We start from the raw sequence: 576716 nt of genomic DNA on the forward strand, positions 1-576716 counted from the left end.
CAATAAAGTGGTGACTTTGAAAAGGAAATTGCCCTGTTCGAGTGATGGATTCTGTTTCAGCCGTCATGACCCATGTTATGAGGGAGTCCTGGGACCCGGGGCCTGGCCCTTCCAGGCACGGCAGCTGCAGAGTCCCACTGGGAGTGCAGAGCCCGGAGTCTCCAGAGGCCTCTTCCACCTAGCCTGGAATGCTCCCCTTGCCACCCCCTCCCACTCACTTTCCCCAAGAAAGACCTAGTTTGAGTTCCAAATATGGTCATAGTGGTGGCCCACAGCCTCAGGATATCCTAGACTCCTTTTTATCATTTTGTGTTTTTTCTTCGCCGTGACTGGAAAATCCTCCAGCACAGAGCACAGTCCATCATTTAAACATCTTTCATTAGAGATCTACAATAAATTCCCATGAAGATGATGATAATGAAATGGGAAATCAGGAGGGTTTTGAACCTTTCTTCTCAAAGAGGAGATGAGATGCCTGAGCAATACTTGCTTCTCTCTTTCTGATTCGCAGGCAGGGTTTTCCAGATGAAAGGCCAAGATCTAGGGTCAATGTAAGGATTCTTAGTGGTGTGTTGTTACTTTTTCAGGGAGCAATCTACCCACTCAGACCAAAAGTGGGGCTGCAGGTTGTTCTCTTCTAGACTTTGCTAAGGAGAAGCTTCATATCAAACTTAGCTTATTTCCTAGAAAAAGGTGAAGATGGGGGAGGGGGAGCAGTGCGGCCCCTGGGTGGCTCAGTCAGGTAAGCATCCAACTCTTGATTTCAGCTCCGGTCATGATCTCAGATTCCTGGGACTGAATCTCGCATCATGCTCCCTGCTCAGCAAGGAGTCTGCTTATCTCCCTCTCCCCCTCCTCATGCTCTCTCTCTCTCTCTCTCTCACTTTAATTAATTAGTAAATTAATTTTTAAAGAAAGAAAAAGGAAAAGATAGAGCTGTGGAGGGGTCCCTACTTTCAGCATATGGCAGCTTTGAGACTATGACATCAGGCCATCCAGTTGTCCCTAAGACATCAAATGCTTGCTTCATGGCAGCCACTTTAGAAGAAACTGTTTTTCATTATTTGTCAAAGCCTGAGTCTGAGGAGATTTTTGTCAATATCAATTACAGTACATTTATGTTTTTTAGAAGATTTTATTTACTTATTCATGTGACACACAGAGAGAGGCAGAGACATAGGCAGATGGAGAAGCAGGCTCCCCGCAGGGAGCCCCATGTGGGACTCGATCCCAGGACCCCAGGATCACGCCCCATGAGCTGAAGATAGATGCTCAACCACTGAGCCACTTGGGCGTCCCAAATACAGTACATTTAAATGTTGGGCTTTGTACTAGGAGATTTGGACAACTTTAGACCTTTCCCCTTTTTCTCCAGTCATCTTTGTAATCCTGCACATAAATATTCTTTCAAAACTAGAAGTATTTACTTTAACTCGAAATTCAATTTTACATTTTCCTTTATATTATGGCTTCAAGATAATCGATAGATAGTATTCCAAAAGAAATTGAGTATTTTGGAAGCATCTTAGTCCTAGAGGGCCTAGAACAATCAAAATCGGTAAATCTCTTAGTTTTGGTCTCAAAAATAGTCATAAAATGATTATAATCATCGAAAAAAATAAAGTTGATACCTCAACCCCAGGTGTACTTAGAACCTGGGGAACATTTTTACAAATATCAACTTCTGGGCTCCCCGGCCCAAGAGAATCTTATTTAATTGCCCAAGAATAGGCCCAAAGCATGAGTGTGTTTTCAATCTTCCCAGGATTTGACCGGCCATGTGAAGATCAGACATGGACATGTCACACCTACCTGGGTTAGAGCATTTATCACTCTATTCTGTGACTACTTGTATGCATGTCTCCCTCTCTTATACATGGTAAGTACACAGAGAGGCAGGAGCTGCATCTTATTCATCTCTGAGTCTTGTCTTGTAGTAGACGGACGCTCATTAAACTCCAAGAGCCTACCATTAACACAGTTCCTTCTGGGGACACAAATCCCATGGAAAGAAGACAAGGAAGAACCCTAGGACGTTTCTTAAGCAAAGGTGGCCAGGCTCGGTACCATGTGACCCCAACAGCACGGACTTGGGTGACTAAGCACCTGACCAAGGTCTGCTGATCTACAGGGTGTCCAGCAACCAAAAGGAGGCCTGATACAGACACTGAGTCTAGCATCTGGTCAGTGTCCGGTGTGGCCAATTAGATTCTTTCACTAAAGGAGTTAAAATGTGAGATCAACAGGGAGCTGTGCAGTTGGTAGCAGGATCAGAAGCCAAGAGACAATCAAAGAGAAACAGAGAGAGAGGAGCTGAATTACCTTGGCGGCTAAGCCTGCTAGTAGGGATCCCAGATGCCTGCTGCTTAGGGGGCAGCGAGATAACCCAGCCACAGAGCCGGATCCTGAATGACCTTCCAGTTCCTGAACTTCAATCCAGTTTTCGTGAGGCCTGGCTGGGTGGCCTTTCCGGAAGGCTTTTCGGAGACACGTGGCTGAGCGGTGGAGATTCCGGTCAGCCTTCCTTCCACAGTAAACTCCCATCACTTAGGGTAAACTCAGTGGTATCTGTTCTTTGCAACCCCAAAAGGCCCAGTCAGCACAATTCCAGAGTCTAGCGCATAACAAGTGCAAATCATTGCAGGTGCTCGGACGGTCTGACCAGCCTCAGTGAAAAACCTTCTGAAAATGAAGAAATCACCCGTGGTAGGAGCGCTGCCGAGGGATGCCTTCAAATTCCAAAAACAACGCTAAGCTACGACAAGACAACTACGTTAAGCTTATCCTGCCCTCCCATTTCCACATCCACCAACATTTCTACCATAAATCCATCAAAGAAGGAAATGTCATATTCTGCACAACTACAGGGAGCATCCTAACCTCAGCTAAGGTATGTTTGGATGACTTCATTTTCACTCCGCTTCATCTTAAATCACAGTAACATTAGTAAGAACAATTTTCCTCCCACACTAGCTTCTCTGACAAACCTCCAAAGTAGCTGATCTTTGACTTCCAAGAAGTTTAATAATACATGATCTTCTCCCCACATTGCCACACACATTTCCCCTGTCTATTGTCTGTATCAGCTACTTGAAGCACACATACTCCCCAACAACGGGATGAGTCATACAATTAGAGGTACCTCGATGTAAACCAAGCCTGTTTACACTTTCCCTGGCCCCAGCTAATAAAATAAAAGAGGTCCCACTGAACTCAGGTCCCAGTGTCTTCTGGAGAGCCGGCTTCAGCTTAGCAAAGACATACCTCATTTAGTACATTATTTGAAAGGCAGGGCTAATTCCATGCGCTGTGTGAAGAAATGTGTTTATGGGGAGAGTCATGCACAGGGTGTGCGTAAGGACTTGCCCTCCTCGTGTCCTCTACAAAAGAAGGCTCTGGCTGCTTCTGGTGGTAAGCTAACCAACAAAAGGAATGCCTAAAAGGTCTCCCAGAGATCACGAGTGGGAGCTGGGTCCCTGCTCACTGGACACTCAGTACCCAAGGGAGTGCTCGCTTAGGTTTCCCATCCCGCGTTTTCAAAAATGGGGATAAAAGCAGGTTTAGCCCAACCTCCCTTGACCCGTTCCTGATAAAGTGACCTTACTCCTCTGGAATTGGGATTTTGAATGTATGTGCCTACCCCACATCTGATATTATATTACAACAGCATGAAAATGGAGCCTAGGACTGAGAAGCCGGCCAGCCTCAGAAGCCTTCTTCATTGCCTGCCATGTAATACATGATATGCAGAGCCTCTGACTTCAGCCAGCAGGTATTTGGAGACCGTGTTGGCCCTAGCATGGGGACTAAACTAATGTGTGTTTAGGCCAGAAAGCGAATCAGAAAAGCCACTGCAGGGCACGTCACAGAGTGAGAGCCCTATAAATCCATCCCCGCTCTGCGCGTCCCCTGGCACACGCTCTGCCTCCCGCCCGGCCGCTCCACGTCTCTCCGCCGCGGTGGGAGCGCTCCCGCGCGCAGCCCCTCTCCGCCCGCCGCGTCGGCCCGCAGGGAAGCCAGAGGGCGAGGCCCCGGGAAGGAAGCAAAGCCTTCGACAGGCGCGAGGAACGCCCGGTGCAGCCTCCGCCCGACGGAGCGCGCTCCCTCCCAGCGCGGGGCCAGCGGGCAGAGGCCGGCGCGGGCACCGCGGCCAAGTTCAGACTGCCCCCTCCGGCTGGCGCGCGCGGAGCTCCGCACGGTCCCCGGAGCGCCCCGCAGGGAGGCGACGCGAGCCCGGGGCGTCTGCACGCGCTGAGCGCTCTCCCTGCACCCCGGGGAGGAGCGCCTCGCGCCACCCACCCGCACCCCGAGCCCCCTCCTCGGGAGCTCGGGCGCCTCCTCGCCGCTCCGCTTTCCCTCGCTCACAGCCTCCTCCCGCCCCCCCTCCCGGGGCCCCGCGCCTCCCCTCCCCCACCCGGCCCCCCGGCCCGGGCTCTCAAGGACCAGCCTGCGCTCCTGGCGCCCTCATGTCTTCACGGGACTCCCCGCGCCGGTTGACGTGGTGTCTCTACCGGATTTCCAGGCCAGACCTCAGCTCCGGCGGCAGCATCAGCCCGGCCCATCTCGTGCTCCCAGGAGCTGCGCCCCGAGAAGGCGCAGAGCGCGGCCGCCGCCGCTGAGCCGCCCGCCGCGCCCCGGGCCCGCGCAGAGCGCGGCGCGCGCGGCCGTGTCACCCCCCCACCCAAGGCAGCGGCGGCTGCCCGGACCTCGGTTTCGGGGGTGCAGGGCATCGGCGGGGGAGCTGTCGGCGTCCCTCGCCCTCCTCGAGGCGGCGGCGGCGGGAGTCTTGGCCACCGCCTCCCGCGCGCCCTCGCTGCCCCAGGATTGCGAACTCGTGCCCCTGACCTGTTGGGCGGGGCTCTGCGCTCCTGCCCTCGGCCCGGATGGGGCTCCTGGCTGGGACTCGGGGCTCCTGGAGTTAATGTCCAGCTGGGGGTCTGCGGAGACCGGATCCGAGGTAAGTGGGAGAGCAGCCCGGGGCGGAAGGGGGCGGATGGCGCCGGGGTCGCGGGCGGGCGGGCTGCGGGGCGCGCGGGGCGGAGGGGGCGCGGCTGGACCCCCGCGCGGCCGGGGAGTCGGAAGGAGGAAAGACTAGATGGGACCGAGGCGCCGGGGGGCAGAGAGGAGACAGAGGAGTTGGACGGAGAGGGGCTGGCCCTGCGGGGACGCCGGGCGCCCTTCCACGTGGGCACACATCTCTGGCGCTCCGACGCCTACAGACCCCGGAATGTCCCAGAGGGTCACTTTCCCTCCCCGGCTCGGCGGGGCGCTCTTCCGTCAAGGCCCGGGGCGGTGTGGGTTTGGGGTCGTCTTTGAACCCACCGCGACCAGCTGGACGTGCAGCTGCCGACGTAGGATTGCGGGCTGTGTAACTTACTCTCGAGCCTGTTTGCGTCTGTCCTCCGAGGGGAGGCGCACACCCCGGGAGGGAGTGCTGCAAAGGTGCTGAGAACCTAAAAATAGTGGGCTCCCCTCCTCCGGGCGCCGTCCTGCAAAGCTACATTCCTCGCCCATTTCAGGACCCGGTTGCTTGCACTTCCCTAACGCCCGCAACCCCGACTAGCCATGCCCGTCGAGGTTAGGAGAGGGGCCGCCCGAACCGTCCGGGACGTGGGTCTCCGCCTCCAATGGCTCCTTGAAACTCCTCGGTGTCCGCGCGAGGCCACCGAAGTGATTGCTTTAATGACCTCTTTTCTCCTGTCACTCTGTGCCACCTCCCCGGTGCCACCCCCCACCACTACCTCGCACCACCTCTGGGCTGACTGCGCCGCGGTTCGGTTTACCAGCCCCACCCGCTGGAAGTGAACCCTCGTTGGGGAGGGGAGCGGACTCGCACCGGAACCCCCAGCCCCGCGGGCGCCTCCCTAGGTTGGCGGGTTGGCGGGTGGCAAACCCGCCCGCGGAGCCGAAGTGCGCGCCCCGGCTGGGGGGGGGGGGGCTGCCCAACCCCGTGCTCCCAACATTTTTGCTCATTGGCGGGGACAAACACGACTCTTCCGGCCCTGCCGCCCATGTGCTAGAGCTACTAGACTCTTCCACAGCACTTTGAATATACATTTAAGTATCCCGAAAAAGAAATGCAGCTTCCAACTTCCCGCACGTACCTCTTCCTGCAAAGCCCTCAGTGGGGGCCGCTGGGCTGCCGCCGGCCCGGACCAACCCTCGCCCTCACATTCGCTTTGGGGCGGGGGGGGGGGGGGACCGTGGCGCCTTTTCTACAAGTGTCAGGTGTCCAGGGAGCCCGCGGCGTCCCCAGTGCACTCGCGCACAGGGGTTCGGGTCCCTCGGACCTGGAATCTGGCCTCGGGCCCCTTATCAGGGAGATTTCTCCCCAGAACTGCATGCAGCAAACGTCCCTCATTCTCCTTCTTTCCCCCGGTCTTGGGCCCAACAGTCTGGGTAAAATCAGTCCTCCGCCAGGCTACGACACGAGGCACGCTTAAGAAAAAAGACATCTTTCAGCCACCTCTGTCCCTACCCCCTACCCCCCGAGTTACGCCCCCCCCCATCCCCCGCCTCCCGTGTCTCTCCCTGAGACCTGGATCCTGAAGGCAAAGCCCAAACAAACCTCCCAGCCTGCGAGACAGAGGAAGGTGCGGGGGCGCTCACCCCGGGGGAAGCTGTCGAGGTGACGCGGGGGACCTGGGGGGAGGGGGCAGTCTAAAAGCAGGTTACCGAGAAACCAGATCAGGTGAGGTGGGAAGGGGAAAGCTGGGGAGAGAGGATGGAGGGTGGGAGCCCAGAAAGCTGGAAGGCTGGTGAGCGCCTCCGGAAGTTCCGGGGGGCAACTTGGATGTGGGGAGGACTGTGGCAGGGGCACGGGGCGGGGGTGCTTGTTCTCGGATCTTAGACTTCGAATGACGACGCAGCCTCTCATTCGCGGGGGCGCTAAGGGACTCGGGCGGTTTCTGGTGCCCCCTGGTGCTGGGAACCCAGAAGCGCCCCGCCGCGAGCCGCGGCTCCTGCGGGCACCGGCTCCCCGGGGCGCCCTTTGCGCCGCGGGCCTGGGGACCACCAGGTGCCCGCGCCCGCGACGCGCTCCTTTCTGCGGGGCGCGCGGGGCCCGGGCGCAGAGCGGGGAGCAGGCTGGGGGGCACGAGAACGCGAGCGGGGGCACCTGGCGGAGCTGGCCTCGGGAGGAGAGCGTGGTTACCGCACGTGGCAGCGCGTCCAGCAGTTCGCGCGCGGAGCCAAGGCGGCCGGTTGCAGCAGAAACACGTCCCGCGGCTGGGCTTTGAGAGAGCGATAAAGGGACAAACCGGGAAGCGGCGCGGTGGGGGCGGGGGGCCCAGATGCGCTCTGAGAAAAGCCTCCTCCTGGGACCTGTGTGTGTGCTCGGCCCCGAGCCCCCTCCTGTCCCTCCCGCCTGCAAATGCTGGGGACTACAGAGCCGCTCCGAGTGGGGCCGGCCCCGCGGGGCTCGGGGGGAGGGATGCGCCCTGCCCGTCGCGGGGAGGTGGGGGGCGCTTTCCCGGCCTGCGCTGCAGCGGGCACCGGAGCCGGGAGCCTCCTCCCGCGAAGCGGAGTCTTTTCCACGGTTTCACCTCTTTTGCCAGCTTCTCCACACTTCTAATTGAGGATCTCCACGTCCAATTTAAAAAGCTCTGCGTCGGCCAAGCAGGAAAAAAAAAAAAAAAAAAGGAAAACCCCTCTTAAGGCGGAAGGGCAGTCTGGGGCCTCTGCCGCTTCCTGCCGGCGGGCACCGCGACTTGGACTGGCGCCCTAACCCCGCGGCTCCCCGGCCTCGGGGCCGCCAGCCATTTCGCGCGCAGCCTGGAGCTGGCCCCGGGGCGAGCCGGCGGGAGGCCTCGGGTGCCCCCGGCCCCCGCCGGCGCGTCCATTCTGCACGGCCTGGGTGCGGGGGTGCCTGGGCCCGGGCGCCAGAACCCACAGCCTTGGCTCTCCCCCGGGTTTGTAAGCCAGCCGCCGCGGCGCGAGCTGCCCGGAGCCGCAGGGCGCCCGGAGTTCCCTACAAACACCCCGAGGCCCACAGCTGCGTAGCGAACAGCCGCCCGAGGGATGGAAAATGCATTCGTCTCCGCGGCGGTGGGAGGCGGCGGCCGAATTAAACGCTTCCCGGGGTGGCCTGCGAGGCAATCTGGGCGGGAGTCCTGGGTGGAGATGGGGGCAGGGCCGCTGGACGGGAGGCGGGTAAGCCCGGGATCTCGGGGCACGATGCTGCGTTTACCTGGAAACTGTGTTACTCTCTCCCGTGGAAAAAGTTCAAGGAGATTTCCCTTAGAACCGCATTTGGGGGGCGGGGGGGAGGGGGGATCGTCAGTTGCATGAATCTCGGAGTTTCCGCCTAGAATTCCCTTGCACACTGGGACCCTGGCACTAGGAAGACACCGGGCCCCACCACCGCGCGAGGTGCCCGGGTCTCCTCCACACCCCCCAACTGGGTGGGGCTTGGCTCTGAGCTGACAGCGCCTTTTTCTCGCCCGCCCCCCAATGCGATTCCGTAGTCCGCCTTTCTAGGGGTTTTGAGGGCTGAGAAGCCCAAAGGAACCCCCTCGCCGAGAACGCTGAGCCCCAGCTCCGCACCTTTGGCGCTGCAGGCTCCCCCCTGCTCGTGCGCCTCCGCAGCGTCCGCGGCTGGGTGCGAGCCTCCTGCACGCGGGGCGCGGGGAGCTCGAGACTCTCGGCCCGGGGCGGTGGGGAAGGGGGGCTTTGGGGCCAGGATCTGCGAACCCTACAGAAGCTAGAGGGCCTTGGGGTGCATACCGTGAAGGGTTAAAATTTTCGAGACAAATGCAAAAATACATGCTAAAGCGCTTACTTTATGCCCCCCCCCCCCCGCGTCTTTCGTACATTAATGTTCATGACCTTAAGGGGTGAAAGTCGTATTTTCATCCGAGCCGATGCTTTGGGAAGTAACGTGGTGCAGGTGTGCCCGCCCAGGCCCGAAGCCGCGAGTCCCCACCAGCCCGGTGGGCCGCGACAGAGCCCTCCTATAAACGAGTGGGAGGAATGAGGCGCGCGGGCGGGGTGCGGGTGCCCCCAAGCCCTGCCCCTGCCAGCCGACGGCGGGATCGGGACCCCGGGCAAGGGGTCCCTGCGTTCATGCCAGAAATGAAAAGCTGACCGCTTGCTCGGGTGGAAGGCTGGCTCCCGGGACCCCCGGAAGCCGCCGGAAGGTGGGGGTGGGGGGGTCCCTGGGCGGAGGATGCGGGGTGACGGCTGCGGGAGTGGGGCGCGCCAGGACCCGTGTCGTCGCGTCGGCCGGCACCGCGGGGGCAGCGGCCCCCCCGAGACCTGACCCCGGGACGGGGGGGCAGAAGAGGAGGGCGGCGGGAGGCTGGAGGCCGAGAGCTAGCCGCGCCCCGGGGCGCAGCGGGCCGCGCAGGAGGCGGCGGGGGCGGGGGCGGGGGCGGGCTCCGCGGGGGCCCCGCGCGCCCCGAGCCCCGCGCCCCGGCCTGACGCGCGTCCGCGGGTCTGTCCCCCGCCCGTGCAGGTGCCGCCGCCGGACGGGACTCTAAGATGAAGTTATGGGATGTCGTGGCTGTCTGCCTGGTGCTGCTCCACACCGCGTCCGCCCTCCCGCTGCCCGCCGGTAAGAGGCCTCCCGAGGCGCCCGCCGAAGACCGCTCCCTCGGCCGCCGCCGCGCGCCCTCCGCGCCGAGCAGTGACTGTAAGAACCGTTCCCTCCCCGCGCCGGGGGCCGCCGGCGGCCCCGCGCACCCCCGCCCGCACGCACCCGCGCCCGAGGCCGCGGACCCCTCGCCCCGCCGCAGGACCGCACACCCCCGCCCGCGGTCTCCGCTTTCCCGTCGCCCAGCGCATTCCCGGTTTTGTTTTTTGTTTCTTGTTTCTTGTTTTCCTGCTTCCAAACCCCTTTATCTGCTTGGGTGTGCCTCGCTGTGCTGGGATTCTGAAAACCATTGCATTTCCATCCTAAACTGCCCTTGCCCTTGGAAGGGGAGAGGCTGAGGTTTTCCAAACCCGAGCCAGAGTCAGAGAAAACACAGAAGGGGCTCGATTTCCAGGACAAGCATCTGGGCAGTGTCAAAGCTGTTCAGAAAAGTTCCGGTTCTAGAAAGACTTAAGGGTAAATAGTGCTAGCCAGGGGATAGGGGGGAAAAAACTGGAGTTCACGCCACACAGGACAGTAATACTGACTCTTAAGAGAACACCATATTTAAAAAAATAAAATAATAAGACCATATAAATAAGTAAACCAATAAATTTTGTGATTTACCTCTCAAAAATGTGTTAGGTAGCACTCTATTGGGGCCTCTCAACTAAGGTTTGATGTGATTTGCCTACCTCTCTTCAGAAATGTATCTGTTGCATAAAGCAAGGTATGTGCATGTGCTACAAGTTAGAGGTTTTGGGGGAAGTATGTAGGTAAGAGAGGGAGCAAGAGAAAATTTGACACAACCCCAAAATAAAGCAGTAGTGAGCTGTAGTCAGGATGTCACCCTGTCTTAACCGCTTCCGTTATCCCTCTAGCTATTTTGCACTTAAAACAAACTGAAGTCGTATGCAGAGCAGAAGCAGCCCAGCAAGTCAGCTGTATGCAAGAGTCCCTCAAACCTAGTGGCCTTGAGCTAAAAACAGTGCGGGAAATGTGATGTGCTTATTTTACGCTTAATTACAACAATAAAGTCATCTTCCAGAAGTCCCAAGAATGAAGGAGAAATGCATTTTTTAAAGGCAAGTTAAGACTTCAAGAGTGACTTAGAGTTAGAAAAAGAACACGGTTGATCCCTTGAAATGGAAGTAACCGCTCCAGGAGTTTCTGTCGATTAGTTATATAAATTTATTTTTAAAGGCTTTGGTTTCAGCCATTAACTCCCACCTTGGTGTATATAAATGTTTCTCCAGTAGAAACTTAAATTTAAAATGCCCCTTAGTGTCATTGTCTTCAGAATGGTGGCCATGAGAGCTAAGTGGCTTTTCATTCACTCAAACAGCCTAGGCCAGAGGAAGAGGGACACAGTGTTAGATAATAGATCTCTATCCAGGATGTTCGGGAGAAATATCGCTGTGCCTGATTATGAAGCTGATTAATTCATGGAAATTTAATTAGCATATTCGTATCCTGTCTACCTAGGCTTATTTAATGCTGGCTCTTGGTTCTGGCTCCACTTTCTTTTTCTTTTCTTTTTTTTTTTTAAGATTGTATTTTTTATTTGAGACAGAGAGCACAAGCAAAGGGAGGGGGGGCAGAGGAAGAAGGAGAAGCAGACTCCCTACTCAGCAAGGAGCCCAATGGAAAGCTCCATCCCTGAACCCTAGGATCATGAACTGAGCCAAAGACAGACGCTCAACAGATAGCCACTCAGGTGCCCTGGTCCTGGCTCTGCTTTTAACTAATTCTGACTTTGAACAAGTTACTTACTTACTTTACAACTCAGTGAATAGTTACAACCATGCAGTAAGGGGAGGCCTTTCTTCTCCCAAACACCAGTGGCTATGAGATTCCGTCCATGCCCTTCATGGTTCTGCCCTAACTGTCCTCTGGGAAAAAACTCAGGAGAGACCCCCTGCTCACTGGAATCACCCACGGATCTTTAATGGGATACTGATGCTGGGCCTCACCCTGAGAGATTCTGATTTAATTGGTTTTGGGTGTGACTTGGGCATTTGGAAATTTAGATGTTCCCAGGTAACTCTAATGCATGGTCAGGGTTGAATCATTCGATTATTGCTTGATAATACCCTGAGAAAATCTCTGCCACATGTAAGATACAACCAGTGACAGAGCAAGCAAGATAGCATCAATCTACTAATCAGGGCAGGGTGGGGGTGTGCAAAGGACAGGTGGGCGAAGGGACATTACTTCCCTTTCCCAAAACCGATGCTAAATCGTCAATGGACGAGAGTCCTACTACTCTATTTACATTTAAACCAGCAGAACAAACCCAATTCTGTTTTATCTATGGGAAGACCCAATAGATCCTAAAGGACACTTGAAACAGAAACGTTCCCAAAGAGAAACTGAGCTGCATTCTAAGCCAAGTTGACTTCTTTCCAGGTATGTTCAATTCGGTAGCAAGCTGTCGGTGCAGGAAGGCAGCATAATGACAGTGTGCAGACTTTGAACACTCAACCAGCGTCCACATGCTCCCGTCACAGTGCTGACATTTATATCTTGCACTGTACACCGTGCAACTGGTTAAGGCTTATGTAGAAAAACATCAGTCACTAGTTTCATTTGAAAATAGTCCCTCTGCTTTTCAAATGCTTGTGACTTAGTGATTGAGTAAAGGCGCTCTCCTACGACCTTAACCACTCCTGGCTGTTCAAAGGGGGCCAGACTGCCCACCCTCACCCTTGACATTGACATTGCTGCTTCCCGTGTAAATGAAACGGCCAGAATTCTATTCCGAACCGACCCAAAGAAAAGGCGAAACTGGCCACTTGCTTGCCTACAGGTTGGCTATAAAATAAATGGGCTGTGGTTGCCTCCTGTGGCAGCTATGAACTTGTCTAAACTCAAGGACTTGTGGTTTTCCCTGTGAGGGCATCCAAGGGCATCCTTTTCCCTTGAGCTATCTCTGTTCTTTTATTTTGCTTTTTGTCGGCATCTTCTCCAAAGCGTGATTAGGGCAGGCAGGAGGAATCTAGAAGGTGAAATTAGCAGATATCATAGCATTATAGAGCTGAAAGTTAATCTTTTCTGCTCCTCATGGTAAAGCAGCTTGTGCAGAGTGCAAGACTTCCACCTTGGCAGGAGGCAGGTGGGCTGAAACTGAGACCAGGGCGTCCCCAGACCACCGAACACAGAGCAGAGCATCTGGTTTTGCTACCTCGAGGGAAAACGCTTTATTTGGGAGGAAGGTCTTCAACTAGCCACTAAAACCCTGTTGCACGAGGTTGTCTGAATTTATCAAAGGTTGGTTCATCGAAGTCCCATGCCAGATGCTGGCCGTGTATGACACCCCTAAATGTGTGTCATGAGCAAAAGCACAAAGTACATGTAGTTTTAAAATTTGTGATCTAAAAGCATGTATTCATTCAACAAACAGTTCATGTGTGCCTCTGTGTGCCCGGCTCTGTCCTAAGTGCTGGGGAATCCTTGGTGCACAAAACAGGCAAAAGTCTCTGCCTGCACGGAACACACTATCTGGTAGATGCACAATGTGGTACAATTCGGTGGCACCGTAAACCAAAACCAAATGTGAATAGCCTTGGGCTAGGAAGGCAGCCTTCTTGGGTGATTAGGGGCCAACCCGAAGAAAGATTGAGTATTGTTAAATTATAATTACAGGTAATACACAATATATTGTAATACGATGGGATTATATTCCACCAGTTTGGTAGCAAGTTATGAAATTTCCTTTGGAAACAATCTTCTAAATCAAGCCATCCAGTTCCCGGGCCGACCCACACAAATCTAGGCATAAACCGTAATGTAACTGAAATGTGAGTCACAATATTATTAGGCTAGAGCCTCTTACCAGGGTGCCAGATCCCATAAGTTGCAGAAAGAAGGCAAAGAGCAAGAAATCAGGGAGCCCCCCACCCCCCAAGCAAGAGTTGTACTTCACAGCATCAGATCAGACTAGGGGTTTGGATCCCATCCTTGGCACATGACCAGCTGTTACTTAATATCTCAAACCTCAGTTTCCTCGTCTGGAAAATTGGGACACTCTTACAACTGTCTCCTGGGGTTGCTGCGAGGGCTAAATGAGATAATGCTGTGTAAAGCCCATGGCCCAGAAGCAAGTACTACAGCTGTTAGTGGCCATCTTCCTCCTTCCCACGGCCCGATGAGAGCCTCCTCCCACCTCACGCTTTCACTTCAGCTTCTGCCAAGACGTAGCTCTACATGGTGGAATTCGGAGCAGCACAATATAGTATGGACAGTGAAAGAAATGCAGGCCTCCACAGGGAGGCCGTTGCAGGCCATGAAGTCTGTCATCTGGTCTGCACTTTATCAGGCTGGCCTCACCTGGGATTCTGCTCCCCCTGGCTCTTCCCAGGTTTCACACTCCCTCCCTCCCCCCTTTTCTTGAGCCCACATAGTTAGTTCCTGTGGAATTTTACCACCAGCTTCCCATGGACACGTCAGGGAGACCCTGTTCTCCCACTGAGGAGAAGGGAGCCACGGCAGGTGGACCCTTACGTGTGGGCTGGAGACCACCTGTATTGAGTATTTCTGCTTTAAGTGATCCCTGCTGGATATTTAAGATGCTTAATTTAACTGAAGATGTTCCAGAAACCCAGCAAAACACTTTCAGTGAACTCTAGTAAATGTTCAGCCCGTTGTTATCCAGCAAAGGAAGCTTCTAGAAGCTGGTTAAATGTTAAGCTTTCAAATCTAATGTTACGGGATATAGAATTTGGAATGACTCAGCACTATCTACGTATTGCTTCTTCTTGCTTTACCGACTGTGTCAATGAGCGGTGCTATAATAAAGCACCGAAGCTGGACAGGAGCTGTGCCCCTTGGGATGACACTCTTAAAATCAATAAATTGCATGTCAGACCCTTTCAGGAGGCATGGGTTCCTCACTTGAGGTCTGAGACCGACATCTTACTCTGGCCCCAGTCTGGAGACCAATATCAAACTGTTGCTGTTTAGAGAAATCTATTTCAGGCTTAATTTGGATTGGCCGGTCTTAGGACCTGCTGCTGATCCAACAGCCTAAGAATTATGCTTAAAAGATTCTGCTTTCACTGATATAAAAATCAAAGCTCTCTGGCCTTTCCTCCCCCCAACATCCCTTTCATCCTTGTTCCTTTAGCACTTAACAGTCCATAGCACCTTCATTCAATTAAAACCCTTAGTCTTTAATTAATCACTTGAACTCATTAAGAAGCAAGTATTAAATATCTTTCATGCAGTAGGTGCTGCGTGCCATCAGAAAGACAAAATTGCGAACTAAAACAGCTTATGGTCTAGTTATAAAGTGTGGAGAGTCAGATGGGTGGGTGGGCGGATTGTTAGACAGATATGTCTACCAAGGGGCTTACATTAGCTGAGGTCATGGTAAGAATTCCCAGCAATGAGGTCACTGGGATTTGGAGATCATAGCAGGAAAGGATTCAGGGAGGAGCGAGGATTTGAGCTGGTACTTGAAAGATGGGTATTAGGAAGGGAAGGGAAGGGGGGAAAGGCACATTCCAGACTAAGGAGAAGCATGGGCAAATTTATGACCATGATATGGGGAAGGGGCAGGTGGTGAATACAAGGAGGAGGCCAGACCGGTCGCCAAGTGCTGAGAACAGGTGGCGGAAGTGGTGTGAAATTTAGGATATCTCCGTAGGTGATACCCAGATTATGAGATGCTGTAAAAATCCAGGACAAGACGGGTTTGCTGTTTTTTGATGGCAGTGGGGCGCCACTGGAGCGTCTCAAGCAGGCAGGTGGCTGTGAGTGGGATCCTGCAGCAAAGCTGTCTTGCTGCAAGAGTTACTCAGGTACGCAGGCTGCTCAGGGGCGGAATCTGTGGCATAGGCATGTTTTTCATTTTGAAGGATTGGGTCCTCATTTTTAAAACGTTTCTAGGCAGAGGCACAGTTGAATCAACCTATTAATCCTCAAGGACGTGAATAACTACAAATACGGACTGAATATTAAAATTAGCGTCATAGCACCTCTTGGCTATCCACATGGTTGACTCAGTTTTTAACAAATAAGTTCTATATCTTGCCAGAAAATTGAATAAGTTTGAGCTCTACTGGACAGGAGGAGATACCTTTCTCCCCGTTTTATGGATGAAGAAATGGGTCCTAGAGAATTGCCCAAGGTCACACATCTAGTAAGTGGCGAAACCAGAGTTCAGGCCTCAGGCTTCTGTTCTCAAAGCCAGTAGGGCTTCTTGGCTTTACACAGACTGTGCTCCCATATTAGTAGATTAAGCAAACACAAACACTGGCTTGCTAAAAATACATTCACTAACCTTGAAACACAGATTTTTCAAGGAAATCAAAAGAGCAAACTAATAGAAGTAGGGAATATTTAATTTTCTTTAAACCCTTTTTAAAAACAACAACAACAAAAAAAGATTTATTTATTTTAGAGAGCACCAGCAGGAGAGACGGAGAGAGAGAATCTCAAGCAGACTCCCCACTGAGCTTGATCTCAGGACCCGGAGATCGTGGCCTGAGCCGAAATCAAGAGTTGGACATGTAACCCACTGCACCCTCTAGGCGTCCCCTAAGCCCTATTTTCATTCCCATCTGGGTGGCCGTGGACCTAGGTTATATTATTAATGGCTGCTTTGAAGCCCAGACCAGAAGCTTTTAAGGAGGGAAACGTGAATTTCTGTACGGACGCCTATACCGCTGATGCTTGTGCAGTGACAGGGGGCTCCCTAACTTTTGGGGACAAGGTGAGGCCTGCCTGCATGTTTGGTAGGCTGACAGCATTTGGGAGGCCTTCTGGGAGGTACTTGTGCTCAGATCAGTCCCGCTCTGCCCCGGGAAAGGGGGCATTTACATGGGAAACCCTGGGTGACTGCACGAGTGTCCACAGTGTGCAGAGGAGTGGATTTGCACAGACAGACCTGGGTCACACTGGGAATCTACCAGTTAGCTCAGGAGACACAAAACCCACTTTTTGCATGACTTTAATAAGGTGATAGAGGTGGAAAGGCATGGTTTTAAAAGTCTTAAAAGTTTTTTGTCTGCAAACCTGCAAGAAAGAATGTTGACAATCTGTTATGTGCTTCTAAGAGGATACCTAAATTTTTTTTAATCAGAAGTGTAATAGTTGTACCGGATGTAACCTCCAGCCCGAAAGGGAACTGTGTGTGTGCTCCAGACATATTTTTGGTGAAATCTTAGAGCTGCAGGTTTAGCTTACTCAATTCATGGGAAAACTATCAAACGAATCCACCCAGATAAATTAACTTTTTGGTCCGAAAAGACATAACTTCATTTCCAGTTCAAAGACACATGTTAATGTACATCCGTGACAACCATCACACCTCTGGGTCCTGGTCACGTGAGGAATAGATGGATGCGTAGATGGACAGACAGATAAAGCCCGGGGCCTCGCCATGAGTATCTGGCCAGACTGAAATACAGAGCCACCCACTTCAGTATATCTTGGTTGATTCGCGTGGGACTTCACAGAACATAGGTCATGGTACAGCGAACACCCATGTGTCCTTTACCGAGACTGACCTCCTGTTTGCATCTTGCTTCATTTATTTTCCCTGAACCACTTGAGAATTAGTTGCAAACGTAGCACCAAATACTTCGGCGCGTACCTTCCAACAGCAAGGATGCGACCTGATGTGGCCACAGCTGAATTCTCGGGCCCAGGAAGCCCGACAGTACCGCTCTCCAGTAGGTGACCGCACGCAGGCCCCCAGCTGTGGCAGTAACAGCCCCGGTAGCGGGTCTCCCGTAATCAGGAGCCACACGTGGCCTTTGATCCGCTGCCTATTTACCTTCCTGTAGACCGGCTCCCAAGCCCTTGCTCACCATGGCATAGACCGTTTTGAAAACTGTGGGATGTCTCAGCTGCTGTTTTGCACACTCCGATCCATCTGGACTTGCGTGACCACGTCCGTGTGGTGAGACTCAGGTAAACGCCCTGGGAATGCTAAGTTCACGATGACGCGGCCTCCAGTCAGGAGCCACCCCGCCCGGCTTGTCCCCGTGGCACCTGCAGGCGCCGCCAGCCCGGGACAGCAGGTGTGCACGGAGCCCAGCCGGCCCGTGGGCCGCAAGGCTGATGGTCAGCGGGGCCGCCGGCGTGTTCGCGGCCCGACCAGTGTCCCCAGGAGCACGTGTGGAAGCGACCGCTCTGAAACCGCGCGCAGGAAGTTCTCAGGCGCCTCAGTTTGCAGACACCGACCCGCACCATCGAGGACAGAAGAGCAGCATCCCTGGGCGCACAGCTGGCCCACGTGTGGGGGCTAACGTGGGGGGTCCCTAGAGAGCACAGGGGAGGCAGCCCCAGCTCCCAGGCCTGCTCCCCTGCCCGCAGGCCAGACCGAGAGCAGAGGCCCTCTCCTCCAGGCTCTCAGGGCCACCCGCGGTGTAGACGTGGCTGTCGGGGCCACACCGCAGACCACCGCGGAGGCTCCAGGTGCCACCGGCCGATGCCCTGGGGCGCGGAGCCGAGAACCTCCTTCCACTGTGGGCAACGCGGGACTCGCCCCACTTGGAGGGGAAATGGGGACTTCACAGGGTCAGGCGGCCGAGCGGGCCTGGACGAAGGACAGCCGGCTCAGCAGAGGGCCAGAGGGGGAAGTCAGCTGTTGGGGCGCGGGGGGGGGGGGGGGTGCAGTCGGCTGGGAGCCATGCGCGAGCGGCTCCCTGAACCCTGAGGTGCCAGCCAAGTCCTTCACTGGCATGGGGCGTGGGGAGCCCCTCCTCACGTGGGCCCAGGAGCCCATCACACGGCCTCCAGGGATAGGGAGCACTTTGACCTGCTCTATTCTCCTCTCACCCCCCTGCCCCCCGCCCCCGGGGCAGGCAGTCCTCGTGGCCAGCTGCTCAGGCGGCCCGAAGGCTGAGGGGAGTAGGGCGCAGAACCCCAGGGCCCTCTGGCGCCCCGGCCTCGGGCGGTGGGAAGGCCAAGCCAAGGTTCCTTTGCTGCCGGGTCCCTTTGGAGTTTCCCCTCAGAAACCACCCGCCTCTGAAAACACCGCAAGGGACTAGCTTCCCAAGTGGCTTTTTGTGTGCTTGGTTTTACGGGGTAACTCGCTCACCCTTCCCTAAGGTGTTTAAGGAGGCAGCAGCGGGCTCCCTGCGCGTGAGCTCCCGGCGTGCTCGTTAGCGTGGGGTGTTTCCTGCAGGCTGTGGAGTGCTTTTAGCTCACAGCAGGTGTTCACGGATTAGTTAACAAATGGACACCCTGGTGGGTGTGTTTGTGACTTAAAAGCAGGAGAATGGGCAATTTCCCTCCGGGGGAGCCAGGCTGTATCACTGTGAAATTATTAACATAAGGATAATGAAAGCGCGGACCACATAGGTGGAAATCAGAGCAGGGCAATCAGAACCCGAATGGCGAAATGAATATACTGTCTGTCTCTTCCTGAGTGGGGACTTTTTGGCTATTTGTATTCATGGAATAATTTCCATTACCCTCACGACAAGTTTTCTGAAGTTGTAGGATGAAAATCCAAGATAGTATAACTAATTCTCACGTGTGACGTTGGTCAAAGTAGGTGGAGACGGTAAATAAAATGGCATTTTGATGAGCAAAGTGGCTTTTAAAAGTAGACCCAAGGCTCCTTTTTTCTGTATTCTGAAATGGTTTGCGTTGTAGTTGGTCTTTTTCTTCTGCCTTGAGAGGATCCAGAAATGCTTTTTTGAAACAACAAAACACTGGCGCTTTTATAACGCAAAGGCTTTTCAAATAAACCCATGTCATGCCTTACTGTCAACAAACCACTGGTCATGAAGAGAATGCACTGGTAGCTCTGGCAATGGTCACAGTGACTTAGTAAATTGCCTCAACTGGTGATTATTTTTAGGGAAATAGATGCCATAGACCCCTCTTGAAGTTAACCCAACAGCACCCAGTGACTAGGATGGTCTATCTAACGCTGGGTCGGGGTGGATCCTCTAAAATAGAAAAGCAGGGATAATCATTACCTAATGTGACGTGCGTCCGCAGCCTGGTGCTCAGTGACCTACAGGCTTTTTAGTTTTGATTAATTCAAAGAAGTGGCAAAATTAACGTATAAATCATGGCAGATGAGAAAACTGTAGAATTTTTCAGAGTTTCACTGGAACGTTCTCATGGAATAACACCACACATTTCAGAGGTCACTGAAGGTCAAGAACAAACATCAACAGCTTGCGGGGCAGGCTGGAGCCATTTGGTAGCAGTGGCAGTGGGTGAGTCTAGCCTTGTAGGTACGACCCACACATGCTTGAAGCAGCAAAACCAGAAATGGATAAAACAGAAATTGTAAGAAAATGGCAAGGTTAGGATTGGACTTTCAGATGATGGAGACGGAAGGCTGATAGCACGTTGGTTTAGTTTGTCCCTCAGAGGTCATCGGCCCCATCCCTTCCTTTATAGGTGAAGACTGCAGTGTAGGGGCGCCGCCTCCTGGGACCTAGGTGCCCTTTCTGCACATCATTTCCCCTCTCCTGCATAGGGCAGAGGAAGAAGAGGGGTTGAGAGACACTTAGTGGTGATTATTTCAAATGTCACCAACGCGCCGAGCCAGGAGGTAAACTGAAGAGGGTGAGAACTGCTAGACCCTAAAATACCCTTCCGTGGGGCTTCGCGGGGCCCTGAGCAGAATGCTGCTGGGGCACCTGTCAGAGGGGGGCCACACCCTGACAGAGATGACTGCAAACAAACGTCTGGCAGCACTCCCCCCCCAAGACGGAGGCTGGCTGCCCTTTAGGGCCTTAGCACTGGGGAGAGCCCCAGAGAACGGCTGGTTGACCACAGGAGGGCTGAGTGACCCCCCAAGGTCGCGAGACTGGTCAGGGACTGGCCCCAGCCTGGAACTTGGGGCTGTGTTCTCGCTAGCTCTGCGGCGACAGCCTCATCACTTGGTGCCAGAGTGAGTTTGAGGAGCTTCCGGAGATGGGGCCTCTCTGTCTGAACCTGCCACCGCCCTTGGCTGCTGGTTTTCCGGTTTTAACTGGGAAATCGCCAGATCTGCCTTAGAGCGACACGCAAGAACCAGGGCATGGGAGATGCCGCTGGAAGGCCTGGCTTTTCCCTTTTCAGAGACAAGTTACTGTATTCTGTGGGCCTTGGCAGCCTGATTGGAGAATCTACTTCATGTGACTCAGTTCATCCTGAATTTTCCAAGAGAAAGTGGATTTCTCCCTGGATCTGGTGAAATCAGCAGATCTTGGACTTGTTCAGAGTAAATTACCACGTGCCTCGAGACTTAAAAAGCTACATGGTAGTAGCTTTTTTTTTTTTTTTTTTTGGTACTTAAAAATAAAGAGGTGGCAGGAAGCCCTAGAACAAGGTTGAACTTTAAACCAACCGAATCCACATTTGTGAGTCATGTGGCTTTTTTTTTTTTTTAATCTTCCCTGAGCCTCCGTTTCCCAAGCTGTGAAGTCAAGATAGTATGCAGCCCCCCACCCCCTCCGAGCCTTGCAGGGATGTCGTCGGGCTTTAAAGTTCATGTTGTATGAAAGGAGGCATCTGTCCCACCTTTATATCGGTAGTATTTTTAAGTGCATCACAGAAGCTGTTATTTTAAATATAGAATGATGAAATTTTGTAACATGGAAAGTTTTAAAGTAGCTCTTATAATACTTCAGCGTCAGTGAAAACAAATCATGTTCGGATCTCATTGAAACTTGAAAGTAATGTGTTCCAAAGACTGACAGGAGTTGGGAATTTCTTGAGCAGTTCTCTCAACCATGCAGGCTGATTCTGTTCATGCAGACGTGCGTGTGCGCATGTGTACGCACACATATATGTGTGCCTATGTGTGCGTGGATAGATAGCTAGAGACTCTGTTTGTCATATACGTGCTTGGTCTACCGAGCTCTTGGTACTTTACCAGGGGTCCAGGTGGGTAAAGAATATCAGATCCGATCTTCCCACCCCCAGGACATCTCTCCCTCGCCTCCTGTCTGTGAACAGCCTTTTCCAGGAGGCTCTACCTGTGAGGATGGGCTGCCCAGCACCTCAGCGGCCCCGGGCATGGCTTTCCGAGGCCTTACACCCCAGCCCCACCAGGGTCTAGCCCACCCCGGACTAAGGCCATCTGGGCACCGGTTCCAGATGCTCCTGTCACCTGTGTGGCCTTGGCTTAATCAGGCGCTCAGCCAGGGTCCTCCGTGTTTTAACGCTGCCCTCCTAGTGCAGAGCAGCTGGCTGCCTTCCAGGGGAGTCCAGAGGCTGGCCCTCCGCCGAGCAAGAGATAGTCGGGCCCCTTCTCTGGGGCCCCTGCCTCCTGGAGGCTGACTGACCTGGGAGACGACTCCTCTAAGAGGGGGTAGTGTGGGTGCTAGGACCCAGCCCCCTCTTTTCTGGAGCCCTCAGAGCCTCAGAGACCTTCCCTCCGTCCTCAGAGCCCACTTGCGCTCTTCTCACTGCTTTACAGACAACCCTGCGCTGCCTCCCCTTTGGGCCGGTGGGCTGGAGACAGGCCGAAGGCGAGGCGAGGACGACGGGGACAACCTGATACGAATATAAAATGACCCCTTTGATTAGAATATAGTTAAACTACTGCTTTTAAGAGAAATCTAACATTTAGGAGAGTGGTCCACTGAAAGCCAGCTTCACTAAGAATTTTGAATTCGGTCCTTCTTCGTTAGGCTGTTACAAGGAGTACTCGGAGTCCTTACCAGTGTTCCTATAAAAACTCAATTACCTTTACAAACTAGTCAATATCCCCGTCCTTTGTTCCTGAGGTGACTTTACTGTCTTTGCCCATAATCGAGGGAGGGGCAAGGTCTCTGCTGTGAACGGTTTGTTCCCAGAAATATTCCCCCGGTACAAGGTTTCATTTGTTTAAATAACGCTGTTTATACAGAGGACACATCAAAGTTAAAATATTTTAAAGAGAATAATGCCAAAATATTTGGTTGCATACTGAAGGATCACTTAAATGCATCTGAGCATTTTGATTTTTCAAGAACTTTAGCTTTTAGATGGATATGCTTTGCTGAGACATATCCTCCAAGTGAGTCTGGGAAATGAGCAAGTGTTTGACCTATTTTTTAAAAATGATGCTCCTCTTCTGTGGTTTGCAAGTGTTTTACTATCAAAGTTAGTACTAACGAGGCCTGTTTGTATGGCTGACATCCTGCCAAGCTCTTTATAGGATGAAGAAGAAAGTGATATGCCATTAAGTTTTAATTTAGGGAACTAATCCAAACCCTAACCGCCCCCCTTCTTTCCCTTCAGCTCTGTGAATTCTTGGAAGATACGGCCAGCTGCGGGCTTGCCAGGGCGCGGGGTTCGAGGCCTCTGCAGAATTTCTAAGGACAGGCACAGAGAAGCATATGGCTCCCCATGCCCCCGAAATGCCTCATGTTGATAAATTAAGGCGCCTCTCTATAAGTGAACTCGGTCAGCATCAAAAGGCCTGGAATTAGGAATTTAGTTAGAAGAGACAGGCCTATTTGCTCTGTGGTTTGGAAAATATAATGTTACCCTTTTCTGGTTTCCAAAATTCATGTCCATGTAAAACTTGCAAAATAAATATTTATTTTTTGCTCTATTTTTCAAGAAGGAGAAGAAATGAAAAAGGGAAGGGGGAAAAAAAGAAAGACCCTTGGGCTCAATAAGAATTGCCTACGGCCTGAAACCCAGGCTTCAATAAATATTTCCATATTAACAATCAGGCACGAGGGGGATTTTCCCATCAAAGGAAAAGTTCTTATTAGCTATACCCTTCGGTTTAACATTGAGCATTTATTGACTGCTTCGCAGGTTCCTGTAAGCCTTTTAATTCAGGATTAATAATCTGTTCACCACCTTACCCAAAAGCATAAGTGGGTGGTGCATTCACACTGCTACGCTCAGCACCCTAAAAAAGCCAACTGGAATTTAAAACTAAGGAACTAAACGTTCTTGTAAGAAAGTATAAGTATGTCACAAGCATTATTTAGGACGGCTTATACTAAACATTTATTTGCAATTTATCTGAAATTCCAATTTAACAAGGTGCTCTTTTATCTGGCAAGGAAAACCAATGGACAAAAAGCCATTCAGTCAAAATGTCATAAAAAGGAGGGAAAAGGCTTTTTGGGAACTTTGAAAGGGTCAGGCAATAAATAAGAACATTATATATGCTGATTCAAATTGTTGTTATAATTCCAGTAATATAAAAGTACGTAGTTTACTGTTGCATAAATTAATGAGTCTCTAAACCAGTGTTAGTTAAACTTTTACAACTCCAATGTTTTCCCGTGAGTTTGTTAAGATTATAGTAATGTTTCATCCTCATTTCTGATTAATCTTCAGTTGATTCTGAATCGGTTTTAACTCTCTATGTCCCCAGGTTCTTAAGTGACTGATCTATTCAGGAATTCTTGAATAGAAGGTGTGTAGGGGGGTGGGGGGCCTCAAGTGAGTCCTCTTGTAAAACAAAGGGTCTTTGGGGGAACATGGAGACATTTTCTGTATTTCAATTAAATATATATATATATATATATATATATATATATATATATATTTTAGAAGTTCCAATTTCAGTTTTTTGAAACCGAGCACACCTAATTTCCTCTTCAGAGCTTCTTACTGAAAAAAAATCACAAATAGCACAAACAGCTCATTCCTCAAAATAAACCAAAGTGATTTAAAGGTCTTTGTGTTTTAAGAAGGAAAGGGAACTTCTTAAGGAAGTCCAGTTAGAAAGCGGTTGGGGTTGGTTCGGAGGAGGTGAGTAACTCAGTTCCCTCCCACTTGGGTTCCCCTGAGGGAAGCGACCCCCGCCTCCCCTTCCCAGACTCCAAGTGAGGCGGACAGTGAGAGAGAGCAGGTCAGTGCTGCCTGAAGCCGATGGGGAAAGTGTGCCTGCAGGTGAATATTTCACTCTCAGGTGTGACATGAGGTGGCACTCAGGGCATGGCCGCCTCCTGCAGGACGTGGGCTATTACCCTGGAGCCGTTTATTTCATTACGGTGTGGTTGCCAACCTAACCCAAGTGTCCCCTTGAAACACTGAAGACTCCTTCTTCTCCCCTTTCAAAGTGCCATATTTCATTCAAAAATCATGGAGGGCTTCCAGGGACCAGACCCTATTTTAGGCCCTTGGATCCGCTGGTGAACGAGCCAAGCGAAGGTCCCTGCCTCCTGGAGGTGACTTACTATCAGAGAAGACAGACAATAAATAAAAAACATAAGAAATAAGTTGCACAGTGTTTGGGAAAATAGTGTTATGGTGGGGGGCGGGGAAGGGAGGCAGGGGGTCTGGACGTAGGCTTGGGGACGCATTACATTTTCAACAGGGAGGTCAGGATGGGACTTGGTGGAGGGAGCATTTGAGTAAAGACTTGAAGGGGATGTAGGAGTGAGGGGCGACTGGGTGCCGTGCAGGAACAGTGTTACATGCAGAGAGGGAACAGCCAGCCCCAAAGGCTGAGTTCCTGCTTGTGTCTGATATGTGGTTCTCAACCCAGGTGACTTTGCCCCCCAGGGCTATGTGGCAACAGCTAGAAAAGGGTCAGGGGATACTCCTGGTGTCTCCCAGCCAGGGATGCCACATCGTGCAATGCAGGAGGACAGCCTCCCACAGCAAAGAATGACCCTGCCCAAAATGTCAGTCAGGCTAAGGTTGAGAAACTGTGTGTGTGTGAGAAATGGTAAAGAGGCCAGGAAAGCTGGAGGAGAGACAGTAAGGGAAAAGAGAAGCAGGGGCACCTGGGTGGCTCAGCGGTTCAGCATCTGCCTTTGGCCCAGGCTGTGATCCCGGGGTCCCGGGATCGAGCCCCGCATCGGGCTCCCTGCATGGAGTCTGCTTCTCCCTCTGCCTGTGTCTCTGCCTCTCTCTCTCTCTCTGTCTCTCATGAATAAATAAATAAATAAAAATCTTTAAAAAAATTAAAAAAAGAAGAAGAAAGAAAAGTAGAAGAGAAGGTCAGAGGTAACAAAGGTTGGACGAGAAGGGGTGGCTAGGTCAGGTGGGGCCTTAGGCCAGGGTGGACTTTGGCTCTGGAGCAGGGAAGGACATGACTTGCATTTATAGTTTAAAGAGTATCGCTCCCGCTGCTGAGTGAAAAATAGACTGAAAGAGGGTAGGGAGCTCAGAGGTAACCCAGACAGAGGTGCTGGGGCTCAGACCAGGGTGGGAACAGCTTCGTGACATCCAGGCACCGGACCTGTCCAGCACCAAATCCGAGATCTCAGACCACGAGGTGTTCTGGGGAGCCCACACAATCTCCACTCTTTTCATTGCTATGTATCCTATATTATATATATTCTATATAATCTACACCGAAAAATCAGGGTCGATCAATAGACCTTTCGCTTGATCAATAGATATTGTTAAGTTGGATTTTGTTTTACGCAACAGGATACCTGACCTTTGTTTTAACAATCAGCCCACGACAAAACAATGTCACATGGGTTAGGCACAGAGGAATCCTTCTCTGCTTTACCATAGTCTTGGCAAAATACATTCACTCTTGCCCACAACTATTTGAGGTATCTTTGTCTAAGCCATATACACCCCTAAACTTGCTAAATTACCTGAAATTGGTAAAGGGAAGCATAAAAGGCCTAGGACCTAATAATGAGGGGTTTGAATGACTTTCTCCTTTTAGAAATGTATTAAATTGTTCAAATAGTTGCTCACCTCTTACTCGATCAGCCAAAGCAAATGCTGCAACAGAGCCGGAAACCCCAAGAGATTGGGAATTCATGCCCTAACCCAAGGTTCTCAAACATCTGAGAAGCAACGCCCCCTTATTCCTCTGTGTGATCTCCCTAAAGTGCCCATCTGTTGTCCCGTGTGCAAGCAAAGGTCCCAGGGGTCGTGTGGCAGCCCGCAGCAGAGGCTGGCCTCGCTCCACGAACAGTGTCTCCTTCCATTTACTGCTGATACGTTTAAATGTCTTCTTCCAGTATTGCCATTTTTTTTTAAGTCATTCTGTTCCACGGAAGTGGTAGTCTCTCTGTTAGTGAAAAGTAGGCTGTTTTCAGGAAGCTTTTAAGGAACTTTTAACATACAGATGAAGTCATGAGCTTTTCATTTCTTTTATCAAAATGATTGTCTTCCCACCCAGCTGCCCAGAGGTGTCGAGAGGGGGAAAGTTTCCAGGGAAGAGTACTCGTTATTCCGGGTGAAAGCAGCAATGTTGGAAGACTTCCCGCCCTAAGATAATCCCTTTCTCACCCTCTAAGACAGGGTTTCTCAAACTATGGTCCGCGGGCCACCTACCCCAGACTTCACGGAAAATGGAGATTCCCTGGCGCCTCCCCGTGCCTCCCCCAGAGGGTAGGCCAGGAACCTGCATTTCAGTGAGCATCCCAGCCCCTTCCCGGGCCCCTCCATCTGAGAGGAGGAGCCACTACTAGCTCGTAGTCTGGGCCAGGACGAGGCCTTCAAGGCCCAGCCTGCTCCCAGCGACCGCAGCACAGGCTTGTTACAAATGCCCGATGTGACAAACGAGAGACGCGCTGCTGAGGGTTTGTGTTCCGCAGGGAAGCGTGTCACCCGCCGTGCTGGCCTCCTCTTTGAATTGGATCCTTTTCCTTCTGTGGAGCCTTGGGTGCCTTGTAGCCTCTGTGCTCGGGGGGAGGGCGCGCACTGGGCCTGGCCGGCCGCTGGGGTGGCTGGGGGTCCCCCCTAGGCTGACCTTCGGAGGCACTTGGATAGAGAAACTGCTCGAGACCATCCCGGTCGCCTCATGTGACCTTGTCTGTTTTCTCCTTGAACAGCAAACGTGCCGGAGGACTATTCTGATCAGTTTGATGACGTCATGGATTTTATTCAGGCCACCATCAGAAGGCTGAAAAGGTCACCCGAGAAACAAATGGCCGTGCCAGCGAGACGAGAGCGGAATCGTCAGGCCGCGGCCGCCGGCCCGGAACATTCCAGGGGGAAGGGGCGGCGAGGCCCGAGGGGCAGAAACCGGGGTTGTGTCTTGACTGCGATACATTTAAACGTCACTGACCTGGGCTTGGGCTACGAAACCAAGGAGGAACTGATTTTTAGGTACTGCAGCGGCTCCTGCGACGCGGCCGAGACCATGTACGACAAAATATTAAAAAACTTATCCAAAAGTAGAAGGCTGGCGAGTGACAAAGCAGGGCAGGCTTGCTGCAGACCCATCGCCTACGATGACGACCTGTCGTTTTTAGATGACAACCTGGTTTACCATATTCTAAGAAAGCATTCCGCTAAAAGGTGTGGATGTATCTGACTCCGGCTCCAGAGACTGCTGTGTATTGCATTCCTGCTACAGTGCAAAGAAAGGGACCAAGGTTCCCAGGAAATGTTTGCCCCGAATGAAAGATGAGGACCAAGGAGGCAGAGGAGGAGGAGGAGGAAGGAGGAGGAGGAGGAGGAAGGCAGCCGTTGGGGGAGCCTGGTAGAGGGAGATCCAGCTACGGAGAAGCGGACGGGAGTGGAAACAGCCACCTGGACCCTCCCGGCCGGCAGCCCATGTCACCAGAAGCTCAGGGCTGGTGTCCCCGGGTGGGTGTTTCCTCCCACCCGACAAGCCCACCGTGGCCCGGCGCGGGCGCAGTGGCGGATGCACTTGAAACCAAACCAGTGTATCTCCTGTGGTTTCTTTTCCCTTGTCTGGAGACATCCAGGAAACGGGAATCCTGGGGTCGTTCCTTGTGACGTTTCACTGCTGAAAGCAAGAAAGGTTTATTTTTCTGTCACTCAGCGGAGACATACCCCGGAGAGGAGGAAGAAAAACAAAAACAAAACAAAAAAGCAAAGACACAAGAGATCGTTACCTTTGAATTTGAACGTTGAGGCCCGAGGTTTGCTACAGCCAGCAGTTTTTGTGGACGGTCGGTGATGGATTTTGAACATGGTGCGTGGGGTGGGAAGAAGTTGGCTGGGAACCCAAAAGTTGGTCCTCAAGACTAAAAACAAACCTGAAGGTATTTCCTTTGTGTCCTTGGAAACAGGAAACCAGTTGTGGTTTTCGGCAGCATTCTTGCAGGAGATCGAGTGGGGAAGGCCCCCAGCTGCCCCGGGGCAGGGGGACCCGCCGGGCCTGTCGGTTTACAGAGAGACAGATGTTACATACCCCCAGCTCCGTTTATGCGTGGTCACCAGTGACCAGAGAAGCTACTCGATGCAATGCATCTGTTTCAGATACAGAAATATAGAGAAGATATTTATTGAGATTTAAGTTATTGTTATTTATTACCGTTCACTAATGAGTTGCTCTTTTTTCCCTTATTTATTAAAGTTTCTTTTCAAAGGTGCCAAAGTACATGTGCTCGCAAAAATGCAAAGAAAGGTGACAAAGGAAATTTTAATTGGGAACAAGGGTCCATGCTTTTCAAAGTATTAAAAAGTTTCTCGCTAGGCAAAAATCACTTACTTTACCTTTTTTAAAAGCCCTCCTTAATCTCCCCGATTTCAGCTTCTTTCCTATTTTTATTCTTGAAAAATGGAACGTGTCAGAAGGAGCGCTTCTAACAGGCCCCCTTGGGGAGCCCGCTGGCACTGGTTTTACTTCCTCACTGCCCCATGGCTGAGCAGATGTGCCTCACGCCCCCCTTCCTGTTGTATGTAGCTCTCACTCCCTCCCACATGTATCTATCTATGATATGCATTACCGTATGTATGAGGGGTTACATCCCTTTTAGTAGGTAGTCCTGGATTCAGTGTTGACCTAAAAGTAAACTAAAAATCCTAACAGGTAGCCACGGTTCTGCCCTGACTTGTGGAGACTTTTCCTCCATCCTTCCATCCACCCACCGCCTTCTAGGGAAACATGCTCGTGCCCAGGGCAGCCAAGGAGCACGTTGCCGGCCTTCCAGAAATGGGATCTACCTGGTTGCCATAAAAGCCCCTTGGCTGTCACCTTGGGGCCACAGTGGCCGTCCCTGTCAGAAGAAGGTGGCCCAGAAGGGAGGACGAGGAACACGTGTCTGGCCCAGCCACATCCACACAGCAAGGCTCATAGGCACAGTGTCCTCCTACCTGTGTGCTGACAGCCTCTGGAGGGGAGGGGGCGTAGGATGGGAACCAGCCGCTCACATGAGCCCCGGAGCCGGGTTTGCCTGGCAGCTGAGCCCCGCACGATGCACTGGGCCCTATGTTAGAGTTTGTTGCGTGTCTCATAAAGGGATCTTTATCAAGGAAATCATCTATCACTACCCGAGTGGCCATTAGCCCTAAAGTATGACAGATTTAGCAATGAAATGACCTACTGGCCTCCCTCAAATAATCATGTTAATTTTGCAAAGTAGCCAAGAGGCAGCATTTACCAGACATCCCTTCCCCTAAGCCCCAAGCTGGCCATCATTCTGTCCCTGTCTTTTCTGCTCCCTTGCACAACTTGGAAATAAAGGGAAAGAACCCCGCCCCCCCCCCCCCCCCCAGCCCTCCATCCTGTGGCCACCATGGGGAACTCGCAGAAGAGCAGCCTGCTTAAAGCAATGACACACCCACCTGTCTGGTCATTCGTGAAGCACAATTTGACGCAGCCCCAGGGTCATCTGTCCGGGTCAGAGAATCCTGGCAGATTTGGTGGCTGGCGACCCCAGGTGTCAGCCTCAGCCCCCCGATTCCCATGGAGAGTCCCTGCTCACGGGGGCTCTAGGATACAGCAGATGTTGATAACTTGTTCCCAGCATCACTTACACATCACAGGCAAGTTTTAACTGAAGCGAATCACTCCACCAAATCCACACAAGGGTAAAGTTTGTGATTTTTTTCTATATCATTGCGATTACCATCTGATCCGGTAAGGAGTGCACTTCTTTGGAAGTTCTGACTTCTCTGATCTGTCTCAGTCGTTTGTGTTATACAACCAAAGTTCTCTACAGACTTTATTTTTGTACAATATCATTTTGTAACTTTTTACAAATAAAAACTCATTTCTATTGCTCCCTGTATTTCTGTCCTTTCTCGCGTGCTGGGGACCACAGCTGGCCCAGGCGGCCATCCGGAGCGTTCACGTCGGCCAGGCCCTGGGCTAGAAGGCCCTCCCCTCACCAGCACACAGCCCACAGTTTGGCCAATGGCCTTGCCCATCAGCTCGCCACAACCTATCACCACCTAAGTGAGAAAAAAACATGAAAAATTGTTCCTCACTTACTCAAACCGTACTTGCGGTGCACCTACCCTCAGCCAGGTACTAGTCCGGGCACCAGTCATCCAAAACGTGGCCAAAACCAAAACTCTTTGCCCTCTTGTGGTTGATATTTTATTTTAGTGGAAACAGACAATATTCAAAAAGGTAAAAATAGGTAGTGATCCAGGCAATGATAAATGCTATAAAGAATACAAACAGGCTATTATAATGGGGAAAAAATGGAGCCTGCTTTAATTAGAGGTGACATTGAGGCAGGACTTAAGAAACAGTGCCAACAAATAAAGAGCATCTTGGCTTTTGCCCCGAAGCAGGCAAACGCTTGGATGGAGCTACCACTTTGCACAACTTTGAGTGACATCATTCACATCTGTTCTGTATGACAATGTAGCAGAATCCCTGGAGTTGGCACAATTGGTGGCCTTTTAGCTTAGTGTATTCTGTGGCAAGAAAAACACCAAAGAGAGGAAATGCCAGTGCCCCGGGTTGGGAAGGAGAGCATGCTTCCTCCTCGGATGACACACACCCTGTGTTATGTCACAGGCAGCCTTGTGACTATTAAAAGGTAGCCTTGTGTGGCGTTTTAAACCCAAAACAAAACTCTGACACTCTTAAACCTCATTCTAAGTGTCTGCCGGCTTCGGTTTTCCAACAGACAGCATTTATAGCAATGCCAGCCTTTGCCTGAAATGCCCTTTCCTTCCTGACGCTGCTGGGCCCCTGGCTGGGACTCCGTGGAGTCTCCGGGCCCGGCGTTTGGAGCCCTGCTGCCAGGGCCGGGCTGGGGCCAGCCGTGCTCTCCGTAAGCCGAATTCTGGTATGAAGTTAGTGACTTGCAGGGGGAACGTGAGGATTGTAAACTCTTGCTGCCTTCCGCTCCCTTTTTAGAGCCATTTCCCCAAAGTAGGCTCCCGGGAGCGCTAATTGGGTGAGATCCTCAAAAACGAAAGGGGGATGGGGTGATTCTCTGATGGAGGAAGTCTGGAAAACATTGAGTTAAATAACATCAAACCATTTTTTAAAGTTAAAAAGGGAAATGTAGAACTTATCAGAGCCTTGATTAGACCCACAAGCCCCGCGACCCCCGTCCAGGAGGGGTGTGGTGTGTGGAGCACCCCCATTGGGGGGAGCCAGGGAACTGCCCGCTGCGTTGTTTCTTGCTCAAAACACCTGCTGACCATCTCTCGAAACTACCTTGGGCCGTGTTGCCTGCTTCTATAAGCATCAGGACGAGCAGAGAGGGGGTTAGAGATCAGTAGAGAGGCAGAGACTACTAGGCAACTCCCACGGGATGGACCCCTCCTACACACACACACACACACACACACACACACACACACACACATAACATTTGCGTACTGTGGTTTCTTGCTCAGCATGATTAACCAGTGGTCAGCTTTGGAAATTTCCTTTCCAAAGGGAGAATGTGAAAATGAATGTCTCTCACGTAAGGGAGAATGTGTTGAAAGCTGGGAAATTCCTAGCAATAAAAAAGAGAACTTTCACCATGCTTACTGAAAATCCTCCGCAGGCTCGAATTGTTTTGAGCCTTTGGCCACTCCGTGGTCTTGAGGGATTGATTCCCCTTGCAGTGGTTCTCGCAGGGAATGCTGCTTCAGCGGAGCTCCAGGCTCTGAATTCTTGCTGCCGAGAACCATGTGAGCACTGGATTAGGAGCCCGGTCACCAGGCTCTGACAGTCTCCTGTGGCTTATGTCCGTGACATCAGCCCAGGCTGGTTTTCTCCTCTGTGGCCAGTGCTGAGTGAAGCAAAGATTTAAAAGAACTTTCTAAAAAATCAATCTACTCTTGAAGTAAAAGCAAAAAGTCAGAATTTCCTGAACCTAAGTAAAAAAACAGAAAGCACTGCCCTCCCCTTCCCCACCGCCCCCCCCCCCATGCAAAGTCCTGCTTGGGTCATGGCTAATTTGCTCTCCGACCCCAGAATCACAGGGAGGGGGGAACCCAAGACTTCGTGCACTCCACCTCATCACAAAGGCAGGGAAGGGATGGAGGTGTCAGCCGCGGGCTTTGGGGCTTTTTTCCATCAGGTAATGAAAGGTCTGAATCCAGAGCCTCTCCTTGGGACACATCTTCGGTAGCAGAACTGTTACTATGATCCCATGCAATAGTTAACTTTGGTCTCATCACATCCTGAATGAAATTAAAACCAAATCCTGCCAAGTCATCCCTGAAATAAATAGGTAGTTGGGGGAAATAAAAGGAAAGCACCCCCTTACTCATGTGTGACAACGAATGCATGGCCACATCCTGGCCCCATGGCAGGTGAGGGTAACAATGATGAGAATGCAGACTGGGGTGGAGAATGTGTGATGACAGGTGCACAGAGTGAGCTAGAATGGCCCAGCCGGCAGCAGGTGAGAAGAAAACCTGAAAGGAAAATGAGCCAGGGACAGTTACAGGGTAGGGTCATTTGAATTTCAGATAAACATGACGCAACTTAATAGAACTATGCTTTGTGCAAGATTTGGGACATGCAATATTTGGGACATACCTCTATTAAAATGATTACTCCTTGTTTATCTGAAATTCAACTGGGCACCCTGCGTTTTAATTTGCTAACACTGGCAGGAGAACGTGACATTTGAGCTGAGCCTTGAGGAAGAGCAGGAATCTGTCAGGTGGATGAGGACAGAGGGTGGTGGTGGCATGAGGGACAGACATGCCAGGCTGAAGGAACGGTGCCACCCAGAAGGACAGAAGGGCACTGTGGGTCCAAGGAACAGTAAGCAGAGTGCCGGGCCTGGGGCTGACTTAGCCGTTAGGCACAGCGGACACCTTGGCTAGGAGCCACAAGATTTCTAGAGGCCCTTTTAATTAAATATCAGTGGTGATATTTTTCAAATCACAGGAAAAATTGAATAGGACAATATTGAACATATCATAACAAATCCAGTCGGGATTCTGTTCCCCTTTAGAAAGTCATGCGGCCATAGAATTTTTAATATTTTATATAGAGGAGGATCCCACAAAGGCAAAAGTGCCTGAGGTGCATAAAAGTATTGCGGCCCTGGGTGTGGGGCCAGTAACAGACTTGCCATGCTCTCTTCTCGCACTTCCCTTCTAGGCTTCCCTTTATCGCCCTGTCGTTGAAGCCAACCTCTTCGTGAACATCATAACTAACACTTGGTAAGAACTTGTTACATGTATTATCCCATTAAATCTTCACAACAACAGCCCTCTTCCCACCCTTCAGGTTAGATTGTCTTCTCAAGATATTTGCACTTGGATCCCACTTAGGGCAACAGACCTAAGGGCAGGCCATCGACGTTCCAAGATTCCTTCACCCCCTTTGAGAAGACAACAGGAGTCAGGTGACCCGGAGCATGCTGGCAGTCAATGGGTGACAGAGGCAAGAAAAGTAGAGAGAAGATATAAGGCTTCAAGAAATCAGAGAACCAGCAGACACAAGCCATAAGGAAGAGGGTTTTAAACACATGGAATAGATTATTTTAACTAGGGACCTTCTTTGAAGTGGTGTATGTAAGGAATTTTAACCCACTTCCAGCTCTGTGCCTGGGTGTCATTCATTCGATTAATTATTAAACATCTATCTCCTACCAGAGAAGGGTATAAAGATATAAAGATAAAAGCATATAAAGATAAAGCCCTGAGGGGCCCCCAGATCGGAGGGACAGAAACAGTGTAAGATACATGGAGAAGACCGTGATAAGGACAACACAGCGTTACGGGACATGCAAGGATGGACCATAAATCCAGCTGAGGCTGGGGGCAGGGGGCGGGGGAAGGTACCAGGGACAGCTTCCTGGAGGTGGCTGCCTGAATGTACTAGTGTAGGATGAGTAGGAATTTTCTAGACTGAAGTTGGGGGAAGGGAGGCCATTCCATACAGAAGGGACTTGAAAGCTAAGCCAACAAGAGTAGAAAGAGCCTGGTGTACTTTTGGCTGAGAGGGTGGAGACAGGTCAAGGCCAGGGCTTTGGAAGGCAGGACTAACGGGTGTACTGGGCAGGACAGGGAAGGAAGCCGCAGGGCTGTGGGTGGGGAGGGGTGGGGGGACAGAGAACCCTTCCTCTGCTGGGCTCCAGCTCCGCGTCCACCCTCGGGAAAGGAGCACTTCTGACCTCCACGCCTGACCTCACGCTCTCAGACCCTCTGCCTCCCCAGGCTCCTGTCTGAGTCCCATTCTCTCAAGGCCTTGTATGCCCTGCTTCCACTCTCCCATGAAAAACTCTCCAGAGACAACTACTTTCCACAGGGAACTCCACAGGACCAAAAGGCTTCCAGACCAACAGTTCCCAAACTGCCCAGCTGAGCCCTAGGGAGTCATTCATAGATGCAAGGGCTTCTTGATTTTAAAAACTGGGGAAATGCTGCATATTTTAGTTCCATCTCAGAAAGAAATAGTACCTGTTAGCATATTAAACAAAGCCCTGAGAAGGCCTGCAGAGGAAAACCTGTGTAATTTTGTTTAACCCAGCAGCTCACAATCTTATTTGACCAAGGAGTATTTGGCAACATCTTTTTTTTTTAAGATTTTATTTATTTATTCATGAGAGGCACAGAAAGAGAGGCAGAGACACAGGCAGAGGGAGAAGCAGGCTCCCTGCAGGGAGCCTGATGCAGGACTCAATCCCAGGAACATGACCTGAGCCAAAGGAAGACGCTCAGCCACTGAGTCACCCGGGCGTCCCTGAGAGTAGTGTTCTGCTGGACACAACTTGGGAAATGGAATTCAACCAAAAGGAATGACCAAAGGGTCAACCAAAGAGTCAACCAAAGGAATGAATCTCTAATGGAAGAATTGCTGATGGCAGATGCTGAGTTCCTTCTGTGTAGGGATCTTTCCAGCCCACCATCAGTATAAGGCACCTTTGGCCTAAAGGACCTTACAAATGGCCACCACACTTTCTTACGTGTATCAGTTGGACTGATCCAGTAAACAACCAAATTCAACCATGTTCTCATTTCTCCCTGGGCCTGAGCTGGGGTAACCAACCCTCCTCCCCTGTCCTCACTCTTCTCCCACCCTCAGTCCTAATCCCATCTGGCCAACTCTGCCATAGCTCACAATTGCTGGGCTGGAAGATACTCCAAGGGGTTCTAATTCACGTTACACACACAGAAAAAAATCAGCCATTGTGGTCTTCATTAGTGCTGCTCACCAAACAATCACAGATCCTTTCCACCCCTGGCGACGTGATAAGATTACACATTTGGATTTCCTCATGATTGACTGAGGCCAGTGACTGACCAAGGAGCACGAGCAGAAGAGGCTTGTCTTTCTTCTGAGCCTGACATTGAATTGCCTTTCTTTTCCTACAGGACAGCAACTAGAAACATTCAAGATGGCGGCTGTTCTGTCAACCTGGAGTGACCATGGTGGATGGAACCACTCTGCCAACCCATGACAGACACGCATGGCAAACGAGAAAGGACCCGCTGTAATCCGAGCCACCGAGATGTGGAGTCTTTCGTTCCTGTAGCACATCTTAGTCTTTCCTCACAGAGGCAAGTTTTTATTATGATGAGGTGTAGTGTGGGACATGAAGACAAAGTACCTGGCAGAGGCAGGGAGAGTCAGGAGTGTAAGGGCTCAGAGGGAGAGGGAGTGGCAGCAAATAGAGTGGAGGAGGTAACCAAGGGCCCAATCATGTAGAGTCTTCGGGTCATTGTAGGGATTTAGGATTTTATTCTGAACCAGGCAGGAAGCCATCAGGAGGTTTTAAGAAGACTGGTGACAGAATCTGGCTTGTGATGCTAAAGGACTCTTCTAGCTGCTTTGTGGAGTACAGACTGTGGAGGAGCAAAAACAGGTGCAGAAACAGGCCAGGCCACTGCAGCAATGCACGTGGGTGATGGTGGGGACTTGGACCAGCGTCAGCAACGGTAGTGCTGTCAGGACTTGCTCAGGGTCTGGAGTGAGGGGCCGGGAGAGCAGGAGTGAAGGTGTGATCAGAGTGGTACCGAGTCTGAAGCCAAAGCCGTGGCATCTCCAAGAAGACCAAGCTGCACATGTCGCATGCAGGGGACTCATTCCGGCCTCATTCTGGACCTTTTCTGCTGGGAAGGTCACCAAGTAAGAGGAGAGACGCTGCCTGCTGACATCCTAACTGTGGGTAAGGCAGGAGCCAGTGCAGGGGCAGGGCTCTGAGGGAGCCTGCCAGGCCCTGAGGTCTGGAATGCCATTAAAGTGCGTATGCCAGGCCAGTTGGCTCGTGGGCGGGATGAATCTGCTGCCGCTCCCTCTGACAATGTTTAGCATGAAATAAAAAGTATGGCTTTCAAATGATACCGCCAGGAAGATTCTTGAGCAAATATGGCCAAAGCCGCTCTGCAGAATGTTCTCAGAGGCTGGGATTCCATTCGCCTCCAGCCCTCTTTTTCCATCTGGTCCTTCCCAGGCCTGCACTGAGGTCCAGCCGGACAGTCACATTGGCCTCCTCACAGGTCCCCCGCCTTCCAACCCTTCCCCTCCAGCTTCACTCATGGCTGCCAAATTGATCTTCCACACCTCGCAATCCTATTCAAAATTCCTCTCTTCCTGCTGCCAGTCACATCCCTCAGACTGCCAATCCAAGCCTCCACAATTTGTTTCAAACAAATCTTTTCTCTAGTTGTGTTTACGTCCCCCAAATCTTCCTGTTTAACTAACCTCTACCCTTCAGTCACTGTGGATGACCTCCAGAACCTCAAAATACACACTGCGCTTGCTACACTTTCCATGGCTGGACCCTTGCCCAAGTCTTTCCCTCTGCTGGGAATAAGGTCCTTCTTCTCTTCAGCGTTCCAGATTCTCCCCAGCTGGTGTCCATCACCCACTTCACTGTGGTCCTGCAGCTAAGCTCCTCGTGTGTGGATCATGCTAGTGGCGTGGGCCCCCTTCCTTGTGGATATGTGTGCACTGATCTCCTGTTCTCTGCTAGGTTGAGGGCTCCTTGAATGCATGAGCCACATCTGGCTCATCTTTGAATCCTGAAGAGTCCTGAGCATGTGCTGTCACATGTAGCAGAAACTCAACTCAAGCTGCCTTAAACAATGAAAGGGAATTGATTAGCTCATTTACCTGGAAAGTCCTGAGGTGGATCTGGTTCAGAACAAGCTAGATCCAGGTGTTCAATTAACATTATGAGGAAGAGCCTCCTGTCAACCGCTTCACCGTCTTCCATTGTGCTGGCCTCATTCTTAGACTCTCCTTCCCCCTCAGGATGGTAAAGATGCCTAGTGCAAGTTATAGGCTTGGGTCCCACTCTCTTAGCTACCTAGTAGATAGAATGAGTTTTTTATTTGATGACTCCATCACAAGGCCTTTGGAGGAGATTCTGATTGACCAACTGGAGCCAGATGATAATGTCTCAACCAGTGGGTATGGCCAGGTGGATGGATAATTCTGTCCTGGCCTAGGGCATGTGTTCATGTTTGGTGCCAGCTGCCAGCCCAACTTCACTGAACTACCTGGGCTAAGAACATGGGAGGTCAGGTGCTGTGGTGGAGATATGAGTGCTATGACCTAAAGAAGGAATGAGGGATGCTGAGAAGCCAAAAACAACAGATGTCCACAACAGTCATTTTCTGTGATAGCACATTTAGCAAACAATTTGGCACCTCTTTTCTCAGACTGAGTTTGACAACCATCTGCTCAAAGAAATTAAGGTTTCCATCTTGGCTTATTTGTTTGGACATAACAACAAGTTCACATAACAATTCAAATAGAACAACAGGGAGTAGGGGGCTTCAGTTAAGATGTCATGGGAGAATATAAGTACTGGTACTTCAATATTTTTACAAAAAAGGAATATCGTATGAGTGGGTGGATGGATGGATGGATGGATGGATGGAGGAAAGAAAGAAAGGAAGGAAGGGAAGAAGAACTGTTTTATTTGATTGTGCCATTTGTCAGATTAAAAACCTGTTAGAGGGGATCCCTGGGTGGCTCAGCAGTTTGGCGCCTGCCTTTGGCCCAGGGTGTGATCCTGGAGTCCCAGGATCAAGTCCCATGTTGGACTCCTTGCATGGAGCCTGCTTCTCTCTCTGCCTGTGTCTCTACCTCTGTGTGTGTGTGTGTGTGTGTGTGTGTGTGTGTGTGTGTTTGTGTGTCTCATGAATAAATGAATAAAAATCTTTAAAAAAACAAAAAACTGTTAGAGGGTGCCTGCATGGCTCAGGCAGTTAAACAACTCTTGATTTCCACTCAGGGCATGATCTTAGCGTCGTGAGATTGAGCCCTGCACTGGACTCCCCTGCTCAATGGAGAGTGTGCTTGAGATTTCCTTTCCCTCTCCTTCTGCCCCTCCCCCCAAAGAACTAAATAAATAAATCTTAAAAAAAAAAAAACCCTACTATAATGTGCCCCATTAAAAAGAGAGTTTGGGCAGCTGGGGTGGCTCAGTGGTTTAGCGCTGCCTTCAGCCCAGGGCCTGATCCTGGAGACCCAGGATCGAGTCCCACATCGGGCTCCCTGCATGGAGCCTGCTTCTCCCTCTGCCTGTGTCTCTGCCTCTCTGTCTCTCTCTGTGTGTCTCTCATGAATAAATAAATAATCTTTTAAAAAAAAAAGACTTCAAAGAAGGTTCAATTAATAGAAAACCCCATTGCAGTGGCTTAAATAGGGGCTTACTTATCTCACAGTTTATTGATATGTACATGGTGTGTGCCGCAGGAATAATTTTTGCAGGCACATCTACCAATGGATGTTAACATTAGTAGGCATATGGTTGAGGAGAAAAAGATACTTACATTATCTCAAAGTATCTCTCTCAAGATATTTATTAATTACAAAGGGCAAAACAGTAAGTTTGCTGTTGGAGTGAATTGGAGAAACTCAGCAGACACCATATTAACTAAGTGATTAGGGCTAAGATCACCAGTAATAAGAAATATCGATATCATGTTCCCCAATATAATTGAGAAGAACATAACATCATTTCTCTTATTTTTGCCAAAAATGCAAAACCTCTATCTAGCCTTGAGAAAACATCAAACTCAAATTGAAGAACATTCTACAAAATAGCTGACCAGCAATATTAAAAAATATCAAGTACAAGAGTGACAAGGAAAGACAGAAGAGCTATTCCCAGCTTGGGAGAGCTGAAGGAGACATGACAAGTAAATTGAGGTAGGACCTCAGATTGGATCCTAGAAGAGGAGAGGAACATTAGTGGGAAAACTGGGGAAATCTCTCTTAATAAGGTCTGTAGTTTCATTAACAGTATTGTACTGAAGTTAATATCCCAGGTTTGATCACTATACATAGTTATGGAAGACATTAGTATTAGGGGAAGCTGGGTGAAGGGCATAAGGAAGCACTCCTCTTACTATTTTGACAACTTGTATGTCAGGCTAAAATTATTTCAAAATTAAAATTAAAAAATAAAACCCTTGTGTTGGTTTTTAGCAAATTTATAGACCAGTTGTCACCACAAGGCAAAGATTATAGGGTTAGTGCCCAAATCACATGTACAGACAAGTGGATCTTAGAGTTTGGAGGAAGAAGGATACAATGTGACCTTGATACTTTTGATGTCTCCAGCTTCAGGCAAGTTGCATGGCTTCTCCTGGACTTTGAAAGCATGGGCCAAGGGGTGAAAGGGCTTTCACAGGGAACCCCGACAGAGCAAAGACAAAGAAGTGTGAATGAACATGCCACGTTCTGAAGGTTGCTCAAACTTCTTCCCAGGCAAAGAAATGGACTTTGGGCTCTGCTCTGGAACTAGCATTCTGGAATTTCAGGCCTGGTGTGGAAGTGGTAAGGGCATAGGGATTGGCTGTGGGACACGGAAAAATTGGAAATAAAGGCAGTATCTTGAGAAATAAGTTATGGAGGAACATATGCTGGATTCATTTCTGTGTTCAAAAGACACAAAAATAAGAATGAAGTCGGAGACTAAAAGCCAGAGCACACATGTTAGAGAGCTTTTAAGGGCACCAAGCTGATTTCAACCAGGATATTACAGAGCAAATATTTCTTTAGAGGAGCAATGAACGATATGGATGGAGTCAGCTAAAGAATTGTAGTTACCTCAGTCTCGTGGCAACCAAACTTCCAAACTTCTTCCAACTTCACCGTGCACACAGAACACCAAGCAATCTTGTTAAAATGTGGATTCTGATTCAGTAGGTCTGAGATGGAGCCTGAGATGCTGAATTTCTCACAATCTCCTAGGCGATGCCAGTGCTACTGGTCCTCAAACCTTGCTTCGAGTGGTAATGATACAGACCATGTTTGGGCTGCAGGAAGACAGTGAAGAGAACAGTGATCTGGGACTATGTTCAACAAGGCTGTGTGGGTTCCAAATAACTTCCTGGTCTTCATGTATGGGTAAGTAGTCATAAGCAGAGTTAATATGAAAAGCTGAGAATTTGTATGAAAAGCCCTACTGGAGGATCCCTGGGTGGCTCTGTGGTTTAGCACCTGCCTTTGGCCCAGGGCTTGGTCCTGGAGTCCCAGGATCGAGCCCTGCATCAGGCTTCCTGCATGGGGCCTGCTTCTCCCTCTGCCTGTGTCTCTGCCTCTCTCTCACTCTCTCTCTCTCTCTCTCATGAATAAATAAATAAATATTTTTTAAAAAAAAGAAAAGAAAAGCCCTACTGGGCAAATGACACCAGTTTGAGGAGCAGGTGGAAACCTCGAATCCAGAGGTGAAGCAACAATGCATCTATAACACTATTTCAATAAATCCATTGAGCACAGCCCTGAACCACAGATGGATGGCACGGGGCCTCCCAGGGGCACCAAAGACCAGCCAGGGGAAGGCTCCCTGATGACAAGCTCACTGCCACCAAGGCCTTTGGCCTGACAGTGCAGCAGGTCCAGCAAGCCAAGCTCTTCGTCGTCCCTTCTCCTGTCATCACATATCAAGTTTCCTTACATCCCCTCATCCCTTCCCAGCTCAAACATCCCATTACCCAAGGAAAGACCTTCCAGCCTTCCCACCAGCATGCACCACCATGTGCAAAAATGCAGGAGCTGGAGGAAAGGACAAGACCCTTTGACTTCTCCTGGGGACTTATCCATCGCTCTTCTAGAGGATGGAAGTGAGTTTTACCTCCTTTCCCCATGAGGCAAGTCAGGAACACCATTTCTAGCAATCGGCTGGAAGGCATTTTCATTTTCTGTGGGAATCTAGAAGGTGGGCCTCTTCCCTAAATGATCAGATTCTATTCTACCAAATGAGCCGAGAACAAGTGCTTCCTACATATACTGTGGTGACTGAAACACAGCCTCTGCTTTCAAGATGCTCCTAGTCTACTGGGAAAGAAGGCCAAGATCAAAGTGAGCAGATGCCAAAGGCTGGAGCACCCAGAGGAGGTAATGCTCTGTGGAGAGTAGGGGTTGGAGAACTGAGAGATATACCCTGAGTAAGTGGGTCTGCTGGCTCCATCCGCAGCCCCAGCTTCTCCCTACAAGACACCCTAGCATCCACCATGTCCAGGTGGACTGCCAAGGCCTTTGGCTGGTAGAGCTTCCCTGCCATTAGGTGCAGACTCCACAGCAAATCCTGCAGACCAAATCAGTTGAGCCCCACACGGTACACTGTCTTTGCATTCCCCACCGTCCAAGTCTTACCATATTTTCCCCAGGTTTCTAAATCATGGCCCCCAAATCTTCCTAAACCTCTTTGCTCTGAGTCTCGGTGTTCACTCACTGCCCCAGCCTCAGGGCCCCCGCCCAGAACATGTATCATATGCCCTGGCAGCCATGGCACTGCCCCATCCTCCCCACTCTCTGACCAATGAGGACAAGAATCCTCCACCCCATCCCCACCCACCCACCAACCCACCATCTTCTCTCGCATTTGCTTGGTCCTCTTCTCACACCAGCTGTTATTTGGGAACATTTCCCCCCTTCTCTGTCAAAATCCTAGTATTTTAGGTCTGTGTTCACAGATATGAGCTTAGGATTAACTGTTAGACAGTTGTTTTCTATAAGCACAAACTCATCCCTCCTGTATCTATCTGATGAATAATGTTTTTGAGGCTCATCCACATTGTAGAAGGTTTTAGAATTTCACTCCTTATAGCTGAATGATATTCCTTTATAGGTATAGGCCATCATCCATTTATCCATCCATCTGTTGATGGACATTTGGGTATTTTCTGCTTTGGAGCTGTTACAGATATTGCTGCCATCAACATTTAGGTGGAAGTTTCTGTGTGGCTGTTTCCGTTTCTCTTGCTGGGTCATGTGGTCAGTATTGAACTCTGAGAAACCACCAAACTGTTTCCACAACAGCTGAACCATCTCACTCTCACCCACTACCACGCCGAGACCATTACTGCTGCAGCTACTATTGATTGGGTGCACGAAGGTCCAGATACCCTGTTCCAAGACAACTGAATGAAATTGGTATTGAAGGAAAGCAAAATATGTCACCCCCAATAGACCTCTTTGATACAAAAAGGATTATTTTGAGCTAAAGGCAATGAAGAAGAAACAAACTCAGTAAGAGCTCTTCTTTTTCTGCCTCAAGGCAAGATATAAATTCTCCTTTTACTGGAGACAGGCTCTTAACAGCCCAGAGGTGGCACCAGAGGAAGCTGTGAACAAATCTTATCCCATTAGTTCCCCGCCATGGAGCCACCTTCCCACAGGTTGAGCCTGCCCAGGGACTCCTACCACTGCTTGGTCCTGTCATCCCTCTGCAGATCTACTGTTCTTTGTCCAAGAGGATAGAGATGCCAGATTTCTAAGCCACTGCTTTGAGTTACTTTTGGTTCAGATTTCTCCTGTGCGATGTGAATAAACTCCTTTTTTGCTTGTTCATCTTTTAGTTTATGAATCGCAGCTGAAGCCTGAGATGGGTAAAGTTTAAGCTTCCCTACAGTATCATCATCATCTTCATTTTATAGAAGGGAAATTGTAACACAGTGACTTGCCCAAGATCACACAGGCAGGATGTGGGGAAAGGACGTGCGGCCTCAGAGCAGCGGAGAGAAGCGAGTGAGCACAGGTACTGTGCTTTGTGTGGATGGATGTAAGGTGCAGGTGGTAGATGTGCTTCCCACCATATCTCTAGCACCTGCATGGTGCCTGGCACTAAGCAGGTCCACGATAACATGTACCAAGTAAAGAGGTTAGGAAAATGAAGTAAAAGAGGAAGTTGGAGAGCTAGAGAGCTGGAGAGCTGGACAGTGTCCAGATCACAGGGAGATTTGCCTGCTTTAGTGAGGAATATGGACTTTATCTTGTGGGTAATATGAAGACTTTTGAGGTTAGCATCAGAAAGCCCACTCAGTAAGAGTGTGGAGTATGGCTTGGATTAGATCTGTTAGAAGCAGGGACGGTAGTTAGGCAGCGGTTGCAATAGGCCCAGGAGAAAGATATGGAGGAAGGAATGAACCAAGGCAATAACGCATGGGATGGAAAGGACAGAAGACAAGCATGATGAATGGGAAGAAAAAAATAATCTGCTGGCTAGAGTAACAGATTGGATTTCAGGGCAGAGGGGGAAGGTGGGATTATGACACATTTCCAGGTTTATGTTTGGATGATGGGACCAGTGGAGGGGCTGCTACTGGTGGGCACAGTAGGCGCCGATGAGTGGTGATGCCTTCTCCATGCTGGCTGTGGCGTATTTAGGCTACTGGGGGACATGCGGGTGAACAGTGGATGGCTGAGTCCCAAGCTCAGGAGAGAAGGGAAGGGGATAGAGAATTAAAGGCTATAAGCACCCATGTCATCACTGACATCACTGGGTGCATGAGATCCCAGGGATATGGGCAGAAGCAGGAAAAGAGGAGCCTGGAGAAAAGTCCCCCTGCAATTGGGCTTACCACTACCACTGTGCCTTCCCCAGTCCACTTAGAAACTTACTGTTTAGTGCCTTGTTCTCACCAACAATCTAACCTAAGCTAGTCAGAATTCAGTTTTCCAGCCCAGAGACCACCTTCCTTTCTACTCCCCTCCCCACACATGTACTCACATCATCACTTGCTTCTGCTCCTTTACACATACATATTTCAAGAAATACATGTGTGCCTCAATTTCTTTGCCATTCGTTCACTTGAATTCATCGTTTTCAATCCCTGGAGAATATATGACTACAAACTTTTGTGGAGGAGAGAAAGCTTTGTCCTTTCCTCAAAAGAAAGGATGTGCCCCTCAAAATGGAGTTTGGTGGCAGTGGGAGCCAAGCAGAGTTCACAGGGGTGCAAGCACGGGCAGTGTCCTTGCAAGGAATGGGAGCCTTGGCCTTGGAACTTGGTGGCAGGCCTGACTCAGATTCTCTTCCTGAGAGAACTGTCTCTCCCTCCCCAGTTGGACATTCGATTCCTCTGACTCCACTTGGTTCTCAGCGTCTGCCTGCCTCAAGGAGGGAATGAGCTGGCTATGCTAGTGTGGGATTCTGAACCTTGCCATGGTGATTTCGCGCTGCAAAATTGACTATCCCAGCTTCTGCTTTCATCTCAGTCTTGGGAGCTTGGGGAGTGTGAATCCCCCTGGACTTGCCCTTGATCTGTAGACAAAATGCAGTGACACAGCCTGTGGCTAAGACACAGCCCTTGGACCTGGTCAAGGGGCCTGACTTCTGCCTGCCTGAGAAGAGGCTGTCAAGCAGATGGCCCTCCCCAGAATGACCTGGGCTCTACTCTTCTTCTTTTTCTTTTCTTTTTCTTTTTCTTTTTTTTTTTTTGACTTGGTCTCACTACTTTGATCACCTGTCACCTCTTTCTACAACCACTCCTCCTTGCTCCTTAGTCTGCCATGAAATTTTAATTTAAATGTTAATAGTGAAAACCCATTCTCAATTTATATTTTCTAGTTTAACTTCTAGGGATGGTGTTTCTAGAGGTCAACTTCCAGACTGGAAGAAAGCGTACTCATGAAATAACAGTGTCCATGGCTCAGTTAACTTCCTTAAAGCACCATTTCTGGATACATTTTGTGAAGTCACAGTTTAGAAAAACAAAGCTCCCAAAAGGCTCTAAGAATGAAGCCATGTTCAGACTGGCAATCCGACTAACTTATAAACATTTTCTCCATTTATTTAACTTTCCCCATCCAAATGCAGAGATGGGAAACATAGTTTGGAGAGAAATGTGTTGATGCTGTTGGGGAGAGGGGAGTTGCTGAGCTCCTGCTGGCCCTTGTATTTCCCCCCATCTCAACCACCACTCCCCAGCTATGAGCAAGCAGGCACACCCACAATGGGCATAGCACGTGGGGTTCAAATGAAACCATGGGGCAGTCTACAAGACTGCCACCAAAATATAATCCGCATCAGCCTGCAAAACTGCTCCCCTTTTAACCATACCCCCCAGGGCTCATTTTGCCCTTCGGAAAACTCCTTATACTTCTGCCTAAAGATTGGCCCTTTCTGACAGTGTTCTTCTCAACTTTATCGCTCTAGTATACCTTTGCTGTTAGGACAAATAGTTTTAATGGAGTGCCTTCTATTTTCTCTGTACCCTAAAGGTATTACCTCATTCAATCCTGAACAAAGGAAGAGGCAACGAATAACTGCTTTTTACAGCCTAACACCCAAAGCTCAGAGAGGTTCCTAGTTAGGGTTGAGTAGCAGAGCCAGGGCTGAAGCCCAGCTGAGGCTGACTCCACAACAGGAGCACACTCTTCCTGTCTCACCCCGGGCCAGTAGGAGGCTCACCTGACAGATGGAGAGGTGAGTTACAGATGTCACAACCACCAACTGAGCAAAGGAGAGAACGAAGCAGAACTTTTCTTTGCTCACAGCTGTGAGTAAATGTATTTCTGGCCAGTGTATTTCTTACCAGAAATAGAGTTGCCCAAATATTTATTTGTAAGAGGTACAGAGTAGTACAGTTGGAAAAACATCCATCCAAGAACCAGAAGTTCAAGGACTCATACATTTGCACTTTGTAAGTTGGGTTGACCTTGAGTAGGTGTAAATCACCCATACTCTCTGTGCTCATTTCTTCCTCTATCAAGTGAGGATAAACAATGCCTGCCCTCCCTTCATCGCAAGGCTGCTATGAGAATCAATGAAGTGATTGAAGTGAAAAATACAAAATGTTCTATAAATCATGTATAAATACATATTTTTATATTGATGTATTTCCACCTGATAAAAGAACATGTTGGGGTCTATGAATCCATTCTTTAGATCTGCTCTTGGACATAACATTCAGTTTCTCTTGGCCTCAGTTTCCCCCTCTGTAAAATATGGCCATGGGGTTCATTGAACCCTAAGCTTTTTTCTAGCTCTGACCTTCAGCAGATTAATGACTCTTCCTGATTCCTACCATGCTTTCCAACCAGAGATGAGGTTCCCTCACATAGAGCCATCTGTCTTCTCAACCAAGAAGAGGCTGGATATTAAACAGCAAAGGTGTCCCCACAGATGTTCACTACAAAAATCAAACAAACAAACAAACAACAAAAATGGCAGAATTAAATTCAGAGAGGAATAATAACATCTCTATCTCCTCCATAAAGCTTATCACAGGATATTATGTGCCACACAGTATGGTTGGAATAAGATGGATGGAAAAACAGTCCAGAACAGGAGACAGACTTTAAACAAATATTTTCCCAGGTAACTACTTAATTAGAGTTGTGACATATGCTATGACATAGAGTAAGACTGTTGATCAGGAGATTATGTAATGGATCAGAGGGTCTCAGAAGGATTTCCCAAGGAAGGGGCATTTCCAACTATTTCTTGAAGGAGGATCTGGATTTAGCAGGGCATGGGAAGGGGTTAAGAAGACATTAGAGGATATTCTAGGCAGAATGAATGTACAGTGCCAAGGTCTTTTAAAGAGGAAAGTTCTTGATCTATTTGGATCACTGAAAATAAGTTGATTTGGCTACAATGCTGCTAGTGACAGGGAGAATGGCATGACATGAGGTTCCAGATATGGACAGGAACAGATCATGCAGGATCTTATAGGTTAAGATGAAGAATCTGGGCTTTATCCCAAGAGCACAATGATGCCACTAGAAGGTTTTAAGCTAGAGGGTATGTTCAGAGAGATTATCCAGAAAGATCACTGAGGAAGCAACAAGTCTACTAGAGGGGTGTAGGAGTGGTGCACCCAAACGAGTCAAGAGGCCTGGGTTGTGGTGAAAGGTAAGAGCAGATGGTGACTGGGACCAGTCTAGTGGCCATGGAGATAGAGAAATGTGGAAGTAGTTGAGAGATACTTAAGAGGTGAGATGCTCAGGATGCGGTCATTGATTGTGGGTGGTGGGGGAGAAAGAGGGAAGTAACTCATATATACTATACATTCGAATCCAGTGGGGTTGTTGGGACCATGATCCCCAATTTCCAGAGAAAGAAGGTCTCTCAGAAGCTGAGAGACTTGCCCAGATTGAAGAGCTGAAAATTTTGATTCTCAGAACTCTCAGTTCTTACACCGTAATTATTTCAGGTATATAAAGGCTCTTGTCCCAAGTGACTCATCCTAAGTGCTATCAATACTTCACAGAAAACTCAATGCAGGTCTGATTTCATGTGTATTGAATGCCAAGCACACCACAGCAAAGGCCATATGATGAGAAGGGACCGGAGTGAGCAAGTGACATCATGGGCCAAATAGAGTCGCTACAAAAACGTGCACCGCAGACTCCTTACACAATCACCTAATTATAGCTCCTGAGGAAGCGCTGTACAATAACACACTGCACGGAAGTCAGTGGATAACTGTCAGTGGGTCAGACGGTCTTTTTAATCTGAGTTGATATTTGGAAGATAATGTGTAACAGGCTCTATGAGGTTTTTGCGGTGGGGCTCTTGGCTGAACAGGTCATAAATCTTTCATGTCCAAGAGAAAGGTCTGTCCAGCTGGTGAGTGAACAGGCTCTTCCACACCCCGGATTCAAAGTCTGCCTGACCTTAAAGCCCTTTCTCCTCGTATCCCAAAGAAAGAGAACAAAGATGTCACAAAGTTCACATAAATATGTGTGTATCCTACACACAATGCAATGTTCATGTACCACTGCTCCTCCAACTGCAATGACCCAGCATGGTCTGGCCAAGGCAAACATTGATTTCTTTCCAAATATTCTGGTTTTAAAGACTATAGTTAAATAGCTCCCTTAAAGTTCCCAAATCATAAGAGGCAGAGTTTGGAAATTGAGTCTCTCCAAGCTCAGAGTCATGCTGTCTCATAACCAATCTGAGCCTCGGGTTCCTTGTGCACAATGAGGACCTTCTCCACCCCACAGCTCAGCTGTGGCAGTTAATACCTGGAAAGTGTCTCCCACAGGGCCTGGCTCACGGCGAACACTCGACAAATGGTCTCTATTAATTCCAATAGAGTGGCAAGAGAGTACATGTAACATTTAATGTAGAATTAAAATGAATATAAATTATACAAATAGTACACTCTGATTTATTCAGAAAGACTGAGACTGACATTTGAGTGTCACAGATATATCTGAGCTATTATTTAACATAGAGTAACAACACATTTCCCATTCAATGGCTAAAATTTTACTGGTCATGTTGGCTCCACTCTGCTCTCCCTGTATGACTCATTCATGATTCCCCAAGCACTTCAAGATCTTGCTATGCTTTCAATCCTTGAAAGCAGCATAGTTTCAGAAAATGCATGCAATAATGCCGGCACTGTTTCCTGCCTCACTTGGATTTTGCCTTCCTTCGGATGACAAACATGAATTACTCTTACTGAACTGATCTGTGCCAGATACGCTGCCAGATGCTGGCTCCACAAGCAAATGGATGGTGTGGTCACTGGCATCATGTAATTAGTTCATGTTCTGGTGGGGCGGCAGGCCTGGAAGCCCCGGTTCAGATGCGGTGTCCTGAGAGCTGTAAAAGCAGTAAATTCCATCTCTGGGGAAGAAAGGCAGAGGGAGCTACTTACTGCCTGAGCTCCAGAGGAAGAAGTATTCAAGAGCCTACCTTTTTCCTCAATTTCACCATCTGACGGAGGTGCTAGGAAGTTGGCTCATTTGCTGGAGCCGTGAGAAATGGGTTTATGTAGGTGAAGAGGAGGGAAAGTTGCTGACTAGTGGCCCACTGAACCCCACAATGATTTGGTCCCATGGAGTTCCAGTTCAGATAGACACAGGGGAGAGGCAAAGCTGGCCGCCTTGCAGCTGACACAGACCCGGCCAGGGCGGCCTCTTCTCCTCACCTCACCCCACTCTCCTTAGTGTATCACTTTCTATCACCCTATCCTTAGCTCCTGCCACCCAGAAATTTTTCTCCAGATGGGAGGACTGGCAATCAGCTCCCCTCCCTTGTGTAACCAAATATCTCACCCTGAAGATATGCTCAGACTCTCTGGCCCGGGCTCAGCCCTCCGGTTTACAGCGTGGCACGACACAGCCAGCCAGCCTGCTCAGAGCCCCACCAGTTTCTAATTAAAACAGAACAAGTGTTTCTTTAGACACAGACCAATTTCTTAGAGGAGAAACAGCAGGTTCCTCTAAGGTTGGCCTGCAGGTCTCACACAGTGGGGTTGTTTATGAAGGAAAGGCAAACAGACTGGTTTTGGAAAGTACAAATGGATGTATTATTATTATCAACTAGTATCTTAACCATATTGCCACCTGACACTGACTACAAAGAACATGTCTCTGGAATGGCATTCAATAGATTGGGGTAGAAATCTCAATATTTTAATGTGTTGGAGCTGCAAAAATAAAAAATAATTTCCTGTCTCCCTTAGGTTATAAAAGTTTACCTAATCCTCTCCATATTGATCATATTCAGCATTATGATATGGAAATGTCAACATTCCTGAAAATAAAAGTTTTTATCATTAAGAGTTTAAAAAAATCAACCCAAATTCCAATGAAATTTGTAATTGAACACATTCCCCGTTTTAGTAGGCAAGATTGCATGGTTTAGCCCTGAGACCACAGACTTCATGGCCTAAGGACAGGGGTATTGTTCAAAATACTGAGGGGCCACATCTGTGCAGGGCAAGGACTAACCAGCAAATGGATGCAAGATTTAGCACTGGAGCAGGGAGGCAGCTACCAGATGGGACCTCTTTATGGCAGGTAGTTGGGAAGTGAGGTTGGGGTGTGCTATTGGAGAACGTGCCCCCAAGCAAGAAGGGTGCTAAGGGAGCTAAGAAAAGCTATTTACTAATAGAACAGGAAGATTTCACAATTTAGCAACTGGTTCAGGTGGACCGGTACACACCCACTAAATACTGGCCCTGCCCAAAGGGAACGGGCAAGAACCTAACTGAGGGAACAAGCTGGCTGAGAGGTTGATGCCCTAAAGGGGCAGATATGACCTGGCTCTTGCTAATTGCTGCTAGACCTTCTGATTTCTCACGAGAAGCTAAAAATCTGTATTTCATTATGGCAAGTAATCCACATTAAAAAAAATGAAGCCATGTGAGCCAAACCAAACAGGTCGGCTAGTAACCATTTTGTGACCTGTGATTGACAGTGATCCAGGGTAACAGGGCCCCTTGCACCCATAGTCTCCACAGAAACACGAACCTACCAAGTTGCTCCAAAAGCCACAACATCTCTCTACCCTTGAAGCCCCGGCCCTGATTCAGGCCACCTCATGCCTTACAGGCTTTATCACAACTGACCAAACTGGTCCTCAAACAGTGCCACAGACATTCCCCTCTTTTAAACTACCACCTACAAGGTGGCTTAGTCAGTTAAGTGTTGGGCTCTTGATTTTGGCTCAAGTCCTCATCTCAGGGTCCTGATCTCGAGGTCATGAGACTGAACCCTATGTGAGGCTCTGCATCATGCTCCAGGTCAGGCTCAGTGCTGGGCATTGAGCCTTCTTAAGACTCTCTCTGTGTCTACAGGGGCTGCCATGGAGTTGGGCACCCAGAGTCCCAGAAAGGGAAAGAAGTTCTTCTGAGAACTTAGAACTTCTAAGAAGTTCTTCTTCTAAGAAGAAGAAGAAGCTATTTTCAATCCCTTTACTATATTTTTTAAAGATTTTATTTTATTTTTTTAGAGAGAGAGAGAGTTCACACACATGCATGTGAGTTGGGGGATGGGCAGAAGAGAGGGAGAGAAAGATCTCAAGCAGACTCCCCACTGAACACAGAGCCCGATTTGGGGATCCATCTCATGACCCAAGCCAAAACAGAGTCATTCTCTTAAGTGACTGACTGAGCCACCCAGGTGCCCCCAGTCCTTTTACTATGTCAAGCAGTGACACCTAATGATGATAATGTGGTATCGCAACCCAGCTTTATTTAATTTGGAAGATGCTCACCTAAACATAGAGGAAATATATATATACATATATATATATATATATATATATATATATGTATATATATATATATATACTCCAATAAAATATATATATATATATATATTTTATTGGAGTTCAATTTGCCAACATATAGCATAACACCCAGTGCTCATCCCATCAAATGCCCCCCTCAGTGCCCATCACCCAGTCACCCCCACCCCCCGCCCACCTCCCTTTCCACCACCTCTTGTTCGTTTCCCAGAGTTAGGAGTCTCTCATGTGCTGTCTCCCTCTCTGGTATTTCTCACTCATTTTTTTCTCCTTTCCCCTTTATTCCCTTTCACTATTTTTTATATTCCCCAAATGAATGAGACCATATAATGTTTGTCCTTCTCCAATTGACTTATTTCACTCAGCATAATACCCTCCAGTTCCATCCACGTCGAAGCAAATGGTGGGTATTCGTCATTTCTAATGGCTGAGTAATATTCCATTGTATACATAGACCACATCTTCTTTATCCATTCATCTTTCGATGGATACCAAGGCTCCTTCTACAGTTTGGCTATTGTGGCCATTGCTGCTAGAAACATTGGGGTGCAGGTGTCCCGGCGTTTCACTGCATCTGTATCTTTGGGGTAAATCCCCAACAGTGCAATTACTGGGTTGTAGGGTAGCTCTATTTTTAACTCTTTGAGGAACCTCCACACAGTTTTCCAGAGTGGCTGCACCAGTTCACATTCCAACCAACAGTGCAAGAGGGTTCCCCTTTCTCCACATCCTCTCTAACATTTGTTGTTTCCTGTCTTGTTAATTTTCTCCATTCTTACTGGTGTGAGGTGGTATCTCATTGTGGTTTTGATTTGTATTTCCCTGATGGCAGAGCATTTTCTCATGTGCGTGTTGGCCATGTCTATGTCTTCCTCTGTGAGATTTCTGTTCATGTCTTTTGCCCATTTCATGATTGGATTGTTTGTTTCTTTGGTGTTGAGTTTAATAAGTTCTTTATAGATCTTGGAAACTAGCCCTTTATCTGATACGTCATTTGCAAATATCTTCTCCCATTCTGTAGGTTGTCTTTTAGTTTTGTTGACTGTATCCTTTGCTGTGCAAAAGCTTCTTATCTTGATGAAGTCCCAATAATTCATTTTTGCTTTTGTTTCTCTTGCCTTCATGGGTGTATCTTGCAAGAAGTTACTGTGGCCAAGAAGTTACTGTGACAACACAGGGTGTTGCCTGTGTTCTCCGCTAGGATTTTGATGGAATCTTGTCTCACATTTAGATCTTTCATCCATTTTGAGTTTATCTTTGTGTATGGTGTAAGAGAATGGTCTAGTTTCATTCTTCTGTATGTGGATGTCCAATTTTCCCAGCACCATTTATTGAAGAGACTGTCTTTCTTCCAATGGATAGTCTTTCCTCCTTTATCGAATATTAGTTGACCATAAAGTTCAGGGTCCACTTCTGGGTTCTCTATTCTGTTCCATTGATCTATGTGTCTGTTTTTGTGCCAGTACCACACTGTCTTGATGACCACAGCTTTGTAGTACAACCTGAAAATCTGGCATTGTGATGCCCCCAGCTATGGTTTTCTTTTTTAATATTTCCCTGGCTATTCGGGGTCTTTTCTGATTCCACACAGATCTTAAGATGATTTGTTCCAACTCTCTGAAGAAGTCCATGGTATTTTGATAGGGATTGCATTAAATGTGTAAATTGCCCTGGGTAGCATTGACATTTTCACAATATTAATTCTTCCAATCCATAAGCATGGAATATTTTTCCATCTCTTTGTGTCTTCCTCAATTTCTTTCAGAAGTGTTCTGTAGTTTTTAGGGTATAGATCCTTTACCTCTTTGGTTAGGTTTATTCCTAGGTATCTTATGCTTAACATAGAGGAAATAAATAAGAATATGACATTTAAATATTTTATACAAGAGAAAGCCCAAAATTGAAAGATGCAGCAAAGACATCTGAAATAGTCATGGTCACTATTTGAAGCCTTTCTTTTAAATTCAACTATTGAAGGATTTTTTAATGGTAAAAATGTGGCACCAATTCTTTAATAGTTTTTTAGAAAATTGAATTTAAAGATTGGAAAGGTAGTCTATACCCATTTCTCCTATATTTCATTCCTGAAATGTATATATTTTTCAGGTCTTGGGAATGCTCTTTAAAAGATAGTCTTCCTTTCCCAAACATCTGAATATACTTGACTCAACTGAACTGTTAACTTAAAAATGGTTAAGATGCTGAATTTTATGTTACATGTTTTTTACTAAAATAAAATAATTTTTATAATAAATTTATTTTTTAAGGTAGAGATGGGCCTCAACCCACTCTCCTTAAGAGGTCCTTAATATGGAGAAAGCAGGCATCAACACAAGATAAAGAGAGTGATTGAGATTAAGCCTAAATCTTGGTCCTTGAATTCCATAGTCTAGTCCTAGAAACAGCTGTACCAAGAAGCAAATTGTTTACCTCTAGTTGCTATGATCCCATCCTTCAGGGGTGATCATTCATTCAGTAGGCATTTACTGGGGCCTATTACCGAGGCTCTGAGGGTATCATTAAAGCATAGTCTGTGTCCTTCACTTACTCAAAACCCAGATTCTAGTTAATGTGCTGCCAATATACTTGGAGTTGGAGATGAAATAGGTACCTGCTAAGGCCCAGCCTCTCGATGATTCATTAGTCCATAGCAACATTTGCATGCCTGGTCACGAGGTCAGGTGGCCCCCAGGGAGCCCACACCTGCCTGTATCTAAAGATGTTCACCACTTTTCTTATTCACTTTCAGGTATGAAAGCATAGATGTCTCCTTACTAGCCTCCTCCTTGCCATCCCGCTCTGACTGCAAGAGGTCCTGAACTTACCCAGGGAGCAAAATAAAAGCTGAAGGTAAAAATGAGTGGTGGAGGCAATAGGCATCTGTTTATGTCCAGTCAATGAGAAAAGGTAAATGTAACCCACCTCCATGTTTTCTCTGAGCCTTGAGCCTTCTGCTTTCTGTACCCTTGGAAATTCACCAGGTAGCAGTGATTTCGTCTCCGTAGGCTGGCTCCTGAGTGAGGCACTTGCCCACACAAACTTAGCATCCAGCGGATTGGTAGGAGTTAGACTGAAGGATATTAGACCCAAAAGAGAGCTTAGAATCAAGGATTATCATCTTATAGATAGGAAATTTACCAACTCTTGTGGTAAATTTGTGGTACCACAAGAGTTGGTAAATTTCCCAAGCTCACAGCAATAATTTGTCAAGTCTGAAGCAGAACTCAGGTCTCCTGACTCCCACTATAATCTATGCTAAGCCCAAGATACCTCTACTAAGAGAATACAATAGACTATTAAGACATAGATGGTCCAGTTTCAGGCTCTGATCACATAAAAGTTTTAGAAGTCTTTCATGTTCATTTTCAGTGTCTTTTTGCTAGGCCTCTGGATTAAGGTAATGATGGCAACACCTATACCCAGTCATGGATTTTATACAGAAAGGCTGGAGAGCCTGCCCGGAAGCCCTCCCACCCTGCCAATTGGATCATGTTCTAGTCTCGGGTTGAGTTCCATGGGAGCTTGAGGATCCAGACTTCAGTTCAGATCTCCAGTCAGTGGAATAATGGATGTCACTGTCGGCTCTAGAACACATCTCTGTGCCTCTATCTTCATGAATGAAATGATTTATTGCGAAACTCTAGTGAGGTTATTGTGAACATCAAAAGGCAGTGTAAGCTGTTGTTAAATGTATGCGACTTTAAGATAGAACACTTTTCGATAATGATGTATCAATGTAGGCTCATCCATTATAACAAATGTACCACTCTGGGGGAAGACGCTGATGATGAAGGAGACTGTGCATGTGTGGAGGCAAGGGATAGATGTGGGAAACCTCTGTACTTTCCTCCCAGTTTTGCTGTTAACCTAAAACTGCTCTAAAAACTACAGTTTTATAGTTCAGTATTTTTACAGTGTATTAAATAATAAATTACTTTAAAAAGACAGAACACCATTAATCCACATTACCTCTATTATCACACAGTACCTTTCCTCTTAACTCAAAATATGGAGTGCTCCATTTTATGGGAAGACAGAGAATTAAGAGGCTGTAGTGGAGCCAAGACATTAACACTGCTTGGGGCTGCCCCAGATCTGACAGCCAGTCTCTCAACTCAGCCATATCATTATTGGGGTCTTGAGGGCCCCTAAAGCACCAAATTTCCCAGATCTCCTTGAGCTCAGAATCAGAAGGAACATGACTACTCTATGTTGTCATGAGAAGTGCTTCATGGGGCAGTGTTCATGACCTCTTGCTTCAGAGTCACTTGGGACACTTGTCACAAATGCAGAATCATGGGCCCTGCCTCAGGGTCTTACTGAATCCAAATGACTGAGAGGGGGGCCCAGAATTTGATATTTCTAGTAATTGTCCCAAGATGACTCTGATGCAGCCTGATGTATCAGAATCAGTTTCTGCTGATATTGGATCACCCTTTTATGTTGAGACCATACACCAGAAGGCTGAATCCATAGCGTGTCTGAATCCAGAAAGCCTCCCTCCAGGCAACATTCTTTCTGCAACTTGTAAGGCACCACAAGCTGTCAGAAAGGGCGGTGTGGACAAGGACATCACTGAGGGCTTTTTGGACTTCAGAAGGGGGAAGGGTCCAGCTCCCATTTCCCAAAGAATGGCTGCTTCAGCAAAGGGCTGAGTGAGAGGTTAGTAATGCAGCCATGGCCACAATTATGTACTGCCCAGACAGATGCTGCCCAAGTGCATGACTTACACCCCAGTCATGGGTTTGACTTTTGTGGGATCTCTGGTCTGACATTTTCTAAGACCAGATCACTTTCCCTATATCTGAGGGTTGACAGGATATTTATGAACAGTGCCCATAAAATGCCACCTGGGGGCTAGAGAATTTCTCGATCCCAGGGTCACCTCAGTCTGATTTAAGTCCCTGTGCTTCAGTTTGTTTAGGAGCATAACAGAAACTCTCCCGCTGCCCTGCCTCCAAGGGGCATTGCCAGGAGAAAGAGGCAGGATTTGCAGAAAGGCAAACCTCAGCTCACCTGCAGATGCCCCTGTGTGAATATACGCTCTGGGATTTAGGTGCCATCCTTGTCTGAAAATCAAAATGGATTCCACCTGCTGCGGCTCATATCTGGGTCTTGCCAGGCCGCACACCCAGGGACTAGAACTGAAGGGAAGCCAGCTGCCCCTTCCAATCACACAAGGCCCTCTGGCATTTCAGTTCTTGGCTTTCCACCGCAGCACACTCCATGTCAGCAGCCCTATGACCCCACTTGGTGTGAGAGTCCGTGGCAGTCCCTGCCAGCACTGTTGGAAGCGCTCTGAGGCTCTGGACGCTGCCACCAAGGCAGCCGGCTGCTATGCCCTTCCTTCCTGCCTTTCACATTTCCCTCCCAGGCAGTCCTGAGGTGCTTCTTCATTTCACCCTTACTCTTTTTGGAGCAGCCTTGGAATTGTTGGTGTTTCTTTCAAAAAGAGCAAAGAGAGCAAGAGAGATCAGGGGAGACTAGATTGGAGACGGACTTAAACTCAAAAGCCTCCAAAGTCTTTTTGTGAGGCTTCTATTTGGATTCTCCAACAACTATTTTTCAAAGAGCAATCTGAATTTTAAGCACAAGTCTCAATCAATGAAAAGACTCCAATATGACTAATGATGGCTCAGGAAGTTAGCAAGAGAAAATGAAAAACTGATTTCAGTTTTTCTGGACTGCATTTGAAAGACATGGGTAAAGAAATCAGATCTACCTTTGAAAACCAAGGGCGGATAGAAGGCAAACCAAGCTGAGGAAAGATTAGTCTAGAATTGCTGGCAAATCCCTTTTAGTCAGGCCAAATTTGTGCGTGTATTGGCCCCTTGTGTGACCATAATGATTGCCACTTAACAAGCATTTACTGTTGTCTTGGCCATTGGTGAAGTCTTTCTCTTATATTAATTATTTCATTTAATCTTGACAACAACCCCACAAGTTAAGTATTGGTTTCTCAGTTCTACAGATGTGGACATTGAGGCTCAACAAAGTGAAATAGCTTGCCCAAGGTCACCATACTCAGTAGAGCTGGGATCCCAACCTAGGTCTGTCTCATTCTGGTCAGTGACTCCAAGAATAGCAGAGCTGAAGAAACACTGGGCTGCTATCAAAGATCTTTATTTATGAAGAAAAAAAATCTTTATTTATGGTCCCAGCTCTACTATTAACAGATGGTGTGTCCCATCACAAGTGGCTGACCCTCAGGGCTCTAGTTTTCTCAACTGTAAAATGTGGGGCTCAGTAGTCGATAGGCTCAAATGCCCTTTCCATGCCTACCAATCTCTAACTACAGCTTCTCTCTTGCACACTATTCCAGCAGCCCTCCAGCTTTCTCTGAATTTCATGATACATAGTTGGTCATAATTATAACTTATGGGATCCTTAATCCTGATTTTGTTGGCCTCCAAATTGCAACATTGTTTTTATAAGTAAAAAAATGCAACCTGCTTGACAAGTGTCTGCTTTGCCACAGCCCACATTGTGACCAGCTCCCAAGGCACACTGCTGTAAAGGTAAGGGAATGCTTGTCAGACAGCTCCAGAGATAAAAGCAGTAATGTTTGCTTGTGTTGCTCTGCCTTCTCATTATTCACAGTCCTGTGATCTTCAGTAAAGGGGAAAAATTGGAAGCTAACTACACATACACTAAAAGAATAATGTTGACTGTTGTTGACTGTTTATAATGAGAAAGATCTTGGAAGATGTGAGTAAATCCAGACGCAGCTCAGTTAGAACCACACATCTGGCCTGGAGCAGCTTCATGAATCTCACCTCCAAGCCACACATAATCAGGCAAAAGAGAGGGTCAACATGCACCATAATTTTGGAATTCAGCCAGCCTTGCACCTGTGAAATAAAGAACATGGTCACTGGGGCAGATCAATAGGAGAAAGGCTAAGGGGATGGATCATAGTCTAGTCTCCAGCTTCCAAGAGGGGCTAACTGTTGGTGGGCACTGAACATGTAAGGCCTGGATTTCAAAACTAAGATTGCACATTTTTGGGATAAAGAAATGTATCTACAAGAATGTTCTTCAGGATTTACTTGTTTCAGGCCAAAATACACATATGCCACAATATAGTATTTCCAAGCAATATCTTGAGTCCAAGATCTCTGAAAAGCCAGCCTGCTCCTGCTAGGGCGCCTCTGAATATAGAAGCAGTAATGAGAACATTTGTGTAACGATTCATTGTTTGCAAAGTGCTTTCACACTCTGATCCTTCTAACATCCCAGAGTCACCGAGGTTCCAAAAAGCTTATGTAACTTGCTTGACCCGGCATTTGAACCCAGGTCTCCTGACTAGAGCTTTTCTCCACACCATGTATTTCTGAATAATAAGATTTTTTTTCCACAAAGGAAATAAATCTTTTTTTTAAAATAAAATAAGCAAAAGAAAAATGACTACATACCTAGGAGGCAAGATTTCTGCTGGCTGTTTGTCATGGTTGACTTGCTATTTTTCATAAACAAGAGGCAGTAAGGTCAAAGGGAAGACCACATGGTACCCAACGAAGTGAACACAATATTTTTCAATGTTGGGGAGAAGTAACAGCAAGCAAGAAAAAAGCAATATCAAAATAGCCTATGAGAAAGGCAAAAGACAGTTTTCCCATTTTTCTAAATTTAGATAGGTTTCAGATGCTGTCACTGCCAGCACCATGAGAGTCTTTGTGTCAAACATGACCAGCAGCAAGGCCAAGAGGTAGATCAGGGTTCCAACTGGCTTCATGAGAAGCTGAATCAACCAGAGTCCACCTAAGACAACCATAGCCAAATCTTGGATAACTTTCACATTAGAAGACAACCTCTCAAACACACAGAATCAAATTCTTCCTGTGAATAGAGCATCCTATCTGCCACCACAGCAATTCTTAATTATGGGGCTGATATGGATTGGGGCTTATTTTCTAAAAATTTGCCCTTCATATACATTACTGAGATACTAATAATAAATTGCCACAAGCAACCAATTATATTAGCATTTCATAATTTGCAAAGCTTTTACTCTTTCTCTCTGTCTTGTCTGAATTGTAAAATACTCCTCTGGATGTAGTCTGAGTGATCGATATTGCCATTCTACTGATGAAAAACTGAGGCTCACAGTTTATATGACTTCCCTAAACTCACAAAATTACTAACTAGTGAAGGAGAAACATAAACCCTAAACTCCTGACTTCATATTTCATGCTACTTCCAAGATACCAGCCATACCACTGATTAAGACTCCTGATTAATGTAGTAAATATTCTTCTCTCATATGTTTATCTTTTGCCATGGCTGATCAACTTCAGAGATCTGAGAGCGGCCCCACACATCTGGTCACATCAGCTCTGTCAAGCAGATCTAAGGAGAGAATCCAGTTGTCAGCCACCCACGCTTCAAAGTGACTTATAAACAGCAAAACCATCAGCCATGGATGTCTCAGAATAAGAAAATCTATGAGGAAGACCTACTCATAGGCTTAGAATGTCATGGATACTTTGGATAGGAGGCTATAATGCTGGATGTCTGCCTGTCTGTCCTGAGGATGAGGGAGAGATAAGACCATGTGTGGAAGCTGTAGCAGCTCAGGGAACAACTCCCAGCCAAGTCAAGCTGAAGGGGAAACGGAGAAGGGCCAGCAACTCTGCTGACTCAAAGAAACTGATGGCAAAAATATTACAATTATTTCCTTTAGCTATGGTCTCTGGGTTTGTTCCAAGTGGTTCCTGAGTCTGCTCATCCTACAGAATAATATCTGTCCCCTCACCCCCACTCCATCAAGAAAAACCAAGTGACCTCACTGCCTTACAACAAATTCTTAATGAGTCCACCCTCAGAAGATCAAACAGGAGGTCTTTCTAGAAACCAGTGGCTAGATATTCAAAATGTAAGAATTAGTTGCATTAGAAATTGTATTAGTTGTCTATTGCCGTATTAACAAATTATTCCAAAATTTAGCAGCTTAAAACAACAAATAGAATAACTCAAGTCCGTACTGATGGTTGAACCTAGGGAGCAGGGAAGAGAAGTGGAAGACAATAGGATTTGAAACTTTGATGTTAGATCTGGAAGGTCTTGTGATTTTTCCCCCCTTTTCCTGAGCACTTAGTGGATTGTGATATGCAGCCCTCGAGAGTCCTCATGGATCCACTGTTGCTTACATCTTGTTGCAAGGTGTATTCATTCCCTGGGGCTAAAATTTTCACAGACTGGATGACTTAAAACAATAGAAATTTAGTTTCTCACAGTTCTGGAGGCTAAGTCTGAAAACCACTGTCATCAGGACCAAGTCTCTGAGGGCTCTAGAGAAGAATCTTGCCTTGCCTCTTCCCAGCGTCTGGCGGTTGCCTGGCAGTCCTTAGAGTTCCTTGACTTGTAGCTACATCACTCCAGTAGCTGCCTCCATTTCACATGTTGTTGTTGTTGTTGTTGTTTTATCTCTGTATCTTTACATGATCTTCTTATAAGGACACCAGCCATCAGATTTAGGGCTCATGCTAATCCACTATGACCTCAATTTAATTGTATCTACGAAGACTCTTTCCAAATAAGGCCACATTCTGAGGTTCTCAGAGGGCATGAATTTTGGGGGACACTATTCAACCCAGTATACTAGGAATATTTCCCAGAATCATCTCTGTCCTCTCCAATTGGGCATTCACTGATAAGGTAACTACCAAGATTACAATAATTCTACTTAGCAAATATGAGTCATTCCTTTTGACCCTCCATAATTCTGTTTTCATAATCAGTTCTAGGAAAAGAATCCTATGTACATAAGGAAACTTTAAGCACAGAAATAAAGCAAAAACAGTTTTGCTTATGATAGCACGTTTGAAAACTATCCATGGGGATCCCTGGGTGGCGCAGCGGTTTGGCGCCTGCCTTTGGCCCAGGGCATGATCCTGGAGACCCGGGTGGCCCAGGGCATGATCCTGGAGACCCGGGATTGAATCCCACGTTGGGCTCCCGGTGCATGGAGCCTGCTTCTCCCTCTGCCTATGTCTCTGCCTCTCTCTCTCTCTCTGGGTGACTATCATAAATAAATAAAAAAAGTTATTTAAAAAAAACTATCCATGTTTCTAATAATGAAAGAATAGTTCTAACTATTCCATTAGAAAGATCCTAATCTTTCTAACAATGAAAGAATAGTTATTAAGTATAGAAAATACATCTCTATAATAAACTACCAAGTAGCCCCTAAAATTATGAGGCTTGTAGTAATATAGAAAATTTACATATTTAACAAGTGAAGAATACACCATATTTTAAATAAATATTCTAATTATGTTTTAAGAAGAGCAAATAATACTCAAAATTGTACATAAAGTTTAAAATTGGAATGTGGTTCATTAAAATATTAGCACTATGTTTAATGACTTCTTATCTTTTAGGTTGTTCCAATTCTGTATTTCTGCATAAAAAACAACCTCATAACTTATTGCTTAAAATGATAATAATCATGTACTCTCATTAATTTGTGATCCGATTTGGGCAAAGCTCCTAGGGGGTTGACTCATCTCTGTTCCATGTGTGACTGAACTGATACTGAAGGATCTGCTTGCCAAGGTGGCTCAACATGTTGGTGCTGGCTCTCAGCTGGGAGCTCAGTTAGGGCTGGCCAGGGGCCTCAGTTCTTCTCCAGGTGGGCCTCTCCATGGGGCTGCTGAAGCTTCCTCACAACACGGCAGCCCAGTTTCAAGAACAACTGTTCTGAGAGAAAGGAAGTAGAAAGTGCAAGTATCTTAATGGCTGGGCTGGTAACTTGAACAGTGCCACTCCTGTCATGTTCTGTTGGTCAAGTCATCACAGAGCCTGCTCAGATTTAAGGGACGGGGCTCTTCCTGATGAGAGGAATGTCTCAAAGAACCTGTGGTCATCTTTAATCTACCATTTTATGCCAACATTTTCCAGATAATAAACAAATGCTTTTATTTAAGAATTTGAAGACCCCTAATATAAACTCTGATAATTCATAGAACTACTTAAAATAGCAAAGTTCTCTACTCTTAGCTCCTAAAGCCCCTTCTCTACCTACACACACACACACACACACACACACACACACGCACACGCACACGCATACACACACGGAAGATCTCCCATCTTTAGGCACTTCTCCCCCAGTCAGTTCTTTGATGAGGGTGTTGAGTAAACTGGAGTCATGGTCATGGTGGCTTGTGGTATACCCCATTCCAGATAGATACTTTTCAAAAAGGATTTGTTAACAACCCTCCCCTATTTCCTAACTTCCTCACATACAAGAAAACCGATGAATGAAGGAAGCATGTCACCTCTAGAGGGCTGCTGACCCAGGTTGGAGGCACACACCTAAGTAGATATCTGGCTACCCTCCTTATTTCCTACCATATCTGACTAATTAGTTATTAAACACTGAAGGGCTCACAGATGCCTGAATTAGTAATATCAACTCCTAAAAGCTTTTCTCAAATTGGCTCAAATCTCGTAATATTCACTCTTAGATCACATAAAGAGGCACTTACCTCTGGATGCTGCTTTCAGGAAATCATAAAGCTGACGATTTTAGCTGTTAAATGGGACAAAAGGCTAATCATCTTTAAAGAACAGAAATTAAGGTGTGACTAAAAATAATGTATCAACTGCCTAAGATTAAATGGGAGCCAGCATGTTCGAGGTTTGGGCTTAGTTTGTTCTGTTTGGAATTTTGCATGTGTGTGACAGTTATGTCCTGATTTTCAAGTCTGGATGACCCAATTTTACCAGACCTCTGTGAGATCAAAGAGCTGCTACCGGGCAGCCCAGGTGGCTCTGCGGTTTAGCACCGCCTTCAGCCCAGGGTGTGATCCTGGAGACCCGGGATCGAGTCCCATGTCGGGCTCCCTGCATGGAGCCTGCTTCTCCCTCTGCCTGTGTCTCTGCTTCTCTCTGTCATGAATAAATAAATAAAATCTTTAAAAAAAAAAAAAAAAAAAAGAGCTGCTACCAACACCCAATAACCCAGAATTTTAATTAATGCTGTGGATCCACTCTACAGAAAGATATACATGAACATAAGGAAAGTGTGTTGCATACTTTGGGGCATTCACAGACACCCTGCCTAGGTTATGAATCTCCATGTCAGAGACCTCTTAGATCTTTGGTGATTCAGGATAGGAAGTGAGTGCTTCAGAGTGTCATGATAGCTTAGGGCCTGTTAGGCCATGCCAGGCACAACACAGGCAGTTGTTTACAATCCTGTTTTTTCCTTGAGCTATCACAATAGTCACCTGTGAATAAACCCCAAGAGAGAAAGGCCAAACAGCCTAGATACAGCCTGAGTTTCTGTACTAATGATCCTCCTTCCCACTGGTGAGGCAGACACACTTCTCACACCTCATTCTCTTTCCATCCATTCCTTACCCTTCCCTGTTTCTCTTTCCCTCTGCCAAATATTTAATGAGCACCTTTTTAATCCCTTTCTTGGGGGCAGGGGCTAGCAAAACAAATGTGAATAAAATATGGCTCCTCCTATTCATTAAAGAAATTCATTGAACATTCACAGAACCCAACGGGCTTTAGTTTTTATAATCTACATTCCAGTGGGGGAAACACGCTCAAGTCCACAAGCCACACACATATACATTTACAATGAACAGAAAAGAAGGCCATAGCATAGAGATATGTAAGCAACGTTGGGGGCAGAGGAGGGATCAACTGTCTGCTAGGAGGGTCATGGAAGGCTGCTCGGGAAAGATGGCATTGATCCCCATATTCAAAAACAGGCAGACAAGGATGGAAGAAGGGACAATATGGGCAAAGGCACTCAGGTGCAAAACACATGGAACGTCCAGGTTCAGAGATGCTGGAACTGAGAAGCCTGTGCGAGCTCAGCAGGAGTTAAAGCAGGAACAGGGAGAGGCTGAATCTGGACATCCCAAGCGTCACACAGATGAACTCAAACTACTGACACAGATACTCTGGAAGGCTCTACACAGAGGGATGAAATGATAGATTTTCGTTTTAGAAAGCAAGTCTGATGGCAGAATAGAAGATGGATTTGATGAGGACCAGATGAAAAATAGGGAGATTAGTTGGGAGGGAGGCTCCTGGGAGGTCCTGGTCAGGGATAAAAGAGGGTCTAAATTCTAGCAGGGGCAGCAGGGAAGACGAAGGTCAAATAGAAGGCAGTCAGCAGATGGCATGGATGGAAACTGGCAAATGACTGCATGAGGTGGGAGGGGGTGAGGCAGGAATCATCATTATGCCTTACTCCCTTCTTTGAGCGAATAGAAATGTAGTGGACCGAGACACGGAATACTGGGTTGTATGGAGTAAGATAATGAAGCTTGAGGGGCATGGGGAGTGTGAGGGCCTGTGAAATACCCACTGCAGATTCTACCCTGGTGATGGGACTACAGGTCCAATGACCACCCACTATCTGTCCAGTCCTGGTTCTGAGGTCCTCGCTCACCAAAATTGATAACGGAAATCTTCCCTCTCTCTTGCCAATCTTGTATGGAAAAACAATTTTGTATAAAACGCTCAAGTGCGAGATCGATCATCTCAAGCATGAAAAGGGCCACTCGTGTTGTGGGTAACAATGAGAAAATCATCTTCGTGCTAAATCTGTCTTTCTCTCCCCTTACATCATAGCAGGCTCCGCCAAGACCACTATGATCAAGTTTTTATTCCTCCCTCCAACCCTCCACAACAACTTTTGGCTGTGTAAGACGAATACTTCCATATGGTGCAATGTTTATGTTAAGACAGGAAAAAATATGAAATGCTTTCAGTAAATTTTATCCAAGAAACAGTAAATTTACAAATCCTAAGCACTTGGAACAAAATATTGGTCTGTAATTGATTTTGGATGAAGTGTATTTCAACGGGAATAGGAAACTTGGGACAGTTTGTTAACTACTGATGCTTAGAAATCTTGGGTGTCTTTGTATATACTGTAATCTCAGATTACTTGACTTCTTGAATCTCTTTTGTCTTATCTGTAAAATGGGTTTAGCAATTTTACCTATTCATGGGATTTTGTGAGGATTAAATGAGCTACTGCAGATAAAGAGCTCAGAAGAGTAGTCATCAGATAGTAGGCACAGTAGCAAATGTCAGTTATTACCTATAAGCTAAGTGATGAGGGAAGGGGAAGAGAATGAAAATGGTGGTAGAAGAGAAAAAGGACAGAGAGTAGTTGACAAGGATGAAGGTTTTGAGGATTTATTTATGGAGGAATGCCCATTACTACCCATCTCAGAACTGCAGAGGCAGGAAAGCTGTGTACATGTGATCTTGGTGAAAAAGATGTGGGGGGAGGAGGTAATACGTATGTGAGGCCTGTAACTTTCCAACACACATTTTGGATCATCATTCATTTTTATAATTATTTAATTTACTAGGACAAATGAGAGCAGGAGGGGAAAAGGCAAAAGGACTAAAAATTCCTGAATTTTCTAGTGAGGACTATTTGACACGCAAAATTACCTCAGGTCTGTGTGAAATATGTCCACGGAATTTTATTCTATTGACTCATTATTACTTTGGACAAACTGCCAACTTTTGTTTTAGTTTTCTAGTCACAAAAGCACAAGGATCTTTTAGAATGATTTTTAAAGTCTAATTATAGGTACAAACATTTTCATACTTTTCTAATTTAATAGTGATGAAAATCAGGCAAAGTAGATATCATTAGCTCTATTTTTAAATAGGAAATAGTGTATGTTTGTTACATGTCAGGTACTATACTAAATGTTATACAAGGAATGTCTCATCTAATCCTGTAACAAACCTATGAAGATGGTGCTATCATCATCTGAGGCTAGAAGAGAGACGTTTAATAGCTTGCAAGAAGACCTAGACAGTAAAGAGTAGAGCTAAAGTTTGAATCCACATGGGTTTAACTTCAAAGCTTGCTTCCTAAATCCTAACCACTGTATTCTGCTGTTTAAGGATAAACAGATACATGTTCTTTCCTAGTACAGCAATGCTTTTAGCCTGAACTCAGCCTAATTATTTATAATCATGTAATAAATATTGTGAAATTATACAGAAATATTAAACCTTTTGATGCCTATTTTCATATTATGCTCCTAGAATTGCTCAAGACACATGTCCATCTCAATGTACATTCTCTCTCCCAAGGTTATAAGAACCTGTACAGGACCAATAATTGTTGACTAAAGTTTCCAAATACCTAAATTACTTGGTAATAGGCTAAGAATCTACCCCTTATTTATTTATAATACAGATTCATAGTTGTAGTTAAGAAAATGTAAGTACACTTTTAGTGAAGATTAGCTACCAATCTTTTGAATGGTTCAACAATGCAAACTACAAAAACTTTTCATAAAAATGTATTTTTTATTTCATTAAAAAAACAAAACAAAACTGTCCAAAACTGTCCGATATCACTTCCCCTCATGCAAACAGCACTCATGTGAGAGTCTTCAAATTTTACGCTTTTTCCATTCTGGCTCATTCTTTGCTTCCTCATCGTCAGATTCAACTTGGGCAAACATGGTTTTGGGCTGAGTCCTAAAAGAAAGTTAATAAAAAGAGGAAAAATTTAGTCAGCAAGTGCTTATTCGATTAGACTTTGCTACTTTCATCAAGTGGAAGCATATCTGAGGACTCAATTATCTCTTAATTATTAAATATCAATCATTAAATTCCTGGCCAAAAAAAAAAAAAAAAAAAGAATAAGAGAAATTTAATTTTGTTCATCAAAGAGCCAAAGATGTTCCTAAAGGTTTTCCCTCTGTGGCAGATTATGTATGCTGTCCTTTGTTTAAATAAAATGAAAATGTACCAAATTCAGTATCTCATATATTCATAACCACCCTCTACTTCAAACTCAGGCCAACTGGGACTGTTTGGGAAGCCAAATTATAGTCACCAAGCAAGAACACACATGACCTTTATTTACGGCTCTTTGCGTTGTTCCTAGATTTAAGTAGTCCAAATACATGTAATTATGGTGCACACGAACAGGAGAATTTGAGAAAATTTGCTTTCTTATTTAATGAGTCTAAAATAATGGATTATAATATATAGAATAACTTGAGTACTGCCAGCAAAAATAAAAAAACAAACGAATAGACATTCTCTCCACTCCAACACCCAGTTCAGTGCGCAGAAATGTCAAACATTTTAGGATACATCACTGAGTATCGCTGCTTTAATTCTGGCACACGGTACATCAAGCAATCTTTGCATTAGTTCTGAGCTTTATAAACATACATGGTCCAATGACTTTCCTTTTTATACAATTCACACAAAAATAATTTCAAAAAATAAATATGTGAAATGGTTATAATCTATGCTCCTTTTTGGTCATGTTATTGCTGATTCCCTTTTAAGAACAGCTCTATCACATTACAAGGAAATCTTTTTTTGACATTTTTATTTTTCATTTTTTTTTTTGTTTCAGGAGTAGAATTTAGTGATTCATCACTTACCTATAACAGTCAGTGCTCATCATAACAAGTGCCCTCCTTAATATCCATCCATTTAGCCCACTCCCACACACTTCCCTCTCACAACCCTCAATTTGTTCTCTATCATTAAGGGTCTCTCATAGTTTGCTTCCCTCTTTCTCTCTTTTTCCTTCTCATAGGTTCATCTGTTTCTTTCTTAAATTCCACATATGAGCAAAATCATTTGGTATTTCTTTTTCTCTGACTTAGGTCGCTTAGCATAATATTCTCTAGCTTCATCCACGTCATTGCAAATTATAAGATTTCATTCTTTTTTTTAAAATTTTTATTTATTTATGATAGTCACACACACACACAGAGAGAGAGAGAGAGAGAGAGAGAGAGAGAGAGAGGCAGAGACACAGGCAGAGGGAGAAGCAGGCTTCATGCACCGGGAGCCCGACGTGGGATTCGATCCCGGGTCTCCAGGATTGCGCCCTGGGCCAAAGGGCAGGAGCTAAACTGCTGCGCCACCCAGGGATCCCAAGATTTCATTCTTTTTGATAGATGAGTAGTATTCTATTGGGTATGTATACCACATCTTTATCCATTCATCAGTCACTGGACAGTTGGGCTCCTTCCATAGTTTGGCAATTGTTGATAATGCTGCTATGAGCACTGGAGTGCATGTGTGCCTTCAAATCTGTATTTTTGTATCCTTTGAGAAAATACCTAGTATTACAATTTTAGGTTTTGGGTAGTTCTGTTTTTATCTTTTTGAGGAACCTCCTCCATTTCTGTTTTCCAAAGTAGGAAATATTAAAGCACTGTATCAGAAGATGATATATTTAAGCTTATATCTTCATCTTGAATTCAATTCATTACATCAAAGCAATTCCAGAATGTTAAAATGACAACAACCATTCCTTTTCTTTAACAAGTGAAAATAGGGTTAAAACCTTGTATTACTTGTTGCTGTCGTTTTACTATCCTGGGAAGAAGTCTATACCATTCACACTCATGCTGATGTTGCTCTGATGCAAGCTATGTACTGGAATTCCTCACGCATAAGCTAGTCACAACTCCTGTCCCTCTAGTGACTCACACATCCACCTGGAACCCAAAGTGTCCTCATACACAATCCAGTCAAACTTCTCAAGACACTGTTATGACATCTACAAACAAGTCACAGCTCTAATGTTTCCAAAAACAGCTGCAGATTTTCATAAGTCATGAGTTGCTGAATTACTAGAAAGCAGCACCCCTGTCTCTCTAACATGCTACAAAAGACAACTGGGGCTCATTGCATATTTCATCTACTGGCAAAGATGTGGGCCACAGAGGTATGGACAAACCCATATGGGAACAAATCTGTCTGGATTTAAAAATCTTTTGAATTAGATGTTTAATTTCTAAAGAGAAAAAAATAACGTGGTCTTATAATGGTATGTGGCAGTGCTTCATGAGACAACCAGCTCGTCAATGTTAGCCACAACAAGACTTAAGGACTAAGAAGTTTTAATGGTGCTTTTCTGGATATAAAAAAAGAATTTAAATGACAGATCACAGGAAGAATAGAAAGGTTTAAAAAGGTTATTTCATGTAAGTACTTACTCTCATATTCTACCTACTTCCCAAAAGTATTTTTTGCAAGTTGGTGGCTAACTTGAAGGGCTAAGACACGGGGTAGAAAGGGGGCAATGATTGTAAAGAGGCATGAATGTTTTGCAGGGATGGAAATGTTGCATAATCTTGATTGAAGTGGTGATTACATAAGTGTGTATACATTTGTCAAAACTTGAATGAGTGCATTTTCCAATTTATTATACATAGATTATACCTCAATAAAATGGACTTATAAAGAAAATCAAAACAAATGAGAAGGTGAAGAACCAAGGAACAAAAGGATAAGCGTAATAAGACAACACTCAACTTTCTAGTAGCCAAGAAAAAGAAAAAAAATATTCGTCTTCAAAGGAGATACATTTTCCCTCAGCACTAAACTCAGCAAAATTGACTGACTAAACTTTAACATCAGGATCACTCAGACTGTCACTTTCAATTACCAGACCATAACAGTTTCCTTTGCCCTCTCCAGGTAATTTTAACTTAGGGGATATGAATTTGTGTAGAAGATAGAATGGTCTCTTTGAGGAACTCCATGAAATTTAGTATTTTAAATTCTGTTTTTTGAATTACAATGTTGCCAGCAAAATAACCATATTATGTATATGCAACATCAAATCATGACATTTAGCTTTCAAAAAGCCAGGCTCTCCTTCCCCTAGTTACCAAAATTAAGGCACAAACTAGCGTCCAAATTTTCCCAGCATTGCTTATTTACCATTTTGTCTTTCATTTTATTGGCTAGGTAGGGAATACCTGAGTGTAAGAAGTAGGTTCCTTTCAAAAAATGGTGTTCGCAAAATTGTACCAAATGCAATAAATAAAACTGGACTCTTACTTACACCATATGCAAAAGTTAACTTAAAATGGATTGAAGACCTAAACCTAAGAGCAAAAACTATAAAATATTATGGAAAAGCTTTATGACATTGGAATATAGTAATGGTTTCTTTGATAAAACAGCAAAAGCAAAAGCATAATAAAATAAGTCAATTGAACTTTATCAAAATTAAAACCTGTGAACCAATGGACATAATCGATAGTCTAAAAAACCAACCTATGAAATGGGAGAAAATACTTGCTAATCATATATTTGATAAGAGGTTAGTATCTAGGATATATAAAGAACTCTTAAAACTCAACAATAACAACAACAACAACAACAAAACCCTAAACAACACAGTTTAAAACTGGGCAAAGGGCTTGAATAGATATGCCTCCAAAGAAGATAGCAAAAAACTAACAAGCACATAAGAAGATGCTCAACATTGTCAATCATTAGGGAAATGCAGATCAAAACCATAGTAACACCTCATACCCACCAATATGGTTACTATCAAACCAACCCCAGAAAATAAAAAGTATTGGCCAGGATGTGAAGAAACTGGAACCCTTTACACAGTGATGGTGGGAATTTAAAATGATGCTGCATCTATGGAAAATGACATGGTAGTTCCTAAAAAAAAAATAATAATAAAATTATCATGTGATCTGGCAATTCCACTTCAGGAAATATGCCCCCCCAAAATGAAAGTGGGGTCTTAAAGAGATATTTGCATACCCATGTTCAATGCAACATTATTCAGATAGTCAGAAGGTAGAAGCAACCTAAATGTCGTGGATAGATGAATGGATAAACAAAATGTGGTGATATCTATAATGAAATATTACTCAGCCTTAAAAAGGAGAGAAATTCTGGCAAATGCTACAGATGAACCTTAATGAAATTATGCTAAGTGAAACAGGTCAGTCACAAAAAGACAAATACTATATAATTCCACTTAATATGCGGTACTGAGATATTCATATCCATGAGGCAGAATGGTGGTTGCCAGCGACTGGAAAGATGGGGAAAGAAAGAATTCTTGTTTAGTGAGTATAGAGTTTTAGTTTTGCAAGATAAGAAGAGTTCTGAAGATTGGCTGCACAACAATGTAAATGTGCTTAACACTACTGAAATACACACTTAAAAATGGTTAAAGAGGGTTTTATGTTATATATATTTTACCAAACTTAAAAAAATTTTTTTTATTTAAAAAAAAAAGAAGAATCAGACTCTTGGACTTGGGGATAAGGAATAATGAACCTGCTTCTAGAATAAACAAGAGGCACGCTGGAGAAGGCCTTAGCCTCCAATCTGGGGCTCTGCCTAGAGCAGTGCTTCTCAAACCATCTGTGGTGTAAGCCCGTCTTTGTTTTCTAATTTCCAGTCCTTTGCAGACAAATATTATATTTCTAGAAAAATAAAGACTGTTTCAAAGTACAAATCAAACTTTTTATTAGATTCTAAAAATATATCAAATAGCTATACAATTTTCTAAATGACTACCCTCAATTCCTACACTTATCTCATAGCACCGGTTGGTAGAGAACACTGAGTAGCACCCATGGGAACATTTTCCCTCCCAGCTGGGGAAAGAAGGCAGTGCTTTAAAGCAGGGCTCTGAAACCAGGCTGTGGAGTGAGACTCTGTCTTCTTAACATCAACTTTGACATGTGATGAGCTTCCCAAATGTAGGAAAGTACTTCTCACCTTAGGAGAAGCCAGCCCCGGACACATGCCTTCAGACCACTGAAGACTGGGTGAAGGGATGGGGTTCAAGGCCACACTCTCACAGGCCCACCCCTGAAACAGTCTTTAATTCTTGGGAGTTAGGCATGAGCAGGTGAAGAGAGATACAGCCCACGGAGAGAAGTTTCCCCTGTTCCAATCCATCCTGCTCCTAATACCAACATTCTCATAGCACCATTCAGAGCCTTCCATAAGAGCTATATGTTGTTTGCTGAATAGAGACTTTTTTTCTACAAGAGTATTTGACTTGAGTACACTGAACATCCTGTCAAGTCTAGAGAATGCCAGTGTTTTATAGAAGCAAAGTGAGAGAATTACAGCTTTGAATCTTGCAGCTATTCTTTCTTTGCAGCCATTATTATCTTTTTTTTTTTATTTATTTTATTTTATTTTATTTATTTATGATAGTCACAGAGAGAGAGAGAGAGGCAGAGACACAGGCAGAGGGAGAAGCAGGCTCCATGCACCGGGAGCCCGACGTGGGATTCGATCCCGGGTCTCCAGGATCGCGCCCTGGGCCAAAGGCAGGCGCCAAACCACTGCGCCACCCAGGGATCCCCCATTATTATCTTTAAATTAATTTCCAGCAGTTATTCTTTTGAAAAATTTTGGAAACTCATTTTTTGGGGAAAGACTCAAAAAATTCAATTCATGAATGATTATCTAGGGCATTTAAAAATGGATTTCTTCAGTCATTACTCTTTAAGACAATGAGAAACAGAAATGATTAGGCAAAGTTAGGAAGAGAACCAAAAGATCTCTTCCCTGGGGGATGGCCTAATTTGCCCTCGGCATAGAAAACTACTATAAAAATAAATCAACAGGGGAATCCCTGGGTGGCTCAGCGGCTTAGCGCCTGTCTTCGGCCCAGAGCGTGATACTGGAGTCCTGGGATCGAGTCCCGTGTCGGGCTTCTGCATGGAGCCTGCTTCTCCCTCTGCCTGTGTCTCTGCCTCTCTCTCTCTGTGTCTCTCATGAATAAATAAATAAAATCTTTAGGGCAGCCCGGGTGGCTCAGCGGTTTAGTGCCACCTCCGGCCCAGGGCCTGATCTGGGAGACCCGGGATCAAGTCCCATATTGGGCTCCCTGCATGGAGCCTGCTTCTCCCTCTGCCTGTGTCTCTGCCTCTCTCTGTCTCTAATAAATAAATAAAATCTTTAAAAATAATAATAATAAAATAAAATCTTTAAAAAATAATAAAAAAATAATAAAGCAACAATGCCAAGCAGGAGTAAAATGACACATGCAAAAAAAAATTTTTTTTAAGGTTTTATTTATTTATTCATGAGAGACACAGAGAGAGGCAGAGAGAGAAGCAGGCTTTATGCAAGGAGCCCAATGCGGGACTCGATCCCGAGACCCTGGGATCACGTCCTGAGCCAAAGGCTGACACTCAATTGCTGAGCCACCCAGGCATCCCACCCCCTCAAAAATGCTAATGGATTTGAAAACAATTAAAAGTTGGTCCAGAAGTCCCTGATTTTAAAACCAATAGGAAACCAGCAAGTAAACAACAACAAAAAATACTCCAAGTCTCTATTAACATTGTCACTGGCCACAAAAAAGTGGATTCCTTTCTGGGCTGCTTGAAATTTGTACACTGATTTTAACACAGACTTTGTTGGGTGCTTTCATAAGGAAGAGTAAAACAAACCAAACCAAATGGGCACTGAACACATGGCGGGAACTCAGGAAATACATGCATGAATAAAAAATGAGCAAGAAATACATTACACCACCTTGACAAAGCATTTCCATTTCCAGCCTATTCCCCTGTCTTGTATTTAATTAGTTCTGTACCTGCTTTCTCAAGAGACAGGAAGTTGTTCATTCAAACTTCCAGGCTCATGGAAGATTTATGTCAGTTGCCCAAAACAAAAGCCTATAAAGAGACTGACATGAAGGAAAAGTTGGTAAGGGGAACATTCCATTCAGCCAAAGGTATAATCACCTGGCTCAATAGGTCAGTGGGGACAGGGTAAGCCTGAGTACCAGCAGAGTAACCCACCTTATTGAAATCAGCTTTATCCAGACTATCTAATTTACTAGTTTATGGCCCACACTTAGGCACTTTTCCAGGTATTAACTGAAAACTTAAACTTACAGAAAAGGGTGATGTGAAACTTCCAGTTTGACTAATTCACTTGGTGAACAGTAAACATTTTTCACTTGACTATATATGTCAACTTGTTTACTAGAGTTACCAAGAAAAGGAGGACAGACTACCTATCAACACAGTTATTGTTATGAGCCATTAAATAAACTAATCAGAGAAGGCTGAAAGGTTTTTTCGCTTTATTTTGTTTTAGCTTCAGTAAACTCTGCATTGGCTAATATAGTTAATAGTTCATGAAGCAAATGTAAAAGCTTAAGCAAATGTCTTTCTCAAATCTATCAATTCTGATTAGATGATAATTTGTGCTGAATAATTTTCCCTTTGGGACATTTTTTTTTTAAAGATTTTATTTAGTTATTCATGAGAGATACAGAGAGAGAGAGAAGCAGGCTCCATGCAGGGAGCCCGACATGGGACTCCATCCCGGGTCTCCAAGATCACACCCTGGGCTGAAGGCAGCACTAAATCGCTGAGCCACTCGGGCTGCCCCGGGACATTTTTTAAACTGAATTCTCAATCATATTTGTACAAAGTGAGTCCTTCCCAGCAACTGTGTTCTAAGAGAAAAATGTCAGAAGCCCAACAAAAACTGAGTCCCACCCTCAGTGTTTCCATCCAGAAGAATTTTGTGTAGAATAGTCAGTAACGAATAATGAATATTCCCCCTGCAATAATCTATGAGGGTGTTTCTGAGGTGCATTGTTTGTGTGAGAGATTCAAACCATCAAGCCAGGCTGTCTTCTCTCTTCTGACTAAGCTCTAACCTAGGCCTTCTGTACTCCCTTTCTAGTGCTCAGGCCACAGAAGAATCTCAGAATGTCTTCAGCTGCAATGAAAAGTGCACAGGTCACATTCTTTTTAATTATGGATATTCTTCTGATATGATTCATTCAAAAAGCATAAAGCGAGTTCCAGGGTCACAGAATGAGTATGAGGAGAAATCACTTGCAATATTTAGTCATCAGAATGGGAGTATAAACCACAAGCTTTTTTGGCTCAGGGCCCATTGTTTATTATGAAGGAAAACCTCAAAGCCAAAGTCAATTATAGCCATGACTTGACAATCTGACACACTTGTTAACCCTGTTAGAATGAATACAGTCCAGATGAACTGTGACCCAGTCATCACAATTGCAGAATTATTAAGATTAAATGAAGGGCTTGACCAAAAGATTCCACTTGAAATGGGCCCTTCTTTCTGGCAAAGAGCTAATCAAAGATAATTTTTTAAAAAATATTAGGGATGAATAAGAAGATGAGAAGCAACATGATGTTTCTAGATAAAGAATGTTCTATTTTCTTCAATAAATGAATACATAATATTTTGGAAAACAGATAAACATATCTCAGACTCATTAAAGAGGGCACACTAACTCATAATGCTGGGTGTGTGAGTTCAAAGCCTGGGTGAGGGTGGAAAAAAGGGACAAATGCGAAACCTGTGGAAATTGGAAACAAAAAGAGAAAGAGAAAAAGAGAGGAAAAGGAAAACAAAAAGAACCCTCCAAAATCACTATTACCTGCCTTATCATCAAATGGTTAAAGTTAGAAGGATAAAATGTTTGAAGAGCATACAGGCCTGAGGCCACCCAGGTGTCATCTGCACCCCCCGTCAACTCACATGTGTAGCCGGGTGTTACCGTAGCCCTGCTCTCTTATTTCACAGTCGGGGAAACAACCTCAGGCAACGTCAGTGAAATGCACAGCGAGAACGATCCCCGGAACGTCTGATTCTTAGTCTAGTGTTCAGCTATGCCACGCTGGCTCACATGGTTGTCTTTTCAGCTTCACTAGTAATCAAGTTTTTAGTAACTGCGATCAGTTGCTTTGTGATGAGAAGCAATATTCTGTAGTCATCAAGAGCAGAAGCTTGACTCTGAAGCCAGACTGCCTGCATTCAAATTCCAATTCTGCCACCTGCTACCTGTGTGGCTTTGGTCAAGTTATAACCCTCAACTTCCTCATCTGTAAAATGGGACAATAATACCATTTCCTTCATAAGCTGTTGTGAAGATAAATAAATAATATATATAAAGTTCTTTTTATTTTTTAAGATTTTATTTATTTATTCATGAGAGACACAGAGAGAGGCAGAGACACAGGCAGAGAGAGAAGCAGGTTTCATGCAGGGAGCCTGACGTGGGACTTGATCCTGGGACTCCAGGATCACGCCCTGAGCCAAAGGCAGACGCCCAACCACTGAGCCACCCAGGCACCCTGTATAATTGGAATAATCTATTCTGTGCATTTTAATTTTCTAGGGGTGAATCATTTGTGATTTATTTTAAATAATCACTTTTGCGTTATTATCAAAGTTTAGTGCACAAAATAATCACCTAAGAAACTTAAGATGCAGATTTCCAGCCCCAAGCTCACAGAATCTGAATTGGTCTGAGGTGCCACTTATAAACCTGCATTTTTAACCCACTACTCCCACCTTTGACTCTGATGAGAGGCAGTTCACAAAACTACTTTGAGAAATGCTGGCCTCTACACAGGAATATGGTGGACAGGGACAATCAGTCACTTAAATAGAACTCAGGAAAAAAAGTTACATTTTCCTCTGGGGGTTTTATGTCTCTTCTTGACACAAATAACATATAAACCTTTACTCACTCAAAGAATGATCTCTTTAAATACTGCCTATTAATTCAACATGACTTTAACTGGATCCTTTATAGATGGGAATGATATTTTAATATAAGTTCATATATCCATGTATCCCGTATCTGACAAGACATGCACACCGAAAATTAAATTGACTGAACCAGCAATAATGGCAGCTTATCTGGCAAGAAAAGTGACCATGGCTGACAGAGCTGTCAGGCTGTCAAGCTGCTGGCCAGGGTCCAGGCTCCCACACACGTCCATCTCTGTCTGATGTGTAAGCTAATAGCATTCTGGATCTATATCCTGCCCACTCTCCAGCCAGCTCCTCGCCCCTCCCTCGAGCCACTTCTTTTAACAAGAAACTGTAATTGAATCTGACCATGTGTGGCTGAACAAGAGGCTTCTGTGATCCTGCAGTGTTTTAAAACTTCCATGGCTATTACATTGCTAGTGCCAGGAATGAAACTCGAAGACTCAATCGATAAAGGTAAAGTGTTCAAAGACTCTTTGTTATCATCATTGGAGAACAAAGGTGAGCATATGTCATGTGGAAGCAGGGAGATTTATGTAATGTCTAATTGTGCTTTTCTGTGATAAAGTGAGATACAGTAAATCTTCATTTCATCACTGACAGAAGTCAATTGCAGTGAAGAAAAACAACCAGACACACATTCTCGATTACAGTGACCTTTACGAAAAGATCCTTTTAAATATTAGCTTCCCTTTCGAACACTTTGCCACTTGGCAGTAAATAGTATACTCTAGCAGGTGAACACAGGAGAAATAGCACTGCCATTCTGGCTAACAAATCACATGCCACAGACAGTGCCATGAACTTAGTTAGTATGCAATAAATGGAAGGTGACAAAATTGGGTGGAAGGAAGGAGATGAGAGGAAAATGCAGCAGCAGAAGGGTATATATTAACAGAGAGCACAGACCTCGGAAAAGCTCATTAGAGTAGGGATCAAGAGAGCTGAAGTACAGTTCTAGTTGCAATCACTGTCAATTGCAAGCTTTGGTCTCCTCACATGTAGGGAAAAAGACATGATAGTATCTGTTCTATTTGCAGAGCTAACATTTAAGCTAGCACATTATTCAACTGTAAATACAACTAAATTACCTACAATGCAGGAAAATATCATTTGTTAATGCTCACCAAAAAAACAAAAAGAAATTCCACTTTAATTAATTCTATTTACAGAAAGCTGAAAATCTGGATGAATGATTTCCCAAGAAAATATTAGCTACTGAGCAGATCCACAAGAATTGGAAAATCCAAATAGAGTATTTACTGTGGGGGGGATGGAAAAGAAAGAGAGAAACTAAGAAATTACTATTTACCCTCCCCTCCAGAAAAGCAACAGGTTTTGATAGTTTCACAAGTGAATTCTATCAAATCTTTTCAAATTAGATAAATTTAATGATATTCAAAATAGCCCAAGAGAATGTATACGGAAAAGCATACAAAATTTTTACAAAGCCAGTCTGACAGAGGACAAAGAACAAACCATAACTATGTGAGCGTCATATTAAAGATACAAGGATAATTCAATAATACATAATTATTGATATAAGGAAATTCAGTAATATACTTCACGATATTCATTTATCAAAGAAGAAAAGTCATATGATCACTTTCACAGAAATACAATAAACAAATCCAGTAAAATTTCAGAATCTATTTCATTTATTTCAGAAGAACATGCCTCTTGATCTTTGTATGGTGTTTTCTTTGCATAGGATGCTCTTCCCTTGGATATCTACACAGTTCACTCTCTCATTTCATCCAAGTCAAAAATCACTTAGCAGAGGTTTTACCCCATCACCATATTTTAAAAATCCTCTTACCTCTATTTTAGTTTTATTCTTTGCACTAGCTACCATCTAAAATTTATGGGTTTATTTATTTTTTTAATATTTTATTTATTTATTTATTTATTCATGATAGACAGAGAGAGAGAAGCAGGCTCCATGCTGGGAACCCGATGCGGGACTCGATCCCGGGTCTCCAGGATTGCACCCTGGGCCAAAGGCAGGTGCCAAACCACTGAGCCACCCAGAGATCCCCTATGGGTTTATTTATTGTCTGTCTCTGCCTACTTGAATATAAGCTCCATAAAAACTACTTTATCCTCATAATCTAGAACAATACCTGACATATGGAAGGTGTTTAATAAATCTTTATTGAATAGACAAATAGAAGAGAAAGATATGGATTCATCCTTAACATCTTGTATGTATGAGTTTTCAAAAATTATGCTTTATGGATAAATATTAAATTGAATATGAAATTGCCAATATTTGCCCTTTTTCACCTACAAAAGGGCAATTACATAATTTAACCTAACAGAGTCACTCCTTTATTCTTATTTATTTATTTGTTTATTTATTTTTAAAGATTTCACCTATTTATTCATGACAGACACAGAGAGAGAGAGAGAGGCAGAGACATAGGCAGAGGGAGAAGCAGGATCCATGCAGGGAGCCTGACGTGGGACTTGATCCCGGGTCTCCAGGATCACACCCCGGGCTGAAGGCGGCACTAAACCGCTGGGCCGCTGGGGCTGCCCAGAGTCACTCCTTTAAGGTTCAAATTAAGAAAAAGATATGTGGGATCATATTATTTAATATTGTTCTGGTAGTATTAACACAATTAGATAACTAGTACAAAAATTGGGTAACATCTGTTCATGATAAAAACTTTCAACAAAGTGGGATTAGAGGGAACACACCTCAACATTATAAAGGCCATCTGTGAAAAACCCACAGCTAACATCACATTCAGTGGCAAAAAACTGAGAGTTTTCTCTCTAAAATCAGGAATAAGACAAAGATATCCACTCTTGCCACTTTTACTCAACATAGTACTAGAAGTCCTAGCCACAAAAAGAAATGAGCCATTCATACTGGTATAGAAGTTAAACCATCACGATTGGCAGATGACATGATACTTACATTAAAAAAAAAGAATCCTAAAGACTCCACAAAAAAAGTACTAGAATAAATGAATTCAGTAGAGTTGCAGTATACAAAATTAATATCTAGGGATCCCTGGGTGGCGCAGCGGTTTGGCGCCTGCCTTTGGCCCAGGACGCGATCCTGGAGACCCGGGATCGAATCCCACATCGGGCTCCCAGTGCATGGAGCCTGCTTCTCCCTCTGCCTGTGTCTCTGCGCCTCTCTCTCTCTCTCTGTGACTATCATAAAAAAAAAAAAAAAAAAAAAATTAATATCTAGAAATCAGTAGTGTTTCTATACACTAATAATAAAGTGCAGAAAGAGAAATTAAGGAAACAATACTAGTTACAATTGTACCAAAAAGAATAAAATACCTAGAAATAAACTTAACCAAAGAGGTGAAAGACTATACTCTGAAACACTGATGAAAGAAACTGAAGACACAAACAAATGGAAAGATACTCCATGCTCATGGATTGGAAGAACAAGCATTATTAAAAATGTCCATATTGGGGATCCCTGGGTGGCTCAGTGGTTTAGCACCTGCCATTGGCTCAGGGCACGATCCTGGAGTCCCGGGATCGAATCCCACGTCGGGCTCCCGGTGCATGGAGCCTGCTTCTCCCTCTGCCTGTGTTTCTACCAGTCTCTCTCCCTCTCTCTAATGAATAAATAAATAAAATCTTTTAAAAAATGTCCATATTACTCAAAGCAATCTACAGGTTCAATGCAATCCCTATCAAAATACCAACAACATTTTTCACAAATCTAGAACAAATAATTTTAAAATTTGTATGGAACCACAAAAGATCCTGAATTCCCAAATCAACTCAGAAAAAAAGAACAAAGCTGGAGGTATCACAATACCAGATTTTAAGATATACTACAAAGCTGTAGTAACCAAAACAGTATATTACTGGCACAAAAATAAACATAGGTCAACAGAACAGAATAGAATAGAGAGCCTTGAAATAAACCTACACTTTAATGCTCAATGACAAAGGAGGCAAGAATATACACTGGGGAAAAGACAGTGTCTTCAATAAATTGTGCTGAGAAAACTGGACAGCTACACGCAAAAAAAAGGGAAACTGGACCCCTTTTTCACACCATACACACACACAAAAAAACCCTCAAAATGCATTAAAGACCTAAATGTGAGACCTGAAAGCACAAATATAGGCAGTAATAGAGAATATAGGCAGTAATTTCTCTGACATTGGCATTACAGCACTTTTTTAGATGTGTCTCCTGAGGCAAGGGAAATGAAAACAAAAATAAATGAGTGGGACTACATGAAAATAAAAAGCTTGTGCACAGCAAAGGAAACCATAAACAAAACTAAATGGCAACCTACTGAATAGAAGATATCTGCAAATGACATATCCAATTAGGGGTTAATATTCAAAAAAACGTAGAGAACTTACACTATTCAACACCAACCACCCCTGCCCCAACTGTCTGATTAAAGAATGGGCAGTGGACGTGAATAGACATTTTATGTAGAAGACATACAGTATACAGACATAATCATTAGGGAAATGCAACTCAAAACCACAATGAGTTATCACCTCATACCTTTCAGAATGACCTAAATCAAACACAGAAGAAACAAGTTGGCATGGATGTAGAGAAGAAGAAGCCTTCCTAACTGTTGGTGGGAATGTAAATTGGTACAGCCTTGTGAAAAATAGTATGGAGATTCCTCAAAAAAATAAAAATAGAAATGTACGATCCAATAATTCCACTATTGGGTAATTTACCCAAAGTAACAAAAACACTAATTTGAAATTACAAATGCATTCCTATATTTATTGCAGCATTAATTACAATAGTCAAGATGTGAAGCAACCTAAGTGCCTATCAATAGACAAATGAGTAAGAAAGTTGTCAGATATATACACACACAGTGAAGTATTACAAAGCCAAAACAAAACAAAACAAAACAATAAAAGGATAAGCTCATGGCATTTGAGACAACATGGATGGCCCTGGATGGTATTATGCTAAGTGACCTAAGTTAGTAAGAGAAAGAAATACTGTATGATTGCGCTCACCAATGATATCTAAAAAAATCCCCAAAACAAAAAAAATCCTACAATGAACAAACAAAAAACAGAATCAGACCTGTAAATACAGAGAACAAACTATGGTTGCCACAGGGAAGGAGGTGGGGAGTTGGGCAAAATGGGTGATACAGGGAGTGGGAGATACAGGCTTCCAGTTATGGACTGAATACATCGCCAGAATAAAAGGCACAGCATAAGGGATATAGTCAATGATACTGTAACAGGACAGATGGGAACTACACTTGTGGTGAACAGAGCATAATGTATAAACTTGTCAAATCACTAAGTTGCACAGCTGAAAGTAGTATAACATTTTGTGTCCTCTAAACTCAAATAAAAAAATTAATTAAAAAAATAAATTTAAAAAATTGTTAAGAATGAGGTAATCTTACCATTACCATTATCTGCATATGATATAATTTTATGCCTGGAAACAATAAGCAAACTGAGTGAAAAAGTATTGAAAACAATAGGAAAACAAGATAAATAGCTGTATATAAAACAAATACTGATATATACATTGCAGTACATATATATGTGGCCACAGAGCATTTCCATATACACAAGAGTTATAAACTCAGCAGAAAATTCTATTTACAATGCCACAAAAAGATAAAATAACTAGAAACAAAATTAAAAGAGAATGTGAAAGATCTATATAAAGAAAACTTAAAAATACTACTGAGAGATAAAGAGACGTGATTGAATAGAAAGACATACCCTGCCCTTGGTTTAAAAGAACCAATATTGTAAAACTCTGTCTAAATTAATATGCACATTAACTCACTTCCAATACAAATATCACCAAGAATTGGGGAGGGGGCAGGTGTTTACTCTGATAGCTTAAAGTCATAGAAACCTACAAAAATATACAAATTTTAATAAGAAGAATGAGAACAGGCAGTCTTTCAACAATGAAAACAGTCTGATACTTCTACTTGAATAGACCAAATAATAGAGCAGAAGAGAAAGCCCAGAAATGGGCCAAAATTCATATGGAAGTGTAGAGTGTAATGATGTGATTTCGATTCAATAAGGAAAACTAGATTATCCAATTAGAAAGTGTTACAGGAACTGGATAACCAACAGGAAAAAAATAAATTGGAGCTCTACTGTGGTAGGCTGAAATATCCACCTTAAATCCCTGGAAGCTGTAAATATTACCTTTTTGGAAAAAAGTCTTTGTAGACGTGATTACGGATTTTAAGATGAGGCGATAATCCTGATTATCCTGGGTGGGCTCCAAATGACATCATGAGTATGCTTGTAAGAAAGAAGAGGAGACCAACACAAAGCACAGGGCAAAGTGAGCACTGAGAAGAGACTGGGATAATGTGACTCTGAACCAAGCTAGCAGGCAACCTCCAGAAGCTAGAAGAGGCCTGGAACAGAGCTTCCCCTAGAGCCTCTGTATAGAGTGTGCCTCCAATGACACCTTGATTTCAGACTTCTGGCCTCCAGAACTATGAGAATACGTTTCTGTTTTACAGGCCACCACGTCTGGGGTAATTGGTTACAGTGGCCACAGGAAATGAATATACCCTTCTCACTCCCTTCACTAAAATAATTTCACTAAAATAAAAGATTTAACTAAAAAAAAGTATTAATGGAAAGATGGGAGAATTTGAAGAATTATTTTGAATGTGAAGGCTTTCTTAACTAAAACAAAACCCAAGCAGAAAAAAATTCCTAAATCTGCTTACGTTAAAATACATTTGATAAAAAAAAAAAAAAATACATTTGATAGCAAACTGCTCCAAATAAATTTGTGTGCGTTTACATGCAAAGCAAATTACTGAGGTATCTCCATAAATATTGAAATGATACTGCTGATTATTGGGTGATATTAACAATGTATAATTTATGGGAAAGTGTCAAAGACCTTATTTACCATTGAAGAAAGTGAGACAATGAAAATATAACTTTTAGAACTTACTGGATAGTAGGTCCTTGCTAGACCCCAGGCCAGGAAGCTGGCCTTAGAATTTCCAGGCTATTGTTTTAACTTCTAACAACTAAAACTTCTTTCATCTTTTGATGAAAGATCTAGCTTTAATATCATATATAATTTTCATGTCTCAGATTTTAAGGAATCCATGCACATAGTGAAAAAAATCCAGCAGTGCTATCAGGCAGACTATGGAACTTGGAAAGCCCCTTTCATTTCACCCCCTCCACCGAACCCCAGCACCCTGCCCATCATCTCATTCCTGCTCCTTTGTTCTCCTACTTAAAAGATACCTACCACCCACATTTCTTATATTTCCTCCCAGAGGGAGTCATGTATAAATGATCAGATATGTGTGTAGTTACATCCACTGTTTAAAAACATAAGTATGCAGACAGCATGTTTTTTATAAGCTGGTTTCTGTTTTTGCTTGTTGGTTGGTTGTTTTACTGGAGATTAGGACATATCCATCCATATGTATCTAGCTTATTCTTTATACTTTCTTGTTATCTTCAATTGTATAGATATACTTTTCTAAAACAATATCCCATTGAAGGATATTTACATTTGTTCTCAGTCTTTTGCTTTCATAAATAACACTGAACTTAGTATCTTTGGACATACATATTTGCCACATGTGCAAAACTTCTGGACACAGAATTGCCAAGTCAAAGGGTATTTGCATTTTAAATTTGAGTAGACAGTGCCAAAGTTTTCTCCAAATGATGTTCACTATGTTCAGCAAATTTTAAAACATGGCTCTGTTGATTCTTCTCTCCCCAGCTATTTTTTTTGTATGTTTCTAAATAAGTTTCTTTGAACATAAAAAAAAAAAATCCTAATAGTACTAGAAAATAATGACTCCGTCAAAAACAGAAGTGTCCACAGAGGCATAATCTATAAGCTTATCTGACTGCCAATGATGTGTTGACATCCATTAGCTTATACACACACAGATTCTATACAAAAAAAGGCTAAATGCACACTATTTAGCTGGCCAGCCTTGATATGACCCTCTTAGCTGTTGTAGTATTATCCAACTAATTGTTCAGAGATGTTCCATCTGTACTGTCTGGTTATTAGTATACATTGTGAACAACCACCACTGATATTACATAGTCAAGTCTGTTCTGCTACAGCATGTACAGCAGAGGATGCAATGCTCCTCCTAAGAAGCCCACAAATCTCTTTAGCATTTTTTTTTCTCTTTAGCATTTTTGTGTGGGGTGCTTTCTCTCACAACAGCAGGACCTATCCCTTTGTCAGAGGGCAGTTTGCTAAAGTCCTGGGAAGCTGGAAGTACCTGGGAATGTCTCCCCCCCCACCCTATCTCCAGCCATTAGCAAGGATCAATAGATAACTGGAGTATAAGTACTCCAGTTACCATTCCTGTGACCAGGGTCTCCAGGGTTACCTTGAAGAATGAGCCGAAGTGGCCATCTCTGAAACTTTGCTTGACATACCCTTACTTGGCTTCAATACTTCTCCACTCTCCTATTGGTTTCTCTATGGATGCTTTCTAATAAACACCTTTATATGAATCTTTTTTTCAGGATCTACTTCTAAGAAACCCCAGCTAAAACAATGTGTTTTTCCTTTATGCAAAGGAGTTCATAATGATTAGCAGACAAGGAACTGATAGTATAAGATGTATGTTGAGTTGGTTCGTAACTGATTTTTTCCAGCATATTAATGTTCTGAAAAGTGATCAAGGTCCAGCTTTTTCATAATTTAAGAGAAAAGTTTAATAATATATGAAGACATCAAGAAAAAACTTGAATACACCTCTTACAAAAACACATATGCATAAGTTTATGTACTATAGCACTGTCAGCAACTGCAAAATACCAGAACAACCTAAATATCCACTCACAAGAGAGTGGCTGAATAAATGATGATACTTCCATAAATGAAGTACTATGCAGCAGTGAAAAAGAATGAGAGGGAGCTCTATGAACCAATGTAGATGATTTCCAGGACATAATCCTAAGTGGAAAAAAAAAAAAAAAAGCAAGGCCCAGAAGGGTATTTATATTATACTATCCTTCATGTAAGAAAAGAGAGGGTAGAAGAAAATACAAATCTGTTCTCTTGTGCAAGAAACCTACAGGAAAGTGAACCAGAAACTAAAGAGATAGGCTGCCTATGAGGGAGAACATGGAAGGTGCTGAGAGAAGCAGGGTATGCAAATGAGGGAACAGAGAGGAAAAGCAAGTCTTTTTTAAGGCTCTGGCTCCTAACACTAGATTAATACTTTGCACACCCTACACATACCTCCCAAATAAACAGAACATAGGGGAAACCCAAAAAAGGAATGCATACTAATAAATGGTCCTAACTGCATTTCAAATGAATTACAATACCACTCTGACAAGAGTGGAAAAGAAAATCTCTCTTCCAAGTAACTATGAAAAATAACCTCTTGACTGGATGCTGTAAGGCTAAAAGGATGGGGGAAAACTACATGAATGGAGTTAGGGAAATCCTGGTTAGAGAAAATGTTTCTCACAGGTGTATGGATCAGCAGTTCTGAAACTATACGTATACTACAATTGAACAAATAAGTATTTTGTTAGTAATGAGAACTAGGTTTTTCATTATTGGAGAAAGAAGTTAAAAACACAGGAAGAAGAAAGGTAAAATGAAACGGGCATAGGATTGAAATCAAAGGCATCGCTATAAACTCAGTTTTTAAAATATAAATACAGAGGTGTGTGTGTGTATACATGTACGTGTGTGTTTCATAGGTTAGCATATATATATATATATATATATATATATGTTCTGATTTTGTTTGTTTTTTTGTTCATTTCTGTTCTTAGTTTTATATTTCTGATTCAAAGTTGTTGTTGTTTTTTTTCATATCTCCAAATATTGGTTTGAGGATATTTTATTTCATTTTGAGTGTTGTTGTGCTCATTTTCTTCTGAGTTATGTTTTTTGGGTGAGGGAGGGGAAGATTTCCACCACTTGAAATGTTCTGATTCACTTTTTTTCCTATAGTAGTTCTGTCTATGTGTAGCCCATTCTTTCCTGTTTGTATTCACTTCATGGTCAAGAGTTCTGGATTCAAGAACACTTCTAAGTTTACTTTCTCTTTCAGAAAAAGAATATATATATATTTTTTTTTTTCCAAGTTTTGTCAGCTAAGAAGACCTAGGAGGATCTAGAAGCAATGACACTTCAGTAGCAATAAGCACATCTAGTACCAGCATCTTGGTTTTTAAACATTGTTCTCAAACAAAAGGAACCTAAAAAAAGAAGTAGTTGATTCCAGGACTGGGGGAAGAAAAACAAAGATGACTCTAGCATATCTTGTAGTATCAGAATGTAAGGAAGTGCTCAAAAAATAGAGGGACTCGTCGAAAGAGGACAGGAGTTATTCCAAAGGAGATTTTCTTGGCCAAAGCTGGAACAATTTGAGCAAAAAACTAAATAATGGTAATACTGGATTTTTAACCCATAAATAAAGTATTTGAAAGTACATATTGATATAAAAAATACTTAAAAAAAGGGAGAGTTAGGAGAAGGAACGATTCTTTCTTAGTAGAATTCCAATTAATAAATGTGGAAGAAGGAAACAGAAAATCACCATTAGGCAAACATCACAGTAATAACTGCAGCAGGCAAACTACCCATGGATAATAAGATTAGAAGTTTGAGGAGGGACAGAATTTATAGTCATAAAAGATACCACCCCAAAATAATTTATTAACTCAAAAGAAATGACAGTGACTTTACAGTGGAGAAACTTGGCAGACATGACCTTAACCAAGGATCAAGGTCAGCATCACCAGTAGTAAGACATATTGACATGACATCCTTGATGTGATGCACCAGAAAGGAGACAGCATTAGTTCTGTGTATTTCTTGTCAAAAATGCATAGTTTTGTTCCAGTCGTGAGAAATATCAAACAAGCCCAAACTGAGAGAAGCGTACAAAATAACAGAAAAGTGTTCTTCAGTGAACAGTGTGTCAAGGTCATGAAAGACAAGAAAGTATGAGAAACTGTTAGGACTGGATGAGACTAAGGAGAAGCAACAACTAAATGTAAAGTGTGATCCTTGACAGGAACCTGGAACAGAGAAAGGATAAACTGGGGAAATTCAAGTAAGGTCTGTAGCTTCATCAACAATATTGTAGCAGTGTTAATTTCCTGGGCTTGCTAAATAATTGTACTGTGGTTATGTATGGTGTTAACCTTAGGGGAAGTTAGATGAAGAGTGTACATGAACTCTGTACTATTTTGCAATTTTTCTGGAAGTCTAAAATTGGTTTAAAATGAAAACTTAAGAATCCAACAATTTTACACTACCTTTCTCTAGTGTAAATGTTCTTGGTTTAGAGGCTTTAGGAACCACTATATGTTCATCCACACTGAGCTATTTGAGGGAATCTGAGCAGGCAGGCTCTACTTTGCCTATGTACATGTTACTTCCAAACACAGCTCTGCAAATAAAAAGCATGCCTTAATGACAGACCTACAAACTGCTACCGTTTATCTGCTTTTAACCCTCCTCAACTAAGATAACACATATGGGTTGTATTTTTCCTTTTTTAACCAGAGAAGAATGGGCTTCACATAATGGGCTTACAATAGGCCATAACTGATGGAATTGACCTACTTTAAAAATTTACCATTGTAGAGTCCTATGACTATGAGTACTTGGCTCAAGAATAAAACAAGAAATGGGGAGTTAGAATCTCAAAGCAGCCATTGTTACATTATTTCTAATTCACTAAACATAATAATTTTTTTCTATTTTTAAAAGGCTGTTTTCTTACTTAGAATATGCTGGAGAAACCCAATATGGGTTGTCTTCAGCTGCTTTAGCATGCCGCAGAATGGCTTCCCGGGGATTACTGTCATCAGTTTTGTCCAAAGCAATGTTCTTCACAATGTATGATGACAGAGTGCCTCCATGGGTTCCAACCCGGCCCCCACGACCTGTTTCAAAGGGGGAAAAAAAATCAAAACTAGAATGAGCACAATAATATATAAGTATTCCTTGTATGTACTATACTTATATGAAAAGGTTGAGAATCCCTCAGTGCTGGCTTCCAAGGTGGCAGGTTAAATGAGTAACATAATGAGGCCAGAGCTTCAAGTTTACTGGATTTTTATCACTCCCTATGGAATCAAGGGTTTGAGCACTCTGGAGCTTATTCAGACCTTGGCTTGAAGCACACAAATCTCAGGAGTAACTTCAGTATCATCTCTTCAGCTTTCCTTTACAATCATCACAACTGAAGTAGGAAATCATCAAACCTTAACTTCCCTATAACATTTTTAAATAGAAAGAGATGGTTTTTTTATGTCTTAGCTGTTTAATCTACATAGTGGTACCAATGCAAGGAGGAATTACAAATACTTTGCCATGTATAAGCCTTGAAAAGATTCCTTAGGCATTATAATTTGAAATTCATTTAATAAAAATAACCAGTATTAGGGCACCTGGTGGCTTAGTTGGTTAAACAGCTGAGTCTTGATTTTGGTTCAGGTCATGACCTCAGGGTCCTGGGATGAAGTGCTTGCTCTCTCTCTCTCAAATAAATCTTAAAAAAAAAATTAACCTGTATTTGTTAAATGTCTATCTTAGCTTTAAACATATCTTAGGGATTGCCATCTTCCAAGTACCTTGTAGAAGAAAAAACCAAATGAGTTAAATACCCTGATTCACATTATTTTACAGTACTGGAACCGCTCTAGTAGACAGAAAGCTCTGTAAGGGCAAGGGTTCGCTCCGTGATGGATCCCCACAGCTAGCCTGGTGCCTAGTACTCAAAAATGTATGACTTTTTAGGAAGATTTAAAACACACACATGTGAAGAGCCAAACTGTGCTGTAAGATTAATTCTATAAATCAAGATAAGAGGAAACTAAATAAGGTAGGAAATAATTAATTGTGAAACAATTTGTGTGGCCACTAACTATTATAGTTCTTAGAGGAAGGAGAGAGCTTTTCAGGCTGAGGTGGTTGGGGAGGTCTTTAAGGAGAGATGGATCCAATTTGGGAAAGCTTTGCAGGCAGAGGTCATTTTCAGAATGAGCAGAATGGTTTCAGAACAAAAATACAGAAAGAGGACAATTCAATGGGCATTTATGGGCAGGAGTGAACTGATAGTCACATCAGAAGATCAGAGTAGGAGAGAAGTGAGATGGAATGCTCAAAAGTGGGTTAGAGTCAGACTGCAGAGAACGATTCTCTGGAAATTCAAATGGACAGTGGGGAGCTTATAAGCCAGAGGAGCTGGAGATAAAAGCTGTATAGAAGATGGATGGAAGCAGGCTGGGAAGGAAAGAGAACAACTTGAGATAAGGTGCCTAGTTAGAAGGGCTTTTCAATAATCTAGGTAAGAATATTATTTAGGAACTTTGATTAGAATGATGGCAGAGAAAATGAAAAAAAAAAGTTAAGATAGATATGTGAAATGTTTTCAAGGCTGAAGCAGCAGGCCAAATAGATGTAGGCTCAGGTTCAGGATGAATAAACAAGTCAAAAGCTACAGGCTTAAATAAATAAATAAATAAATAAATAAATAAATAAATAAATAAATGAAATTTAAAAAGCTACATGCTTAGGAGCCTAGGAAAACAGAAACCACACAAGTAATAACTAGTAAAATGGGATCCAGTAAACCTATGTGTTATATAATAGCCAATGCTGCCTCGCTTTCTTCCGGTCCTTCCTTCCTTCGTTCCTTCCTTCGTTCCTTCCTTCGTTCCTTCCTTCCTTCCTTCCTTCCTTCCTGTCTTCTTTTGGGAGGAGGTGGTACCTACTTTCTTAAAAACTCTAAGGACTGTTACTCATCCTCTAGGGGAATGGGCAGCTCCATTTTATCAACACAGAATTAAATGATGGCCACTTTTCCCTTATGTGAAACCTAATCCAGCTTGGATTCTGGTCAAGGTACCCAAATGTTGTATATAAAGCTAATATTGAGAGCAGTGGTTTTAATATGACTTCCAGGAGCCCTAGAGTTCCACCAAGGTCACCTAAAAGGGCTCAAGTTAGAGACCCAGCAGAAAGGACTCCAGGCTTCCTCTCTATGCACAGCAGCTCCATTTTTATCAGTTTTATGCACCAGGATTCTGCATCCTTAAGCAAAAAGTTCCAATGCTAAAAAGCAAATGTTTGAAAACCACTATGTGGTAAAATCTCTCAAAGACAAAGCAGCATCCAGGAGCAAAAGATCATCCCAATTCTCTATCAGTGACCCCACCCTGCCCCTCCACCCCCTTTGCAGGTCACAAGCTAGATCACAGTCACCTGGGCCTGCTACAGGAGGTTCGGGTTTATGAGACTTCAGGGGATCCAGTCTGTCCTTCTCCAGCTGTTTCCTTGTACTCCGCTGGCGGGGCTCACGGAACATAGGCAAGGCATGAGCTACGAGAAGTCACATTTGAAAAATTTTATTATAATAATAACCCTTCCATCCAAAAACATAGCTGAAGCATGACTAACTTGAAGATGAAATGGAAGTCATAATGACAGCCTTCATCTAATAATAAAAGACAGTCTTACTGTAACCAATTAGCCAATTTTGTTTGAGACCAGACTTCATTGTTCACCTCTCCTGGCAACTAATGGCACTCAGGAAATACTGTCAAATAGTGTCACGGAAACACTGGTGAGGTTCCCCATCTCCCAAACCATGGGTAGCAGTTAAACTTAATTTCTGTGGTTTTGAAATGAAACATTTAATGGGACTGCTCCTTATTTTTTCTTACAGGACCGAAATGTGAATGATGCCAACAGCTTGCCTGTCAGCCCTGAAGTCTCCTCGGACGCCTCACAAACACTGGAATCACTTCACACGTTTCTGAAATGTGACCACCTCTCAGGAGGAGTTGACAACACTGAGTAACCGGAAGGGAAGAACACTTATCCCACTGAAACTGGGATAAAGGTTGCCCTGAGTGCACAGGGGTGCCTGAATCTCCTGGCACAGTGACTTGATGGAGACTTTTCCCTACTTCTATACGGGGGACAAAAGAATAAGAATCAAAGTAGTACTTGTCCAATTGCTATTAGTTGTTCACTCAATGTCAGAAATAAATTTTATAATTTAAAAGAATATATGAATGTAAAAGGGAAATAGTGATGTTCCACAGGAAAGCGAGAGGGTTTTTGAGGAAAAAAATTAAATAATGATCTTTTTCTTTACCAAAAAAATATATCAGAATAATTTCTTTGGATCCTTACATGCTGAGTAAAATCTCCTTTAAAAGATAAAACTTTTTTTCCAGGGGAGTGGGGTAAAGAAGGTAATGGATTAATAGGGGTTCAAAAGGAATTTATAATATGAATGACAGAAACGTCTAAAATACCTCAGAAACTCTTCCAGTATCCTCCATCCCCGAGCACCAGCTGGGCTAGGACCATCTCACTCACCAGTAAAACCTGCCTGCCTTGAGTCAGGGGAGCTGTGAAACACAGCCACCCGTCATTCTGTTGGGCAACACGACACAACAGTATTTTTAGGAGGGGGAAAAATAGCTTTTCACTTCAAACGACTGGAGGAATTTAAGTAGGCCGCATGTAATTACATGAGCTAGACTGGTTGTGACACTGACTTTTAACACTTCTGCTCTTGCAAAAAGTGTCATGGGATCTCCTTACTGATCATAAGCTCCAAGGGACTAGGTCTTACAGGAGACCCACCACCAGGGACAAAATCCCAGCAGTATAGCGCCCCCTGGGCTTTAGACTGAGACCTCGGTAAAGTCCACAGGGTATCTGCTCATCACAACTGCTACTGCATCCAAGATGTCCTTCTTAGCTTCTACCTGTGACAGGTCTGAGGCTCTGGCTCTGGGAAACACAAATCTGCCAGGTTAAAACAAGGTTGTGTGACAAACCTGAGAGAAGCTGCTTATTCTGGTAATATTTCTGGTACCCCAGGTAGTTCATTTTATGTCCAAATGTCTTTGGAACTACTGTCACAGTCTTGGAGGGAACTGAAGGAGACCCTTCACCTAGTCTCCTCACTCTCTTGATAAAGTTCAGTTGTTCAACATCACACTGCAAGTCATTGGTAGAACTGGACAAATCCAGGTCTCCTGATTCCAAGACCAGCACTCTTTCTTGTTTATTCTTAGAACAGATTGTTATTCTTTAAAAGGCTGCTATGGAGTAATGCATTAAGCTCAAATAGGCTTTTCCCTTTTGGGTTGAAAGTTACATGAAATTACCCTGTCTCTGTGATGAGTTACAGAAGCTAAAGCTATTGGCTGTTACATGACTCACAGTCCTGTCTACATGGTATTGTGTAATATACGCCTGGACTCTGAAGACTTTTTCTGTCTCTAAAGCCATGAGATCAACACCACACTATAGTAGAAGGGAGAGGGATGATGGAGAGATCATGCTAACAACTTACGGGTGATGATGTAGTCCTGGGTTAGAGTCTCAGCTTGTTTCGCCTTCCGCTGGGTTTTAACCACACATAATTTTGCTCCCCTGGGGCAGATAAAAGCACAGTATTTTCTTTACTTGGTCTTATAAACAGAAAGTCATGTCAAAAGCATTAGATACTTTCAGGAACACACTCTGTGCACACCATCTTGCCAAGTCCTTGACTTTCTAAGGGATAGCAACAGATGGGGCCTTGGTGATAAGGGATTAAATTTATGGGAAAGTAAGTCTGTCAGTCAGTGGTTACTACTGAGTAAAAGGATTGGAGGGGTAACGGGCAACAGAACATTAGTTTGAGAAATTTATAGAAATAGCTTAAAATTTAAGATCTCAGAGAGATACAAACAAAATTAACCAACCTTTTTACCCTGAAGGTCACAGGGTTCAAATTTTAGTTTATGTCTCAGATGAAAGCAACCTGGGTGGTCTACACCCCAACTGGCATTTGTCCACATCTCAAATATAAGAGTACAAGTGTCTGGAACTGAGTCGGCTTGGCAGTGCTGCCACGGGGCAACTGCCCAAGAATGTGTGGGATTAACCAAAAGTTTGATTAGAACATTTCACTTCTCCTTAGCAATAATTAGCTATCCCTCTCAGGAGAAGCAAATACAAATACAAAAATTTCTTAAAGATTCCAAACCGGTGCTATCAAATGCGACTCATCGTTTTCTCAAACGAAACAGACTCTCTCATTCTAATTACATTTTCAATTTCTTTATTAAAAAACAAACAAAATCCTATTTGTTCTTAAACAGCAAAAATTTTATTTTATAGGGCAAGGATTAAAACATTAGTCCACAAAGTTCCAAGGGAAAACAGCACTGTCTGCTTCTATTCAGATCCAAATTATAGCAATGAATATTCATTGAGAGGATGAGTTTCCTTTCCTCAAAAAGGATGTGGGACCTCAAAATAGGTTTATGGGGGGTCCCAATGAATTTAGCATGTGAATTTTAATATTAGCTAACCAAGGTTTACTCTAAAGGAAGAGCTAGTCAAGTACTGTATCTAAAAAGAGAAACAAAATTATCCTTTTTTGGGGTGGTGACAAATGTTCACCTTTGTGTCCAGAGAAAATGAAAATAATTGAGGAACTAATTGAGCCTCCAGTGAAGTTTTCAGATTTTTGAAACACATTGGTATGTTAAAGTCTAGCATTTGGGGTGGGCATGGGGTCGGAGAGGAAATAAGTTGTGCTATCCCCTTCTGCTGGCAGAGAAGCACCCCAAAAATCCAAGCCACTACCTGATAAAAGCCCAAACAGAAAGGGAACAAAACAGACCAGCTATTTCCATTTCCTGTTGTTAGTCTTCTACTTTGTTAATCCCTTACATGTATCACTGCTAATGCCATGTCCAGGGTGGTATGCAAAGTGGGCAAGACTTTTTTCCCCTTTGCACTCAACATCTCAGCTAAAGAACTGCAAATCCCCAGGAAACTTTCACTTTGAATTCTGTATGGATCAAGGGCAATATCCAAATCCTCTTAAAAGTACAATACCAGGAGTTTGAGGCTTTACTCTGTGCCAGCTGCATTTTCTAAAAGAGTGGATCTCCATCAAAGGGGGAAATAAATAAAAGCAGAGTGGGAAAAGAAGCCCTTCCCCCCAGTTGTTGTCATCCATCTAAAACAGGCAATACTTATGAAATACCTCTGGCTCTTGTTGGGGTCATAATAGACTTTAGCCAATCCATTTCCAGTTCCTACCATGATTTGGTTCAGCTTTGGATGCCACAGGCAGCGGACTACACTCTGAAAAAGAAAGGCATGGTAATCAATTTAAGAAGCCAGATAAAAATTGGAAAAATCCTGCTGGTTCTTTGATGGCTAATTTACTACACTAAGTATCATCTTGACAGCTACCTGTAATTTGTAAGACATTTTCCTCTAAACCACAAGGTTGTGTCCCTGAGGTTAAGTTCTATTCCATCACTTATTATATGTGTGATACTCTTTAAAATTGAAAAAGATGTTGCTTCCTGACACTGCTCCTCCCTTTTCCTGACAACCTAGCAACCACAAAGTTAGGCTTCCCCAGCTCCATTGCCATGTGAGGCTGGCATCTTGGAATGCTAAACCCGCATAACTCAGTTCTGCTTACCACTGAAGCAGATTTAGATCTCAGTGTTTCATACACACAATATGTCCCTCTGGACAGGAGACTGAAGCCAGGTGGTTATTGTTTTAAGTTCACAAAGATCCAAATCTCATAAAGCTTTTTCAGGAACAACACATATTTGCAGGCATTGAATAATATCTCCCTATCTATGAGATAAACCAGCAGGACAATAGCAGAAGTAAAACAGAGATACAGCATACAAAAACTTGACATTAACCTGAATGAAAAACTATTTAGGAGAAGGTTCACTGGAAGTTATGATCCTTTGAATTCATTACTGGTAAGGAAAATAAGTGGTGCTCTGGGGTCAAAAAGAATGAGTTCTCAGTGAGAACTACAACCTGTTTTTAATTTTTGTCTGCAGTAAGAGGGCTGAGGTGGGAGGTTCAGCAGGGATGGAATGAAGGGGGAGAAAGATGGAAGCTAAAATTGGTACACAGAGACACCATGTGCTAGGTGCTGCAGATCTCGCTCTGATAGAACAAGTAATGAGTGGAAACATCAATTCAAGATTTATTAAGAACCATCATGTGCCAAGCAACATACAGGAACTAAGGATAAAAGGGTACAATTAACTACCGCTATTTTCAGTTTTTTTTTTTAATTTCATTTATTTATTCATGAGAGACACAGAGAGAAGGCAGAGACATAGGCAGAGGGAGAAGCAGGCTCCTTGCAGGGAGCCTGATGCGGGACTCAATCCCGGAACTCCGGGATCATGCCCTAAGCCAAAGGCAGACACGCTCAACCGCTGAGCCACCAAGGCGTCCCACTATTTTCAGTTCTAATAGTAAAATGAAAATCATGAAACTTCTGCCTCCCAAATTTATCTCAGGCTAAATTTCTCTGGTTTCTTCTCCCTAATCAGCCCATTCTTTTGTTAAGACAAAATATCTGTAGATCTCCTCAATCCCCTTTGATAGAAATTCTGGCTCCTACCTGACTGGCAAAAAGTATGTATATAGTTATATGGCTGCAAATTCTTCTCTGACATTCACGAGGAGCTCAAGAGGAAATATAAGAGTCTGCAGGACTTCTAATTCTTGTCTGACAATACTCTACAAGAGTCATTCTTAAGTTCTGCACCACTGAAGACAGCTGAGATGTTCTACTGAGAAAATAAAATCAGAGTAGCTATGTTTTCCCAGTCGCTGGGGTTAGGGTGTAAAATTAAGTTAAAAGGGCAGGATTTTTACAATTTTAGGTTTTCTTTCCACAATTTTTCCTAAATCTATGATGCCTGCTACCTAGTGTCCACTAGCTAAAAGATGATAAAACATATAATAGTGAGTGAATATTAACAAAAGTCCTTGAAAATAGTATATCATATACAGTTTGGCTTTTGGGGGAGGATTGCCATTTTGTATATATGCTTGTGAAATCTACTTCATAATACATGAATATAAAAGACACATTTTATTTTATAAAACTGTGCTTGGTTGGTAAGATGGAATTAAGTTTATCAACAGTTGATGATCTACAAAGCACAGCCTGACTTATAGGCGCTTCGTTACTGAGATTCATTTGAGAACCATGCCTTGACCCCTGGAAATCTCCAAATGGTCACAGCCAGGTATATGGAAACATGAGAAGAGTCACAAATGTAACTTCATAAACCCTACCTAGAATAAGTTCATCCAAGACAATACTCAGTTCCTTCAAGTCAATGGTTATACGTCATCACGCCGAGTGCCCCATTTAAAACTGTACCCCACAAGTTACCTTACTCCGCTTTTTTCATTTTTCCAAAGCATGTATCACCTTTTAACATAATATATAATTTATTGTTAATTATGCTTATTATCTGCTTCCCCAACATGAACATATTTTCCACATAGGCAGAGATCTTGGTGTCTTTGGGGTGGTACTATATCCCAAATGCCTAGATTAGTGTGTGGTATTCAATCAATGTTTGTGAATGGAATGAGCTAAAAGTTAGAGTTCACCCTAGCCTAAATGGATTGCTTGGCTAAGTGGAGTCAGAGATAATTTTCAAGTTAAAATCATTACTATCTATGGGGAATAATTTTATTTCTCTAGATCATTATCAAACTCAAGTATCCTACAAACAAAGTAGGGTTCATTCCTTCCTAATGTGGTCTGAGAAAGATGGATGTGCATAAACCAGAGAGCGAGAGACAATGGTAAGATGGGCTTTCAAGAGCCTTCAGAAATCCCAGCCATCCACAAATGGCCCCAGGACAATCTCAAGGACATACTATTAAAGTTATTTCTCTTCCTTGGTTCTCTAGAGGTCTGTCTAAGCAGTCTAAGATTACTGGTTCTCAAATATGTTTTCAAGCAAGCAGGGTGCAGAATTGGAAAGGATCCACAATGTAGGCCTGGTAAATTCCAAGACACCCAGCCAAATAGGCAGTTTCCAGGGGCAGCAGGTTACTGTTACTCTCTCCCTCTACGCTAAGGGTGTAAATGTTAGAGAGGCAACTGCCCAGGCCAACAGACCAAGGTCTGATTACTTTCTAGGGAGTCCAAGCTCAGGGCACTGTACCTCTCTCTATTCCTGTTCACATCCTTTGCCCTCCAGAGCTGTTAGGCACACACATGGCTGGTCAGCATAAATGCTCATGGAGAAGCACATCTACCCGCCTTTCCACATGGAAGCAAGGAGAATGCAAATAAGACCCCTTGAACTAAACAGTCATCCCAGAGCTCCATCTACTGTGGCAATGAGTCACCAAAGCAGCCAATGAGGGCTCTGTGAGCAGTCTAACTTAGGCAAAGGATACTTAAGGCTCAATTACCCTAAGACTGGTTATTAATCAAATACTACAGGGATTCCAAGACACGGAATGAAGAAACAGAATTCAAAGTCAAAGGTGGGTGGGCCTTTTTTGTTTATTAATATTTATTGTGTGTGTTTAGCTAACCTTTGTAAACTTTGCAGCTAATGCGGCTCCGCACTTTGTCCTGTCAAGGAAATGCATCTTATAGCAGAGAGCTGGCCAACTGCCAAACCAAACAATCCCTGAGACAGCGGCAGGGCTGGGGAGCAAGCAGAGCTGCCATGCTGCTAACTTGTCAAACATACATACCGGGCTTTACTTAACAACAATGGGACACGTGCCTGCTAGAAACCCAGGGAACTATCAGAAGACATATGAGCTATAACTACTTAGAAAGAGTGCATTTACTCAATCAACTATTCACTCAACCCTTCCTTCATACTCTCTTCTTGAGGAGGTGCTTCTGTGGCTGAGGGTTGACATAGTTGGACCTACAGATTTCCTGAGCAATGCAGCAAATGGAGGGTCCCAAGCATGTCTGAATGGAAAGACCAGAGAAGAAAATGACACAAGAGCTATAAAGATCTAAGAGAAAGCCTTCACACTGTATCATGAGATTCAAATGGCAGAAGACCACTACAATGTGAAGGACTAGATTCTGAAAATAGTTTGCATATTTTAATATACTGATTTGTTCCATTAAATTGATAAAGCTTTTTATTCTTACACTCATCTACTTCATCTTACCAAAACAGTGTGGGTCCACTAATGGCTTCCCCTAGTTCTACCTAAGCTGAACTCTATTTTATTTTTAAGATTTTATTTATTTATTCATGAGAGACACAGAAAGAGGCAGAGACATAGGCAGAGGGAGAAGCAGGCTCCCCGTGGGGAGCCGGATGTGGGACTCGATCCTTGGATGGAACCGCGGGATCATGTCCTGAGCCAAAGGCAGACATGCTCAACCGCTGAGCCACCCAGGCATCCCTGAACTCCATTTTACCATAAAATTAGGTGTAGCCTTGTAAACCAAAGCCTACCTTCATTTTAGCATTATAATTTGGTAGTGCAGAGTAACCACAATCTGCCCCAAAGGTACTTAGCTCTAGCAGCAACCATATAGAGATGGTAATGGGGCTATAGATCATAAGCAAGATGACAAGAAGGAATTACAAGACTTTAATGTAAACAGAGATCTTTATTCTCTGCAGAGACCAAAGGGAAAAACAGGGGTATGGGCTGGGGAAGAAGAGAGCACTGTGTACAAACAGCAGTGTCAATATTCTAAAACAGGAATTTTGGAATTACTCCTTAGCAAAAGTAAAAAGGCCACAAAAAAATCCAAATAATTTATTTCTGTGGTTTTTCTGGTTTACTTTAAGTGAAATCATGGAAGCAAAAAAAGGGAGGAGAAGGAAACCAATGAGAGAAATGAATTTATATTTTAGGACATGGCGGGAAGGGCACTACTAGATATCTGGAATTTTATATTATTTAAAGTAATTGAATTCTTGCAACAATACTACAAAATTAGTAATGTTATTCTCATTTCACAAGAACAAGAAACTGGGGTTTGTAGGAGGGTGGGTAACCTTCCCAAGGCCATACAATTTGTACAGAGAGGAGCTGGGATCAGTGGGGAGGTTTTCCCACCTCCAATCTTATCCTCTGATACTACTTAATTATGCAAAGTCCTATTTTAGAAGATGGGGAGGAAGGAATGTGGGAGATCTGAAATCATTTCCAAACCCACCTAAGCCAGAAGTAGAAATCTTAGCAAGTTTATATTAAAAGGCAGATGGTATAACTAAAATCATAAAGGAAAAGGCCCACTACTACCCAGGTCATAAATGTTACTATAAAAGAAATCAATGCCTGCATAATATCTTAGGCATCTGTAATGTACATATCCAAACACCACCCTTACTCTACTTTACATGCTAAAAGAAGCCTAACATCCTTCATAATTTTATATCTTAAACATGATTATGATGAAACACCATTTCCTGATCCTTCCCAGCTGCTGACCCACACTGTAAACCAAACTCCATCTGGTTTTTTCATGTTTGGTTTTTGTCACAGAGTACCAGAATGGATAAGCTACCTAGTGGTTCCTTGGGAGAACAAGTACTTTTCGGAATTTTCAAATAAGGAGCCCTACACCTGTCTGTGAAGGAGACTGTCACAGTTTTGCAGACCTGTAGAGCAGCAGCCTCATAGTCATGGACATCCTCAGGAATATCCAATGCATCTGAATGGCTGTATGTGTGCTAATTCTCAAGGCTAAGATCATAGATCAAGATATGAGTCCAAAATAAATAAAAGGAAGGCAAATGAAAATGGAAAAATACTGGAGAAAGAACTTTCTTCAAAGTTTCACAAGCCCAAGTTTTATTTCACAGAAAGAAAAACTGCTTTGTACATTAAAATACTGAACCAGAGAGGTAGAAGACTAAGATGAGAATTCTTTTTACCTTTCTAGGCTATTTGTCCTGTTCTGCCAACGCCCTGATTTTTCCAAATTTGGGTTATTCTGCAGCATGCATGGGCCATGGGGCTTGGCTTCATCCCTCTAAAGTTCAAGAAGCAAACCTGAGGAATAAGCCTCAGCCTCCAATAAATAAAACTCCTCAACACCCACCTGATCTCCATGGAGACATCCCTCAAATGGAAAAGATTAAAGACAGACATTTTCTCTGCTCTTCTTTCTAATTACACACCTATCTTTTCTTCCTCCTCCACACCTCCTCCAACTCTACAGAAGTCCTACCATAGGCTGGACATGTAGCAACTAGCACTCTTTGCTGGAAATCTTCTCAATCTTCCCCCTTTCCTGCCCCAAATAATTTTCTGATAAACCAAATAGCACCTCAACGGTAAAAAGAAAAAACATCATACCATTTTTATAAATGTAGGGTTTGCTGCAGAAAAACCAAACAAGGAAATAGTGCTGCTCTATCCCTGCCATAAATATTTGATACAGATGTACATATCATGACTTTTAAAAACTAGCACCTTATTATCAAATTAATTCCCTTCAAAGCCATGGAAAATTCATTTATTAAAATCTTTTCATTTACAGCCTATGCTCTAAAATTAAGGTAATTGCTAAAGCTGCAAAAATCTGAAACCTGGTAGTTGTCCTTGGCACTAAATGAATCACATCTGTATCTGATAATAAAAATGCCTAAAGAATTTCATCACAAGAAAAAGTTCTCAGAGAAAATGGAAGGTCTCTTGGGTAAGAAAATTAAATACAATTTTCTTCATCTAATTCAAAACACTAAATGTTAGTTCACTCCAATCCACTTATTTGAGAAGAATTTACAAAGGCAAAGAAAGCACAAATAATGACTGAAGAAAATCTGGTAATTATTCTTAGTAACAACAGTCTGGGAGCAAGAAACAAAACAGGCGGCTGGAAGCTGGAGTCCACAGGATGAGTGACACTGGTGGTGGATCCTACAAAGCAAATATCCCAGAGGCTCCATATCACAGTGGTCCACATAGAAGCAGCACTTACTGCAGGCATACTCCCAAAATTCTAGCAGAGCTTCCCACTGGTAGGCACAGGATAGGTTGCCAATGTGCCAAGACAGGCGGTTCCTCAGGCCTGAGATCACCTCAAGCTTTCAATGGGTTTAGGGCACTGGAGCCTTAGGCAAATCAGTTATGGCAAAGAATACTTTTATCTGTTTATATCACACATTATCATTATGGGCACCAGGTTGAGAAAAAGCTTGAGAGACACTACCTAAGGCCATGTCTCTCAATCTAATCTACACAGACAGACCTAGTCCTCTTTACCATTCTTCATTCATCAAATTAAAGATGGCCAAGGCCATATATGAAAAAACCCACAGCTAACATCATATTCAATGGTGAAAAGGTAAGAGCTTTTCCCCCGAGATTAAGAACAAGACAAAGATGTCCACTATCACCACTTTTATTCAACATAGTACTGGAAGTCCTGGTTACAGCAATCAAACAAGAAAAAGAAATAAAAGGCATCCACACTGGTAAGGAAGAAGTAAAACTTTCACTATTTGCAGATCACATTATACTGTATATAGAAGAAAATCCTAAAGACTCAACCAAAAAACTAGTAGAACTAATAAATAAATTCAGTAAGGTCACAGGAAAGAAAATCAATACACAGAAACCCACTGCATTCCTATACACTAATAATAAAGCGGCAGAAAGAGAAATTAAGAAAACAACCCCATTTATAAGTGTACCAAAAATATTAAGATACCTAGAAATAAACTTAACCAAAAAATTGAAAGATCTTTACTTTGAAAACTATAAAATATTGAAGAAATTGAAGATGACATAAACAAATGGAAAGATATTTCATACTCATGGATTGGAAGAACAAACATTGTTAAAAGTCCACATTACCCAATGCAATCTATAGATTTAATGCAATCCCTATCAAAATACCAACAGTATTCTTCACAGAACTAGAACAAGTAATCTTAAAATTTGCATGGAAAAAAAAAACTTGTATAGAACCACAAAAGACCCCAAATAGTCAAAGCAATCCTGAAAAAGAACACAAATGTGGGCATCATAATCCCAGATATCAAGATATACCACCAACCTGCACTAATCAAAACAGTATGGTACTGGCCCAAAAGTAAACAGATTAATAGAACAAGATAGAGAGAGCAGGAGTAAACCCACAATTATATGGTCAAACAATCTTCAACAAAGGAGCCAAGAATATGCAATGGGAAAAAGACAGTTTCTTCAACAAATGGTGTTGGGAAAACTAGCCACATGCCAAAAAAAAAAAAAAAAAAAAAAAAAAAAAAATCTGGAATTCTCACACCATACACAAAAAAATAAACTCCAAATGGATTAAAGACCTAAATTTAAGACCTGAAACCATAAAAATCCTAGAAGAAAACACAAGCAGTAATTTCTCTGACATTGGCCAAAGCAACATTTTTCTAGATAGGTGTCCTGAGGCAAGGGAAACAAAAACAAAAAGAAACTATAAGAACTGTATCAAAATAAAAAGTTTCTGAACAGCAAAGGAAACTATCAACAAAACTAAAAAACCTACTGAATGAATGAATGAAGATATCTGGCAATGATGTACTGGATAAAGAGTTAGTATCCAAAATATATAAAGTACTTATATAACTCAACACCCAAAAACCAAACAATCTGAATAAAGAATGGGCAAGAAGACTAGAATAGACATTTTTCAAAAGAAGACATAGAGATGGCCAATAGACACATGAAAAGATGTTCAACATCACTTATCATCAGGGAAATGAAAATTAAAACCACAATGAGATATCATCTCATACCTTTCAGAATGACTAAAATCAAACAAGAAAAAAGTGTTGATAGGATGTGGAGAAAAACACACCCTTGTACACTGCTGGTGGGAATGCAAATTGTTACAGGCACTGTGGAAAATAATATGGAGGTTCCTCAAAAAATTAAAAATAGAAATGCCATATCATCCAGTAATTACACACACACACACACACACACACACACACACACACACACACACACTGGAATATTACTCAGACATAAAAAATAATAAAATCATGCCATTTGCAACAATATAGATGTATCTAGAGGTGCTAAGTGAAAACATGCTAAGTCAGTCAGACAAGGCACATACCACGAACTCGCTCATATGTGAAATTTAAGGAACAAAACAAAGAAGTAAAGAAAAAAAGAAACAACCAAAAAAACAGATTCTTAACTATAGAGAACTGATGGTTACCTGTGGGGTAGTGGGTTGGAGGAGGGGTGAAATAAATAAAGGAGATTAAGAGTAAATTTATGATGATGAATACTGAATCACGTAAAGAATTGCTGAGTCACTATATTGTACACCTGAAACTAATATAACATTGTATGTTAACTACACTGGACTTAAATTTTTAAAAATGATAGAAATGGACATAAAGATAATAACCATAAATCTTCTGTTTTTCTAAATAAAACATAAGTGGATAAAGCTATTAAGTCTCTAATGATAAGATAAGAAATAGACATAATTAGATCTTAGAAATCATCAACTATATAAAACCACATCAAACCAGACTGGAAAAGGTGAATCTCCAAAAATTAACTATAAAGCACCATTTATCTTAATACAGTATAGGTAAAGATGTTTTACAAATCATACTCTTTTACTTAGCCCTTTGGGGGGGTCTCACAACCCTCCACCTCATATATGACAAAGCATTATCTATCACTCCAAAAGAGAGAGGAAAAAAAAAAAACAATACCTTGGGATATGTGTTAATTATAGACTTCTTTCTTCTCCACACTATATATAATTGTGAAAGTCTGGCCAGAGTTCCTATAGAACAGCTGGAAAACTTGTTACCAAAGATCGTTTATCAAATTCAGGTTGGAAGAGGAAAAACTGTCACAGAATATCCTACAAGACATAAAGTCCTTCACTGGTCTGCTATCAGTTAGACAGACGTAACACGGCGCTGGGGTTAGACAACAGAGCACTAGTCATTACTGCATTGTATGTTTTCACTTGTATAAAGAATAGTGTGCCATTGTGAACACCTTCAAGCAACTACAAGGTCAAGTTCTCTTTTTCTGATATTTTATAAAGGAGTCAAGTATGTTTTTTCCTTCTGGGTTGTATTATCTAGTGGCTAATTCTTCATCCAGCTTTGCCATTCATGGCAATCATATCTATACAATGAAATATAAATAAATTTAAATATCAATTAAAAAAAACACCAAACACAAGAGTGTAGAGAAGGAAAAAAAGGTTTATATTTAATCCGAAGAGTAATAGTGACTCTGCGGGTCCAGAAATGGAAGCAAAATGGTAAACGGAGAACATTTCTTTGAAACTGCTAACACCAATAAGTAGCAGATGCCTTTTAATACAGCATGATACAGGGTTAAATGCCACTAGAAAATAAGTGAACTATTAAACTGTACAAGTCCTCCTTTTGGTTCTCATTTTTTGCTTTCAATGATTTATGAATCCTAGAGCAGCATGTGACTGGCCCTTCGAGTCAATGCAACTCTTAAGACGAGATCATTTCAAATAGATTATCAAATAGATAATTACAGGAACAATATCTCATTATAGGTTTTTAATGAATTCCTACAGCAAGCATTATTTCAAAGAAGAGAATAGCTGAAAAGAGAGTATCAAAGAGAACAGAAATGTTGAGAAAATATTATCCACAAGGAAATGTTAAAACAACAACAACAACAACTAAATTTGGTTCTCTTAGACAAGAGAAGACTGAACAGAAACTTTATAATAGAGGAAACAGAGGATGTTGACCAGCTGTTCTCCAACTCCATGAGGACTCGAGTAAAGGATGTGGGCTCTAAGCTTAAGAATGTGAGGCTAAAGCACAGGAAAAAAAATAAAAAAGATCTGATTGTAAGGGATTTCAACAACTGGAATGAACTCTTTGGGAGGGTTGTAAAATCTTCTGTTAAAATTAACTCTAAATTTCACATAGAAGGGTTAAAGCGTAGTTCTCAGGTAGACAAGGAGATGGACTCTGGAAGATAATACTGAGAAACTAAACAAAGTATGCTTGATGCCAGATGGCAGCTAATTAAGCAAAAGCCAGTAGCTTTGCCTGTGGCACGGTTACATCAAGGGAACACACCACCAGAGTAGAAGTGACTCACACCAGGATCAATGATATTATTTTATTTCCTACAATATGAATTTCCCTACAAATGTGCAAGGATCTTAGAAGCTTCCTCCTAGGCATATCTGCTGCAATCTGTACTATCTCATTATGTATTTTCCATTAGCATCATAATTTTTTTTTTAAAAGAATGAGAGAGAAAGGGAGAGAGGGGTAGGGAAAGAGGGAGGGGGAGGGTGGAGGGCGAGGGGGAAGAAGAGGAGGGGGTGAGACAGGGGAAACATTCCATTCAGTCTCTCCCTCCAAATATAGTTATATAAGACAGAAGGCATAGAGCACCTATTTGAGGGCTCTGAAAAGTAAATAGTAGTAAGGAGATTAGGGAATTAGTCCAGAATTCAAATCATCACTGAAGCAGAAGTGAGTTTACCATCTCCCTTACTTGGGCACTTCCTCCTATCCACCCCCCAAAATCTGTGATGTACTAAATATCAAAATTTTGAAAAACACAGGTGAGTCCAACTCAGTTTCCTTTTTGCCTTAAGCTTTAGTACAGCTTGGCACAATCCTGTTATTCATCCCATTTTTATTTAAACTATTGTTTTTTTATTCATTATGGATTTTTTGCATTAATTTTCATTTTTTTATAATGTCGCATTAAAATGTCATTTCTCTTGACTGCTAAGTTTTTTGGTACCTCTCTAAATTTTGTGCTTGAGCCTGACCCTAGTCCTGAACCTAGACCCTACTTCAACCTAAGTCTCCCTCTATTACATAAAATTTAGCCCAAAATGGACCACAAGACCTAAATACAAAAATACAAAACTTTTAGAAAATCTGAGTGACCTAGGGTCAGTCAAGGAATTCTTAGATGTGACACCAAAAGCACACTCTATAAAAGAAAAAACTGATAAATTGGACTATACCAAAACTAAAATCTTTTGTTTTGGGGTGCCTGGGTGGCTTAAATCAGTTAAGCGTCTGCCTTCAGCTCAGGTCATGATCCTGGAGTCCTGGAATCGAGCCCTGCATCAGGCTCTCTGTTCAGTGGGGAACCTGCTTCACCCTCTTCCTCTGACCCTCCTCCCTGCTTATGCTCTTTCTCTCTGTCTCAAATAAATGAATCTTTAAAAAAAAGACAAACTTTTGTTTTGTAAAAGATGCTATTAAGATAAAAAATAAGCAACAGACTAGGAGGAAATATTTGTAAATATCCTAAAAAGAACTTGGTATCTAGAATATATAAGGGACTGTCAAAACTTAACAGTAGGAAAACAAACAACCTGATTTAAAAATGAGCAAAAAATGTGAACCGATGCTTCACCAAAGAGGATAACAATGCACAAAGATATTCAACATCATTAGCCATTAGAAAAATGCAAATATAATCATGATGAGAGACCATTCCATACCTATTAGAATGTATACAATAAAAAATGTCCATAACAGAAGTGATCATGAGGATATGGAACAAGTGGAAAACAAATATGTTATTGGTGGAAATGCAAAATGGTACTGTTACTCTGAAGAACAGTTGGCATTTTCTTATAAAAATAAACACATACCCACTGTATGACTCACCAAGCCTACTCTAAGGTATTTATTTTACAGAAATGAGAACTTTTGCTCACACAAAAACTTACATATCAATATTTATGGCAGCTCTATCCATAATCTCTAAGAACTTTAAATAATCAAATGTCCTGTAATAAGATGAACTGGGCTATATCTACACAGTGGAATACTACTCAGCCATAAAATGTAACAAACTCTTCCTACATAATATGACACGGATGAGTCTCAACAGCATTCTGCTAAAAGGAGTTGATCTTTAAAAAGTTATATACTGTATGAGTTTATTTAGAAGACATTCTTGAAAAGGCAGTACTACAGTGGAGAACAGACCAGTGAATGCTAGGGGCTAGGAGCAAGAGAGGAGATGAGAGAATGGCTACAGAGGGACAGCACAAAGGAGTTTTTAGGGGATGATGGAACTGTTTTGTATCCTGATTGTACTGATGGTGGCTACATAAATCCATACATGTTTTTAAAGCACAGAACTATATACTTTTTAAAAAGATAAATTTTACCATTTAATTTTCAAAAATAATGAAGAAACAGCACTAAACTAGCTATCATTTTCCTTACTTCAAACATTTAAAGACTTGATCAAGCAGATATTACCACAAAATCAGTGGTTTCTTTCTATTTGCATGTGCCTACAGATAAGCCCTCAACTGTATGCTTCAAATCCTGAGAATTACTGTACTGGAACATCTACACATGATAGCTTTACATGCAATGAGAAGTAATGTAATCAAATCTTACTGATACCAGCCCCCTCACACACTGTGAAGCTAACAGCTGAGTAGAGGACTTTAACTGAGGTCCTGGTACTGTTTAAACTGAAGTCTAGTAATTACGCTATTTACTTCACGAAATCCTAAAAAATGATTTAGCAATCCAAACCATGAAAGCTGCAAAAGTGCAACACTGTTTTTTGTCATAGCTGAATGACATATCTTTTTTTCAGTGATTAAAGAAAATACTCCTACAGAAAAGAGTACTGGGTGATCAGGGTGCTTCTTGACAACAAAACATTGTCCTAACAGCCATGCTGACAATAAACAGGTAGCGGCAGAGTAAGAGCCATGTAACTGCCGTACTGGCAGATTCACCCTAAAACTCCATCATCTTCATACAACTCAGAAGACCAGGAAACAACCAGTGTGCCGTTCTGGTCCCAATGAGCAAATGCTCTAAATACCTATGTGGAATATGTTGTCTTATCACTTGGCTATGGGAAAATATACCTGTTATGTCATATACCCTGTACTCAGAATGTCAAGTAATTGGGGTCATCAGTTTGAAGTCTTGTTATTAATTTCTTTCATGGAGCCAACTCCACAGTTACAGAAAGCATATATTCTGGATCTGTCTTCTGAATCCAAATATGTTAATTAATATCCATCTTGAATCTGCATTGTTTGATACTTCCAAGAAAGTATATTATACTAAAAGTTCATTAAGCTGATGCTGATTATCCAAAATAATACATAATTCAAAGTAATTGCTATTCCCTAGTCAACCAGCAGCCTAATTGCCTGTTAATAAAAATCAGATATGGAAAGCTAGTTAAACTGAAAGTCCATTTTTTTACATCCCCTGTGCTTCACATTAAGAAGGTTTCACTGTATTTCAGAAGGCAGATAAATGCCAATATAGTCTTTCTTTCGAGTTTATTTTCAGTTGGCATTTGCACTGCCAATAGCTCAAGTTCCCTCTGTGCCCTATTCCTTGAATGATCCCAACTGGGCAAAGATACCGCTGGACTCTTTTCTTTCCAGAAAACTTTTAAAGAGGTACAAGTCCACCTGAGCTAGAACCTTGTATCAGTGAGACAGATTAGTCTACTCCAAGGATAAAACAGAAGAACAAGTGAGTTCTTCAACTCCTCAGAGACAAGCTTTCACAAGCACAGCTTCATTAATTTGTTGGCACTGAGGGGGACACTTGATGGGATGAGCACTGGGTGTTATTCTGTATGTTGGTAAATTGAACACCAATAAAAAATTAATTTATTAAAAATAAATAAATAAATAAATAAAATAAAATAAAAAGAAATGAATTTCTGAATAGTTCCATCTAGACGCATATGTAAGAAAAACGACACTTTCCAAAATCAATTCTGAGGACTTCTGGAATATCCATTAATTCGAACGGCCTTTCTGCTCTCCTACATATGTACAAACAATGGGGAAGACTGTAGTCTGAATGGTCAGCATGTCCCTTACTCTCATCAATTAAGACAAGCAGCTAGTTTTGTGAAGAAAAATTCATTATTTATGGCCCCTTAACACCCATTTCTTCTTTTCCTTCAATCTCTGGATTTAGAATATCAATATACTCTTCTAATAAAAACATAAAAACTTATGTAAAATGAAAGTGGTGATACTTTCATTTATGTTTATATGGTTATATGTCATTCTTTGGGTTAATAAATACAGCAATTTTCTTGGACATCAGAATGTATTAATTCAAATATCATATCTGAGAATAATCTATGGATGATATGATTAGATACAATATTTAATTTCTTAATCATCTTTTTTATGTTGTCAGTTTTTTAGATTCAACATGTACTATTTTTATAATCAGAAAAAATAACTAAAATACCAAAAGCTAAACTGATATAGTCCCTACTGAAATATATATGTATGAAGAATCAGATCTTGCAAAGTGAGGAAAAATAATGTAAATTTAAGTTCCCTTCATACCTCCACCTAATTAAATAAAGAAGAAAACATGGTTGGTATGTTTGTGGAAAATGGTTTTTTCAAAAGAAATCATTTTATTTTTATGCAATATGGACCTCACTTTCTCTTTAGTATATCTAATAGGCTATCTCTATAATAAGACAAATAGGTCTTAAATGAGAAATTTCTCCTTCTTTTGGTAAATATGTAAACTATAATTTAACATAATTTTAACAATGATTATGTATTTTCAACCAATATTCATGATAGTAAGGGGCAGGGATAAATCTGGTAGAAAAAATTTAAGTTCTCTCTATCTTTTAGGGAAAGGCCAGAGTTAATATTAATAATAAATAGAAAAGTCATGGTTTTTATTTCACTTTTCTCCATTTGATGAAGATGAAAATAAGTGATGAAGTCCCAGGAAGGCATATCCAGGATATATGATTTCTGTAACTGAGGAGTTGGCTCCATGAAAGAAATTAATAATAAGACTTCAAACTGATGACCCCAATTACTTGACATTCTGAGTTTTCTTTTTTAAAGAACATCAATAGATATGCACAATTTAGATTTCAATTCTTACAGGAAGGGGATATTCTACAGAAAAAGTAATGGTACAAAAGCAGCAAAAATCTAAGATAAACTTTGTTCTTTGCTATCTATTCTCTTTGGTGGTTGAAGATAAGCAAATATTCTTTAGATAGTCACAAATGAATTTTTTTCTTCTATAAGAGACCTTTACTATTATATTTCTTATGTTGGTACTAGTATTCTCAATCAACTTCAAAATGTCCAAAGAAGTCTAGCTGAAAAATGAATGAAAGAATAAAATAAAGCAGTCTAGTTGAAAATATCAAAGCAAATTTCCCTTGCCTTCCCTTCAGCAGCCATATACCAACCAGATCAATCATGCTAGATGCTATAGCTATGTTTTGTAAATTAAGATTTGATTTTTTCTTTCTATTCCTCACTTTGTTCAGCCATTGTTTACAGAAACAGGGGTCCCTCATCAAAGTACATAAACTAAGAAACAAATCAGAAGATTAGTCAGGATCAAGTGTGAGATTTCTGGCTTTTTTCCCTCTTACTTTTATTTCTCCTTACCCAAGGGAAACACCTGCTATTTCTTTTAAATTATTGCCAAAAGCTACAGAGGTGAAGAGACCACCATCTTAAATAATACCAGGTCAAAAAACTTAATTCCATTATTCTTGGGTTAAAGAGTATAAATTGTAATACACTAGTATAATTATATAAACCATGTCCTTTGATTTATAGTAGTTAAAAAGGAAATTCTGTTAGTCATTTTATAACAAATTATAGTTTGATGAAAAATTACTAAGCTAATAATAGTCTATAATGTTATTTCAGGGCCTCTCCTGAAATAACTGGAACTTTGAAAAGGTCTGAAAATGTCCGTTTCTTCTAAACATAATTATCTTTTTAAAAATTGATACATCATCTCCAAATTATATTTTGTCCATTCTTTCTCTCCCATAATTTCATCACATAAAATAGAGTAATGGTTGCCTTTTTACTATATATAAAAGCTTAGGTCTCATGTTACACAAAAACTAAAGTGAATTTATAAACTCAAGATTCAAGTTATATTCTGGAATTTACCTTAGGGAAGAAGCTAAGCCCTCTACTCAAATCATAAAAAAATTAGATGATAAATAAGAAATACGCACTTTTTTCCTTGAGGAAACACAATTGGACTAAAAAGGAACATCTAAAAATAGTATCAGTAGAACTATAAAACGTATATGAACATCATACAATAAAAATAGTAAATGTTAAAGAAACATTTATCATGTCCTAGTGAAGAGAGTCTCCATGCTGAATAGAGAAAAAAATTTTCATAGCATACAACAATACAGAAAATAGAATTAAAAATAATTTTCCTTTAACTTTGTTTTAAAAATGAAAAGGTAAAATGCAATTATTATATTTTTAAAAGGTATTTATTGTGAAGCTTGTAGCATAGTTTTTAATTACTAGGAAACTGTAGAGTTGTTAACATCCCTGACTGAAAACAATGTTTGGCTTCATATACATGTTGAGCCTGGCACTGTAAAATATAACTATCCACGGGTTTATTTTATTCTAGAAGAGGTTGTGAGAATACAATCACTTAGACTCTATTGAAGTAAATGGACTCATCTAGGATAGATCTAAAGCCACTGTTGTCTGTGCCTAGTCAAGCAAGTATACCACTAAATGCTGATATTAAGAATGAGATGTTGCCTTCTATGTAAATTAAAACTCAATACAGTAAGTACCTTACTACAGCAGAGTGTAGTATTTCCAAACAAATGATTATTCTGGTTTGTAATGACAAAAATACAATAAAATGAGAGATATTTTTTGGTACTTAGGCAAAATGTCCACCTTCTTTATCCATTCCAAAGAATACATTTATTTTCTTATATTCCAAGACTTAAAAGTTTAGAAAATAGATCAGAGGGGCATTTTAAAGTTCCTTTAACATGCCATTCTACTATGAAAACAAAAACAATGCAATGTCTAATATCAACAACAAAAATGCAATCAAACAGATCCTAAATCAATTATCTAAAAGGCTGCTTTAAAGTGCCATGGCACTTCTGTCCCTATCTGAAATTTTCTCTTCATCTATATTAGATGGATCTCAAAATCTGTTTTCTGACTTTTCTAAAACACTTCAATACAAGATATATTCCATTTACTTAATGACCATTCTCCTTTGTATGTTTTGCTTAATTTGCTCATCCCTTAAACGTTCAGGTTTCCTAGGGCTCATGTTCTCCATCCTTTGCGTCCTTTCCTTAATCAAACTAATCAGCAACCAAGAATTCAACTATAAACTGTAAATATTTCTCCCAAAACTGTGTCTTCTTTCTCTTAAGCACCAAACTCACTTACCCATCTGCCTACTGAGTATCTGTACCCAGAGGTCTCGCAGGTATTTCAAGCTCAACATATCAACAACAATGCACTGTATTTCTTCCAAAATCTGTTTTCTTTTCAATCTTGGGAAACATTGGCTCAGTCTCTCAAGTAATAAACCTCAGCCTTCATACACAATACCAAATATTATAAATTTAACTTTCATGCTTTAATAAAAATTATTTGTTCTAAAGCCTAAGTTGCACTGTGCCATTCCTTTGCTTTAGAAAACAAACAAAAAACAGAATATGAAGTCACTTTCTTACTATGGTAAACAAGATCAGTTTACCTTTCCATCTCTAGATGGAATATCTCTTCTGCCTCACTCTCCAAAGACACACCTGTGCTTTAGAATATGCATTACATGCACTACCCAAACATACCATCACTCATTCAATAAATATGTCAGGCACTGTTCTAAGCACTGAGGATATCCCAGAGAACACAACAGACAAAGTTTCTGTTCTAATGGGCTTACAGACTGGTGGAACAAGACAGACAAAAACCAGAGACATATAACAGAAGCAATGGCAGTAAGTACTATGGAGAAAAAGATCTAGCTAGAAAAGCAACTCAGAGAAACACAGCAAAGAGCATGTTCTATACACTATAAAAATATAGCATGTCTTAGAAGTGTAATCATACATCCCTTAATTTATTTAGGTTTCAATTTTAATTATAACTTAAAACCATAATACCATGAGTAATACTGAAATATATGGTCATTGAGAGGCATAACAGAACACAGCTTACTTCTGAAACAACCAATTATAATAATTTTATTTTTTGAGATTAAAGTTGATAGAGTCAAGAGTGTTTTTCTTTGATTCTAGTGTTTTAGTTGGCTCTTGGATATACCCCCCAAAAATTATTATTAGTGCTGGCACATTTCAAATTATGTCATGAGATTAGAATCTATAAAACTTAAGTACTCATCTAGATTAGTCCCATTGTTATTTCGTTGTCTCCAACTAACTATACCATGGTTTCAAATTTAGGGCCTACAAATTAAGACTCCACAGTAATACTAGAACATTAGAGACAGGAGCTTTTTACTGGTGATTCAAAAACAGTTGTTCAATTGTCTGAATCATTTAAGTACATAATATGTCCCAACTGTTTACAAAGAACTGAAATAACTGGAGAAGTCTACATAAGGGTGCTGTTTAAGATATAGGATATTACTACAGGATTTGACAGTGAGCCAAAGAAAATTTACACAGACATTAATCAGTCTATTTAATACTCAGAAAATAACGATGATTTACCTTACCTTCTAAATAATAATACATACTTTAAAAGACTGTAAAGGAATTCAGATTTTTCCTCTGGGAAACTTCACTATTACTGTATTACATACAGCTCCCTAGTTAGGACAGGAATGAATGAATTGGTGAATCAATGCATGCATGCAGGCTGGTGTTTTAGTGCTTCTATAAATATGTAAAGAAAACTAAAGGTTTTTTTAGATACAGAAGTGAAATTTAAAATGTTTTAAACTTTCAAATAACTAAATAGAAATTAAGCTCAGTGGAAGCTGAGTCTTACCTTAAGCAGAATTCTTTCAAAGCTTTCAAGGTTTAGGAAACAATGATACAATTCATCACTTTCTGAGGGCATAACTTTCACTGGTGTCCACAATCCTTAAATCTTCGCAAAAAAACCATGCGCATTGTGGGACACTCCTTTTTGTATCCTACCTAATGATTAGCTTCTACTCTCCTTAAACTAGTTCGCAGAGGGGCAGACATCCCCAGCCCAGGTGAAACCCTGACGGAAGCGTGGGCCCATAGGAAATACTGGGTCAGAGGAAGGGAAAAGGGAGATCAGCCAGTCCACAACATACTAACAATTCCTATGTTGGGGAAAAAAGCAGCTACCACTGCACTGTAAGAGGCAGGACTTATGTTCTATTTAAAAACTAAAACCAAAACAAAAGATGACTAAGAGGCAAACTTCACTCCATTCTCAAGGCTGAGGAGAGAAGAATTTACATACCGCATCCGTGATGTCTATTTCATACACCCTTTGGAAAGTCCTGCGCTCAAAGAAAACAAGTTTGCCGCTGCCACATCCCCTCTGAACAGATGTCCCGGTGACTATGAGTTTATCATCTGGACTGAAACAGCAATCAGTCCTGCAGACAAAAATAGTGTTTAAGCATAAGCTTATGACCCTACAGGAATGAGTTAAATAACATATAAACAAGACCATTGTAATAAGAGGTAACTCTGATAGGAGGCACACAGGGAGTCAAGCACTTGTATTAGATTACTTAATCTTCACAATAATCCTACGGGATAGATATTATTGTCCCCATTTTACTGACGAGGAAACTGAGGCAGAGAGATTAAAGAAACCTTGCCCAAGGTCACAAAAGTAAGTGGTGCAGCTGGGATTCGAACTCAGGCAGTATGATTCCAGAATCTATGCTTTTAACTTCTACACACTATATTTTTTTAATGTAAAGGAAGTGTGGGAAAAACTCAAGAGAGACCTTGACAGTATTATAGACAAATAGATATTGTATGACTAATGTCTAACTAGTGATTATTTTGTCCAGTTTTGGAATTATTTTTTACCACCACTAACCACCATCCTCAAATAATTTGAGTTTTGTCAAGTCAAGCACCATGAAATGAGGAGCAGGTTGAGCCGCTGGAACCTAAGAGATGGCTATGATTCAAGAGCCCTTGTTATTAGAGATCTGGCCACCTGATTGTGAATAATCTAAGACATGATCCAAATAAGTTAGGCAGTTGCATAGCTTGCAGCAGGCATAATATCTCAAAAAATTCTCATCAGCTATAAATTCATGTTTGTTTGTCCATCTGTTCGCTTTAACAGATAAATGCCATCGGCAATGGACCATGTTAGAGTTAGTGCTCTGCTATTACACAGTTTCCTCCATTTGATGCTTCCATCACCTTCACGCTCTCCCTGTTGGTCATTATTTAACACAGATGTGAAATTTTATTTCTACAAAAACAGAAAGTTTTGCTTAGGCACCAACTGTAGGACTTAAAGTTCAAATCTCACCTCAGCTGCCTTAGAAAAATCTTAAATGCTTCAGTTGTCAACTTAATAGAATGGAGATAACAGTGTTCAGCTACCTAGAGCAAGATACTCTGAACAAGTGAAGGATACTGAATTACAGATTGGAATTATGATAAGAAAAAAATTGCAAAAATGATATACAATAACTCTCAGTTATTAACTGAGACTTTCCAAAGTCTCAGGACTTTGGAGCGCAGGACTTTCCAAAGTCATAGTTATTATAAAACTATGAAAAATCACTTTGATGGAATGGGGTTCAAATTTTAAGACCACAAATATACATATCTACCCTGTCATTTATACATATTAAAAGAACAATTCAATCTCTTAAAATATTTTTACTACCCCAACACCTATATATATGTATGTACACAAACATAGAAATTCATGAACATGCATCATTTCAACTTCAAAAAAATTTTATTGCCCGAAGAATGTGCAAATAAAAGGGAAAAATAAAATGCATCTTTCAAAAACAGATTTCAAATACTCTTCCTGTTCCTTTTTAAAATACATATGATATAAATTAAGGTGAAGAAATTTCTTTTCTATTCTCTTATGTTTATCAATTCTTTAAAACATGCTACTTACATTGGGAACATGGTAGGAAGACCCGAGGCTGAAAAAAGTGGCTTATTAAACTGTCGGATGTCCCATAATTTCAATGTATCATCACCTTACAGAGGAATGAAAAAGAAAAAAAAAAGTGAATTGTATGGAAAGAACAATTTCTATGTTCAGTGTTTGCTAAACTTACTGTATAAACTATAGGAAGGAAGGAGGGGAAAGAAAAATTCACATAAGTGCGTTTTACTTTTTTAACTGGGGAGTTTGAAAGCAGTAGATGTGAGAACAGTAGAAAGATTTATGATAATGAACTGGACTTCTAGAAATAAATTTCCAAACTGATGTAGCATCTGTAGGCTAGAAGGAGCCCTGGAGAATCTACTCTAAGGAGTGATTTTACAGCAGCTGGCAGCTCCCCTATGGTATAGTTGAGCATAACCTGACTTCTTAAGAAGATATTAATTTAACAACCATCAGAACTGAAAATAGTTCAGTTCACAACAGGTTCTTTCTCCCAGTGGTGTGTAGATGAAGCTATCCATTAACATTAATGAGAATGAGCCATGTGATTCCCTTCCCTCCAGTGTAACTCTACCTGCGGCTATCATTCTTCACTTTGCTAGGGAGTACAGCTTTTCCAAGCTCTTTAAAGCATAATGAATATTCTTCTAAAAGTCATTTTTTTATATTTCTATAGAGCTACTAACTAATATTCCTGACCAGAATGAAAGCCAAAACTCATATAAGTAATGTCTTTGCTGTTCTTGCTCCCTAGTGTCCACAGCTGAAACCTGCCTCAACCTCTTGGGTCCAATAAAGAATCAGTATCAGGTGCAAGTGAGGTGAATGGAGATTTCAATAAAATCTCCATCCTCTCCCAAGCGACCCTTCTTCTGAAACCCAACTTTTGGCAAGTGTACTCATCCACAGATTGGCTGGACTGGGGACCTGCTTACACTGGAAGAACTTTGTAAGATTCACCTTTTTGCTCTTAGTCTTAAAAAAAAGATTACATTCCTCATAATTCTCAAACAATAAGAAAACATTAATCTGCATTAAACAGTTTAGCTAATGTGGCAGGTTCTGGAGCTAGCAGGAGTGTCTTACAACACCCGGGGACTCTGTTGAGTAGACTTCCATCTGCCATATTTTGTACATCCAAGAAGAAAAAGGGTGGAATACAGTATATAGGCTGTGTTGGTGACATGTTACCCAACAGCTATTACAGGATGGAAGGGGAAGGTAAGAATTATCACCAAAATGGCTTTGACTGAAATGGAGTTAGTCCTATACTTCCAGTAATTATCAACTGATTTGGGGCTGGCCAATTTTGAAATCCTCTGAGAGGAATCTTCAAACTATGCTTCCCTCTTATTCCCCACTCTTGGCTCCCCACTGCACATTGGAGATTTGGGTATGCCATTCTAAAGCCGCAAGAGTAAATGTGAGAATTTCTAAGTGAAACGTTCATCATTTGAAAAACTTTCCCAGAAGATTCAGATACACAATTGTGGGGGTATAAACCACTATTTCCAAGTTAAGAGTGTGTGTGTGTGTGTGTGTGTGTATAGTCTTAATTAAGAGTCATCTCAAGACCCAAATAGGTTAGAATTGATGGACCAAAATACGTATTTCATACAGATCCACTTTATATATATACCATAATATACCATGCACACACACACACACCATAAATAGGTAATACATATACCATATATAGAAATATACTATATATACCATAAATAGAAATTACATATACATACGCTTTGATTTTTTTACAATTATGTAAGTGAGGGTAGTTTGGATATAATAGAGAAGGCTTCTTCAGAGGAAAGAGAATCTGAATGCAGTTCCCAAGGTATACAGACAAGGAACGGCTGAACTGAGTGAAAGCTGTGCCAAGTCTCTTCATCTCCTTCTCACTTCCACTGCCCTCTACACCAGGTTGCAAATTCTTTTAAGAAAGGAACTCTGTCTATGATGTTCACAGTTTAGACCCAGCACCTAGCATAATGCTAGCTCAGAGTAGTTGCTCAACATAGAGCAGGTGAGTGATGAATGACAGACCAAATGCAGTGTTGCTAAATTAATATGGCCTACAGAATAAAGACTAAATCCTTTATGTGATATTTAAAGCCATCTGTAATGGCTCCAATCCACTTACTCTACTGTTTCTTTTCTCTCCTAACAAACGGGCCTACAGGCAGATCCTCAGTCATGTCCCATACTTCCTGTAATGCTCTGCTCATAAGCTGCCCATACTATGCTCTTTTCTCCTTCTGTCAACACTTAGTTTATACATGTAAGAAAGAAGCAAAAAGAAACAGCCTATATTCAACCATATGAATAAGGATAAGTAAACTTATCATATGGCCACATAGAACTATGGAGCTATTTAAAAACTAACATCCAGGTACACAACTTTTTTTTAACAGAATTGGGCTTAAAGTGTTCGAACTGAAAAAAAAAATCAACAATGAGCCAACAGAAGACTCTAAATTATAAAATAATATAGAAAGAATTCAGAACATCATCTACAAAACTCCATGAGGTAGAGGCAAAGGTCATCCTTGGAGGCTTCAAACTCTGAGGGAATTTGAAGCTAAAATTAAAACTTAAGCAAAAAAGTACATATTTGCTAAATTTTACTTGGTACCTTTTAAGAAAACAATATTGCCAAGTTAGAAATGCATTTTAGTTGAGAAAAATAAGTCAGACTGGCAAAGGTACATTAACAAAAACACAGCTAGCTTTACTATTAGGATATTATTGTAACATTTGTTAGAGTTAATTACGATCATTTTTATATATAGAAACACATCCAAAAGAAGGTTTTTAACCTACCTCCACGAGATGCCAGGACATTGCCATCATAGGAAAAAGCCACACAAGAAGTGTCTGTGCCTGGGTCATGGGCCTGTTTATAGTGAAATTTAGGATGAACCTGTTTGCAAAGATAAGCAAAGAGTTAATATCTCATCTGAAATCAAATGAGAACATTTTTGTGGCCAGAGTATTTTACTTTATCATCCAGAAAATTATATACATAAAATATTAATTTTACTTGACTACAGTATTCTTTATTCTGGAAAATCATTCAAAAGGTTTCTTGGGACGCCTGGGTAGCTGAGTGGTTGAACGTCTGCCTTCAGCTCAGGGCATGATCCTGGGATCCAGGATCGAGTACCACGTCGGGCTCCTTGCAGGAGGCCTGCTTCTCTCTCTGCCTGTGTCTCTGCCTCTCTCTCCCATTCTCTCTCTCTCTCTCATAAATAAAATCTTAAAAAAAAAAAGGTTTCTAAAAACATCCATTTGCTTTAATAAAAGAGAAATTAAGTCCTATTTTTCAGATTGTCTTAGCAAACTCTGAGCAACACAAGATTAATACAGTATTTAGTTCTTATAGCATAAGGTTATTGGGACCAATTCCTACCGTTATCTGAAAGAATAAATATAAATAAAATTATAAATGAACAGATTATTTATAAAATAAAAAATATCATTGTAGGGGGGGCCTAGCTGGCTCAGTCAGTAAAGCATGTTACTGTTGATCTCACTCAGCATTGTGAGTTTAAGCCCCACATTGGGCATGGTGCCTACTTTAAAAAGTATATATATCATTGTATTCCTAGTATATGCCAAACACTAGGCATGTGGTTGTAAGTCTTGAACTCTCTTTAATGTGCCTGTAGGATAATGTTGTCATGGGGGGGAGGAGAGCTAACCCTGACACAATGCTAATCCTACCCTATGCACTCTATCCTTTACTACCTTGCCTACTTAATTCAATCACTTTACAAGTTAGGTTCTACTATTATGATGTGCATCTTACAGGTTAGGAAACTGAACCACAAAGACTTAAGTACCTGATTTAAGGTCACACAGCTAGCAAGTGGTAGAGCTATTAAGTGTTTGAACCAAAAGCCTGCTCTTAAACACTACACTATACTCCTTCTCTAGTAATGTATGTTAATAGTCTTTTTACTTCTAATGTTGCTTCTGCACAGTTAATGAGTTATAAAAGTAACTCTACTACACTAATCTTGTCATTCAGTTATGATACAGTAACCAGCACAGGCAAAATACTAGGGAGTCAATTATCCTAGCTCCAGCAGGCTGGATAATTCAAGTGAAGAGACAGGAGCACTGCCAGTGATAACAGCATATAGGTCTTTCCCGAGAGCTACAGGTGTAAGAATACAAGTGACCCCATCTCCTTTGGTCCCATATCAACCCTAACAAGAATGAGTCACAAAACAGAGCTCATGTATGTCAGCCTCCCTCTAACATCCCTGACACCCTTTGAACTTCCACCTAAAAGCTTTCAGTAATGAGGAGCACGTCATTACCTCACAAAAGCAGACAGGGTTTTTTCTGGTTTTGTTTTTAATAATTTGTGTATATTAAGTTAAATTTGTTCTCTCTCTTCGTCTGTATATTTTTTCTTCCTCTGTATTAAACATGGCTACTGCACTTCCACCTTTCATGGATACAAATAACTTATTGATTTAACTTTTAATTGGGCATCAACTGTATGACCGATACAAGGTTAAACAAGGAAACACAAATGTACTAAATTAAACCTGGCTTTTCTCCTCAGAGAGTTGACAGTCTGGGTTAAGTATAAGAAGTGACAAGTGGTACAATGGGGACGTGAAGAGCAGTGAGCACTGAAGAGAGGTGCCTAATCCAAACCTGGGAAAGAGGGTCAGGGTGGGGGAAGGACAAAAAAGAAATTCTGAGACCCAGCTGATGAAAGTATGAGTTAGCAGATGAAGGAGCAGGAGGCAGAGACAAGAACGAGTATTCCAGTCACAGGGTACTTTGTTGTAGTAGGCAGAATTTTGACCCCTATGACGTCCACCCCCATAAATATGTCATTCTACATGGCAAAAGAGCCTCTGTAGGTATAACCAAAGTAACTAACTAGTTAATCTTAAAAGAGAGATTATCCTGGATTATCCAGGTGGGGCTGAAGCAGTCACATGAGAACTTGAAAGCAGAACTTCTTCCTGAGGACAGAAAAGGAAGCCACAGAAACACGAGAGACAGTTAAGTCAGAGAGACTGGAAGAATAAAGTGTTTGACATGCCACTGTTAACTCTAAAGATGTGTCAAGGAAATAGGGACCTGAATGCTGCCAATAACCAGTGCATCTGAAAGAGGACCCTGAGCCCCAGATGAGAGACACAGCCCTAGCCAACAGTTCAATTTTAGCTTGATGAGACCCTAAGAAGAGAATCCCACCACACCATGCCAGACATCTTATCTACAGAAATTGTGAAATAATAAACTGGGTGTTTTTTAAGGTACTATATTAGTGGTAATTTGTTACAAAACCAATAGAAAGCTTAACATGTGCATAAAAGTAAAAGAACTGGTTGCAAAGAACTAAAAGAAGCTAATCATGACTTGAGGGAAAGAAGAAGTGGGGGATAATAGTATGAGCAGAGAGCCTCGATCACCAGAGGCCTTATAGGCCATATTAAGGGCTTACATTTTATCCTGAAGACAAAAGGGAGCTGCTTAATAGAGATTACTCGGAGAACATGACTTGGCTTACTTATTTTAAAAAGATCATCCTGGACACGTGAAGAATGGATTGGGAATATTTTGTTCCTCAGAAAAACAAAACTCTGCTACTGAACTCAACAGGGAAAATTTGCCACTTGGTCATATTTCATCAAGTCATCAACTACTAAACTCTAAATAAAACTTCTGAAAGATAGTGTAGTGGTAGCAGTTTACCAAAAAGTCTGTCCTTACATTTGGCCTCCCAGTGAAATTAACTCGGTTTTTTGTTTGTTTTAAATGTATTTATTTTTAATCCTCATAAAGGTATAAACACATCTAAATAGAAGGAAAACCCATCATTTCAGGAGTGGTAAGGCAATGCAATATAGTAAGACTGGGCCAGGAACCAGGAGACGGGAAAGCTAGACTTAGCTGAATAAAAACCAGCAGTGTGTCTGGGGGCAAATTAGTCTTTCCGGATCACAAGTCTATCCGCTGTAAAATAAATGGCTTGCACCAGCTGATTTCTAGGGTCACTGACAGCTCTGCGATTCTTAAGGAAAAGACAAAAACTGGTATATATAATATTTTATAATTCCACTAACTGATCAATATGTACTTTTTATTATTAATAGGACAAAACAGGGGGATCCCCTGGGTGGCTCAGTGGTTTGGCGCCTGCCTTCGGCCCAGGGCATGATCCTGGAGTCCCGGGATCGAGTCCCGTGTCGAGCTTCCTGCATGGAGTCTGCTTCTCCTCTATCTGTGTCTCTGCCTCTGTCTCTATCTGTGTCTCTCATGAATAAATAAATAAAATCTTAAAAAAAAATAGGACAAAACAGATTTTGAATGCTAATATTTGAACATATACATACACACATACACACAGATGTGTATACATACATATACCAGTAAATAGGATAAAGAACCTTAAAAGGTGTAGAATCCAAAGGAATCCTATCATATGAGCTTCAACATGAGCCCAGTGGCAAGCAGGTTGTTCCCTGTGATAGTCTAATTCTCATCCTTGCTGCTCAGAGAGGGCGTGAGATGAGGCTGCAAATCTGCTGTTCCCTAAATAGGTCTTGCTTCCTCTTTTTACTGCCCTGAGCGGGATTCTAGCATTTAAAGACATATAGCCATCTGGTACTCAAGCAAAGAAAAAGTGCTGTTTCAAAACTTAAGATTCTGCTGGATCTAACAGATGATAGTATAACTACAATATAAGGAACTGAATGGGAATAAGGGATTATGACTACAAGTGATTTTGCCTTTATAGTAAGAAAAGACTTTACCAAATATTCATCTGCCACAATTTTATGTCTCCATTTTTAGGTACTACTTTAAAAGGCCACTATATTGGAGGTTGGGTATTGTGAAACTTTTATAATTCATTGTTTATAATGCAGAATGTGTGAATATATGCCACAAAACAAACCCTACCTTGTCCTTCTGACTTCCCACAGTTCCTATTGTCATATTAATTTGCATCTCGGGGCAATGCTCCTTTAGACTAATAAATGGCTGCATATTAATAATTAAAATTATGAGAGAAAGATTGTACTCTAAATAATCTAAATCATTTCCTCTTTTAAAGGATCTAATAAAATGAAAAAGCAAAATGTCCTCACTTGAGATGGACAGCTCACAGATTTTATGTCAAAAGTGCTCTTCAATTATTAACTTCACTTTAACCAATAACAAAAGTTTATTCTACTGAAATAAAATAGATAGCCAGAGGTGATCATAAACTTGCTGAAAATATGAACACTTGGACAGTCATGAGGACAAAACACCCTCATACTTTGGAAACAGAGTCAACCTGACTAAAAACACTTCTGGCATAGTGTGGGAAATCTAAAACTGTGGCTTCTCCTTTAACTGATTTTATGACCATCGTAGGCAAAGAACATTGTTCTTCGGGGAAACTAAGATTATTAACTCCTTTATATTGGTTTCCTATTCTTAGGAGGACTTTTTATGTTATCATTTGGAGAGTATCAAATCTCACAGATTCATAGTGATGGAAAATGCTTGAGTTTTAAAGGCCTTCTCCTGAGATCATACCATACAAACTCCAATTGGTAAAACTGTCCCTATATCCTTTCTTAGCAGATGGTTAGAAGCCTCTGGCAGTACAGAACTCATGACTACAAGCAACATCAGTCCATTTCTAGGTGGCTCTAATCGGGAACGCTTTTCTTAAACTGGGTCCAAGACTAGTTCCTAGAATTCCAGTATCTACTTATGACTCCTGGTCCTGTCTTCTGTGGCTATACTAATTCTAGTTTTTCTTCTCTAATGCAGTCTGCCAAATTCTTAAAGAAAAAAATTATGTCTTCCACAAAGTCTTAAATATACCATTCTTGAAATCCTAAATGTAATTCAAACATTCTGTGGCGCTACCAATGGTCAGTGAGTTTACATCCAGGGGCTGCCTAGATCCCAATATCTTTACTTTTCTAGTGTGTGTCAGTCAATGCAAGAGGAATGACAGCCCTCAAAATGATCAAAACATGTTTTATAATTAACAGAGAAATGGAATAAACTATTTTAAATGAGAAAATTTAAATGAACTGCAGGGCTGAAAACAGAAAAAAATAATGAAAAGAATACCGATCCAGGAGCTAGAGAAAAAACAGCAAATAGATCCTACACCCAGCAGAAGAAGAGAGTTAATAAAGATTCAAGCAGAACTCAACAAAATCGAGACCAGAAGAACTGTGGAACAGATCAACAGAACCAGGAGTTGGTTCTTTGAAAGAATTAATAAGATAGATAAACCATTAGCCAGCCTTATTAAAAAGAAGAGAGAGAAGACTCAAATTAATAAAATCATGAATGAGAAAGGAGAGATCACTACCAACACCAAGGAAATACAAACAATTTTAAAAACATATTATGAACAGCTACATGCCAATAAATTAGGCAATCTAGAAGAAATGGACACATTCCTGGAAAGCCACAAACTACCAAAACTGGAACAGGAAGAAATAGAAAACCTGAACAGGCCAATAACCAGGGAGGAAATTGAAGCAGTCATCAAAAACCTCCCAAGACACAGAAGTCCAGGGCCAGATGGCTTCCCTGGGGAATTCTATCAAACGTTTAAAGAAGAAACCATACCTATTCTACTAAAGCTGTTTGGAAAGATAGAAAGAGATGGAGTACTTCCAAATTCATTCTATGAGGCCAGCCTCACCTTAATTCCAAAACCAGACAAAGACCCCACCAAAAAGGAGAATTATAGACCAATATCCCTGATGAACATGGATGCAAAAATTCTCAACAAGATGCTAGCCAATAGGATCCAACAGTACATTAAGAAAATTATTCACCATGACCAAGTAGGATTTATTCCCGGGACACAAGGCTGGTTCAACACTCGTAAAACAATCAATGTGATTCATCATATCAGCAAGAGAAAAACCAAGAACCATATGATCCTCTCAATAGATGCAGAGAAAGCATTTGACAAAATACAGCATCCTTCCTGATCAAAACTCTTCAGAGTATAGGGATAAAAGGAACATTCCTCAACATCTTAAAAGCCATCTACAAAAAGCCCGCAGCAAATATAACTCTCAATGGGGGAGCACTGGGAGCCTTTCCCCTAAGATCAGGAACAAGACAGAGATGTCCACTCTCACCACTGCTATTCAACATAGTACTAGAAGTCTTAGCCTCAGCAATCAGACTACAAAAAGACATTAAAGGCATTCAAATTGGCAAAACTACAAAAAGACATTAAAGGCATTCAAATTGGCAAAGAAGAAGTCAAACTCTCCCTCTTCGCCAATGACATGATACTCTACATAGAAAACCCAAAAGACTCCACCCCAAGATTGCTAGAACTCATACAGCAATTTGGCAGTGTGGCAGGATACAAAATCAATGCCCAGAAATCAGCGGCATTTCTATACACTAACAATGAGACTGAAGAAAGAGAAATTAAGGAGTCAATACCATTTACAATTGTACCCAAAAGCATAAGATACCTAGGAATAAACCTAACCAAAGAGGTAAAGGATCTATACCCTAAAAATTACAGAACACTTCTGAAAGAAATTGAGGAAGACACAAAGAGATGGAAAAATATTCCATGTTCATGGATTGGCAGAATTAATTGTGAAAATGTCAATGTTACCCAGGGCAATTTACACGTTTAATGCAATCCCTGTCAAAATACCATAGACTTTCTTCAGAGAGTTAGAACAAATTATTTTAAGATTTGTGTGGAATCAGAAAAGACCCCGAATAGCCAGGGGAATTTTAAAAAAGAAAACCACAGCTGGGGGCATCACAATGCCAGATTTCAGGTTGTACTACAAAGCTGTGGTCATCAAGACAGTGTGGTACTAAAGCTGTGGTCATCAAGACAGTGTGGTACTGGCACAAAAACAGACACATAGGGGATCCCTGGGTGGCGCAGCGGTTTGGCGCCTGCCTTTGGCCCAGGGCGCGATCCTGGAGACCCGGGATCGAATCCCATATCAGGCTCCCGGTGCATGGAGCCTGCTTCTCCCTCTGCCTGTGTCTCTGCCTCTCTCTCTCTGTGACTATCATAAGTAAATAAAAAAAACAAACAAACAAACAAAAAAAAACAGACACATAGATCAATGGAACAGAATAGAGACTCCAGAAGTGGACCCTCAACTTTATGGTCAACTAATATTCTATAAAGGAGGAAAGACTATCCACTGGAAGAAAGACCGTCTCTTCAATAAATGGTGCTGGGAAAATTGGACATCCACATGCAGAAGAATGAAACTAGACCACTCTCTTTCACCATACACAAAGATAAACTCAAAATGGATGAAAGATCTAAATGTGAGACAAGTTTCCATCAAAATCCTAGAGGAGAACACAGGCAACACCCTTTTTGAACTCGGCCACAGAAACTTCTTGCAAGATACATCCACGAAGGCAAAAGAAACAAAAGCAAAAATGAACTATTGGGACTTCATCAAGATAAGAAGTTTTTGCACAGCAAAGGATACAGTCAACAAAACTCAAAGACAACCTACAGAATGGGAGAAGATATTTGCAAATGACCTATCAGATAAAGGGCTAGTTTCCAAGATCTATAAAGAACTTCTTAAACTCAACAGCAAAGAAACAAACAATCCAATCATGAAATGGGCAAAAGACATGAACAGAAATCTCACAGAGGAAGACATAGACATGGCCAACAGGCATATGAGAAAATGCTCTGCATCACTTGCCATCAGGGAAATACAAATCAAAACCACAATGAGATACCACCTCACACCAGTGAGAATGGGGAAAATTAACAAGACAAGAAACCACAAATGTTGGAGAGGATGCGGAGAAAAGGAAACCCTCTTGCACTGTTGGTGGGAATGTGAAATGGTGCAGCCACTCTGGAAAACTGTGTGGAGGTTCCTCAAAGAGTTAAAAATAGATCTGCCCTACGACCCAGCAATTGCACTGCTGGGGATTTACCCCAAAGATACAGATGCAATGAAACGCAGGGACACCTGCAGCCCGATGTTTCTAGCAGCAATGTCCACAATAGCCAAACTGTGGAAGGAGCCTCGGTGTCCATCAAAAGATGAATGGATAAAGAAGATGTGGTTTATGTATACAATGGAATATTACTCAGCCATTAGAAATGACAAATACCCACCATTTGCTTCGACGTGGATGGAACTGGAGGGTATTATGCTGAGTGAAATAAGTCAATCGGAGAAGGACAAACATTGTATGGTCTCATTCATTTGGGGAATATAAATAATAGTGAAAGGGAACAGAGGGGAAGGGAGAAGAAATGGGTAAGAAATATCAAAAAAGGAGACAGAACATGGAAGACTCCTAACTCTGGGAAACAAACTAGGGGTGGTGGAAGGGGAGGAGGGTGGGGGGTGGGGGTGACTGGGTGGCGGGCACTGAGGGGGGCACTTGACGGGTTGACCACTGGGTATTATTCTGTATGTTCGCAAATTGAACACTAATAAAAAATAAATTTATTATTAAAAAAAAAAAAAAAGAATACCAATCCTACAGCCAAGCTAACTTCACCTACATTTTCAATCTGATATATTATAGTTTGACCCCGGCCAAGCTGCTTAATCTGTTTCTTAGTTTGTTAATTTTTAAAATCATACACCCTACACATCTTCCCACTCCTCTCCTTCTCAACTCCCAAAGACACCGAGTTACATTTGACCTGTTAACCCCTGCCTTATGTCAATGCCACAAACTTATTAACTCTGTATTAGGTAGCTCTTTTCAGAAAGTTGCTGACATATAACTATGCTACCAAAACACAAACTCTAAGAGCAAGATGAAGCAAATGCTGGGCTCTCTAAAAAATGAGATGTACTAACATTTGTCCTCTCAAATCTGTTCCTAGGACCCTCTCAAAAGATATAAAATTTCTTTCTCATTGGGAATCTATTTTCAAGTTTAGTGATAACCAAGCATGTCTATATTTTCAGTCACATGTTAGAGTTACTTACTCTGCCAGGATTAAAAATATGCCAGGATTTTTTTTAAGTGGCAAGATTAAGAACAGAATAAATATCGGTCTAGACTGAACTAATTTGCTCCTGCTTCTCTAATTTTGGAGATCTGTAGTATGGAGAATGAGGAGAATGTACACAAAAGAATAGGAACTGTCATATTAACATGCTTTGCCTTTCCCTACTCCCACAAAGCCTTCATTTTACGGAGGAGAAATGGACAACACCTCTCTAACCGGCTCTGTGATATTTAGATTAATATACTGTATGAAAATATGGCATCATGATAAAAAGCATAGGCTATCCAGCCAGACTGACAAGTTCAAATCCAGGCTTCACCACTTACCATCTGTATGATCTTTGCAAACTAATCTCCCTATGCTTACATCGGCCATCTATTAAATGAGAATAATAATAGTATCCATGTCAGCTGTTGGGAGAATTTAACGACTTGATGCAAGCGATGCAAGTGTGGTACACTCCTTGGCAGTGTAACTTTGCTGTTCTTTTCATCAAGATGTGCCATTTACTTCTCAAAACCTGGGTTCTGGGTATGGACATGTGACTTGTTTGGGCTTACAGGACATGCAGCCAAGAAAATGTGCCTTTCACATCTCCAACAGTGAAAAGCTAACTGACTGCCACTCTTCTGCCTCTGTGACTCGGCCAGGCTTTCTAAGGGCTGTTCCCAGCCAATGACTGAGCACAAGGGATAAAGGACTCCTAAGTGATCTGAATGAAACTTTCCTGACATTGTGCTACAGTCTAAGTCTTTCTGCACAGCCCTCTTTTCTTCTTCTATTTACTATAACAATTTTATTGAGATATAATTCACATACCACGGGATATGCCTACTTAAAAATATGCAGCTCACTGATTTTAGTATTTTCAGAGTTGGGCAACCATCACCACAATCAATTTTAGTACATATCCATCTCCCTCAAAAAGAAACCCCATACACATTAGCAATTACTTCCCATTTCCCCCTAGCCCCTCAGCCTTAAGCAACCACTAATCTAGTTTATCGCTGTGTATTTGCCTACCTGAACATTTCATATAAATGAAATTACACAATATACTATCTTTTGGGACTGGCTTCTTTCACTTAGCATAATGTTTCTGAGGTTCATCCAGTGTAGATGTATATCAGCACTTCATTTCTTTTCATTGCCAAATAATATTCCATTGTATAAGTGTATCACATTCTATTTATCCATTCATCAGCAGACAGACATTTAATACTCTTTTCTTTCCTGTCTTTCACAAGAGGCATGACTTGCATCATGCTCTCTTTCCAGATTTCTCAGGCTCCCTTCTCATTTCCCCCTACAGGCCTTTCCACCAGTAAATTTCACATGTTTAATTCTGATTCTGGTGTCTGTTTTCAGAGGACCCAAACTAACACATGTGGTGCCAGGAGGGATCCCACAATTTGGGTGGTAAGATAAGAATGTGGGAGTGGCTGACTCACTGCCTGAGAGGTGGAGAGGACACTGTTCTAAGTGGACTGTGAGGTGCAGATATGCCCTAGCACTTGGTATTGGTTCAACTGCTACAAATTTTACTGGAGATGACCTGGGAAAACTTCCTGCTATTGGGGAATGTCCTTGTGGGTACAATGTTTTAGGTATTTAAACAATATGGGAGGAGCAATGCCTACAAAGATAGTAGTGTTGGCTGGCTACTGCTCAGTCCAACTGATACCCTGAGGGATAATGAGAAACTGAGGGCCATTAAAAGTTAAAGACTATGTGGGAGAGCCAGAGGGCCAACGTTAGTACTTTTTGAAGGGGCCCACATCTCCTGCAGTAGAACAGTCACAGCTGAGCAACAAACAAAAGTGGTCTGGTGGTTAGATTTATAGAGTTCCAGAGACATTTAAATGCTCAACCAAAGCAAGTCTGTTATTCTAAAGTTAGGGATCTCGCTGGGAAAACCTGAGACCCTGAAACATAAGGATAGGATATCTGGATGGATGTCCATAGAATGCTGGATCTGCAAACCCTGCCCTGGAACTCTCATAACAGAGAGGTGGCCAACTCTTGCCCCAGGAAGAGCTAGAACTTCCTTTGTGTTGGAAGATGCTACAACTGCCCCCCCCGCCCCCCAAGAGGAGCTTCCCTACCTCCTCCTCTCCTGGCTGCTAGGCTAACAACTAGGGTTGAATCCCAGGATTGCTCAACTAGGGTAGGGTGGGGGGTGGTTGCAAAGAGGAAAGAGATTACACTCCAAAAGAATGCAAGAATTAGCTAGCAGCTACTGCAAGGAGTCATGAGTTTAAAGTGTGAGGATGTTTAATCAAGGGGGCTTTAATGTAAGACTAGATAAGAAGGATTCCTTCATTTAGGGGGGCAGATTTTTGGAAAAGGAACCCAAGAGATGGGGCAAATGAGCTGCTAGAATGCTATTAAAGGCCTGGAAAAGTGATGGCCAGTGTTGAATAAAAGAAAAACATCCTGACTGCCCTAGCAGAGGACAGAGAAAAGAACAAGAAGGTTTGGGGAAGTGGGCACGCTGGAATGGATACATTGTGTTAGTCTGAGAAACAGAGATTATTATTTTTCATGGGAGAGCCTAGAACTACCATTCACTGAGGCCATCAGCAAGCACAGGTGAGAGAGCCAGCACCACCAAGAAGTTCAGTGGCAGCTCTCCTCTGAAGCCCAGGGCTAATGGCACAGAGCCAGACCATTAAAATTAACATCTACAAGGATGATGAGGCCCAAAGTAATAATAGCCAGGTTGCAGTGCTTGATTACTAGAAGCTGAAAGGCTGCAATTACTATAATATATAAAGTATAATGACTAGCAAAGTCAGAGAGGCAGGCAAGAGGGCTCTATGTGGAGGGAGTCATGGAGGTTAACAGAATATAACATTCCTAGAGGCAGAAGAGATGGGCAGACAACAAAGGTAATGCTTAACCTCTACCATCAAAAAGAGAGATGAATGGAGGAAGAGGCGGCGGAAGGTGGTCACCTCAATAAAAAGTTATGATCCCTTGTTCCATTCCCATATCTAAGTCTATTTTCAGATCAGGAGCCTACTGACTACAGAGGTAGCCAGATTCCTAAGAAAAAGGATAGTGCTACTCAGTGGAGCAATATTCTCCTAGTCCTTCCGCAAAGGGGTTGCTGACTACAGACTAAATCAAGGAGTAGTCCCAATTGTAGCTGCTATGATGAATGACACACATCATAGCTAGAGCAGATTAATAAAGCCTTAAGGTGATTCTGGCAAAAGGACTTCCCACTGGCCTGGCCAAAGCTTTCTTAGAACTATATTGTTATCTGAGATTATTCCTAAGCAACCCTAATTCCCTCCTTCCTTCCCTCTTTCTTCCATAGGAGTTGGACCTGTATCACCATCTGGTACTCTCTAGCTTCCTCCTCTGGCTCCCCACTCACTTTTTCCCTTCTAGGAGTTCTGGCACTAGATCTCTTACATATCTAATGCTGCCTTAGCATCTGCTTCTTGGAGAAGCCTAACAAAGGACACTAACAAACAAGACACAAACAGAGAATTATAAAGAAACATACATTGGGACTTGCTCTCTTGCTGTTTCTGGAATCCAGGCATCTTGTGAAAAATCACTGGCTAGTTTCCTGGATGACCAGAGACATGCCCAGTCATCCCCATAGCACCAGCTGACATCTAGCCAACAACCAGACATGTGGATGAGGACATCCTAGACCATCCAGCTGTTAGTTAACTGTAGATGCAATAGAGAACACATGAGAAATCAGCCTAGCCACCATTTCAGAACAGAAGTATTGTCCAATTGACCCAAAGAATAGTGAGAAAAAGAAATGCCTATTGTTCAAGTTACTAAGTTTTAGAGCAGTTTGTTATACTAGCAAAAAGGAATATAACATATGAAGGATGTGAACAGTGCCTGACAGATAGCAAACATTAGAGTGTTTGGCATTATTATAAGTCAGATGATAGTATAGGAACATAACTTTTTTAAAAAGGTTGATTCTCTCTCCTCTCCCTCAACATTCTACCGAAAAATATCCATCATAAAGCAGTCCTAAAATCCAATAATTAAAATTTATTCAATTTTATCATGTGTTGTACTTTACATGATCAATATGCTCCTCTCTTGCCTTTCTGCATCTGCCTGTGAGAGCAAGAATTCTCTCTAGCAATGTTTCTTAATCCTTGCTATGGTTGCTTGGAATCACCACTGTCTCTAGGTAGATGTGACCCTGGTTCCAACCAGTTGCAGCCATTCCTGTATATATTTTTGGACACCAAACAAGATGATTCCAACAGATAATATTGCAGTGAGAGAAAAGAATGCTTAGAAATAACTCATTCTTGGAGGATGTGGGAGGAAGGATTGTATTTAAGTTGCTTTTCTTCATAGTATTAGGTAAGAGCTCTTTCCCCCACATTTCTGATCCTTTCTTTCAAGTAGGTCAGCCTCAGATTCTTTCTCTCTCAGACACATCTGAACTTCAAGAACACCAATAAGTCCTAGAACAGTATAATATGTTACACATCACATATCATGGTGCTTACAAGAGGAACAAACTTAATAAATACAGCATTTCATACTCGGAACTTTTGAGCATGTTTCAAGGAAATAATATATTTCATACTAAGTTGACAGTTTTCCAAGTTTCTAACTTTAAAAAAAAAAAAAAGATAATTATGCTCTAGCCAAGATGTTTTTCCCTTCCCTCATTCTTTCCTTTTCTCTCTCCCTCTATCCCTTTCTTCTTTTGTTTAAAAGAAATAATTTAAAGCCAAAGGACAATAATAATCTGATAAAGGTTTCTGAAAAGTCTCTTCATCATTCCCCATAAAAGTGTGAAAATGAAACTTTTAGAATCCACATTTACAGTGTGAACTACATTTACAGAGGATCTATTATATATAAAATGAGATACATAAATGAAGAGACCACATGGAATATTCTTGAAATGATCTGCAAGTTGGAAAAGGGGGACACACACATAAGACCTCTTATTCCTTCATCAAACATTTACTGCATCAACTACAAGGCAGGTTTGAAGGGCATCAAAATGACTAGGAATTGGTTTCTGCCTTAATGGGGAAGGTTACAAGTGAGAGAGAAAGAGAGAGAATGAGCAAGTGTGAACATTTATGATCGGAGCTGAAATCCTCAGCAGGGTTCTCCACTCTCAGTCCAGATTCACTGTTGCAACTACCGTGATTTCAAAAAACAAGTATGACTTAGCATTTATTTTCCAACTGTGTTTGCCAAAGGGATAGCTAGTCTTCATTCATAACTGGACAATGTTACATGTCTGTTGGGTCATCTCACTAGGTGACTGCAGTGTGTGACTACCTAGGGTTCTATCTGATGACCAGCTGGAAGCTGCAGCTGCACGAGAAAGCTCAGCCACTGAGATGTGAGTCACAGGCTGCATATGATGCCACTGCTTTGGAATCTTCTGGCTCCCCATGTGCTTGCAACTTGAAATTCAAGGTGTTTACTTTAGTCTATAAAACAAACCCCTTATAGCTAAGGCACAAGTTACCTTCACATTAATCTCCCTTGTTATAAACCCTGACTGAATCAGTCAGTATACCAGTTAGGCCCTCTATATTTATGCTTCAGAAAGCTGGATGCAAAACAAAAACAAACAAACAAACAAACAAAAACAAAAAAAAGGGGGGGGGGGGGTTAAAGCCCTACAGAAAACCCAAACTTTTGGAATTTGAAGAAGGAATAAAATGAAAGTGTGAACTTTGAGATTCCATTTATAATCTTGAGACATGATATAGGATCATTTAAAGATGTGCATATTATCTGATTAAAACATTTAAATATCTGATATATTTTACTGTTCTGATTTTAACCAAAGTATAATTTTTATTGGGAAAAAAATGAGGTCATACAGAATTTCATATGATATTCTGTAGGTTTCCAAATGAGAGTATCACCTAAATCACCAAGAAGAATGATTTAAGAAAAAAAAAGTTCTTCCAGAAACAGCCTAAAAGCAGGGTTTCCCAGAGGATGTTTTGTGTAACATCATGCTCTCCAAGGGTGGGGTGGGGGGTAAGGGCCAAAGAAGCCTGGGAAAATAGAGTTTATTTGCAAACCATGCCCTTGTCTTGAAAATTCACAATGCACATTAGTGTATTAAAAGCCAGAGTCTTTTAAATAGCAGTCCTAGAATAACTCAACCTCTTTAACATTTCTGATGCTTATTTGACTATAGGACTTTTTTTTTATTCAGATACTATTTACTAACACAGAACTAACATTCTCTGGACCTTAATTGGGGAAATACTGTATCTAGAGCAAGAATTAGGAAATTTTTCCGGAAAAGGCCACACAGTAAATATTTTAGGCTTTGAAGACCACAGTCTCTGTTGTAATTATTTATTTCTGCTGTTGTAGCATGAAAGCAGCCAGAGACAACAGATAAACAAATGGATGAGGCTATGTTTCAATAAAACTTTATTTACAAAAAGAGATGACAAGGTGGATTTGATCCACAGTTTACTGACTTCTGATCCAGAAGGAACAAAAATCTTAGGAAAAGGCAATCACTGTTCCATAAACTAAAGGCTTCCTTGTGATTCAATAGTAACTTAACTTGTAACACTAATGGTGGTGGCAAGAACAACAATGCCGGGTACATTTATTGAACATGCTGCTACTTGGTATAGTAAAACATACATTTTCTAATTTCATCCTTAGAACAAGCCTCCTGAGATGTATGTAATTACCTCATTTCACAAAGAAGAAACCTAAGGCTTAGTAAGGTGACTTACCAAAAGACACATGATTAGTATATTGTCAGAGCAAAAATCCAAACCCTGTTTCTAACTCCAGAAACTGTACTCTTCACTAAAACATCTCTTTTTATTTATGTATTCATACATTTTTATATTTATATACTAATGTGTATATATATATATGTGTGTGTGTGTGTGTGTGTGTGTGTATCCTGTCAGTTTTACCAGGCCTTTTTTGGATTTGTATAGATTATTATAGTAATGGTCCTAAGTGAATTGCATCTCCTTGTACCTGTAAGAAAGGCAGTGTGTATGAGGGAGTGGATAACATGAAATAACTTTTCTCCTTTAAAATACATAATACATTTTTTAAACACTATTAGGGATTTCGGGGGGGGGGAATTCTATTACAAATTCGATCTAAGGCAGAAGCTAGCTGTAATTCCCTCTTAATCCATAAAGAACAAATAAAAATTGTAAACCAGTCATTCTTTATCCACCTCTAGTCCCAGTCAATGGGATCTGATACACGATAAAAAAACAGCTAACATGTACGGGGCATTTACTGTGAGCTAGATACTGTCCTAAGTGCGTGCTATGTATTAACTCCTAGAATCTTCCAAAGGCTTCATGAGATAAATACTACTATTATCCCCACTTTCCAAAAGGACATGGCAGTACAGAAAGGTAAGGTTAATTGCCCAAGTCATGTGGCCACTAAGTGAAAGCCAAGATTTGAACTCAGGCATCTGGCTTCAGTACCTACACTCTTATCTACCACTGTACATGTACATACTCACAGCTCTTCTGACTTTAGCCTCCTTCTGCTCTGACCCCATTTTGCAACTAAGGTAGGCCTGGACTTTGTGCAGCAGTTATGCTCTTTCCTTAAGAGGCCAGTCTTCTCCCCAACCACCAAAGAAATTTGTAAGAGAAACATAGGGAAGTACAATAAGAGAGTGTAGCATAGTGGGTGAGTACTACATCAGTTACTGGAAACAAATGAAACCATTTTCACAACTAATCCCAATTCTAGGCCAATAGTTAATTCAATCCCTAAGCAAAGGTTCTTTCCTCATGAAGATCACACAGAGAGTCCTTAAAGTATTTTAAACTTGGTAAATAACACAAGTTACAAGTAGCAGTGAGGAAATCCTGTAACGCTGTGGATTTCCTTAACTGCCCTCTGTATGATGTTACCTTTCTCCTCCATCTTTACTCTTAAGTACAGGGTAAGAGGGGTGAGGATCTTAGACTGTTTATATCACATAAGAAATGCAAATGTGAACACAAGTGCAGCTTTCCATTCAGCTTTTTAATTGAGGAGGAACTTGAAAGCCACTATGCCAACACCGGAAGCGCAGTGCTGTGGAATGACCTGCCTAGACAGGAGGGAAAGCCCAGCGGTCCCCCCTTTGAAGTCCAGCTGCCTGAGATTCACTGGCAGCCAACCTTCAAAGAGAGCCGATGCTTCCTTCCCTCAGCCTGGCCGCCAAGCTTCCCGGGCAGCTGGGCAGATTTAGCCACTCTCTGCCCAGCTGTCTGTGAACTCTGGCGGCCAGTTCAAGTGAGGAATAGGGAGGTGGCAGAGAAGGAAGGGTGAGGAAGAGGGAGTGGTGAGGGGAGGAGGGTGGCGGGCCCAGTGGCGCCAGGGCAAAGAGGATGCCGGGTTTCTTTGGAACCAACCTCATCAGTGTCAGTCAAAAGACCAAGCTTCCAGGAGACCACACTCCAACTCTACCACAAAGCAACCACCGAGATTTCAAATTCCTTCAAAAGCTGAGTGACTCTCAAATGTACTCTTCCAAAGATCTAAAGATGGCCCTGTTGCTGCATAAAACAGTCCAATCTCTCCATGAGGATGTAGGGGACAAAGCTAAGATCAAGTAACAAAAATGCACAATCCTTTACTAATTTTGATTTTCCAGCATCAGGAATTTATGCTTCTTTGGGATTTTTGGGGTTGTTTGCTGAGTTTGTTGTGGCAACCCTTCTGTTCCTCTGGCAGCCAATAACTAAAATCACTTATCTGCTTCTGCGCCTGTGCAGCAGATGCTGGAAGAAGACTGGCTCATTTAACATAAACATTACCAATGTGTTGTTATATTTATCCTCTGGAACAATATGCTTGGAAAAGAGAATAGGGAGTGTTATCAGCTGCAGGTGCAAAAGGGACATAAAACAGTTCTGTTAGTGACAACAAACTTTCAAAAGAAGTCCAACTAAGAACAAAATCTTAAATTTGCTAAAGTGGGAGGCTATGGAAGTGACTAACGTACAGGAGAATAGAAAGGAAGAATGAAGAGTCATGAACAGAAGAGTTAATCATCAGATCTACATTTCAGATGGAGTTCTCTGGCAGCTATGTGGAGATACTGAGGGAGACTGGAAGCAAAGAGAAAAAAGGATCATTAAATAATGAAATCTTTTCTCTAGTCTTTTACAATTTGGTTAGGAAAAGAATGAATGGATGACCTTGTACCATGCACCGTGGCAATATAAGGAAAAGACCTAGATATTCAGATAAACTATCATATTAAGTCATTAGCCACAAACGCCTCCTCCTCCTGCTCTTTAGGTCTCTTTAAAACTACATGACACAGTAGCCAGCAGCAAGTATTGAGATATCAAAAACATACAACCCAAAACTTAGATTTTCTAACTTTAAAAGTATAACACTGAGTCTATAGAAGAAGCACTGATTAATATTTGCTAAAAATAATCCAACTGTTGATTCACTCATTCTACAAACGTCTATGGAGTCCTTGCTATGTGCAATGTACTATGCTAGGTGTTGCAGATGAGTCACAGATTAGTAAAATCTCAAGGAGATTTTTCTAGAAATGGAGACAAACATAAAACAAATATTTGCAATTCAATGTGTAGTAAATAATGGCAGTATCCACAAACTATACAGTAAGCCCATGGAATAATGGGAAGCTCTACCATGATAGCAAAATGGTGCTATGGTTGGAGTAGAGGAGAGAAATCAGGTAAAATCTGGTGAGGATGCTTGACAGCTCTCTTTGAAGGATAAGCAGGAGATATAATACTAGCAATACAAGAGAAAGTTATTCCATTGGAGGACTCAGAATATAAAAGACTCAACTGTGAAAAAGCATATTGCTTTTGCAACTACAGGTGGGACTCAAGAATAAACCAGTAGCACATGAGACCAGAGAGCTAGAGGTCAAATCATTAGTGCCCTCAGATATCCTTCAATGGAGTTTGAATTTGTACCCGAGGGGCAATGTTGCGCCTCTGTGGGTTTTAAGGAGAGAGGGGTAATATGATCATAACTGCATTTTAAAATATCACTCTGTAGCAGTGGGAAACATGAAGTAGAAAAGGAAAGAAAGACTGGGGGTAGGGAGATGAATTAATAAATACCCAAGGTGGTCCAGGTGAGAGCAGATGAGGTCTTGAATCTGGGGAATGGAGGAGTATGCCTGAGAACAACTGAAGCTGTAGTTGGCAACTCTGGCATAGTTGTAGTGAATCTGTGACATAGCAAATACAGGCTATTCTGGATAGATACCAGACCCCCCCAAAAAGAAGGAAGAGTTGAAAAAGGCTTTTGTTAAATCAAGTAAGTAAAAAGCAGGAGCTTGAGCATACATTCTAGGAGCCAACAGGGATGAAAAGGATGAAAATATAGGAAAGGGAGTGACTGGTTGAATGAAGTCTCAGAGGAGGCAGGAAGGACCCGAGATCAAGCGCATAGGTGGAAGGATCAGTGAGGAGCTGGAAGACAGACTTCTTCTATGGAGCTGCAAGGAAGGAGGCTAGGAGAGAAGCAGGTATCAACCCAGAGATATTTACATACTCAGGGGGAAAAATCTGACAGAGGTCCAGCCCATTGTCCTTATTCTTCCACCTAGAGGAGAGATAACTGAGTAGGAAATGGGAATTACAAGGTGGACCAGAGAAGAACTGAATTTGAAAATATCCTTTGAAGTGAAATGACAGAGATAAATGCACAGGAAAAAGGAAGGAAGAGATTACCAAAGGCAAGGAGGACCCAGAAGAAAAGGTGTATCATCAATCTGGAATATACCAATTTGCAAAATTACAAGGTTTATCATGTTGGACTTAGAGCTAGACCAAAGAAGCAAAGACACCATACTACTGGAACTGAAGGATAGAAAACTAGAATATAAAGCACAGTTTAAGTCTTGGTAAAATGTATACCACAGAAGTCAAATGATCTTTTGCCCTTTCTCCAAGAATTACACCCCATAGTTAACTGGTTAAAATGTGCATTTTTGCCCCAAAAGTTAAAGTTGAGGTCTGTATAATGTAACTTTAAACTTAGCTCAATTACAAATATAGAATGTTTTCTCTTCTTTAAATGTACACTTTGTTAGAGAATATACCTTCACGACAACTAAAAATAATAGTATTAATATTTTTCTTATACTGAGCATAGCACTAACTTATTTCAAAAAAGCAAGAGTTCCAATTTCACCCCTTAAATCAACTTGAAGCAAATATTTATTGGTTGCTTTTTAGGTCTGTGGCATTATGCCATGCCTGTAGGAACAGATGCAAAAACACAATCCCTACCTTCAAGATTATATTCTAATTCATATTCTAAATGTGTTAATAACTTTTTTCCTTGTTAAAAAGAGTCGTATATTTCCTCCTTCATTATATTTGTTAACAATCCTGGTGAAATCTTTCAACTAAAACCACAACAAAGGACAGCGATGAAGCAATTAACTGTCAGAGGAAAAAAAATTTTTTAAGTATCTTCATTAATTTTTAAATTTGAAAAAGAAGACAGAAGATAGAAGAAACAAATAGGAATTTATAACAATCTATAGGCATTCCAGATATTAGGGACTTCTGGCTTCTCTTAAACTAAAAGATTCCACACACCTTATTTCCACATTGTAACAATTGGCTGATAGAGGAGAAAAAGACTGCCTTAAGGTAATATGACAAAATAAACTTTTAATTTGAAGTTAAAAAAAAAACTAACTCATTTATTAGTAAGTTATCATTACATATAAGCACAGGGATGCACTGAACCCATTTTAACCAGGGCAAGTAGTTCCCTCCTTTGCACAGAGAAGTATGTATCTTTATTAGGGGTAGTTATCTCCACAAGGTCAGAATTCTCTCTTAAACTTTTTTTTTACCTGAGTTTTAATGGAAAATACTAAAGTTTTGCTATTTATCAATATGTTAAGTTCTGAAAGCCTGTTTTTAAGTGCATTTCCTCATATCATTTGTAAGTGGCAGGCAAAGGTGTGGTGATGAACTTTGGCCCAAGGCTGTGGTCTGGATAGTACTTTAATATAAAGCAAAAAACATCTACTATTGATAGAGGGTAGGAAACTCTCCTACATCCTGGCTCCTGCTTCTTCTAGGCAAAGGTTAGATGTCACAGAGAAAGATGAAAAACAGACTACTTGCTCTCACCCAAGACTCTCACAGAAACAAAGCAGAATTTGGATGTCATTAAGGCAAGAAGCAGGAAACCTACCTGTGTTCTCAACCCACACTGTTTAACATGGTAGCCATTTGAGATCATGTAGTTATTGAGATCATTAAACGTGGCTACTGTGATTAATGAACTTAATTTTAATTAATTTTATTTTAATAAACTTAAATAGCCACATGTATTTATAGTAAAGGTCCAAATGCTCTCATTAAAAAGTAAAAGCTGTTACATGTGATAAAAAGGCAAGACTCAGGGGGGTGCCTGGGTGGCTCAGTCAGTTAAGTGTCTCCCTTCAGCTCAGGTCATGATTCCAGGGTCCTGGCTGGGATAGAGTCCCACATCAGGTCCCTGCTCTGCTCCTCCCTCTCCCTCTGCCTGCCACTCCCCCTGTTTATGCTCTCTCTGTCAAATAAATAAATAAAATCTTAAAAAAAAAAAGCAAGACTCAGCTATATACATCTGTAAGAAATCCACTTTAGCTTAATTTAAAAGTAAAAGAATAGAAAAAAGATACATAAGGCAGAAACAAAAGAAACCTGGGGTAGCTATGTCACTATCAAAGTAAATGTTCTAAAGAGTAAGAAATACCACCAGAAATAGAAATATATTACATAATGATAAAGGGGTCAATTCAGCGAGAAAACATAATTCTAAATGTGTATGCACCCAATAAAATAGCCTTAAAATACATAAAGAAAAAAGAGAATTAAAAGAAGAAATAGGCATATCCATAATTATAGTTGCAAATTTCAGTATTTCTCTCTCAGTAATTAATAAAATAGGTACACATAAACTCAGTACAGTGACATGATTAATACTGTCAACCAACTTGACCTAGTTAACATTTATAGGACACTCCTTCTTCCTGAAACAGCAAAACACACATTCTTTTCAAACTGTGCATGGCATGGCACATTTATTGAGACAGACTATGTTCTGGACCAGAAAACACATTATGATAAATTTTAAAGTGTTAAAAATAATACAAAGTATATTCTCAGGCTGCAATGGAATTAGAGTAGAAATCAATTAACAGAATGGTAGGAAAATTTTTGAAAATTATATCACATACTTCTAAATGATCCATGGCCTAAAAAAGAAATGTGAAGGAAATATTAGAAAATAGCCATAACTCTAACCCACTCTCTTCCTTTGCAGGAGGACATAGCAATGAGAGGGCTGTTGTCTGTAAACCAGGAAAAAGGCTCTTACCAGGAACTGATCTTAGACTTCCCAATATCCAGAATGGTGAGAAATAAACGTCTATTGTTTAAGCCACCTAGTCTATGGTATTTAGTTACGGCAGCCCCAGCCAGCTAAGACACAAAGTATTTAGAGGGGAAATTTAAAGTTTTATGTATATATAAAAAAGAGAAGATGTCTCATATAAAAAAGTCCTAAGTCTCCACTTTAAGAAATTAGAAAAAAAAAAAAAAAGAAATTAGAAAAAAGATGAATAAAAAGGAAGAAAATAATAAAGAGCAGTAATCAATGAAATAAAAAACAATGAGAAAAAAATCAATGAATAATTAGAAATTGAAATAAAAATCATTTACAAAAGTATCAAAAACATGAAACTCAAATAGAACTCTATATCCAACTCTGACTTCTGTGGTTAACAAAACAGAGAAATTAATCAAAACAAAAATGTCAAGGTTATTACATAATTGCATTAGGTCACAAACAGCTAAAAAGTATTAATATTTTGTTTTCTAACTATAGAAGCATTTACCTTAAAACTATATAATCTATGTATTTACCTTAAAATATATGCCACTGAGGATTTAGAACACACTTTTTCCCCCCTCAAGAAATTAAAATACCCTACCTCTAAGTCATTTTCTAAGAACTGGCTGAAGGGAAAATGATGGAATGATATGTGTGTAGATCATTGACTCCTCTTATTAATAGAAAATATGATTAGTACCAAACAGAATCTCCTAGTATAGAGATCAGAAATTAATTAGCCCAAATGAAAAGTATCTAGTTCCCTTCTCCCAGTCTCTTAAATAAGTGGTCTTCTGGCAGAAGATGGAAAGACAAAATAATGAAACTTAAAACTTCAAATGTTTAATTTTGTTTTAAAACAAAAACCATGGATGGCAAAATGGGTGGGAGAGAGCAAGCTGCTAGCCTATCACTCTTGTCAAAACCTTGGATTTGGGGGATCCCTGGGTGGCTCAGCAGTTTAGTGCCTGCTTTTGGTCCGGGGCATGATCCTGGAGTCTCTGGATCGAGTCCCGTGTCGGGCTCCCAGCATGGAGCCTGCTTCTCCCTCTGCCTGTGTCTCTACCTCCCTTTCTGGGTCTATCATGAATAAGTAAATAAAATCTTAAAAAAAAAAAAAAAAACAACGAAAAAAAACTTGGAAATCCACAATAGTGGATTTCTATTTTACTCAACTCATTCACCAGTTCATCCAAACTCTAAACATTTATAGAGCACCGAAGCACCTGGAAAGTTGAGGTTACAGAGATGGCCACTGTTTGGGAACTCACAGTGGAGTGTGGGAGGAGAGCTCCTAGGGGTCTCATACAGGCAGGGAGGAAAAAGTAACAAATTCTGTCAAGGGACAGGAATGTTTTGACAGAGATAATGATATTTAAGGGCAGTTTTAAAAGATAAGCAGGAGATCACCAGGCAGAGAAAGGGGCAAGGTATATAGTAGGTAGAAGGAACATTATTTTCTAGGGCAAAGAGTAGGAAAAGGCATAATACATTTAGAGATGACAAGCAATTGTCTGGTAGCCTAATATTCATACTGTCCCTTAACTATCACATAGGATTAGAGAGTTAGTTCTATTTGAATTTCCACTGAAAAGGTATCATCTATGAATATATAGCTCTTATTTAAGTAGCACGTGCAATATTTTATGAGAAATGGGTATATGTATCCAAGTATGCTCCATTTCCATTGTAAAAGAGAGATAGTATGGGAGCATTAATCTATAACTGTGTTAATCAATTTTCATAATTTTAGAGACTCTTATTTATGTCTAATTAAAAACAATGAGTCACCTAAGCAATAAAAAGTTAATAAATTTAGCCTTCCTGTCATTTTTTCACATGAGTTTTAGTTCTAATTCTTTTTTGAAAAGTTGTCACTTGGATATAAACTTATTAATTACATGATGCCAGTGAGAAGTCAGTGTGTAACATGATTAAGGTGTATATGCCACAGTATATGTAAAAGAGAGGACTCAGAGTAAAACTATGCAGTAATTTATAGAGAAAACTTTTAAAAATGTTATCCTTCTAAATTTGGAAGACATTATGGTTTCAATGGAAAGGACAGTTGCTGTTGCTCCATATCCACACGCAATTCATCCCTTGATTCATATAATCAATTACTGAGTTTCTACTGTAAATAAGGCACTGTCCTAGGCCCCCTGAGGATAAGTAACTACCATAGGGTCCTAGAGCCCCCAAGACCTCCCAATCTTGCAAAGGAGACAAAAAGGTATATAACTATGAGTAACACAGGATGAAACCACTTTTATGGTTTCAAGATTTAGGGGATCCCGGGTGGCTCAGTGGTTTGGTGTCTGCCTTCTGCCCAGAGCGCAATCTGGAGTCCCGGGATCGAGTCCCACACTGGGATCCCCGCATGCAGCCTGGTTCTCCCTTTGCCTGTGTCTCTGTCTCTCTCATGAATAAATAACAACAAAAAAAATGTTATGATCACTATAAAATAACATTTATTAAACACTTACTATGTGCCATTCCCAGGGTAAGCTCTTTATATTATTTTATCTTCATAAAAACCCCCATTTTACAAATGAGGAAGTACGTTATATATTTAATTAAAGCCAGGATCTGAATCTACAAAGTATGACTCCAGGGCTTGACCTCTTATCTATTCCTGATATAAAATATTTTGGGAAAGCAAAGAATGGGACAATTATTTCTCACCTGCCAGACTGGATAATGTTTCACAGACACATCTGTACTGGGTCTTGATGGAAGAGTGGCCGGAGGAAATACTAAGGCTGAGGAAACTACCCAGTTGAAAGTATGAAGGTTTCAAAGTACATGGCATGTTCGGGAAACAGTTTGGTTAAAATACAGAAGTGTAGGCGGTAAGACAGAGAAGACTTATTGGAATCATCAAGGGCCTTACCTGACAGGGTACAACTTGTACATCCTACCAGGTGGCCCTCCTGCAATGGCCCAGGTTATGGGATTTGGACTACAATAAATATCTTGCTTCCAGGACTACATTAGCGGTTTAATCCTCAGCCTTTATTACTATCATGCAACTTTAATGCCAGAATTGCCAAATCAGTTCAAGAAATGAGGTAGGAGAAGGATTTACCCAGAGATAAAGTTTTTTTCTTTCCCCTTTCAAAACTAAATAGCCAGTTAACTCCTCTGACACTTCGCCCCAATAAAAACAAAGCACATTCTGCTGATTGATGTTCTGAAAGCCCTCAAGGAAGTTCTGTAGAAGCAAGTGTTGCTGTTGCAGGGCAGTATAAAAAGAGAGTGGGTGGTTGAGTAGTAGAGGGAGTTACAAAGGACAGTGTCTTTTCCCTCCTCAAAATAAGCAGCAAAACATGAGAGTATGTGAGGGAACAAATTATGTCCATGGTTTTGCCTCTAAATGTCTGCTTTCCTCTCCATGAAAGCATTTCAATAGCTTCAATAACTTGCCATGCAAATGATCTTCAAATTTCAACCTTTGTTCCCGAACTTTCTCTCAAGCAAAGCCTTTAACATATAATGATACTGAACATTTCCACTTAAACATACTATTATTTTCTCCAAGTCAATACTCCTAGAACTGAATTCATACATTTTTACCCCCAAACCTGCTCCCCAGTCCTGACTTTTTTAGTCACTAAGCATCATCTAAGTGATGATGTGACCCTTACTGAATATCCCTTGATATAATACATCCCTCACATCCAATGCCTCCTCTTAGTAACCACTACAATGCCCAATACCCCTTGAGTGTTCCAATATACTGACATGATATAATAAGTAATGTTGCGCTAAATGGATACTAACTACACAGCTTACAAAGCACTTTTATGGGGATCCCTGGGTGGCGCAGCGGTTTGGCACCTGCCTTTGGCCTGGGGCGCGATCCTGGAGACCCGGGATCGAATCCCACTTCGGGTTCCCGGTGCATGGAGCCTGCTTCTCCCTCTGCCTGTGTCTCTGCCTCTCTCTCTCTCTCTCTCTCTCTCTCTCTCTATCATAAATAAATAAAAATTTTTAAAAAAGCACTTTTATGTGTACTATCACATTTTTTTGGTCACAATAATCCAGTGAGGCAATTTTTAAATTATTTTTATTTTTTATTTTTATTACATCCCCTGTCAAGATATAAAAACCACACAGCATCAGAAAGATTAATGACCCTGCTTGAGATCACAAGTCCCACTTCCCATCATGATCTCCTGCTTCATCCCAATTATAATAATAATACAAGGGAAGGAAGGATCTTTCTCTCATCTCAATCATCTTATATACCCCCACGAAGTTAATTGTTCTATTTTATTTTATTTTTTAATTTTTATTTATTTATGATAGTCACAGAGAGAGAGAGAGAGAGAGAGGCAGAGACACAGGCAGAGGGAGAAGCAGGCTCCATGCACTGGGAGCCCGATGTGGGATTCGATCCCGGGTCTCCAGGATCACGCCCTGGGCCAAAGGCAGGCGCCAAACCACTGCTGCGCCACCCAGGGATCCCAGTTAATTGTTCTAATAAAGCTTTTTGTTGATCACGTTACTTCCATATGCACAGACCTTTAATGTTGGGCGGCAGGCCCTCTATCTTGTTACCCTCGCCCCAGGACTTTCCCGCCACCTCCACCAGCAGACCGCCCAAGGACACGTCATCATGGGAAAACAGGACCTGTGCAGGAAATGGGAACCGCACCTTACCCAAACCCCCACATAAGGGCATAAGCAGTTATCGCCCTATACCGATTCCACCAGTACTATGCCCTAATACCTACCACCCCATACAGACACAACCCCTTCCCCTCCCCTTGAAAAGCTCACGTGTACTCCCCTGGGCGCGACTTCCCTGGTCTCACTACCTTGCGGGTCGCGGAACCTCACCAGAGAGCACTTCCATTAAAAGCTTGCTTCGACCCACTTTTGCCTGGCCTCTCTATTTCATTTCACTACCAACCAGATCAAACCTGACATTTAGAGATTGACATTGCAAAATAAGACAGAAAATAAGCAGGTAAATAGGTAAATAAGAAAGTAAGTAAATTCATGAATGAATGAGTGAATGAACAAATGTATGTCTAAAACCAAGCACGATGACATTCACATTCTTCCATGACCTAGACCCAACCTAGCTTCCTGGTCTTCTTTCCTACTACTCCTAATGACAATCCTTTGCTCCAGATAAACTCAAATTGTTACGGTCACTTGGTAAAACATCCGTTTTACAAGGATGTTTTACAATCCGTTTTACACCATTGCATATGCTATTCTTTATCTAGAGAGCCTGCCTCTCCTCTCTGCCTACCCTGTAGTTAACCTGTACATCTCAATCCAGGTACCTTTATTAGCTACATGAAGCTTTTTTTTTTTTAAGGTTTTATTTATTTATTCATGAGAGACACAGACACAGAGAGAGAGAGAGAGAGAGAGAGAGAGAGAGAGGCAGAGGGAGAAGCAGGCTCCATGCAGGGAACCTGATGTGGACTCGATCCCATGACTCCAGGATCACACCCTGGGCCAAAGGCAGGCACCAAACCGCTGAGCCACCCAAGGATCCCCTACATGAAGCTTTTCTAATGTACACACAAGAACTCTTTTTAAAAATTTGATTTAATTTTTATGAAGTTGAGTACAGGAATATACTTTTGGAGAGTTTATAACTGAAAATTCAGTTTAGTTTTATATAATTTCTAAATGATTTCTAGGGTACTGTGGTGGCTCAGTGGCTGAGTGCCTTCAGCTTAGGCTGTGATTCCATCTAGGGTCCTGGGATTCAGTCCCCGCATTGGGCTCCCAGCAGGGATCCTGCTTCTTCCTGTGGCTATGTCTCTGCCTCTCTTTCTGTGTTTCACATAAATAAATAAATAAAATCTTAAAAATAATTATTTCTTTTCTTTCTTTCTTTTTTTTTTTTTTTTTGAAGATTTTATTTATTCATGAGAGACAGAGAGAGAGAGAGAAAGGCAGAGGGAGAAGCAGGCTCCATGCAAGGAGCCTGATGTGGGGCTCCACCCGGGGACTCCAGGATCACGCCCTGGGCGGAAGGCAGGTGCTAAGCCGCTGAGCCACCCAGGGGATCCCCAGTGATTTCTTTTTTTTTTTTTTTTTAAGTTTTTTTGTTTTGTTCATTTATGAAAGACGGGGGGGGGGGGGGGCGTGGGCAGAGACACAGGCAGAGGGAGAAGCAGGCTCCATGCAAGGAGCCTAATGTGGGGCTCCACCCCGGGTCTCCAGGATCACGCCCCGGGGCCAAAGGCAGGTGGCTCAACCGCTGAGCCACCCGGGATCCCCTCCCCAATGATTTCTAAAGATCATTTCAAAAGTCATTTAGAGGCCAGTGACAATGTTAATAATGAAAAATCAATATCTTAAAAGTAAAATTCAATAGCATTGATGCAATTTAGAAGAGATAAAAATAAAAATGGCAGGGATAATCCTTGCTCCAAATTGCTATTTTTATATATGAAGTAAAATCCCCGTGTTTTGAAAATTTCAGTTACTTTTCCTTTCCTAAAGAAGACACATGCATTTTAGCTATAATTCAAAACCCTATGAATAATGAACTACGAAGAAGTAGGAAATGCTCAACTTTACAGTGCTGTTTTTGTTCAAAGCCAAAGAAATATATCAAACCACTATTTTTTCCATAAACTCTATACAACAAATAATGGGTGAAGAGTACCGAGTATGTTTGTTGATGTTTTATTTTATGTTACTTTTGACAATTTAGCTACCAACAGATTACCACTAAAAGAATGGCTCTCTTTCTCTGGAAAACATTACTGTTTTTTAAAAAGTTATTAATTAGCTCAAGTTGTTATTGGGAATAATCCCTATGGTTTCTAAATTATGGCACCATACTTTAATGGTGGAATGGCTTCCTAAATTTAGATAAAATTAGAAGAGAATAGAATTCAAGGGCTCTTCATATATTGCAGAAATTATCACCATCTTATCAAGCAGGTAAAGGAAGAAAAGATACTGAAGAATAGTATTAGGTACATCTTCTCAAAAAAACATTTTCATTTGATCTTTCCATATATTTACTGATGAACTTTTTTTTTAATACGGGGGAAGTTTCTTGGTGGGGAGAAAACTGGAACTTTAATTTGTCTCAAGAAGTGAATTTTTTTTTAAAGATTTTATTTATTTATTTGAGAGAGAGAGAGATAGTGAAAGAGAGAGCACTAGCAGAAGGGGGAGGGAGAAGCAGGCTTCCTGCTGAGCAGGGAGCCCAATGTGGGGCTTGATCCCAGATGCTGGTCTCATGACTTGGGCAGAAGAAAGATGCTTAACCAACTGAGCCACCCAGGCGCCCCAAGAAGACAATTATTTTTTAAAATATTTTTAAAACCTCTCTTTTCTACACATTTCAGCCTGTCAATAATATTTATTGAGCGCCTCCTATGTCTGAAGCACTCAAAGCCAAAATATAATACTTCGTGAGGGAACTATTTGCTTTTAAGCATTTTATGTCACACAGTGAATATGTAGACATTTGGCTATAGTTCATGCAGGATGGCATTAACTAGGAAAAATGTTCAAATAAGCTCGAAAAGTATCACACAACACAACAAGAATTAAAGACATTAAATTTATTCTACTGATCAAAAATGTTTTTTAAATAAATTTCAGTTGTTCCTAAATTCATTTTACCATGGAATATAGTTTAGTAAGGTTAGAAATACCACAGATCATCAAAAAGCAGTGCTGTTATTTTCTTTTATGAACTCTAGCTACATAGAAGAGCAAGCATTAGCTCTGGCTTCAGATCTCATGAGAAATTTTTACAAAGTTCAAGCAGGCAGCCTTTTGCTAGATGTGTCTGGTAATAGTCTGTATAGTATCATGATAGTTACATATTATATGAAATGCATTAGTAAAGATCTCACTATTTCACGAGGTTTTCTACAATTGTTTAGTAGCAACAACCATAGAAACAAAGATCTAGCCTTTCTATAAGTAATGCTAGAAAGGGAATTATTTATCATGCTGCCTTTTCACTTTGGTAAAGGTTAAAATATTTTAGAAAATCTAAAAATTATTTCCCAAAATGCCCAAGGAAGTCATAAAAAAATTGAAGCCTGACCATTTTATTGAAAGTATAATGTTCATTTCCTGAAGAACAGTTTTACCTCTCATCTAATTCTACATTTGGTAGATGTAAGAACTACTATTGTTAAGTTCAAAATACTTCTGAGTTTCCTAATTCATTAGCAAGCAAGAATTCATTCTCTTTAGCAAAACATATTGCTTACTTATTGCTCACCAAAAAACAAACAAACAAAACATTAAAAATGCTAATGCAGGGATGCGTGGGTGGCTCAGTCAGTTAGTTAAGCATCTGCCTTTGGTTCATCATGGAGTCCCGCATTGGGCTCCCTGCTCAGTGGGGAACCTGCCTGCTACTCCCTGTGCTTGTCTGTTCTCTCTCTCTCTGACAAATACATAAAATCTTTTAAAAAATAAAAATGTTTATGTATAATTCTGGTCAGTTTTGAACTGTTTTTGTACTTTGAAATGGATCATAATCTTATGAAGATAACGGACCAAGCAACAGTATTTATGCAATAATTATTATTTGAACTGAGGATGCTGGGTCATTTTTTGTATTTATGAACATCTGATGAAATTAATCAGAAGCTGGTTTAAGAAACTGAAGACAAAATAACATCTACAGATCTCTTTCCTTACATTCTTCTTTTCCCTATATCACTCTTTGGATTCCTTAGATAAGTGGAAAATGCCTTTTTACCCGTCAGTACTTTGTAAGTCAGTATAAAATGCATATTCACTGTGTATTTCTAGGCATTATGCTTCCAACAGGGTTCTCTTTTCTGAATCTAATTATACTTCGCCACTTCTTGGTTGTCATGAATACCTGGCATGTGTCTTATCTGGACAGTTTCATACTGGAAATATTCTCTTGTAAACCATCTTAAATGGGACCCCTTAAATACTTATATAGGATTATAATCTTATGCTCACAGTCTTGGGGCTCCTATTTTAAGTCATGGCAACAGAGATCAAGATTATAGTGTCAAATATAAATAATAATAAGACAAAGAATATAATTCTTATTTTCTAAACATAAAGAATTTAGTTAACTATAAATAATAATAAGACAAAGAATATAATTCTTGTTTTCTAAACATAAAGAATTTAGTTAACTATTATTATTCTCAGGAACAATACAAGAAAGAAATGGAGGAAGAAAGGAAAGAGAACCGTACTGAGCATTTGGGAGTTAAAACTAGACTTAGTATAGAGAAGAGCAGAAGAGCAGGCTGGGTAATATCAGGGGTAAGGGTCTAACAATGGGCTAGAGAACTAAAAAACCAAAATGTGAAATAAATAATCACCAGTTAACTGATCTTGAAGTAAATACCTCCTAACGCTACCTAATTGTAGGCAACTTATATGAATAAAGAAAACCTACCCTAAAAGTAAACAGGTACCAAATTTTTAGCAATCATGCTTTCAGAACTCTAATAGGTATATTTAAATCAAATATTATATTGAGAGTTACTAGATCTAGAACATTTAAAGTAACCTTTAATTACACCTCCACCACCAACAACCTTCTCTGGCCATAGAATAGGCTTTTCTAAAGTAGCTGACATCTAAAATAGTTTATGCTACTATAGAACAACAAGAATTCATTTGCAAAATCATGTGTTTCAGTGATTGGTGCCTAAAGCAAAAAAGTGAGCCTGATGTTTACACATAACTGGAATTCGGCAGGACAGGGCAGGGGAATCTGGAAGAGAAATTTTAAGTATTAGAAAGTGTGGTATGAATCAGAGAAATAAAAGAGGAAAGGCTAAAGGTCATGTTCTTCAGTGGTTTGTGGTGTTGTAGAACTGAGGAAAAACAGTTCAAAAGACCCACAGCAATTTTGTTGTAATGAATAGAGTACTGGGAAACAAGTGAATTGTCAATTATGCTAACTCAGTGAAGCAGGCTATATTTAGGGTACAGCCTGCAAATGCTCTCTTACTGTTAATGAACAGTAACTCTACAGAGAATTTTAAGGATGCTACCCTCTACCTTATTTTATTCAAGTGAGCATGAACTTCTGTACTTTTAAACTGTCTCATATTTCTAGCTTAAATCCGTGATTGTAGAAAAGTTCAATTCTTCAAGGGGACAGACAGAAAAGTACACACTTGTTTCTTTAATTTTCTCCTTTAAATAATGACTGGTGATTTTTCATTTCATACGGTATTTCAAATTTGGAAGGACAATTTAAAATTTACTGAAGTCAAGAATGAGTGGTGCTTTAAGATCAAAAGGTAAGCTAATATAGAGAGCAAGTATCTGTCCAGAGTTTAAACCCAAAGTGTGACCTACTTTTAAGACTTTATAGCCTAGAGGAGAAAGTCTTTAGATCTAAATGTCAGCATGTTCTTTTAAAATTATTATTGTGATTATTTTTAACTCCATCATTCTCTCAAGGAAAAAAAACCACACAATACTGTCTATTTATCAAAGACTAGTGAATACCACATCAGAAAGGCTAAGGCATAGCTATAGAAAAATTATCATGGAAACTACAAAATGTATCAACCCTAGCAGATACCATCAGGAATGTTCACTCCATATTCTAAATAGCATTTACAATTAAAATAATGGGGTTTTCAGTGTTAGATAAATGAAATAGGAAGACATTTTTTAAATTCTTTTCCCTAATAAGTGAAGACAACTCACTGAAATACTCATTTTTTCAAGAGCATACTATTAGAATCATAACTCTCTGTAAGCATTCTATAAGGAATGAAAATTAATTATAGATTTCAGAAAAATAAAAGAATAAATTAAACATGCAAATATCCTTGGGGATTCAGAGAAAACCATGGTACAATGGCTGAAAGCAGTGCCTTTCATTTTTTTTTTTTTTTTTTTTTTTTATTTATTTATGATAGTCACAGAGAGAGAGAGAGAGAGAGAGGCAGAGACACAGGCAGAGGGAGAAGCAGGCTCCATGCACCGGGAGCCCGATGTGGGACTCGATCCCGGGTCTCCAGGATAGCGCCCTAGGCCGAAGGCAGGCGCCAAACCGCTGCGCCACCTAGGGATCCCAAGCAGTGCCTTTCAAATCAAAAAGTCCTGGTCTCTTGGCTTTAATATTTTAATTATACACAACAGGCAAGTTATTTAACTTCGTTAAGCCTTAGTTTTCTCATCTGTAAAAAGAGAAAAGAGATGAATTTCAATGAATTATGATAAGAATTATTCAATAATAAGTGATAAGTGCTCAAACACACTTCTGGTACCCAGAAAATTATCAACAAACAATAGCTATTATATTAGCTATTACATAATAAGCAATTGGAAAGAAGATGAACATTGAGAAATAGATGCAGTATTATTAATTATCAGAATATGCTAACCAGAAGTCAGGAGTATATCTGAAATCAAAGAAGCAAATCACTTCATCATCATGATCATCATCAAAGAGTGTGGTACAACCCAAGCCAAAGAGTCACTGCCCTCAAAGAGCTTATAATCCAAAACAGATGACACTGGCATCAACTAAAATGTAAAAGGCTAGTGCTACTGACAAAGGACTGTACAATAAACCCAGACCAGAAAAAGCTTAAAAGCCAAGAAAATAGAGGAATTAAAACTAACAACATTCATGAACAAATAAGGTCCACAGATTAGCATTCCTAGATTTGCAAATTAGGCAGGAAAAGTATTTAGAGAGTAATTTTTTAACTTCTTCCTGTCTCGCTAGCAGCCCCAATGAGTACTTGGCTTTTCTTTAATAGGCTGCTGACTACAATAAAACTTTGAGGAAGGTTTTGGTGAGCCTTCAGAGATGGATAATGATGTCCACATCCACTGGGAAAGAATCATTATCATAATGATTAAAATCACCGAGTCTCAATCACATGCTCAGAAAGTGTGAAGTTGTAAGGAAAAATTTTCAGGTTTTTCCCATCATATTGGTATGATAATTCTTTAAGGAAAACTTACTGAAATAGGCAATGAGAAAAAGAATTTCAAAGGCTCAATACAATGATGCTGTTGTTCATTACTTAAATGAATAACTCTCTGGGGTTGTTTTTATGTTCTCCATTTCTTCCAAATGTTCTAACTTACTCATCTCTTGGGCAGCCAGTGAATAGCTTAATTTTGTTCATCTGGCTTATAAAAAGCCATTTAATTAAGTTAGATACATTTTTTTCTTTTAAGCGCTATGTATACCAAATTATTCTAGAAACACTGGAAGATAATTAATTGAAGCTAATATTTTAGTCTTGCTCTCAAAATAAATTCATTTCCTTCTTAAGTTGGGATGGCAGTTATCACTTTTCCTTAATAAGCAAATCAGCTAAAAATTGAGATGCTGCCTAGATTCCAAAACCTGTCAAAAACAAAGTTGATTCAATATCATTATTTATTCACAAAATCTGATCTCAGATCTTAGCATCAGTGTGAATCTCCTCCTGTAAGACACCTACTACAGAGGTTAACAAAGAGGAAAAATAGTGCAGACAGGAAGAGGGATTAAGGACTTGACATTCTAAAATTAATCATAAAATGACACAAAAATAAATTTCTGAGCTGATAAGAGAATGAAAATAACAACAGTAGCTAACACACACACACACACACACACACACACACACACACACACTCATTTAGTCCTTCTAATAACCTGAGGGGAAGTGCTATTATCCCCATTTTATAAATGGGTGAACTGTTCAGATAATAGGTGGCAGAGCCTGGATTTGAATCCAGGCAAATCTCCAGAAACTACACTGTTACTCATTAGACTATGACGACTCTCAAACTTGACTTAATAGATCAATATAACACACATAAAAACACTTTAAATCTTGAAGTGCTGAAATATACATGCCTCAAAACAACTCTTGCAACATAAACTTATTTTAGTGTCCTAATAGGGATAAGAAAGAGGCAGTTTAAAGTTCCAGATAGCTCTCTATTAATCACAGGGAAAAATATTAAATCCATCACAATCATACCATAAAGGGTTCTATCTTACCTCTGATATTTTGGCTAATAACTAAACATTAGCAGATTCGTGCATTATCAGAGTTCTCATTATACAAGAAAATGAACTTACTAAGTAACGGAAAATGCATCTTCTAATTGCTGGGGAGACTACAGAACCAAGCTCAGAAAATGTGTAGGAAAAAGGCAAGTTTGGCACAGTCAGGATGCCAGCCAGAATGAGAACCCAGAGCAAGTCTAGAAGACCCCACTGCCACTTCAGAATGTTGGCTAGGACACCATCAGCATTACTGTTACCCCCGAAAAGTATTGCCTCTACTCCTACTCCCACACCTGGATGACTTCTCCCCTCTCACTAGCTCCTGAATCAAAGTCCATTGTAGGTGAATTTGACTGGAGAAGCCTAGGTTGAATACCTACATTCTAGAAACACAAACAAGGCTGAGAAAGTCAGCATTTGGCATTTTTGGCTTTTGCTGAGGGGGCTGTGCTCTGCTCCCCCCTAAATCTCATTTAATGGCATCAGGAGACATGATTGTCCTCCAGAGAGCTACCCTCAAAAGGTAAATCACTTATATGCACATAAACTTCTTTTTTTTTTTTAATTTTTATTTATTTATGATAGTCACACAGAGAGAGACAGAGAGAGAGGCAGAGACATAGGCAGAGGGAGAAGCAGGCTCCATGCACCGGGAGCCCGACGTGGGATTCGATCCCGGGTCTCCAGGATCACGCCCTGGGCCAAAGGCAGGCGCCAAACCGCTGCGCCACCCAGGGATCCCGCACATAAACTTCTTGAACATACTCTTTTTTTAAGTTTTACTAATCCTCAGGGATGTCAAAGGCCAAAAATTTACCTCTCCGTTTATTAAACAGAACTTCCTGCGGCCCTAAAATTACCTCTTTCAAATTTTTCAAAATCTACTAACCTTGGCACTTTGAAATTTCGTATATGGGGGGGAAAAAGTTGTGTGAGTTGACTTGACCTTGCCATGTTGACACTAAGGCTGTTTCAAAATCATTTTTAAGATTAAAATCAAAGTTTAGGGGTGCCTGGGTGGCTATTTGGTGTCTACCTTTGGCTCAGGTCAGATCTCAGGGTCCTGAGATGGGAGCCCCCCATCTGACACCCTGCTCAGCAGGGAATCTGCTTCTCCCTCTCCCTCTGCTACTCCCCACTGCTTGTGCTCTCATCTCTCATGCACACTCTAAAATGAAAAAAAAAATATTTCAAAAAAATTAATAAAGTATAAGTTTTAAACTTTTTATTTTAAAATAATTCTAACTTACAAAAATATTACAAAGTGTTCCATATACCCTTTACTCACTTCCCCTAATGTTAACATCTAAAATAACCAGGGTACAATTATTTTAAAAAAGGAAGATATTAACACTGACAGAATAAGAATTCATCCATAGACCTTATCCCAATTTCACCAGTTTTCCCACTATGTCTTTTTTCTGGTCCAGATGGAACCCAGGACCCCATATCGCATTTAGCTGTCATGTCCCCTTAGCATCCTCCAATCTAGGATAGTTTATTTTGATTCTAGTGAAAAGTACTAACGAGTTATTTTATAGACTATCCCTCAATCTGGATCTGTCTGATGTTTTCTTATTCTTAGACTGAAATTAAACATTTTTAGCAAGAACGCAACAGCAAGTGTACCTTCCTTCTCATGTATCCTATCAGGGTAATCCCTGATGTCAATGTCAATGTCTTATTACAGGTGATGTTATCTTTTATCCTCAGTTAATGTGGTTTCTGCCAGATTCCTCCAGTATAAAGTCACTATTTTTCTCTTTGTAATTGTGATATCTTACCAGGAAATACCTTGAGACTATGTAAATATCCCTAAGACTATGTAAAAACCTTTGCCTACTCATTTTAGCATCTATCAATGATTCTTGCTTGTACAAATTATCACTGTGTTTTCCTCATAGCGATTTTTCTAACAATCCTTCTATATTTATTAAATGGAACACTATTGTAAGAGAGATGTTATAGGTATATGTGTGAATGTGTGTATATGTATATATTTTTTCCTGGATATTTGAATCCATGGGTTATAGTTCACAGACTTGTCTCGGATACAGTTCATAGATTTGTCCCAGATTTGGACATTGGTAGCCCTTCAAGTCCTTTTGAAATGTCCCCATCATTTTTTTAAAGTATATTTTAATCAAATTATCCCAACTTTAATCAATATCATTGAGAAAATATATTTTAGAATGAGTGTCATTAGGCTAATTTAATTCATTTATCAATTATCTTTGCACCACAAATACACTTCTTTCAAGGTTTTTTCCCCCCTTTTCAATTCTACTGAAATTATTCTCATTGAGATTTATTTTTCCATTTAACTTCTATAACAAAAAATTTAACTAGTCTTTAAAAATATGCTGGATTTGATACACAGATCTATCAAATCCAATTCAATGGAGTCAGATATTACAAATGTAAATCTTGTGATGAATTCTTACAACTGGAGATGGAGTTTTAAAGGTCCTTCGGTCTAACCTACTCATTTTATAGATAGAGAAACCAAGGTGTGTGTGTGGGGGAGGGTAGGGGTTGAGTGGTTTACTTTAAACAGCTAGTTTTGAACAGTAGTGGCACAAGATCTAGTACAGTAGTCTTCCTCTGCTCTACAGGGTTGTGACCTCTCCTGTCCCCTATCAAAATCAGTGCACAGGGACACTGAGAAATATATTTCTTACAGGGCTCGTTGTGCCATCTTTCTCAAGTGTCTGCATCCAGAGGGGATTTTTGATCCAACACTGAACTGAGTAAGACAGGGAAGGAGGTGGTAAGGATCATAGTTAAACATGGAACAGAGATCCTAAGCAAAGTGGTGTATAGGTACAGAAGGTATAGGGTCAAGGGATGGAAACTCAACTAGCAGAAACAAGGCAATTAGGCTGGGAGACATGGAGGAAAGACTCCCACCTCAATGAGGTTTTCAATATAGACATCCAGCCCTAGGCCAAAAAGTAAGCATACTTTTCTGTCAAAATCAGAGCAAAAGTAATAAGCATATATGCCCCAAGAATTAATAAATTAATTAATTCATTTATTCCACTGTGCTGGATATGGAATTAAGGATTTTGTGAATAAACACATCCCAAACTCAACTCCTTATAGTATTTTCTTCTTCCTCTACTTCCTCAGGCAAATCTCCCTGCCTTGATGGTGGCATGCATTCCAGTTACTCAACCTGGTCAGTCACTCATTCTGCATTCTTCACATATAAACATTTACCAAACTTTATGTGTCTGTATTCTAAATACCTCTCTAATCCATTTCTCTGAATTGATCTCCATTCTCACCTCTCATTGGACCTGAACTCACTCAGCACCTCTTAACCTACCCCCTTGCCTCCTGATTTAATTTCCTCCAATTTATCTACCACACAGACAACAAGTGATTCTTCAAAAACCAGTCTGATCTTGCATCTCTCTTGCATACAGTCACTTACTAAAAGGGAAAAAAATAAGCCTTCCTTTCGACTTCACCCTACCCCAATGTTACAGGGAGGGGCATAGCAAATCACTGTGTAGGGTAAGGATAGAGATTCATTTGAAAAAGCATATTCAATTTACCCCACTGTTTCTGTAACAGAGTTCAAAAGTAAAGCTTAACAAAGTCTTCTTGGCTAACTGCAAAACACAGAATATGTAATGGTTTTTAAGATAGTGAAAAATACTCTCCTGTAAGATAAAATAGAAGCACTTGGTCCAAGTCTATCTTTGTAAATGGGAAAGCACCATACAAACAAGCAATCAGTATCAAACTCAAACACACACACACACACACACACACAATTTTATCAGTTTCAGGTTTATACAGGAGGGTCACTTTCTAAGAATGTGGATTTAGGGTTACAGTATAGAATATATTTTTCTTTTTGGCTTATATCTATTAAAAGTATTCTTAATTTTTCAATATAAAAATAATTATCGTGTATTTTGCTGTAACTTTTGACAAGTATTTCAGTGAAATGTCTAAAATATCTTTCCGTCCTTGAGATACACATTTTATGTGTGGGAAAACATTCAAGCCTCATGCAAGTATCTTTAGTATCTCCATATGTTTTAACTCATAGCACTTGGAAAGTCTGCTCTGCTACTAAATGGTTTATAGGCTAATCTTCCTAGGTTTAAAAATAAAATAGCAAAATGTCATCTGGCTACTAGATCTAGTCAATGACAAAGAATTCCATTTAAGTTATAGCCATTTTAAACTTAGCAAAATGTTTTAATTTTATGCTATTTCTAAAATCTTGATTCACTATCTCAGTAATAAAATACAGAAAGCATAAATATCTACAGAGTGAATTATTTCCTTTGATGAATGTGGACACTACACACTGTTTTTACCAAGGGAAATAGATACAAAATTTAGAAGAACTTCTAATGCAGTCAATTTAGTTGATAGCATTTGGAAATACATGAGGAAGCCTCTGGTAATCACTCCTTGCCTATTTAGTTAAGTCTAAACTGAGCTCTTTTCCTCTTCCAGCCTTATTCCATTATGATCCTCATTCATTGTGATAGAAGGACCCAAGAATTCCCTTTGAATGATCCCCCCTACTCCTTCCTTCTCTCCTGGATCCACTCCCCACTCACCCAGCCCTGTGGGCCCTTTCTAGGCAAACAGTTGGATCTTTTCTTACTGGAATCAGATCATCAATCAGACAATTTTACCCTTGATAATATGTATTTCTCGGCTTTTGAACAACATACAGAGAACAGAGGCCCCTTCGGTTGGTAGATGAATGGGTTCCCACTCTCAGAGACTCAAGAGATTGTGCTTAAAAGTATAGACTCTGGAACCAGACTGCCTGGAATCAAATCCCAGATCTACCTACTCCTTACTGTATGACCTTAGATAAATTACTCAGTCTCAGTTAACTCATCCTTAAAATGGAGATACCAATATTAAGCTCATAGGCTGTATAATAAGCAAACAGACTGACAGCATTTGGAAAAATTCCCATTACACATTAGGTAGAAATTTAGCTCCTAGTCTAATAGTTATTACTATTATTACTATCACTACCATCACCACAATTACTAATGTTGCAGAAGGTAACAGTGAGAAGGCAGTGAATTCTCCGGTAAAGTTCTATAGGTCGTATCAGAACAAAGGTAACTGACTTCTTTGGGTAAATAGTTTTTTCTAAGAATGAATGAATGAATGAATGAATGAATGAATTTCTTATTTGAGAGAGTAAGAGAACACAAGCAGGGGGAGCAGCAGAGAGAGGGGGAAGCAGGCTCCTCACTGAGCAGGAAGCCCTACATGGGGCTCTATATCAAGACTCTGAGATCATGACCTGAGCCAAAAGCAGGACACTTAACCAACTGAGTCACCCAGGTGCCCCTAGACAAACAGTCTTGATGGAGTTTTATAACATATTAACAAGACTATGACTATGAGTGACTAAATAAAAGAAGGCATACTTATTGACCTTCACCTAAGGGCCAGGTACGGTGCTGTATAGTTTCACAAAGGCTATCTCACTTGATCTATATAACCAGACAAAGATGAAATTGATTGTTCAGATGAGTAAATTGAAGTTTGGGAGGCAAAGTATTCTTTTTGTCCTACCAGACCTACTTATAGGGAACATAAAGAAGAGCACAGAAAGATAAGCTCCTTTGGGCTAATCAAGAATATTCACAATAACAGCTAATATTAACACTGTCTCTACAAAAAAGTATACAAGTTCCAAATAATCTGAAACCAGTGAACTTTTAGGAGTACAATCTGTCTACTATTATCAGTTTTATTTTCTAAGTAACAACTGTGTACAGATTTTCATAACAAAGATTTATATCATTGCAGAGTAGTATCTGTGTCTTTTCTTTAAAACTCCCAAAGCATCTAGTTCACTACTTGGTAAATACCTAATTTAATATGATAAAGGATAATGATGAAGACGGCAATCACCATACTTGGTAGAACACATTCTGAATTTCAGTTATGGAAAATTCTAGGAATAATATAGAATCCCTTTAAAAATGAAGTCATTGAGAGGACTGGGGTGCGGGCTGAATGAACTCAGCTATAGCAAGACAAATTCTAGATGGAACAGCAAGAAATGGTAGTGAATCTCATAGTGAGAAAACTGTTTTTAAAATTCTCCTTCAAAATAAAATAAAATAAAATAAAATAAAATAAAATAAAATAAAATAAAATAAAATAAAATAAAATAAAACTCTCCTTCAATTCCAAGCAGAAAATCGTGATTTAGCATTAATTTGTCTTTTTTTACCTCCATAACACTTGCTAATTATCTCTTTAATACAGAAAAAAGTTCAGGGCAGCCCGAGTGGCTCAGCGGTTTAGCGCCACCTTCAGCCCAGGGCCTGATCCTGGAGACCCGGGATGGAGTCCCACTCAGGCTCCCTACATGGAGCCTGCTTCTCCCTCTGCCTGTGTTTCTGCCTTTCTCTGTGTGTATGTGTGTGTGTCTCTCATGAATAAATAAATAAAATCTTTTTTAAAAAACACATAAAAAATTTCAGACACAGAGCCTTGGCTGATAGTATTTATGATTGTGTTATTTTTAATGAAATTTTAATAATTGCTATGTTCTATTAACAGCAAAATTGGCTTTTTGCTTGTGGTCGTATTATAACATTTCCTTTAGGAAGAGAGAATGAGAAATGATTACTTCGTGGGCACTGGGTGTTTTCATGGCATGATGAAAAAGTTTGGAAACTAGAAAGAGTTGGTGGTTGTACAACACTGAGAATACACTAAATACCATTAAATTATATATTTGTAAATGAAAAATAAAGTGGTTAACTGTTATGTGCATTTTACCCCAAGATTAAAAGTATTTATAATTTTAAAATAAATCAATGTTTTAAAATTAAGTACCAAGGTGTAGCGAGATGGGAAAAGTTATGAGAGTAGTATGCAAACAAATGAGGTTTGAGAAACAGTCTTAAATAGTTAAACTAGACTGGATTAGCCTGGACAGAATTTCTGGGAGTTGACTATAGGATTCTCAAAGGTAGAGCCTTGGACAAACTAACTTTGGTAGCTTTTCAGGACACCAGCAACCTAGTACAGTCAACACTAGTGATTTCTGGTGACATACCAGATGTCTTGAAGGGTTTAGGCAAAAATCCCGAGACAGGGAAAGAATCTACAGCATCCATCTGCCGCCTGTTCTAAATCTCTGCAGCTCTCATTCCTCTCCCTCACCATTCAAGGGACTCCTGTGTTCTTGATGCCCTCTGGTCACTCAATGCCCCAAACCATTTGTTTTTCATCATCAGTCAGAGCCTCTGTTTTTTAAATGCAGGTTTTAACTATGTTTTGAAAGAACCAATATCCACAAGGTCACTATAAAGATCAAATTATATTTGGGACATGCTTTAAAGGTGTTTTTGTAAACTCTGGATTCTAACTCTGGATTCTAAGTCATGAGTGGTTCATAAAATTAATTTTATAGATTATAATCAGTAAAATGAATAAAATGAAATGAAAAAAGTTGGGAGTACACTGTACCTTGCAAGATCAGGAACTGTTTTGGTAAACTTCTATTTCAGTCGCACGGGTATGTGTGTGTATGTGTGGCTGTGTGTCAGTTTGTGCAAAGATACTTGCATAGTCAATCACAATGAAAATGTAATTTACTATAGACAAAAAAAAATAGTTTTATAAAACAAGTCCTTTCTCTCTGTGTTATCTGATCAGAGAGCGAAAGACCCGTTTTTCAGAATAAAATAGAATTATTACATGATATATACAGCAAATGGTTCCTTAATCACTTATCTCATGACCATCAGTGTTTTCTACCCAGAGTAAAATTTTTACAGCAAAAGTAAACTTTTTATCAGACAATAGTGATAATAATTTTTTATATAATATTAAGTATAAATAAATTGGGGCAATAACTTTAAAAATACTTCTGAATTAAGATTTGATCCTTATATTACTTTGTAGGAGAGAGCTAAAAAATACAAAAACTCTGATAAGGAACAAAACTGGTAAATATTCTAAATATTCTGAATTGCTGATATAACAGAATCTGAAAATGCTCCATAATTTGGGTATCATACTTAAAAATAAGTTTCTGAGTTTTATGAAATACAGTAAATTCTATGGCTTGTATAATTAGTACAACAAGGAAATTAAAAAAAAAAAAGAACAAGAAGGTTCACTGTAGCAAGAGTTTTAGAGTTCAAATCATTACTGGTTACATCCCTCTCCAGTTGCAATGAATCAAAGAGTAGGTTAAAAGAGAATGCACACAACCCAGAAAACTCTTTCACATTTTTGGCTCAGATATTACTTTCTGTATATAAAAGCCCTACTAGTGGCTCTATTGAGTGAACATTTAACATTTACTATTTTGTTTATAATGATTAAAACAGTAATGTTTGGCGTCTTCAGCTTACAAAATAAATCATAGCTGTCCTGAAGCTGAGAAACACAGCTCAGGAAATATCTCTCCTAGAGAGAGGAATCCCTTATATAGGCTTTCTAGAGACTGTAGTCATCCTGCAGAGATCCACCATTTTAAATGACATAACAGCCCTCTCTAGATAACTGCGAAGGGCTTTACTCATGCCACAGAAGATGCAAATTTTCTTTCGTTTTTTTTTTTTTTTTTTCCTAAAATTTAGGGATTATTGGAGTACCTGGGTGGCTCAGCTGGTCAAGTATCTGACTCTTGATTTTGGCTCAGGTTATAATCTCAGAGTCCTCAGATGGAGCCCCACATAAGGCTCCACACTGGACACGGAGCCTGGTTAAGGTTCTCTTTCTTCTTCTTCCCTTGCTCCCCTCACTCCTGCTCATGTACATGCTTACTCACTCTCTCTCAAAAAAAAAAAAAAATAGGGAGCATTTATTCCATATTGCCAATTGATATAGAATATTCATAAAAGTAAAACAAATTGTGCTAAAATAACACAAAACCAAAACAGATTTTCATGTAATCCAAATTCTCAACCTCAAACAGCCTACTTATCATTAAAAGATCAGAAACCAAGAAAAGAAATGATCAAATATGTTTTATGGAATCATTTTTCAACTTAAATTCTCTATGATTATACCAGTTGCTAAATAACAAAAAATCAAGAAAGAAAACGAAAGATCTAATTGGCTTTATTAATCAATGAATAAAATGGGCAACATCCCTTCGAGTAAGTAGGGGAGCTCCAAAGGGCTATCGTAAAGTAAGGGATTTTAAAGATAAGAGAGGGTGCAGAAAAAAGGAAATTATTAGTAAAGAATCCAATGTTTTAGGCAAAGTTGCCCTCCTAAAGGTAACAGCAGGGGTCTATCAGTAACCTTCCTTGCGCTGACCAGAAAACTGCCTGGCTGACTGGTTAAAGGTTACATCCCTGGGAGGGTTGAAACTAAAGTTGGGTTAGGTATTAAGTATTGGTTTACTAACTTGAGGCCTTAACCTAAGTGACATCATTTTAGGTTTGTGGTTTTCTTTCTAACATAGTGCACAACTCTTTATAAAGGCATAATTTAAAATACTGTGAAAAAACGTCCTTTACATTTTACCCATTTGTCCATCTAACTTCAAAAAATCTTCAAAATCCAAACATTACTGCTTTCACCACCATCCTGGGCCAGAAAATTACCGAGACATCTGCAACAGCCAGCCCCCAAACAATCTCCTTACTTCTACCTTTCTCCATTTGTAGTTATTCTCCGTGCAAAATGTCATGTGTGATTGCCAGGGCGGGGGGAGGGGAGGCATGGAGAATGGGTGAAATAGATGAAGAGAATTAAGAGGTACAAACTTCCAATTCTAAAATAAACAAGTGTCACAGAGATAAAAAGTACAACATAGGGAATATAGTCAATAATATTGTTTGGTAACAGATGGTAACTATACTTCTTGTGGTGAATGTTTAGTATAGAACTGTTGAATCATTATGTTGTACACCTGAAACTAATATAACACTGTATGTTAATTAAACTTCAAGTTTTAAAAAATGGTCAGAGTGATTCTTTTAAGAATACAACTTGGATTATGTCATTTTTCTAAAATCCATCTAGGAGTATTCAAACTCCTTGACATAGCCTCTAAGGCCCTTTGATCTGATAGCCTCCCACCCCAACCTTTTCTCACTTCTCATTCATTCTTCCCTAGGAAAGAAGGTAGTACATTAATCTGACCTGTGACTGTGGTAAAAATTAACTGACAGCTCTTGACTTAGGTCTTCCTCTTCCTTCTTGGGTGTAAACTGACCTAAAAGAGTAATTCTCCTCCTCTTTTCCATGTCCAAAGTCTTCTTGGGGCAAGCCTATCTGGGTTCAAGTTGAATGTCCAATTCTAGGAATTAGTTAGTGGGAACTTCTGGCTGCTATCCTCCTCTACCATTTGTAGCAACGGTAGATTCTGGGCCTTTATGTATCACATTTTGGTGATTAGTCTTATTTCTTAATTTGTTTAGAACTAATGTAGGGAAGAGGGGTGCTATATTATGAGAGCTACTAAAAAACCCAATTCACTGAAAAAACACACACACACACACCTTACGTGTGAGTACGGAAAAGAATTTAGAAATTCTTATCTCTGGGTGGAGTAGTTATAGATAACTCATGTCTTTCATATGCTTTTCTATTTGGAGTATCTTTACAAATAACTATAGATTACTTTTATAATCAGGAAAAAAATAGCCCAAACTAACTTACTTTGGGAACCATTACATAGGGCACCAAGGTTGGCACCAAGTTTTCAGAGGAAATCAAGAGCCTTGTGTTAGAAACATGTCTAATGAAACTGAAAAGAGAGTCACAAAATAACTCTCTCTAATCATGATTACATGCCATGCAGATAAAAATGTCTTACTTTTTCACAGATATCTCTTAATTACTTTCACTCTAATATTTTGACTAAATTCAAGTCACCAAAAAGTGACAAAAATTACATCATTCTCTTGAATCTGTAGAGCCCCTGGGGAGGCACAAAGAGACAAGCAGACTCCTTACTGAGTAGGGAGCCCGATGCTGATGCTGGGCTCGATCCCGGGCTTGATCCCAGGACCCTGAATTCATGACCTGATCCCATGTCAGACACTTAATCACCCAGAGACCCCTCTTATTCATATATTTTAAACTATAAATATAGTTTTCAGTTTCTGCTGAAAAATGTCTATTTTTTTCTGTCCTAATGATCAATACACATCCACAAATATTCATAGAAGTTTCTACTCCTACCACATTTAGGAGAAAGTTTTAATTCTTCTAGTTTTACTTACAAGTTAAAGTGTTTTAAGAATATTTATAATCTTTACAAGAAAAATACTTATATTAATTCAATTTTATTTTTCCTCCTGTCTTCCCTGGGCAACTTTGGTCAGTATATGATCATCTAAACCTAAGAATTTTTTCAGACATTATTTTGATCAGTTATATTTTCTTCTTTCTGTATGTTAAGACTACATCAATACAGTGCATAAGTTTTACCTTTTTCAGGATACTGTGCAAGGTCTACATCTCAAAATTAGAATATGAAAGGAAGGACTTTTGGGATAAAACTTAAATACTGAAATTTAACTCAACAACTACTTATTAAATCCCTACCACATGTTTTCTATACCAGCGATCCAAAGTTAAGGAAGAAAGAAAAAAAAAAAAAAAAAACCTTGTCTCCAAAGAACATATTAACAATGACTTGTAAATTTTTTTGTCCTTAGCCAATTTAGATAAGGCAGGAGATGACCTGCTTCATTTATTCCTCTATTCCAGTGGCAAGGGAACTCAGGGTTTAAAGCTCCACTGCAGATAAAGTCTTGAAAAGATTATAGTAAGTCACTCTTTAAGCAGCTTTATCAAGGTATAATATCATAAAATTTATCTATTTTCAGTGTGTGATTCAATGATCTTTAGTATATTTGCAGAGCTGTGCAACCATCACCATAATCTGGCTTTAGAATACCTCCACCAGGGTCATTCATTTGTGAACCATAAAGTATTGCAGCACAGTGATTAGGAATGCAGGTTCTAGTGCAGACTGCTTGGTTCCATAATTTTACTAGCCTTGAGGAAGCTGTTAAAACTTTCTCTACTGGGTTTTAGTTTTCTCATCTATTTTTAAATTTATTTTTAAAAAATTTTTTTAAAAATTAATTTTATTAATTCATGAGAGATACAGAGAGGCAGAGACACAGGCAAAGGGAGAAGCAGGCTCCCAGTGGGGTGTCCGATGCAGGACTCAATCCCAGGATCCCGGGACCAAGACCTGAGCCGAAGGCAGACCCTCAACCATTGAGCCACCCAGGCGTCCCTAGCTTTCTCATCTAAAATATGTGGCTAATGGTAGTACCTCGTTGTATGGTCCAGAGGGTCAAATGAATTATCATATGTATAAAGTACTTAGAACAGCGGTTGGCACAAAGTGTTCAGTAATGATTAGCTATTATTAATATCATATGCTTTAAAAATCTATTAGAAAAAAGACTGAAAATACTTTTGATGCAGATAAGCATTATTCCATACTGAAGACTAAAACAACCTATAACCACACACTTATTTGATAATAAAAAACCCTGATCAACAGTAATCAAAAATTTAAAAACAAGAATAAGAGTAACTGAAAACTAAACAAACTCAAGATAAAATCTATGATGATCTGATACCACCCATTCACTGTCAACAAATATGTACGGGGAGCACATCTTTTTAGGGATGGGAAAATAGCAAATAAGACAAAAAGTCCCTGACCTTATGAAGCTCAGGTTAGAAAGAGACAACATGAATGGGCAGACAAATGAAAAACAAAAGAAAATAATTACACAGTGGGAAATGTCATAAAGACAAAAACATATTTTAGGCAATGGTACAGAGATAACAGTGTTAGGGAAAGCAAGGGCACTACTCTAGCCAGAAATCTAGTCTCACTCTAGAACTAGCCTTCTTATTTTATATTCTCTATTATTATACTGCTTTGTGGTTCTGAGATGACATTTGCCACAGGTCAGAATACAAAGTTAGCAGCCACATCCAAGTAGTAAACAAAAACCTACATGCAACAAAGGCTCTGAGGTAGGACAATTTGAGCAATGGAAAGAGGCTAGCAAATCTGGAGTTTAAAGAATATAAAGAAGAATGGCAGGTGAGATGGGGCACCTGAGTGGCTCAGTTGGTTGATTTTGGCTCAGGTCATGATCTCACAGTCATGAGAGGAGCCTCGTGTCAGGCTCCCCATTCAGCAGGGAGTCTGCTTTTCTCCCTCTGCCCCTCCCCCTGTTTGCACACACACGTGCATGCACACTCTCTCAAATCTTTGAGCAGCCCTGGTGGCTCAGCAGTTTAGTACCGCCTTCAACCTTCAATCCTGGAGACCCTGGATCCAGTCCATGTCAGTCTCACTGCGTGGAGCCTGCTTCTCCCTCTGTCTGTGTCTCTGCCTCTCTCTTGTCTCTCTCAGGAATAAATAAAATTTAAATTAATTAATTAATTAATTAATTAAATCTAACTTATTTAAAAAGAAGAAGAAGAAGAAGAAGGATGGCAGGTGAGGTTGGATAGGCAAACACCAAATTCCTGTACCATTTCACTATTTGAATCACCCCTTCTCTATCCAACTGCTTGAGGTAATGTTAGGTCACTACCTGTAGATTTCTGGGGAAATTTACCATCACCATGGGCCACACTATGGCAAAGCATTCGTCACTTTAAAATGATGAGATTGGACAGCCCCAGTGGCTTAGCGGTCTAGCTCCGCCTTCGGCCCGGGGCATGATCCTGGGGACCCGGGATCAAGTTCCATGTCGGGCTCCCTGCATGGAGCCTGCTTCTCCCCCTGCCTGTGTCTCTCCCTCCCCCCACCCTCTGTCTCTAATAAGTGAATAAAAATCTTAAAAAAAAAAAAAAAAAAGATGAGATTTAGAAATGGAAGATTATTTCTTAAAAAACATTTGGCCTAATCCTGTTACTTGTATGTTTTCAGGGTTTATACTCCTGGATAAATAAACTTCTGGTCCATAAAAAGAGCATCATGACTGTTCAACAGCAGCATGGAGGGAATAGCATCTGATTTGGCTTTGACTGAATTGAGTTCTCCACCAGCAGTTGGGGGCTTGCAGCATACATGGCAATATGGTCAGTTCTGAGAAGGGCAGTAAGGCAGTAGAGGGAGATCAGGAGGGAACAAAGCATAATTAAGTGATTTTTTTTTTAAGTTTTTCCATTTATGGAGAAAGTCGTGGGAGATATTCAAAGGCTGGTTAAAGATAAACTGAAAGGCTGTAGGTGTCAGTCGGGGGAAATGTGAACTATATTCAGTATGTGGTAAGCACTGCCACACTGTGTACTGCATTTAATAGGATTTAAACTGAAACTGAGTCATATCAGAGTGGATGGACAGAGAAGGGTAACAATGTGCAAAAACACAAGTTGGAGATGATGCAAGTCTGAAGTACAATGAAAGCAAAGGAGGTGAAACTGAGGGTGCAGATGTGAGAGTCACTAATACAGAATTTATAAGACTGACACTGGTTATAGGAAATGGAAATTAGCAGGAGAAGAGGTTGTTTCAAAGAGTGATATTATCAATAAGGAGAGACTGAAAAAAGACAGCTGCTTGGAAAGTCTTATATTTTATTCTTCAAAAGATTCAAAAGAGATTACACAGTATCTTCTGATATATCCTCAAAATATCGATTTTCCAGCTTCTCCAGGGCCTTTGAAAGCAAACTGGGTCGGGTCACTGTTTTGTTCACTGTGGTATATGCCCAGCATGTAGAATAGTACTTAGATCAGAGAACATACTCAATAACTTTTGTGGAATCAATGATGTGATCTCTCTGCCTCCCTTCCATCTATCAGCCCCCCTTGCTCCTTATTTTCTTCCCTACTGGCCCAAAAGGCTACAATTTTACACATTTTGAGCAACTATCTTACCAACATCCTTAATTACATGGCCCATTATCCTTCTGTTACACGTTTCCTATTTTTTTCTCTGAGATTTCATATGATCTTCTCTATAACCCCAATGCCCTGAAAGTTCAAGATGTACAGCTTAATGGGAGTTTTTTTTTTTTTAAGATTTTATTTATGAGAGAGAGAGAGAGAGAGAGAGAGAGGCAGCAACACAGAGGGAGAAGCAGTCTCCATGCAGGGGAGTCCAGTGTGGTACTCGATCCCAGGACTCCAGGATCACACCCTGAGCCCAAGGCAGACATTCAACTGCTGAGCCACCCAAGCATCCCGATGGGAGTCCTTTTCATTCACTGGAAAATTATGTGTTTCCAGTTCTGACATTCATTCACTCATTCATTTGTTTATTTATTTGGAGCAGGAAGAGTAACTATTTCTCATCTAATTCCATCCTCCCTCCTCGACATTTTTTTTTTTTCTAGAATTTTCAAGTCAAAATACTCAGTGTGTTTTTATTTACTTTTTAGGAGATTTCTTTGACTCTATCTTTCAAAATCCATATGGACTTCCCCTCCTAGTATCATCTATTTACTTTCCAAGAGCTCTTGCTTGAACTCTAAATGTGCAAAAATTTAGTTTCTTGGTTGTAATATTTTCTCTTTTCTGAGAATATGAATTATAGGATGTTTTTCTTAAAATTTTCTTCTGTTTCCTACATTTTTTAAAATTTTTATTTATTTATGATAGTCACACACAGAGAGAGAGAGGCAGAGACACAGGCAGAGGGAGAAGCAGGCTCCATGCACCGGGAGCCCGACGTGGGATTTGATCCTGGGTCTCCAGGATCGCACCCTGGGCCAAACGCAGGCGCCAAACCGCTGCACCACCCAGGGATCCCAGTTTCCTATATTTTTTAAGAGATTTTATTTATTTATTCATAGAGACACACAGAGAGAGAGGCAGAGACTCAGACAGAGGGAGAAGCAGGCTCCATGCAGGGAGCCCCACGTGGGAGTCGATCCTGGGTCTCCAGGATCACGCCCCAGGCTGCAGGTGGCTCTAAACCGCTGCACCACCGGGGCTACCCTTCTGTTTCCTACATTGTCTCTCTCTCCCATCTGAGTTTTTCTGTTTGCTTTAGTTTCTGTATTTCATATTAGAGGATTTCTTCAAATGTCTGGTAATCCTTGTCTGTCCATTAATATGTAAGAGAACGGCACTAAAAAGCTGATTAGAAATTCTATGTCAGGGATGAAAATCTTGTAAAGGGCTAACAGTAAATATTTTAGGCTTTGGGGGCCATATAGTCTGTTGTAACTACCCAACTTTGCTGCTATAATGCAAAAACCATCACAGACAATATGAAAATGAATGAGCAAGGCTGCTCTGATAAAACTTTATGTATGATAATGAAATTTGAATTTCACATAATTTTCATGTGTCATAAAATATTTTTCATATTTTGATTTTTTTAAGTGCCATGTGTCATGACAGTAGGCAGAATAATGTCCCCCAAAGACTTTCACATCCTTTTTTTTTTAAAAAAAAGATTTTATTTATTTATTCATGAGACACAGAGAGAGAGAGAGAGAGAGAGAGAGAGAGAGAGAGAGATTGGCAGAGACACAGGGCAGAGGGAGAAGCAGGCCCCATGCAGGGAGCCCAACGTGGGACTCGATCCCGGGTCTCCAGGATCAGGCCTTGGGCTAATGGCAGCGGCGCTAAACCGCTGAGCCACCCGGGCTGCCCAAGACTTTCACATCCTAATTCCTTAAACTTGTGAATGTTATTTTACATGACAAAGCGGGCACTAAGGTTTTAGACTGAATTAATGTTGCTAAACTGATCTTAAAATCGGGAGATGATCCTGGATTAATGAGCAGATCCAAAGTCACCACGAGGGTCTTTAAAAGTGGAAGAGGGAAATAGAAGAGAAGGTCACCATGTTGTGATGTGAAAGGACTCCACTCTCTTTTGCTGGCCTGAAAGGTATAGGAAAGGGGCCATGAGCCAAGGAATGTGAATAACTGCTACTAGCCAGAAAAGGCAAGAAAACAGATGCTCCCCTGAAGGCTCCAGAAAGGAACACAGCCCTTAACTACCTTAATTTTGGTCCAGTAAGACCTCTAAGACACAAAAGTATAAAATTATAAATTTGTGTTGTTTTAAGTCACTAAGTTTGCGGTAATTCGTTACAGTAGCCATGAGACAACAATACAGCCATTTAAAAATGTAAAAACCCTTCTCAGTTTCCAGGCTATAGGAAATCAGATGGTGGGCTATATTTGGCATATGGGCCATAGTTTGCTGACCCCTGGTATAGGCTCTTGATCCAAATGCCTAGGATGAAAATCTCAATTCTGCCACTTAACTGTAATCTTTGGTAGGCAAGTCAACCTCTTTGTGTCTTGTTTCCTCATCAGCAAAGTGATGATAGTAACAGTACTTCTATCACAGGAATGCTCTAAGGATTAAATGAAATATTACATGTAAAGTGTTTAAAATATCACCTACCCCACATGAAGTACCCAGTAATTGCTATTATACTAATAATGGAAGGGAGACGGAGAAACACAGCTCTCCATGAAGATGTTCCCCTTATCTCAGCTCTACTACAATACAGTCTCTAACACTGAAAAGTAATTCTTTTGCATTGTCGGGGTGAGGGAAGAAGGAAGAACAGTGATGTGGTTGCACATGATAGAGAAGGGAACCCAGGATAAATCAGTTTGTCTTTTACAGGCCTCCCCAACCTTGGCTAACGTTTCTATTTTCTCATTCGTGCATCTGGTTTCCAGCTTCCAAAGGTGTCTTGAGTTCTCTTTTCTGCTGTCATCTCCCCTATAACTCTCTTCATCCATGAGGGTTTATGTTTTTAAAAATGCCTTTTCTGTATTTTAGTGGGTTTCAAGAGGGAGCAGAGTTGAATGTGTTTAATTTTTCCTGTTTTAACTGAAATTCTTAAATTCAATTGCTCTATTATTCCTGGCCTCAAAAAGCAAGGATAATAATCACTTATATTTAAAAGAAAATCTTTTAACCTAACTTTTTCAAAAGGCAGTATTTTCTCATTTAAAAAATCTTCTCATTTTCTCATTAAAAAATGTTGCTTCCATCGCTTCTTGGCCTTTTGGCTAAGATCAAGTGTAAAAAATGTTGCTTCCAACAGTATATGATACTTTCTAAAAGCACTATGAGTAAAACTTGAAAGCTTTCATTAAAATAATTCACAAATTAGAACTTAACTTCAGGGCCTGCAAGTAATTTTGTACAGTTCTGATGGTTATTTGTGTTTTGAGTCAATAACATACTTTTTTGAAAAGTAAACTTCAAAAAATATGCGTGTTAAAAACACTACAGAACAATCTGTATGTCACATGTTTTCTATTCAGTGTTTATTTTAAAAAGGTAATTACAATTCATACATCTACTCAGGCACACTAACTAGTGGGTATATGACATTCTCATTAATTGATGGGGACTGTATTTTCATACACTGAATGATGGCTATAACAGGGATCTACAATCTCATCTTTCTAAGCCATACTTTTAGTCACCAAAGAAATCTGTAAAACTCATAACACTTTCACAGTCTGAGTTAAAAAGCATCCTGAGATCTAACTTCACTATTCTATAAAAACTGTAAGCTGACTAGGATCTAAAGAGAAAAAAGAAGAAGACCAATAATTATTAAGAAACTATTATGTGCAAATTTCATTCTAGGTACTTTAAATATATTGCTTAATATAATCCTCAAAAATAATCTGACAAGATGGGGATCATGCCCTCATTTCCTGAGTAAGGAAAATGATGCACAGAATGCTCAGGAAACCCAGGACTGATAGAAAGCTTAGAGTAATATATAATGTGACTTATGTCTCAGGTGTCATTTACAAACTGTGCCATAGAAGTATGCAATCGATATTTAGCTATCCATATTTTTTTAGACTCCCAATATTATGACTAATGAAGAGATTAAAAATCTGTATTTGAATTTTTAATGATGCTCCTTATGTATTTTTTCAGATACAGAATGTTTTCTTAAAGGATGATATCTAAATAATTTGCTTTTTAAATTGTTTAAAAATACCACCCCCCCCCATAATGTACTTTGCTTCCCCCATATAGTCAATATTTTGCCACTTTAACTTATACTGATATTGGATAAAAGCTTTGAATCATTGTTAAATGACTGGTCTTTGTGGAAAGAAGGGAGAAGACATCTGGAGGAGGGCATGAACCCAGACTTGCACAGTGTTGGCCACTGGAAGTCATGTTTAACTTATGGAAGTCTTCTGATGACATCACTATGAGAAAGATAAAGGACACTCAGAGTACAGAGAATTCAAATCCCAAAAAGCTCTCCATGCATTAGTCCCAAGGTTGGTAACTAAAGTGTTATGTTACACTATATTAATTAATTAGTACACAAGACTAAAATTAATTAATTAATTTAATTAATATATTAAATTATACACAAGATTAATACACAATTAATCTTGTGTATAATTAATTATTAATACACAAGACTAAAAGCAATTGTTTTGGGCTGAAATAGTCTCAAACGGAAATTTTTTAATGAAATTGAGTTATTCACATTTGTAAATGATAGTGAATGATAAATAACTGTAATGAAATGTTTTCCAAAGCAAAGTTATGTGACATTAAAACTGCACAACAAATGACAAGATTGGAAATGAAGACAAAATACCATTTGCTAAAAATATTTCAAAGTATTATTCTTTTTAAAACTCCAAAATCTGCAATATCATCAGGTTAACACTCTATTTAAGGGAAGTCTAATTTGTTCTAACTGTAAAAATAAGAAAGGTGAGGTAAATATTACTGTGAGAGTAAAGAGTGTTTTTCTCTTCAGTGGCTATGACAGCTTCATAACAATTCCAAAAAGCACAGAGAGAAAAAGCTATCCATAAATAAAATTACTACAGAATGTAGTTAACCAACAGTATGAGAATTTGGCCTGAACTAGTTTACATGAGGTGTGAGAGAAGAAGGATCAAAGCTGTATTATGGAAATTTAACAGAAAATACTATGAAAAACAAATTTTTAAATCTCAAAAATAATCTATAAGATACAAGGCACAGCAGATAGTGTCCAATAGTGAGGAATGATTTCTGTGAGACTTTAAGCAACGTAAAGGTACCCAGGGACTCAAGTGCCACCCACAAAATATTCTCTTTATTCTGCTTTATTTTCCTTGTGGTACTTGCACATTAGCTGAAATTATAGCTTTATGGTGATCTTAAAAGACTCAAAATGTTTTGAGAAATAACAATCTCAAAAGAGCCTTTCAATGTGACTGCTTTGACACAGAGTAGCCCCTGTAAGGCTGGTTAGTAAAATAACAGCACTATCTCATTGGTTATCTAAATTCCACACCCCTCAGAGGTCCTGACTATAAGTACCTACCCTGACCCTCTTAGCCTTCCCTAACTCTTCCATATTCTGGACACTATACAAAGTAGCTATACAAGGTTATAAATTATCCTACAGATTATTCTTTTTTACAACCACTTAATGGGTTTAAATTTCTTTTGTCTCATTCTCAGTGAGGTGGTAGGTGTTTCAACATACTAGTGAAATGTTCTTAATGTAGACAGCTAGCTAGCTAGCCAGCTAGCTATAGATACAGAGATATGAATAAAAGTACAGAAGAACACATACCAGGTAATTTGCAAGCATTATGGGGTAGAGATAGAATAATGAGGGCAAAGAAGTTATTAATAAACAAATAATAAACTTTTTGAAAACTTTATCTTTCATGTGTGTAAAATTATGATCCCATTTAAATAAATTAGATCTCTACCGATTCAAGTAAAAAAAAGCGAATTGCAAATTCTCTTTCTATATAAAAATAAAACCTTTGTGGGTACCTGAATGGCTCAGTTAAGTGTCTGACTTCAGCTCAGGGTTCTGGGATCAAGTCCTGCATTGGGCTCCCTACCTAGTAGGGAGTCTGCTTCTCCCTCTCCCTCTGCCACTCCCCCCCCCTTGCTTGTGTGCTTGCTCTCTCCCTCTCTCTCTCTCTCTCTCTCTGTCAAATAAATATATCTTAAAAAAAAAAAAAAAACTTTTAATCTAGGTTTCTACACACAAATAAAGGGAAAGGTGAAAAGAGGACATAAATCAACCTAAGCTTAACGTGGGTAATCTGACAGTGACTAAAGACATTTACATATCCGTAGTACACTGGATCTAAGCTACTACTGGTGACTTTATTTCCCATATTCTCTCTCGCTGTTCTCTTGTGCACCGAGGGGCTTCATTTGCCCAGGAACCTATCTCCCAATGTCATTACTAGTTCTTGCCCAAGTCCTTCTCTGATCCATACCAACCATTCTCTAGGATGGCTGATAGTAGGGGGATTGATCAGCCACTGAGCTGGAGAAATGTCTCTGCAGTATCTCTTAGGCTTGAGGTTTTCCTGGTAAGGGGTTGTAGCATGTGATCACTTCCCAAAATGCACAGCCCCAGAATCTATGCAGGGGATGCAGGCAAAAGGAGAAGTAAGAGGCAGTCAGGTAGAGGGTAGTCAAGCTGTTGCTGACCGTACCCACTGCCACATAAAACAACTTAAAATATATTTTTAAATTTTATTTATTTATTCATGAGAGACACACATACACACACACACACACACACACAGAGAGAGAGAGAGAGAGAGAGAGAGAGAGAGAGAGAGAGAGAGAGAAGCAGGCTCCACACAGGGAGCCCAATGTTGGACTTGATCCCGGGACTCCAGAATCATGCCCTGGGCCAAAGGCAGGTGCTAAACCACTGAGCCACCCAGGGATCTCCAATTTAAAATATTATTACTTCCCATCACCTGTGTCTACAGAAGGCATGCATAAATAAATAGATAGATAAGATTGTCTCCATTTTCTTACCCAAATCTTAGTTTACAGTGATTGCAATACAAGTAAATACAGCATGCTCTTTTAGTAAAGGTTCTAGCATAATGTAGATTCTTAATAGATATTTAAAAAACAGCAACAGGGATCCCTGGGTGGCACAGCGGTTTGGCGCCTGCCTTTGGCCCAGGGTGCGATCCTGGAGACCCGGGATCGAGTCCCACATCGGGCTCCCGGTGCATGGAGCCTGCTTCTCCCTCTGCCTGTGTCTCTGCCTCTCTCTCTCTCTCTCTCTCTCTCTCTGTGACTATCATAAATAAATAAATTTTAAAAAATTAAAAAAAAAACAGCAACAGTGCTTTGAAAAAAAAATATGTCCAAAGAATTTGCTATGTTTTTATATGAACAGAAGTCACTAGAAATTTGTCAGACCATACAATGCTGGAATATTTTAAAAGTCAGAAGTTAGACTTGAGAGCCATGAAAACAGTTTTTAAAAATCCACCTATGTTAATACAGATTGCATAATTTTACATCATTAAGGATACTAAAAATAACCTCAATTTCTTCCCATCCCTTCTCTACCTGTCTCACTGTATTTTCATATAAATATAATAGTTTTTATGTTGCTATTTTTAAATGTCTTCCTACAAATAAGTCAACAACCTTATTTTGCTACCTTTCCGGAATACATTCATCCACTTATTCATTCAACAAATGGTTACTGAAGATCTGCTGTATAATAGGCATTTTTCTTTGCTCTGGGAATACAGCAGGAAGGAAAAGAGATAATAATCCTTTCCTTTGTAGAACTAATATCCCACCAGGGGTAAACAGCCAATAAACAAGTATGTAAAATATATGGTAGAGTATGTTAAATGGTGATCAGCATGAGGGAAGAAAAGAGGGATAGAGAGTACCACTGGTGGGGAGAAGGCGGCAATTTTATGTAGGGTGGAGTCAAGAAGTCTTGCTGAGAAGAGAAAATGTGAGCAAAGAACTAAAAGAGGTGAGGGGGAGGGACACCTGGGTGGCTCAGCAGCTGAGCATCTGCCTTCAGCTCAGAGTCCGGGGATTGAGTCTCACATCAGGTTCCCCTCGGAGAGCCTGCTTCTTTCTCTCTCTGCCTGTGTCTCTGCCTCTGTGTGTCTCTCATGAATAAATAAAATCTTAAAATAATAAAAATAATTAAAACAAAAGAGGTGAGGGGGGAAAGCTATGTGAACATGCAGGAGACACAGGCAGGCTGCAAAGGCTTCTGCATACATCAAACCTGAGTCAGGGTGTATGCTGTTACCTCTCCAATGTCACCTCCCACAATTCTACACCTCCCTCACCTTGCTCCAACCACACACTTTCTTGCCACTGCTCACATATATGCTGATGAATGGGAACCGAGGGCCCAAGGAGGCCATGCAGACCTGTAGAAGCTTCTCTGAAAAGCCCTCCTTCTGAAATTGACAGGCCATCATCACATGACTGAAAGGGATACTGGGGAAGCAAACACTCCTCTACAGCAGCACTGGCCAACAGAACTCTGTAATGACAGGAACGTTCTTATCTGTGCTGTTCAATAAATAGCACATAACTACACCCATGTGGCTATTTGGTACTTGAACAGTGCCATGTGACTACGAAACTGAAATTTCTATTGTAAATTTTAATTACTTTAAATTGAAACAGTCAAATGTGGCTAGTGGCTATCATACTGGCCAACATAATTCTAGAGTAGAGGTAGGTGCTAAGAACACAGGAATTTATCACTAATAGACACCTTACTTCTAAAAAAAATATTTCATTTAATTTGCTAAAGTTAAAGTTGGTCTAACGAGAATTCTATAATTAGGTAGAGCAATTATGATAGTTTTACTTGTCACAAAACACAGACATGTATTCATCACTATTTACCATGTAACTCTCTGGCTACTTCATGGACAAACTACTGCTATAAGGCTTTTTTACCTCAGCTTCAGTGTTTCCCTGTTAATAATTTATTATTGCTGAAGTAATAATTAAGATATTTTGTAAAATTCTCTTCTTAAATCAAACTGTATTTCCTGCCAGCAAGTTTTTTCTTCTCAATTTGATTTGTCTTTAGGTGACATATATTTACACGCAAATGTCAAAATATGAATTTAACAAACAGGATGTGGTATAATAAGCTGTAACTTCATGTGCTATTAAATTCTAACGAAATAAAAAAAAAAAATTCTAACGAAATAGAACCAAAGACTATACAATTAGGCAAAACAACTTAAAAGATTTGGGGGGGGGGGGGTTAATTGACATTAAAACAGCTTTGTTTTTTACAAAAATGGAAATAGAAGATACTCATTGTTTTAGGAGACATACAAAGTCAATCTTTAATAATTATTTTTTTTTAATTTATTTTTTATTGGTGTTCAATTTACTAACATACAGAATAACCCCCAGTGCCCGTCACCCATTCACTCCCACCCCCCGCCCTCCTCCCCTTCTACCACCCCTAGTTCGTTTCCCAGAGTTAGCAGTCTTTACGTTCTGTCTCACTTTCTGATATTTCCCACACATTTCTTCTCCCTTCCCTTATATTCCCTTTCACTATTATTTATATTCCCCAAATGAATGAGAACATATAATGTTTGTCCTTCTCCGACTGGCTTACTTCACTCAGCATAATACCCTCCAGTTCCATCCACGTTGAAGCAAATGGTGGGTATTTGTCATTTCTAATAGCTGAGTAATATTCCGTTGTATACATAAACCACATCTTCTTTATCCATTCATCTCACAGAGGAAGACATAGACATGGCCAACATGCACATGAGAAAATGCTCTGCATCACTTGCCATCAGGGAAATACAAATCAAAACCACAATGAGATACCACCTCACATCAGTGAGAATGGGGAAAATCTTTAATAATTATACTCAACTTTATAAGAATATATGGGAAAGGCCCACATATATGCATTATACTAAACACACTGCTATTAAAGCTACACTAGAAAACTTCATGACTTAGAATTTTTATGTTTAATTCAACAGCACCAGAGACGATGAAAGCCAGTTACTAAAAAATTTATTGCTTGGTTAAAACTCCGTTTACAATTCAAAGGATTTTAAAAATCTCTGTGCTGTTATGAAGCTTTATGGGGTTTACAATGGAGATGAAAACAGAAATAAAAAGATCTGACAAACAGAAAATGCCAAAGATATTTCCAGCATTATCAACATGGATTCTTTTTTTCCCTATTATTACTTTTTACCTTATTCCTAGACAAACAATTTTAACTCATCTACCTAAACAGACAACTATGTCTCCTAGAGTCCCTTTTGAAATGTAAATGGCTGATGGGCAATTTTATTTAAAAAGAATATTCTTTTCATAATTTCTAAAAAGAGCTAGAATATAAACTCTAAAAGGCAAGAATTTTTTATAATCTGCAATATTCCCAGTGCCTACAATAGTGCCTGCCATATAGTAGAGATACTTAATAAATTCTAACAAATTACTAAAATAATCATTTTTTCAGAATCTTTTATTAAAATAATAACCAATATAAATAAATAAACAAACAAAACAAAACAAAAATAACCAAATAGCATTCTAACATTAGTGTAGATTTTCACTTTAACATTGGTAAAATCTTCCACTTACCAAAAAAATCTTGTTTTACAAGAATCATTCCACTTACCAAAAAATCTTGTTTTACCATCTCTACATAGAACAAAACCCTTTTTAAAGCTTATTGGTAATTCTAAGAATTAACCAAAACCTTTCATATTCATTATTTCATAGAATTATTTCTGTGATCCCTTCCAATTCTAAAATTTATTTATTCTAATAATGATCTAAACTGCAAAAGAAAATCTGACACCTATTCAAATGGAATGTCACAGAATGTTAAAACAAAGTATTATTTAAATTACTACAAAAATAATTGCAAAACGACTGATGAACCATTGCCGATATTTCATGGTTTTCTTAAATCTTTTAAAGGATATTTTCTGCTTAGTCTTCTTTTATGCTACTATCAAATCGATCGCTTTCAAAATCAAGTACACTTGACACACCAAATAATAGAACTGCACTATGCTTTTTAAATTTTATACTAAAAGATCTACTGTATTTTAAAAACAAAATCTAATACACATTGGAAAATACTGAGCTGGAATGTTTGCTAAAATGCTGTTTACTGCAAATGTCCCAATGTTTTATCAACTAACACTGAAGTTTAAATTAGGGCTAAACTCAGGAAACTGACCTTCATAATATTTTAACATGATGTTTGTCTTTATAAGGTGTTTTTCTTCTAAGAAAAGCAGACTTAAATGTCTTAGACTTACAGTCATATTTCGGTCCCAGATCTGTATGCTTCCATTCTGGCAGGCAGCTGCTATGAGATTTCCATCTCTACTATATGTGCACGTGGTGGGAATTACTTTTTTACCCTGCATCGTCCGTGGTTTAAACACACTTCTTTGCTTCCTTGGATTTTCAACTTCCCATGTCCTCACAGTCCTAAAAACAATGAAGAGATTTTCATTTACAAAAAAAGAAAGGAGTTTAAAATTCAGAAGAGCTCATAAAAAGCACTTCACCTCTTAAGCATATAAATCTAATAATTATTTTAAAATAAAATGCGCACTGTAAAACATTCTCCATTTATAAATGAGGTTACTCACTGCAATAAAGGGAACCATCTGAATCATGTTGTCTTCAAATCAAACAACAAGTAGCAAATTCTATTTCAAGTCTATCAGAGTTATAAGTTCTGACCCTATACAACAGTGGCCTTCAAACAATTCTGACTATACTGGTCGATCAGTAAAACTGCTGAATATACACCAGCTATATACACACATTAATTTCTAAATTACTTACATGTGTTAATGCACTGTTATATAATACACTCCAGAAAAAACGCTGAAAAAATAAGTCACTAAAAATGAATGATGTCCTACTCCAGGGTCCAGGCAAAGATCTCATGACTCTGGGGGAGAAGCAGAAACAAAACTGTCTGCCCCTGAATTTTCAACAAGTAACAAAAAACAGGGGTCTAGGCCTGGGGGAGGTATAGAGTACCCTCCTGCTCACAGTCCCAGGCAAAGGAGCACTGCCTAAGAAAAGCTAGAACAAGACCCTTGTAACCAGAGAAGAGAAGGGGAGGGGCATAAAATAGAAAACCAAAGATGATTTTAGGGAGTTCTTGGCAGAAACTATTCAAGCCAAAGCACTATGGAACAATATCTCTAAAGTTCTAAAAGGAAAAAAAAAGCCAATCTAGTATTCTATAGGCAGCAAAAATATATTTTAAAAATATATATGGTAAATAAAGACTTTTTCAGATGAATAGAAGCAGAGATAATTCATTTCCTTCAGACATGTACTACAAGAACTATTAAAGGAAGTTCTTCAAGAACTTCAATACAAATGGAAATCTGAATCTACAACAAAGAAATGAAGAGTGCCACAAATGGTAAAAATGAAGATAAATTTTTTAAAACATTTTTAAATGTTTTTTAAAAATGTCTAAATCTCTTTAAAAGATCCATGGCTGAAGCAAAACAATGTATTGTAAGGTTTATAGCATATGTTCAAGTAAAATATATGCCAACAATAGCACAAAGGTTGGGAGGAAGACACAGAAGCATAGTTTTATACTATACTGGAAATGGTATAATATTATTTAAAGAGAGACTTTGACACATTAAAGATATATATTACAAACCCTAAAGCCATTGCTAACATATTTTTATAATAAATATGCAATCATGGAGATAAAATGGAAATGAAACAAAAACAGGAAGGGATAATAAAGAAAAACTATAGGATAAATATAAGACAAACAGCAACATGGTAGGTTTAAATCCAATCTCATAAATAATTACATTAATTTGATGTAATTTAAAAACTCTAATTAAAAGGCAAAGATTGTCAGACTGGATTAGGTAAAAGCAATACCCGGCAGATTCTTTCTCTTAAAAAGACACAAAAATGGGGCACCTGGATGGCTCAGATGGTTAAGCACTGACTCTTGGTTTCCACTCAGGTCACATGATCTCAGAGTCCTGGGATCCAGCCCCATGATGGACACTGTACTCAGTGCAGAGTCTGCTTGTCCCTCTCCCTCCTCCTCTACCACTCTCCCCAGCTCATCCATGTGCACACTTTCTCTGTCTAAAATAAATAAAATCTTCTTTTAAAAATACACACAAATGTTTAAATATAAAGACTTAGATAGATTAACAATGAAAAGAGGGGAGAAATGTGCCAGGTGAACATAATCAAAAGAAAGCAGGAGTAACTGACCATATAAATGTCTGACAAACTGGACTTCAGAACAAGAAATAAAACTAGAGATAAAGAGGAAACTTTCATAATGAAAAAGAATCAACTGATCAAGAAGACATAACCATCCAAAATGCATATGCCACTAATAACAGAGCTTCAAAATATGAAAGCAAACTTAATAGAAATAAAAGGAAATATAGCAAATCTTTATTTATATTTAAACTCTCCCTCTTCGCCAATGACATGATACTCTACATAGAAAACCCAAAAGTCTCCACCCCAAGATTGCTAGAACTCATACAGCAATTCGGTAGCGTGGCAGGATACAAAATCAATGCCCAGAAATCAATGGCATTTCTATACACTAACAATGAGACTGAAGAAAGAGAAATTAAGGAGTCAATCCCATTTACAATTGCACCCAAAAGCATAAGATACCTAGGAATAAACCTAACCAAAGATGTAAAGGATCTATACCCTCAAAACTAAAGAACACTTCTGAAAGAAATTGAGGAAGACACAAAGAGATGGAAAAATATTCCATGCTCATGGATTGGAAGAATTAATATTGTGAAAATGTCAATGTTACCCAGGGCAATATACACGTTTAATGCAATCCCTATCAAAATACCATGGACTTTCTTCAGAGAGTTAGAACAAATTATTTTAAGATTTGTGTGGAATCAGAAAAGACCCCAAATAGCCAGGGGAATTTTAAAAAAGAAAACCATATCTGGGGGCATCACAATGCCAGATTTCAGGTTGTACTACAAAGCTGTGGTAATCAAGACAGTGTGGTACTGGCACAAAAACAGACACATAGATCAGTGGAACAGAATAGAGAACCCAGAAGTGGACCCTGAACTTTATGGTCAACTAATATTCGATAAAGAAATACAATTCTAAATAATTCATGACTCGAAAAAACATCACAAGGGATAGCAGAAAAAGTTTTGAACCCAACAAATATGAAGATACGTATCAAAATTTATGAGATTCGGCTAAAATACAATACAGAAGGAAAATATAGCATTAACTGTATATGTTAGGAGGAAAAAAAAAAAAAGACTTCAAATAATGACCTAAGATTCAACTTTAAAAAAACTAGAAAAAAAGAGGGGCTCCTGGGTGGCTCAGTCAGTTAAGTGTCTGACTCTTGATTTTGGCTCAGGTCATGATCTCAGGGTCATGGAATTGTGTCCTGCTTCACACTGGGCATGGAGCCTGCTTACGATTCTCTCTCCCTCTTCCTCTGCCACTTCTCCCACATGTGCATACTCTTTCTCTCTCTCAAATAAATAAATAAATAATTTTTTTAACTAGAGAAAGAAAATTAAACCTAAAGCAAGTAGAAGGACAGAGATAATAAAAATGAGAGTACAAATGAGTAAAATAGAAAACAAAAAAAAAACAACACAGGAACCAAAAACTAGTTTCTTGAGATCAATAAAATTAATAAACCTCTAACTGGATTGATGAAAAAAGCAAAAATTGGAGACAGTATCAAATGTCAACATCTTGAATTAATGAGAGGACATGATCATAAAGCCTAACAACATTAAAAGGATAATAAAGGAATTTCAGGAATGAATTTATATAAATAAATTTGATAATTTAGATGAAATGAATAAAGTTCCTTAAAGGACACTAACTACCAAAGTTCACTCAATAAAAAATAAATAACTGGACTATTCCTACATGATTAAAAAGCTAAACATATAGCTAAAAATCTTCCCATTAAGAAAACTCTACATGGCTTCACTGTTGAATTCTACCTAACATTTAAGAAAGAAATAATACCAATTCTACACAAACTCTTCCAGAAATAGAAGAGGAAACAATTCCCAACACTCTTCATTCTATAAGGCCACACTACCCTGATGCCAAAACCAAAGTCACTACAAGAAAAGAAAACTATGGTTCCATATCCCAGTAAACACAGACACATAAATCCTTAACAAAATACCAGTAAATTCAAACTAGCAGCATGTAAATAAAAATAATACTTCACAGTTAAGGGATTTTTAAACTAGGAATGAAAGAATAGAAAGGAATGAATATTAAACAATATATGTGTCACATCAACAGACAATAAAATATAAATGATCATCTCAATCCATGTAACATAAACATTTGAAAAAAAATTCTAACATTCATTTCTGATAAAAACTCTCCACATACTAGGAATAGGATGGAACTTCCTCAGCCTAATTGAGGACATCTATGAAAAACTTACAAATAATATACTTATTAATGAAGAAAGAAATTAATTAATTTCCTCTTATGGTTGAGAACAAAGCAATGATATCAAACTCTCATTATATACTGGAGTTGCCAGTCAGTGTAATAAGACAAATAAAAGAAATTAAAGGCTTATAGACTGGAAAGAAAAAATAAAACCAACTTTAAGAGACCATATGATCAAGGTGCCTGGGTGGCTCATTCATTTAGGCAACCAACTCTTGGTTTCAGCTTAGGTCATGATCTCAGGATCATGGGATCAAGCCCTGTGTTGGGCTCTGGGCTTGTCACAGAGCCTGCTTGAGAATCTTTCCTCCCACCATCTGCTCCTCCCCCAGCTCACTAAAATAAATAAATAAATAAAATCTTAAAAGAGAGAGAGACCACATGACCATATTCATTGAAAAAACCCAGGAATCTACAAAAATACTACAAAACTAATAGTGAGTTTAGTGAGGTCACAAGAACAAGGTTAAGAATCAGTTTTATTTCCACAGACTAACAACAATTAAATGCTGAAGTTATGAAAATAATATCATTAATAACGGTATGAATAAAAATGGAATTTCAAAAGGATGCATAGTATCTGTACACTGAAAATCATAAAATGTTTCTGAGAGAAATGAAAGATGATCTACATATATAAGATATACTGTATTCATGGATTGGAAGAGTCAGTTAAGATTTCAATTCTCCCCTAATTAATCTCCAGATTCAACACAATTTCAATCAAAGATTCAGTAGAGTTTTTTTGAGATAGAAATTAGGTAATTTTAAAACATGTATGGAAATGCAAACAACTTGGAACAGTCTATACAATTTTGTAAAAGAACAAAACTAGGGAATTCACTCAAGTTTCCGTATTACCTTCTAACTCCCATATTATAACACCAATCACATACGTTGTAATTACATATATTAATATCTATTCCTTCTATAAAAAGAGCCACTTGAGAGCAAGGGGTCTCTCTCTCTCTCTCTCTCTCATCTTTGTATGCCTAGAGTCTGTACCATCTCTTAAACATAACAGGAACACAACATATACTGACTGGGTTCTCAACAAAAGCTTGTCAAAGAATAAAAGAAATTCACTGCCCGTCTAAGCACTTTAGAAATTAACTTTATTGAGGTATAACCAACATACAATAAATACAACTTATTTTTAAATGCACAGATTTCAAAAGCTGGCATTTTCTGTCTAATACTTATGATTTATTTCAAATGAAGGTTTGGGGGTTTTTAAAAATAACTTTCTCCTATCTTCCCTCTAAGCTTTGTTTCAGAATTTAATCAATTGCTAAACAGTACCAAACCCTAGTTTTCAGAGTTGTCAAACCCATGCCTGACATAAGATTGTACTGACTGCATTTTACGAACCACTGACTAGCAAAATTTTAGTTCAAGTAAGAGTTTGGAAACAGTACACACAGAAACAACAGAAAGGCACCTTGGAATTCCAGGATTTAAAGGAACCTACTGAGAAACCAAAGGAACAATTTCTGACAAAGAGACACTATCAGAAGTGTGACAGATACAGCTAGCAACATACTCCAACATCCATTCTTCTTTCTTCTCAATTAAAGTCTATTATTTTCCAGCCTCTCTTGCAGCTAGATGTGATGAAATGTGGAAATAAAGCTTTGGCCAAAGTAGTATAAATGGAAGGGTAGCACAGGACTTTGGGAAAGTCTCAAAAAGAAGGTTGCAGATCCTTCTTTGACCCTTTTTGTTTACTTCTTCCTCTGCCAGCAACCTGGGCATGATGCTGGGCTCAGGCAGCATTTTATCCCAACAAAACAGAAGGTACCCTGATCCTTGATGACACAAGGGCCATAAACCAACTGTGGATTACCTATGTCTAGACTTCTCGTATTGAGAAATAGATAGATGATAGAAAGGGGGAGAAGAAAGGAGGGAGAAAGGGAGGAAAAGTCTATTAGGGGTATAAAATACAATGAAATTCATCTGTTCAAACATACAGTTCTGTGAGTTTTGAGAAATGCATAGTTATATCAGTCCAAAAAGTTTTCTTTGGTTGTCTCTTTATGGACCACTCTTTCCCTTAACAGCTTTAACCCTTGGAAAATACTGACCTGTTTTGCATCCCTAGAGTTAACTTCTCCACTATTATATAATGGGAATAATATTGCATGTAAATTCTGAGTCTGGCTTCTTTAACTCAGCATAATGTTTTTGAGATATATATATATATCTCAGTAGTCCATTCCTTTTTTGCTAATGAATAACATTCCATACATGGATATACCACATTTTATTTGTCCATTTACCAAAAAAAAAAAGTTTTTGAGTTGTTTCCAGTTTGACATTTTTTAATTGTTTTTATTATTTTTATAAAAATAAGTTTTCATATCTCTTAGCAAAATACCTAGAAAGGAAATTACTGATCATATGGGAAGTATATGTTTAACTATATAAGAAACTGCTAAACTTTTCCAAAGTGGCTATTTCATTTTGCATTCCCACCAGCAGTATATGAGAATTCTAACTCTCCCACACAAAAATATGATCAGTTATTTTTTTCAAGTCCTTCTAATAGGTTTTATATTTTAATTTGTATATCCTATATGATTGATTAATAATGTTGGGGATCTTTCCATGTATTATTTGCCATCTGTTTCTCTTCTTCAGTGATGTGTCTCTTCAAATTCTTTGTCCATTTCACATTTTTGTTGTTTATTTCCTTATCATTGTATTTTGAGAGTTCTTTAGGTATTCTATATAAGTTCTTTATCAGATATGTGTTTACCAAATAGTTTCCAAGTCTGTAGCTTGCTTTTTAAAAAATAGTCTTTCAAAAAGATGTTTTTAGGTTTTGATAAAGTCCTTTTATCAAATTATATAATACCATACTGAAGAAATCTCTGCCTAACCAAGGTCATAGAAATTCTCCTATGTTTTCTTCTAGAAATTTTATACTCTAAAGTTTTAGAACTAGGTCTATGATCTATTTAAAGTAGTTTTTGTATCTGATACAAAGCCAAGGTTCATTTATATATATAAATACATACATAGATATACATATAGGTAAGTATCCCAATTGTTCTAGCACCATTTATATCTGAGAAACATAAAATCTTACCCTCTACTGAAAGTATTCTATATAGCTTACTTGTCTCTTATCTCCATTCACTATGCTTCCCACAGTTGAGAAATACCGCGTGTGTCTTTTCTTTCTATCCTTGGCTCTACAACAGTGGAGATAAACTATGATAATTTCTCTTTTTTATAACTGAACATCTCCAAGTCAGATACTACTTTAAAATTATGATATAAAAGGCCCCACACAAGTATAAAATATGATTATCTGGCTTGTTTAAAGTTCTTCATCACTAAAAACTGGGATAATAATACCAACAATAAGGGGATTAAATGAGATTAGGGATGTAAACGTGTCTAGCATAGTACTTGGAACACAGTAGGTACTCAATAAATACTAGTTCCTTTCTGCTCTTCCTCTTAGACTATAAATAAAACATTAAAGCTAATAAAACCAACAACTAAGTACATTCCATTTGTTTCAGTGGTATATTAACAGGTTGAACTAATTATCAAAATATCAGAAAGGGGGGGAAAAGCACCTAACCTGGCATATAGATGTGTGAAACGTAATTTACATAGCATCTGATAGTGACTAATTACACTATAGTTTTATGGCTCTGATACTCTGAATCTTTGCCTTAGAAAAAAATGGATGCTAAAGTGCTAGGCCATTAGGTATCTGTCTAAACATTTTATGCTGAAGAACACATATTTTGAAACTTGGAGTGAGATCTGGTCTTGTAAAATTAAAACTGTGTTTCATAAAAAAGGATTTAAAAATAGAAGAAGGATCTGCCTGGGCCTTTCTGGACATACAATGAAAACACCCAGAAGACAAGAAAAAGACACAGGTGGGGTCATTACATTGCCCCAGGCACAAATGCTTTCTGTCTTAAAATTTTGAATTCTTTCCAGATACAAGTTCTAAACTTTCTGGCACCAGCTGCATAAATGCATCACAGCATTTGGCAGAAGTCAAGGGAAGCATTAATTTTGCATGGAAATCACTTAAGAGATCTTGGTTTAATTTTTCTTGAAAGACTACACAAGCAACTTGAGTGATGTAAAAGCCTGAAACTTGTTGGCTCTCTTGGCAAAGTCAACAAGAATGACCTTCTTTTCAAAAATGCCCAAATATGAAGGTACTGAAATTCCAGAAATGGGAAAAATGTTCTAGCTTCTATATAAACGCACAATAATCTTTACAAACACACATAATTCACATATACACACAACAATTAATACAATTGCATTCAGAAGAAATATATTTGGTGCTAATGCCCTATACTTACCATCATTAAAGTTAGATCTTATGAAATCTAGAGTTAGACTAAGGGATAAATGCCACAATAAATAACCACTTACAGCCTTACATTTATGGCCAATTGACTTTCAACAAAAATGCCAAAACAATTCAGGGAAAAAGAATTGTTTTGAAAAAGTCTTTTCAAAAAATGCTGCTGAGGCAACTGAATATCCATATGCAAAAATGTGACTGTGGACCTTTACTTCACATCATACAAAAATTAGCTCAAAATAGATCAGAGACATAAATTTAAAACTCTTAAACATGACCTTAGATTACAAAATGATTTCTTAGATACTATACCAAAAGCATAAATAATAAAAGGAAAAAAAGGTAAGTTAGATGGCATTAAAAATGTATGTGCTTTAAAATATACTGTGAAGAAAGTTTAAAGACAAGTCATAGGTTTGGAAAAAAGTACTTATGTATCATACACCTGACAAGGGACTAGTATATCTAGAATATTTAAAGAACTTTTACAATTTAATAAAGAGATAAGTGATACATTTTTTAAATAGGCCAAGTTATGAATACATATTTCATTAAAGAATATATACAAATACCCAACAAATACAAATCAAAATCACAATGAGATACCACTTCATACCCACTAAAGAGCTATAATCAAAAAGACAGACAATAATAAGTGTTGGTGAGAGAGGAAAGAAACTGGAATCCTCATACATTACTGGTAGGAATGTAAAATGGTAGAGACTCTTTGGAAAACCATTTGGCAGTTTTGTAAAATATTAAACAAATTTACCACATGATTCAGCAATTCTACTCCTAGGTATGCACACAAGAGAACTGAAACTATATCCCCATGTACAACTTTAACATTAATGTTCATAGAAGCAATATTCCTAATAGCCGAAAACTGGAAACCCAATGTCCATCAACTGATAAATGGATAAATAAAATGTGAAACACGATGGAAAACTACTTAACAATAAAAAGTAACAAAGTACTGATACACACTACATAAGACATTCCTGAAGCTGCCATAACAAATTACAAACTGAGTGACTTAGACAAAAATTTATTCTTTCACAGTTCTGAAGGCCTGCAGTCCACTCCTTCTGGAAGCTCTAGGGGAGAATTCTTTGCCTCTACCAGCTTCTCTGGCCTGTCAGCATAGGTCCACTTCACCGACTTATAACCACACCACTCCAATCTCTCCCTCTATCTTTACATGACTTTCCCCTCTGTGTGTCTTCTAGTTTTCTATCTCATGAGGATACTTGTCGTTAGATTTACGGCCCATCCTGATAATCCAGGATGATCTCACCTCAAGGTCCTTAACAGTTACAACTCTGAAGATCACTTTTCCAAGCAATGTAACATTCACAGGTTTTAGTAATTTGACATAGAAATATCTTTTGCGGGCGGGGGAGGGGGTTGCTACCATTCAACCCACTACACACTATACTACGGGTGAACCTTAAAACACATACGCGAAATGAAAGAAGCTAGATACAACAAATCCGTTAACCTGAAAGCAGATTAGTAGTTACCTAGGGCTGGGGGGTAGAAAAAGGGAATGACTGAACAGGATTTCTTTTTAGGGAAATGAAGATATTATAAATTAGATCATTGTTATGGCTGCACAACTCTGTAAATATATTAAAAATAATTTAATTTCCCCACTCTCTTTTAGTTTCAACTAGAATCAGTATAGCTAAAAGTTTCATTAAATTCCTAAAGACAATCATCGGTAATTAAACATTCCCGAAGACCACTCTAGGAAACTCAGATGAGAAAGTTGATCATGGGCAGCCCGAGTGGCTCAGCGGTTTAGTGCCGCCTCCAGCCCAGGGTGTGATCCTGGAGACCCGGGATCGAGTCCTCTGCCTGTGTCTCTGCCTCTCTCTCTCTGTCTCTTTCATGAATAAATAAATAAAATCTTTTTTTAAAAAAAGTGGATCATATGGAATTAAAAGAGACTTTCAATTTAAAAGATATACCAGTATTTCTTATTAGATAAAATTTACTCCCTAATCTTATAAACCAAATTACTTAATGGAGGAAAAAAAAACTAGAAAACTTCGTATCATGAAGCACCATCCAGAAAAGAAAGAGCTCAACAGGAAAGATCTGGAAAAGATTCCACAGAGGTATGGATGTTGGGAAGAACTGAGAGTCTGCAAGTGAAATCTGGGTACATGGGTAAGGGATCCTAGTAACTGGTATAGAAAATGCAAAAATAAGGTGGCTTGCAGAAGCACAGCTATTCTAGGAACAACAAGTAGCTTGCTTTGACAAAAGGATGAGGTGCCCAGTGGGCATAAGTGGAAGATGAGACTGCTACAATTACTGGCAATCTCAAGATTATAAAGAGTATCCTGTTGAGACATACTGGGATTATGAACTTTATGGTTGCTAATGACTATGACCACTAAACAGGGGAGTGACTTAAGTTATTTAACTAGATTTGTGTTTTAGAAAATCACTCTTGTGGCAGTGGGCTAGACTGCTTGGAGGGGACAGGTCTGTACCAGATAGCCCAGGTGAGAAATGAGAGGTAAGTCTGGGCTAAGGTAAGGGTGTGGAAGGTATAAAGGAAAACTCAGAGGAGGGCTGGCGGGATATGCCATTCATTCAGTGATGTACAGTTGTGGAAGGTGTGATATAAAACAGAAAATAATAATATTAAAGGAAGTAAGAGCAAGTTAAAGATGAAAAACTTATATGACAGCCAGATAGCGAATCTTTTACAGTGCATATGAAAGGAACACAATTAGGCGTCATTAAATCCAGACAGAGATACATCTGTGGGAGAAGGCAGATACCCATGGAAAAGATACTTAAGAAAAAGGTAGCAAAAAGGAAAAAGAGTGAAATAGGAAACGAGAAAGTAGGAGAGGCAGGAGAGGATAGTGTTAGAAAAGCCAAAGGAGAAAGTTCAAAAGGAAGGTGTGATCAAGAGTGTCAATTCCAAAGAGATATTGAGTACAATAAGGAGTGAAATACCTTCATTAGAATTAATAGGTAAAGGTCATAGATGAGGTCTGCAAGAGGAATTTCAGTAGAATGATGGGGGCAGTCAGAATGCTATGGAAATTAGGAGTGGGAATAATAAGGGAAACACAGCTGGTGAAAAGTGCTCCTGCATAAAATACTATTTAAATACAGATAAGAATAAATACAGATAAGAATAAAACCTGACTAGCATAAAAAAGAATAGAACTGAGGAAGAGAGGCTGAGGAAACAATAAAACATTTGAGGTAGATTTGAGAGAAGGAATTTATGGCATTAGAAATACCATGAGCAAAGGTTTTGAGAGGAATAATGCCCAGTTTGATTATAGTTACACTGTATATATGAGAGTGAGATAGGGGAGGGAGGGTTGCACACATGTCTAGAGAGGAAGATGAAAGACTAAGACTGCAAACACAGGGAGAACCAATATACTGGGAACTTTGGGAAACAACAAAGTCAACACCGATAATGGGTTTAAGATCATGAAGCGCAGGCCTGGACTCCTCTCCTGGGCAAGAATGGTACCCCAAAGTTGTCCTGGACTGGTGCTCTAGTAACATGGCTTGATCCAGGGCTGGGAATATAGAGCCAGAACGGGATGAAGACACTGTCAATGACAAATGTCTTAAACAATGGAGAATGATACTATTATTAACACAAATGAAGAACTGAAGAAGACACCAAAAAATGAAATTAAATAAGTAAAGATCCAGTGCTTCTAATAGTATATATTTCTGACTGACCACATATGAACAAGAAAAAGTCACTGATGGATATCAACTCTCCTAGAGAGGGCACTGAGAACAGGCAGAAGAATTCTATAATTTTCCAACTGCATTTCTGTTGTACTTAATTCTTTTCCAATTGCATCTGTGTATTTGATTCAGAAGCAGAAAATTCACAAGGAACCCACCTAGGACATAAAGCAAGTAATTTAGTGCTAGTCCAGTTATTAATTACTCTAATAATATGTATCATGATAAATCACATATGGATTTGGCCTTAAAATGTGAAGAAAAATGAAATGTGTCTACAATTACAGATGACTATTTAATTTATGTTAAGAAATAATTACTACTTCCTGTCTGACAATAGGAAAACAGGGCACAGTGGGTGGAGGTGGAGAATGGAGAGATAGGGAAGAGCACAGAGGCTGTGGGAACCAGCACAGGATAAAGTAGATATGACAAATCCTACAGAAATCTGCCTCCATCCACCCTTTTATGCAGGTACTACCAGGACACAATATCATCTCTGGACCAACTTCTCCCTGAACATTAGCAGGTGTAGGCAGGCTTTCCAACATGCCACTGAAATATGGAGCCATTATTCTTCATGATTACAGCCATTATTCTTTATTTTTAAAATACCTCTGAAATATAATACATATACAGAGTATTTGCTCAACCAACCAAGCTTTAAAGCGGCAGACTGCACATCTGCAAAACAGATTCTGAAGATAAAATTTTATGTGCCAAAGAGTGATTCAGTGCAAATTTGAAAATGAGATAAATATTCTTCTTTTGAAAGAGAATGGATGGTTTTTCCTGACTGAACAGTTAAACAATGCTTAATCAAGTTGTAGAGTTAAGTAGTGAAGTCAGTGTTACTTTAGAAGTTTACACTAAAAATAGTGAACCTTTAAAATAGCTCTGGGGCACCTGGGTGGCTCAGTGGTTGAGCCTCTACCTTTGGTTGAGGTCATGATCCTGGGGTCCTGGGATCAAGTATCGCATCAGGTTCACCACAGGGAGCTGCTTCGCCCTCTGCCTCTGCCTCTGCCTCTGCCTCTCTCTCTCTCTGGGTCTCTCATCATAAATAAAAAATTTTTAAAAACTTATTAAAATATCTCTAACAAATAATTGTAATAGGATTATAATTGGAGGATTATTTCTAGAAATTATGAATGCCAAAAAGTGATAATTTAGAACACTGAACTAATAATCTTTTTTTAAAAAAGATTTATTTACTTACTTATGATAGACATAGAGAGAGAGAGAGAGAGGCAGAGACACAGGAGGAGGGAGAAGCAGGCTCCATGCTGGGAGCCCAACGTGGGACTCGATCCCGGGACTCCAGGATCGCGCCCTGGGCCAAAGGCACGCGTTAAACCGCTGAGCCACACAGGAATCCCCCTGAACTAATAATCTTAATAAAAGCTAAGATTTGGACCAATAACCATGATAGCTCAATTTACATGCTTCCAATGAAGTAAGCACTGTTGTAAACACATTATCTTTTAATCCTCACAACTCTACTATGAAGAAGGTATTATTATAATCTCTATTTTACAGAGCAAAACTAAAGCACAAAAAGATGTCAATAAATAAATTATGTAATAATTTATGTCAATATTCAGATAAGCAAAATAATCAACTACTGTACCCACTGCCTATTCATGTTTCATAGTCTTGTCTACATGAACCCAAGACAACAGGTAAGGTCAAAACAATTTTGATATTGATGGTGCAAGAAATACTTCTGTTTTACAAAGGCTACTGTAAAATTTCCACATCTATAAAACTAATGCAAAATAAAGCTGAATATAATCTGTCTCTTGCATCTTTTAAGAATAAGCAGTGATTTGAAGCTCTCACTATTGTAAAGTATGTTACAGAAATAGAGCACTATTTAACAAGATAAATTCCAACTTTTCTATTCCAATAATCAATGAGAAACTATTTTCAAAGGATAGAGGGGTAAAGGATTCCATTTAATTGCTTCTGTGCTCCAATTTTCACTTTCCCACCCCCAACCCCATGCCTGTGATACCTTTTTTCACAAGCCAGGCATTTTCCCCCTAAACAAGCTCTGCCAGACACACTTAAAAAATATCTTTAGTGGGATTAAATTTTCTGTGCGTAGAGGAGGAGGAAGACAATGCAGAAAAATCAGCAGCAGCTGATATAAAGAGTTCAAATGGGAAAATAAAGCAAATCCAGGAAAAGTTTTAAAACTCACCACACAGTCTAAAACCTTGCACAGAGGCTATGAACTACTAGGATCAACAGAGTAAGGGAAACCACCCATGTAGCATTCTGCCTTCAGAAACAAGTCATTTGAGAAAATGGTCAAGAAGTGCTGCACACAAGGACAACCCTTGCTGAAAACAAAGGTTGCCACTCCACAAACTCTCCAAATGCTCCCCAGCCTTTATGGCTACATAAAAAGACAAAGAGAAGCTCATTGTCTACACCATTGCCATTAAATATAATGATTAATAAAAGCTAAACACATATTAAGTTTGTATTATACCAACCCACTATGCTAAAGGCTTTTTATCTCGTTTTAAACTCAACATTGTAAGTAGATGCCTTTATCATTCTCATTTTATAAATAAGGTGTGAAAAGTTGTATAATTGGGCCATGATCACACAATCAGTGAAGAAGCTAGGGTTCTAATTCAGGTCAACCTGACTGTAGAGATACTAAAAGATAATTATGTGTAGACCTCTGATTGAATAATTATTGTACAATATTGGACCAGGCATGACTAAGTAAACAGAATATTCCAGTGTTATATGGCTAGATGCCTGATAAAGCAACTTTGAAAAACAATTTACAATAGTTAGTCTAATTTCCCAAAATACTCATTACATGTCTCCCTAAAATATTAAAAGGTTAGGGGGTGCCTAGGTGGCTCTGTTGGTTAAGTATCTGACTCTTGATTTCGGCCCAAGGTCATGATCTCAGGAGTGTGAGACTGTGCCCCATGTTGGGCTCTGCACTGAGCCTAGAGCCTGCTTAAGATTTTTTTCCTCTCATGTTCTGTTTGCCACTCCCCCACCACTCACATGCATGTGCGTGCGCTCGCTCTCTCTCTCTCAAAAAAATAAAAAATAATAAGAAATAAAACATTTGATTTAATTGTTTGGCTTTCATCTATCCCTGCAGTCAGTGGTCAGCACAAAGCTTAAATTTACTCTAGGAGAAATGAGGGCCAGAATACACTACAAAAATGACCCATCCTATAACTGAAAAGATCATCAAAGGTTAAATATCCTAGTAAATTTAAACAAAAGTTTTTACATACTTCCCCCATGCCTAGGAGTTGTCTAAAGTACTGTGAGATTCAGGATTTGGAATCTAATGAAATATCTCTTCTAGTGGAGCACCTAGGTGGCTCAGTTAGTTAAGCAACTGCCTTCATCTCAGGTCATGATCCCAGGGTCCTGAGACAAGAGTCTTGCATTGGGCTCCCTGCTCTGCTGGGACTGTGCTTCTCCCTCTGTCCCTCCCTCTGCTCATGTATGCGCACTCTCTCCCAATCTCTCAAATAAAATAAACAAAATCCTAAAAAAAAAAATTAAAAAGGAAGAAAGAACCCCACTGGTGAATACCAGTTTATTGCCTTGGACTCTCTGCTGCTCAACTGTATATACATAAACAAATAGTTCTTTGAGGGGTTTGTTTTTTCCTCTTTTGGGGGGAGGGGGAAGGAGAGAGCACGAGAATTGCCTAAAATAGTATTTATTGGTACTTTTTGCAGAAAAAGTCTGTAGTTCCCCCCTAGGTCATCAAAGAGATACAACCAAGGTTAAGCACGCAGCTTTAGGTAAACTAAAATTGACACTTGCCCAAATAAGACCTTTAGAGAGCTGACTATATATTTAGACTGCATTGCTTTGACTCTCTCTTAGAATGTCTTTTCCTGAATTACATTCTTGGTGCTTGACTTATACTGCTGATTGCAACAGAAAATAGTAACATGAATATAATATAGAAAAATAATTAAGAGGATGATGAGGTCACATTTGCTTGTTTTTAAATCCTCTCCCCTCACTATGTGTTCTTGTACAAGTCACTTAATCTGTCAGAGCCTCAGCTTCCTAATCTGAAAATAATACTTCACGGAGTTATTTTAAGGAATTGAATGACAAAATATACATAAAGCACTTAGCACAGTACCCTGTACACAGTAAACGACCAATTATTATACATTTACTACAGTATTTATTGTAAGGATATTGTCTATATGTACCAACCTCTATCCTCCTTATGAGGATCCCTGGGAAACAATTTTCTCCTTTACACTCTTGAAAGGAAAAGCTCTTATGTTTTCATCTTGGGTATCCTGCCTGTGACTCTTACCTGAACATGTACCCATCTTTGCTCTGGTCACTAGCAAATTTAGAGCTGACTCTACAACCTAATCTTGTCTCCTGAGGAGCAAAACCTTCTACTAATAATCTTTTGTGAACTAACTTTATCCCTTTACCCCTACTTTCCCATGGTCTGGACGCTGCATTTTTTTTACAAGGTTGTGTTACTATTACTATTTTGAGCTCTTCAAATTCTTTTCTGGAATGAGACAAGATGCATAAAAGTAAACAAATTAACAAACCAGCAGAAAAAATAAAGTACTGTTTTTGAACTGGTGATAACTTTGGTTTTAAAAAAAAAAAGTCACTTTTCCTAACTAATGGGTATGCTGGCTACCGAGTCAGGAGAAAAATTTAATTCTTTGGACTTCCAAAAGTAGAATCTGCCCTATACCAGTTTAAACTCTCAAAAGAAAGCGGAACCAAAAGTCATCAGTCAAAAAGTAAAAACAAATATCTGCAATGATGAAGAAAGCTTAACACGAAAAGTAGTGAAGTAATGAGGGAGTGTAGCAATATGCTATTCCTTTGAGGTGAATGCTTTTATGTTCTGAAAATTAAATAACTTCTAGAACTCAATGAGGGATATTTAAAAAAAAAGTACAAATTCACAGAAATGGGTTAAATTGTATCAATTCCTGGGAAAAACAAAAGTTTCCCGGTTTTAGCTTTACCGGACCCACAGCAATGGCAGGTAGTATTCAGGCTGACTTAAAGGTCTCTTTATTTTCTGACCCAGATGAATGGAAAAGTGCCATAGCTGTCGTGTGGTAAGCAGATGAGACACCGAAGGGGCTGAGCTGTTGGCCAAAGACAAAGGGGGAAAAAATTCAAAATGTAAGCCAAAGAAGCTTTCCATAACTGCTTGGCAATAAAGCGTCTAAATAAACTATCTTAATTTGATGCACATGTGGCAAGTGGAAAATTAAAAACAGGGGAGTAAAAAAATAACAAAAATTTAGTGAATTTGTTAAATAGGTAAAATTATAAAGCAGTTTCACTATTACATATGTTGATTTCAGGAATATTGGAATTCCTATAGATACTTTAATTCTGTATCATTAAGAAGTTCTATATCGTGGCGGGCAAACAACAGACAAGATACTAATTTTTGAGATGCAAATGTTTTTACACTAAGAAAACTATGACCTTGGGCAGCCTGGGTAGCTCAGCGGTTTAGCGCCGCCTTCAGCCTAGGGTGTGATCCTGGAGACCTGGGATCGAGTCCCACGTGGGGCTCCCTGTATGGAGCCTGCTTCTCCCTCTGCCTGTGTCTCTACCTCTCTGTCTCTCTGTTTCTCATGAATAAATAAATAAAATCTTTAAAAAAAACAAAACAAAACTATGACCTCAAAGAATCTATAAGAGAATAAAATCCAATAATTTTTAAGCACATTATTGGAAAATCTAGATAGTAAAGTTTAAATGGTGTGTTAACAAAATATAGAAGAAAAGAAACTACAAAGACAAAATAGAGATGATGTTCTAAAGAAAAATGTACTTAATATGTTTGAGGAACTTCTTGTTTGTAAAAGCTGTTGACTATCATAAAATGCCATTGTATGGACCCTGTCTATTGAAAACTGTAAGAAAGAAAATGACATTATGTTGGATTATTCACAGTAATGAAACAGATTAACAGTTAATACACTGAAATTCAAATTTCCTTCAGACTATAATCAAATCTCTACTTTAAACGTTTAATTTTCCAAAATTGTTGTCAGAGTTCATTTTTTGCCCTTTTTCTTTTTTTCTGCTCTTCCAGAAGTAAATATATTTAAAAATTTCCTTCCTTTCCTCTCTCTCTTTTTCCCTTCCAATCAGTCAAAAAGATAGGCCAACTAATACTTTAAGTGCTAGAAAAACAGCACTAAATGAAATAAACATTCATTTCCTTGTGAAGCTGTTAGTCTAGTTACATATACTAATTCGTTTGTTCCTTCATTTCATGATCTCTTTGTGGCATGCCTTCAAGGGACACAGAATTAGGGGAAACACTTAAACTAGGAAGTAGAGAAACAAAATTTAATAGCAACGTCAGGGTTAAGACTCTATAAGAAAACAAAAGCTTCAAATATATTATTTAAATAAAAATATAATATGTGGAAGAAACCTGGGTCAGATTCAGGTCAGGACCCACCTCACCTCCTCAGACTTAATTCATCACTTTTGTGTGCTTCTATAGGGCTGAGTATGTTATACTTCTTTTATAAAACATGTCATATCACATATTTTACACTGAACATTTTTTCTCCAACATTAGACTGTGACGTCTGTGAGGACAAAGTCCAGTTCTGTACATCTTTGTGTTGCTAGCACTAAGAGCTGTGCCGTGCAAATGAGTTCAAATAAATTTGTTGAATTTATGGCCTTTAATTATAGGAAGAAAATTACACAAAATGTTATATCTTAATCATTATATTTAAACACACACACACCCAGGATGGGGAAAATGACAGCAGAGTATGAGTAGGACTCTAAGCTTGCCTCATCCTATGAATACAACTAGATAACTATCAAATCATCCTAAATATCCCTGAAATTGGCCTGACTACTGGCAGATCAAACACCACAAATAAAGGAGAAGAGGCCTAACTGAAGAAGGTAGGAAGTGCAGAGAAGAGGTTTGAAAGAGAAACAGAAGATGGTCACTGGAGTGGAGAAGGAATCACAGGCACGGAGAAGAGCAAAAAACACACTAGGACAAAGTAGAGCACATGGTGAACACAAATCCCCATAGCAACTGGCCTGGAAAGCAAGAGGGCCCAAATTTCATGATGCAACCAATGGGGCTTAAAGCCTAGAGTTTTAAAGGTCAGCATGCTTGGCTCTGGGCAAGCTCAGAGGGCAGTGGGACTGCTCTTGAGGAAAAGGCAAGCAAAAAACCTAGGAAGATAAAATAAGGAAATATGATCTGAAGAACACCTATGCCACATAATGGAGAGGTTACTGGCTCTCTCAGAGCATGCCCCAGAGAGGGAGCATGCATGGAGATGCCTCTGGGAACAAAGGAACTGACCATTTCCCTCTCCCTCCCCCCAACATAAGCACAGGGCCACCTACAGGAACCAGTGTAGTGCTGACACATGCTACCTAACTTGCTTACACCAAGCCTTGCCCCCATGCTTCTGTGGAACCACCACTCTAATGCTTGCCTCAGTCCCAGTGCATTGGGACTTTTCCTCTCAGAAGAGAAGCCCATATCCTTCCTCACACATCTCCCCATGGAGAGTTTTCTGGAGCCTTGGTTCTTGTGGAGGTGACACCAGGTCTCATTTCACAAACACACCAGAGAAAACCTAGTAAAAATATACCACATTTAGGCCATGGACCAAATACTGCTCACAAAAGGCAAAAAGAGTCTCTATAGACAACTGGCCTAAGGATAAAGTGGCCAGAACAAAACAGCAGAGCACACACAGCACAGACTGGGGACACTCTTTGAAGCATCAGGCCCCTGGGGAATAAGGGACATCACAAGGCAAGGAACTAAAGGACTTCATAAGGGCACCATTACCTCCAAGAAGAAGAAACATAGTTGACTTTCCTAACACATAGAAACAGGCATAGAGGTTTAAAACCAAATGAGAAGACAGAGAAATTTATCCCAAATGAAACAACAGCACAAGGCCATGGAAAGAGATCTAAGTGAAAGAGTCCCAAAAGAAGAAAGAGGCAGAAAATTTATTTGAAGAAATAATAGCTGAAAACTTCCCTAATCTGTGGAAGGAAACATATCCAGATCAAGGAGGCACAGAGAACTCCCATCAAATCAAAATCAACAAAAGCAATCTAATAAAAAAAAAAAATCAACAAAAGCAGATCCACACCAAGATATATTGAAATTAAATTGGCAAAATATAGGGAAAAGGAAAAAAACTTAAAGCAGCAACAGCAGAAAAGAAGACAGTAACTTACAAAGGAAAACCTAAAGGCTAGCAGGAAATTTTTCAGCAGAAACTTTCCAAGCTGGAAGAAAATGGCATTCAAAGTACTTCATGATAAAAAGCCACAGCCAAAAAAAACTCTATTCAGCAAGGCTATCAATCAGAATAGAAAGAAAGATAGAGTTTTCCAGACAAATAAAAACTAAAGGAGTTCATGACCCAGCCCTGCAAGCAATATTGAAGGGGACTGAGTGGAAAGGAGACTAAAAGTGACAATATTAAGATAGGAAAAACAAAAGCAATAAAAATGAATATTTTTTGTAAAGAATAAGTCAAAGAACTCAAAAAATAAAAAGATGCAAAATATAACAACATATACTTAAAGAGTAAAGAACTTAAATGACCATCAGTTCAAACTTAAATGACCATCATTTAACATAGTCTGTCATTTGTAGATGTTATATACAAGCCTAATGGTAACCATATATCAAAACCCATTAATAAATATGCAAAGAATAAAAAGAAAGAAATCAAAATATATTACTAAAGAAAATCAGGAAGCCATGAAAGAAGGAAAGACAAGAAAGGATCAGAGAAACTCATCAGAAAACAACTACAAAACAATAAAATAGCACTAAATACATATCTATCAATAATTACTTTGTATGTAAATGGACTAAACACTCCAATCAAAAGATAGGTGACAAAATGGATTAAAAAACACAACCCATCTATATGCTGCCTATAAGGCAACAGACACAGAAAAAGCATTTGACAAAGTACAACATCCATTCATGACAAAACAAACAAACAAACAAACCCTAAACAAAGTCAGATTAAGAGTGAACACACCTTAACATAATAAAGCCCCTATATGAAAAATCCACGGCTAACATCATCCTTATTGGGAAAAAACTAAGTGTTTCCCGAACAAGACAAGGATGTCTACTCTCAAAACTTTTATTCAACATTGTACTGGAAGTCCTAGCCATGGCAATCAGATAAGAAAAAAATAATAAATGGCATCCAAATTGATAAGGAAGAAATAAACTTTCACTATGTGCAGATAATATGATACTATATACAGAAAACCCTAAAGACTCATCAAAACACTGCCAGAACTGATAAATGAATTCAGTAAAGTCCCAGGATACAAAATCAATGTAAAGAAACATCCTGCATTTCTATCAACCAAAAATGAAGCAGCAGAAAGTGAAATTAAGAAAACAATCCCATTTACAATTGCATCAAAAATAAGATACCTAGAATCTAACCAAAGATGTGGAAAGATCTGTACTCTGAAAACCATAACTCTAATGAAAGAAACTGAAGATGACACAAAGAAATAGAAAGACATTCTGTGTTCATGGATTGGAAGAACAAATATTGTTAAAATGTTGAGACTACCCAAAACAATCTACATACTTAATGCAATCCCAATCAAAATACCAAGAGCATTTTTCATAGAATTGGAACAAACAATTCTAACATTTGTATGGAACCACAAAAGACCCCAAATTGCCAAAGCAATCTTGGGGCGGGGGGGGGAAGCAAAGCTGGAGGCATCACAATTCTAGACCCAAGTTGTATTACAAAGCTGTAGTCATCAAAAACAGTATGGTACTAGCACAAAAACAGACACATAGATCAATAGAACAGAATAGAAAAATCCAAAATAAACCCACAACTATATGATCAATTAATCTTCAACAAAGCAGAAAAGAATATCCAATGGGAAAAGGTCTCTTTAAAAAATGGTGTTGGGGGATCCCTGGGTGGCCTAGCAGTTTGGCGCCTGCCTTTGGCCCAGGGCGTGATCCTGGAGTTCCAGGATCGAGTCCCACATTGGGCTCCCTGCATGGAGCCTGCTATCCCTCTGCCTGTGTCTCTGCCTCTCTATGTCTCTCTCTCTAGCTCTGTGTCTCTCATGAATAAATAAATAAAATCCTTAAAAAAAAAATGGTGTTGGGAAAACTGAACAGTTACAAGCAAAACAAAGAAACTGGGCCACTTTCTTATACCACATACAAAAATAAATTCAAAATGGATTAAAGACCTACATGTGAGACCTAAAACCATAAAAATCCTAGAAGAGAACACAGGAAGTCACTTCTTTGACAGTGGAAAAATGACAGAATGGGAAAAGATATTTGCAAAGGACACACCTGATAAAGGGTTAGTATTTATTTCTAAAGAACTTATAAACCCAATACCCCAAACCCAAATAATCCAACTAAAAAATGGGCAGAAGACATGAACAGACATTTCTCCAAAGAAGACATCCAGATAGCCAACAGACACATAAAAAGATGCTCAACATCATTTACCATCAGGGAAATGCAAATCAAAACTACAATGAGATATCACCTCACACTTGTCAGAATGGCTAAAATCAACAACACAAGAAAAAGTGTTGGCAAGGAGATAAAGGAACTCTTGTGCACTGCTGGTGAGAATGCAAACTGGTGCAACCACTGTGGAAAATAGTATGAAGGCTTCTCACAAAGTTAAAAATAGAACTATCCTATGATCTATTTAATCACACTACTGGGTATTAATCTCCAAAATACAAAATCACTAATTAAAAGGGATACATGCATCCCTATGTTTACAGCAGCATTATTTATAATAGCCAAGATATGGAAGCAGCTCAAGTGTCCCTCAATTGGTGAATAAAGAAGTAGTGTGTGTATATAGACATAATGGAATATTACCCAGTCATTAAAAAAAAGGATGAAATCTTTCCATTTGCAACGACATGGATGGAGCTGGAAAGTACAATGCTAAACAAAAAAAGTCAAACACCATCTAATTTCATATGTGGAATTTAAGAAACAAAACAAGTGAGCAAGGGGAAAAAAAGAAAGAGAGAGAGAGAGACAAACCAAGAAACAGACTTTTAGTTATAATGAATTAACTGATGGCTACCAGAGGGGAGAAGGGTGGGGGATGTCTTAAATAGATGATGGGGATTAAGGAGTGCACTTGTCATGATGAGCACTGAGTGATGTGTGGAACTGTTAAATCACTATAATGTACATCTGAAACTAATTTAACACAGTATGGCAACTAATTAGAAAAATAATTTTTTTAAAAAGAAACAAATAAACTAATTAGTATTAACTGACCAATAATAAAACCTGTTCTTCCATTCCTTCCCAAAGACACACACACACACACACACACACACACACCTTATTTTGATTTTCAATAAAACTAAAAACCATAAGTAACAGAGCCAAGAAGGGTGGCTTTAATAACTTGCTGGCCAGTAAGTTATTAAAGCCAGTAAGTTATTAAATTTCATAAATACAGTACAATTCCAACTGAATGGTTAACTACTGTAAGACTGCTTCCACATGTTGATTACACTGTTACTCTGCAACTTTCTCATATTCATATGGTCTCTACTAAGAGTGGGTTTGTTATACTTAGACTATAAAATAAAATGACAATGCTCTGGTACAGAGCCCAAAAAAAGGCAAAGCAAAAATCCTAAAATGTTGACATGTTTATAATTATTAAAGTCATTACCTTCATTATTCCTCTGTACTAGCCTGTATCAATGCATCACTCTTAATATTACTTCCCTTAATCCACCTCTCCATGACTCTTTCTTCAACACCTTTTTCATGTTTTCCATGCCTTGCTTTTTCTCTCTGCTACTTTTCTGAAACTAAATTCTATGAGTCCAGCAATAACTCACTGGCTGCAAAATATAACAATTACATGCATCCTTGACCTACCTTTTCCTTGAAGCCCCACATCAGGCTCAGTGCAGAGTCTGCTTGGGATTCTCTCTCTCCCTCTGCCGCTACCCCCCACCCCGACTCATGCACTCTGAATGAATGAATGAGTAAATAAATAAATAAATAAATAAAATCTTTTTAAAAAATAAAAGCTGATGTTCCTCAGGGTTTTATGCTCCAACCTATGGCTTGAACCACCCAACGGCTTCAACCACCACCTACACAATCACTGACTCTCAGACATAAGTTCACTATTCACGTATCTGTCTATTTGCCAGGGCTGCTATTCCACATTTTGAAATACCAACCAGACATAGGTTTTTCTTTTTTTTTTTGCAGGCACCCAGAACTTAACATGTCAAAAATAGAATGTACTATCTTCCCCCTCAGGCTGGCTCCCCTTTCTACCTTCCCTTTCTCACTTAGAAGAATCGGCATTAACGCCACTACTCAAGGAAATGGTCTCATTCATCTTTGACTCCTTTTTGTCCATCCCCACACCCATAACGTACATGTGGTTCCTTCTGTCTAAAACATCATCTTGTCTCATAGCTGTCTCTCTCTCTCCTTTTCTGTTCTCAAGATGCTATATCCTTGGAAAAGTCTGCCCTGACCTCTAACAATTAGACTTATCATCATCATTATCATCATCATGCCATACTATTTGACCCCACCTATCTGCTTCAAAGGAATGATTATAAGCCACAATTCTGAATTAATTTCTTTCTTCTCCACTATACTGTGGGCTATCTTACTCACCAGTGTCCCCTAGATCCTAGTCCAGGGTGTGATAGAGTTGGTGTCAATAACTGATGACTGAATGAATATCTGATCAGAAAAGTTCTGATGGACCCCATTCTGGATCATGTCTCACATCTGTTCCCAATTTCCACCAAACTGCCACCAATGCCCTGGACTGGGCCATCATTACCTACTGCCTACACTTTAGAACTAACCTTGTGACAGAGTTCCCTATCTTTAGCCTGTCTTTATTCTGTCATAAAAGTGTTTTTTTCTGAGATAATCACAATCACCGAGATAATGCTACTCTACTGAGGAAAAGCTTCTGAGGGTTAGAAGACTATAGAAAAAAGTTCCAGGTCCTAATGGCATAGTACCCAAGGGCCTTCCTAAAATTATCATCTAAATTCAATTTTCTAGGCTGTAGTCCAGTTACCTTGGCCCTCTTATATTAGATACACTAGAGGGTAAGAAAGCATTGCTGGGTAGATTGAGGAAGAGATCTCTGAGAACATGACATTCTGGAGTTGAGAACTCACTGATAAAGACCTATATTCTGCCTTAGAGCATACTAGGAAGAAGAACCACAAGTGAAAGGCCTTAATGTGAGAAAGAGCTTGGTATGAGAAATGAAGAGAACAGTGGTGGAGCTGGAAAATAGTGTCAAATGAGATGAAGTCACTGAAGCAGGCAGGAACCAGATTATATAGAATCTTGTAGAGTCTGGCTTCTCTTCTAAATTGGTATAGCATTGGAGAACTTTAAGCAGGGAAAGGGCAGAACCTGATTTAGGTTATAAATCCTAAGTACAGAATTGATTCATTCACGCATTCATTCCTTCACTCAGCAATTACTTAGTAAGTATCCACAATGCACCAGATACCATTCTGATCACTATGAATACAATGGTGAACAGTCAGGTAAAGTCCTTGTACGCATTAAGCTTTCATTCTAGAGTATTCTGAAAGACAAAAAGGAAATAAGGAGTTCAGTTAAGAGACCACTGCAGAATCCACATGAAAAATTATGATGCTTTGGACAAGATATGTTACAGTAGAGAAGGAGAGAAAGGAACAAGTACAAGTTGTATTTTACAGGTACAAAAGATAGGACTAGAAAGAGTTAAGGAAAGAGAAATTGGAAATGACTCACATCTCTGGTCTTGACAACTGCATTGGTAAGTATAATGTGATTTACTAAAATGGGAAAAACAGAAATGCACATCTGGGGAAGAAAACCAAGAGTTCTATTTTGGTAATATAGGATGAGGTATCTATTTGGATATTTGAAGAGGAGTTATCCAGTGGGCTGTTGGACTTAGGAGACTGAAAGTTCAGAGGGCAGAACCAGAGAGTTAAAACTAGGAGTTAGGCATAGAGATGGGATTTAGGAAGTGAGTACAAATGAGGAGAGACTCAAGGATCAAACTCTGACACATTTTAACTTTGAAAGGTTAAGCAGAGGAGAAGGAAGCAAAGAAAAATGAGAAGTTGATTAGTTGATTAGTAAGGTAGGGGGAAATGCGTAGTGTCACTGTGGCAAGCCAATATACTGCTAAGATCTCCCTTCAAGAAAAAATCTGCCATTCAAGTGTAAGTTCAGTTAACTGACAACCTCCAGCTGTTAATAACCTCAGGATGTACTTGGTTTTTGAGCTAAAGCCACACTCTTCCTAGGATGCCCAGCTGATCATTGAGTACACTGTGGGTGGTATGGTCTGGCCAGGTTTGCTTTACAGATCTTTTTTTTTTTTTTTTTTTTTTTAATTTATTTATGATAGTCACAGAGAGAGAGAGAGAGAGAGGCAGAGACATAGGCAGAGGGAGAAGCAGGCTCCATGCACCGGGAGCCTGATGTGGGATTCGATCCCGGGTCTCCAGGATCGCGCCCTGGGCCAAAGGCAGGTGCCAAACCGCTGCGCCACCCAGGGATCCCTGCTTTACAGATCTTCTAACAAGCAACCTCTACTCCAGAGTTCCCAATAGGGTTGCCAAAGACTCTATCATATCTGCAGCATGGTCTAAGGTTTGCCCTGCCCAATCCTGCTTCCTCCCCTCTTCCCTTCCATGGCTCTTAAGTCTTGGTCTGAAGACTTGCTCTATCCAATCTTGCCTCCTGCCTCTTATCTTTCACAGGCCCCTCCCCAACAGTAAGCCTCTTACTTGTCTATCTCAGCACTTGCATCCTGGAGAAAACACATTCCACAGTGACAAAAACTAAGAAGAAAGAGTTTCAAAGAGGAAATGGTCCAATGTGATGAGAGTTACTGAGAAGTCAAGCAGGGAATGGAGAAAGAACTATGAGTGAATTTTGCAAAATGAAGGTCATTGAGAATACTGAAGAGGATATTTTCAGTGGGGTAGTGTGAATCAAAGCTGAACTGGAATGGGCTGTGGGGTGAATGACAAATAAGGAAGGAACTCACAGAAACTGTAGAGACTACAAACAACTAATTCACTCCAGAAGTTCTGCTTATAGAACTTCCAGCTATAGTAAGTGCTCTGAAAGAACAGTACTAGGATTTCAAAAAGCATAACTGGGAAACCTAATGTTATACTGGGAAAGGTATCTCTGAGAAAGTTTACTAGAAGAGTAGAAATAAGAACATTCCAGAAAGAGGAAAAAGCAGGAGCTAAAGCCAAGGCATAGGAGAAAGTCTGAGTAATTAGGGGACCAGAAAACCAGTTGCTATGGCTGAAATAAAGACAGCCAGGACCAGAGTATGCAAGATCATGTGGACTATGATAATATTTTGGATTTTGACCTAAAGCCTAGAAGTTTTAAGCTGGGGTTAAAGTTCATATTGCCTGATTTGTGATTTTGTGAAAATATCACTATTTGTAGTGAGGGAAAAACAGAAGTGAAAGATCTAATTGAGAGCCAGTGGTGATTTGAACTTGGGCAGCTGAATTCACTCACTCACTCACTCACTCATTCATTCATTCATTCATTCATTCAAATATTTAATAAATGAGAGAAGCAAATTGATTCAATATGTATTTTCAGAGATAGCATCTTCTGGACTGGCAAAAATAGGGTTAAGAAAAAGAGAGTTATCAAGTTATCCGTGACTTTGGCTCAATCAACTGAGCAAACCTGCTTATGAGGCCCAGCTGAGGTGCACCAAATTCTAAGGGGCCCCACAGACTATATGTACCTTTTCTCGGTGGTATACCAACAAATCACCCTCAACAATCATAACACCAAAAAATATAACTGTGTAACACAATTGAATCAAACAACACAGGCTAACAGAATATTTTTTCTTCAATGCTCAACTATCTCACTTTATGCCTGAGGGAATGGATTGCCTACTAGAGTTGGAATCTGCTCATACATATTAATGCTGCTCTCTTGACCTTCACATACAATTTTACACATATTTCAGGAACAGTCCATAAGCTCTCAGTCCAGAAATTTATTCATGGGCAATTTCTTAAACTCTTACAGTGCATTGGCTTCTCCTCTGGGCTTTTCCTGAGAATTAGAAATCCTTGTTTAACATGAGCTGCCCCTTCTTTCTCCTTTTATTTAAGACAATCCTTAAACTCCATAAACCAGACCTTAAAACTCCCTAGCCTTTTGTTTTTCATTGCAGAGGACATTCTTTTGCTCCTGTAGCTCTGAGCAAGCATTATTTAGAAATTTTGGTTTTGGTTAATTTTGGTTTTAATGTGCAATTTTAAATGTTGCTTTTGCCTAGGATTATATTCAAAATTAAGCATTCAAATCCACACATTTATCAAGTAACACCTATTTGCTACACACTGTGAGGAGTGTTAAGAAGCAAAAGATGATTGACACAACATCCCAGCCCTAAAATAATTAACACAAACTTGGTGAGTACAGGAATTCACTATCTTATCAGGGCACACAGATAAATTCTCCTGTGAGGATGCTCAGGTATGCTATACTAGCTGTGAAACTACAGCCAGGAAATAACTATGCTAGGAGAAGACTTCACAAAACAGGGGACATGTGAAAAACATCTTGAAAGAACACTGACAGTTCAATAAAACTCCAATACAAAAAGGGATAAAGAACATTCCAAGTGGAGGGAACAATTTGTGCTTAGAAACAAGAGGCCATGTTCCTAAAACAAAGGACATTCTTTAGACCTCACTTGATTTCACAGCAGCTTTGATCCTGATGATCATTCTCATATTCTTGACACATTCTCTTCGTTTGGTTGACACTACACTCTCTTTGTATGCCTCTTAATCTCACTGGTTGGTCTTCCCTAGCACTCTTTGAAGGGTCCTCTTTGTCTCTTACATAGTGTCATTTCTACAGAGTACCAGGCCCTTTTTTTAAAAAAATGAAAAGTCCTCTGTTTGGTGGTTCTCATTTTTCTCCCATTGTTCCAATTACCATATATTCATGATTCTCAAAGCTGTATCTCCAGAACTGATAGTTTCTGATGTTGAGAGCCAAATAACTGCTGTATTCTGGACACTTCTTTAAAATTTCACAAGTGCCTCAAACTTAATACTTTCAAATAAAATTATCTTTCTCCTAGCCCCCCTTCTCCTCTTGGGATTCCCTTCTACCTCGGAGAACCAGTCAGCTAGTTGTCCAAGCCAAAAACTTGGACATTGGACATTACCTCTGATTTCTCTCTCTCCATTACACTCATCATCTACTCAGTTCTTAAGTCTGTCAAATTTTGCCTTTTACTTGAATTCGTATACTTCTCTTCATCTCAACTGTTACTATCCTAATTTATGATCCCATCATCTCTTGCATAAATTACTATAAAACACTAACTGGATTCCCTTGTCTCTAGTCCTGCTGCTCTCCAACCTACCCTCCACATGATAATATTTCTCACAGTATCTTGCATGATATAGTTCCTAATTACATCTGGACTAGCCTCTTGCCCCTAACCCCTACACATTCTGTTCTAGCCATATTCAACCATTTACCTTGCCTTTAGGTCCTTCTATATACATTTCCCATGCATAAAATGCTATTTCTGTTCTCTCTCTCTCTCTCTCTCCCCCTCTCTCTCTTTTTAAACTAATTCCCACTCAACCTTTAGATCTAAAATTATACATTACTTCCTCAAGGGAGCCACTCAACTGGTTCCTCTTTTTTTCTTTTGAATGGGACCTTTTCTTTTAGATTCTTTTGTTATGAGGTATAATTGGCAAGTGAAACTAAATATCAAATATACAATATAATTTGAAATACATATAAATTGTGAAAGAATTCCCACCACTAAGTTAATTAACATATCATCTCACATCCCCCATTTTGTGTATATATATGAGAACACAAGTTCTACACTCTTAGCAAGTTGCAATTACACAATATAATATTACCAGCTATAGTCACTATGATATACATTAGATCCCCAGACCTTACCTTATAACTGGAAGTTTATACCCTTTTACCAATTTTCCCTATTTCCTCCACCTCCCAGCCCCTAGCAACCACTTTTCTACTCTCTGAGTTCAATTTTTTTTTTTCTTTTAAGATTCCACATGTAAGTGATACATGCAGTATTTGTCTTTCTGTCTGGCTTATTTCACTTAGTAATATTCTCCAGGTTCATCCGAGTTGCTGCAAATGGTTAAGATTCCCTTCTTTTTAAGGCTGGAAAATACTACTCTGTGTGTGTGTGTGTGTGTGTGTGTGTGTGTCTCACATTTTCTTTAGCCATTTATCCATCAGTGGACACTAGTTTGTTTCCAGGCCCTGACTATTGCGAATAATTCTGCATTGAACATGGGAATACAGATATATTCAAGATAAAGATTACATATCCTTTGGATATCACCAGAGTGAGACTGCTGGATCATATGGCAGTTCTGTTTTTAATTTCTTGAGGCACCTCCCCACTGTTTCTCAAAGTGGCTGCACCGGTTTAAATTCCTATCAACAGTACACAAGAGTCCCTTTTCTCCACATTCTTGCCAGTATTTGTTGTCTCTTATCCTTTTGGTAGACACCCTAACAGGTATGAGGTGATAGCTCATTGTGGTTTTGATTTCTATTTACCTGGTGATTAGTGATACTGAGCACCTTAACTGTACCTGCCTAACTGCTTTCTCTTATGTATTCCTATCGTAGGTATCCTTATCCCACTATTTTAATTTGTTGTTTGCTAGTCAGTATCCTCCTAGACTATAAACTCATAAAAGCCCTGACACAGTGCTGATGCATACTTTAAGTGCTTACAAATTATTTGTTTTGTGACCAAATGATAAGGAAATCCTTAACACACTTCACCAAAACACTAAGCACACAAAGGATTAAAAACGGGTACAGGATGACACTTCTTGTGGTTGCCTTTCTAATAAGATCAAAAGAACATATAATACTATTATAAATGGACAGCAAAGATAATAAAAAGGGTTAACTGAAAAAGCATAATTCAACAAACACTTGACAGTATCCAATAACAATGAAAATAAACTGCTTCTGTCTTTGATTCACTAATTTTGCAAAAATATCATTCAGTACAATTTTCTGAGAAAGCAACAAGTGACCAAAAAGTCAACTGACCTCTAAGCTTTTTTTCTCCGCCCCCCCCCCCAAAATGTTCTGAGACCTACCCTAAACAGAAGTTAGACACTGCTGCATAACAAAATAACCCAAATGCAAGGGCTTAAAATAATAAACATTTTTTCGGTCAGCTAGTAATTAATTCCATCTTGGCTAATCTTATGATTATGCAATAGTCTCACAGGTTAGCTAAGACTGGCTTATCTAGAATGGCCACCCTCATGTACATTATGAGGCTGGCTGGCTCCTGAATGAGGTGAAAGGCGCAAAAGGGACACATCCAGCAGACTAGCCCAAGCTAATTCTCACAGCAGTTACGTGTCCATGAGCCAAAATGCACAAGGCCTCTTGAGACTCTTAACTTCATAACTGACAAACCATCACCTCTGCTGCATCTGTTAGCCAAAGCAAGTTACAAGGGCAGCCCAGATTCAAGAAGCAAATTAATAGACACTATCTCTGCGGAGTTACACTACAAAGCGCATAGATATAGGGAGGAAAAAAATCAAGGCCATTTTTTGCATTCAATATCCCATACACTATTTACCCTCTGACACATGCATCTACCTACCTATAAGCAGTACAGTTTAGTACAAGATTCATAACGATGATTCTGATTCAACAAAGAGTTAAATAACAGTATCTTATAGGCCAAGAAGCATATTGAAAAAAGCTTTTCAAGATCAGAACAAAGAAAGATTTGCACTAAATAACTCAATTTATCGTGGTGTCATTCCCCACTGATTTCACGGAATAGTGCATTCTGTTTGTTCCCTGTGACGGCTACCAACAGGTCTGAAAATGGAATGGGACAGTCCCTGTAACACTGGTGAAAGGACTCAATTAAAATAAACAAGGGCTAAGCCCACATCAGATCTTTTTAATATACAGAATAGTGGGTATTTATATAATTCAGGAAAAGGACTAGGCCCTGGACTCCCTAAACACCTGCCACACAGCGATAACATTCTCCACATTCATAGACTCACTCACTATAACCCTTGTACCAAAGGAAGGAGATAGGTGAGTGGGTAAGTAGGGTTAAATGAGGAGTTCTCCTGGAAAATACACATAAATCTGGCAACCTCTATAAAGAAAATTAGATGAAAATAGAAAAATACTTTCATATATGCAAACTGTTACTAGTGAGGTATTTTTCAGTAACCACAAAAACTATGCTGGGCTTGAATAGGTAAATAGAAACCAGACCAAATTACAGATAAGCTTAAAAGCATGCAGATCTTCAAATCCAAGTGATATTACTGGGTGCACTTGATCCTTGGACTATGTGGCCTAGTTTTGCTGGATGACCCTCTAATTTCTGAAAAGTGCTACAGGATCCTCTTGACAGCGACCTCTCCTAACTCCTGTATGGGAACTCTTAGCATTTCCGATGTGGATTTTAGAGACAAAGATAGAACACTGAGACCTGCCAAGGCTGAAAAGGATATCACTTTCAAAGGTTAAAAAAATCCCCCCCCTTTCTGATGACTACCCAATTACACAAGCCAGGCATGATAACTGGGAGCAGTGAAAGAAGTTTTCTTATAGGCATGGACAAAATTGCTTGTTCAAACTCAATAAAAAAGGCATGACACAGAGCAATAAAATTCATCTTTTAGGGAATCACATGGAGTAGCCAATCTACCATGAAAAAAAATGTTTTGAATACAAAACAGAAAAGTCAGAATCTAATTCTATTATTAGTACTTATTGGGGCCTATTTTGTGATATTTAAACGGAATAGCTTTTCATTTTTAAAATTTACATAACAGCATTGAGCTTTACAAGAGATTTATTCTTAAAATTCTGTAGGCAGAACAAAATTTTGTAAAATGAAACCCATTCTTCCTCTGAGAGCTTGGATTATAAAATCCAACATGTGTATCTATATATAAGCATGCTCCTGAGACCATGGATTTGGGCTATATTTTTGTGTACCACAATAAAAGCTGTAGTGTGATGTCCACTTGTATGAGGATATTTATTTTCCACCTGCTCAGTTGACAAAGGCTCCAAGCATCTCCTGTCAATATGCAGTAATGGCAATGTTTCAGTCCTTCTGTTGATTTGCTATACAAAATAATGTTCTGATTTTACATCCAGAGGAGAAATGTGAGGCCAAAAATGAAGTACTTGTTCAACCCGTGGGTTCTCTCACTAGCTTAGTTGTTGAAAGTCTTTGCCTTTGTTTATTACTACAGAGGCAGTAAAAAAACGGCCATTTTTGGAATAGTCATAGTAAACTACTATTATTTGCTTTTGGAGACCCCAGATTCTGTCATCATTTTCCAAGAAGAGTCAGAGAAGCTTCATAGTCATGTTCCCCAAACAGGTCGCCTTATGTAATCAATTTCACATCTCTGTATTCTATTATACACCTGTTAAGAGTTTTATATAGTAACAGCCTTGGGATGATTCTGACAGTTCTTAGCTGAACAGTTCTCAGGTGAACTGTAAATCAGATCTCTATTAACAGAATACTTAGTACAACAGCCACTTCAAAAAAATATTCCCTTTAGGGACGCCTGGGTGGCTCAGTGGTTTAGCGCCTGCCTCAGCACAGGGCGTGATCCTGGAGACCCAGGATCGAGTCTCGCATCGGGCTCCCTGTGTGGAGCCTGCTTCTCCCTCTGCCTATGTCTCTGCCTCTCTCTCTGTGTCTCTCATGAATAAATAAAATCTTTAAAAAATAAAAATATTCCCTTTACTTCTCACTCTCAATGCCTAATTTAAACCAAGCAAAACTACACTAATCTTGGATAATCACAGATTTGTGATTAAGACACTGGCTAATCAGGTGCCCAAAGTCACACCACTATCAAGAACCCTAAGAGTTTGTGTTAATGAATAAATAAGCATGATCTGTAAAGAATGTCAATATTCTGTGTGCAAAAAGGGATGTTTCCTAAGAAAAACTGCAAAGTTTATTTTAAATAATTTTAAACATTACTTCTATTATAACTGCTACACAAATACTTATTTGTACTATGAATGAAAGGTATTCTAAGGAAAGATCAACACAATCAAGTTCACTATATTTATCCCAATTTGGGGGTTTAAAGAAACAGTTATCTCAGATTTTCACAAACAAAAGCAAAAAAAAAAGATTTAATAAAATTTTACTAAATAATAGTAATTAATATATTACCATGTTTAATTAAAGCATACAGTGATGATAAACTATTGTTTACAACATAAGGAAGCACATTAACACACTGCCACAAATATTTAATGATACAGAACTTAATTACATAATTTCATTAATATGAAGGATGAGTGGTATTAAACCAATTTATTTCAACTTTTATGCATCATTTTAAATTTCAGTGAGTAAAAAAGAGTACATTAGTGGTTGCCATGGGCTGAGGGAAAGGGAAAATGAGCATTGTAACTGCCAACAGGTATGGAGTTTCATTTTGGGGCAATAAAGTGTTCTGAAACTTGGATAAATGGTTGCACAAGTCTGTGAATAAACTAAAAGCCACTAAACTGTATACTTAAATGGGTAAATTTTATGGCACATGAATTATATCTCATAGTTATAAAAAGTTGGCTAAATATTTTTATTACCTATATGAATTCCTAAGAAGAAACTAATTATTCACTCCAGGGTAATATTCAAATCACTCACTCAACTGCTTTGTCTGTTATTTTCTAGGAATTATCTTTCTGAAGGATTAGTTACTCTAATGCTTTAAGTATCTCTAGGCTACTAACAACTCTTCAAAACACAGAAATGACGTTAAATATTGAAGATTTTGACATCCTGATGGACCTTTAAAAACAAAAAGGTTTGAATTCCAGTGGACTACATAATATAAAGACACCTGTTTTCCTGGGAATTAACAGTTGTAAATACAGACAACATAAGCAATTTCACACATCAAGCTGATGTGTAATAAAATAAATCTACTCAAGGTTCTTCTTTCAACAAGATAACAGACTCTAACGATAAATGACTACAGCTCATCTTGTTAAGATCAAAAGGGAATGACTTTTGCAGCAAAATATGCCTACCAGCTAAGCTATTTCACCAGCTCAGTTACTAATGGCACAAAAGCAGTCTTGCATGAAGCAGCAAAAGGAAGAAAGAGGGGATTCTTAAAAGACCTGATTTGTTGAGGCTGTAAATTGCTTTGTAACTTTCATTTATTAGACTTTAGAGTTTATATCTCAGAACTGTACCAACAAACACTACAATAAATTTTTCCTCAACTTGTAAGCTCTCTGCAGATATTTTTTATCCAGCTCAATTGTAGTTATATTAACAGTTGTTCTTACTGCTACCCTATAACATATCAATTTGCCACAACTGGGACATCAAGAAAGAACAGTATCTATAAGATCATCTCCTATGCTACCATACAAAATGTCACATAAAGCAGTTTATTTTTATGATGATGTTATTTCTAAAAGGCTATAAAATAATTTACTTTGTATTTAAATTTTAACCTAATGAGCTAATGTAAATGTTTATGCATAAAAACCTGAGCTGCACACAAAAAAAAAAAAAAAAAACCTGAGCTGCACTTAAGTTGCCTTTGAAATAAAACAAACAGGGATCCCTGGGTGGCGCAGCGGTTTGGCGCTTGCCTTTGGCCCAGGGCGTGATCCTGGAGACCCGGGATCGAATCCCACATCGGGCTCCCAGTGCATGGAGCCTGCTTCTCCCTCTGCCTGTGTCTCTGCTTCTCTCTCTCTCTGTAACTATCATAAATAAATAAAAATTAAAAAAAAAAAAAGAAATAAAACAAACACAATCAGAAAAATGTCAACATCAATAGAAGAAAAATATTTTTCCAAACCGTAATTCAGAAATATTACAATAAAAAAGCATGGAGTTATGAGTGAAAACTATAACTAACAGTATAAACAGATATAACCTCATCCTTTTTTATAACATAAATTTTATCATAAGGTCGCCCACAGTTGTCATACCAACTGGGGCCTCATAATTTCATCCTAAAGGAGGAAAAGGAAATGTTTTTCAAACTCCAGTCTAAAGAGCTAAGCTTCCCCCAAAACTATCTAACATGCTCACATCATGGTGATGATGAAAATAAGCCTCAAAGCTACCAAGTAACTTGTAGATTTCAAACACAAAGCTTCTGACTTTTCTAGAATGTCATTGTAAAGAACAAAGAAAATGTTCCACTGAATTACACAAAATCTGAATATGCATTTGATGACATCTGCTCACATGGGGACTTCAGGACCCTAAGTATATCTTGGGTGGCTGTACAAGGGGTACTTAAAGCACTTCCCCATCCCACTCATTCAAATGCCTGTCTTCCTTGCCACTGCTTTCTCCAACCCTTATTTTCTAAATCCATGAGTTCTTTTTTCCTTTTCCACACAAACACATAAAATAATTTTTACATATGTAAATAGCTACTGCACTTAAAACTTCAGATGCTATCTTTATGTTAAATCTACAGAGAGAACCTTTCTAGTTTATTGCTAAAAAAGCAGTATGTCATAATATAAACTACAATAAAATGAATTCTACCCACCAGAGGATTAAGCTTTGCTACTACAATGAGATCTGCTTTATAAAAATAACCCTCATAATGATATGGCCTGTTGCCGAGACCCTCCTACAGCAGATCCTGTCCTTGTTGGGGACAAAACAAGCCTTAGCACCATGCCAACGTAACAGCTGCCAAAAATGAATTCTTCCTGATTCTGGAGAACCATCACTCCATTTCCCCACCAAGGTAGCTAACCCCCTGTTATGACCATGTTTCTTATACAAATATTTTATACAACTTTAATTCAACAGTTATTTTAGCACAGTGGATACCATCTCTGTCATACCAGTCAGTAAGGAAGACATTATTTCTAAAAGGATTTGGAAATACGGACTTACATAGCCTGACCAAAATAATCTTCTCTCTCAGTTTTCTGTATTATTTCATTCTACTTTTCTAGAACTCTGAGAATGCATGCCCTTTGACTGAATATGAGTTTGTATTTCTTAGTTATTGCTGATTCCTCCCTTCATTTATTCACACTAGGCTTTTGCATGTCTCAAATGAAAACTGAACCAGTCTGAAATACATTAATAGTTGATAATAAAAATTAGGGACTAGTTCTATATGTTAGAAGCTCTGAGAAGAGCAAAAGAGAATACAAGAAGTAGAAAATATCCCTTTCACAGCACTTAATATTTAAAGAAATAATATTAACAGAGTTTAAGATAAGTCAAAAACCTTTAGCAGATGGAAATAAAGTCTATAGTACCATCTGCTACAGACTTCACTTCCTAATGATCTTCCTCCTGCAATACCCATGAGGTGAGACAAGGTGAGTCTACAGTAGCCAATCATAGCCATCCTTCTTAGCAGATCTCTCCCACCCCCAGTCCCCACAGTATGTGCAATAAACCACTGTCTCATGGAATTAAAGCAAGTGTATGGCTGATACGGTAACAGTAAATATACCCATAAGCCTGCCAGTCACAGGCACTATGTACCACATGGTTGGCTCAGCTGAAGCCAATGTGTGATTACATAAACTGTTTTGAGTTGTATTTTTTTCTAAAGACTGACTTCTATGAGCTTTGTTCATGTACTAAAATAAATAAGTAGCTAGGGGGGTATCCTGGAAAGGTTCAGTGACTTCAATCGTCACAAAGCTTCTAACATATAGAACTAGTCCCTAATTTTTATTATCAACTATTAATGTATTTCAGACTGGTTCAGTTTTCATTTGAGACATGCGAAAGCCTAGTTTGAAACTCCTAGTTTGAAGGGAGGAATCAGCAATAACTAAGAAATACAAACTCATGTTCAGTCAAAGGGCATGCATTTTAAAGATCTGAAACAGCACAAAAGAAGGAAGATGTCAATCTGACAGAGACAAATAAATAATAGCTCATATGTGGCTTACCAGACAGGCTCTCATAATTTGGCTTTAAACTGGGAGTCCTGGGGAGAGGATACACTGTATCTTATAAAATGTATATCTTAACCGAAGGAGCTAAACTAGATGACCTAGCTCTCAAAAAAACTGTAACTGTAAGCAAGGGAAAATATATGGCATAACAAGTCATAAAGATGCCTTTGGATACAGTAGAAAGAGAACGATTTATTGAAAGGCAGTGCTTAATCTATAATTATTTTATTTTATTTTTTCTATCATGATTTTAAAGAATATCTGGCTCTGACCTTTACAACATTTACATAAAAAATAAATGTAGTGTCTGTACTTCCCTATCTTAAGTTATATAAACTCATAATTCAAGCTACTTTAGGAAAACTTAGATATTAACAAATTTTCTTGATTTTAAATTCTCCCCATAACTAGTTTTGCTTGTACTGGCTATCTAAATTATTAAAATTTTCTTCTATCAAAATTAAAGTTTTTAAAAAACCTATAAAAGTTATCTTCTAAAAGTTATGAGCAAAGCATAAACACAATGAAAGTTTCATCAAAGCAAACCAAAATATAAAACTAAACAAAGTGAAAACAAGAAAACAAGAAAAACAAAAAGTAGTGTTATTACAGGATAGTAAGAGCCACTCCATCATCTCCCAAGGCTTTCTAAAAAAGCCTTTAAAATTTGTTTATTAATGCATTTCTGGCAATCAAATAACATCTAAATTAATATTTCATATAACTTTATGGAAGTATGCTCTGGATTAATATTTGTCACTGAGAGAAATGAAGGAGAAGGAAAATGTGTAAAGGAAAGGAAGAAGAGAGGAAAAGGGGAGACAGAAAAAGTAGAATGGGAAGAAAGGAAGACGTGAGAAAGGGGAAGAATAAATAAGTGATAAAGTGATGCTATATAAACTAAGAAAAAAGTTCAATATATCTTGTTTAAAGAAGAGTAAGAATATATTTCATTATGAGAATAAATATTTTTTTAAGATTTATTTATTTACCCCAGAAAGACACAGACTGAGAGAGAGAGGCAGAAACACAGGCAGAGGGAGAAGCAGGCTCCTCACAAGGAGCCCAATGCAGGACTCAATCCCGGATCCCAGGATCATGACCTGAGCTGAAAGCAGGCACCCAACCGCTTAGCCACTCAGGCATCCCTCATTATGAGAATAAATATTAAAGAAAGATGAATTATTAATATTCTAACTAAGGGGTGGGGTGAGGTCAGAGGAGGTAGAAACACACACACACAAACAAAAACAAAAACAGAAACAGAACTAGGCCTACTGAATGATATCACTGGCAAGCCACTTGCTTTTCTCGAGGAAGAAAAACTTAATCTCTACGAGTAATAATGGAAGATAATGCAGAACAGGGAAATACACTTTCACCAAGGAGGACACAGTTATTAATCAAAGAAAAATACTAAATATTCTGAGTTCAAGACAAAAAATTTGAGGTTAACAGATATTATTAACATGACAACTACCTGCAATTTGGCAACTTTAAAAAGTAAACCACTAACTATGTCTGAAAATCTAGACAGATTATATCAGAGTAAGTATTCCTAAATAAACACCTGATATCTCTTTGAAATTTGACATTCAGAAGGGCTTTCTCTGCATCTAAAAATGGCTGGAATTCTCGTAGAATGTTACTACTAATAATGGAACTTAAATAGCCAAGGCAGCTGACATATTTAGCATGAGACAGAGTGGTCATGCTAGTTCTTATAGGAATTATCATACTCTTGAATATTAATATTAAAATTAATAATTATAAATTAATATATAACACATAATATATCTCAAAAATTCTAAGTGGAAATCTAAAGTAGATGTCCACAAAATGCAAATTTAAATAATTCATTTTTTATTATATGTATAGTCAATTCTTATGGAATAGGTTACCTGATACCTAGATTAATCATGGATAATATGTTAATTTAATAAAATATTTAGAATTAGCATGAACCAGAAAGAAGTCCTTAGATGTGCCTAACATCTGAAACTATATAGTTACCAAAGACTCACCACTGACCCCACTACAACTTTGAAACTTTACTCCTACCACTAAGACTATGGCACTTTCCACCATTAGCCGAAGTGCATCCCTAGAACAAAGCTATGGTTTCAGATTTCTACACAAAAAGTAGTTGAGGAAGAGAAGAAAAAGAGAAAGGACCTTTTAATTGTCCAATCTGTCTTGTGAGAATTAAATGAGTTAATATACACAAATTGTTTAGACGAATGCATTTGGCACATAACAAACATTCAGTAACACTGACTATTTCCCTCACACAAAAACAGAGTTTTACAGAAGTCCTAGTCTCTATAAACTATGTAGGAAGAATAAATAGCCCATATTTGGTAAACTCATGGTTGATCTATTCAGGGTCAGTGCCTTGCCAATGCTCTTCAAGGCCCATCAGCATTAATTACAACAGCTACTTGGGTGGTCATTAACATCACTGATTTTGTGAAGCTTTTTTTAAAATGAACTTCATAAATGTCAAGCACTAGTTTTGCTGTTTTGAAACAACAGCTAACTTCTTTTCATGCTGGCTGCTCATACATTTCATTCCATAATACAAGTACTGCCAGATAAAGCCTATTCAATTAGTTGACCTTTTCTTTGGGAAGTTACTCAGGTTATGTCTAAAGACAAAGTCTCAATGATTTCATTTCTAATACATAATTCTATTTCAGAAAGGAAATAAACATATTAAATCTAGTGAAACTCCTTGATAATACATTTTTTCTTAACACTAATTTGGATATAAACCAACTGGTGTTTGGCTTCCATCCTCCACAACAGGCTCACCCCAGTCATTTCATCCATCTTATAATAAATAACATGGTAGGTGTTTAATGGCATCCCACACTTAACCCAACTGAATATCTGTGGCTTTATTTACAGCATTATGGTAGATTTTACCCTATCAGAAATTGATATAAAACATTCTTAAGTTTGAATGCCGCATAAAGAAATTTACTCTGGCTCTCAAGTTTAGTTAGTATCATCTGAAAATGGGTTACATTGTTCCTGCTCTCCAAGACTGACCAGCCCACCCTTCCTACTTTTCCTTAATTGCTACTGTAAGTTCTGAAATCTCCTGGTATCTGCCTGTGTAAAACAGATATTAATAGGGTTTTTTTAATTTAAATGTGGTCTCAGGATATCTGCCTGTGTAAAACAAATATTAACATGTATTTTTTAATTTAAATTTCAGTGAGTTAACATATAGTATATTTTTAGTTTCAGGAGTAGAATTTAGTGATTCATCAGCTGCCTATAACACCCAGCCAGTGCTCACTATATCAAGTACCCTCCTAATGCCCATCACCCATTACCCCAACTCCTCTCTAGAAACCTTCAGTTTGTTCCCTAATGTTAAGAGCCTCTTATGGTTTGCCTCCCTTTCTGCTTTTACCTGATTTTATTTTTCCTTCCCTTCTTTCCAAAACATTCATCTGTTTCTTAGAATCCACTTATGAGTGAAATCATATGGTATTTGTCCTTCCCTGACTGATTTCTTTTGCTTAGCATAATATACTTTACGTAGTTCCATCCACACATTGCAAATGGCAGGATTTCATTCTTTTTGATGGCTGAGTAATATTCCATTATATATATGGAATATATATTATATATAAAGATGTGGTGTGTGTATATATACACACATCTTTTTTATTTATTCATCCATTGATGGAAATCTGGGCTCTTTTCATATTTTGGCCATTGTGGAGACTGCTGCTATAAGCATTGGGATGCATGTGCCCCTTTGAATCACTATTTTTGTATCCTTTGGGTAAACACCTGGGAGCACAATTGCCAGGTGGTAGTATAGTTTTACTTTTAACTTTTTGAGGAAACTGCATACTGTTATGCAGAGTGGCTGCAGCAGTTTGCATTCCTACCAACAAGATATTAACAGGTATTTTTAAAAGATATTAAAATCTGGGGCAGCCAGGGTGGCTCAGCGGTTTAGCACCACTTTCAGCCCAGGGTGTGATCCTGGAGTCCCGGGATCAAGTCCCGTGTCAGGCTCCCTGCATGGAGCCTGCTTCTCCTCTACCTGTGTCTCTGCCTCTCTCTTTTTCTCTCTCTGTGTCTCTCATGAATAAATAAGTAAAATCTTTAAAAAAAAAAGATATTAAAATCTGACTAAAATTATAAAATGAATTAAAGGATCATTAAAAGAACATTCTATTGAAAAATGTTAGTAAAGCATTTATGTAAATAAAGCACTTGGAATTTCACACAATGTTGAGGAGTTTGTTTAAGATCAAGAACCTCTAAAAGAAAATGTCATTTGTGAATGAAGACCGTATAATGCTGTTTATTATTGCAAATATAATCTAAATATTTCAATTATAAGTGCTAAAAGGGCAACAAAATATTTTTTTTAATTTCCAGAATCAGTATACTAACTAGTTTTTCCAATAATTTCCATGTCCAAAACAGATAAATTAAGGAAATCCCTCTGAGATAGTCCCCTAGTTCTCTGATCTGTCATATTATAGGACACAAAATGGATGGTAGTAACTATCACAGAATTGGTCAAATCCTATATTTCAAAGAACTGGTACACACAAAAAATTATTTAGAAAGTGAGACTTTTTTTCCAAACACATTTCTGCATCTAAATGTGGACACTAATAGCAAATATTACTTTAAAAATAAAAGGAAGAAAATTCAAAATATGGAATAAGTTATAGGCATAATAATATTCAACACACTGTTTATAATAAAGAACAATAGGTAACAGAATGTATTGGTAAATTATGGTGCTTGAAACCGAATTATTATCCCACAACTAAATAAATAAGTAAAGTAATAAAAAGTACCTCATAGCAGGGAAAAGGTCTTGCTATAAGGTTATATCGCTTTTGATGTAAAGTTAAGGGGAAAAAAGTAAGATTTTGTATAAGCTATAATGATAGCTATACCCAAGTCCATGTAAAAATACTGTAAGGTATTTACTCTTCTCAAAATATTTGCGGTTGTATTATGGCAATGCAAATCAGTAGGTGAGGGCTTGCTTCTCTGAATTACTTAAGATTCCTGCAATGTTGTTAAGCTGCTCTATAATTATAAAACATATACCTGCATTTTTTTAAATTTAACCGAGGACATACAAGGGCACTAGGAAAAAATGGCATAAACTTTTAACTTTGTAACTTTGAGAAATTTGTCAACCTAAGCATTTGAGAACTTCATCTCTAATAAACATCTAATAAACATCTCTAATGTTTGTGATATCAGAATATTGTGTGATGGAAGTAGGGATAAGATACCATTTGTTTAATGCTTATAGCTAAATATGTATAACTAATAAGTGTTTGATGAACTATGAAAAAATATTAACTCATATCACTACATTATACTAATTATTCTGTGAACCAGGTTGGGCTTTTCCAGCCAAGTCCTATGAATTTTTCTAATGCATTTACTGTTTGCAATTCTAGGAGCTGCTATTAGGTGGTACCTGTTAATGGGAGCCAAGGTCCAGATGAAGAGAAGATGCAAAGCAAACAATACTAATTCTATAAACAAAAGACTATTTTATCAATAATTATAACAAAATGTAGCTAACTATTCACTATAAGAAATGCTTGGCTATATAAGAAATATAATTTTTAAAAATACAAACAAATAATTCTGACACATATTTAACCTTTTTTTTTTTTTTTTAACAGTAAGTTCTTATAAAAATCTATAACTGATAGCCTAGAAGGTTAACAGCCTAGAATTTCTTCTGTTCACCGCTTTTGCCTGTTCTGGCCATTCTATGATCATTTTTAAGATTTCTAGACTTCAGAGCCTATTATGACATCTTTTAACTACTTTCCTAGAAGATTTCTATTCATTCGTCAACTCAAACTCAAATGTTATTTCCTTTGTGAAGCCTCTCTTGATCACCCAAGCAACATCTTCTCTCCAAACCTGCCACAGAGGTTGAGGCAGGTGGACCCAGGTATAGTACATTTTTAGATCTTTAACACATATATCTTATAAGCCAGTAACACTGGCCTATGACCAGAATTAAATCAGCCTATAAAGCCAGCCAGTTCTTTACAAGCCAAGATCTAGCAGAGTCAGGCTCACAATTCTCCACAGTAACTCTTAAACAGATACAGGACTTAGCTATCTTAGCTGTTTTTGGTGTCCTTGACCAAATAGGAACAATCTGAGTATATAAATACAGGGGGTGCTGCACTAAACCACTGGCAAAGCTAGCATTCTTGTAGCTTACAAAAAGTTTGCAGGTTAATTAACCAAATGAATCAACTGCTGTCAAGGTTGTTATTAAAGCAATATGTTCAGGGGCATGTGGGTGGTTCAGTGGTTGAGTATCTGCCTTTTTGGTTCAGGTCATGATCCCAGGATCCTGGGATTGAGTCCTGCATTGGGCTCTCTGCGAGGAGCCTGCTTTCTCCCTCTGCCTGTGTCTCTGCCTCTCTCTCTGTGTCTCTCATTAATAAAGTTTTTGAAATAAATAAATAGATAAATAATAAAGCATGTCCATATTCCCTCCAAGAAAGATAAAAACTTTTCAACAATAATGACAATAACAACAGTAATAGCAGCAAATAACTTACGGAGTGCTACTTGGAGAGAGATAGTATCCTAAGCACTTTAAGGATATAAATTCAGTTAATGTTCAACCCCATGTACAGGAGACAAAAACAGAAGCACACAGATACAAAATAATTTGCCACAAGTCACACAGCTAGTAAATGGCAGAGCCTGGGTTCAAGCCTGCAGAGTCTGAGTCCAGAGTTCATGCTGTACATTCTACTGCCTTATAACTGAAAGGAAAGAAAATTGTATTGTTTTTTAAGCCTGAAGAAAAGACACAATAGTGAACTTATGATCATGTCTTATACTCAAAAAAGAGAATGATTTCACCTAGTAGGAAATACACTATACTAAGATCTAGCACATGCACACACTCACTCACACCTACCCCCTCCCCTGCCCCAGTTCTCCGTCTCATATACAACTGAAGCCAAAATTTCAGGAAACAGTATGAACTGTGACAAAATCTGACAATTTCTATTTTGTAAAAAAAAATGCTGGTCATAACCCAAAAAGGGTCTCACGATGCAGTCTGGAAAACACTGCACTACCGCAGGATCAACTTTACTATACAACCATCTATTCTGAAGGAAGATATAAATAAGATACAGATTATTGTTGTGGGCTTAAGATTAACTAAAGCTAGGGGAGGGATGTGGTATAATGGAGCCAGACATCCCCACTCTACCCCTAAACAGATAGTGATCTAATAAGTCACTTCCTTTTTAAACCAATGTTGGGATGACTGAAATATAATACATAAAGCCCCAGGCTAATAACATAGAAAGGGTTATTATTTCCCCCCACACCAACTCTTGGAGTTTACATCTGTTGGTTTAAAGCAGCTTTCATAGAAGCACAGGTTAGGTTACTTTGAAATATGAAAAGATTCAGAAATTCGTAACTATAACTTATTGAAGAATTTTCTTTCCAAGGTGAATCTGGAGCTAACTTCCAGGCTGAAAAGTACCTACAGGAAAACTCTGCTCTTGCATTATGGGATGCATGTCTCTTGGCAAAAAAGGCTTCATGTTTCTCTGAAGAAACAACACAGAATGAGCTACCCCCCATCCCTTTGCTGTAAAACATAGTGTTATAGATACTCAATGATCCAAAGAGACTGGAAATACCCAGAAGAGAAAGTACCATGTTGTATTTATTTCTGTGCATTCAGCTCAAAACATGATGCCTAATGCAGGGCCTGACAGACATCAATAGATGTAAAAAAAAAAAAAAAATGTTTATTAAGCTTAGTTAAAGAAAATTTTACAGCTCTGGACTAAGGATAAAAGGTCCATTAAATGCAAACCTATATCATCTGTTCCATTTCTGTACAACTACCTCTTTGCTTCTTCCTGTATTTCCATAGTACATATTTTACACCACCGTTTTCACTCTGCCTTTCCTAATGAAAATCTATTTAGTGTTAACTTACTTCTCTGTAGTTTTCAAATTGTGCCTCACATAGATAACTGTTATTTCTTGAGATGCCAGAAATTAAATTAATATACTCAAAAACTTTTATTTATTTTTTTAAAGATTATTCATTTATTTGAGAGAGAGAGCAGGAGAGGAGCAGAGGGAGAGAATCTCAAACAAACTCCATGCTGAGCACAGAGCTGGACTCAGTGTTTGATCGGAGAACCCCAAGACATGACCTGAGCCAAAACCAAAAGTCAAATGCTCAACCAGGGCCACCTAGGTGCCCTGACTTTTAAAAAAAATAATAATTTTTTAAAGAGTATTAATAAACTCTTTATATGTTTACAATGTTACTCAAAACAAACAAAAATAGTAAGACATATGGCACTGTTGGAAATCATTTTAAAGTGTGGCTTAATAGAGGACAATATATAATAGTTCTGCATTCAAACTGCTACATATGCTGTTCTGATTAAATCACAAGAAGGAAATCTATCACACAGATGTGTAGTGGGGAAAAATGAGCATTTTAATAGTTCTTTCATATAGTTGTAAATATTCTTTGATATTACGCTAAAACTCAACAAGTGGTAGTTTCTTAAAAGTTAGTTGCAGTGTAGAATCTGAAACCATGACAATATACTTTTATTACTCCTTCAGTAAAATCTATAGGTCTAGCATATATTCTGAATGGATCCTTCAGCTGCACATGATTTAATAACATAATGCACTGAAACTACCAGTCATTTTCTGAAACTAATGTGACACCTGTGTATGAATAAATACATTCACTTATGTTTGAATTGGCCAGAGGGATGGAGAGTGACTTTTTTTGTGAAGACATGGAATCTTTGACTCAGATGCTTAGGGCTTTGGCTACAGATGGAAACAAGCACTGTGCCAAAGTGGACAAGAGAAAGCAGCGGTCAGTGTTCAGAGACATCCTGAGGGCAGTGGAGGAACGGGATTTTCCAAAAGAAAATGAAAAACAAAAAAAATACTAGTCAATGAGTTATACAAGTCCTCAAAATGTTGAGACATTTCATTGTACAATTGGAAAAAAAAACACTAATTTAATGTGATAACCAAACTAATTATAAAAAAACAAACCAACCATTAAGTACTGAGAAGCTGTCAAGCTCAAAGGAATATTTAGAAAGTTCTAAATGTTACTTGAAAGTTGAAATTTTATCATTGGACACAAATACTACCAACTGGTTTCCTTAAAATGACAAGTGACTTCATTTTTTTTTTAAAGATTTATTTATTTATTTGAGAGAGAAAGTGAGAAAGCACACAATCACAAGTCGGGGATGGGACAGAGGGAAAGGGAGAGAATCTTCAAGCAGACTCCCTGCTGAGCACGGAGCCCAACGCAGGGTTCTATTCCAAGACCCCAAGATTATGACCCAAACCAAAATCGAGTTGACACTTAAATCAACCAAGCCAGGCACCTTGACTTCGTTTACTTTTTTGATAAAACATCTATGAAATGTCCAGCACGAATAACCATAATTTGTCTGTCAATGGTTCTTTCAAGTAAAAATGATGTTTGTTCAAAGAAAGACAGCAATTATTTCACAACTGAGTCATGCAAGTGCTTCTCCTCCGGACAGCCATCACACTTGATATGCACCAGAAGTGCTTCATATGCCCTCTCATTTACTATACTTATATACTAAAGATGTACTCAAGGGTGGAGATTTAACAGAACTAACAATTTTTATTGCTTCATCAAGAACATTCTTAAGTAAAACGAGCTTTTTTTTTTTTAAATTATGAGTATGTGGCAGTAAATACAATGATTACTAATAAAGACCATTGCTGCTGCCGCCTTGATTAAGGCCAAGATGCCAGCAGTTTCACCCTCCATTGCTTTGGTGTCATCAGTGCAAACATCAAAACAATGAAAAAGTCAAATTTTGCCTTGGTGTTACTACAGAAATAGTTTCAACCCTGTGGAGCAGCTGAAAGGATCTCAAAGACCTCCAGGGGTCTGTGGATCACACTACGAAAGCCGCTGGTACAAACTACTATTTCATTCGGCATTATCTCCTATATGAATATTTACGTTAGAGAATTTGCCACATATATTTCTATGTTATCCAACAGCCAACCATAGTAAATACATTCTAATTGATGATGCAAGGTTCCTATACCAAGAGAAATCATGTGAAAAGGGCTCCGAAAGATTTTCACAACTGAGTTGAGGTGCTTGCTCTGCCACTGGTTAACTATCTATGTAACCTTGGGTAAGTCACTTCTCTGAGCAACACTAGGTAAGAGCTGGTCTAGCTCAGGGATTCTTACCTCAGGGGTAGCACATGGATGAAGATCAGATTCACTAAATATGATGAACAGTGTGACTAATGGGAATATGTTTCATATTTGAAAACTCTCCAGGCAGAAAAAAGAACCACTAACCTAGCAGTATGAAAGCCCCCATCTTTGCCCTTCCAATTTACTCTCCACAGAGATTCTAGAGTCATTTTTTGTGTAAATTTGATTGTGTCACCACCCTGCTTAAAATCCTTTAACCTCTTGTATGTAGTTGCTCTTGGAATAAAATGCAAGTGTGTCCAAAATGGTCTATAAAGCCCTGCATGGTTTGGCACCCACCTACTTCAGCAAATTTGTCTCATGCTGCTCTACTTCAGTGATGCTGGTATCTTTCAGTTTCCACAACAAGCATTTCCGAAAATGGTATCTTTTCCTCTCGGACTACCAAAAACCGTTCAACTTTCATATCTCAGCTTAAACATTACGTCCTCAGAGAAGTACTTACTGACTCTCCAGTCTACCTCAGGTCTTCCTTATATATTGCTCCTTCATAGCAGTTTACATACTTTTAATTATTCAGTCAATTATTTACTTTTGTTTGCTTAATTATTATGTAAGTATTTTCACTATACTATAAATTCTACAAGAGCAAGAATTACTTATCCAAGGTCTTGCTGAGGCAGAGCACACAGTAGGTTATCAATAAATGTTTGCTGGTTAGTAGACAAAAGAGTTTTGCAACAAGAACAGAATGGAATTAAAAATGTTAAAAGCTGTGTACCGACAAAGGATATATTTTTCTGTGGAAAAAATTAATTACATAAGGGGTTATGAAAAATAATTATAATCTTCAGCCTATTTGGGACACAGAAGTAAGACTGTCTAAAGAACAGTAACAACAACCATAGTTATGTGGTATAAACCAGAAGCTGCCCTACCTCTGCCCTATTCTAATAGAGAGATAAAGGTCCGTAACAAATTTTTGTTGGAATATTATCAGTGAACCTCGTTTCCTCCAAGACACAGCTATTGACTGATATTCCAAGACTTAAGTGACCATATGAAGTGACATTAAACAAGTCGGTGCTAGTTGTATTTGTTGATAGGTTTGTACAGCTTTCCAAAAATGTCATGTCTTATTCTAATTAATAGAATCCAGCTCATTAAGGTTTATAACTAGTAATTTATGAGCTCTTTCTATTTTATAGTCTATCTTATTACTATTATAATAATGGAAAAGTATTATCAAGAGAAGAGTACATTATTTCTACTTGGAGTCCTTCTTAAAAAACAGCAATAAAAGTTAACATTTCTAAATGAGATTCTAGAAGGATTATCACAAGAAAGGATAGTATGTAAGACAAATACTTTTACAACATCATGTAAACTTACAAGATTTAGAAAGAGGCAACTGAAAAGAGCAAATCATTATTCAAACTTCCTTGCAAAGTTCCTGTTAACCTGCCACTCTAATTTCATGAACTCTGTCAAAAGGAAACTGAAAAGATGAGGTGACAATTTTTTCAAAGCTGGAAATGGATTCAACAGGCTTATCTGGCATTACAGCAAAGATTCAGAAACAGCATACATATAAATTTGCCATGTAGTTACAGAAACTTATTTTGGAAATGGAAAAGATAATTTAAAAAAGAAAAATCACTTATTATAGCCAAGTCGTTCAGGAAATGTTGTAGAGTTAAAACAAAGAAACATTTTAAGTTTAATTATGAGTTTTAACAATTGCAAAATCTACAATAGGGAAACACCTTTAATCCCATTCCTACAACTACATTCAATTAATCAATTTTCACAGGAATAACCTTCTTCATTTACAACTATTCTATAAATGGCCAACAACACCACTACACACAAGAGTACTGGTATACTAGTCATACCTACAAATTCATTTAGTCATACATGGAATGGATTGACCTAGAAATCCCCAGAATAAATTCAAACTACTCTCTATCACATGCTTGGTTAATCTAGGGATGCCAGGAAATAAGCAGAGCCTTCAATATTGTAGACATCTGCATTATTCTTTAAGAATAAATACATAAATGAATGAATAAATATCTTAAAAACTGAATTGATGTAAAGGAGATGGTACTGATGAAATTAATGGTGGTTTCATATGGACTTCAAGATAAAGAAAGAAAATACTAAAGAGCATCCTCCACAGTTTATAAATCCTACATGATTATTTAGTACTGATGTTCTTATAGCCAAAATAAGTTACTACTTAACAACTGGGAAAAGTGTACAACTGAAATATAACAAACTTGGACTTAAACTTTCCTCCAATATTTTTGAAGGTGTGAACATTTTATCCTGGTTAAATATGACAGTATAGTACACCTGAGCAACATTTTGTATAAAAGTTACATAAACTAAAAAAAATAAAAAATAAAAAAATAAAAGTTACATAAACTTACATCAAGGATAATGTGACATTAAATTTTTTGTATAATTCCTAGAGACAGGATGTGAAGTTTTATACTATAAACATATGCTAAAAAACATACCTAAGGAAGTTGAAGGTACCAGGAAAATTATAAATCAAAGGCTATTCAAGCATAACAGAAGCTTGAAACTTAAAATGCACACAAAATTAAAATGGTTAATTATAAATAACTCTTGCCTATTCAGTAAATTTAACTTCTCTAGTAATATTTTGTTAGTTTATTAGCTTATTTTGTGTTACAGAATATAAATAACGTCATATCTCAATTTTTTAAAAAAGGATATAAATGATTGATAATTCTACATCCATGATATTTATAACACTAAAAGATTGTTCTAGTTTTTTGAGATATTACAGATTAAGTTATTAGTGGGCCAAATTATGTCACCACCAAACATAATTCATCTCTAAAGTCAAGCATGAAAATTCCCCTCTGCCTCTAGTGCTTATTACTTTAGGCGAGCACCCAATTACTTTAAATCACCACAGAACCAAAATAGTGTAGAATTACAGTAGAATTACAATTTTTAAATTTCTAGGCTTTTTTTTTTTGATGTAGTATTTTCAAATTACTTCAAAATATCTGATTATATAAAAGCCCCATTTTAAGCTTTCAGCAACCTCTCAAGTAAAACTAGTTCTAGAGCTCCAAATACAGGATGGTTCTCAATAATTGTCAATTTCATTTTCCAAATGAAATATGTTTCCTAGATTTTTAGTGTTAAAAGTATTATGTTGCACAACAGAGACTGAGAACACTAACATCTTTACACTTTTATTAAAAGAGATTACAAACAAAAACAAACAAAAGCCAACTTAAGTCTCCTGTGTAACAAATTAACCACATAAAAATTAAAAATTCTTTCTATATTTAATCAAACATTATAAACGCAAACAATAACTTCAAAGACTCTATGGCTGAAGTAAAACACAGCAACTTAAAATTGCAACAATCACACATTAATCTGAATGGCGATCTTTAGAGGACAACCACAACCGTAAGGCCTAATTCTAAATTCTAAACTTGAACTTTTAAAGAATTTGTCCTGGTAGCTCTGCAATGGGTTGTTATTATTATTACTTTAAAATCTTACAGACTTTTCACCTACTATGTGTTTCTCAATATAACAGAAATAAAATAGGGCTGATTAAACACAAACTATTTAAGAGGAACTTCTACAAACCAAATGAATTTATGACAAAATTAAAAGAAGATGTACATATTTTTTCCATCTAAGCCTACAGAGAAAGTTTGTCAATAGAAACTAAATCATACACCAAGATGTGAACATCTTAATTATAACAGTAATTTGAGAATAGATTCTCATACTCTCAGAACTCATGAAGACAAAGAGTTTCAGAAAATGAATAAATGTCTCTCTGTGTCTCATGAATAAAAAAAAAGAAAGCGAATAAATTTTGCTGTTTATCATAAGCATATTTCACCCTTATCAGCAAGTTTGAATGGTAATATTTTCATGATTTAGGCTCTGTTGCTAAATCCTAATTAATTTTTCATCAGTTATCTGTTTCATGCAAAATTTCTGTTAAAAATGCTTTAAAATTACATAGACAAATTTTTCATTGCCCACATAATGAAAATAAAATCAATGTACAATTTTTTTAAATGCTGGTAGCTGTTGAAACGGTTTAAAAAGCATCCTTATGGTTTTAAAATGACAACCTATGAGAGTATATTAAAGAATAGATTTAGATTTTAAAAATCAAAGAATTAGATAAAAGCAACATAGGATACTGCAGAAATATGACCTAAACAGTGTGTTTCTTCTTTTTATTGAGGTATAATTGACAAATAACATTATATTAGTTTCAGATGTAAAACATAATGATTTGTTATTTGTATATATTGCAAAATGATCACCACAATAAGTCTAGTTAACACCTGAAAAATTATTCCCTCTTCTGCACAAATTCTAAAAAACTTGGACCACTCTACCTCAACCCCAGCCCACAGCTTACTGGAAACAGAGAACTGAGAGAAACTAAGGTACTTGTACAGGCTGCCATACCAACAGCAGCAAGAAGCAACAATTAACAGAATGGGAAAACCAAAAAATGAAATTAACAGTCAAGAGCTCTAAAAGCTATAGATAGGCCTACATATGCCAAGACTCTGTGAGGCATTTTATTCCACAATGTAATAATGTATAATTACAAAGATGTTAAATTATATTTAAAATACTTACTACTAATATAGGAAGCTAATGTATTTTAAGTTTCCCCCAAAAAATAATAAAATAGAAAAAAATACTTGAGTTATAGAAAAGTTGACCTTCCTAGGATGCATTTATGTGAACCACCATTCCTTAGAGAATTTTATTATTATATTTACACATGCTATTGATTATAAAAATTAAGTGAAATCTGTCTAGCAGCCTTCTAGCCTATGAGATCCAACATGCCCTACACATGCTCTCAAAAGGGAGATTTCACCAAGATGTGAGAGAAACTAAGAAAAACTAAAGACTGAAAATCACAGTCTTCAATCCAATCCAAATGATTCCAAGGCTACTCTTACACATGAACACCCACTATACACAAGGCTTTATACATTACATCTAGAGTACAATCTTATAAATCAAGTATTACCCCGTTTTATTGAAATTTGAGATTCAGTAGTAAATTACTACATCAAGTTCATGATAAGGAGTGGAGTACCCAAGTTGCTCTGGGTCTGAAAAGCGCCTGCTCTATTATGCCATCCCAAAACTTGCCAAAAATTTTAATTGATATAATTCATCTTTATAAGCTATAACCAAATAAAAAATAAATTTAAAATATTTATTATACTGAATTCTACCATGAAAGCATTAACTAGGGGCAATTTTCATTTCTCAAAGTATACTCCTGGAAACACCGTACTCCCACAGCGTAACAGGTATTGCTGGCAGTCGCAGAAAGATGGGAGTTGTATCAATACATCTTCAAAATGCTGGTTTCCTTTTTTATTATAGTTCTCAGGATCTTTAACATACTTAGTCTTTGGCACTGTGACTCTACAAATAGAGGATTAAGGAATCCTTTCTCCATGGACACTCCACAGGTACTACCATTCCCAAAAACACACTTAAGAAATCCTGCTACATATGATTCAATGAAGACAATCTTAAATACTAGGTTTTCAGAATCTAAGTCAGCACTGATATGTCGAAACTTAAAACAGACTGAAAAACTATCCAAGAAAAATCTTGGTCAAAGTAGAAATGCAACTAACTATAATTCTCATGACTCCACCTTATATTCAATTTATAGAGACAAAAAAGGTAGGAGTGGTATAGATGTGTAGGAGTATTGACAATACTGACTCCATCTTTGGCCCTACATGTCCCATGACTCTAGGAAGTTAACATATGCCCTAGCTGGAATGCTGGAAGCTTGTTCTGATCTTCCCTAAAGCTGTTTCGATAACGAGTAGAGATAACATATTTTCTTCCCCTCCCTTCCCTCTGGCACACAAATGGCACCACTCTAGATAACTACCCTTTGACCTCACCACAATACTGTAAAATATGTGGATTAAGGTACAGGCTTTGCAGAGAATAGCTGTATAGCAACTGGATCGCCATCCGCCTTGATCCCCCCTGTCAGTAAGTTACCCTAAATAAATCTCCATGTAAATGATATGAAGTGGCTTGCTTTGTTTCTCAGTCTCAAACTGCCTTCTCAGTCTGGAGGACACTTTACTGTCCTTCCTCCACCTTCTAACAAGACAATATCCAAATAAGCCAATATTAAGAAGATCCTTCCTACTTTTATTTGAAAAGCTTTAAAGCTACAAACAAGTTAAAAGAGCAGTACAATAAAGACCATATATCTTTTCCAATGGACACCATATACCATAACATTTTGTCACATCTGTATTCTCAATCTCTCACTTTCTATATATATATATCCACATATACATATATACACACATACCACACACATGTGCATGCTTTATTTTTGCTACACCATTTTAAAGTAAGTTGCATTACCACATGATACTTCACATTTAAATTCACCAGCTGGTATCTAAGAACAAAGACATTCTTCTATATAATCTGATTCTACATAACATGATTCAATATCATTTATATCAGTTAACAACTGATACATAACAAAACACTTCCAAAATTTAACGGCTTAAAACAATAGGCATATGTTATTGCTTATGAGTCTACCAGTCAGGTGGGTGGTTCTGTCCTAGCTGGATGGCTCTGTCCTAGCTGGGTTAACTCATTTCTCTGTGATCAGTTTTGCTAATCTACATTACAGTCTCACAAATTTGGGAATTGGCAGACTATAAACTAGGATGACCTCAAATGGGAAAACTGAATTCTCCTCCAAGTCTCTTGCTCTCTAGTAGATTAGCCAGAGCTTGATCAGACAGCAATGTCATGGTTCCAAGAAAGTAGAAGCACATAAGAATTCTTAAGAAGCCTATGCTCATAAATGGCACACCACCATTTCTGCCACCTTCTGTTGGCCAGCCTGTATTCATGAGGTGGGGAAACAGACTCCATCTCTTAGTAGGAGTAGCCCCAAAGTCACATTGCAAAAAGCATGGGTACAAGAAAGATGAAGAACTGTGGCCATTTTTGCAATCTGTCATATCTAATATCCAAATTTCCCAAATTATCTCTGAAACTGTCTCTTTATTGTTTTTGTTTTGGTGATTCCTTTCTTTCCTCCCTCTCTCCCCCACCCCTTCCCTCCTTTTGTTTCCTCCTTCAGAAGAAATAAGAAGATCCAACCAAGGTTCATAAATTATGTGGTTTCTAAGCTTGTCATGAATCTTTTTTTTTTTTTTAAGATTTAATTCATTTATTTGAGAGAGAGAGAGCAGAGGAAAGGGCAGAGGGAGAGAGAGGCGGCCAAGCAGACTCTGTGCTAAGCTTGAAGCCCAATGCAGGGCTCACCCCACAACCCCAAAACCACAACCTGAGCTGAAATCAAGAGTTGAACACTCAACCAACTGAGTCACCCAGGTGCCCCGCCATCAATTCTTTAATTTAGAGCAGCCCCTTAACTTTATTTCTTTCATAATATTCACATTTCATAATAGTTGCTCTAAAGAAAACTAAATGGACTAGATTTTAATGTCTCTAAATACTCATTTCACATTGTATAAAATAAACCCTAAATATGAAATTACGTCTTTTGCTTATAGAAAAAAAATCCCCTAATCATGGATCACTGTATATTCTGCATGTTCTATATGTAATATCCTTGAGGGCCCAAATTAAGATTTTCCTATATTATTCTCTATCTCCTCTCTCATCACTTCCCTACTTTTCCACAAAAGGAATTTATACTAATACAGTAACCCTGCACCCCCTTATCTGTGGTTTCACTTTCCATGGTTTCGGTTACTCAGGGTCAACCTGATCTGAGAGCAAATGAGCCTTCTTCTAACATATCATCAGAAGATAAATAGTAGCCTAACACACTGCAGCACAAAGCCTACGTCATTCACCTCATATCATAACACATAGGCATTTTATCATCTTACATCATCACAAGAAGAAAGGTGAGTACACTACAGTAATATATTTTGACAGAGAGAGAGACCACATTCACAATACTTCTGTTACAGGAAAACTGTTCTATTTTATTGTTTGTTACGGTCATTAACTTCTTACTGTGCCTCATTTATAAATTAAACTTCCCCATAGGTAAGTATGTACAGGAAAAAAGATAGTACATAGAGGGTTTGCTACTATCCATGGTTTCAGGCATTCACTGTGGGTCTTGGAATATATTCCCCATGGATTAAGGTGGGACTATTAAACACATATTTGAACTGGGGTATAAAGCTTTCCCTGATTCTTGGAAGCAAGTAGTGTTAGCAACTCTTCCTGTATGCTCCCTACCTACCTGAGGCGCTGCTGGTGAACGTTTTTTTTTTTTTGGTGAACGTTTTTAATACCACATGAGGAGCGTGACTTTCCCCAGACCACCGCACCCTGGAATAAAAATTGGTCTCATTCCGATTTTTTGTTTGTTTGTTTGTTTAAGTCTCTAGTTCTTAATTCTGCCAGCTATTACAGGAGTCTAACCCTCAAAGCCTCATTCAGTACTTGGGAGCCATTTTTCACAAGTGCTTCAAATGGGTCCTAATGGCTATTTTGTGACATCTACACATCTACACAGTTCCCCCTCTTTAACTCCAGCCTAAAACTCACTTTCTCTGCACCCTTTTTTTTTTTTTGTAATTAGCATGGGCCCTACCGCTGTCTGTTTATTCTTCCATATGTCTTCCCTCTCAACTGTGATGTGGAAGGAGAAATTATGTTATAAAGTTTTGTCATTTCCCAGTGTTCTTATCTAACACTGTCTATTTTGCTGCAGCAATTCACTGCTAAATGTTTGTCTGTGCATGTCATTATTTTCCTGCTTTTTCCTCGTCATTAACAGCATGTAGAGGCAGATGTAGTCACAATAGACATCAACAAATTCCTCTGAGACACAAATTCTTGAGTAAGCAATAGAAAACCCTCCAGATATATACTGGAAGCATCTGATTCACTCACCAGTTATCTATTGGCAGAGCCTGTGCTGAGATGGAACTTGCTTTGTACAAATTCTGCACCAAGGACTCAGGTTAAAGTAGAGTATCACTTATACTCTCACTCTGTGTACTATATATTATAAAGTGACTCCATATCAGATCATATAGATTCACAAGTAGAATTGACTTCCACTGAATAAGTAAGCACTTTATCTTCATTACCATCTGGTTTTCATTAACATTTACTTCCAAGAATGATGTAGTAAGCTCTGCCTTATTATCTATGCTTCATTCTGGTAAACTTGGAAAACCCAGGAAGATTTCCATATTACTCTCTTCCTTCATTTCATTCCTATATTGGCCTGATCCTAGGTTTGTGTTTCATACGGATACTCATAATATCAAAAGGTTAAGGCACTAGCATTTTTCAACTCACACTAAAAGGAAATACCATAATTTAACTGGGCATACATGAGGCCAGAATAAAATAGTGAGTGACACCTTCACCTCCAGTGGAAAAGTTCCTTACAAATGCTATCTGGTTCTTCATTCCTACTGTATCTAAACTCATTCATAATATGTGTGACTTACATGGATGGCTGGTACTGACTTGGCCAGGACTCCCACTCTACTCCTACAATGCCAACAACTATAGCCTGACAAACACGTGTTAGTTAACACTAAATATAATATTATGATAACACAGGAGATGCTGAGATTCATAACTTTCATCCAGAAGCCATTTACATCATGATCATATTATCCATAATACATATTTTCCAATTGCCCAAAATGAGGGGAAGGAGGGAGAGATAGGAGGAGACTGGGGAAGAAGAGAATATTATTATTATGAGCTTGATAAGGTCTGATGAAATGATCCTAATTTAAGTTCTAAATAATCTCTAAAAAAATCTCCAAGAGAATAAAGAGTTTACATGACGTACAGTGGATGTGTACCTCTCTGTCATGCTCACCAACGAAGAAGACTGAGATAAAGCAATGAAAACCAGAATGCCCCTCTGAACTATGAGACACACAAAAATAAAGGCAGATCCTGCCCAAAGGCACTAAGTGAACTAATCTCTGGACCATGGGAATATTTCTTAATCCAGGATGAACTTCATAGTATCAGACCTAAGAATTCTGATGATGCCTGATCAGATGTTAGTTGCTCCTAATAATTCATGTAGTTTTCCTGTGTTGGAAAGTAACCAATGTACCATGGTTATTCTTTTTTCCCCTAAAACCCATTCAAAATATCTTATAATAGTGTTACAATGTAAAGTATTGTTTTGATAATTACACCAAAGTATAATCAAAAGTATCAGAGTGCATCGGTGGCTCAATCAGTTAAGCGTCTGTCTTCAGCTTAGATCAAGATCCCGGAGTCCTGGGACTGAACCCTGCACTAGGTTCTGTGCTCAATGGGGAGTCCGCTTCTCCTTCTGACTCCCCCACCCCTCACTCTCTCACTCTCTCACATAAATAAAATCTTTTTTTTTAAGTATCAATTTTACTTTGTTTATCCTGTTAATCCAGAGTTTGTCCAATAATAAAATTAAAATCTTTTTACTGTAATATCTTATGGTAAAAACAAAAACCCAAATACAAAAAACATGATTCTTGATCCTAATTGTCTATTTTAAACAATGGAAACTTTGGATTCATAAAATAAGATAAAAATAGAGAAGGAGACAAATCATAAGAGACTCTCAACAATAGGGAACAAACTGGGGGTTCCTGGAGAGGAGGTAGGCGAGAGGGTCGGGTAACTGGGTGATGTAATGAGCACTGGGTGTTGTTAAATGGAAATGATGAATCACTAAATTCTACCCCTGAAACTAATAATATGCTGCATGTTAACAAAACTGAATTTAAATTAAAATTTTTAAAGAAAAAACTTAGTTTTAAAAAGCCAACTATAATAACAATATCGTATCCCCAAATTAACAATTCCTTAATATCATCAAGTAACCAATCATTAAATGAGTGAATTCTTACATTTCTCTGAAAAAAAAGATAATATACATATTATCCCTATCCCAATAGAGTAGATAGTTGTTTGTAAATATTTATATTTTAATTAAAGGCACATTCTTAGTTTTACAGAGAAAGACTTCCAAGTACATTTTATTCAAACTGATCTATATCAAGTTATATTTGTGGGTCTCTAGATTATATTCTTTTTTTTTTTTTTTTTAGATCATATTCTTATACTCTTTTAATTCTCTTCCCACCTCCTATGTTCACATATCCAGGTCCACATACTTTTCCTTTAAGGGAGAACTCAGTCTAGGGACAATATTAGTACACTTAACCTAACATCACAGATATTTTCCTGAAACTTTTTATCAAAGCATTTTCTTCTAAACTGCTCCTGCTAACTTATAATATTTCTTCTAAATTTGTTAAATAATTATTTAATTAAAAAGTAAATAAATTCAAGAAATCACATGATATTTGTCTTTCTCTGACTTACTTTGCTTAGCATTATTTTCTCTAGGTACATGCAAGTCATTGCAAATGGCAAGATTTCATTCTTTTTGGATTGTTTTCATAATTTGGCTATTATAAATAATGTTGCTATAAACATAGGGATAAATATATTCCTTTGAATTAGTGTTTTTGTGTTTTGGGATAAATACTCAGTAGTACAATTACTGGATCACAGAACAGTTCCCCCATTTTTAAGTTTTCGAGGAACCTCCTACTGCTTTCCACAGTGGCAGCACTAGTGCACTCCTACCAACAGTGCACAGGGGTTCCTTTTCCTTCACATCCTTCCCAACACTTGTTCCTAGTGTTGTTGATTCTAGTCATTCTGACAGGTGTATGGTGGTATTTGTGTGGATTTTTTCTTTTTTCTTTTTTTAAAGATTTTATATATTTATTCAGAGGGAGAATGTGTGTGTGTGTGTGTGTGTGTCCATGTGCGTATGGAGAGGGGGAGAGAGAGAGAGAGAATCTCAAGCAGACTCTGCTCTGAGCACAATGCAGAGCTTAATTTCATGACACTGACATCATGACCTGAGCCAAAATCAAGAGTTGGCTGCTCAACTGACTGAGCCATCCAGGTGCCCCACAGTGTGATTTTTATTTGCATTTCTCTAATAAGTGATGTTGAGCATCTTTTCATTTGTCTGTTGGCCATCTGGATGTATTCTTTGGAGAAACATCTGCTCATGACTTATGCCTATTTTGTAACTGGATTATTTGGTTTTTCGGTGTTAAGTTATATAAATTTTTAATCTATTTTAGATATTAACCCTTTATTGGATAAGTCATTTGCAAATATCTTCTCCCAATCAGAAGGTTGTCTTTTAGTTTTGTTTATTGTTTCCTTCACTGTGCAGAAGGTTTGTATCTTAACGTAGTTCCAATCATTTATTTTTGCTTTTATTTCCCTTGTCTCAGGAGCTACACCTAGAAAAATGCTGCTAGAGCCAATGCCAGAAACATTTCTGCCTGTGTTCTCTTTTAGGATTTTTATGGTTTTAGGATTCACATTTAAGTCTTTAATTCATTTTGAATTTATTTTTATGTATGGTGTAAGAAAGTGGTCTAGTTTCATTCTTCTATATATTGCTGTTCATTTTTCCCAATATCACTTGTTGAACAGACTTTTTCCCATTGGATATTCCTTCCTGCTTTGTGAAGATCAATTGACCATATAACTGTGGGTTTATTCTTCAGTCTTCTATTCTGTTCCATTGATCTATGTGTCTATTTTTGTGCCAGTGCCATACTGTTTTGATGACTACAGCTTTATAACACAACTTGAAGTCTAGAATTGTGATGCCTCCAGCTTTGCTTTTCTTTTCCAAGACTGTTTTGGCTATTCACCGTCTTTTGTGGTTCTGTATCAGTTTTAGAGTTGCTTTAGTTCTGTGAAAAACATTGTTACTATTTTGATAGAGATTGCTCTATCAATCTCTATCCATTGCTATGATAGAAACTGCTCCAGGAAGTCTTCACATTTTAATATTTGTTTTCCAATCCATGAGCATGGAATGTCTTCCCATTTGTTTGTGTCATCTTCAATTTCTCTCAACAATGTTTTACAGTTTTAAAGAATAGGGCAGGGCACCTGCCTGGCTCAGCTGGTGGAGTATGTGACTCTTGATCACAGTGTAGTGAGCTAGAGCCCTACACTGAGTTACTTAAAAATAAAATCTTTAAAAAAAGAAAAAAAAGAATATAGGCATTCATCTTTTTAGTTACATTTATTCCTAGATATTTCATTATTTTTGGTATAATTATAAATGGGATTGCTTTCTTAATTCCTCATTCTGTTGCTTCGTTTTTAGTGTAGAGAAATGCATCAGATGTACACTGATTTTGCATCCTGTGACCTTACTGAATTCATTTATCAGTTCTGGAAGTTTTTTGGTGGAGTCTTTAGGGTTTTCTACATATAGTATCATGTCATCTGCAAATAGTGACAGTTTTACTTCTGCCTTAACCAGTGTGGATACCTTTTATTTCTTTTTGTTTGATTACTATGGTTGGACTTCCAGTACTATGTTGAATAAAAGTGATAAGAGTGGACTTCCTTATCTTGTTCCTAACCTTATAGTGAAAGCTCTCAGTTTTTTAATATGATGCTCATTCTTCATTCATGGCTTCTATTATGTCAAGATAACTGGAAAATTTTAATGCTCTGTGAAGTGGGCATTCCTTTGATTTTGATTTTCAATAATACTATGGGGCAGACTTAGGACTCTAATGACTGGCCTTATAATTACATTAAAACCATAATCCTTATACTTTTGAATACAACACCTTATATGATCTAGTCTCTGCCTTCCTCTCCAAATTCACTTCCTGTCATTCCTACCTTTTCTATGTCAACAAAACCAGACTTTCTGCCCCTCCAATATGCTCCAATACATTCCCTTCCTAAGATCTTGAATTATGCTATCATTTTGGCCTGGAAGGCTCTCTCTACTGTGGCTGCCTGCAGCGCATGGTGTAATTCTCAAATAAAAGGTCACCTTCTGGGGTGTCTGGGTGGCTCAGTTGGTTGAGCATCTCCCTGTGGCTCAGGTCATGACCCTCAGGGTCCTGGGATTCAGTCCTGCATAGGTTTCCCTGCTCAGTGGGAATCTGCTTCTCCCTCCACTCTTGCACCCACTTGTGCTTGCTCTCTCTCAAATAAATAATCTTTAAATACAGATTAAATAATATTTAAATAAAGACTAAATAATCTTTAAATAAAGACCTCCTTGGGCACCTGGGTGGCTCAGTCAGTTAAGTGTCCACCTTCAGCTCAGGTCATAATCTCAGGCTCCCTGCTCAACAGGGCGTCTACTTCTTCTCCCTCTCCTTCTCCTCTCCACTGTGATCTCTCTCTCATGTGCATTCTCCCTCAAATAAATAAATAAAATCTTAAAAATAAAAAAATAAGTTAATTGATTAAATAAAATGTAACTTCCTCGGAGGCTTTCTCTGACTACACAGAGTAGACATTTCTACTTTCTCTCTACCCTTTTGCTTTATTTTGTCATTATTCTCATTATTTATTACTATATAAAACTGTATTAATTTATTACTGCATCTGTACCTTGTCTGTCTCAACGCACTCACCTCCATTGACATGTAAGCATTATGAAGGCGGAGACTTAGATCATATACAGGAGTACCTGGTACACAGTGAGCACACTGTATTTGTTGGTTGAACTAGGTGTCTGAGCTGATGTCCCACAGCTTAGCCCATTACTATTTACTATCCTCAAAGTCAAAGGCCAATAGAAAGCCACAGGCAGAGGTAGAAGCAGGCTCCATGCAGAGAGCCCGACACAGGACTCGATCCCGGGTCTCCAGGGTCACACCCTGGGCTGAAGGCGGTGCTAAACCACTGAGCCACCCAGGTTGCTCAGAGACAGCACACTATTTAGCCTGATCATTAATAGTTTGGAGAACAAAAGTTTCTTTTTTTCCCAATTTCTTTCTTTAGCTGAAGTTTTTAACCAAAATTGTCTGACTCCTCTGTTTTTTACAGTTATTTTCTTTCAACACTTTTAACTATTTATTTTCTTATTTTATTATGCTGTATAAAGTCTCTAAATCTACACTGCATAAAGGCTTTAAATAGTTATGGGCATCTTTGTCTTGTTTTGTTTTGTTTTTATTTGAATGCAAATAGCTCCAGTTCTCCAGTATATAATACAATACTTACTTTAACTCTTGGTAATTAATTTCTAACAAGTTTCGATAATTTCTTCCCACTCCTTTTTTAAGATCTTATTTATTTATTCATGAGAGACAGAGAGAGAAGCAGAGACATAGGCAAAAAGAGAAGCAGGCTCCCTGCAGTGAGCCCAATGTGGAACTTGATCCCAGGACCCCAGGATCATTACCTGAGCCAAAGGCAGACATTAAACCACTGAGCAACCCAGGTACCCCTCTTCCTATTCCTATTTCACTTAGAACTTCTACTGGGAAAGACTACTAAATTTTATCAAATATCAATGTTATCATATAATATAATATCATGTGATTATAACTTTTTACTTGTTAAATAATGAATTATATTGAAAATTTCTTGATGGTAAAATTTCCTAATTATAAAATATCCTTGCATTCCTAGAATAAACCTTACTTGATCATAGGATACTATTAATTTAGATTACCTGCTAAATTTAAGTCCTTAAGAAATCAGATACTTGATTTGCTGATTAATGAATGTCACTTTAAACATGAAAATGAATGTTACATTAAGTACTTGGAAAGATAGTAAAACAAAGATAAAAAAGAAATTAAAGCTGCATAGTTCTATTTACCAATATTTTAATCAAATTGTATTATCTTGAGGGAGGAGCAAGATGGCGGAAGAGTAGGGTCCCCAAATCACCTGTCTCCACCAAACTACCTAGAAAACCTTCAAATTATCCTGAAAATCTATGAATTCAGCCTGAGATTTAAAGAGAGAACACCTGGAATGCTACAGTGAGAAGAGTTCGCGCATCTATCAAGGTAGGAAGACGGGGAAAAAGAAGTAAAGACACAAAGGCCTCCAAGGGGGAGGGGCCAGCGAGGAGCCGGGCTGAGGCCGGGGCGAGTGTCCCCAGGACAGGAGAGCCCCGTCCCGGAGGAGCAGGAGCTGCACCGACCTTCCCGGGGGAAAGAGGCTCCAGGGAGGTGGAGCAGGACCCGGGAGGGCGGGGATGCCCTCGGGCTCCCGGGGACAGTAACAGCAACTGCGCGCCCAGGAGAGTGCGCCGAGCTCCCTAAGGGCTGCAGCGCGCACGGCGGGACCCGGCGGGACCCGGAGCAGCTGAAGGGGCTCGGGCGGCGGCTCCGCGGAGGGGGCTGCGCGGCCCCGGGAGCAGCTCGGAGGGGCTCGGGCAGAGGAAGAGGCTCCGTGCGGAGGGGGCTGCGCGGTTCCAGGAGCGCGAATCCACCAGCGCAGGCTCCGGAGCACAGGGCGCCGGGACACAGCCCAGGATCCCGCCTCCCCCGGGACAGGCAGAGGCCGGGAGGGCCCAGGACAGCGAGGACGCTCCTGCCCCAGCTGAGCAGATCAGCGGCCCCGCCCCGGAGCCTCCAGGCCCTGCAGACGGAGAGCTCGGAGTTCCTGCCGGAGCTGAATCCAGGTTTCCAGAGCTGCCCCGCCACTGGGGCTGTTCCTCCTGCGGCCTCAGGGGGTAAACAACCCCCACTGAGCCCTGCACCAGGCAGGGGCACAGCAGCTCCCCCAACTGCTAACACCTGAGAATCAGCACAACAGGCCCCTCCCCCAGAACACCAGCTAGACTGACAACTTCCAGGAGAAGCCAAGGGACTTAAAGAACACAGAATCAGAAGATACTCCCCGGTGGTTCTTTTTTTGTGTTTGTTTTTGTTTTTGTTTTGTTTTGCTTTTTGATTTGTTTCCTTCCCCCACCCCCTTTTTTTTTCTCCTTTCTTTTTCTTTCTCTTTTTCTTCTTTTTTTTTTTTTTCGTTTTTTTTTTCTTTTTCTTCCCTTTTTTTTTCTCTTTCTCTTTTCTTTCCTTCTTTCTCTCCTCTCTTTTTCTCTTTTTCCCAATACAACTTGCTTTTGGCCACTCTGCACTGAGCAAAATGACTAGAAGGAAAACCTCACCTCAAAAGAAAGAATCAGAAACAGTCCTCTCTCCCACAGAGTTACAAAATCTGGATTACAATTCAATGTCAGAAAGCCAATTCAGAAGCACTATTATACAGCTACTGGTGGCTCTAGAAAAAAGTATAAAGGACTCAAGAGACTTCATGACTGCAGAATTTAGAGCTAATCAGGCAGAAATTAAAAATCAATTGAATGAGATGCAATCCAAACTAGAAGTCCTAACGACGAGGGTTAACGAGGTGGAAGAACGAGTGAGTGACCTAGAAGACAAGTTGATAGCAAAGAGGGAAACTGAGGAAAAAAGAGACAGACAATTAAAAGACCATGAAGATAGATTAAGGGAAATAAACGACAGCCTGAGGAAGAAAAACCTACTTAATTGGGGTTCCCGAGGGCGCCGAAAGGGACAGAGGGCCAGAATATGTATTTGAACAAATTCTAGCTGAAAACTTTCCTAATCTGGGAAGGGAAACAGGCATTCAGATCCAGGAAATAGAGAGATCCCCCCCTAAAATCAATAAAAACCGTTCAACACCTCGACATTTAATTGTGAAGCTTGCAAATTCCAAAGATAAGGAGAAGATCATTAAAGCAGCAAGAGACAAGAAATCCCTGACTTTTATGGGGAGGAGTATTAGGGTAACAGCAGACCTCTCCACAGAGACCTGGCAGGCCAGAAAGGGCTGGCAGGATATATTCAGGGTCCTAAATGAAAAGAACATGCAACCAAGAATACTTTATCCAGCAAGGCTCTCATTCAAAATGGAAGGAGAGATAAAGAGCTTCCAAGACAGGCAGCAACTAAAAGAATATGTGACCTTCAAACCAGCTCTGCAAGAAATTTTAAGGGGGCCTCTTAAAATTCCCCTTTAAGAAGAAGTTCAGTGGAACAGTCCACAAAAACAAAGACTGAATAGATATCATGATGACACTAAACTCATATCTCTCAATAGTAACTCTGAATGTGAACGGGCTTAATGACCCCATCAAAAGGCGCAGGGTTTCAGACTGGATAAAAAAGCAGGACCCATCTATTTGCTGTCTACAAGAGACTCATTTTAGACAGAAGGACACCTACAGCCTGAAAATAAAAGGTTGGAGAACCATTTACCATTCGAATGGTCCTCAAAAGAAAGCAGGGGTAGCCATCCTTATATCAGATAAACTAAAATTTACCCCAAAGACTGTAGTGAGAGATGAAGAGGGACACTATATCATACTTAAAGGATCTATTCAACAAGAGGACTTAACAATCCTCAATATATATGCTCCGAATGTGGGAGCTGCCAAATATATAAATCAATTATTAACCAAAGTGAAGAAATACTTAGATAATAATACACTTATACTTGGTGACTTCAATCTAGCTCTTTCTATACTCGATAGGTCTTCTAAGCAAAACATCTCCAAAGAAACGAGAGCTTTAAATGATACACTGGACCAGATGGATTTCACAGATATCTACAGAACTTTACATCCAAACTCAACTGAATACACATTCTTCTCAAGCGCACATGGAACTTTCTCCAGAATAGACCACATATTGGGTCACAAATCGGGTCTGAACCGATACCAAAAGATTGGGATTGTCCCCTGCATATTCTCGGACCATAATGCCTTGAAATTAGAACTAAATCACAACAAGAAGTTTGGAAGGACCTCAAACACATGGAGGTTAAGGACCATCCTGCTAAAAGATAAAAGGGTCAACCAGGAAATTAAGGAAGAATTAAAAAGATTCATGGAAACTAATGAGAATGAAGATACAACCGTTCAAAATCTTTGGGATGCAGCAAAAGCAGTCCTAAGGGGGAAATACATCGCAATACAAGCATCCATTCAAAAACTGGAAAGAACTCAAATACAAAAGCTAACCTTACACATAAAGGAGCTAGAGAAAAAACAGCAAATAGATCCTACACCCAAGAGAAGAAGGGAGTTAATAAAGATTCGAGCAGAACTCAACGAAATCGAGACCAGAAGAACTGTGGAACAGATCAACAGAACCAGGAGTTGGTTCTTTGAAAGAATTAATAAGATAGATAAACCATTAGCCAGCCTTATTAAAAAGAAGAGAGAGAAGACTCAAATTAATAAAATCATGAATGAGAAAGGAGAGATCACTACCAACACCAAGGAAATACAAACAATTTTAAAAACATATTATGAACAGCTACATGCCAATAAATTAGGCAATCTAGAAGAAATGGACACATTCCTGGAAAGCCACAAACTACCAAAACTGGAACAGGAAGAAATAGAAAACCTGAACAGGCCAATAACCAGGGAGGAAATTGAAGCAGTCATCAAAAACCTCCCAAGACACAAGAGTCCAGGGCCAGATGGCTTCCCAGGGGAATTTTATCAAACGTTTAAAGAAGAAATCATACCTATTCTCCTAAAGCTGTTTGGAAAGATAGAAAGAGATGGAGTACTTCCAAATTCGTTCTATGAAGCCAGCATCACCTTAATTCCAAAGCCAGACAAAGACCCCGCCAAAAAGGAGAATTACAGACCAATATCCCTGATGAACATGGATGCAAAAATTCTCAACAAGATACTGGCCAATAGGATCCAACAGTACATTAAGAAAATTATTCACCATGACCAAGTAGGATTTATCCCTGGGACACAAGGCTGGTTCAACACCCGTAAAACAATCAATGTGATTCATCATATCAGCAAGAGAAAAACCAAGAACCATATGATCCTCTCATTGGATGCAGAGAAAGCATTTGACAAAATACAGCATCCATTCCTGATCAAAACTCTTCAGAGTGTAGGGATAGAGGGAACATTCCTCGACATCTTAAAAGCCATCTATGAAAAGCCCACAGCAAATATCATTCTCAATGGGGAAGCACTGGGAGCCTTTCCCCTAAGATCAGGAACAAGACAGGGATGTCCACTCTCACCACTGCTGTTCAACATAGTACTGGAAGTCCTAGCCTCAGCAATCAGACAACAAAAAGACATTAAAGGCATTCAAATTGGCAAAGAAGAAGTCAAACTCTCCCTCTTCGCCGATGACATGATACTCTACATAGAAAACCCAAAAGTCTCCACCCCAAGATTGCTAGAACTCATACAGCAATTCGGTAGCGTGGCAGGATACAAAATCAATGCCCAGAAGTCAGTGGCATTTCTATACACTAACAATGAGACTGAAGAAAGAGAAATTAAGGAGTCAATCCCTTTTACAATTGCACCCAAAAGCATAAGATACCTAGGAATAAACCTCACCAAAGATGTAAAGGATCTATACCCTCAAAACTATAGAACACTTCTGAAAGAAATTGAGGAAGACACAAAGAGATGGAAAAATATTCCATGCTCATGGATTGGCAGAATTAATATTGTGAAAATGTCAATGTTACCCAGGGCAATATACACGTTTAATGCAATCCCTATCAAAATACCATGGACTTTCTTCAGAGAGTTAGAACAAATTATTTTAAGATTTGTGTGGAATCAGAAAAGACCCCGAATAGCCAGGGGAATTTTAAAAAAGAAAACCATATCTGGGGGCATCACAATGCCAGATTTCAGGTTGTACTACAAAGCTGTGGTCATCAAGACAGTGTGGTACTGGCACAAAAACAGACACATAGATCAGTGGAACAGAATAGAGAATCCAGAAGTGGACCCTGAACTTTATGGTCAACTAATATTCGATAAAGGAGGAAAGACTATCCATTGGAAGAATGACAGTCTCTTCAATAAATGGTGCTGGGAAAATTGGACATCCACATGCAGAAGAATGAAACTAGACCACTCTCTTTCACCATACACAAAGATAAACTCAAAATGGATGAAAGATCTAAATGTGAGACAAGATTCCATCAAAATCCTAGAGAAGAACACAGGCAACACCCTTTTTGAACTCGGCCATAGTAACTTCTTGCAAGATACATCCACGAAGGCAAAAGAAACAAAAGCAAAAATGAACTATTGGGACTTCATCAAGATAAGAAGCTTTTGCACAGCAAAGGATACAGTCAACAAAACTCAAAGACAACCTACAGAATGGGAGAAGATATTTGCAAATGACATATCAGATAAAGGGCTAGTTTCCAAGACCTATAAAGAACTTATTAAACTCAACACCAAAGAAACAAACAATCCAATCATGAAATGGGCAAAAGACATGAACAGAAATCTCACAGAGGAAGACATAGACATGGCCAACATGCATATGAGAAAATGCTCTGCATCACTTGCCATCAGGGAAATACAAATCAAAACCACAATGAGATACCACCTCACACCAGTGAGAATGGGGAAAATTAACAAGGCAGGAAACAACAAATGTTGGAGAGGATGCGGAGAAAAGGGAACCCTCTTACACTGTTGGTGGGAATGTGAACTGGTGCAGCCACTCTGGAAAACTGTGTGGAGGTTCCTCAAACAGTTAAAAATAGACCTGCCCTACGACCCAGCAACTGCACTGTTGGGGATTTACCCCAAAGATACAAATGCAATGAAACGCCGGGACACCTGCACCCCTATGTTTCTAGCAGCAATGGCCACGATAGCCAAACTGTGGAAGGAGCCTCGGTGTCCAACGAAAGATGAATGGATAAAGAAGATGTGGTTTATGTATACAATGGAATATTACTCAGCTATTAGAAATGACAAATACCCACCATTTGCTTCAACGTGGATGGAACTGGAGGGTATTATGCTGAGTGAAGTAAGTCAGTCGGAGAAGGACAAACATTATATGTTCTCATTCATTTGGGGAATATAAATAATAGTGAAAGGGAAAATAAGGGAAGGGAGAAGAAATGTGTGGGAAATATCAGAAAGGGAGACAGAATGTAAAGACTGCTAACTCTGGGAAACGAACTAGGGGTGGTAGAAGGGGAGGAGGGCGGGGGGTGGGAGTGAATGGGTGACGGGCACTGGGTGTTATTCTGTATGTTAGTAAATTGAACACCAATAAAAAAAAAAACAAAAAACAAATTGTATTATCTTGCTCCAGTTATTCGGTATAGATTCCCAAATTTTAGTTCCCTGTAGATCAAATTAATTTTTAAATTGTGCTGTGGAAAGAAATTACGTCTTTTGTCTGTTATCCTAAAGATCAATTCCAGAAAACATAAACTATCCAGGAATGTGAACAGGAATTTTGAAGGCAAATTACAAATATCAGAAAGTAAAAAGATGAGACAAATAACCTAAAAACAACAGTTTTTTACCTAAAATATTGTGTTTCACCTGAACAATACCAACCATATTTTGTAATTTATAATACTACAAATAGTGCATTCTTATGAACTACTATGAATACTAATCACCTGAACAACACCAACCATATTTTGTAATTTATAATACTACAAATATGTATGAACTACTATGAATACTAAAAATTAATCATACAATATAACAATATTGTGTTGCTACAAAGCTGCTCAAATATTCCTTGTAATATTCTTGAGTCCTAGGCAAATAGATATAATGCAAAAGAATCTTAATAACCATTTAATCAATCTCTTCAACTACTTTCAAAAAGCAATCATTAAAAAATAAACATATATTATGTATTAGACTCAGATACAAGTGAATCTTTACTATAAAAAGTAACAAAGTAACAGTCATAACCTCAAAAAGTCAATTGAGTCCACTTAATAGCATCAGTCTGATCCACTGAGCTCGCTACTAAACTGTACTGGAATTTATATCAACTCTTTTTCAAAGTTTCCATATTTATTTAAACAAACCTGATACTACCAGGTAAAATCAAAGTAAAGTTAAGACCAAGAATATGTAAACATCAGGATTCCTAATACTCTAATCTCCTACTTTATTCGCAAGTTTATTATAATACAATTGCTAAAAAAAAACATTGAAAGATATGAAGGTATTAAGTGAATTATCAACAGTACTTACGCATCATTTGAGCAAGTCATAAATTCTCCCTTTATTTTGGGATGCCATGAACCAGTATGAAGCATTGCTGTATGACCCTTAAAAAATAAAAGTATAAGAAAAAAAAAGGTATTTTTAAAAGATTCTTAACAATAAATAAAAGGACCAGAAACTGACATACCATACTTAAAAGTAAAACTTTTAATCCTCTCAAGAACACACTATTTTAATTAGAAACATATTATATCCTACCAATTTTATTTCATAATATGCTTTGTTTATATTACTTTGTTTAATTTACTGTATAACTCCCCTGCCCAGAAGTTAACACAGTGTTAATACAGGACAGGTGCTTAATAAGGAAGGAAATAGAAAGGAAACGGACAGCCTCTCTTTAGGAAACAAAGGGAAAGACCATAATAGGAGATAGGCCCTTCTTTTTTAAAGACTCTTTTCTCATTGGAAAATAAGAATAGAAAGTATTTACAAACAACCAAGACAAAAGCAAGAGGTTGAAGGGGAAAATCCACACTTCCTAAAAATATGGCAACAAGCTTGATTCTGCATCTGTAAGAATAAATATGTGAGAAATGGAGAAACATCTGTAAAATGATTCAAGAAGATTAGACCTACTAATTACATAAAAATACTGCAATTAAAACAATGTAATATTGGTATATGAACAGACATAATACATACCATATCAACCACAGAGTAAATATCAAACATGAATATACACATGGACACACATTTCCCTTCTAGGTGCAAAGTCAGCTAGAGTGATTTCATACAATGTGTTCAGATGGGGGAGAAAAAAGCCTAGTATCTAATAATGGTAGAAATCTCTTATTCTGTAGGAGTCCAAAATAAAGCTATGGAGTAAGGAGTAAAATGTACATATTTAAATGACTTAGAAGGAAAATAACTGTAGCTCTCTGGAAAGAATGAATTGGATGGAACTGGAGTACCCACATATAAACCTGGAGATCATCTATAGTCCTCAAGTTGCCCGCAATACCTCAAACAGGATCTGGCCAACTCCTGACAATCTGCTTATGTTTACAGGGTACCAATGGAGACCAGAGATGTGCAGTAGGGAAGCATGAACTGAAGTAATGGGACTAGATGGGAAGCTTGAGATTCCATTTTCTCTCTTGAGTTTAAGGTTGCACATTTAACTACCAACTTGACATCTGCATAGACATTTCAAACATAATAGTAGCCAATAGGGAAACCTTAATTCTTAATGTCTCCTTCATTTGCAATCAACTTCTTCCATAGTTGCTAAAACTACAAACTATAAACCTAAAACCCTCTCTCCACCCAAATTCAATCCCCTAGCTAGTTCTGTCAGTTCAACCCAAAATACATGTTAAATCTATCCACTTTTTTCCTTATTCACCTCACCATTCTTAGAGGAACCAACATTATTTCATACCTCTATGTCAGTTATTATACACTGCCCCTAGTCTCTCCACTTTTATTCTTACCTCTTATGTTCTACCTAGCAATCAAGATAGTCTTTTTTAAGATTTTTATTTATTCATGAGAGACATGTAACTTTTCACTTTGCCTCAACAGAAGCAAAGACATAGGCAGAGGGAGAAGTAGACTTCCTGTGGGGAGTCTGATGCAGGATTCGATCCCAAGACCACAACTTGAGCCTAAGGCAGACGCTCAACTACTGAGCCACCCAAGTGTCCCTCAATACAGTCTTTTAAAAATATATTCCTAGGGTGCCTCGGTGGCACAGTTTGTTAAGCATCCAACTCTTGGTTTCAGCTCAGGTCATGAGATCAAGCCCCATATTGTGTTCTGCACTCAGTCAGTGGAGTCTGTTTAAGACTCTCTCGCCTTCTCTATCTGCCCCTCCTCCCCACCCACCCCCACTCCATGCTTATACTCTTTCTCTCTTATAAATAAATAAATCTGTAAATACACACACTTCCAAAAATGTCACTGCTTATTGTCCTCCACTTGCTCTCCAACCTCTTTACACAGTGTACAATAACTCACATGTTCTGGCTCTTGCTTTCTGTACAACTGCATTTATTTTGTGTTCCCTCTTCCCCAAGAGACACTAATCCACGGCATTCTTTCATTTCCTCTAATACAACCAGCTCTTTCCCCATCTCAAGGCCTTCTCACACGCTTTTACATTTGTGGGAAAAGCTCTTTTTTCCACCTTTACATGACTGGCTTCTCATTCCTTCAATCCCAGTTTATATATCACTTATTCAAATAACAGGACCTAGCCCTATATCTAAGTATATATGGCCCATTCTGTTGTTCTCTACCAAAGTATCTGTCCATTTCCTTAATTACAGTCACCACAATTTATTATTCTATATCTATTAAATTATTATTAGACTTCTGAAACTGCTGCTTTGCATATTCAAAAACAAGGCTGAGAGAAACCTAAAATTCAATATAAACAGAAACAAATGAACCCTACTGTATTTCAAATAAACAACAAATACACTGAAAGAATAAACAGAAGGTAATTGCCCAAGTAACCATATACTCTGTACTGGGTTAAACGGGGACCCCCACCCAAAAGATCTACTCATGCTTTCATCACTAGAAGCTGTGAATGTGACCTTAAAAAGTCAGAAGAGGGATGCCTGGGTGGCTCAGTGGTTTAGCGCCTGCCTTTGGCCCAGAATGCCCTAGAGTCCAGAGATAGTGTCCCATACCAGGCTTCCAGCATGGAGCCTGCTACTCCCTCTGCCTATGTCTCTGCCTCTCTCTCGTGTGTCTCTCACGAATAAATAAATAAAATCTTTTTTAAAAATCTATTTTAAAAAAAAGTCAGAAGAGAAGACACAAATAGAAAGCTCTGTGAAGGGACACCTGGGTGGCTCAGTGGTTGGGCGCCTGCCTTTGGCCCAGGGCATAATCCTGGAATCTCGGGATCGAGTCCCACATCGGGCTCCCTACATGGAGCCTGCTTCTCACTCTGCCTGAGTCTCTGCCTCTCTCTCTCTCTGTCTCTCTCTCTCTCTGTCTCTCATGAATAAAGAAAATCTTAAAAAAAAAAAAAAGTAGAAAAAGAAAAAAAAGAAAAATATTTAAAAAAAAAAAAAGAAAGAAAGAAAGCTCTGTAAAGATAAAGGCAGAGAGTGGATTATGCTGCCACAAGCCAAGGAACACGCCAGGAGCTAGAGTAGGCAAGAAAGGATTCCTCTAGAGCTGCTGGGAGGAGCATGGCTATGTTAATACCTTGATTTCAAGAATTCTGGCCTCCAGGACTGTGCAAGATTTTCTGTTGTTTTAAGCTACCAAGTGTGTAGTAATTTATTACAGTAGTCTTAGGAAACGAATATATACTCTCAAGCTAAAGACCAAAAGAACTATAAATAAATATTGAATTCTAGTTAATACATTTGTTTCTTCTTTGCAGTGGTATGCATTAACAATTCTGAAACTGCTTTCATTGCAGTGAAGAATTAAGCAAATGAAGAAATGTTTTTGAGCACAATGGAAGTCGAATTTCTCTCTTTTAAGAAGGGAGTTAACAAGAGTGGAAAGAAGAAATACTAGAATAGAACCTATGGAATTTGACTGAAATCAGGGGTATTATCAATATGAATCCATGATTTCTACCAGGCAAATGTAAACATAGGTGAATATGTATGTGTGTAAGTTATGCTCCAGCTTTGTGTACTGAGATTGGCTGGAAGCAATGACACCCCAGCGACCCTAGCACAGAGATCCTGGTTTCTAAATTGCATTCTCCCCTAAAAAGAAATAGGGCTCCTTGAAGAAATGTTTGATTCTTGTTCATACAAGATGAACATGGAACATTTGGTTGTGCCAAAAAATAATAAAGTGCAAAAATGAGGCCGATATGTTAAAGAATAAAGTGCAGGTTGAGGGGCTTCCACGGGGACAATTAGAGCATCAAAATAAATAAAGTTATGGATTATAAAAAAGTGACTAAAATAGGAACTCCTAGGTACATATAAGTAAATAAATAAAAGAAAGCCCTCCTTGCAGTAGAATGGTAATAAATATAAAATGAATGATAGGGGGATTCCTGGGTGGCTCAGCAGTTTAGCACCTGCCTTTGGCCCAGGGCGCGATCCTGGAGTCCCGGGATCAAGTCCCACATCGGGCTCCCGGTGCATGGAGCCTGCTTCTCCGTCCTCCTGTGTCTCTACCTCTCTCTCTCTCTCTCTCTATCATAAATAAATGAATAAATAAATCTTTAAAAAAGTAAAATAATAAAATAAAATGAATGATAGAGTTCGAAAAATCACCATTTGACAATCATCACAGTAATAACTGATTCAAGTGGGACACCAGGGTAGATCAGCGGTTGAGCATCTGCCTTCGGCTCAGGGCGTGATCCCAGGGTCCTGGGATGGAGTTCTGAATCAGACTCCCGGAGGGGAGCCTGCTTCTCCCTCTGCCTATGTCTCTGCCTCTCCCTCTGTGTCTCTCATGAATAAATAAATAAAATCTTTAAAAATAAACAAAATATTTTTGATTCAAGCAAGAATCATCAATGAATGCTAATACTACTGAAGAAAAGCTTGATAATTAATAGGGAGGGTACTTCCCTGCTCTCAAAATCTCCCTGCAAATTACTTACTAATTACAAGGAGAAAAGAGTAGAGAAGAAATCTGGGATTACACTACCTTAAACAAAGTGATCAAATTAACTTTGCCAATACTGGGGTGCACTGGTATCACGTAGTTCCTGATACGGGGACGTAAGAAGGACCCAATAGCTTTTCCATTACAGACTTTCTAGAAATGTATAACCAAACTCCAATGATGAGGAAAAACAGGCAAAATCAAATCCTATATCTGTTGCTACATATTTATAACTTCTACACATTTACAAAATAAATGACTTATTGTCTTCAAATATATCATTCTTAAAAAAAAAAAAAAAAAAGGCAGAGGAACTATTCCAAGTAGAGAAACAGAAAGATGACTACTGAGCTTGGGGAAACAATTATAAAGGCGGTTATTGAGACAACTATGGACTATGAATTAGATAATAGTATTTTATCAATGTTAAATTCATGGTTATGTAAAAAGTTATAATGTTATTAGGAAAACCACACTGAAGAGTTTAGTAATCAGGGAGTATGATGGTTGCAACTCATTTCAAAAGCTGGGGAATATTAAACACACACACACATAATTCTTATGTATGTGCATATACATATGTGAGTGGGGGGGTAAATAGCGTGAAGGAAGGGAAGAGAGACAGAGTCTGTGTTAGTTGCAGAAGAAAGAAAGGAGGGATAGGGAACGATAAAACAATGAGGCAAAATGTTAGCAACTGATGAATCTGAAAAAAGGATGTAAGGAAGTTCTACATACTCTTCTTGTAACTTTTCTGTAAACTTGAAATTATATCAAAATAAACACTTAAAAAATACTCTGGTTACTCTGTGAAGAAAAGTCTGTTGCAAAATCAAAACAGGAATTAAGAAGATAGTGATGGGGATCCCTGGGTGGCGCAGCGGTTTGGCGCCTGCCTTTGGCCCGGGGCGCGATCCTGGAGACCCGGGATCGAATCCCACGTCGGGCTCCCAGTGCATGGAGCCTGCTTCTCCCTCTGCCTGTGTCTCTGCATCTCTGTCTCTCTCTGTGTGACTATCATGAATAAATAATAAATAAAATCTTAAAAAAAAAAAAAAAAAAAGAAGATAGTGATGTGTTTTATGTGAACACTGATAGTGGCCGGGACCCTAACACAGCAATAAAGTGTTCAGAGGTAAGATGTGGGATATATTTTAAAGAGAAAGACAACCGGTTTCCCTAAAGAACTGGGTTTGGGCTATAACCACAGATGAAGGCAGTTTGAGAACTAAGCAACTGTGTTGTGTAAATGGTGACTATACAAAAATAGCATGTCATTCTCTCTGGCCAAGAACTCTCTTTTTTATTTAGGAAATTCCCCTCAAAATGACTCTTGGTAGAAGACAGAGACTACCTCTCATAGAGAAGTAGAAAAGTCATGTGCTAACTTTGCCAGCCTCCCTTACAGATGTGACACAGGAACACAATCCAGCTCCAGCAACTACAATGCCCTTGAGCTGTAACTCAAGGACAATGGAGTGCTAACTTTCCATGTTAGTCCATTTGGGCCACTATAACAAAAATACCATAAACTGTGTGGTTTATAAACCATAAACATTTTTTTCTCATAGTTCCAGAAGTCAAAGTTGAAGATCAAGGTGCCAGCAGATTTAGTGCCTGAACTTCCTAATTCACAGAGGCTGTCTTTTTGCTGTAACCTCACATGGTGAAGGGGTAAGAAAAATTTCTTGGGCCATTTTCACAGGGCACTAATCCCATTCATGAGAGTTCCATATTCATGACCTAGTCACCTCCCAAAGGCCCCACCTCCTAATACTATCACCTTGGGAGTTACGATTTCAACATATGAATTCTGGAGGATATTCAGATCATAGCAAACTCCTTAAGGAAAGCAGTACCACAGCTCCTGCAAGACAAAATTCTCTGCTCTTAAGGAGCAGTGGTACTCTGGGATATCCAATTGCCAGCAATGACCACCACAATTTTATCAGCCAGGTTTATAGCATAGCTTAGGACATTGTTCCTTCATTTCACAACAAGTGTGATCCACTAAACTTCAAGCATTCTCATTATGCACTAAGTTAGGTAGAGTCAGTTTTGCTGCACACAGTCAAGAATAGGTACTGAAATCTTAGCTCATAATTTTGATCACAGAACTGGAGCGAATTAAAATATATTTTACAGGAGATTACAATTTCATTCCTAATGGAATACATACACAGTCTACTCTATCTCTCCATCTGATTACAACAAAATACTGAACAAAATAAGGAAGGTAAGGGGCACCTGGGTGGCTCTCAGTTAAGTGTCTCTCTCTTTATTTTTTAAGATTTTATTTATTTATTCATGAGAGACAGAGAGAGAGAGAGAGAGGCAGAGACACAGGCAGAAGGAAAAGCAGGCTCCATGCAGGGAGGATGGATCCTGCCCTGGGCTGAAGAAGGTGCTAAACTGTTGAGCCACCGTGGCTGCCCAAGTGTCTGACTCTTGATCTCACCTCAGGTCTTGATCTCAAGTCCCACATTAGGGTCCACATTGGGAGGAAGGAAAGGAAGCAAGGAGAGGAGGTGGGAGGGAAGGAGAGAAGGAAAAGGAGGGGAAGGCAAGAGAAGGAAAAGGAGGGGAAGGCAAGGCAGAAGGAAGGAAGGAAGGAAGGAAGGAAGGAAGGAAGGAAGGAAGGAAGGAAGGAAGGACGGACTACCAGAAGACGATGAATAGTGCATATGAGCAAACAAAAAGGGTATAAAACCCTGGTCTTAAAGAGCAGTCAGGAATGGTTTCTGCCTTCTCTGTTTCTTGACTTAGGCTCTGGGGCAGTCACAACTAACAGCTGAGAGCAAGAGCAGACAGAAAGTTCCAAAAAGAAAGTTTCCTCTCTTTAAGGCATAGGGGTGGCAGGTGGGTGGTGAAGAGCCTGTGGGACAAAGCTCTGGTGATCTGACCTACCCTATGCTGGCCAAGCACAAACAACAAAGCTGCAAGTCTCTCCTCAGTGCTGGCACCAGAAATGGAAGTAGTCTCTACAGGTGAAAGAACTACTGATTTCCTCCTTTTCACACCAGGCAAGCGCTGGCTCTGGAGTGGTACTTCTCATCTTCCCAATCAACAGCAGTGGCCCCTTGAGGCCATTAGAGCAACGAGTGCCAGCAACAAAACAGCAGCTGTCTTCTCAGTAACAGGAGCAGTCCTTCAGGGAGGATACTTGCTGGCTCTCCTGACCCTACACTGGGAAAGAGCCAGCAACAAAGAGGCATGGTGTCCACTCTCCTGAACCACAAGCAACAATAACAGCAAGCCCTGTGTGACAGAGCACTTTTGATACACCATGCTTTCCAGTAGGCCAGTATTAGCAACAAAGCCGATCACCTACCAACATATGTAGAATAGAACCCTTCTGATACCCTCTGCTTTACAACAGGAAAATGCCAACAACAGGTACACTGCCTTTTCCCATCAACACATAAGAAACAGCTGCTGTGGGGTAAAGAATATTTTTATTTTTCCATCCCACACCAGCTTTGTCTAGAGGCATAAGCTACATTCATGGAAACTGCTATGCTGCACAAAAAGAGTGTCTGATTTTCTAGCAAGAACATGAAACCCCCTGCAAGAGAGTAAAGGGAAAATCATGGGGTGAAGGGGTAAGAAAACTGGAGAAAAATACCCTTTAAATCCATATTAAAAGTACTGCAAATACTTCTGAGGTATGCTGTGTGGAACCTACCAGAATCAACCTAAGAAAAGCACTGAGAACTAAAGATGGTGTGGACTACCCGCCAGGGTCCACACGGGTCCCTGGGTACATGCACATGGGGCAAACCCAGAATAGCATACAAATGCTTTGAAAATTAATACTGTAAGGAAAAACAGCTCATAGGAAGCAGATCAGGACTTACAGTCTAAAACTAATCAGACTGACTCTCAGCTAAAAAAGAAACCACACACACACACACACACACACACAAACAAACAAACAAAAAACCCAGCATTCCCCAGAGGTTTTGGACAAGGCTAAGAATATCATAACACAATGTTCAAAATGTCAAAGATACAATCCAAAATTAATCATACAAAGGACCAGGAAAATCTAACCAGCTCCCAAGAAATAAGATAATAGATGCCAACCACAAAAGGATCCAAATGTTGTAATTATCAGAAAAAGACTTAAAATCAATGTATATGGCCATGATGCGCAAGGGGAAAGCAAACACATTTGAAACAAATGTATAGACAGAAGTGCTCAGCAAAGAAAAACTATTAAAAAATGCAAAAGTGGTCATACTGAAAAATATAATAATGGAAATTTAAAAATCACTGGAAGGGCCCAATAGTAGAAAGGATATGTCAAAAGAAAAAATTAAAGAACCTGAAGGCAGATCTATAGAAATAATTCAGTCTAAACAACAGGAAAAAATGAGAAAAATCAAAGAGCTATGAGACAGTATCAAAAAATTTAGTACTCTGTAAGACTTAGAAGAAGAGAGACAGGTGCAGACAAATATTTAAAGAAATAATGGCTAAAAATCTCCTGTATATGGTGAAGGAGGTAAATTTACAGATTCAAGAATGCCAGAAAGGATGAACTAACTAAAAACAAAAATAATAAAAAAAAATTTTTGAAGCCTACACCTAGACACATATTAAATTATTAAAAGCCAAAGATATGGGGATCCCTGGGTGGCTCAGTGGTTTGGCACCTGCCTTTGGCCCAGGGTGCGATCCTGGAGTCCCAGGATTGAGCCCCACGTCGGGCTCCCTGAATGGAGCCTGCTACTCCCTCTGCCTGTGTCTCTGCCTCTCTCTCTCTCTCTCTCTGTCTATCATGAATAGATAAATAAAATCTTTTTTTTTAAAAAAAGCCAAAGATAAAAAAATCCTAAAGGCAAATAAAAAAGAAAAAACACATTACATAACAATAACAAATATGGGAATTACTGCAGAGTACCCTTTAAAAATAGAGCCAGAAGACAGTGGACCCACATTTTTAAACTGATAAAAGAAAAATACTGCCAAGTTAAATGTACAGAAAATATACTTTAGGAATGGAGGTGAAATAAACACATTGTGAAATGAAAGAAAACTAATAGAACTTGTCACCAATAAACCTGCTCTAAAAGAAATGTTACAAAAAAAGAAAGAAATGTTACAGACATTGAAAAAATTGATCACATATTTCATATGAAAATTCAAAAAATTAGCCAAGAAAATTCAAAAATTCTTTATTTCAAAAATACTTATCATAATGTTGGACACCTACCTCACACCATACACAAAAATTAACTCCAAATGGATCACAGACATGAATGTAAAAGCTACAACTATAAAACTCTTAGAAGAAAACATAAGTGTAATTCTTCATGAGCATAGGTTAGGCAATGACACTAAAGGCACGAAACAAAGGAAAAAATAAACTGAGCTTCATCAAACTTTAAAACTTTTGCACTTCAAAGGACACCATCAAGAACATGAAAAGACAACCCAAAGAATGGGAGAAAATATTTGCAAACCATATATCTCATAAAGGACTAATATCCAGAATATATGAACTGTTAGAATTCAATAATAAAAAGACAACACAATTTTAAAATGGGCAAGGATTTGAATAGACATTTCTCTAAAAGATTTACAAATGGCTAATATATAACACAAAAAGAAGTTCAACATAATTAACCAAGGAAATATAAATTAAAACCACAGAGACACTCTGCATCCTCTGAAATAGTTATTATTAAGAACAACAACAAAATAAAATCACAAGCATTGATAAGGATGTAGAAAAACTGGAACCTTCATACACTATTAGTGAGTATGTAAAATGTTACATACACTTTGGAAAACATTTTGTCAGTCTCTCAAAATATTAAACACAGAGTTACCACAGGACCCAGAAATTCCACTCCTAAGTATATACCTAAGAGAAATGACAACATATGTCTGCACAAAAATTTGTAAATCAATGTTCATAGTAGTATTCATAATAGTAAAACAGTGGTAACAGCATAAATGTCCATCAACTGAAGAGATAAATATGGTATATCCATACAATAGAATATTATTTTGCAATGAACAGAAATTAAATATTGACACATGCCACAACATGATTACTTTTTAAAACATTATGCTAAGTGAAAGGTCCACATATTGTATGATTTCATTTACATGAAATATCCAGAATAGACAGTAGCTAAGTAGTTGCATAGGGCTTCAAGGGGCGGTAGAGTTTGGGATGATGGCTAAGAGACAAATATTTTGTTTTGAAGAGACTACTTTTTAGGACATTTTGAAGTTCAAGCCAATATTGAGAGGACGATACAGAGATTTACCATCTATCCCTTGGCCCCCACATGCATAGTTTCCCCCTATTATCAATATTCCCACTACAGTGGTACATTTATTATAACTGATGAACCTACACTGACACATCATTATCATCCAATCTCCACAGTTTACATTAGGGTCACTCTTGATATTGTACATTCTATGGATTTGGACAATTTATAATAACATGTATCCATCATATATCATACAGACTTGTTTCATTGTCTTAAAAATTCCTAGTGCTCTGCCTAATCACCACTCTCTGCCCTTTTTCTCCTGGCAACCACTGATATTTTTACTATCTCCAGTAGTTTCTTTTGGGGAGGATACAAATGTTCTAAAATTGATTGTGGTGATGGCTGCATATTCCATGAATATACTAAAAACCACTGAATATCTTAAAAACTACTGAAGATACACATTATCTCAAAATTCTCTGATGAATTTTATGGTATATGTATTCGATCTCAAAATTAAAAATTAAAAAAGAAAGTCTAAAATTAAGTTCCTCAAGTAAAAGGGAGATGATAACAAAGAGAAACTTGGAATATAAGCAATGAAGGGAAACGAAAAGGTAAATATCTGAGTAAATGGAACAATATTTTTCACCTTTAACTTTTGATGAAAACAAAAATTATTATCACTGCCTGATGGGATTTTCAATGTATATAAATATAACACATACAACAACTATATCAGGACTGGAGGAAGAGCCTATGTGGTTGTGCAATTTCTATTTTTTACTTGAAATGGTAAAATAGTAATTCAAAGTAAATTATATAAAATTTAAAATACATTTTTATAGTTCCCTAAAGCCACCATTTAAAAAACTACAAAGAGACATAATTAAAATCTGACAGGTAAACAAAATGACATTCTAAAAATACTCAGATAGTGTAAAAGAAATCACAAAAGATGAAGCATATATAACAAAGAACAGAAAGAAGCAAAAATAATGAAATGGTAGAACTCCAGAAATGGTAGAAATCCAACAATATCAATAATTACACTAAACCTAAATGAGCTAAATACAACAATTAAAAGACAATGATTACCGTTATACACTAAAAAGCAAGACCCCACAATACATTTCTTTCAAGAATCCAACTGAAAATATGATGACATACAAAGGTTAAAAATAAAGAATTGAAAAAGCTACAAGCATCTTGACTCAGAGCCTTGAACAGAGCAGCTTTTGCTGTTCTTTTTTCTGTATGGCTCCTTCTCAGATATCCATGTGGCTGGCTCCTTCATGGATCCTTCATCCAGGTCTCAGCCTGAATGCCACCCCCTCAGAGAGGCTGCCCTGACTATTCTATCTAAAAGCCCCTGTCACTCTCCATCCCCTTAATTGGCTTCATTTTTCTTCATAGCACTTACTACTCTCTGATTTTGCGATATATATTTTTGGATTTTTTCAATGTCTCCCCATTGGGAAATAAATTCTATGAGGGCTTCATCTAGTAAACACTCAATAAATGTTGTTGAATAAATGAATACAGAAAGAAATATACCAAACAATAATTTTTAAAAAGTTTGAGTGGATATATTAATATCACACAAGGTTGACAACAGAACAAGAAAAATCACAAGAGATAAGGAGGGTCATTATATAATGATAAAAGGATCAATTCACTAAAAAGACATAAGTGTATATGTACTTATGAGGTGCCTAGGTGGCTCAGTTGGTTAAGCTTTCAACTCTTGATTTTGGTTTAGGTCATGATCTCAGGGTTGTGAAGTGGGCCCTGCATCAGGCTCCATGCTCAGCAGGGAGTCTGCTTGAGATTTTCTCCATCCTCCTCTGCCCCTCCCCTTCACCTGTACACTCTCTAAATAAACAAACAAACAAATAAAATCTTTTTAAAAAAAGAAAAGATAGGGACACCTGGGTGGCTCAGCAGTTGAGCATCTGTCTTCAGCTCAGGGCATGATTCCACAGTCCCAGGATTGGACTCCCCTGCATGGAGCCTGCTTCTCCCTCTGCCTCTGTCTCTGCCTGCCTCTCTCTGTGTCTCTGATGAATAAATAAAATCTTAAAAAAAAAAAAAGATCGGATAAAGCAAGTCTCTATAATTAAAGCATCCACCTCAAAATATTAGGAATTAGAAAACTAGGAAAAGAAAAGGGAAAGAAAGCATAAGAATAGACATCAATGTTGAAAACAGAACTATAACAGAGAAATACAAATGAATGAGATAAAAAAAAAGGTCTCAAAAAAAAAAAATCAGTTAAATTGAAAAATTTCTAGCCAGACCAAGAAAAAAAAGAGAAGACATAAATTTCCAATATCAGGAAAAAAGAGAAACTATATGAGCAATGACTCTAAAGAAATATTACTAAAAATTCTATGTACATGAATTTGCTAATTTAGAGGAAATGGACAATTCCCTGAAAGTCATAAACTATAATAATTCAACCCAAGAACAATGAAATAACATGAACAGTCCTATACTTATTAAATAAATGGAATTCAGAGTTAAAATTTTTTTGAAAAAAGGGAACACTCCAGGCTGCACTGACAAATTCTACTAGGCATTTTTAAGGGATGCCATTTACAATGGCAAAAAAAAAAAATTTAAGTATAAATTAAATATGAGTTTAATGAAATCTGTTCAGGAGCTCTATGTTAAAAACTAGAAAACCTAAATAAAAGGAAAAAAAGAAGACCTAAATAAATGAGAGAGATACTGTTGCTGATGATTCCATATAGTTAAGATGTCAATCTTCTACAAATGACCTTTAATATTTTTTAATTAAAAAAAAATTTTTTTTTCTGAGAGTGTGTGCTTGGGGGGCGGGGAGGATCAGGACAGGGCAGGGCAGAAGGAGAGAGAGGGAATCTTAAGCAGGCACCACACCCGGCACAGAGCCCCATTCAGGGCTCGATCTCACAACCCTGATATCATGACCTGCGCTGAAATCAAGAGTTGGACACTTAACTGACAGAGCTACTCAGGCAACTCCCTCCAAATGATCTTTAGATTCAAATAATTTCAAACAAAATCCTAGCAGGATTCTTTGTATGTATAGACAGGATAATTCTAAAATGTATGTGAAAAAATAAATTAAAACAGCCTAGTATCAAAACTACAATGAGATATCACCTCACACCTGCCAGAATAGCTAAAAATCAATAACTCAAGAAACAAAAGATCTTGCCAAAAATTGGGATCCCTGCATGGCTCAGCAGTTTAGCGTCTGCCTTTGGCCTGGGTCATGATCCTGGAGACCTGGGATCAAGTCCCACGCCGGGCTCCCTGTGTGGAGCCTGCTTCTCCCTCTGCCTGTGTCTCTGCCTCTCTGTTTCTCTCTGTGTCTCTCATAAATAAATAAATAAATACATACATACATACATATATAAATAAATCTTTAAAAAAAAAAAGATCTTGCCAAAGATGAGGAGAAAAAGGAAAGCTTGTGTACTATTGGTGGGAATACAAACTGGTACAGCCACTGGGAAAAACAGTATGGAGGTTTGTCAGAAAGATAAAAATAGAACTACCCTATGATCCAGCAATCACACTACTGGGTATTTACCCAAAGAATACAAAAACACTAACTCAAAGGATTACATGCATCTCTTTGTTTATAGACCCACTATTTATAATAGCCAAATTATGGAAGCAGCACAAGTGTATTGATAAATGTATTGATGTACTGATGTACAGATAAAGAAGAGGTGGTATATATACACAATGAATATTATTCAGCCATAAAAAAAAGAATGATGGGGCAGGCTGGTGGCTCAGCGGTTTAGCACTGCCTTTAGCCTAGGGCGTGATCCTCGAGACCCGGGATCGAGTCCCATGTCGGGTTCCCTGCATGTAGCCTGCTTCCCCCTCTGCCTATGTCTCTGCCTCTCTCTCTCTCTCTCTCTCTCTCTCTCTCTGAGTCTCTCATGAATAAATAAGTAAAATATTTTTTAAAAAAAGAATGAAATTTTTGCCATTTGCAAGGACATGGATGGAGCTAGAGAGTATAATGCTAAGAGAAATAAGCCAGTCAGAGAAAGACAAATACCAAATGATTGCACTTATACGTGGAATTTAAGAAATGAAGCAAAAGAGGAAGAGAGAGAGAGAGAGAGAGCACGATGAACCAAGAAAATAACTCTAAATTACAGAACAAACTGACGGTCCCCAGAGGGGAGGTGGGTGAAATAGGTGATAGGGATGAAGGAGTGCACTTGTGATGAGCACCGGGTGATGTATTATTTTTTTTTTAATTTTTATTTATTTACGATAGTCACACAGAGAAAGAGAGAGAGAGAGGCAGAGACACAGGCAGAGGGAGAAGCAGGCTCCATGCACCGGGAGCCCGACGTGGGATTCGATCCCTGGTCTCCAGGATCGCGCCCTGGGCCAAAGGCAGGCGCCAAACCGCTGCGCCACCCAGGGATCCCGGGGTGATGTATTAAAATGTTGACTCACTATACTGTACACCTGAAACTAATAAATAACACTGTATGTTAACTAATCAGAATTAAAATAAAAACTTTTTTAAAAAAAAAAACAAACTAAAATAGCCCAAACAATTTGAAACAAACAAGAAAGTTGGAGCACTAAATTTTAAGATATACTAAAAAGAGGCAATAATCAAGGCAGTGTGGTATTAGTGAAAGGATATACACATGGAACAGGACAGAGAATCTCTAAATAGCCTAAACTGCCTTGGTTTCCTCAGTCTTGCAGACCCCTCTACACCTGCATTCTCCCCCTCTGCCTAACTGAACTCCACCTCTACTAGCATCCCTGTCTGTAATCTAATGCACAGTCTGCTCATATCCCAGTTACGTCCTAGTTTACCATTTTCTTCTCCTACTCCCAGACTCAGGGATTCTACAAATGGATGCTGCTCAGTCCAGTCCTTAGAACTTCATTTCTTGCATTTTGTCCACGCAGCAACCCAACAACTCACCAAGACCAAGCAGGTCTTAAAGGTAAGCCCCAGAAAATAGGTCTTTTACAGATACTTATTGGTTAGAGTTGAAATAGCATCTTGGAATATAAAGGATGTTTTTTAAGAGGACCAAATGAAAATGATCCCTATTACAGAAGATATTAAGATCAGAAGGACATGTGGGCACCACAGTTGTTGAGTACTTAGAATATGAACACAAATAGTAGGTTAAATTGTAAAAAATCTAAAAGACTGTGAATGTTGTTTCTTGTTTGTAAAGATAGGAGCATGACAAAGGCAATGGGAATGTTAAGTACCCTTGTGTTAAAACAGTGACCAAAATTAGTCATAACAAAAATCAAGTTCAACTAAGGATTCTTAAATGGATCTAAACAGATTCAGTACCATGGCTAACATTAGCGGAAAAAATTTTAAAGTGACACCTATTAAAGAACAGCCAGTGACTAAAACAGTTTTTCATCAAATAAACTAATTTTTCTTTCTCCCTTAGCTAAACATAGGCACTCCTGAGAAAAATCCCTTCCTTTATTTAACAGCCTTAACTGGAAATAGCTTAGAAGAATTAAGCATCCATTTGTTTCTCATAAATGTTATACTTTCCCTAAAGAGAGGATATTATTGGACCATGATCAATACTGGCTTCCTTTAAACACACACACACACACACACACACACACACAGATGGGGAGGGCAATGTGTGCTGATTTGTACTCATCTGTATACACTCTTCTGTTTGCCACATGACAAAAACAGATGCTCTGATGCAGTGCCATATGTAGTCACTGAATGATGTGAGGCTCTGTGACCCACCAAAATGAAAGTGCCCACATCTTTGGCATGGTTAGCTAACTGAGCCAACTCACACAATGAGATGAAATGCAGCAGAGGATACAGTGTGAACTTTGACCCAAAAGTTCTTCTTAAGCAGAGTCCATCCTTCGGCTGTTATGAATTACCAAAGATTCTGAAGTTTTCGGCAAAATTTTGTGTGCATAAATTTTGCTGCAGAAAACATTCACAGGGCAGCCCGGGTGGCTCAATGGTTTAGCCCCGCCTTCAGCCCAGGGCATGATCCTGGAGACCCAGGATCGAGTCCCATGTCGGGCTCTCTACATAGAGCCTGCTTCTCCCTCTGCCTGTGTCTCTGCCTCCCCAGCCTGTGTCTCTCATGAATAAATAAATTAAATCTTAAAAAAAAAAAGTTCACAGCTTTAATGCAGGAGATGACAAACTTTTCCTTTAAAGGGTCAGGTAATGAGTATTTTGAGCTTTGTGGACCACATGGTCTCTGCTGCCACTGCAGCACAAAAGCAGCCACAGACAACAGTAAATGAACAGATGTAGTGGTTTCCAATAAAACTTTTATTTACAAAAACAGGGTGCAGGGACGTCTGGGTGGCTCACTGCTTGAGCATCTGCCTTTGGCTCAGGGCGTGGTCCTGGAGTCCCGGGATCAAGTCCCACACTGGGCTCCCTGCATGGAGCCTGCTTCTCCTCCCTCTGCCTCTCTGTCTCTGTGTCTCTCATGAATAAGAAATAAAATCTTAAAAAAAAACAAAAAACAGGGTGCAGGCTGGATTTGGCCCATAGGCTGTAGTCTGCCAACCCCTGTGGTAATGAATCCACACTCTTAGTCATTTCCTTCTATGTGTCAAAGACTCTGAAGTCTAAGTTTTTCTAATTCCTGAACAATTTTAAAATCCATTTGAATACATTTAAGAAATATATTCATTCTGTGATCTACTCAACTCCAATGAATGACCTCTTCCAGCATATTTCAGCAGCCCCAACTATGGCTAACTCTGCCTTTACCACAAATAGTTTCTTTTCTGAAATCATGAATTTCCAGTATTTATTGATTTAACAAATATTTTTTAGCTGATATGTTCTGGGCTCTAGATTTCCATTTACTGGTTACATAACCTATCTTAGAGTTCTTCAACTTTCTTTTCATTATCAACCACTCCTTAGGCATAAACCTGAGAGTCTTTTATTTTACCTACAATGAACAATATTTATTCTGGAATAACTCCCTCCTCCTCATCAATGAGTTCCATTCAAACACCTGACTCCTGAAAGAGACTCAAAAACATCACACAAGCTCTTTTCCAGTTACTGCGGCGCGAACTACCATGAGCAGCAAAGTCTCCCATGACACCCTGTACGAGGTGGTACGGGAGGTCCCGCACGGGAACCAGTGCAAGCACCGGAAGTTTCTGGAGATGGTGGAGCTGCAGATCAGCCTGAAGAACTATGACCCTCAGCAGGACAAATGCTTCTCAGGCACTGTCAGGCTTAAGTCCACCCCCCCGCCCTAAGTTCTCCGTGTGGGTTTGGGGGGACCAGCAGCACTGTGATGAGGCCAAGGCAGTGGATATTCCCCACATGGACATTGAGGCACTGAAGAAACTCAACAAGAATAAAAAACTAGTCAAGAAGTTGGCCAAGTACGATGCCGAAGTATGATGCCTTTTTGGCTTCAGAATCTCTGATCAAGCAGATTCCCATGAATCCTGGGTCCAGGCCTGAATAAAGCTGGCAAGTTCCCTTCCTTGCTGACCCACAATGAGAACATGGTGGGCAAAGTGGATGAAGTGAAGTCCACCATCAAGTTCCAGATGAAGACGGTGCTGTGTCTGGCAGTGGCTGTTGGACACGTGAAGATGACAGGTGATGAGCTCGTGTACAACATCCACTTAACTGTCAATTTCCTAGTGTCACTGCTCAAGAAGAATTGGCAGAATGTCCGGGCTTTATACATCAAGAGCACCATGGGCAAGCCCCAGCGCCTTTACTAAGACACAGCTTAATAAATCCTAGTGCTACTATAAAACACACACACACACACACACACACACACACAAATATGTGGAATGATTGTCCCTTGAAATTTACATTCTTTAGCCCTAATGTTCCCATAGTTCTTCCCGTCATTTTTCTCTCACACGTCAGTAGGTAAACTCTTTACCATGGTATTGAAGGCTTCATTCCAGCATCTCCCAACACAAAATTAATGACCCTACCAACAGATGGGAACACTTTCAGTTTCCTACCTAAGACCCACAACCTATAAACATATTTGGATGTGAGTCCTCTACAATCCTTCTGTTCCCAGTGTAAGTATATTGCCTCCTCCTCCTGAAAGCCAACTCCTGCTCCTCTGTATTATCACAATCACTACCACCTCCTCATGGACTTATATCATTACTTAGTATGTTTGGTTTTTACAGAACTCTATTAGGTATCCATACTGTGTAACAAATAAATCACCACAAACTTAACTAATAAATTGGAAGTGGTCTAAGACATTAACAGTTTTGGAAGTCAGAAGTCCAGCACAAAGTAGCTGGATTCTTAGCTTAGAGTCTCACAGACTGAAATCAGGATCAGATAGGACTCCATTCCTTCCTCTAACAAGGCTGGGGGAGAACACCCTGCTTCCAAGCTCACTCAAGTCACTGGAAGAATCCAGCTTCCTTGCAGTTATAGGACTGAGATGCCCATTTCCTTGCTGCCAGCTGGAGGGGGCTCTCAGTGACTAGAAGCTGTGTGCCTACCTTGCTGCATGGATTCCTCCATTTTCAAAGCCAACAAATGAGAAGTTTTCTCATGTTGAATCTAAATTAGACAAAAGCCATGTCTGCAAATCTTTACAAGATAATCCCCTCTTTATCTATAACCCCTGTTAAAATGGCTAAAGAGCAATATCCTTAAGCTTCCTAGAGGTTACCTGGTTTGATTGAGAAAATTTGTGAAGCATACATTCATTACTTGAAAAAGCCTTCAGTATAACTGAATAATCTGAGGTTTTAGCAAAAGGATAGATGTACACCCTTGGTTTCTTCTCTGAACCACACTTTCAGAAGCAATTTCATATTTTAACCGTATCTGCTGCCTGGACAGGCTCAAAATTAACTAAATCATCTAGTCCTGGTTCCCTTTTAATAAAACTTCTTTCAATTTAACTTTATTCTCTCATATTTTACTATAAGTAGTAAGAAGAAATCAGGCAGTACCCTCAACACTTTGCTCAGAAACTGCCATAGCTACATATCCAACTTCATGACCCAAGTTCTGCTTACAATTTCAAAGCCAACAACAGAGACTCTCCTTCAAGTCAAATCCCTCCCACACTTCAAATCTCTTTTGCCATGAATAATTCAGTCCCTTCAAGAGCCCACCTGATTAGCTCGATCCAATGAAGATAATCTTCCTTTCTTAACCATTCCGTATAATATAACCTAATCGTAGGAGTGTTGCATCCTGCTTACAGTTCACATCCACGCTCAAGGGGAAGAACAGAGAATCTTGGAGACCATCTTAGAATTCTGCCTACAACCAGGACTATGAGTGTAGCAATTCTGAAACTACTTTCTATGTATAGTAGCAATGAAAAAATGAATGAAAGTAGTGGTGATGCTGGAAGCCAAACTTCTCACTGCTGAAGTAGTAAAATACAAACATGGAATGGAAAAAGGCTAGGAAGTTAAATTAGAATTACTAGATGTATCAGTGTGAACTCATGATTTTACACAGACACACGTATACATACACATATATACGTATACATATACACACATATACATATATATATAGTGTTGGTTGATCTCCCATTTCAGCTCTCTCTTCTGAAACAGTCTAGAAGCAAGTACATCCCAGCATTAGTGAACATACCAAGTGCCCAGATCCAGATTTGTAAACAGAATTCCGTAATAAAAGGACACATGGGTCAATGGAGAAATGGGTAACATCAGAGCAGGAAAAGTACAAGGAGAGCAGGAACATTTTGTTGTACCAGAATATAAGAAATTATCCCCAAAGTGATGGGGATATGTCAAAAGGACAGAAACCAGTGTCTGGGAGTTTCTCTTAGATAAAAAGCTCTGAAAATATTCAAAAATTGGAAAGAAACACAATGTACTTCCAATCATTGCACTTTGTAGGGTTTACATTTGTGGTTAAAATCATCACTTAAAACTGCTTATGGAAACAAAAATGTACCTAGAATTCACAGTTTAAAATGTTTTATTTCTTAGGAAACCGGATTTACCATTCAAAGGATATGACTAATCTGTTTCATCTCCAAATTCGAAATGGTAAATTTTTGGAGTGGCTGGATATCAGAATAACTACGTGTACTATTCAAATATAAATAAAGCTATTTGAAAACATGTTTTTCCTGTAATTATTTATAAAGCTCCTAATTTCCATAACTACAGTACGTTCATGGAAAAATTGTCCAGTTAAAGGTCCAAGGATTCTAGGGTCCCTTGAACTTGTCCTCTCCCAATTTAATCATTTAGTTAAGAAAGAAATGGAACAGAACTGTTTTGATGTTGAAAAGGGTTGAAGACAATCCAAAGGAAATGTACTTAACAATATCAACTCTAGATGAATTGATAAAAGGAATTTTAATAAATGAAATTATAAAATTACAATCACAGACATTCACTTAATAATCTATGAAAACAGATAGATAATTAAAACAGGTAATAAAAGTTTTAATTTAACTTCATAGTGATTTGTTATGGAGTTTTGATGGATAGGACTACTTCTCAATCAAGAATAGAAATTTAATAGTCACACATTTGTGGGCTCTAGGCCAAAAAGCCCCATCTGAATCTCAGGCAGTGTGTGTGTAAGATTTCAAAGTAAGAAAGAAAAACGCTCTCTGATTTGGAAGTAATGTACCAATATTGTGGTTTAGAATAAATGAGTTTTAAGATGACAATATAACTACAGATTTTAAAGTATGTTTTTGAACAGTTTAAAAGTTGATTCCTGCTTATCCCTGTCCTACTTTCCTAATGTTAAAAAAAGAGAGAGAGACAATAAGCTGAAAATGGAGTCACTTATGCTAAGCCCATAGCACCAAAAAGAAATTTAATACCTAACCTATGTACAGTTTTCAAACTCCCCCAGGAATGTAATCTTAACTGGTCAGTCTGGAATTTCCTAATCAGCACCAGTAAGGTAATCCAACCAAAAGACCCTTTTGTACACCAAAGGAAGGTATAATCCTGGTGGAATAATCCTTTTTTCTATTTATAAGTTCCTTGTCCCATCCTCTCTCTGCCTTTAAATACACTGCATTTTGTACAGCTCCTCATAATTTCTATTTGCTAGATGAGATACTATCCAATTCATAAATCATTGAATAAAGATAATTTAGATCTTCAAATTTACTCAACTGGATTTTTGTTGAATTTAATACTACTCACCTACACCTAAAGAAGTAAGGTCCTATTTTCCCCAGATAAAATAATCAAGAATACCATGAACTCCAGACCAAGGATCTTCATATTTTAAAAAAGCAGCCCAACCTAATTTTCAAAGGATATCTTATGAAAAACTCCAACGCATAAAACAGACAAAACTGGAACTCCAATTTTGGAGTCTCCTTCCTGAAATGGAAGGCCCCTTGACCCTCACTCCTATTCTGAGGCCTCTCCTTCCACCTTACTGCAGTCCCTGAAGCACCTGCACAAAATCCCAAGACTGTAAAACATGCAAAACATGGATCCAAGCAATAACTGATGTAAAGGTCCTGGTATGATCAGAAAAGCGTTTTTTTCAGATGAGTAAGGAAAATACAGACATACAAAAATTTGAAATGTTATTAGTTATGATTGATTGTATTTGGGTAGTAGAACTATGAACAATATTTTTCCCATATTTTCTACGGTTCACAGGAATTACTGTTAGAAACTCAATAATCTTAGGGCATCTGGATGGCTCAGTGGTTGAGTATCTGCCTTTGTTTGGGTCACGTCATGGTCCTGGGGTCAAGTCCCACTTCAGGCTACCGATAGGGAGCCTGCTTCTCCGTCTGCCTATGTCTCTCCTCTCTCTCTGTGTCTCTCATGAATGAATAAAATCTTAAATAAATAAATAAATAAATAAATAAATAAATAAACTTCATTTTTTTAAGGAATAAGTACATTGTCCCTATAATGCACTCGGTTGTATATTAACAGAAAAAAATTTCTGTACTAGTACACTTAAAAATATACTTGAATGATGTAAAGATTAGAGATACATATCTAACAATTTAACAATTAGAGAGGGCTGTTTATATTTGAAGTATACAATATTTTAATCACAATAGATCAAATATATTTGTTTCCTTTACTGTCCTATTCATTGGCAATTTCCAGTAAAGTCACAAGTTACTAATTACTTCTGGAATCAGAAAAGAGGTTAAAAAGTTAAGGAAAAAAAGTGTCCCATGAAATCTACTATTTTCAAATAATAATTCTTGCATTTCCAAAACCCATCAGTCAAGCCAAAGACTGCAATTAAGAGATCAGTAACATTTCCTAGACAAGTAAATAGTCAATTAATTACATTTGCTTCTGGGAAATGTAGGAAGTAAATATTAACCAAGATTTTGAAATCAAAATGGAGATATTAGGCAAGTGGGGGGAGTTACAGTAGACAGCTACATTATATAGTAGTTTTCTACATATTGGTAACTAAATTTTTTCCCAGTTTTATTGAGAAATAATTGGCATACATCACTGTATTAGTTTAAAGGATATAACATGATAACAGGATTTACAAATATTTTGAATTATCACAATAGATTCAGCTAACAACCTTTATCTCATACAGATATGATATAAAGAAAAGAAAAAAGTAAACAAACAAAAAAGTTTTCCTTGTAATGAGAACTCTTAGGATTTACCCTCCTTAACAATGTTCCTGTATGTCACACAGTGTTAACTGAGTCATAGTGCTGTATGTTATGCACCTATTTTACCCCTACTACTTATTTATCTTGTAACTAGAAATTCGTACCTTTTGACTACTCTCCTCCAATTCCCTTATTTCCCACCTCCTGCCTCTGGTAACCACATGTCTGATCTCCTTCTCTGTGAGTCTGTGGTTTGTTGCAGCGGGGAGGGAGGGGTTGCTCAGTTTTTTTTCTTTTTCAGATTCCACATATAAATGAAATCATACAGTATTTCTCTTTCTCTGACATTTCATTTAGCATAATGCCTTCAAGATCCACCCAAGTTGTTGCAAATGGTAGGATTTCCTCATCTTTTATGGCTGAATAATATTCAGATATATCACAACTTCTTTATCCATTTATCCATCAAGGGACACTCAGGTGTTTCCATGTATTGGCAATTGCAAATGATGCTGCTGCTATGAACATGGAGGTGCAAATATCTTTTCAAGTTCATGTTTTCATTTCCTTTGGATATAGTCCCAGAAGGGGAATTGTTGAACCATATGATAGCTCTATTTGTAATTTTTTGAGGATCCTCCATCCTATTTTCCACAGTGGCTGCATCAATTTACATTCCCACCAACAGTGCATGAGGTTTCCTTTTACTCCACATCTACCAGCGTTTGTTATCTCTTGTCTTTTTGATACTGGCCATTGTTAACAGGCTGATGGGATATTTCACTATGGTTTTAATTTGCATTTCCCTAACAACTAGTAATGTTGAGCATCTTTTCAAGTACCTGTTGGCCTTTGGTACATCTTCCTTGGAAAATGTCTATTCAGGTACTTTGCCTACTTTTTAATTGGGTTTGCTTTGTTTTGCTATTAAGTTATAGGAGATCTTTACAAATTTTGGATTTTAACCCCTTATCATACATATGGTTTGCAATTAGGCATAAAAAGAACAAATCTCAACATAATAAAGATCATGCATGACAAACTCACAGCCAACATCATACTCAATGATGAAAGATTGAAAGCCTTTCCTCTAAGATCAGGAATGAGACAAGGGTACCCACTCTCATTACTACTATTCAAGACAGTACTGGAAATCAAAACTAGAACAATCAGGCAAGAAAAGAAATAAAAGATATCAGAATTGGAAAGTAAGAGGTGAAATTCTATTTGCAGATGACATTATTCTAACTACAGAAAATCCTAAAAACTCTTAGGTCTAATAACAAATTCAGAGAAGTTACAGGACAGAAAACTAACATTTTAAAAAAATCAATAGGTTTCCATATACTAACAATGAAGTTTCTGAAAAAGAATTAAAGAAACTAATCCTATTTATAATAGCATCAAAAACAATTAAATAATTAAGAATAAATTTAACCAAGGAGGTAAAAAATAACTATGATAACTCAATATTTTAATTTCCTATGTTTCTACAAATTTGTTTATCCATCCTTGTCCTACTTTCCTAATCATCTTATTATATGTATTATAAGTCTGAGATTGCAGAAGTAGCCAGAAACAAAACTAACCGGATTCCTTTCTTCTTGAAATTTTCTTGGCTACAACCTAAATCCAAAAAGTTGTAGTCTTTTTATAATGTAAGAAGCCCTGAGTGGCTGAAATAATTAAGAAGAGCTTAGACTGGCAAAAACTTCTCTTCCTCATACTTTTTAAGAAATACTGATGGGACGTCTGGGTGGCTCAGCAGTTGAGCGCCTGCCTTCGGACTAGGATGTGATCCTAGGGTCCCAGGATGTAGTCCCACATCGGGCTCCCTGGATGGAGCCTGCTTCTCCCTCTGCCTATGTCTGTGCCCCTCTCTCTCTGTGTCTCTCATGAATAAATAAAATCTTAAAAGAAGAAAGAAGGAAGGAAGGAAGGAAGGAAGGAAGGAAGGAAGGAAGGAAGGAAGGAAGGAAAGAAAAAGAAAGAAAGAAAGAAAGAAAGAAAGAAAGAAAGAAAGAAAGAAAGAAAGAAAGAAAGAAAGAAAGAAAGAAAGAAAGAAAGAAAGAAAGAAAGAAAGAAAGAAAGAAAGAAAGAAAGAAAGGAAGGAGGAAGGGAGGAAGGGAGGGAAGAAGGGAAGAAGGGAGGGAGGAAGGGAGGAAGGGAGGAAGGAAGAAAGAAAAGAAAAAAGAAAGAAAAGAAAGGAAAGAAAGAAAGAAAAGAAAAAAGAAAAGAAAAGAAAAGAAAAGAAAAGAAAAGAAAAGAAAAGAAAAGAAAAGAAAAGAAAAAAGAAAAGAACTGTTGATGGTTAAGCACAAGCTAAAAAGAGAATAAATTAAATACAAGTTTTTAAAGGTTTCATTTCCACAAACCAGTTGCTTAAATAAAGTTTGGGATTCCCAAAAGCTTCAAATAAAGCAGATGAAAGCAGAATTAAGTTTAAGACAGGGAGAGTGATCTAGAGGCCTATCTGCTCTCCTTCCTTACCACCATCACTCTCACATCATCTTTGGTGGAATCCTAGGGGCAATGATTTTAAAGAGAAGGGAATGAGAAATTCTAGTAAAATACATGCAAAAAAAAAAAAAAAACCACTACTAAAGCTACCATTGCAATCTAATTGTATGCTTAAATTATATATGAATTCTGTTTGAATCATCTAACACTGGGCACTTAAGAAACAATTAGTCAAAAAATGCATGAGACTGTGATCCTTGATCCTCATTAGGGTTGAGAGGCACTTCACTTGGTTTCAATAAAGGGCAGTTTGAAACACAGTATATTAATTTATTCCAACAGCTCAAACAGAACATGTAGATTATAGTCAATTCTCATTATTTGCAGTAGTATAGTCTATAAAGTTCTTAAGCACTGAATTATCAAAATATAGGGTTGGGTTCATGCAAGCTTCCAGTCACATTTTCTTCAATCAATATATAATTTTGTTTATGTTTTTGTTTAAGGACCTTATTTAATATATATACCTGATTCATTAACATTGAACTCATAGCCAACAGCACTGTAAGTCATGCCTGAATGAAGCTTGCCTAACATATATATTTTCTCTGCAAGACACACCATGGACTTCTTACACATAGGAACATTAGACAGTGCTACAGCAATTCAGCACTTACCTGGGGGCCATTTTAAACAGCAAATCACCAACAAAAGGCTCACAAATAAGAAAAAGATAGTACTACATAGACCTCTAAAAGGACACTTGATTACAAAGTGAGAGTTGAAACAAGAAGAAAGCATTAGCTTTATCTTTTCCTTTTTTTTTTTTTTTTTTTTTTCTGCTCTGTGCAAGTGCATGTCTCTGCAAATGACCACAAAAAGGCTGTGTATTGACTTTGGGGTTATAAAAAATTTTTAGCAAATACAGCAACCACAAATAATGAGGATCCACTGTATTTTCTTAGACAATCAAATCTATGAGACTTTGATGTAGCTATAAACCTTGATTATTAGTGTTTTAGAATAAGGTACTAGGACAGGAAAAGAGTGAGTAAAAATCAGAATTAAAATTGAGGCTCAAAGGGTACCTGGATGGCTCAGTGGTTGAACATCTGTCTTCAGCTCAGGGCATGATCCCGGGGTCCTGGGATCAAGTCCCACATCGGGTTGCCCCCAGGGAGCCTGCTTCTCCCTCTGCCTGTGTCTCTGCCTCTCTCTCTCTGTCTCTCTCATGAATAAATTAAATAATCTTTTTAAAAATTAAAATAAAATATAGGGGATCCCTGGGTGGCTCAGCGGTTTAGCGCCTGCCTTCGACCCTGGTCCTGATCATGGAGACCTGGGATCGAGTCCCACGTCGGGCTCCCTGCATGGAGCCTGCTTCTCCCTCTGCCTGTGTCTCTGTCTCTGCCTCTCTCTCTCTCTCTCTCTCTCTGTCTGTCTCTCCTGAATAAATACATAAAATCTTTTAAAATAAAAAAATAAAAAATAAAACATAATTGAGGCTCAAAATTCTGCACCAACCATATCCACTGACACTATAATATATCTGTGGTAGGTTGTATTATTGTTGCCAATCCATCACTTCTCCTATATCCTCAACTTTTGGCATGTGATACTGCAGTTACTCTCACTAAAGACCTGGGCAATTTCTCCAGTTACCCATGGTCATGTGATTTGCTCTAGCCAATGGAATGCCTATGGACATATGAGCAAAGTCCTGAAATGTGCTTCTAGAGTTGAGGCTCCTTCTTGTGTTTCTGCCATCACCATGAGAAAAACATGCCCTCGGGCATTTCACTTGTACAAGGAGGAACAGAGACACATGGAACAGACCTAGACACTAGTTGTATCTTGGAGCCAAGCCCAGACATCTTACAGATATGTTACCCATTATAAATAATCCATTAAGTTTGATAGCATTTATGCAGCTATAGTTAATTGATATTTAATATAATTTTAAAATATTATCTCATTTAAAAATCTTTATATAAAACCTTTTTTTTTAAACCTTTATATAAAAGATCCTCTTTTTGTTCTCGTCCTAAAGCTTAGTATATAGTGGATTTGTAGTATGTTGTTTCCAAAGAAGGCTGCACCCATATCTCCCATCCCATAGGATCTTTGACAATGCAATCTTGTCATTCACCCACCAAATGGTGAAATCTATCTCTTGTCTCCCCAAATTTGAGTTGGCCCTTACGATGCTACATAAGACTTGAAGCCAGACCTTATAAAATCTGAAGTATCCATGTTCATCCTTGGAACCAGTCATCCAGCAAGAAGTCAAACCACACTAAGCCCACCACACTATCAGAAAGCCCAAGCTAGACACCTGGAAAGAGAAAATGGGAGCGAGAGAGAGCATGCACATAAGTATGCACATGCACATAGTGGGGAAGGGGGAGGGCTGGAAATAGGAGAGACACCAAGGGATAGAGCACCAGCTATAAATCATCTGAGTGAGGCACTTTCAACATTAAAACCATCCTAATGCCCCAGCTGACACTACATGAAGCATAAGAACTTCTTGGTCGATCCACAGAATTGTGAGAAATGATACATTCTTTAAAACAAAGCATTAACTTTTAGGGTAAATCATAGCAACTCAAATAAGTTGTGAATAAATGTGTGCTGAATTAATTAAATTCAGTAAAATATGCTGTTTAATCCTTACCTTGGTGTTTGCCATGTCCACAATATACTGGTCTCCCTTTATACATTCCATTACTTCAAAACCATCTCTGTCAATCACTTTGGCCTGAGAGCTTCCAGATACAACAAGAATCATGTCTCCTGTGTTACTATACTGCAATGACTTGATCTGATGGCTATGTAAAAGAAAAAAGAAAAAAATTATGTCTTAATGGGCATGTTTACACTTTCAATACATTAAGCACTGCCAGAAAAAAGTCACAACTGCACAAATTGATAATTCTTCAAAATCAAGATCATCAACCACAAATGGGCCCTCAACAACAGGGGCTATCCTGTTAGTACCTTCCTCCCACTCTGCATAGCATCTATTAAAAAATATCTACTTATCTTAAATCTTCAACCCAATCAACTCTCCTTCTTTCAGCTGTTGATTTGTCTGGCTCCTTCCCCAAACCAACAAACAACAACTGCCTCAACTTCCTCCCACTATGTCATAAACTTATCTATACCTGAACACCTCTCTTCCTCCTCCTCTTTCATTACAATGGTGGATGTAGACCTCTCCTTGCCCAAGGCAAATCTAAGACCTATATTCTGGATCCCATCCTTTCCAGTCTCCTCAGGAACTTCTACTGATTATCCTCTCTCCTCCCCTTCACAGCTAAGTGTTTGAATAAGTTTTCATCATCTCCTTCATTTCTCTAGTACTACAGAATCTTTGCACACTTACCACCCTGCTCATTCCTCCAACTTCCAGGATTTGGTCTGCTGATGGCTAACAAATGAACTCCCTTATACAAGATTATGTTACCATTCCAAAGCAGCCCACATTCAATGCCTGGCCAATGTGCAGTAAAATGGCCCAGCCCTCTGCTTCAGGCTGGGATCCACGGGAAGAATTATACCAGCTTGAGATCTCCCCATGGGAACAGCTGAGGCTGCTTCTGCAACTATAGGAAAATGTAATTACTGTGCCTTCCTAAGAGTATTTTCCTTGCACCTTCTCTCTCAGGCGCCAATCCCAATGCACTCCTCTGCCAACCTTCTGCATGCAAATCCTGGAGTTTCAAAGTATGTTTCTGGGGAATCTGACTTGAGAGAGTGGGTACCAAAAGTGGTCCTATGAAGTCAATTCCACGATGAGATCACAGAGTGGCTAGCAACAAGGACCCCATCACAGGGGGTACATAGTCCCTGACATGCTACAGGAGTACAACTGCAACTGCTAAAAAGTTCATTGTGAAAGGAGAGATAGTGGCTGATGTGGTTATTCCAGGCATTTGAGAGGTACAGGAAAAATAAGAACTAAAACCACTATAGAACTGGATAGCTATGACCGGGTGTAGTCAGTGCAATGAATAAAGACAATGAAAGGCTAAGGATGAAAAATTACCAATTAAAATCTATAGTCTGAAAAAGGCAGAGGGCCACTCTGGCAGCCTATAAAGACAGGGTTATTGATGCCTGTCAGGTAAGTGGTATGCAGTGACTGATCTGGAAAAGCATCTTTTTTGACCTCTATTAGGAAGCAAGACCAAAAGCAGTTGACATTCATAGGAGACCAATAGCAGCATACACGTGCATGCCTGAGCCAGAGCCATGTTAATTTTCTGGCCCTGTATCTTAACACAGTCCAAGGGGATCTGAACCATCTGGACAATCTGAAGAAATTCATGCTGGTCTGTGATCCAGAAGACATCATGCTATCTGAATCAGGTGACCAAAAAAATCAAGTACAGTGGTGAGAAACACACTCTCCAGAAGATGTGAGATAAACTCTAGAAAAGATCAAGAGATTGGGAAAAGGAGATGTGGGAAAGATGCATGTAGATAGGCATATAAAAAGTGAACACCCGATAGGAGGCTCTTTGTATCCCATCAACACCAACTTTGAAAGAGGCACTAAACAATGCAGATAAAGTGACTTGGCCAGTTGACATTAGCTAGCTTTTGTCATCATCCATGTCACCATTAATGCAATAGGCTTATAAATGAAATAGCAGTGGAAAAGGGGAAGGAAGTTATGCATTGGACCAACAGCAACTCTCCAAAAGTGACCTAACTACTATTGCCAAAGGTCCAACTCCCCAGTAACAGAAGCCTGATGTGCTCCACTCCCAAAATCAATACTAAACTAATGAGAAAGTAAAATACAGTAAAATACTGTAATAAGTATGTGGGAAAAAATTGAGTTGGGGGGCAGAAAATGTGTATCAAGGGGACAGGCATAAATATTTTAAGTAAAGTGGTCAGGAAGTAAGTGATTGAGTAGGCTATGAAGTGAAGGAGGCTATGAAGGCTATGGCTATGAAGATATTATGAGGAAGAGTATTCCAAAAGGAGCAATAGCTACTAGAAAGGACCTGTAGCAAGAGCATATCTGGCATTTCCCCCAAAGTAACCACTGAAGAGTGAACAAAATAAACAGGAGTTGGAGAGGTCACAATACAGCAAGTGGGATGATGCAGATCAAGGAGGGCCATGTAAGCCACAGAAACTGGCTTTTGTTCTGTTGGAGAGAAATTAGAAGAAACCCATCGGAGTGCTTTGAGCTGAGGAATGACATAATGTGACCTATGCTATACAGAATCATTTTTTTTATCCCTAGACCATTTTTTGCACTCTGAAGTCTATGGGCTACTTCTTAGTATGTTTTTTACACATACTAAACAACTAAACAAAAAGAGTTAATGGTTAAAATATCATTTTTAGACTGAAGCATGGTGACAAAAAATGGAAAATGCATAAAAAAACTTAAGGCACATATGACATATGACATATGGTGAAAAAGTCTCACATTAGAATTGCAGAATAGAAAAAGAGAGAAGCAGGATGTGAAGAGGTTAACCACCAAATTTTTGGGGGAAAAAAGATAAAAGACTGACCCAGAGATTCAATTCAATAAGTACTATAAATCTCAATAAAGTAGCAAAAATGACACGCAGGCACATCATAGTAAAACTGCTGAAAGCCAAAGACAAAAGTAAAACCTTAAAAACATTTTTTTTCCAAACATGTTTTCATTAGGAAAACTCAAAGGAAAATACAATGAGATACCACTATGTATCTACCAAACACCTAAAATTTAAAGGCTTACAAAATGTATCATGGGGACTATGAAACGAAAAATGCTGCCATCCCAGGGGCTCCTGGGTGGCCCAGTCTGGTAAGCATCTGCCTTCAGCTCAGGTCATGATCCCAGAGTCTTGGGATCAAGCCTGCATTGGGCTCCATGCTCAGTGGAGAGCCGGTTTCTCCCTCTCTCTCTGCCTGCCACTCCTCCCGCTTATGATCACTTGCACTCTATGTCAAATAAATAAAATCTTTGGAAAAAAAAAATTACCTTCTGAGACAAAGAAAAGCTGTCACATCAACAACTACAATATATGAGACTATCACCATTCTGCATATTACAGGACCAGCACTGCCCAACAGAACTTTCTGCAATGGTGGAAATGTTCTACATCTGTGTTGTCCATTATGGTAACCACTGGCCACATGTTTCTGTCAAGCACTAGAAATATGGCTAGTGCAACTAAGGAACTAAATTGCTAATTTTATTTAATTTAAATTTAAATAAGTACACATGGTTAGTGGTTAGTGCACTGAACAAGTGCAGGTGTTAACAATATGAAATAGATATAAAACAGTCTCAGTTCTAGAATAACAGAAGACTCTTATTGGCCATAAAATAGCTGAAAAATGAAATACTAAAATGTTCTTTAAAAACAAAAGAAAAAAGAAAAAAAAAAAAAAAAGAAAGAAAACCTGGGGATCCCTGGGTGGCTCAGTGGTTTAGCGCCTGCCTTCGGCCCAGGGCGTGATCCTGGAGTCCCGGGATCGAGTCCCACGTTGGGCTTCCTGCATGGAGCCTGCTTCTCCTCTATCTGTCTCTGCCTCTCTGTGTCTCTCATGAATAAATAAATAAAATCTTTAAAAATAATAATAATAATTTTGTCTTCTAGAAATGGAATATACACCAAAAAAAATCAAAATTTAAGTGTATCTGGCTAAGCCTGTTTTTCCTGGCTGGTTGCCAAATCCAAATCAGCTACTAACCAATGAAAGTGCTTTTCTTCACAACAACCGCTAACTAGAAACTAGTGCTCAAAATTTATACTTAACATTTCTTCTAAAATGCTGAGATTCTAGCTAATAGTTTTTGAAATATTTATTCTTCAAAAATCCTTTTTTAATGTACTGATTCAAAGTACTAATTCCAATGCAAAGATAATTCAAACAAAAGTCTGGGCTCTGAAGTTAGAATGTGTGACAGTGTGAGGAATTTCACCACAATGCCCCAGATCAAAGGGTCAAGGTAGATGAGAAATTGAAGCTCCTAAACCAGATGCTCATGAAAAAGAAACCTAAAAAAGCAAACGTAAGGCTACTGCCCAGGCCCTTCCTTCCTACAAAGAAACGTCTCTCTGGCCTTATGGCATCCTTCCTTAATTGCTGGGAAGAACGAGGTCCTTAGCAAAATTCATATCAGGATGCCAAGTTTAAATGGTAAGTCCGTAAGGAGGCACCCATAATAAGAAATAAAACTCTATGTTTCACCAAATGTGTCAGTTGTTCATTTATTGCCTCACAGCTGCAAATTCACCCTTCACTGCCTGCTCTGCAAAAATGAATTTGGGCCCTTTAAATATTTTTCCTTTGCCCTTTGGCATGAAGTTTTGAAGGTAGAAGATGCTAGGGAGACACTGCAGAAGGAAGAGGCTTTCCCCACTAAGGCTAGTGTGCTCCTTCCTCTCAGGGGGCTCCAGGACCCCACATGGCTTCTCTAGTGCCTGGCTCCTGCAATTTGTGCAGCTTCTCTAATGCTAGGCTCCTGGAGTACCTGGTAGTCAGCAACATCCAGCAGCTTCCCTAACACCTCCCTCGGGCAGTGCTGTAACAGTGACTCTGGTGAGACAAATTTCTGAAAAGCTCTGCCATCAAAGCACAGCAATAAATATTATTTAATGAGTCAATGCCTTCTCTCACATGTCTGGATCTCAGTCCTGGAGGCCTACCCCAAATGCTTTATCTCCATTCTAGGGGTAATAGATGCTCCTTTTATCTTTATTCCTATATTCTTTAGGCTACTCTGTTTTTTATTAGCCAATCCCTCATTTCTCCAATCCTCTTTTAGTAATTCTTTTTAATAAACTTTCCCTTTTTTCAAATTGCTGTTTCTCTCTACTTATCTCTACCCTGATTGATATACTAAATTTCAAGTGATCAATAGAAACTGAGAAAATTATTGGCAGCTTAGTCCAATTTGTTTATACATACATTCATACACAAATGTGTATATATACACATATAGACACATTTCTATATATGTGTATATATAAAGTAGATCAGATTTTTGATAATTAGATAGTTCAGACTGCTAAACTACCAAAGTAGTTCACCTGATATATCTTTGTTAACAGTGCTCTTATTTTGGAGAAGTCAATTTTCTTCACTAACCATAAAAGATCTAGTACTATAAGAGATCACTTTGTTTTTTTCTGGTGAATCACTTTTATTTCTCTTTGGAAATAACTATCTAAAGAACAGCAAAATTTAAGAAGACAAGATAGTAAAAACAGTCAGTGGCTCCATTTCTCTGGCTATGTGCTCTACGAAATTGCTCTATTTACATTTGGAGGGAAATACAAAATCTCAACAATTCCACACTAATAGTCACCTTACTTTAGCTGTATAGGCAAACTCGTTGTTTTCCCTCTGTGTCACTGTTTTTCATGTGCTCTCTTTGTCAACATTAAAATGAAAAGTTAAGCATCAAGCTCACCATTCCTGTCCCACTTCGCTCTTAATTCTGCTAGCTACAGAGTTAAAAGGACAGGATTAAGAGTCATTAGACACAGTACTAAGGAGAATTAAAGGGCTTCTTCAAGGGGTATAACATCTGCTCCTCAAATTCCTGCCTAAACAACTAAGATTCCGATCAAAGAGAAAAGAGGGAAAGCCAATCTGACAGTAAACTGGAGTCATGAGGAAGTGAATGTTCTCTCAGGGAGTAACTCTGACACCAGAGGAAGGCTTAGTGACATTGCACAATTCTTTCTGTGAAGTTATTCATGGGGCAAGTGGGAGTATATGAGTGTAAGTGGAGGGGAATGGGAAGGTGAAGATTGAGGATCCTTTTAAGTAGTTTTTGCTAGGCTAGCAAAACAAGCTGGGACATGCAAGACAGATAAACACAGCTGTTTGGGGCTGTCACTTGGGGCTCAGGAGCCAACGTGTCCTGATGTAGTGAAAAGTGCACCGGAATGTGAGTCAGGAGGCCAGGGATCTAAGTCTTCGCCCCGCTGCTAAGTAGCTGTGTGATGATGAACAGGCCCTTCAGCTTCACTAGGCTCAGTCTCCCCATCTTTGGAAAATTGTGACTAGTGGTCCTAAGACAGAGTTCATGTAACTGTATAACTTTGCTGAGTCCTACTTTCTTCCACTAAAAAAACTAGAGAAATAATACTTACAGGCTTGGGATGAGGACTAAAAATAATATACATAAAGACAACTGACACAGTAAGTGAAATGAGTAGTTGCTATCATTATTACTTCTTTATTTCCAAGATCTCTTTAAGATTATTTGACAGGGAAAAAAAAAGATTATTTGACAGGTATAAAATCTTGGTAGCCAACTATAATGAATACACTCAAATGGAATATGTTGAGTAATTCAAATTCATTACAAGTCAAGTTAGTAAGTTTATCATGTTTTAATTATCTACTAACCAAAATACTCATGAGAAACATCCTTACATCCTTTCTAATTTTCTGGATCCACTCAAAAAACTCAAGTCCCGTGTCAAATGTGACTACTACATTACATTCTGAGAAATGAAAGGTAATAATAATTACTGCTTTTCTGGACCCACTCAAAAAACTCAAGTCCTGTGTCAAATGTGACTACTACATTCTGAAAAATGAAAGGTAGTAATAATTACAGAAAATATAGTTTCAGATTTGCATGCCACCTTCCAGATATGCTATGGATATTATCTAGTTCTAGAAAGAGGGCAAGAAGGCAAGAGGCCTGAAATAGAACCATCAAAGTTTTCTGTATGGGAATATCAGAAAATACTAATTTATTCCATGCCAAAATAAGTCATTAGCTACTTCAATATTTTAGCTTTAAATGTATGAATAGATTTCCAGTGCAAAATTAAGAATATATCACTTATCAGCTTAAACAAACCAAAGGTTAGCAAGCTAATAATAACTTTACAAAATACTGTATCTATCAAACAAAATTGAAGCCAGAGAAAATTCTATTCAGGACTATATATACATAATTTTACTAAAGCTAATCTATACCTCTTCCCTTCCATTAAAATGCATATTCTTGTTTAGAAATGTGATAAAATTACCCTATCACTCAATCAAGTATAGATTAATAGCTTCATGACATTATACGATTTCACAGTCAAGTTCCATGTTATATAGGATAGTCAATCCAAAAGGCAAGAAATGAAAAAACCTGTACAGTATATATTCATGTCTTCTGAGGATAACAGGAATGTGACCAAAAACAGCCAACCAATGAGCATGACTCACAAAACCTAAGTCTTTGTTCTGAGTTTCCTTTATGATAATGCTGATGCTAAAAATAACTCAAGTCTTAATTCTAGTAGTGGAATAACAGGAGCTCAGGATTTTACAATGAATAAAACATGTTGAAGGAGCACATATGAGAAGGACCTACTTTATTAGAGAGCCTCTCTGGAAAAGAAATAGTGGAGGTCTAAGCATAAGGAGCTACATGTTTGTGAGTAGGGAAGAGAATTCTAAGCAGAAAACAAAGTACATACCGTGTAAGAATCTCTCAGCCATTCTGCTAGAGCATAATAAGAAAAGGGAAGAAATAGGCAGTGGCCAGATCACAAGAAACATTATAAATCATGGCAAGGCATTTGGGTTTTAGTCAAAATGCATCAGGAAGGTGTTACAGGGATTTACCATGAATAGTGGGGAAAACCATAAAGAGACTGATGCAAAATTCTAAGTGAGATTTAAGCCTGAAGTAAACCCTAAGGGAGGGATTGTAAAGAAACTGTAGAGGCAGGAGGAATAAGGAGCATGGTACCTATGGAATATAGGTACAATGCATGAAAGTGCTTTTTTCTCCAAATCTTGCATCAGAATTCACACTTTACATCTTTTTTCTTTTTTTTTTTTTTTTTAATTTATGATAGTCACAGGGAGAGAGAGAGAGAGAGAGAGGCAGAGACACAGGCAGAGGGAGAAGCAGGCTCCATGCACCGGGAGCCCGATGTGGGATTCGATCCCGGGTCTCCAGGATCGCGCCCTGGGCCAAAGGCAGGCACCAAACCGCTGCGCCACCCAGGGATCCCCACACTTTACATCTTGATAGATATTATCAAACTGTTCTGTAGAAAAAAAAGTTTAGTAAATGATATCCCATCTTTGCCTTCTCCCCATATTGGATAGCATGAATCTCTTTCTCCTTTGCCAATCTTAAAAAATCCCAAGTAGTACCTCATTGGCATTTTAATTTTTCCTTCTTTTATCATTAGTAAAGTCAAGTATCCACTTTCACATTTATTGGCCAGTTATATTTATTCTGCTGTTACCTGTTAATTCATTTCCTTTGACCAGCTTTAATTTATAGATATCCCTTGCCTTACTGATTTGCAGAAACTATGTATTATGGATAGCAGCCCATTACTTTCAATAGGTATTCCAACTTTTATTTTTAGTTTATAATTTGTCTTTAAATTTTCTTTATTATGTCTTTTGTTTTCCTAAGCATAAAATATCCTTTTAACTATAACAGTAATTATACTGTTTGTCATGTCATGGAAAAGTAGAAAGTGAAAGTTCTTCTCTTCCCCCACAGAGTACACCATACACAAGATATAACCTCCTAAATTTTTCCCTAGTAACTGAAATGTAAACATGTAAGTTATATATTACAAAGGGGAATTTTTTTAAATATGTTTTTTATTTAATAAACATTTAAATGTGTCTTTCCATCTAAAAAAACTTTCAAGAACACGTGGTTTAGAGCAGAAAACAGGCAAGGACAGAAAACAATATGTAAAAATACATTAAGGCTGCTTTTCAAAAGACACTATTATGAAAATAAAAAGCAAGCTTCAGACTGAGAGGAAATTTTTATGATACACAAATCTTACAAAGAACTTTATAAACCAACCTGAGAAGAACAACTCAATTTTTCAAACGGGCAAAAGATTTGGACAGCTCACTAGAGAAGACATATATAATGAAAGACATAAAAAGATGTTCAACATCACATTAATCATGGAAATTCAAATTAAAACCATTTACATATCACTACATACCCAAAACGATGGCTAAATTTTAAAGTATTGATACCACCAAGTACACCTAAGGATGTAAAATAATTAAAACTCATACCTTGCAGCTTAGAAAGCAAAATGGTACAGACACTTCAGAAAAGCTTGGCAATTTCTTATAAAGTTAATATTCACATAGCATATAAGCCAACAATTCACTCCAAATTCACTCTATTTGTCAAGGAAATTAAAACATTTATCAAAAAAAAGACCTGTACAGAAATATTTACAGTAGTTTCATTCAAATATCTAAAACCCGGAAGCAACCCAAATGTCTAACTAATGATCAGATAAACAACCTGTAGTGTATTCATATGAGGAATACTACACAGCAATGAAAAGGATAAAATCTACAGAGAGAGGCAGCAACAAAATCAGATCATTGTCAGGAAAAGAGACTAACCACAAAGTGACTGGAGGGAACTTTGGGGATAATGAAATGTTCTTTATCTTGACTGTGGTGCTGGTAGTATGATTGTATGCATTTCTCAGAACTCCTAGAACTACAATTGAAAAGAATAAATTTTACTGTAAATAAATTATGGCTGAATAACTATGACTTAAAAGTTCATTAAAACCAATGAGGAACTGAATTATAGTAAGAACTTAGTAAAGTAGGTTGGTTTAAGGGATTTTCACAGATGGGGGGGTGGAAAGGTGGGGGAGACAGAGATAAAGAGTCTGAAAGAAGAAAAGGCAAATGGAAAAGAGAAACAGAGAATCAAAACTGGATAGTCAGTACTCTTAAAGAACGGAGAACAGCAGAGAAAATAGCCTAAACAACTATCCAAACAGAGGTACAATCCAATTTTATGTTACTAATGAAAACTTAGTAATAGGAAATAATACTTGAAAGGTAGGAGGGATATCAACCTGTGAGAATCTGTACCCTCAGAATTTTAATCTGTACTAAAATTCTTTCACATTAAATTACTAAGATAATAAGAACTGATATCACTGAATGCTGCTTAACCAAGTGCCCAACACTGGGCTGCATTGGAGTATTATCACACCCGAAGAAATGGATAGTTAAATCTATTTTGTAGGCTAGGAAACCAACAAAGTGATAAAATAACATGCCTACTCACACAGCAAATGAACCGACCAAGACAGAATTCAAATTCAGACTTACATGACCCAGAATCCACACTGTTACCCATCACACACTCCATGGTAATATTTAATTAATAAATTGAATTTTACATAAATCAGTCTGCTACAGAAAAAGAAAGCAAGGAAAACACTTAAATGGAAGCCTGGGAAAGTAGTGAGGTTTCCCCCTCACTCCATTAAAATTGACAGTTATGACACAAGCTCAGCTGAATTAGCAGAGAAGATGGTGTATAATGCCCAATGGCTAGAGCACTGATTCATACATTCTAATTTCTAGTAACAGAAATTTTTTAATTTCTGAATCTAGGGTTAATCTAGGAAGGGAAAAGTACTAGAAAAAAAGCATTATTTTTCTTTGACTCTGAATTATTTAACCAAAGGAATGAACACATATATGCCAAGAAATGCAAACACCATTTCCAAAAGTGGAAATCATAGCTCAATGGCAATCAATTTTAATACACAATGAATAGAAATCATAAAATGCAATAAAACTCATTAGCCAGTTACCTTAAGAATACATGCTGTTGTTTTGGGGGGTTTTTTTGTTTTGTTTTGTTTTGTTTTGTTTTGTTTCAAGATTTTTTTATGTATGTATTCATGGGGGGGTGGGGGCGGGGCAGAGACACAGGCAGAGGGAGAAGCAAGCTCCATGCAGGGAGCCTGACGTGGGACTCGATCCCAGGTCTCCAGGATCAGGCCCTGAGCTGAAGGCGGCACTAAACCACTGAGCCACCCGGGCTGCCCTATTTTCGTTTTTTAAAAGAGGTAAACAGGGCAGCCCCGGAGCTCAGCGGTTTAGCGCTGCCTTTAGCCCGGGGTGTGATCCTGGAGACCTGGGATTGAGTCCCACGTCAGGCTCCCTGCATGGAGTCTGCTTCTCCCTCTGCCTGTGTCTCTGCCTCTCTCTCTTTGTGTGTGTCTCTCATGAATAAATAGAATTAAATCTTTAAAAAAAAAAAAAAAGAGGTAAACAGATCAGCCTAAAGCCTGATGTTCAATGCATTACCAACAAAAAAAAAAAAAAAAAAAAAAAAAAAAAAAAGAAAAAGAAAAAAAAAAAAAAAAAATGCATTACCAACAGTGCAGAGCTATAGATTTCAAAAGCTGCCTGTTCCTATTTACCCTTAACTGATAGGGTTTAAGCCAAAGAGTTTAGGTCTTCCAGGAAAAGAAATCTTTATCCTTCCTCTCTTTATGAAAGGTAGGTACACTTGGTGAAAATAGTCTTTTACTCTATACAACAAGAAACTTTAAAAAAAAAATATGAGAGAGAGAGAGAGAGTGGCCCACAAGCAGGAGGATCAGAGGGAGAGAGGTAGAGATTCCCAACTCAAGGCTCAATCTCACGACCCTGAGCTGAGATCATGTCCTGAGTCAAAACTAAGACTCAGAAACTTAACTGACTGTACCACCCAGGCGCCCCTACAAGAAACTCTTTAAGAAAAATATGAGAATATTCTACTATTTACAACTTATTTAGCAAAAAATAACTTCCCATTATCTTCCTGGCACTATTCCACATACTGGAATACAAGTAAACAATGTGAAAAACAGATTGTGTGATAGTGCTAACTACTGTAAAGGAAATAAATCAGAGCAATGAACAGAGTAATGGCAATGGAGAGAAGCTACTTTGTGATGGGATGCTCAGGAAAGAGCTCTTTTGAGGAGCTGACATTTAAGTTGAGACACAGTACAAGAGTTCACTGATGTTTAGTTAACAAGATAAAATTCACAAATTATGTAACTTGATGACAGTTACAGAAGGCAGCAGAAACCCAGGAAATTAAGTTTAAAAAAATCCTTAAAAATCATATAATTTTACAAAGCAAATATCAAAGAGAAAAGGAAAATATATTCAGGTACATACTGTTTATCAGAGAATATTAATTGTGCTTTTTTCCCACCTACCTTTTCACCACCTATTAAAGCTTTCTATTGACATACATAGCCTCATCTGATCTTCATACAGACCAGGTCAACAACCTTGCTCCAGTTAGTAAACCACAAGAAGTCTTATCCATGCTTAGGACTATCCTGACATATGAGAATGATTGTAATTTTATCAACCTAATATTACAACTAAAGGCATTTTACTTTCCAGCTTTTTCCTTTTTACTGGTGATATCCAAGATTAGTTACAAATAAATAAAAGCTTGCTATATGCAAGTCTGAAGGAGGATAGATGGATGTGATAGTCTACCTTGTATCTCAAGCAGAGCCCAATTAAAGATGCTACTGATCAGTGATGTCCATGGGGGAAAAAGTCATATATGGGTTTATGGTTACTCTAAAATTTGCAAAATCTAGCAGCTTAGAAACATATTAATATATATAATAAAGTCATAAAGCAAGTTTAACAATTCACTAATAAGTATAAGAAGTTCAAATATATGTTGTCATTAACTTGAATTCAATTAATGAACTCGTATCAAATAAAGAGACACAATCACATGAATACTGAAATTTATGTAACTCTGCTTCCTTACACATCAACTCTTACACAGATCATGGGTCCAGGTTTGCGAGGGGAATCTCTGTCCATCTTCATTCTTTTTCAAACTAATTGATAATGCACACAGAGAAAGTACAGATGCCTAAATAAATCACTAATCTATCATGCAATTATGTGAAATGAACTATTATGCTGCACAAATATCAGCTGTAAAGTAATAAAAAACTTTCCCTGAAAGCCAAAACATTATTACTTGAGTTATATCACACAGGCAGTGAATACAGTATTGACATATGTAAGGCTTACAAATAAAGGAATTAAGGAAATACACACACCCTTGACCCTTTCTAATAGCACTTATTCTAAATGGTTTCAATTCCTTCCGTGCTTTTGTATAACGCAATGATTAATGGTACATGCTCCACAGTTAGAATGTCTGCATTCAAATCCTCGGTCTATCACTTTCTGTGACCTTAGGCTAATTAATTAATCTCTGTAACCCCCCATTTCCACATCTGTAAGATAGGGATAATAAATGTACCTATGACTCACGGCAGTTATGAGAATTAACTGATATAAAGAAGTCAGCCAGACTCCGTAAACTATTATGCAAACAGAAGATATCTTCTTTGTTCTTTAACAAAATAAAAATATTTATTCCTGGATTAAATAAGTAATATATACACCTGTTAGTTAACACTCAAAAGATTTAAACTGTACAAGTAACAACACATTTCCCTCCCATCTTGGTCTCCCAGATAACCAGTTTTTCCCTATAGACAACCAGTGTTATTTCCAGAAATATTTTATACATATATAAGCAAACAGTACATATTTTTCCAAGCTTTAAAAAAAACTATATACTATTCTTTAAATATATATATATACACACACACACACACACACACACACATATACTCTACTGTGCTTTTTAAACTCTACATACTTTGAGGGTTGTTCCACAATTGAACCTTTTTTCAATGTCTTAGGTCAGTATTTTTCAAATGTGAGTAATAACACCTTCCTTTTGATGGGAGAATAGATTAGAGATCATTTTGTGATGACAAATCATTTTTATCATTTAACTGCATATAAACATGTGACAAGTGTCCCTATCCTTACAAGTCTTATAAAACTGTAAATTCACAATGAATTTTAAAACTAAACACTAACCTGTCCACACCCACAGGAATGACTATCATCAAAAAGAGAGTAACATGATGGTGATGATATAGAAACACTGGAATCCTTATATACTGCTAGTACAAATATAAATGGTGCAGTCACTCTGGAGAACAGTTTGTCAGGTTACTAATATATTAAACATAAATTTACCATATGATATATCAATTCCCAATCTAGGTACTATCAACCTAAGAAAGAAAATGGAAACATATGCTCATTCCAAGACTTGTACACAAATGTTCATAGCAGCATTATTCATAATAACCAAAATGTGGAAATAACACAAATGTGCCCACCAACTGGTAAATGGACAAAAAAAAATGCCATGTGTATAAATACATATATAAATACAAAATGGAATACTATTTGATCATAAAAAAGGAACATGGGGCAGCCCAGGTGGCTCAGCAGTTTAGTGCTGTCTTCAGCCCAGGGCCTGATCCTGGAGACCCGGGGTCAAGTCCCACGTCAGGCTCCCTGCATGGAGCTTGCTTCTCCCTCCGCCTGTGTCTCTGCCTCTCTCCCTCTCTCTCTCTCTCTCTCTCTCTCTCATGAATAAATAAATAAAATCTTTAAAAAAAAAAGGGGGGGGAACAAAGTACAGATATGTCCCACAACATAGATGAACCTCAAAAACATGCTAAGAGGCCAGATACGAGAGACCATATATTGTATGATTCCATTTATATGAAATGTCCAGAAAAACCAAATCAATAGAGATAGAAGATAGATCACCAGCTGCCTAAGGCTGGAGGTGGAAATGAAGAGTGACCACAAATGGGCAAGAGACTTTATTTTAGGGTGATGGAAATCAGACTGTGGTACTACTGGATGCACAACTCTGTAAGTTTACTAACAATTATTGAATTGCACACCTATAATGAATTTTATGATATATAATTATACCTCAAAAAAAGTGATTTTTAAGTAAATATCAAAACAAAAGTTCCAATAGAATTCAAATTAATTTTAAGATGTTTGCTAAAACAATATCATACAGAATGAAACAACCTCTTTATTGTGGAACAAATTAATTACATCCCCCTACCCAAGTCCTCTAACCTACCTTCAGATCAGCTAGTTAATGAATATTTATTGCCTGCTTATAGCACATGCCTATTTTACTGTGTTCCAGTGATGACTCAATTTTCCCATCAATTGTCTCTTTTATAACTACTGTGAAAAAATTTGTTCATACATCACTTCATGACAAAACAAACCTTCACTTGGTACCAGAGCATTTATGTATGATGTATGTCTCCATTCCTTTTTCATTAGGCCATGGCAACTATAAGTGAAAATAGCACATAAGCCCAAATAATTTTAAAAACACAGGTAAACAGATAGAGGCACTAGGGGTGAGCCAAAGATAATCAAAACAAAAGAACAAAAATTTTAAATTAATGAAAGAAATTCATGAGCTCCTAAATAAAAGTATGCCCATAAAACTCAATTTGAGAAATCTGTAATGTGCAATCTCAGATGTTACTAAAGCAGACCAGTTCTGCTATGTGCCCACTCACACAATGGCTTTGGGAAGATGATCTCTAATACATGATCAAAAACAACTCTGTCTTCAATTATGAATCTTTGGTGAATTTCTGAAATGGAAATTTATTTTAACATTTATAAATCAAGTAAGAATAATAATTTTAAAGAAACAATGAAAAAACAATTCAATCACATGAAAAGGTTGAACATTTAAGACAAATGATTAACAAATTGTTGAAAACCCTATCATGTGATAGAAAAATCTTGAGGGGGTCTTGAGATAGAGCCTTGTATTGGGCTCTGTTCTCTTGACCAGTAAGTCTTTTCTCAAAAACATGTCCTATCTTTGATTTTAAGTATAAAACAATCAAAGACATTACATAAATATTCTATAACATTAAATTTAAATTAGAGCAGGTGTGGCAGGACAGTCCTGGGTGGGTGGTGGGCAGTGAGGGTCTGCAGCAGGCTGTTGCTGTTGGCTAGCACAAGCCACAGGCTTCCCACATCATCCAGCCAGGATCACGTGCATGCCCAGAGCCATGTTGGTGAACATGGACCAGCTATGGCACCAGGTCATGATCAACCAGTTCATGCTGGCCGTGGGTTGCACTGCCAACCAGGCAAACAGCTGCTGCAGGTGGTGCACTGGCAGCGGAGCTCGCCCTCAGTGATTTTTCTAAGAAACCACCATTCCCAACAGCCACCATCGCCACCAGATCACGTGTACCCCCAGCAACCCACCTGCCATACATACCACCCAACTTGCCTGATCCACTGGCCATGTTCTCCAAGCGTCATGCCTCTGAGGGCTTTCAGAGCAGCAACAGCCCCATGACAGCTGTGACCTGCTCCCCTCCTGCAAACTTCAGCCCCTTCTGCGCCTGGTCCCCATCCAGCCACCAAGCCACTTGGATCCCACCCACCTCCATCACCCACAGCCAACTTGGTCCCCAGGAACACAGTAGAGGGGCATCTGGCAGAAAGCCATGGCTGCAACAGATGGCCAGTAATAAGACTGGTTAGTACATACGCTGGGCTGGAGCTAGGGGTTAGTCCAGGTCGTGGGGACACAGGAGGGCGAAAGTGAGGGGTGTGGGGGGTTTCCTGAAGTTCATTCACCCTGGATGATTTTATAAAAGAATTTGAGGGAGGTGAGGGGACAATAAACTTCCTGAGGCACCTGGGTCCTTCAGGAGTTTCTCTTCAGGTAAGTTTTTCTCTTTTTAATATATAACTATGATATATATTACTATATAAATATAACTAATGTAATGTGAGAACCAGCCAGCGGACTGAGGTTTTGGGGTCAGTAAGAAAGACCCAAAGAATCCTCCCTTGGGCTAGCATCTCTTCCTTCATCCCCAGTCCCATGATAGGTGCTTGGAAGCCAGGTGATGTGATCTTGCAGTCATGAGGTATCTGCTAACTGACTCCCTCAAAGATCATGCCTTCTGGAATCAGAAAAGGATCCATTCCAAAGAGATCTACAGCAGGGGCTCCCAGAAGCACTCACCAGCTGAAGGTGTCGAGGCCTCCTTATTAACACAAGCTCCCCATGCCCTGACTTATTGGCTGGTTCCTCAGTGGCCTTGCAGTTCCTTGCCTCTCCTGGTATCACCAGCTTCCAGCTACATGTGTGGGGCTTGTGTAGAACTAAAGAGCTGGCTTGGGTCACAGACTCCAGCTCTACCTAGCAGGGGCCCTGATTCTCCATAGCCACGCTGCCTCTCCCACTATTTGTCCCACTTGAGTGGATGACAGAGTGGAGAGCTTGCCTTTAGATTTAATTCCAAATCAATAATCTCACCAATAATCTCATCAATAATTTCTCAGTGTGAAATTTTAATTTAAAAAGTTAAAAGAGACTTTAAAAAAAATGGAGTAGAGATACAGCTTAACCATTCTGCAACTGTTTTATACACATACTTCAGTTAAACAAAGAAATGATGTTTGGTGAAAATCAGGGTTTTCACTGTTAGAAAGTGAAGGTTTCTAAGGAAGAGGAAGGCTAGAATGAACCAACAGACACTGGATTAGAGTCAGAGACATGGATATGAACTCCTGACTCCTAGGAGCAACAAGCACTCCAAGAACCAACATCCTGTTCTCAGATACCATTCTCCTAGCAAATATGACTGATTCTGGGACTGGGGCAGGGACAATACAAGATGAGTCTGGAGCATTTAAGAGTACCAAAATGGGGCAGCCCCAGTGGCTCAGCGGTTTAGCGCCACCTACAGCTCAGGGAGTGATCCTGGAGACCCAGGATCGAGTCCCACATCGGGCTCCCTGCATGGAGCCTGCTTCTCCCTCTGCCTGTGTCTCTGCCTCTCTCTCTCCTCTCTGTGTATTCTCATGAATAAATAAATAAAATCTTTTAAAAAAAAAAAAAAGTACCAAAATGTAAAAAGTACTCAAAAAAAAAAAAAAAAAAAAAGAATCCTATCAAAGAAAGGATTACATGGGCCAAACTGCAAGAGCTATCAATGGCTACAAAATAAATAACATTATATTGGCTTATAACCCAAGATATAAAATAAATATCAAGGAGTAAAGACTGGTAGAAATAACTGGTTAAACATATAAATAAATGGGGAATGGGGATCCCTGGGTGGCTCAGCAGTTTAGTGCCTGCCTTCGGTCCAGGGTGTGATCCTGGAGTCCCGGGATCAAGTCCCACATCGGGCTCCTTGTGTGGAGCCTGCTTCTCCCTCTGCCTGTGTCCCTCTCTCAGTCTGTGTCTCTCATGAATAAATAAATAAAATATTTTAAAAATAAATAAATAAATAAATAAATAAATAAGCAAGCAAGCAAGCAGGTAAGTAAGTAAGTAAATGGGGAAGAAGAGACAATTCTTCCTCAAAGAATTCCAAGTAGTTTATGTAAATACTACCCCTCCAGGAGGTGGAGCTTAGATTTTCTACTTCCCAAATGTGAGCAGCACTTACTTACTTCTTTACTAAAGAACAGCAAATGGAAATTCACCTCTGTGATATTCATCCCCAAGATCCAGAGTCCCAGTCTAACCATAAGAAAAACATCATAAAAAAAAAAAAACAAATCAAGAAACATTCTAGAAAATACCTAACTGTACCACCTCAAAACTGTCAGAATCAGGAAAAACAAGAAAGACTGAGAAGCCATCATAAACCAGAGAAGACTAAACAGACATGAATACTAAATGTATGGTGTCTTGGAAGGCATATTAGTGGAAGGAACAGTCAAATGCAAATACAGTTTGGAGTTTGGTTCATAGTAATGTACCAATGTTGGTTTACTTGTCATAAATGTACCATAATAATATAAAATGCTAATAATAGAGGAAACTGAGTGAGGGGTATACCTGAACTCTGGATGATCATTGCAGCTTTTCTGTAAATTATAAAATATTCTAAAGTTAAAGTTCACTAAAATTTTTAAATGGAAATATCAAATGACCTTGTCACTTATACACACACACATCTGTATTTTCTACTTCTTTTCACTGAAAAGGTCAAGAAGAATGATACCCCACTATTAATGAGCAGGTATAATATTCAAATTTGGCCTCTAAGCACCACTCTCACTTAAAAAAAAAAAGATCTCCATAGGGAAATGCTGATTCTAGGACCTGGAAAAGAATGTACCAGGAAGCTTACATCATGTTATGCCAGGAAAATAAGTAAGCTTTTAAAGTCTAATGAGTTCATGCCAAAACTACATAGCAATCAAGGACTCCCCTGGCCAAATGTGGGACAATTTAAACATCAAAAAGAATAATGACTACAACTGACTGGAACACATGAAAATTTTAAAGTCATAAATCCTGCCACTCAAAAAGGAAAAAGAGAAAAACATCACCACCAATAACAGCAACAACTCATTTATCACTACCAACCCCTGAACTAAAAATGGGTAGTTAAATAACCAAGTATTTATACTGCCTTCTAACAGCAGAACTGTATTTTAGTGTAACCAAATAACACAAGTTAATATGGAAAAGTTCTCTTAGAAGAACATCAACAAATAAATGTAGATGAAATAATGGAATTCAGAAAATCACCAACTCACAACCCTCAATGAGAGGACTGAGTCAGGTATGAATAATCAATGGGTGCAAAACATTAAGTGACGCAATGGTAAGAATCTAGATATTTCCATGCTGCCAACTATCTCCCCACAAAGCTCTTACTTATCTCAAGTATATAACATAATATTAACTTTACAATGGAGGAATCAGATGTCACCAACTTAATCCAGGGATCAATCTTAATTGCTAGTCACAAATAGCAACAAGTAGACAATACATGCACTTGATGTTATACAGTAGAGATTATGATCAAGCCTTTGGATCTTCTACAGGAAATACTTGAGACAAAGAAATAAGTTAAATGATACAATAAAGAAGCAATTACAAAAAAATTCAGGGAGGAAGAATCTTATGAAGTACAACAGACCATTTAATAAAGTATTATGAGAAAGACAATGGTTTGAAAGGAAACCTTGTTCTAGATTAAAAGATATGTAAGAGAGGTACACAATAAATGTGACATTACTTTATTAGATCTATGTTTGACAAACCAGCATTAAAATACATTTTGAGAGCCAATTGGGGAAATTTAAATATAAAATGATCATTAGAAATATTAAGAAGTTCTAAATAAATCTGTTAGAATAACTGGAGCTCTATTTATATAGGAAAATGTCTATATTTATTTCAAAGTGAAAGTTATGCATTTCTTTACTTTTAAATATTTCAAAAATAACAAAAATGAGATGAAGCAAATACAGAAAAATGTAGCTATTAAATCTAGGTAAAAGGGTAGAGGGCTATTACAGTAATCCATTTTTCTCTACGCTTGAAATTTTTCACAGGCAAAAGTGAATTACAGATGGATGTATATATAAATATAAAATACACATTAAGTAAAAAAAATACCTATTGTCATAAAAAGAATCACATTACTAGGAAGTTAGGGGCAAATGACAGCAAAGTTAAACAGTTCTCATGATTTAAAATAGTAACATTCACTATACTATAATGTTTATTGTACTAGAGTTTATATTAATCTTGTACAGACTGTCAAGAATTCTGTTTATTCCCATCTACCCTTTGATAGCTCACTATTAGATAAAGAATACAATTTAATTATAGAAGAGAAAATAAGCTTATTCTTGGGTTTTTCTGCATTTTCAACTACCTCAGTGTAGCAAATGACAAGTTTAGTAATAGAACACTGCCTTGAGACTCATGGGACATGATTCTATTCAGAGCTAATCATTAATAGACTACTGAATAATCCTGAACAAGTGAGTTTGTAGTCGTAAAAGTAGTTTGTGGTCGTAAAAGTAGAAGGGGAATACAATCCTTATATGAATCGAGAGAGTATCGCATGGGAATAAAATATATAATATTGTACTTTAAGTATATTTTTTAAAAGTCGTCATACTAACTCAAGATATCAAGTTATAATTTTAGACAATAAGAGTTTTAATTAAATATAGTCGTCATTGGAGACACTCCATTTTTAAAAGTTTTTTTTCCTTTCCAACTGATCAGAAATCTGCTTAAGAATTAAGAATTAGGACTTCAAAATTTACAAATCATTATGATTTGTACAAAACTGATCAGGGCCATGTTTAGTATAACTTTTAGGTTATTTTGCTAGATAACTGCAGCTGCCAGAGAAACTGAGGTCTTAGAACCAATTCTGAGTTACATACAGACATTGGTTATCTACGCAGTTATGAGCAAGTAAGCAAAAACAATTCACATATATTCCGCAGGATTAAGAAAAATCTCAGCTCTCTAGCCTTTCAGACACTCCAACCACCACTTTCATGAAAGGTTCACTAAAAGCAAACACCCAATAGCCCAGAAACAGGAACTTTATCCATACAGTTGACAGAATCCAGAGTTTCCAGGTAGACACAAGGTTTAGCAAAAACCATCATCCTTAAGAGTTCAAGTTAAAGGTAAACTAGATTCTTTTTTTTTTAAGATTTTATTTATTTATTCATGACAGGGAGAGAGGGAGAGAGGGAGGGACGGAGGGAGGCAGAGACACAGGGAGAGAAGCAAGCTCTATGCAGAGAGCCTGACGTGGGACTCGATCCCGGGTCTCCAGAATCACACCCCAGGCTGAAGGCGGCACCAGAACGCTGGGCCACTGGGGCTGCCCGGTAAACTAGATTCTTAAGCCCCACTCATATAAAAGTAGAAAACGGGGTCTAAGTAATTTCAGCTAATTCACATATGGTGAATATGTACAGTTAGTCAATAAGAACTCATTTACAATATACATTATACAAGTTAACAAGGTATCAGTTTCACCCGTAAAAATCTATTTTTGATATCCAATATACTAAAAGACCAGATATAGTCAAAAACAGAAGTAAGAGGGTGGCTTGTGGTAGCAACATGTAAAGCCCTTTCCGATATCATGCTAGCTGACCATACCTGCACAGTGCAGCACTGACTAACACCTGGTTATTGGCTTAACATACATCGTACACACATATATAACATTACATGGTATTTACTGGAGTATTAAACTAGGCAAGGTAATAATCTCTAAATACAAATATTTTTTACAAAACAACAAAAGATTGAAAACATCTTTAAAATTTAGGTTAATAAACCTGAAGGAAAGAAATTTAAGGTACATTTTTCTTTTATCCAAATAATGAAGGTGTAACACATAGTCATATAAACAGTGTATTTTGGTACAAAGCATCACAAATGAAATTCAAATGATAACAGTACTCCATCTTCAAATATGAAGGTATTAAGTTGTGCAACACATACCATTCACAGGGCTGAAGAGATCGAAATGCCTTAAAAGAAGCATCCATTCCAGCAAAATCCCAAAATTTAACATCATAGTCATACCCTCCAGTCACCAAACGGGCACCTGAGGGATCCAAACCCAAAGCAGAAACCTGGTTTAAAAAAAAAAAAAGAAAAGAAAGAAAAGAAAAAATTTAACTGGAGAAAAGCTACTTATGGTCTAATTAACCTCCATTTCTTTTCTCTAACCCTACCACCTATATTATAGGCATTGGAAGTACAGCTCACCAGCTGTTTTTACTTCTAAAAAGTAGGACTGAATAGTATATCCTCTATTATTTGACTTATTAGGACTACTGTTTCTAAAAACAACAACAAAAAAGTACTGTTTCTTTTGAAATAAAGAAAAATATTTTAATCTAATTGCCAGCTTCATCCCAATTTATCTATCAAACTTCAAAAATAATTCAGCTTTTTCAATAAACAATTCTGAGGAAACCTTTTGAGATGTTTTAACTACCACTAACAGAAGACCACATAAATCTAAAATTACCAAAATGAAAAAATGCAAAAGGGAATGTTAAGAAATCCACTTAATGAAGTAGGACAAAGTAGAAATTATTTTATGTGGCTAAATAACTCATATAATTACCTTAAACAATTACTCTAAAAGCTGAACTTATAAGTGACTGACTATATTATAATACCACTTTTATATTGGTTCTATAAAATATCTGCCTTCCCTGTGAATTTTCCTAGATCCAATGCACACGTGAATACCCAATTGGTAACTCACTATTCTTAAGCAGGAAGTCCCTGGATTGACTGCCCTCTCAGAAGGAAAAAAATGCATTAGAAATAATGTGATTATCACACACTCGAGATACTAAAAGGATCAAAGTTTTATATAAAGGAAGCAACTATAAATCAGTTCTCCTAACAGACAGACTTAAAATGTTATTAAATGTAATAGAATTACTGAGTTAACACCAGATATTTACAAAATAATTTTACACATTCCAGTCACTACCTGCAAACACTGATTTCGGAATATAAGGAAATTACATATAAATATAATTAGTTAATGATCTACTTTATGGTTAAATTAGATATGTACTACTCTAAATGTGTTAAGAAAGCATACAAATGAAAACGAAGTCATTTTTATGCCCGAACAATTAGGTCTTAAAACCTAAAACAATCAAAAATAAAAATAAACAGTAGCTTTTGAAGACTTCCACTACTACCAACTACAAACTTTTTTTTTTTTAATTCATTAGAGACACACACACACAGAGAGAGAGAGAGAGAGAGAGAGAGAGATGCATAGACACAGGCAGAGGGAGAAGCAGGCTCCATGCAGGGAGCCCGACGTGGGACTCAATCCCAGGTCTCCAGGATCACACTCTGGGCTGCAGGCAGCGCTAAACCGCTGCACCACCAGGGCTGCCCCCAACTACAAACTTAGTTACGTTCCTTGCCCACTCTATCCTTCTACTCTCCTTTCAGAATTAAAGAGGTGTCCTCCTCCTGGTGTGACCAACTGAGCCAGTATTCATCCCATTACAATACAATTTAAAACTGCAAATTCATTTGTGGCTTGTCTGTTCAATGCCTGTTCTCCATGCAAGGGTGTAAACTTCTCTGCCTCACTGTAATTGGCAGCATGTAGCAGCAGGGGCAAAGGGCTATGTCAGGGTAGGAGAACTGATGACTAGCTGTAGGCATTCGTCTTGAGTCCTTGGGGAAAGGGAAGGGCTGCTTGGAGCCAGCAGCTTCCAACTTCCAGGGAGTCGTTTGGAATTTAGTGCAAGCTGGGAAGAATGAGCTCAAAGGGAAACCTGGAAAAGAAGCAGCTCTTCACCTAAAAATTGTTCTCTTTGCTTTAGCTGTGAATTCTTTCATTGGGAAAGAGAAATTAACAGTATGTCACTATATCAATGAAAGGAGAGATGGATGTGACTCATGACTTAGAACCAAATTATCTACAGTCTTAAAAGTGAAAGTTGGAAATGGATTCTAGGGGAAAATTTCCTCCACTAAACCAGTTTTTCTGGGCGCTACACTGTTTAAGGGAACATAGCTATGATCCACTTAAAGATTTGGATCATCTGGTAGGATACAAAGGAAACCATCTCTAGGTCTTGTTAAGGAATGGAAAGGTGAGTAGACTGGTTCAGGGGCAGGTACTAGAAATGTCAAATGTAGGAAATAAGGCTAGCCTTGTGTAGATAACTGGTAAGGCTCAGAAATAAATATATGGGGACTCCTTTTAGCATTCTCTATACTTCTGTGAATGTGTATTTTCCAATAACTAAAATAAATAAATAAATAAATAAGACCAGGCAAAAGAGTCACCTTGCTAATCTCTGACGTTTTTACAAGATGAAATAAATACATGCGGGGACCCCGATGTTTCTAGCAGCAATGTCCACAAAAGCCAAACTGTGGAAGGAGCCTCGGTGTCCATCAAGAGATGAATGGATAAAGATGTGGTTTATGTATACAATGGAATATTATTCAGCCATTAGAAATGACAAATACCCACCATTTGCTTCAACGTGGATGGAACTGGAGGGTATTATGCTGAGTGAAATAAGTCAATCGGAGAAGGACAAATATTGTATGGTCTCATTCTCATTCATTTGGGGTATATAAATAGTGAAAGGGAATAGAGGGGAAGGGAGAAGAAATGGGTAGGAAATATCAGGAAGGAAGACAGAACATGGAAGACTCCTAACTCTGGGAAACGAACTAGGGGTGGTAGAAGGGGAGGAGGGCGGGGCGTGGGGGTGACTGGGTGGCAGGCACTGAGGGGGGCACTTGACAGGATGAGCACTGGGTGTTATTCTGTATGTTGGCAAATTGAACACCAATAAAAAATAAATCTATTATTTAAATAAATAAATACATACATACATACATACATGCAGGGAAAGGCAAGACTGCAAAAAGATTAGGTAACCTAAAAATACAATTAAAAGCTCTAATTGAGGGGCACCTAGGTAACTCAATTGGTTAACCATCCACCTTCAGTTCAGGTCATGATCTCGGGATCCTGGAATGGAGCCCCATATCAGGCTCCCCACTCAGCTAGGAGTCTGCTTCTCCTTCTCTCTTTGCACCCCCCACGCCCTCTCTGCTCATGCTAAGAAATAAAACCTATAGAAGTTAAAAAAAAAAAAAAAGGAAGCTCTAATTGATTTTTTTAATGTGCAAAGCAAGTGGGCACTATATTTTTAATTATAATTCTTTAAAAGATAAAATTCAATTTAAAAAAATAGAAATATGGGATCCCTGGGTGGCTCAGTGGTTTAGCACCTGCCTTTGGCCCAGGGCGTGATCCTGGAGGTCCAGAATCGAGTCCCACTTCAGGCTCCCTGCATGGAGCCTGCTTCTCCCTCTACCTGTGTCTCTGCCTCTCTCTTTCTCTGTGTCTCTCATGAATAAATAAATAAAATCTTTAAAAAAATATTAAAAATAGAAATATTTAAATAAAACATGTGAACCCATGAACACTCAGTTGTAAAAATCTCTGAACTAAATAATAGGGAAGCTTCTGTTTAAGTATGAACAGTCTACTATACCTTTTCCTTTCCTAATTTACTTAAAAACATGAAAATTAGTAAAATTCTGTCACAATTTCAGAATAAAATGTTGATTTAATAAAAAGTAGATATAAGATTTCAAATCAGATGGAAATGGTTTCTTAAAGCAGTTCTCAGACACTTTGGTTTCAAGCTACTTTATAGTCTTTAAATCTATTGAGGACCCCAAAAAGCATTTTTTTTATGTGAGTTACGTGCATCAGTACTTCCCACAGTAAAAATTTAAACTAAGACATTTTATTTCATTTTCAAAGATTTTATTTATTTATTCATGAGAGACATAGAGAGAGAGAGGCAGAGACACAGGTAGACACAGGTAGAGGCTCTCCATGCAGGGAGCCTGATGTGGGACTCGATCTCCGGATGGTGGGATCATGCCCTGAGCCAAAGGCAGGTGCTCAATCCCTGAGCCACCAGGCGTCCCTAAACTAAGACATTTTAAAATATTTATTGTTCACTTCATTTAAAACAATAAATCCACTACACTTTAACAAATATTTTTATGAAAACAGTATTTTCAAAAGCAAAATTGGGCAAGAAAAATGACATCCTTCTCTATTTCTATTTCTCTATTTCTTCTATATTTCTCATTTGCATCATTTCTGGGTCTATTTCTCCTGATTGATGTTTTCCTCATTATGGGATGTATTTTCCTACTTCTTTACATGTCAGACATCTAGAAAAAGGCAGTTTCATTGAAAAGGGAAAGCAATGGAGCAGCCCAAGTGGCTCAGCGGTTTAGTGCCACCTTCAGGATGTGATCCTGGGCCCTGGGATCGAGTCCCATGTCAGGCTCCTGTATGGAGCCTGCTTCTCCCTCTGCCTGTGTTTCTGCCTCCCTCCCTCTGTCTCTCTGTTTCTCTCATGAATAAATAAATAAAATCTTAAAAAAAAAAGAAAAAAAGAAAAGGGAAACAAGATAATCTTCTTCCTTCATTCATGAGGTTTCCTTCATTCAACTACTTTTTAATGGTTTTACAATAAAATAATTTCATGTTATAACTCCGAATTTTATATTATTAATCTTTAACATAAAAATAACAATACAAAAATAGAATCTGCAGGTCTAAGTAATATAATCTTAGAACAGTACAGTAACCATTCTATGTTTATTTCTTATCTCAGTGTTCATCTAAAAAACGAACTCAGGCCTTTTACTGATATAGAAATAAAGCTAAGGGTAATGAGAAATTTTCCCACACCATAAAAAGGAAAACTGTATTTTAGTTTCATTTCTTTTTTTCACTTGTAATGTTCCTCTATCAAAGAACAAGGTTTTAAAGCCAACAATAACAATGACAATAAGTGTTGCTATTTTAAATGAAAGGCAATGGTTATTTTGATTGAATAGAAATGTAATATTTCTTTTTTTTTAATGTCTACAGCTTCTGTGTTATCAGCTGATTGTATAATTAGCCTTAATATAAATGTATCATTGGTTCACTTTTCCATGGGAGCCTTGTTACTGAGAGGAAAGAATTAAATTTTTTAAACTTACTGTTTTAGTGCCATGCTTCAGAGTTATTTCATGCGAGTCAGGGATCTTTTGGACAGGATTCTGCAAAAAGAAAATTCCATGACATCAATGAGTAATGAACATATTTGAGGCAGGGGGGTGGCATACCATGCTCACAGGCAATATAAATTTTTAAAATTGCATCACTAGCTCTTTACACAAAGCTTAAAAAAACAAAATAAAATTTGTGAGGGTATCTTATTTCTGCACTTCTAGATAGATTACAATCGTTGAGTTGATAATAAATTAATCTTAAATCTCAAAAAAGAGAAACCTTAAGGTTGTATGAAACCAACCATCCAAATATTTAAAGCCTTCTTTTCACTGAAAATTGAGCATACATAACTTAAAGTGTTTAACTACATAAAATCAAATCAAATCTGTACAGGGTAAACATACACCCTTACAGGGTATATATTACAGGGTAAATATACACCTCTAACCCTTAGAAGTTTAAAAAGCAAAATATTGCTGCTCAAAAATTGCACAAATAAGGAACTGAGTCACTAAACGATTCATCAATTCAATAAGTACTTATTAAAGTGAGATTTTTGCAGATGCTGGGTGGCATCAAACATAGCCTTTATCATCCCTCCTTCCAAGAAGCACATGGTCTAGGTGGGGGAGATCAATCACTCTAATGTAATATAAGAAATGCTATGATAAACAGGAGGTATGGGCAGGATAATCGAGGAAGAGAAAGGATGGATACACAAATCAGACATAAGGAATCACAGTGATCATTTGAATAAGAAGTTTCATTATTTAGTCAAGTTTCCATTACCCAAGAGCCAGTTAGTAATACTAAAATTCTAGGGCCATTACAAATTCACGTGAGGATCATCCTGCAATCTACTTAATTAGATATGTGCAATCTAACAGACTTTAGTCCCTATCTCCCCTCATTCTTTAGCATCCTTGATGAATCAATCAATCACAAGGTTTATTTCATCATAAACTTTTCCCCAGCTATGGCTCTTTCTCCCCAGCATATAAACAATTAAAGTACTTACCATATTAAACACACATATACACAGAGCAATTCCCCCTACATTTACTATCGGATCATTATCTTTTCCTTTGCCATCAAGTTTCTTTATACAACAGTTTTCACTCAAGTGTCTCTGCTTCCTTTTACCCTTCTACCTCTACCACTATGGCATGTGTCCTTTTATTCCTAATGCCTAATACAGTTCCTGGCACCTAAAAGACTCTCAGTAAATACCTCTTGAATAAACAAGTCACTGTGAATGCCCCTGGACACTTTTCATAACTTAACCTGCACAAATGACTTTTCAACAGCATAGCAATTACTTAAGTATTTCCTCCACTGTTTCTTCTATCTTAACTATTTCCTCCACCTGTTCTTTCCTGGGAGGAAGCAGCCTAGACAAGAAGCCAGAAAAGCTAGGGGTTTTATTTGTATTTTTTTATATGGTTGAACATTCTTTTTAACATTTTTTTATTCATTTAATTTTTTAAGTAAGCTCTACATCCAACATGGGTCTTGAACTCACAACCCTAAGATCAAGAGTCATGTATGTGCTCTACTGACTGAGCCAGTTAAGTGCCCCCCCCAAAAAAGCTAGGTTTTTTAATCTAGCCCTGCCACTCAATAGCCCTGTCATAACTCCAGGAGGGTTATGACTCTATTTTCTCATTTGTATACAGAGGATAATAGCACCTGCCCTTTAGGTTACTGTGAGGTAAGTGGTTTAAGCCTTATAATGTAGTATTCTGCACAAAAGTAGGTGCTCAATAAGTGACAGCTACCATTTATTCTAAGGCTTACCTCCTATCTCTCTGGTCCTATCATCTTAGTCTATTTCCAGGCTTCTCTTCCTCCTTAACTGGCTAATTCCTACTCATCCCTTAAGACTCAGTTCAGATGTGACCTGCTCCTGGAAACACATCTCAACATTTCAAAATCTGGGTTAAATGACCCATCTATGCACTATGATGTTACAGATAAGGAGACAACCTCTCCTAATCTCTATCAGAGAATTTATCAAAATCTATTGTAATTTTTAACCTGTCTCCCTCCCCACCACTCCCTAACCAGATTACAAAATAGACACTTCTCAAAGATTGTGTATATCCATTATCATATCTGGGTCTCCAATCCACAAAACAGGACGATGTCTGACAGAGAAACACAAAAGTGTTTTGGAATATTTAATGGACCAATACCTTATAGATTACATTAGATTGTAATTTTTAATTTACTTTCAAACATTAATGTTTACATCCATAAAGGAGAGCAGGTGCTATCCATCAGACCAGCCTGGTAAGTGACTGTCAGGGATAACTGAAGTTTTCAAAAGGTAAAAACCTTTAACAACCAAAGGATTACATAAAGTTGCAAATATAGGGGTGCCTGGCTGCCTCGTACAGAATGTGACTCTTAACCTCAGGATCATGTGTTTGAGCTCCATGTTGGATGTAAATATTACTTAAAAAATAAAGGTGCAAGTCTAGAGAACTAAAGGCAGTTTTAGACTGTCTGCATCTCAGAGATTACTGTAGTCTATTACCATCACAGTGCAGTGAAGAAGATCAGGAAATGAGAAGACACTGAACAGGAACCCTAACCTCACAGTAACCTAAAGGACTGCTGGAGAGTTTACAACTGATTTCAGGACAAGATGTTACCGTATGGTTTACTACGCTCTGGAAAAGGGCAGCACATACCTTGATTTCAGAGATACCAATACTCCAACACAAATTACAAAATAATTTAAAAGTCAAACAAATGAATTCTGGACTACTCCAATGTAATTATGTAAGCCACTGATCCCTTTGCAGTTGACAATATTTGTAAGTAATAAAAACTCATGTGTAAGTGCTAAGTACTCTTGCAAAAAAAACCAGGAGAACAGTTCAAATGTTTCACTTATAGAAGACTCTATTATAGTTGGTATCTCATTTCATAACTAATCACCTTTTCATCATTCAGGAAACAAGAAACACTGTCACTACAAGAAGGGATGAAAATTATTCCATTGAATTAAATGTAAAATGTGCCTATATAGAGACAACTTCTGGCATTTAAAGTAAAAACTTACAAGAACCCAGAACAATTCAGTATTTACATTAGTAGTAAATTAAATGTTTAAATAAATGTTGTTTACATTTAAAATCAAAGTTTTACAGGAAATCATGTAGAACATTACTCTTAAAAGGCCCATAAAACTGGTACAACTAAATTATCTAAAATAGTAGCAATCCATCTTTTGGTAGCCTATCACTTGATGGTGACTGTTCTTTCTCCAGAACTTTTCCTAATGACTTTTTGGAATATGGCGTAAATGTGAAATTTGCTCTACCAGTAGAATATTTTCATGATCTTCATGCCAGGGGACACCATAAGCTACAAGACTTGAATGAAGTCATTTATTACAAGAATTCATAACAAAAGCTAGTCTTAATGGAAGAAGGGAAAAGATACCAATTTTTGTTTTGGTTTGGTTTTAAATATCAACCAAAGGACTATTTCCCAGGCTCTTTGGTTTGCCCTCAATAACAAGGATAGCAAATATATCTGGAATAACATGACCAATTCCATCTGACATATATTCTTAAAGTGTTTTCAAAAGACTTGCAAATCAGAAATAACCTTCCTAGGATAAAGTTGCTGTTAAGTTTAAAATATGTATGGTACTATAAGCCATAATCAAAAGTCTACCCAGTAACAAAGATCTGCCACAAAGTGGCTATAAATTTTGTGGAGAGAATGAAGACTGCCAACCAGGAACTTGCAAAGGAGTGCTATGTTCTCCCAAAAACCATTCTGTAAATAGTTGCCTGTGTGGTATCACAGAAAACCAAAATTAGTCTAATCTAGAATAACTCTGTAGATCCAATAGGCTAACTTAATAATTATTCATCACACATTCACTAAAAAAAATAACAACAAAGACACTGCTCAGGGATCTCTGGGTGGCGCAGCGGTTTGGCGCCTGCCTTTGGCCCAGGGCATGATCCCGGAGACCAGGGATCGAATCCCACGTCGGGCTCCCAGTGCATGGAGCCTGCTTCTCCCTCTGCCTGTGTCTCTGCCTCTCTCTCTCTGTGACTATCATAAATTAAAAAAAAAAAAAAGACACTGCTCAAAAAGACTGTCAATCCAGTAAAGCAAAACTGACAGGTAAACAAATAGGCAACACTAAAATGTTTCAGATGCTATGATAGAAGAACACACAGAGTTCAGTGCTCAATTCCATTCTGCCTGGGGAAGTAGAGGGTGATTAGAAAAGGCTTTACAGAAGAGATGCTTGAGATGCCTTTGGAAAAATAGAGGTTCCCTAGGTAAATGCGGAAGGTATCCAGGAGAAAGTAAGATAAATCCTGACACTTACTGGACTGCAATTACTTCTGCCTGGATAGAGATTTTTTTTGTTTTGTTTTTGGGGGGTTTTGTTTTGTTTTCTGGACAGAGTTTAAATCACTGAGCAGGAAAAGGAGAAGGCTGTGTGTGGTGTGTATATATGTATCCAAAAAATTTTTTTAACCCAGAGTTAGAAACCAGATTGTATACAATGTCAAGAATCTGAAATTCTAGCTCTGAGCCATGTAATCCTCCGGTAAGATCTGAGTTTTCAAAAAATCACCAAGTTATTCTGTGCATCAAAAGGTATAATCAACACAGTGAATAGGCAACCTCTAGAATGGGAGAAAATGTCTGCAAATCATATACCTGATAAGGGGTTAACATCCAAAAACACAAAACTGTTACAATTCAACAACAACAACAAAAAAAACAAAAAACCTGATTCAAAAACTGGCACAGGACCTAAACAGATATTTCTTCAAAGAAGAAATACAGATGACCAACAAGTACATGAAAAGTCATGTACTTTATATTTAAATACATAATTTAAATAATTTAAACAAATTAATACATATATTTATATTTAAAGTCAACATTACCAACCATCAGGGAAATGAAAATCAAAACCACACTGAGATACCAGTAACAGGTTGGCTATTATTTAAAAGAAGACAACAACAACAACAAGAGGAGGAAGAGGAGGAGGAGGGGGAGGAAAAATGTTGACAAGGATGTACAAAAAATGGAATCCTTATGCATCACTGGACAGAAATGGTACAGCTGCTATGGAAAACAGTTTGGTAGTTCCTCAAAAAATTTAAAATATGATTCAGTAATTCCTTATTTGTATATATACCCTAAAGAACTAAAAGCAGAATCTCTAAGAGATGTTTGCACACCCACGTTCAGAGGAGCATTATTTACAACAGTCAAAGGATAGGAGCAACCCAAGTATCCATCAATATATGAATCAATAAACAAAATATGATATATATATATAGACATATACACACACAATGGTCTTTAAAAGGAAGGAAATTCTGACACATACTATGACATGGATGAACTTAGAGGGCATGATGCTAAGTGAAATAAGCCATAAAAAGAACAATGCTGTAGGATTCCTATGAGGTATCTAGAGTAGTCAAAGTGATAGAAAGTAGAATAGTGGTTGCCAGAGTCAGGAGAGAGGGAAAAAGTTTCTGTTCTGTAAGATTAAAAAAAAAAAATTCCAGAGACTGAATATACAACAATGTAACATGAGCTGTACATTTAAAGATGGTTAAGATGGGGGATAAGTGCAATAGGTGATGGGGAACAGAGAGTATGTATATTTATGATGAATAATGAGTAATGTAACTAATGTAACACCTGAAACTAATATAGACTGTATGTTAACTATATTGGAAATAAAATAAAAAATGTAATAAAATTTAATAATTTTAAAATAAAAATTAAAAATGGTTAAGATTGTAAATATTATGTGTATTTTACTAAAACTGAACAAAACTTTCAAAGATATAGTCTACATAAGCAAAAAAAAATTAAAAGATGCATATTATTAAGCCTGCATACTTCTTAATGTTCTAATAAACTTTAGGTAAGCTTCAAAATCAATCATTTATCAAATGTTTAAAATCCTCTTCCAAAAATATAAAGTTACAGGTCTAAAATATTGCAGGAAGGAAAGACAATTTCCTATCTAATTCTCACAGCTGGTTCTAAACCGTCAATTAGTATTCCCAAACCACCTCTAAATTACCCTCAAACAGTTTATGCCCTATTGCAAGCTGCATCTTGGAGAACATTTCTCAGTAACATGACTGAAAAGGATATTGTTAAAGAACTTTTTATACTTGTGTGAGGGCTGAGAAACTCAAAAGGGATAGGTAGGTCATTCTTGTATTTTACCAGAAATATTTTTTTTTAACTCCATGACATTATCAATAAACACAAAGAAGACAATGTTCTACCCTCATCATACAACAATGGCAGGTCATAAGTCAATAGGATTTATACCAAAAAATAAACTTATTTTCAAAAGCTACCTTGAACATATGCCGTATCACTCCCTGACACCCTAAAATTTTATGAGTATTTCTACTCTTATTGGCTACTTCTGAAGACTTGAAATCTAGATAGGACTCTAGATTGTAACCTTCATTAAGCCACTCAATTGTCTAGAACCTTCACTTTTTCACTTATAAAAATGAAAAAGTCACAGGGTGCCTGGGTGGCTCAGTGCTTAAGCCTCTGCCTTCGGCTCAGGTCATGATCCCAGGGTCCTGGGATAGAACCCTGTTTTGGGTTCCCTGCTCAGTGGGAGTCCGCTTCTCCCTCTGCCACTCCCCCTGCTCATGTTTGCTCTCTCTCGCTCTTTCTCTCTTTTAAATAAATAAAATCTTTAAAAAAGAAAAAGCCAGATGAGGTAATTCACAACCTTCTATGATGACATAGTTTACCTTAAACTTATTCACATCTGAAACTATGAACCCTCTCCTATGTCACTGAAAAGTCCTTTCCGGGCTTCTATCTTCTTCACTTATTTCCACATTGCTCATTACCATGATGTTACTCTTCATAGATTGTTTTTCTATAAAAACCTTCAATGATTCTCTGTTGCCTTTAGTAGCAATTAACAACTTTTCACAGCAGTCACACATTTTTGTTTTAGAAATTTTTCTGCAACATTTGACTGTATTACAAGTTTAGAAAAATTAATGTTTTGAAGAAGTTTCTGGTAAAGGGTATAAACTTTCAGTCATGAGTAAGTTCTGGGGATCTAATGTACAGCATGATGTCTATAGTTAATAATACTGTGTTGTATACTTGAAATTTCCTAAGAGAGTAGATCTTAAGTGTTCTCACCATGAAAAAAAAAACTATATGAGGTGATGGATGTATTAATTAACTGATTAAATTAAATTTCACAATTTATACATGTATCAAACCACATTATACTCCTTAAATATATACAATGTTTATCAATTATACCTCAATAAAGTTGGAAAATAAATAGAATATCATTAAAAAACAAAAGACAAGGACAGGGGTGCCTAGCTGGCTCAGTCAGTAGAGCATGTGACTCTTGATCTAGGGGTCATGAGTTCAAGCCTCACAATGGGCAAAGAGGTTACTTAAAAAGAAAATTTCCTATATAATAAAAAAGCAGTTTCTTATAAGATACTAGTATCTAAAGAGTCTAACAACAGTCTTATCATTTGCAGTGGTATTTTTCTATACATTACTTAATGAGTATATTAAGAGCCACCCTTACCCACAACATTAACCACTCTATGTAGGAATGGAAGAACAAAGGAGTTGGGCTTCCCAGGGAGGCGGCTGTGGTTTGTTGGAGAGTGAGTGTTATAATAGAAGTTAGAAGGAGCAACCTGACTTTCTAGAAACCTTATAATGAAACTCCTCCCTCCCACTCCTTCACCCCCACCCTAAAAAGACGACTTTCTTTTACAACTCTAAACAAAGAGAATTTCACTCATTCAGACTGGGTCCCTGGGTTTTACCTTACTCCTAAAAAAGGCACACCTCCACCATACAGTGCCAACAATGTATACATCATTCTCAAATCTTCACAACTTGAATTAATTATCCACTGGAAGCCTCAAGTCCTTAGCCTCCTGTCTACAAAAAGTAAGTATTTATTAGGATGATTCATTTGAGAAACAAAGCACAGAGCTACTACGATGACCAAATGAGTTAATGTGACAAAGTACTTTATAGCCCTTTATAAGTAAGAAATTATTATGAGCCTATAGCTACAAAGTACATATTTTAGAAACTGTTGGGAGACCAGGTATAAAACGCCTTGAGATTTAAAAAAAAAGTTTCACCAAGTTTCAGAATCTTAGACATGTAGTGCAGAATTACTTCAACAAAGGGGATCCCTGGGTGGCTCAGCGGTTTAGTGCCTGCCTTCAGCCCAGGGTGTGATTCTGGAGTCCCGGGATCGAGTCCCACATCAGGCTCCCTGCATGGAGCCTGTGTCTCCCTCTGCCTGTGTCTCTGCCTCTCGCTCTGTGTCTCTCTCGGGCTGCCCAATATATCTTCTTAATTGGAGATAATAAAGATTACCTACTGATAGCTTGTTTAAAAAAAAAAAAGCAAATCTGTGAGGAAAAAATAATACACAATACATGTTTGTACTTATCATAATGTGTTTATATATCCCTCTAAAACATAGAAACAATGATCAATTATCAATATTTCATATCCACTCTTCAAATGTTTTTGTGTACTTTTAAGATAAAATATTTGAAGCCACAGGCAGATTTAATGAAAGCCATACACAATAAACACTAAGAATCCCAAAACAAGGAAGACACAGGCTTTGTCCTCAGAAACTATGAAAAATACACACTTGTAAACAAATAATTGTATCACAATTATGATCATTTTATCATGGTTGTGACGAGACAATAATAGAAGAATCTCCTATGTAAATCATACACAAAACTAAACTCAAAATGTATCAAAGACCTAAATGTAAGAACTAAAACCATAAAACTATTAGAAAAAAAACAGGAGTAAACTTTTGTGACCTTGAGTTAAGCTTCTTAGATAGGACACCAAAAGCACAAACAACAACAGAAAAAAATAAACTGGGTTTCACCAAAATTTAAAGTTATTGTACTCCAAAGTATACCATCAAAAAGGTGATGGACAACTCATAGAATGAGAGAAAATATTTGGAAATCATACGTCTGACAAGGGACTTATGTCCAGAATATATAAAGAACCCTTATAACTCAACAACAGACAAGCCAACTGAAACAGGAAAAGAATCTGAAAAGATATTCCTTCAAAGAAGATATACAAATGGCCAATAAGCACATGAAACAACGTTCAACATCATGTTTATTTAGAAAAATACAAATCAAATCCACAGTGAGAGACCACTTCACACTTACTAGGACAGCTATAATCACAAAGACAGACAATAACATGTGTTGGTGAGGATGTGAAAAATTGAATCCTTATAGACTACTGGTGGGATTTTAAATGATGTAGCCTCTCTGAAAAAGTTCCTCAAAATATTAAACCCAGTTATCATATGACCCAGTAATTCCACTCCTAGATATAAATCTCCAAAACAAAAAGTATGTACCCATACAAAAACTTCTACATAAATGTCCATAACAGATGTCCATCAACTAATGAATGCATTAAAAAAATGTGGTATGTCACACAATGGAATATTGTATGACAATATTGGGAATAAAAAAGAATGAAGTACTTCATATATTCTATAACATGGATGAACCTTGAAAACATTATGCTATGTGAAAGAAATCAATATAAAGAACATTTATTTTATTACTTCAGTGATATTAAATGTCCAGAACAAACAAATGCACAGAGACAGAAAGTAGATTAGTGATTGCCAGGAGTTGGGGGTAGGGTAGTGAGGAGAAAACAGGAAGTTAAAGAGTGCAATATTTTTGGGGGGAGGAGGAAAATGTCATAAAATTAGGTGGTTGCACAACTCTGTGATTATACTAACACTCACTGAATTATATACCTGAAAATTGTGAATTTTAGCACATACAAATTATATCTCAATAAAGCTGTTAAGATATAAAATAACAGAGGAATATAACAAAGAAGTAGCATAAAGAAGGAGGTATTCAATTCTATTTTTGTGGATCAATGACCTTTTCACAAAGAGAAAAGCTGGATCCTTAAAACTGAAAAAGTTCTTCCCTGATGAAGGAGTCAGGTATGTCACAATGCACCTTACAAGGGTCCATGCTTACACAGCTTAACAAGCGAATGGAGTTGTACTTGGTGTTGCCTATCATCCAGGGAGAAGGAAGAGCATATTGGAATGCATGAGTTAGTCATATTCAAAGACTGTTCGTAGTTTATATGGATGGGGCATGAGGCAAGTTTAAGAGAGAGGCAAGAGGTGACTTGCAAAGCAGGATGGGTTACAACCAGAGATAAAGGAGAGAGTAATGGTTAAGCACACGGATTCTAGAGCAGATTCCCTAGATTCAAAAGCTAGCTCCAACATTTACTACTGAGTGGCCTTGGGAAAGTGACTTAGCATCTCTGAGTATCAGTTTTCTTATCTGTCAACAGAGGATAACAGTACCAGGAGGATTAAAGGAGCTATTTCACCTTCAGTGCTTAAGACAATGCTGTACAAAGGAAGTATCCACTGTCAATAATATTATTTGGTTCTAGATCTGAGCATCTGCTTATTTCTTTATCATAAATCAAACAAAAGGAGACTGCAGAGGCAGAAAATTGTGGCTTAACAGTGAATTCCTGGTTTGCTGGAGATCCCTTTTATGACTGTAAAAAAAAAAAAGAAAAAAGAAAAAAAAAGAAAAATCAGGCCTGTGCCACTAACTTCTTCATTAAAAACAAAACAAAACAAAACAAAAAAACCACTTAATTCTCATTTATACTCTGCAAGGCTCTTGGGATGCAAAACTGAATTAAAACTCCCTAATTGTGATCCATATCAGTAGTGAAATGGCAACATTACCAACCAACAGCTGCCTGGTAGACTATGTGAATCAACTTGGTGGTCTTGGTCTTATTTCAAATTCACAATTAGCTGCACTTCTAGCACTCAGCACAAATAGTATGAACAAAATGTCTTTCCAAATAAGGATCAAAGTCTATAGAAGAATAAAGAAAGTAAGCTCTGTTGGAGCTGCTTCAATATGTACTTACATGCCATTCTATTAATTTAGTACTTAAAAATATAAAATTTATTCAAATGCAAACTTGACAATCATGGTAACAGGAAAGTACCTAATTCCACTAAAGGAAAAAATTATGTCAATTGGGGTAAATATTCATGATTTTCTAGAAATTCATTATTATAATGGCACTTTTTAAAATTGTAAGATTAAAGCATTGAGAAATCTTTCTCAAAACTGACACATGGAGATCTCCCACTTTTACTCATGTAAACAGAAAGGGTGAAAGATCAAGGGAGCTGCTGTATTTTCAAATATTGTGTCTATACCTACTAAACTGACAAAATGATATATATTTTCTATAACTGTCTTCTTGAACATTTAGAGGAATGTAAAAAGTAATTACATAACCCTCATCCTTAAGAATACTTATAGTTGGGAAGGCAGAAGAAAAAAATGAAAGCTGTAAGTAAAGCAACCCAAAGCAAAATTTTTAAGCTGAGTAGGGCAGTGGATGGAACATGTGACTCTTGATGTTGGGGTTAAGTTTGAGCCTCACACTGGATATAGAGATTACTTAAAAATAGTATCTTTAAAAAATAAAATAATAAAATAACAAACTGAGGTAAGAAATAGGAGGAAATTACACTGAATTAAGTGTTAAAAAAAAATCTTTAAGGTAAAATGAAATATGAGTGAAACAGCCAAGAGGTGAGGCATACATAGGAAGATGTTAGGATCTGGAAAGAAAAGCGAAATGAAAACACAAGATAAAAAAGGAGGATTCCACATGGATAAATAACAAGTGAAGGACTCTGGAAGGGCAATTACAAGAGGCTTTTTTAAGGGCCAATTACAACAGTATTAATAGAACTATTAAGTGTGAATAATTCAACCTTCTGAACCTAGGATCAAAAAACATAAAGTGTCAAAAAAAATACCAGTGCTATGAGCAGAGAGAGAATGGGTTGGATGGGGGTGGGAGGGGTCATTTTTCAAACTAAAATTTATGATAGTATAACATGGCATCAAAGACTCTATAGGACTGACTTTGGCAAGGATTACTAAGAGGATTCTTTTTGCAAAAAAATATTCAAGGCCTTCATCAATTTTCTCAAAGGCTCTTAATCCTATGATATTCCAATCATTTATCACCCTTGTCAATTTTCCTTTTTTTCACTTAAGAACTGGTATAACTAAATCCTCATTTGACAATGGCTTTGGATAGAGCAAAGGACGTCCTTAACATCACTTCCACAGAGTTAATGACAATTTATATCTGCAAGGTTTGCAATTTACTGTACAGTATATACATGATAATGACAAAAATTTAGCAAAGTAAATATACCTACATGTTAAAACAACTTGTAGTTAAGACTAAAATCAGTCAGATAAAAAGTACCCTCCTGCCTTACTCACTGCAGTTAAATTACGCTTTTATTATTTGCATAAACCAGTCTGTCTTTAGGGGCACCTAGGTGGCTTAGTCAGCTATGCATCCAACTTTTGATTTTGGCTCAGGTCATGATCTCAGGGTGGTACGATGGAACCTGGCATTGGGCTCTGCAGGGAGTCAGCTTGAGATTCTTTCCCTGCAACCCTGCACATGTGCACACGTGCACACTTTCTCTTTCAAACAAATCTTAAAAAAAAAAAAAAAAAACTAGTCATCTTCATCACTACACACTATCTACAACAAATAAAGAAAATGGTTCATGCTACCAGTGTCATTCACATTACAATTACACAAAATATCTGTTGGGGGGCGAAAAGCCACTGCTCAAAGGCAGAAAGGACATACACTAGTGATTCTTCCTGCCAGCCACCTGAGAAGGTACAAAAGCCTACCTGGCAATGGGAGTTTAAGAAAGACTGCAGCCTTGTAACAAAGGAATCATGGCAAGACTATCCTGAAAATGTAGGGCTGAGTATTGACTCCTGAGCTTCTAAATGATAACTGTGACTGTATTAGAAGCTAGCTTTGATTCAATGAAATATTTAGGGGGCAAGAAAGTAACTTTGACCACAGCTAAGGACTGGCTTTCACTGAACAAATATTCCTTGAGCATCTACTATGTCTCAGGTACCAGTCAAGCCAATGGGGATACAATAAAAGAGATAATATAACTGCCCTCATGGAACTTGTATTACTGTGAGGAGAAAGACAGCAAGTCAGTAAGTAGCAAAACAAACAAAAAGTGTCAAATAACAATAACTACCATAAAGCAATGTCAGAAAAAGCAGTGGAGTAGAGTGGAGGTACTTATACAAGGTGGTCAAAGAGGTAACACCTGCACAAAGATCCACATGAAATGAGGGAATCCCGTAAAGCTCTGAAAGCTACTTGTATAGGAGAGAGTAAACAGAAAGGCTCTGTAAGGGAAGAAGCATAGATGGTAAAAGAAAAGCAGAAAGGTCACCGTGGGTAGAGAAGAGTGAGCAAGACAGGAGTGAAAAGGGATGAAGTCAGAAAGATGTAAGGAAGCCAAGTCATGCAGGCCTTAGAGGTCAAGGCAGGGAACTTGGATTTCTCCATCATGACAGAAGAAACTGGAGGGTTTACTGACAGGAAAGTGACAAGGGAAGTAGGGAAGTGGTAAGATCTGATATGTGTTTTTAAAAGTTTAGATTACTAAACTTTATTATTTGACTTTATAGGCTTAAGTCTTAAATTCTAAAGAGGCTATCCTTAATATTCCTGCCATTAAGCCTTATTATATAGTTACTGACCTAAAAAGCTTAAAAAGCTTAAAGAAGAAAAAAAAAGCTTAAAGATACCCAAAAAAAAAAAAAACCTGTAAATATATATACTGTCAAATCACAAAATAGTTTTTCTGCATTTTTAAAAAATAATTATTCCAGCATTAATGTCAACCTAAACCTCACTTGTTCCAATTTGTAGAAGACACTGTTCATAGAGTCTTTTTTTTTCCTTCCACTATAGACAGTAGACAGTTGAATAAAATGGATTTTTGCCAAAAGTCAAAATGTCTCTATTGCCCCCTAGTGCCCATCTAAAGAATGAAGACCTTCACATATTCGCAGCTTGGACAGAAAGCAACACACTCAATTTCGGAATAGAGCTTCTAGCAACCTCTGCTGACAGAATCTTGCAGGTGTAATTAAATTGCTCTGTTTTAAGGAACATTAATTGCCTCTGAAGTTAAAATCATTAAGCTTCTTCACACTGTTTTTTTTTTAAGACTTTTCTTCCCAGTAAGCTGCAATTAAATTAGAATTGGTCATTAATCAAATATTGGTAATGATGATGAAAACAATAATAAAGCCCAGTAATTCTGAGTGCTTAGTATGTGTCAATCCCTATCTTCAGTGTTTACTTAAATCATCTCATTATCAATTTCTGAGAACTGAAAGAGAATTTTTACCTACTTCTAGTTCTTCAACATTTCCCTCCCTATGCATGAAAAGAAACTGACTGCTACAGGTGGCTGGCAATGACCAAGGCCAGGGGATGAGAAGCCTCAGACCAGAAGTCAGAGAAGCACAGTGGTTGCCCAAACTTGGACTCTTCACCACAGAACGTGCCAGCCAGGGAGTCAGAGAAAGTTCATGGAAAACAGGTGCTCATAACTAAAAAGTCACTGTTAACAGCTAGCCTTTAGCTACAGTGATAAAAAAAAAAAGCAACTTTACATTTTCTGCAGTAAGAGGATAAGAGGATAGCAAGGCTAATAAAAATCCTCAATAATTCCAAAGTCTCTACTTAATTATAAGTTATAACCTTTTTTACATTAAAAAAAATCAGCATCAGGCACAAAAGATACAATTTAAAAATTACTTTTTACTCTTTTCTCTGACCCTAATTTGAATTTTTGTTCATTAAACTAAAAAAAAATAATAAATCTTAAAGAACTAAAAAATAATAATAATAAATCTTAAAATACTAAATATTTCTAATGAGTTAACAGTTGGTGTAGTTTAACAAAATTTAGTAATGGTTTGCATACTGTTTTTATTTGCATTCTATTTGAAGGAACAATTCCATTACCATCATAGGTAAGTAAAATGAAATAAAGGAAGAATATAAAAGCAAACTTGTCATCAAGAGAATTATGACATACAACATTAACATTTCCATTCCAGTGACCTCAACAATTAGTAATACTAGACCAACTACTAACCAGCACTGAAGTAAACTACATATAAAAAACAACAGAATTAATCATAACCTGGTGGTGCAGCTTTTAATGTATCTCCTAATTATGTTCTCTCATAATTTCCCTTCCAATTATACTGTTATCAAAAACTCATTCTTCCAAAGTTTTGTGACTAGGGACACCCAGGTGGCTCAGTGGTTGAGCCTCTGCCTTTGCCTCAGGTCGTGATTCCGGGGTTACGGGACTGAGTCCCCACATCAGGCTCCTCTGCAGGGAGCCTGCTTCTCCCTCTGCCTGTGTCTCTCTGCCTCTCTCTCTAGGTCTCTCATGAATAAATAAAATATTTAAAAATAAATAAACAAGTAACAAAAATTTGTGACTAGAAGGAAGCACAAAAACTATTTGGGTGATAGAAATGTCCTATATCTTGTTTTGGATGGTGCCTAAACACAAAATATGCAATTACCAACATCCACCAAATTGAACCTTTAAGATCTGTGTACATTATTATATATAATTTACACCTCAATAAAAACAACTACACTTCCTTTTTGTTTTGTCAGACCTTTTTAAGAATAGAAAACTATAACTTCTTCTGCCTCATTTGACAGGTAGGTTGATAGGTAGTTATAGTCTATATTAAAATAATTATCTTTTGACTCACAGCAGCTCCTATAATTATTAAACTATTATGTAACTAAAATGTAAACTCAGATCAATCAATCAACAAATAAATAAGTTATAAACTTAGAACAAGGCAAACATAATGGTTCTTCCAGACATAGGTATCTTTATACATTTCTATACTTATATATCCTCTGTTCACCCCTCTATCCTCACTTCCATTTTTTATGTAAAAACCAAGGATTGTTACATCACAAAGAGAGAACATCTTCAAATGTCATAAAACGAAATGTTCAATTATAAAAACAAAATACACTCAATTCCACTTGATAAACATTTACTCTGTATGTACTATATATACTACAGCAGAGGTTTTAAGAGTTTTTTAAAATTTCTGAACCATTTATATGGAAGTCCCTAAACTTGGTATCATTACATATGATTGCAAAGTGGAGGCAAAGGAGTTAAGCACACAAATAATGATTTAACAAGGAAAACAGTTTGTGTTTGCTATAGAAGGCAGAAAGCCTTTCCAAGTCTGGGAAGTAAAACATGCAGTTGGCATGTGGAGAGGCTGTTTGGAGGAAGTCACATTTGAAATGGTTCCTAAAGGCTAAACAGAATTTTAACAAGCAGAAACTGGAGGAAGTGAAAGAAGCATTAAAGTTTTGACGAGCACCAACTCAAAACTTTGTTGGGGAGAATTCATAAGCAAACAGGAATTGGTGGGGTCTGATACATTTATAAATCAGACCTTCCATATATTAGCCTATACTGATGAAAAATTAGATATGTCCTTAAAATATATATCCTAAATTACTGCTACAACCAATGGTAAATGGGAACTGAATCATATGTCAGTTGTGGAAAATAATAAAAGAGCGAGAAGGAGGTAAAACTCCTCTTAAAAAATTATAATCATAAACACAATTGAGGAGGGACACCTGGGTGGTTCAGTCGGTTAAGTGTCTGCCTTTGGCTCAGGTCATGATCCCAAGGTCCTGGGATACAGCCCTACATCGGGCTCACTGCTCAGTGGAGTCGGCTTCTTCCTCTCCCTTTGCCCCTTCCCCTGCTGATGGTCTCTCTCTTTCTCTCAAATAAATAATTAAAATTTTAAGAAACACACACACATTCAATTGAGGAAACTGCTGATTTTTACAGGTATAACTTGCTTCACTACAGAGGCATATTTCCCTAAATTGAAGAATGTAAAATACACTTCTCTAGAATGGTACTTGCTAGGGGAAGATGGTAGAGAAAAAGTGGAGCTGTTGTTTAATGGATGTAGTTTCAGTTTTGCCAGATGAAAAGCTCTAGTGATCTGCTGCACAACAATCTGTTGCACAACTGGATACAGTTCACATTACTATACACACTTAAAAGTGATTAAGATGGTAAATTTTATGTTACATGTATTTAACCACAGTAAAGAAAAAAATAAGATTTGAAAATAAACAACTCATGCTTAAGGTTGAAAAAAATAAAATTTAGGGGCACCCAAGTGGCTCAGTCAGTTAAGGTCTGCCTTTAGCTTGGCTCATGATCCCAAGAGCCTGGGATCTGGGCCCAAATTGGGCTCTCTGCTCAGTGGGAAGCCTGCTTCTCCTTCCCCTCTGCTTGCTGCTCCCCCTGTTTGTGAGCACTCTCTCCATCAAATAAATATCTTTTTAAAAAATAAAATTTAAAAATTTAAAATAATGAATTTAAAAATAAAATGTACTTTCTCTGTTAAGGAATCCTTCTTCTATAAAATCCAAGGTGATTCCCTCTCCAAAGAGCCTCCTCGATGGAAGTGATGTATTTATGAGCCAAGGAATGCCAAGGATTGCCAGCAACCACAAGACGTTAGGGGAGAAACATGGAACAGATTCTCCCTTAGAGCCTCTGGGAGGAACCAACCCTACTGACACCTTGATATTGGACTCCTGGCTTCCAGAATGTGAGAGAATAAATTTCTGTTGTTCTAAGCCAAAAAAAAAAAAAAAAGAGCCTCCTCATGCCACTCTTCAGGAAAGTAGCATTTGGAATATCTAATACCTTAGGTAGTTGAGGGAGGAGGGATTTTTGCATTCTTTGTGTTCCTTTGGCTGCCTACACACATACTTCAATCTCTTCTGGATTGTGTCCTTTTCTCATTGACATGCTGAAGCTGTCCTCTCTCTTGATCTATGCCAGAGCACTGATGTGCAGCAGGCTTATTTAGTCATCAACTATGACCTTCTCACCAAGAGGGAAAACTGTATCTACAGAATCAGTCATGGTACGCAATTTGGTGTAAAGGGTATGGCTATTAACATGGTGACAGAAGAGGACAAGATGACTCTTCAAGACATCAAGACCTTCTACAACACCTCCAGTGAGGAGATGCTCCTCACTGTTGCTGACCTCATCTGAGGGGCTGTCCTCCTACCTAGCCCTACTCAGCGTTCAGACCATGGGGGGCTAAGGAGGAGCAGAAAGGAGAAAGCAAAGGAGCCAAAGGATGGACATCTTGTCATTTTTTTCCACCTTTTCATAAATGTCACTTTTTGAGGCAAATATATATATTTTTTATATATGCATATATATATAAACACATATATATATGTTTTTAAAATATTTTTTAAAATAAAAAAGGAAATTGTTCTGTAGTTTTAAGTCCATTTCTATACCTCCATTTCCCTTCTGAGTATTTTTTTTAGTTATTTTTAAAGATTATTTATTTATTTGAGGGGGGGGGCAGAGGGAGAAGCAGGCTCCATGCAGGGTGCCTGACGTGGGACTCGATCCCAGGTCTCCAGGATCTCGCCCTGGGCGGAAGGCAGCGCTAAACCGCTGGGCCACTAAAGCTGCCCCCCTTATGAGTATTTTGATGATTCTCTGTATAACTGAACCTGACAAATATATAGTTGAACTTGACTATATCTTAGGGCTTGACCTAGGGCTAGTTTTATGAATTCTTTCTTTAATAAAATGAACCAAAAATACTGCAATTCATTCTGAAGAAAAAACAGTACCAAAACAGCAGGATATAACAGATACCAAAAAAAAAAAAAAATTCAAATGAAATTCACGCATGCTAATATAGTAACCAAATCCTAACAGTTTAAAGATTGCATTAGTATCTATAAATTTTACATGGTTTGCTCCTTTGGAGAAAAGTAGCGATAATACATTTACAATGAGCAAAATAAAATCAAGTAGAGTCTAAGTCATACAATAGGAAAGGACTAGTGACAAGGGCTAAAAACTTTCTAAAAAAGTAAATAATTTGCCATTACTAATACCAAAAGCACCGAACACTGAATATAAATTTATGTTCACCACAGAGGTGCTAACTGGCTTCCCCATCTCTGCATCATCCATCGTTTCTGATGGAAGCACTGAATTTTAGCTACAATCCTGGCTTCCTAAAGTAAATGCTATATTTCTCATATAAAAGTTCAAAATCAGTAGCCTTCTTTATCCCTTCTGCATTCCTCCTGATAAAAATGCAAAAATCATAGCTACAGTTTGACCACACATCTTGAAACCCACATACTAAGGATGGTAGAACAAAAGGACAGAAGCAAGCTAATCTGTGGTGCCCTGAACCTACAAGCTTGTTCTGGTCCATTTAACTACTGATTGCATTTATGTGAGATAGAAAGAAACGACCTCTATGCTATTTTCCATTTTTTCAGCATCAGCCAAATTACATAATACAGTAGTCCTCCCTTCACCATAGTTTCACTTTCCATTTTCATTACCCACTTCGTCGTGGTCAGAAGGTCAACTGTAGCCTAACACACTTTAGCATCAATGCCTATGTCATTCTCTTCACTTCATCTCATCACATAGTATTTTATCATCTCACATCAGCACAAGGTAAGTATTTTGATAGAGACCACATTCACATAATTCTTATTACATTATATTGTTATGATTGTTCTATTTTATCACATCCCAACTCCATGGCTTCCAAATAAGGGTGGTAGCACATAATGTTAAAAGCATAGACAGCCTGGGTTTAAACAGCAACTCTACCACTTAATAGCCAGATAAAGGAGCAAATAAGCAAACTGGGCAAATAATTTAAATTCTGTGGAAAAAAAAGAAAAATATTTACTGATTTTTAGTGGTTCTTACTCAAATTCTTTTTTGGACTGAAAAGATTTATACTGTTCTTTACATTCAGACATATCTTTCACTAAGCTTACTCCTAATTTTTCACATTTTTCACTGTTGTTCATTTTTAATCCTTTAAACTGCATATAAAATTAAGTTAAAATAAAAATAAACTTACTAAAAATCTGTTACAAAAGTTTTGATTAGTTCTTTTTTATGTTAGGTAGTCACACTAAATACAACAATAATCTAACTTTTTTTCTAATATGCAATTCTGATTATTTTATTTTGACTTGTTTAATTGGCAAAAATGTCTAGAATAATAATGCAACAGTTACCATCTTTTATTCTAGGTTTTAAAGGGAATAGCTCTAGTGTTCCTTAATTATTTATAACACTGCTAGTAGGAAGCATGAGTGAATTATTTAGTGAGATATAAAAATTTCCTTTTAGTTTTTAGATGTTTTTATTTAGAAATATTTAGCAATAACATCAAAAAAATTTTTAACATCAAAAATTTTTAATTCACTTTTTGCTATATATTAAAATAGATGACCACAATGATAAATAAAAACAGGAACCATTCTAAGGGTTCAAAATCCATTCATTCATTCATTCATTCATTCAATGAATCATCTACACAATTCCAGTTGAATATTTTATTAGCCCATTTTACAGAGGAGGGAAGAAACACATAAGAGAGGTTAAGTAACGTGCCCAAAGTCACACAGCTTGAAAGTGAAAGCTCCATGTGGCCTAAAATCCATTCTCTTAAACACTACTCTATTGTTTCCCTGTATCTATAATTTACTTTTTATTGCCTGGATTACTATTATATTAGTCCAGTTAACAGTGGAAGCTGGGAAACAATCTTAAGTGGCTACTGCTGTTGGAGTGATACTGGATTCACTAAGATGGTAGTAATGGAGATGGAAAGGAATGATCTGGCTGGAAAGAGAGCTAAACAGACTTGTAATGAATTGCATGCGAGGCAGAAGGAAAAGAAAGTAACCAAGAAAGGTGACAAGGTTTTGTGGCCTATCCATTAGCAAATACTTAGAACTCTGCTTCCTATGTTTTGTTAACTTTATGTTCCTTGCTTTTCTATTTTCCTTCATTCTTCCTAACTTATGCTTTCTTATAGTATTTCACTTCATTAAATCCTTTTAGGAACAAGGTAAGATAGGAATTTATTCAGAGTACTAAGATTTTTTTTTTTTAAGATTTTATTCATTTATTCATGAGGGAGAGAGAGAGGCAGAGACACAGGCAGAGGGAGAAGCAGTCTCCACGCAGGGAGCCCGACGTGGGACTCATTTCCTGGTCTTCAGGATCACACCCTGGGCTGATGGAGGCACTAAACCACTGAGCCACCGGGGCTGCCCAAGATTTATTTTATATTCATGTTCAATATCATTCTGTTTGGAATTTTTTTCTGTTCTAATTTTTTTTTCTTTTCTCTCTTTTTAAAAATTTTTATTTAAATTCTATTCAGTCAGGCACCTGGCTGGCTCAGTGGCTGAGCTTCTGCCTTCAGCTCAGGGAGTAATCCCAGGGTCCTGGGATCCAGTCCCCCACATCAGGCTCCCTGCATGGAGCTGCTTCTCCCTCTGCCTGTGTCTCTGCCTCTCTCTCTCTTTTTCTGTGTCTCTCATGAATAAATAAATAAAATCTATAAAAAAAAAAAAAAATTCGGGCAGCCCCCGGTGGCTTTGCGGTTTAGCGCCACCTTCAACCTGGGGCGTGATCCTGGGGTCCTGGGATCGAGTCTCACATCAGACTCCCTGCATGGAGCCAGCTTCTCCCTCTGCCTGTGTCTGTGCCTCTCATGAATAAATAAATAAAATCTTTTATAATTAATTAATTAATTAAAAATTTTTAAGGATTCGATTTAGCTAACATATACTGTATTATTAGTTTCAGGGGTAGATTTTAATGATTCATCACTTGCAAATAACTTCAAGTGACCTCCTTAATGCCCAAATTCATTTTAGATTTTTTTAATTAGAAATGCCTTATCTGTTCCAATTTTTAAATTAAGATCTTAATTGCTTTACAATGAAGGAATGTTGACTGAATGTAACCCCATTATTTGTTTCTAATCACAGGTACAACTTCTGATCAATATGGAAACTAGAAAAGAATAGAAAAGTGTGAGGCAGAACAAAACAAAAATTCTCTTCATTCCCACAATCCAGAAACTAGCAATGTAAATACTTTTCTCCATGCATATGTTACCATTTAAATTTTTCAAATCATACTTCTGGTAGTTTTACAGCATTCCCTAGTGCTACTGAAAACTCTTATTAAACACGTTCAATAAAAAATAAATAAATAAATAAACATGTTCAATGACTGCACAGTATTTTATGATTTTATGACTATACAATTTACTTGTCCTTTCTCCAGTTACTACACATGTATTCACATTATTTACCATTATTCTAATATTTCACATACATTTATTATTTTGAAACATTTTTAGACATGAAAACTTTCTGACAAGAGAAAGCTTTGAGCAAGCTCAACATAACAAAACTTAACATTTTTTTGGACAAATTTTAAAATTTATTTATATTTTGCCTTTAAAAGCCAGAACAAATTTCACTTTATGGAAAGTCAGCTTATTAAAATACAAAAAGCGCACTTAAACAAGAAAGCCAGTTTCCTGGTACCACCAGTAATCTAGACATACTCTGATCAGTTCCCTCAAATGAAAGCAGAAGGTCCAATGCCCTCATCCACCATTCCCAGATAATGGTCCACAGAACACATTCTGAAAAGATTATAAATAGTACTGCAATAAACATCTTTGGGCATAAAGCTTTTTCCAAATTTTCTCAGAATCCCAGAAGTAATATTACTGAAATTAAAGGAAATAAGATTTTTAAGGCTCTCAATACTTAATAATATAGTTTCAATAATGAAAACAATTGTAAGAGCTACTGGCTCAATTCCTAGGCTATTTCCCTGTTCACAGTCCTTCACTGACCATGATTTAATAGGTATAATTCAAGATAAGCATAAAAATATTTAAAAATGGATATGATACAAAAGGCCAGGAGCTTACCATCTCTCTCATGTCTTTCCCAAAAGCAACTAACAGTAGCACATCTAAAGATATCAACCACCACATACTATGGAAGAAAGATTTTCTGCAAAATAATAATCAAAATGAATATTACTTCTAAGTTATTTGGGAGAAAGAATATTATAAGTCTTATATGAAAACTTCAAAGTGGCTTCACTGTCACTGAAAAACAAGGCAGCAATACCATATCCTTCCTTTTTGAGAAATGTTATTTTGTAAGCAATATTCCATGTCTTTAAATATCCATGATACATGATATAGATCATAACTTACAGAGTTACCGTAATATAGTTAACCTATTTAAGTAAGCAGCCACAGCAGATTGGGAAGAGGTGGTATGACAGGCGAACTGGGAAGATACTTACTTGTAGGGCCTTTTGTTACAATGCAGATTGCAGGTGTTGGGGCAGGGTCCACCCCAGTCCTACTGAATCCACTTCCAGATTACAAAGCCGAAGCATACATATTTTTTAATTGTATCACAGAGGATTCTTACATTCAGACTAAGAACCACTGGGTTAAAAAAAAAAGTTATTTTAAAAATATTTTTCCATTAATTTCAATAATACTTATTAAAATATTTAGCCAATCAAGTATGTGAACTTGGATGCTTTTCTACTAAGTAGAATGTCTAAAAAGCCATAGTGCTTTGCAAGTTTCTGAGCAACAAAATAATCAAACTGTATTCAGGAATCCCCAGATGGAGTCCTGCCTGATGTGGTAGTTTATTTTCCCTCATTTAGGGAATGAGTACTATTACTTGCAATGTGGCTCGTGTTACAAATAGTTTAGCCTTGAAGCAGTGAGGAAAAGGGATTGAACAGAAGATCCGAAAGGCAGAGACAAGCTAAACGGCTTCAGCAAAAGTTTAAGTAGGAGAAAATAAAAGCTCAAGTTTAATCTTCAAAGTTGAATTTAGAACTTTGTTGGAGCTTAAATACGGACATGTTTCATGAGTCATGAGAAAGCTAGATCTGAAGTTCAAACAAGATAGACCAATGCTTCCAAGGGCTCTCAGTGAATAGAAGTCATGAGGACACTAGACCATCCTCACATCATACCAAAAATAGACTCAAAATGGATGAAGGACCTAAATGTAAGACAGGAATCCATCAAAATCCTAGAGAAGAACACAGGCAGCAACCTCTTTGACCTCAGCTGGAGCAACTTCTTGCTAGATACGTCTCCAAAGGCAATGAAAACAAAGGCAAAAATGAACTATTGGGACTTCATCAAGATAAAAAGCCTTTGCACAGCAAAGGAAACAGTGAACAAACCAAAAGGCAACTGGTAGAATGAGAGATTTTACAAATGACATATCAGATAAAGGGCTAATATCCAAAATCTATAAAGAACTTATCAGGGATCCCTGGGTGGCGCAGCGGTTTAGCGCCTGACTTTGGCCCAGGGCACGATCCTGGAGACCCGGGATCGAATCCCACGTCGGGCTCCCAGTACATGGAGCCTGCTTCTCCCTCTGCCTATGTCTCTGCCTCTCTCTCTCTCTCTCTGTGTGTGACTATCATAAATAAATAAAAATTAAAAAAAAAAAAAGAACTTATCAAACTCAACACCCTTAAAACAAATAATCCAATCAAGGAATGGGCAGAAAATATGAACAGGTATTTCTCCAAAGACATAAAAATGGCCAACAGACACATGAAAAAATGCTCAACATCACTTGGCATCAGGGAAATACAAATCAAAACCACAATAAGATACCAACTCACACTAGTCAGAATGGCTAAAATTAATAAGTCAGGAAATGACAGATGTTGTGAGGTTGTAGAGAGGGGAATTCACATACACTGGTGGTAGGAATGCAAGCTGGTGTAGCCATTCTGGAAAAACAGTATGGGGTTCCTCAAAAAGTTGAAAATAGAGCTACCCTACAACCTAGCAACCGTACTACTGGGTATTTAACCCAAAGACATAAGTCTAGTGACCCAAAGAGGCACCTGCACCCCAATGCTTATAGCAGTAATGTCTACAATGTCCAAACAATGAAGAGCCCAGATATCCATCAACAGATAGATGGATAAAGAAGATGTGGTATTATATACAATGGAATACTACTACTCAGCCAGCAAAAAAAAAAAAAAAAAAAAAGGAAAAGAAAAGAAATCTTGCCATTTGCAAAGACATGGATGGAACTAAATGGATATTATGCTGTGCAAAGTAAGTCAATCAGAGAAAGACAATTATCATATGATTTCACTTATATGTGAAATTTAAGAAACAAACAGAGGATCATAGGAATAAGAGAGAAAACAATAAAATAAGATGAAATCAGAGAAGGAGACAAACCGTAAGAGACTCTTAATCATAGGAAATAAACTGAGGGTCACTGGAAGTGGGGGAAAGAGTAACTGGGTGATGGACATTCAGGAGGGCACATGATGTAATGAGCACTGGGTATTATGTAAGACTGATGAATCACTAACCTGTACCTCTGAAACCAATAATACATTTATGTTAATTGAATTTAAAATTAAATTTTAAAAAAGGCAACATGCCTATAACAAAAACAAAACAAAATAAAAAAAGGAGTCATGAGGACAAGATGTAGGAAACTGCACCCAGGCCAAACATGAAATGATAAGGCAAGCAAGAATGGATCCTCAGGGAATGATGATGGTTGGGGAAAGGTGAGGAAATACAAAATAGTAAAAGACACTAGCAGAAATGTAAGCACCATCAGAACAGGGATTTGTTGGCTTTATTCATTACTGTATCCCCAACATCTAAAAGTACCTGACTCATAAAAAGTGCTAAATAGGGATGCCTAGATGGCTCAGTGGTTAAGTATCTGCCTTTGCTCAGGTTGTGATCCTGGGGTCCTGGGATCAAATCCCACGACAAGCTCCCCAAAGGGAGCCTGCTTCTCCCTCTGCCTACATCTCTGCCTCTCTCTGTCTCTCATAAATAAATAAAATCTTTGAAAAAATGTGCTAAATAAAAATATACTGAATAAACAAAGAAAGAGGCAGCAAACCAATAGCATAAATAAATGGCAAAGAAAGAGTTTCAAGAAAGAAGAAATCAACACTGTCCAGTATTGCAGAGGTACAGAATGAGAAGGGAGAAAGGGCTTCAGATTTGGATATTTTGATTTTGTCAGTGAGGATCTATAGGAGAACAGTTTCAGTGAAATTATAAGGCAAAAACTGACCACAAAAATTTCAGGAGAAAATGTGATGAAAAAGTAGAGGTGGCAAACAGACGCTGCTTTTGAGACATCTGAGGAGAAAGGAAATTAGATACTAGCTTGGAGGGAAAATTAATTTAAGGAAGATTTTAGTATGTTTGCAAGCTTAAAGCCAACAGCTGGTAGAAAGAAAAAGGCTGAAAACACAAAAAGGAACAAAAGGCACAAAAGATTGAAAGGTGGTGATGAAACCAAGCATGAAAGAAAAAAGGAGAGGAAATCAAGGAGAGGAGGGACAATATAAGTATGTATCAGGGATATATCAGTATATCCCAAACTTTAAAAATATAACTAGCATTCTGATACATAAAACAGTCTCTTATAATTTTGCCTAGCATTACTCCAAACTGATTGCCTGAAGGAACTAAATTCAGTTTTTGAATCAACAAAGAATTATTAGGCCCTAAGAATTACTAGGTCCTAAGAACAAGATTCCTTCAAAGGCCAGAAATATTTGAATTCAATGTTGAAACATAAGCCAAACATTGCTATGTAAATAATCTAAAATAAATCATGCTAATTTATCTGTCTAGATCCCACAACATTCACATTCAAGACAGTAATACCAGATTTTCCTTGCCTATGATCTCTGACTCCTGAAGGCTGCCAGTATCTCGTTTATCAAATGCAGCAAGTAGTAGAAAAGTTGTGTTTTCACTCAGAACCTAAAAAACAGCCTAAGGTTGCCACACATCTGCTACTATTAAACCACAGTTTAAAACCTGATGGACTCCATTGAAGGCAAATATAATTTATCCCAAATCAAAGAAGGCCACTGCAAAGCCACATTCACAACATCGGCAAATTTCTGAGCCATCTGCTTCACCCACCATCTCTGCCCTAGCCTTAGAAATGCTGGTTATGATATATATCCAAAAGGGAAACAGAAGGAGAATTGGAATAGACATAAGGAACCTCCCACTCCTGTTTTGTCTCCCTTCCAAAGTTTTAGTTGATCCATTAACAATGCTAATAAACTTTGCATTATCAATTAGTGCATACTTTAAAATTAAGGCTGTTGTGGGTGGGGGGATGGGGTAACTGGGTGACCAGCACTGAGGAGGGTACTTGCTGGGATGAGCACTGGGTGTTATATCAAATGTTGGCAAATTGAATTTAAATAAAAATAAATTAGGGGATCCCTGGGTGGCTGGGGATCCCTGGGTGGCTCAGCGGTTTGGCACCTGCCTTTGGCCCAGGGCGCAGTCCTGGAGTCCCGGGATTGAGTCCTGAGTCAGGCTCCCGGCATGGAGCCTGCTTCTCCCCCTGCTTCTCCCTCTGCCTGTGTCTCTGCCTCTCTCTCTCTCTCTCTCTATCATAAAGAAATAAAATCTTTAAAAAAATTTTAAATAAATAAATAAAATTAAAAATGAAAATAAAAATAAAATTACAGCTGTTATCAATACACTTATCAACAGCCTTGCTTTTCATACTATTATCAGCATTTTCTTTTACTATGTTGACAAAAAAAAAGGCACACCATAAAAAGACTTAATAATTAACTTTCAAAAGACTCAATATATATAATCTTATAAAAAAAAAAAAACAAAAAACAGGGGCACCTAGGTGACTCAGTCAGTTAAGTGTCTGACTTTTTTTTTTTTTTTTTTTTGGCGTTGACTCCTTATTTCAGCTCAGGTTAGGATCAAGCTTCACATTGGGCTCCCTGCTCAGCAGGAAGCCTGCTTGAGATGGGAGCCCGCTTCTCCTTCTCTCTCTGCCCTTCCCCCAGGTCATGCTTGCTCACTCTCCCACAGTCTCCCCCTGTCTCTCAAATAAAAAAAATCTTTAAGAAAAACAGAAAACAAAACAAAACAAAACAAAAAAACCCACACACCCAGAAAACCATTATTCAGTCTCCTGAAATGCTTCAATTATAGCCATGAAAGGCCAAAGCTTACAAACAAGCTTCAAAGTCCCATATCCAAGCATGCTTTTACTTCTCTGCATAGCTGCATTTAGGGTTTATTCACACATCAGTTCTATGTCAAAGGCCTGATCATCTTTATCAACTTTCTATTCTAGGTAAATTGATTTTTGCATCATCCAGAATCTAACCCTGTAAATTGTGCCTTTGTTCCTGCCATTTACTCTTCACAGATAGGTTGTGGCCTACCCCACCATGCTCATTAAAATGTAACCCTCTACAAGGTTCATTCAAATTCCATGCCTTCCAGAAAGCTGCTCTACTCCATACTGATCTCTGGATTTGATCTCATCAGCCTCATCTTTCCATTTACCCCTAATAAAACTAATTACATGATATTTCATGCACTAATTACATGATACTTCACCACGATAACATGTACTTGCATACATCTGGGCTTTGGCTACAGCAATTTTGTTCCTGTTCACGAACAGCCTTCTTTTTCTCCATTCTCCGTTCTTCAGCCTCTTTTTTTTTTTAAGATTTTATTTATTTGTTTGTTTGTTTATTTATTCATGAGAGACACAGAGAGAGGTAGGCAGAGGGAGAAGCAAGCTCCTCAAGGGGAGCCCAATGCAGGACTCGATTCCTGGACTGGGATCACACCCTGAGCTGAAGGCAGACATTCAATCGCTGAGCCACCCAGGCTTCACTGTTCTTCAGCCTCTTTTTTTTTTGTTCTTCAGCCTCTTGTCAGTCTTGCAAACCTATATTAATCAGCTCAGGCTACCATAACAAAACACCACAAACTAGGCTTAAACATCAGAAATTTATTTTCTCAGAGTTCTGGAGGCTAGAAGTCCAAGATCAAGGTGTCGGCAAATTTGGATTCTGTTGAGAGCTTTCTTCCTGGCTTGTTAGATGCCTACCTTCTTGCTTTGTTATATGCAGACCTGGCTCTCTCGTGTTTCTCTTCTTATAAGCACACTAATCCTATAAGATCAGAGTCCATCCTTATGACCTAATTTAACCTGAATTACTTCCATAGTCTCATCTCCAAATGCAGCCATAGTGGGGGGTTAGGGCTTCAACACATGAATTTTGAAGGCACACAAACATTCACTACACAATATTCTCACATTTTATGATCAAATTAAATATTACCAACTCTGTGAACTATGCAAAATAATTACGTACATCTTTTTCATGTCACAGAATGTTGTGACCTAGATGTGACCTTCCTGTTACTTCTGATTTATCCAAATGCGCTTGAAAAGAAAATATTAGATAGGTGTTCTATATATGTTCGGTTAAAAAAAATATGCATTTGTATTGTTCACTACTATACTCTTACTAGTTTTCTTAACAATTTCTGAATCTCTCCATCATGATTGTAGATTTGTCTATTCCTTGTTAATTCTGTCAAATTTTTTTTTAAAGATTTTATTTATTCATTCATGATAGACACAGAGAGAGAGAGGCAGAGGGAGAAGCAGGCTCCATGCAGGGAGCTCGATGTGGGACTCGATCCCGGAACTCCAGGATCATGCCTGGACCGAAGGCAGGTGCCAAACCGCTGAGCCACCTAGGGATCCCCAATTCTGTCAAATTTTGATTTAAATCTATGTGTTAAATTCAGAGGTTAAGGAATGCCAAATTTTCCAGAATAAATTGTTTCCTTTACCACTAAGTAATGACATTCATTTGGCTAATTAGACTAATTATGACTTAAAAATTATTTTGTCTTACATTAATTTTATAAGATTAATCAGTTATCTTTCAATTAGTATTTTCCTGCTATATTCTATTCCTCTTTCTTTCAACTCTTCTATGTCATTACATTTTAGGTTTATCATTTGTAAACAGATTATACCCGAATTTTTAAATCTAATCTGAGAATTTTAAGTGGCAAGTTAGTCCACTTACATTTATTGTTAATACTGATATATGTGTATTCATGTCTACCACCTTATTTTTTTATCTTTATTTACCAAAATTTTTTTCTCTACTTCTTTTTTCTCCTTTCCTGTCTTTTACTGGAATGATGGAGTCTTCTTCAATGGCATATTAAGAGCATTGCAATGGAAGTGGTACACACACTAAGGGGGAGCATTTTCTGTAAAGAACCTTAAAACAATAATAAAATCAACCAAAGATGAGTGTTTTTCATTATCATCATTTGCTGGCAATTCTAAAACGTCAGTTTAGAATTTTGTTTTTTACTATGATTAGTGCTCAGTTTTGATAATATATATGAAAGCTTCAAATTGGCATACTTTTATTTTTCAATAAATATTGTATCCTACCTGAAGTTAATTTAGAGAACTTCCTGTTATACAGTCTGCACCATAACACACACATACATACTGACATACGGTCTGCACCGCAACATGCACATAAAATACTGATATGTATGTTTACAGATAATGTTTTGAGTCATTCAAGCTTACTTCAAGTGTAGTTTCATATCTCCAATCCTTGCTGTACTACAAATTTCTGCATTTAAGCAGCAGATTCAAAACAAACTGATATATTAAAACAAAGAAACAATACTTGAGTATCTCTCATTCTGTTATTCTTTGAATGTTATTCTTTGAGAAAAAACAAAAGACAGGAGACTAGGTTGGCAGAAGAATTCAAAAGGGCAATGTTTGTATGCCTAATTGTTCTCACCAAAAACATTCTAAAGCAGAGCATTTGATGACAATATTTACCATAATCTAGCCATTTTTCTGATTTTTACAAAAAAAAACTTTAGAAGTTTTTATCAAATATATTACAAAATGGTATTTTCCTAGAAAAGATAAGTTAGTGAAAACAGGTATTTTTTAATATTTATTTATTTTTAAAGATTTTATTCATTTATTCATGAGAGAGAGAGAGGCAGAGACACAGGTAGAGGGAGAAGCAAGCTCCATGCAGGGAGCCCGATGCAGGACTCGACCCCGGGTCCTCAGGATCATGACCTGGGCTGAAGGCGGCGCTAAACTGCTGAGCCACCCAGGCTGCCCCAAGCAGGTATTTTTTAAAAGCCACTAGAATTGGTATCAAAATAAAAAATATATATATATGGTCAACACCACAGTTTCAGATATCTATTATGAAACAAGGTTTCAATGAAACTATCAAATTTATCCTATGTGCCTTCTTTTTAATTTCACATACATGTGCATACACTATTATACACACATACATCTCATGTTTCACATGAAAAAATTTTTTCAAAATTAAAATTAAAAGCTTTCTTTGATCAGGGGCACCTCGATGGCTCAGTGGATTAGCGTCCCAACTCTTGGTTCCACTCAGGTTATGATCTCAGGATCTTGAGATCAAGCCCTGCATTGGACTCGGCCCTCAGCCTGGAGTTAGCTTGAAATTCTTTATCCCTCCCTCTTTGTGCCTCTCTGCTGGCATGTTCTCTCTCTCTCTCTGTCTCTAAAATAAATAAATAAAAAGCTTTCTTTGATCATCCATGAATTAACATAAATTGACAAATTTGGTATATTGGGTATTGAACAAGAATATGCAAAGAAGGCCCATTTTGTGAAGTCACTGACGGATCTGCAAAAGTTGTTTCTTTTCTGATCATTACTTGTTTCATCTCATAATCATTACAGAAAATAACTTATCACAGAAGAGGGTGATATTAAAAAATTATCCACTCCAGGTATCAAGCACACAAAGTATACAACAATGGTTTTATGTTTTCTTTTCCTATTTGGGGGTTATACAACTTATTTCTGTTCTTTGGGCAATTACTCTTAAATTATAACTTGCATACTTAAACTAAAGTTAATGAATAGCTCTAGCCTCCTCCTAAATAATACAAGGACTTCAAAATGAATGAACTGATTCTACTCTATCTTCCATGTTATTGCTTTTAATTTTAGATCCACTTTGTTTTTAAATTCCCCTAAATTGGGGCACCTGGTGGCTCAGTTGGTTAAGGACTGCCTTTGACTCAGGTCATGATCACAGGGTCCTGGGACTCAGCTCCAAGTGGGGCTCCCTGCTCAGCGGGGAGTCTCCTCCTCCCTCTGCCTCTCTCTCCACTCATGCATGTTCTCTCTCCTTCTTTCTCTCAAATAGATAAAATCTTATTAAGAAAAAGCCTAAAATTATTTGGGATCCCTGGGTGGCGCAGCGGTTTAGCGCCTGCCTTTGGCCCAGGGCGCGATCCTGGGGACCCGGGATCGAGTCCCACATCGGGCTCCCGGTGCATGGAGCCTGCTTCTCCCTCTGCCTGTGTCTCTGCCTCTCTCTCTCTCTGTGTGACTATCATAAATAAATAAAAATTAAAAAAAAAAAAGAAAAAGCCTAAAATTATTCATTACCATTATTTACACTACATGCTTATGTAGATTTAACAAAATGTTTATTAATTAACTCCCCTTTTTTTTAACTCTCTGCTTCCTCTTATCCATTTATTATTTCAGAGTTATATTTCCCTATTCCTCATACATCCTTTAGAGTACTTTCAACAAGGGCTATCAGTAGTAAACTCAAAACTGTTTTTTATTTGCTCTCAATCATAAATAACAGCAGGAAACTGACCCCTACACTACTCTAATGAAGTGTTAAATTACTACTGAAATACTTACCTCCTCCTCCTCTGAATCACCATCATCATCATCATCTTCTTCTGCTTCTTCATAAAGAGGTGGAGGTAAAGGACCGAGGATATCTTCCTCGATATGATTACTTGGTTCTTCCATCATTTTAAGAGGTAAAGGAGGGCCAATTAACTCATCATCAGAAGAACCAGAACTCTCTTCACTCTCACTGCTGCTTGTATCCCTGAAAATACAGAAACATAAACTCTTTGCCTCTGCTGCAACAAAGAATACACTCTAGAGATAATACTAAATTCCCAGGAAACCCTGCTTTTGCCTTTTAACAACTGTGTTTTATTTTAAATTAATTAATTAATGTGTAACTTGTTAAATCTGTAAATCAAGCATTAAATGTGTAACTCGGATACTATTTTATCTTAAAGTAAAAAGTTTCTTTTATCTACTTATCTTAACCTAAATGTAAATTAAAGTGCCCATTAGGTCATCCTAACTCATAAAGAGCCAGCAGAACAACTGGAATATGGAAGAAAAACTACAAAATACTACATCCATAAGAAAGAAAACCACCAAGATGACCAATGTCTCTCTTTACTATAACTGAATCCAATCACTGTTTACCAAAGAAGCAAATAAAGCCAGTTGTGTGAGAAAACATTTCAATATATTTTCTGAAATACAAATTATTTGTTAATTCAAATTTGCAGAGTTGCTAAAATGTTATATGTAGCAACCCTGGATTCTACAACTATCTTAGTCTAGAGAGTATCCCACTGATTCTCAACTGTTTTTTCACCCAGCACACTTGTGAACTGTTACACACTTTCATTGAGGTCTTTATTACACACCTCTAGACATTCTGAAAGTCACCACCTCCACCTCCTACCGCATCCCAAAGGGTTGAGAATTACATTCCTAATTATATCAATTCTATCAAATATTTTATAAAATTCAAAGTAATACTGCCCTCTACTAAAATATTTCTAGTATGGGGCACCCGGGTGGTTCAGTGGGTTAAGCATCTGTCTTCAACTCAGGTTATGATCCCAAGTTCCAGGATCAAATCCTGAATTGGACTCCCCACTCAGCGGGGAGTCTGTTTCTCCCTCTGACTCTCCCCCATCTCATGCTCTCTCTCTCTCTCTCTCTCTCTCTCTCTCTCAAATAAATAAAATACTAAAAAATTAAACATGTCTAGTATGTAAACTCTATGAAAGCAGAAATCTGTTGTGTTCATTGCTGTCTCTAACACCTTATCTAAATGATACCCAACATATAACAGGCAATCAATATCTAATGAAGAAAAAATGAAATTTTTCTTTTTTATTTTCATCTAAATTCAATATATCAAAGAAAATGCATACATGCATGCTGTCCATATACAAAGGTTCCTACCTTTAGAGCAGGCAAAGCTTCACAAAGAGAGTTTTCTCTTTGTTTTTGCAATGGTTTAGCTCCCTAGGCTCCAGCCCCACAGGCCTTCTTTCAAACTGAAGAGGTTAAGGTTGGTCCAGCATGAGGGTCTTTGCACTTGCAAGTCCCCTCTGCAGGAATGGATTTTTAAATGGCTTTTTTGTTCATTCAGATCTCATCAAATATCACCTCCTCAAAGAGGATTTATATGCCCCCTTTCTCAACTTTATGGAACACACTGCTATCAGTCACCATTTTCTTCATTATCTTACTTCGATTATCTTTATCACATACCTAAATTATCTTATTTGATTGGTTATGTAGTTGTTTATAATCTGTTATCTGTCTCCTCAAACACCCCACAACAATAGGAGCTCACAGATATCATTTGACTTGTTAATTGCTATAGCCCCAATGCCTAAAGCAGTGCTTACTCCACAACAGATACTCAATAACAGCTGAATGACTGAGTACATTTTTATTAAAGTAGTCACACTCCAAAATTTTCTCATCAAGTCACAAATTCTAGCTATACTAGTTTAAAAATCACAGATTTTCACAGACTTTCTGAATGCAAAATTATTGAGGGCACAGACAGCTCTAAACTAAAATATTAATCCTTAGCACCTATGCTTTAACTGAGTTAACTTGTTCAGAAATAAGCACTGAACTGAGAACTAAATGAATCCATATTGATTTCATGGCTGACTATATAGTCTTAATACTGACATGAAACTGAATGGAATGTATCAGCTTCTATGCAGCTTCTAGTTTCACTTCGGTCTTCCTGCTTCTAATGTACACAAGACAAAAAATAATAATTTTTAACAGATTTTCAATTTCTGAAAAACAAAGTCCATTAAATTATGTCCAAAAATGTGACAGAAAACAGAACCATTCCACATTTAAAATATGCCTTAATTCAATGGGGTACCAAGTTATGAACCTGAGAAATAATATGTATCTGAGGAGTCAAAAACCTAATATTTTTCTCAGCTGACTTTTTTAAAAGATTTTATTAGAGAGAGAGATAAAGAAAGAGAAACACAAGGAGGGGGAATGGCAGAGGGAGGAACAAGCAGACTTCTCGCTGAGCAAGGAGCCCAACATGGGGCCCAATTCCAAGACCCAGGATCACAACGTAAGCCAAGGGCAGATGCTTAACCAGCTGAGCCACCCAAGCAAGCACCCCTCAGCTGACTTTTTAAAAGAGAGCTTAGCTAAGCATTAAATATGTAATTATAGGAGATGCCTGGGTCCCCTAAAATCAATCAATCAATCAATCAATCTGAATGAAATACAGCCAACAGAGAAGAATTCCAGAACCAAATTAAAATTATCATTAGAAATAATTTAGATATAACAAGCATGCATCTAAAGATAGTGAAGAAAATGATCACCATGTAATGACTGCTGAACATCCATAAAATAGAAAACTAAGCTGCAATGTACCTTACATTACATATTGGAATCACCAAGATAAGCCAAAAGCCATGACAAGAAAAAAGTTGGACCCCGACTTCACACCATATGCAAAATTAACCCAAAATGAATCAATGACCAAAATATAAGAGCTAAAACCATAAAACTCTTAAAAGAAAAGAGGGGAGATCTTCATGATCTATACTTTGGCAATGGATTCTTAGATACAATACCAAAGGCATAAGCAACAAAAAGAAAAAATATGTAAGTTGGACTTCATCGAAATTTAAAACTCTAATGCATCAAAGTAAATTATTAAAGTGAAAAGACAGGGGCGCTGGCTGACTCAGTTGGTAGAGAATGTGAGTTCAAGCCCCACATGTGGCATAGAGTTTATTTAAAAAAATATATTTTAAAAAGTGAAAATATAACCTATGGAATGGAAGAAAATATCTGCAAATCATATACAGAGTTTAATAAGCAGAATATATGAAGAACTCTTATAATTCAACAACAGAAAGGCAAATAATTCAATTTAAAAATGGTTACAGGGATGCCTGGGTGGCTCAGCGGTTGGGCGCCTGCCTTCGGCACAGGTTGTGATCCCAGGATCTGGGATCAAGTCCCACATCAGGCTCCCTGTGAGGAGCCCGCTTCTCCCTCTGCTTATGTCTCTGCCTCTCTCTCTCTTTCTCTGTGTGTCTCTCATAAATAAATAAATCTTAAAAAAAAATAAATAAAAATGGTTACAGAACTTCATTATTTCTTCAAAGATTATATGCAAATGGCCAATAAGCACATCAAAAGATGCTCGACATCATTAGATATTAGGGGAAACGAAAATCAAAACTGCAATGAGATACCACTTCACACCTACTAGAATGACTACAATAAAAACAGAACAAAATGGAAAATAACTATAATGGCAAGAATGTGAAAAAACTGAAATCCTCATACATTGTTGATAGGAATGTAAAATGGTGCAATCACTGTGGAACAGTGTGGCAATTCCTTAAAAAGAAAGATAAACATAAAACTACCTTATGACTCGTAAATTCCACTTCTAGGCTTATACTCAAAAGAATTAGGGATCCCTGGGTGGCGCAGCGGTTTGGCGCCTGCCTTTGGCCCAGGGCGCGATCCTGGAGACCCGGGATCGAATCCCACATCGGGCTCCCGGTGCATGGAGCCTGCTTCTCCCTCTGCCTGTGTCTCTGCCTCTCTCTCTCTCTCTCTCTCTCTGTGACTATCATAAATAAATAAAAATTAAAAAAAAAAAAAAAGAAACTTTAAAAAAAAAAAAAAAAGAATTAAACACTCAGGGATCCCTGGGTGGCGCAGTGGTTTGGCGCCTACCTTTGGCCCAGGGCGCGATCCTGGAAACCCCGGATCGAATCCCACGTCAGGCTCCCGGTGCATGGAGCCTGCTTCTCCCTCTGCCTATGTCTCTGCCTCTCTCTCTCTCTCTCTCTCTATGTGACTATCATAAATAAATAAAATTAAAAAAAAAAAAAAAAAGAATTAAACACTCAAAAACATATATTTGTACACTAATGTTCATTACATTGAGAGTACTCAAAAGGTGAGAACAATCTATATGTTCCTCAACAAATGGAAATGGATAAACAAATTGTGATGTTTATATACAATGGAATACTATTCAGCCATTTAAAGGAATGATGTTCTAATACAACACAAACCTGGAAAATATCTTGCAAAGTGAAAGAAGCCAGACATGAAGGTTACAATTGAGAAATATGAAGGTAAATTAAAAATGAAAAACAAAAAAATTTAAATAGTTTTCTCTGAGAAACAAGAAATTATGACTAGGGAAAAACAAGGTTTTATAATGTTTGATTTTATAATGTGTATAAAATACTTCAATAAAAATTTGAAAGGTCAGTGGTTGTTAGGAGTCAGGAGGAGGCAAGAAAAAGTAGGTAGAGCACAGAGGATGTTTAAGGCACTGAAACTACTCTGATTGATACTATAATGATGGCTACCTGTCAGTACATACTTATCCTACAGAATGTATAGTTATCAAAGAGCAAACCCTCATGAAAACTATGGATTCTTCGTGATGACATGTCAGCACAGGTTCATGGATTGTAACAAATGTACCACTCTGGTGGAGGATGTTGATGATGGGGGAGGCTGTGAATATAGGAGAACAAGGGGTATATGGAAAAATACCTCTGCACTTCTATTCAATGTTGCTTATGAGCCTAAAACTCATTTAAAAAATAAAGTCCATTGGGACACCTGCGTGGCTCGGCAGTTGGGTGCTGCCTTCGACTCAGGTCATGATCCCGGGATCCAGGATCGAGTCCCACATCGGGCTCCCTGCGAGAAGTCTACTTCTCCCTCTGCCTGTGTCTCTGCCTTTCTCTCTCTATCTGTGTCTCTCATGAATAAGTAAATAAGTCTTTTTTTAAAATAAATAAAGTCTATTAAATGTTTCAAAAATTAAAAATAAAGAGGCTGGGAAAATTGATTATCCATATGAAGGAAAAATAAAACTGGATGACAACTTCACCATTATCCACAAAAAGCAATTCTACATTAATTAAAAACCTAAATATGAAAAACAAAACTTGAAAACTTCAGGAAAAAATACATAGGAAGCTGAGGTGCCCAGATGGTTCAGTCGATTAAGCATCTGCCTTGGGCTCGGGTCAAGATCCCAGGGTTCTGGGCTCCAGCCTCACACTGGGTACCCTGTTCAGTGGGGTGTCTGCCTCTCCCTCTCCCTCAGACCCTTCCCCCAGTTAGTGCGTGCACATACTTTCTCTCTCTCAAATAAATAAATACAATCTTTTATCAAAAGATTTTTTTTTGAAGGTTAAACTTTTATTCAGCAAGGCTCGAACAATTACATGCTAATTTCCAGCTAGGTTGCACCAAAAATGACTTAAAAATTCCTTTTGGGGGGATCCCTGGGTGGCTCAGCAGTTTAGTGCCTGCCTTTGGCCCAGGGCGTGATCCTGGAGTTCTGGGATTGAGTCCCGCATCAGGCTCCCTGCATGGAGCCTGCTTCTTCCTCTCTCTCTGCCGGTCTCTGCCCCTCTCTCTGTGTGTCTCTCATGAATAAATAAATAAAAACCTTTAAAAAAAAAAATTTCCTCTTGGTATCCCTGAAGAACTGGATTCCTGTTATATAAAAGCTTTGTTCTTTTTTTAGACCTACAAAAAGGTATGTACAATTGACTTCACCAAATGATCTATTCCCTTTTCCCATATTTAGAGAAAGCCCTTATGATACCTCAGACAGTTCCTTCTGGAGCAAGCTTCCTCCTTTCCCCCAGCCAGCCCCAGTGGGTTCACCTTTACAGGCTCTGGTACTAGGATAGGAGGTAAGACATGTGACTGTTTTCTTCTCTGGGATAAAAGACTTTTTATTTATTCATTTGGGAGAGAGCAAGTATGCACACAAGAACACAAGCAGCAGGGAAGGTCAGAGGGAGAAGAAGCAGACTCTCCACTGAGCAGAGTGTCCAACGCAGGGCTGGAGCCCAAGACCTGGGGATCTTGACCCGAGCCCAAGGCAGACGCTTAATCAACTGAGCCTCTCAGGCACCCCAATAAATCTTAAAAAAAAAAATAGGAAGTTATTTTATGATCTCAGAGTAAGGACTCATTTCTTAAAACACAAAAACACCACAGGGGTGCCTGGGTGGTTCAATCGGTTGGGTGTCTGACTCTTGATTTCAGCTAAGGTGGTGATCTCAGGGTCATGGGATCAAGCCCTATGTCGGGTGTCAGACTCCAAGCTTAGCAAGGGGTTTGCTTCTCTCCCTCTCTCTTTGCCCCTCTCCCCAGTGCACACTGACTCTGTCTCAAATAAATATCTCTCTCAAATAAACAAATCTTAAAAAAAACACACAAAAACATCACAAAAAAGGTTAATAAACCAGAATACATTAGAATTTGAAACTTCTATTTAAAGAACACAACTGAAAAATAAAAATTAGTAATAAACATCAAGCAACCCAGTAGAAAATCCTGCAGAAGAAAAAATATATTACAAAAAATCTTTTTAAAAATGATGCACAACTACATTGGTTACCAGCAAAATTCAAATGAATACCATAAGGGTATCACTTCACAACAATCAGATTGGCAAATATACAAATGTGTAATAATAATGGGTGTTGGCAAGCATGTGGAGCAACAGAACTTCTTGCACTCCGCTGGTGGTAATGTAAATGGATATAAAGTCTTTAGAAAATAATTGAGCCAAACCTCATAAAGATAAATATGTACTTAACTCAAAGACCTATCAAGTCTAATACTAGATATATCATCTAACGAAATTTCTGTACAGCAGTCTCTCCATCACTGCCATACCTACTGTTCCCTTGCAATGTATTCAATAAACTTCTATGAAAGGAAGGGAGGAAGGGAAGAAGGAAGAAAGGAAGGGAAGCTTTGGTGCATATAAGACAGAGGATGATGGGGTGCCTAAGTGGCTCAGTCAGTTAAACATCTGACTCTTGTTTCCACTCAGGTCATGATCTCAGGGTCATGAGATGGAGTCTGCATTGGGCTCCATGCTCAGCAAGAAGTCGGCTTGAGATTCTCTCTCTCCCTCTGCTCCTCACCACTGTCCACCACACACATACCCTCTCTCTCTCCCTCTCTATTAAACATATAAAGTCTTAGGAAAAAACAAAAAACAGGATGGCTACAAGGCAGTCACTAAAAATGTATTTTATGATAATATAGAAAAAAGCCCTAAATTGATTAGAAATTAGAAAAATAACAGTATATTCCTAAAAGGAAAACCAAACTGCACTGAATATAAATGAACTATAGTCTCATTTGCCAACATGAATGAATCTCAAAAATATCTTGCTGTGGGGCACCTGGGTGATTCAGTTGGTTAAGCATCTGACTCTTGATCTCTGCTCAAGTCTTGTTCTCAGGGTCCCGAGTTCAATTCCTACGTTGTGTGTAGAGTAGGCATAGCATCTAGGTGACTCAGTCAGTAAAATGCCCGACTCTTGATTTCAACTCAGGTCATGATCTCAGGGTCATGAGATCGAGCCCCATTGTCAGTTCCATGCTGGGCATGGGCCTGCTTAGGATTCACTCTACCTCTTCCTGTGCTTCTCCTTCTCCCACCCCCCCAAAAAAATCTTGAATTTAAAAAAGATTTTTTTTTAAGTACACTCACAACAGCATTAACAGCTTCAATATAAAATAAGAAATCATATAAAATAACATTATTTAGGAATACACTTATATCTAAAAAAAAAAAACAATCAAAAAGAAGAAGGAAGGATAAACAAACTGGAGGAGAGAAATACAAGCAGAGAGACAACTTCACACTGGTAAAGCCCTACACTATTGGTATTTAATCCACTGTTTGCTTTAAACGTAGGATATCTAAAGTTTTATATGTATGACATACTTTGTAACAAAAACTTTTTGTTCAATTAAGGGAATAGCATCCCTGACCTTCAGTGTCCATAATCTTATACAAGAACAGTACATGATAGAATATAATACACTAAGTGCTATACTAGACATTTAAAGAGAAAGGTCTTATATATACAAAATAATATTATATATGTCTCAGGGATACAGAAATACATCATAACATTATAAAGAGATACGTGAAAAAAATTTACATTTAGAAAATTGGTTACTTCTGCAAAAAAGGGAGGATAACACAATGGAAGGCAGTTCTAGGAAGTGTTCACTGTAAAAGTTTACTTCTTAAGTTGTCTAATGAGTACTGTCCTTTATTATCCTTTGAAAGTCTTAAATATTTCATAATAATTTCTCGTTTAAAATATTAAAGTAATTTTTATTAAATCTAGAAAAACAGAATTGCATAATAATCTCCTATGTGAGGGAAAATAATTGCCTAAGAAATAGATCTTTTTTTTTTTTTAAGATTTTATTTATTTATTCATGAGAGACACAGAGAGAGAGAGAGAGGCAGAGACACAGGCAGAATGAGAAGCAGGCTCCATGCAGGGAGCCCGATGCGGGACTCGACCCCAAGACTCCAGGATTACGCCCTGGGTTGAAGGTGGGCACTAAACCGACGAGCCACCTAGGGATCTCCTTAAGAAATAGATCTTAAAAACATTAAAATATGACCAAACACATGAAAAAATGTTAGTACAATGAAATATGATATAGGTAAGATTTTTTAAGAAACTAGAGAATGAGAAAAAAATATCAAATCTAGTAAGTTTATTAATATACATATAAATTATGGGTCCAAATTCAAGTGGAGAAAGAAATAATCATTTATTTATTTATTTTAAAGACATCAAAATCACACACAAAAAATGCATAGCCTTAGGCAATTAAAATTATGCAAAAATTACAAAACTTCGAGATACCTCAATGAAAAGTCATTTAGCAGTTTTCTCCTGCCTGTATGTTTTACTGTTATTTTTTTCGAATATATGAAAGCCACTGGCAAAAGGGCCATCAAAAGTCCTTAACTAAGGTATATTATTATTTATTTAAAAATGTATATTGTTTATAAAATTTCAAGAAAATTCTTTTTAATTATGGGCTCTCTCCCTCCAAGTAAAAACGTCACCGTGTCCCTTCCTAGGACCACTAAAGATGACTTCCCATAGTTCCAATGTATAGTAATTGTGGTGACCAACAAAAGAAGCTGCTGTTAGCTTTCTATCTCTGAGAAAACTAAAATCTGATAGTGCTTACTTGCTGACCTCTAATTAGAACTAGAGATCTTTAAAAAGAAAATTAAGTTTCTTGGAAAAAAATCAGTCATTATCCTCTCCTTTTTTTCTTTGCAAAAACTACCAATTTCAATTATCTAAAACTAAATACCTAAATGGGAATGACAGTTTAAAAGAATCTTTTTGAGAAAGTCAAGCACCTGGATGATGATTTAGAGCAGTCTCTGACTACATGTGCGCCTGAAGATGTTGGTTCAATATCTTCATTTTGCCTTCTTAATTCTTTCTCTCTGTTCATTTCCTCTTCTTTTTCTCTTGCTTCTGAAAAGATCAAAAAAAATTTCCAATTTAGACTTGAAAATTTGTCAGTATTGGGAAAATAACTGAACTACTACATATCAACATAAAATATAGTGAATAAAAATTGTGATGGAAAATATACAAATCTGTTTAGGAAAATAACACATATGCTAAGCAAAATTAGTATGTGAATAGTACATGAATGACATTGCACTAAGGGGGCACCTGACTGGCTCAGTCCGTGCAGCATGTGACTTGACCTCAGGGTTATGGGTTTGAACCCCATGTTGGGTACAGAGATTGCTTAAAAATAAAATCTTAGAAAAACAAATAAAAATTTAAAAAATAAAAAGATATGGAAGGTGAAAAGTAAAAAACAAAGTATCCAAAGGTAAGATTTTAGGTAATTTCATTTTTACTTTTAATGTTTTAAACTATAAACTCAGAATTTTGTTCATTTCTGACTTTCCCACACTGGATTTGTGGCCAGGGACTTCTACAAAAATCATGAGAATATTTCAAATTTCTTGAATTATTTACCCCAGAGAGACAAAAAAAAAATTATCCCAAGAAATTTAATCTTTTTTCCTCTGATAATGTCACTCTACAATTGGGTGACATAGAGGAAGTAAATGAATTATATGAATAGTTTGGTTCTCAACTGTCACCATCCTCAATAACCTGAGATAATCTTTAACATTTTTTCCTCATAACAGGTTCACAGGCACTGAGGAGGGCACTTGATGGGATGAGCACTGGGTGTTATACTATATGTTGGCAAATTTAATTTAAATTTTAAAAAATGTAAAAATAAATAGATGATTAATTTTGAAAAAAAACACTTTTTCTTAATAATAAAAGAAATACACCTAAATAATATCAAAAGGCATAATTAAAAAAAAAAATGGGATCCCTGGGAGGCAGGCTCCTGGTGCATGGAGTCTGCTTCTCCCTCTGCCTGTGTCTCTGCCTCTCTCTCTGTGTGTGACTATTGTAGAGAAATTAAAAAAAAAAAAAGGCATAATTAATTGGAATGTTGTATTCTTTAGGGTCTTTTGTGGATACAATATGGAGGATAATAAACAGGAGATAATGGGCACCTGGGTGGCTCAGCAAAGGCCTTCAGCTCAGGTCATGATAATGGGTCCTCATATCAAGTCCTACATCAGGCTCCCTGCTCACCAGGAATCTGCTTCTCCCTCAGCCCTCCCCCACTGCTCATGATCTAATAAATAAAATCTCAAAAAAAAAAATAAGGAGATAAATATATTTGGACAACTAGATAGACTTTTATTTCAAATAGGGAAGTTAAAACTCTACAGGAAGAGGTAAGGCAAACACTATAGCTCTAGCTTGTGTTGATATTTTTTGTGCTCCCCACTGGGCTAAGGTGGATTGGGAGTCAATTCTGCACTCTGATGCTGAGGTTGAAAAAAAATTAAAATAAGGAAAATAAAGTCCAAATAGAAGAGTGGGCCTGCATGGCTCCTACCCTCATCCTGATTCTCCAGTCAATCCCTCCATATTCCCCAGGGTAGGAGGGGAGGCTAGGGGGTAAAATCACATTTGGACACTTCATCCTAGGCTCTCATCTTGGGGCACTTCTGACCTTAATTAGTAAACAATACCTAGGCATACATTATTAACCTCCTGTGCAACAGCCATTTCTTTCTTTTGCCCTTGCTAAGAAAAACCGCAGTTTTCTCCAGATAAGTAACAAGTACTTCAGTAGATGCTGGTTCCCTGCCCAGAGAGGGTTAAGCTTGATTCCAAGTCAACTCAATGGCTCTTCCAGTGGCTGTTTTTTGGAATTGATGTTCCACACTAATACTAGTCAATAAGATGTGAGAAGTCATCTGGAGGAACATTTGAGAAAGATTTTACGTCTAAAAAAAAAGATATACAAAATAGGATCCTCTCGGCGTGAGGAGAAGCTCATCTGGATAAAACAAAACTTCACTTAAAATCTGGGTTATGAGACGCCTGGGTGGCTCAGCAGTTGAGCATCTGCCTTTGGCTCAGGGGGTGATCCTGGAGTCCCAGGCTCAAGTCCCACACTGGGCTCCCTGCAAGAAGCCTGCTTCTCCCCCTGGCTATGACTCTGCCTTCTCTCTGTGTCTCTCATGAATAAATAAAATCTTTAAAAAAAAATTTTTTTGAGTCATGAGGACAGTCACTTTAAAACAAGTCAATATCCTGGGATGCCTGGGTGGCTCAGTGGTTGAGCGTCTCCCTTTGGCTCAGGACGTGATCCCAGGTTCCTGGGTTCGAGTCCCACACTGGGCTCCTTGCATGGAGCCTGCTTCTCCCTCTGCCTATGTCTCTGCCTCTCTCTGTATCTCTCATGAATAAATAAATAAAATCTTTAAAAAAAAAAAAAAAAAAGACAAGTCAATATCCTAAAACTAGCAAAACAGAAAAAGTGGGAAAAATTTAATGTTCTTCATGTCAGGACTCAGAAGATTGAAGAGCCCCATTCCAGAGTTGTTTTCATGTGCAACACTAAATTTTTCTTATTTGACCTATTTTTAATTAGGTCCTCTAGGACTTCTTTGAAAGTAACCAAAAGTATATTAATAACAACCTTAATTTAACAAATATTCTAGCAGCTAATACTTACATGGAGCCTACTATGCCCTAGATATTATTTTAAGCACTGCCTATAAATTAACTCCTTTAATCATCAAAACAACCTCTGAAGTAGATACTATTGTTTTAGCTTTATTGAAGTATAATTGACAAAATTGTAAAATATTTGTAGTGTACAATGTAATGATTTAATAAACCTCTAATTTATGAAAAGACTCTTGCCATGGAATCAAAGAACATATCCATCACCCCACATATTCACCCTTCTTTTTTCAGTGAAACCATTAAGTGCTACTCTCTCAGCAAATTTCAATTATACAATACAGTTGACATAGGTACTATCATTCTCATTCTGCATTTGAGACATCTATGCCATAGAAAAGTTAAGAACAAAGCTACAAAGTCCCAGAGCAGTGAACTGAGGCTCAACAACTGGATCTTTTCAAGATGTGACCAGACTTTCTTAGAGACTAAAATTACCCAATGAGGGGCACCTGGGTGGCTCAGTCAGTTGGGCATCTGACTTTGGCTCAGGTCATGATCCCAGGGTCCTGGGATGGAGCCCCACATCCAGCTCCCTACTCAGCAGGGAGTCTGCTTATCCTTCTCCCTCAGCCACTCCCCCTGCTTGTAGGCACACACTTTCGCACACTCTCTGTCAAATAAATGTAAGAATTTTTCTTTTAGTTACCCAATGAGCACCACCTACCTTATGTAATAATTTGCCTGCCTGTCTTTCCAAGGGGTTATAAAGCCCAGCCCTTTACTGCATGCTTGTGGCCAAACTATCTGGAAATTGAGCCACTTACCTGATCCTCACCAGAGGATAAATACTTCAAACTACTTGTCTTTAGTGAAGCATCTAATTTTTTCATTTAAAATTTTAACTTTTGGGCAGCCTGGGTGGCTCAACGGTTTAGTGCCACCTTCAGCCCAGGGCCTGATCCTGGAGACCCAGGATTGAGTCCCATGTCGGGCTCCCTGCATGGAGCCTGCTTCTCCCTCTGCCTGTGTCTCTGCCCTGTGTGTGTGTGTGTGTGTGTGTGTGTGTCTCATGAATAAATAAATAAAATATATTTTAAAATAAAAATAAATAAAATTTAAACTTTTATACGATGATATAAGCACTGGGTGTTGCACTATATGCTAGCAAATTGAATTTAAATTTTAAAAATGTAGGGATCCCTGGGTGGCTCAGTGGTTTAGCACCTGCCTTTGGGCCGGGGCATGATCCTGGAGTCCCGGGATCAAGTCCCACATGGGGCTCTTTGCGTGAAGCCTGCTTCTCCCTCTGCCTGTGTCTCTGCCTCTCTCTCTGTCCCTCATGAATAAATAAATGAAATATTTTAAAAATAAATAAATAAATTTTAAAAATTTAAAACAAATAAATAATAAAATTTCAACTTTTTTTAAACTAGCCAGGATTTTCTAATCAGTTCCTGTCATCACCTACTGCTTCTTAAAGCAAGGGATAAAGATAAAAAGCAAGATTAAAACATGTTAGAGGGGGAAAAAAATTTCTTCCTCATTGTTGACTGAGGACAAAAACCAAATTTTTAATAGTCGGTAACCTTCTGACAAAGGGTATTATTTCATCCATTTTCACCAAATGTGAAACCAAGTACACTCTAAGTACTGTAAAAATGCTCTGTATCTTCCCTTAACCAAAATAAACTAACTTACTATCCAATACCTAAGTTTATTCTTCCAAGCACCTCATTTTATTGTTCTCTACTTTCAAACAGTTACCAATTTTTGGCAGCCATTTCTGTGAAAGCTCCTCCATACATATGCAATCTTTGCTTAGTTAACAGCAAACTATCCAAAACTACCATGTCATGGGCAGCCCCAGTGGTGCAGCGGTTTAGCGCCGCCTGCAGCCCACAGCCACGGCGTGATCCTGGAGATCCGGGATCGAGTCCCGCATCGGGCTCCCTGCATGGAGTCTGCTTCTCCCTCTGCCTGTGTCTCTGCCTCTCTCTCTCTCGCTCTGTATCTCTCATGAGTAAATAAAATTTAAAAATCTTTAAAAAAAAAAAAAAAAAACTACCATGTCCCACCTGGGCTGATTCACACAAACTGCACTCAAAGGAATGTAACTTGGAACCTGAAAATCTCAGAGCCCATCATTATACTAATCACTTAAAAGAAGAAATAAAATGTAAGATAAATTGTAAAGGAAATAAAATTACTATAAACGTAAGCTAAAATGTTTTCTAATCATGATCCCCTTTTTATTCATGGGACTTAAACCTGCTAAATGCTTTTGTTACTTTTGTTACATTTCTTCATTAAATATACAGGGATGTAACTACTATATAGGAGCTCTATCAGGAGTTGTAAGTATAAAAGTGAAAATAAGGTTCTTATCCTCAAAATGTGAACAATATTAAGATAGAATTTATAGTATTTTTTAGTGTTATGGAAACAAAAACAGGAAACAATTATGTCCAGACAGGTTTTCAAAAAATTCCTAGAAAAAGTAAAATATGTATGAGGCCTTAAAGAATGAAGTAGGATCTAACCAGGGAGGAAGACCATTTCAGATGCATGCATATACAAACACAAACTTCTTTAAGCTTTTCGAATTTCTAAAATCTGGGACAGTTTTTCTTTTCATAATCCCTAAATCGTCCATTGAAATCATATTCAAATACTATCTTAACTGTTTTTTCAAAGATGTTTTTCCCTGTCATAACAAAAGAGAAGGTTCATAAATCCAATCTAAAGCACACCCCTGGGTGTGCCTGGGTGATCAGTCAGTTAAACCTCAGGTCATGGGACACCTGAGAGGCTCATCTGCCTTTGGCTCAAGGCGTGATCCCGGATTCAGTCCCACATCAGGCTTCCTGCATGAAGCCTGCTTCTCCCTCTGCCTATGTCTCTGCCTCTCTCTGTGTATCTCTCATGAATAAACAAAATCTTAAAAAAATAAAAATAAAATAAACCTCAGGTCATGAACTCAGGATCCCAGGATTGAGCACTCCCTCTCCGCCCCCACCCTCACCAAGCCCCCATGCACGTGTCACTCTATCTCATATGCTCTCTCTCTCTCAAATAATTTTTGATAAATAAAACTCAAGCACACCAAAAATAAGCATTTGAATAAAAGAAATTTTTCTTCCCCATTTAGCTTCTCATAGTATTATAGCTCTAAAAACGACCTATGTCGGAGCGCCCGGGTGGCTCGGGGTTGAGCGTCTGCCTTCTGCCCAGGGCCTGATCCTGGAGACCTGAGATCGAGTCCCACATCAGACTCCCTGCATGGAGCCTGCCTGTCCGTCTGCCTGTGTCTCTGCCTCTCTCCCTGTGTCTCTCATAATAAATAAATAAAATCTCAAAAAAAAAATTATTTTAAATCAACTCAGGACCCCTTCAAAAAAAAAAAAAAAAAAAAAGGACCTATGTCTTTCACATGTCCTATACACTTTATTAGAGCATTCAGAAAAATAAAACTTAAAAAAATTGTACATTATTTCCTGACATTTAACATAAGGCATACTTTACTGAGGTTTTATAGTAATTCATCCTACTAGAGCATTTACATATCAAAACAGTTCATATTCATATACATAAATTTGCTATTAAAAGGAACCACAGTGGGGCACCTGGGTGGCTCAATAGGTGAACTGAGCATGGACTTTGGGCTTGGATCATGATCCCAGGGCCCTGGGATAGAGCCCCACATCAGGCTCCCTCCTCAGTGAGGAGGCCTCTTCTCCCTTTGCCCCTCCCCCTACTCAAGCTCTCACTCACACATGCTCTCTCTAATAAATAAGAATCTCAAAAACTATAGAACACTTCTGAAAGAAACTGAAGAAGACACAAAGAGATGGAAAAATATTCCATGCTCATGGATTGGAAGAATTAATATTGTGAAAATGTCAATGTTACCCAGGGCAATTTACACGTTTAATGCAATCCCTATCAAAATACCATGGACTTTCTTCAGAGAGTTAGAACAAATTATTTTAAAATTTGTGTGGAAGCAGAAAAGACCCCGAATAGCCAGGGGAATTTTAAAAAAGAAAACCGTATATGGGGACATCACAATGCCAGATTTCAGGTTGTACTACAAAGCTGTGGTCATCAAGACAGTGTGGTACTAGCACAAAAACAGACACATAGATCAGTGGAACAGAATAGAGAACCCAGAAGTGGACCCTGAACTTTATGGTCAACTAATATTCGATAAAGGAGGAAAGACTATCCATTGGAAGAAAGACAGTCTCTTCAATAAATGGTGCTGGGAAAATTGGACATCCACATGCAGAAGAATGAAACTAGACCACTCTCTTTCACCATACACAAAGATAAACTCAAAATGGATGAAAGATCTAAATGTGAGACAAGATTCCTTAAAAATCCTAGAGGAGAACACAGGCAACACCCTTTTTGAACTCGGCCACAGAAACTTCTTGCAAGATACATCCACGAAGGCAAAAGAAACAAAAGCAAAAATGAACTATTGGGACTTCATCAAGATAAGAAGCTTTTGCACAGCAAAGGATACAGTCAACAAAACTCAAAGACAACCTACAGAATGGGAGAAGATATTTGCAAATGACCTATCAGATAAAGGGCTAGTTTCCAAGATCTATAAAGAACTTATTAAACTCAACACCAAAGAAACAAACAATCCAATCATGAAATGGGCAAAAGACATGAAGAGAAATCTCACAGAGGAAGACATAGACATGGCCAACATGCACATGAGAAAATGCTCTGCATCACTTGCCATCAGGGAAATACAAATCAAAACCACGATGAGATACCACCTCACACCAGTGAGAATGGGGAAGATTAACAAGGCAGGAAACCACAAATGTTGGAGAGGATGCGGAGAAAAGGGAACCCTCTTACACTGTTGGTGGGAATGTGAAATGGTGCAGCCACTTTGGAAAACTGTGTGGAGGTTCCTCAAAGAGTTAAAAATAGACCTGCCCTACGACCCAGCAATAGCACTGTTGGGGATTTACCCCAAAGATACAGATGCAATGAAACGCCGGGACATCTGCACCCCGATGTTTCTAGCAGCAATGTCCACAATAGCCAAACTGTGGAAGGAGCCTCGGTGTCCATCGAAAGTTGAATGGATAAAGAAGATGTGGTTTATGTATACAATGGAATATTACTCAGCTATTAGAAATGACAAATACCCACCATTTGCTTCAATGTGGATGGAACTGGAGGGTATTATGCTGAGTGAAGTAAGTCAATCGGAGAAGGACAAACATTATATGTTCTCATTCATTTGGGGAATATAAATAATAGTGAAAGGGAATAGAAGGGAAGGGAGAAGAAATGTGTGGGAAATATCAGAAAGGTTGACAGAACATAAAGACTCCTAACTCTGGGAAACGAACTAGGGGTGGTGGAAGGGGAGGAGGGTGGGGGATGGGGGTGAATGGGTGACAGGCACTGAGGGGGGCACTTGACGGGATGAGCACTGGGTGCTATTCTGTATGTTGGTAAATTGAACACCAAAAAAAATAAATTTATTAAAAAATAAATAAATAAATAAATAAATAAATAAATCTCAAAAAAAGGGGGGGGGGGTACCACAGTTATTTTCCTCAAATCTGATGCCAATGCCCCCAGAAAGACTCCAATCCAATCACGAGATAAGTAATGCTCGTATTGCAATTTTTAAACTTTCATGAAACGTAAGTGAAACTTCAGACTCATGTGTTTAGTTAAGGGGTAAAAAGAACAGTCCAAGCTCGAGGATATAATAATCAAGAAAGTTCAACACATTTAATTCATCACAGAAGAACTTGGTCTTGAGATGATTTTTCAAATTTTAAAAATCTAATAACTCTTCACTGTAATAGCCCTTAGGTGTTAAAAGCAGAAGTTCATTACTAAGAAAAACTATAGGAATTAAAAGTGATATTTTTAAAGTACTTTACTATGCCCAACATCTTAATCCCTTCAAGAACCTTCCAAGGAATTCCTTATTATCACTTCCATCTAACAGACTAGGAAATTAAAGATCTGAAATTTGAAAGTCCATCCATTATCTCTATTAAGATGCACAGCTGACCCTCAAACCTAGGTCATCCAACTCTAAATCCCAAGCTCTACACAATAGACAGGGCCATTTTAAAACATTCCCCAAAGAAGCAGGATTTATTTTTTAAAACGCAGTATTTAAGTTCTAAATTCAATCTTCTCAAGTATACATCGAGATCTTATCTTGCAAGGCATGGTATAGGGAACCATGCACTTAATTAGGTGAATTAATTAACAGACAATCTGTTCCAAGTGTTTTGTTTATCACAAGCTGAAAGATGTAAATACAAGAAAGTTATACTGTCACAGGATAAGCATTCCCTAAAATGTTTAGAAATTAAGTGGTTAAGGCATTTGTAAGTATGCCTTAAATAAAATGTCTATCTTGTCTGATGATATTGTTTAATATTTTTAAGTGCAGTAAAGGTATTTCAGTTAGGTTTTTAAAGCAATTGGTATCTCTTAAAGACATACTAAAATATTTATGGATGAAATAATGTGTCTCAGATTTCTATCAAAAAAATCTGAGAGAGCAACCCTGGTGGCTCAGGGGTTTAGTGCCGCCCTCAGCCTGGGGCGTGATCCTGGGGACCCAGGATCGAGTCCTGCGTCGGGCTCCGTGCATGGAGCCTGCTTCTCCCTCTGCCTGTGCCTCTCTCTCTCCTCTCTCTCTCTGTCTCTAATGATTAAATAAAATCTTAAAAAAAAAAAAATCTGAGAAAGTAAACAGAAAGAACATCAGCTGTGACCTATTCCAATACTTAAAATCTGTGTGATAGAAATTCATTACTATACTTTTTTTTTTAAAGATTTCTACTATACTTTTGTATGTGTTTGAAATGTGTTGATAATGACCATTCTTATTAAAAAAATAGTATGGGGGGGGGGGGGGCCCTGGGTGGCTCAGCGATTTAGCGCCTGCCTTTGGCCCAGGGCATGATCCTGGAGTCCTGGGATCGAGTCCCACATCAGGCTCCTTGCATGGAGCATGCTTCTCCCTCTGCCTGTGTCTCTGCCTTTCTCTCCTCCTATGTCTATCATGAATAAATAAATAAAATCTTAAAAAAAAAAAATAGTATGTGGGCTTGTCACATACAAAAAACTTTATTCTTCCAAAGACCAGAAAATTTCACATCAAGCTCACTTTCCAAATATTAGATATTACTGCTATATAATTTATCATTTTAAAAAAAGGGAGCATGTGAGTGGTTCAGTCAGTTAAGCAATTGACTTCAGCTCAGGTGATGATCCAAGGGGCCTAAGATGAAGCCGGGCATCAGGCTCCCTGCTTAGTGGCGAGTCTGTTTCTCCCTTTCTCTCTCCCTCTGCCTCTCCTCTTGCTCATGCTCGCTCTCTAATAAAATCTTATTAAAAATAAATAAATAAAAATAATAAAAAATAAACCAAAAAGTCCAATAGCCAGAACATTCACTTAAATTTTTCCAGAAGTCCTGTCTCTGATTTCTAGCACCTTTTGCTCTACCAAGATACATTTATCTTTCCCTTTCCAGTGTAAGAAGGATCTGAATCAGATCCAAAGAAAGCAGTAGAGGAGTCAGTCTACTTAGAAGACAATAAGGTGGTACCCAGAATTGCCAACCACCTGGTATCAAACCAGACAGTCTGGAAATTAAGGCCATCATTAAAGGTCTAATACAACTCATTAATGCAGATGTTCAACAGCAGCAGTCACAGTCACTGTATGTCTGAATTTTCTATAAAAATTCCAAATACTAAAAAAAAAAAAAAAAAAAAAAAAAAAAAAAAAAAATTCCAAATACTGGTTCCGCTGTAAGCAGGAAAAGAAAAAAATAAAACAAAAATCAGATAAAGGTGAAAGAAGAGGTAATAAAGAAACTGCTCTTCTGATTCCTTTTTCTTTTTTTTAATTTATTTGAGAGAGAGAGAGAGAAAGATGAGAATGGAGAGAGATCACAAGCAGAGGGGAGGAACAGGGGGAGAAGCAGATACCCCACTGAGCAGGAGGCCTGATGTAAGACTTGATCCCAGGACCCTGAGCTGAAGGCAGATGCTTAACTGACTGAGCCACCCAGGCACCCTGCTATTATGATTCTTACAAACTAATTTAGAATCCCTGTTTGTTCATAGCACACTTCAAAAAAACCCTAATATTCAGATTTTCTTGTGCTAAGATATAACTATTACCATGTTAAAAAAAACAATAATAACCTCTGCTTCCAAAGAAACCGGCATATTTGGTCTTTTAACTATTATCAAATTTTCAGTCTTATAATAACTGTCGGAGTACCTGGGTGCCTCAGTCAGTTAAGCATCTGTCTTCAGCTCAGGTCATGACCTCAGGGTCCTAAGATCAAGCCCTGAATTCATCAGACTCCCCACTCAGTGGAGAGTCTGCTTCTCCTTCTCCCTCCCCCTACTGTGCTTGCTCTAATAAATAATAAAATCTTAAAAAATAATAACTGCCATCATATTCGTATAAGGTGTATACAGCATTTAAACCAATAAAAGAGCACACAAATGAACTTCTTACCCAGTGTTTTCCGACTTCTTTCCACAGCCGTCCTTCGTGTTTGTTCAAACATTGCTTCCAAATCAAATGTGCGAGCTTTTTTTCCTAAACAGAAATAAGTAGCATACTGTGATCTTCTTGCACTAAGCTGGCCAAACTTTAGATACTCAATAAACACTTATTAAATAATTAATAACCATTTAGTCTGTTTAACTTATAGCATGGCTATAACATACATATCTCAGAAGAGATTACTTCCCAGGGAATTTTTAATGACAGTCATATCATTAACCAACCAACTTTCCCGTCCTCACCTAATTCACCTGGACTCTATTCCTTAAATCTACAACACTGGTCAAAGGCAGAATGGAGAATATTCATACCCTAATCTCTGGAACATGGGAATATGTTATAGACCAAAAGGGACTTTATAGACGTAATTAAGATTATGGACTTTAAAATAGATTGTTCCGAAATCCCTGGGTGGCGCAGCGGTTTGGCGCCGGCCTTTGGCCCAGGGCACGATCCTGGAGACCCGGGATCGAATCCCACGTCGGGCTCCCAGTGCATGGAGCCTGCTTCTCCCTCTGCCTGTGTCTCTGCCTCTCTCTCTCCCTGTGACTATCATAAATAAATAAAAAATTAAAAAAAAAAATAAAGAAATAAATAATAAATAAAATAGATTGTTCCTAGTTGATCCAATCTAATCACAGAAGCCCTTAAAAGCAAAGATGCAGGGATCCCTGGGTGGCGCAGCGGTTTGGCGCCTGCCTTTGGCCCAGGGCACGATCCTGGAGACCCGGGATCGAATCCCACATCAGGCTCCCGGTGCATGGAGCCTGCTTCTCCCTCTGCCTATGTCTCTGCCTCTCTCTCTCTCTCTGTGACTATCATAAATAAATAAAAAACTAAAAAAAAAAAAAAAAAAAAAAAGGCAAAGATGCAGAACAGATACAGGTGAAGTCAGGGAGGTATGAAGTGTGAGAAGGACTGTTTTTTTTTTTTTTTTATTGGTGTTCAATTTACTAACATACAGAGTAACCCCCAGTGCCCGTCACCCATTCACTCCCACCCCCCGCCCTCCTCCCCTTCCACCACCCCTAGTTCGTTTCCCAGAGTTAGCAGTCTTTACGTTCTGTCTCCCTTTCTGATATTTCCCACACATTTCTTCCCCCTTCCCTTATATTCCCTTTCACTATTATTTATATTCCCCAAACGAATGAGAACATATAATGTTAGTCCTTCTCCGACTGGCTTACTTCACTCAGCATAATACCCTCCAGTTCCAACCACGTTGAAGCAAATGGTGGGTATTTGTCATTTCTAATAGCTGAGTAATATTCCATTGTATACATAAACCACATCTTCTTTATCCATTCATCTTTCGTTGGACACCGAGGCTCCTTCCGCAGTTTGGCTATCGTGGCCATTGCTGCTATAAACATCGGGGTGCAGGGGTCCCGGCGTTTCATTGCATTTGTATCTTTGGGGTAAATCCCCAATAGTGCAATTGCTGGGTCGTAGGGCAGGTATATTTTTAACTGTTTGAGGAACCTCCACACAGTTTTCCAGAGTGGCTGCACCAGTTCACATTCCCACCAACAGTGTATGAGGGTTCCCTTTTCTCCACATCCTCTCCAACATTTGTTGTTTCCTGCCTTGTTAATTTTCCCCATTCTCACTGGTGTGAGGTGGTATCTCATCGTGGTTTTGATTTGTATTTCCCTGATGGCAAGTGATGCAGAGCATTTTCTCATGTGCATGTTGGCCATGTCTATGTCTTCCTCTGTGAGATTTCTCTTCATGTCTTTTGCCCATTTCATGATTGGATTGTTTGTTTCTTTGGTGTTGAGTTTAATAAGTTCTTTATAGATCTTGGAAACTAGCCCTTTATCTGATAGGTCATTTGCAAATATCTTCTCCCATTCTGTAGGTTGTCTTTGAGTTTTGTTGACTGTATCCTTTGCTGTGCAAAAGCTTCTTATCTTGATGAAGTCCCAATAGTTCATTTTTGCTTTTGTTTCTTTTGCCTTCGTGGATGTATCTTGCAAGAAGTTACTATGGCCGAGTTCAAAAAGGGTGTTGCCCGTGTTCTTCTCTAGGATTTTGATGGAATCTTGTCTCACATTTAGATCTTTCATCCATTTTGAGTTTATCTTTGTGTATGGTGAAAGAGAGTGGTCTAGTTTCATTCTTCTGCATGTGGATGTCCAATTTTCCCAGCACCATTTATTGAAGAGACTGTCTTTCTTCCAATGGATAGTCTTTCCTCCTTTATCGAATATTAGTTGCCCATAAAGTTCAGGGTCCACTTCTGGATTCTCTATTCTGTTCCACTGATCTATGTGTCTGTTTTTGTGCCAGTACCACACTGTCTTGATGACCACAGCTTTGTAGTACAACCTGAAATCTGGCATTGTGATGCCCCCAGATATGGTTTTCTTTTTTAAAATTCCCCTGGCTATTCGGGGTCTTTTCTGATTCCACACAAATCTTAAAATAATTTGTTCTAACTCTCTGAAGAAAGTCCATGGTATTTTGATAGGGAGTGCACTAAACGTGTATATTGCCCTGGGTAACATTGACATTTTCACAATATTAATTCTGCCAATCCATGAGCATGGAATATTTTTCCATCTCTTTGTGTCTTCCTCAATTTCTTTCAAAAGTGTTCTATAGTTTTGAGGGTATAGATCCTTTACATCTTTGGTTAGGTTTATTCCTAGGTATCTTATGCTTTTGGGTGCAATTGTAAATGGGATTGATTCCTTAATTTCTCTTTCTTCAGTCTCATTGTTAGTGTATAGAAATGCCACTGACTTCTGGGCATTGATTTTGTATCCTGCCACGCTACCGAATTGCTGTATGAGTTCTAGCAATCTTGGGGTGGAGACTTTTGGGTTTTCTATGTAGAGTATCATGTCATCGGCGAAGAGGGAGAGTTTGACTTCTTCTTTGCCAATTTGAATGCCTTTAATGTCTTTTTGTTGTCTGATTGCTGAGGCTAGGACTTCCAGTACTATGTTGAACAGCAGTGGTGAGAGTGGACATCCCTGTCTTGTTCCTGATCTTAGGGGAAAGGCTCCCAGTGCTTCCCCATTGAGAATGATATTTGCTGTGGGCTTTTCATAGATGGCTTTTAAGATGTCGAGGAATGTTCCCTCTATCCCTACACTCTGAAGAGTTTTGATCAGGAATGGATGCTGTATTTTGTCAAATGCTTTCTCTGCATCCAATGAGAGGATCATATGGTTCTTGGTTTTTCTCTTGCTGATATGATGAATCACATTGATTGTTTTACGGGTGTTGAACCAGCCTTGTGTCCCAGGGATAAATCCTACTTGGTCATGGTGAATAATTTTTTTAATGTACTGTTGGATCCTATTGGCCAGTATCTTGTTGAGAATTTTTGCATCCATGTTCATCAGGGATATTGGTCTGTAATTCTCCTTAGAAGGACTGTTTTTGTTTAATAATAATATCTACTAAAAATAATAATAATAATAATGTCTACTTCACATTTATAAGAATATGGTAAAAATCTTATTTTTACATTATGTTGACTTTGGGACAAAATGAAACCACCTTTCTGAAGGGCATTATGATAAAATGTATTAATTAGTTTAAAAAATAAATACCCAGGAGCATCTGGGTGGCTCAGTCAGTTAAGTGTATGATTCTTGATCTCAGTGTCATGAGTTCAAGCCCTCGGTTGGACTCCATTCTAGGTGTGGAGCCTACTTAAAAAAGAAATTTTAAAAAATTTAAAAATAGGGATGCCTGGCTGGCTCAGAGGTTGAGCACCTGCCTTCGGCCCAGGGCATGATCCTGGAGACCCGGGATCGAGTCCCATGTCGGGCTCCCTGCATGGAGCCTGCTTCTCCCTCAGCCTGTGTGTGTCTCTCTCTGTCTCTCATGAATAAATAAATAAAATCTTTTTTAAAAAATTAAAAAGTACACATACCCAATGTTTAGGTTACTTTTTATTGTTTATATTTTTATTATAGTCCCCTCCTTAGAAATCTGCCCTATGGAAATATAGATAAAACTCCTACAAAGAGAAACAAAAGGGTTATTTATAAAGATATTTAGTATTACTAATAAGAGTTTGAATCAGAAACTATGCAGGCCAAAATTATGGCACTTCTTTTAAATTCAGCCATTAAAAATCACGTTTTGTAAGAGCACTTTATAATATGGGGACGTCCTCAAAGTATTAAGAATTAAAGTATATAATTAAGAATAATAGGGATCCCTGGGTGGCGCAGCAGTTTGGCGCCTGCCTTTGGCCCAGGGCGCGATCCTGGAGACCCGGGATCAAATCCCACATCGGGCTCCTGGTGCATGGAGCCTGCTTCTCTCTCTGCCTGTGTCTCTGCCTCTCTCTCTCTCTGTCTGTGACTTAAATAAATAAATAATAAATAAAATATTAAAAAAAAAAGAATAATATAAAATTGTATGTACGTATGATCTTAACTTTCCTGATAAATACACAGCAGGAAAGAAGACTGGAAAACAAACTCCTAAGTCTTATTAATGATTCTACTTCCTTCTCATCTATTGTGTTCTTCAGATTTTCTGCTATTAATATGCATTACTTTTGAAATTAGGGAGGAAACTATTTTAAAGAACTGAAACAAAAGTAAATACTCTAGTAATACATAAGCATATAGTATTTTTGTCAACATGACCAGCTGGGAGTAAAAATGTAGCAGAAGACGTCACCATAATAAATGAGTATATAGGGGCAGCCCGGGTGGCTCAGCGGTTTAGTGCCGCCTTCAGCCCAGGGCCTGATCCTGGAGACCCGGTATCGAATCCCACGTCGGGCTCCCTGCATGGAGCCTGCTTCTCCCTCTGCCTGTGTCTCTGCCTCTCAATCTCTCTCTGTATGTATCTCATGATTAAATAAATAAATCTTAAAAAAAAAAAAAAACGAATGAATGAATGAATATATGAACACCAACGAGGGACCTGGACACAGGAGTCTGCTATTTGTTCTATCCAACACCCAAGAGAAACGGGAAGACAATTTACCTTCTTTCTTACAGGGAATAAGGTTTTAAGAGGACTACTCTGAAAGAGGACTGTCTCTCATTTAACAAGACTCTCCAGAGACTCCAGAGACAATTCCGGGGGAAAAAAGCACTTGAATCAAAAAGGATTTAATAACCGTTATATATCACTTAACCGGGCAGCCTGGGAGGCTCAGCGCTTTAGCGCCGCCTTCAGCTCAGGGTGTGATCCAGGGGACCCCGGATCGAGTCCCGCGTCGGGCTCCCTGCAGGGAGCCTGCTTCTCCTTCTGCCTGTGTCTCTGCCCCTCTCTCTCTCTCTCATGAGTAAACAAATAAAATCTTCAAAAAATATGTATCACTTGACGGCCCACTGGTTGCCAGAAAGGCCATCTCCTTATAGACCACAGGCAACGGCTCGCTCTCAGTCTCAGGACACAAAATCTCCCTCCACTAGCCGACGCCGCCCACCGCCTGGCCCACAAAGCCATCTTTCCCACAAGGCTGGTCCCAACCGACCGGCAAGAATTAGCCAAAGGCTGGGGAAGAGAGTACCGGGCAACCGCCAGGCGCACGCCAGCGCTCCGCTAGCAGGACTCGCACAGCGGGAGGTGCGTTAGAGGGGTGACGCAAGGTGACACAGCTGGGCCTCCTCTCTCCACCCGGGGCTCTTAAAACCTCTGCAAAAGCAGGCGAGGCTAAGCGTAAGGCAGGCACTCACCGAACCCGGTGAAGCCCATGGTGACCGCCAGCTGCGGATCCGGCCCCGACGCGTCCGAACCTGTCACTGCGGCAAGAGGAGGAGACCTCGTTAGTATGGCGGCCCCGACCCTACCCTCTCTCCCTCCCTGGCATCGCCCCCACGAAACCCACCTTCACTGGGCCCCGGGCGCTCCATGGCCGGCCGCCCGCCCGCCGGGCGACTGCCCGCAGCCGCAGCACAGACAGACCCGGAAGAGCCGCGGCGACACCGGCCGGAAGTACCGCCTTGCGGAGCCTGCGCCGCCTCCGAGCCCAAGAGCGTCGCCTTCCGCGGAGCGATGGGGAACTCCGGAGCTGCGCCGCCCTAGCGGACGGGCGGGGCATAAGCGCGACGGAGATCACCTAACTCCACCCCCCCTCCCCCCACCCCCCCACCCCCCCCACTCCACCCCCCCCCACCCCCGGCTGGAAACCTGTAGTTTGTGTCGACCGCCTTTCTCTCTTCCTTCTTTCTTTCTTGTTCTTTCTCTCGCGCTTTCTTTCTTTTATGTTTCTCCCTCTTTCCCTTTCTTTCTCCAGATTTTAGTCAATGAGTATATATGATTGGTATAATAAGCATTTAGAAAAGAGAAAGAGAGGATGAGCCCACAGGTCCTACAAGGGACAAGTAAACCTCTGGAAACACTCAGGCAATATTTCTCAATCTAGGCTGCGTATTAGTACTACCTAGAGAGGGGTTGGGTTGGGTTTGGTATTGAGGTACAGTTGACACAGTGCTACTACATTAGTTTCAGACATTCAACGCAGTGATTCAACAAGTCTATCTATTATGCCTACAGGTGTAGTTACCATCTATCACCATACAACACTATTACAGCACTATTGACTGGATTCCTTCCCTACGCTATACCTTTTGTTCCACGACCTATTCATTCTGTAACTGGAAACCTGCGTCTCTCCCTTTCCCACATTTTGCCCATCCTTCTCCCTCTGGTGACGGTCAGTTTGTTCTCTGTATTTATGAGCTTTTTCTGCCTTTTGCTTGGGGGTGTGTGTGTGTGTGTGTCTCTTAGATTCTACGTATTAGTAAAATCATACAGCGTTTTTCTTTGACTTATTTCACTTAGCATAACGCTCCCTAGGTCCATTCATGTTGTTGTAAATGGCAAAATCTCATACTTTTTTTGTGAACATCCTTTATTTTTTAGGTGCATTTACTGCCAAAGTGACACAATCCCCACAGAATTCTAAAGAAAACCCAACAAACCCCCTTTCTTTGTGGTTTGTCCTTGTCTATGAAGAAACCCTCAGAGTTCTTCAACTTTTGAGTATATTTTAAGGATAAAAAAAATAGTATTTACTACATGACTGAAGAGCACACAGAAGCCAAAAAGACCTGAGTAACTAAAAGGGTTGTCAAAAAAAATGCTCTAAGGGTAACTGGGCTGTTGATTAAAGTATCTGACCCTTGATCTCACCTCAGCTCTAGATCTCAGGGTCATGAGTTCAAGCCCTGTATTAGGGCTCCATGCTGGTGGAGACTACTATAAAAAAGTGCTCTAAAGCTCGTATTCTTAGCCTAAGCCTCCCTCTGGCTGTCAGTCATGATCTTATAAAGATTCCTAGCCCACAGCAAGAGTTCCCAAAGCAACTTATAAACATATTTAGTATATTTTTACTTCATGCTTGTACTAATTTCATTACAACACTTCTCACCTGTGCTACAAACTAATGGGGTAATATTTATCTTTATATTTGTGAATTCTAGCAAAACCATAGGTAGCGCAAATAAATGTTGCTGAATAAAAATATGTTCATAGTTTTTCACTAGCCTGACTACTACCTTAGTCTCCGATCTCAAATCATGCTTTAGCTATACACCCTAAGTAATTATCAAGTCTAATACTTTTTCCATTGTATTTAAAATAAAATGCGGGATCCCTGGGTGGCACAGCAGTTTAGCGCCTGCCTTTGGCCCAGGGCGCGATCCTGGAGACCCGGGATTGAGTCCCACGTCGGGCTCCAGGTGCATGAAGCCTGCTTCTCCCTCTGCCTGTGTCTCTGCCTCTCTCTCTGTGTGTCTGTGTGTGACTATCATAAATAAATAAAAATTTAAAAATAAATAATTAAATAAAATAAAATGCAAAACTGTTAACATGGCCCCCAAAGCCTTTCAAACATAATCGCTTTCAATTTTCCACTACACCAGTCTTCTTTCAGCTCTATGAGCAGCTTCATTTTTTTTTATGAGCAGCTTCAGAACACCATGTCCTGAAAACTCTGACTCTTCACCAATCCTCATGCCTTTCATTGAATCCTACTCATCCTTCAGAACTCAAATTAAACTTTAGTGCTCTTCCAAGCATTTACAGGCCTTTATAGACCTCCAACTAAATTAGGCCAGTCATGTAATCTAGTATACTCTTCCTTCATAGCACAATGGCTAGATGGCCACTCAGTATTTATTAAATGAATGGGGGGAAAATGAATGAATAAGAGAAAGTAGTTGTGAAAATAAAAGCTACTCTTCTTATATGCAGAATGTTTTATAGTTTGGGACCACACAGAGTTTGATTCCATCCTAAGAGATTACCCAACTTCAAAATCAAAAGCCAATGTGAACTCCAAAAATAAGGCCAATTCATTGTGCCTTCAGGAAAAAAAAGTTGTGGGGATCCCTGCGTGCCTCAGCAGTTTAACGCCTGCCTTGGGCCCAGGGCCTGACCCTGGAATCCCAGGATCAAGTCCCACATTGGTCTCCCTGCATGCAGCCTGCTTCTCCCTTTGCCTGTGTCTCTGCCTCTCTCTCTCTCTGTGTCTCTCATGAATAAATAAATAGTCGTAAAATAAAAAACCAAGTTGTTATTAATGCCACTCTTTTCTGAGTAGAAATAAACAGGCCTCTGGTAGTAAAGTAGAACTTTATGAGTATAGATCATTAGGAAAACCATTACCCAAGCTTACACCTAGCTATTTCAGCTTCTCATTAGTCAAGGATTTATAGGGGAGAACTTGAGATAATATAATTTTTCTTTTCATTAAGACTTTTTTAGAGCAGTTTAATAGTCACAAAAGATCAAAAGGAAGGTGCAGAAATTTCCCACATATCATGTTGCTCTTACACAAGCATAGCTTTCCCCATTATCAATATCCCACACCATAGTGATACTTTTTTTTTTTTTTTACCATTGATGAACCTACATTAATACATCATGATGACTCAAAGTCCATAGTTTAGGGTTCACTCATGGTATTGTACATTGTATGGTTTGTGACAAGTGTATAATGACATGAATTCATTATGGTATCATCATTATGCTATGCGTATCTTTTCCTCTCAACTCCTACCAGTTACTGGTATTTTTTCTATCTACCTAATTTTGCCTTTTCTGGAATGACATACAGCTGGAATTGTACAGAATGTAGCCTTTTTCAGATCACCTTCTTTCACTTAGTAATATATGTTTCCTCTGTGTCTTTTCATGACTTAATAGCTTATTTCTTTTTAGCATCATTTAATATCCATTGTCTGGATGCACTACAGTTTACTTACCCCACTTCACCTACTGAAGGATGTCTTGGTTGCCTCTAAATTTTAGCAATTATGAACAAAGCTGCTATGAACATCCTATGCAACTTTTATGTGGACATAACTTTCAACCCCTGTAGATAATTATTAAGGAGCATGGTTTCTGGATAATGTAGTAAGAGTATGTTTATTTTCATAAGAAACTGCCAAACTGTCTTTTATTTATTTTTTTTAATTTATTTTTTATTGGTGTTCAATTTACTAACATACAGAATAACCCCCAGTGCCCGTCACCCATTCTTTTAAAGTGACTGTGCCATTTTACATTTTCACTGGCAATGAATGAGAGTTTGGTACTGTTAGTGTTCCAGATGCTTGCCCTTCTAATAGGTATGTAGTGGTACCTTATTGTTTTAATTTGCATTTTCCCTGAGGACATATGATGTGGAGTGTCTTTTTACATGCTTAACTGCTATCTGTATATCCTCTTTGGCGAGGTATCTGTTAAGGTCTCATTTTTTAGTCAGATTGTTTTCTTATTGTTGGATTTTTTAAGAGTTCTTTGTATATTTTGGTTTACAGTCCTTTATCAGATGTATTTTGCAGATATCTTCTCCTAGTCTATGGCTTGTCATCTCATTCTCTTGACATTGTCTTTTGCAAAGCAAAAGTTTTCAACTGTAATGAAAGGTGGGGATCCTGGGTGGCTCGGCGGTTGGGCGTCTGCCTTTGGCTCAATTGTAATGAAAGGCAGTTTATATTATTTGTGTCATGGATCATGCCTCTGGTGTTGTATCTAAAAAGTCATTGCTCTACCTAAGAAAATCTAAATTTTCTCCTACGTTATCTTCAAGGAGTTTTACAGCTTTGTGTTTTATATTTAGGCCAGTGATCCATGTTGAGTTAATTTTTATGACAGGCCTAGGTCTAGATTCTTTTTTTTTTTTTTTTTTTTGCACATGGATGTCTAATAGTTCCAGCACCATTTGTTGAGAAGATTTCATTATAGATATATAAAATTTTAAGCTACAAAATACTGTAGAAAAATATAAAGTGGAAGATATATATCATCAGCCAGTAGTAGATAATTATGGTTATAGAAAAATCACAAGATGTATCTGCTTTTGATTTAAAAAAAATAGAGACAATGTAATTGCACTAGTGGAGACTTGTACATTAAACTATTTTTCTCTGGTTTTGTCTTTATGAGACATGTTTATTATTATTTTTAAGATTCTATTTATTTATTCATGAGAGACAGAGAGAGAGGCGGAGACACAGGTAAAGGGAGAAGCAGCCTCCACGCAGGGATTCCCAATGCGGGATCACCTCCTGAGCAAAAGGCAGGCGCCAAACCGCTGAGCCACCCAGGCTTTCCTATATTTCTTTTTCAAATAGAGGCTCTTCATTCAATGTGGGACTTGAACTCATGACCATGATATAAAGAGGTGCATGTTCTACCAACTAAGCTAGACAGGCGCCCTGTTTGAAACAACTTCATAATAAAATGTAAAGTATTCCAGAGGAACTTTGATTTTCTTGGAGCAAAGTAAAATTATTTGTGAATTAAATACTTGAGAGGCAGAATAGCATAGCATTAAGCAAATGAGTTCCAGAACTAGAATGTCTGGGTTCAAATCATGATTCTGATAATGTAATTTTAATGAATTGTTTAGGGATGCCTGGGTGGCTTAGTTGTTGAGAGTCTGCCTTTGACTCAGCTTGCTCCTGGAGTTTCGGGATCAAGTCCCACGTTGGGCTCCCTGCATGGAGCCTGCTTCTCCCTCTGCCTGTGTCTCTGCCTCTCTCTGTGTGTCTGTCATGAATAAATAAAATCTTTTTTAAAAATGAACTAGTCTCAAAAAAAAAAAATGAACTAGTCTCAAAAAATGTTTCAAATTCTTCATCTGTTAAGTGGATAATATAACAGTAGCACCTATCACCTCATCGATTTTTCTGGTGATTGAATGACTTAATTCTCATAAAACAATTAGAATAATGCCTGGCATGTATTACCTGCCCAATAAATATTGGCCATTATTAAGTACTGGATGCTAGTGATAGTGAAGACATAGTCTCTGGTCTCATGGAATTTCCCTTCTAATGAGCATATTTTAAGATAGTCTACTTAAATAGGGAGCTACTTGAGCAGTATTTCTCAAAGTGTAGTCTGCAGATTCCTATAAAGGTATTCATGAGATCAAAATTATTCTCATAATAATACTAAGACATTTGCCTTTTTCACTCTATTGACATTTGCACTGATGATATAATAGCAAAAGTGGGTAAAATCCTGGTACTTCAGCATAAATCAAGGCAGTGACAAGCAAATTGCTGTAGTCCTCGTATTCCTCAGTGTTACATACCCACTTTAAACAAAAATGAATGAAATGAGTTAGTCACTTCAAGGAAAAAAACTTACTGTACTTGTTACTAATGAAAATTTGAGCTTTCAAGATAAAATTAGAATTTTGAAAAACTTATCAAGGGCAGCCCCAGTGGCTCAGCGGTTTAGCGCCCCCTTTAGCCCAGGGTGTGATCCTGGAGACCAGGGATCTGCCGTGTAGGGCTCCCGGTAGGGAGCCTGCTTCTCCCTCTGCCTGTGTCTCTGCCTCTCTCTCTCTGTGTCTCTCAGAAATAAATAAAATCTTAAAAAAAAAAAAAAAAAAAAAAGAAAAACTTATCAAGATTGTATCATGGTTGTATCAACTATCATAGCTTTACAGCTTCCCAATACTCAACTTTTCTGTTAAGATAAGTAGTAATATTAACATGATCTTTTTTTCTGTCAATAAGATACATCAACATTCGGAAGTTCTGTGTAACTTAAGAGAATATTTCCCAAATGACCAACTATGTTACAGAATCATACGTGGATAAAAGGTCCAAAATATAAGATAAACGAGTGGTTTTTAATTTAACAAAGTTCAAAAAAATTCACTGATGGTTTCAAATATCCACATCATAACTAACCTTTAAGAAACTGTAACACTTGGGGTGGGGCACCTGGTGGCTCCGTCAGGTAAGCATCTGTCTTTGGTTCAGGTTATGATTCCAAGTTCCTGGGATCCTGCCCCACATTGGGGCTTCCTGCTCTCAAGGAACCCTCTGCCTCTCTCTCTCCCTGTCTCTCTCATGAATAAATAAATCTCAAAAAAAGAGAAAAAACAACAACAACAACAACAACAAAACCCTGAGCTGAAACTAAGAGTTAGTTCAACCAACTGAACAACTGAACCACCCAGAACTACCCAGGCACCATAAGTGGTATAGCTCAAATCTTGATCTCAGGGGCATGAGTTTAAGCCCTGTGTTGGGTGTAGAGCCTACTTACATACAAAAAAAAACAAAATATTATATCACTTGTGAAATTTTGGTACACTATCAGAGAATAACCTTCAGAACTATCTAAAAAGGTTATTAAAATGCCTCTCCCGGGATCCCTGGGTGGCGCAGCGGTTTGGCGCCTGCCTTTGGCCCAGGGTGCGATCCTGGAGACCCGGGATCGAATCCCATGTCGGGCTCCCGGTGCATGGAGCCTGCTTCTACCTCTGCCTGTGTCTCTGCCTCTCTCTCTCTCTCTCTCTGTGACTATCATAAATAAATAAAAATTAAAAAATTAAAAAATAAATAAAAATGCCTCTCCCTTTCCCACTACATAACTGTGAAGCCAGCTTTTCTTACACCTTTTCTTTATATACTTCAAGTAAACGACAGATCACAGCATACTGACAGCAAATGCAGATATGAAAATCTAGCTATCTTATTAAGCTAAACATTTAAGAGATTTGCAAAAATATAAAATACCATTCTTCTAATATTTAATTTTAGATACTGTGATTTTTTTCACAAAATATGTGTCATTTATATTAAAATGAATTAGGCTTATTCTTTCAAATGACATTTTAAATTTCTCATTTTTAGAAGATTTTAGGGATTAACAAATACAACCCATACAAAACAAAAATTCTTTGTAATCCTTAATAATTGTTAGGAGTCTCCAGAGGTTTTGAGGTCAAAAGCTTTAGAATCACTGTTTAGGGAAGACTTCAGCACTCTTTCCCTGTAAAGGGCTAGATGGTAAATATTTTAGGATTTGAGGCCCTGCAGTCTGTGTAACAACTACTCAACTTAACACTGTTAGCTGGAAAGCAACCATAGGCAATATGCAAATGAATAAAGTCCTTGGACTTAGCCCTCTTAGAATATTGTTGCAGTGCAGGAATATTAGACCAGTATTGCCAGATCATCCAATTTGTAGAATTGAAAACTCTCAATCATATGTTTCATCTCAAATTAAAAACAAATGCTATACTAGACCGTCAGTTTTCAATCTGCAGTTTACTACAGAAAATTGACAGCTGGAGACCCATCTGCCTGTTTATCCACCAAAAATACAAATCTAATTTTTCCTGATATATTTACTATGAAGTCTTAAATTATACCTATATACCTGCAAGATCACAGAAATTTTAATATTCAGAGACCAACACCTGGAAGACAGCCAGACTGTCTCCAAAGTACTCAAGATACCTCTGGGTTTATATTCGGAAAATGTAGGACAGTGGTCAGTAGATACTCCCAAATGGGCAGTAAAGATCAGGTCCATCATTATCTTGGGGTCAACCACAGGCAAGGGCTTGTTGGCTCAGGGCAGTCCTTTTTGCTTGAAGGGGTACTTTCAGTTCCCATCACAGGATGTTTTGCCAGCAGGATCTTTCACCTAAGTTAAGATCTTTCACATAAGCTAGAAAGAAGGACTCAATTAAAAAGTTTGAGATTAAAATGGAGATAGCTGAAGTCCTCTTTCAGTTTAGCTAGTCAATAAAGAGTACTTCAGTTATTGACTAGCTAAACTATGAAGAATATAATTGGATGAACCTTACTTAACTGTGGTTCTAAATGAGGACTAAGGACAAATTTTTTTTTTCCAAAGATTTTATTTATTTTATTTATTCATGAGAGACAGAGAGAAAGAGAGAGGCAGAGACACAGGCAGAGGGAGAAGCAGGCTCCATGCCAGGGAGCCCAACCTGGGACTCGAACCCGAGTCTCCAGGATCATGCCCTGGGCCAAAGGCAGTGCTAAACCGCTGAGACACCTGGGCTGCCCCTAAGGACAAATTCTAATATTTCTAAATAAGGATGCTCTTTGAGTGCTTTGATTTGACCATTCAAGTTACCTTCCATGTAAAATGAAGCCTATCTTACCTCTCCTTGCTCATCCTACCCTCCTCCTGGAGTTAATACATATACCCCATAAAAAATCAGGGTGATGCGCTTAACTGCTTTACTTTCTTGTGCGTCCCTGCCGGAAGCACCTTGAGGACAGGAAGGTGTCAGTTTTGATATTCCCAGCCCCAGGCACAGTGCCTGGCACAAACTATAAATGAGATTTCTGCAGGACTTGGTGATCTGTCGGGTGGCCTCCTTTTTACCAGTCCCTCTTCTTTGTGCTGGGGACCAACCGATGAATTACAAAGAACACTCTTCTTCCTCTCTGTAATAAGAAAGAAACTCCCTGCATGCCACGAATGACTCAATAAACACACAATTCTCTAAAGAGTAGTCACACACAAATAGAAAAGCCTGATCAAAAAAATTTTTTAAGTAGGTTGCACCCCAAGGTGGAGCGTGAAGTCCCTACGCAGACATCGAGAGTCACACGCTCTACTACTACTGACTGAGCCAGCCGGGAACGTCTGATGAATTTTAATGGACACTGAGGCCCGCGAGAAATGTAGTGAAATCTGGCGCGTAGGCAAAGTCTTTCGGACCAAGCTACCAACTCCTATCCGCTCTCGCAAGAGAAGTTATTTGGAGCGCCAAAGACGCTGACGCGCGACTTTTACGGAGTCGCAGCTGAGGGATTCCAAACCTGCAAAGCTCGAGGCGCCGAATTCCAGCGCTCGCGAAACCCAGCAGAAGCGGAGCGGCGGGCGCGGCCGGACACAGCCCAGCTCCCACCTACCCAGCTCCTGCCCCCTCTCCTTCCCTCCCCCCACCCTTCCCGACCCTCCCCGGCCCCGGCCCCGGCCGCGGCCCATTCCCTTTCCCCTTCTTTCCCGCCTTCCCTAGGCGACCTCCACGACTTCCCGCTCCGCCTCTCGCCAACGGCCGGCCAGCCTCCGCCCGGGAGAGCGCGTCCGCTCCGTCGCCCCGCCCCCAACTCCCAGCGTGCTCCACGGCTTCCGCCCTCCAGCCCCGAAACGCAGCCTGCACCCTCCGCTCCCGGCGAACCGGAAGTGCGTCATGCACAGGCGCCGAGGCGCTCGTTTGGCGCGCGCGCCGTGAGCTGCGGGTCTGAGCTAAGGTCTCGGGTTTTCTCTCTTTTCTCCTTGGTTTTTGGCTTTTTCCGGACGTTCTTGTCTCCGAGTCCCGACATGCCGTCTTCTTTACTGGGCTCGGCGATGCCGGCGTCCACGTCGGCCTCAGGCCTGCAGGAAGCGCTGGAAAATGCAGGGCGGCTCATCGACCGTCAGTTGCAAGAAGACCGCATGTACCCGGACCTTTCCGAGCTTCTCCTGGTGTCTGCCCCAAGTGAGTGATCAGTGCCCATTCGGTAACTACCTTCTCAGCCGAGGGGACTCTCGTCTGACTCCCTAACTAGGTCCTTATCCCCAGGGTGGGGCCGACGAAGACATTTTGAGATTTAGCCGTTTGCTACACTTTGAAGAGCGGAAAAGAGCCTATTTTCAATATTTTTTCATGTTCTCGCTCCACTGCCGATATTTGAGAGGGTGGGAGTGGCGAGCAATCCCCGTTTGGAGCAGAAACGGCAAAGATCCCAACCTTTTTTTTTTTTTTTTTAAGATTTTTATTTATTTACTCAAGAGAGAGAAAGGAAGGGGCCGGAGAGACAGGCAGAGAGGGAGAAGCAGGCTCCATGCAGGGAGCCCGACGTGGGACTCGTTCCCGGGTCTCCAGGATCACGCCCCGGGCTGAAAGGCGGCGCCAAACCGCTGAGCCACCCGGGCTGCCCCAAAGACACCCAACCTTAATGAGTTGCTCACTGCCTCCAAGCGTTTATCGCTAAGGCCAGTTGAGTAGGATCACCTGATCCAAGTCCCCTCCTTGTTAATTCTGCATATCAACATTAGACTAAAACAGACGAGCGAACGAAATTAATTTGGAAATTTACCATCCTGTCTCAAAGATATTCTTTATTCCGTTTGGAGTCAGTATAATACGAAGTCCCTGAAATATAAAGGTAGTTAAAAAGAACCACCAGGGGAATAAAGAAAGAGGGGAACATTAGCTGTGATGATGGGCGGGGAGGGTAAGCAGTGCATGTGCCAACAAAAGAGAGGTGACGGTAAAATACTTTTGACGGTTTTAAATTATAGCCAGGTTCCTCGAAGCGTATGGAATTACATGAGTTGCTTCATTCATTCATTCATTCAAGATTTTATTTATTTATTTTTGAGAGACACACAAGAGAGAGGCAGGGATACAGGCAGAGGGAAAAGCAGGCTCCATGCAGGGAGCCCAATGCGGGAGACTGGATCCCAGGACCCCGGGATCATGACCTGGGCTGAAGGCAGACGCTCAACCGCTGAGCCACCCAGGTGTCCCACATGAGTTGCTTTAAAAAGAGTGGACCCCTTTGTGAGATGTATATTGGAGAAAAGCAGAGAAGCCATAAGATAGAGACAAGACTTTTGGTAAACAGTAACCCAGTTAAAATAACAAGGATAAACTTGGCAGTGTAAACCTGGATGACACTTCTGGAAATTCATAAAAATCGTTGGGTAGACTTGCAGTCAGAGAAAAGATAGAAACAAAACAAATGTAGTATTTGTTCCTGACAGCTACACTTACCAGTGGGCTTGTCTTATAAGAACTGAGTGGCCTGTTAGCAACTCTTATCTTAAACAGCATGACTCCCTTTGACCTCCTTAGGTTTGAAAAGCAAGATGTAAAAAAAAAAAAAAAAAAAAAAAAAAAAAAGAAGGTCCATATATTCTTGTCCTCTCTTATCTGACCCAAATCTATCCTATCCACCTTTACACTTACCTCTTCAACCTAATCTCCTCCCCTGCTTCTATCCTATTCTCAAATTCTTTATTACAGTTACACTGAATTTAATATGTTTTCCATAAGAAGCTCTCTTCAGGATTCTATTTTATATCATCACTTACTTCATCACTTCTGGAATGTTCTTTCTTTACCTGATATTCTTCTAGACGCCATTAAATATCACTTCCTTTGTGAGGGCTTTCTTAGCCATTCACATAATTCCCTGAGTTATTAATTCCATCCTTTGTATTCCCACTGCCATTTAACATGTGTAATATGCTCTTAAAATTATGTTTTTAGATTAAATGGGATGTATGGGATTTGCTTCAAAAAATCCATTAGGGGGACTCCTGGGTGGCCAGTCAGCGAAGCATCTTCCTTTGGCTCAGGTCATGATCCCAGAGTCCTGGGTTGAGCTCTTCTTCAGGCTTCCTGCTCAGCAGAGAGCCTGCTTCTCCCTCGACCTCTGCTGCTCTCCCTACTTGTGCACTTTCTCTGTCAAATAAATAAATAAAATCTTTTAAAAAAATCCATTAGGGAAGGAGTAGCTAGGGATATAAATGAAACCTGATGGAGCATGTTATTGGTAATTATTGAAACTGGATAATTAGTAAACAGGAATTAATTGTATTTTTCTCTCTAGTTGTATATTTTATTTTTTTTTAATTTATTTATTTATGATAGTCACAGAGAGAGAGAGAGGCAGAGACACAGGCAGAGGGAGAAGCAGGCTCCATGCACTGGGAGCCCGATGTGGGATTGGATCCCGGGTCTCCAGGATCGCGCCCTCGGCCAAAGGCAGGCGCCAAACCGCTGCACCACCCAGGGATCCCTCTAGTTGTATATTTTAAATTGCCATAAGACATTTAGGATTTATTTCATACATCAGTCTTCCCCAGTATCTTTGTATTTAAAGGCAGCCTGGAAAGGTGCCTGGGATAAATATGTCATCAGTCAGATCTAAAAAACACCTCTCTGTTTAAGACATAGAAGGACAGGTTATATAGACCAGCCCACTCCTGCCCTTAGTTGACTGTGTCTTGGAGCAAGAGAAATGTTGCGCAATGATAACACTTTATAGAGCAGTCTGTGATTTCTCCCAATAAAATATTGCTTATGTGGTATCATTTGTATTTATCTTACTGGTCTGGAGGAGGGGTGGTCTAAGAAAAACGCATGGATTGTTTTAATCTATTAATATTTAAATGAGGAAAGAAATAGTGGTTTTTCCCTAACCAATATTTTGTTCACAATTGTTTTATCTGACAATCACAAAATAGCTTTATAAATATTTTCCCGTTTCGGATTAGTAAAATAATAGAAAAAAATCTAAATTATTGAATTAAATATTTCCTTTCTTATGGAGTCTTTGTGAAAGATAACCTTCTGTGTAGTGCTAAAACCTGTTATTGCCCCTACCTTAACACAGTATTTTTTCAGACCTCCTTTGTATTGGGTCAGAACTATTTTATTCTCTCTAAATCTGTATAACTGCCAGATACACAATATTTTTGTAGCTTGTAGTGCTTCAATATGCCCAGTTGATGCCTGAAACATTGTTATTTTAATAAATGCTTTGTTTTATTACTTGCAGATAATCCCACTGTTTCTGGCATGTCAGATATGGATTATCCTCTACAGGGACCTGGTTTGCTGTCAGTACCCAATCTTCCAGAGATCAGTTCCATCCGAAGAGTTCCTCTCCCACCGGAACTTGTTGAACAGTTTGGACGTATCCTGTTACCTTGTTTTTAACTCTTTAAGGTTTTTAAAAACTGGTGTTATTATAATTCTTGCTTTGTTTTTAATTGGTTTGTGTATATAAGTTCATTTAATGTTGTGTTTAAAAAACATTTAAGTGTGTGGATAGTTTGCCATGTACCTAGAAAATTCAATATGTAAGTGAATGGTGATGGGACACTTGGCTGGCTCAGTGGCTCAGCGGTTCCGCGACTGCCTTGGGCCCAGGGTGTGATCCTAGAGTCCCAGGATCAAGTCCCACATCGGGCTCCCTGCATGGAGCCTGCTTCTCTCTCTACCTGTGTCTCTGCCTCTCTCTCTCTCTCTCTCGAATAAATTATTACTTTTTTTAAAAAGATTTTATTTATTCACGTGAGACATAGGCAGAGGGAGGAGAAGCAGGCTCCATGCAGGAGCCCAATGCGGGATTCGACCCTGGAACTCCAGGATCACATCCTGAGCCGAAGGCAGACACTCAACTGCTGAGCCAACCAGGCGTCCCTCTCATGAATAAATTAAAAAAAAAAAAAAATCTTAGGAGACCTTGTCCCATTTCATCTGGATTAGATGTTCCTTAAGAAAAAAAAAGGTATGTTAATAATTAAATCACGTTTTAATTATTCTGGGACACCGAAGAGAGTAAATTGTTTACAAAGAAGTCTGCGTTTTTGAATGATACTCTTTCAAAGTAGTACTTTCCAGTTAAACACTATACAAGGAAGCTTTTACTACCACTTTTAGCTGAAAGATCCCTGATTTTCATTTTTTCTCATATTTTAACATTTTAAGACTGGGTTGTTCTAAAAATGTTTACAAACAAACTGGGGTGCCTGAGTGGCTCAGTCCATTAAGGATCTGCCTTTGGTTCAGGTTATGATCTCAGGGTCCTAGGATCAAGCCCCATGTTGGGCTGTCTGCTCAGTGTTGAGTTTGCCGCTCCTTCTCCCTCTTGTGATTTCTCTTTCTCTCTCAAATAGATAAATAACATCTTTAAACAAACAAACTGCTATGTACTTCATTTGCCCTCCCCAAAAGTTTTTGGTGTGGTTTTACACTTATTGGTATCTTAGAATTAAAATTTATAAGTGATTGCATTTCTATGGATCCCATAACAATGGAACATTAATGGTATCTTCATAGAATGAGTTGCTAGAGGAGTTATTTTCTCCTCTAAAAAGAAAGATTTTGGGGATCCCTGGGTGGCGCAGCGGTTTAGCGTGTGCCTTTGACCCAGGGCGCGATCCTGGAGACCCAGGATCGAATCCCACATTGGGCTCCCGGTGCATGGAACCTGCTTCTCCCTCTGCCTATGTCTCTGCCTCTCTGTCTCTCTCTCTCTGTGTGACTATCATAAATAAATAAAAATTAAAAAAAAAAAAATCTTAAAAAGAAAGATTTTATCTGATTCTCTTAAAGTGTGGTATACCCTATAAAGATAATAGATTTGTAGTTATGTGCTAAGAGGTTTTTTTATATCAATCTATAGCCTTTATAAGTATTACGAAGCTATATTAAAGTTTAATCTGAGATTTTTAAAAGCATGTTAATCTATTTAAAGTAAAAACATTTTGGGATGCCTCGGTGGCTCAGCAGTGAGGGCCTCCCTTAGGCCTGGGGCGTGATCCTGGAGTCCCGGGATTGAGTCCCACATCGGGCTCCCTGCATGGAGCCTGCTTCTCCCTCTGCCTATGTCTCTGCCTCTCTCTGTGTCTCTCATGAATAAATAAAATCTTTAAGAAAAATTAAAATAAAATAAATTTCAAAACATTTCAAGTTTTTCACAGTCTGATTCAGAAAAATAAAGGAAATGGAAAATTAAGGAAATACTTGTAAATAGAAAAACTAGTAGAATCTAATATTTTCCCTAAAATTTTCAATATTTGGGACTATGAAAGTGTTATTAAATATAAAATATACTTTATCTCATACTCTACCCTTGCTTAGTTAAATATTTTTCTTTAATGTTCTGATAGTACTATCTGTGCAAAAGACCTTAGAAAATTATTCATGATTGTGTCCTTGTTTTTTAATTACATAATATAATCCTTTGTCTATTCGTCTTGTGCATACACAAGCAGGAAGACTGTCAGGGAGAGGGAGAAGCAGGCTCCCCACAGAGCAAAGAGCCCTGATGTAAGGCTCAATCCTAGGACCCTGGGATCATGACCTGAGCTGGAGGCAAATGCTTAACCAGCTGAGCCACCCAGATGCCTCATTTTGTCTTTTTTCAATCTTACTATTTATAAGAAGCTTGCAAATTATACCTACCTATGACTTTAGCATACAGGTGCTTTATCAGTCTTGCTCTTACACAATGGAGAAACTGGTCCGGTAAGTTTTTTCATGTAAAAATTCAATAGTGTTATTCATAATCAATATTTTTTAAGTTAGTAATGGTAAAAACATTACATTTGTCCTTTAGAATACATTTCAGGTGGTCAGATGGCATTATTTAGAAATTATAAATTGCAGACTTATTTCTGTCATAAGCTATGTCTTTCATTAAAAATCATTAGAAATTTTATTTACTCTTTCTATTAAAGAGTGATTAGGTCATGATTTCTTTTTTTTGTTTTGTTTTGTTTTGTTTTTATTTCTTGTTTTATGATTTTTTTTATCATAAATTTTAAACCAAAATCTTTCGTAACAAATTTAAGAAAGATTGAAATCTTTTTACCTTACATCCACATTACTTCAGATATGCAGTGTAACTGCATGATGGGTGTGTTCCCTCCTATCAGCAGAGCTTGGCTCACAATTGACAGTGATATATTCATGTGGAACTATGAAGATGGGTATGTATTTAACACTGGTTTGCTGTAGCATGATTAGAATTTAGATTATCTTAATTGCAGCTAGTGTTCTACTTAGAAGCTGCCTAGTTTTATCTTTTATTTGTCTAATAACTGGGTTAGTGCTCCTCAGTCTACATTACCAGTCCCCCGGGGATGAAATTAAAATGTGGATTCTGGGGCAGCCCGTGTGGCTCAGGGGTTTAGTGCCGCCTTCAGCCCAGCCCGATCCTGGAGATCCGGGATCGAATCCCATGTCAGGCTCCCTGCGTGGAGCCTGCTTCTCTCCCTGCCTGTATCTCTGCCCCTCTCTCTCTCTCTCTCTCTCTCTCTCTCTCTCTCTCTGTGTCTCATGAATAAATAAAATCTTAAAAAAAAAAAATGTGGATTCTATTATGGAGCTCTGAGTGAGCCTCAAGAGTCTGCAACAAAAAAACAAAACAAAAAAAAAGAGTACATTTATGGGATGCCCGGGTGGCTCAGTGTTTGAGCGTCTGCCTTTGGCTCAGGGTGTGAGTGACCCTAGGGTCCCGGGATTGAGTCCTTGCATCTGGTTCCCTGCATGGAGCCTGCTTCTCCCTCTGCCTGTGTCTCTGCCTGTCTTTCTGTGTCTCTCATGAATAAATAAATAAAACCTTAAAAAAGAAAAACAGTCTGCATTTGTAACAATGCCAGTGATGATGCCAGTCTGAGTAGCAGGGGTTTGGTTACCAAGCTCTTATCTTCCAATAAGATAGCCTACCAGTTATTTGAGAGATGGTTTGACTTTTTTTGACTATTGAAGTGACTAAATAGTTTTGGTTTGCGAGCTTGACTTATGTATAATTTGAATATATATAATAGTCTGAAAGTCCAAGACATTCTTGCTAAAATAAAATTTATTAATCTGGTAATCTCACCTGGCTTTCTGAAAATAAATTTTGGCTTAGTACCAGTTCTCTGTCGTAATTTAGGTGATGAGTGGGATAATGGGAGGAAGGCCCAGGTCGTTGTTACTCTTACCCTTGGGTATTTAAGACACCTATTAGGGACACACACAGTATCATTGAGTTGAAGCGACACTAAATGAGAACTTGAACTTGTAGTTTAAAGGAAACCATTTTTGTTCACTGATTTTTTTCAGTTAGAACTTTTCATAGTTCTAGTTAGGCTGAATTGTTACATAGTCTTAATAGCGGTGATATATGGTTGTGATTGTTCATATACTCTGAACCATAGTTTGTTGTATTGTTGTAATGTCATTTTGATATTAAGGAATAAAACCTATTCATTTAGGACAAATTTAAGACAACCAAATGCAAAAAAATTATGTAATAGATAAACATAAGGATAATTTCCTTAAAAAGGGTTTTCACTTTAATGAAAATTTTTATATTTCCATTAATACCTAACATCCATGTAATAAAGTATTGAGTTTCTCATGTATCAGATGCTGTTTTGTGCTAGGAACAGCATTAAATGTGCTAAGTATAGTTCCTGTTCACATGCAACATACACAATCCAACCTTACTGTGTTCAGACTAGATCATTTAAAGATAAATCATCTGAACAATGTGCTTATTGGAAAAAAATCAAGGCACAAGTCTTGGGTATAAATCTCTAATTCACAAGTTCAATGCTGCAAAAACCTCAGGCTTCGTTTCAGTTATTTTATTAGCTTTCTGTTATATATCCTAATTCCACCTGGATAACAGAAGCACAATCTCGTTCAATTCATGGTTCTGTAACCCCTAACTTCCCCAGTATTGGTCTTAGTTTCTGCAACATATGCCAGTTATCACAACATGGGAAACTGGGACACCTGGTCCACATAAGTGGTCATTGAGGTGTTTTCTTTCTGTTTGCTTTGGCCCTTTTCGGGACAACCAGAAGTTTTCTCCAAAAAAAAATCTGGATCATATTTTTTTTTTTCTTGATGTTTATACTGGTTGGTGTTCTCTTTTTTTGCATCTTTGGTTTGATGTCTTTTCATTGTATTTGGAAATTTTTCAGTGATTACCTTCAAATATTTGTTCTGCCCCATTCTCTCCTCCTCTCTTCTGAGATTTTTTTTACTTTTGTTAGATTGATGGTCTTCAACAGATTTTTGGATCCTCTGTTCTATTCTTTTTTTTTCTTTTTGTTTCAATTTGGACAATTTCTGTTGATCCGGCTTCAGGATCATGGGTTCTTTTGTTAGCTATGTCAGGTCTACTTAAGTTCTTATAAGACATTCGTCCTTTACTGTGCTTTTTATTTCTAACATTTTCACCTATTTCTTATAATTTTCTCCTCTCTGCTAAAATTCCTTATCTGTTTATTTATATTGTCCACCTTTTCCATTAGTGCCTATGCTATGTTAATCATATTTATTTTAAATTTCTTGTCTTGTATTTCAGACATCTGGCTCATAGCTGATTCTATTTCTGTTGATTTGTTTCTTGACAGGCTTTTTTTCCCCTGCTTTCTGTGTCTCGTGATTTTTGAAAGCTGGATATCTTGTAGAACAGTGGGTACTGCAGTAAATAGTATTTATCCTTAGAAATGGGTATGTCTCTTCTTTTGCTAGGGCTTAGCAGGTAGGCCTTTATTATAGGGAAAGTTAACTTTTTCCAAGTCAGGAAATGAGCTGAGTTTGATTTTGCTATTGCTGTGATTACCCTCAGTGGACCACAGGTTTCAAATTCCTGTAGAATTACTTTGCACTTAGGATACAGATTGAGATACTGGAGGTTTTTTTCTTAATGTTTCTGTTCTACCCTCAGCCATATACTTTCCCTGTGAGTCTGTTCTTAGAGGATCTTGCCCCAACAATAGAATTGCTGTTATTTGAGCCTTGCAACTTGCCTGGGAGGAAGTTTGGGATGGAGGGCAGCATTTCCTGTTTTCCTGGTTTATGCTTATTAACCTTAGACAGGCCTGTGTGTCTGGACCTTGGAACTGAAACAATTTTGTTTGCTGGTTTAGTTTTCATTACATACTGTAATATTAAAGAATATTTTAAGATAAAAACTTTGTTTTCTTTATACATGTAACACGTTGCTTTTTTATTAACAGAGGAGATCTCGCCTATTTTGATGGACTTAGTGAAACTATTCTTGCCGTGGGGCTTGTGAAACCAAAAGCTGGTAAGAAATAAAAATGTAATGATTAATTTATATATGTATATACATAGACTTAAAATGGTTTAGCACTGCGCAGCCCAAGTGGCTCAATGGTTTAGCACCACCTTCAGCCCAGGGGCTGATCCTGGAGTCCCGGGATTGAGTCCCAGGTCGGGCTCCTGACATGGAGCCTGCTTCTCCCTCTGCTTGTGTCTCCGCCTCTCTCCCTGTTTCTGTGTGTCTCTCATGAATAAATAAATAAAAATTTTTAAAAAATGGTTTAGGACTGAATAACAAATTTTAAGTAGTTGAAATTTTTATTGAAATTTACTTCTGAGTTCTAATTAGAAATATATAAAGTGATTAGGAATGTTTAATAGTTTATTCACTTTATTTTATTTTATTTTTAAGATTATTCATAGAGGCACCTGGGTGGTGCAGTCATTTAGGCATCCGACTCTGTTTTGGCTCACGTCATGATCTCAAGGTCCTGAGATTGAGCCCACATGGGGCTCCACATTCAGTATAGAGTCTGATTAAGACTCTTTCTTCTCGGGACGCCTGGGTGGCTTAGCGGTTGAGCGTCTGCCTTTGGCTCAGGGCATAATCCTGGAGTTCTAGGATCGAGTCCCATGTCAGGGTCCCTGCATGGAGCCTGATTCTCTCTCTGCCTGTGTCTCTGCCCCTCTCTGTGTCTCTCATGAATAAATAAATCTTTAAAAAAAAAAAAGACTCTCTTCTTCTCCCTCTGCTCCTGCCCCTTGCTTGCTCATGTTTGCTCTCAAGAGCGTGTTTACTTTCTCTCAACATAAATAAATAAACCCCCTTTTTATTTAAGATTTTATTTATTTGACAAAGAGCACAAGTAGGGGGAGTAGAGGGGAAGGGAGAAGTAGGCTCCCTGCTCCGTGGGGAGCCTGATGCTGGGCTCAATCCCAGGACCCTGAGCCAAAGGCAAATAGATGCTCAACTGACTGAGCCACCCAGGCGCCCCTAAATAAATCTCTTTTACAAAAGTATCTAAAAGTTTATTCATAATAAGTCGAGAGCTATTCCTGCTGGGCATTTTAGTAAATATAAATTGTCTATCTAAAACAAATAGTAAAATTTTGTTCTACCCAACTGTAAACTTCAGTGCAAATTTAAAATTATGACATAGTATTTGATAGGACAATAAATATGTGGTCTTTTATAATGAAACCTTTTTTTTGAGAGAGTGTGCGAGTGGGGGGCGGAGGGGCTTAGGGAGAGAGAATCCAAAGCAAGTTCCATGCCCAGGGATCCCTGGGTGGCTCAGAGGTTTAGCGCCTGCCTTTGGCCCAGGGCCTGATCCTGGAGTCCTGGGATCTGACGGATATGACAAAGTCAGAACTATTTCATAATCAGGGCACCTAGGTGGCTCATTCAGTTAAGTGTCTGACTCTTGATATTGGCTCAGGTCATGGTCTCAGAGGTGAGATCCATCCAGCGTTGGAGTCCAGCCAGCTCTGTGCCGGGCATGGAGGTTTTTTTTTTTTGTTTTGTTTTTTTAAGATTTTATTTAGTCACGATAGACCTAGAGAGAGAAAGAGGGAGAGAGAGGCAGAGCCACAGGCAGAGGGAGAAGCGGGCTCCACACAGGGAGCCCGACGTGGGACTCAATCCCGGGTCTCCAGGATCAGGCCCTGGGCCGAAGGTGGCACTAAACTGCTGAGCCACCCGGGCTGCCCAGCAGTGAAACTTTAAACTGTTCCAAAGACCTATATAACTTATGTTAATTTCTAAAAGGTACTAATAAGATGTACACTTTTATAGAAGTGAGAGCTGACAAAAGTGAGAAATGTCGATCATTTAACCTTGTTGCATCCTGAAGCCATCCTGAGATGGCTTCCATTTCTACCATTTCCTTTTGCAAAATACTTGTATAAATGATGAGAGATTTTAGAAAAGATCCCATCACTTGGCAAGATATGCTTTACTTATTTCCCTTTACTCAAAGCCATAAACTGACTCCGCCATCTGTAAAAGTCTAACTTCATTAAAGTTTGTGTAATCAAAGATGACTTTTTTGGCATAGGCTGGTGACTGAGTACTTAGAGATAAGGTTTTTATTATTTTTATTATATGGAGCACTTCACGAATTTGCATGTCATCCTAGTGCTGGGGGGCATGCTAATCTCTATATTCTAATTTTAGTATATGTGCTGCTGAAGCAAGCATGAGATGAGGCTTTTATTAAGGAAAATCTAAGTTTTTATATAGTTCAAGCTTTTTAAATCAACTTATGGAATATCAATTATATTTTGAGTTCATTAGGTAGAAAATCTGTTTCTTCAGCTTTACTGGCTTGAACCTTGATACACAAAAATGGCTTTTGTGCCCCTTGATGTTTAATCAGTGAAAGTAAAAGTTTTGTTGTTCTTTCTTCTATGACATTTAATTAATACCCTTAAGTAGGCTAAGGGTATATACAGGAAAAAATGTCCATAATTGTGACATAAAATATATTTTCCTTTATTCCTATCAGTAAGACACTATTTTTGGATATCGTAACATGACAGTGATAATTATACATAGAATCTCATGCCACTGTACAGTTTTTAATGTTAATACCAAAAAAATAAACAGTACTTTAGCACGAACTAACAAAAAAAAATTGTGTACTTGGTAATGTTCTGAGACTATAAATTACCTGTTTTTGATACATAAATTCATCTGGGAAACTCATTTAACATAAATTCATTTCTGTTTCTGTGAATTTGACTACTTTATGTACCTGATATAAGTGGAATTTATCTCTTTGTGACTGGTTTGTTTCACTTACTTTTTTTTTTTTTTTAAGATGTTATTTATTTGAGAGAGAGCAAGCACAAGCAGGGGAGCAGCAGGCAGAGAGGGAGGGAGAAACAGGCTGCCCACAGAGCAGGGATCCCAATGTGGGGCTCTGATCCCAGGACCCTGGGATCATGACCTGAGCTGAAGGTAGACACTTAACAGATTGAGCCACCCAGGTGTCCCATGATGTTCTTTTTTCTTTTAAGTGTGTGTGCATGTACATGAGTAGGGGAAACGGCTGAGGGGAGGGGGAAACCTCAGACTCTTCACTGATCCCAACCCGGAGTTTGATCTCACCACCCTGAGAGTCTGACCTGACCCAAAATCAAGATGAGATGTTCAACCAGTTGAGCCACCCAGGTGCCCCTCACTTAAAATGTTCTTAAGATTCATTCCAGTTGTAGTGTCAGTATCTCATCCTTTTTTAACACTGGATAATACTGCATTGTGTGTTCACATTTTGTTCATTCATCTGTTGGTGGACACTTGAGTTGCTTCCATCTTTTGGGTACTGTGAATTATACTGCTCTCAGTGTAGTATACAAATGGAAGGTTGTATGTTTTATAATGTAATGCTGATTTTAAATGGTATTAAATACTGAAGTGTTTCTTTTCTAAGATGGTTCTTTTTTATTGCTTACTTATTTAAATGATCATAGATAGTAATATTTTAACATCAAAATTAAATTGAGGGGGGACGCCTGAGTGGCTCAGCGGTTGAGCATCTGCCTTTGGCTCAGGGCGTGATCGTGGAGTTCTGGGATCGATTCCCACATCAGGCTCCCTGCATGAAGCCTGCCTCTCCTTCTGCCTATGTCTCTGCCTCTCTATCTCTGTGTCTCTCATGAATAAATAAATAGAATCTTAAAGTAAAATGTATTAAAAAACAAAACAAAAACAAAATTAAATTGAGTTGAGGCTTTTCATATGTTATTTAACTTTTTTTTTTTTTTTTAAGTAGGCTCCAAGCCCAACATGGGGCTTGATCTCATGACCCTAAGGTCAAGAGTTGCATGCTCTACCAACTGAGCCAGCCAAATGCCTGCTACATAGACTGTTTAATAATTAGTTTTTTTTTTGTTTTTTTTTGTTTTTTTATTCATGAAAGACACAGAGAAAGAGAGGCAGAGACATAGGCAGAGAGAGAAGCAAGCTCCATGCAGGGAGCCTGATGTGGGGCTCAATCCTGGGACTCCAGGATCACACCCTGGGCTGAAGGCAGACACTTAACTGCTGAGCCATCCAGGTGTCCCGTGTTTAATCACTAGTTTAATGGTAAAACATTAGTCTGTTAATGCTTAAATAGTGGAAATGGATGTTTTTGGAATAATCCCTAATTCCTGTCTGCTTTATCATAGGCATTTTTCAACCTCATGTACGACATCTCCTGGTTTTGGCAACCCCTGTGGATATAGTGATCCTTGGACTTAGCTATGCTAATTTACAAACAGGTATAGGAAACTACATGTGGTGTTTTTAAAATAAAAATATATTAGCCAATTTAGTATAATTAAAAGCTAATTTTTTTCTTTTGAGTTAACTTTTCAGACTATTTGCTCATCGAAAATAGTATTTCCCTATGAGTGTGATATCTATCAGGTTACTAGGTCTATCAAGCAAATTATTAAAAAAAAAACAAACGACTATTTTGAATACATTTATCATATTAATGTACACTCCTTAAATGTATAGTATAAAGGGGTAGTAGAAGAGAAATGATTGACATTAGTGAGTTTTTCTATTAATGCTTTCCTTTGTTTCTAGTTTTTCAATTGTCATTTTAACATATGGAACACTGAAATATACATTATTCTTTCCTTTAATATAAGAAGCTCTCAATTTATTACTAGTACATTCAATGGTTTCTTTTGCATCCTGGCAGTCTCTCTGTTTTGAGTGAAATGTTGAATTTCAGTGGCTCAATTTAATGATTATTACTATCACATACTTAGGCTCTTTTCCAAAATCTAATAATTTGGGATAGTTTTTTGATGATGATGTACAATGTTATATATATTATGTATTTTTTATATGTAAATATATTGTAGGTTCTATTTAACTTAAATAAATTGTATCAGACTTTTTATACAGTAATTTAAAAGTATTATGTTATAGAAGCTTTTGGGTATCGACATACCCGGAATTCAGTAGAAAATACCAATTCTGAAGATAATGCAGTAATTCTCTCAAACTTTAAAAAAGCTGTTAAGCTGATTCATGTATTCTTTCTTTAAAAAAAAAAATAGGTTCTGGAGTTCTTAATGACAGTATGTGTGGTGGAATGCAGTTGCTTCCAGATCCTTTATATTCTCTTCCCACTGATAATACTTACCTTTTAACAATAACTTCCACTGATAATGGCAGAATTTTTTTGGCTGGAAAAGATGGCTGTTTATATGAAGTAGCATACCAGGTAAGTCTGGCATTTGTTTTTTGTTGTTGTTGTTGTTGTTGTTGTTTTTAATTTTTTATTTATTTATGATAGTCACACACAGAGAAAGAGAGAGGCAGAGACATAAGCAGAGGGAGAAGCAGGCTCCATGCACCGGGAGCCCAACGTGGGATTCAATCCCGGGTCTCCAAGATCGCGCCCTGGGCCAAAGGCAGGCGCCAAACCGCTGCGCCACCCAGGGATCCCAAGTCTGGCATTTATAAACATTTTTTTCCCTCCTAAGGATAAGTAAAATAGGGATAGATTTTATTTTTGTTTTCTAATTATATAAGCACATAAATATATTTTTATGGAAAGTATTCAAATATAAAGTTAAAATCACAGTCTTCTGTGACTACACCATATCTATAAAACCCAGTCCAATCTCTTTAGAAGTAAAACCTAGGGGGATCCCTGGGTGGCTCAGCGGTTTGGCACCTGCCTTTGGTCCGGGGCGCAATCCTGGAGCTCCGGGATCGAGTCCCACGTCGGCTCCCTGCATGGGGCCTGCTTCTCCCTCCTGCTGTGTCTCTGCCTCTCTCTCTGTGTGTCTATCATGAATGAATGAATGAATGAATGAATCTAAAGAAAAAAAAGTAAAACCTAGTTCTGAGTATGTCTTTTTAAGACATGATACACTGATAAATATCTATACATATGTGTTTATATATATACACATATACAAATTATGTTTGTATGTTTTTCCTTAGATTATTGCTTATGTTTTATTGACATAATTCGTGTTATGTTTCCTGATTGCTGCATAATTGTCTGTAAAATGGATGTATGTCATTTGCTTAATTCCTAGGTTTTGTTTTCCTCTTTGTAAATAATGCTATAGGAAATGTTCTTTTGCAGGCCCCTTTGTGTACATGTATAGATACTTTTTTGTGTAGAGACTTAAGAATTCTAATGGCTGGTTTATGTAGCATATGTGTTTAAAATTATAATTAATATTTGCATTATTGCCTTTAAGGGTTTTTTAGATGCTTAGCAGCCTTCTATGAATATCCTACCACCCTTCACTGGTATTATCAAATTTACTAATTTTGACCAATCTGATTGAGGGAAAATTTTTTTATTACTAGCTGAGGGGAGGATCTTTTCATATATTTATTGATCATGTGTGTTTTCTGAAATTCTTTTTTATGTTTTTTGCATACTGTAATATTAGCTTTTTCATAAGGTAAGTGTTAGGAAACTGATAAATAATCTTGAGTCATATAGCTAATTAATTAATGGCAGAGTTAGGATTACAACCCTGGTCAACTGTGTTGTTTTTTTTTTTTTTTTTTTTTTAAGATTTTTATTTACTTATTCATGAGAGACACTAAAAGAGAAAAAGGCAGAGACACAGGCAGAGGGAGAAGCAGGCTCCATGCAGGGAGCCCGATGTGGGACTTGATCCCGGGTCTCCAGGATCAGGCCCTGGGCTGAAGGCGGTGCTAAACCACTGATCCAGTGGGGCTGCCCTGTGTTTTTTTTTTTCTTTCTTTTTTTTTTTTTGGTAGTTTTATGCCCTGTGTTTTTTTTATATTACATTGTACCTCTTTCTTACCTAGTTTCTCTTGGCAACTTTTCATTACCGGGAAAAAAAAAAAAATTGGTTTTGTATGGCAAAAGTCAGACATTGAGAGGTAAACTATAGATTGTGGTGGCAATGGCTGCTGTTGTTAAGATTCCTTTTTAGCCAAAATGGGAAAAGATGATACAAGTACCTTTATGTACTTTGGGCTCTTATAAACGCACTTACTATATGCTTTACTACTTTCAAATAAAAGAGTTTTTAAGATAATTAAAATATGATTTTATTAACATAGCACTATAAGGTTTTGAAAAAGCTTGATTTCATTGAAAACCATGATTTGATTATGGCTAACAACATTTTCTATTATTAGTTAAAGGATTAAATTAAGTACTAATTCTGAATAGTATGTCTTTATAATTATGGGTATTTGACTAAGATTTGAGGATTTTTATACATGTGGGTATATAGCAGTTGCCAAATAGTAGTGACAAGTGTATCTATATTTACAAGTCTTCCTTCTTTTGATTTTTCCTTTTAAGGCAGAAGCAGGTTGGTTTAGCCAAAGATGCAGGAAAATAAACCACTCAAAGAGTGCACTTTCTTTCCTTGTTCCTTCATTACTACAATTCACATTCTCAGAAGATGGTAAGTAGAAAACAATAAATTTGACAACCAAATTTTCTTTTTAAGATTTTTATTCATTCATTCATTCATTCATGAGAGACAGAGGTAGAGACACAGAGGAAGAAGCAGGCTCCACACAAGAAGCCCGATGTGGGACTCGATCCTGGGATTTCGGGATCATGCCCTGAGCCGAAGACAGATGTTCTGTTGCTGAGCCACCCGGGCGTCCCTGACAACGAAATTTTTTAAGACTTTTTTTTTTTAAGTCTTTGTTTATTCATGAGAGGCAGAGATGTAGGCAGAGGGAGAAGCAGGCCCCATGTAGGGAGCCCGATGTGGGAATTGATCCTGGGACTCCAGGATTATGTCCTGAGCCAAAGGCAGATGGCTCAACCACTAAGCCACCTAGACGTCCCAATTTTTTAAGATTGTTGACATTTTCTTCAGAAATTCTCACTCTTAACTGAAAGTTTGTCTTATTAAATAACACTTGTATATATTTATAAAGGTTTTTTTTTTTTAAGTTATTATTTATTTGAGAGAAGGAGAATGTGACCAGGGGAGGAATAAAGGGAGGAGCAGAGGGAGAGAGGTAAGCAGACTCTGTGCTGAGTGTGAAGCCTGACACAGGGCTCAATCCCATGATCCCAAGATCACGATCCAAACGAAAATCAAGAGTCTGACACTCAACTGACTGAACCACCCAGATGTCCCCTCATAGGTTTCTTAAAGGAAGAAGAGATTATAAAATAAAGAGACAATATGAGTTTTATTCCCAAGTTCCTATGAATATAGCATCACAGAACATGTGCCTAAAACAGCTGTATGCATTTACACCAATACTGTGTGAGTGTGAGAGGGAGACCTCTAATATATGTTTTGCATGGTCTAGAACAAATCCTCAACATAAAATAAACATATCTGAGTTTTTAATAAAAGTGAGAGATTTAGTCAGGTGAAATAATTTAAAAATGCTTTAGTAAGATATGAGTCACACTCAAAATGTGACTGAAATTTTAATTTTTTTCCCTTCACAGTGATTTACTAAACTAACTAGGAAGTTTCTTGAAGGAATGCACTCAGTATAATTATTTCCTGTGTTTCTAACATATAGTAGACATTAATTAAATGTTGAAGAAATAATCTAGAACTTGGTTCCGATTTGGCTTAAAATTCATTAAAAAGACAGTAATTTCTTTGTGAAGCTCTTAAGGAGTCACAATATTTGATGTCTGCTCTTTCGTGTATTGTCTAATTTCAATGCTTCTTGGCTTTGTCCTCATGCAAATCTTGTAGGACTTACCTACAAAGCAAGAGGATAGCCCCTAAATGCAAAATTCTGATTTAACAATTTAAATTTGTTTTAAGTGGCTACTCTGTTAATCTTTAGAGGTTTTTTTCTCTTTTTTTGTCTTATTTTTAGATCCTATTGTTCAAATTGCAATCGATAATTCTAGAAACATTTTATATACACGATCTGAGAAAGGAGTAATACAGGTAAGTATTAATATACTATTTAAGAGGGGGGGTAAGAAAATCCCTGTTTTTAAGGAAGAGATTCAGTTACTCTCAGCCTTTTCCTATGAACTGTATGGTTTTTTGTTTGTTTGTTTGTTTGGTTTTTTTAAGATTTGATTTTATTTATTTGGGAGAGAACTCAAGTGCTAGGGAGGAGGGGAATGGAGGGCAGGTGTTGAGAAGCAGGTTCCCCACTGAGGAAGGAGCTGAATGTGGGCTTAATCCCAGGACCACAGGACCCCATGATCATGACCTGAGCTGAAGGCAGACTCTTAACCAACTGAGCCACCCAGGCACCCCTGAGCTGTATGCTTTTTATTTTTATTTTTATTTTTTTAAAAGATTTTATTTATTCATGAGAAACAGAGGAGAGAGAGGCAGAGACACAGGCAGAGGGAGAAGCAGGCTCCATGAAGGGAGCCCACCATGGAACTCGATCCTGGGTCTCCAGGATCACGCCCTTGGCTGAAGGCGGCGCTAAATCACTGAGCCACCCTGGCTGCCCAGCTGTATGCTTTTTAAAAAACATCCCAAACTACTTCTTAGGGCTCCCGTTTTTACGAAATTTCACATCTCCAGGGACGCCTGGGTGGCTCAACGGTTGATCATGCCTTTAGCTGAGGGCATGATCCCAGGATCCAGGATTGAGTCCCACATTGGGCGCCTTGCGGAGAGCCTGCTTCTCCCTCTTCCTGTGTCTCTGCCTCTCTCTGTGTGTCTCTCATGAATAAATAAATAAAACTTAAAAAAAATTTTTTCAAATCTCTGAATGTTTCCATATCTGTGTAAAGTGCCAAAATTAAAGGATCCTTGAAAAGAAGAGTCTAGTTAATAAAATAAAAAGTTCTCCAAAAGTTTATTTTGTAATATTTGTATGGATTATAGTTATGTTTAAGTGAGTACAATTTTTTATTCACAGGTGTACGATTTGGGCCAAGATGGACAAGGAATGAGCAGAGTTGCCTCAGTTTCTCAGAATTCTATTGTCTCTGCTGCTGGAAACATCGCTAGGTAATATGTAATTTATTGCCAGGCATTTCATTTGCACAAGGCATATAATTATATATGTGCAGCATACTAAAATTATTTCCTCTTCAGAATATCTGTAAAAGATAAGAAATGTTGAAGATGATGACACTGGAAGTTATGTTTGAAACAACTGCTAGAGACAGACTCTTCATTTAATTCTAATGTTGGATAGTTTGAAACACAAGGCAGATTTTTTATAATGTAAAGTATAGCATGACATGTTTTTCCTTGAAATTTTAAGCTTTAGGTGGCCTATATAGGCAATTAAAGGAGTTGTCACTAGGAAACTACATGTCACAAAGTCGTCATCGTCGTCATCTCCCCGCTTGTTACTACTACACCCTTTTAAGAGGACTGCATCATAAAAGTTCAGCTGGTCTGATAATTGACACAGTGCAGTTTGGGAATACAGAATTTTACAGTCGTGTTGCCCACATTGTTTTCTGAGGAAACTGAAACTAAGGAATGTTAACATTTCTCTGAAGTCTGACTCTAGGTATAGGTACTAGAACCCAAATTACAAGCCAAGACTTGAGACGCTATGTACTGGGATTTATGTATATCGCAACTAACTTAGCTCAGCTGCAAAAATTCTCTTCCCATAACAAAGACCTCAAATCTTCAGCTTCAGTTTTGTGTGTGCTTGGGTTATAGCTCTGTTTGCATATCCTCACAAAAAAAAAATCAATGCTTTCTTTGATTTTCACTGACAAAAGAATTCCTAGGCAATCTTTTTTTTTTTTTAATATTTTATTTATTTATTCATGAGAGACACAGAGAGAGGGGCAGAGACTTAGGCAGAGAGAGAAGCAGGCTGTATGCAGGAAGCCTGATGTGGTACTCAATCCCAGGATTCCGGGATTATCCCCAAGCCAAAGGCAGATGCTCAACCACTGAGCCACCCAGGCATCCCTAAGGCAGACAGTCTAGAACAGGGTTTCCTTTTACTTCCCCTAACTACCTTTCTTTTCAGAAATGTTTTCAAATCCATAGGAAAGCTAGAAGAGTAGCAGAGTAAAAACCGTTAATACCTTATCAGATTATCCAAATTCAGCAGTTGTTACCGTTTTCCCTCATTTCCTCACTTTCTTTTTTTTTTTTCACTTTCTTTCTGATGAACATTTGAAAGTAAGTTGCAGAATCATGACTTTCACTCCTTCATTTTCCATGTCCTAAGTCTCTTAAATAAGCACAATACTAATTCCACACCTAAAAGCATTAATAATTTTATGATATTACTTTGTAATTATATAGTGCATATTAAAATTACTTTATAGTCTCACTAATCTTTCATAATTGTTTTTCTTTCCGTTTTTTCCCAGATTCAGTCAGAATCCATGAATTAATTATGTTAGTCATTTGTCTTACAAAACAGCTGTCTTACCAGCTTTTATTTTCTTTTTTTCTTTTTTTAAAGATTTTATTTATTTATTCATGAGACAGAGAGGGGGAGGGGGGAGAGGGAGAAGCAGGCTCCTTGCAGGGAACCCGACATGATCCCAGGTCTCCAGAATCCCGCTCTGGGCCAAAGGTGGCGCTAAACCATTGAGCCACCAGGCTGCCCACCACCTTCCTTTTCCCCTTAATTATCACATTTGGTGGGGGAGGGGTAAGAGTCTTATTTGTGGAATATCTCAATTTGTGAATTTGTCTTTTTTCCTTATCATTCAATTCAGGGTAATTTTTTTTTTTTTAACCAGTATCACATAGGTGATGTGAACTCTTTGCAGCATTACATCAGTAGGCACATAGCCACCAGTTTTTCCACTACTGAACACTTGGAGTAATCTTTACAATGGTGATTTGATGCTCTGAGAATGTCTTGTTCGTCATTAACCATTCACTCAATGGAGATAGCCTTCTTTTATGATCTTTGAGGGAAGGGGTAACTTCTAACAATGTAAACTCGTATTCAGGGGGTTTTGCTGGCTCTTGGTGCTGTTGTATTAATTTTCTAAGAAGTTAGTCTTATTTTAGCATATTGAGATGTGTAGTAGATCATTTTAAAAAGAGACTAGTTTTCTTTCCTTTCTTGTAGGACCATAGATCGTTCTGTTTTTAAGCCAATTGTTCAAATAGCCGTGATTGAAAATTCTGAATCACTGGACTGTCAGTTATTGGCGGTCACACATGCAGGTATGTTTAATTTATATGTCCGCTGTTGCATTTAGAGCTTGATAATACTCAGATTTGGAAATTAAGGATTATGATTATGATTAGAAATATGTTTTTACTTCTGTATCAATTACCAAGCCATATTAATAATTTATAAAATTAAGGATTTTGAAAATTGGAAGAGTCTTTATGTTTTGTTTTTTTAAGATTTTATTTATTTGAGAGACAGAGCATGAGCAGTGGGGAGGAGGCAAAGGGAGAGGGAGAAGCAGACTCCCTGCTGAGCAGGGAGCCCAATGTGGGACTTGATCCCAGGACCCTGAGATCATGACCCAAGCTAAAGGCAGATGTTTTTTGTTCTTGGTTTTTTTTAAGATTTATTTATTTATTTATAAGAGAGAGAGAGAGGCAGAGACACAGGAGGAGGGAGAAGCAGGCTCCATGCTGGGAGCCTGACACAGGACTCCATCGCAGGACTCCAGGATCGCGCCCTGGGCCAAAGGCAGGCGCCAAACCGCTGAGCCACCCAGGGATCCCCTAAAGGCAGATGTTTAACAGACTGAGCCACCTGGGTGCCCCGGTTCTTCTAGTTCTGTCTCCTCATGTTGTAGATGTTAAAACTAGGCCTGACAAGTAAAATGACTAATATTCAATGACAGAGCCTGAATAGGAACAAGGACTCCCTTGGCTTATAGTTGCAGATTCTATCTACTAAAATGTGTTGATTCATATGGTAATTCAAAGTGACACTTTCTTAGAACTCTACTTTGGGTGGTGGTGGTACACGTGGTGATTTAAGATCAATCAGGGAAGTGATTCTGTAGCTTTAGCAGGAGTTTGTGTTTCCCTGTGGAATTGTTTCAATGACATGTGTATCTCAGCTCTTTCATTTTCTGTTACTGATGTATAATTTTATCCCATCATCAGGTGTAAGGTTATATTTCAGCACTTGTCCATTCAGACAACCATTAGCACGACCTAATACGTTGACACTGGTTCATGTCCGCTTACCTCCTGGATTCTCAGCATCTTCAACAGTGGAAAAGCCTTCAAAAGTACATAAGGCTCTTTACAGTAAAGGTAAGTTTTGAAATACTATCAGGTTTAAGATTGGATTTTTTTGGTTTTTTAGTTTTCATTTATTTTTCTTTTTAAGATTTTATTTATTGATTGATGAGAGACACAGAGAGGAGAGAAATAGGCAGAGGGAGAAGCAGGCTCCCCATGTGGAACTCGATCCCAGGACCCTGGGATCATGACCTGTGCCAAAGGCAGATGCTCAACACTGAGCCACCCAGGTGCCCCTAAAATTAGATTTTTTAATTGTTAAAATTAGAATGTCTTGAGTCATTTGAAAATAACAAATTTTCCAGTAAAATTTAGGATATTCTAATTTCGTGCATTAATTATGGCTTTATCACCTATAACCTCCCAGTAGACTTAAGGCTGATACCACTAAAGTCAGTATAAAGAGATTAGTGGGAGGAGTTGGAATTGAGCACAGGAGAGTATATTTCAAAATCAACTAGTATTGCTAAGATGATGCTTTTATAGTTTATTTATTCTGCCATTCCACTAGTAACTTCATCATTTTTTATTCATGTGTTTGAGATAACTGGTACATGAAATTCTGTTTCATTGAATATTAGATACCGTTGATTTCTTATATACTAAAAATGTTTTCTTTAGATTAATAATTAAATTCATAAGTTTATTGATTGTGAAATATATCCTAACATCAGGAATTTTAAGATGTGAAAAAAGTGTTTACTCGAAAGAAATGAAGTATAAGATCTTGAACATGTAATGATTCTATCCTGACAATAATTTTATGTGTTTTTAGGGGATTAACTTTTATTTTGTGACTTGTTTACTTACAACAGTGCATGATATGTATATATGTTACATATATTAATGTTAGTAATATTATTAAGATCATTAGGGATGCATACTATTTATATTTAGCATCATATAATAAGATTTTGTGTATTGAACTTTTAGGTATTCTACTGATGGCAGCTTCAGAAAATGAAGATAATGACATTTTGTGGTGTGTCAACCATGATACATTTCCTTTCCAAAAGCCAATGATGGAAACCCAGGTAAGTTATCCCAAGAATGTTAATCTTTTATATAATCTATAATTTTAAGTGAAGAATAAAATTGTAAATCTTTAGGTTGTGATACCATTTATTTTGAACAATCATATTGAAAGAAGTAGTATATCCTGTTAATTCTTTCCTCTGTGAGGTTAGAAGTCATGATGGTAATAATTAAAAAATATCTTTAAACATTGGCATCATTTTAGAATGTCTTTCTTTTTTTTTTTTTTTTGGAATGTCTTTCATAATGTATCCAAAAATGTATATATCTTTTCTGAAATGACTTTTGTCCCATTTTAATGTATTAGGTTTTTAGTTATTTAATTATAGTTATGACTTAGAATTTTATCTTTTTTTAAAGATTTATGTATTTTAGAGAGCATATGTGCATGGGATTGAGAGGGAGAGGGAGAGAGAGAATGTCAAGCACACACTCTCTACTGCTTCGGAGCTCCACCTCACCACCCTGAAATCATGATCTGAGCCAAAATCAAGAGTTGGACACTTAACTGACTGAGCCAACCAGGCACCCCTTAGGATTTTATCTTAATGATGTCTTTAATTTGTAGTTCTACCTAAATTTAAAAACAAACTTTTTTCTTTTAATTATAGGAATTTTCTTTTTCTTTCATCTTTTTTTTAAGAGGGAGAGAGGGAAGGGGCAGAGGGAGAAGGAGAGAGAGAATCTTGAGCAGGCTCCATGCCCCTGCAGAGCCCAACTTGGGGTGTGATCTCAGTCCCTTGAGATCATGACCTAAGCCATAATTGAGTCCATTGCTTAACCAACAGAGCCACCCAGGTGCCCCTTAATTACAGAAATTTTTTAACATAAACAAGAATAGAGGAATGATAAATTGAACCCCACATTAAACACTTACCAACATTTTTTCCATTTTGTTTGATCTCTCTTTACTGCATATACAGATGTACACACACAAACAAATAATTCCATTTTCAAATCAAATACCACCACATACTCCATGAAATTGATGTGGAGATCCTGGATAAGGAGTATAGCCCCGGCCTGTCCTAGCCCAGTCTCACACCTGGGCTGCTCATCTTAGCCTTCAGCACAAAAGGAACTGGGGAGAGGCCAGCACCTCCAGGGATATGACTAGGGAAGGCTATCTCTGCCTTCACTGTTGGTATCCCCTATTCTACCCCATTTATTTCTCCTAAATGCCCTTACATAGCATATGCTGCCTGCCTCCTGATCAAACCAGATAAACCAACCTCCACCAAGGGTTTGATATTCTGAGACTCCCTTTGTAATCCTTTTTTTTTTTTTTTAAGATTTTATTTATTCATGAGAGACGGGGAGGGAGGGAGAGACACAGGCAGAGGGAGAAGCAGGCTCCATGCAGGGAGCCTGATATGGGACTCAATCCTGGGACTCCAGGATCATGCCCTGGGCCGAAGGCAGGTGTTAAACCGCTGAGCCACCCAGGGATCCCCCTGTAATCCTCTCTTTAAAGGTATTTTGGTTCCTGCTGCCACCACCTGCTTCCTGATTATTCTCAAATTTAAGCCTGTTTAGTTACGGGTAACAGGGAAAAGGTATGTAGGTGGGAGGAGATAGAAACCATCCCCAAGGGTGGGAAAGTGGTTTGAAAACATGAGCTCTTCCAAGTTTCTGACATGGCCCAAAGAGCTGGGAGGGGGGCAAGAAGCACTTTTCTCAGATTCTTTCTTTTTTTTATTAAAGATTTTTATTTATTTATTCATGAGAGACACACACAGAGAGAGGCAGAGATACAGGCAGGAAGAGGCAGGGAGAAGCAGACTCCATGCAGGAAGCCTGATGTGGGACTCGATCCCAGGACTCCAGGATCACGCCCTGAGCCAAAGGCAGATGCTCAACTGCTGAGCCACCCAGGCGTCCCTCTCCAATTCTTTCTTTATTCTTTAAATTTTACTGAGCACCACCTATGTATCTCTGTTTAATGTGGTGTTGAGGTAGACTGAGGATTCAGAACTGAGTAAGATATGAACCCTGTCCTGATGGGAGCACAGTTAGGGAGTACAGGTTTGAATTCTTACTCTCTTTCCTTAAACCTGTGGTTCAAAGGATTTGATGTGTCTCTGGCCTTCAATTACCTTGTCTATTATAGTTAACAATAATTATAGTTATAATACTACCACTTCTGTGGGTTTGTTGTGGGACTTAATGATTTCTTGTGTAAAGCACTCAGCACACTGCCTGGCACATAGGAAGCACTCAATGAATGATAAATTTTTTTAAGCAAATACTATACATCATATCATTTCATTTGTATAGTACCTGAATTGTTTCCAAATGTGGAGTTTTTAAAAGAAAAACAATTACCAAATACAAATGTTGTACATGAACTTTAACCAAATTGTAGTCTCCCTAAAACTATAGTCTTCCCAAAGCTAGCTAAAAGACATTGAGATAATGGGAAAACTATATTGGCTAGGCATCAGATTTTTTTTTAATATTCTTTTTTTTTTTTTTTTTTTTAGAATTTATTTATTTATTCATGAGAGACACACACAGAGAGAGGCAGGACACAGGCAGAAGGAGAAGCAGGCTTCATGCAGGGAGCCCGATGTGGGACTCAATCTCGGGACTCCAGGATCATGCCCTGGGCCAAAGGCAGACACTTTACCTCTGAACCACCCAGGCGTCCCTGTTAATATTCTTAAGTGTTATATATGTTATATATAAGAGAACATCTTTATTTTTAGGAGATGCATGTAAAAGTATTTATCAGTGACATATGATATCATCACTTTCAAATGGTTCAGTTAAAAAATATATACCGTGTATATTAGAGAAAGGAAGTATGGCAAAATGCTAACAATTACTGAATTTAGGTATTGGTACTTTAAGCATTTTTAGATGCTTGAAATTTTTTATAATAGAATTTTTAAAAATTAAAACACTTTAAAAAGAAGAGTTTTTAGCAAAAACTTCAGAAGAGAACAAAAATCTACAGTCCACAAAGTGTAACCTATCCAGTTTATCCTGGAAAGGTGGTAGAATAAGTTTTGGTTATTGAAGAATTGAAGTAAATCCTGTTTAGGGTTATCTTAAGAAAATTTGCCTTTGCCTTCTGGTATGAAAGATTATTGTCATAGAAGATAGCCTGATTAAAGGAATAGACAGGAGAGCATTAAATAGAAACTTAGGAATGTTCGCTTTCATGTGTTATTAATTTGTATAATTCTGCATATTAGAGATTAGGTCTATATTTTTTTTCCTTTTTGGAAGGTTTTGCTTTGTGTAACTTTAATAACAGGTATAAAAAGTTTCTTTCTTTTGCACAGATGACAACCCGCGTCGATGGTCATTCCTGGGCTCTTTCCGCAATAGATGAATTGAAAGTGGATAAAATAATTACACCCTTAAATAAGGATCATATTCCAATAACTGATTCACCTGTTGTAGTACAACAGCACATGTTGCCTCCAAAGAAGTTTGTTCTCCTCTCAGCACAGGTATGTACATATTCTGTTAAGTTGGAGACAAAAAAGAAGCAATGTTTAATGTTAAGTATTCTGCAGTATTTGCTTAATAGTCATTTACTTAAGTACTTTAGTAATATTTACTCTTAAAGATATTCTTAAGGAACAGTTCGTAAATACCATTTATGAGTGTTATTCTTTTTCTAAAGTCGCATTTTACTCTAGTACAGCATTTTACTCTAGGTACAAAATAACCTGTTTTTTTATTTTTTATAATTCTCACTTAGGTTATTAAAAAAACATTTTTTAATATTTGTTTTCAGAATAGTGTTGCATTTAAAATTCAAATGTTATAACAAGGAGTATACAGAGTAAATTCTCCCTTCCATTTGAGATCCCTTTCCTGCAGACACCCATGTCCTCAGTATCTGTGTATTCTTCCAGAGGTGTAGATATACAAACAATAAAATATATTTCTAAATAAATGGTCGCGTAGGGGATCCCTGGGTGGCGCAGCGTTTATGCCTTTGGCCCAGGGCGTAATCCTGGAGACCCGGGATCGAATCCCACGTCGGGCTCCCGGTGCATGGAGCCTGCTTCTCCCTCTGCCTGTGTCTCCGCCTCTCTCTCTCTCTCTCTCTCTGTGTGACTATCATAAATAATAAATAAAAAAAAAAAAATTAAATGGTCGCGTATTATATACGCTGTTTTATACCTTGTTTTTAATATCTCAAACACATATTTTAGAGGTCTTCCCATATCATTATATAAAGAACTTTCAATTTGAAAGGTTTTCTTTTCTATGGATGTACCCTATTTAACTAAGCACCTATTAATGGATTATCTTTTGCCATTCGTAATGCTACAGCCTTATGTGTATATCCTTTTCTGAGTGTGTGAATAAAGCTGTAGAATTAAATCTGGGTGAAAGAATATGTGCATTTCTAAATTTGATAGATGTTGCCAGATTGCCCTGTATTATTCATATATATGTGCGTGCATTCACTATTGATGAATATTGAGTGCCTGTTTCCTCACATCCTGTTTAAGTATAATAAGCGATTTTATTAAGAGTAAGTCGGTCTTTTCAAGTGCTTGTTTTTCTATGGACTGCCTATTTCTACTTTATTGAGTTGTCTTTTTAAAAATCTATTATAGAGGCTCTTTATCAAGGAAATTTTTGTTAATTTTAGTGTCATTTTCCCTGTTATGTCATTTTATTTTGTCTATTGAGATTTTTCCCATACAGATAAACATATAAGAAGTCAAAATTTTCTGTTATCTTTTGGGATTTATAAAAGTATCAAAAGTATTTTTTTAAAGAACTTACTCTGGGGTTTATAAAAAAATTCACCCATAGTTTTTTTGTGTCTTACAGACCCATGTTTTCTTATTAAATTTTGTTTAGCCATATGTAGATAGATCTTGTATAGGTTGGGAGTTGAAACATATATGTTCTTTTTCACCAGTTTACTTTGTATTCCTGAAGGGGATGTTTTGTTGTTTTTATTAATATTATTAAATAAAATAGTGGGTCAGTTGATGTCAGCCATGCTTGATAAATCTATTATTTGTTTCATTTTTGTTTTTTTACCTTCTTAGGGGAGTCTTATGTTTCATAAACTTAGACCTGTAGATCAACTGAGGCATCTACTTGTGAGTAATGTGGGTGGAGATGGAGAAGAGATAGAAAGATTCTTTAAATTACATCAGGTAATTATTTGTACTTTTAAAAAATACGATATTTTGAACAATGAAACAATGCGAGTAAGAGCTGAATTTTATGTAAGTTAGATCAAAATACTGTAATTAACAGGTGATCTTAGCAATCTTCCTTTCTTTACATTAGCCATTATGTGTGTACTAATATTTGGGAACAGTATAAATAAATAAAGCCTATACAATAAACTCAGGTTTTTATATGTTATTGATAAGTTCTTTTTTTAAGAAACTATATATATATTTTTAAGATCTTACTTGACACAGAGTGAGCACATAAGTATTGGGAGCAGCAGAGGAAGGGGGAGAAGCACATTCTCCGCTGAGCAAGGAGCCTGATGCGGGGTTCAACCCTAGGACCCTGGCATCCTGACCTGAGCCGAAAAGAGATAACCAACCAACTGAGCCACCCAGGCACCCCATTATTAATAAGTTCTCATTAAAGCATACTAATCAGAGACTCAGGTTCCAGTTATTTTATACATTTTTATTACAAACACAGGATATTTGTGGACAAATCCTTTTGTTTGTTTGTTTGTTTTAATTTTTTGCCAATGGCCTGATGAAAAAATTGGGGACAGTAGTGATGAGGCCATTTGTATGTCAAAGCCGTAGCTAGAATTGACAAGGTATAAAACTCAAAAAACTTAAGATCAGGAATATCAGATCAAAGTTAAATACAGAGACACTGGATTCACATCACTGCCTCCACCACCAGGGTAGAATTCTGTGGTCTTCAGTTTCTTCATCTGTAAAACATGAATTACAGGGGATCCCTGGGTGGCTTAGCTGTCTAATGCCTGCCTTCAGCCCAGGGCGTGATCCTGGAGTCCCAGGATCGAGTCCCACGTCAGGCTCCCTGCATGGAGCCTGCTTCTCCCTCTGCTTGTGTCTCTGCCTTTCTCTGTGTGTGTGTGTGTCTCTCATGAATAAATAAATAAAATTTAAAAACAAACAAACCATGAATTATAGTAATGTATGATGTGGGGATTGATATATGCTAACCTCTTAAAATAGTACCTGGCACATGACAGGTACATAATAAATGTTAGCTATTGTTGTTATTTTCTAATAGGTAAAAAGACCATGAGAAAAAAATTAGGGGAATAAACTATAAACTAAAATAGAAACTAGATAAAAAGAAACAGGGCACCTGGATGGCTCAGTTGGTTGTCTGCCTTTAGCTCAAGTTACGATCCTTGGGTCCTGGGATCAAGCCCTGCATCAGGCTCCCTGCTCAGCGGGGAGCCGGCTTCTCCGTCTCCCTCTGCAGCTCCCTGTTTTTGTGCTGTCTTGCTCTGATAAATAAAATATTTCAAAAAAAAAAGAGCACACTTCAACGATGTTTTTGTGATAAATACTTTTTCATACCAACTGATTTCATTTACTTAACAAATATATATTAGGCACTTGCTCTGTGCTAGGCATAAATTTAAACATTGGATACAGCAGTGACCCAAACTTCGTTTTAAATGTTTACTATAAGGGAAGGTACTATTTTTTGTTTGTTTTTAAATAGGAAGACCAGGCTTGTGCAACCTGCCTTATCCTTGCTTGTTCCACTGCTGCCTGTGATAGAGAAGTATCTGCATGGGCTACTCGGGCTTTCTTCAGGTATATGTCAGTCTTCTTTTGTTCTTGGCCACTTTTTTCAATGGTTACATTGGTCAACATAGTTTAAGGGCTTACCAAATAGTTGAGGAACTGTATAGGCAAGTTAACATTCTTTTGCAAAAGGAAGAAATCTGGAAAGATTATAATGCTAATAGAAATAGCTACACAGAACACCTGATGGCTCAGCGGTTGAGCGTCTGCCTTTGGCCCAGGGCAAGATTCTATCCCGCATCCAGTTCCTTGCTGGGAGCCTGCTTCTACCTCTGCCTATGTCTCGGCCTCTCTCCTGTGTGTCTCATGAAAAACTAAATAAAATCTTTAAAAAAGAAATAGATTAGTACAACGTATGAATTTTTATCCTTGGATTTTATACAGAAACTGGATTCTGTTCTCCAACTTCTGTCTGGTCTTTTTTCTACACCTCTCTCTACTCCAGTTACTATATCAATTTTACTTCTTAAAACACTATACTGATTCTGCTTTTTTTGTATCGTTGGCATTGAGGGATTCTGAATCACTTTAAGGAAACTTAGTGTCAAAGAGGCATTTTCTAAGCTATTTAGCTAAAGTTGCAATTTGAAATGTGAATTGCTTAAAACCATTTTTCAAGTGCTATCTAGTCACAATCTGGTATAAAAAATACAGTGCCATATACTCTAAGTAAATTCTGTGCATTGCTAACCCTTCTTAAAAATTGCTAAGAGTCCCTTATAATTCTTCTGGTTGAGATTCAAGTCAACATTTATTAGATTAGTGTTGTGAGCACTGTAAATAGAATACATTAAAGTCTAATGTTTAAAGCATTTATTTGGGAGCTAGCAAGATTTGAAACAGTTCCAGCTTTGAAGGTGGATAATTTCACTGAATAAGCTCAGCCTCTTTTATCATAAAAACAGGTATGGTGGTGAAGCACAGATGAGATTTCCAACTACTCTCCCTGCTCCAAGTAATGTTGGTCCCATCTTGGGGTCTCCTGTCTATCCCAGTGAGTATGAAATACTGAAATAGACTATTTCTAATAGTTTGATTTTTAGAAACTGGAATATTTTAATGAATAAAGATTTTCATTATTTACTGCTACTTTTTTATTGGGTGAATAATTCTATAGATGTCTGACTCTTAAAAGCAATAATTTATTACTGAGACCTTTTATGTGTTAGAGAACAAAATAACATGTAATCAGTAGTATTTACAGAAATTGTTAGTTATCCAAAAGGAAGGAGGTGAGTGATTTAATAATAAGTAAACTCCCACCTCAGTGTTTTCCAAAGTGAGGATTGTTAGAAAGTTCCTGGGAAGGACGCCTGGATGGCTCAGTGATTGAGTGTCTGCCTTCGGCTCAGAGCATGATCCCAGAGTCCCGGGATGGAGTTCCACATCGGGCTCCCTGCATGGAGCCTGCTTCTCCTTCCTCTGCCTATGTCTCTGCCTCTCAGCGTCTCTTGTGTATAAATAAATAAAATCTTTAAATCTTAAAAAAGAAAGGAAAGTTCCTGGGAAATAAGAGGAGTCCCTAAAATTTAAATATGTCATGAATGGTGCCATTCCTCACTCCTGCTTAGAAATAGCTTCTCTGTCTAATTTAATCAGATTTAAAAGATTGGGAGGTTATTTTATAAATCTATATTCTTCTTTCTTTTTTAGGTTCCCCTATTCCTAGTAGTAGTCCATACCCAAATCCATCATTTTTGGGAACACCATCTCAAGGTACCTCATTTCTTTGTTTTATGTTGCTACTGCTGTTCTTTTTGAAGAGCTAATACTGTTACTGTCCTTAATGCTTAGTGAGAGAAATATTAACTTGCCTATGTCTCTTGAAAATAATGTAATTTAATAGAAGTCACGTCCAAGCAGTATTGACATTTAGCTGTGAATGCTTTTGTGTAGAAACACCTTTAGTAGTATACCTGGAAAGCTCTTAATTTGGGTATCAGGATTTAATTAGCAACCATGAAATCTGTATAATTAGCTCTATTTGACTCTCAACATTAAGAAGAGGTGATTGCAAGCTTTCTTACCTTTTCTCTTATATGCTGACACTTGAAAGCCTACCTGGAAGCACCATCCAAGTCTGAGTGTCTTTTTCCTAGGGAAGACCAAATTCGATACCTATTTATTCTACTGTTTTTGTAAATATTCTTACCTTCGGGTCTAGATACACAGACTTGGGTTAATGAGGATGCTGAATGTTTAAGTTTAAATTTAAAGATTTATCTTGGGGATCCCTGGGTGGCGCAGCGGTTTGGCGCCTGCCTTTGGCCCAGGGCGCGATCCTGGAGACCCGGGATCGAATCCCACGTCGGGCTCCCGGTGCATGGAACCTGTTTCTCCCTCTGCCTGTGTCTCTGCCTCTGCCTGTGTCTCTGCCTCTCTCTCTCTCTGTGTGTGACTATCATGAATAAATAAAAATTAAAAAAAAAATAAAGAAAAACATCGATACTTAAAAAAAATAAAAATAAAAAATAAAGATTTATCTTTCTTATGTGTTTGCAAGGTGTACATCCTCCTGCCATGTCAACTCCAGTGTGTGTTTCAGGAAACCCAGCAACTCAGGCTGCAAGTATGAGTTGTATGGCTGCACCAGAGATTGTGTACTCTGGAAAACATAATGGTATTTGCATTTACTTTTCTCGAATCATGGGGTAAGTTATGCATGGACTGACCAACTGTTGCTTACCTTGTCCTATTTTGTATAGTTGAATATTTTTATTTTTGCCTCTAAATTTGGGATATCATTTATTCCTAGCTCACTTGTTCATTAATAAGATTGTTTCCCATTGTTTAGCTTTTTTATCATCTAACCACCTATATCATCTAACCACCTATAATATGTATACATACATATTAATATATAGTGTTACCCCATTAACTAAGTGACATGTATCTGCAAGTCAAGTAGGCAGTCTGGTCTTGGCTAGACTCATTCATTTACATGCATTTAGCTGTGAGGTTGAAGAGAGCTCTGTCAATCTTGGCTGGATTCTCACATGTTTAGGGTCATGTTTGTTTATTTGTTTTTAAAGATTTTATTTATTCATGTGAGACACAGATAGAGAGAGAGAGGCAGAGTCACAGGCAGAGGGAGAAGCAGACTCCATGCTGGGAGTCTGATGTGGGACTCGATCCTGGGTCTCCAGGATCACACCCTGGGCTGAAGGCAGCGCTAAACTGCTGAGCCACCAGGGCTGCCCTAGGGTCATGTTTGTATGCTGGGACAACTGGATTGTTTTTCACATGGTCTGTCATGCTCCAGGTTACCCAGGGATTATTCATGATGGCAAGGTCTTATAAGAGGTAGAAATTTGCAGAGCTTCTTGATGCCTCGGTTAAGAGTTGGCTTACCATCATTTTCACCTCTGTCAATGGGCCAGGGAAAATCTTCAGTCCAACCCAGATTCAAAAATAAAATCCATTCAAAAATGGCAAATGTACTTCTCATTATGAGAGACACATCAAAGTTACATAGCAAAGGATAGGTTTAAGGAGGGACAAAGAATTATAGCCATTTTTTCAATTAGGTGATCATATCATCTGGTTAATTATCTTGTGTGCTATATATTTGTCTTAGACTTGAGATGGATGCTTTCATTTGAATCATTTGCTTAAAATGTGAAACAGTGAGACGCCTGAGTGGCTCAGTGGTTGAGCATCTGCCTTCAGCTCAGGGCATGATCCTGGAGTCCCGAGATCGAGTCCCACAGCGGGCTCCCTGCATGGAGTCTGCTTCTCCCTCTGCCTAGGTCTCTGCCTCTCTCTGTGTGTCTCTCTCATGAATAAATAAAGTCTTTAAAAAAATGTGAAACAGTGCAAAACTCCTTTATAATTTTGTTTTTGCGTTATAAACTTTCTTGTTTACAATTCATTGCCCCTAGTCTTGATTTTTTCTCAGCAGTATTTCATTATGTGAAATAATGAGGTATATCAGGTTTAGAAATTTTCTTGTATTCTGTTCTTTCAGATAACTTCATAAAGTGTTTTTTTTTTTTTTTTAAGATTTTATTTATTTATTCATGAGAGACAGAGAGAGAAAGAGAGAAAGGCAGAGGCACAGGCAGAGGGAGAAGAAGCAGGCTCCATGCTGGGAGCCTGATGTGTGGGACTCGATCCTGGGTCTCCAGGATCACACCCTGGGCTGAAGGCACTAAACCGCTGAGCCACCCAGGCTGCCCAACTTCATAAAGTGTTAAATGAAATAATTGCTATACTTTAATAAACATAAGAAAGGAATTTACTACATAGTCTAATTATTTTTGTTTATACAGTATAATCATTAAAACATTTTTTTATTTCAGCAATATCTGGGATGCTAGTTTAGTTGTGGAGAGAGTATTCAAGAGTGGCAACAGAGAGATCACTGCAGTAAGTGTATTGTATAATGTATTTTGTTGGTGTAAAACTAGTTTATGGTATTGTATAAATAGATTGTTTCACATTTCTTGGTGTTATAAACAAAATGCAATGATTATTCCTTTGTGTACATGTCCAATAAACCCTCCTCGCCCTGGATGAAGTCCTAGCTCTGTCACTTTATAAATGATGAGTAATTTTCTTAATAGTTCAGTCTGATACTTCACTATAAGATGCGAATAATAAGACATCTCCATCTTAAGGCTGTTGTGAGGGCTAAACAAATTAAGTCCTAAAATTTAATATTACTCAAAGCTACTATTTTATATTTTGCTTATACATTCCCAAACTCCACAGACGCAGTACTAATTTCCATGCATTAGTACTTTCTAGAGTGCTTTAAGAATAGATCCCGTAAAACTTTGTATTATAAATTCAGGTAGTAAAAATTTTTTAATGTGAAATATGAATGTTTTAAAGCTTTTTTTCTTTAAGTCTGAGAGATACCAAATATTTTTTCAACTCTAATACTTTTAAAGTTCACATATCTAAGAATAAGAATACATTTACTTCACATGATATATGGTTCCACTTATATGAAGCTCAAGAACAGGCAAAGCTAAATTACGGAGTTAAGGCAAAGCTAAAATGCTGGTGTGAATGTATCAAACTTTAGGTTACCTGGGAGATGACTAATGACTAGAAAGGAGCATTAGGGAATTTCTCGGTGTTGGAAATATTCTGTATTGTGGTCTGGGTGGTAACTGGAGTAAAACATAAAAAGCTATCAAGATGTTCACTTAAGATGTGTTTTACGGTCTGTAAATTATGCCTAAAACAAACTAGAGCAGGCCAGGAGGGATGTTCTTATTAAGCCCTTTATTCTCTTCATCAAGCATAAATAATTATTGTTTATGAAGATAAGGTACTTAAAAATTGAAATTTGATATTCAGTTATATATATTTTTTTTGCCTATACACTTTTTCAGTGTTTTAAAGCTTTTGAAAATACTCTTTTTCTTACAGATTGAAAGTAGCGTTCCCTCCCAACTTCTGGAGTCAGTGCTACAAGAACTAAAGGGTTTGCAAGAATTTCTAGACAGAAACTCCCAATTTGCAGGAGGACCATTAGGAAATCCAAAGTAAGAATAAACAAAATTATTTGCCTATTTTTCCTTTTTTTCTCTGAGATGTAATTCATCTTATAAAATTCATCCTTTTAAATATTTAGTTCAGTGGTTTTTAGTATAGTTATAAGGTTATGCAGTTATCACCACTATCCAATTCCAGAACATTTTCTTCATGCCAAAGAGAAACCCTTTCCCCTTTAGAAGTCAGTCCCTGTTCAGGCCGCAATAACAATAATACCATAGAATGGCTTAAACAACAAACACTTCTCACAGTTCTGGAGGCTGGAGGTCTGAGGCCAGGATGTTTGGTTTCTGGTGAGGACCCTCTTCCTTCTTTGCAGACAGCTGCTTTCTTTCTGTGTCCTTACGTGGCAGAGAAAACTAGATGACAAACTCTCTGGTCACTTCTTGTAAAGGTACCAAATTCATCGTGGGGGCTTCACTCTCATCAACCCATCTACACCTAATTACTTTGCAAAGGCCCCATCTCCTAATATCATCACTTTGGATTTGGGACTTCAAAATAGGAATATGGTGGGACACAAACACACAGTCCATAGCATTCCCCATTTCCCTTCCAGTCCCTGGCAGCTATAATTGCTATACTTTAATAAACATAAGAAAGGAATTTACTACATAGTCTAATTATGACCTGTCTGTCTCTATGGCTCTATATTCTGATCTTTTATTTAATTCGAAGCATTGCCTTTTGGTTTTAGCTTCTTTCCTTTAGCATATTTTCAAGGTTCACATGTTTTATTTATTTTATTTTTTTATTTTTATTTATTTATTTTTTTTTTTTGAGGTTCACATGTTTTAATGTGTAATACCAGTAGTTTGTTTCATTTTTCAGTTCATCCGGCGTCACTCATTTGGGCTGTGTTTGCTTTTTGATTACTATGAAAAATGCTGGTGTGAACGTACCTATAAAAGTTTTTGTGTGACATGTTTCGGTTGAATTTTTTGTTATAGAAGTAACTTGGGCTTTTTGTAAAGATTTCACTGCACAGAAAATTTATGATCTGAAGTATAACAGTGTAAACTTTATGAAATTCATAAATAGGGATCCCTGGGTGGTTCAGCGGTTTGGCGCCTGCCTTTGACCCAGGGCGTGATCCTGGAGTCCAGGGATCGACTCCCGCATCAGGCTCCTTGCATGGAGCCTACTTCTCCCTCTGCCTGTGTCTCTGTCTCTCATAAATGAATAAATCAAATAAATAAAATCAAATAAATAAATAAATAAATTTCTTTAAAACTGCAAATATAGCACTTTCACAGGTCCTCCCCTGACAGTGGGGCCAGGATTTGGTAGCTGGTGCTGAAAGAAAACCTTTGATTGCATCCTTGCCCTGAGATGGTGCCAGTGGCAGCTGTCACTCAATGGGACAGAGACTGTTCTGTGACCCCGTAATCGACATTGTATCTTTCTCCTGCTGCTCAAACCTTAGGTCTTCTCCCTACATAAAAACAAAAAAATTAGGAAAAAAAAAACTGCTAAAGAATCTAAGTAGGCGGGACGCCTAGGTGGCTCAGTGGTTGAATGTCTGCCTTGGGCTCAGGGCGTGATCCTGGAGTTTCGGGATCAAGTCCCATGTCGGGCTCCCTGCATGGAGCCTGGTTTTCCTCCCTCTGCATAAGTTTCTGCCTCTGTGTGTGTCTCTTGTGAGTAAATTTTAAAAATCTAAAAAAAAGAAAGTAAGTAGGCATACTTTTATAAAACGTTGTATATACTCTATCTTTTGGAGTATTCCAAGTCAGTGGGATAAATAATTTTTATATTGGCTGCATGTTTTCCCATTATTTATATGCAAACAATTAATGGTATAACTCTAATCATTGCAGTGTTTTGTGTTTTCATGTTATGAACAAGGTACAGTGATTATTCCTCTTTATACATGTTTGTGTACTTGTTTAGTAATCTTCAGATGAGTTTTTTGAGAAGTAGAATTAGTGGGTCTAAGGACTTTTTTTTTTAATTTTTATTTATGATAGTCACACACACAGAGAGAGAGAGAGAGGCAGAGACACAGGCGGAGAGAGAAGCAGGCTCCATGCACCGGGAGCCCGACGTGGGATTCGATCCCGGGTCTCCAGGATCGTGCCTTGGGCCAAAGGCAGGCACCAAACCGCTGCGCCACCCAGGGATCCCGGTTTAAGGACTTTTTAAAATGTTGATGTGTAGTATTTAGTTGTCTCCTGAGAAAGTTATATCAGTTTTCTTTATTTTGAGCCTTTGGAACACTAAAGTATATCTTAACATATAAATTGATCTCTCCCTTCTCCTGTTAACCCACTTTAAGAGTTTATCTTTATTCTTGACAGTTCATTTAACCATAAATTGTCCCATAATTGGGATTAGTTTAATGTTTGATCTTATTCTCACTATCCTGAATTTGTGCTTTCTGCTGTGTGTTTTTTCTTTCCTTCCCCATCCCTTTATTTTACTGGATGAATCAGACCTCTCCCTACCCCAAACACAGATTTAGAAGTTTTATATATGATTTTATTTCTCTAGCAGTTAGTTTTCAGTTCTGAAAAATTCACATCTCCATCAGCCTTTGAAATTGTACAGAAACTATTATCTTTCCTTTTTCCCATCAGTATCCTTTCTGGAAATTATCTGGAATTTTAGTTGGAATATTTTTTTTTAACATTATGTTCTTCTGTTAATAGTTTCTTAGCAGTTTATTGAATTTTACAGTTATAATTGCAATTCTGTTAATTTTATACCCTGTTACTTTACTGATTTCTTTTTTAGTTAAGTTTTTTCATTGAGGTTTTTTTTTTTTTTTTTTTCAAATATGTAGTCCTATCATCTGCAAATAGAGAGTTTTACCTTTTCTTTCCAGCTGTAGTTTCTTTTTCTTGTCTGTATAGGCTAATATTTCCAAACACAGTGGTAAATAGTAGTGAAGATACAGTGGACATCCAGATCTTATTCCTGACTTTAGTGGGAAAGCTTGTAGTGTTTTCTAAGAACAAGCCTACAGGGGTGCCTGGGTGACTTAGTTGGTTAAGTGCTTTCCCTCAGCTCAGTTCATGATCTCAGGGTCCTGAGATCAAGCCCCACATCAGGCTCTCCGCTCATTGGGGAGCTTACTTCTTCCTCTCCCTCTGCCTACTGCTCCTCCTGCTTGCATGATGTCTCTCTGTCAAATAAATAATATTTTCAAAAAAACAAAAACAAAAACATGCCTACATAGTTAATCATCCTAAGAAAGTACTCATCCATTTTTGTTTTATTGAATATTTACATAAAGTGAGTATTGGAGTTTGTCAAATGTCTGCATTTTGCAGAGATTTTCTTTTCCTTTATTAACAGATTTTTTTAGTTTCAACCAACCTTTCATGCTTGCAACATTAGTCGCACTAAATATTTTTTAATAGCTTCTGAAGATGTAATTTATTATTCTTCAAGATACACTTATTTTAAATGTTTGGTTCATTGACTTTTAGTAAATATATAAAATTGTGCAGCCATCACTAAAATCCAGTTTTGGAACATTTTCTGCAACCCAAAGACATTTCTTTTGTCCATTTGCAGTCATTTTAACTCCTTAACCCCAAATAATTATTAATCTATCCTATCTCTAGATTTGCCTATTCTTGACAGTTTATATAAATGGAATCACATAATTTGTGATCTTTAGAATCTAGCTTTTTTGCTTAGCATTATTTTGAGGTTCATTTTCTAGATCCATGTTGCAGCATAAATCAGTTATTTCACCCCTTTCTATTGCCTAATGAGCATGGGATTGTAAGGTCATAGTCATTTTCTCTCAGATCTTCATTTACAGTTTGTTCTATTTTTTCCCTAAGCTTTAATATTGCAGAGGAAAAGTGCATTGACTTTCTGATTCTCTTTACTCTATAAATGGCTTGTGTTTACCTTGAAGTTGTTTTTTTTTAAATAAGATTTTATTTATTCATGAGAGATGTGAGAGAGAGAGAGAGAGAGGGAGAGAGGCGCAGAGACACAGGTAGAGGGAGAAGCAGGCTTCATGCCGGGAGCCCAACGTGGGACTCGATCCTGGGTCTCCAGGATCACACCACACCCTGGGCTGAATGCTGCGCTAAACCGCTGAGCCACCCAGGCTGCCCTACCTTGAAGTTTTTTTTAACTTTTTGGCTTTATTACTGAATATTTAACAATTTCACCATAATATCTTCAGTGTGTCTTTTTTTACTGAGTGTTGGGAATTAAATTTTCTCATATGGGAAAAAGGTGGATTTTATTATATAACTTGAAACCAAAATACTGCTCATCTTTGAAGGATGCTAGAAACTCCACTCATAACTTTTTTCTTAAAAGATTTTGTTTATTTACTTTGGAATAGTGCACAAGCAGAGGGAGTGTCAAAGGGAGAGGGAAAAGGCAAACTTCCGCCAAGCAGAGAGCCCAGTGAGGGGCTTGATCCAAGAACCGCAGGATTATGACCTGAGCTGATGACGGCATTTAACTGAATTACCCAGGCACCTCTCAATTCATTACTTTTTTTTTTTTTTTTTTTTTTTTTAATTTTTTGTGATAGTCACAGAGAGAGAGAGAGAGGCAGAGGGAGAAGCAGGCTCCATGCACCAGGAGCCCGATGTGGGATTCGATCCCGGGTCTCTAGGATCGCGCCCTGGGCCAAAGGCAGGCGCCAAACCGCTGCGCCACCCAGGGATCCCTCAATTCATTACTTTTAAATTTGGCAGATAAAGAGAAAGAAGCAACCATTTATCCGGCCTTTCTGAACAAAATGTACATCAGGAAAACCAAATAGAAACTTTAAGCATCCAGAAGATTAAAATGCTTCAGGTTTAAATCATCATTGACTGACCAGTGATTATTTCACTATTCTACAGAGGAAAAGAATATTGACAGTGTATTCCAGTTCATTTATATGAAATATTCAGAATAGGCAAACTTAAAGAGATAGAAAGTAGGCTAGCAGTTACTTAGGGTAAGGGCAGGAGAGATGAGGATTGACTGCTAATAGGGAGTGGGTGAAAATGTTCCAAAATTAGATTGTGATAATTGCACAGCCCTGTGAATATATTTCAAAAAACTAAATTACATACTTTAAATGGTTGAATTGTATGGTACGTGAATTGTATATCAGTAAAATGGTTGAAAGCACAATATACATTCTGGAATATGTTTCAGCACAACTGCCAAAGTGCAGCAGAGGCTGATAGGATTCATGCGTCCTGAAAATGGAAATACTCAGCAGATGCAACAGGAACTGCAAAGGAAGTTTCATGGTAAGTTACTCCTTCTGATCAGTTGACTGTACGTGACCCCAATAAAGAGTTTTATTTATAGAATAGAAAACAGTGGACATTTCTCAAAAGGATCTAGTTCTTTGGTAATACAGATATTTTTTATTAACATCAGTGTGGTTGGGAAAGTGAGGCAATGTGGATCTCATATATTTCCATAACTTTCAGCCCATTAATTCTTTTCCCTTTCTATACAAGAAAACATATTTCAAATGAGTCTCTTAATTGTAAAATGGACATAATATGAAATTTACCATTTTATTTTATTTTATTTTTTATTTATTTATGATAGTCACAGAGAGAGAGAGAGATGCAGAGACATAGGCAGAGGGAGAAGCAGGCTCCATGCACTGGAAGCCCGATGTGGGATTCGATCCCAGGTCTCCAGGATCACACCCTGGGCCAAAGGCAGGCGCCAAACCGCTGCGCCACCCAGGGATCCCCGAAATTTACCTTTTTTTTTTTTTTTTTTTTTAAGATTTTTATTTATTTGTGATAGTCACAGAGAGAGAGAGAGAATGAGGCAGAGACACAGGCAGAGGGAGAAGCAGGCTCCATGCACCGGGAGCCCGACGTGGGATTCGATCCCGGGTCTCCAGGATCGCGCCCTGGGCCAAAGGCAGGCGCCAAACCGCTGCGCCACCCAGGGATCCCGAAATTTACCATTTTAACTACATTCACATTGTTGTGCAAACATCACCACTATCCATTTCCAGAACGTTTTTCATCTTCCTATAAAACTCTGTACCCATGAAACAATAACTCTTCATTTCCCCCACTGCCCCAGCCCCTAACAACTGTCATCATTTTTGTTTTTTGTCTTTGAATTTGACTACCTGTATACCTCAAACATATATATATAAATTTCCAAATTTCTTTTCTTTTTAAGACTATTCCATTGTATGTCTATACAGGTTTTTCCTGCTATATGAAAGTAGAGTGTTCCTGTGAAACCTTTCATAAGCCAAAATGGCATAAAGTCAGGAAGTAATTACCATTAATTTATATGGAAAAATTTTTGAACATTCCCAGACCCCAGAAAATAACCTTTCTTAGGCTTTTCTCTGTTCCTCAAAACATTTTTTTTTAATTTATTTACTTTTTTTTAGTACTCTCTGCACTCATTGTGGGGCTTGAACTCACAACCCCAAGATTAAGAGTTGCATGCTCTTCCGACTGAGCCAGCCAGACACCCCATCTTAGGACACATTTAGTGTTAAAGCACAGATGCTCATAGACACATTTTAAAGTTGTGGTGCTTGATGCCAAGGTGATGTGTGTGGTTTCTGGGGAAGGAGTTTGGTGAGGTGCATGCTATCTCTATAATGGCTTGCTGCAAAACAACACTGAATGCTGGTTTGGGGTTTTGTTTTGTTTTGTTTTTTCATGAAAGCAGAGAAAACACTTGGGTTTTTGAACACGTGGGTTACTTCCACCTTAGAGATATTGTGAATAATTCTTCTATAAACATGGTAAACAAAATAAATTTGAGTCTCTGCTTTCAGTTCTTTTGTTACATAGCCAGAAATAGATTGCTGGATCATACGGTATTTTGTTTTTAATTTTTGAGGAACCGCCACACTGTTTTCTATGTGCCATTTTACATTTCTACTAGTAGTTAGTACACAAAGTATTTGAGTTTCTTCAGGTCTTCACTAGTTACAGTTCTCTTTTTTATGATATCTATCCTACTGGGTACAAAGTGGTATCTCATTGTGGTTTTTGATTTGCATTTTCCTAATGATTAGTGACACGCCATTTTATAGAGTTAAAAACGTCAGTCAATATTTTTATTGTGTTTTTTGGTCTATTGTAAATAGTAGCAACCAAGGAAAGAGCAAAGTAATAGAAAACTTATAATCATCAATTATTCTAGAAATAATTTGGAATAATAATCATTGTTTAAATTGGGCCTGATGGGGATCCCTGAGTGGTTCAGTGGTTTAGCGCCTGCCTTTGGCCCAGGGCAAGATCCTGGAGTCCCGGGATCGAGTCGCACGTCGGGCTCCCAGCATGGAGCCTGCTTCTCCCTCCGTCCTGTGTCTCTCTCTTTCTCTCTCTATGTCTGTCATAAATAAATAAATCTTAAATCTTAAAGAATGGCCTGCCATTCTTTTTTTTTTTTTTTTTTTTTGAAGAATTTTTTGTGTTCTACTTGAGCCAATTATTCTGGCTGATAGAACTTTGCTAATTAAGACCCAGCCATTTACTCTTGTCTCTTCTTGTTAAGTCTAGTTTTCTGTTTACTATTTTATAAACATTTTTTCATTACTATTTGTACTTCAGTAAGGTCTTTTAAGCCTGACAATAGCATTGGTAAGGATTAAAACAAAAGAGGGTTCAAATTGCTGGCAGTGTACACTGAAATTACTACTTTGGAGAGCAATTTGATCATATCTTATAAAGCTGAAAATGCATATATATTGATAGCCAATAGTTTCACTTCTAAGGATATATCATGTAGCAGTCTTTATCAGACTTTTTTCTCTGTAGTGAGAAATACATTTTATGTTATGACCCTGATGTTTGAAAGCATACATATACAACTGAAACAAAATTATAGGGAATAAGTACCTGTTTTATACTCTAATATTTTACTTTTTTATATTTCCTCTTTTTTTTTTTTGTAAGTAGGCTCCATGCCCAACGTGGGGCTTTGAACTCACAAGCCTGAAATCGAGTCTCATATGGTCCAATGACTGAGCCAGCCAGGCACCCCAATTCTGTTTTTTGTGTTTTTTTTTTTTTAAGATTTTATTTATTCATGAGAGACGAGAGAGGCAGAGACACAGGCAGAGGGAAAAACAGGCTCCATGCAGGGAGCCTGATGTCGGACTCCATCCCAGGTCTCCAGGATCACACCTGCGCTGAAGGTGGCGCTAAACCGCTGAGCCACCTGGGCTGCCCCTGTTTCCTTTTTAAGAAGAAAAAAGAACTCTCATGACTGAATTGATTTTGTGACTTGCGGGTTTACTTTTTTTTTTTTCCCACCAATTTATCTTAATCCAGATTTGAGGAACATAGTCCTAGAGAAATCTGATGGTGCTCTTTAGAAGTCTTTTAAGGATGTTCATTGCACTATTGTTTTAGTAGCAAAGCATGGGAGACAATATCAATGTCCTTAAGGTGGCACATGGACCTATTTGTGGTATACTTACATGATGGAACATATCTAATAATTTATACTAGATTATGATGGAATATATCTAGCAATTTAAATATACTTGGTTTACACTTATTAATATAAATAGCCTGTGAAAATACAACTGGATGGGAAACATGTAAATAATTTAAAAATAGTATTTTTGTTGTTTATGTGTACATTCACACAGACAGACATACAGAAACACATACACATAATGACAGGGTAAAAGCATGAATTCACCAAGTCATGATCATGGTTGGCTATGATGAGGGAGGGAGATCAATGAGGATTTCAGCCTTAACTATTATTTTTTATTTCAAGTTAAAGTGTTGTTTTATTTAAAACAGAACCATATGTCATTTTATAAAACTTCATTAGTTGTATTTTGTAATTAGAGGCTCAACTGAGTGAAAAGGTTTCACTTCAGGCAATCCAGCAGTTGGTTCGAAAATCATACCAGGCTCTGGCTTTATGGAAACTTCTTTGTGAACATCAATTCACTGTCATTGTAGGAGAACTTCAAAAGGTAAGATTTCTTTTCCCTTAAGAGTATACTGTTAATGCTGTGCTTAGTTTGTTTTCTTTTGAGTGGGCTTTAGTTTTACCCTTGTGTTTGGGAGGGGACTTTTGGGGGGAAGCATTTAGGTTACAACGAAGTTAATATCTTCTTAATGGAAATCTTAATGGAAGATTGCACTAAAGCATGAAAACTGAGGGATCTGCATTGTTAAAACCACAAGTTTTTACAGTATGTGAGAATTTTATCTTGGTATGTGAATAAAATCTTTACCAGAAATACCTTTTTAAACAGTAGATTATAATCTTCATTTGGATTTCAGATTCTTTGGGGAATTTGATCAAAAACTCTTTCTTCCCACCCTCAAAGAATGCATACAGATGCATCCACAAAATTTTTGCATGTAATTTCAAAGAGTCCAATGACTTAAACATTCTTAGTTTTATTTTTTTTTTTATTTTTTATTTTTTTTTATGATAGTCACAGAGAGAGAGAGAGAGGCAGAGACGCAGGCAGAGGGAGAAGCAGGCTCCATGCACCGGGAGCCTGATGTGGGATTCGATCCCGGGTCTCCAGGATCGTGCCCTGGGCCAAAGGCAGGCGCCAAACCGCTGCGCCACCCAGGGATCCCACATTCTTAGTTTTAAAGAAAGATGTTTACTGTTGTGAGAAATGAATGGGTTATATTTCTCTTGCCATCCTCATTTGAATCCTTTTTAAATATAATAGTAATTTGCATTCATTTAAATGTTAGGCCATTGGGGGGGAATGTATTCCTACCTTTTATTAATTGTGAACACTTCTAAACATACGCAAAAATAAATACTACATTATAATCCCCATATACACACTTTATTCGTATTCAGTATTTTCAAGGTTTTATCAACTCATTAATCTATTCTTTTTCTTTACCAAATTACTTTATTTTATTTAGTTTTTTAAAGGTTTTATTTATTCATGAGAGACACAGAGAGAGAGAGGCAGAGACATAGGCAGAGGGAGAAGCAGGCTTCACACAGGGATCCTGGATGCAGGACTCGATCCTAGGACTCCAGGATCATGCCCTGAGCCAAAGGCAGACGCTCAACCGCTGAGCCACCCCGGCATCCCAAGAAATTACTTTAAAGATGATCCTAGACATCATGTTATTTCATTCTTATATACTTTACTATGTATTTCTTTGGTGATCTGGCCACGACAGCTATCACCCCCATTGATCACCAAGATTGACTCAGCTGATCTGACTGGCTAGGCGGGTATCCCCTTTCTCCCTTACCACTCCATGTGTGTCCTTTCCAAAGCTTTGTGCTCAAAGAGGATGACTTTCCCTGATAGAAGGTATAGGAGTAACTGTGCTTCCCTGCTAGAACCTCCAATTGAGCTCTCAAGGTCCATTTGTAGAAGTAGGTTAGTCAAGCTTCCGAGGCTCCAGACATCCAAATGAGGCACTGCATGTGACAGTCTGCCTTAAAATAAATTAAGTAATAAGAAAATAAAATTTTTTAAATGAAATTTTAAAAGATGGACATTTCTTTGAATAAGTCATCATTATACTTAACCATTTGAAATTTCTGTCTTACAAATATCTTTTTACAGGGAATCCCTGGGTGGCTCAGTGGTTTAGCGCCTACCTTCAGCCCAGGGCGTGATCCTGGAGTCCTGGGATCGAGTCCCACATCAGGCTCCTTGCATGGAGCCTGCTTCTCCCTCTGCCTGTGTCTCTGCCTCTCTCTCTCTGTCTTTCATGAATAAATAATAAATCTTTAAAAAAAAAAATCTTTTTACAGATTGGGTCATTCAAATCAGAATCTAAACAGTTGGTTCACTCATTGAATTTGATTGTTATTTCTCTTAAATCTGTGTCAAGTCTAGAGCCATTTTCTTTCTCCCTTGAAATTGCCAAGAAAGAATCAGATCATCAATCTTGTATGTTCTGAGGTTGTCTTTACCTCCTTGGAGTGAACTTACCCCTCTATTTCTTGTATTTTCTGCAAAATGGAAGGTAAGTATATAGAGGATTAAATTCAGGTCCATTTATTTGAGGATGAATAAAATACTTCATAAATACAGTTTACGTGTCAAACTGTATTTAATGGAAGACACAGAAGGTTTAATTGTCCCACTTTTACTGATAGTAAGATTGCTGAATTTAGGTCCTACCAGTGTGAAATTCCCCCATCAGACTTTCATCAACTTGAATTAGCTATTGCATATAGGATTATGAGATGGTCGTTTTCTCTGTGATTTCTTTCATATTTAATCACTGCAATTCTGTGAAAAAGAAAAAAAAATTCCCTTAATCTCTAAGGGCCTTTTCGTTACCCTGAAATGTTTAATTCTTGACCTTTTTTTTTTTTTTTTAAGATTTTATTTATTTATTCATGAGAAACACACAGAGAGAGGCAGAGACACGGGCAGAGACAGGAGCAGGCTCCATTCAGGGAGCCCGATGTGGGACTTGATCCTGGGACTCCAGGATCATTCCCTGCCGAAGGCAGGCACTCAACCGCTGAACCACCCAGGAGGAGTCCGAAATTCTTGACTTTTTTTTTTTTTTTTTAAATTTTTATTTATTTGTGATAGTCACAGAGAGAGAGAGAGAATGAGGCAGAGACACAGGCAGAGGGAGAAGCAGGCCCCATGCACCGGGAGCCCGACATGGGATTTGATACCGGGTCTCCAGGATCGCGCCCTGGGCCAAAGGCAGGCGCCAAACCGCTGCGCCACCCAGGGATCCCCCAAATTCTTGACTTTTAAGTACCAATTTTCAAAATTAAGAGGCCAGCTCCCTCATTCTTTCCAGTAGTGTCCAGTGTGTTGTTTTGTTGGTGGTTTTGTTTTAAGCACATAACTTTTTTTTGCCTTTTAAAAACTCAAGTGAACTGTTTCACTACAAAAGCTCTTTCTTTTCCATGCCAGGTAGATTCATGATTTTTACTTTATTAGGTGGTAAACATAGGTAGATATTTAGGCTAGACATCTTTTTTGTGATGCATCTTTGAAACTTCCTTCTTTGCATCATAGATTCATGGATTTATGCTCAAGGGATGCAAATCAAATATTAAAAAATTGGAATATGGGTTGGATTTGTTCTGAAATTTAGGGGAAAAAAGAATACTCAAATCCCCAGAGTATTTTACCATAGCATGAATCACCTTAGTACTTGAGAACTCCATTTGATAAGCAAATTTGTCCAAAATGAGTTCAAAATCCCATGTTGGAAGACTTTTTTTTTCTTTAATAATAGTAGGCTCCATATCCAGCATGGAACCCAAACTAGGGCCCTAAAATCAAGACCTAAGCTGAGATAAGAGTCAAATGCTTAACTGACTGAGCCACCCAGGTGTACCCCTCTCCCCATGTTTTAGAAGGCTTTAAATAGAATTTTAACATTTAGGAAAAGTAAATGTAAGCCCAAGATCTTTCTTTTTTTCTTTCTTTCTTTCTTTCTTTCTTTCTTTCTTTCTTTCTTTCTTTCTTTCTTTCTTTCTTTCTTTTTTTTTGAGAGAGAGAGAGAGCGAGAAAGCAGGAGGGGAGGAGGAGCAGAGGGAGCGAGAATCTTAAGCAGGCTCCATGCTCAGTGCAGAGTTTGACAGGAGTCTCAATCTCAGGACCCTGAGATCATGACCTGAGCTGAAATCAAGAGTCAGATGATTAATCAACTGAGCCACTGAGGTGCTCCATAAACCCAAGATTTTTTTTATTTTTTCTAATTTTTAAATTTTTTAAAAAATTTATTTTGAGGGCAGCCCAGGTGGCTCAGCAGTTTAGCGCCGCCTTTAGCCCAGGGTGTGATCCTGGAGACTCAGAATCAAGTCCGGCGTCCGGCTTCCTGCATGGAGCCTGTTTCTCCCTCTGCCTGTCTCTCTCTCTCTCTCTCTCTCTCTCTCTCTCTCTCTCTCTCTCTCTGTGTCTGTCATGAATAAATAAATAAAATCTTAAAAAAGAGAGAGAGAGAGTGCTCACAAGATGGGAGGGTGGAGAAGAGCAGAGGGAGAGGGAGAAGCTGACTCCCTGCTGAGCAGGGAGCCCAATGCAGGCTCCATTCCAGGACCCTGAGATCATGACCTGAGTCAAAGGCAGATGCCCAACCCAAGTGAGCCACCTGAGGTACCCAGGTGCCCAACCCAAGATTTTTTAATGTAGCTGAGTGATCCTTCTTTCTGGTTCTAACTAAAATTATGAGACCTGGCTCTAATTTTTGATCTGCCTACATTTTACTTTTCTCATTTGTAAATTGGGAGATTTGGACCTATCATACTGTGAGTTAACAATTCTGTATGATTCTAGGAAAGTTTGCAAAAATGTGTTAGTCCATATAGTTAGTATATTTTCTCCTTTGAATGAGTTTATTAATTTTTTGGTTATTTAAATTGTTACAGAAATTTTATAGGTGGAAATAGGATATTCCTATATTTTTGATAGAAAAGAATGACCTTCTCTTATACTCCTAGGAATTTCAAGAGCAGCTGAAAATCACCACCTTTAAAGATCTGGTAATCAGGGACAAGGAATTGACTGGGGCATTAATTGCTTCTCTTATCAACTGCTACATCAGAGATAATGCTGCTGTTGATGGCATTAGTTTACACTTACAGGATATCTGCCCACTTCTGTATAGCACTGACGATGCAATTTGTTCTAAGGTACGATGCTCTATTGGCTATTTCAGTATTTCTTAAAGGAGGAGGGTTCGTGGTATGAAAACCATAATAGAATTGGAATCAGGAACCGTCTTTTACTTACGACGGCTCTTCAGTAGGTCTCCTAACCTCTCTTGGCCTCCAGGGTCCTTGTCTGTATGATGAAAGAGGTTGGAATACATCATTTCTTAAAATCCTCGCATATTTAAGGTTTTCACAAAGAATCTTGATAGTATTTCAAGACCATATTTTTTTTAATGTTTCTTCTTAGAAATTAAAAATTACTAAAACTTTGTCTATAATAAGTTAGTTAATTGGGCAATTTTTATTGATCCTTTCTTACAGGTGAAAATAATTTAAAAAATCAGTATCACATGGACTGCCTGCTGACCAATAATGTATTGACTAGGCAAGAGATTTACCAGTCAAAAGCTATCTTGCTTAAAATGTTTGTGAGAGGGGGATCCCTGGGTGGCGCAGCGGTTTAGCGCCTGCCTTTGGCCCAGGGCGCGATCCTGGAGACCCGGGATCGAATCCCACATCAGGCTCCCGGTGCATGGAGCCTGCTTCTCCCTCTGCCTATGTCTCTGCCTCTCTCTCTCTCTTTCTGTGTGACTATCATAAATAAATGAAAAAATAAATAAATAAAAAAAAAAAAAAAAAAAAAAAAATGTTTGTGAGAGGAATTAATAATAGCTAGGATTTTTTGGTCAAAAATTTTTCTGCCTAAAATTAAGAAGAAGTAAGTTTGTAGAATTTTTATTTTTTATGATAATAAACCAGATGTAAATTGAGATGTAGACCAAAACTTAATGTTGATAACATCATCTTTATGCTGGATTTTATGTCTTTTTAAGTTCTTGCCTTCTCTAATTCTAGGCAAATGAACTCCTCCAACGTTCCCGACAAGTTCAAAATAAGATTGAGAAGGAAAGAATGTTAAGAGAATCCTTAAAGGAATATCAGAAAATCAGCAATCAAGTGGACCTTTCCAATGTTTGTGCTCAGTATAGACAAGGTGAGAAACAAAATGTTCTTCATATCTTGTTCCTAACTCAAGGGACAAATGATTGTGAATAAAACAAGCTGGTGAGAAAGAGCCTCTTATCAGAGGCAAATCCTTCAACTTCAGTTTCAAATTATATCACATAGGAATCTCATGCCCTGTGTTTTAGTATTTGATGAGTGCACTAGCCTCTGCAAAAACTGTAATGCTCTTTTTATCTCTTTTTATCTCTTGATATAAGTAACTTTTTTTTTTAAGATTTTATTTTTTTATTCATGAGAGAGAGGGAGGCAGAGACACAGGCAGAGGGAGAAGCAGGCTCCATGCAAGGAGCCTAACGTGGGACTCGATCCTGGGTCTCCAGGATCGCACCCTTGCCTGAAGGTGGTGCTAAACCACTGAACCACCAGGGCTGTCCTGAAATATGTAACTTCTTAACACAGGAGTTTCAGTCCTTGTCCAGTTAAACTACTATCTGTATTAGATAGCTTCATGGGTTACATTTATTTTTTTGGATCCTTTAAATTCTTTCGACTAATTTGAAAATACTGTTTGCTTGCTTTAAAATTACTTTAAATCAAATCTAACATATTATAAAAGTAAAAACTGTTAGCACAGGTATTGTTGTGAATCCAAGATTTTTTTCCATCAAGGAACTGAAAACCTTCCCTTTTATTATTCTAATTTTGAAATTGTTTTTCCAGTGAAGAAAAAATATATTTAATAGCTGCCTTTTGGACATGTTGGTGCCTTTTTCTTCGGTAGATTCATCAGACATAGTTTATATGTTAGTGTCATCAGGGTGACTAGTATACAGTAGAGACATAAAAACCTTGGTCAGTATTTTTATAAACCAGCTAAGGAAAAACAAATCTAGCTTAATAAGTCTTAGCTCTTTGTCCCTATTCTTTCTCATTAGTCCGTTTTTATGAGGGGGTAGTGGAGCTCTCTCTTACTGCTGCAGAAAAAAAAGATCCTCAGGGTCTTGGGCTTCATTTCTATAAACATGGAGAACCAGAAGAAGACATCGTGGGACTGCAGGCTTTCCAAGAAAGGCAAGTTTCTCATCTTAGCAGATTGTCAACTTTATGGATACAGACTTGCCTTGGTGTAAAGTTTGATTGGTAGTAATAGGAAAATAATATTTTAAATTCAACCCTTATAAAATTGAATTATGCTTTCACTTTAAAATATCTTGTTTTATGACAGGCCTTAATTAGGATTATAATTCTTATATAGGAATAGTTTTAGTTTGGTGGAAATTCTTAAGGGCTTATAAATGTTTTTGAATTTGCCTTTATATTTTTCATGACACTTTACTAATGTCAATTTTAAATGAGATAACTTATTGGAACCACATCCTCTCCCCCTTTCTTGGTGAAGATTAGTATTTTATATTAAAGGGATGATTTTTAAATGTCCACAAGTTAGTAGTGACTTAAAAAAATATGCATCTGTAAAGGAAATATATAAATATATAAACACATTTTTATTAATACATTCATATTTATGATTTCACCCTTTTATAGTTAACCATGTTTCTCAAACCTAGAAAAAGTATACGATTTCTATTGCTTTTAGTACCAAGTATATGTGTGAGTACATAAATCTATCCTCCAAAATAGTCTTCAAATTATTCTGTGTACTTAAATTAGATAAGTCACTTGCTGTCTAATGCAGTTGTTCCTTTTCCATTCTTTTTCAGATTAAACAGTTATAAGTGTATTACAGATACACTTCAAGAACTGGTAAATCAAAGTAAGGCTGCTCCTCAGTCTCCCAGTGTACCCAAAAAACCTGGGCCTCCAGTATTGTCATCTGATCCCAATATGCTGAGTAATGAAGAAGCAGGGCATCATGTAAGGGACATAGCATACTTTTATCCTGAAAATACATTATTTAGAAGTTCTGTGTGGTAGTGGTGGCAGCTCCACTTGGGGAAGGTGGTCGCTCTTAGAACTATAAGCATTTAAGTATTCTTGATTTCAGGATTTTATAAGGCTAATGGTTATGATGTCCAGCAAGAGAGCCTTTAATTGCTAATCTTTACTATTTTTTTATTTTAGTTTGAACAAATGCTTAAATTGTCTCAACGATCCAAAGATGAACTCTTTAGCATTGCCCTTTATAATTGGCTAATACAAGCTGATCTTGCAGATAAGCTGTTGCAGGTAAAAAACATTTTTTATCCCAATATTGTTAATTTGTATTTTCAAGTAGCACATACATATTTATAAAAAATTTATTTCCTTACCCTGAACCTACTATTAGGTATTAACATCAAGCCAAGTAATGTAATATCTTTTCCTAGTGGGCAGTGAAGCTGATACGGGTTGTTTATATTGTGCGGTGGAAGTCATTGGATTATGAATTAGGAGTCCTAAACTTGTTACCTCTGCCATTAATTCAGTATGTGATTTCACACGTCTTTTTACTATCCTAAGTCTCAGTGTTCTTCAGTGTATGAAATGAATGCATGGTATTTGATAATGGCAAGGATGTCTTTGAGCTCAGAGTCTAAGAATCAGTAGCTATGCTTTCAAAGTTTATTAAAAGATTTGTAATTAGGGGTGCCTGAGTGGCTCGGTCAGTTAAGCGTCCAATTCTTGACTTCATCTTAGGTTGTGATCTTGGTTGAGGTCGTGAGATGGAACTTGCTCGGGGTTCTTTCTTTTCCTCCAGCCCTCCTACCCCCCACTTGCGCTCACTCTCTCTCTCTCTCTCTCTCTCAAAACAATAACTTTAAAAAAAATCATGACTGGATTATGATTAGTTTAATCAACCTAATTCAACTCTCATAGCAACTTTGGTAAAAAAAAAAAAAATCATCAGTAGTGAGAAAAATTGCCCTCTGTCTGTTGTTGGATTACAATTTTGCTTATGAAGCAAGGCGCACCTGTGTTTGTCTTTAAAATGTTATAGTTACTACATAAAGAACAACTGGATAGTCCAGAAAATGTTTTTGAGTGACTGTATAATTTACAGATTGCTTCTCCATTTCTGGAGCCGCATCTAGTCCGAATGGCCAAAGTTGATCAAAACAAAGTTCGTTATATGGATTTACTGTGGAGGTATTATGAAAAGAACAGAAGCTTCAGTAATGCTGCTCGTGTCCTGTCCAAATTAGCTGACATGCATAGGTATGGTATAAAATTCTCCTTATGAATAATGATTGATAGCTGATCTGTACTTAGTTACATCCAGATTTCAGAAATAAACCTCATTTAGGTTGTGTATGTTTTTATGCTTTTACTTTGATTTACCTTAAGTTTATAGTTCTTTCTCTCTCTTTTTTTTTTTAATAGTGTATAGAAGGTACTAAATACCCAAAACTCTCTCATCAGACTATCTTCTAAATCACTTCTTTATGCCTTTGGGGACGCCTGGGTGGCTCAGTGGTTGGGCGCCTGCCTTTGGCTCAGGTCGTGATCCCGGGATCCGGGGTCAAGTTCCGCATTGGGCTCCCTACAAGGAGACTGACTGCCTCTCTCTGTGTCTGTGTCTTTCATGAATGGATAAATAAAATCTTAAAAAATAAAAATAAAGTATGTCTTTAGATTCTTTCCTACTAAGCAGTTAGTATTCTTAATTAAAAGGACAAAAGCTTTATAATTTTAAATGTTTTACTAATTCTAGACTAATTTACTCTGCTCTTGTATTGGTTTAAATTACTGAAAAAGGGCAGCCCGGTGGTTCAGTTGTTAAGCGCTGCCTCCAGCCCCCAGGGCATGATCCTGGAGGCCCGGGATCAAGTCCCATGTCGAGCACCCTGCATGGAGCCCGCTTCTCCCTCTGCCTGTGTTTTTGCCTCTCTCTCTCTCTCCTCTCTGTGTATTCTCATGAATAAATAAAATCTTTTAAATAAATTAATAAATTACTGAAAAAGTCTTGAACATATACATTGAATATTGTTTAGAAACTTATTAAGGGGGCAGCCCGGGTGGCTCAGCGGTTTAGCGCCACCTTCAGACCAGGGCCTGACCCTGGAGACCCGGGATCGAGTCCCATGTCGGGCTCCCTGCATGGAGCCTGCTTCTCCCTCTGCCTGTGTCTCTGCCTCTCTCTCTCTCTGTGTCTCTCATGAATAAATAAAATCTTTTAAAAAAAAAAAACTTATTAAGAAAAGCATTGAAATTTTTAGATTATCATTTCAAAAAAAAACCAATTTAATACAATCTTGGACAGATCATTAATTTAACCCTGTATTTTCATTTGGAATCTTCTTTGCCAAAGTAACACAAAAGTTATATTTAATACTGGTTGCTGTGAGAGGTTGCCAACAACTAAATGAATTAGTGTTTGTTTTTAATGCCAAGTCTCTTTGTAATGTCAAAGAACCAGGTCTGATAGGGGATTGGAAAGGACTGAAGGTGGTAACCATGGAGGTGGATACATGCTTGGGGCTTTCTGACACCTGCCAGCCAGCCAGCCACCAAATAGATTTTGAGCCCCAGTGATGTATGTTCAAGGCATGTGGGAAGGAGTAGTGAACAATGTAAACACCATCTTTGTTCCCAGGGAGCTCCCATTCTAGTGGATATAGACCACAGACACAAATTCAGATTCTATAAATATAATAAAAATAGGATAATACAGTAGAAAGGGCCTGGTGGGAGAGCGAGCTGCTTTCGTTAAGATTGGTCAGAGAAAGCCTCAGACAAATTGTTAGGAAAATTGATTCTCAAATGATAAGAATAGACAGCTATTAAAGACATGGAGGGGGACAGCCCTGGTGGCTCGGCAGTTTAACAGCACCGTCAGCCTAGGGCCGGGTCCTGGAGACCCGAGTTCGAGTCTCACATCAGGCTCCCTGCATGGAACCTGCTTCTCCCTCTGCCTGTGGGTGTCTCTCCCCCCCCCCCATGAATAAATAAAATCTTTATTTTTTTTTAAACATTTTTTTAAATTTATTTATGATAGTCACACACAGAGAGAGAGAGAGAGAGGCAGAGACACAGGCAGAGGGAGAAGCAGGCTCCATGCACCGGGAGCCCGACGTGGGATTCAATCCCGGGTCTCCAGGATCACGCCCTGGGCCCAAGGCAGGCGCCAAACCGCTGCGCCACCCAGGGATCCCAAATAAAATCTTTAAAAAAAAAAAAATCATGGTGGAGATGGTCCAACCATCGGAACAATAGTCTTTGCAGAGGTGCTGTATCAGATTCAAGTTTAATGTTTAGAGTACAAAAAAGAAAGCTGGTGGGATTGGAGCTGGGGAACACAGGACCAGGTAAAAGAGAGGAAGTTGAAGGAGTAGGTGAAGGCATGTGATGTAATCTGATTTTAAGAAGTCATTCTAGTTGCTTTGTGAAGGATCACATAGTTTTGGCCATATTAAGGTAGAGAAGTAAAGAATCTAAAAAGTGATAATGTTTTCCTTAATTTAGTTTTAGAAGAATCCAAGTTTTATTTTTTTATTTTTTTATTTTTTGAATCCAAGTTTTAATATACTGAATTGAAGTTTTAAAATAAGTTACTTTTTTGGATGTAAACTTAAGTATTTTTTTATCTGTTGCCTTAAATTCTAGTTCTCTTTTATTAGAAATCCTCTAGTAGTTTTTTCAAGTTTTGAATGGCCCTTTATGTTCATTTGGTATATACAGAATAGTATGTCATAATTAATATATTTGTATATTGGATTGTTAAGAATTCATATAAATAATAATAAGGGCTTTCCCCCCCAGCACAGAAATTTCACTTCAGCAGCGACTAGAGTACATTGCTCGAGCCATTCTTAGTGCCAAAAGTTCCACTGCCATTTCATCGATAGCTGCAGATGGTGAATTCCTTCATGAATTAGAAGAAAAAATGGAAGTAAGTGCTAAAGATACTTAAGCTTTGTCTGTATTGAGTAGTTGCTGCATTTATTCCATTTTCCTTTCTTCTCTCTAGTAAGTCATTGGTAGGTAGCAGTCAGTATAAGTAATTCTAGTCTCTTCTGCCTGTATGCATTTAGTTTCACAGTTAGACATAAATCTTTTATTGGATCACAGGACATTGCTGTAATTAAATTTTTCTCTGTGGCACTTCTAAAGGTTTTTTCCAACTGTTCTAACACAAGGGAGATTATGTCACATTTATCATTTATTCTGGAAACTGTTGAGTAATACATGAAGTAGAGTAGGCTAAACTGCCCTAATTAAGAGACCCAAAAGTATATGATGATCCAAATACAAAGTTTATTTCTCATTCACAAATATCCAGAGTGGGCCAATGGCTTTCTTCTGCTTGACTGATTTCAAGACCCAAGTTTTCTTTTCTGTTTCTACCATTCCGTATGGCCTTATCTTTTTCTTCTGTCAGAGACAGTAAGAGAAAATGTAAGAAGTGCATTCACTCTCTTAGAGACTTCAGCCCTGAAGTGTATACTTTACTTCAACTTACATTCCTTTGAAGAGAACTTAGTCTTATGGCCATATTTCCCTACAGAGGAGATTGAAAAATATGATCTAGCCATTGTGTGGCTACATTTGTGGGAGGGATGAGTGTTAGAGTGATAGCAAAGGTTCTCTACCACAGTATACTTCCTGTGAAATCTTTTATGTTGTGATGAAGAGCTGCTGGTTTGATAATGATAGAAGTCTTCATTTATACATTTTTTAAATTGAGGTATAATTAACATTATTAGTTTCAGGTACAAAATGTAATGATTCAGTATTTTTAGGTACAACAAAATGATCACCCTAATAAGTCTAACATCACCATATAAATAATTACAAAGTTTCTTTCTTGTGATAAGAACTTTTATTATCTATTTTCTACAACTTTCAAATATGCAATACAGTGTTACTAACTATAGTCCCTATTGAGGCGCCTGAGTGGCTCAGTTGGTTAATAAGTATATGCCTTTGGCTCAGGTCATGGTTCTGAGGTCCTGGGATCTAGCCCCACATTGGTCTCCCTGCTCAGTGGGGAGCCTATGGCTTCTTCTCCCTCTCCCACTTGTGCTCTCTTCGCTTGTTCTCCCTCAGATAAATAAAATCTTAAATAATAAACTATAGTCACTACTTTATACATTGTTTTTACTTTAACCAATTTAAAGTCAGATACTAGGAATCATTCCTTGAAGTACTTGTTGATTTATCATCAAGAACTTAAGACTTGCTTTTTTTCATCCAAACTAGGTTGCTAGGATCCAACTTCAGATACAAGAGACACTACAAAGGCAGTATTCCCATCATTCTTCTGTACAGGATGCAATTTCTCAGCTGGATTCTGAGCTAATGGACATAACTAAGGTAATAAAAAAGCAAGTTGAATTCCTCTAGCAGTCACCTAATATGTACAAGTTCCCTTGTTTCTTCTGCATTCTACTTTGTGTTTCATGGGAAAAATTAATCTATCTCCACAAAATTAAGATAAGCCATCCTGGGGAGCATATTGCTGGGCTGACAAATCACTGCTGTGGTATCTGACTCTTAGGAAAAACTAACTTGCTCTTTCCAGGTCATTTTCTATCAAGAATCTATCAGTTTCACATTGGGCCTAGTTAAAATTCCTGCCATCTATTTTATTGCCTTGCTTCTTGTCTTGGAAAAGTGACAGTCTTTGCTTATCTCTCCAAACTTCTCCCTTTCTTCATAGCAGTTCCTTTTTCAATAATTCTTGACATTTCTCCAAGTACCATTAAGCAGCCTGAGATTTGTGTTTCCATGATTCTTTAAACCCGGTTTAAACAACATTAATTATAAAAGACATGTTATTGCAGTATCTCCCTGCCAACCAAAAAAAGGGGGTGGGGGCACGCATGTTGAAATCTATTGGAGTTATGACCAGCTGCATGTCATCACATCTTTATATATTATATTTTAGGAACTATGGATAAAATCTTTGATCATTTTTAATTTTCAAGGAATGCATCACTGTTTCTGATTTTTGACCTCTGGTTGTATGTATAATGTTGGCATTTTCTCTGACAGCTTTATGGGGAATTTGCTGACCCGTTTAAACTTGCAGAGTGTAAACTTGCAATAATTCATTGTGCTGGTTATTCAGACCCTATATTGGTGCAGACACTTTGGCAAGATATCATTGAGAAAGGTAAGTGCTCACCTACAGGTATATTAGCATACATTATTTAGTGACTTGGTAAAGGAATGGAAGTTGCTAGAGGCTTTCATATATCTAGAGCTCATGAAAATTATATATACCTAAGTAGAGGGTAAGTGGAAGAAGGTACCCAGGTATGGGGGAGGGTGGTCCCCTAGAGAATGACCTCAATTTATATTGGAGAGGACTCTCAGAGAAAAAGATGGTGTCATTTTGTGAATGTACTTCTTAAGGGATTCTGAGACACTTTCCTGAAAATAACCAATGTCCTGGTAAGACAGAAGTATTTCAGACACTAACAAACAGGATCTGCTCATCATATTAGAATGTTATCTGTAGGATATTGAAACAGAATAAAATACCCAACTTAAACATTTCACATTAAAGACAATTTGGGAAAAGAAAGAAAGAAAGAAAGAAAGAAAGAAAGAAAGAAAGAAAGAAAGAAAGAAAGAAAGAAAGAAAGAAAGAAAGGAAGGAAGGAAGAAAGGAAAGAAAGAAAGAAAGAAAGAAAGAAAGAAAGAAAGAAAGAAAGAAAGACAATTTGGGTTTCTAATGGCATGTCTTTTTCTTGCAGAATTGAATGAAAGTGTGACACTGAGCTCCCCTGATAGAATGCATGCGCTTAGTCTCAAGGTTGTGCTCCTTGGCAAAATTTATGCCGGCACACCTCGCTTCTTTCCTTTAGGTGAGCAGTAGCTTAAGTGCTAAAATGGGTGTTTTGTTTTGTGTTGTTTTCTTTTGATGGTTTTCTTCATTGACATGGCACAATAATGTTCTGCAGAGGGGAATTATTTCTTTGTTGCTATTCAGCTCAGTAGTTTAATTCTACCTCTCCAGAAAGACAGACCTCCAGAGATAGCAGAAATTATTGATAGATATGAAACAGTCTTTGACCTTGCAAGTGTTTTTATTATTATTTTTATTATTTCTTAAAGATTATTTAAGTTATTTAATTATTTGATAAATTATTTATTCATGAGGCACACAGAGAGAAAGACAGGCAGAAGGAGAAGCAGGCTCCATGCAGGAAGCCTGACCTGGGACTCGATCCCGGGTCTCCAGGATCACGCCCTGGGTTGAAAGCAGCGCTAAACTGCTGAGCCACCTGGGCTGCCCAACCTTGCAGGTTTATAGATCTGTCTGGGGATAGTGCTAACAGACCATAATGATTTATACTGTTGGTAACCCTCTACAAGTTTAAAGAGGAAAGAAAAATGGTGTTTTTCTGCACAAGCAATCTGTGCTTACTTCAACTGCTCTTATTATATTGAAGACCTATTTTTCTTTAAAATAACAAATAATTGGGGCACCTGGGTGGCTCAGCCAGTTGGGCAGCCAACTCTTTTTTTTTTTTTTTTTTTTTTTTTTTTTTGCAACTCTTATTTTTGATTCAGGTTGTGATCTCAGGGTTCTGGGATCAACCCCCACTTGAATTGCACTTCCCGCTCAGCAGGAGGTCTGCTCAAGGAGTCTCCTTCTCACTTTGTCCCTACCCCTCCCCTCACACTCTGTCTCTCTCTCTCAAATAAATAAATCTTTAAAAAAATATTAAAATAGTGAATAATAGTGTTAAAAATGCAGTTTTTTAAACTCCTTAATCAACTATACTACTATAATTGTTATGTATATGACTCTAATTATTAGCCATTTGCCAATGTATAATGTTTTCTTCAGTTGTAAAACAATATTATCAGGGTGCCTGAATGGCTCAGTTGATTAAGTGTCCAAATCTCAACCTCAGCTCAGGCCTTGATCTCAGGGTCATGTGTTCAAGCCCCACGGGTTCCATGCTGGGCTTGAAGCCTACTTTAAAAAAATAATAAACCTAAATACATCTGTAAAGTAAGATGTTAACCACATAGGGTCTTTGAAAAATGTTGCGAACCAAGAAAATGCTCAAGAAAAAACACATTCCATTAAATCATTTGTTTGTTTGCTTATTTAATGAGGATAGAGACTTGTTTATACCCCGTCCCTGATTTAGAACTTAATTCCTGGAAGTGTCAAGAAATAAAGCCATTACAGTCCTACCCTTTTTTCTTGTAAGTATGGTGTTTAAACTTGCCATGTTATTTCATCGAGAAAAATAAAGAGAAAATAAACATGTAACAAAAGGACATACTTAATTTCTTTTGACAGTGTTTCTGCTTTGGCTTAGATTTTAAATTTTTGAGCACAATAAAGTTTAGGGTAGAAGAGGCCTTTTTTTCTTTTTTCTTTGTCCATCTTTCAAGGGCAAACAAGCTCCAACAGGCTTCAAACTAGAACAAGTTTAGAGTTTTTAGAATTTTGATTACTTATGCAAAAATTTTTTATAGTAGATCTAGGGGAGATGCAGGTTCAGTTAGTGACAGTGACAGTCAGTGATTCCTCTTGCCGATGGGTATTCGCATTGGTCAGTCTCAGATTTTGAGTATCATAAATATGAATGTGATTGTTACTGTTACAATCTTGTTTATGATAGGACAGATAGTAAAAAGTGAGAATGGACCCAAAATTAGAACCATCAGAATAAATAACATATATCTGAGGGGATGAGGCACTTTAAAAAAATACATTTCATATTTCTAAAATCTGGATGTAGTAGCCCTTCTTTTCTGAAAAACTGTTAAATTGAGAGTACATCAAGATACTAAAGAAATATCAGTGGATCTTCTCTCCAATAGCGGGATTGTAAATGGGCTCTATTTCTTGTACCTTTCTATTTTTTTCCAAATTCACCAAAATATAGTTTTTTCCCTAACCGCTTTAAATTTATAGCATATTCATAGTTGTGCAACAGTCACCACAGTTAAATTTAGACCATTTTCATCACCCCAGAAAGAAACCACATACCTATTAGCAGTCACTCCCTATTCCTTCCCACTCATGCCCTAGGCAATCACTAATCTACTTTATATCTCTATATTTGCCTATTCTGATATAGAACTTAGATATAAAAAAAATGGGGGGGTACGTCTGGGGGGCTCAGTGGTTGAGCGTCTGACTTTGGCTCAGGGCATGATCCCAGTTCTGGGGATCGAGTCCCACATCAGGCTCCCTGTAAGGAACCTGCTTCTCCCTCTCCCTGGTCTCCCCCTCTCTCTCTTTCTCTGTGTGTCTCTCATGAATAAATAAATAAATAAAATCTTAAGATAAAAAAAGCTTAAAAATTTTTTTAAATTGGTTTTCAAAAGATTTTTCTTTAGAAACTGCTAATTTATGAATAAGGCCTACTTTTTAGTATCAGGAGTTAACTTTTTTTTTTTTTTTTAAGATTATTTGAGAGGAAGAGAGAAAAAGAGTGAGCATGAGTAGAGGGAGGGAGAAGCAGTCTCCCCACTGAGCAGAGAGATGTGGGTCCTGGGATCCTGACCTGAGCTGAAGGTAGCTGCTTAATTGACTGAGCACCCAGGTGCCCCAGGAGTTAACAATTGTATAACAAAAAAAGAGTAATTATGTGAGGTGAAGGATATGTTAACTAATCTTACTGGAGTAGTAAAAGCATGTTACTATATATATTGTATTACATTATATTGTATACCCTAAAATTACACAATGTAATACGGCTATTTTATCAGGGAGGGGAAGAGTTAACACTTCTGATTTCTGACATTTTTTCCTTCTCCAGATTTTATTGTGCAGTTTTTAGAGCAGCAAGTTTGTACTTTGAACTGGGATGTAGGTTTCGTAATACAGACAATGAATGAAATTGGAGTGCCATTACCTAGACTACTGGAAGTATATGATCACTTGTTCAAGTCACGGGTAAGGGATATATGAAATAAACTATTTAAAGTTAAACTTTTTCTAGATAAAAGGAGAATATTTTGATTATATAAGTATCTTGTCATCTGATAAAATTACATCAGCAATTTGCTTCATTGTGAATATAAGAAATTATTATACTTTAGAGTTTTAAAATTGGTGAGTTGCTTTGCTGTATATTATGATAAAAATTAAATATTTCTTAGTATTAGTAAACGTATTTGCTATCCCCTTGGTGGATAGCCTAACCCCATTATATCAAGAATCACCATTTGTGTTACAAGAACAAAATAAAAATGTATTTATTCCCAATAACTTCATCTAAAATATCAGTGATCTTCCTTATTATAAGACAAAAACTTTGTAACTATGATGGTGAGGCATGGTAACTAGATTTAGTATGGTGATCATTTCCCAGTGTATACAAATGACAAATTATTATGTTGTACAGCTGAAACATACAATGTTGTTTGTCAGTTCCTCAATTTACAAAGCAATCTTTCTCACCATATCAAACCTCCTCAGACTATATGTTCTATAATTTTAATCCTAAATTAAAAGATCCAAATGAAACCTTCTGACTTACATCATGTCTTCATGGTAATACCATCAAAACATTTATGCATTGTTTTGTAAGACGCTTAGATATCTCATTTAAGCCTCAAAGTGAGCCTACAATAGGAGGTGAGCATCTAACAGGGGCAGAGATTTTGAATAAATAACCTGCTCAAGTTACATGGCTAGTACTGGTAAAGCCAGAACTAGAATTAAGCTTTTAATATTATGTGGTTACTAAATTATTATCTGGTCATGGTTAATATTTGAACATCATTGAAAACTGCTTTGTGATGTTATTTAGGAAAAGTAACCCACTTTGTAGAGCATGTAATTTTCCTGTTCAGGAACCTGTGTTTCCTCTTGACATGGTATCTCATTGTGGTTTTGATTTGTATTTCGCTGATACTGAGTGATGTTGAGCTTTTTTTTTTTTTTCATGTGTCTGTTAACCATTTGTATGTCTTCTTTGGAGAAATGTCTCTTCATCTCTTCTGCCCATTTCTTAACTGGATTATTTGGTTTTGGGTGTTTTTTGATAAGTGTTTTGTACATTTTGGATACTAACCCTTTATCAATGTATCATTTGCAAATATTTTCTCCCATTCAGTAGGTTACCTTTTAGTTTTGTTGACTGTTTCCTTTCCTGTGCAGAAGCTTTTTATCTTGATGAAATCCCAATAGTTCATTTTTGCTTTTTCCCTTGCCTCTAAAGACAATGTCTAGTAAGAAGTTGCTTCAAAAAAAAAAAAAGTTGCTTTAGCCAAGGTCAAAGATGTTGCTGCTTGTGTTCCCTTTTAGGATTCTTACAGATTCCTGTCTCTCATTTCAGCCTTTAAACCATTTTGAATTTAATTTTATGTACTGTGTAAGAAAATGGTCCAGTTTCATTCTTCTGCATGTAGCTGTCGTTTTCCCAATAACGTTTGTTGAAGAGACTTTTTTCATATTGGATATTTTTTTTCTGCTTTGTTGATGATTAGTTGACTATATAGTTGTGGGTCCAATTTTGGGGCATTCTATTTTGTCGTACTGTTTTTGTGTCAGTACCATACTGTCTTCTTGATTATAGCTTTGTAATACAGCTTGAAGTCCGGAATCGTGATGCCTCCAACTTTGGTCCTTTTTCAACATACTTTGGCTATTAGAGGTCTTTTCTGGTTCCACACAAATTTTTGGATTATTTATTCTAGCCCTGTGAAAAATGCTGATGTTATTTTGATAGGGATTGCATTGAATGTGTAGATTGGGTAATATAGGTGTTTTAACAATATTTGTTCTTCCATTCCATAAGCATGGGCTGTTTTTCCATTTCTTTTCCTTTTTTTTTTTTTTTTTAAGATTTTATTTATTTTTTCATGAGAGAGACAGACACATAGAGGGAGAAGCAGGCTCCTCACAGGGAGCCCGATATGGGACTCGATCCCTGTACCCAGGATCATGCCCTGAGCTAAAAGCAGATGCTCAACCACTGAGCCACCCAGGCATCCCTGTTTTTCCATTTCTTAGTGTCTTTCAATTTTTTTCTTTTTTCTTTTTTCTTTTTTTTCATTTTTTAGAGATTTTATTTATTTATTCATAGAGACAGAGAGAGAGGCAGAGACACAGGCAGAGGGAGAAGCAGGCTCCACGCAGGGAGCCCGATGTGGGACTCGATCCAGGGTCTCCAGGATCATGTCCCCGGCTGCAGGTGGCACTAAACCGCTGCGCCACCGGGGCTGCCCACTTTCAATTTTTTTCGTAAGAGTTCTATAGTCCTCAGTACAGATCTTTTACCTCTCTGGTTAGATTTGTTCCTAGGTATCTTATAGTTTTTGGTGCAATTGTAAATGGGATCGATTTCCTTGATTTCTCTTTCTGCTGCTTCATTATTGGTATGTAGAAATGTAACAAACTTGTTATATCCTGCAACTTTGCCGAATTCCTCTATCTGTTCTAGCAATATTTTGGTGGACTCTTTCAGGTTTTCTACATAGAGTATCATGTTGTCTATGAATAGTGAAAGTTTGACAACTTCTTTGCTGATCAGATGCTTTTTATTTCCTTTTGTCTGATTACTGAAGCTAGGACTTCAGTTCTATACTGAACAACAGGGGTGAGAGTGGACATGTCTTGTTCCTGACTATAGAGGAAAAGCTGTTTTTCCCCATTGAGGATGATAATAGCCGTGAGTCTTTCAAATATGGCCTTTATGTTGATTTCTTGAAGGTTTTTATCAAGAAAGGATGCTGTATTTTGTCAGATGGTATTTTTGCATGTATTGAGAGTCTCATATGGTTCTCTCTTTTTTTAAGATTTTATTTATTTATTTGACAGGGGAGGAGAGAGCACAAGCAGGCTGAGTGGTAGGGAGAGGGAGAAGCAGACTCCCTGCTGAGCAGAGACGCCTTTAATATTTCTTGCAGGGCTGATTTATTATTCACAAACTCCTTTAGTTTTTTGTTGTCTTGGAAACTTTCTCTCCTATTCTGAATGACAGCCTTACTGGATAGAGTATTCTTGGCCACCTAGTTTTCCCATTCAGCACTTTAAATCTATCATGCTACTTCTTTCTGCCTGCCAGGTTTCAGTGGACAGGTCTGCTACTAACCTGTGTGTCTACCCTTGTAGATTAAGGACCTTTTGTCCCTACCTGCTTCCAGAATTTTCTTTTTACCTTTGTATTCTGCAAGTTTAACAATGGTATATTGTGGCTTTGACCTGTTTTTGTTGATTTTGATGGGAATTCTCTGTGCCTCTTGGGCTTGAATGCCTGTTTCCTTCTCCAGATTAGGGATGTTCTCACCTATAATTGTTCAAATAGACCTTCTACCCCCTTTTCCCACTCTTCTTCTGGGACTCCTGTGATAAGGATATGAGTTCGCTTTATGGAGTTACTGAGTTTCCTAAGTCTACCTTCATGATCTAATAGTTTTCTTTCCCTCTTCTTTTCAGCTTCATTATTTTCCATAATTTTATCTTCTGTATCACCTATTCTCTCCTCTGCTTCTTCACTCCTCATTGTCATTATATCCCATCGGTTTTGCATCTCAGTTACAGCATTTTATATTTCAGCCTGACTAGTTTTTAGGCCTTTTATCTCCGTAGCAAGTGTTTCTCTGATGTCTTCTATGCTTTTTTCCAAGCCCAGCTAGTAGTCTTAATGACTGTTGTTCTAATTTTTTTTTCTATCTTTTGCGTGTTTTGAAAGCTTGTTGTTACAACATTCTATATTAAAAAGGAGTCAAGGGGATCTCTGGGTGGCTGGGTGGCTCAGCGGTTTAGTGCCTGCGTGTGGCCCAGGCCATGAACCTGGAGTCCTGGGATTGAATCCCACATCAGGCTCCCTGCATGAAGCCTGCTTCTCCCTCTGCCTCTGTCTCTGCCTCTTTCTCTCCATCTCTGTGTTTCTCATGAATAAATAAATAAAATGTTTTTAAAAAATAAATAAATAAAAATAAAATGGAGTCAAGGAGATCTGGTTGGCTCAGTCAGATAAGCCTCTGACTCTTGAATTTGGCTCAGGTCATGATCTCAGGGTCATGAGATTGAGTCCTGCACTGGGCTCCATGCTCAAGCATGGAGATTTTAAGATTTAAGATTTTTCTCTCTCCCGGGATGCCTGGGTGGCTCAATGGTTGAGTGTTTGCCTTTGGCTCAGGGCATGATCCCAGAGTTCTGGAATCAAGTCCCACATTGGGCTTCCTGCATGTGGCCTGCTTCTCCCTCTGCTTGTGTCTCTGCCTCTCTCTCTCTCTCTCTCTCTCTCTCTCTCAAGTAAATAAAAATATTTAAAAAAAAAACAAACAAAAACTTTCTCACTCTCCCTTTCCTTCTGCCCCCCTCTCTCTTTCCCTTTCTTTAAAAAAAAAAAAGTGGAGGAGTCATACACTGTCCAAGGCCTGGCAATTCAGGAATGTTTCTGGTGTGTGCTGTGTGGACTCTGCTGTTGCATTTTAGGTGCTCTTTCTTACTGGTCAGTCTCCAGAGCTCCTTCTTGCCTCCAATGAGGAGTGTTTGGACCTTTAACTATGCATGCTTTCATTTGTTTGTTAAAATAAGCCTAGAAAAAAAAAGAAGAAAAAGCCTGATCCAAAACAGAAAAGGACCCCAAAAAAACAAACAGATAATCAAAAGAAAAGGGAGGGGGAGAAAGGAAAAAAAGAAGCCTGAACCCTCCCCCCCAAAAAAAAGAAAAGGAAATGGATAAACTAACAAGCAAGGAAAAAACTATAAGCCTGATTCCAAAGGAAAAAAAAAAAAAGTAAAGCCTGGTCCTAGTCCCACCAGTACTATAGGTGACGCTTTGAAGTGTTCTATAGTCATTAGGTTTGGTGCGTGTGGGATGCTTCCTCTGCTGGTCTTCTGGGAGCGAAGCCTGTCACACAGAGTCAAACTTGTCTCAGTAAATAAGCACGTCCCAAGCACAAGGGGGTGGAATTTGATGTAAGCAGCACCCACCTCTCCTGGGGGCCGCTGTGCTGGTGACAAGGGGGAAAATAGCACCATCCCACTCTCTCCTCCCTAAACAGGGCATCCCACACCCCATGCTGTGCAGGAAGCCCTCACAGAATAGTGAGAGCTGTCAGCGCGCCCGGGGTCACAGTGGTCCTGTGTTAAATGCTAATTTTAATATCGGGAAATTTTGCTTGGTACTCTGGTGACTGGTTTAATAACATAAACAGTTGAAAAATCGGTTGACATATTTTACTTTACAATTCATGATACGTATTTTCTTTATAGGATCCATTCTGGAACAGAATGAAGAAGCCCCTGCACCTTTTGGATTGTATACATGTACTATTGGCAAGATATGTTGAGAATCCTAGCCAAGTTTTAAATTGTGAGAGGTAACTATTAATTAGATTTTGTAGTATAGTAAAAGCTTTCAGATGTTTCTGATAAGTATCTAGGCACCAAAGCTAGAATGGGGGAAGATATGGAGATTAACTATTTGAATATCAGCGTGCATGAAAGGTTAGAGTTTTTTCCATTTTTCAACCCTTTGAAAACCCTTAGAATCCTTTCTGTAGGTAAAATGATATAACTTGTGAGTTACTTCTAAACTCCTTTTCCTTTGAGTTAGTGATCTAGACAATTCAGTTATGTCTTTGTGAGATTATTGGCCTGATTTCAAGGTATATTTGTTTGAAAAGACCAAAAGAATATAAATAATATTAATTTAAGGAGTCATTCTTACTGCCTCCCTTCCCATTATAATAATCTTCCAAAGGAACACGATGGTCATGTGATAATTCACCTATTCTGTGGATTTCTTGTCTGTTTTCATTTATTTACCATTTACTTAATCATATGATCCTTCCTCTCTGTGGGACTTTACTAAGGTTAGCAGAAATTGGAGAAAAGTCTTAAAGTAGGAAATGTTTACTAAATGTATTTGTAGTTGATCAGGTATCTCTTCCTTTGCAGGAGAAGATTTACAAATTTGTGCCTGGATGCCATTTGTGGTTATCTGGTTGAGCTTCAGTCTATGAGCTCTTCAGTCGCGGTACAAGCCATCACTGGAAACTTTAAATCTCTTCAGGCTAAACTAGAACGGCTTCATTAATTATTGTAATGTATTGTCCGTACATTTTGATCTGTAAAATAAAAGCTCAGCTGGGTCCGGATATCAGGTGCTCTAAATCTAAGAATTTACGAACAATTTTAATAGAAATATGTTTTTAATACAGTACATTTGCCAGATGAATTTTTTATTACTATTTTGTTTTTTAGTAATCAGGTTAAAAAATAACATAAGATTACTTATGATCTTAGCACAAAGATAAAAAGTATTTAGAAATTCTTATTTTTAACTTAATGAAGGCAGAATTTTGAATTTACACTATTCATTTCCAAGTTAGTCCAACTATTTTTTTTTTTTTTTTTTTTTTTTTTTTTAGTCCAACAATATTGATATCAAAACCTAAATAGGCTATTTGGGTAGGTCCCATAATACTGTACTATATAACAATCCTAATGTAGGCAAATAAACACCGTCTCTTTTTAAAAATTATTTAGGTTTTGGGTTCATCTTTGGAAGGAAATTTCTTCCAACTACTAATTATGTCAGTTGTAATTCTTAAAGATTAATACATATTTGGCTGTTTTTTGAGCAGGTGGCAAATGTGTAATTAATGTTCTATGTCCTAAATACCTACACAGGGAGGTACTGTTTTATTTTAGTGCCTACCTACCTGTCCTTGTGACTCATGACTGCGTTAAAGCAGGGGTTCTCAAAGTGTGTGCACCAAACCAGCATTATAAGCATTATCTGGGAATTTGCTCCATTTGATTCTTCCTCCGCCCAGTCAATAACCACAACAAATGAATTTTGTCCAAGACACAATATATAAAGCAAAATTGTTAGTAATGTAGTTTTTAATCTTCAACAAGTTGGAATAACTAAACCAAGTTCCCCAAAGTCATGGCAGCAACAATGAAGGAGAACAGAGTGGGAATGACCAGGACTAAGAAAAAAACAAGAACATGGACTTCTTTCCTTTCATTTTTTATGCCATCAAGAGTAATTACCTTCTGCTTATTGTCACTGAAGCATGCCTAATGATTTTTATAAAAGTACATTTTGAAAATAGTTTTCCTTCCCTTCTTTTTTCCTCAAGATCATGGGTTGACCTTTTCATATTTATTCTCTTAGAAGTTAGCTTCCTTTTTCCCATAAACTTCTGAATCATAGTATTTAATAGACTGTCAAAATGTCACTCATTAGGTACCACTACCTCTCATATTTTTCAGCTTTTTGTTCTTAAGTGTTGTTTTTTAGAGTATGTGAAATGAATATAAGTTATGCATTGTTACTTTTATGAACATAAAATTCTGTTACATCTACTTAAAACGAGAGTCTTGCCTAAATGTTATTTAGCGTGGCTCCAGTTCTGCTATATATATACATATATATTTTTTAAGCCCATTTACACACAAACATGTTAATATATATGTTAAATATCCACAACTCATAATATTGAAGCTACATCTTTCAAAAGCACCGTAAGCTAGCACAGCTAAATGGACCTTAGGAGTCAGAAATCTGAACCCTGTTCCTTTTATCAGAGAGCACTTTTGAGAGGGTTTAATAGTACCTACTGCACAGCACATGTTTTCCATACCCTTGGGAGAATGAGACTCTTAAGAGAAATTAGATCCCCTCCTTTTTAGCTCTCTATAACTGTGTTTCTAAAACGCAATTCGTAAGAATCACATGGATAACCTACTAAAACAGATGTTCACCTCTAATATGCTTATGCTGGTGGTCAGAGGCTCAAGCTTGGAGTAGCATTGTTCTAGCACATTTGTCCACTGTATTATCTTGTACTTGGTGTTATTCAACACATTAACACATTGTTTCTTTATAGTGACTATTAAACATATATAGGCAACAAATAAGTTGAAAATTATTTATGAAACAGTACATTCATTATAGGCAGTGATGAGTCACTGAAGATCTTAATTGTGACATTTGTTTTAGGTAGATCATTTTCATATAGCAAAATGGTCAGGAAAAAAGAGAAAAATCTATTTGAGTAACTTTGCAAGGTATGGTATATTGACCCTGAAATGCATGTGATCTATGTTCAGCATTTTTTAGTTATAACATATGTGACTTACTAGTGACTTGCTCATTGAACACTTCTCTGCTAATCACACGGATTTCCTCCGCATTTATGTTTTGTAGTTAATTTCAATCTCAGGATTCACAGATTGCTCATTCTCTTCCTCAGGATACTTCCCACCTCTTTTTTCCTCTTATTCACGAGAGGAAAAATTATGATAGTGATACAGTTGTATCAAGAAAATGAAGAACTGGAATATTGAATGTAAAGGTCTTGAAAGGGCACGTAATTTTCTTTCACTTTCTATCAGTTTCTTCATTTAAATTCTCTTAATAATAAAAATTTTTTCCTCAATATTTTTGAGTCTTCTCATTCTTGAGTTAAATCATTTAAACTTTCAAACTTTCATTTCCCTAAGAAAACAAATATTCCTCATAAGAAGATTAAAGCTAAATAATAAGACTTTTTTTTTTTTTTTATTGGTGTTCAATTTACTAACATACAGAATAACACCCAGTGCCCGTCACCCATTCACTCCCACCCCCCCGCCCTCCTCCCCTTCTACCACCCCTAGTTCGTTTCCCAGAGTTAGCAGTCTTTACGTTCTGTCTCCCTTTCTGATATTTCCCACACATTTCTTCTCCCTTCACTTATATTCCCTTTCACTATTATTTATATTCCCCAAATGAATGAGAACATATAATGTTTGTCTTTCTCCGACTGACTTACTTCACTCAGCATAATACCCTCCAGATAAGACTTTTTTAAATTCAAAAATTTGTAAGAATTAATGTAATTTATTCAGTTTTGTTCTATACTCCAAATATTTAAACTCATTTAACAATACTGTTATTTTTACTTTTTTCATTGCAAATAAGCATCATTTCTAAACTGCATTATCAGGATCCCTGGGTGGCTCAGCGGTTTAGCACCTGCCTTCGGCCCGGGGCATGATCCTGGAGACGCAGGATCAAGTCCCACATCGGGTTCCCTGCATGGAGCCTGCTTCTCCCTCTGCCTGTGTCTCTGCCTCTCTCTGTCTATCATGAATAAATAAAATCTTAAAAAAAAAAAAGTTTTTTTTTTTAATTTAAAAACCGCATTATGACATACTTGAAATTAAACATTTGTTTTAAAACTCTCAGTTATGGAAACTACCTCTTTTTTAAAGATTAATCAGTTTAGGGATGCCTGGGTGGCTCAGTGGTTGAGCATCTGCCTTTGGCTCAGGTTGTGATCCGGGGTTCTGGGATCAAGTCCCATATCGGGCTCCCCTTGAGCCTACTTTTCCCTCTGCCTATGTCTGTGTCTCTCATGAATAAATAAATAAAATCTTAAAAAGATTAATCAATTTACCATGTGGGAGTTAGGATTATCCTATCTCCAGTCCACAGCTGAGTTTCTACCTGTATAATGAACATTTTCACTTAGCTGACCTCCACAGCTCCTCAGTCAAAATGTGACCAGATATGCGTTTATTCCTCTTTTCTGCAATCTACCCACTCCTGTTCCTCCTTTTTTCTGTTCTCTTTTCTCTCTTCTCCTCTTCTCTCAAGCTTAACACACAACATGGCACTTGACCTCATGACCCTGAGATCAAAAGTTGGCATGCTCTATCAGGTACCAACCAACCAGGTACCCCCTTCCTCTATTTTCTACTCCGTCTTCATGATATGAAATCTCAACTCTGAAGCATGGTATTGCTTTTAAACTCTCTCCTTCCAGATCCAACCAGTCACCAATTTCTAAGCAAGCTTATTTTCTTAATATTTACCATATCTGTTTAATTATCCCACTACTTCAGGTTTTTAGAGTTTAGTGAGGTTCACTTAGATGCTTGCAGTAATGTCACAATGGCCTTCCTGCCTCTAATTTGACCCCTTCCTTGGGTCTGTTTAAAATGTACACCTATGGGCAGCCCGGGTGGCTCAGCGTTTTAGCGCCGCCTTCGGCCCAGGGTGTGAACCTGGAGACCCAGGATCAAGTCCTGCGTCGGGCTTCCTGCATGGAGCCTGTTTCTTCCTTTGCCTGTGTCTCTGCCTCTTTCTGTGTGTCTCTCACGAATAAATAAAATCTTCGGAAAAAAAATGCACACCTAAATATATTACACCTCTACCTTTTCCCTCAGAATAAATTCCAAATTCCTGGTGTAGCATTAGGACTCTATTGCAGGGGATCCCTGGGTGGCGCAGCGGTTTAGCGCCTGCCTTTGGCCCAGGGCGCGATCCTGGAGACCCGGGATCGAATCCCATGTCAGGCTCCCAGTGCATGGAGCCTGCTTCTCCCTCTGCCTATGTCTCTGCCTCTCTCTCTCTCTCTGTGTGTGACTATCATAAATAAATGAAAAAAAAAAAAAAAAAAAAAGGACTCTATTGCAGTTGACAAAAATTTAAGACTTTATGTTAGTTTAAGCAAAAGAATTTATTAGCCTTCAAAACTAAGAAATCCAAGTGTAGAACTACTTCCACAAGGCTAGTTCCAGAGCCTTGATACCTTCAGGGCTTTCTCTAGGTCAGTTCAGCCCTTCTTTTCATGTTTATTCTTTGTGTCTGCAGTTTGCTGCATACCTCTTGGGAGAATGCAGGCAGTGTCAAGTTACTTTGTTTTGGTTACTCCAACAGAGACGCCCCAGGAACGGTTCTGATTAACTCAAGCTTGAGTCATGGACTCAGTCTTGGGGTATGATGATATAGGATCATCATCCAAACCATACAGAACAGAAAAGAAGTGGGATCCCTGGGTGGCACAGCGGTTTGGCGCCTGCCTTTGGCCCAGGGCGCGATCCTGGAGACCCGGGATCGAATCCCACGTCTGGCTCCCAGTGCATGGAGCCTGCTTCTCCCTCTGCCTGTGTCTCTGCCTCTCTCTCTCTCTCTCTCTCTCTGTGACTATCATAAATAAAAAAATAAAAAAAAATAAAAAAAACAGAAAAGAAGTGCTTTCTTTTTTTTTTTTTTTTTTTTTTTTTTTTTTTAAAGAAGTGCTTTCTTAATTGAATGCTAGGCAAACAGCATTTCAAATCAGTCCACAAAATCTGTCCACTTGTTTACCAATACTTCCTTGTACAATAATGAAAACTATAAACCCATAGATCCAAGAAATACGAACCTAGAGCAGGACAGATGCAAAATCACACCAAAGCACATCATAATCAAATTCTAAGCAAATAAGTAGAAGGGAGCTTCCTCAGCCTGATAAAAGACAACTATAAAAAATGTACAGCTAAGAACACACCTAATGGTAGGAGACAACACTTTCTGCAAGATTGGGAACAAAATATGTATATTTCTTTTCTTTTTTTATATATTTATGATAGGCACACAGTGAAAGAGAGGGGCACAGACACAGGCAGAGGGAGAAGGCAGGCGCTAAACCACTACGCCACCCAGGGATCCCTGTGTATTTCTTTTCAACCTTGTGTTTGAGGTTCTGATCATGGTGATTTGGCAAACAAAAGAAATTTAAGACATATAAATTAGAAAAGCAGAAGTAAATGTGAGATTATCCATAGACAATTACCTATATAGAAAACCCTATATAATATACAGAAAATAGCACTGCTAAATAGGAAAAGCTACTAGGACTGAGAAGCAAAATCACAGGATACAAGGTCAACCTACAAAATCAATTGCATTTCAAGAACCATTATATTAAGGGTGCCTGGCTGGCTCAGTCGGAAGACTGTGCAACTATTGATCTTCAGGTTGTGAGTTTGAGTCCTACGTTGGGTGGAGAGATTACTAAAAAATAGACTTTAAAGAAAAAAAGGTTAACATTTATCAAAACGTATACATACACAGATCATACATGATACCATTTGTAGTTGAGATGTAAACATAAAAATCCAATATTGAATCATAACTGCATAAAATTAACTGCAGTACATAGTATATTACTGTAATAATTTAGTAGTTCACCTGCTTTTTCATTTTTAGGTTTTATTTATTTGAGACAGAGGAGAGAGGAGCAGAGGGAGAGGGAAGCAGACTCCCCACTGAGCAGGGAGCTAGATGCCGAGCATGATCCCAGGACCCTGGGATCAGGACCTGAGTCGAAGACAGATGTTCAACTGACTGAGCTGTCCAGACACCCTTTGCCTCCTGTTTCTATTGCAGCTCAAATGTTGCAAATATCTGCTTAAAATGCCAAGTGATGCTAATCATGTAAGCAATTGTCTCTCCAGTAAATTGTATAATGCAGTAAAAAGAGCTCTCTTGTGGTTCTTGTGCATTTTTCACATTTAGTGCTATTTCATAAACCTCAGATAACAACAATCCAAAGTGCCACTAGTGATGCTAAAAGAGCTCTCAAAAAGCAAATTCATGACATTACAAGAAAAAGTTGAATTGCTTGGTGTGAGGTCTGCAACTGTGGTTACCCAACATTTCAAGATAAATTAATCCAATGTAAGGACCATTGTAAAAAAAAGAAAAGTCATGAAGCTGACACTGTAGCTTCACCAGCAAGTATTAAAACCTTTCACTTTTCACAAAATACGTTTTTATCTTGAAGATGCACCTTTTATGTGCATGCAGGATTCCTATAGGGAAGGCATATTTAGGGGCACCTGGGTACTCGGTCAGTTAGACACCTGCCTTCAGCTCAGGTTATGATCTCAGGGTCCTGGGATCAAGCCCTGCGTCGGACTCCCTGCTCAGACTGGAGAGTCTGCTTCTCCCTCTCCCTCTGCCTCCCACCCCAGCTTGCGCTACCTCTCTCGAATGAATGAAAATCCTTAAAAAAAAAAAAAAAAAGTCATACCTGTAGACTCCTATGATTCAAGAAAAAGTGAAGTCATTATGTGGCAACTTAGAGCAAAAAGAATGTGAAGAATCTAAAGCTGGAGAATTTAATGCCAACAAAAGGTTTGATAAATTTCAAGAGTGGTTTGGCTTAAAAAATATCAAGATAGGTGCGCCTGGCTGGCTTAGTCAGAATAGCAACTGACTTGATCTTGGTGTTGTGAGTTCAATTCCCACATTGGATGTAGAAATTGCTTAAATAAAAACTTTAAAAAATCAAGATAATAGGAGAAGCGGCTTCTGCCAACCAAGAGGCAGCTGCTAAGTTCTCAGATGCCATTAAAATTATTGAGGAGTGATGGGGATCCCTGGGTGGCTCAGCGGTTTGGCACCTGCCTTTGGCCCAGGACGCGATCCTGGAGTCCCAGGATGGAGTCCCATGTCGGGCTCCCGGCATGGAGCCTGCTTCTCCCTCCTTCTGTGTCTCTGCGCCTCTCTCTCTCTCTCTCTCTGTCTATCATAAATAAATCTTTAAGAAAAAAATTATTGAGGAGTGGGACACCTGAGTGGCTCAGGGGTTGGGTGCCTGCCTTGGGCCCAGGGCGTGATACTGGAGTCCCGGGATCAAGTCCCACATTGGGCTCCTTGCAGGGAGCCTACCTCTGCCTGTGTCTCTGCCTCTCTCTCTCTCTCTCTCTCTCTCTCTCTCTCTGTGTGTGTGTGTGTCTCTCATGAATAAATAAATAAATTCTTTTTAAAAAATTACTGAGGAGAAAGGATATCTGCCTGAACAGGTGTTTGATGCAGACAAAAGTTCTTTATTATGGGGGGGGGGGGTGCCACAAAGGACATTTATTAGGAAGAGAAGAGAACACCAGTATTTAAGATAGGAAAGATAGGCTAAATTTACTGTTCTGTGCAAATGCAATCAGGTTTATGACCAGGCTGCCCTTAGCTATAAAATTGCTAATTCCGGAGCCTGGAAGGGAAAAGATAAACACTAGCAGCATTTTTATTGTATAACAAGAAAGTCTGGACAACGAAAACCCTTTTCCTGTATTGGTTCCATTGATGCTTCATCCCTGATGTCAGGAAGTACTTTGCTAATAAGGGACTGCCATTTAAAGTTCTTTTGATATTGGACAATGTCCCTGACAACCTAAAACTTTGTATTCAATAGAGAAGACATCGAAGTGGTCTACTTGCGCCTAAACACAACGTCTTCAATTCAGCCTCTAGATCAGGGTGTCATAAGGACCCCTAAGACTCGTTACACATGGTATTCTATGGAAAGAACTGTCAATGCTATGGAAGAGAATTCCAATAGAGATTCTTTGGAGTCTGGGAGGATCACACTATTGAATATGTTATTGCTGTTTACAGAAAAAGCAGTGAAAGCCATCAAGCCTGAAACAATAAATTCCTGCTGGAGAAAACTGCGTCCAAATATTGTGCCTGACTTCACAGGATTTACAACAAAACCAAGAAAATCATGAAAGACATCAATTATGGCAAAAAAAAAAAAAAAAGGTAGGGGTAAAAGGTTTCAAGATATGGATCCTGGAGTGCTCACTTCGGCAGCAAATATACTAAAATTGGAACAATACAGAGAAGATTAGCATGGCCCCTGCACAAGGATAACGTGCAAATTCGTGAAGTGTTCCATATTTTTTCACTCATGTGGAATATAAGAAATAGTGAAAGGGACTATAAGGGAAAGGAGGGAAATTGAGTGGGGGGAAATTAGAGAGGAAGACAAGCCATGAGAGACTCCTAACTCTGGGAAACAAACAAAGGGTTGCAGAAGGGGAAGGAAGGTGGGGGATGGGGTAACTGGGTGACGGGCACTAAGAAGAGCACTTGATGGGATGAGCACTGAGTGTTCTATGTTGGCAAATTGAATTTAAATAAAATATTTTTTTAAAAAAAGATATGGATCCTGGAGAAATTCAAGAGCTAGTAGATATCACCACCAAAGGAATTAACAGAAAACAATAAAGTTGAATGCTTCCAAACAAATGCCAGATGATGGAGAAGACAGAAGAAGCAGTGCCAGAAAACAGCCTGACATTAGACAAGCAGGCAGAAGGGTTCTGATTATTCAAGAGTGCTTTTGACTTCCTTTATGACATGGACCCTTCTGTGATATGGGCACTGAAACTAAAGCGAACCGTGGAAGAAGTAGTACCACATATAAATATTTTTAGAAAAATGAAAGAGCAGGGAAGTCAGACAGAAATCACAGTGTATTTCCATAAAGTTACACAGCATGTGTCTGCACCCCCCCCCTCCCCGGGCCTCCCCTCCCAACTCTTCCACCTTTCTGCCTTTGCCATCCCTGTGTCTCTGTGCAAGCCTGGCGCCTCCTCTTCCTTCTCCTCAGCCTACTCAACTCAACATGAAGACAATAATGATGAAGACCTTTATGATGATCCTCTTCTACTTAGTGAATAGCACTTATTTTTTTAAATTATTTATTTATTTATTAATGAGACACAGAGAGAGAGAGGGAGAGGCAGAGACACAGGCAGAGGGAGAAGCAGGCTCCTCACAAGGAGCCCAATGCAGGACTCATTCCTGGATCCTGGGATCACAACCTGAGCTGAAGGCAGGTCCCCAACCGCTGAGCCACCCAGGTGTCCTTTCCTGTGAAAATCTAATAACTGCACAGTAAGAACCATGTGAGATGTTTTATATCATTATTGTCTTACCTCCTAAGTATTAATCTGTAGAACATCATGTACAAGATGTTTACAGAAATGGATAGCCTTTCTCTACATAGGCATTAGGTTAATGATATTTTTTTTAAGATTTTATTTATTTATTCACGAGAGACACAGAGAGAGGCAGAGACACAGGCAGAGGGAGAAGCAGGCTCCCTGTGGGGAACCCGATGCGGGACTTGATCCCAGGACTCCTGTATCATGCCCCAAGTCAAAGGCAGACAGATGCTCAACAGCTGAGCCACCCAAGCATCCCATAGGTGAGTGATACTTAATACAAAATTAATAATGTGTTAATTTTCTTAGAGTTTTATAACTTTGCTTTCAAAAATTACATTACTATACGTAATGGCTCTCTGATGATTGGAACAACTGCATATCTGCCATTCATAAAAAAGAAAACAGCTCAATAAATTGGATAAAATGATTGGATAAAATGATTTTATATTGGCATACCAACTCTTTGGAATTATTTTTTGACTCAGATAATGTTATCTGTGTTTTTCAATACAGTTTTATGGGATAGGTAATCCATCATGACCCTGCACATCCACACCCTTGCAGGTCATGCCCAGAATGCACAGCCCTGATTGCTCTTTCCCAGGCCATTTCTGAGGGCTGTGTTTGCTGAGGTAATGAGTTGGTCTACTAGCCCACTCACTATAAAAGTGGGAAATCTCCCAGCTAAACAATTCTCCTATAACACAACCCCCTTCATCCTTCTAACCACGTGTATTGCCTTGTGGTAATTGGGAGGTATGGAGAACCTCGTGGACATTGTACTGACACTCCACCTACTGCTTTTGCCTTGAGAAATAGTCTGTAACCTCAAAAATTCTCATGGCTTTTGCCATTCTTTATGGTAATAGTAACAAGTAAAAATTCGTTAGCTTGCACACAAAGTAAAATCCCAAACTCTTGGGATGCCTGGGTGGCTCAGGGGTTGAGCATTTGCCTTTGGCTCAGGGCATGATCCCGGCCTGGGATCAAGTCCTGCATCGGGGCCTCCCTCTGCCTGTGTCTGTGCCACTCTCTCTCTCTCTCTCTATGTCTATCATGAATAAATAAGTAAATCTTAAAAAAATAAATAAATAAAACTAATCCTAGTTTAAGATGGTAAAATGGGAAGTACATCTTAGAATGTATGAAATATGGTACTTGGTGTAGTGGATATTTTTTGTTTATGATTTGTTCTTCAGCATCCTGATAGCAACCTGACTTGGGGTATCTAATCATTAGGGTACTTGATATAATGAATTTTAAAATCTCTCCATTTTTTTCTTTCATTTTCCTAACAAGAACCCAATTTTATTAAACTACCTGTCCTTCCCCAATTTAGACCAGGGTAGGTCCTCACAGATAAAAGCCAATCTGGATAACTCACCCATCCTCACACTGTTTGTGTATCATGAAATCCTAAGTCCTACCTGGCTCAGTTAGTTAGCTGAGGTAGGGCAATGTGGGAGGACAGGTTATGTACTATTAATATGGCTACTAAGATCCACCTTAGTCTGTGTAGAACAGCAGTTCTCAATGAGTCTCCCAAGTCAGCACCCACAGGAGGCCTTGTGCTTACAATCTGCCTCAAGAAGCTCATTTCTCATTTCCTGAATGAGTCCTACATTTATTCCATATGATGCAAGCTGAGCCCGAACCTGGGAACCTAGAGATTTCTAGGAGATTCTCCTTTGGAGCAGCAGCTTTCCACTCCTGGGGCAGCTATGCATTTTGACCACATTTTTGAATAAGCTAATAACCTTTGAGGCATATGAGAAGCCTCATCAGAACATCTTGAGAAAATGATACTTCTTGCCATCAGATTAATCAAATAGTTTGTCCTCTTAGTTCCCTTTAAAACTTAATAAAGACAAAGAAAGAACGAAAAAACCCCAAACCTGAACTCATGATCTTCCTTCACTGCGCTATCAAAATCCTACTCATCCTTTAAAGGTGAATCTGTTGGGGTTCTGATCTCTTTTTTATTCTAGTCAAGCAGAATTTTATTTTTGTTTAAACAGTACCTTTCAGGGACACCTGAGTGGCTAACTTGGTTAAGCGTCAGCTTTCGGCTGGTGCCATGATCTCAGGGTCCTGGAATCAAGCTCTGAATCGGCCTCCCTGCAAAGCAGGGAGTCTGCTTCTCCCTCTCCCTCTGCCCACCCCCTGACTCATGCATGTGCATGCCCTCTCTTTCAAAGAAATCAGTAAAATCTTTTGAGAAATTAATGGTAGCTTTAAATGTATTCATTTTATTTATTTTAAAAAATATTTATTTATTTATTCATGAGAGACACACAGAGAGAGAGAGAGAGAGGCAGAGACACAGGCAGAGGGAGAAGCAGGCTCCATGCAGGGAGCCCGATGTGGGACTCGATCCTGGGTCTCCAGGATCACACCCCAGGCCAAAGGCGGCACCAAACCGCTAAGGTACCCAGGCTGCCCTATTCATTTTATTTTTAAAAATAGTTTGTTTATAGAGATAATCTCTGCACCCAATGGGGGCTCAAACTCATAACTCGTCACTCCAAGATCAAGAGTATCATGCTTTACAGAGTCATTGTGGCACCCCAATATATGATTTTTTAAAAACTGGTTTCCAGGCACCTGAGTGGCTCAGTCAGTTGAGCATCTAACTCTTGATTTTGGTTCAGGTCATGATTTCAGGTGTGTGAGATCAGGCCCTGTGTCGGGCTCTGGGCTGAGTGTGAAGCCTGTATGGGATTCTCTCTATATATTTCTCTCTGCATGCCCCACTCTAAAAACAAACAAAAATCTCTGATTTTAATTGAAATAACATACAGAAAAGCACACAAATAAATCATAGGATAAGTTTTCTCAAAGTGTATACATTTGTTTACCACCAGTAGAGATATAAAACCTTACCCAAAAGCATATATATTCTTTCCTATGTCCTGTCTTGATAGCCAAGGAATTTGAGCCAGTCCTGCTTTTTTCCTCTACATAGGTTTGTTTGTTTTTTTCCTTTTGATGTTTTTTTCTGGAAATAGAAATAACTGAGCCTGGGTGGCTCAGTCAGTTAAGCACCTGCCATCAGCTCAGGTCCTGATCCCAGGGTCCTGGGCTCGAGCCCTTGTGTCTGACTCCCCTCTCATTTGGGCCTCTGCTTCTCTCTCTCTCCCTCTGCTCTTCCCCCTGTTTGTACTTTCCCTATTTCAAATAAATAAATAAATAAAAATCTTTAAAAAATAAAGAAAGAAATAACAACTCCAATTGCTCTTTACACAAGAGGAGAATTTAGGATTTGAAATTAAAAGGCTGCATGTTACAACAGTACTGTTATGCTCATCTAGAGATAAAGGATCAACAGCAGCTTGGTAAACTATCAAAGCATCCCCGCACAGTCCATCTGTCAGGTGACACAGTTGTTGTGGGTCTCTTTCTGAAGTCTAGCCTCAGAAGAGAAAGAAGAGGTTGATTCCCTGTTACTGAGATGACATATGGATCTATAGTGCTTGCCATGAGAAATAGTCTTTTGTCTCTGACAACTCTGGCAACTCTAACGGCTTGCATAGTTCAGTTTAACAGTTTCTGTTGAACTGGAAGATGGTCAAAATGGCTTCTGGATACTTACTCATTGTCTGCCCAACTACGTGAAAAATTGACCCTCCAAATGACAAGCAATGGGAAGCATACTTAAAATATAAAATGACTGCATTTCAGGTGACAGGGAAAATCCATGATTACCTATTGCTACTGTAATCTTGCAACTCACCTTGTCACAGTGATTAGTCTATAAATGACACTTTACTAAAGCCTAAACCAATAAATGCTTTTTTTTTCTTCTTTTTTTATGACAAGAGATTGACTCAAAGTGGAATATGTGACTTAAATTGTTCCAATCAGAGTGAAGTATAGGTTGGAGAAATAGATCTTTTTTCAGGATGCGGTATCATAGTGTAAGCTCTAAGATATCTGTAGCTTTTTGCTACCATAACAGAAATGACACTTTTTTTTTTAAAGATTTTATTTATTTATTCATGAGAGACACAGAGACACAGGCAGAGGGAGAAGCAGGCTCGTCAGGGAGCCCGATGCGGGACTCGATCCTGGGTCTCCAGGATCACACCCTGTGCCGAAGGCAGGCGCTCAACCACTGAGCCACCCGGGCATCCCGACACTTTAAAAAAAAAAAAATTTATTTATTTATTTATTTATTTGAGAAAGCAAGAACAAGCCAGCGGGAGGAACAGCGGGAGAGAGAGAAGCAGACTCCCCACGGAGCAGGGAGCCCAATAGGGGATCATGACCTGAGCCAAAGGCAGATGCTCAACCAGCTGAGCCACCCTGGCGCCCCACGGAAATGATACTTTTAAAGAATATTTTGGGAAGTAACTTTATAGTCATTGAAATTTGCTGCCTTAGGGACACCTAGGTGGCTCAGTGGTTGAGTGTCTGCCTTCAGCTCAGGGTGTGATTGTGGGGTCCTAGGATCAAGTCCCGCATCAGGATCCCTGCAAGGATCCTGTTCTCCCTTTGCCTATGTCTCTGCCTCTCTCTGTGTGTCTCTCATGAAAAAATAAATTTAAAGAATCTTAAGAAAAATTTTGTTGCCTTACATATAAGTCACGGTTCTGAGAAAGAAGAACTGTGTTTGTGCTATGTATTTTTACAGGAATTTGACATTATCCAATCAAGGAACTAGTTTAAGCAGTCTCTGTAATGCTGTTTCTGTGCATCAGATGCTGGAGCTTGAAGTTCATAGAGCAGTCAGGCAGCAAGGGAAGGCGACTGCAAAGTAGAAGACAGCAAGGACAGGTGGAGCTGGAGCTCAGGACCAAAACCCATGTCAGTCTTGTTGCTTCTGACCTTGGTGGTACCTCGTGTCCTGCAGAAGCTGGGGCCTTCGTGGAACTAAATACTTCCACCTGGCCCAGGAGTTGGGAGACTTTGCAAGAAGATCCAAGGGAAGTTAAAGCAGCTGCAAAGTCAGAGATAAGTGACCATATATAGGTCACGCTATAAGACACCTGCTTTGCTTCTGCCCTGGAAATCTCCCATAAGAATCTTCCTTGTGGTCTACTCTGGCTAGAGGCATATTGGGAGCGGATTCAGCTTAGCCAAGTCAACAGAGTTCAAAGCTACCACACTATCCATTCATCGGATCAGTGATATTCACTTCTTCAGATAGAAGATAGATACCACCGAAAACAAAGTTTTCATTTTCAGCTTCAAGGCTCCAAGTAGAATTATTTGATTCTTTAACAAGACAGCTGCCTAAACAGTTCAGCTTTATTCACAGAGAAGGGGGTTCTCTCAATTTCTTGTTAAATATCAAATTCTAAACATTGATGTCTGAATATGACATTGTGCCAAAAGCCACAATACAAAGGCAATCCAGGGGATCCCTGGGTGGCCCAGTGGTTTAGCGCCTGCCTTTGGCCCAGGGCGTGATCCTGGAGTCCCGGGATCGAGTCCCACGTTGGGCTCCCTGCATGGAGCCTGCTTCTCCCTCTGCCTGTGTCTCTGCCTTTCTCTCTGTCTCTATGTCTCTCATGAATAAATAAATAAAATCTTAAAAAAACGAACAAACAAAGGCAATCCAGAGGAGACTCAGAATATGAGGAAGAGGAGAGTACTATGCAGGCAAGAAGCAGCAGCCCTTCTGGCTTAGTGGAAACAAGGAATCAGATGTGCATGTATTTCAAGATAAAATCTCATGAGGATGGAGTTGAGGAGAAAGTTGAAAGCAGAGTAGTTTTTCTCTGTCATTGGAAAAAATTGTCCTTTAGGATGTTCCCCCAATGGGGGGTGTGTGTGATCCCATCAGAACAAAACATGGTGATATGATAGGGAAAGGAACTGAATCATTCCTGACCTGCTCTCAGCTCTTATGCCAAGTTTGAGGCATATAACTCACATGCTCTGGGGAAGTTGAGAGCAAGGGACCAACCCACTGTAGAGGCATTAATGGAAAGACCAAGATTGAGCCTTAGTGGGCAGTGTAGCATCATCAAGGGAGATGCTTGCTGTACCACAGTAAATACCAATCCAAGAGATCAGGAGCAAATATCAAACATCCTGAAGCAGATGGTAAGAATATAGAACACAAAGTTTGAACACAAGTAGTCTTTCCTCCATTGTCTTTAGGGCACGTAACCCCTCCTACCATTATCATTATGAATCTACTTGGTAAATTAAGTAGAATGAGAAAAAGAAAACTCAAAAGATACGCCATTTATTTGAAATTCTTACCAAAGAAGAAATGGAAGTACTATTAATTGTCAATATGAAGACTTTCCCTACTACGCACTGAGGTAGAGACTCATGAGGTATATTCAGTTACAGAAAAAAATTATAAACTACACTTTCTTTGTGAAATGGTAGATTTGCCATCTTCTTACTTTACTACTAAAGAAGCCAGCCTGAAGACAAAGGGCAGAGTGAAGAGAATTAGAGAATAATAGAACCAGAACCCCGTCTGATCAAAACTTGCAAGAAATCTGCTGAATCTCTGCATCAATGAGCCAATCATTTATTGTTTGGTTTCTTTTATTGTTACATCCAGATTAGGTTCTATGTTACTTAAGATCTTAAAGATCTTGCTTAAAGGTTAGCAATTTAAATTAGCCAGTAGTTCACAGAATTTGGAATTAAACATAGGATGTCTAACATCCAAATCTGGACTCCTTTTTTTTTTTTTCCAGAAGATTTACTTATTTATTTGAGTAAAAACACAAGGGGGAGGGGTAGAGAAGAGAGACAGTCTTAAGCAGACTCTGCGCTGTGGATGGGGTGGGTATGGAGTGTGACATGTAGCTTGATCTCATCATCTGGAGATCACAACCATAAGATCACCACTGGAGATCATGACCTGAGCCAAACCAAGAGTCAGGTGCTTAACTGAGTGGGCCACCCAGGTGCCCCACAAAACTTGGACTCTTAATCACCATAACACGTAGGTGTAGCTTAATTGCCATTCCCTTTGCTGAATCTGCAACTACTTGCTGCTACTCAAAATATGGTTCGAGGACTTGGAGTATGGCAACACATGGAACCTTCTTAGGAAAGTGTATCTCAAGGCCTCAGTCACCCCAAACCTACTGAATCAAAATCTGCATTTTAAAGAGCCTCAAGTGATTCATATGTGTCTTATGGTTTGAGAAATACCATTTCAAGTCATTCTTTGGATTCTTACAACATGTTCCTTATTCATTGCTAGTTAAATATTCATCTATGTCCTCACCAAACAAGATAACCTTGTAAGCAGGAAATACGTATTACTATTTTTAAAATCTAACTACTTGTAATAATTGTCCACCAAATTAGTTGTCCATAATAATAATGGTCCACCAAAACATTCTTTCAGTATTACTGGGTACATCGCCAATCTACATTTCCCAGCCTCCCTTGCAATGTCCGTGTGATTAAGTTCTCTCTAGGGCAACATAAGAAATATTGTGTACTATCTCTGGGATCAGATATTAAGACTGTGGACATTCTCTCATTTTCCCCTTCCCTTGGCGGAAATCCACTCTGATCCAATTTGATTATGCAATAAGACTGAAAAATGTCAGAGCAAGTATCTAGAAGGAACTCGAATCTCTTAATTATCATATGGATGAGAGCTACTCCTCCAAACTGAAATTACTCACCTTGTAATAGTTATATAAGAGAGAAGTAAATGTCTCTGTTCTTTAGGCCACTGATTTATTGTAGGGGTTTTTTGATATGGCACACTAGTCTTACTAAGTAATTCATCACTCCATCTTATAATAGACCTCAGCTTAAAATGATTCCCCTTGTGGTCAGAGAATGACCTCAAATACACACAAATAGGGGATCCCTGGGTGGCGCAGCGGTTTAGCGCCTGCCTTTGGCCCAGGGCGCGATCCTGGGGACTCGGGATCGAGTCCCACGTCGGGCTCCCGGTGCATGGAGCCTGCTTCTCCCTCTGCCTGTGTCTCTGCCTCTCTCTCTGTGACTATCAAAAAAAAAAAAAAAATACACACAAATAAGCACTCAGCAGCCATTTCTGTCCTATGTGATTCTACCTATACCTGATTGATCCAGAATTGGATCCCAGCTGCACTGTTTGTATTTTCCCCCCAAGAGATTTGCAATTTTGAACTGAGAATAACTGGAATTGAGTCGTGTTAGTGGCAAGGTGTTTTTTTTTAAAGATTTTATTTATTTATTCATGACAGAGAGAGAGAGAGAGAAAGAGAGAGAGAGAGAGAGAGAGAGAGAGAGAGGCAGAGATACAGGCAGAGGGAGAAGCAGGCTCGCAAGGAGCCCTACGTGGGACTCGATCCAGGGTCTCCAGGATCAGGCCCTGGGCCCAAGGTGGCGCTAAACCGCTGAGCCACAAAAAAAAACCCCAAAAAAACAAAAAACAAAAAACAAAAAATGCTGAGCCACCCAGGCTGCCCTGTGGCAAGGCTTTAAAGCAGTGCTGTACAGTACAGGAGCCACTAGCCACACGTGGTTATTTCAATTTAATTAAAATAAGAAATTCAGTGTCTCAGTTGCTCTAGTTACATTTCAGGTGTTTAATGCCATTGTGGCTAACAGCTACCATTTTGGACAAAGCAGACATAGAACCTTTTTACCACTGGGGATCCCTGGGTGGCTCATTGGTTTAGCACCTGCCTTGGGTCCAGGGAGTGATCCTGGAGTCCCAGGATCGAGTCCCACATTGGTCTCCCTGTGTGGAGCCTGCTTCTCCCTCTGCCTCTGTCTCTCATGAATAAATAAATAAAATCTTAAAAAAAAAAAAAAGAACCTTTTCACCATTACAGAAATTTCTACGGGAGAGCACTGCTCTATAGAGAATGCCCATGATCTATCTGTCTGGTTCCAGTTCCTCCAAGGATCATTCCTTACATTCTGTGGGATACACCAGAATCTCTACAATAAATTCTCTCTTGCTTAAACTAATTAGATTTGATTTTATTATCTGCTACCTAAAGGATTTCAGTTATACATCTGGCACTATTAACTACAAGACATCAAAACTGCTGCTGTGAGAATTCTTTTTTTTTTATTAAGATTTTATTTATTCATTCATGAGAGACAGAGAGAGAGAGAGAGAGGTAGAGACACAAGCAGAGGGAGAAGCAGCTCCACACAGGGAGCCCAATGTGGGACTCGATCCCAGGTCTCCAGGATCAGGCACTGGGCTGAAGGCGGCGCTAAACCGCTGAGCCACCCGGGCTGCCCGAGAATTCGTTTTTTAAAAAAAATTTTTTTACTTATTCATGAGAGACACACACAGAGAGAGAGGCAGAGACATAGGCAGAGGGTGAAGCAGGCTCCCCTCCAGGAGCCTGATGTGGGACTTGATCCTAGGACCTTGGGATCACAATCTGATGCTCAACCACTGAGCCACACAGGTGCCCTGCAGTGAGAATTCTTAGGCTTATTTTTATTTGATCTTATTTGGATTTTCACTTGGTTGGCTACTCCATCCTAGGGTTTCATGACACTAGTCTTTTGGTTTTCTTCCACTCCTTTGACATTTTTTAAAAAATTATTTTATTTTATTTTATTTATTTATTTATGATAGTCACACAGAGAGAGAGAGAGAGGCAGAGACACAGGCAGAGGGAGAAGCAGGCTCCATGCACCGGGAGCCTGACGTGGGACTCGATCCCGGGTCTCCAGGATCGCGCCCTGGGCCAAAGGCAGGCGCCAAACCGCTGTGCCACCCAGGGATCCCCTCCTTTGACATTGTCATAAGAATTGGTATTCTCAGGGGGCACCTGGGTGGCTCAGTTGGTTAAGTGTCTGACTCTTGGTTTTGGTTCAGGTCATGATCTCAGGGTTGTGAGATCGAGCCCTACGTTGGGGCTGAGCACACTTCCATCTTGTGTTTCCACCTTCTTCATTGCAGAGGTCAAAAGAAAGAATTTGGAAAAGGCACACATTCCCTGAACACGCCTCACTAACACGGCCATATCTGATTGGCAAGAAATAGCCAATGGCTGCATCTAGATACAAAGGGGTCCAGACATGTGGTTTTTGTGTGCTGAGGAAGATGAAGTGACATGAACATTGGACATGAACATTGGTGGGCAGTAGCAAATTTCACAGGCATCTCAAGGCATTTTCCTAAATAACGAGGTGGTCCTCTAGAAATAAATTCTCATCTTAGATGGTAAGAACACTAATTGTTTATATGCTGCTTTGAAAGACATTCCATACTCTGAAATAAAAAAATATTCAAAAATATATATTTCTTAAAAAATTATTTTTTTAAGAGGGGAGGCAAATGAATTGAAGGAGGGGCAGAGGGAGAGAATCTCAAGTAGACTCCCCTGGAGCATGGAGCCCTTCACAGGGTGGATCTCACAACCCATGAGATCAGACATTAGCCAAAACAAACAGACACTTAACCAACTGAGCCACCCAGGTGCCCCTCAACAATATTTTTCTTTTATGATTTCATTTTTTAAATTTAAATATCGATACCCCTGGAATATATATTGGTGTGCAGTATGGATCAAGCTTTATTCCAAAAAAGGGGTTCAGTTGCATTAAGCCACTGAGATTTAGGGAGTATTTGTTACAGAATATATTCTACTCTGACCGAAATGAAGTTATAGGACTTAGATGGATCTAAGACAAGAAAAATATTTCTCCTATTTTGTATTAATATTCATTTGGTGTTAGAAAAAGATACATGGGGATCCCTGGGTGGCGCAGCGGTTTAGCGCCTGCCTTTGGCCCAGGGCACGATCCTGGAGACCTGGGATCGAGTCCCACGTCGGGCTCCCGGTGCATGGAGCCTGCTTCTCCCTCTGCCTATGTCTCTGCCTCTCTCTCTCTGTGTGACTATCATAAATAAATGAAAAAATGAAATGAAAAAAAAAATTAAAAAAAAAAAGAAAAAGATACTTGGATTAGAGAGGGAAGAGCTAGTTCTATATAGATGTATCCATCAAATAGAGCCAAGAAAGTTTTAAGAGGGATATCTTAATATTGAATATTGACACACGGTTACCCCCAAATGCTCAAAGTCCCTACACAAAATTGTCATATATGGATAATTAGTAATAAATTAAAGATCCAAACCCACATAATGTATAACACCAAGAGTAAACCCTAATTAAACTATGGACTCTGAGTGATGATGATATGTCAACAGAAGTTCATTAATTATAACAAATGTACCAATGTGGTACAGGATATTGATAATGGGGGAGAGGCTATGCTTTTGTGGGAGCAAGGGACTATATGTGGGACCTCTATATCTGCCTCTCAGTTTTCTTGTGAACCTTAAACTGCTCAAAAAAAATAATAAATAAAGCCTTAGGGGTATCTGAGTGGCTCAGTCAGTTAAGCATCCAAATCTTTTTTTTTCTTTTTCTTTTTTTTTTTTTTAAAGATTTTTATTCATTCATTCATAGAGATGCAGAGAGAGAGGCAGAGACACAGGCAGAGGGAGAAACAGGCTCCATGCAGGGAGCCCGAAGCGGGACTTGATCCAGGGTCTCCAGGATCACGCCCTGCGCTGCAGGCAGGGCCAAACCACTGCACCACCGGGGCTGCCCAGCATCCAACTCTTGATTTTGGCTCAGGTCATGATTTCAGGGTGGTAAGGTCAGGGTGCTTCTGGCTCTGGGCTCAGTGGGGTGTCTGCTTGAATATTCTGTCTCTCTGCTCCTCCCCCAAGTTGTGGGTAAATGGGCCAGTGAGCTCTTTCTGTCTCTAAAATAAGTAAATCTTTATTTTTTTTTAAAATTTTTATTTATTTATGATAGAGAGAGAGAGAGAGAGAGAGAGAGAGGCAGAGACACAGGCAGAGGGAGAAGCAGGCTCCATGCACCGGGAGCCCGACGTGGGACTCGATCCCGGGTCTCCAGGATCGCGCCCTGGGCCAAAGGCGGGCGCCAAACCGCTGCGCCACCCAGGGATCCCCCTAAGTAAATCTTTAAAAAAATAAATAGTGACATCAGCTGACATTTTATTTAAATGAAGATAAGAATAATGAAAATCTTATAAAAATAGACTGTTATTCCGTATTTTCGTACAACTTACATCAACAAAATTAAAAGGTAAATGATAGATTTGCTCTATTTGGCAGAATAATAACTTAATTCTCATAATTATTTACAATAATAAAAACTTGAACAATGCCATTGAACAAATGGTCAGAGAATATAAAGAGAATTCATAAAAGGAAAATTACAGGGCAGCCTGGGTGGCCCAGCAGTTTAGTGCCGCCTTCAGCCCAGGTCGTGATCCTGGAGACCGGGGATGGAATCCCACGTCGGGCTCCCTGCATGGAGCCTGCTTCTCTCTCTGCCTCTCTCATGAATAAATAAAATCTTTAAAGAAAAAATAAAAAACAAGGAGTCAATATATACTTTAAAGTTATTGATTTAGTATTTCTCCGTCCTGGCTGCATATTAGAATTATTCGGAGAGCTATTTAAAAGTACTGGCCCTTGGGAGCCACTACTGAAGATTCTGATTTGATTGATCCCGGATAGAACCCAGTTTCTCTTGCTTTTAAAAGTGCTCCAGGATCACGCCCCGGGCCGAAAGCAGATGCTCAACCACTGAAGCCACCTAGGTGTTCCTGACTCCTTGTTTTTAATATTAAAGACTAAACCTAGATGTACACAAATGTTAACGTGTAAGAACTTCAGGAAAGTCATTATGGTGTAAATGGAGAATAAAGTAAATGCTCAATAAAGAAACATCGCAGAATACGAAATCAAAATCCCCGGGACCAAGCCCAGGACCTCAAGCCGTGACGAGGAGGGCGAGGAGGGAACAGAGCAGGCACCGCCTGCGGCACTGGGAGTCAAGCTTCGGGGAAAGATGCCTTTCCAGGGTGGCCAGAGCTCTAGAGCGGCTCGCGGGCGACCGGGCCGCGGCCACGAGGCCGAAACAGCGCGCTCCACGCCAGCCAGTCCGGCGGCGAGTACGGAGCGGCCTCCCCGAGCCCCCGGGGCGAGCGTCTGCAAGCGCGCGGGAGGGACGCACCCCGGCGGGAGCCGCGGAGCCCGGGGCGGCGGAGGCGGGGGGGGGAGCCTGGAGGCCGGGAGGCCGGGAGCCCGGGCGGAGGCTCCGGGAACGAGGGGCGGGACGCGCAGCGCCGGGGCGCCGAGGAGGAGGCCGCGCCCGAGGGAGGAGCAGCGCGAGCCGCCCGCCCCGCCCCGCCCCGCCCCCGCCGTCGCCCCGGCGCAGCCTCGCGTCTGGGCCGCCCGCCGCGCCTCGGCCGTCGCCCTCCGGCCTCCTCGCCGCGCTGCCCGTGAGGCCCTGGGTCTCGCCGCGCCTTCCCCGCCTCGGACGGACGGGCGGGGCCCCGGGAGGTAACTGCCCCAGGCCCGGCCGCTCGCCGCCCGCCGCCCCGGCCCCCCCGCGCACCGTGCGGCCGCCGGCCTCCGCGGGCTCCGGGGCGCTGCCCCCCCCGTCCTCCCCTCGCGCTCGGCCTTGCCCCGCCCCCGCCCCCGCTCCCCCCCCCCGCGCTCGGTGTCCCCCTCCCCCCTTCTTCCCCCCCGTCCTCCTCTCGCGCTCGGCCTTCCCCTGCCCCCCCCGCCGCCCCCGCCGCCCCCGCCGCCCCGCCCTCGCGCTCCGTCTTCCCCAGCCTCCCCCTCCGCCCCCGTCCTGTCCCCCCCCCGCCCCTGCCCTCCCCTCCCCTCGCGCTTCGCCTCCCCCCGCCTCCCCCGCGTCGCATCCTCGGGCTGAGGAGGCGCGGGCCCCGGGGGGGAGAAGGCCGCCCTCCCCCAGCCTCCGCCGCAGGGTGGGGGTTCCCCGGGGGGGGTGGGGGGTCCCTGGGCGCGACCCCGGGACTTGCGCGAGGTGGCCGTGGACAAACTTCGGTGTGACCCTCTTCAGGGCAAATTGAGCCCTGAGGGACGGATGCGATTCCTTAGGCTGCCTGGGGTGGCAGCCTCGGAGGGCCTCTCTGGGGACCGCGTTCGCTAATGAGTTTTGAATAAAGGTCGTTTTTTTGGGGAGTGTGTGTGTGCGTGTGTGTGTGTGTAGACCTAACAGAGTTTTCCTCCTAGTGTATTTTGTGGGTGTGATTGAATTTCTTTTTCTTTTTAAGATTTTATTTATTTATTCGTGAGACAGAGAGAGAGAGAGAGAGACCCAGGCCGAGGGAGCAGCAGGCCCCACGCGGGGAGCCCGACGAGGCCTCGATCCCGGGTCTCCAGGGTCGCGCCCTGGGCCGCAGGCGGTGCTAAACGGCGGAGCCACCCAGGGATCCCCGAGTTTATTTTTCATTTCTTTCTTCCGTTCGCTGATTCCCCTTGTTCCGTGAGGTTTTTATTATTCTCTGTGGCGGTTCTTGTTCTGAGTGCGGGTGCACTATGAGGCAGAGAGAATCTCTGCTGTGAAACAGGAGGTGAGAGCATCTCGTGGAGTTCTGGAAGATGAGACCCCGTCCATCATCGTCAAACCCTGTGGGGCTCCGTCTTTACATCTTGAGCTGTTTTTATCCTTTACCTTTTAGTTGAAAGGCATTTATATATGACCATACTTCTGGAACACTTTAAAGCAAATTCCTGGCATAAAAACTCAAGTATATAGTGTATCTCTCGTATCTAGAAAAGGTAAGGACTCTTAAAAAAAAAAAAAAAAAAAAACCCAAAACCTATAATAGCGTTACCACATACCACCAAAAATAACATTAATTCCTCGATGTCTTTTAATACCCTGTCATAGTCAATTTTCATCTTTTTTGAATCTGAAATTCAGGTTTTTAGAAAATTTGCAAGAAGAATACTAAAGAACTCCCTACACTATCACCCTGTTTGCCCACGTGTTTATATTTTGCCCATACCTTTTCCTTCTCTTTTCTTTCCTTTTTTTTTTTTTTAAGATTTTACTTATTTATTCCTGACAGAGAGAGAGGCAGAGACACAGGCAGAAGGAGAAGCAGGCTCCCCACTGTACACAGAACTGCACTAGGGCTTGATCCCAGGGCCCTGGGGTCATGACCGGAGCTGAAGGCAGACACTTAACTGACTGAGCCACTCAGGTGCCCCATTGTCAATATTTTTAAGGACTAATAGCCCATTTATGTCATGTTCCTCAATATGAATTAATTTCCTCATGAATAGAGTTAGGTTTGAATTTTTTGGTGGGAATACTATATAAGTAATGTTATGTCTTTTTCAAATTATCACAATCAGAGAAGCATAATGTCTCCCTTTTATAGGTTAAGATGTTATCCATTTTCTCCACTATCATTTTTTTCCTGTTCACTGTTACTTTCTCTGTTTTTGCAAATTAAGTACAATTGACCTTTAAAGCACGTGAGGGTTAGGGGTGCCAACGCCCACCCCATGCAGTTGAAAAGCTGCTGATTCCAGAAAAACTAAACTGGTAGCCTACAGTTGACCATGCCTTATTAATAACATAAATATTTAACACATATTTTATGTATTGTATGTTTTATATGCTGTATTATGTAGTAAGTTAGAGAAAATAAAATGGCATTAATAAAATAAGAGAAAATACAGTACTATACCATATTTATTGAAAAAAATCTGTGTATAAGTTGACCCTTAGAGTTCAAACTTGGGTTGTTCAAGGATCAGCTGCAATTGTGGGGAAATAACTCCAGATTATGTAAATCTTAGAATCCTCCCTCTCCCTCTGCCTGGTTTAGCATCGGTTGATGGTTCTTTCCTGAATTAGTTTTTACTATGATAGTTGGAAAATAGTGATTTTCCATATCTACCTTCAAATCAGTGTGGCCTCATTTATTCTTCATTTAAGAGATTGTAACCTGTTGCTCATCTTTATTTATTTATTTATTTTTTTTTTTTTAATTTTTATTTATTTATGATAGTCACACAGAGAGAGGAGAGAGGCTGAGACACAGGCAGAGGGAGAAGCAGGCTCCATGCACCGGGAGCCCAACGTGGGATTCGATCCTGGGTCTCCAGGATCGCGCCCTGGGCCAAAGGCAGGCGCCAAACCGCTGCGCCACCCAGGGATCCCTCATCTTTATTTTGATGCTCAGAGTGTCTCAAATTTGACCTGGAGATTTGGCCCATCAATCTTGGTCCCCTTTCTTTCTTTCTTTCTTTCTTTTGAAGATTTTATTTATTTATTAGAGAGAAAGAGTGCGTGTGCGTGTACTCTCACACACAGGAGGAACAGGGGAAGAGGGGGCAAAGATTCACAAGCGGACTCTGTCCTCAGCTCTGAGCCAGAGGTGGGGCTTGATCCCACCACCCTGAGACTGTGACCTGATCTGAAACCTTAACAGACTGAGCCACCCAGGCAGCCCTTGGTCCTGTTTCTTTTTGACATGTCCCCATCATATGTTTGCTTCCTTACTTTGGAACAAGATGTTCCAGTTCCATCTGTTTGCTTTGCTATCCCTGCCCTGAAATCAGCTGTTTTTCAAGGAGCCCTGGTTTCTCTTACTGAGGAATGGTACTTAGAAACGAAAATCTGGGGGTGCCTGGGTGGCTCAGCAGTTAAGTGTCTGCCTTCGGCTCAAGTCATAATCCCGGGGTCCTGGGATTGAACCCTACAGCAGGGTTCAGGGCTCAGTGGGGAGTCTGCTTCTCCTTCTCCCACTCCCCTGCTCAGGCTTTCTCTTTCTCTCTCTCAAATGAGTGGGTGGGTAAAATCTTTAAAAACAAAACAAAACAAAACAAAAGACAACCAAAATCTTGGGTGCTAAGTTTGCTCATTGCTAGTAGAGTATCATTGCTCCTGCAGGCCCTTTTAGAAGACGGAGCTAGAAATCATGAGTTTTTATACTGATATCTCCAGTTCTTATCCAGCCCCTTAGGGCTCTTCTTTACCTTTCCCCATTTTATAACTATTTCCTCTTTCTTCTGCAATGAGAATGCTGGCTCCCATCAACAGCTATATATGTTTATATGTATGTGTACATACATGTGTGTATATATATATATGTATATGTTCATTTGCTCAGTCCTACAGTTCACAAAAAATAGCATCATAATTTCTATATTCATACCCCTAGGGAAAACAAACCTACTAAGAAGAATTTGAGATTTGTTTGTAGTCCTTTTTATCTTCAGTTTGAGGGCATATAGTTAAAATACTGTATTTAAAAGTTACCTGAATTATTTTTCTCTTCATTGTGGTTATTTTACTCATTTGAAATACAGTCGGATTTGCTTCTCTTTTTAAGTTTTCTGTCCCCTTTCCATTCTTGTTTTATTATTTATTTATTTAAAATATTTTATTTATTTATTCATGAGAGACACAGAGAGAGGCAGAGACATAGACAGAGGGAGAAGCAGGCTCCCTGCAGGGAGCCCAATGTGGGGACTCGATCCTGGGACAGGGATCACGCCCGGAGCCAAAGGCAGATGCTCAACTGCTGAGCCACCCAGGCATCCCCCATTCTTGTTTTTATTAATGTAATTCCAAAACTCAGAAATATATGGTGAAAGGTATATTAGGTATCCCTCTCTCCCTAGCCTATCCACTTTGTTTTCTAGCCCTTCTTTCCCCAGCACTGTGGTAGTTAACCTATTTTGTTAGTTTGTTTTATTTTTCTGTTTCTTTTTGCAAAATTAAATGATGCATATGTTATTTCCGTCTCCTTACACATGAAGTAGCATACTAGGTACATTCTTTTTTTAAAGTAGGCTCCACACCCAGCACCCAGTGCAGGGCTTGAACAATAAGATCAAGAGTCACTTGCTCTGTCAACTGAGCCAGGCAGGGATCCCTGGGTGGCGCAGCGGTTTGGCGCCTGCCTTTGGCCCAGGGCGCGATCCTGGAGACCCGGGATCGAATCCCACATCGGGCTCCCGGTGAATGGAGCCTGCTTCTCCCTCTGCCTGTGTCTCTGCGCCTCTCTCTCTCTCTCTCTCTCTGTGACTATCATAAATAAATAAAAATTAAAAAAAAAAAAAAAAACTGAGCCAGGCAGATGCCCCTATGTATACTCTTCTGTACTTTGCTTTTTTCAATTAACATATTTTAGAAATCCAAGTTTATAGAGATCTTCCTGTTCTTTTTGGCAACTGTTGAATATCTATTTCTAACTGATTTGTTTAAATTATAATCCAAAAAAGATCTTCACATATTGCATTTGGTTATTATGTTCTCTTAACATTCCCCCCCAATTTTATATATGTGTATATATATATTTATATAATAGATATATAGCAATTTGGCAACTTCTCTACCTCACCCCCTTTAAAAATCTTTCTAAAAATTAATTAATTAATTCATTTATTTTAGCGAGAGCACATGCGATTTGGGAGAGGGGCAGAGAGAAAGAATCTCAAGCAGACTCCCACTGAGTGTGGAGCCCAACTCAGGGCTTGCTTGGTCTCAGAACTCTGAGATCATAACCTGAACTAAAAATCAGGAGTGAGACGCTTAACTGACTGAGCCACCCAGGTGTCCTTCTCCCTCTCCCCTTTAAAATACCATTTATTTGTTGAAGAAACTGCATCATTTATCCTATAGCATTTGTTACATTCTGAATTTAGTTAATTTTATTCTGGTGTATTTAATATGTTCCTTCATTTTCTTTATTTCTTGTCAGTTGGTATTTAGAGTCAGACACAGATTAAGGTTCAGTTTTACATTTTTCATCTTTTTAAGAATATTCCAGAGGTGCCTGGGTGGCTCAGTAGGTTGTGTCTGCTTTTGGCTCAGGTTGTGATCTTGGGGTCCTGGAATCAAGTCCCACATTGAGCTTCCTGCCCAGTGCGGAGTCTGCTTTTTCCTCTTCCTCTTCCTCTTCCTCTTCCTTTGCCCTTCTCCCACTCACCACTCATGCTTGTGCATGCTCGCTCTCTCAAATAAATAAATAACAGGCGCCTGAGTGGCTCAGTGGTTTGAGTGTCTGCCTTAGGCTCAGGACATGATCCCAGGATCCTGGGATTGAGTCCCGCATCGGGCTCCCTGCAGGGAGCCTGCTTCTCCCTCTGTGTATGTCTCTGCCTCTCTGTCTCTGTCTCTGATGAATAAATAAAATCTTAAAAATAAATAAATAAAAAATATTTTTAAAAAGATTATTTTTAAAAAACTCTTGAGTAATCTTTACACCCAACATGGGGCTCAAATTTACAACCCTGAGGTGAAGAGTTGCAGGCTCTACTGACTGAGCCAGCCAGGCACCCCTCATGATTTAAAATCCATTGCTATAATTTGTTTTGATCCTCAATTTTCACCTTGGTCAGTGGGATCCTTTTTAGAATGACTTCTGTGTTTTCTGTTTGAGCACAGCACCCTGTGCCAGGCAGTCACACCATGTGAACATCCTCCCAGGATTCTCCCTATCCCAAGATTATGCTTTCCTCACCTCCTTGGCTCCAGCAAACTCTTCTTGGCTTCCACTGCAACTATCCCCACATCTATCATGGTACTTGCCAGGCATCTTCACTTCATTTCTGGGCTTCATCTTTATTTGGGCTAGTTTGAACTCTCTTATAGCTTGATGGCTCGGGGTGGTTTGACTGCTTCTGTGGTGATTAAAAGCTTCAAGAGTGATTACTTCAGAGAGTAAAGTAGAAGCTGTAATTGCTCTTTATGATGGAGCCTTGGGAAATGTATAACATCCCGTCCATTTTACTCTTTGTCAAAATAGTAAAAAAAATCTCATCCAATTTTAAGAGATGAGGCATGAACCAGAGCTCTCAATGAGAGAAGTGTCAAAGTCACAGTATAAGAAGAGCATGTGGGATGGGAGATACTGTTATGGGCGTCTTTGGGAAATACCTAGAACACTGAGAAAAACATATCACATAGAAATTTTATTGTCAAGATCTTTTCCTAGTTTATTTTTATCTTCATAGTCTGAGAAAAAACTTGTGAAAAAAGCAAATACATTTTGTCTGACTATTCGAAATATAAGATGAAATATGAAATACATTCTCAATATCTTACTTTAAAAAGAGAGTTAATTTGATGAAAAAAGTGATTTACTTTGTGAAAATTCTAAATTCAAATCCTCAGTAAATCTTATGGGCTATTTATTATTATTATTATTATTTATTTATTTATTTATTTTTTTACAGCATCTTGTGGACTGTTGTTAACTTAACAAGCATGGAGATACGATTAGAAGTTTTGACATCAACAAGTATCAAACAGAAAAAGCCCTGGCCACGAGTCTCCTGGTTAGGACAGGTAGGTTCTTCTATCTTCATACAATACCAGCTGTAATAATGTGTTAAATGTATACTTTGGCTCTAAGATAGGATGTTCTATGGTCTTAAAAAATAAACCCATCGTCTTTAGAAGGATCATGTGCTCATAGAGCAAGAATTTTTGTGTTTTTTATTTTTTTAAGGTGAGCAAGTTAGCTTCTCCAGAAAGTTAAATGGTCTGTCTAGAAGAAATATTTTACTTTCAAAATTTTTTTTTATCACATTAGGTTCAAGATTGAGATGGCTTATATCAAAGTGAGGTTTTTTTTTTTTTTTTAAGATTTTATTTATTTATTTGAGAGAGAGAAAGAAAGAACATGAGCAGGGTGAGGAACAAAGGGAGAGGGAAAAGCAAACTCCCTGCTGTGTATCGATCCCAAGATGGGGCCCCATGCCAGGATCCCAAGATCATGACCTGAGTTGAAGTCTGGTGCTTAACCACCACCTGGCAGTGCCCCTCAAAGGGAGTTTTTTAATAAAAAATTTTAATTTAAATATAATTAACATACAATGTTATTAATTTCCAGTATACAACATATTCTGTGATAAACCTCCACTTTATTCTCTGTATTTATGAGTCTGTTTATTTTATTGTTGTTTGTTCATTTTGAAATTTAGTCTCAACGTGTAAGTGAAGTCATGGTATTTGTCTTTCTCTGACTGACTTCTTTCACTTAGCATTATACCCTCTAGATCCATTCATGTTGTTGCAAAGGGCAAGATCTTATTCCTTTTTATCACTAATATTCCATTTTATGTATATACCATATCTTCTCTATCCATTCACCTGTTGATGGACACTGGGTTGTCTCTGTAGTTTGGCTACTGTAAAAAGTGCTGCAATAAGCATGGAGGTGCATATGTCTTTTTAAATTAGTGTTTTTGTTTTCTTTGGGTAAATAGCCAGTGGTGGAATTAGTGGATCATATGGTATTTCTATCTTTAATTTTTTGAGGAAATCCTATATGTTTTCCACAGTGGCTGAACCAGTTTCTATTTCTACCAACAATACACAAGAGTTCCTTTTTTCTTCACAGCCTTGCTGAACACTTGTTATTTCTGGCCTTTTTTTTTTTTTTTTTAAATATTTTATTTGTAAGTAATCTCTTCACCCAACAGAGGGCTGGAATTCACAACCCAAGAGCAAGAGTCACTTGCTCCACTGACTGAGCCAGCCAGAGTCCTCTTTTGTCTTTTTTTTTTTTTTTAATTTATTTATTAGAGAAAAAGCATGAGTGGGGGAGGGGCAGAGGGAGAGGTAGAGAATCTCAAGCAGACTTCCTGCTGAACACAGGGCCCAATGTGGGGCTCCATCTCAGGACCTGAGCTGAAATAGTGTCAGATGCTTAACTGATTGAGTCACCCAGGGCTGCCCCCTCCCTTGTTTTTTTGATTCTAGTCATGCTGAGAGGTTTTAAGTGATATATCTCAGTGTGGTTTTGATTTGTACTTCCCTGATGATTAGTGATGTTGAACATTTTTTTCATGTGTCTGTTTGCCATCTGTGTATGTCTTTTATAGAAAAATGCCTATTCAGGTCCACTGTACACTTTTAAATTGGATTATTTGGGGTTTTTTGGTGTTGAGTTATATAATTTTTTTGTGTACTTTGAATTTTAACCTCTTGTCAGATACATGATTTGCAAATGTCTTCTCCCATTCAGCATACTGCTTTTTTGTTTTGTTGGTTGTTTCTTCCTGCATGGTGCAAAAGCTTTTTACTTTTGTGTAGCTGAAAGGGAATATTTAATTCCCTTCTTCTGAACCTTTCCTTACTGGAACCGTTATTGGAGTGTTTCCTGCCATTGTGATTTTCATGAGTTTTCAATAAAAGTGCCCTTTAGAACTAGAATAAAGATGGCCCAGAATATACCAGCTATCCAGGAACACTAGTCACAGTATATGGAATAGATTCCTCACCTTAGGGAAAGTTGGCAAACCTATAAAATCCTCTTAGGATATGTAGTAAATACGAAAATTTAAAAATGTGGTATTTAGTGCCATTTCCTATGACAAATTATATTGTTAACTTCCTCTAGAACAGCATCTCACTTGAGCTTTGCAGTGGTTAAGAATCATCTGGTGATGCCCAACTCTGAGCTTGAACTCACAACCCTGAGCTGAGATCAAGAGTCAGATATTTAACTGACTGAGCCACTCAGGTGCCCCTTTACCTGATGATCTTTTTAAAACAACTGTTGGGCCCCACTCCTGGAGTTCCTGCCTGAGTAGGGAACTAACTGAGGTGGATAGTGTGCAGTTCTGACAGTGTCAAAGGTATTGCTGATACTGTTGGCTGGATGGTATTTTCAAAACCAGTGCCCTAGAATATATGTAAACAAGGTTCATTCAAAACAGTATACTTTTTTTTTTTAAAGATTTTATTTATTTGATAGAGAGAGAGAGAGAGAGAGCACAAGTAGGGGGAAAGGCAGAGGGAGAAGGAGGAGAAGGAGGCTCCTCACTGAGCAGGGGCATCTATCCTAGGATCCTGAAATCGTGACTGAGCCAAAGGCAGATGCTTAACTGACTGAGCCATCCAGGTACCCCAAAAGACCATACTTTTTCTAGATAATAAAAAATGACCAGAGTCTGTGGTTTATAAATTTCAGAAGCCATATCTGTTTTAATCTAGGTAAATAATTTAAAAACTTGTCCATACTACTGTTCAAATTGATGAAATTAAACCATGCATAACTCAGTTTGACTAGCAGAATTGGAAGACATTCCTATAATTTTAAAGATCAAAAAGGTCTGGATGCAACCATTAGGTTATCCTACCTAGTAATTCTAATAAGAAGTATTTTAAGATAGAATGAAGAAATCTCCAGTTACCTAATTAGCCTTACTGTTTATTTTATTATTTTTGTTATAAGTGTATAATCTTTCTGGCACGTCACTTTATTTTCCTTTCTGGGATAATTTATTTAGGTTAGAGGTTGAATTAACTTCTGGTACCTCTTAAGTCTCACATGTTTCTCCTCTTAGGAAGATGAAGCTGTTTTTCTCTTGGATGATAAATTCATAAATGAAATTAATTTGCTATCAGGAAGAACAAAGAAGAAAATTCCTAGTCTGCAGCCTTTGCTGAAGGACGTTATTGTCCTAACAACATCCAGTAATGGTTAAGTAGTACTGATATTTTCAAAGGGCTAGATTAATTGTGTTTGTTCATAACTTGGGGTAATATTAAGGGAAATATTAGGTTGTAAGTACTGTATTTCCTTTTTGGAAACAGATGTGTGGCTGGCTGGGGTACTCACCACAGGGGAACTTTTTCTTTGGAACAAAGATCAAGATTGCTTGAAAACTATACCGGCAACTGAGAAACCTAAGAAAATGATTCAAGCTGCAGTAGGTGGGAGTTTTTTATTTGCTTAAATTGGTTTACTTAATAAATAGGAAAAGAAGATGAAACGTTTTCTTGTTACTATTTTAAAAGTGTATCTCTGTATGTGTGCATACATATATTTGTATTAATATAGAATATATACGTATATATATTTTCTTATATATGTATGGATTTTTTTAAAGATTTTATTTATTTATTCATGAGAGATACAGAGAGAAGCAGAGACATAGGCAGAGGGAGAAGCAAGCTCCCCGCAAGGAGCCCCATGTCAGATTTGATCTCGGGATTCTGGGATCACACCCTGAGCTGAAGGCAGACATTCAGCCAATGAGCCACCCAGGCATCCCTTTTTGGTGGTATTTATTTGTGATACTTGGATTCATCTTAAAGAAAAGTCTTGCCTAAAATACCTGATAAGAATGGGTTCTTCTTTTTTTTTTTTAATTTGAGAGAGAGCAGAACTAGCAAGAACACAAGTGGAGTGGGGCGGGGAGGGACAGAGGGAGAAGCAGGCTCCCTGCTGAGCAGGGAACCCTATGTGGAGTTCGATCCCACCTGGGATCATGACTTGAGCCAAAGCAGACGCTTAACCAACTGAGCCACCCTGATGTCCCTACCAGTAGGTTCCATCATATTACAAGTACATAATATATGTTACTATTATTTGTACTTTTAATTTATTAGTAGTGCCTTAATTTTATCCTGAATGAAAGTATTATTAGGTTTCTTATTGTCAGAATAGATAAATTATGTACTTTCTGGGAACGATTCAGACTTCAGAGGTTTAACTTTCTTTCTTTTTTTTTTAAAGCAAGCTCTGTGAGACTGTACTTGTATGTATCTGGAAATGGGAAAAGAGTTTTGCTTATAACTCCTTCTGGATGCATATTTCTTTGGGAATATTTGGAATTCAAGACTATCTTATCTTCTAAAAGTCCTTCATTGGTAGGCCAGTGGTCCCAGATCATACCTGATGAAGCAGTTCATTTGCCTTCTAAAGAAGATAAAGAAACTGTAGTACATGCTGTTTTTATAAAAAATGAGGTAAAATCCAAATCAGACATGGTGTTATAGAAGTTGAGATCTCAGACTTTAAGAACAGGCATTATTTATGAAGCAATTGAAGAGAGTGTGTAATGTATTACTATATGTCTTTAGTCTTCATTAATTGACAGAGTAATTGTAAAATTGTGGAAAAATATTTTTATATTTCTTGGTTGTATTTTTAAAAATGTTTATCAAAAATGGCTTGAGCTCCACCAAAAAATACCTACTAGAACCAACAAATGAATTCAGTTATGTCATAAGATACAAGATGAATATACAGAAATCTCTTTCTCTACACTAGTAATGATGTAGGAGAAAGAGAAATTAGGAGAACAATTTCATTTATAATTGCATTAAAAAGAATAAAACACCTAGGAATAAATTTAACCAAGGAGTTGAAAGATCTGTACTCCAAAAGCTATAAAATACTGATTAAAGAAATTAAAGATGTCACAAACAAATGGAAAGATATTCCATGTTGATGGATTGGAAGAACCAATATTGTTAGAATGTCTTTAGTACCCAAAACCATCTAAAGATTTAATGCAATCTCTATCAGAATGTCAATATTTTTCAAAAAACTAGAACAAGTAACCCCACAATTTGTATAGAACCACAAAAGGCCCCAAGTAGCCAAAGCAATCTTGGAAAAGAAGAACAAACATGGAGGTAATCAAAATAGTATGGTACTGGCACAAATACCATAGCTCAATGGAACAGAATAGCGAGCCCAGAAATAAAGCCATGCATACATGATCAGTCAGTCTATGATAAAGGAGGCAACAATATATAGTGGGAAAAAGTCTCTTCAACAAATGGTGTTGAGAAAACTGGACCATTTTCTTACACCACAAAAAAATAAACTCAAAATGGATTAAAGACCTAAACGTGAGACCTGAAACCATAAAATTCCTAGAAGAAAGCATAGGCAGTAATTTCTTTGACATTGGCTGTAGAAACATTTTCTTAAATATCTCCTCTGGTGAAGGAAACAAAAGCAAAATTAAACTTCGGGAGAACACAAAAATAAAAAAGTTTTTGCACAGGGAAGGAGGAAACTATCAACAAAACACAGAGGCAGTCTGATGAATGGGAGAAGATATTTGCAAATATTTCTGTTAAGAGGTTGATATCCAGAGTACACAAAGAACTTACATAACTCAACACCAAAACCCCACAAATAATCCAATTAAAAAATGGGCGGAAGACCTGAATAGCATTTTCTCTACAGAAGACATACAGATGATCTCAGTTATATGAAAAGATGCTCAACATCACTAATCATCAGGGAAGTGCAAACCAGAACTACACAGGTATTTCACCTTACATCTGTCAGAATGACCAGTATCAAAAAGACCAGAAATAAGAGTGTTTGGCAAGGATGTGGAGAAAAAGGAACTCTTGTGCATTGTTGGTGAGAATATAAATTGGTGCAGCCACTGCAGAAAATAGTATGGGATTTCCTCAAAAAATTAAAAATAGAAATACCATATGATCAAAAAAAAAAAAAAAAAGAAATACCATATGATCCACTAATTCTACCACTGGCTATTTACCCAAAGAAAATAAAAACACTAATTTGAAAAGACATATGCACCTCTATGCTTACTGCAGCATTATTTACAATAGCCAAACTATGGAAGCAACCCAGTGTCCCATCAACAGGTGAATGGATAGAGAAGATGTGGTATATACATAAAATGGAATATTACTCAGTGATAAAAAAGAATAAGATCTTGCCCGTTGTGACAACAGGACAGACCTCGAGGGTATAATGTTTAGTGAAAGAAGTCAGTCAGAGAAAGACAAATACCATGACTTCACTTACGTGTTGAATCTAAAAATCAGGATGAGCAAACAACAATAACAAAATAAACAGATGCTTAAATAAAGACAACAAACTAGTGGTTATGAGAGGGGAACTAATATAGCATTGTATGTTAATTGGACAAAAACAATGGCTTAAGTTGAGTTTTCTTTTTCCCTAGTTTTTAAAATTTATTTCTTTTTATTTCTTTTTATATTTGAGTATATTTGACACACAGTGTTAGTTACAGATATACAACATGGCAGTTCAACAATTCTTTATGTTATGCTGTGCTTGCCACAAGTATAGTCACCATGCGAAACTATTACAGTACTGTAATACACAGTACTATATATTACAGTATATTGATTATATATCCTCTGCTGTACCTTTTATTCCCATGACTTGTTACATAACTAGAAGCCTGTATCTCCCACTCATTTTGTCCAACCCCCTCTCCCATCTCCTCTGACAACCAGCAGTTCTTTGTATTTTATAGGTCTGATTCTGTACTTATCTTTAGTTTTAAAATAAAACTAGCTTTATAATTTAAAAAGCTAGAATTGGTAATATTAAATAAGCTATTTAATTTCCAAGAAAGAACATATTCATTAACTAAAAAACATTATAAATAGCTGCATGCATTGTTTGTGTGTGTGGGCCAATGTTTCATTACCCAATGCACTATGCATTTTGAAATTTTATTTTCCTTTACCTTCCTCCACCTCCAGGGATAGTGCCCTAATTTAAATAATACATAGTTATGAAATAAGGAAAAAATTACTAACTCTTTTTTTTAATTACTTATTCTTTAGTCTAATATTAAGAATAAAAATATAAGCAGGATTTCCATGTGTTTTATTTATGATGAGAAATACATGTTTTATATATTTGTTGATTTATTTTCAGATGAATTATATACTAAAGTTTATTAAATTTTTCTATACAGTTATTTGGAGACTGCTGCCTGTGTTCGTTTACTTTTTATTCTGGGGAATGTCTGAAGTTAACATTTCTAGCAATTCGGTGGCATGAAAATGTATTTACAACTATGAGGTAAGGTAAAGGTTTTTTTCTTCTTTATTTTTTATCCCTTTTACAGGAATATTTTTTTCTCCCATAAGAGCATAGTAGGATTAGTTAAATGAAATTAAATTTGAACTTCTGAGATTTTACAAAGCTGTTCTTCCCATAAATACTACTGTTAGTTTTCTTTTTTTTTTTTTTTGTTGTACTGTTAGTTTTCATTTTAAATGTTTACTCTAGAAGGTTTTTCTTGTTTTTGTTTCGTGTCCTTTCTTGGAATTGAGAACATGTAAAAGGTAAGAAAGTCTTGTATTAAAATTCTAGAGGTAGCTATTTTGAAAAATAATTCAATTGAATTTTAAAAGGGACATAATTTGAATTTAATACTGTACCTTTTAAATACTCCAGTACTTTTTAATTAAAAATAGTTTTATTGGGATCCCTCGGTGGCGCAGCGGTTTAGCGCCTGCCTTGGGCCCAGGGCGTGATCCTGGAGACCCGGGATCGAATCCCACATCGGGCTCCCAGTGCATGGAGCCTGCCTCTCCCTCTGCCTCTCCTCTCTCTCTCTCTCTCTCTCTCTCTCTCTCTCCTCTCTGTGACTATCATAAATAAATAAATTAAAAAATATATATAAATAAAAAAAATAGTTTTATTGGGGCACCTGGGTGGCTCAGTTATCTGCCTTTGGCTCAGACCATGGTCCCAGATTTCTGGATTTAAGCCTGCATTGGGTTTCCTGCTCAGTGGGAAGTCTGCTTCTCCCTCTCCCTTTGCCTCTCCCTCCACCCCCTCCCATCCTCCTCTGCTCCTGCATGCACAAGCTCTCTCTCTCAAATAAATAAATGAAAAAAAAAAAAGTTTTATTTAGGGGCACCTGGTTGACTCAGAAGAGTATGCCACTCTTGCTCTTGAGGTCATGAGTTTGAGCTCCACATTGGGTGTAGAGATTACTTAAAAAAATTAATATAAATAAAATAAAAATAGTTTTATTTATTCTAAAAAGCCCAGTAATATACAGAGTACATTAAAAGCATATAATGCCTAAGCAAGATTTAGTAAAAATGTGTTTTTTTCTGTTTTTCTTCATTTTCTTATGTTAACAGTACTTCATTAAAGTATAATTTAGATAAAGTAAAATGAATAAATCTTAAGTGTATAATGAGATGGATTTTCATAAGTATACATGTGTATAACTGTCCTCATATCAAATATAGAACATTGAGACTATTTTATTTTTTTATATGGAAGCTCCAAAGCATGGAGGGTTTGAACTAATGACCCTAAGATCAAGACCTGCGCTGAGATCAAGAATTGGATGCTTAACCAACTAAGCCACCCAGGCGCGCCTATTTTTATTTTTTAAAAGAGTTTATTTTTAAGTAATCTCTGCCCAGCATGGGGTTCGAACTTAAAACCCCAAGATCAAGAGTTGTAGGCTCTAGCAACAGACAGGCATCCCAGAACATTGCCACTACTTTAAAAATCCTTTCTTCTCTATTTCTTTAATTTCTGTAAAAATATTTACAATAATGTAGAAATCTGTGTCCTGTAAAACTTTCATCAAAGCAGATGTATTTGGAGTTGACTCTGAAGCATGCCGTTACTAACAGAATGCTGATACTGAACTTATTGAGCTGGCAACTGCTCTTGTGCCTTTGATGAAACTTCTGGAGAGTTGCTAAGAGGCCCCTTAATATTTGTGCACATGTAGGAATTTAGTTGAATCCTTAAGTTTTGTTTATGATGAACTAAATATTAATTTAAAAAGTTACCATATGAAAAAAAAAAAAAAAGTTACCATATGGGCAGCCCGGGTGGCTCAGTAGTTTAAGCCGCCTTTAGCCCAAAGCCTGATCCCAGGATCGAGTCCCACATCGGGCTCCCTGCATGGAGCCTGCTTCTCCCTCTGACTGTGTCTCTGCCTCTCTCTCTCTCTGTGTCTCTCATGAATAAATAAATAAAAAATCTTAAAAAAATATATAAAAAGTTACCATATTTCCTATTTTCAATTATTTCATTACTTTCTTAGGTCATTGCCATACCATGTTCATTGGGCACAACAAAACTGCCATCTGTGCAATCTGATTCCTAAATGTGCCTCAGTAAAGTCAAGAGGTGCTCTCATTTCTGCCTTTTCAAGAGATGGTGTTACCCTGGCAGTAACCCTTAATCAGAAAGACCCAAAGGTCAGTAAATATAATCTGTCCTGGAAGTAACTTATAAAAAAGTTTAGTCCAGCTTGGAGTTCCTTGTTTTTTAATGTCATGTTTTGTTCTTTGAATTGGTGTTTTCTGATCCAATTTAGTATTGTAGATTGTTAAAGTTATTTAAACTGGCTGCTGAAAAAAAAAAAAAAAAAAAAAAAATAAACTGGCTGCTGTAATTTCAAAACTTGGCCTTCAGAAGTGAAAAGAGAATAGTAAAAAGGAAGAAAAAAGTACAAAGTGGTAACTGATGTCCTTAAAATAGAGTATAAGAGTGAGGAGTTACAGTTTTCAGTACTGTTTTGCCAGTTGGGAAAGACTTCCAAGAGAGTTTATTGATATGATAATAGGTCTCTGGGTCTCTAGAATCAAAAATAATGATTAAAGCAAAATAATTTAATGGTTTTGTTGGTTTTTTTTCCCTCCTTTCTAGGCAACTCAGGTATTGTTCATAAACACACTGAATTTTGTTACTCTCTGTGGTAGCCTGAGAGGATGTAGTAATAAGAATCCTGTGGTTCCAGCTACACTTATCAGGTAAAAACTCCTGTGTTTCTATTAGTGTTTCAATTTTCTGATAGTTTAATAAATTTAAGGCTCTGGTAATTCAAAAGATATCTAAATAAGTATTTAGATAGAGAATGCAATTTACTTTCAGTACTTGTAATTGATAGATTCTTTTTTTTTTTAAAGATTTTATTTATTTATTCATGAGAGACACAGAGAGAGAGGCAGAGACACAGGCAGAGGGAGAAGCAGGCTCCACGCAGAGAGCCAGACATGGGACTTGATCACCAGGATCATGCCCTGGGCTGAAGGTGGCAGCGCTAAACTGCTGGGCCACCCGGGCTGCCCTGATTAATAGATTCTAAAAATTGCTTCATGTAAGGAAAATCTCACTTTCAGAAAGGGTCTTGGGGGACGCCTGGGTGGCTCAGTGGTTGAGCGTCTGCCTTTGGCTCGGGGTGTGATCCTGGGATCCCAGGATTGAGTCCCGCATCAGGCTCCCTGCATGGAGCCTGCTTCTCCCTCTGCCTGTGTCTCTCATGAATAAATAAATCTTTTTTTTTTTTTTTTTTTAAAGAAAAAAAGGGTCTTGGTAGGGTGGAAGATACATGAACATATTTTCTTTTTTTCTTTTATTTTTTCTTGCATTGTCTCAGGAAGAGTAGAATCACAATTGGTAGGAAAGTATTGAGTTTCATTAGAGACCAAAATGAAGACATCCTGGACTGGGAAAACCATTATATGCTCAGGGAGGCTGAGGTGTTAGCTTTTAAACAAAATTGCCATGCTCTGCGTATGGGTTAATAACAACGTAAGTCATGATTTTGGATGGCACCACCAGGATCTACTTGGGATTATAGAGTAGGAAGATTTCCTCTTAGACTTCTTAATTTCCTTTTCTGAATCTCTGAATTCCCAGTTTTCAGGCCTATCTAGCCTTCCCCTTCATTTTCTTTTCCTCCCCAAAAGTTCCTTTCTAAAGGTATTATTTATTCTTACATCTGAAATTAATGTAACATCATGTCTCTATTGTACTTCAATAAAATAAATAAGTAAAAAATATTACTGGTCTCAGTGCAGTAGGCTGCTTGACTTAGAGTGTCATTATTTACATGAGGAGCTACTTTCTGTCTCCATAAGATATTCATATTACCAGATAGTTACGGAGTGGTAAAGATAGCTTTAGGGAAGAGAGTGTGCTGCTGCATGGACCTCTGGCAAGCTGCAGAGAGGACAGGCATGGTATTGACTTTTAAATTCATCAGTAGATTTAGTTGTAGGCACCAATATGATTAAAGTTGTTCTAATTAAAATGTGACTGACTGAAAAACTTAACTGTTCTACAGAGTATTTTCGTCTTATCATTTGCTTACCTGTCTGTGAATTTCTGATTGGAATATTGTTTGGAATACATATTTATGAGCAAGCATTTTTTTCTTACCTTCTTTCTGGGAAGTAAAATTACCCAAAATGTATGTGATAATTGCCTACTATTCATTCTTTTCCCCTTATTTTTGGAGTGTTTCACCCCTGCTAGGCCATTTTAAATCATGAAAGACATTGTAGAGTCCTCTAAATATACTGTCTTGCTTTTTCTAGGTCCTACTGGGTAGGTGATATCAGCTGGACTCACGATAGTCTTTTTCTGGCTTGTATGTTAAAACGTGGCTCCCTGGTTTTATTGACCTGTCAAGGTGAATTGGTGACATTAATTACATTTGGTTGCTCCATAGAATTTGGGCCAGCAGAATTTATTCCTTTTCACCCACTAATAACATATAGGTGAGACATTTGAATTGTTTTGTTTTCAGGTTTTCTCCTTCGGTATTTACTATGTATTTTTGTAAAATAATTTTGTCTTTCAAATTGTCTTATTCTTTCTTTGAGTCTGTTATCTTAATATCTGTTTCTTATTTATAGTTTTCCTTTATTTCTTTTTGTTGCTTAATCCTGGTGAAAATTTGACATTGTGGCTATGTAAGTATAAGTTACTTAAATATTTAGTAGCACTAAAACATTTATTTTCTTTTATATAAAAGTTCAAAGAAGTGTGATGTATCTTTTATTGTTTTAAAAGAAGAGCAGTTAAATTAGTAACTCAAACGTAAGTTGGTACATGGATTTATCTGTTTTTTTTCCTCAAAAGGAAAGAAGGAAAAAACTGTGGGAAAAGAATAGAAGACTTTAGAATTTAGCCATATGTTAATTTTTAATTGTGGGGTGGGTTAGCAGCTGGGTTTGGAGTCATACCAAAATTTAAATCTTGGCAGCCCCAGTGGCGCAGCGGTTTAACGCCGCCTGCGGCCTGGGGTGTGATCCTGGAGACCCCGGATCGAGTCCCACATCGGGCTCCCTGCATGGAGCCTGCTTCTTCCTCTGCCTGTATCTCTGCCCCTCTCTCCTCTGTGTCTTTCATGAATAAATAAATAAAATCTAAAAAAAAAAAAATTTAAATCTTGGTTCTTAAAAAAAAAATCTTGGTTCTTCTACTTATTAATTGTGTGACTTTAGGTAAGTTATACTTTAAGTCTTTTTTTTTTTTTTTTTTTTACTGTGAAGTGTAAATTACTCTATTTCTTAGGGTTGAGAGAATGAAGTAAAAAAATAATTAGTAATAAACTGCTTAGCACAGTTCTTTTTTTTTTTTTTTTTTGCACAGTTCTGACATAAAGTAGGTGTTCAGTAAATATTTGTTGTTATTGATGTTGATATTAGATATGACCTGACATGTATACACAGGTATTGACAAAACAAAAAAATTGGAAAAGTCCTTTGAAATCAATCCATTGCCATTGCCTCAAAGAAAGGAAATTGAGGACAGGTGTGTCCTTGATTATATTTAGCAAAAAATGATGCTTAATTTTTAGTATTAGAAAATTCTAGTTGAACAGTTTGTCTCTTCCTGCAGTGAAAGTATTTTTCCTTATTTTTTAAGGTCCAATTCATAATTGACTTGAATTGCCTCATATTTTTTAGAATTAATTTAGGGGGCATCCCGGGTGGCTCAAGGGCTTAGCGCCGCCTTCAGCCTTGGGCGTGATCCTGGAGACCTGGGATCGAGTCCCACGTCTGGCTCCCTACATGGAGCCTGCTTCTCCCTCTGCCTGTCTCTGCCTCTCTGTGTCTCTCATGAATAAATAAATAAAATATTAAAAAAAGAATTAATTTAGGACCTTTTAAATTGGATTACTTTTTCTGATTATAAAAGAAATACATCTTTATTATTTAAAAAAAGAAACTTAGAAATCAAATGCTGTAAAACTAGTGTAGAAAATGAAATACTCCAAAACAAACAAACAAACAAAAAAAAGAAAATGAAATACTCTTGTAATCCTATTTCTCCCAAATAACAATTATTAATGTTTTAGTGTATTGTCCTACAAATTAAAAAAAGTATGTATGACTTTATAATAATAATATTAGTTTCTTTTTTAAAACAAAATGAATTCTATGATATATGCTGTTTACTGTTTTGCTTTTTTGATTAAACAGTTTATATTATACATCTTTCCATGAAGTAATTTTTTAATGTTCTATAGATTCCTTGTGGTGTGTATGTCCTATATTTAACTAGTCTCCTGTTGTTGACTATTTGGCCAATAAAACCTGTATTTGAATAATTTCCTAACCAGAAAGAGATTATAATATATTATTGATTATTTGATCTCTTTATAAAGCCCCAAAGTTAATAAGCAGCGATATTGAGTAATCCTAATCAGGTATACCAACATAACAGTAAATAAGTACATTTATATGGAAACTCGTCAAATTTAATCTAAAACTGATAAAAAGTTAGTCACTACCATCTTTTCCAAATGTCTTTCTCAGTTTTTTTCTCCCCCTCCTTTTTTGTAAGAGAGAGAGGGGCAGAGGGAGAGGGAAAGACATTTTTTATTTTTAAGATTTTATTTTTTTATTCGAGAGAGAGAGAGAGAGAGAAAGTGTGGCAGAGTCACAGGCAGAGAGAGAAACAGGCTCCATGCAGGAAGCCCGACTTGGGACTCGATCCTGGGTCTCCAGGATCACACCCCGGGCTGAAGGCGGCACTAAACCTCTAAGCCACCCGGGCTGTCCAAGGGACAGAGAATCTTAAGCAAATTCCAAGCCTAGTGCAGAGCCCGACTCAGGGCTCAGCCCCACAACCCTGAGATCATGACCTGAGCTGAAATCAAGAGTTGGACACTCAACCAACTGAGCCACCCAGGCTCCCCTTCTTTCTCCTCCTTAATAACAAGTATATTCATAACTCATAATTACATTCTTTTTTCATAATTATATTCTTATATTTATATATGGTAAGAAGGAAACTTTACTATTAACTCTCTAATAGTAAAAATGAACTACCTTAATTCTTTTCTGAAATAGTTTGTTTAAAACTAAAAACAAAATAGAGTAAATGCCACAATTCAGGGGGCATTTAAAAAACATAAATCTACATATTATTTAACATTTGTGTTTTCCTTAGAGATATATGCAATTAAATGTTAGTGTGTTTAACTGGCTTTTTTATCATTGTGTAGCTTTTAATTGTTGTTTTGCTTTTCTTTGGAATAATATGATTGTTTCCTTTAAGATTTTTCTCTTACTAATTCTTTAATTTTGTGTTTGTTTGCTAGACCACAGCAGTTTACATTTCAAGATTCAAATAATTCTGTAGACTCATCAGCTTCTGATAGTGACCCCATGAGACAGAGATTTTCCATAAAAGCACACTCCCGGTTACCCTACCTCATTATTTCTGATGGATACATGGTCACAACCCTTCGATTTGTTGATAACCTGTCTCCGTCAGTGCTCATGAGATCCCTTCTACTTGATTCAACCCAGAGGCTTGAGAAAACATATCAAAGTATGATATTGTCTAAGGTATAGTGCTTTTTGGTATCATTGGTAAAAGTTGGCTGCTTAGTCTTTCCAGATTAAAACCATACTGACAGTAATGTCCTTGGATTGTGTACAGTTGTCTATAGAATTTGTAATTGTTTGTGGTGGAATTACAGATAAACTTTTACTCTTAGAAATCTCTTATCTTCTACAGCCAAAAGGCAAAGGGCTGAACTTACGATCACTGGATTCCCTGAGATCTAGCCTGTTAAAACACCAAGGAAATCAAAGTTTAGCTGATTCTACTGTCCCCAGATTCTTACAGACAGAAGAAACAATGAAGTTAAGTGAAAAAACAGCAGATTTCCAGGTACTTAGTAGCAGCGTTTTATTTACTTTGAACAGTTACATATTGACTTTATTCCAAGAAACATTTGTTTTGTTAAAGGGAAAGAAATTTGAGGACATCAGTGATTTTACTTGTAAGGTGTTACATGATATTAAGTATAAATTTTTTTCACTCACATTTTAGGATTTTGAAGCAGAAGAAACTAATGAAGGCAATCACTTTCCGAACAACTTATTCTCACTTTGGAATAAAAAAAATGATCCATTGTTCAGTAGTGTCAAGGAGGGAAGACTGGAATTTGCATCTATGTTTGACACAATACATGCAAAAGATAATGTCAAGGAAACAGATAAAACCATTACAGAACTGCATTCTGTCCAGAAAAATCTCCTTGCAGCATGGACTATAGGAATTTCAAAAAATGTGATGGAAAAAAATGTAATGTTGAATTACACGGTAGTTTGTATCACTCATTTTTTCTACATTCTTCAATTTATAAAATGTCCTTTCCCCAAACTAGATATTTTTTTAAACAAGAGCACAGGCCAAAATGCATGGGTCCTTTGTATCTTTCAACTTTTTCATCAGTGTTTATCAATCCAGTATTGGGATATGAGATACAAACAAGATGTGGGACATTTGGTAAAGCTGACCTCAAATACTATAAAGCTTTTGCTGACTCAGCAACAACAGGGTCAGTTATTCTCAGAGAAGCTTTTGGCTAGTTTTCATTTACTTAAAATGGTAGCCGATAATTTAAATGCTATATATGGTCTTCAACCTGAAGTTATTTCAGCCTCAACTGATGGAAGTAGAACAGCAAATCAAGACAAACTGGTGGTACCCATTTTTCAAATGTTTCAAGATAGTGGTTCTCAGGAAAAATGGTCCTGGAACTCATCTTTCAAGATTTGTCCTCAAGTAGTAAATCTTGCTCAACAACCAGGACACAGGTATAATTACTTTCTGTTAGGGTACTATCAACATTATAGATGTTTTCCTTTTTGAAAAATTGAGATAAAATTCCCATACTGAAAAAGTCACCATTTTAAAGTGTAAAATTCAATGCTTTTTAGTATAGTCACAAGGTTTTAGAACCATTAGCACTAATTGCAGAATTTTTTTTTTTAAGATTTTATTCATTTATCTGAGGGAGAGTGAGGAGGAACAGAGGGGGAGGGAGAAGAAAGGGGAAAGAATCCCAAGCAGACTCCTCGCTGAGCCCAATGCAAGGCTTGATCCCACAACCTGGAGAGCACGACCTGAGCAGAAACCAAGAATTGGATGCCCAACTGACAGAGCCACCCGGTGCCCTTCCAGAATGTTTTTATGATCCTTAAAAGAAACCCTGTATTAGGGGGTGCCTGGGTGGCTCAGTATGTTGAGCGTCTGCCTTTGCCTCAGGTTGTGATCCTGTGATCTTGGGATTGAGTCCCGTGTCAGGCTCCCAGCTCCAGGGGGAGCCTGCTTCTCCCTGCCTTTGCCTCTATCTCCTTCTCTTTCTCTCTGTCTCTCATGAATAAATGAATGAATGAATGAATGAATAAATAAATAAATAAATAAATAAATAAATCTTAAAAGAAACCCTGTATCTATTACCAGTCGGCATTAATAAATTTTTATGTTATTTTAAAATATTGTAGAATTTATGCCGAGTTTTATTCAACACATGTATTTTATTAGTCTTGGGCAGCCATGATATATCTCCAAGTATTGAATAATGTTGGTTTAGGTAAGCGCTACAGAAAAATAACCACGAAGATCTAAAAAATGTTGGGATACCTGGGTGGCTCAGCAGTTGAGTATCTACCTTCAGCTTAGGTCGTGATCCTGGAGTTGCAGGATCGAGTCCCACATTGGGCTCCCTGCATGGAGCCTGCTTCTCCCTCTACCTGTGTCTCTGCCTCTCTCTCTGTGTCTCTCATGAATAAATAAATAAAATCTTTAAAAAAAGATTTAAAAAATATATTATGTATTTTTGGATCAGTGGACTTTGTGCTGTTTAAATCTGATCAGTTTGTATATACATTATTATATCAGTAAAGAGTATAGGCAAAAGTAATAAGGCTAAGTAGGAGACTGTACTCATTTTTATTCCTAGTCTGAAATTTGGTTTTGATGATCACTTAATTTTGTCTGCAGATTGATTGTCCTCTGGAGAGTATTGTACAAAAAAACTTTATGGTATCAAACACAATTAAGTCAAAGACTTCCTGAAGATGACAGGCAGTTAATGGAAAAGATGGCACAAGAAGCATCTACTGTCAAGGCTCTGTTATGTCATATACAGGCTAACTTACAGACTGCTGGAGTTCATGTGAACCAAGGCTTGGAACTTAAATCTATCAATGGTCAGTAGCTTATAAACATTTTCCAACTCTGTGAATAAGCAATGTTGTTAACTGGGCTTTGATTTTATTAATTGCTTGTGATTCCTTGTTTTTCAAAATAGTTTCTAACTGAGCTGCATCCACTAAATTTTAAAATGAAGTAAATTTTTATAAAGTAATGTCATTAACCATGACTGGTTGTTGGTTAAAAACTTTGTAGGTGAAGAATATTTCCTGTTAGGATCATATGAAAAATCTGTTCAATTGTGGAAGAAAGCACTACAAGAAACCCAAGAGAAAGGTAGGAGAGTGTTAAAAAATAATAGTCACCATAATATTGGTAGGAACGTATTTTGGAATGCTGTAGAGTTTAAAAATAATTCCAAAGTTTCTGAGTACTCACAATTAATGCTCGAATGGAATACATAATGGTAGGCAACTTGACTGTCAGAAATAGTTATTTAAAATTGTTTTTTGTCTTGGAATTTGTAGCACCAAGAATTTTTTCCATTACCTAGAGGAGGCTCCCTCTGTCCTTTCTTTTGGTTAGTGAGTTGTGATTAATTATTGATGGGGAAAAATGAGATTTATTTATTATTATTTTTTTTTTTTTAAATGAGATTTAGATCCTAAATAAAATAATGTTTTTTTGGCCATTTGCTTTTTACAGACTTAGAGAAGCATGGAGCTAAGGCTCTCTGTCCTTAAGTATTTCAACTTGAAGAATTTCCTGTGAGTTAGACTGATTGTTGGGTTAAGTATGGGCTTCATGGAATTCTTTTTTTTTTCTTCATGGAATTTTTGATGAGACTATAGGATTGTAGATTCTAGAAACTGGTGATAGCTTTTATGGTATTGAGGGTAGGCTAGGATGACAGAAGTTCTCAGCTAGCAACCTTGGAACTAGCCATGACTGTAACTATCACATGGTCAGGTTTGGCCAATTATTAAGTTAATTTTATGACTTCTTTGTATATTTCATTCATTCTCCTATTTAACCAGTATTTATCAAGGGCCCTGTATGTCCCTAGTACTGTAGTAGGTACTAGGGTTAACTGAAATAAATAACTTTACCCTTAAGTTGCCCATAAAATGGAGAGATTACATAAACAACTAGCACTTTTCTTGTTATGTTGTTTGGTAGGTGCTGGGGAAGCACAGAAGAGCACTTCCCACAACCTAAGGCTGGAGTGTCAGCATTAGTCTGGGGAAAACTTGGAGCAGTTGACATTAAAAAAATTTCTTTAAGGATTTTACTTCTTTATTTGAGACAATGAGAGAGAGTGAGAGAAAGTAGGAGGTGGGGGAGAGGCAGAGGCAGAGGGAGAGAGAGAGGTAAACTCCTGTTCAGCAGAGAGCCTGACTCTGGGGCTCCATCCTGGGACTCCTGGATCATGACCTGAGCCATAGACAGATGCTTAGCCAACTGAGCCACCCAGGTACCCCAGGAATTGACATTTAAAATTGAATATAGGGATCCCTGGGTGGCGCAACGGTTTGGCGCCTGCCTTTGGCTCAGGGCGCGATCCTGGAGACCCAGGATCGAATCCCACGTCGGGCTCCTGGTGCATGGGACCTGCTTCTCCCTCTGCCTGTGTCTCTGCCTCTCTCTCTCTCTCTGTGACTATCATAAATAAATTAAAAAAAAAATTTAAAAAAATAAAAAAAAATAAAATTGAATATAAATCAGCCAGTTAAAATAGAAGTAATGATTTAACAAAGAAGATAGCATTATAAAAGCAAAAAGATGTGAGAAACCATGACAATTTGGTAAATTGTAAGTTGTTTAATAGGACTAAATTATATATGTATGCAATATTGGGGGTAAGGTGGTGAGAGCTAAGGTGAGAGATATATAGAGAATAGATGATAAGGAACATACTGTATGTATTGTCAAGGGATTAAGATTTTATCCCAAAGAGATTGGGATCAGTTAGAAACTTTATGTAGGAAAGAGAACTTTTTAAATGAATATAGGCCATTTGGAAAATTTCCTTTGGTGCAGTGTGGAGGGTCATTTGTAGAAATGTGGTGTAGATATGTAAGTCTCACATGGAAGCAGGAAAATTAGTCTGTTGAGGAGGTCCTGAATCAAAGCAATGTCAAGAGTAGTGGAGAACAGAGGTTATACTTGACAGACAATAGGTTTGATCAGTTGGACTTGGTGACTGAGTAGATTTGGAGAAAGAAGTCTAATGGCATTCTCAGTAGGGGATTGTCCAACTGGATGAAGAGGTGTGACATTCAAGAAGGTGAGAAGTTCTGATGGAGAAATGAATTCCATTCTGAACCTTTACATTTAATTTCTTTTCTAATTGTATCCACTAAAAATGGCTTCTAATAATAGAGACTGAAATTAATAACTTCTTTTAATAAGAAAATTTATTTCTCTGTCTTAGAAAAGGAGACCAGAAATTCACACTCTGGGGCTGATTTGGTGTTCCTATGGTCTAGTTAAAGACCCGTGCTCCTTTAGTTTTTCTACTCAGTCACCTTAGTGCATTGCTTCCGATCTTAAGGCCCATTACATGAGCTAAAATGAGTACTCGGACTCCAGCCATCACATCCATATTCTTGACAGCAGAAAGGAAGAAAGCAGGAAGGACAAGAAAGGGTGCACCTCCTAGATGAGTTACCTCCCTCCAAGCAGCTTTTCTGGAAGTTCTATCCAGTGTTTTCTTTTGGTTTATAATTCAGTCATTATTTTTTTACATGGCCACATCTAAGTGAGATCGTGCATTATTTATTTTTTTAAAGATTTTTTTTTTTTTTTAATTTTTAAGTTATCTCTGTCCCCAACATGGAGCTTGAACCTGCAACTCCAAGATCAGGAGTCTCATGCTCCACTGACTGAACCAGCTGGGCACCCCTGGGTGCATTGTTAGCCCCCCAAAATTGGAATTCTTTTACTCAGGAGGAATGGATAAGGTGTCAGTTCTAAACACCCTTCAGATACTTGGACACAGTGGTCAGGGGCTCCTATCTCTTTGGATAGTGCTTCTTTGGGAAGTCTCTTTGACTGATTGATATATGTATGGTATCTTGGCGTTTTCTTTTTTAGCATGTTTCCTTTTGTTTTATGCCATGTGTACTTGAGATAAATGTTGTTAATGGACCTCAGTGCTGAGTTGATGAGGATTTGCAGCTCTCTTGGAATAACATCTTAGTCATCCTAGGGCCTGATGAAAGATAATAAAATCGTTCAGAACTTAAAATGAAAAAGAACAAAGTATTGTTTTAAGAAAAAAAAAACTTTTATTGAAGTGTAAAATACAGAAAAATCCACATAACCTGAGTGTACAGCTCTCATAAGCTGAGAACATGCCTGTCTATCTTGCACCCAGATCAAGAACATTACCTTGCTGGGGTGCCTGGTTGGCTTATTTGGAAGAGTGTGTGACTCTTGATTTTGGAGTTGTGAATTTGACCTTCATGTTCAGTGTAGAGATTACTTAAATAAATAAACTTTAAAAAAAAAAGTTGCTAACGTGTTCTTAATGTAAGTTTAATTCTTTCTTGTTTAAGGAGGAAGAAGATCATGTTTTCTTCAGATGCGCTATTATCTTTCTCTTTTATACTGTTACCTCTATAGCTATAATTTAAATGATGCTCAAGGATTATGTGATCAACTAGTAAGAGAAATATTGAGGGGGTCCCACCTACCTGTAAAAGAAAATGAGGATTGTTCAGGTATGTATTTCAACAACCAGTATGTGTAATTTCATTCTTTTTATTCGTAGGTTTAGATATGAAATTGCTTATGCATAAAAGTTAGTTGCTCTGACTAAATTATGTTATGGTGAATTTTGACCTGTCAACTTCTCAATAACAATTATCATGGTTTTTTTTTTTTTTTTTTTTAAAATTTTTATTTATTTATGATAGTCACAGAGAGAGAGAGAGAGAGAGAGGCAGAGACACAGGCAGAGGGAGAAGCAGGCTCCATGCACCGGGAGCCCGACGTGGGATTCGATCCCGGGTCTCCAGGATCGCGCCCTGGGCCAAAGGCAGGCGCCAAACCACTGCGCCACCCAGGGATCCTTATCATGGGTTTTTTTGTTTTTGTTTTTGTTTTTTAAATTTTTGCATCCAGACAGCCAAGGTGGCTCAGCGGTTTAGCACCGCCTTCAGCCCAGGTTGTGATCCTGGAGACCCGGGATCGAGTCCCATGTCGGGCTCCCTGCATGGAGCCTGCTTCTCCCTCTGCCTGTGTCTCTGCCTCTCTCTCCCTCTCTCTCTCTGTCTCGCTCTGTGTCTCTCATGAATAAATAAATAAAATCTTAAGAAAAAAATCTTTGCATCCTCAGGCCTTAGCAATAATTGCCTGCTGAATTGATAGAATTGTTTTCTCACAGCCATATTTGTTAGAAATAATATCAGGTATCCAATTATTTTTCCTAAACATACTCATATTTTCTTTAACTGTTGCTTAAAGTGATTTAGTAAAGTGATGAACATCACTTTCTGAGGTATTCCAAGTCTCTTTTTTTAATTTGTTTCAGAGGCTTCGGGATATCTGCATTGCCCTTTCCAAAGAGATGTATTTAAATTAAGCAATACCCAGAGTGGAAGATATATATAAACATATATTATGCCAACTTAGGTTTTTATTATTTTAGCCACTGTTAATGGATTTCTTACTTTTTGTGATTTTTATCTTTTAAAATCTTTGTGTTCATTATGGAAGTAATATGTGTTCATTTTAGATAATTTTGAAAATATGGAAAAGTATAAAGAAGAAGTCACTTATAATTTGACGACTTTCTATGTTTATATTATATATGTATATTAGAGCTGTGTATTCTGTTTTTATAATCTTTTAGAATTTAATATCTTGATTAATATTTTCCAGTGTAAATAAGTCTTTTTTGAAAACTTATTAAACATTTCCCCCATTATTGCATGTTTTTATTTTATTTTATTTTATTTTTTATTTTTTATTTATTTATGATAGTCACAGAGAGAGAGAGAGAGAGGCAGAGACACAGGCAGAGGGAGAAGCAGGCTCCACGCACCGGGAGCCCGACGTGGGATTCGATCCCGGGTCTCCAGGATCGCGCCCTGGGCCAAAGGCAGGCGCCAAACCGCTGCGCCACCCAGGGATCCCATATTGCATCTATTGCATGTTTTAGTTGCTGCCACCTGTTTATTGTTTTAAGTAGTGCTGCAGTGTACATAAATTTTTGTGGGCATTACTAATAATTTCAAGTTTCTAAGAATACTTTCCTAGTGGAGTTCCACAGGACACATTTGATTCCTTTAGCAACAGGTTGTGTCAACACGTGTAAATATAATTTACCAAGGAAGCTCATTTAGAGATTCAGTGCCCAGGCTTTTTAATTAGAGGCTGGCGAGTCATGTAGACCCTTCTGCTTAGCCTGTCCCAAAATTCTACACTCTCAGAAGAACCACAGCTGTTTAACATAAACCACATTATTTGTACAAACAGGTCCAGGGAGCCATTCTCATCAGTTAAGGTGGTGGGAATCTTCCCCAAATCCACGTTCCCAGATGCCATCCAAGGGCCAACATTATAAGCAAGCCTGTTCTTTTTTTTTTTTTTTTTTTTCAAGCCTGTTCTTTTAACTCTTTCCTGCACACTTACCTTATTAAATCATTGTATAAAGTAATAATTTTTACTGGCTAAGGTTTTCATTATTAACGTCATCACTGTGCCACATACAGAATTACCATTTCAAATTTTTTTTTTTACCTCTGAGTTGATACAGTTTTACTCTGTGACCATCTTTTAGAATTAAGTTGCTTCACATTAAAGGAGCTTATTTTTGAGGTTCCAATAATGATTTTTGTATGATTAAGATTACTGGAAATCTTGCCTTGGTATAATCCTATAGTAAGTTTAATGCTGGAGAAAATAATTCGTTCTCGTATATTTTTAAGCTTAATGTGAAGTAGTAGTATGTTTTCTCCAAACTTTTAGTGACCAAATGAAGAGTACTGCTTGAAGGCTAAAAAGATTTTTTCAAGATTCTTTTTATTAAAAAAAGCTTATTAACAATAATCTTGAGTGCCTACTATGAGAGGAGTGGTGTTAGGTGCTGAGGTATATAAGATACAAGTGGTTCACATGCACATAGAACTTAATATTGTGAATATGTATCAAGTGACTTCTGGGAAAGAAAAACATTTTGCTATTTTTGGGGCCATAAATTTTATTTTTAAATTTATTTTAATTAATTAATTTTTTAAAAAAGATTTTCTTTGTTAATTCATGACAGACACACACAGAGAGAGGCAGAGACACAGGCAGAGGGAGAAGCAGGCTCCATGCAGGGAGCCCTATGCAGACCCCATTCTGGGGACTCAAGGATCACACTCTGGGCCAAAGGCAGATGCTCAACTGCTGAGCCACCCAGGTGACCTAATTAATTTGTGTGTGTGTGTGTGTGTGTGTGTGTGTGTGTGTGAGAGAGAGAGAGAGAGAGAGAGAGAGAAAGAAACAGAGGAGGAGAGCGAGAGGGAGAGAATCCCAAGCACTCTCCACACCAAGCACAAGCCTGACTCAGGGCTTGATCTCACAATCCTGACATCATCTGATCTAAGCTGAAATCAAGAGTTGGATGCTTAACCAACTGAGCCACTCAGGTGTCCTGCCAGAAATTTCATAAAAATTAATGTTAACTTAGTATTTAGATTTAGTAGCTTACCTATTTTCAAATTTCTGAATGCCAGTTTATATTACTGAGCTTTGATTCTCAAATGGAGGTGACACATTTGCTCCTGCTAGTTTATATATCAATCACTGCAGAAATCCTGATGTAACTCCTATCCCCCCACCCCACTTTCTCCGCCCCACATTTTCCTTTTGTCCCTCCCTACCACCAAAGAATCTTATAAAAGTGAACCACTCTTACTAAGGGGAGTGTATCCTAATCCCCAGATCTAATGGTACAGAAAACAGCATTAAAAATCACTGTTCTAGGGGCTCCTGGGTTGTTCAGTCGGTTAAGCATCTGCCTGTGGCTCGGGTCATGATCTCAGGGTCCTGGGATTGAGCCCCATGTCGGGCTCCATGCTCAGTGGGGGAGTCTGCTTCTGCCTCTGCCTCTGTTCCTCTCCCTGCTTGTGCTCTTTTTCTTACTCTCAAATAAATAAAACCTTAAAAAAAAAAAAGAATCACCGTTCTAGTGCTTTCAGATTATTTTTATAGTAAGCTCTGCCTCCTTTTATCGAAGAAAAAAAATTGGAAAGGGAAGGCAGAAGGGAAAATAATGAAATCTAAGCTTACAAGTGCATCATGGCTGGATTGTTTTCTATTTATCCCTCCATGTTTTAAAATAAAACTGGCAACTTGAAGTCCTCAGTAGTTCCTAAGTGTATATGCTCATAATTACGGGCTAATTATTTTTGTTCAGTTGTCCTCAGGAAACACAGATACCTATTATAAATTAGCTTATATAGGTCATTGTCTCAGCAAAAATTTTTAATTACAATTTTCTTCTTGTATAATATTGGGAACTTACCACTTTTGATAGTTTGATCAGAATCTCCTTTGGTCGTTTGCTGTATTCCTTAGTTCCTGAGAAGCCTCCCTGTGAGTTTGGAATGACTAGAAGGGTTCGTCCTGAGGCGGCAGTGAGGGTTATCCAGTCCATGGCCCGGTTCATGGCCGCCTATTTCACCAACCAGCCACTTTGCATTTTGCCACCTCACAATGTGAACGTTCTTCCTCCCCTTCATGTTGAAACAGGTTAGTAAGCAAATAATTTTCTCACTTTGTTTTTTCACATAGTATTTAAAATCGACTTAGACAGTGATCGTTATTCTATGGAAATACTGTTCTAACTTAGTGTGTGACTCATAGATTCCCAGTGACTGTATGTAAATGAATAAAATCTGAAATAAGTAATTGCTTGGGCTTGTTTTTATTGAGTATGGATTCTTAATTACAAATTTTAGACAAAATGGTATTTTTTATAAAGTTTCCATTTTTAAAGTAAAAGGACTGTCACCTTCATTTATATAAAATGGAAATTTAATAAATTTTGAGCATGCTAATTTATAATTTTATTTGGACGATTTGCTTTTATAATTCTCTTTGGATCATTTACTTTGCTCTATTTAATCATCTTATCAATGTCAAAATGTACCACAGATTAGCGCATAGAGAATTGCTCTGCCCTTATGGAGAGAAACATGTACACAGATGTCTATGATGTTCATTTTATTCCACTAATTTTATTAAGTGTCTGCTGTGTGCCAAGCAGCATTGTAGGCGCTAGAAATATATTAGTTTGCACCATATGAGGTTAATAATATGAAGATATTGGTAGTTTTTTTGATGTATGAAATAAACTTATTCTGATTGCTATGAACAAAACAGATAAAATACCTGTTACTTTATGGAGTTTACATCTAATAGCTTGAAACAGAAAATTAAATAAGTGAATACATAAACAAAATATATCAAATGGTAATAGTTGATATGCAGAGGACTGAAATAGAGTAATACATTGTGATTGGGTGGTTGTTGGAGATGGCGAATTGAGGGAAGTGCTCTCTGAGTTGGGACGTGTAAGATGAACTCTTTTTTTTTTTTTTAATTTATTTTTTATTGGTGTTCAATTTACTAACATACAGAATAACCCCCAGTGCGCGTCACCCATTCACTCCCACCCCCCGCCCTCCTCCCCTTCTACCACCCCTAGTTCGTTTCCCAGAGTTAGCAGTCTTTACGTTCTGTCTCCCTTTCTGATATTTCCCACACATTTCTTCTCCCTTCCCTTATATTCCCTTTCACTATTATTTATATTCCCCAAATGAATGAGAACATATAATGTTTGTCCTTCTCCGACTGACTTACTTCACTCAGCAAGATGAACTCTTAATGACAAGAAAGAGCCACCATGGACATATCAGGACTTAAACAGCATTCTAACCAGAGCTTGTGCAAAAGCCTCAGAACAAGAACAAACCTGATGCATTTGAGAAACTGAAATGCAAATGTGGCTGGAGCATAGAAGATGATGTGAGATGAAGTCAGGGATAGAGGCCAGATGTTGTAAGCCAGGGGAAGGAATCTGTACTTTAAGTACAAGGGGCTTTCGCCGGAAGCAACATGAACTGGTAAATATGTACACATATGTTAGAATTATACAAGATGTAAGGTGATTAGCAGTTTCATAGAGGCAGCAACAAGTGTCCCTGCTTCCCTGGGAAGAAGAGTTGGTCGTGACCTGATTATGGTTTCTTTTAGGGAGCTGGTCTGAACAAAAACAGCTTATTCCAGGCTCTGCCTGCTGTGCTGGCCTGTCCACCATGTCCTTGCCTACTATGTCCTAACTCAGATTCAGCTGGTGTTTCTGCCTTTTCACCCTACCAGCCTGTGCTCCTTTCACTCTTATGCTTTCCTCTAAGGCTCTCACATACATATTACTTATTTCCATGTACATTTGATACTACATTTGACCCATGAATGACACAGGTTAGGCATGCCGACCCCCAGCACAGTCAAAAATTCACATAAAATTTTTGACTCCCCAAATCTGAACTGTCAATAACCTACTCTTGACCAGATGCCTTACCTGTTAGAGAAACAGCTAATATGTATTGTATATGTATTATATACTGTATTCTTAGAATAAAGTAAGCTAGAAAAAGAAAATGTTAAGAAAGTCAGAGGAGAAAATAAATTTATATTGTTGTACTGTATTTATCAAAAGAAATCTGTGTATAAGGAGACCTGCCCTGTTCAAACCCATGTTGTTCAAGGGTCAGCTGTATTCATTATCATTACAATGGTTTTATATTTAAGCTCTCTTTTTTGTTACAGCCCTAGGTATTTATCACTTGTGTTTTCTATTTTTGGTAGTGAAGTTTCTGACAATAAATCGTATCCTTAATCCACATTATTTTACTGAAGAAGAGAGGTGGTACTCCATGTGGTTTTTAGAAAAACCTGAAAAAACAAAGGTCAAATCCTGACTTCAAAAATTTGTCTCAGTTTCTTGCCTTTTCTATCCTACATTGTTTATAGGACTTGAGCTCTTTGCCATGATCTTTATCTTTTCAGATCACTTCATATACCTAGGGAAGATTGCTCTTTATCACATGGAGGGAAGAAAGGTGATAGAATTATGGAGTTGTTTTTGGACATATTCATAAACATACATAAAATAAAAGCTCAAATACGTGCCTTTTTAATACTTGTGTAAATCTTCTCAATGAGAGGAGAGGCTAGGAAAGAAAGTTTTGTGATCTCTTTCTAAGCCTAAGACTCTGATTATTGAAAATTTAAATACCTGAAACTTGGTATATATCCTTAGGTTTCTTTAATTTCCTAATATCTTGAAAAAGGATATTTACACGCCTGACTTAATATAGATTTCATGTTAATGTTTTAAATCAGAACTAATGGCAGAATGTATTGAGAATTGAGTTACTTATTTGGTGTGATGTTTGCTGTATAAAAGCAATAAAATGTTCGGAAGATCAAATCATTCAAGTTCTTGTAATAGTATGATAACTTGCTCATAGGAAATAAAAAAGTAGGAAAAATTTAGTCAATCTCTGGTCTCTGCCTACGCAGAATCAAACATTCGTGTGAATGACAATTTTTTTTTGTTTGTTTCTATCCAAATGTGTTTGTCAGAAAGCTAAAGTGTGTTTGGTGTGGGCAGACTGTGTTGGTAACATGAGAAACTAATCGTTTCAAGGAATAGAAACCCATGTATCCCATTTGCCAGTTTTATTTTAAGGATGTGAGTGGGAATGTTAGCAATATGTATTTTTTGAAAAAAACTAGCAGTTCTGTCATTGTATTTCCAAGTTTCTTATTCCATTATTTTAATTAGAGAAAGATCTAGAAGGTTAAGGAGGATGGGACCCTTTGTATATATAATCCAAGGCTGAAATCTTGTCCACTACTCTTTTCTACTTTCTTATAAACATTAATACATTGAATACCTAAAGGCTTGAGTTTTACCTCAAATTAGTTTTTTATTCCATGACACTTTGAGGAATACAAAGTCATATAAATGCATCTCTCCTCACCAAATTTCTAGTAGGAGAAATAGAGATTTATTTCAGAACAGCACACAGAAATAAATGGTACAGTGTGCCCCGGTATATTTAAGTGTATATATATGTGTTTACACTATCTGACATAAAGTTTTCATTAAACTGTGTTTATAGTTGTTTTATGTAATGTACTCAATGCTGTCTCTTCTCTTTCTGTATCCACCTGTTCTGTTTCATTTTTTTTTAAGATTTATTTATTAATGAGAAACACACACAGAGAGAGAGAGAGAGAGAGGCAGAGACACAGGCAGAAAGAGAAGCAGGTTCCATGCAGGGAGCCCGACGTGAGACTCGATCCTGGGTCTCCAGGATCAGGCCCTGGGCCGAAGGCGGTGCTAAACTGCTGAGCCATCTGGGCTGCCCTCTGTTTCATTTTTTAAGAATGCTGGCATTTACTTCATGACCCCCTAATGAGGCATATTCTTCTTCAGTGTTTAAAAAAAAGTAGGGCGATCCCTCGATGGCTCAGCGGTTTAGCACCTGCCTTCGGCCCGGGGCGTGATCCTGGAGTCCCAGGATCGAGTCCACATCGGGCTCCCTGCATGGAGCCTGCTTCTCCCTCTGCCTGTGTCTCTGCCTCTATTTCTCTGTCTCTCATGAATAAATAAATAAAATCTTAAAACAAAACAAAACAAAAAAACCCCTATGTTAAGTATTTTTTTAAACCATTTAAAAAAAAAAAAGATTTTATTTATTTATCATGAGAGACAGAGAGAGAGAGAAAGGCAGAGACACTGACAGAGGGAGAAGCAAGCTCCATACAGGGAGCCCGATTGAGGAGAGCTCAATTCCGGGACTCTGGGATCATGCCCTGAGTCAAAGGCAGCCACAGAGCCGCTGAGCCACCCAGGCGTCCCTATTTTAGACCATTTTTATTTGTTTAGAAAGAGATTCTATTTATTCATGAGAGACACACGGAGAAAGGCAGAGACATAGGTAGAGGGAGAAGCAGGCTTCATGCAAGGAGCTCGATGTGAGACTCAGACCTGGGAATCAGGGATCACGCCCTGAGCCAAAGACGACGCTCAACCATTTAGGGACACCCAGGTGTCCCTAAACCATTTTTTTTTTTTTAAAGAATTTATTTATCATGAGAGACAAACACAGAGAGAGAAGCACAGACACAGGCAGAGGGAGAAGCAGGCTCCACGCAGGGAGCCCGACATGGGACTCGATCCTGGGTCTCCAGGATCACGCCCTGGGCTGAAAGCAGCGTTAAACCGCTGAGCCACCCAGGCTGCCACTCCCTAAACCGTTTTTAAAAAAGATTTTATTTGGGGCACCTGGATGACTCAGTAGTTTGAGCATCTGCCTTTGGCTCAGGTTGTGATCCTGGGGAACTGGGATCAAGTCCCACATCAGGTTCCCTGCAGGGAGACTGCTTCTCCCTCTGCCTGTGTGTCTGCCTCTTTCTCTGTGTTTCTCATGAATAAATAAATAAAATCTTTTTTTTTTTATTTAAAGATTTCATTTATTTATTTGGGAGAGAGAGAGGAAGAGAGCATGAATAAGGGGAGGGGGCAGAGGGAAAGGGAGAAAGAGAGGATAGGGGAGAAACAGATTCCCTGCTGAGGGTAGAGCCTGCCGCAGGGCTCGATCCCAGGCCCCTAGATCATGACCTGAGCTGAAGTCAGATGTTTAATCAGTTGAGCCACCCAGGCACCCATATTTTAAACCATTTTGTGTGTATCTTCCTTGTTATTTTGTGTAGAAATACCCAAGATACTAAAGAGGTTGGAGCACCTGGCTGGCACAGTTAGTGGAGCATGTGACTCTTAATCTCGAGGTTATAAATTTTAACTCCACATTCGGTGTAAAGATTACTTAAAAATAAAATCTTAAAAAAAAAAGAGAGAGACAGAGATGTGACTATGTGAAGAGGCGTGAGTTCTGATAAATGTAATTGTACTCTCCATTTTGTTTTATGCATAGAACAGTCCCTTCGACTCATTCCTCTGCAGCACTCTATGGTGGCCAGTGTCGTAAGAGATCAGAATCTTTCTGATGTGTGGACAGTTGAATATGCCTTTGAACTATTACTTATTGGTGGCCTCGTTCCAGAGGCCGTGTGGTTGGCACACAAACTTGGAGACTGGAAGACATCTGTTTCCATCGGTGTGGCCTTCCAACTATTCTGCAAACATCATAGCCATTTCATAAGGTATGTATTTTGAGACAAACTTAGGTTAAGAAATAGCAACATAGTGTCATCTATTTTTTCTTTCTCTCATTGCTGGCATTTCCACATTTTGTGGAATCCTTGTTCCAGCATTGTCCAATAACACTGTTTTCAGTGTTGAAAATGTTCTGTTTATATGTGCTGTCAATATGATAGCTAGTAGTCACCTGTAGCTGCTATTGAGCACTTGAAATGTGCCTAGTAAGACCGAGGAACTGAATTTTCAATCTAATTTAAATTTAAATAGCTAAATGCAGTTAGTGGCTACTGTCTTGGACAGCTCAACAACTTTCCTGTGTTAAAAATTTTATTTAAATGAAAAGTTTTGTATTTAGCACATTTGTTAATAATGGCCTCAAAGGGCTTTTAGTCAGTGGGAGAGTTTGTGTTAAGTAGGTTTTGGATTTCATGCTAATCAAGCTAGTTATCTGTATTTTACCTCTTTTGAATATTATGGTATTGCTGTATCTGATATTTTTCAGTTCAAATTCAACATATATTTATTTATTAAGTAACCTCTCTGTACTAAGTTCTATGCCAGGTATCTTTGTGGATATAAACTTAAATGACACATAGTCTCCATGTTTAAGGTTTTATAGTTTAATAGAGAAATTAGGACAAAACATTATCACAATTTAGGTAGTATGGCAAGAAAAGTACTGGTTCTCCAGTGGAGAGAGCAATAGTATGAAGCAGGCATAGGACAGGAAATACTTTATGTGGGAGATATCATTTGAGATGGGCATTAGAGAGAAGACAGGATCTCTACAAATGGAGTAGCTATAGTGAGAGAACATTCCAAACATGAGCAAAGGTTATGGCAAAAGATAAGATTGGTTCAGTTTGGTTAGAGTAGACTGTAGGGTAGTAATGGGAAATGATGATGGGAAGATATATTAGTATCATAATTGTGGAGAGCCTTAAAAATCTCCTTAATGCAATGCTTCTTCAGTTATTTCTTTTTTTCTCTCCAGTTATTTCTTTTTAAAACAGAGGATAAATAAAAAGTGAATTTCACTGTTTCTTAAAATTTCATGTTTAGTTCTTAGTGTATTAATATTTCATTTTTTTCAAAATTTGGAATCATTTCACTTAACTTGATGTGATTTCAGGACCAAGAAAATGAGTCTGAATTTACCAATAAATTTGACTCCAGCACAAATTTTCCAGGAAAAGCTGCAGTGTTTTTTAGGTCGGGCAGCCTCATTGGAAGCAAAAAATGAAATGGGCTCAAAATACAAACAAGTTACAGGTATGTTACCCACATATAGTCTGACAATGTAACAGCTTAATTATATAGACTTTATGATATTATAAAAAACTTGTTAATACCCACAGTTACATTAAACTTTGAAGTTAAGCTTATCAAAGATTAAAGTTTGCTATTTATTCTTAATCACGGGAGCATCCAAAACTTATTCCAGCTTAAAAAATTGCAGTAACTGGGCAGCCCCGGTGACGCTGCAGTTTAGCACCGCCTGCAGCCCAGGGTGTGATCCTGGAGACTGGATCGAGTCCCACGTCGGGCTTTCTGCATGGGGCCTGCTTCTCCCTCTGCCTGTGTCTCTGCCTCTCTCTGTGTCTCTATGAATAAATAAATAAAAATCTTTTAAAAAAATTACAGTAACTGAATAATACTCTGATTTTCTGTACGTATCTTTTTACTAGTTATATTTTGCTACATTTGGATTATTTTCTTTTGTAGTCATAGTCCTAGAATCTCGTACACAGGAGGGTACTTAAAAGTATTTAGTTCTCTTTCTAAGTACATAAATTACAGAGTCGGTTTTGTTTTTAGTTTGAAAAGTTCAGAGTGGGGCAGCCTGGGTGGCTCGGTGGTTTAGCGCCGCTTTCAGTCCAGGGCATAATTGGATCGAGTCCCATGTCAAGCTCCTTGCTTGGAGCCTGCTTCTCCTTCTGCCTGTGTCTCTGCCTCTCTCTCTGTCTCTGTCTCTATGAATAAATAAATAAAATCTTAAAAAAAAAAAAGTTTAGAGTGGTGTTACAAAATTAAAAATAATGTAATATCACATATATTACATAGATTTACCCAGGAGCCCTTAAAATTTGTCTGTGATATAGATGGAGAAATTTAGATGAAGAGTAATGAAGTCAGGTATTTAAAGTTGTATTTTTTTTTTTTTAATTATTCACTCATGAGAGACACAGAGAGAGGCAGAGACACAGGCAGAAGGAGAAGCAGGCTCCATGCAGGGAGCCCGATGTGGGACTCGATCCTGGGTCTCCAGGATCATGCCCTGGGCCAAAGGCAGATGCTCAACTGCTGAGCCACCCGGGCGCACTAAAGTTGTATGTTTAATGACACCTGTGGGACCCTGTGGTTTTATTAGTGCATGCCTCCATTCAGCAGTGAGACTTCTAACTCTTAGAACTTATTTCTCTTTCCAGAAAGAACTCCTAATACTTGGAAATCTGACTAAAAACTTTTCTTTGATACTTTTCTATCAATATTTTTTAAACTTACTTTTTACTTTTTTAGTTTTTATTTATTTTTAAACATTTTATTTATTTGACACAGAGAGAGAGCAAGAGAACAGCAGAGGGAGAGGGAGAAGCAGGCTCCTCACTGAACAGGGAGCCTAATGTGGGGCTCGATCTCAGGACCTTAGGATCGTGACCTGACCGAAGATAGATGCGCAACTGACTGAGCAACCCAGGCACCCCTGTCAATATTTTTTTAAATAGATGAAAGATATGTAACTACATGAAAGTTGTCTTTTGAAAAAAAAGACAAAGTCCTAGTCTGAACTTACAGTTTTGACAATATGTTGTTTTAAATAATCTGCAAAACTTTCCCACAGTAAATTTATAAGTAAAATGTGTTTCTAGGTAAAATATAAAACATAAGCATAAAAATACACATTTTAAGGCTAATAAATAGAGAAAGTGGGGGAAATTTCCAGGAGTCAGAAACAAAGAGGAAATAAAAACTCAGTGGATTCCATGCCTAAGGTATTTACCTAAATATAATAAAAACATAGAACCACCCAAAGACCTGTATACAAATTTCATGGCAGCTTTTTTCATAATAGTCAAAAACTTGAAACAACTCTAATGCTCATCAACTGGTGGATGGATAAACCAATTTCAGTTATCTGTACAATTGAATAATAATGAAGAGAGGTAAACTACTGATAACATGCAACAAAATAGATGAATTGCAGAACCATTGTGCAGAATGAAAGAAGTCGGAAAGATTACATATTGTTTGATTCCATTTATGTGCCATGTTATTAAAAAGTAACACCAGGGGGATCCCTGGGTGGCGCAGCGGTTTGGCGCCTGCCTTTGGCCCAGGGCGCGATCCTGGAGACCCGGGATCGAATCCCACATCGGGCTCCCGGTGCATGGAGCCTGCTTCTCCCTCTGCCTGTGTCTCTGCCTCTCTCTCTCTCACTGTGTGCCTATCATAAATAAATTAAAAAAAAAAAAATTAAAAAAAAAATAAATAAAAAGTAACACCATAAGGAGGGCACCTAGGTGGCTCAGTTGATTATCAGACTCATGGGTTGTCGAATTGAACCCCATGTCAGTTCCACACGGGGAATCTGCATGAAGGATTCTTTCCATCTGCTTCTCTCCCCTTCACACTCTCCCTCTGCTTCCCCCTCTCTCAAATAAATATATAAATCTTAAAAAAAAAAAACACTATAAGGACAGGAAACAGATCAGTGGTTGCCAAAAGAAAGGTGTAAGACAACTTTTTTGGGGTGATGGCGTTCTTACAGGGCTGTATAGATTTGCCAAAACTCATTGAACTATATACTTAAGGATGAATTTTAGTATATGTAAATTATACCTTATAAACTGATTTAAAAACAAACTCAGCAGATGGTTAGTGAAGTATAAAATGAATTTGAACTATAGGTAAATACATATATATATTTATATATACTTTATATTTATATATATTCTAGGTATATATGTATATATATATACACACACAGAGAGAAAGATAAAAATAGATACAAAATAGATAAAAAGAGTTGGAATATATAAAAGAAGAAAATATGAAAGAGGTCAAGTTTTATAGAGTACAGAATAGGAGGCCATAACATTTGTGTAATAGGAATTCCAATACCAGATTGTGGCTAGTAGCTATCTCTGGTGAGAGTGAGTAGAATATGAATGGTACAATAAGAAATTTCTGCTGTATCGGTAACATTAAAAAAAATTAACTGAATATACCAACAATGTTAATATCAGACAAGGATGAAAAGTTGATACATGAGTGTTTTCATATTATATTCTATATGTTAAAGGATGCTTTAAATATAAAAACCCCTAAATCTCCAGTTCTATCACCAGCATCTCCTTGCATTTTACCTCTGGGACATGTCCACATATATACTGATATTTATATAGTTGAATCCAGATAGTAGGACTATTTTGTTTGGTTTTTCTTTAGCTGTATGACATGTCATTTTTACTAACCTTTATTTAAAAAATACTATGGTGGGGGCACCTGGATGGCTCAGTTGGTTAAGTGTCTGACTAGATTTCATCTCAGGGTTGTGAGATCCAGCCCGGCATTGGGCTCCAAGCTGGGCATGGAGCATGCTTAAGAGTCTCTCCCTTCTCCCTTTGCCTCCCCCTCACTCATGTGCATGCTCGTATGCATGCATTCTCTTAAAAAAAAAAAAAAAGTACTGGGTACCTGGGTGCTTAGTGGTTGAGCATCTCTGCCTTTGGCTCAGGTTGTGATCCTGGGGTCCTGGGATTGAGTCCTGCATCAGGCTCCCTATAGGGAGCCTGCTTCTCCCTCTGCCTGTGTTTCTGCTGCTCTCTGTAGGTTTCTCATGAGTAATTAAATAAAATCTTAAAAAAAAAAAATACTATGGTGGACTAATAAGAAAAAGAAAAAAATTACTTTCCCACTGCCTTCATTCACATAAGGTTGTATATTATTTACGTGTCTTTCTTGACATTTTTCCCATTATTTTTTCATGTATTATTTTTTGACGCAGGACTTATTCCAAGTATATTTTTGTTATATAGTTGTCATCACACTATCTTATGTAATTTTGGAAAAGGTCTTATGCTCTAATTGCCTATAATCTTAAAGTAGCAGAAGAGGGTTGCCTGAGTGGCTCAGTCGGTTAAGCATCTGACTCTAGATTTTGGCTCAGGTCATGATCTCAAGGTTGTGAGCTCGAGCCCTGCATTGGGTTCTGCTCTGGATATGGAGCCTGCTTAAGATATTCTCTCTCCCTCTCCTCCTGCCCCTTCTTCTGCACCCACCCCTCCATATTCCCATGCATTTTCTCTCTCTAAAAAAAAAAAATGGTAGCAGAATAGTTATTAAATTCTCCCTAGAAATTGGCCTGTTTTGCATGTCATCCAGTATGTTTGTTTTTGATGATTGGCTTTTTCAGATAGGAGATTTTACACTACAGAAAAGGATCAGCATAATATAAACTTTAATTTACCTGATTTTGTGTTTGGTAGATCCCATTGAAGAAGAAGATGTAAATCTGCTATTTGGTTCAGTGCAAGAAGTATTGAAAGCAGCAGTTATGGCCGATGCAGATGTTCTATCAGAGACATTTCAGCTCCTGGTCACCTCTGCCAAGGACTTGAGTAAGAGACTGTGGGGCTTGGTGCCAGTTGGCTTGTACCTACCAGCTCCTCCGTTATATTGTCCTCAGCCAGCTATTCTTAGTGAAGTAAGCTAAATGTTTAATATTTTAATTAACTTAAACTTGATTTTTTTTTATTAGATGAACTCATTAAACTTGATTTTGTACGAATTTTAAGATAACCAACTTAACGATAATAATCAAGTTAAGAATGAAAGCCCTAAAGACAAACTTCCGAATCCCAGCTTTGCTGTTTATTAATTGTATCATCTTAGGTAATGCACTGACCTGTTTAAGTTTCCTTATATGAGAAATGTAGATGATGATAGTACCTGTAATAGCATTATTGTGAGGATTAAATGAGATAGCCTGTAATAGGTTTTACCTCAGGGCCGAGGACACATGTAAGCACTCAATCAATGTTAAAATTATGGCACTAATAAAATCAAGAGAGAGTACTCTATGTCCAGATTTTTAAAAAATAGACATTTGTTTAGGGTAGCAAAAATGAATATCAGAATTTAGAAGCCATACATTATTTCAGTCTTTTATTCACCTCATTGTCTTTGCCTTTTTTTTTTTTTTTTAAGATTTTATTTATTTATTCATGAGAGAGACAGAGAGGCAGGGACGTAGGCAGAGGGAGAAGCAAGCTCCCTCTGGGGAGCCTGATGCGGGACTTGATCCCTGACCTGGGGATCATGACCTGAGCCAGACGCTCAACCACTAAGCCACCCAGGTGCCCTGTCTTTGCCTCTTTTGAAATACTTTTTTTTTTTTAATTTGATACATCATTTTTTTCTCCTTCACTATTCAGTTGATAGTTCTGCCGTAAAGAGCAGTACAATGTTCCTCTCAGGAACTTCTCTGCTCTCATAACATTATGTTAGCTGACTTTAAGAGTTAAAGTGTTAATGCAAATTATTTACATTTAAATTATTTTAATATTTGATTAATATTTTTTACTTCAGTAATTTTATTTTTATTAATTTATTTATTTTAAAGATTTTATTTATTCACAAGAGACAGAGAGAGAGAGAGGCAGAGACACAGGCAGAGAAAAGAGAAACAGGCTCCGTGCAGAGAGCCTGATGTGGACTTGATCCCAGGATTCTGGGATCACGCTGAGTCAAAGGCAGATGCTCAACCGCCGAGCCACCCAGGCGCCCCTTGATTAATATTTTGAAGTGATTCTGGTATTGTTTTTTTTTACTACTTAATGTTTTAGTATTAGCAACTTCTATCTGTATTTGGTTTTTTTTTTTTTTTTAGTTTTTTTTATATTCTTATTTGTTATATTTAAGGTTATGTTTCAATGGGTTAAAAATATTTTATTGATATTTCAAATGTAATATGTTATACATGGGAGGAATAAATAGTCCATTGTATTTCTCAGTGATTCATTTTTTCTGTCACATCTGAGTCTTCAGTGTATTGGTTTAGAAATAAGAACCTTTAAGGCATTTTTTGGAATATACTGTGCTGATACTAGTTTGAGTGGTTATGATCCTTAGTAGTGATTCATTTTATTATTTTTTATTAAAATTAAAATCCTTTGGGTTGGAAATAATAGAAAACTTGATCCAAATTGGTTGGCATAATTAAGAAGCCTAGTAGCAGGATAGCTTTCTGGCTCAGTTATGTTAGCATAGGTTTGAGCTCTTCCTCTCTAGTTTATTTTTTAATGTGTTAGCTTCAGCTTAAGGCTGGCTGTTTTTGTGAGAGCAGGGTGGTCTAAGGATACCTTGTCCATATCTAGAGGGAGAAGGAAGGGGAGAAAGAAAAACAGAAGTATTTTTCACCAGGATTCCAAGTAAGGGTATGGAGATTCACTCTTGGCCCAGGAGAATGGAAGGTTCTGTTTGGCAGTCCATTCCCTGGAAGCTGGGGATGTAGGATCAGCTCTCATTAAATCATCTAGGCAATGTCAGGGAGGGGCAGATACTCAATTAAAAATTGAAGGCAATGAAGAAGTGGTAATAGTAGGATGATGGGGAAGCAAATATTTATAATACATTATCTCATTCTCTGAGAAATTAATTTTTGGCTTATTGACTTGATAGTATTTATTCAACAAATATTTATTGGATCCTATTACATGTTGGACATTATTCCATGCACTGTGATAATACAAAGATAAATGACAAGGTCTTTGCTCTTGAGTAGATCTCAATGTAATGGGAAACATAAATCAGTACAGAACAAATCAGTAAAAACTCTCATGGAAGTCTAAGCAAAGTGTCATAGTCACACAGAACAGGAGGGCTTCACAGAGGGTGACATTGAAATATAAAGATTTTTCCAGGCAGAGGAAGGGAAATGACATTCTTGAAAGGAGCCTTCTATGTAACATTCTACCAATGCAGTCAGGCAGGAGTGGTGGGCTTTAACTGTTATAGGGGAAGACTTGGGTTTAGGGTCAGTTTAGCCCTTTACATTGTTTGAGATGAGAGAAATATTTCCTTGACACTAGAAATAGCTATAGTTGAAATCTCTGACGCCATCCCTCAAAATTTCTTTTATAAATCTCCAAGAAAATTTTAGTTTGAGAAACACTATATTTGTTTTCACCTCAACCCTCAAAATTTTCATATTACTAGCTACTAAAATCAGTTGTTTTGTTTTCTTCAGGAAGATGGCGATGATCTTGTTTTAAAAGCTGAGAAAGAAAACCGCCAAAAGGTGTCTGGAATCCTTCAACGTATCCTCTTGCTTTTCCGGGCAGCCCGGTGTTCTTTTCCTGTGGCACAGTGGTACATATTGCAGTTGAGATGGGCGAGAAAAGTCATGCAGAAGGTGTGGAAATGTCTTAGTCACTCATGTGCTATGTTAAACTATTTAAATATATTAATACTTATTAATATGTATAAATACTGACATTTTCCTAAGAAATCCTACCCTATAAATCCATAGATTTCAGGTTTGTTTATAATAAGCAACCTAATCAGTCTAGTTCTTCTGGTCTGCTGAAAGAGGACACTGTACTGAGTCTCTTTGTTAGTCCCATTCTGTCTGGCACTATAAAGCATAACATAATTAATTCCAGGTAATTTTAGTTACTTTTTTTTCTTTTTCCCACCATTATTGAAGATGTAAAGTCAATTTAGGGATTTCCCCCCCACTTCATCCTGAGGTATTATCTGTGTTCTATGGGGGCTGATGTGGGGTCATACTCTGGGATGTTAAAGTTAGTTCTTGGCTGTGTGTTTCCTTTCAGTAATCTCCACCAGTTGGAGTCTCCCCCTTGCTATCTTCTAAGATGTGCGATTCAGTTGAGTCTGGAGCTGTCATCCCCTTCTGCACTGACTTCACCTGAGTTGTAATTGGATCCTTATCTGATCTATAGCCAAATGGGACATCTGCTCATGTTCCTTATCCAGCTGCAAGTTCTTTGTGGGCCTGTTGTCTGTCTCTCTGAAATGTGGAAATAAGTATTATTAGTCCCAAATACCTTTAATTTGGCCCTTGGTTATATTTAAATGTTTTCTTTTGTTTTTGTTTTTTTGTTTGTTTGTTTTTGTTTTTAAATAAGCTCTATGCCCCTTGTGAGCCCAGTACAGAGCTTAAACTCATGACCCTGAGATCAAGACCTAAGCTGAGATCAAGAGTTGAATGCTTAACCAACTGAGCCACCCAGGTGGCCCAGTCCTTGGTTATATTTAAAACAAGAATCTACAACTTTTCTTAGTAGGAACCTTTAGAGAGACTTTGAGAAGTTACCAAATTGTTTTTAAAAATTAGGCTTTTTAAAAGAAAGGTTTGTAAAATTTGCATACAGCTACCATAAAGATATAACATAAAACTATACCCATTCTGTATCTTGTCATCCCAAAATTGTTTTTAAAGTATGTCTAGTAAGAAGGGCAAAGAGTTTTCCTCTCTTATTGAAAGATTGGTTTTAATAGTTTCAAGATCTATTGAGTCTGTTTATTACAGGAAACTTAATTTTATTTTATTATTTATTTATTTATTTATTTATTTAAAAATTTTTAATTATTTATTCATGAGAGACACACAGAGGCAGAAACATAGAGAAGCAGGCTCCACGCAGGAAGCCCCATGCGGGACTTGATCCTGGGACTGCAGGATCAGGCCCTGGGCCAAAGGCAGACGCTCAACCTCTCAGCCACCCAGGTTTCCCGGAAACTTCATTTTAAAAATTGGTTAAGTAAACAGTTTTCTACAATAAAGTTGGAAATGAGATTTGCATTGCAGTTTGGTCTTATGTACAAATCCTAGCAGTAATCTCACTTAATCTAGCTTTAATTAACTCAGCTAGCCTTAAGACTGTGTTAAGACTTTAGCAACACAGCTGAAGACATGCCTCCTAGGATGAACAGGCCATAGACCAGAGCTTTTGTGTGTATACTCATTGGCACTGTAATTGTCCAGTGCCCCATGTGACTTGCGGCTTATCTTTAAGGCTGTTGTCAATCCTTGGGCTATATACAGAGGTGACCCACAGATTCCCTCTAATTCAGTATTCCTCAAATTTATCTGATAGTTTTATTGATAGCCCATGAATTTATTGAATTTGGGAGAGGTACCAAAAATGTGGAGATCCATTCTTACAGAAATATGTATGATTCATAAGTGATTCCCTTTATTGCTGTATTCTCTACCTCCTTCATTTAGACTTTATTGAGCATATAACTTAATTACAAATTTAGTTGTAGTAAATTGATGTTTTCTAATTGGTTGGGATGGTGGAACACTTGTTGCTACCAAAATTATAAGGTCTTTATTCATGAAAGCAAAAAGCCACATTTCTCGTGCAGTTGCATGCCAAAATGTGAACTGTTGCTACAGGAATTTGAACACTTGGCAGGGACCAGAGATCTGATTACAAGACTGCTCATGCACATGGCTAAGAGGTTGGTGCTCATTGTTGGCAGGAGGCTTCCTGAACAAGTGATCTAAAAGACTGCAGGGTGGAAGCTACAATGGTTTTAAGACTTAATCTCAGAAATCAATATAACCACTTCTATATTCTGTTAATTAGAAACCAGTTACTTAGTATGATCTATATTCTAGGTGAGGGAAGTTAGGCTCTACCTTTGAAGGGATGAGTTTTAAAGAATTTGTGGACATATTTTAAAACTACCATATTATTATACCAAAGTTAACTAATTCCTTATTAATATCTAATACCTGGTCCTAATAACATTTCCCCGATTATTTTGAAAATGTCTTTTTTATAGTAGGTTTTTTGGAATCAAGGTCCGAATGAGGTTCACCCATGTTTGGTTATGAGATTATAGGAAGGACTATATTATCAAGTCTGACTCAAACTTTATACCAATAATTTCAAGGATATACCTAAAAGACACAGGTGAAAACTGCAATTGCATATATTGTTCCCAAGGTTTTTCTTGCTGTGAAAGAATGTGACCTGGCCTCTGTTTAACACAAAAGAGAACTGAATCAGTTACTGAACATCTCCTTTTTAGATCTCTTTAATTATATAACTCGTGTGACATTTCCAGCAAGCCATATTCCATAAATCCATGTATCCTATGTTTATAATAACCAGCCTAGCTAGGTTCTGTACATCTAGTACATACTGTTAATTTGTTTGATAACAGGTCTGTCATTAGCATGCTTACAAGGGGATTTGATGAGATTGTGTCTTTGTGGAAGTGAATAGAAGAGGGAAAAAGTAGATTACAAGCCTGCTGCTAATCCTTTTTTTCAGGTTACTGTCTCTTAGATTCCTTTTCTTTTATTCTATAGTAGTTTCCTTTAATTTTTTTTCTCTTCTTGATTTGTAGAGAAACTTGGTAATTTGTCCTGTACCATATTCTGTATGTTTGATAGTGTATCCATTTAGTGTCATTTAACTCATTCCTCTTTCCTTTTATTTCCCCATGAACTAGTAATTACTCTATACTCTTTGAGGTAGAGAGGCTTGATCAGGTTCACATTTTTTTTTAAGATTTTATTTATTTATTCATGAGAGAGAGAGAGAGAGAGAGAGGCAGAGACAGAGACACAGGCAGAAGGAGAAGTAGGCTCCACGCAGGGAGCCCGATCCCGGGTCTCCAGGATCACACCTTGGGCTGAAGGCGGCGCTAAACCGCTGAGCCACCCGGGCTGCACTGGTTCACATTTTCTTAGAAATGAGTCCTTCATAAATGGTGTTGTATACTTCCCTGTTATATCATTTCATGTGACACATAGGACTTTTTATTATTTCACTTTTAATGATGGTGAGATAGACTCAAGGGTTTGGGTTGTGTTTTACCCACTCACATTCTCCATCAACCCAGCAACTTTTTACCTAATTGGACATTGATTGATGATCCTTGCTGCAGTCGGTACTTTATTAGGAATTGCCAAATGGTGACTTTCTAATCCTGTCACTCAAGTTTTTTAAAGTTATATAGGTAGGTAGAGCTTTTGTCATATTTATTTTTAGGTACTGCATGTAGTTTTACTTTGGATAAGAGATACTTAAATTTCTCTTTTTCTTTATTATGCCTTTGGGGAAAGTCAGGACAAATAGCATTATATTCTTTCTATATAGGCAAAACTGAGAGATGAAAAAAATTTCGTTGAAACTTTCTTTTCACTTTTGTGACCTAGCCTAGTGAATTTTTTGAATTAAATTTGTGAGTCAAGTTTCTGAAACTATGGCTCATTTCAGGGATATTTTCTTATATGGTATAAGAACCATGCTGTGTTTTCTATTCTGTATGGTTTCTCTTACCTGCCTTGTTTGTTCCTTTATAGTTTCCTTAAAAATAGATTTAGATGACTGATAATTAACATATTTTATCATTCTTTCAGATTCGAATGAAAGGATCTCTTCCTTCATTGAGTCCTTTCCCTCAATCATTACTTAATTACTGTAAAGGAGGTGTAGCATTCTTTCGACCTGGAGCAGTTGGAGACCACAAGCTTGATGAAGTTTCTGTTAAAGCAATAGGTTTGTCCAAAATGAACTGCTTGTGTAGAAATTAGGCCTAAATATTAATAATGACACAATTTACAATTGATTTGGGGAACTTTTTATGCAATGGAATACTACACTGGCAGTGAAAAGACAGTATATGTATATATTACCACCATGGAAAGATATCCAGGATATATTAAATGAAAAAAAAAAGACCTATTTCACCACAGCATACATAGTATGATCATATATATCTTTGCATACTTTTATTGCTTTTAATTAAAAAGTCATTTAATAATGGAAAGTATTATTTCTAGTATTGCAAAGTTTTAAACTTAGTTGCCTATCATAAGGAATTTTCCTAATAAATTAACCCTACAGTATTAAGTAGAGCTGTGTATATTGGTTTTGAGCATTATCAACAAAATACTATGAAGCTTAGAGCAAAGAAACTACTAGTAAATAGAGTAAGTTATTTAGAAAAATGTTTTCAATATTTTTAGGCAACTGCCATGCATACAATATTTGTGCATAAAAATTCTGTAAGGGTTTACATGACTTTTATATAATGTGTTGGCAATGAATATATGTTTCTCTTATAATCAACAAAATAGAGACATTTATTTTGGCAAAAAAAACAAGCAGTGGTGAAGTTGTTCTACATTAACGTACATACTCATCCAGTCTCTCATATTTGTATTCCCAATTTAGGTTGCTTCAGAGAACTTTGTGCTTTGTGTTGGATGCTACATATTCGTGATAAGTTATCCTATAATTGCAGACAATATCAGAAAGCAAGAGAAAACGTGGAGGGAAAAAAGGTATTTCTCTGCACAGGAATAAGAAAGACGAACAAATGTTACTTGGGAAGTTATTGCTTGATTAGAAGATTTTACTGTCTATAACAAACTCTTTTGAACTCATCTTTATCTATCCATCTAAAGTGAAAAGGAAACGTTTTTCTCAATATCCTTTTAGGACCTCGAAGTGGAGTTTGATTCCTGTATGGTTGAGCACTGTCTCAGCGCAGTGGAGTGGGCGTACAGAATGCTGCCCTTCTCTCGGTTTTCTAATATCGAAGAACTTATTCAAGATCTAATTTTGAGCCTTATTGGAGAACTGCCACCAATCAGAAAGGTAATGTGAATGTAGGTGAAAACAAACTAAATGAAAATCAGAGACTTTAAAAGGATTTTTGTTTTAATTGAGAGTGATATTGCTCATAAAACCCGTGTTTTTACTTTTTCTGAAGGTAGCAGAAATTTTTGTGAAAGCGTTTCCCAATCCTGAGGATATAAGGGTTCCTTTAAGAGAAAAATATCACTCTCTTCAGCAGAGACTCAGACACTGTGTGGTGAAAGGTAGTATTTGTCATTTCTTAGATATCTGATAGATGAATTACTGAAGATTCTTGTTTTCTTTTGAAAGCATGTGATTTCTAGTGCTTATGTTTTTACATATTTCTCCTTTCTTTGAAGATAGTATGAGAAGGCAGAAATAAGCACCAATTTTGCTTTGGAACCAGACAAAGCTAACTTCATGTCATGCCTCTGTCAGTTAATAATTGTGTGACGGTAGGCAAGTTGCTCAATCTCTCTGGGTCTCATTTCCATATTTGTAAAATGAGTATATTAATATCTACCTTATGAATGTAAATTAAAAGAGGATTAAGGGGCACCTAGGTGACTCAGTTAATTAGTGGACTCTTAATTTCGGCTCAGGTCATGATCTTAGGGTTGTGAGATTGAGCCCCATGTTGGACTCCTCGCTGGGCATGGAGAATGTTTAGAATTCTTTCTCTTCCTCTCTGCCCCTCCTTCCACGTGCTCTCTCTCTTTCTCTTACACACGCAAAGAGTATTAAATAAGATAAAATATATAAAATGAGCATATAGCACTTTGTGTAATATGGATATTTTATTGAGAACTAGTGTTCTTCATCTTCCTTTATGGTTATTTGTGTTTCTAATTTTATCCTATACATTCAAGATGCCTTTGTGGAATTTTTTCTTGTTAAAATATGCATAGTAGAAAATTTACTATTTTCAAGTGTTCAATTCTGTGACATTAACTACAATCACAATGTGGAAACTTTTAAAGAATTCAAATTACCTTCTTTTTTTATAACTGCAATCTAGTATTTAAGTCAAGTTATGTCCTATGATTATACATTCTTGCATTGATATATATATGGCTTTTATTTTTCTTAAGACTTTTTTGACATTCTCTAAAATGTCCTGTTTATGTATAATAATGTTTAAAATTTTTTTCTGTAGACAACCTTGAAAAACTTTCCTTCTTCATGTTTCCCATTATTTTAAGTCAGAAAAGTGTCCTTGTTTCTTTGGCTAAAATTATACTCATTTTCTCTTATTTACCACTCTTGGGAATGGAAAAATAGTAGAGATTCTTTTTTAATTGTCTGATTTTTTAAATAGTTAAATTGCTGCTTTTTTATTTTTTTTAAGATTTATTTATTTACTTGAGAGAGAGTGAGTGAGGATAAAGAGAGAGCTAGAGGGAGAGGGAGAGAATCCCAAGCTGGCTCCATGCCCAGCCTGGAGCCTGACATGGGGCTCCATCCCAATACCCCAAGATCACAACCTGAGCCAAATCAAGAGCCAGATGCATAACCGACTGAGCCACCCAGGGGCCCTGAAATAGATAAATTACGTCTCAGTTGTTTGTTTTCTAGGGCACACATTTTTATGGTCTGGATTCTGTCCCTTTTGTGTTCTTTTCTGCAATTCTACCTTAAAATGCGGACCATAGCTTTCTAATAAACACTGAAGAAAGCGTGCTCTGTAAGAATGTGGAAATAAGTCTTAGTTATCAGTTGGATTCCATGTTCCCAGGAGGGACTGGACTTGGGTTCCCCTTTGTCTTGAGTTGAAACATTTTAATTTACTGCAAGGCCTTTTGTTTTTTAGGTCCCCAAACTGAGGAAATGTTGTCTGTTATTATGCATTCTATTCATAAAGTGAGAGTGAAAGCCCTAAAACGTGTTGAGAGGAATATAGGTCCTTTTGAGATGAATATCTGGGAACCAATTGAAGAAGAAAAAGCCGAGGCTCCAGGTTTTGATAGGTTTTCTCTGGGACTGAGCTTGAGCAGGAGCACACTCACCGAACTGGGGAATCCTCTAGTCCACAGCGATGCAGATACAGCAGACACCTTCTCGGAAGCATGGTCCGTTGAAGAAAAAAGGTACAGTTGAGATCTCTTAATAGCAAGTATTCACTTCCTTTGGAAAAAAATATTTTCAGTATGTTCATGCAGCAGAGGAGCTGATTTCCTTGCCACTCACTGATTGCACTATTAGCAGTATGAATGATGTCTTATCCTCCCTGACTCACAGGGATGTTAGGAGGGTAGAATGAATTTGAAAATTTATTGAAAATATTCTTGAGGCCTGAAATAATTTTGCTACCTGATAGTATAAAATCAGGTAAGTAGATGAAATTCTAGAGTTCATCTAGAGATGAAATTCTAAAGCTTTTAGTTTTAGGTTTTTTGTTTTTTTTTTAAAGATTTTATTTATTTGAGAGAGAGAGAGAGAGAGCACAAGCAGGGAGGAGGGGCAGAGGGAGAGGGAGAAGGAGGAGAGGCAGACTTCCTGCCGATCCCTGGGATCATGACCTGAGCTGAAGGCAGACACTTAATCAACTGAGCCACCCAGGTACCCCATTTTAGTTTTTTAAAAAGTAATCTTTAGATTTAAATAATTAAGGATTTTTAGATTAGCTGTATTATTTTTAAGGGTTTCCAGGGAAGGAAATTGCACATTCATCTTTGAAACTTGTCTGTAAATTTTCTAGAAATTCTTACTTTCACTTAAACTTCTGTTATTCTAGCTAGTTTTTTTTTTTCTTTCTGATTCCATTATCTGCTGTGCAGTTTATCCTTGTCATGACTAAAAGGCTATATAATGGACCATAATCTTGTTTCAGTGAAATAATTTTATCTACTTCAAATGTAAACATCTGCTTAAACCATACCTAATAGTATTATAAATGATGTGCTTGTTTCACCAAACAATTTTGGTGTTAGCACAGGAATACAGTGGAGGCTGCTTCTGTGCCTTCTTAATAAGAAGAGACATGGCACTTTTAGTTCCGGGGCCTGACACAAACGCTTTATTTCTTTTATTGAGGGAACTAGGAATCTGTGTTCTTCCCCAACGACCATGTTGAAAGGAAATTGATTTAAAAGTAATTATGAAAAAAAAAAATAAAAGTAATTATGATTGACAGTTAAAGGGTTTGCCTAACAGATATAGTAGCAGCAGAAATTTTAGAAAAAGTTCCCAACTTTTGTGTAGTAGAGTCTTGAGGGTAGTCCTGCTTGTTGTGAAAGCTGAGAGGGGCCGATGCAAGTAACCAGAAACCATAAATGAAGATGTATGTTGGTGACTTGTGATTTTTTTTTTTTTTTTTTTTTTTTTTTTTTTTTAAATTTTTATTTATTTATGATAGTCACAGAGAGAGAGAGAGGCAGAGACACAGGCAGAGGGAGAAGCAGGCTCCATGCACCGGGAGCCCGACGTGGGATTCGATCCCGGGTCTCCAGGATCAGGCCCTGGGCCAAAGGCAGGCGCCAAACCGCTGCGCCACCCAGGGATCCCTGACTTGTGATTTTTATTGACTTTGTATTCCTAAATTGTGACCTCTTAGTGGACCTTTTTTTTCCCCCAGGAAAAACATTCATGCCTTTTATTTTTATTTATTTTTTTAAGATTTTATTTATTTGTTCTTGATAGACACAGAAAGGCAGAGACATAGGCAGAGGGAGAAGCAGGCTCCCTGGGCGGGAATCTGGTGTAGGGCTTAATCCCGGGACTCCAGCCTCATTCCCTTGGCTGAAGGCAGACAATCAGTCACTGAGCCACCCAGGTGTCCCCATTCATGTTTTTTATTTTATTTTATTTTTTTTAAAGATAGATTTATTTATTTATTTATTTATTTATTTATTTATTTATTTATTTATTTATGAGAGAGATAGAGAGAGAGAGAGAGGCAGAGACACAGGCAGAGGGAGAAGCAGGCTCCATGCCGGGAGCCAGACGTGGGACTCGATCCTGGGACTCCAGGATCATGCCCTGGGCCAAAGGCAGGCGCTAAACTGCTGAGCCACCCAGGGATCCCCCCATTCATGTTTTTTAAAGCGAAATTTCTGTGAACACATTTCAGTCTTTTTTAACACAAATTTCTCCCTCTTAATATTAATGTGTTATATTTTTTGACTCAGAATGTTTGGCTCTAGTAAACAGTTAGAGATCATTTAGCCTAACCCCCTCATTTGAAAGACATTGAGGCATTAAAAAAAATTTATATGATTCAATCAGTGGAGAGAATCTTTGCTGTCAATTCTGCATCTTAGTGATTAAATCTTTAATTTTGTCTTTTTCAATTTTGTTTTGCTAGAAATACCCCAAATCACATGGAATTAACATTGACAAATAAGTCCAATGAAAAAAAGATATGTAATCAGAAAGAAAATCTTGAAAGAAAAGATCATGAAAAGTTATTACAAAATGCGCTTCCTGTAGTAGGTGTTTGGGAATTTGAACGTGATGATGATGAATATATTAAATTTCTTGATCTCTTCTTGAGTTACGTTCTTGAAAGAGACCTACTTGATTCCAAGGATCCTGGCATTCCATTTCTAACCAGTTTTTCTGGACATCTTAAAGAACATGAGCTTAATTCTTTACTTTTTGATGTACATACAACATTAAAACGACGTCAAGGCAAAACCAAAAGCCAGAACATATTTAGAGCTGGCTCCTGCTTTGTTGTTGCTTCTGAGTCATATGAGTCTGAAAAAGCAGAAAACCAAGTACTTTCAGCTGCAGTGCCAGTTAATCAGGGAACCAGGCCAGTTTTAGAGAACCCTTTGAATGAAGTTGATAAATATGAAGGGACGAGTGGATTGTTCGGTTTAAAACAAAAGTCAGTTTACAGAATACAAGATGCCAATTCGGAGAAACCTGTGATCCAGAGATTGTCAAACCATATTTTTTGGACTCCCAAATCCAACAAAACTAGAAGATGTATTTTCAAAGCAATTCAGTGCAGTGATATTAATCCTCAAGAAGATCTTCCTCTAGCACTAAATGACACTTTTGGCAGTATAAGAAGGCTGCTGGAATGGATGATAAGGTGGTCTGATAGAAGACTGCTCTGTGATCCTAGTCTCACTGAGTTATCCAGTGAGTATAGTCCCGTCATTCGTGTAAAGACCACTACAGCTGCCATTCTTACATCATTGTGGCTTTTGGAGCAACCATATTTTGCTACATATAAGGCAAAAAATATCATTTTAGAGGTAAGTACCTGAATTCTTTATTGCATACAAATGAAAATTCTCATTGTAAATTAAAACTATTTTCATATTTCTTCATCTATTAAAGAATCACAACGTAACAAAGTTAATGACAGTGTTGATTATAATCTGCAAAAAACACAATTTTTTTCCTTCAAGTGATTCCCTTAATTCTCAAAAATAATTAATTAGGGTGTTTTCATAGAGGTTTTGAGGTTTTGAGATTTTATGTGTATTTATAAGAACGAAAAAGGAATAAAAGTGAGATAATATTAAGTGATACTACGAGTGGTATTGCATTTATATTCTTTCTCTTTCAAGTTTCAGGTTTGGTTCAGAGGAAGAAGGATTAGGCCTCTACACAGTTTTTATTTCTGGTGTCTAATCATATACATTAGGGGATCATTTTTCTTATAGTCTTGGCTAGAATTTAGAGAACCAAACCTAGAAAGGCAGATAGGTATCAGTAGATAAGTTCATGCTTGGTAGCTATTTTTTCTCTCCTCTACGCAGTGGCAGCTAGCAGGGTGCTCTTTTAATCTGTTTGCAAGAACAAATATTTTTACATAAATGTCTTTTGATTGAATGGTTGCTGTTGCACTGGAAAAAAAAGTAAGGAGATGAATTTTTTTGAAAACAAATTTATGTATGGTGAAGTAGTTGGGAAATGAACTTTTTTAATATTTGGAGAATTCCAATAGTTTCTCATTTTTTTCTGTTTTTCTCAACTTTATTGAGGTATAATTGACAAAGTTGTAAGACATTTAATGTATACGGTGTGATGATTTAATATACATATACATAATGAAAGGATTTCTGTTACTTAGTTAACACAGTTCAACACTGATATACATTTTTTTGTTTTTTGAGACAGAGAAGTTCTACTATCTTAGCAAATTTCAGTTCTGTAATGCAATGTTGTCAACTATAGTTACAATGATATTACCTTAGCTCCTCAGGCCTTATTTACTTCATAACTGAAAGTTAATATAGGCATACCTAGTTTTATTGCACTTTGTTTTATTATACTTTGCAGATACTGCATTTTATACAAATTGAAGACTTCCGACAACCACACGTTGGGCAAATCCGTTTGCATTATTTTCTAACAGCATTTGCTCACCTCATGTCTCTTTGACGTTTTGATAATTCTTATAATATCTTAAACCTTTTCATTGTCTTTATATTTGTTATAGCGATTTATGACCAGTGATCTTTGATGTTACTATTGTAATTGCTTTGGGGCACCACAAACCATGCCCATATTAGATGCTGAACTTCATCAATAAATATGTGGTTTTTTACTCTACCACCAACTGGCTGTTCCCCCATTTCTCTCTTTTCCTTGGGCCTCCGTATTCCCTGAGACACAACAGTATTGAAATTAGACAATTAACTCCACAATGGCCCCTAAGTGTTCAAGTGAAGGAGTCACATATCTGTCCCTTTAACTCAAAAGCTAAAAATAATTAAGTTTAATGAAGAAAGCATGTTGAAAGCTGAGATAGGCCAAGAGCTAGACTTCTTGCAACAAACAGCCAAGTTGTGAATACAAAGGAAAAGTTCTTGAAAGTAATTAAAAGTGCTGGTCCAGTGAACACACAAGGGATAAGAACATGAAACAGCCTCATTGCTGGTATGAAGAAAGTTTTAGTAGTTGGGATGGAAGATCAAAGCAGCCACAACATCCCTTAAGCCAAAACCTAGTCCAGAGCAAGCCCCTGACTCTTCAATTCTTTGAAGGCTGGGAAAGGCGAGGAAGCTGCAGAGGAAAAGTACGAAGCTAAGCAGAGGTTGGTTCTGAGGTTTAAGAAAAGAAGTCATCTTCATAACATAAAAGTGCAAGATGAAGTAGCAAGTGCTGAAGCTCCAGCAAGTTATCCAAAAGATCTAGCTAGAGTAATTAATGAAGGTGGTTACACTAAACAATAGATTTTCAGTGTAGACATGATAACCTTGTACTGGAAGAAGATGCCATGTAGGACTTTAATAGCTAGAAAGGGAAAGTCAATGCCTAGATTCAAAGGATGGGCTGACTCTCCTGTGGGTCATTGGCTGCCCTGTTCATTAGCATACAAATAGAGGCAGCTGCTGAGGGCAGCTAACTGGACCCCAGCTTTCTGCTGACCATAAACTCCAAATCTGTGCGTGTTTGTGCAACTGTCCTTCTGGGATAAACTGGCAGCAGTGGCCACGGTGCAGCAAGACCCTCCCACAGAGGATCAGTGTGACACTGTGCTGTGCCAGGTCCCTAAAATTTGGAATTTTGAAACTCAGCTGGTATGCCTGAGATAAAAACACAGGAGCACCACACCCCCAGGTGGGCCCATAGGTCAAACAGGGTGAAGGCAAGGATCTGACAGAAACACAGGAGGGGAGATTGTTCGCTCTTCTGAGGGCTTCTTGAACAGTGGGGGCATGAACACCCCTCTCTGGGGACAAGAGAGCAAGGTAATGCCATTCTGCACTCCCCATCAGTATAGACGGACTTCAGTGAGCAACATCGTATCCCACAGTGGAGGCCTGAGCCACTTAAACCAAGCCCCACCTGTTTGTGCTCTGCAGGTGCTTCTGAACTAGGGCAAGTGTGACTGAGAGAGCAGCAGCAGCTCCTTACCCCAGAAGACCAGCACAAACCCTCTGCACTCACTAAGACTACTGACCATAGAGTGTGCAGAGTTTAAGCTCTGGGGACATAGAACCTAGCCTCTTTCTTTCATTCGTTTGTTCATTCTTCCTCTCAGAGCATACGCAGGGAGGGGCAGAGGGAAGGGAGGGAGAATCTCAAGCAGATTCCATGCTGAGTGCAGAGCCTGACATGGGGCTCAATCTCCTGACACTGAGATCATGACCCTAGCTGAAACCAAGAGTCAGATGTTTAACCAGCTGAGCCACCCAGGTGCCCCAGACCTAGCCTTTTTTGACAAGCAGACCAAAACACACCTAGTTAAAACTTGCCACACACTGGACAAGGTCCAGATACTCCCCACTGCAGGAGGGGAGAGACTCTGCAGAGGACTAACCTGAGGGAAAGAGCAGCCAAAACACAATAGCAGAGTACACACAGCATACAACAGAAACACTTCATGAAGGACCAGGCCTTGGATGGCATAGGACCTCTTCTTAATATAGCCATTACTCTCAGGAGCAGGAAACATAACTAGTTTTTATAACACACCAAAGACAGAGACAAAATGCCAAGATGGAGGAATTCACCCCAAAAGCAGGAAGAAGAGGTCATGGGCAGGGATCTAATCAAATCGGTTATAAGTAATATGCCTGAACCAGAATTTCAAACAATAATTATGAAAAAAAAAATAAAACAATAATTATAAGTATACTGGCTGGGTTTGAGCAAAGCATAGAAGACACCAGGAAGTCCCTTACTGCAGAAATAGAAGACATAAAAACTAGTCAGACTGAAATAAAAAATGCTATAACCAAGATGCAAAACCGGCCGGGTGTAATGACCACAAGGATGCCAGAAGCAGAAGAATGAATAAGTGATGTAGTAGATAAAATTACGGAAAACAATGAAGCTAAAAAGAAGAAGGGAAGAAAAATATTGGATCACAAATGTAGACTTATGTAACTCAACAACTCTATAAAGTGTAATAATATCTGTATCATTGGAGTCCCAGAAGAAGAGAAGAAAAGGGGCAGAAGGTTTATTTGAGTAAATTATAGCTGAGAACTTCCTTGATCTGGGGAAGGAAGCAGATATCCAAATCCAGAAGGCATAGAAAACTCCCATCAAAATCAACAAAAGCAGGCCAACACCAAGACATATCATAGTAAAATTTGCAAAATACGGAGATAAAGAATCCTGAAAGCAGCAAAGGAAAAGAAAGCCCTAATGTACAAAGGAAGACAAATAAGGTTAGCAGATCTCTCCACAGAAACTTGGCAGGCCAGATGGGAGTGCCATGACCTATTCAACAAGCTGAATGGGAAAAATATGCTGCCAAGAATATTCTATCCAGCAAGGCTGTCATTCAGAACAGAATGGGAGATAATGAGTTTCCAAGACAAAACTAAAGGAGTTCATGACCACTAACCAGTTCTGCTAGAAATATTGAAGGGGACTCTTTGAGTGGGAAAGAAAGACCAAAAGTAACAAAGACCAGAAAGGAGCAGAGACAATCTGTAGGAACAGTGACTTTATAGGTAATACAATGACACCAAATTCATATTCATATCTATCAATAATTACTCTGAATGTGAATGGACTATATGCTCAGTCAATCAATCTGACTATATGTCAGAGTGGATAAAAAACAAATAAACAAGATCCATCTATATGCTGGCTACAAGAGACTCATTTTAGACCTAAAGTTACCTACCTGTAGATTGAAAGTGAGGGGATAGAGAACTGTTTATCATGCTAATGTCAAAAGAAAGCTGGAGTAGCCAAACTATATTTTAAACAAAAGGCTTATATCAGACAAACTATATTTTAAACAAAAGACTATAATATGAGATGAAAATGGGCATTATGTCATAATAAAGAAGTCTATCCAACAAGAAGATCTAACAATTATAAATATTTATGCTCCCAACTTGTAAGCACCCAAATATATAAATCAATTAGTAACAACATAAACTAATTGATAATACGGTAATAGTAGGGGGCCTTAACACCCCACTTACAGCAATGGACACGATCATCTAAGCAGAAAATCAACAAGGAAACAATGGTGCAGAGCCTGATGTGGGGCTTGATCCCACAATCTTGAGATCATGACCTGAGCTGAAATCAAAAGAGTTGGACGCTAAACAGCTGAGCCACCGAGGAGCCCCAGTAGAGGACCTATTCTTGATAAAAACTCTCAACAGAGTATGGATAGAGGAAACATACCTCAACATCATAAAGCCCATATATGAAAGACCCACAGCTACTATCATCCTCAATGGGGAAAAACTGAGAGCTTTGCTCAGGTCAGGAACATGACAGGGATGCCCACTCTCACCACTCTTGCTCAACATAGTACTAGAAGTCCTAGCCTCAGCAACCAGACGAGAAGAAATAAAATGCATTCAAGTCAGCAAAGAAGAATTCAAACTCTCACTTTTCACAGATCACATAATACTGTATGTGGAAAGCCCAAAAGACTCCACTCCAAAATTTGCTAGAACTCCTTTTTTTTTTTTTTAATTTATTTATGATAGTCACAGAGAGAGAGAGAGAGAGGCAGAGACACAGGCAGAGGGAGAAGCAGGCTCCATGCACCGGGAGCCTGATGTGGGATTCGATCCCAGGTCTCCAGGATCGCGCCCTGGGCCAAAGGCAGGCGCCAAACCGCTGCGCCACCCAGGGATCCCAATTTGCTAGAACTCCTATAGCAATTCAGCAATGTGGCAGGATACAAAATCATTGCACAGAAATCAGTTGCATTTCTATACACTATCAATGAGACAGAAGAAAGAGAAATTAAGCATTGGATCCCATTTACAATTGCACCAAAACCCATAAGATACCTAGGAATAAACCTAACCAAAGAGGTGCAAGATCTCTACTCTGAAGACTATACAACACTTATGAAAGAAATGGAAGATGACACAAAGAAATGGAAAAACATTCCATGCTCATGGATTAGAAAAACAAATATTGTTAAAATGTCCGTACTACCCAAAGCAATCTACACATTAAATGCAATCCCTATCAAAATACCAACAGCATTTTTCATGGGGCTAGAACAAATGATACTAAAATTTGTATGAAACCACAAAAGACCCTGAGTAGCCTAAGCAATCTTGAAAAAGAAAACCAAAGCTGAAGTCATCACAATTCTGGACTTCAAACTATGTTACAAAGAATAATCAAGAAGACAGTATGGTACCGGCACAAAAACAGACACATGCATCAGTGGAACAGAATAGAAAACCCAGAAATGGACCTGCAGTTATTTAATCAACTAATCTTTGACACAGCAGGAAAGAATATCCAGTGGAAGAACTGATAGTCTCTTCAACAAATGGTGCTGAAAAAACTGGACAGCTACATGCAGAAGAATGAAACTGGACCACTTTCTTACACCATACCCCAAAATAAATTCAAAATGGTTGAAATACTGAAACGTGAGACAGGAATCCATCAAATCTTAAAGGAGAACACAGGAAGCAACCTTGACCTTGGCAGCAGCAACATCTTACTAGACATGTCTCAAGAGGCAAGGGAAACAAAAGCAAAAACGAACTATTGGGACTTCATCAAGATAAAAAGCTTCTGCACAGGAAAGGAAACAGTCAACAAAACTAAAAGGTGACCTACTGGATGGGAAAAGATATTTGCAAATGACCTATCTGATAAAGGGTTAATATCCAAAGTATATAAAAAAAACTTAAAAAGTCAACACCCAAAAAACATAATCTAGTTAAGAAATGGGTAGAAGACATGAATAGATGTTTTCCAAAGAAGACATCCAGATGGCTAACAGACATGTGAAAAGATCTTCAACATCATCATTGAGTAAATACAAATGAGAACCATGATGTGATACAACCTCATACCTGTCAGAATGGCTAAAATGAACACAGGAAACAACAGATGTTGTTAAGTATACAGAGAAAGGAACCCTCTTATATTGTTGGTGGGAATGCAAACTGTGCACCTACCCTAGAAAACAGTATGGAGGTTTTCCAAAAAGTTAAAAATAGAGCTGCCCTACAACCCACAATTGCACTACTAGGTATTTACCAAAAGGATACGAAAATACTGATTTGAAGGGGGCACATGCTCCCTGATGTTTAGAGCACCATTATCAACAATAGCCATGTTATAGAAAGAGCCCAAATGTCCATCAACTGATGAATGGATAAAGAAGATGTGATTTTTATATATATACATATATAAACATATATATATAAATATATAGAAGCAAATATATGTATATGTAAATAATACTCATGCCTCAAAAAGAATGAAGTATTGCATTTGCAATGACATGGATTAAAGCTAGAGTGTATTATGCTAAGCAAACTAAGAGAAAGACAAACACCGTATGATTTTACGGTGGAATTAATATGTGGAATTTAAGAAACAAAACATAAATACAGAGGAAGGGGGAAAAAAGGAGAAGGAAGCACACCATAAGAGACTCTTAACTATAGAGAACAAACTGAGGGTTGCTGGAGGGGGAGGTAGGTGGGGCATGGACTGAATGGATTATGGGTATTAAGGAGGGCACTTTAAAAAAAAAAAAAAAAAAAGGGCACTTGTGATGAGCATTGGTTGTTATATGTTAGTAGTGAATCACTAAATTCTGTTCCAGAAATGGATATGTTAACTAGCTATATGTTAACTAACTAGAATTTAAATAAAAATTATTTTTAAAGACATGATTAATCAAATAAAAATTAAATAGGGGCACCTGAGGGCTCAGTTTGAGTGTCTGACTCTTGATTTCAGCTCAGGTCATGATATCAGGGTCATGGGATCAAGCCCTGCATCCGTCTTTGTGCTCAGTGTGGAGTCTCCTGGAGATTCTCTGTCTCCCTCTGCCCCTCTCCCTGCCCACACTATCAGCCAGTCAATCAGTCAAAATCTTTTAATAAATAAATAGAAATTAAATAGAAGAAAAAAAAACAGACCGACTCTTAGTGGTTAATGCAGCCAATGTCTTTAAATTGAAACCAGTGCTAATTGACCTTTCTGAAAATACTAAGCGCCTTAAGAATTACGCTAAATCTATTCTGCTTATGCCTATAAAGGAAGAACAAAGCCTGGATATCAGCCCATCTGTTTACAACATGGCTTACTGAATATTTTTAGCCCAGAGTTGAGACCTCTTACTCAAAAGAAAAGATTCCTTTCAAAAGATTACTGCTCACTGACAATGTACTTGGTCATCTAAAAGCTGTGATGGAGATGTACTGTGACATTCATGTTTTCATGCCTGCTAACAACTACATGCATTCTGTAGCCCATGGATCGGGGAGCCATTTTGACTTTCAAGTCTTATATTGGAGGAACCTTTTTTTTTTTTTTTTTTTTTTTAATGACAGTCACACACACAGAGAGAGAGAGAGGCAGAGACACAGGCAGAGGGAGAAGCAGGCTCCATGCACCAGGAGCCCGACGTGGGACTCGATCTCGGGACTCCAGGATCACGCCCCAGGCCAAAGGCAGGTGCCAAACCGCTGCGCCACCCAGGGATCCCTGGAGGAACTTTCATATTTCATAAGTCTGTATCTGTCATGGATAGTGATTCCTCTGATGGATTTGGGCAAAGTAAATTGAAAACTTCCTGGAAAGGATTCACCATTCTAGTTGCCATTAAGAACATTTAGGATTCATGGGAAGAAGTCACAATGTCCGTATTAAGAGTTGGGAAGAAGTTGATTTTAACCCTTCTGGATGACTTTGAAGGGTTCAAGACTTCAGTGGGGAGGGGGAGTAACTGCAAATGTGGTAGAAATAGCAAGAGAAGTAGAAGTAGAACAGAAAGTTGTGGGTAGCCCGGGTGGCTCAGCGGTTTAGCGCTGCCTTCAGCTCAGGGCCTGATCCTGGAGACCTGGGATTGAGTCCCACATCAGGCTCCCTGCGTGGATCCTGCTTCTCCCTCTGCCTGGGTCTCTGCCCCGCCCCCCCCCCCGCCCCTCTCTGTGTGTCTCTCATGAATAAATGAATAAAATCTTTAAAAAAAAAAAGCATAAAGATGTGACTGAACTGCAGCAATCTCATGGTAGAACTTTAACAAATGAGGAATTGGTTCTTAGGAATGAACAAAGAAAGTAGTTTCTAGAGATGGAATCTACTCCTAGAGAAGATGCTGCAAAGACTTGTTAAAATGCTGACAAAGGACTTAAAATATTACATTAACTGTATTTGTTAAAGCAGCAGCAGGGTTTGAGAGATTGATTTTGAAAGAACTTCTATTGTGGCTAAAATGCTATCAAACAGTATCCAATCCTAAAGAGAAATTATTTGTGGAAGGAAGAGCCGATGAACATGGCAGACTTTATTGTCTTATTTTAAGAAGTTGCCATAGCTCCCCCATCCTTAAGCAACCACCAGCCTGATTAGTCAGCAGCCATCAACAATAAGACAAGACCCTCCACCAGCAAGAAGGTTATGACTCCCTGAAGCTCAGATGACAGTTAGCATTTTAAAGCAATATAGGATTTGTTAGATAAGGTGTGTACATTGGTTTTGTAGACATAATGCTATTGCATACTTAATAGAGATGATAGTGTAAACATAACCTTTATATGCACTACACTGAGGAACCAAAAATTTTGTTGCCTTGCTTTATTGTAGTATTCACTTTATTGCAGTGGTCAGGAACTGAACCTGTAATATCGATCAGATATACTTGTACTCTTTTATTAACCTCTCCCCATTTCCCCCACTCCCTAGTTCCTAGCAACCACTTCTCTATTCTCTGTTTTTATGAGTTTGATTTTAGATCCCACATCTAAGTAGTGCTATGCAGTATTTGCCTTTCTCTGTATGCCTTATTTCACTTATCATATTGCCCTCCAGGTTTATCCTTGTTAATGAAAGGAATGGGATTTCCTTCCTTTATAAAGGCTGAATAATATTTCATTATGTATATACACACTTCATTTTCTTGATCCATACACCTATTGACAGATGCTCAGGTTGTCTCAGTACCTTGGCTATGGTGACTAATGGTGCAATGAATATGGGAGTACAGATAATTCTTTAAGATAATGGTTTCATTTCCTTTGGGTATATACCCAAAAATGGGATTGCAGGATCATATTGCGGTTCAATTATTAATTTCTTGAGGAGCCTCCGATACTCTTTTCTATTGTGGCTGTAGTGGTTTACATACTCACGAGCAGTGTATAAGGGTTCACTTTCTCTCCATTCTCCCCATTGTTTGTTATTTCTTCTCCTTTTAATAATAACAATCCAAACAGGTGTGAGGGGATAACTCATTGTGATTTTGATTTGTATTTCCTTGAAAATTAGTGATGTTGACTATCTTCTCATGATTCTGTTGGCCATCGTATGTCTTCTTTGGAAAAATGTTTATCCAGCTCCTCTGTCCAGTTTTTAATCAGTTTTGTTTTGTTTTGTTTTGTTTTTGGGTTTTTTGCTATTGAGTTGTATGACTTTTAAAATGTATTTTAGATATTAACCTCTGATCAGATATATAATTTGTAAATATTTTCTCCCATTCCTTAAGTTGCCTTTTCTTTTTTTTTTTTTTTTTAATTTTTATTTATTTATGATAGTCACAGAGAGAGAGAGAGAAGCAGAGACATAGGCAGAGGGAGAAGCAGGCTCCATGCACCAGTAGCCCGACATGGGATTCGATCCCGGGTCTCCAAGATCACGGCCCGGGCCAAAGGCAGGCGCTAAACCGCTGCGCCACCCAGGGATCCCCTAAGTTGCCTTTTATTGTGTTGATGATATCCTTTACTGTGCAGAAGTCTTTTAGTTTGATAAAGTCCCACGTGTTTATTTTTGCTTTTGTTGTCTTCACTTTGATCAAATCCAAAAATCATTGTCAAGACCAATTTCTTTCTTTCTTTTTTTTTTTTTTTAAAGATTTTATTTATTCATTAGAGACACAGAGAGAGGCAGACACAGGCAGAGGGAGAAGCAGGCTCCATGCAGGGAGCCTGACGTGGGACCTGATCCTGGGTCTCTAGGATCATGCCCTGGGCCGAAGGCAGGCGCTAAACTGCTGAGCCACCAGGGATTCCCCTCAAGACCAATTTCAAAGAGCTTACCACTTATGTTTTCTTCTGGGAATTTTATCGTTTCAAGTCTTACATTCAAATCTTTAATTCTTTTTTTTTAAAGATTTAATTTATTTATTTGAAAGAGAGAGAGAAGGAGTGGGGGCAGAAGGGAGAATCTGCAGAGGGAGAGGGAGAAGCAGACTTCCTGCTGAGCAGGGACACCAATGTGAAGCTCAGTCCCAGGACCCCGGGATCATGATCTGAGCTGAAGGCAGATGCTTCAGCTTTCCATTTATTTGTGTCTTCTTCAGTTTTTTCATCAGTGTATTACCCTTTTCAGTGTACAAGTCTTTCATCTCCTTTGTTACATTTATTCCCAGATACTTTATTTTTTGATGCAATTGTAAATGAGATTTATTTCTTAAGTTTTCTTTCCAATAATTTGTTGTTTATGTATCTAAATACAATTCATTTTTGTATATTGTTTTTTATCTTGCAATTCATTTATTCTAACCAATTTTTTTTTTTTTTTTGGTGGAGTCTTTAGGATTTTCCATGTATAGTATCAAGTCATCTGCAGATGGGGACAGTTTACCTTCTTCCTTCCTGATTTGGATGCCTTTTTTTTTTTTTTTCTTGCCTAATTGCTTGCTCCAACTAGGACTTCCTGTACTATGTTATATAAAAGTGGTGAGACTGGGCATCCTTATCTTGTTTTTGATCTTAGAGGAGAAGGTTTCAGGTTGTTTGTTGTTGTTGCTGTTGTTTTTTTCTGTTGAAAATAGTATTAACTGTAGGCCTCTCATATATGGTCTTTAGAATGTTTTTATTTGCTTTTTTTAAAGGTTTTTTTTTTTTAGTTATTTGACAGAGAAAGAGCACAAGCAGGAGGAGTGGCAGGCAGAGGCAGAGGGAGAGGGAGAAGCAGGCTCCCTGCTGAGCAAGGAGCCTGATGTGGGGCTCTATCTCTGGAACCTGGGATCATGACCTGAGGCAAAGGCAGGCACTTACCCGACTGAGCCATCCAGGTGCCCCTGGTCTTTAGAATGTTGAGATACATTTCTATTGTACTCAGCTTGTTGACAGGTTTTTTTTTTTTTTATCATGAATGGATGTTTAAAAAATTTTGTCATACTCTTTTTCTGCATATATTGAAATCATATGATTTTAACATTTTATTTTGTTAATAAAGTAAATGAGATTGACTGATTTGCAGATGTTGAACTACCTTTGCATCCCTGGAATAAATCCCACTTGATCATGGTGTATGATATTTTTAATGTAGTGTTGAATTCAGTGTACTGATATTTTGTTAAGTATCTTGGCATCTGTTGTTCATTGGAGATAGTGGCCTCTACTTTTCTTGTAGTGTTCTTGTCTGGCTTTGATATAAGGCTAATGCTAGACTTGTAAAATGAGTTTGAGAGTGTTCTCTCTCTTTAGTTTATTAGAAGAATTTGAGAAAGATTGGCATTCTTTAAATGTGGGTAGAATTTGCCAGGGAATCCATCTGGGTCTGGGGTTTTCTCTTTTGGAAGGTTGTGATTACTGATTTAGACTCTACTCATTATGTTCTGTTCACATTTTCTGTTTTTTATGATTCAGTCTTAGTAGACTGTATGTTTCTAAGAATTTATCTAGTTCATCTAGGTTGTCTGATTTGTTGGCTTGTAATTGCTCAGAATTGGTCTCTTGTGATCATTAGTAATCACGTACTATCTAGTTGTAGTGTCTCCTCTTGCATTTCTAAATTTATTTGCTTGAATCCTCTCTTCTTTTTGAGTCTAGCTAAAGGCTTGCCTACTTTGTTTATTTTTCCCAGATCCAGCTCTTAGTTTCTTTGATTTTTTCTCTTTTTAGTCTATATTTCATGTATTTCTTTTCTGATCTTTATTTCCTTCTACTAATGTTGGACTTCTTTTTTCTAGTTTCTTTAGGTGTAAAGTTGGTTGTTTGAGATCTTTGTTTTTTCTTTCTTTAAAAAATATTTTATTTATTACACAGCAGAACAAGAAAGAGCATGAGCAAGAAAGAGCATGAGCAGGGGTGGGGAGGGGCAGTGGGAGAAGCCGGCTATGAACTTTACTCTTAGGACTGCTTCTGCTGGGCCTCACAAGTTTTGGTATGTTGTATTTTCATTTTCCTTTGTCTCAAGATATTTTTTTTACTTCCCTTTTTATTTCACCTTTGACTCATTGGTTCTTCAGGAGTATGTGTTTAATCTTTGCATATTTGTGGTTTGCACAGTTTTCTTCTTGTAATTGGTTTCTAGTTTCATATCGTTGTTGGAAAAGATGCTCAATATGATTTTAATCTTCTTACTTCTTACTTAAATTTACTAAGACTTGTTTTTATGGCCCAATATATAATCTCTCCTGGAGAATGTTCCATATGCCCTTGAGAAGGATGTGTATGTTGCTGTTATTGGATAGAATGTTTTGTAAATGTGTGTTAGATCCATCTGATCTATCTATTGAACTTCTCAACTGTTTTTGTATTGCTATCTATTTCTCTCTTCATATGTGGTAATATTTGCTCTAAATATTTATTTTCTTCTATATTGGCTGCATAAATATTGACTAATGTTAAATGTCTTTGATAGATTGACCCCTTTATCATTATATAACATCCTTCTTTATCTCTTATTTCTCTCTTTGGCTTAAAGTCTGTTTTCTATGATAGAAGAAGTTATACTTCTGATAGAAGTATAACTATTCCTGTTTTCCTTTGGTTTCTACTTGCATGGAATATTTTTCCATCTCTTCACTTTCAGTCTCTGGCCTTAATGCTTAAGTAAATCTCTTACAGGCAGCATATAGTTGAGTCTCCTTTTTTTTAATCCATTCAACACTCCCTGTCTTTTTTTTGTTGTTGTTGGTCTTGGCAATGAGGAATTCATTGGTAGGAAGAAGGAAAATCTTGTGAAATCTATTTGAGGCAATACAGTTGGTCATTATGGCAACTGAAAAGTCACCAGTCAGCTCTTCTTTTTGTCTCTTTATTTTGGGGAACACTCTACTTCTCATTTCTGCTTCTCTTTGGAAGAATATTCCATTCTCTCTGTAAACTGTCTTCCTTTTTCTGCTCCTCTAGACCTTTCCACACCTTTCCAAGTTTCACTCAGATGTGGCTACTTGTGGAGCCTTATTGTTCCAAGGCCAGTGCAGCTCAGCCATATGTTCCGTGCCATTCATATTTTTAAGAAAGACTGATTGAAAAAAAAAAAAAAAAAGACTGATTGGCTCAGGTCACGTGACCATTTGGTCTGATCAGCTTTGGTGGTAGTGCAAGGTCAAAGAGAATAAAGTAAGTTGTTCAGACCTAAGCCAGAACTGTTAGGAGAACTCACCTTGTCTTTTGATTGGATAATTTAGTTCATTTACCTTAATTTTTATTTATTTATTTAAGATTTATTTTATTATTTGAGAGAGAGAGCACAGAGAGGAAGGACAGAAAGAGAGAGAGAATCTCAAGCAGACTGCTTGATGAGCCCAGCCCTGAGACGTTTGATTTTTTACAACCCCTGAGATCATAACTGAGCCAAAATCAAGAGTCAGACACTTTACTGACTGAGCCACCCAGGTGCCCCTCATCTATTTACTTTTAAATTAATTATTGATAGTTATGGACTTAATATTACCATTTTGTTAAAATTTTCAGATTATTTTGTAAGTCCTTTGTTCTCATCTTCTCTTGTTCTTCTCCTTTGTTATTTGATTATGTTCTGTAATGATATGCTTTTGCGTCATTTTTTTTGTGTGTCTACTGTAGGTTTTTGCTTTAAAACATATAATAGTCTATTTTAAGGTGATAACAACTTAACTTTTCATGCATACAAAATCTCTACATTTTTGCACTACCTTTCCTCCCTTACAAAAAAAAAAAAACATTTTTATGTTTTTGAAGTAAAAATTTGCATCTTTTTACATTGTGTATTTATTAACAAATAATTGTAGTTATAGTCATTTTTCATATCTGTCTTTTAATCTTCACACTAGAGTTGTGTTTTACCCACCACCATGACAACACTAGACTATTTTGAATTTAACTGTATATTTTTATCAGCGGATTTTATACTTTCACATATTTTCTTGTTACCCATTAGTGTTTCCATGTTTCAGCTTGATGAACTCCCTTTAACATTTCTTGTAAGGCTAGTCTAGTGGTTATGAACTCTCCGTTTTTGCTTGTCTGGGAAATTATTTCTCTCTTTCAATTCTGAAGAATACCTTTGCTGGGTAGACTGTTCTTGCTTAGCAGTTATTTTTCCCCCCAGCACTTTGAATATATCATGCCACTCTCTCTGTCCTGCAAAGTTTCTGCTGAAAAATATGCTGATGGTGTTAAGGAGTTTCTTTGTATGTAACAAATTGTTTTTCTTTTGCTGTTTTTAAGATTGTCTTTAACTTTGACAATGTAATTATAATGTGCTTCAGTATAGGTCTCTTTGGATTTATATTATTTAGAACTCTCTGGGCTTCCTAGATCTGGACTTCTGTTTCTTTCTTCAGGTTTAAAAAGTTTTCAGTTATTATTTCTCTGAATAAGTTTTCTGCTCCTTGCTCTTTCCCCTCCCTTTGGGACCTCAGTAATGCATGTAATTGTCTGCTTGATGGTGTCCCATAAGTCCCTTAAGTTATATTAACTCTTTTAAGTTGTTTTTTTTTGCGGGGGGGGGGACCCCTGGGTGGCTCAGTGGGGGCCTTTGGCCCAGGGCGTGATGTGATCCTGGAGTCGTAGGATCGAGTCCCACATTGGGCTCCCTGCATGGAGCCTGCTTCTCCCTCTGCCTGTCTCTGGCTCTTTCTCTCTCTCTCTCTTTCTCTGTGTCTCTCATGAATAAATAAATAAAATATTTTAAAAAATAAACCAATAAATTTTTTTTCTTTTTGTTCCTCTGATTAGATGAATTTCACTACTCTGCCTTTGAGTTTTCTGATCTTTTCTTCCACTTGATCCAATCTGCTTTTAAATCTCTCCATTGAATTTTTCAGTTCAATTATCTTATTCTTTAGCTCTGTAATTTCTGTTTTCTACATTTTGTATTTTCTCTTTGTTGAAATTCTCACTTCATTCATGCATCACTTATGTTTTCACTTTGTTCATCCCCTGACCTCTGTGACCATTATTCTGAATCTCTATCAGGATATATCATTATTTCCATTTCATTAAGATCTATTTCTGGAGGGCAGCCCCGGTGGCTCGGTGGTTTAGTGCTGCCTTCAGCCCAGTGCCTGATCCTGGAGACCAGGGATCGAGTCCCATGTCAGGCTCCCCCCGCATGGAGCCTGCTTCTCCCTCTGCCTGTGTCTCTGCCACTCTGTGTCTCTCATGAATAAATAAATAAAATATTTTTTTAAAAAGATCTATTTCTGGAGATTTATCTTGCCCATTTGTTTAGAACATATTCCCATTTCTTCAGTTTACTTGACTTTCTGTGCTGGTTTTTGTGCATTAGATAAAGCAGCCACATCTCCCAGGCTGGATAGAGTGGTCTTATGTAGGAGATGAACCTCTTCAGCCAGCTGAGTCTGAGCTGCTGCTTGGCTCTGAAGTCTTTGTGATCATCTAAGTCTTCTTCTTTGTTCTTAATGATTCCCAGTAGTTGAGGGTATGTCAAGATCCATTAGTGTCCCAAACGTTGTGTCACGTTTAGCATCTAGGGACACAGGGATTGGACAGGTTGGACTCTGAGGCAGCATGTGACAAAGTACATCAGTAAGCCCTTTCTGAGGAGAAACTGAGAGATGGATGTTTTTGTTCCATCTCTGTGAACTAGGCCCTCATGTATAACTACAGGGGGATGCTCCTCCAGGCATTAAGAACTGCTTCTTTGCTACACTTCTATGGGACTCATAAATGCAAATCCCGTTAGTTGTCAGAGACAGGTGATCTGGGCTCCTGTCCTTTAGTCAGTAGCTGCTGACACCCAGATGTGTGCCTCCAGGAAGATACTGGTGACTTGGAATGGGCTAGAGAGAAAAAGCAGGGGAGGTGTCCATCAGTTTCCCAGTCTCTGGGGTATCACAGCTAGCCCCCAGATATATGCAGTTGTATCCTTCCAGGAGAAGACAGAGATGAGTGTTTTTGCCTGTTCCACTGTGCTGAGCCTTTTGAGGATAGTTGCAATGAGTGCTCATGCATCTGTTAATAACTTCTGCTTTGTTTGCTATGGTCTTGTGGGACTTACGGATGCAACCCTCACTGGCTTTCAGAGCTAGGTGTTTTGGATGCTCATCTCTCAAGTGAGAGTCTTAAAAGTTAGAGTGCTAAGTGGCATCCAAAATCTTCCCTCATCAGAGTGAAGTTAAGAGTTCCTTCCTGCTTATAGGATGCTGTGCCATGGGTGGGGTTTTGGCCAGAATGTGTCTCAATCATTGCTACCTATCTCTGTGTGAATATTTTCTCATTTGCTTTATGTATAGGAATCCATTAGCTAGTTTCTAGATTTCTTTCAGCAGTAATTGCTTTGTGTATAATTGTACATTCAGTGTGCCAGTGAGAGGAGGGGAATTTAGGAGCCTCCTATGTTACCATCTTGGTTGACTTACCTCCACCCATCCTAGTTCTGTATTTGTTCTCTTTTATTTTATTTTATTTTATTTTTCTGTTTTGTAAGGCAAGAAAAAGGGAGAAAAAGAAATAACTATATATATATTTTTAAGATTTTATTTATTCATGTGCAACACACAGAGAGAGACAGAGAGGCAGAGACACAGGCAGAGGGAGAAGCAGGCTCCATGCAGGAAGCCCGACGTGGGACTCGAACCCATGCCCTGGGCTGCAGGCGGCGCTAAACAGCTGTGCCCTGGGCTGCAGGCGGATCATGCCCTGGGCTGCAGGCGGCGCTAAACAGCTGTGCCACCGGGGCTGCCCGAGAGAACTATATTTATTCTATTTTAAAATGCCTTTAAAAAAAATTAAATGCCTTCATTCTGTGGCACCTGGCTGGCTCAGTGGTAGATCATGTGATTCTTGATTTTAGGGTTGTGATTTCAAGCTCCATGTTGGGCATAGAGGTTATTTTTAAAAATTAAAAACTAGAATTAAAAAATAATGGAGTGTTAAAATAATTTACTCTAGATTGCAGGGGGTGTATGTGTGTATTTTGTTTTTTGAGATTTTTTTCATTTTTTGATATCAGTGTCTATTATCCTAAGGTTGTTTATTTAAGATACTGTGACATTTTTTATCACTGAAATTTGTATTTCTAGGTGATATACACAAATTTCTAAACAAGAGACTTAAAAGAGATATATCCATGTATTTTTAGCTGCATATATTTTTATCTATCATGTCATTTTGGAGTAATCACGAAGTGCCTTTATAATAGCAAAAAGAGTTAAGTGAAAGTAGCTTTACATTTTTATTGTTATTGTTTTGTGACTTAAACTTTGGTAACATACCGTACAAAATTGGGTTTTTAAAATTTATTTTTATTTTTTTTAAAGATCTTATTTATTTAAGAGAGAGAGAGAGAGCACAGGGGAGGAGGAGAGGGAGAAGGACAAGGAGATTCCATGCTGAGTGCAGAGCCCAACGCAGGGCTTGATCCCAGGACCCTGAGATCATGACCTGAGCTGAAATAGAGTCAGATGCTTAACTGAATAAGCTGCCCAGGTGCCACCCCCCCTTACTAATTTATAAGGCTGATTTCTTTCCAACATTATTTATGTAGTCAGGTTTGTTTTTTCCAGATGGAATAAAGACTTGCAACAAGTATTGAGTTGTAGAAATGCAGTAAATACTTGATAAACGAATGAAAAATTTAATCAGGAATAGGTCTGTGGAAAATATTAATAACCAAAAAATATAATGAAAAGTATGAGATTCGACTGTGAATACTAAATACTGTAAATGGTTTGTTTTTAGGTGCTAGAGAATCATTATCCTCAGTCGCAGACTGGACCAAACATTGAGAGTGATTGCAAAATGAATGCTGGCTGTTCCGTCGCAGTAACCACCCAAGGTGGGACTGAGGAAAGAAATGATCAAAACGAACCTCGTCAAAATATCTTGATGTAAGTTTTTGATTATACATTCCTTTTCAGTGGATGATACTTGTTTGATAGTGTTTGGGCTTTAAGGCAAGAATCAAACCCTTGAGAGGTAAAGGAATGAGCATTTCTTTGAGCTATAGAGAAGTGCTTTAACAATTCATTGCAAAATATGCTTCTTCCTTGTTGGTTTAGCTTATATCTTCTGATAGAGGAGCTAATTCTCATCCTGAGAGATCCTCTTCTTATATTAATTGATTTCCTATGTTAGGGGAAGTTGAGCTAATCATTTCATATGTTTTTACATATGAAGCAATATATCTTTGAACAACAAGTTTTAACCTTTAATAGGAAGATTCCTTTGTGAGAATGGCAGATTTCATAGGTTGAAATTATTCCAGTTATTTGAGTAAATAAAAATGGGGATGTTTAGTCGTTCATTGAACAACCCTTTATTGAGCTTCTACTATGTACCGAGATGTGGTTAAAAAACAGAAAACAATAAATATGAGACCTAATGTTCCTGTTCAGTAGACAGAATTAATTGAAAGCAAGCTTTTTGTTTCCAAGAATGAGTTAAAATTTTTGCTGCTTTATTTTTGTCAATAGAATGCCAACTGAAACATACAATCCTGAAATAAAAGAAACCAAAGATGAGATTATTCCTGTTACTGATGATACTGAAAAAGAATTTATAGATACTGGTGAGGATCTTTTAGAAGTAGAAACATTTAACCAAGAGGAAATGGAAACATACCTATCAGACTATGAAGGTCAGTTCATTTGGCTAATCTTTTTATTTGGCTTTTATTAATTTGAATTTGGTGAATGAATGTCTGTGATAACTTATTTAGTCTCATATCTAAAATAGTATGTTTATAATTGTCTAAAACCTAAAGTTAAAAGAGAGCATGGGGCGCCTCAGTGGCTCAGTTGTTTAAGCATCCAACTCTTGGTTTTGGCTCAGATTGTGATCTCAGGGCCGTGGGATAGAGCCCCATGCAGACCGTGTGCTCAGTGAGGAGTGTGCCCTGGATACTCTGTCTCCCTTACACTTTCCCTAAGAGTGTAATATTTATGAAATGTTGAACTCATTAACTCATAACATGAGTTTATAATTCTTGGGCCTTTTGCCTTGGTTTTGTAACTATCGTGGGCCTCTTCATTTTTGTGAACCAAATCTGTGTACCTTTCCTTAGCAATCTTTGTTAAAACAGAAACTATCAGAGCTTTATACATGGAGTTAAACACAGTGATATGAGGTCTCTCAAGGCTTATCAGGGATTTACTTGAGGAGGGGTTGTCTTCAGGTGTTTATAAAAAAATATTTTTATATGTCTCTTGGCCATTTATATGTCTTCTTTGGAGAAATGTCTATTCATGTCTTCTGCCCATTTATTGATTGAATTATTTGTTCTTTAGATGTTGAGTTTGGTAAGTTTTTTATAGATTTTGGATACTAGCCTTTTATCTGATAAGATGTTTGCAAATATCTTCTCCCATTCTTTTCGTGCTCAACATCACTCAGGGAAATACAAACCAAAACCACAATGAGATACCACCTCACACCAGTCAGAAAAGCTAAAATTAACAAGTCAGGAAATGACAGATGTTGGCAAGGATGCAGAGAAAGAACTCTCTTACACTCTTGGTGGGAATGGACACTGGTACAGCCATGCTGGAAAACAGTGTGGAGGTTCCTCAAAAAATTGAAAATAGAGCTACTGTATGACCCAGCAATTTCACTACTAGGGATTTACCCCAAAGATACAAATGTGATCCAAACGGGGCACCTGCATCCCAATGTTTATAGCCGCAGTGTCCATAATAGCCAAACTATGGAATAAGCCCATATGTCCACTGACAGATGAATGGATAAAGAAGATTTGGTTTATATAAATACAGTGGAATACTAAGCCATCAAAAAAATGAAATCTTGCCATTTTCAGTGGCATGGATGGAAATAGAACAAAATAAGTCATATTATACTAAGCAAAATAAGTCCATCAAAGAAAGACAATTATCATATGATCTCACTCATATGTGGAATTTAAGAAACAAAACAGGATCATGGAACAAGGGAGGGAAAAATAAAACAAGATGAAATCAGAGAGAGAGACAAACCCTAAGAGACTCTTAATCATAGGAAACAAACTGAGGGTTCCTGGAGGGGAGGGGGATCGGAGGATGGGGTAACGGGGTGATGGATATGCATGCGATATAATGAGTGCTGGATATTATTATAAGACTGATGAATCATTAAACTCTACCTCTGAAATCAAGAATATACTATATGTTGATTGAATTTATTTATTTATTTTGTTAGTTGAATTTATTTATTATTATTATTTTTTTAATTTATTTATTCGTGAAAGACACAGAGGAGAGAGAGGCAGAGACACAGGCAGAAGGAGAAGCAGGCTCCATGCAGGGAGCCCGATGCTGGACTCGATCCCAGGACTCCAGGATCACGCCCTGGGCTGAAGGCAAGCGCTAAACCGCTGAGACACTCGGATCCCCTGTTAATGAATTTAAATAAAAACATTTTTATAAGGAGGATAGAAAATATTTCTGTCATTATCTTTGCTTCCCCATAATCTTCCTGAACCTTCTAAAAAGTAAACTGATTTTTTTCAAATGGTCACTTTTCTCTTTCTCCTTGTTTCCTTATAGAAGATACCAAAGAGCCTGTTGAAAGTCTGAAAAGTTCCAATACTGTCATTAACATGCTGACTTTACCAGAGCATTTAGAAGAAGTAAGTCAATAAATAGTGGGTAATGTTATTTAAATTATATTTAAGTATTTTTATTTAATCATCCAACCAAGGCTGTTGTTGTCTTAAAAGTACGCTGTAGGTTGCAGAGAATAACCAGGCCATGCAACATTTTTCTTTCACTGAAATACTATCATTAGTAAGATGTCTAATAATTTCAGGCAATGAAATTTTTATTTTATAAACTGCTATAGTAAGTTAACTTAATCAAGAATAATAGAAGTATTCTATATTCATAACATGTAATTCAGCTGTAGTATGCAGTTTTTGCACATATTTCACTTTTATGTATTATTTGTTTTCTCAAAACTATGCACTGCATTTTCAGATGGAACACAGACATTTCTAATTATTGAAAAAATTCCTTCAAAAAGGATGTTTTTCCTGTTTATAGTTGTTTTCAGAATGTACTTATTAATCACGCAGTGATGGGTATATGTAATTTACAGTGTACTTGTAAATGTAGTGTAAATAATTTGCACTGACATAATTTGTTCTTGTATTTTAATAAGCTCAGTGGCTCAGGGTGATGGGCCAAAGGCAATTCACACAGTTAAAAATCTGATCAGAGCAGCACTGGGAGTTAATTTTCATGTTTGGTTTCTCACTTGCTTTTAGACTGTTGATACTCTGGGTAAGTAGTGAATGTGAAACTAAAGACACCTAAGACAGTAATACCTACTTATATGACCCATTTTCTTCTTGGGTACTATTAATTTCAGCAGCAATCCATAAGAGAGGTTCAGTGTCCAAAGGAAGAACCATTGGAGACATGTATGGAGGAAAAATCAACTGAACAAAAAGGGTAAGGGGGAAAAGAGTAAGGAAGTGATGATTACTGCCATCTGGGATTCATTTGATGAAGAGGTTATTTTTCTCATAATTTACAATATATATTTTATAATGATATTGTGTTCCTAGTGAAATTTAACTTTATAGCTGTGGTAAATGATGATCTTTAGTGTTACAGACTTCTAAATCTTGGTAGATTTAGAACAAAATGCCTTTTGTTCTCCCATCACTATCACTCTTATCAAAGTAAAATATAGCTGTAAATAGACCAGAGTTTATAAAGCTGCTAATTAGGGAAACACCTTGTCATACTGATTCCGTTTTTGTTGGATCAAATAAAAAACCGTTATGAATCACAATATATATCTTTCACTGTCGCAGTGTGTTTTCTGCACACTATAGGGCTATTCTGTTGGCTAGAATATTATTGTTCAAGGGGAGCCAAAGACAGTTTTAATTTGTTGCAGGTGGAACATGCTTTCTTCATTTTTAGGATTTTTGAAGTTTTAGAATTTTAGAACTACCTTGGATAAGAGAGGCAATGTAATTAGATTTTCTTTCTCTTCTCGATATACAATTTTTGTTCATTTATGTGGGCAGTTAACAAAAAAATATTTTAAATGTGATGTGCCTTTACAAATACATATTTCTATTAATAAAAAACTAGTCTTTACAGTTTTAAATGTACTAAGGGCTCTGTAGTGTTCTGGGAAAAGTGTCTGCCTCCATTATATGTGGAATTTGAGGTCCCAACTAACCTCCATTGTAGATTCTTTTATTTCTACTGGGCAGTCAACAGTGATTAAGTTATATGTTCAGTCATCCAGATATATTCTTTGCTTTTTGTTTGAATCTGTTACTAATTGCTATGGAGACAAATATAAACAGATTGTAATTATGAGCTAAGCCTTATAGAGGACTAGAGAATGTTTTGATTGTTAGATGGCTGAGCTTTGGATCACTTACACCTTAGGAAATGTGAAGAATATCTTCCTAATCAATTATTAATCTTTAATTATAGTATGATCAAAGCCTTTTCAAATCCTGAACACACCATTCCTTATTCATTTTGTGTAGATACAAGTTCAGAAACTTCTAGGTAAGAATTTTTGTGTACCATTTTGATATAATAATATTTTACAAGTAGATAAGAGAATGAAATGATGCCTGCTGTGCCATTTTGAAATAATTACTAAATGTTTTGACTAAAAACTAAGTAAAATGAAAGCAACATAAACCATTGAAAGAATAATGTAGATACAAATTTCTGACATCTTTAAGTTTATTATTGAGAGATTTTCCTCTAACAGCTATGTTTTGAAGATATACAGGAACTATATATTCTATAAGAGTCTTTTCTAAAAAAAAAAAAAGTCTTTTCTGAAAAAAAGAAGTATGGTTGACCCTTGGACAATACGAGTTTGAGTCACTTGGATCCCCTTACACATAATTTTTTTTTTATAAAAACAGTACAGTACTATAAATCTATTTTCTCTTCCTCATGACTTTCTTAACATTTTCTTTTCTCTAGCTTACTTTATTGTAAGAATATAGATGCAATACACATAACATACAAAATATATTAATCGACTATTTATGTTGTGATAGTGTTTCTGGTTAACAGTAGGCTATTAGTAGTTCTGTTTTTGAGAAGTCAAGTTATACGTGGATTTTCAACTGCATGAGGGTTGGCACCCCAGTCCGTTTTTTGTTCAGGGGTCAACTGTAGTGGATGGATTACTTAAAATTGCTCATTTCCAGACTCTAACAAATTTCTAATAGTGTATGAAATGCTTTTAATTTTCTCATAGAATGGATTCATCCCATTCTATCTTTTGGGCTTTTACAGAGATTGAACAGTGTGTTTAGTGTTTAGAAGTCTTGCTGAAATAGGATAACATAGCATGGCCCTACTTAAAATAATTCTCCATTATTGGAATTTATCTCATTGCTACTTGTTGGAAACAAAGGCCAATAAAGTTGTCTTAAAATAGGCAAATCACTTGTAATGCCTGTTTTTCATGGATTTGCCAAATAAAGTTTTGTAACTGAGCTGTTTAGTATTAGATGCTTGATAAAAGGCAAATATTATTACTGAAAGGGAATGAATGTAAACCCAAATAATCTAAAAGCAATTTAATATGTTCTTTTCTTTTTAGAGACAATGATCAATTTATTTGGATATAATAATGCCTGCTCCCTTAGTTTGTGAAATCAATTTGCTTCAGAAACAAATTTGAGTACCTGCTGTATTTAAGAAATCATCCCCAAACAATCGTTTTATTTAAAGTAAAACAGAAACTTATTTTGATCTTTAATTTTTATTCCTAAATAAGCATTTTTTTGGTTAGAGTTTAATTATAAATATAAACTTTGTGATTTGTTTGGAAATGAAGTGTTCACAATACTGTTGTTTCACATTTAATGATGATCAAGAATTTGCTCTATTCCATTGTAGAATTACACACTTTTTTAACCCATACTTTTTCTAGTTTTCTTAACTACACTCTGGATCATTAAACTTAATAACAAAAAACATTCCTAATATAACTACTCAGAGTAATTGCACAGCTTTCAAATTCAGATGCTTGCAGGGACCAGGCAAATAAATTGTCGATTGTAACACCATAGGGAGGGACCACGGCTGACTAAGACATTCCATCTCCCTTAATAAAATAGCATTCACGTGAGTACTGTGCTGATGGCTGGTGGCTAGGTGGCTGAGGAGTACAGAACGATAGGCTTTAGGGTTTAAATTTCCTAAAAACTTCCAGAAAGCCTTTACAGTAGAAGAAAAAGGTAATATCAGACTCTCCAGATTGTAGACATCTGATTTGTTTTTTTCTTGATTGTGTTTTTTATATATATGCTTCTATCTAGTACACAGATCTCTGCATTTAAAGATAAATCTTCCTCAGTTCCACCTTTCGTGTCAAATGGAGTCAGTGTTGCCTCACAAACACCTGTGCCAACACCTCAGCAGACCCAGAGCAATGAACCCAGGGCTCAGTTACCAGAGTCTTCAGATTCTGTTAGGCAGATGCTCCAAGATGAAATGTTTAAATTAGTTCAGGTAAGCACATCTCCATATAACTAAGTCAATCTACACATATGATGTATATGTAAGGATTTGAAATATGAACAAAACTCTTAGAAATTGACAAGATGAGGGATTCCTGGGTGGCGCAGTGGTTTAGTGCCTGCCTTTGGCCCAGGGCACGATCCTGGAGACCTAGGATCGAATCCCACATCGGGCTCCCGGTGCATGGAGCCTGCTTCTCCCTCTGCCTGTGTCTCTGCCTCTCTCTCTCTCACTGTGTGACTATCATAAATAAATAAATAAATAAATAAATAAATAAAAAAGAAATTGACAAGATGAAATTAAATTGTAGGGGTTTTTCTGCTTTGGGCACTCTTCATTTGTTATTCAGAGGCCCGGAATCCAGGCTGAACTGCCTACTTCTCTCTCCTCTCTCTCTCTCTCTCTTTTTTTTTTTTTTAAGATTTTATTTATTTATTCATGACAGACACAGAGACACAGGCAGAGGGAGAAGCAGGCTCCATGCAGGGAGCCCGACGTGGGACTCGATCCCAGGTCTCTAGGATCACGCTCTGGGCTGCAGGCAGTGCTAAACCACTGCACCACGGGGGCTGCCCTTTTTTTTTTTTTTTTTGGATTACCAAGGGACTTTGCTGGTAGCTGGTCTGTATATTTAACAAATTTTCCACATAATTCTAAGGCACACAAAGGATTAAGAATCACTGTCTTAGACATTTTTGCTTTTCTTTTTTTTTCACAACCCATATCCAGTGTGCCCTCTTGATTCTTTTGCCCACAGTGTATTCAGTACAGCACTTGCTGTTTCTATAGCGGTAGCCAGCCTTAGACTCAGAACTTCAGACTTCCATTGTCCTATATATGCATTTTCTAAGACATTCTTTTTTTCAGATACTGTCTTAATACTGTTACTTTCCTGTTTTAAAGTGTTCTGTAAATTTCAGGTACCAATTTGTATAATATGAAATAAATCTTGCTTTAAAAATACAGAGTAAAAGGAAAAACACTAAAAATCTCAATACTAGTTATCTTTGAGGATAGGATAATGGATGATTTTTTGTGTGTGTGCTTTTTTTTTCCGTAAAAAAGCATGTTTTTTCTTTACTTTTTTTTTTTTTTTGGAATTGAAGGGAACTTAGATTTTTTTTTTTTTTTTAACCTGCAGTGTTTCCCTACTGGTATGTTTCATCAAGTGCAAATTCTTCTGTTGGGCTTGAAAGACCCACAGCCAGCTTTTACCTTCCCTCTTTTCCCATTATACTCTCACAAGTCTAGTGGTCTTCAGAGTGCAGTCTCTGGATCAGTAGCATCAGCATCGCTTAAATGTTAGAAGTGTACTCTCAGGCCCCATCCCAGACCTATTGAAATCAGAAACTGGGCATGGAGCCCAGCAAAGAGTGCTTTCCAAGTCCTCCAGGAGATTCTGATGGCATGCCAAAGTTTGGGAACTCCCGCACTCACCTGTCCTCTCCTTAGAGCTGCTGTTAATTTCCTGTTCCATCTAAGCCAGTGTTTATGCTAGTGGTTCCCAAGCTTTTCTGCACACTGAAATCATCTTGTCATCTTAAAAATACTAATCCTGGCTTCCATCCCCAGATATTCTGATCTTATTGCTGGGGTATGACCTGACCACGGGGATTTTTAAATGATGCTCAGGTGATTCTGATGTGCAGCATTTGTCAACGACTGGTCATCCCTTTGCCTTTCACCTCGTCAGCCTTTCCAGGGGAAGTCCTCACTTTCCACCTGTTTGCTGATCTTTGCTTTTTTTTTTTTCTGAAAATTTGATCACAACACTCATTTTAGGACTTCAGTAGTTGTCCTCATTCCACTCCAACAGATCACTCCTTTATGATCCCTGGGATTTTTATGTAAACTGCTTTATAGATAGCCCTGAATCTCATGATGAGTTCATATTTCCAGTTGACAGCTCTTTGAAAACAGGAAGGTATTCTTTCTTTCCTTTTTAAAAAAATCTCCCCCACCTCTGCCTCCTGCTCAGCATTCGTGGGTCTGACAGATATTAAGACAAAAGCATGATTGTTGTGGAATACTCAGATCATTGTTGTTGATTCTTTAGATTTTTTTCACTATATTTTAAAATAGTTTAATTTTTATTTTATCCTAGCTGCAACAGATCAACTTCACGAGCCTAATGCAAATAGTAGGATCATCCTTTGCTAACCTCTCAGATATACATCGACTTCTGCAGCAGCCTCAGTCTGTGCCTCTGGTGGGAAGCCCAGTAATAAACCCCACAAGAGGGAGTAGTGATGTTGATGACACCAGTAGACATTTTAAGGAGAGATCTTTTATTAAACCACAGCCTGTGGGAGAGTACACCAGAGAGCATGGCAAGAAGAGTCCACACTGCCATAAAGGAGTTGTGCTGTCTGATCAAAACAGTCATGGAAATTTACAGGTAACACATTAAAAAAATACCATTAAAGTTGTTCTAGCAGTTCAGGTGTTGGCTTTTTATTATTTTTAGCAGTTATTACATTCCACCTCCTCCAAAACATATTGAACATTGTTTGCAAAATAAGAAGTTTGTAATATACTCTAAACTTACATAACAGCTTCTTTTTCTCTTCCAGAATGTACCACATGGGAGTATTCCTTTATGTGAGTTCGAAGGCCCACCTCCCAGTACAGGATTAACTCCAGCATCTCAAAGCTTACCAACCACTGCACTGCCTCCTGCTCCTGCTGGAAGTTCTCCCTTCCACCTTTTGTCTCCATCTTTTGCCATTCCAAAGACACCTAGACTCATCCCAGCTGCAAAAACTTTCGGACCTGCTGATGGTTTTCCTTTGCTTCAGTTTCAGCCTAAGCATGAATTTAAGTCCCTCTCCTTCCATTCAGGAAGAGTTCAACAAGTTCCCTTCAGGCCCCTGCCACAGCCTAGAGAGGCATGGGGGTTATCTGCTTCCTTCCAGCCTCTTTTGCCACAAAGAACAATGCCCACTGCTTCAGTGTCCCCTTTGAATTTGAGTCACTATAATACCGAAGCCATAAAAAAAGCAGTTGAGCAGGAGAAATGGGCAGAAACTGTAACTACAGAAATCCCTAAGCATGTGAACCTGGATCAGTATGTTGGACAAGAAAACTTGACACCTCAACAGGACTCTTCAGTATTTATAAAACCAGAAAAACTACTTGATGTTAAGCCAGGGCCCCTTGAGATATCTCCTCAGAATACCTTTGGACTTCCATTATTGCATCTACAACTTAAACCTCCTTATGTATTTTCCTCTGACTCAAGGACGTTGGTAACAATTCCTTCAATACCTACCAGTACTATAGCACATGAAACAAAATACCCAAGGCTCTCATTACTCCATTCATGCCTATCCTCAGAAAATACGGTAATGAACATTGCAGAGCAATGTTAAAGCAGTCCTGCATTTTTCATACCATAAATACTACACATGAGATGAAAAGCTCTTACACATTTCTTTTGTTCCCCCCACAATTCTTTTTTTAAAATAATGTTTCTGTTACTGGAAGTAACATAAAATTCCAATTCAAAATGATAATTAGGTATTGTAAAGCTTTTAGGTCTGTCTTATATACTGATGCTAGCATCGGTGAGACTTTTTCATAGGTATTTCTTCTTCTCAGAGAAGAAATAAGTAAAATAAAATGACCAGTATTCTTGTTCATATGGGTATGATTGGGGTGGGGGGAGAGAAAGGGAGGGCACATGTGTAAGTGTCACACACATTATTTACTGTTCCTAGTAGTTATATGATTGCCTTCAAATCTGTTACAGTTTAAAGTAGTTAAATAGACCCAGGTCTATAAATAGTTGTGCATGTTTTTAAGAATGGTATTTTTTAAAGTACTTAAAAAGATTGAATCTTTATAAACCCATAGAATCCTCTTTAAAGTTGTAAGCTTTGATTTATGAAATTCAAGTTATTTTTTTTAAGATTTATTTATTTATTTATTTATTTATTTATTTATTTATTTATTTATTTATTTATTTATGATAGAGAGGCAGAGACACAGGAGGAGGGAGAAGCAGGCTCCATTCCGGGAGCCCGATGCAGGACTTGATCCCGGGACTTCAGGATCGCGCCCTGGGCCAAAGGCAGGCGCTAAACCGCTGAGCCACCCAGGGATCCCTGAAATTCAAATTGTTTAGGCTCTAATTTTATAAATTAGTAGTACCATATTAGGAAGGTAATTGAATCATTCATGCTCTGATGCACTTTTAAGATATGAAGATGGTACTGGGAAAAGAAATGGTCATTCTTTAGCGGTAGTACTTATGCCTTCTTTTGTCTGAACAGACTATGAACAGGAAAGAAAGGATTAAAGGTATGGAAAAGTAGATATTTTGAGAGCTATTTAAAGGAATTTTTTTATTAGAATGGTATAATGAACCCCTAAGTTATATTACCCAATGTCAGTACTTATCAACATACTGCTAATCTGTTTCTTCCATAATCTTCACTTCTCTGTATCCTCCCTGTTTGAAAGCATTTTAAGTCAAATGCTAGACTTATGTATTTCATTTATAAGATTTTTATTTTTAAGAGATTTTATTTATTTGACAGAGAGAGCACAAGCAAGGGGAGTTGCAGGCAGAGGGAGAGGGAGGAGCAGACTCTCCACTGAGCATGGAGCCCGATGTGGGGCTCGATCCCAGGACCCTGAGATCATGACCTAAGCCGAAGGCAGATGCTTAGCTGACTGAGCCACCCAGGCGCCCTGTGGAAGATTTTTAATGTAGAAAAGAAATTAAGAAGATTAGCACTTCTAGCTTAGTTTTTGAAATAAGATGACCCAGTCAGAATATCTAGCACTCTAAAAGAATTTATTTTTTAAACTCTGGATACTCTGATAAATCTTACCAGTCCAGATCAATTTGTTATCTTGACATGTTCTCTCTCTCTCTCTCTCTCTCTCTCTCACACACACACACACACACTTAATTTAAAGATGTTTTCCTGAAATTTTTATTAATATATTACATAATTGAGGTTTGTAATTTTAAATTATTATGCTTTATTTCTTATAGTACAAAAACCTACAACTTATTCCACTTGAAAGCCTCATTGCATTCAAACAAAGCCAAGAGAAACAAACACATGATTTATTTGAACAAGGCGATTCTGGACACCTTCAGCTTCTGAATGTCAAAATAGAACCATCTGAAGTGAGACAAGGAAGGGACAGTAAAAAAAGGCAAGTTTTTTCTACATATTTTATTTATTCATGAGAGATGCAGAGAGAGAGAGAGGCAGAGATACAAGCAGAGAGAGAAGCAGGCTCCCTGAGGAGCCCGTGTGGAACTCGATCCCAGGACCTATAGAAAATTTCTATATTGTGAGAGGGAAATAATATTATTTCTTACATTTTATTAAGGAATTCCATACTGGAATTCATAGACTGGAAGTTTCTTTTACATTTTTCTGTAACATTATGAGCAGTTTTCTTTTGTAGGACAAATATTTGCCATCTCATACAATATTCCATGTACTATCTAATGCACTGAAGTAATACTGCTATTCAGCTTACTATATTCTCTAGATTCTTACATAGGAAGCAGGAGGATAAGTGATGTGAATTGTTTCAGGACACTAAAACATGCACATATAAAGCAAGCCTGTGACATCTAATGAAGAGGGTTTATAGTGTTTTACTCATGATGGGTATGCAAAAATGTATTGACTGGTAGGTTATTACTGAGTCTAGAAAATACTTTAAGAGTTTCACATTTATTAGATCCTAAAATCTATTACCAGTGCTCTCTTTCCAGAAATGGTTCCTTCCTTCCATGTAAGTCTTCTCCTTAGCTTCTTGGGCCTTCTTTCTTCCCTGCTGGGATTTCACTGAGGTGACTCAAGTGTTCTTAACTTCTTCAGAAGGGTGCCTGGAGTCATCCCATAGGGTTTCTGGGGTTATCTCAGAGTCTGAAGAAAAGAGAGTTTGAAAATTACCTAAAACGTGTGACTCTGACTGGAGATTCCAGTGACTAACACAGAAAAGTCAGTTCAGTAGTAGAGGAACTAGAAATAACTTTCATGTCTCCCTGACCTTTGCTTATATTTGCTCAAATTCTAGCAAAGTATGTTGCTGATTTAATTATATGCCACTGAAAATAATTTATTGGCATAATTTTGATAACTGTCTCCCTATATAGCATGACATAAGTGAAGAACCGATGTTCCTAAAGTAGTAACATGTTTTATTCTCTTGTCTTTAACAGACGAAGACGACGAGCTGAGAAAGAGCTGCAAGAAAAAGGATCAGAAAAACTAAAGAGAAAGCCAAGTGTGGCTTCCCAACCAGAGGGTTCCCTTGTTAATGATAATGATTCAGAAATAGTTACAAAACCCAAGGTATGCTTCCCTGATCTGCATGTACAGAGTTGGGAATGTCTTTATGGTTTATCTAGTCTTCTGATTGCTGGAATCTTCTGATTGTGATTAGGAGAATCTTTATATCGTTAAGTACATAAACCCTGCTGCATCCCTCCATGGAATAGTAGACATATAGTTGCATTTGCGAAAAGTGAGTTGATGATAAATAAAAGAAATATAGTTTAGAGCATCTGCCTGTGTGATGTTTTTATATTTGAAATCATTCCTTGCTTTTTTCCGTGATATATTAATGCATGTCATACATGTTCTTTGGGTGGCTCCTGTTACATTTCCCACACGTAGGTTTGTTACATAACCTGATATTCAAATCAGATCTTTTCAAACATTCCTTCTAAATTTGATGACAGTTTACCTTTTTTTGCAACAAATTAGATAAACACAGTTTTGTTTACAAGGATTTTTATAAAAGCATACTTCAGTAAGCCTCAAGAGCATATTTGGAGGCACTAAGTAACATTGCTGAGTCCCTGAGCAGTTTGGGTAGGGTGGGGGTACTAGTTGAATGTTAAAGCTACTCTGTAGTGGGGAAGTGCACATTGTAATTTAGAAGCTGCATTAAATTGGTAATGTTCTTTTTTTATTGTTTGGTTTGTGAGTTTTGTGAACTCCTTTGTGGAGTTACTTTGATAGAGTAAATAAATATTTCTAGAATGTATGTGAACGCATACATAAACATTCAACAGTCCTCTTAGCTATTGAATTTTTTTCAAAATAATGTTTTTGAGTTATAATCATAGTTGATCATTTGGGGATTCATTTAGGAGCAACAAGAAGATCCTCGTTCCCAGCCTTTGGATGACTTCGATATTCCTTTTGGTATGTATAAGCATGATTAATGTAGTGTCTCAGTTCAAAGTTAACAGCTTTCTAGAATTATGTATGTAAAAGTGAGACTAAATTTTTTTTTTATGTTTTGAGACTAAGTTATTTTCATTTTATCTTTGACAAGATAGAGTGTGTATGTATGTATGTGTGTGTGTTTGTGTTTTGGTGTGTTATCTGGTCGAGCAGTGATTGACAAACTGTGGCCCACAGGCCAGATCCAGACCATGCCTGTTTTTGTAAATCAAGTTTTTAAAAAAAGATTTATTTACTTACTTTAGAGAGAGAGAGTGCACACATGCATGTGTTATGATTTGGGGGAGGGGCAGAGGCAAGGAAAGGGGAGAGAGAATCTCAAGCAGACTCCCCACTGAGCACACTCAGCCTGACATGAGGCTCGATCTCATGACCCTGAGAGCACAACTTGTGCTGAAACCCTGAGTCAGAGGCTCACTTACTGTGCCACCCAGGCGCCCCTTTGTAAATCAAGTTTTATTGAAATGCAGCTATGCCCATATATTTACACCTTGTTGATGACAGATTATGCACTGCAGCAGGGTTTGCTTCTTGCAAGAGGAATCATACAGTCTGCAAAGCCTAAAATATTTATTTTCTGGCCCTTTACAGAAAAAATTTGGTGGTCCCTATCGTAGAGTAGGCAATTAATTAAAATCTACGATAAGTTACTGATATACAAGGTCTAAAAGGAAATTATGGAAGAACGTGTCTGTTGAATTCATCATAGAAACACATTAAGGAATCAGTTGAGAAAAGAGTACCTGTGTATAAGATAGGAAGTTCTTCCCTTTCCCTAGTGGCTCAATTGGTTTCCTGCCACCAAATAACATGCATTCCCTGAGGCTTTTTCCTCAGTAATTTTCATACACGTACACATAAACATTCAGTCTCACGACTTCAGCTCTTAACATTTGTTTGGTGACACTCAAATACACACCTGTCCTCTCTCATCTTTCTTTTCTTTCGCCTTAGATTCAACATGTCCAGATTTTAAACTGGCTTCTTGCTATTAGTCATATCACCATTCTCTTGACTGGTCAAGAGTTTTACCTTGAAAGTCATCTTGATTTATCCCTCACCTTGGTTACCCCTTCCCGTCACTTACTTCTCAACCTGGTCCTCCCTCCCTTTCTTCATGCCACTGCCCTTTGTCAGGCTTCCGCCTAGCTATATTGGGCAGTTTTCTTCCCCAACTGACCTGCTTAGCTCTTGTCTCTCAGCTTCCTAACCCATCTTCTATTCTTTCCCACTCGCTTGTCTTAAAACCACTTTTTTTCTCACCCTTAAGTGTTTTGTTTTGTTTTTTGGCTTTGTGAAGGTAATACATGTTCACTGGAGAAAAATTAGGAAATACAAATAGGGAATAAGAAGAATATTAAAATCTTCCCCCCACAAAAAAACTCCCATAATTTTTCTGTCTAGGGATAGCTAGTGTTAATAGTATTTTAAGGTTTATTTTTTTAAATATCTCCACCCATATATATCTATAAATACACATATATATTTATGTACATTTATATATGTTTATATATATTATATATATAATATATATAAAGAATACCTCCTTGTTTATTACTTATTTGTTTTTACATACTAGTGTTGAGGTAAATATCTTCCCATATCACTAGACATTCTTCTACAATGTCATTTTTTTAAAATATTTTATTTATTTATTCACGACACACACACACACACACACAGAAGCAGAGACACAGGCAGAGGCAGAAGCAGACTCCCTGCAAGGAGACTGATGTGGGACTTGATCCTGGAACCCAGGATCACGCCCTGAGCTGAAGGCAGATGCTCAACCACTGAGCCACCCAGGCATCCCTACAATGTCCTTTTTAGTGACTACATAGTACTCTAGTGGGTGTACATTGTATCATTTCAAACAACAATAATCTCCAATTCTCTGATACCAATTGACGTCCTATATAATTCAATTCAATTCTGATAATAGCCTAGAATTAACACAGATCCCACAGATTAATGGCTCAGTCCCAAAAGATTTACCACTTCAGATATTAGCTACAAATGGGGTCCCCTTACACCTGCATTTTTGCCCAGTCAACTACACAGAGATTCCCATGACTCACCTTCCAGGTTCACTAATTTGCTACAGTGATTACAGAACTCAGAGAAGTGCTTTACTTATGATTATAGTTTGATTATAAAGGATAAAATTTAGGAATAGCCAAATGGAAAAGATGCATATAGGAAGGTTTGGAGATTGAGGGCACAGAGTTTCTACACTCTCCACACTCCCAGCACATCCCTCTGCTCATCAACCCAGAAGCCCTGTTAACCTCATTGTTTCAGGATTTTTATGGACATTTCTTTATATGGGTGTGATTGATTACATCATTAGCTCTTGGTGACTGAACTCCATCTGCAGCTGCTCTCCTTTCCGCAGAGGTAGGGGGGCCGGGGTGAGGCTGATGAGAGTTCTAACCCTCTGATTGTGTGGTTCATTCCTCTGGTGACCAGCATCGAAGCTATCTGGGGGCCTGTCAAGGGACACCTCACTAGCATAAGCCCAGATATAGTCAAAAGGGGCTCATCCATGAATAACAACAGGAAATTACTCAGGAAATTCCAAAGATTTAAGGAATTCTATGCTTAGAACCAAGGATGAAGACCAATATATATATTTTTATTATACTACATTGTGCCATTATTGATCATCTCTTCTGCTCCTTAGTCGTCCTGGATGATGTCCCAGGAAAATCCAAACTCCCTTAATAGACTTTGGACTTGGATTCTACTTGCTGCAGAACTTTTCCGCTTGGGTGGAAATGACCTCACCTGCAGTATGCACAGTCCCGATTTGTTTTCCTCCCCCTTCCAGCTGCTTTGTTTTCTGCTCCTTGTCCATCCCCATTTGTGTCACTTCCTACTCAACCCCAAAACATAGGTTCCCTGGATTCTACTTTTCCCCACCTTCTCACTTAGTCAGTAACCAGGTCTTGTCTGTTTTACCTTCTTTGTAATTTTAAATCTATCGTTTCTGCTCCATTTTTCACCATTACTGGAGGTACTTATCTGAACTGTTACAGCAGCCTCACTTGTCTGATTATCTTCGATTTAGCCACTCCCATCTGCTTTCCACACACTGGCTTAGGTGGTTTTTCTAGAACATCAGTTGGACCATATCATTTTCTTGCTTAACATTTTCTACTGCAGCTTCATTAGCCAGAAGAACATCTAGGTTCTACCTCTGGATATAGAGAATCTTCCACAATTTTGGTTTTGATTTCACTGAGCTGCCTTTGAGAGTTAATGTAGGTAGCACCTCATTCAGAAAGTCCATTTTGATAACACCTTGGCACCCCATACCTCCCCTCCCTTGAGTTAGATACTCTGCATTTGGATTCCAGGTAATATGTTGGCTTCTCAGTGATTGCTTTCAATGTTTTGTTATGTTTAAGAAATGCTGCAAGATGATATTAATACTTCAGCTGGGTTGCATTTCATGGCCTCTGTAAGAAAGAAGGCTATAGAATGTCAGGATGCAAGTACAAATACAGACCCAGGTAAAATACTATTTTACTTTAATTTTTAAAATTCATATATATTTATTTTTTTAAAGATTTTATTTATTTATGAGAGACACAGAGAGAGGCAGAGACATAGACAGAAGGAGAAGCAGGCCCCTCTCGGGGAGCCTGATACGGGACTCCATCCCAAGACCCCAGGATCACGCCCTGAGCCGAAAGCAGATGCTCAACCACTGAGCCACCCAGGCATCCCTAAAATTCATTTATTTTTGGCAACATTTAATGTATCTAAATTTTTTCTTCAAAACAATGACTTAAAGTGAATTTTAAGGGATAGTAGGTGTTCATTCCAGGTTCTTGTTCTCAACCCTGGCATATATTTTACAAATTTTAAACTTAAGATTAAATGTTGAATTTACAACTTAAGCCATAATAGAAAATTTTGTTCAAAATACCATGGACTACATCCTAAATCAGTAGAAATAATGTTTTGAATTTCGGTTCTCTATGCCATTAATTGCCATCACTGGGATTTCATGCCTAAAACCAAGAAGCCTGGAGCTTTGGCTGGTGAAGTTGAGTGAGGAAGAGGACTAGATTGGGTTTGGTGTGGGAAGGGCATGTGTAACTGTGTCCAAGAATAGAGTAAATAAAAGTTGAAGGAACTATTATTTGGAATTTTGCCTGACAAACTTCCTCATTCATGTAAGTGATCTGACCTTGTGTTATAGAAGTTCTTTTCTATATTTAGGAAACAGTTGCTCTTAACTGTGTTCAGAACCTTGCAAGTGCTTTTTTAAACCTCTAGTTTTATATTATTTTAAAATGATATTTATAGATGTGGTTTCAAAATAATATATAATCATAGGGATCCCTGGGTGGTGCAGCGGTTTGGCGCCTGCCTTTGGCCCAGGGTGCGATCCTGGAGACCCGGGATCAAATCCCACATCGGGCTCTCGGTGCATGGAGCCTGCTTCTCCCTCTGCCTGTGTGTCTGCCTCTCTCTCTCTCTGTGACTATCATAAATAAATAAAAATTAAAAAAAAATTAAAATATAATCATAGTAGAATATTTGGATAATGTAGCAAAGTTATGAAGAAGATGAAATTAACTATAATTATACTACTTAGAAGTAACATTTTTTTAAAGGTTTGTTTATTTTAGTGGGGGAGGGGGCAGAGGGAGAGGGAGAGAAACTCAAGCTGACTCAGACTCTGCGTGGAGTACACAGCCCCATGTAGGGCTGATTCCATGACCCAAAATCACAACCTGAGCCAAAACCAGTAGTTGGATGCTTAACCAACTGTGCCACCCAGGCGCCTTAGAAGTAGTATTTTGATGATATTTCTTTCAATCTTCTTTTGCACATTTTACATAGTTTGATACAGTAGATAGTACAGGTGTCCTCCCTCACTATCTGAACTTTCATCTTCCAAATATTATTGCTGTCTTCTCTAGAATTTAACCCTTCATGGGTTCCAGTGTTTGTTTTTTACCCAGCTTTCTTTGGACACACCAGTTAGACTGTCTCTTTAATTGTTTCATTATTATAGTATAGTTTATACATATAGTATTTACATATATACAAGGTATAGAATTTACTTATGTATTTGCTTACAGTATATGTCTGCAGTACAGTATCAGTATTCTATCTGAAATGGTCAGTACTACTGCATGTGCACACAAACTAATGGATTAAATGAATGTTAATTTAGAAGTGATGTTTAAAATGCTTTATATTTAATACTCCATGATGGGTAGTTAGTTAGATGTTTAAGAATTGTTTAATGTTTGGGAATATGGGATGGCCTAGGACATCTTTTTTCCCTCATTTAAAAACTCTCTTGGTATCTGTGCAGCACATTTGTAAGAATGGATTGGATTTGGATAACAAAAGTTACCTGTATTTTGTATCCCTTGCTTTTCACTTTGATTTCTGTTTATGCCATACATTTCCCCATATCATTAAAAAGTACTTTATAAGCATATTCCTTCTTCCAGCTGTGCCATAAAATATTTAACAAATTCTTTATTTTTGAATGCATTGGTTGGTTTCCAGTATTTTTATCTTACAAATAATGCTTCTGTATCTTCTCACTTATGAGCCTTTTTTTTGGGTCATCACTGTGATTTAGCTAACTCCTTTATCTTTACCCATGTGATAGGTCATAAAAAGGCACCCGACTGTTTAGTTTTCATTTCTGTCTGAAGTTGAGCATGTAGAAAATGTTTTTTGATGCAAATGGTGTATATGCATTTCAGAAACATTCTTAAAAGAGAAAGCCTATGAGAGGGATCCCTGGGTGGCGCAGCGGTTTGGCGCCTGCCTTTGGCCCAGGGCGCGATCCTGGAGACCCGGGATCAAATCCCACGTCGGGCTCCCGGTGCATGGAGCCTGCTTCTCCCTCTGCCTGTGTCTCTGCCTCATTCTCTCTCTCTCTCTCTGTGACTATCACAAATAAATAAAAATTAAAAAAAAAAAAAAAGAGAAAGCCTATGAGAAAGCCTTTGGAGGTATTTTACTGCTAGATAGTCTTCTAGAATTGGCTGCCTGTTAGCTAGAAGTCTGTTACCCAGGGTGAATAATAATAAAATCTGAAAGTATCATTAATTTTTAAAAATTAAATTCTTAGCTGTCAATCTACTACCTTTAATATACAATATCTAAAAATCTGCGTTCATATATTTATTTTTTTGTTTGTGAAATTTTGTTTTCTTTTTTTGCCTCAAATCTCCAAACTGACTACAAGATAAAAAAGCTGCTTCTCAAGAAGTTGTTACTGAATGTTGTAAAGATCAACAAATCATTTCTCCCATATCAGGTGTGATTTTTTTTCTTTTTTTCTGAGAATAGCATTATAATTAAAGATTATGTTTCTGTGATGCTAAAACAAGAGTTACTGTCATCTATAAAAAAAGCAATAAAACCAATCAATTGATTCAATAGAGATAGAATGATAATTTAAGTATTTTCACTTTCCTTTTTTCTAGTTTTTGAGTTATCATATAGTTTAAATTCAAAACTTGGTACCAAGTTTCCAGTATTCAATATAACAAGAAGTTATATTTTGCATATTAAATTTGAAAGTAATGTTCTATTAAAAATAAGATGCTAGGAAATAAAATGAGAGTCCTAGGACAAAAGGAACAGAGTTAGACCATTTGCTGACCTATTGTGACAGGCTTCTTCATTGTTCTTTTGAATAAGAAGCTGATGACTTTTGTAGAACTTAAGTGTTAAACATTTCAAGTGGTAAAATTTAGCTATGGACTCTATGAATATTCTAGAAACTACTGAATACTGAGTTGTGCTCTTTTATTTTATTATTATTTTTTTAAGAAGATATAGAGAGAGTGGGGGGCTGGCAAAGGGAGAGGGAGAATTCTAAGCAGGCTTCATGCTCAGCTCAGAGCCTGACGCAAAGATCGATCTCGTGACTCTGAGATTGTAACCTTTGGCAAAATTAAAAGTTGGATGCTTAACCAACTGAAGCACCCAGGGACTCCTGAATTGTGCCCTTTTAAAGAATTTGAATTATATCTCAATAAACCTTTACAAGCAAACAAATAATTTTTTAAAAAGTGTTGAAAGTAAAAAGACATAATTATGGGTTAATTTCCTAATCTGGTTTTCTTGAACTCTCCTAAACAAACATGATTTAACATATCTGAAATGGAAATAGGAAATTACAGCATTTTCTTTCTTTACTTCTTTCTTCTCCGTGCCCAGCATGGAACCTAGCACAGGGCTTGAGAGATCAAGACCTGAGCTGAAATCAAGAGTCAGATGCTTAACTGAGTGAGCCACCCAGGTGCCCCAGGAAATTATAGCATTTTCTTGATATGACTTAGACACTTTGTTATCCTTGTGAATCATTTATATGAAAAAAAGCAATAGTCAATCTCCCATCAATTATGAATTACTCTAGAGTAAATTGCCTTTAGAATTTATTTATGTTATGAAACTTCTACTTGATTTTTTTTAATTTTTATTTATTTATGATAGTCACACAGAGAGAGAGAGAGAGAGAGGCAGAAACACAGGCAGAGGGAGAAGCAGACTCCATGCACCAGGAGCCCGACGTGGGATTTGATCCCGGGTCTCCAGGATCGCGCCCTGGGCCAAAGGCAGGCGCCAGACCGCTGCGCCACCCAGGGATCCCTCTACTTGATTTTTAAAAGATTTTATTTTTAAGTAATCTTTTCCCCAACATGTGGCTCAAACTCCGAATCCTGAGATCAAGAGCCACCCACTCCACTGACTGAGCCAGCTAGGCACCCCCTACTTAGATTTTTAACAAAATATTATGTTGTTTGTTGCTAACTTGTTATAATGCTAATGACTTGGAGCTATTTACAGGTTTTTGTTTTCTAATTCTTGATTTTTCTTTTCTTAATCTTCAGAACATGAACCTTTGACTGTTCCTCAAGTGTTGGCTCCAGATGTATATCTAAATCTCAAACTTCCCAGTGAAATATCAGAGAAACCTATGTCACCTTCACCATCGGATCTGGTACTAAATTTAGTATTGTGTTTTATTCAGAGATTTAATAATATCTTGCTAAAATTTATTATGGTCATCTGGATTATTCAAGTGTATAGAATGAAGTGAGACTAAAAATGTCATCTATGTACCTTTGTTCGAAAGATTTAAAAATTAAGATTTAAATATTGTGCCCCAAAGTGTTTAAACTAAGACCATAACACATACTTCCTACAATTTTCCCTAAGTTAGATCCATATAAGCTCTTCTTGCCTTTAGAATTAAATCTTTTTTTTTTAAATCTTTACAGAGGAGGAGGGTGCAGATTGGCTCCATAGATTAAAAAGAATATATCCTTCTTTGATTTTGTGTTTTGGTTCAGGTTGGACACACTTACATAAATGTGATTGACATTAAAGCTGATGATCTACAGGAATTGCCTATCAGAGAAGAGCCTACAAGTGATACTATTATCAAACAGCCAAGTGATCATCTGGAGGCCCCAACTTCTGCAGAATTACATTATATGGCAGCTTCAGTTACAAATGCTGTTCCCCTGCACAGTTTTAAGGGTGAAGGTAATATTTTTTTCCTACTTTTTAAGTAGATTAAAAACATTTTAAGCATTCTTGAATATAGCATGGTTATCCCTTCTCAAGTTTCTTAGCTCTTCTCCAAACCCACTATACTTTTGGATGTTTATATTCACATTTAAAAATGTTCTTTTTGTGGGAGGGGCGGAGGGGCAGAGGGTGAAGGGGAGAGAATCTCAAGCAGACTTCCACACCCAGTGCAGAGCCCGACGCGGAGGTTGATCTCACAATCCTGAGATCATGACCTGAGCCTAAATCAAGAGTTGCTTAGTCAAGTGAGCCACACAGGTGCCCCTAGAAATGTTCTATTAATCTTCTAAATACCTTATTTAGAAGGTTAGACTCAATCTTTGTTATGTTTTTCGTATTCTTGATAGAGTCTGCTAATTCCACTGTGGATGTATTATTTAAACCTGCAAAAGTGTCTCCATCCTGTGTGGATGAAAGAAGCTGGAGACCTGGTGTCACAGAAGTGAAGGAACCTGGTGTCACCTCACCTATATCATCAGATATACAGCAGGACAAAGGTGAATGCCCTAAATATATAACATTACTCTCTCCCTTCCCTAAATTACTGATATATAGAAACAGGCTCTAAAACTTGGTAATTGTAGGGCAGTTCCAGCGACTTAGCAGTTTAGCGCCACCTTCAGCCCAGGGCGTGATCCTGGAGACCCAGGATCGAGTCCCATGTTGGGCTCCCTTCATGGAGCCTGCTTCTCCCTCTGCCTGTGTCTGTGCCTGCCTCTCTCTCTCTGTCTCTCTGTCTCTGTCTCTCTCTCGCTCTCTGTGTCTCTCATGAATAAATAAGTAAAAAACAACAACAACAAAAAAAACTTGGTAATTGCAAAAGAAATCAGGAAAAGGCTTTTCCCTTGCTAGGGAGAGTGGGGTCAGATAGGTAAATGAGGTAGGGGCATGGTTCCAAAGCTGGGGCCCATGGGTATTTTACAAGGAGACTACAGGTCTTTTTGTGCATATGTCTTTTCTTAAGTAAGGAGGCTAAAAGTAAATATCCTATGGGATGTCATGAGTGCTTTGGTTTGAAAAAGGAATTCTCATCTTTCAAAAGGTGGGGGATTCTAGAATAGCACATAGAAAATGCACAGGTATGTAGCCAACAGTACAGTATTATTAGTAAAATACTCAGTTTTATGGTTATAAATCAGGTTGTATCATCACAAAATATTTGCAAGATTTAGAAGAATATTTCTCCAATACCTAAAGTTATTACATCTTGGGAATGATTAGATTAATCTTAATCAGACTTCATGCAACAGAAAACCAATCTGCCTTCCCGTCCCACAGCTGTTGGGAGGAGTGCATCATCCAGCCTGTGGGTTGCCAGATGCCTGGGGGCAGAGTCCTGCCCTGGCTGCTCATTGTGTATCAGCAGTGGGAACTCAGGAGAGAAGAGGAGTGTGTGTGTGGTGCAGGGTGGCAGGGAAAGCTCACCGGCGCTGTGTTGGGCATGTCTGTCACAGCTGTGTATACAGATCTGTGTATACCAGATTTTGAAGGCATGGTCCTCTCTCTCTCCTGTCATGGGGCTGTTTGGTACAAGGGTACCTTTTGGATTCAAGTAGAACAGACCTGGTTTTTAGTCCCAGCTCTGTTACCTCCTGGTTTGGATACGTTTTACAAGTAAATTAACTTTCTCTGATCCTTACTCTGTCTGTCTCTGTGGGACACAACTTCATGTGGGTTGCATCTAGCCAAATGCCTGGGGCTACCTGGGGCATCTCAGTGCTTGGTTTGGGCTCAGGTCGTGATGTCAGGGTCATGGGATCGAGCCCCCATGCACCAGAGTCAGCTTAAGACATTCTCTCTCTCTCCTTCTGCTCCCCGCCCTGTATTCTATTTCTCTCTGTCTCCCTCTCTAAAATAAATAAATAAATCTTTAGAAAATGCCTGTGGGCTATTTAATTGCCCTTCATTTTCACACCAGTCAACTTTTCAAATTATGACAAACTGGAACAACTGCTTACATTTGTTTAGTGATTCACATTTTTCAGAGTATTTTGTTGCATAATTCAATCCTCATGGACCTTTGTGAGTTAGGTAGGACAGGCATCATAATCTTCATGTGACTGACTATTCAATCAACACTAGGTCTGGGGCCAGATACTGGGGGTAAAGAAGAGCCTAGTACCAGGCTCACTGCCTGGGGGCTCTCGTAGAGGAGGAAGGGAAGGCAGAGAAGCACAGGATGATGATAAGGCATGGAAAGGTCTGGCAAGGTAGTGTGGATGAGATTTTTGGAAAGTACAGCATCTACTCCATCTCTAGGGAGGACGGGGACTTGAAGGTTTCAATGGAACCTTGAAGGCGAGTAGGACTTAGTGAGAGGAAGGGCGCACAGACAGAGGGGCTAGATTGTGCAATGTCTCGCAGGCTTGATGGGGAGCCTGCAGAGGTTGAGAGAACTGAAGTTTTCTTGGAGGCAGGGGAGTGGTTTTATTGGTTTAAGACATCCCCAGATGAGCTAGGGAGGGAGGCAGAGAGGCTGAATGGCATTGTCTATATACTGAAGTGTTTGGACTTTTAAGATGAAGGCATTAGAGAAACACTGAAGAATTTGAGGTGGGAAAGGAACAATTTCAGATTTGTGTTTTGAAAGATCTATGTGGGCGATGGACAAATACGGGTACGAGAAATTAGAGCTAGAGATACTATTCGGAGTCCATTTCTTATGAAAGCCTCGGCTAAGCAATGGTAGTGGCAATGGAGATTTTGGTGGGTAATCATCAATATTTGGTGTTACTTTGGATCTGAAGGAAAGAGAAGAACCTTGAATGACTCTCAGCCTCTGGCTTAGGAACCTGGGTGAATGACAGCGCTATTCACTGAACCAGGGAATCAGGAAGGGGGAGCAAGGTGGAGGGGCAGGGCAATGAGTTTCAGTTGATTCGCTTTTAGGGCAAACTAAATGAGCTATCCAGGACACCGGTGGATTTAAGGGCTGGAGCTCTCAAAGATGCCATGTGAATTTGAGAGTCACCTGTGCATCAGTGACATCACCCAGGGAGGGTGGGTAGAGTGAGAAGTGAACCGAGACTGGCACCCTGCAAGTACTGACAGGTCAGAGGGGTGGGTGGCACAGAAGAATGAGAAGACAACTAAGAAGGAAGAGCAATAGAGAGAGGAAGAGATCCAGAACCCAGAAAAGAATGCATTTAAAAAAGTGTTTCAAATTTGGCACAAGAATCAAGAGTAGAGAGAGTCATTGGCTTTAATATTGGTCTTGGGAAATTTAATGTTAGCCTGAGATTCCATGTGGAGTTGGTAATGGCCTGCAGTGGGCCTAGCTTTTACTGTGTTTCACTGTTGGTTTTCTTTTTTCGTTTTAAGATTTTATTTATTTGTTCATGAGAGACACAGAGAAAGAGAGAGACAGAGACACAGGCAGAGGGAGAAGCAGGCTCTAGGCAGGAGCTTGATGTGGGACTCGATCCCGGGACTCCAGGATTACACCCTGGGCCAATGGTGGCTCTAAACTGCTGAGCCATCCAGGCGTCCCTCACTATTGGTTTTCAAGTAGAGTTTTAAAAAGTCAAAAATAGGGGTGCCCGGGTTTCTTATTCAGTTAAGTGACTGACTCTTGATTTTGGCTCAAGTCATTATCTCAGGGTCATGATCTGAGGGTCCTGAGATCAAGCTCTGTGCCATGTTCTGCTCTCAGCAGGGAGTCTGTTCAAGATTGTCTCTCTCTGCCCCTCTCTCCACGTGCTCTTTCTCAAAATAAATGAATCTTTAAAATAAATAAAAAATATTAAATAAAGTTGCTTTTTGATGAACTGTGTTTTTGTAGCAGAGGGTAAAAGTAACAAACTGCCTTGTATATGGAGTTTTGTGGTAATAGTGATACTGTTATGTATTCTTTGTTTTAAATTTTATTTAAATTCAGTAATTAACATATAGTATATTGGTACTATAATAGGTAGAGGTCAGTGATTCATCCGTCTTATGTAACACCCAGTGCTCATTACATCACGTGCCCTCCTTTTTTTTTTTACGTGCCCTCCTTAATGCCCATCACCCAGTTACCCCATCCTCCTACTAGCGACCCTTAGTTTGTTTCCTATGATTAAGAGTCTCTTATGGTTTATCTCCCTCTCTGATTTCATCTTGTTTTATTTTTTCCTCTCTTCTCCTATGATCTTGTTTTGTTTCTTCAATTCCACATGTGAGTGAGATCATATGATAATTGTCTGTTATAAATTCTTATCTCACAATAGACAGCTCTCAGAAGTCAGGAAGCTGGTGTTTTTTCTGAGTGTATTAAAACAGATTTGGAAGGGAATGTTATGTTGACTTAAAATGAGGTCTTCAAAAAAATTAATTCATGAGCATCTACTTCTCCCTTAGCTGTAATCAATTCTGATAGATTACCTTTATTAATATTTAGATATGGTGAAGCCAGATTTTCGATTCAAAGAACAGAGCTCAAAATCAGCTGCTGCAGAAGATGATCTGCTGTGGGAGCTACTGCAGGATGTCTCTCCAGCTCGCCCTGTGCGGAGCTCTGCAGCTCGCCGGCTAGAGCATCTCACCTCTAAGCTTCAGGAAATTGATGAACAGCTGTTGGCAATACAGACCATTGCTGAAAACATAGAACAGGATTGCCCCAGATACAGAATGCTAGATCGACATTATGATAAGGTAGCCTGTCTTTATTTTAGATGTTTGTTTGTTACTGAGTTATTAGACTGGTAATATGATGTAATTTTAGACACTTGATTTTTCAAAATAATAGGAAATTTGTTTCTTTTAAAGCTAGGATTTGTCAACCTCAGCATTATTGACATTGGGGCCAGATAATTCTTTGCTATGGAAGACTGTCCTGTGCACTGTAGGCTGTTTGGTAGCATCCGTGATCTCTACCCACTAGCTTTGCTGCAATAATAAAAAAATGACTTCACACATTGCCAGATGTTCTCTGGGGGGCAAAATTGCCCCCAGATGAGAACTACTACCTTAAACTTTTAAGAAGTGGACTGATATTTCCTACCAGGAGAAGATATGTATGAATTACAAAAGAATATGGTTTTAAATGAACCCCGCTCAAATTACATTTTTTTCAGCAAAATTTTTTTGACTTTATAAATACCATTGTCTTTATATTTGGAATTCTCAGTTTCTTTTAAGTATTTTATATAATGGGAATAATAGTCCTTAGATGTTTTCTGTATCCTTAAAAAAGACTCATAAGAAAGAGATTATTTATATGTATTGGTATATCATGGTAGTTACACAAATAGAAAGGAAGTCTCAAATATGAATTAATTATTTTACACAAATTTGGGTTTTTTTAAAGAAAAATTTATATAAAATAAAGATTAAGGAACAAATAAAAATATTTTGAATATGTTAAAGCCTTGTATTATTAGAAAATGCAAATTGGTCTGCAGAATTCCATTGTTGACTTACCTATCAAGTATTCCAGGTTTCTAGCAGGTTGACATTTTAAAAGATGTATTTATTAAGTTTATAATATTTCTTTAATCAACATTTAACACATATAAAAAGTTAAGATTAAACATATATGAAATTACAAGGAAAAATAAGAGGTAGGGCTACTACTAAGTAATGATATTATGATGTTTATTTGTTTTCCTTTTTGTTTTTTTAACCCAAACTTAGATCTATCACTTCAGAATGAGTGTTAAGTATTAAAATGATCCTTGGAATTCCTTATTCCAGGGAATCACCTTATGTTCTAGTATATTGAGCATATCTAGAGCCAAATATGTTAACAAATATATCTTATATTTGTAACATTTGTTACAAATATGTAACAAATAGATACTCTAGTAACAAATATGTTACTTACACTTGAATTTGATCTTGATCCTGGCTTGCTCCAGAATCCAAGTCTTTGTCCTTCAGTCAACATTCATTGAGCTTCTGTTACGTGCTGGGCCCTGTGCTAAGTTCGGTCAGGAAAGTCTTAAATATGAGGTGTTGTGAGATTAGTGGGAAATTTGATATATGCTCCTGGAGCTTAGGAGCTAGATTTGGGTTGATGTACAGATTTGAGAGTCTTTAGGAGGAAGTTCAACTCATAATAGGGCCTCACCCAGAAAGAGTACCCTGAATAAGGAGAAAAAGAGGGTAAAGGACAGAATTCTGGGGTGCATGGACTTTTAAAGATGATTCAACAAAGCTTGAGAGGGATCCCTGGGTGGCTCTGCAGTTTAGTGCCTGCCTTCGACCCAGGTTGTGATCCTGAAGACCCAGGATCGAGTCCCATGTCAGGCTCCCTGCATGAAGCCTGCTTCTCCTTCTGCCTGTGTCTCTGCCTCTCTCTCTCTCTCTCTCTCTCTCTGTCTCTCATGAATAAATAAAATAAAATCTTAAAAAAAAAAAAAAAAAAGCTTGAGAAGGAGCATTCTGAGGTAAAGAGACTCAGGAGAAAGCAAACCAAAGGAAGTTTCAAGAAGGAATTTACACAAATCTGGATCCATCAGATAAGAGGACAGCTGTGCATGTCATGATCTTTTTCAAAATATACATGCCAGCCCAGCGGAATCTGGGGTGGTAGGGTGGGGATGGAGGAAGGGGCAGTCCCTTGGCAAGGGGAAGTGTGTAGATCACATACATGTATTTTGAAAAATTTCCTTAAAATTCTGTTACTGCCCCCCTCTCACCCCAAGCCTTTTAATACTGGAGGATAGGGACTGTGTCTTTTGCTTGGCACATGCCAGGCATTTGATACACGTTTATTTAATGACCATCTTTGCTCTCTCAGTTTTAGATGCTGACAATGATAAAATTACATTTATATAGTAAAGACTTATGCCCAGAACAGTTATTAATAATTGTAGCACAAGTGTGAGAGCTAATTTCAAAGGAAGAGTTCTCATAGGAAGGTTGATCAAACTCCCCAGGTACTTAGTTTGCTAAGGTGACTACTTTGAAGGAAGTAGCACTAATTTAAATGAAAGATTTTGGGATATTGTTTTAAAATGTTCTTATCCTATTATAATGCATACATAAATACAAAGCTTTTGACTTGTTTATTTTAATTAAGAAAACAGACTGTAAGCCTGGAAGAGACAGAGGGGTACTTGTAGACAAGCAATGACTGGAATCTTTGCAGGCCTGTGTTCAAATCCGCATCCTGCCACTACGAAAGTCACTGAGTTTCTCTGGGCCCTGTTTTATCATTTTTAAAATGAAAGTTTTTGTCTGAATGGTAGCTGATGTTTCTCCCCAATCTAAAATTATATGATTCTGTTTTCTTTATGATGCTTCTTAAAAGGTTAAATCTGGGACGCCTGGGTGGCTTAGTGGTTGAGTGTCTGTCTTTGGCTCAGGGAGTGATCCTGGGGTCCTGGGATCAAGTCCCACATCGGGCTCCCTGCATGGAGCCTGCTTCTCCTCTGTCTGTATCTCTGCCTCTTTCTCTCTGTCTCTCATGAATAAATAAATATAATCTTAAAAAAAAAAAAGGTTAAATCATCTAGACTACAAATAAGTAAAAATTTCCTTCTCTTCCTCCATCCCCACATTCAGCCCTTTTGCACTTAATCCTATTTCTTTCACTTGTTACCTTAATATTTAAAATGTACATATTGTGAAATTATTTAACAATATTGGGAAATTATCAAATTATAAAATCTTTTTAGTTATTTTGTTGTGTGTGTTTTTCTACAGGTTGAACCTGTAGATCACGTTGAATTGTCTTCTGGTCCTGAATCTGAAAACACATTGGCTCCAAAAGCCATTGGCATTTCGGAAGGTGTGTTTCTGTGTGTTTGGGGGGAGGGGGTTGGTGCTGGGGACCAAAGCCTTGCTTTGAAAGAATAAGCATCACCCTTTGGGAGCTGTAGAACTAGGAATAGTTTTCTTTTTCTTTTTTTCTTTTTTTTTTTATTGGAGTTCAATTTGCCAACATATAGCAAAACACCCAGTGCTCATCCTGCCAAGTGCCTCAGTGCCTATCACCCAGTCACCCCCACCCCCACGCCCACCTCCCCTTCCACTGCTCCTTGTTCATTTCCCGAGTTAGGTGTCTCTCATGTTTTGTCACCCTCACTGATATTTTCACTCATTTTCTCTCCTTTCTCTTTATTCCCTTTCACTAATTTTTATATTCCCCAAATGAATGAGACCATATAGTGTTCTATTCGATTGACTTCTCCGATTGACTTATTTCACTCAGCATAATACCCTCCAGGTCCCTCCACTTCGAAGCAAATGATGGGTATTTGTCGTTTCTAATGGCTGAGTAATATTCCATTGTATACATAGACCACATCTCCTTTATCCATTCATCTTTCGATGGACACCGAGGCTCCTTCCACAGTTTGGCTGTTGTGGACATTGCTGCTAGAAACATCGGGGTGCAGGTGTCCCGGCGTTTCACTGCATCTGTATCTTTGGGGTAGGAATAGTTTTCATTTGTGAGCTGAAGCCTTCAATCCCCTCATTGTTAGATTAGGATTATTTTTGTGAGCATGTGATTGGCTTCCATGCAGGCCACTCCCCCTCCTCCCTGTAGAAGCCAACCTACGGCTCCTGGCGTGGAGTGCACCAGCCGTACACTTGCTGAGGGGTGTGCAGAGCTTGGGGCCCAAGGTTTGCTGTTTGTCCCTGGTCAGCTGTAGAACTGGAATTTTGAGGTTCTGCTTAAATGGCCAAACAGTGGTGAAATAGTTATGGGTTTGCATTTTTTAAAAAGATTTTATTTATTCATGAGAGTCACAGAGAGAGAGAGAGGCAGAGACACAGGCAGAGGGAGAAGCAGGCTCCATCATGCGGGGAGCCAGGATCACACCCTGGGCTGAAGGCTGTGCTCAACCGCCGAGCCGCCCCGCCCGCCGCCCCCCCCCCCCCCCCCCCCCCGCATCCTGATGTGTTTGCATTTCTTACTGAAAGAATGAAGTGAGGGTAGTTACTTAAAAAAAAAATCTGCTGTATCTATAGTTGTTTTTTCCCACATTGTCTTTCATTCAGTCTTGTTAGCAATTTAACTCGGGTTTTCTTTTAAAAACAGGCTTTAGTTTGGTTTTGTTTGATTTTCGTTCTCAGAAATTTCTACTCTTAGCTTTACCATTTCTTCTGTGTTTGAGGGCTTAACTGGTTGGCCTTTTCCTTGAAATTCTTCCTTTTTTCCAATACATGTGTTGGAAGCTGAGCGTGTTCCTGCGAGGGCCCAGACGAGCGCTGACGTGCACCATGTTTGGTTTGGTTTTGATCTAAATAGGTTGTGATTTGTATTACGATGTCATCTTTAGCTCATAAAAGGGATTTTTAGCTTCCCAGTATTATGGGGCTTTGGCTATGTTTTTAATTTATTTCCATTTCCATCGCATTAAATCATAATCATCTAATATAATTAATAATGATTATATATATAATATAATCATAATTCATCTAATCAGATGATTGTACAATAATAGCAATTCTTAGATATTTGTTAAATTTTCTTTTGTGGTGTGGTATGTATAATCAGTTTTTGTAAGTGTTTAATTGAAAAGAATATGCATTTTCTATTGGCTTATGGAGGATGTGTGTGTATATGTTATGTATATATATGTGGTATATATGTGTGTATATATGTAGTCAAGCTTTTAAATTGTTCAGATTTTCTATATTCTTTCTGATTTTTTTAGTCTGCTTGATCTATTCATTGCTCAGAAGGGTGCATTAAAAGTTCCCTACAGTGGTTGTGGAATTTTTCCTTGTGATTCTCTTAAATGTTGCATTATATAGTTGAAGCTATGTTATAAAATGATTATGTTCATTATTCTTACTTTTTTTTGTTGAATATTGCCCCTTTTCTCATTAAGTAATGACCCTCATTATCCCCAATGTTTTTAGAACCAGTCAATTTTGTCTAATACTAATTTTTCCCTTAACTGTTTTCTTTTCCGTGGCATATCTTTTTTGATATATTTAATTTTTAAAAAAATTATGATGGAAAATTTCAATAGAAGACAGTATAGTATAATTAACCTTCATGTACCCATTAACCAACTTTAACAATTATCAGTTCATGGTCAATCTTCTTTTATATTTAAATCCACTTACTCCTGTCACCTTTTCCTGGATGATTTTGAAGCAAATCCCAGATAGCATACTATCTACCTATAAATATGTCTAAAAGATAAGGTTTCTTTTTTAAAAACATAGGCAAAATAGTATTATTGCTCCTTTTAAAAAAAAACTTAATAGTATCTGATCAGTGTTTCAGTGTCGCCAGCTATCTCATTTTCAAAAATAGCTTATTTTTCTATTCTAGTTGGGAATCTGAGCACCTGGCAATCATTTGATGGCTTATAAGTCTCTTTTAGGATTGCCTGGGTGGCTTAGTGGTTGAGCATCTGCCTTTGGCTCGGGTTGTGATTCCAGAGTCCTGGGATAGAGTCCCACCCTCTGCCTGTGTCTCTGCCTCTCTCTGTGTATCTCTCATGAATAAATAAATAGAATCTTTAAAAAAAAAGAGTTTCTTTTAACTTCTTGTACCTCCTGTCTCTTTTTTCCCTTGCAATTTATTTGTTGAAGAAACATGGATGTTTG

At 38.6% G+C, this 576716-nt stretch overlaps 4 protein-coding genes, 4 long non-coding RNA genes, 3 other non-coding genes and 3 pseudogenes across 48 annotated transcripts in view; 8 read left to right on the top strand and 6 right to left on the bottom strand.

Moving 5' to 3' along the window:
- Positions 1 to 4516: 4516 nt before the first annotated feature.
- Positions 4517 to 30380, top strand: GDNF (glial cell derived neurotrophic factor). Of its 3 annotated transcripts, none has more exons than XM_072824840.1 (3): positions 4517 to 4957; positions 9455 to 9631; positions 27235 to 30380. In XM_072824840.1, the coding sequence occupies exons 2-3, from the start codon at positions 9481 to 9483 to the stop codon at positions 27717 to 27719; spliced, it is 636 nt and encodes a 211-aa protein (XP_072680941.1). In that variant the 5' UTR covers positions 4517 to 4957; positions 9455 to 9480; the 3' UTR covers positions 27720 to 30380. The 3 variants fall into 3 exon arrangements, with proteins under 3 accessions (XP_072680941.1, XP_072680942.1, XP_072680940.1); XM_072824841.1 differs by having other exon boundaries at positions 9455 to 9553; XM_072824839.1 differs by lacking the exon at positions 4517 to 4957 and adding an exon at positions 8839 to 9137.
- Positions 30381 to 31190: 810 nt separating this feature from the next.
- LOC140632636 (uncharacterized) lies at positions 31191 to 92087 on the top strand. Of its 3 annotated transcripts, none has more exons than XR_012030242.1 (5): positions 31191 to 31401; positions 33672 to 33733; positions 35891 to 36076; positions 54503 to 54603; positions 91761 to 92087. It is a non-coding gene; the product is annotated as an uncharacterized lncRNA (long non-coding RNA). The 3 variants fall into 3 exon arrangements; XR_012030241.1 differs by lacking the exon at positions 91761 to 92087 and adding an exon at positions 55123 to 55661; XR_012030240.1 differs by lacking the exon at positions 91761 to 92087 and adding an exon at positions 55137 to 55661.
- Positions 32204 to 40791, bottom strand: LOC140632638 (uncharacterized). The gene is made up of 3 exons (XR_012030244.1): positions 40584 to 40791; positions 32824 to 32974; positions 32204 to 32343 (listed from the first exon to the last, which is right to left on the bottom strand). It is a non-coding gene; the product is annotated as an uncharacterized lncRNA (long non-coding RNA).
- LOC140632637 (uncharacterized) lies at positions 54642 to 63733 on the bottom strand. Its single transcript, XR_012030243.1, has 3 exons — positions 63246 to 63733; positions 58530 to 58604; positions 54642 to 54823 (listed from the first exon to the last, which is right to left on the bottom strand). It is a non-coding gene; the product is annotated as an uncharacterized lncRNA (long non-coding RNA).
- Positions 67049 to 377713, bottom strand: WDR70 (WD repeat domain 70). Of its 3 annotated transcripts, none has more exons than XM_072824838.1 (18): positions 377636 to 377713; positions 368044 to 368109; positions 362330 to 362413; positions 351114 to 351234; positions 341438 to 341633; positions 308818 to 308877; positions 303730 to 303863; positions 281374 to 281527; positions 252818 to 252894; positions 181162 to 181336; positions 119589 to 119688; positions 116769 to 116853; positions 115119 to 115257; positions 95100 to 95200; positions 93411 to 93490; positions 91298 to 91414; positions 88812 to 88974; positions 67049 to 67242 (listed from the first exon to the last, which is right to left on the bottom strand). In XM_072824838.1, exons 2-18 carry the CDS (start codon positions 368060 to 368062, stop codon positions 67155 to 67157), a joined length of 1893 nt encoding a protein of 630 aa, XP_072680939.1. In that variant the 5' UTR covers positions 368063 to 368109; positions 377636 to 377713; the 3' UTR covers positions 67049 to 67154. The 3 variants fall into 3 exon arrangements, with proteins under 3 accessions (XP_072680939.1, XP_072680937.1, XP_072680938.1); XM_072824836.1 differs by lacking the exon at positions 377636 to 377713 and adding an exon at positions 368196 to 368383; XM_072824837.1 differs by lacking the exons at positions 88812 to 88974; positions 377636 to 377713 and adding an exon at positions 368196 to 368383.
- On the top strand, positions 270733 to 271398 carry LOC140632634 (large ribosomal subunit protein uL1 pseudogene; annotated as a pseudogene).
- Positions 297482 to 297952, top strand: LOC140631628 (UBA-like domain-containing protein 2 pseudogene; annotated as a pseudogene).
- LOC140632799 (small nucleolar RNA SNORD22) lies at positions 347501 to 347626 on the bottom strand. Its single transcript, XR_012030485.1, has one exon. It is a non-coding gene; the product is annotated as a small nucleolar RNA SNORD22 (small nucleolar RNA).
- A 39-nt stretch (positions 377714 to 377752) lies between the features above and the next one.
- Positions 377753 to 446205, top strand: NUP155 (nucleoporin 155). The gene is made up of 35 exons (XM_072824834.1): positions 377753 to 378092; positions 381166 to 381303; positions 384010 to 384106; positions 387140 to 387210; positions 391359 to 391451; positions 392247 to 392413; positions 394499 to 394604; positions 396007 to 396080; positions 397021 to 397112; positions 399169 to 399266; positions 400173 to 400325; positions 401247 to 401347; positions 404639 to 404809; positions 406379 to 406489; positions 408015 to 408109; positions 409006 to 409094; positions 409754 to 409816; positions 410604 to 410751; positions 412402 to 412468; positions 413483 to 413598; positions 418736 to 418833; positions 422392 to 422522; positions 426968 to 427159; positions 428036 to 428174; positions 429082 to 429217; positions 429868 to 430021; positions 430229 to 430333; positions 431148 to 431302; positions 433847 to 433976; positions 435287 to 435400; positions 436082 to 436202; positions 436789 to 436899; positions 439825 to 439961; positions 445239 to 445345; positions 445926 to 446205. Exons 1-35 carry the CDS (start codon positions 377936 to 377938, stop codon positions 446062 to 446064), a joined length of 4176 nt encoding a protein of 1391 aa, XP_072680935.1. The 5' UTR covers positions 377753 to 377935; the 3' UTR covers positions 446065 to 446205.
- Positions 389284 to 389381, bottom strand: LOC140632792 (U6 spliceosomal RNA; annotated as a pseudogene).
- LOC140632805 (small nucleolar RNA SNORA30/SNORA37 family) lies at positions 414850 to 414977 on the top strand. The gene has a single exon (XR_012030490.1). It is a non-coding gene; the product is annotated as a small nucleolar RNA SNORA30/SNORA37 family (small nucleolar RNA).
- An 8168-nt stretch (positions 446206 to 454373) lies between the features above and the next one.
- LOC140632839 (U6 spliceosomal RNA) lies at positions 454374 to 454480 on the top strand. The gene has a single exon (XR_012030507.1). It is a non-coding gene; the product is annotated as a U6 spliceosomal RNA (small nuclear RNA).
- Positions 454481 to 468684: 14204 nt separating this feature from the next.
- The window catches only part of CPLANE1 (ciliogenesis and planar polarity effector complex subunit 1), a 137439-nt gene continuing 29407 nt past the window's right edge, over positions 468685 to 576716 (top strand). For 7 of the 32 annotated variants that reach the window (XR_012030245.1, XR_012030249.1, XR_012030248.1 and 4 more), the window contains exons 1-46: positions 468686 to 468813; positions 475483 to 475594; positions 478603 to 478738; positions 478853 to 478972; positions 479778 to 480010; positions 482770 to 482876; positions 484879 to 485035; positions 485487 to 485590; positions 487160 to 487342; positions 490177 to 490426; positions 490599 to 490754; positions 490917 to 491686; positions 492876 to 493084; positions 493284 to 493364; positions 496589 to 496753; positions 499303 to 499440; positions 500601 to 500774; positions 506036 to 506264; positions 507395 to 507534; positions 511752 to 511969; positions 514514 to 514678; positions 518672 to 518810; positions 519489 to 519598; positions 519756 to 519914; positions 520030 to 520138; positions 521707 to 521983; positions 524200 to 525103; positions 533105 to 533224; positions 543632 to 543780; positions 544366 to 544529; positions 546132 to 546242; positions 546430 to 546512; positions 547253 to 547335; positions 550203 to 550395; positions 552509 to 552802; positions 552978 to 553748; positions 555410 to 555576; positions 556601 to 556733; positions 557537 to 557591; positions 561044 to 561148; positions 563863 to 563934; positions 565517 to 565626; positions 565979 to 566174; positions 566567 to 566716; positions 570598 to 570851; positions 573849 to 573933. Coding sequence is in view for 29 of the 32 variants with exons in the window: in XM_072824843.1 (XP_072680944.1) it covers positions 475514 to 475594; positions 478603 to 478738; positions 478853 to 478972; positions 479778 to 480010; positions 482770 to 482876; positions 484879 to 485035; positions 485487 to 485590; positions 487160 to 487342; positions 490177 to 490426; positions 490599 to 490754; positions 490917 to 491686; positions 492876 to 493084; positions 493284 to 493364; positions 496589 to 496753; positions 499303 to 499440; positions 500601 to 500774; positions 506036 to 506264; positions 507395 to 507534; positions 511752 to 511969; positions 514514 to 514678; positions 518672 to 518810; positions 519489 to 519598; positions 519756 to 519914; positions 520030 to 520138; positions 521707 to 521983; positions 524200 to 525103; positions 533105 to 533224; positions 543632 to 543780; positions 544366 to 544529; positions 546132 to 546242; positions 546430 to 546512; positions 547253 to 547335; positions 550203 to 550395; positions 552509 to 552802; positions 552978 to 553748; positions 555410 to 555576; positions 556601 to 556733; positions 557537 to 557591; positions 561044 to 561148; positions 563863 to 563934; positions 565517 to 565626; positions 565979 to 566174; positions 566567 to 566716; positions 570598 to 570851; positions 573849 to 573933 (8809 nt within the window). In the remaining 3 variants the exon portion in view is untranslated. Of the gene's footprint in view, positions 468814 to 469961; positions 470062 to 470354; positions 470490 to 475482; positions 475595 to 478602; positions 478739 to 478852; positions 478973 to 479777; positions 480011 to 482769; positions 482877 to 484878; positions 485036 to 485486; positions 485591 to 487159; positions 487343 to 490176; positions 490427 to 490598; positions 490755 to 490916; positions 491687 to 492875; positions 493085 to 493283; positions 493365 to 496588; positions 496754 to 499302; positions 499441 to 500600; positions 500775 to 506035; positions 506265 to 507394; positions 507535 to 511751; positions 511970 to 514513; positions 514679 to 518671; positions 518811 to 519488; positions 519599 to 519755; positions 519915 to 520029; positions 520139 to 521706; positions 521984 to 524199; positions 525104 to 533104; positions 533225 to 543631; positions 543781 to 544365; positions 544530 to 546131; positions 546243 to 546429; positions 546513 to 547252; positions 547336 to 548343; positions 548422 to 550202; positions 550396 to 552508; positions 552803 to 552977; positions 553749 to 555409; positions 555577 to 556600; positions 556734 to 557536; positions 557592 to 561043; positions 561149 to 563862; positions 563935 to 565516; positions 565627 to 565978; positions 566175 to 566566; positions 566717 to 570597; positions 570852 to 573848; positions 573934 to 576716 lie in introns of those variants that run through there. The other 25 variants (XM_072824848.1, XM_072824858.1, XM_072824844.1 and 22 more) reach the window with 24 other exon arrangements.
- Positions 556170 to 576716, bottom strand: part of LOC140632641 (uncharacterized) — a 52123-nt gene continuing 31576 nt past the window's right edge. The window contains exon 3 of the long non-coding RNA XR_012030250.1: positions 556170 to 556304. This is a non-coding gene — a long non-coding RNA (uncharacterized lncRNA). The remainder of the gene's footprint in view (positions 556305 to 576716) is intronic.

Source organism: Canis lupus, chromosome 4, assembly GCF_048164855.1.
Source record: "Canis lupus baileyi chromosome 4, mCanLup2.hap1, whole genome shotgun sequence".
NCBI lineage: Eukaryota > Metazoa > Chordata > Mammalia > Carnivora > Canidae > Canis > Canis lupus.

Bases quoted from the DNA above. Each gene is read 5' to 3' on its own strand.
- NUP155 (XM_072824834.1), top strand. From the start codon at position 377,936: ATGCCGTCTTCTTTACTGGGCTCGGCGATGCCGGCGTCCACGTCGGCC. The intron at 401,348-404,638 runs GTAAGTTATCCC...TCTTTTGCACAG, and splicing joins AGCCAATGATGGAAACCCAG to ATGACAACCCGCGTCGATGG. The intron at 422,523-426,967 runs GTAAGATTTCTT...TTATACTCCTAG, and splicing joins TTGTAGGAGAACTTCAAAAG to GAATTTCAAGAGCAGCTGAA.
- GDNF (XM_072824840.1), top strand. From the start codon at position 9,481: ATGAAGTTATGGGATGTCGTGGCTGTCTGCCTGGTGCTGCTCCACACC. The intron at 9,632-27,234 runs GTAAGAACCGTT...CTCCTTGAACAG, and splicing joins CTCCGCGCCGAGCAGTGACT to CAAACGTGCCGGAGGACTAT.
- WDR70 (XM_072824836.1), bottom strand. From the start codon at position 368,220: ATGGAGCGCCCGGGGCCCAGTGAAG. The intron at 303,864-308,817 runs GTAAGTTTAAAA...TTTTTAAACCAG, and splicing joins TGAAGCATGGCACTAAAACA to GTTTCTGCTTTGGGTTTGGA. The intron at 281,528-303,729 runs GTATGTGTTGCA...TCTTTTACATAG, and splicing joins TCTCTTCAGCCCTGTGAATG to CCATCAGATCAAGTCATTGC.